General features: G+C 49.8%; 1 protein-coding gene and 1 pseudogene across 3 annotated transcripts; both read right to left on the bottom strand.

Moving 5' to 3' along the window:
• Positions 1-32,950: 32,950 nt before the first annotated feature.
• On the bottom strand, positions 32,951-33,086 carry LOC140428980 (U2 spliceosomal RNA; annotated as a pseudogene).
• A 17,466-nt stretch (positions 33,087-50,552) lies between these two features.
• Positions 50,553-442,478, bottom strand: enox1 (ecto-NOX disulfide-thiol exchanger 1). Of its 3 annotated transcripts, none has more exons than XM_072514330.1 (13): positions 442,424-442,478; positions 372,657-372,794; positions 358,838-359,011; positions 348,546-348,752; positions 344,612-344,845; positions 284,527-284,739; positions 280,879-280,985; positions 267,105-267,222; positions 119,551-119,735; positions 118,797-118,904; positions 90,019-90,124; positions 56,375-56,460; positions 50,553-51,430 (listed from the first exon to the last, which is right to left on the bottom strand). In XM_072514330.1, exons 2-13 carry the CDS (start codon positions 372,766-372,768, stop codon positions 51,293-51,295), a joined length of 1,788 nt encoding a protein of 595 aa, XP_072370431.1. In that variant the 5' UTR covers positions 372,769-372,794; positions 442,424-442,478; the 3' UTR covers positions 50,553-51,292. The 3 variants fall into 3 exon arrangements, with proteins under 3 accessions (XP_072370431.1, XP_072370433.1, XP_072370430.1); XM_072514332.1 differs by lacking the exon at positions 442,424-442,478 and adding an exon at positions 441,967-442,394 and having other exon boundaries at positions 90,023-90,124; XM_072514329.1 differs by lacking the exon at positions 442,424-442,478 and adding an exon at positions 441,967-442,392.
• Between the last annotated feature and the right edge of the window lie 95,347 nt (positions 442,479-537,825).

Here is a 537,825-nt window from a genome sequence, read left to right as displayed (position 1 = left end):
TGAACTACTACAGCTAATTCATCCCACACCTCACAACCACACTAACCTCCCTCCAAGCCCTGGTACGGGTGTTTGGAGCGGGGGTTTAGTGCCAGGGGCACAATGCTGCCTACTCACTCTGGCCACCCTGTGGTCTTGCAATTTTTTGCGGCACTGCTGTCAGGTCCTGGCAGTGGGGCCCATGGCGTTCACAACGTCTGCCACCTGCACCCAGGCCCGGTGTACGGCGTTGAATGGAAAACTCCTTCGCACCCCGGGTACAAGGTGGTCTCCCTCGCCTCCACAGCATCCAGCAGGGCATCAAGCTTAGCGTCCGTAAACTGGGGTGTCACCCCTCCTGCTGCCATCTGGTTGGCTGGGATGAGTGTGTGGGGAGAGGAGTGCTAATATGCGGCTAAAGCTTGTGAGCCTCTCGAGTGTCAACCCTGACTCCGGTGTATCCGGTACCATTTTCATTGGAATCGATCGTGTTCCAAGGGCCGCTGGTGCTAGCCCATTATTCAGGAGTAGCAGTAGGGAGGGCAGCACTCCAGTTCACGGACACTGAGCTCGACACCTGGTCTTTGCAGTGGCGCTCCAGAGCGTGGCCCAGTCACAGCGGACCATGGCTGAGGGCGTCAGCTGCATTTCCCTGGCACTGGCTGGCCTGAGTCAGGCACAGATGGAGGTGACACAGTCATTGGGTGATGGTTTAGCACAGTGGGCTAAAGAGCTGGCTTGTAATGCAGAACAATGCCAGCAGCACGGTTCAATTCCCGTACCAGCCTCCCCGAACAGGCGCCGGAATGTGGCGACGAGGGGCTTTTCACAGTAACTTCATTGAAGCCTACTTGTGACAATAAATGATTATTATTATTATGTGGCACAGACCCAGAGGGTGGTGACACAGACACTGGGTGATGTAGCACAGTCCCAGAGGGAGGTGGTCCACTCACTGTGCTCCATGGTCTCGAGCTTTGAGACCTTGGTCAGGACGGGAGTGGACCTCCAGGATTGGCAGTGCCAGGTGGCGGGGGGCCTCAGGTTAGCTCCACTTGCACCCACGTCCCAAAGAGTAGCCCGGGAGCCATTGGGCACCCCAAGGAAGGAGGAGGTGCAGGGGCCCATGCCAGTGACTCCCACAGAGAAGGTACCGGAACACCGCCGCACATCAAAATCCCTCCCTCCTATCCCTGGCGCACCTACCCGCTGCGGGTAGAACAGGGCGGCACCACGCCAGCTGGGTCACCCGGGCAGCAGGCTGAGTTCATCCAGGCTTGGTCGCCCCAGAAGACAGCCACCAAAGGGGACCCAGACACAGGATGGGAATCGCAGCAGGCACATTGGCACACTGCCTGGAGATCCACTTAGATGTGGCATTAAGGCCCTTAAGGCCAGAAAGGTAGACACCAGTTAAGGTGGCATGGGTGCAACACAAATAATAGCATTAGGGGCTAGGGCATATATATGTTCACCGTTTCACAATAAGCACCTGTTCACAACGTCTCATCATGCCTCGGTGCTCTGTCAGTCGGGTATGAGGGATGAGCCTGCCTGGGCTGGCTGCATAGGGGACCCTGGGAATGGGAGACGGGGGATGGGGGAGATGGGCAGACGGTGGGGGTGAGCTTGGGCCAGGGACCCCAGTTCAGTTTACGCTCAGTGCTCCAATGCCCCCATCCCACCTCCACCACCCGTAGGGTTCTGTGGGACCGTGTGATGGAATGGCCGGCTCGTGTGCAGTGATCACCCAGGTGGACGGTGGAAAGTGATACTGTGGGCAGGAAGCAGACGTTGTGAAACAGTGTGGAACACCAGTGCTCATCGCAGAGCGGGTTGTCATCATCCTCCAGCCCATGTACCAGATTCGCTGTTACTGCCAACCCAGGGCCTGCACCCCGTAGTGAGGCAGATAGGAAACACGGAGGGAGTTGCAAGGGGGGGTGTTCATGGGAGGAGGTGGTCGGGGGGTTGTGGGTGTGATAGGATGTCCGTGCCGCTGGCCAGGCCCCCTCATCAGTGAACCTGGAGGCGATTAGTGCATCCAGCCGTGTCGGTTCTGGCGCACCTGTTGTGCAGCCTCCTCGACCTGCCTGGGCCCCATGCCGTGCCCATCCTCGCCCTCCTCTGCATCCTCCTCGTTCACCCTGACATTCATCCTCCTCCAGCACGTCGCCTCTCTGCTTTGCGATGTTATGGAGGACACAGCAGGCCAACACGATGTGGGAGACTCTCCTAGCTTTATACAGAGGGCTCCTCCAGAGCGGTACAGGCACTTGAACTACATCTTTAGGATGTTGAAGCACTGCTTGATAAGGCTCCTGATCATGGCATGGACGTCATTGTAGTGGGTCTCTGCGACAATCTGTAGCCTCTGGATAGGCATCATCAGCCAGGGGTGCACCGCTAAGATGTTAGGAGCCATTGAGTGTGCCAGTGACCCATATGGCCAGTGTCACTCTGCACAACCACGGACCATGGAGGGTGGTCAGTGGGGTGCGCAGCAAGATGGCTGCAGTCATTTGATCCCACGATCTATCCCCTGGTCACCCCCCTCCCCCCCAGTCACCTCCTGTTGCGGCCCCTGGGCCTGGCAGACATGACCCCCCCCCCACCAACACCCCCAGCCAACCCTGCTAGTGGCAGGACCGGCAGCCCATGATCGTTCTTCTGCATGTCCTACCTTCTCTCTCCCTCATCAGCCACAGGAGATAGAGTTGCTTTATTGGTTAAAGATGACATCAAGGCTATATTGAGAAGTGATATTGGTGTTGGTGAGAAAATTCTGTCTCTCACATTATATGATTGTGGGACATGTTGGTGGGAAATCCTGTTTTTTACAATATATATATAACTAATTCTTAACTGTGTTGCAAATTGTATCTAACTTTGCAGTTCGATGTACTTTCTGTGTCTGCTACTGGAATAACAGCCCTGTGTGTAAAACAAATGACTCATCGACAGGTGAGTACTCAGAGACAATGGACTATTAACAAACTTTGCCCACGGTCTGAATGCCTTAAGATATCTCTGCCCGGCTAGCCACAAGCTGAAGAATTAGCAACAACAGGAAAAGGCTGTAAATTACAAACTAATAACCATTTATGGCATGAACTGAGATAATGGAGGACTAATTAGTTGCATGTACTGAATTGTGATGCAAATAAAGGTGATTGGCTGTATGTAAATGAGATTACAAACTGATTTCGCTTTTGAATCTGTATATTAACCCGTGTGAACCTTAGCTCAAGTGAGAACGAGTACTGTCTAAAGGCTGCGGAGCCTCAGGCCTTTCTCCCAGAATACTGATATAATAAACTGCTTCTTTACTCATCCAAAAGGCCTTCGTGTGAATATTTTCACCTCTAACAATTGGCATGAAGGGCCTGTTGAATCAATCTGGGTGGAGTAATTTGCAGGCCCCCGAGCAATACTTCCAGAATGCGGCAGAGTATAAACCAAGAAATAATGAGGGCTTGTTAGAAAGGCACAATGGTAATCATGAGTGATTTTAACATGCATATTGACTGGACTAATCAAGTTGGCAAGAGTAGCCTCGAGGGAAATTTCATAGAGTGCTTGAGGGATTGTTTCTTCGAGCAATATGTTATGGAGCCAACCAGCTAGCATGCTATTTTAGATTTAATATTATGTAACGAAGAAAGGCCAATAGTCTTATTGTTAAGGATCCTCTTGGAAGGAGTTTGTCACAGAATGCTAGAATTTCAAATTCAGATTGAGCGAGAAAAGATAGAGTGCCATCAGGAAAGAGAATGTTCTGGGGAAACTGAAAGGTCTGAAGGTGGATAAATTCCCTGGACCAGATGGATTACACCCCAGGGTTCTAAAGCAGATAGCTGAGAAGATTGTGGAGGCATTGTCGGTGATCTTTCAGGAATCACTGGAGGCAGGAAGGGTCCCAGAGGACTGGAAAATGGCTAATGTAACACCAATATTTAAGAAGTGAGGGAAGCAGAAGACAGGAAATTATGCCAGTTAGCCTGACTTAGTTCACTGGTAAGATTTTAGAGTCCATTATTAAAGATGAGATTGCGGAGTACTTGGAAGTGCATGATAAAATAGAACTGAGTCAGCACAGCTTCATCAAGGGGAGGTCATGGTTGACAAATCTGTTAAAGTTCTTTGAGGAGGTAACAAGGAAGTTAGACAAAAGAGAACCAGTGGACGTGATTTATTTAGATTTTCAGAAGGTATAGAAGGCTGTTAAATAAGTTAAGAGCCCATGGTGTTACGGGTACGATACTGGCATGGATAGAGGATTGGCTGACTTGCAGAAGGCAGAGAGTGGGGATAAAGGATGGCAGCCAGTGACTAGTGGTGTGCATCAGGGTTCAGTGTTGGAACCACAACTTTTCACAATATACATTAATGATCCGGAAGAAGGAACTGAAGGCACTGTTGCTAAGTTTGCAGATGATACAAAGATCTGTAGAGGGACAGATAGTATTGAGGAAGCAGGGAGGCTGCAGAAGAACTTGGACAGGCTAGGAGTGTGGGCAAAGAAGTGTCAGATGGAATACAATGTGGAAAGAATTTTACACTTTGGTCGGAAGAATGGAGGCACAGATTTTTTTAATGGGAAAAGGCTTAGAAAATCAGAAGCACAAAGGGACTGAGGAGCTCTGGTTCAGGATTCTCTTCAGGTTAAAATGCAGGCTCAGTCAGCAGTTAGAAAGGCAAATGCAATTTTAGCATTCATGTTGAGAGGGCTAGAATACAAGAGCAGGGATGCAATTCTGAGGCTGTATAAGGCTCTGGTCAGACCCCATTTGGACATTTGTGAGCAGTTTTGGGCCCCGTGTCTAAGGAAGGATGTGCTGGCCTTGGAAATGGTCCAGAGGAGGTTCACAAGAATGATCCCTGGAATGAAAAGCTTGTCATATGAGGAGCGGTTGAGGACTCTGGGTCTGTACTTGTTGGAGTTTAGAACGATGAAGAGAGATCTTATTGAAACGTACAGGATACTGAGAGGCCTGGATAGAGTGGACAAGAAGAGGATGTTTCCACTAGTAGGAGAAACTAGAACCCGAGGGCACAGCCTCATACTGAAAGGACGATCCTTTAAAACAGAGATGAGGAGGAATTTCTCCAGCTAGAGGGTGGTGAATCTGTGGAAGGCTGTGTAGGCCAAATCACTCTGTGTCTTTAAGATAGAGATAGGTAGGTTCTTGTTTAATAAGGGGATCAGGGATTATGGGGAGAAGGTTGGAGACATATCAGCCATGATTGAATGATGGAGCAGACCCGGCGGGCCGAATGTCTTATGGCCTTATGGTCAATCTAGAGTTTTAGCGTTGGGCTCAAATAATTATAAAGACCTGAGGAAAGAGTTGGCCCAAGTAGACTGGGCACAAATAATTGAGGGTAGGACAGTTGAGGAACAATGGCAGATGTTCAGGGAGATATTAAATACCTGTCTAAGTATAATCCTGAGAGGAAGAAGAATTGTAAGAGGGTGAAATATATTTTGTGGCTAAACAAGGAAGTCAAAGAAGATATAAAGGCAAAAACTAGGCATACCATACTGCAAAAGCTAGTGGCAAACTGGAGAATTGGGAGAACTTCAAGGTTCAGCAAAAGGCTACTAAAAATAAAATAAAGAGAGCAAAGATGAACTACCTTATAATGAGAGTCGATAGTCCGGTTGATTGGAGGTGTCAAAAATAAAACTTTATTGCTAATTATTCACTTGGATACACTTGAATAAGAACTGAATCAAAACTTAGAAACAAAATATCAAACAATACATAAAAGGGTAAAACAAGGGTCATGGCTAAAAAAGCATTAAAGTATAATGAATTCACTTTGAACACAAACAAACGGATAGGTGATTCAAGAATTCAGCGAGGCAGGAGTGCAGGAACAAAGACCTTGATCGCGATGTGGCCATCTAAAATGGCCACCCTCAAAGAGTGATGGGAAATTTGGCTAAGCTTGAACACAGACAGGCCACAACCTGCAAATATACAAACTGTAGCTCAGATTATGCAGTAACGAACACAGGAAAAAGGCCGTTAAAGGTCTTCTCGGGAATAATAGAACTATCCTGTCAATCACATTGTCTACCAGACACAGCGGCACCAACCCCCTGCTCTGAACACCTCCATGCAAGGCCATTGAGTGCCCACCCCAAAATAGATGTGGCAGCCCTTGATTGTACTTGACCGATCAGGGGGATGAAGCCCTGATCAATTGATTGACAACGACCCAGAGAGGGCCTACTAAAGGGGCAGAGAAAATCCAAGCCAGTTAAAAATGCACTTTGTCTTTCCACATGTTCAGTCATCTCCTCCTTAATTGATTCCAGCAACTTCCCCACCACAGAGGTCAAGCTAACCAGCCATCACTTGTTCGCTCTCTCGACTCCAGCACAACAGCTCCCAACACGAGCCAAGACAAGAGCCCACGCCATCAACAAAGGACGTGAACAGAGGACACGGACCACCTACAGAACTTCAGTGCTGCCAGACTACCAGAAACCAGATAAGGCCATATCTGCTCTGTATTTGCCGGTCACCTGGAAGTTAATTAAAAAAAAAAAATTTAGAGTACCCAATTCATTTTTTCCAATTAAGGGGCAATTTAGTGTGGCCAATCCACCTACCCTGCACATCTTTGGGTTGTGGGAGTGAACCCCACGCAGACATGGGGAGAATGTGCAAACTCCACACGGACAGTGACCCAGAGCTGGGATTGACCCTGGGACCTCGGCAACGTGAGGCAGCAGTGCTAACCGCAGCACCACCGTGCTGCCTCCTGGAAGTTAAGTTATGGTCGTTTAAATGTATTAGTTTATAGTCCAATGTGCATGAACATGTGATTAGTTAAGTAAATAACCTTGTGTATGTTAAATAAACTGTTATTGTACTAAACAATTTGTGTGAGCATTTGTCCATCATATAAGGGTTAAACACACTGTGGTTTAAAAAAGAAAAGAGCAACAATGAGATCCTACTTTTAAGGAAATCCTTATCTCTGGTCTAATCCATCATTTATTCTCATTGGTTTCTAATTCTCAGCTGAGACATCCTGGTTTGTTACTGTCTGTTACTTAGATTTATTAATCAAACATTGGCCATTACTTGCGATTGACTGGTGTCCATCAAAGTTAGCTCAGCGGCCAGTGCACAGTCTCATGAAATAGGTTTCTCAGCCACCGTTGACCATAGACCTTGCTGTAACTAATTAGTTACATTCTTATTGCTGAATACACTGAAATACAATAGTCAATTCATTATATGAAACATTCACTGAAACAATATCTAAATTTCCACAGGCAAGACACAAGATTTCAATAGTTAATTCATTATCTGAAAAATAACTGTATTCTCATAGTCAATGCACTTTTAGTAATTTCACTTTTTAGTTATGCATCCAATTAATACCTCGAACCATGAAGAAATCAATAAATCAATAATCTATCAGAAAGGAAACTAGCAGGGTGCAGCACGGTGGCGCAGTGGTTAGCATTGCTGTCTCATGGTGCTGAGGTCCCAGGTTCGATCCCGGCTCTGGGTCACTGCCTATGTGGAGTTTGCACATTCTCCCCGTGTTTGCATGGGTTTCGCCCCCACAACCCAAAAAGATGTGCAGGGTAGGTGAATTGGCCACGCTAAATTGCCCCTTAATTGGAAAAAATGAATTGGGTACACTAAATTTATTTTTAAAAAGAAAGGAAACTAGCAGAAAATATAAGCACTGATACCAAATGCTTCAATAAGTATAGAAAGAGGAAAAGAATAGCTAAAGTAAATGTTGGCCCTTTAGTGGACAATACTGGTGAGGTAATAATGGGGAACACAGAGATGGCAGAGGCAATGGACCAATATTTTGCCTCTGTCTTCACAGTAGAGGATAATAAAAAAAATCCTAAAACTGCATTTAATGCAGAGGAACTTTGTTAATAACCATCACTAGGAAAAGTTAGTAAATCAACTAATCTGATTAAAGGCAGGTAAGTCACGGGGACTTGATGGCCTGCACCCTAGAGTATTAAGGGAATTGGCAGCAGAGATAGTGGATGTATTGCTTAGGTTATTTCAGAATTCCCTGGATTCTGGAAGAGTCCCGGTGGATTGGAAGCATGCTATTGTGATGCCCCTATTCAAAAAGAGAGAGAGGCAAAAGAGAGAGGGTCAGAGGTATATAGACTGGTTAGCTTGACCTCTGTGGTGGGGAAGTTGCTGGAATCAAGTAAGGAGGAGATGACTGAACATGTGGAAAGACAAAGCATGGTTTTATGAAGTGTAAGACATGCTTGACAAACTTGCTTGAGTTCTTTGAGGATTTAACCAGCAAGGTGGATAATGGAGAACTTGTGAATGTGTTATATCTAGACTTCCAGAAGGCATTTGACAAGGTCTTGCATAAAAGACTAATCCAGAAGGTGAGACGCAGGGATTGGGGGTAGAGTACTAGATTGGATTGAGGATTGGCTGACTGACAGAAAGAAGAGGGCAGGATAAATGGGTCCTTCTCTGGCTGGCGAACTGTAACTAGTGGGGTGCCGCAGGAGTCAGTCCTCAGACCTCAACTGTTTACAGTCTATATAAATGATCTTCAAGCAGGTACAGAGCATAGCATAGCAAAACTTGTGATGATACTAAAATAGGTGGGAAAGCAGGCAGTGATTAGGAGATAAAGATTTCACAGATGGATATAGATAGGCTTGGAGACTGGGCCAAAATTTGGCAGATGGAATTTAAGGTGGATAAGCGTGAGGTTTTCCATTTTGGCCGATTCAAAATGCATCTGGGCAGAGGGATCTGGGTGTCTTTGTTCATGAATCGCAGAATGTCGGTATGCAGGTACAGCATGTAATTCAAAGGGCAAATGGGAAGTTAACGTTTATTGCAAAAGAACGAGTATAAAAGTAGAGAGGTGTTAGTGCAATTGTATAGGGTGTTGGTGAAAGCACATTTGGAGTATTGTGTCCAGTTTTGGTCTCCTTATTTGAGGAAGGATGTGGTGGCATTGGAGGCAGTTCAGGGCAGGTTCACTAGATTGATTCTGGGGATGAAAGGGTTGATGTATAAGGAGATTAAACAGTTTGGGCTTATACTCGCTAGAGTTTAGAAGGATGAGAGGGGATCTGATCTAGGTATATAAAATACTAAAAGGGATAAAGTAAACGTATACCAAATGTTCTACCTTGTGAGGCAATCTAGAACAAGAGGTTGAGAGGCGGTAGATTTAGAACTGAGATGAGGAGGAACTACTCGCAGAAGGTGGTGTATTTATGAAACTCGCTTCCCCATAGTGCGGAGGAATCTGAGTCATTAAATGGTTACAAGAAGGAGATAGATATATTTCTGATTTTAAAAAACAGGTTAAGGGATATGGGGAACAGGTATGGAAGTGAATTTGAGACCAGGGAAACATCAGCCATGATCTGATTATATGACGGAGCAGGCTCGAGCGGCTGAATTGCTTACTTCTGCTCCTAATTCCTATGTTCCAGCAATACTCAAGAAGCTCAACATCATCCAGACAAAGCAGTCTGCTTGATTTTTACCCCATCCACAAACATTAACTCCCTCCACCACTGATGAACAGTAGCAACCTCTGCCACTGATGAACAGTAGCAACTGTGTGTACAATCTGCAAGGTGCACTGCAGGAACTCGCCAAGGTTCCTTAGGTAGCACGTTCTAAACCCACAACAACCACCACCTGTAACAATATGTATATTGTATGGGAGATAATGGGTTGACAATTTAATGTAAATACTTCTTACCTGCAGATGGTGATCAAGAGCAGTCACATATATATCCCGTGTGAACTCTTGATTCCAGGAGAAGGTGTTTGGGAGTGAAATAGAATAGTTGTGCATTTGTGAATTCTGAAGTTAGAGTTAGCATAGTTTATTTTGGCAACCTAGAACGTATTTAGGAATACATTCAAATCTTATTTAAGTAGTGTTAATAAATCAGCTTTGTTAATTTACTTAGCTTGATGTTCGTTGTTCAACATTGCGCATTCAAGTCATCCAGACCTCAGGACTGCAGCGGTTCAAGAAGGCAAATCACCACCACCTTCTGAAGGGCAACTAAGGATGGGCAATAAATACTGGTCTAACCAGCGACGCCCACATCCTATACATTTTTTTTAAAAATCCTTCTGGTTTTGCATGTACTGCATACATTTTCTTGTGGAATGGACTGTCTCAAGACAGAAAACATGAGGAGATGGCCCTCCAGGTAATGGGTACCAGGTAACCTAGTACCAGGCTGACTTGATCAGGTTCTGCGAGACATGTCCCACTTTCAGATGGGAATGGCCGAGGCACTGCAGAGCTTGTACCAGGCGCCGGTGGGCATGGCTGAGTCACTGAGGAGCATCACCGAGGGCGCCGACACGATGGTGCAGACCATGGGGATCCGCCAGGGCTGCAGAGCCAGATGATGCAGGGGCAACCCGGGCTCAAACCAGCACCACCAGAAGAGTGGGGAATTGTTACACACAATAAACACCCTCATGCACAACTAGTATGACGCCTCTGTCACTTTCTTCCGCAATGCGGGCTGAACTCCGAACCATTGGCTCATCCCTCCGTAGCACTCACCCACCTCTACCGTGGACGTGACCCTGGAACTGTGTCCCATCCCCTGGGTGTTCAGATGTTGGCTGCTGCATGTCTGGTGTTGCCTCCCGCAGTGTTCATGCACAGCATCCATGCATCAAGGTGTAATTGGGATGCTAGCCAATGACTCCCACATGCTATATGGCCCGCCTACCCACAGGAATCCACTTGGGCTGTGTGGTGCTCACTTAACCACGATTGCCAATTCCCTATTAGCAACAGCCTTCGGCCGCACATCCAGAGTCTGTGGGGTTTTGGGTGGTTGGTAGGGCAGATGGGCAGAGACAAGGGTTGCCCCTGGAACAGGTACACGTGATCCAGGGGGTGGCATATTGGTGTCGGGCACGGTTGCCCACCTCGCGCCCCCCCACTCTCGCTGGTGGCCCATCCCTGCGGAGGCCCCCCCGCCTCCCCCACCTGCTGAGCATTGGGATTGCAAGCCCAACACCCCCCGAGCATTTTGCCTGTGAGCAAAGATGGCTACTCACCACCTCGGCTCCCCATAGAACCCTTTCCACCAGGTTCCCGTTTTTCAAAAAGAGTACTAATCGGGCCCAGCGTGACCACTTGCTGGGGAGACCACTGAATGCCGGGAGGCCGTTGGATAAGGGTAGCTCTCGTTAATAATCATTATTGTCACAAGTAGGCTTACATTAACACTGCAATGAAGTTACTGTGAAAATCCCCTAGTTGCCACATTCCGTCACCTGTTCGGGTACACTGAGGGAGAATTCAGAAGTCTAATTCACCTAACAGCACCTCTTTCGGGACTTGTGGGAGGAAACCGGAGCACCTGGAGGAAACCCACAGAGACACAGGGAGAACGTGCAGACTCCGCACAGACGGTGACCTAAGCCGGAAATCGAACCTGGGACCCTGGAGCTGTGAAGCAACAGTGTTAACCACTGTGCCACCGTGCCACCCACCTTAATTGAACGGAAATAGGGCTTAAGTGGTGATAATTGGTTTCTTGCCACGCTACGGCGAGATCCCGATTTCACCTACGGGAGCGGGCCGTTTGCATTACAAACTGTTTGGCGCCTCGTATGGTTCTCGGTTTTAGCCTCTCCCGCTATTCGCCTCGTTTCGCTCAAGCAAGAGTGCAACAAGGCCGCAGAATCATGCCCATTCTCTCCACATTCACCCTGCCAAGACACCTCATGATCTTGTATGTTTCAATTAAGTTACCTTTTCCACAAACTTAACCTCTTCAAGTTTTGTTCATGAGGCAACCCACCCATTCCATGTATTAGCCTACTAAACCTTCTCTGAACTGTTTCTAATGCATTTATATCTTTTCTGAAATAAAGAGACCAATATTGTGCACAGTATTCTATATATAGCCTGTCCAATGCCCTGGACAACTGGAGCTTAACCTCCCTACTTTTGTATGCAATTTCCTTCGCAATAAATTATAACAGTTTTGATAACCATCAATTCAGTCAATTCCGTTATTATCGAAGAACGTTGGTTTTAATCAAATAGAAATGTGCCAACCAGTAGCTCCTCCCGCACTGAGAGCCTGTCCCAGATCGGCCGGTTATATACCTCCTCAGAGGGGCGGAGCCACAGGCGGAGCCACAGGCAGAGCCAACAGCAGCATCAATACAACAACAGCAATAACTAGCAATGGAACAACAGCAACAGTGAATATACACAGTAATAGTGACAACAATAATAACAGCAATAGATCAACAGTGAATATATACAATAGCCATGATGCACGATCAATTAAACTCAAAGACGAGGTTGTATCATAACTGAAGGCTTTAATAGACTAGATCTGTTCCCCAGCAACTTTGGTACAGAATAAGGGCTGCTGGGACGGCAACTGTTCTTATACCCTGCCTGTGAGGGCGGAGCCACATACCAAACAGCCAATGGTAAGCTGCTAGGCTTACCCAATGGTCTACAGCCTCTCGGGTACTGCAATACCTGATACTACCGCATTCACCCCCTGTTAAAAAAGAGTCCGGCGGGGGTGGTGGCCAGTGGTTACAATTGCATTGAACATGGTATGATCAGATATGGAGGTACCGTGAGTATTTAAAAGCGTGGAAGATATATACAGTCAGTGTTCATTTACAGTGACAGTTACAGTGTAGCAATCAGTCGGTCGGGTGGCCTGGCTGTCCTCCTGGATCGTCTGAGCCTCTGTGGTGATTCTGGTGGGAGTCCGGGCGTCTGCGACTCCGGGAGCGTGGCTTTGTCGTCCATGGCAGCTTTGTCACCCCTAGACGGCGCTGGTGGGGCAAACGGTTGACACGAGAGGGGGGCGCCTGTAGGGAGCGGCGGTGGGTGGGATGGCCTAGGTAGGAGCGGCGGGAGGACCAACCCCCCAGTGAGGTGCTGTGTGGGGGGGGGGGGGGGGGGGGGTGGGGGTAATGGTTTGGGTGCGCGTGGGGTTCCGGCGGGCGCCAGGTCCGGGAGGGAGATTATATCTTGCCGGCCGTCAGGGAACGCCACGTAGACGTACTGGGGTTTAGCGTGCAGCAGGTGGACCCTCTCGACCAACGGGTCCGACTTGTGCTTCCGAAGCAGGATGGGTTCGGGTGTCGCTAGCCAGGTTGGGAGGGAGGTCCCGGAGGAGGACTTCCTGGGGAAGACAATTATCATAGAATTTACAGTGCAGAAGGAGGCAATTCGGCCCATCGAGTCTGCACCGGCTCTTGGAAAGAGCACCCTACCCAAGGTCAACACCTCCACCCTATCCCCATAACCCAGTAACCCCACCCAACACTAAGGACAATTTTGGACACTAAGGGCAATTTATCATGGCCAATCCACCTAACCTGCACATCTTTGGACGTCAAGGAGACGTTCATGAAGTGTCTGATTGGTAGTTGTACAGAGCAGCGACCGAATGGCGTGGAGGGCCTCCGGGAGGACTTCCTGCCAGCGGGAGATGGGGAGAGACCTGGACCGCAGGGCCAGTAGGACGGTCTTCCAGACCGTTCTGTTCTCCCTCTCCACCTGCCCATTTCCCTGGGGGTTGTAACTGGTCGTCCTGCTTGAGGCGATGCCCTTGCTGAGCAGGAATTGACGCAGTTCGTCGCTCATAAAGGAGGACCCCCTATCAATGTATATGTACGTGGGGAACCCGAACAGTGTAAAGATACCCTGGAGGGCCTTGATGACAGTGGTTGTTGTCATGCCGGGACAGGGGATGGCGAACGAGAACCGGGAGTACTCGTCAATCACGTTCAGGAAATACGTGTTGCGGTCGGTGGAGGGGAGGGGGCCTTTGAAGTCCATGCTGAGGCGCTCAAAGGGACGGGAAGCCTTTATCAGGTGCGCCCTCTCTGGCCGGTAGAAGTGCGGTTTGCACTCCGTGCAGATTTGGCAGTCCCTGGTGACTGTCCTGACCTCATCGATGGAGTAGGGCAGGTTGCGGGCCTTAATGAAGTGTAAAAAGCGAGTGACCCCCGGGTGGCAGAGGTCCTTGTGGAGGGCTCGGAGGCGGTCCACTTGTGCGGTGGCACACGTGCTCAGGACAGAGCATCGGAAGGCTCGTTTAGCTTCCCAGGACGGTACAAGATCTCGTAGTTGTAGGTGGAGAGGTCTATCCTCCACCGCAAGATCTTGTCGTTCTTTATCTTGCCCCACTGTGCATTATCGAACATGAACGCCACCGGCCGTTGGTCAGCGAGGAGAGTGAATCTCCTGACGGCCAGGTAATGCCTCCAGTGTCGCACAGCTTCTACTATGGCTTGTGCCTCTTTTCCGACCGAGGAATGGCGAATTTCTGAAGCATGGAGGGTACGGGAGAAGAAGTCCACGGGCCTGCTGCTTGGTTGAGGGTGGCGGCCAGAGCTACGTCGGACGCATCGCTCTCGACCTGGAAGGGGAGGGACTCATCGACGGCGCGCATCGTGGCCTTTGCAATGTCTGCTTTGATGCAGCAGAAGGCCTGGTGGGCCTCCGTCGACAGGGGGAAGGTTGTGGACTGGATTAGGGGTCGGGCTTTGTCTGCGTAGTTGGGGACCCACTGTGCGTAATAACTGAAAAACCCGAGGCAGCGCTTCAGGGCCTTGGGGCAGTGAGGGAGGGGGAACTCCATAAGGGGGCGCATGCGTTCAGGGTCGGGGCCGATAACTCCATTTCGCACTACGTAGCCGAGAATGGCTAGGCGGTCGGTCGGTGCTAAAGACGCTTTTATCCTTATTGTACTTTAAGTTAAGGATTTTCGCGATCTGGAGAAATTTTCGGAGGTTGGTGTCGTGGTCCTGCTGGTCATGGCCGCAGATGATGACGTTATCAAGATATGGGAACGTTGCGCGTAAGCCGTACCGGTCAACCATTCGGTCCATCTCGCGTTGGAAGACCGAGACCCATTAGTGACACCAAAGGGAACTCTTAAAAATTGGTAGAGCTGCCCATCTGCTTCGAAGGCAGTGTACTTGTGGTCACTAGTGCGGAGGGGTAGCTGATGGTAGGCAGACTTGAGATCCACCGTGGAGAAGACCTTGTATTGCGCGATCCTGTTCACCAGGTCGGATATGCGGGGGAGAGGGTACGCATTGAGCTGCGTAAACCTGTTGATGGTCTGACTGCAGTCAATGACCATCCTATGTTTCTCCCCGGTCTTTACCACCACTACTTGAGCTCTCCAGGGACTGTTGCTAGCTTCAATGACCCCTTCCCTCAGTAGCCTTTGGACGTCTGACCTGATGAAGGTCCGGTCCTGGGCACTGTACCGTCTGCTCCTGGTGGCGACGGGTTTGCAATCCGGGGTGTGGTTCTCAAACAGGGAAGGCGGGTCGACCTTAAGGGTCGCGAGGCCGCAGACAGTAAGGGGAGCTTCAGGGCCGCCGAATTTTAAGGTGAGGCTTTGCAAGTTACATTGGAAGTCCAACCCCAGGAATGTAGCCGCGCAGAGATGCGGTAGGACATAAAGGCGGAAATTGTTGAATTTCCTGCCTTGGACAGTGAGGTCTGCGAGGCAGAACCCCTTTATCTCCACTGAGTGTGACCCGGTGGCCAGTGAGATTCTTTGGTTTACAGGGTGGGTAACAAGTGAACAGCGCCTTACCGTGTCAGGGTGTATAAAGCTCTCCGTGCTCCCAGAGTCGATCAGGCAAGACGTCTCATGGCCGTTGATGAAGATCGTCGTCGTTGCTGTTGCGAGTGTCCGAGGTCGATTTTGGTCCAGCGTCACCGAGTCTAGATGGAGCAGTTGTGGGTTGTGATCGGGCAGCGTGTAGTCGGCCATGCTGGGGGCCTGGGGCCCCATCTGTTGCTCTTATTAGCCTTAGTTTATTACCTCTAATTCTGTCACCTTTGCTCACGAGTCGCCAGGTATCATTCTGATACCGCCACGTGGTTCAAGCTCAAGTTATGATTAATAATGCAACACACCGCTTAGTAAGAATTGAATCAATGGTCATTTATTATATACAGCAATTAATACTTATACAATAATGCTACTTCTAGACTAATACCTATAACTAACAGGCCAATACTTAACTTTTGGGGATGGCCCACCAGGTCAGGGAAACGAATGGTTCATCGAATTGGGTCTGGCCTGCGGGATTCAAAAGGCTGATACAGGTCGATGGCTAAGAGTCTCTATCGGGTAGCGATCGCTGGAGTCAAACTTACAGTTTCTGGTCGATGTTCTTGCAAAGGTTGCGAGCAGGAAGAGAAGGGTCGATCTGAACTTGGCCCCTTACTCTTATAGTTAGCTCGGGTCTTCCCACCTCTCGGGGCGGACCTTGACCCTAGTTCCAAGTGATTGGACTTGGTCCCAATCACTCGGTTCGATATGCTCCAATAATGGGGCATTCCTTGATCGGGGGGTGGTTGCCCACCTTTCTTTGTGTTAGCCTCTCTTGGTGCCGAGAGGTCTGGAGTAGCTTTACAATGCTAATGTATAGCAATTGTTCCCAGGGATGGCTGTTCACTATGCAGATGGCTGGGTTGTTGTGATGTTAATGGCTGCATGATTTGATCAGTCTGGCTTCCCCCAGTGGCAAATACACTGTTTTACCTGCAGCCTTCCATTTGAGTCCTGTTGGCTGATTTTCCCATCAGCCTCTGCCGTTCGCCATTTTGGATCGGGGTTTTGGCCAAATTAATCGGGAATCAGCCATTTTAGGTGGCTACGTTCCCTCCTTATGATCCTAACGCGAAGTGTGAAGGATCACATAAATTTGTTCTTTCCGTTCCCTGACCGGGGGGGACACCTCCTACATGGCCACTACTCTGACCCTAGCTACGCACAAAAATTTTACCTAAAAATTCTAAGGGCACTATGTCAGGCAGGGACATGCATTAACAATTAAACTAGGAACCTCTAATTTTTTTTACCTTAATACGCTATACTCCATAAACATTGCATTATACTATCTTCCTAAAACATACAACAACAATCAAAATATTCCATATATTCTTTCCTGGCTTGGCAGTCAAGCTCAGGATCATACATTTCTTTTTATTGACAGGAAAAAAACGCAAGTGCATGTTTTATTATTCTGGTTTCATAGGTCGCGGGGGTCTGTGGTCTGGTCATAACCGAATATAGGGGATCGGATCCGATATACCGGGGTTCGAGCGCGGTACGCTCTCCTTTTCCACTTGCGGAGGCGCATGGTCTGTACTGCACAGCAGAGTATGGCCAATGCTAACAGTGCCTCAATAACGTCCGACAGGGAGTACCAAGTTATGAACTTGGCACACCAGGATAATGCAGCGTGGCTGGTGACTGGGCCCTCGGTACTGTGGGGCAGTGAAACATTAACGGCAGGGAGGTTTGGAGTAATGGGGTCCGCGTTCCCGCGCAACCAAATGTTCAAAAAGATGTTGAGCACGATGACAGAAGTCCTCATGGTTGTCCTCTTTCTTTTCTTTCTCTGTGTTCTCTGTTTTTCTCCGGTCCTGGAGCTTCTGGAGTTCTGTATAACAAGCATAGTATCTGTAACTACCTTGGTTTAATATCCGGCATGTTAGTGTGTCTGTCCTTTGGGACCAATTAAACCCTTATAATTGGTCACTGTATGTGACTTCTCCCCCATTTTTTTTTTCAAAACAAATGTTAGGACACGGCACACTTCCCAATGGTGGACCAGTGCTAAGTTTATCATCCAAATGTTCTCGGATGTAAATAGCATTTGGCAGCAATCCAAAGGTTGCCTAAATAAATAAAACTGTTTTTGAAAGGAAAAGGTCGAATGAGGTGCGTATGGGCCGCGACGGGTAAGATTTGGATGGAGTCCCCGGGTAGGACGGCTACCAATACCGTATCTCCCCTACCCGAGCGTTTTTGACCAACGGGGGGGTCCCCAGGCAGGGCGGGTCTCACGCCGTTTCTCCATTGCCTGAGCAACCAACAAGAACGGGCACAAATGTATTAATCGTGGTGGGGTCGGTGCTGTGCTTCTACCCTCGAATCAGAACGGGCATCTGGTACCCGAACAGGTATCAGCTAAAGTGTCTGCAGACAAGCTAGTTCCACTGAACAAGCGCCTGGTCTGCTGACCAGGTATCTGTGGACAGGTTGGTACCACTGAACAAGCGTCTGGCTAAAAGCTAAAAAGTTTCAGGTGAATGGGTGGGTGACAGTGAGACACATTCTCCTGTCGGACGAACACTTAAACAAAACATACGAACAACATAAAACGTCCTGCAGGTTCCATCAGAATACAGGACCTTGTAAATCACATTTGGGCTGGGGTGTAATTAGCATATGGAGGGAGTGCAGCGTGACCGAAGAAGAAAGGAAGGAGGAGTGAAACAAAAATGAAGTGGCCTTGCTGAGGTAACGCTGCCATGAGAAGTGGTGGGTAAGCGCTCACAGTTTGCATGGGGCAGCTGGGACCTTGTAGCTGCTGTGGGTGGTGTTCTCTTCCATATCTGGGGGCTAGTCTAGCTGGTGGGGGTCTCCTGCAATCTCGGGCGAAGTGTCCTGGCTGCCCACAGTTGTAACATGACCCCTGGGGCACATAAGGTGGAGCAGACTCTCTGGTGCATTGTTCCCTTGGGTATGGTTCCCTGGGTGGGGGGTCGGGGCTGTTGGTGTCTTTGCTGGTTTGGGGGGCATTTGTGGGCTGGTTCCGTTGCAGTTTCAGGGTGGCTTGACATTCTCGTGTGTAATGTCCTAATTGTCCGCAATTGGAACATTCCGGTGGTTTCTGTGGGGGGCTGTTCCTTTGTTTACCCATGCGGGGTTCTGGTGCGTTTTAACTGGATGCATGTCTGCCTGCTCTTCCTCGGGTTCCCTAACTGCGGGTTTGTCTGCTTCTGCCTGCTGTTCTTCAGGATTTTTAACTGTGGGTTTGCTTTGTACAGACTGCTCCCAGGCGCGGGACAATCTTTTTAAACCCCATTTCTCATTGTGGGCTTCCTCTGAGGGGTCGTAATTTGTACAGGCTCTTTGTCCTGCCTCTGTGGCATGGGAGATAAGGGTGCGGGTCCATTTGGCCATACCGTCTTGGGACAAATGGGCGCGTTCTAAATTACTGAAAACTGCTGTGAAATGAATCCACAGGCATCCAGCAAACGCTGTGGGGTGTTCTGTCTTTTCCTGTCTGCACTTATTGAGGCCATCTACGGGGTCACCCCGGTTATACCCGATCGCATCCAGGATCGCGGTATGCATTTCTGCAAGGGTGCCTCCTCCTACATTCTGTGGATCGGGAAGGGCTGCTGTTACCGATGGATCTAAACTTAGAACCATGAGCTTTACATGCTCTCTCTCGTCCAGGACGTACATGTTCGCCTGATGTCTAACTGTGGCAAAGAACTGGTGGGGGTCTGAGCTGGGGAGGAACGGTGTGATCTTCTCGCACGCGTCCCGTAATTGGGTCACTGTTAAGGGGGTGGAATATAGATATGCCGCATCGTCTGGTATGGCTGTGCTGGTTACAGGGTTCATTGGAGCTTGAACTACCTGCTGTGTGGGGGGTTGGGGTGCTTTTCCCCTTTGGGGCTTTTCCTGCGCACATGTTCCCTGAACATATCTCTGCGCTGTTTCTTGTAACTCTTCCCAATCAGGGCCGTCTTCCTGGTCTAACATTTCTCCAAAGGTTTCTTGAAATCCCTTTTGGACAGAAAGCAGTGATTGCAGCTCTGCAATCTGCTTCCGGCACTTTGCATGGTCTATGGTGCTCTGTCTTTGTCTTTGTTCTGTGGTGGCAGCGCGGAGCGCTCTCAAGGCTGCCTTGAGATCACTACATTGCTTCTGTAGCGTCTCCACCTGCTTCTCTGTTTCTTTCTTTACCAGGGCTGCACGCTGCGTGTCCTGATAAGCCTTTTCATACTGGGACTGGAAACTACTCAAATGCGCCAGACAAGACTGGTGACCTCGTTTGGCGTCAGCCACCTATTCGTCCTTTGCTGCTAATTTCCTTCTTAATTCCAGGTTCGCTTTCTCAGCCTCGCATACATCGACTTTACTCATACGATGTATGCCCTCTACTTCTTTGCGGAGCGTCCTGACGACCTCCTCTGTGCCTCGCAATTGTACCAGACAGGACACAATTGCCATTGGCTTGCGCGCTTTTGCTAAGCTCTTTTTATGGATCTCACTCAGGTTCTCCCACCAAGTATGCCCTATGCTTCCGGGACCTGAATCGTCATTATTGCAGAAATCATTCCACATGGGCCATCCTTTGCCCTGGAGAAATTTCCGAATTTCCACTTCCCAAATGGGACACTGTCCCACTCTACTGCTGCTGGTCGCTGTGACCGCAAATTCCTCGGGGTTCATGAGGCGCTGCATTGCCTGCATGGCCATCTCTCCTATCCGCTTGCTTCGTTTAAATTTGGAACAGGGGGCTAAGGCGGTGTTGTAATTGCGGGTACGGCTTGCGCTAATTTCCGAAAATACAGACTTCCGACAGTTTTGACGCAACAAAAATCTATCAGTTTTACCTTATAGCCCTGTTAGTTACGCATGCATACACACACTTCCGAATTATGACTATTAATCAGAACTGCTTGAGCACTTGTGGGTTTTTTTTGTTTCCAATTGGATTCTAATTCAAAATTTCTTGGGTTCTCCCGGAGTGGTTTTCCACTTCTAGATCGGGTCCCGTCAGGATGTCGCCAAAATGTTGCTCTTATTAGCCTTAGTTTATTACCTCTACTTCTGTCACCTTTGTTCACGAGTCGCCAGGTATCTTTCTGATATCGCCACATGGTTCAAGCTCAAGTTATGATTAATAATGCAACACACCGCTTAGTAAGGATTAAATCAACGGTCATTTATTATATACAGCAATTAATACTTATACAATAATGCTACTTCTAGACTAATACCTATAACTAACAGGCCAATACTTAACTTTTGGGGATGGCCCACCAGGTCAGGGAAACGAATGGTTCATCGAATTGGGTCTGGCCTGCGGGATTCAAAAGGCTGATACAGGTCGATGGCTAGGAGTCTCTATCGGGTAGCGATCGCTGGAGTCAAACTTACAGTTTCTGGTCGATGTTCTTGCGAAGGTTGCGAGCAGGAAGAGAAGGGTCGATCTGAACTTGGCCCCTTACTCTTATAGTTAGCTCGGGTCTTCCCGCCTCTCGGGGCGGACCTTGACCCTGGTTCCAAGTGATTGGACTTGGTCCCAATCACTCGGTTCGATATGCTTCAATAATGGGGCATTCCTTGATCGGGGGGTGGTTGCCCACCTTTCTTTGTGTTGGCCTCTCTTGGTGCCGAGAGGTCTGGAGTAGCTTTACAATGCTAATGTATAGCAATTGTTCCCGGGGATGGCTGTCCACTATGCAGATGGCTGGATTGTTGTGATGTTAATGGCTGCATGATTTGATCAGTCTGGCTTCCCCCAGAGGCGAATACACTGTTTTACCTGCAGCCTTCCATTTGAGTCCTGTTGGCTGATTTTCCCATCAGCCTCTGCCGTTCGCCATTTTGGATCGGGGTTTTGGCCAAATTAATCAGGAATCAGCCATTTTAGGTGGCTACACATCCAAGATGGCGTCTCCCATGGATCGCACATGGTGGTCGGGGATGGACAAAATGGCGGCGGGGATGAACAAAATGGCGGTGCCCATCCATCCAGCGTGGCGTCCGAGGGGCAAGATGGGCCGTGGCCGTGGGTCGGGCGTGGCCCTAGAATAGGGGGGTGGCGGTGAGTGCTGGCCGCCTGGGGCCCGAAGGGAAGGTTGCCGCGGCGGTCCGGAGTCATTGGAGACCGCGACCACGGCTTGTGCTTGGCAGACCCCCACAAAATGGCCCTTCTTGCTGCACCCTTTGCAGGTGGAGGTGTGGGCTGGGCAACGCTGGCGGGGGTGCTTCGCCTGCCCGCAGAAGAAACAACGGGGCCCAACGGAGTTAGCGGGCCGTCTTTCAGCGCAAGCCTGCGGGGCCACGGGGAAGGTCAGTGGGGCTGCCACTGCGGGATGCCACGCAGCCCAGGGGGCCGCTGCGCAGTCGGGCGCATAGGACTGCACGTTTCTGGAGACAACATCCATGGACCCTGCCAGGGCCCATGCTTCTCTCAGCCCCAGGGTGTCCTTTTCTAAAAGTCTTTGGCGGATCTCTGAAGAGCTCAGAACTGCTACGAAGGCATCCCGAATTAGAAGTTCCGTGTGCTCGCTGCCCGAAACTTGCGGGCAGCCACAGTTTCTGCCCAGCACCAGTAGCGCACAGTAGAAGTCCTCCAGCGATTCCCCGGGGCTTTGCCGTCTAGTTGCAAGCAGGTGACGAGCATAGACCTGGTTTACAGGGCGTATATAATGTCCCTTTGACAGTTTGATCGCATCATCATAGTCCTCCGCCTCCTCGATGAGGGAGAAGATTGCAGGGCTTACTCTCGAGTGCAGGAGATGCAGTTTCGGTTCTCCTGAGGGGGTGCCACCGGCCGTCTCGAGGTAGCCTTTAAAACACGCCAGCCAGTGCTTAAATATCGCAGCCGAGTTCTCCGCGTGGGGGCTGAATTGTAGGCACTCCGGCTTGATTCGGAGATCCGTTCTTTCAGCTTAAGAGTAGTCTATTAAATTGATGCACGATCAATTAAACTCAAAGACGAGGTTGCATCATAACTGAAGGCTTTAATAGACTAGATCTGTTCCCCAGCAGCTTCGGTACAGAATGAGGGCTGCTGGGACGGCACTTGTTCTTATACCCCGCCTGTCAGGGCGGAGCCACATACCAAACAGCCAATGGTAAGCTGCTAGGCTTACCCAATGGTCTACAGCCTCTCGGGTACTGCAATACCTGATACTACCACAAGCCATACGTGGCTCACCACATTCACCCCCTGTTAAAAAAAAGTCCTGCGGGGGGGGGGGGGGGGGGGAAGCGGACTCATAGATTCAGTCTCACAGGAGGGTGTATCATCCGCTGTGAACGCCTCAGCCCCGGCTGCAGTGTAGGCGCTGGCGCCAAGACCTTCGACTCCTGGGAGCACGTCCTCACAACAGGGTCCCAGTCAGGGTGACGGCGCAGGGGCGGTGCTAATGGACCCAGGACAGGACGATGGGGTAGATGGGGAGGTAGCAGGAAGGGATGAGGTGATGGCGGGTGCGGGGATACCCAAGGATGATGGGGTAGATGGGGAGGTAGAAGGAAGGGATGAGGTGATGTTGGGCGCGGGTATACCCGCGGGGGCCAGGTCCCTGAGGGACACTGTGTCCTGCCGTCCGTCGCGGTGTGCCACGTAGGCATACTGAGGGTTTGCGTGGAGAAGCTGAACCCTCTCGACCAAGGGGTCGGCCTTATGGCTCCTCGCATGTTTCCGGAGGAGTACTGGCCCAGGTGTCATAAGCCAGGACGGAATTGAAACCCTGGAGATCGATGACCTGGGAAAGACAAATAGACGGTCGTGAAGGGTCTCGTTCGTGGCAGTACACAAGAGTGACCGGATAGAGTGGAACGCGTCAGGGAGGACCTCCTGCCAGCGGGTGACTGGGAGACTTCTAGACCGTAGGGCCAGAAGGACGGCCTTCCAGACCGTAGCATTCTCCCTCTCCACCCGCCCGTTTCCCCGGGGGTTGTAGCTGGTAGTCCTGCTCATGGCGATACCCTTACTGAGCAGGCACTGATGCAGCTCGTCACTCATAAAAGAGGAGCCCCGATCGCTATGTGTGGTGAGCCATGTATGGCTACGTAAGGCTGTTGTATATATGTTCCACTGTTCTATTAGTATTGTTATCTCCACTGTTGTATATACTTATTGTTATTGCTGTTCTGTTATTGGTTGTTGCTGTTGTACTGTTGGAATGTTATTATTGGTGCTGCTGTTGGCTCCGCCTGTGGCTCCGCCCAGCTGAGGAGCTATAAAGCCTGTTGACCTGGGTCAGCCCTGCAGTGTGGGAGGAGCTACAGGTCGGCACATATTTAGCTTATTAAAGCATCGGTTCACTGCTTCTCAGCGTCTCGGCTGAATTGATGTCTATCAATATGTATATAAGGGGGAAACCGAACTGGGTGAAGATGCTGCGCAGGGCCTTGATGACAGTGGCAGAAGACATGTCGGGGCGTGGGATTGCAAAGGGAAAATGTGAGTACTCATCAACAACGTTGATAAAGTACACGTAATGATCAGTGGAGGGTAGGGGCCCTTTGAAATCCATGCTGAGGCGCTCAAAAGGGCGGGAAGCCTTCACCAGGTGGGCCTTGTCTGGCCGATAGAAATGCGGCTTGCACTCCGCACAGACTTGGCAGTCCCTGGGCATGGCCCTGACCTCTGTGGAGTAGGGCAGGTTGCGGGCCTTGACAAAGTGGAGAAGCGGGGTGACCCGGGGGGGCAGAGGTCATTGTGGATAGCCCGTAACCGGTCTACTTGCGCGTTGCCACAGGTGCCACTGGGCAGGGCATCTGGGGGCTCATTGGGCTTCCCAGGACGATACAGATGTCGTAGTTATAGGTGGAGAGCTCGGTCCTCCACCGCAAAATCTTGTCGTTCTTAATTTTGCCCCGCTGCGTGTTATTAAACATGAAGGCAACCGACCGTTGGTCAGTGAGGAGAGTGAATCTCCTGCCGGCCAGGTAATGCCTCCAATGTCGCACAGCTTCCACAATGGCTTGCGCCTCCTTTTCAACAGAGGAGTGTTGCATCTCGGAGGCATGGAGGGTACGAGAAAAAAATGCAACAGGCCTCCCTGCCTGATTAAGAGTGGCTGCCAGGGCAAAATCAGACGCATCGCTTTCTACCTGGAACGGGATGGATTTGTCCACAGCGTGCATCGTGGCCTTGGCAATCTCGGTTCTGATGCGATTGAAGGCCAGGCAGGCCTTAGCCGTCAGGGGTAAAGTGGTGGACTTAATGAGTGGACGGGCTTTGTCCGCATTGTTGGGGACCCACTGGGCATAGTAAGAGGAGAACCCCAAGCATCTTTTCAGGGCCTTGGGGCAGTGGGGAAGGGGGAGTTGCAGGAGAGGGCGCATGCGGTCGGGGTCAGGCCCTAGGACTCCGTTTTCCACGACATAGCCGAGGATGGCTAGTCGGGTTGTGCAGAAAACGCATTTCTCCTTATTTATGTCAAATTAAGGAGTCGGGCAATGCGGAGGAATTTTTGAAGATTGGCGTTGTGGTCCTGCAGGTAGGTCATGGCCGCAGATGGTAACAGTATCCAAGTACAGGAACGTGGCCCGCAGCTCGTATTGGTCGACCATTCGGTCCATCGTTCGTTGGAAGACCAAAACATCGTTGGTGACGCCGAAGGGAACCCTGAGGAAATGGAAGAGACTGCCACCTGCCTCAAAGGCAGTGTACTGGCGGTCCTCCCGCCGGATAGGGAGCCGGTGGTATGCAGACTTCAAGTCTACCTTAGAGAAGACTCGATACTGTGCAATCTGATTGACCATGTCAGATATGTGCGGGAGGGGGTACGCATCGAGCAGCATCGAGTACCGGTTGATCGTCTGACTGTAGTCGACTACCATCCGGTACTTCTCCCCGGTCCTGCCGACCACCACTTGTGCTCTCCAGGGACTATTACTAGCCTCAATGATCCCTTCCCTCAGGAGCCACTGGACCTCTGACCTGATGAAGGCCTTGTCTTGAGCACTGTACCGTCTGCTCCGGGTGGCAACGGGCTTACAGTCTGGGGTGAGGTTCGCAAGAGCGAGGGAGGGGTGACTTTCAGGATCACGAGGCTGCAGACGGTGAGAGGGGGCAGGGGTCCCCCGAACTTTAGGGTTACGCTACGAAGGTGACATTGAAATTCTAACCCTAGTAGGAGAGGGGCGCAGAGATGGGGGAGGACGTAGAGGTTGAAATTGGCATACTCGCCGCCCAGTATCACGAGGTTGACAGTGCAATACCCCCGGACCTACACAGAGTGTGATCCGGAAGCAAAGGATATGGTTTGTGAGACGGGGAGGGAACAGCACTTTACCATGTCCGGGTGGATGAAGCTATCCCTGCTCCCGGAGTTGAAGAGGCAGGACGTCTCCTGCCCGTTGAGTCTGACGGCCATCATGGAGTTTTGAAGGCAGAACAGCCGGGACTGGTCGAGTTGGATCGAGCTGAGTTGATGACGATGAGCCTCGGTATTGTCATGCTGGTTACGAAATGGCGGTGTCGATGAAGTCGGCCAAGGTGGCGGCCCCCATGGATCGCACGCGGCGGTCGACGTTGATGAAGTCTGACAAGATGGCAGCCCCAACGGGTCGCATGTGGGGGGCGGCGTCGACGACGCCGGCCAAGATGCCTGCCCCCACGGGTCGCACGAGAAGAGTGACGCGTCAGCAGGGGGCGGTCACGGCAGGCATGATGCCACGCTGCGGGGTCTGTGAGTCTCAGACCGGGCTTGGTAGGCTTTTGATTTTTGGACTTGGACTTTAGGCCTGGCTAGGCATACCTTAGCGTAATGTCCCTTCTTGCCACACTCGTTGCACGTAGCGTTGCGAGCCAGGCAACGCTGCCGGGGGTGCTGGCCCTGCCCGCAGGAGTAACAGCACGGCCCTCCAGAGCTGGCAGTCTGCCGCGCGGCGCAGGTATGAGGCATGCCCAGGTCGGTTGATGGCTGCGCCTCCGACGTCCCCGAGGATGCCGCGTGGTCGGATGGGAAGGCATCCAGGCTCTGGAAAGCCACTTCCAGCGAGGTAGCCAGTTTCACCGTCTCCTCGAGGTCGAGGGCCCCTTTCTCGAGCAGCCGTTGCCAGATGTAGCTGGACTGGACACCTGCCACATAGGTGTCTCGGATCATCAGCTCTGCGTGCTGCACTGCTGTGACCATCCTGCAGTTACAACTGCGGACGAGTATCCTCAGCTCACGCAGATATTCTGCCAGCGGCTCACCCTGGCGCTGACGCCGCGTGGTCAGGAGGTGTCGAGCGAGTACCTCGTTTACTGGCCTGTCAAACTGTCTTTTGAGCAGCTCCACTGCCTCCGTGTATGAGGCCTCGTCCCTGATCAGCTGAAAAATCCTATGGCTCACCCGGGCGTTGAGGAGACGCTGTTTGATTTCCGGGGTGACCTCGGCAGCGAAGGAGCTGAGGTAGGACTCAAAGCAACTGAGCCAATGCCGTAGATGGCCGTAGCTTCAGGCGCCTGCGTATCAAGTTCGAGTAGTTCTGGTTTTAGACCGGCATTCATTGTAAAAAAAACTATTTGATTAAATTGATAACCATCAATTCAGTCGAGTCGGTTGTTATTGAAGAACATTGGTTTTAATCAAATAGAAATGTGCCAACCAGTAACTCCTCCCGCACTGAGAGCCTGTCCCAGATCGGCCGGTTATATACCTCCTCTGAGGGGCGGAGCCACAGGCGGAGCCAACAGCAGCATCAATACAACAACAGCAATAACTAGCAATGGAGCAACAGCAATAGTGAGTATATACAATAATAGTGACAACGATAATAACAGCAATAGATCAACAGTGAATATATACAATAGCCATACGTGGCTCACCACAAGTTGAGTAGCTTTTTTAGTTACTTGCTGTACCTACACACTAACCTTTTGTGATTCATGCACTCGGATACCCAGATCACTTTGACTTTCACAGCTCTGCCAGCTCTTACCATTTAGATTATTTGCTTTTTTATTCTGCCTGCTGAAAGGAAATTTCACATTTGCCCACATTGTTATCCATTCGCCAGATTTTTTTCCCACTCACTTAACCTGTCTCTATGATCATTTGTAGCCTCCTTATGTCCTTTCCACAACTTACTTTCCTACCCATCATATGTCTTCAGCAAATTTAGCAACCAAACGTTTGGTCCTGTCATCCAAGTCATTTATATAAATTGTAAACAGTTGAGGCCCCAGCCACTGATTCCTGTGCCACACCACTCCTCACATCCTGCCAACCCTCTGTTTCATTTTAACTATCTAATTTCTATCCATGCCAGTATCGTGTACCACTCATATTTTTAAGCACTTTCTTAACTGAAGGCTGTACTAGAACAGCGACCACAACACCACACAACCCTGACATGGCAATCTCTGCAAGACGTGCCAGATCATCGACATGGGTACCACGATTACACCTGAGAACACCACCCACCAGGTACACGGTACATACTCGTGCGACTTGGCCAACATTGTCTACCTCATACGCTGCAGGAAAGGATGTCCCGAAGCGTGGTACATTGGCGAGACCATGCCGACGCTGTGACAACGAATGAACGGACATCGCGCGACAATCAATGAGGGCAGCACGGTAGCATTGTGGATAGCACAATTGCTTCACAGCTCCAGGGTCCCAGGTTCGATTCCCAGCTTGGGTCACTGTCTGTGCGGAGTCTGCACATCGTCCCCGTGTCTGCGTGGGTTTCCTCCGGGTGCTCCGGTTTCCTCCCACAGTCCAAAGATGTACAGGTTAGGTGGATTGGCCATGCTAAAATTGCCCTTAGTGTCCAAAATTGCCCTTAAGTGTTGGGTGGAGTTACTGGGTTATGGGGATAGGGTGGAGGTGTGGACCTAGGGTAGGCTGCTCTTTCCAAGAGCCGGTGCAGACTCGATGGGCCGAATGGCCTCCTTCTGCACTGTAAATTCTATGATCTATGAATCACCAAGCAGGAATGTTCCCTTCCAGTCGGGGAACACTTCAGCAGTCAAGGGCATTCAGCCTCTGATCTCCGGGTAAGCGTTCTCCAAGGCGGCCTTTAGGACGCGCGACAACGCAGAATCGTCGAGCAGAAACTTATAGCCAAATTCCGCACACATGAGTGCGGCCTCAACCGGGACCTGGGATTCATGTCGCATTACATTCATCCCCCACCACCTGGCCTGCAAAATCCTACCAACTGTCCTGGCTTGGTACAATTCACACCTCTTTAACCTGGGGTTACCCCTATCTCTGGATCTGTAAAGATTTAATCACCTGCTAATGCTCGCATTCCAAGCATTGTTTGGCATCTTTAAATTTGTCTATATATATGTTTCTGGAACCTACCTCTTCATTCACCTGAGGAAGGAGCAGTGCTTCGAAAACTAGTGTTTGAAACAAACCTGTTGGACTTTAACCTGGTGTTGTAAGACTGTGCTCACTCCAGTCCAACGCCGGCATCTCCACATCATGGTTACATGGAGACATACATAGAAAATGGAAGCAGGAGGAGGCCATCCAGCCCTTTGAGCCTGCTCCGCTATTCATCATGTATGATGGCTGATCATCAAATTCAAGACCCTGATCCCACCTTCCCCCCCGCACACCACCATATCCCTTGATCCATTTAACCCCAAGAGCTATATCGAACTTCTTGAAATCACAGAAAGCTTTGGCCTCAGCTACTTTTTGCGGGAGCGAATTCCACAGACTTAGCACTCTCTGGGTGAAGAAAATTCTCCTCACCTCAGTCCGAAAAGGTTTACGTATAATGTGTGGGGTTCAACAAAGCCCAGGCGGTGCTGTATCGACAGCGGATCAAGTTTGGGGTGCTCTACCCGGTGAAGGCTGGGAATACCATTTTGAGACCCCAGAAGTGGCCAATAACTTTATCAAGGAGCATAAACTGGGGGAGAACTGAACTGAACACTTCTGGGAGACTGTGGTGCTGGCACTTCGAAGTAATTGAGAATATGGGTAGAGTGGGGGTTGGAAAGAGTGGGGAGTTTTCTTTTCCTCCGAGGTGGAGGTTTTGTTTCTTCTTTTTACAGTTGGATCGACAAAGGGTAGCAGGGGTGAAAAGTTTGTAAGGGGACGGCTGACCCCCCCCCCCCCCCCCCCCACCCCCCCTCCTGCTGCCTGAGACCGTGTTTTTGTTTCTCTGTTTGTTCTGGTGAGGGTGACCTATGGTTCGAGATGTCTGTTTGGGGGAGGCGGAGGACAGCCTTCTTCACAGAATGGAGAGATGAGGGCGGGGAGGAGGGGGGGGTCAGTTGGAGGAGCCTTTGGGCAGGAGTTGCCACGCTGACAGGTAATGCTGGTGAAGTGAGGTGGGGGAGAAGGCTAAGAGAGGTGGCTGTAGGGAGGGAGTGGGGAGGGGGAGGGGGTGAGAGGAGGGAAGTGAGGGTGATGCGTCGAGGCGAGGTTAGAGAAGAAACATGGTTGGGCGGGGAAAGAGGCCACCTTGGATGGGCCAGGTATAGGATGAAATTAATGGGGGTAGAGCCAAAAGGCATATAGCTCACCCTCCCATTGAACCTTGTATCATCTTATGGGTTCCGCACCTTTATCGGCATCTGCCGAGAAAATCTCGCAATTCAATGGCACTTTGCAGTTTTTTCAGGGGCGTTTCTTTCCACCAAGGCCGCACGCAGAGGGGATTTCCTGCTGGCAGATTGGGGCACCATTTTGTCTGGCTGTCCTGATCTCTCCCTGCACTTCCCTCCTTTCAGTCTCCTAATCCGTTTTAGTTCTCCCTCAACCTTGTGGAGGCCCCTGGGAGACCCCTCTACCTAGTAAGGCCTCGCCCTCCGGGCCCAATCCCGGGCATTGTCAACTTGGCACCCTGGCACTGTCATCCTATCAGTGCCCCAGCGAATCTTGTAGTGCCATCTCGGCACCCTGGAAGTGCCAGGTTGGCACTACCAGGCTGCCCAGGTGGCACTGCCAGGTTGGCAGTGCCCATGTGCCAGGAGTGTGCCAGGGTACCACCCTGCCCTGTCCCCGACCACCTGGGGGTCTCCCATGGCCTGGGAGACTCCCCAGGTACCATTCTGCCTGGTCCACGTTTGCGTGGATGTTTGCACGGCTGTTGGGCACTGGGAGAGTCCGGTGAGCCAAGTGGTTAATTTAAATATGCTGATCTGGATCACACCGCAAGATTCCATTGGATCGCATGAGACATTTTGAGTGCTGCAAATCTCATGAGAGGCCTCTCACGTGATTCGGCGACCTTGTTCCAACACTAAAGCGGGCGCGACGAGGCCACGAGAATCTACAAATCTCTCTATTCCCTTCTTAAATACATTCTGTGACTTGCCGACTTATTTGCTGGGTCGGCTGGAGGTCAACACTTCACTAAAATTGACCTCAGTTAAGCATATCTTCAAATGAACGTGAATCCAGATTCACAACAGTTCTTGATGATTGTGACACACTAAGGGTTATTTTGATATAAAAGAATACCATCACTTCAACAAAATTCATTTCCGGGATGTGGGCGTCGCTGGCTCGGCCAGCATTTATTGCCCATCTCTAGTTGCCCTTCAGAAAGTGGTGGTGAGTTACCTTCTTGAACCGCTGAAGTCCCTGAGGTGCAGGTACACTCACAGTGCTGTTAGGGAGGGAGTTCTAGGAAGTTACCCCAACGAAAGCAGGGTGGTGAGTCACTTGCAATAGAACCTCCAGGTGGTGGGGTTCCCAAGAATCTGCTGCTCTTGTCCTCATAGATGATAGTGCTCCTGGGTTTGGAAGGTGCTGTCTAAGGAATCTTGGTGAGTTACTGCAGTGCATCTTGTAGATGGTACACACGGCTGCCATTGTTCATTGGTGGTGGTGGAGGGTTTGAATGTTTGTGGAAGGAGGAGCAATTAAGCGGGCTGCATTGTCCTGGATGGTGTTGAGCTTCTTGAGTGTTGTTGGAGCTTTACTCATCCAGGCAAGTGGAGAATATTCCATTACACTCTTTACTTGTACCTTGTAGACAGGCTTTGAGGGGTCAGGAGGTGAGTTACTCGCCGTAGGATTCCTGGCCTTTGAACTGCCCTGGTAGCCACAGTATTAATATGGCTAGTCCAGCTTAGTTTCTGATCAACGGAATCCCCCAGGATGTTGATTGTAGGGGATTCAGCGATGGTAATGCCAAGGGGCTGTGGTTAGATGCTCTCTTGTAGGAGATGATCATTGCCTGGTACTTGTGTGGCACGAATGTAACTTGCCACTTGTCAGCCAAGCCTGGATATTGTCCAGGTCTTGCTACATTTGGACATGGACTGCTTCATTATCTGAGGAGTTGCGAATGGTGCTGAACATTGTGCAGTCATCCGCAAACATCCCCACTTCTGGCCTTATGATGGAAGGCAGGTCATTGATGAAGCAGTGGAAGATGGTTAGGCCTAGGAAATTACTCTGAGGAACTCTTGCAGAGATGTCCTGGAACTGAAATGATTGACCTCCAACCGTCACAACCATCTTCCTATGTACCAGGTATGGCTCCAACCAGTGGAGAGTTTTACCCCTCATTCCCATTGACTCCAGTTTAGCTTGGGCTCCTTGATTCCATACTTGGTCAAATGCATTCAGTGTTTTCTTTTTTTTTAATTACTTTACCTGAGTTACAAAGCCAGGGCTCAGAGTGTGGACATGGGCGAACCCCTAATCCAGCTCCTTGCCTGCTCCAAAAACAAATTCAAATTCAAATTGAATCAAATTCATGGGGCGGGACTCTCCGCAATCTGCGCGATGTCCGCCAACCGGCGCCAAAAACGGCGTGAATCAGTCCGGCATCGCGCCGCCCCAAAGGTGCGGAATTCTCCGCATCTTGAGGGGCCGAGCCCTCACCTTGAGGGGCTAGGCCCGTGCCGGAGTGATTTCCGCCCCGCCGGCTGGCGGGAAAGGCCTGTGGCGCCCCGCCAGCTGGCGCGGAAATGACTTTGCCGTGCGACGCATGTGCGGGAGCGTCAGCAGCCGCTCACAGCATCCCCACACATGCGCAGTGGAGGGGGTCTCTTCCGCCTCCACCATAGTGAAGACCATGGTGAAGGCGGAAGGAAAAGAGTGCCCCCACGGCACAGGCCCGCCCGCGGATCGGTGGGCCCCGATCGCGGGCCAGGCCACCGTGGTGTCACCCCCCCGGGGCCAGATCGCCCCGCGCCCCCCCCAGGACCCCGGAGCCAGCCCGCGCCGCCTTGTCCCGCCGTTCGAAAGGTGGTTCAATCCACGCCGGCTGGCGTGGGTTGACAGCAGCGGGACTTCGGCCCATCGCGGACCGGAGAATCGCCGGGGGTGGGCCCGCCGACTGGCGCGATTTCCGCCGACCAGCGCGGCGCGATTCCCGCCCCTGCCGAATCTCTGGTGGCGGTGAATTCGGGACACAGCGGGGGGGGGGGGGGGGGGGAGTTTCACCCCAGCCCCTGGCGATTCTCCGACCCGATGGAGGGTCGGAGAATCGCACCCCTGGTCCCCACAAGAGAGACATAACAGATCTGAGCCAAAAGGCAGAGCAGATACTACACTTGATCTGAGCCAAAAGGCCGAGAAGCGATGCATTCAGCTTTTTCGTCCATGCTTTTGAACCAAGGCTGTAATGAGGTCAGGAGCTGAGTGACCCTGACAGAACCCAAACTGAGCGTCCGTGAGCAGGTTATTGCTGAGTAAGTGCCACTTGAGAGCTCTGTGGATGATTCCTTCCATCACTTTGTTGATGATGGAGAGTAGACTGATAGGGCGGTAATTGGCTGGGTTGGATCTGTCCTGTTTCTTGTTTACAGGTCACACCTGGGCAATTTTCCACATTGCCGGGCAGATGCCAGTGTTGCAGCTGTACTGGAACAGCTTGGCTGGGGGTGCGGTAAGTTCAGGAGTTCAAGCCTTGAGTACTATTGCAGGAACAATGTCAGGGCCCAAAGCCTTTGCAGTACTGCACCAGTGTTGTTCCAACCAGCTATGGACCAAATTCTCAGCGGATTGGATGGAGTTCAATGTTACTTAGATGACATCTTAAGTTACTGGAAAGAATGAGGAAGAACATCTCCGCAACCTTGATACCACACTCCAGAAATTAAAAGGTTATGGATTAAGAGTCTGAAAAGACAAATGTGAATTTTCAAATCTTCTATCGAAAATCATCGACGCCAAGGGAACTGCATAAGTCCCCTTTGAAAGTCAAAATCATTACCGAGGCACCTGCACCTCAGAATGTGACCAAACTTTGATCTTTCTTAGGCTTACTAAATTACTATGGAAGGTTTGTTCCTAATCTGGCGACTATTCTAAAATGCTGACACAATTACTGTGTCAAAATAAGAAGTGGATATGGATGGATCAATGTGAGAGAGCATTCATGCAAGCCAAAGAGGCGCAACTCAAGTCAGAGGTTCTGACACATTTTGATCCAAATTTACACCGGCAACTGGGTTCTGATGGATCACCTTATGGGGTTGGGGCGGTTGTCTCTCACATAATGCCCACAGGTGACGAGAAGTCGATAGCCTTCGTTTCCAGGATGTTGAATAAAGCCAAAGGCAATTACGCGCAGATAGAGAAAGAAGCCCTTGGATTCATTTTTGTCATAAAACGGTTCTCCCAATTCAAGATGCAGAGGTGGGCATTGCTCTTGCCAGCACACACATACCATGATCAAGTATCGTCAGTCAAACTTTCATAGGAACACAGATGGAATCTCCTGATTAAATAGTTACCTTTGTTATGGGCCAGGATTTAGAGAACCCCAAAGTGTATCATGGAGTTCACCTGACCCACAACTTTTAATGGATTGTGGTATGAAGAGCTCATGGCCCACTCTACAGGTGTGGTACAGCAGAAATGGAAAAGTATTTTTTTAAAGCAAAACAATGTTTATTCTATGAACTCAAGTTAATCTTTTTAAAACATACAGTGAACATCTTAGCAACCATCAATTCAAATACAACCCCCAAAGAATACAACACTATGTAATCCTTAATAACTTCCCAAACAACATCCAGAAGATAAAAGAAACACCTTTTAACATTCACTACTGAGAACATTTATAATTCCGAATTCACCAAATGATCAAGAGATAGTCTTTTCATGGCAGAGATCAACAGTACACCTGCTCTGTCTGGCTTCAGCTCCAACACTGAAAACAAAACTAAAACACACCCTGCAGCAAACAGCCTAAAATGAAAGTAAAAAGCTGGCAGACAGCCCAGCTCCGCCCACTCGCTGACATCACTGCAGTAATAAACACCCATTTCTTAAAAGTATTCTCACTACAGATATTTATATACACACCCATTTATAAACACCCATTTCTTAAAGGTACTCTCACATGACACCTCCCCCAAGAAAAATAAATAAACCATCAACTTCAAGAAGGTCTCATTTTTCACCTTTTCACCATCCTTTAAGAAATGCACACAGTAAATATACTTTTTCGTTTAAAAAAACAACACATGCAAACAGGTATAATAATATAGTCCATTTTTTTTCCGTTTTTCTTCCTCCAACTGAAATTGCTTTCGTTCATCACATTCGTGACAAAGCATTGACTATCACGTTTTCTCGTCCTGCCACATGTACTATTTTTAAATGAAATGGCTGTAACAATAAACTCCAGCAAAACAGCCTTGCATTGTTATTCCGGAATCGCTCCAAAAACATCAACGGATTATGATCAGTATATATAACAGTGTCAGACAGATTGCTGGTCACATAAATGTGAAAATGTTGCAAGGCCAGCACCAAACCCAAAGTCTCCTTCTCATTCGTGGAATACTTTTTCTGGTGAGAATTCAATTTCTTTGAAAAATAATCAATAGGCCGCTCTAGCCCTTCATCGTCGTCTTGTAGAAGCACCGCACCTACGCCCACATCACTCCCATCAACAGCCACTTTGAATGGTTTTGTATCATTTGGGATGGCTAACACAGGAGCAGTGGTTAACACAGCCTTCAGGCCATCAAATGCCTGTTGACACTCCGCTGTCCACTGGAATTTGTTACGCTTCTTGAGCAAGTCCGTCAGTGGAGCGATCACATTGCTGAAATTCGGTGCAAATTTCCGGTAAAATCCATTCATATCAAGAAATCGCATTATTTCCCTTCGTGTCGAAGGTATCGGAAACTCCCCAATAACTTTTGTTTTCACATCCCGTGGGACCATTCGACCCTGTCCGATGGTATGGCCAAGGAAAGTGAATTGGGCCTTTCCAAATTCACTTTTGGCTAGGTTTATCACCAAACCCGCCTCCTGAAGTTGATTGAATAACTCCATCAGATGTTTTAAATGTCCTGTCCATGTCTGGCTTAAAATTACCAGATCGTCGATGTATACCGCACGATTGGGTAATCCTGAAACAAATTTGTTAGTTAAGCGTTGAAATGTGGCTGGGGCGTGTTTCATGCCAAATGGCATAACTTTGAATTGGTATATACCATCTGGAGCCACAAAAGCTGAAATCTCCTTCGCCCTTTCGGATAAAGGTACCTGCCAGTAACCTTTAAGTAAATCCAGTTTGGAAATAAAAGCTGATTGTCCCACTTTCTCAATGCAATCCTCCAGACGTGGGATAGGATAAGTGTCCATTCTTGTAACTGCATTAACCTTTCTATAGTCCACACACAACCGTTGGGTACCGTCTGGTTTAGGTACCATCATTATGGGTGAGCTCCATTCGCTGCAACCCACTTCAATTATGCCATTTTTAAACATACTCTCAATCTCTTTGTGAACCTGTGCCAATTTTAAAGGGTTAAGTCTGTATGGATGTTGTTTGATTGGAACAGCATTTCCCACATCTACATAATGTATAGCCATTTTAGTACTTCCCATTTATCTCTACGAACTTGCCCATGTGATATCAAACACTCTTTCAGATCAGTCCGTTTTTCCTCTGGAAGGTAACTCAACATTTGTCTTTAATGTCTGATGCCACCTTTCTAACGCTCCCTGCGATTCTGGATGGTACGCAGTTGATTTAAATTGTTTTATTCCTAAGCTATCTATAACTTCTTTGAATAACCTTGAGGTAAAATTTGATCCTTGATCCGATTGTATTTCTGTGGGTAGTCCGTATCTAGTAAAGAATTTAAGTAACTCCTCCACAATCTTTTAAGCTGTAATATTACGTACTGGAATGGCCTCTGGAAACCTAGTAGACACATCCATTATAGTCAAAAGATATTGATTCCCACTTTTTGTTTTAGGAAGCGGCCCTATGCAATCAATTAGGCGCTGGTTTTATCCCTGTTTAAAGTTTCCCTATTACTTGACATGTGTGACATGATTGACAAAATTTAACTACATCTTTATGTAGTCCAGGCCAATAAAAATTATTTGGATTTTAGCTTGAGTTTTCCTTATTCCCAAATGACCACCCACTGGTACCTCATGTGCAACTCGCAACACCTCTTTTCTATACCCGACCGGCAATACTACTTGATGAACTTCTGCCCACTTTTCATCCGCCTGAGTATGTAAAGGTCTCCATTTTCTCATCAAGGCATCACTTTTACTGTAATAACACTCTGGTATACACTCAGATTCCTCTTCCGTATATGCTTTCTGATACATCCGTTTTATTTCTATATCTTTCTGTTGTAACTCCGCCAATTTTCCTGAACTAAAAATATCTGCCTCATCCTCCACCTGTTCTTGTTCTTTTTCAACCACCTGATCAAAAATCGTTTCTGATAATTGCACTTCAACTTCATCTTCACTCTTTGATTTCTCCTCTTGTCTTAACCTGTGACTTTGCGACCGTTTTACTACACAATCCGGAAAAATCCCAGGATATTCGTCCTTCAACACTTCAGTTGTCTGATTTTCCACTGGCTTATCAACCATAGTCGGCATCACTCCCACCTGCGATCCAGCTATATCATTACCCATGATAAACTGTATTCCTGGACAAGATAGTTTCTCAATTAATCCTACTACCACTTCACCACTCTTCACTGCACTTTCCAACCTTACCTTATATAATGGAACACTACTCCTCTCACCCTGAATTCCACATATTACCACCTTTTCTGGCACCATTCTTCCCAAACTACATAACTCCTCATCTCTTACCATTAAAGATTGACTAGCTCCCGTATCTTTTAAAATTGTGACTTCTTTACCTGCTCCTTTACCCACATAAGTAAATTTGTTGAAGAGATCTGGCACCTTCTTATCAATCACCTCTTGATCAGGCTGTACAATCTTTTGCTCCTCCTTCGCTTCACTTGGGCTTTCCTTTACCACTTTAACAAACCCCACTGTCTTATCCTGTTTTACCACATCAGCCTTCCCAGTGCTTTTCTTCAACCACCAACACTGTGACTTTACATGGCCTAGTTTATTGCAGTGGAAACATTTGAAACTTTTCATGCCTCTTCTACCCTCCTGGATTTATTTTTTAATCTGAGGTACACTCTCCTGATTATCTCCCATCAGATTACCTTTACCTTTACCACTTGAGTATTTCTCATGTCGCCAGTTTCTATCCCTCACAGGCTGAAACTGATGTCGGAAACCAAGCTTTGATTTATGAACTAATTCATAATCATCTGCCATTTCTGCTGCTAATCTCGCTGTTTTAGCACTCTGCTCTTCCACATGGGTTCTCACTACATCAGGAATTGAATTTTTAAACTCCTCCAAAAGTATAATTTCTCTGAGAGCTTCATACGTTTGGTCTATTTTCAAAGCCCTTATTTACCTATCAAAATTACTCTGAGCCTTTCAAACTCCATGTATGTTTGACCAAATTTTTTCCTCAAATTTCTAAACCTTTGTCTGTAAGCTTCAGGCACTAGTTCATACGTCCCAGATACCTTCTCCGGTAGTGATGTAAACACTTCACAAGCCCTACCTATCAGCTTTGTTTGAATCAGTAATACCCACATATCCTGTGGCCATTTCATTTGTTTAGCTACCTTCTCAAATGAAATGAAAAAGGCTTCCATTTTCTTCTCGTCAAACCTTGGCAATGCTTGGACATATTTAAATAGATTCCCACCAAGCCTTCGACTTTTGACGCTCTTTCTCACTATCCTCATCACTATCATCCAACTGTACGTTTCCCTTTACCAATTTTAACTTTTTCCGTGATCTGTATCTCCCTTTCTCTTTGTTTTTGTTCTGCTAGGGCTATTCCTTTTTTTCTCCTTTCTTCTCTCTCCTTTTCTTTTTCCTCGCTATCTCTTTCTCTTTCCGCTCTCTCTCTTTTTTTCCCCTCTCTTTCGTATTCAAACTGCTTTAATTCTTTCCCATGTTCCATTTGTTTAATTTGTAACTGAAGTTTTGCCATTTTCAATGAGTCAAACTGTATCTCAGGCAACTTTAAATGCTTAGCCACCACCATCATTACTTCATCTTTTCGCAATTTGTCAGGTAATGTTAACTGCAATGTTTTTGCAAAATCTAACAGTCTGCTTTTAGTCTCTGTCTGTAAAGTCACTGCGTGTGACCGTCTCCACCCCCAAAAACTTCAGAGCCTCTGAAAAAGGCCATTGTCCACAACACACTCCCCACTTAAACTGAAATACCACACCTGAAAAGCAACCACAATATGCTCACCCCTCACTGTCTTTAAGTTCACTAAGCCAATCCAATAGATAGACTTTTATCCCGGACGAGCACCGAATTTGTTTTGGCCCAGGGTTTAGAGAACCCCAAAGTATATCATGGAGTTCACCTGACCCACAACTTTTAATAGATTGTGGTATGGGGAGCACTCAGCCCACTCTACAGGTGTGGTACAGCAGAAATGGAAAAGTATTTTTTAAAGCAAAACAATGCTTATTCTATGAACTCAAGTTAACCTTTTTAAAACATACAGGGAACATCTTTGCAACCATTAATTCAAATACAGCCCCCAAAGAATACAACACTAAGTAATCCTTTAAGCTTTCCTTTTAACATCCATTAGACTTAAAACACCTTTTACCAGAAGCACATCAGGTTAAAGTCACTACTATTATTAGTTTTATCGATTTACAGTCTTTAGATTACAGAGAGAGACTCTAATACACCTTCTGGCTGTGACTGCGGCTATCCAGCCCTGAAAACGAAACTAAAACACACCCTGCAGCAAACAGCCTAAAACAAAAGTAAAAAGCTGACAGACAGCCCAGCTCCACCCACTCTCTGACATCACTGCAGTAATAAACACCCATTTCTTCAAGGTACTCTCACATGACACTAGGCTAAAGCCAAATTCCACTCAGGCAGGCTCTCTTCTCTGGGGAATGAGAGTCCTCATTCCATATTAAGAAAACGTGCATTAAATCAATTACACAAAGGCCACTGTGGTATTGTCAGGATGAAGGAGATAGTCAGATGCTATTTTTGGTGGCTGGGACTAAATGCCAAAATTGAGAAGAAGGTGGGAATGTTTAGCTTGCGCAAAAATGTGGAACCTGTCGCCATTAGCCCCAGTTCTCCCGCGAACATGGCCAGAAGAGGCCGGACAGTAGAGCAGGTACATGTTGATTATGCCGGACCGTTTGAAGGTGGATGTTTCTTGTTCTAGTCGATTCTCATTCGAAATGGCCTGAGGTTGCCATCCTGAAGACAACTTCAGCGGAGAAAACAGGATTGGGTGAAATCTTCCACAGATTTGTTTACCCTGAACAACTCATAAGCGACAATAAGCCACGGTTCATTTTGCAAGCGTTTGTACATTTCTTGAAGGAGAACGGAATCTTTGGCAAAGTGATCCAGACTCGAAACATTAGCTCCATTTTCTCTCTGATGCAGTCAGACCTGCTGAGATTGTCCAGTATTTTCTGTTTTTGTTTCAGATTCCAGCATCTGCAGTAATTTGCTTTCAGCACATCCAATCCGCTCCTGCCACAAATGGACTGGCAGAAGTTTTGTACAGACAAGAAACATTAATTGAAGGTAACTAAAGAATAAGGTTCATTGTTTAAACGTTTGAGTCAATTCCTACTCACATATAGGAATACTGCACACTCAACAACCCAAGTTTCTCCAGCTAATAGTTGATAATGGTTAGATGTCGGCTATGCACAGCATTCAATTTGCTAAAACCACTCACGACAAATAAATTGTCGAAAAAAAGCAGCAGGATCAAGTCATACGTCGGGAGAACAAGGCAAAACGCCCTGTTTTTCTCCAGGGCCAAAAGGTTCTGTCAAGGAACTATACCGCAAGTGAAAAGTGAATACCTACTGCCATTTTACCAACCCGAGCTGATATAAAATGGAGGAAACATGTGGATCATCTTTTGGCCAATCTACCAGAGACAGGACTGACAGAGTCCAAATCCAGCTGTGCTCAGAAACGACCTGGACCTTCCCGAGAACCTGATACTAATCAAACCAATTGGGAAAAGCAGTACCTCAGTTTAGAACCAAACACCGAGTCAGCCTCAGAACACTACTTCGGCACCGGTTAAGATGACCATGGGTAATGTCCAAACCAAGTCAAAGACACCAGAGGTTGCAGCAAGCCTGAGGTTCGCCGACAACCACACAGAGAACGACGACCTCCAGAATGTCTGACGTATTGATCGTTGCTGTTGATTGTTCACGTTGTTATTGTTTTTGGTAATTTTTTAATTCGTTCATGGGACATGGGCATCGCTGTGCCAGCATTTGTTGCCCATCCCGAATTGCCCTTGAGGGGGCAGATAAGAGTCAACCACATTGCTGTGGGTCCGGAGTCATGTAGGCCAGACCAGGTAAGGATGGCAAATTTCCTTCCCTCAAGGACATTAGTGAACCAGATGAGTTTTTATGACAATCGACAATGGTTTCATGGTCATGACTTTTAATTCAAGATTTTTATTGAATTCAAATTTCACCATCTGCCATGGTGGCGGGATTTGAACCTGGGTCTTTACTCTGGGCCTCTGGTTTACTATTCCAGTGACAATACCACTACGTCACCATATGTAATACTGTTTACTGTGTCAGCGACCTTTGATTTAAGGGGGCGAGGAAAATGTTGTGTATTCACAGTGTTTTTAGTGTTTCCTCACTAGCAGCCTTGCAGTGGAACTTTAAGAGACCAATCGCCGATGCAGCAAGGTGGTGCAGTGGTTGGCACTGCTACCTCACGGTGCCAAGGAGCTGGGTTTGATCCCGGAGTATGGAGTCTGCACATTCTCCCCATGTCTGCGTGGGTCTCACCCCCACAACCCAAAGATGTGCAGGGTAGGTGGATTGGCCACTTTAAATTGCTCTTAGTTGGAAGAAATAATTTTAAAAATTAAAAAATTTAAAAAGTTAATAAAATGAGACCGATCACATGACACCCCATCATCAGCGGCACATCTTATAAATAAAGGTCTTTGTTTGTTTGAACCTCTTGAGGCCTGCAGATTTATATTTAAAACGTCACAGTCAGTACCTCTGACAATGCAGCACTCCCTCAGTGCTGCACTGGAAAGTCAACATCGGGGACTGGAGTCTCCAATGAACACGACTCAGAAAATCACAAATTTTGACTGATCTAAAATTTAACCCTAATCAGGGTTTTCTGTTGGAGGTTTTACAATTGCTGTTTGTTTTGTTTCTAGATACAGCATCAGTTGGCCATTCTCAGCAGCAAATGTTGTTCTCCTCTGACCTGCAGTGGGATCTTTGACTCTGATTGATGGGAGGGAGGGGTCCCGCTTTGTGACCCGCAAGCCTGTTTGGGAAATTCCTTTGTCCTGTGTCCAAGCTCTGCCGGGACAATAGGGATGAAGATCGGAATACAGAAAGTCCATATTCCAAATGAGGGCGACATTGTCTCTCTCACCAGTCTGCTGCGCTTAACCCATCGTGAAACTAATTATTTTCCTGTTGCCTTATCAGTTTTTACTAATGGCTTTCAACTATTCAATTTTCTGGAAATTTCAATGAAGTTTCACCCCGGGCTTGTCTGATGTACTTTTAATAATGCACTTGCAATTTCTTCAAAGAGTTGATTGAATACTGGTGGTTGCGAAAGGAAGCTTTGATTAACATGAAGCCTGTACTTTGTGCTGTGCACAATTAAACATTAAGTACAGATCCCCACACAGTCAATTACAGTATTTTTTAAATGTAGAATATTGACCTGCTCATTGGTGCAGTGCTCATGGTGCTAATGATAAAAGGCGAATCCATTTACAGTCAGTCAGCTGGATGAGGGCTACAACAAAATCAAATTAGGTGTATTGACAGGGACAGAAATGTGGAATGATGAAGCAATATTATCTGGCATGAAGCTCCTATACAATTGATTTACAAGGTGGATCAGTCTGTACCCTGGGCGTCAGGGAGGAGGTAAGAGAAATGAGTTACACAACTGTCAGTGTTAGGAAATAAGAGCAGACCGTTCAGCCCATTGAGCCTGCTCCACCATTCAACAAGATCATGGCTGATGAACCACTTCAATGTCTTTTCATATACTATCCCCATATCCCCTTATGTCATTGGTATTTAGAAATCTATCAATCTCAGCTCCAAACAGCCACAATGACAGCCTCTCCAGTCTCTGGGGTAGAGAATTTCAAAGATTCACAACACTCTGAGTAAAAAGATTTCTCCTAATCTCGGTCCTATTATTTTGAAGTTGCGCCCCCTGGTTCTAGACTCCCCAATCAGGGGAGACATCTTACCCACATCCACCTTGTCTATCCCTTTAAGTATTTTGTAGGTGGCAATCAGACCGTCTCTCATTCTTTGACAGGCCCAATTTCCCCAATCTCTCTTCATAGGACAGTCCCACCATCCCAGGACCTTTGTAAAATACATAAGGGTTAATGTAATGTTACTACTCTAGTCACTAGATGGTGCTATAGACCAACCATATAAATATCACATGCCTCCTTGACTTCTGGGAGAGAGTGGAAGAGAGCCAGACAGAGTTCGGTGTAAGATAGATTAGCTGATAGAATAACTTAGTATTGTAGAAGTATAGTGTAATATTTACTTATCTAATTCCTTAGTAATATATTCGAATCTAATTCAGTGTAGTGTACTAAATTAGCTTTGTTTGTTCAACACTGCTTGCTGTTCTTTGTTAGCACCATCCTGAAGAACAAAAACAAAGAACACAAGTCAGGTGAACCTTTGCTGCATTTAGGAGCAGGACACAGTTTCACCAAGCTCATTGTTTTACAATAATAAAACAAAATGCTGGAAAAACAGATCTAACCACATCTGTGGAGAGCGGAACAGAGTTAACCTTTCGAGTCCGTATGACTCTTAGCTCTGAAGAAGCTATACAGACTCGAAACATTAACTGTGTTTCTCTCTCCACTGATTATGCCAGTGTTCTTATTTCATATTTCCAGCATCTGCAGTATTTTGCTTTGATATCGCTATTTTACAAGATCCTGTGGCATGTCTTTGACCCTATCACAGGCTTTGAGGTCCCTCAACAGCTTGCTGCACCTTACATGATGTGAGAGATTGGCAGAAGATTGGTGGATTGACTGGAGGCATAAGCCAGAGGACTGCTCCCACTTTGGTGACACCTCCCGGAGATCGAAGTGGACTATGTCATACCTAGAAAGGAACACTCACTCCTGAACCTTGAAGAGTATATCCGACAACACTGTTGGGCAGGTCTAAACACATTTTTAAATGTAAAAAAGAAATGCAATTTTAGCTTCAAGTGTGGAGGAAGAGAGAGTGCGCATGTCATGAATCCCCAGAGACTATCAGGCAGAGATAAAGGATGAATTATAGATCGGGTCCGGACCTGGGTCGAATGTGAAAAGAGGTCCAAACAGAACCCCCAGACTTGTGTCTGTGGACCCAGGGTCTCTCTCTGGGTGGCATTTAATGTTGGTATTTGGAGTCTCACCCACTAGTTGGAGAGCTAGCAAAAGCCGTGTGTGGCCTCCTTTCCTGAAGGTTCACCAATTAAGCACCTGTCAGATGCTTAAATAGATAAGGGAGGGTTGAGAATCTGCCTCCCACACTCACCCAACCCCTGAGAGCTGCCAGACAACCAGAGGTTGGCAACTGTGCATTGCTCATCAGCACCATTGGGAGTGGGTGGCTGCTGCTGGCAGTGCATCCACCTGGGACCAGGATAGCGAGGGACACAGGCTACAGGTTATGGTGGGGTGGGGATTGCAGGCTGGGATTTGCGATGAAAGGTCAACAACCAGGGAGAGGGGGACTTCCGGTGGCGGCTATGAGGGAATAGGTCGCACATTTGGTGGCTCCCGTTTCGGTCAGACTTTTGGACCTTTCCCCCTGGTTTTTTTGCGCTTTTGAGCGCGGAACTGGAAAGCAATAGCACTCAGGCACTGGACCCATACAGAATTGTATGGACCTAAGATGCCATAGGGACCGTAAACAGCAGAAGACGTGGTCGAGTAAGGGCACAGTGGAGGCTGTGAGAGAGACCAGCATGGCTGGTGTTCAGAGCAAGGAGCCGACAGCCCAGCACACAATGGAGCAGCTACTGCAGACTATGCAGGAGGGCTTTTTGGCTCTGAAGCGTGGCAACTTGGAGCCGCTACAGAAGTCGATTGACCGGATGGGAAAAAGGCTGGATGTCCAGGCTGAGAAGCTCCAGCAGTGGGAGAAGTCAGTGGAGGGGCAGGCTGACTTCCAAACGGTGGTGGATGTAGAGATTCGGAGGCTGAGGGACCAGCAAAAAGTGCTTCTGGAAAGGCTGGAGGACCTGGACAACAGATCTCGCCGGCAGAACGTGAGAATCGTGGGCCTCCCAGAGGGGGCAGAGGGGCTAGACGCTGCCGCATATGTGGAGGGTCTGTTTCAGAAGTTGCTGGGGAACGAGGTGTTCCTGCGCCCACCGGTGGTGGACAGGGCACACAGAGTGCAGGTGAGGCAGCCGCGACAAGGGGGTCCCCCACGAGCGATGGTGGTACGCTTTCACAGGTACCTGGACAAGGAACAGGTGCTGCAATGGGCAAAGAGCACACAAAGCTGTACTTAGGACAATACCACCCTGCGTGTGTACCAAGATTTGAGCGCGGAGGTGGCCAGGAAGAGGGGAGGCTACAGGCAGGTGAAGGAGATACTGTATAAAAACAAGGTGAAAATCGGGCTGCTTTCTCCAGAGCGACTGTGGGTTACATATAAGGGTCAGCACCACTATTTCGAGGAACCCGAAGAGGCGATGGACTTTGTTAAGAAGCAAGGGCTGGCCCTGAGCTGAGGACGTTTGGACTCATGTTAGAACTTTTAAGTATATGTGGTGTCTCTCCCGTTTTGGGATGTATCTTTTTTTTTTTTGTTTTTTGCGTGCTTTTTGCGTGGTGTACCTGAATGTTTCCTGTTTGGGCTCTTTGTTTAGTTGGAGTTTGCCTGGGGGGGCAGAATTAATAAAGAAAACAGTTAAAAGGGTTGGGTTAAAATGGATGCTTCAGGGGAACTTTGTGCAATTTTTTTTTCTGTGTCTGTATGGGAAGGACTGAAGAGTGCCTGTTATTTCTTATCTCTTTTTCTTTCTTGTTTAACTTGAATTGTGCTATTGTGGGGGTTGTTTATGACTTGTATAGAGTGTTTGCTTAAGTAGGGCTGATCTGGGGAAGTGGTGTGGAGGGGTCGGGGGGAGAGGTGACTGGGAACAATTGGTGGGAGACGGGCTGGAGCCGAGGCTGGGAGCCCCAGGCTAGCTGAGTGCAGCTAGTCAACGGTAGCCGAGGTGGGGGGTGTCCATATCGTTAGATTAGGGCAGGGGTTAGGTGATAGGAGGGTGTTGCTAGGGGGGGGGAGGGGGGGGGAGTTGTTCTGCTGCCGGGGATGGGAACTAGGCATGGTAACAGTGAGGAGGCCATGGGTGGAGCCGGCCAGGAGGCAGGCCAGAGGAAGCACGACACATGGCTGGGGGGCTGGCCAAGGAAAGGGGATGGCTGACCGGCAAAGGGAGGGGGGGCGAAGTGCCCCCCAACCAGGCTGATCACCTGGAACGTTAGAGGGTTAAACGGGCCAGTGAAGAGGGTGCGTGTGTTTGTTCATCTGCGGGTTCTGAAGGCGGACATAGTCTTGTTGCAGGAGACGCACCTGAAAGTGGCAGACCAGGTGAGGTTAAGGAAGGGCTGGGTCAGTCAGGTCTTTCATTCGGGGATTGATTCTAAGACGAGGGGGGTTGCGATCTTGATTAATAAAAGGGTAAAATTTGAGGCAGAGGGCACAGTTGTGGATGGGGGTGGCAGGTTCGTTATGGTGAGGGGTAAGCTCGAAGGGGTGAGAGTAGTCCTGGTCAGTGTGTATGCCCCTAATTGGGACGACGTGGATTTGATTAGGAGGATGCTAGGGAAGATCCCAAACTTGGATTTGCGTAAGTTGATCATGGGTGGGGACCTGGACCCGAGCCTGGACCGGTCATGCTCAAGAATGGGCAGGTTGCCAGTGAGAGGCTTCATGGAGCAAATGGGGGGAGCAGATCCGTCGATATTTAGCCGGCCGAAGGCGAGGGAGTTCTCGTACTACTCCCACATCCACAAGGTGTATTCACGAAGTGACTACTTTGTTGTGAGTAGGGACCTGCTGGCCGGAATGGTGGGGGCAGAATATTCGGCAATTGCCATATTGGACCATGCTCTGCACTGGGTAGACCTGCAGTTTTGTAAGGACAGCTTTCAGCGCCCACCATGGAGGCTGGAAGTTGGACTACTCGCGGACGAGGCAGTGTGCGAGAGGCTGAGGACATGCATGCAGAATTACCTGCAGGTGAACGATACTGGGGTGCTGACTACAGGCAAGACTGTAGAGCAGCTTAGAAAGGTAAAAGGCGTGATTTATGAGCATGGGGAGAAGGCCAGTAGTATGCTTGCGCAGCAACTGAGGAAGAGGGAAGCGGCTAGAGAAATAGGGAGTGTAGTGGATGGGGAAGGTAATCTAGTGGGTGATCCAGCAGGGCTGAACAAGGTCTTTAGGGACTTTTATAGGAAGCTGTATACTTCGGAACCACCCGGGGGACCAGGGGGGATGAAGCGATTCTTGGACAGGGACAGACTGACCTTCCCAAGAGTGGGGAGGGGGTTGGTGGACGGACTGGGGGCCCTGATCAGGATCGAAGAGGTGTTGGGGGGCCTGAAGGTCATGCAGTCGGGTAAAGCCCCAGGGCCGGATGGGTATCCGGTGGAGTTTTACAAAACATTTGCCGGGATAGTGGGGTCTTTAACGAGGCAAGAGACAGAGGGAGTTTACCCTCGACGATGTCGCAGGCCACCATCTCGCTCATTCTGAAACGGGATCAGGACCCGGAGGCCTGTGGGTCATACAGGCCGATCTCTTTGATTAACGTAGACGCCAAGTTACTGGCCAAGATTTTGGGGACCAGAATTGAGGACTGTGTACCGGATGTAATTGTGGAGGACCAAACCGGGTTTGTAAAGCGGAGGCAGCTGGTGGCCAACATAAGAAGGCTGCTCAACGTGATTATGATGCCCCCGGAGAGTAGGGAGGTAGAGATAGTGGTAGCCATGGATGCTGAAAAGGCTTTTGACCGGGTCGAGTGGGATTATCTGTGGGCGGTACTAGGATGGTTCGGGTTCGGGGGGGGGGGGGGGGTTCATTGACTGGGTTAGGCTATTGTATCAGGCCCCGGAGGCGAGTGTAAGGACGAACGGGATGACATTGGACTACTTTAGACTGCACCGTGGCACAAGACAGGGCTGCCCTCTCTCCCCACTGTTGTTTGAGCTGGCCATAGAGCCGCTGGCAATTGCACTGAGAGCTTCTAGGGGCTGGAAAGGGCTGGTCCGGGGGGGGGAGTGGAACATAGAGTCTCATTATACGCAGATGATCTGCTGTTATATGTATCGGACCCAATGGTGGGGATGGACGGTATTATGGCAACCCTGAGGGAATTTGGCCGGTTCTCCAGATACAAACTGAACATGGCTAAGAGCGAGATGTTTGTAATTCAGGCGAGGGGGCAGGAGAGTAGACTGAAGGGGTTGCCGTTCAGGCTGGTGGGGGAGAGTTTCCGATATTTGGGGATTCAGGTGGCACGGGACTGGGGCAGGTTGCATAAGCTCAACCTGTCCCGACTGGTGGAACGGGTGAGGGAGGAGGTCCGGAGGTGGGATGCGCTCCCGCTGTCATTGGCGGGGAGGGTGCAGACTGTTAAAATGATTCTCCCGCGGTTCTTGTTTGTTTTTCAGTGTCTCCCCATCTTTATCCCGCGGTCCTTCTTTAAGAGGCTGAATAAAATTATTCTGGGATTTGTGAAGAGGGTGATGCTTGAAAGAAACAGAGGAGAAGGGGGGCTGGTGTTGCCGAACTTCAGCAACTATTACTGGGCGGCCAACATAGCGATGATAAGGAAATGGATGGTGGGTGCGGGGTCGGTTTGGGAGCGGATGGAGGCTGCTTCATGCAGGGGCACTAGCTTAGCAGCCCTGGTCATGGCACCTCTGCCGGTTTCGCCAGCACGGTACTCCACCAGCCCGATAGTGGTGGCGGCTCTTCGGATCTGGGGCCAGTGGAGGAGGCATGTAGGGGAGGTAAGAGCATCGGTGTGGACCCCAATATGCGACAACCACCGATTTGCCCCGGGGAACATGGACGGGGTGTATTGACTGTGGAGGAGGGTGGGGATTGTGAGGATGGGGGATCTGTTCCTGGAAGGGAGCTTTCCGAGCATGAGGGCGCTGGAGAAGTTTGGGCTGACGAGAGGGAACGACTTTAGATACTTGCTGGTGAGGGATTTTTACGCAGACTGGTGCCGTCCTTCCCACGTCTCCCACCGAAGGGGAGGCAGAACAGGGTAGTTTCTAGGGGAGAGGTGGGAGAGGGTAGAGTCTCAGACGTCTACAAGGAGCTAATGAGAGCTGAGGATACGCAGACCGAGGACCTGAAGCTTAAGTGGGAGGAGGAGCTCGGGGGGGAGCTGGAGGACGGTATTTGGGGAGAAGCCCTGAGCAGAGTAAACACGACCGCAACATGCGCCGGGCTCAGCCTGATCCAGTTTAAGGTTGTGCACCGGGCCCACATGACGGTGGCCCGGATGAGCAGATTCTTTGGGCTGGAGGACAAGTGTGCTAGATGTGCCGGAGGGCCAGCTAACCATGTACACATGTTCTGGTCGTGCCCTAAACTCAGGGGGTATTGGCAGGGGTTCGCAGATGTCATGTCCCGGGTATTGAAAACTGGGGTGGTAATGAGCCCTGAGGTGGCAATCCTTGGGGTTTCGGAGGATCCGGGAGTCCAAGAAGAAAGGGAGGCCGATGTTCTGGCCTTTGTTTCCCTGGTAGCCCGGCGATGAATACTGTTAGCATGGAGGGACTCAAAGCCCCCGAGGGCTGAGGTATGGCTATTGGACATGGCGAGCTTTCTTGGCCTAGAGAAAGTCAAGTTCGCCTTGAGAGGTTCGCTACTAGGGTTCGCCCGAAGGTGGCAGCCATTTATTGACTTCTTTGCAGAGGAGGAGTAAGCGTCAGCGGGCGGGGGAGGGGGAGAGGGGGCTAGGTTAGGGTAGAGTAGAGTAGAGTAAGGGGATATTGAGGCAGGTCCGTGCGTGAACAGAGCCACAGAGCCGTGGTTTGCATTATGTTTCATGTGTAATTTGTGTCTTGACTTCTTTTTTTGTTTGTACTGTACAATGTTATTTTTCTATATGCCTAAAATACCTCAATAAAATAGTTTGTTAAAAAAAAACAACCAGGGAGAGGGGAGGGGTGGGGCAATGCTCAGTGTGTCTCCCCCCCCTCTCTCTCCCCCCGCCCCCCCCCGCCTTCCCAATGCCAGGTTCCTAGATCAGATGCTGAATGCCTTTGAATGAGGGACCAAAAACCCTTCCCATGCCACTAACCAGGGTTTGCTTTGCGGCCTCCCCACTTGCCGAATCTCCCCTCTGACGCTGGGTTGATACGCAGCAGTGGGATGAAGCCCTGAAATAGACACTACTTGTATGTCTTAGGGCTTCACTTGGTGGCTGGGTGGGAAGGCCAGAAACCTTTGTCCTTGAGCTACCTTGAACCCACCCAAACATATGTTATTCTACATGTCGTCTGAGAATTGCCCTTAACACAGAGAGGAATGCCCTGAGATCTCGGACTGACAAGAGAAAATTGACGTGCAACGGAAGGCGGCGTCATCACACTGAGGTAAAAGTTTATAATTTAAATTTTCATAAAAATAATTTATTTCTAAATTACACAAGAGTAAGATTTTCCCATCTGTGTTGTGCAGCAGACATCCATGAAGGTCACACATGACAAGGAGACACAGAAGAATCACAATCCCTTCTCTCATTATCAAAGCTGCACTATAAACACATTTCAGTTGAAGTTGATAATGGGCAGAGAGATCTCGGTCCGTGTTGTGTCTGGGGAAAATCCGACAATCCTCTGGGCCCCACTTGCCTCTTGAAGTTTACCCCTTGTCATGTGCTGCGTGCACTGTGGGCACAAACTGGGCCTTTCAGGGGTAGTAGCCCTTAGTTTGAACCTTCCATCCATTTTCTGGATCACCAATTCCTCCAGTACAATAACTCTCAAATATTTCAATTAGTTCCAACTGTATTCCTTATGGTGGGTTGGCAAGATTTCCAAATGATGCCCCTGTCTTTGCACTCATTCTTGAAGAGTTGTAGCTGTGGTAAGAAGTCAGATAATGAGAGTTTTGTATAAAACACTGAGTAGAATCATCATATTCTGACACAGGTCAGTAACCAGGGTACAGATAGATTTTTAGTCATCAGAGATAGAACAGATGTAGTAATTAGACCTCAAGCTTGGTTGGCTCTGCAGCCTTTCCTCCGCTTCATAATTACCAGATTTCACACTCACTGACGCATAAACCTGAAATGCAAAATAATCTATTTTTCTCTTTTGCAAAACATCATTTCAGGCTCATTGGCTGATGGTTTTAATTCCTTCGAAAGCGCAGAATTTCCACCTTTTCTCCAGTGTGGCTCCAACACCTGTGAACTCTTGTTTAAACATGTGCGGCAGCTGGACGAGCAGCATTTCGATTTCCCCTGAAGATATCTGCAAGGGAAAATCCGTACCAGAGGGTTAACAAGCAGAGCTCCCCAGGCACCATCGTTGTCATTGTGTCAACTGGCCACACCTCTAAATGCTAACCCAAAGCACAGAGCTCCTCAGTGGTACATCAAGATCTCTCCCCCCCCCCACCCCCCCCCCCCCCCCCACCACCCCCTCCCCCACCACCACCACCATTGCCTCCAGCTTGTGTAGCAAGTGTGAGACAAGAGAGGCCGGTGTCTTCATACACCACACTCTTTGCTTCCACGCACTCACTGGTACATCTATTTGCCATCAGGGAACAAGTTCTAAACTGCTGGACTTGTGAATGAGGCAGGTCTGAACTCAGTGGATCTCATTAGGTGCCTTGAACTCCAGTGATGTGGAGATGCCGGCGTTTATTGAACTCCAGTGTAATGAAATAATTAATTTCATGAACTGTTACCTATATAAGTTATGCGTGACATATAGAATACAATACCTGAAGTGGGCTCTGCCTGGATCACAGTATTCAATGCCAGCATTTGCAATATCTATACATCTGTTGAAACAAGCTGCAGTGAGTAGTACATGTCGGAATCTCTAAATTAGTCCATTAACTCGAGGACCGACAGCCTTAACTCTGGATCTGCAGCAGGTGACTTCGCCAGCCAAAACTGGAACTTCCAATTTGGAAGCCCCCGAGGAGAGAGATGAATGCTATCCTAGTCGGTGATGAGGAGCATTGCCACCATCCTCTATGCTGACATGAACCGTCACAAAATTATGTTTTGAATTAAAGTATAAAGTTGGTCCTCTTAAGGTAACTCCTGCTCCATCGATTCAGTGGTGCACCTAGGCACTGCTTGGTTATTTGGTAGGATAAAGATTAAACTAGTGATATAAATGGAAATCTCAGTGGATTAAAATCCACTCATAGGGCGGAGTTTTCCCATAATCTGTCCTGATGTACAGCCGAATTTTCAGAACAAATCTTGAGCCACTTGGACAAAAGAAAATTGTGGTTTACGCCATCATACTGGCGGGGCAGGCCTGATAGAGTCGGCAAGGCTGGCTCCATAGAGATTCAGGCACCATCTTTAAAGGGCACCCCGATCAGCACTGAAGTTAAACTCAACCCACCACCCCCACGTACATGGAGGACCCCCCACGATCATCAGGACAACTCTCACCCACACCCGTGCATGTATCAGGGGCTCTGCCCACGCGCCCCCCCCCCCCCCCCCCCCCCACCCCCCAACTAAAGCGGGCACTCTCCCGTTCACTGGTAAATACCCCTCACCTCACTGGCAAGTCCCCATCCCCGCTTCAAAGGCATCGGCTCACCCCCCTCCACCACACATAATGGGAACCCCCACCCCCATGGGGCTCTCTAGAGGACTCACTCTTGGCACTGGTCCCTGGAACAGGCTGATACTGCAAGTTTGCCACAGCCAACCATGCTGGGGAAATGCCAACCTGTGCCAGGTGGTCAATCCCTCTTACCTGAGGGCTATACTTACCTTGGCACCCCTGGTGGGATCCCCTCAACTGAAACCCATTCTTCTGAAGCTGTTGTAAACCTCGCCCACATGACATCACATTGGCAAGGTTTGGGTATTTCATGAGGAATATCATGTGGCAGAGAGGGCATGTTAATAATATGTAAATTTATTAACATTCATTTAAATGAGGTTCATGCCAAGTGCAGGCACCTCATTATGTCACTGACACGGGGCAGGGAAAATTGGGAAACGAGATCTCAAGCACTTCTTGTAATAATCTTTTTATAACAATCTTTTATTGTCACAAGGCATCTTACATTAACACTGCAATGACATTACTGTGAAAAGCCCCTATTCGCCACATTCCGCCACCTGTTCGGGTACACAGAGGGAGAATTCAGAATGTCCAATTTACCTAACAGCACGTATTTTGGGGCTTTCGGGCTGGTTTAGCACAGTGGGCTAAACAGCTGGTTTGTAATGCAGAACAAGGCTAGCAGCGCGGGTTCAATTCCCATACCGGCCTTCCCGAATAGGTGCCGGAATGTGGCGACTCGGGGCTTTTCACAGTAACTTCATTGAAGCCTACTTGTGACAATAAGCGATTATTATTATTATTTGTAGGAGAAAATCGGAGCACCCGGAGGAAACGCACGCAGACACGGGGAGAACGTGCAGACACTGCACAGACAGTGACCTAAGCCGGGAATCGAACCTGGGACCCTGGCGCTGTGAAGCAACAGTGTTAACCAGTGCTACTGTGCTGTAAAAGGAAGATATAGGATGCAATTCAGAGGACAAATGTTATAATCCGCTTGGCGCATTTAGCAGGCTTTTCTCGATGGCAGCAGTACTGAGAATCACTCCGCTATTCAATGGCTCTTTGCTGTTTCTTTTGGCCTCGGGAAGTTTCTCACCGCCGAGGCCACATTTAGAGAGAATTCCAGTTGGCGAGGAATGGATCCACTCAGATCAGGGCGCGATTTTGAACGGTAACTCCGATTCCTCCATCCCCCCCCCCCCCCCCCACCCCCGCTTTCAGGCCTCCCCTGCCCAGTTTAATGACCCCCCCCCCCTTAACTTCCCATCCTTGCTCAAGGCCCCTCCAAAGGGCCCAACTCCTGGCAGTGCCAACTTGGCACTTGGGCACCCTGGCAGTGTAGACTAGTACTAAACGGTATCCTGGCGAGGTCTTGCAGACGCAGCCGTTGACTCCCAGGCACCGGGTGAATCCAGCGTCCGATTATTTAAATTACCCTCATGACTCATTTAAATATGATGTGGGGATGCCGGCGTTGGACTGGGGTGAGCACAGTAAGAAGTTTTACAACACCAGGTTAAAGTCCAACAGGTTTGTTTCGATGTCACTAGCTTTCGGAGCGCTGCTCCTTAAGCAGCAGCGCTCCGAAAGCTAGTGACATCGAAACAAACCTGTTGGACTTTAACCTGGTGTTGTAAAACTTCTTACTGTGCTCATTTAAATATGCAGGTCCAGATCACGCCGGGTGCAGCGAGTCGGGTGACTCACGATCAGACCGGCGCAGAGTTTGATTTGGGGCTCATGTGATTCATCTGTTGCCATCGGATCCGTGCCAGGCGCAAGGTGGTCATTGAATCACACCCATAGTTTTATTAAGGAATCTGTGGAATAGGATTACAAAAATAGTTCTAAATTTAAACAGCATTCTGACTTGGAGATATATCACCGTTCCTTCACTGTCATTGAGCCAAAATTCCAGAACTATGGATGCCAAGCATTACCATGAACTACAGTGCCTCAAGGAGGCAGCACACCACCACCTTCTCAAGGACAATTAGGATGGGCAATGAATGCTGGCCTAACCAGTGACGCCCCATCCCTTGAAAAGATTTTTCAAAAATCATCTTTCAAAGTGAGATAAATATAAGTAATTCTGAAGGTAGATGTAATATTGAAAATTTAATTAAATAATTCTTCAAACAGAATCTTAAATTGGAGAGGTTGGGAACCCAATATAATCCCAGTTGGTAGTTGTGGAGGGAGAAATACAAGGGCCGAAATCATCCTGCCGTTCACTGGCGTTGGGGTTCTCTTTTCCCACCAGCAGTGCACCCTGCCCGCGGGTTTCCCGGTGGCGTGGGGTGGCTTCAGTAATAAGTCCCATAAACGGTGCGCTGCATCCTGCTGCCGAGAAACACGTGGCTGGGGGACCGGAGAATCTCACCCAAAGTTAATGTTTCAGCAAAATTTCCTTCATCAGAAGACAAACAGGCCGTCGGCCTGGAACAATAACCTTGTGGCCTGACATTTCTCAGCACTGTGGAGATGGGGGCTGCTGGGAAAATAGGGGGCAGACATGTGTGGACAGCTGCTCGATGACCCATTCCCACCTGCAGGGGACACTTTGCGGGGGTGGACAGGAATAGCAGTCTGCAGCCCGCTCTAAGGAGACAGAAAGACTACTATATTACTTAAGTGTCCAACTGGGGACCATGTTCTGAAGGAGATGGAATCTTCCCATTGCCAAAGTGCATCGACATTTCCCCCCCACTAACCTGTATGGAGCCCACCATTGTCTGGGAGGCCAACAGAACTAAAGATTCTGCCGCCCAATAAAGATGTTGCCAAGATAAAGTCAGTCCTATGGTCTTCCACACCAACAACCCTATGTAATCATATGCATAAGGCACCAGAGGGAGCATCCATGTTGATTGACTCTTGGACTTGTCTACTTTTGTAAGGGCCACGAAGAATCCAGCACGAGTTTTAAGGATACAAAGTAAGAACATTTATTTACTATAACATATATACATAACAGTAGCAGTAACTTCCCTTGCTACATACTCCTTCCTCCTGGTTCCTGAACTGGCCAGCTTATTTATACTAGGAGTTTACTAGTGGTTTCTCCGCCCCCCTCATTGGGGAAGCTCATACTCCCACAGGATTGTGGGATAGTCATTAGTCCCCAGCCAATGGTAAGTAGGCAGGTTATAACATCTACTTTCTTAGTATTGCCTACCTATCCCAGCGAAGCTGCCAGCCAGCCATCGATGTGGGCCCACAGATTGGCCCTCCCACTTTACTGTTATGCCCGCCATCTTTAAATGAACTGGGCACTCGGAAGAGCTTTCTTAAACAGATGCTTCCAACATCCTGCAATGGCCACATCTAGGTTCCTGACCTGGAATTCAGACCAATGTCGGGGTCACATTGCAGCTGGGAGAATCGTACAGTTTGTTTCTTCCTCCTATGATACTGCCATTTCCAGCATTTTCTGCATTCCCTTCAGACTTCCAGCAGCTTTCGTATCTCTTGTGTCATCCCAGCTGGGTTCTGCCCTTTCGGATAACATTGATGGCCCCACCAGGATTTCAGTCCTGGATGTCTGTCGGCTCACAGGAAATGAAGGGACAATCCCACAGGGCCCACTGATCTTCATATCCAACTCCCCACAACCACAAATTTCTAAACTTTGTACTTTACCTTGGCATCTAGTCGTTGCAGATAAGACCATAGATATTCAATGTTAGCTCCAAATGGATGGACATGAAGAAAGGTTGAAATAATACCTGTTTCAGAAAAGAGGACATTTTTTAAGAGCTTCAGTTGACAATTTAGCCTCCTTTACAATAAGCATTACCATTTGTAAATTAAGAATTACTCTGTGTGTAATTTTGCACAGTAATAATAATAATCTTTATTATTGTCAAAAGTAGGCTTACATTAACACTGCAATGAAGTTACTGTGAAAATCCCCTAGTCGCCACATTCCGGCGCCTGTTCGGGTACACAGGGAGAATTCAGAATGTCCAATTCACCTAACAAGCACGTCTTTCAGGACTTGTGGGATGAAACCGGATCACCCAGAGGAAACCCACGCAGACATGGGGAGAACATGCAGAGTCCGTACAGTGACCCAAGCCGGGAATCAAACCCGGGCCCCTGGCACTGTGAAGCAACAGTGCTAACTGCTGTGCCACCCAAGCAGCCGCAAATTGATAGATCTAAGTGGAACTGATGTACACTACCAATGGAAACACTCAGCAATGAAAGATTTTCCAGCGCTTCAGAAAGCACTGGAGGTAAGGACGTCAGGGATGTGTTTGATGTGATTTAGGATCATTTGGAATGAGAGTGGTCTTAAAGATTTGGGGCTGTGCTTATTTAGAATCTTACAGTGCAACAAGGCCATCTCATTCACTGTGCTCATTTGTGTAAGAGCTGACCATATAGTTAGTCTCACTGCACATCCCCCCCCACCCCCCACCCTTCGTTTTCCACATAAAGATTTAAATCTTTCCTTTTCACACATATAATCAATTCCCTTTTGAAAATTACAATCCAATCTAATTTCCAATACCCTTTCAGGAGGTGAACTAGGGGATGCAGAGGCGTATGGTATTGTCCCTGGATTAGTAATCCAGAGACCTTCTCTGGGGACCCGGGTTTGAATCTTGCCATGGAAGATGGCAAAATTTGAATTAAATTTTTTTAAAAATCTGGAATCAGGGGCGAAATTCTCCCCCAATGGTGCGATGTCTGCCGACTGGCGCCAAAAACGGCGTCAATCAGACGGGCATCGCGCCGGCCCAAAGGTGCAGAATGCTCCGCATCTTTGGGGGCCGAGCCCCAACATTGAGGGGCTAGGCCGGCGCCGGAGGGATTTCCGCCCCGCCAGCTGGCGGAAATGGCGTTTGTTGCCCCGCCAGCTGGCAGAAATGGCGTTTGGTGCCCCGCCAGCTGGCGCGGAAATGCGGCGCGTGCGCGGGAGCGTCAGTGGCCGCCGACAGTTTCACGCGCATGCGCAGTGGGGAGAGTCTCTTCCGCCTCTGCCATGGTGGAGGCCGTGGCGGAGGTGGAAGGGAAAGAGTGCCCCCACGGCACAGGCCCGCCCGCGGATCGGTGGGCCCCGATCGCGGGCCAGGCCACTGTGGGGGCACCCCCCGGGGTCAGATCGCCCCGCGCCCCCCCCAGGACCCCGGAGCCCGCCCACGCCGCCTGGTCCCGCTGGTAAATACCAGCTTTGATTTATGCCGGCGGGACAGGCAATTTCTGGGCGGGACTTCGGCCCATCCAGGCCGGAGAATTGAGCGGGGGGTCCCGCCAACCGGCGCGGCCCGATTCCCGCCCCCGCCCAATCTCCGGTACCGGAGACTTCGGCGGGGGCGGGGGCGGGATTCACGGCGGCCTACGGCCATTCTCCGACCAGGCGGGGGGTCGGAGAATGACGCCCCAGAAGTCATTGTCGATTGTCATAAAAACCCATCTGGTTCACTAATGTCCTTTAGGGAAGGAAATCTGTCACCCTTACCTGGTCTGGCCTACATGTGACTCCAGATCCACAGCAATATGGTTGACTCTTAAATGCCTTCAGGGATGGGTAATAAATGCTGGCCCAGCCAGCAATGCCCACCTCCCATGAACATATTTAAAAAAAACTCTTCACTGTGTAAATAAATGTCTCAAGTCCCCGCTAGTTGTTCTGCCAAATGACAGTAAATATTTCTCACCTGGTTACTGTTCCTCCTACTGGTGAAAACATTTCTTCCCCTTTTACTCTATCCCTCATCATTTCAACACTTCCATGAAATCTTCCCTCTAACTTCTCCACTCTAAAGAGAACGATTGCAGTTTCTGCAACTTCCCCTCGTAGCTGAAGTCCCTTATTTCTAGCATTGTTTTGGCAAATCTCTTCTGCGTCCTCTCCAAGGCCATGACATCAATTTTTTAAGCGTGAGCGATATTCATATGTTACATTTTTTTATCAAAACAGTGACCCCGCAAATGAATGTGGCACAAGAAATCAGAAAAGAAAATGCTGAGGCAAAGTTACTGTTTCATGAACTCATAATTAAGCTGTCGGAGGTGCCTCCTTCACATTACAAAAGCATACAAGGCATACAAAATGATCAGGGGGTTGGATAGGGTGGACAGTGAGAGCCTTCTCCCGCGGATGGATATGGCTGGCACGAGGGGACATAACTTTAAACTGAGGGGTAATAGATATAGGACAGAGGTCAGAGGTAGGTTCTTTACGCAAAGAGTAGTGAGGCCGTGGAATGCCCTACCTGCTACAGTAGTGAACTCGCCAACATTGAGGGCATTTAAAAGTTTATTGGATAAACATATGGATGATAATGGCATAGTGTAGGTTAGATGGCTTTTGTTTCGGTGCAACATCGTGGGCCGAAGGGCCTGTACTGCGCTGTATTGTTCTATGTTCTATGTTCTATTACACATTGACCCAATATCCTGTCTGTTCATGTGGATGTTAACAATCCCATAGTATTGTTTGATGAAGCTACTTTGGAGGCATTGGGCTTGAGACCTTTGACCTCACTCTGCTTGTAAACAGTTGGGAAATAAAGCAGACTGTCAGACATCGGAGAAAACAACCTGATTATCACGACAAGAGCTAGCTGGAGGGGAGCAGAAAAGGTTGGTGGAAAAAGCCAGGATGGGTGATAAAGTTTAAGTGCAGCATAAAGCGGAATCACATAGTCAATTAGAATAGAAGATCATAGAATCCCTATAATGCAGAAGGAGGCCATTCAGCCCATTGAGTCTGCACCACTATTCAAAAGAGCACCCTACCCATGTCTGCTCCCCCATCCACCATGTCCCATTCCCGTAACCCCATAATCCAACCTGTACATCCCTGAACACTAAGGGGCAATTCATCATGGCGAATCCACCTAACCCCCACATCTTTGGGCTGTGGGATGAAACCGGAGCACCCGGAGGAGACATTGGGAGACATATAAACTCCACACAGATAATGACCTAAGACCAGAATTGAACCCGGGTCCCTGGAGTTGTGAGGCAGCAGTGCTAACTAACCACTGTGCCACCGTGCCACTCTCATTCATCAATGTCACTTGGAAATATATTCTGCTCATTGAGCCAAGTAAACTAGCCCTATATATTCACCTTATTGTGAAATAAAGCAGCTAATGATTTGTACCAAACATCCTGTTATGTTGTGGTACCATGGAGACACTGAAAATGAAGCGTGCATAAGAGACATAGATATATTCCAGCTGAGGTGACAGAGGATTTCAATGCTGTGCAATACAAATAGATCCAGGACAGAGTGAGTCAACCACTGCAAGGTAAAGAGATGTAGATGAGTTACTCTATTCATTGAGCCAGTGAACATCTCGGAGACAGACCTGAGTTCCAAACATGTCCACAGTGCTTAGAATGAGGGTCTGAGCCACGAGTTTATACACACGTTTATTTAGCTTTATCCACTGACACTGAAATATTAGGCAAGAACAAAAGGTTCCTGAAAGCCTTCTGGAGGACAAGCTGCGAGGTTGCAGTAGTTTATTATCACCTGAACCCCCGACATTGCAGCTTTCCAGCTGTGTCATGTGCTAATTTATCAAAACTGATAAACATTACATTTGTTTCTGTACTAGACTGAATGGTGGTTAACCTGTGTTTAACTGCCGCTTTTGTGTGGAAACCACTATTGACATGGGACATTAATTGTAATCTCAGTGCAACATGTCAAATAAAGAGACTGTAAAAATGTTCAAAATGTCCAGAAGGCTGATTGAGTTTTAGATATATGACTGACTCACAGTTGTAGGTGGGGACCAATGTGACTCCTCAACCAATGAGACTGAAGGATATAGAAATAAATGAGAAGAGTTGAGCAGAATGGTGAATTAGAATTAAAGTAAAATAAAAATGGTGAATTTGAGTTAAATTAGATGCAGAAAGAGAAGTAAAAATAAAGATTGGATTTAAAAAGACAGAGAACATGACAAAGGAAAAGAAACAAAAATTTTAAATGTGACGTTTTTATAATATAAGAATGTTCTGTGGAGTGGAATAAGACTCCACACTTGCTCACTTACTGGGTGAGAGAGGTTGGTTGTTCGACATTATAAATGTCCTGATATTGGACAGGCACTTAACGCCAGTAATTACCGGGCTTAGCTTTTGACAGCGAATTTAATTGTCAATTAACATGTGACTACTTAAACTTCATATACCTCACAGGGAGGCTGAGGGTGAGCTACTGTTGGTGGGGCAATGCCAACCATCCTGTAACCTGTGCCCATTTGGCATTCTTCAAGTTTCTGTTTCTTGTCACAGGTTGTTGGCTGATCTGCACATTAATAAAAGAGCGAATCATTCAGATGCCATTTTTGTTTTACAATAAAGTCTGGCCAATTAGCTTTCCGAGCTGAAATTGCTGAATTTATGGAAAAACTTTGAGCACTCAAAACTAATCTCACTTGCTCTCTCCGTGTACACTTTCTGAAAATAATTGCAATCTGCCCATAACACATTGAGCAACAATTTAGTCAAAAATGAAGCTGTTAGGTTGCAATTGCAAACTAGTTTTGGGTTTGTTGAAAGTGATTGACTTTGATTTCTGCTGGTAAAACAAACTACTGGGTTCTCTATTTTCTACAAAGATGTCCATGTAAAGTGCACATTCCTGGATCAGAATCAGTGATGGGATGTGATGGTAGATCCCCAGCATGACATTGCATTTATCTTGTCCCCATTCTTCCCATTGTCAATGGAATAATCGTGTAATATGTGACAGAAAGCCACTTGCAGCATTCACTTTGGGCAATCACTAGGGTTCACACAGAACCTTTTGATCCTTTGAAGTGTAACACCAATTGCTCTCAATGCTTTGAGCAAACTGCGTGCTTTGTGTCCCCAATAGTTTATTTCACAATTACAAAGTGTGGGTGAATTAGACTATTAACCTGCAGTGGCCTGGTTTGCAATTATTATCCACTTTCAATTGCCGAGTTCCACAAACCCTTAAGGTTTGTGAAGACATCTTCACCTGTGCTGTGAACTCTCCCGATGAGAATTAAGGGAGTGAAGCTAGCAGACACCACATTGTGTATAATCATGTAGACGACTATAAACTTGAATGAAGTGGAATAGTTTATTATTCGCAGTCATACGACCTGGGTATTCAGTTTTGGTCTCTTTATCTAAGGAAAAATATACCGGCATTGCAGGCAGTCCAGAAAAGGTTCACTAGGTTGACCCTGGATATGGAGGGATTTTCTTATGAGGAAAGGGTGAGTAGGTTGGCTCTGTATTAAGACATATAGGAATTCTCATGGGGCTAAATGGGGAACGCACAGCCGAGGCCACACATAGCCCTGTTTTTTACAATGGGGAGCTCCAATCACCGGAACGCCCCATTGTAGCGAGAGTTCGGGATGCCATTTTTAAATGGTGTCCCGATCTCTCAGACCCCAAAAAGAATCCCCAGCATTCCCCCAAGCCCAAATGCAACATGGGACCCTGCCAGGTGGCAGTGCCACCTGGGCACCTTGGTACTGCTATGCTGGCACCCAGGTGACACTGCCAGGGTAGCCTTGGAGGGGGGGGTTTCAACAGGTTTTGTGGCCTATTTTCATGCTAAAAGTGTCGATTTTCTGTATACCTGGAGGAGAGCCACCTTTCCTGCACCCACACAGCACATCCCTGTCACCAGATGTCAACCAATTCCACCTTTTTGTTTGTTTCCCCCTTACCTCCCTTGTTGATCAGAAATCTGTCTAACTCAGCCCTGAATAAGTTCATCGACCCAGTCTCAACCGCTCTCTGTGGAAGAGAAGCTCAAAATCTAATGACCGTCTTAAGAGAAAATAAATTCTTCTCATCTCCATCTTAAACAGGAGGCCCCTTATTTTTAAACTGCGTCCCCCTAGTTCTAGGGCGTGATTCTCCGCTTGCTGACTCCAAAATTTAATTCGGTGATCGGGCGGAAAATTCCTTTTGACTCCGAAATTGGGGCCGGCACCTGTTTTCAGATGCTCCGCCCACTCCTCTGTGAGTACGCCGCACACCTTTGGGACGTCCTCAGGACATCACCTGAAGGACCTCCCCTGATGCTCCGCCCCTAATGGGCTAACTTCCTGACGGCATGGGACACGTGTGCTCTTGAGTTTTCGTAAACCTTGCATGGTGGCTGCGGACTGTGTCCAGCGCTGCCACTGTCGGGCGGGGGGGGAGCCGTTCTGCTGGCTGGTGGGGCTTCAGCAGGTGCTCGGGGGACTGGTTGGGAGTGGTTGGGGATGGCGAGGGGGATTATAGGGGGACACTATCTGGCAGGCTGGGACCCCGTGCGGCCACGCCATTGTTGTACGGTGCGACCGCTGCAGGTCGTCGCCATGTGCATGCGCAGCCACGGACCCGGCAATTCCAGCCGTTTCATGTCGGGAACACCGGGGGTTTTATGTGGCACGGCTGCTAGCCCCCCACTGGGCGAAGCATCAGTGCGGGGGCGGTGCCGACTTTTTCATCGTAAAACTGGACACTTCCTCCTGACATAGCCTCAAAACCGGAGAAACCAGCCCTCGACTCTCCCACAAGGAGAAACATCCTTTCCTGTGAAGTCCCCTCGGAATCTTTTATGTTTCAATACGATCACCTCTCATTCTTCTAAACTCCAACAGAATCAGGCCGAGCCTGGCCAACCTTTCCTCATAGGATAACCTCCCCGCATCCCAAGAATCAGTCGAGTGAACCCTCTCTGAACTGCTGCAAATACAATCATATATTTTCTTAAGTATAGATTAAAACTGTACACAGTACGCCAGACAGTCTATCCCTAAGGATAATGACAAGATAATCTGTTTTGGTGCTGGTGGAGCTGGTAGAATATCCATCAGGAATACTCACTGGTAAAACTCCCCTGCTCTTCTTCAAAAAGTGACTTGAGGGGCTGGATTCTCTGTTCCCCCAGCCACGTGGCACTCAGCGATGCGCTGTTTGGCAGTGGTGGGATTCTCTCTTCCTGCCATTTGTCAATGGGATTTTCCATTGAAGCCACCCCACACCACTGGGAAACCCGCACTGCCAGTGGGAACAGAGAATCCCGATGATTGGAGAATTCCACCCAGGAGCTTTTACAGGAGCCGGTGAAAGATGCAAACTCCCTTTTCTTTGTTGTTGGAGAATGAGAAGCTCAGTAATGAGTATGATTGCTCAGCTCCCCAAGCTCTTTCCACAGGCTGGATCGCTGCTTGCTTGGAGTGTGTCCTTTTCATCCTTGTGCTAAATAAATGAGCAGTTCTGATTTGATCTAATCTTTCATTATTTTAAAAGTCCCAATCACATCTCTCACCTTGTCATTTTACTGCCCTGGCCTCACAGCAGTGATCAGATTATCTCTGCAGAGTCCTTTCTAATGGATCAATAGTCATTTGAATCAAGATTGAATGCACTATGCCAAATGTCTTCCTGCTGATATATTTGTACAATAAATCTCAGAGAGCTTCAGTGCTTCTGGCAATGCCTCGAGCTTGAATACTGAATAACAAAGATATGTTGCAGAAGATTTTGTCTTTTTGTGCATGAGTGTCTACAATATGCCCCCTTTTCAGCTGTATTCAATGTCCTTGACCTTCAATTTGTTGTGCTCAGTCACCCCCTGACGTTGCACAGATGGAGGGCGAGATTCTCTTTTGGCTGACGCTGAAATCGGGGCGTGCGATCAGGTGGAGAATAGCTTCCGGCGGCGAAATCGCGGCAGGCACCGGTTTGACGTCGAATCACGATGCTCCGCCTTCCCGACAACTGCGTCAATGTGATGCATGCCGTGTGTATTTGAAACACCGTTCACATATCATTAGTGGGCCCACCCGCAATGCTCCGCCTCCGATGGCCCGAGTTCCCAACGCGTGGCCCATGTGTGCTCTCGCAAATCATGACCCTGGCATGGTGGCTGCTGAGGCAGTGTCCATCACCACCATACTTCGCCAACTGCCATGCCGCTGGCCAGGGGGCTTCTGCCAGGCCCGGGGGGCGTAGTGGGGCCGGCCAGGAGGTGGGCTGTGGGGTCGAGGTGGACGGGTACGCAACACCATTACCGCAGCCGGCAAGGCAGTCATGCAGCTCCGCATGCTGCTGACAGCCCGCTGTAAACCTTGTGCGCTGGGTCGTATAGGTGACCCCCCCCCCCCCCCCCCCCCAGGGCACCCCTCTGGGTGCCTTCTGGCCCCAGCCGACCCATCAGCTGTATGGGCATGCTCCAGCACAACCTGTCCCATCTTTTCGGCCCTGATCAGTGTGTTATGGGGGCTGGATTGTTTAAGGGCGACTGCAGCTTGTCAGCCCTGCGAGTGTCCATCACAGGCCCGGCGATTCCCGCACCGTTTACCGTGGGTTTCGAGGGTGTTCCACGCAGCGCCGGTACTAGCCCCTCACTGTAGCAGGATTGCTGCAGGTGTGCCGCCGATTTTTCTGGCCTGAAAGCCCATGGATTCTCCGTTAGCGTCAGCACTTAGACTCAGAAACAGAGAATCCGGCCCATTATTTAAAACATTTTTTTTTTTTTAATTCTCCAATTAAGGTGCAATTTAGTGTGGCCAATTCACCTACCCCGCACATCTTTGGGTTGTGGGGGCGTAACCCACGCAAACACGGGGAGAATGTGCAAACTCCACACGGACAGTGATCCAGAGCCGGGTTCGAACCTGGGACCTCGGCGCTGTGAGGCAGCAGCGCTAACCACTGCGCCACCGTGCTGCCTAGAGAATCCTGCCCATTATTAAACATCAGTATTCCTCCAAGTTGAAAATCTCTTTCAAACGACATCCTTTTTGTCTTAAAATCGATATAGGCGTCGATCAAACTCAGACACAACTTTGTATTGTTCAACATTAAACAATATATCCCAGCAATTACTCCATGCGCAGAGTCACTATTATTTTAAATAATTTGTAGCTGCAGAACACATTCTAATGTCGACACATGCAACAATCAGGCTGAAAATAGATAAGTCCCCGGGACCTGATGGGATTTATCCTAGGATTCTATGGGAGGCCAGGGAAGAGATTGCTGGACCTTTGGCTTTGATTTTTATGTCATCATTGGCTACAGGAATAGTGCCAGAGGACTGGAGGACAGCAAATGTGGTCCCTTTGTTCAAAAAGGGGAGCAGAGACAACCCCGGCAACTATAGACCGGTGAGCCTCACGTCTGTAGTGGGTAAAGTCTTGGAGGGGATTATAAGAGACAAGATTTATAATCATCTAGATAGGAATAATATGATCAGGGATAGTCAGCATGGCTTTGTGAAGGGTAGGTCATGCCTCACAAACCTTATTGAGTTCTTTGAGAAGGTGACTGAACAGCTAGACGAGGGTAGAGCAGTTGATGTGGTGTATATGGATTTCAGCAAAGCGTTTGATAAGGTTCCCCACGGTAGGCTATTGCAAAAAATACGGAGGCTGGGGATTGAGGGTGATTTCGAGATGTGGATCAGAAATTGGCTAGCTGAAAGAAGACAGAGGGTGGTGGTTGATGGGAAATGTTCAGAATGGAGTACAGTCACAAGTGGAGTACCACAAGGATCTGTTCTGGGGCCGTTGCTGTTTGTCATTTTTATCAATGACCTAGAGGAAGGCGCAGAAGGGTGGGTGAGTAAATTTGCAGACGATACTAAAGTCGGTGGTGTTGTCGATAGTGTGGAAGGATGTAGCAGGTTACAGAGGGATATAGATAAGCTGCAGAGCTGGGCTGAGAGGTGGCAAATGGAGTTTAATGTAGAGAAGTGTGAGGTGATTCACTTTGGAAGGAATAACAGGAATGCGGAATATTTGGCTAATGGTAAAGTTCTTGAAAGTGTGGATGAGCAGAGGGATCTAGGTGTCCATGTACATAGATCCCTGAAAGTTGCCACCCAGGTTGATAGGGTTGTGAAGAAGGCCTATGGAGTGTTGGCCTTTATTGGTAGAGGGATTGAGTTCCGGAGTCGGGAGGTCATGTTGCAGCTGTACAGAACTCTGGTACGGCCGAATTTGGAGTATTGCGTACAGTTCTGGTCACCGCATTATAGGAAGGACGTGGAGGCTTTGGAGCGGGTGCGGAGGAGATTTACCAGGATGTTGCCTGGTATGGAGGGAAAATCTTATGAGGAAAGGCTGATGGACTTGAGGTTGTTTTCGTTGGAGAGAAGAAGGTTAAGAGGAGACTTAATAGAGGCATACAAAATGATCAGGGGGTTGGATAGGGTGGACAGTGAGAGCCTTCTCCCGCGGATGGATATGGCTGGCACGAGGGGACATAACTTTAAACTGAGGGGTAATAGATATAGGACAGAGGTCAGAGGTAGGTTCTTTACGCAAAGAGTAGTGAGGCCGTGGAATGCCCTACCTGCTACAGTAGTGAACTCGCCAACATTGAGGGCATTTAAAAGTTTATTGGATAAACATATGGATGATAATGGCATAGTGTAGGTTAGATGGCTTTTGTTTCGGTGCAACATCGTGGGCCGAAGGGCCTGTACTGCGCTGTATTGTTCTATGTTCTATGTTCTATGTTCTAATTGTCGACAATTGTTGGCTATGGGCTTTGAGTGGCCACAAGGTTAAGGGTAGATTGGGCAACTGCACCCACCTCTTCTCCTTACAACAGAGTTTCCAGCCCTCCTGGATTGTCTCCAAACTCTTCAGGGATTCAGGAATCTGGGAGGGGGACGAAAATGCTGTTGGACTGAGAGTCAGGAATGATTCCATCATGGAATGAAGCCTTCTGGTCTCTAATTGGAGCAGGAAAGGAGGGGCATCGCAAGGAAGGTCCTGTCGTGTAATCAGTCAGGAGAGCTTGGCGGCAGAAACAGACGTTTGTGCAATACATCCAGCTATGTTGCCTGCTATGTTGATAGAATTAATATGGGAGCTCACCAGATAGCAACAATGAGCCAGCATAATTCAGATTCCAAGATTGTCATCGGGACTCGAGTAATTAGTTTGCACATGCAAAGGAAAAACAGATCCCGTCAGCAGTGACACTGACTTGTCTCGTAGTTGGTTTTTATTTGTAACCCAACACCGTCTGAGGTACGAGGCCCAAATCATTCTCATCGGCAAGTCTCGCTTTAAGGTTGCCCAGTGTGAGGAGTGGCTGGCAGAGTAAGGGGGAGGGGGAGGCAATCTGGAGGGGAGCCATTCAGCGGGCTGACACTCTTTGTGGAGCTGGGAGGATGTTTTGGACTGTAGGCGTGTCTGGGGATAAGGACAGCTGAGTATAGGCCGTGCTAGAACCAGTGTCACCGGGCAGAGCACAGATGGCACACTTTCTGCACATTGGTCCCTGCAAATTGTGCCTGGACCGTACATTGGATATTTTCATGAATTGGGAATGCTGGCTGTCTGAAAGCGTTTCGTAGTGCACGGTTATATTTGTAAAAATAAGGTACAAAGCTAAGCTGCTACTCACCCACCTCAGGCGGATTCAGCACAACCACTGTGCACAGATAGGCTGGGAAATTAGATTAAAAGCTATGACTGTGGAAATGCAATAAGGAACATTTCATAATTCCCAATCTTCTACCTTCTAGATGTTGGCAGATGGAAGCTAACGCTGGGGAACGTGAGGTTATTCACTTTGGGAGGAAGAGTAGAAAATCAGATTTTTAAAATTTAAATGGTGAGAAACTATTAACTGTTGGCTTTCAGAGTGATTTGAGTTTCCTTATTGCACAGGAAGCAGTAAGAAAGTATGTACAGCAAGCAATTAGGAAGAAATTTGGTAAGTTAAGCACTATGACAAGAGATATATGGAAGGACATACTTGCATAGAGACAGGGTGACAAAGGTTCATTCGATTGAATCTTGGCATGAGTAGGTTGTTCTAAGAGAAGAGATTAAGGATAATGGGCCTATACTCACTGAAGATTAAGGGAATGAGAGGTGATCTCATTGAAATATTAAAAATTATTTGTGGGTTTGACGGAGTAGATGCTGAGAACATGGACAGATTTTTCCCATCCCTCCCGCAAAGAATTTGGTGGCAGGCAGGAGGATGGGAAAATCTAGCGGGAGCCAAAATGTCAGAAACCGCTGGCATAAAATCCGGTTGTGATTCTTCCCAATGGTCTACCCACTGGCAGGTGGCGTGAACGACATTTGCATCCATTTGCATCTCATGAAATGCTCATTCACTGGAATCCTCTCAGGCCTTTCAATCCTGCGTCACACCAGTGGGAAATCATGCCCGTCTGAAACCCAATTGATAAAGAGTGATGTACACACTATGGTTCTCAGTTTACTGGAGACTTCAGGGAGAGTGCAACACTTTCTGCCACAGTGTTGAGCTGCTCCTGATGCCCTGGTCACCGCTGTGCTAGAGCAGACTGGCTCCTAATAATAATAATATTTATTATTAATAACAATAATTATTATTATTACATCTCCTCTAGCCCTCCAAGCCACATTGTGACTTCTGAGGAAATAGCCAAACCATCATTGAGAAGATAAGTCCTGTATTCACACTCGGGCCATAAGTGCTCACGACTCAGTGGGTCAGGTTTTAGCTGTGGTCACGGTGTCGTACTAATGCACTCACTCTGTCAACTTAAAGTCCAGACAGCAAGAGCAGGATGTGAGTCAAGGCTGGATGCTTCCCCTGCCATGTAAGGATACAACACTGTCATGAAGGAAGTGCGGTTCAGCATAGGATTCTCATCCTATAGTGCATGGCATGGTTTGGGAAGCCATTAGTTAGGAAACTGAGATAGGCAGAGATCACATATCTGATGAACTCTTTTCAGCTATTGCTATCCCTTGAGGACTCAGGGTTGAGAACTCACCCACCATAGACTCTGAGTAAAGAATTACTGACATCACCCTGACAACAAACAAGGATACAGTAACAAGTGGCATGGACGTTGCCATCACATCAATGGTAATCTTAAAAGGGGACACTGAGTGTGAGGAAGGTTGAACAGGGGAATAAGGGTGTCATGATATGCAAACATGCAGCTAATGAACACTTAGAATAGGACACGACTAATGAACAGTCAGGACACTCAGGGGTGGTATCTCACTATAAAAGGGATGAGGCACTCACACCCCACCTCCTTCCACAGACCAACATCTACAGAGTGAGACAGGATGTATCCTCAGCATCACACACCAGCACGTGGTTTAGAGCAGGCTGGTTCAGTTATACTGAGTTACTACAATTAGATTAGCAGAGAGTCGAACTCATTTGAGAACTGTGCAATAAACACATTGAACTCATTTCAAAGTCTGGAGCATCTTTTACTTAAAACTGCACCAAGTGGCAGCCTGTGTTATTCCAAACTACATAACACAACATGATACCAGAAGTCTGTTCAATCTAGTTAGTTCAACTCAGCAAGATCCGTGACGACCAGCGAATGTATACCGGCACAATGGAAAAGATTCAGGCTCCTTGCCAGCTCAGGACCACCGGCAATCTCAGTGCCAACTGGCAGACATTCAAACTGAAATTTCAGCTTTACGCGAAGCACAGATCTCAATGGTGAGTCTGATTCTTCTCACCACAGTGGGTGATCATGCGATAGAAATATTAAACTCCTTTCACTTCGCCGAAGACCAGGACAAGACAAAGGACCAGACCATCCTGGACAAATTTACAGCCACTGTGAGGTGGACACCAACAAAATCTTCGAGCGCTACATATTCAAGCAGCAATTGCAAGGTAAAGACGAATCCTTCACCTCATATTTAATTAACCTTAGACGGCTAGCGCAATCCTGCAACTTCGGTGATATCACTGACTCCATGATCAGAGACCAAATTGTTTTTGGAGTTCACTCTGATCCTCTGAGAGAGCAGTTACTGAAGATCAAGCAGATGACCCTGCCAGTCGCGATTGAAACATGCACTGTGCATGAGCACGCTAAAAATCGCTATTCCCAGTACAAAACGGCAGAAAGTGAAAAACTAGCCTCCCATGAGGCGGAGAGTGTGCAGGCCATCTCCCGAATGCAGCGCCTCAACATTGCCGAAAGCGGCCATTTCGCCCGCTTCCCGGGGCCCGATGCATGCGCGATGCGATCGGGATAACAAAACGGTCGAAATCCACACTGCGCAGGTGGAGACGTCCAACAACCGCACTGCGCATGTGCAACGACGCACGAGGTGTCAGGACGCCGAAGTCATGACGGGTTCGAACTGTGGCACCGCCTATTTAAAGAAACACTGCCCTGCAAGAGGCAGACGCTGCTTTAACTGCGGGAAGCCAGACCACTATGCAGCCATGTGCAGATCTGCACCACCAGTGAGGAGCCAGCGCTCCCAATTCAGACGACGGCGCATCCGGAGTGTGCAACAACGTCTACAGGATTCTGATCCCGGCAGTGCAACGGATCCAGATGATGAATGCCTGGACAACACTTGCCGTGTAGGCATTATTACAAAGTGTGAATATGCCACACCAGACACATCACAAGTCCAATCAATCCTGGCCGTGGATTCCGAGGCCGAATGGCGAGCAGTGATGAAGGTCAACCACTGCCCCATCCAGTTCAAGCTGGACACAGGTGCCTCTGTCAACCTCCTCTCACAGGCGGACTTTAAAAGAAGCAAGAAGCCCCCCACGGTCCTTCCAGCTGCCTGCAAGCTCCTGGATTACAACGGGAATGCCATCACGGCACTGGGATCCTGCCATCTGAAAGTATCCAACCGACACATACAAGCACGGTTACACTTTGAAATTGTGAAGCCGGACAGGGCATCCCTACTAGGTGCGCACTCCTGCAAGCAGCTGAACCTCATTCAAAGGATTTACACCATGACGTCCTCCCATTTGGATCTTCAGGCCAGCACCGACAACATCCTCACCCAGTATCCAGATGTGTTCAACGGGATGGGCACGCTGCCGTATCGATACAAGATTCTGCTATGACCTGATGCCAAGCCAGTGGTCCATGCACCACGACAAGTTCCTGCTCCACTGAGAGAGCGCCTGAAGGCACAGCTCAAGGATCTTCAGCAAAAAGGCATCATATCCAAGGTCACCGAACCGACTGACTGGGTCAGCTCGATGGTGTGCGTAAAGAAGCCTTCGGGGGACCTGCGCATCTGCATTGATCCCAAGGATCTCAATAAGAACATTATGCGGGAACATTACCCCATCCCGAAGCGGGAGGAACTCACGAGTGAGATAGGAACTCACGAGTGAGACGGCACACTAGCGCTTCTTCACAAAATTGGACGCATCCCAGGGATTTTGGCAAATTTAACTGGAAGAGTCCAGCAGAAGGCTCTGCACCTTCAACATGCCTTTTGGCAGATACTGCTACAATCACATGCCATTTGGCATTATCTCGGCATCGGAGATATTCCGTCGCATCATGAAACAGATGATGGAGGGCATTGAAGGGGTTCGTGTGTGCGTGGACAATATCATCATCTGGTCCACGACCCCTGAAGAACATGTGTCCCATCTCCAGAAGGTATTCCGCTGTGTACATGACTATGACCTAAAGCTAAACAGGTCGAAGTGCTGTTTCGTAACATCCACGCTCAAGTTCCTAGGCGACCAGATCTCGCAACATAGTGTGTGCCCAGAGACAGACAAAATCAAAGCCATCGAGGCAATGAAAGTCCCTGAGGACAAGAAGGTGGTACTGCGCTTCCTGGGAATGGTCAATTTCCTTGGCAAGTTCATCCCAAACTTGGTCACACACACCACGGCCCTACGCACCCTGGAAAAAAAATCAACTGCCCTTGAGTGGAAGACAGATCACCGAACAGAGTGGCTGGAGCTGAAAGCCAAGCTCACCACTGCACCAGTCCTGGCATTTTTCGACCCAGACCGGGAGACAAAGATGTCCACAGATGCGAGTCAGAATGACATTGGGGCGGTGTTACTTCAACGAGATGACACATCATCCTGGGCACCAGTAGCTTACGCAATGACACCCACCGAAACAAGATATGCACAGATTGAGAAGGAGTGCTTGGGTCTTCTCACCGGCATCCTCAAATTTCATGATTATGTCTACGGCCTGCTGACATTCATTGTCGAGACGGATCATAAGCCCCTGGTCCACATCATCCATATGGACCTAAACGACATGACGCCTCGGTTGCAGACAATCCTGCTTAAACGTAGAGGTATGACTTCAACTTGGTGTACATATCTGGCAAGGAGCTCATCTTCGCTGATGTATTGTCCCACTCCGTCACCTCGCCCAGTGAGCCGCTGGAGATCATCCAGCACATCGAATCGCAGGCGCAACTGTGTGCAAGCACTCTCCCAGCGTCAGATGAGAAGATTGTTCTCATCCGAGATGAGACAGCCAAAGACCCCCTGTTGCAGCGAGTCATCCACAATCTCACCAATGGCTGGCAGAAAGGGCAATGCCCACAATTTTACAATGTTAAGGACACCTGACGGTGATCGATGGCATCCTCCTCAAGCTGGACAGGATTGTCATTCCGCTCAGTCTCCAGAACTTGATGCTGCGCCAGATTCATGATGGAAACCTGGGTGTTGAGAAGTGCAGACGCAGAGCCCGGCAAGCTGTCTACTGGCCTGGCATCAGCCAGGATATCATGAACATGATCCTGAACTATGCTACCTGTTAGCGGTTCCAGCCAGCGCAGAGCAAGGAGACGCTCCAACCGCATGACCTAGAGACCTTTCTGTGGTCCAAGGTTGGCATCGACCTCTTCCATGCGAATGGTCGCGACTACACATTGCCCACAACCACTTTCCCTTCCATTTCCACATGTTGAATTGCCACCCCCAGATACCGCGAACCACGCGGCCATCAGTCAGGCTTCCATCCCGCCTGTTAAGGCGCCGTCATCCTTTCACCATCTCTCCAGTGGTCGACCAGGATCAGACGCAAGCCTCAGAGACCGGACTTATGAACATTTGTTTTGTTTGCTCTGTTCTGTATTCCTCCGTCAGTCACGTTAGACAGACTCATTCACATGTACATACATTCACATACACCAACAAAAAATAAAGATTATGGTAGATGCCATGATAAGCAAACATGCAGCTAATGAACACTTAGAATAGGACACGGACAATGAGCAGTCAGGACACTCAGGGGTGGTATCTCACTATAAAAGGGATGAGGCACTCACACCCCGCCTCTTTCCACAGACCAACATCTACAGAGTGAGACATGGGGCGCGATTCTCTGCTCCCGCGCCGTTTCAGAGAATCGCCTGAGTCGCCAAATTTTCCCGTGACGCCGGTCCAACGCTCACCCGCGATTCACGGAAGCGGCCAGATCGGCACAATTGCGTTTTGTGCGGAGCGGTCCAGTGAATCGCCGGAGACAGCCAAAATGGTGATTCACCGGTACCCCCGCAATTCTCAGTGCCGGATGGGCCGGGCGGCCTGCCCAAAACGGCAGGTTCCCCCCGGCGCCGTCCACACCTGGTCGCTGCCGGCAGGAACAGCGCGGGAACGCTGGGGGAGGGGGGGGGGGCCTGCGGGGGGATCCTGCAGTGGGGCGGGGCCTCAAATGGGGTCTGGCCCGCGATCGGTGCACACTGATCGTCGGACAGCCTCTCTGAAGGAGGACCTCCTTTCTTCGGCAGCCCCGCAAGATCCGTCGGACATCTTCTTGCGGGGCGGACTCGGGGAGGACGGCAACCACGCATGCGCGGGTTATGGCAGTTATGCGGCGCCGGCCGCATCATGTATTCGGCGTCGCTTTTACGCGGCACCAAGGCCTGGCGCGCGTAAATGACGCGACGCTGCTCCTCGCCCATTTACGGGCCCTGAATCGGTCGGGATAGGGGCCGATTTGCGCTGTCGTGAACCTCGACGGCGTTCACGACGGCGCGAACACTCTGTCTCCATTTCAAAGAATCGCGCCCCCTGTGTATATTCAGCATCACACCCCAGCACGTGGCTTAGAGCAAGGCTGGTTCAGTTAGACTGGGTTACTACAATTAGATTAGCAGAGAGTCGAACTCATTGAGAACTGTGCTAATAGTTCAATAAAACACACTGAACTCATTTCAAAGTCTGGAGCATCTTTTACTAAAAACTGCACCAAGTGGCAGCCTGTGTTATTCCAAACTACATAACACAACAAAGAGGATGGCAAAGATCCAAAACAGAGTGCTTTCACCTGACCATTTCATCCACCCTACCCATGGAGTACTTTTCCAAAAGTGCAATTTGTTCACAGTGATAGAGCACTTGTGACCCTGAGGTGGCATCAAAACATTTTAACTTTCCTAACACTACCACTAGGCATTGGTGCAGCCCTGACATCTGCAGCAGGGGCAGAGACAACCTACTAACTGCTATGTCCTGATGCCTGTCATGATCTTGGTAGACATCCTTTGGTGGCCTGAGCCCTGAAGGGGCCCAGTCTTATCAAGGTCTCCTGCTCAGGGGCAGAAGTACCCTTGGCAGGTTGGGTTTTTGGAGTTGGTGTGGGCACAGGCAGTGGGGAATCTGAGTCAGTGGAAGCTCCTGGCGTGTTCGGCTGACACACATCATTCCTGTGGGTATCAGAGGGTCCTGGCCTGACCCCTGCAGGAGATGGGCATCTGGAGGGAGGTCAAGGTGCCTCATCCCCATGTGGCCTACATTCTGATGGCCATGGAGTGTACGGCTGAAGGCAAATCCGGCAGGATCAATCCCTCCATGGTGGTTGCCAACCTTCCCATGGGGACCTCAAGGCATTGCCACTCAAACTAAATTGTTCCGGGAGGCAAAGCTCTGCGTTGCCACAGGATCGATCTCTTTCTTCATCAGTGCGCTCTGCAGCAGCCTCCTCAAACTCAGTGAAGCTGAAGAGCGATGCCTCCCCTCCCTCAGTCTGGGCTCGCTTGTTGTGCATATGGAAACAACAGAAAGAGTTGTGGTCAGAGGAGCTGGAGTAGAGGTTGAGTGTATGAGAAGTGTTGTATGAGTCCATGGCAGGACAAAGCAGTGTTGCTGTGAGCTCCAGAACCTCTGATGAACAATCCATACAGAAATGTAACATTGAATGACAAAGCAAGTGAGCGCGTGAGGACCAAGCAGGCTCACCTGTCACATTAAAGGTAAGCAAAACTAGTGGGTCGTGAAGGTCAGCTGGTGTGGGTACCGAAGGTCAGCTGGTTGGTAAAATGGGTCCCGGGAAAATAGTTTGAAAAACGCTGCTCCACCTCACGAGGGCTGTAAATGCTCAATACTGATATTTTATTGAAAGGCAGAGCAAGTTGCATAGGCAGTCTGGCCTACTCCGGCTCCTATTCTCATAGTCTTAGAAAATCATTCTGGCTGCTTAGGAGAATTTTTGACATCCTTAAACTGATGGGTGGGGGAAGAGTTGTGGGGACGGAGGGGAGCTGGAGGAGTTCATATAATAGGGCCATCCGTACATCAAATCTTTTATGTAAGGAGCAGGTTAACTGTGTTGTTACACATGAAGTATGGACCAAACCTAGTCTCTTGTCCAATCTACCGATAGGCTGCATGATCTCTTCTGGCTAGAATGTTGTTTTTGCTCGTTCCCAGGCTCTGCTATTTTTTTTGGCTTTCCTTTAATTGTTTATGTAAAATTGCAATATATGGAGAGCAAATTAAGCTGCCTGTTAGAAGGGTGGTAGGTTGGGCCATTTGTTTTGGACGTGTTTGCCATTTTTGTGCCCAGCTGTCCTTGGCACCCACATTACCATATTATATGGACCACCCATTGGGATTCCCAGACAGTCGTGAATACATTGGAGCAGGAGGAGGCCATTCAGCCCTTCGAGCCTGCTCCTGCATTCAGTCAGATGTTGGCTGATCTGTATACCAACCCCGCATTTGCCCGCAGCAGTCAATAACCTGTGGATCTCACTCTCAACAGCTCCAATTGGCTCAGTATCCACAGCTTTTAAGATTGAGAAGATATCCTTGACAAACACAATCATTTTGTCGCAAATTAATTGCTGCACTGAGTAAATGCATGGTTTGAGAAGTCAGTGCTTATTCAATTAATGAGCCGATGAGTAAATGAGTGTTTATGTTAGTGCTGCACTTTACTACTTATTTCAGTTGGAGCAGCAGAGAGATGCACCCTTGCTAATTCCATGTGCTGGAATTCAGATGCTATTCAGTGTTTGCAATGGAAACCTAATTGTACCGAAGGCACACAGAATAAAATCCTGCTCTTGATCCTAGTAACGGCCGCCATGAATGGTAACCATGGAAACTCTTCAGCTCTCCATTAGCAGTTACTTGACTTCCACAAACCCCTGCATCCTAAAAGAAATGTAGACATTAGGAGATCATGGGTCCAGCTTGGCAAAAGGTTCGGCAACGTTTTGCATTCGGGCAAGGTGAGTAGCTTGGCTCAGAGATGGGAAGGGGCATATCTACATGCTACAGATAAAATGTGAGATCTGGCACATACAATCCTCAGTGATGAAGCAGATTATCTAATTATCTCATTTAGCTGTGCACAAAACAGATGCAAACAGGCAGGCTGAAGCGCAGACGTAATGAAGGACCTTTCTCTTTCTCTTTTGCAGAGATCAAAGCCTCAAAGCACTTAGATGCTCTTTATATTTTACACTTTCCATCTGAGTGCGCCTTTCAGGGAGACTTAGGGCACGGTCTAATGGCCACACTGCGCCAGAAAAACAGCTTGCCGCTCGATCTCGCGGGACGTTGCGATATAAATCCCGCCCACTATGGCAAATGTGCAGATCAGAGTGAGACAGCTAGAGCGGGATTCTCCGACCGATGCCGAAATCGCGTTTGGTGATTGGCTGGAGAAATGTTTTCATGCCGAAATCGGGGGCGGTGGCGTTTTTCGGATGCCCCGCCCCCTCAAAAATGGCATAATCGCTGGGTATGCCGCACGCCGTTGCGATGGCCTCAGGACATCACCTGAGGCCCTCCCATGATGCTCTGCCCCCGATGGGCCGACTTCCCGGCGGGCGTGGGTAACATTTGCTCTCAGTATTCGGGGACCTTGCATGGCGGCTGCGGACTGTGTCCAGCGCAGTCACAGTCCCGGGGCGGGTGAGCCGTTCCATGGCAGGGGGTCTTCGGTAGGGGCTGGGAGGACTGGTAGGGAGGGTGGTTTGGGAGTGGTGAGGAGGGTGACAGGTGGCCACTATCTGGCAGTGCTTGTATGTCGTGGCCGCCGCAGGTCGCCACCGTGCACATGCGCGGGCACAGATCTGGCCATTCTACGTCCGTATCTGCAGGTAAAGCCGGGTAATAGTGCAGCTGCTAGCCCCCCATCGGGCAGAGCATCGGTGCGGGGACGGTGCTGACTTTTTGGTCATAAGACCAGACGCTACGTCCGGACATAGCCGCAAAATCAGAGAATCCAGACCCTAGCCTCACTCCAATGTGCAGTTTCCCGAGGTACCTGATGCTTTGGGATTCATTCCCTTCACCTTGGAGACCTTGGGCGAGCGTCATTCAGCACTGGTTCCCAAAAACGGAGCCCAGACGGAATGGCACTCGTGGGGGATTCCCAGGGGTTTGGAGGTCCTCAGCTGCATGCCTTTGGGCAAGATGGTGTCCTGAGCTTGGCAGTGGCACCCTGTCCGTGTTACCTGGGTGCCAGCCTGGCACTGCCAAGCTGGCTTTTGATGTGTGTGCACCTGATTGGTCCAGGGGTGCCCTGTATGGGGGGTGGGGTGGGGCGGGGACCTTCCGATGCTGCGTTCAGGATGAGGTGGCGCTCCGATCTCTCACTACACTGGAGAGTTCTGCTGAGCGTTGTTTCCCAGTGTACAAAACGGGGCTATGTGCGGCTTTGGCTCCGTGCACCGGGAAACACTCGGCTGAAAGCACTCGCTATAGGACTTTGTTCCCAATTCGTTGAATCGAGCCCTTAATGATCCGACTCCATGAGCAGATTCTGGTCAGCAAATGCATGACAAAAGGTGCCAGATATTTACCACATTGCAGTACCACAGCACTTTGACTTCAGCGTGGGCCGTGCAGCTCGGTAAGCTACATCCCGTCCAGTTAATATACATCATCTGCTGTCGCTACTGCAGTGGCTGCATTGTCTTTCTGCTGTCACATGATGTGGTTTGTGCAGTTTGTAGAGGTAGATTAAAATCAGGTCTGAAGTATAAGGCTCTGCGTTTGTAACCAGTGGCTGGAATGGATGTAGCAGAAGTTGTTTCAATGAGTGGTCATGGCACAGTTGCCTAACCGCGAGATGCAATATACGTGTAGAGGGTTTTACATCCTCATTTGTGTAATTTTTTGCATTGTGGGCCATGGCTTGATGATGGTCGAGTTGGCACCATTGATGCCTCATTCACAGTTACCGGATTTCTGTCATGTTGAGGTACGTTGTCCTCGGTCTGTACACCCCCCCCACAGAATAGCACCTGGTTATTCTCCCTTGCCTACCATCCCGCCCCACTCCCTGCTGCTCGTGCCACAGTCTCATCCTCCTGAACTTCAATCCTCCCTCTTGGTTCCGACTTCCCACTCGGAATGACTTCTACTGTCGATGTGAGAGGGTGCCATGCCTGTCTGAATGAAGCACTTTGCATACTCTGAGACACTCATTTCTTCCTTTCACCTGGGTGCAACAGTCAGTGGGGGCAACAAAAAACCTGCTCTGGCAGAGCAGCAGCCGCACCCTCCCATGCCCTTGAGTAACAGGAGGACAATGAGAGTTAAATTCCTGACCATAAGACCATCAGACCTAGGAGCAGAAGTAGACCATTCGGCCCACAAAGTCAGCTCCACCATTCAATGAGATCATGGCTGATCTGATGTGATAATCCTCAACTCCACTTTCCTGCCTTATCCCCATAACTCTCGATTCCCTTCCTGATTAAAAATCTGTCTATCTCAGCTGTGAACATACTTAACGACCCAATCTCTACAGTCCTCTGCGGTAAAGAGTTCCTCAGATTCACTACCCTCTGAGAGAAGAAATTCCTCCTCATCTCTGTCTTAAATGGGTGACTCCTTACTCTGAGATTATGCCCTCTGGTCCTAGACTCTCCCACAAGGGGAAACAACCCCCCAGCATCTACCCTGTCAAGTCCCTGAGAATCCTAAATGTCTCAATGAGGTTCCATCTAATTCTTGATATGTTTTCAGGGGTTTTACTTTTATTCACAGTATAAACAAAGGATAACTAGGTTACCATACTGTTGGTTACTTAACCATTTGTCAGAGTTTATTTACAGAGAGGAAAGAGAGGGGAATCTCCCAAATTGATGTCACCACGTAATCATGTGGCAGACTCTACAGAGACATTGGTTACAATACATCGCGCTTGTAAACTCCAATGAGTACAGATCCAACCTACTTAACCTCTCCTCATAAGAAAATCCCTCCATACCCATGAACAACTGAATAAACCTTGTCTGGACTGCCTCCAATGCCTGTATATCTTTCCTTAGATAAGGGGACCAAAACTGTTCACATTATTCCAGGTGTGCTCTAGCGAGTGCCTCACATAGTTTTAGCAAGATTCTTTGTGGCCACTAAATGCCTACGGGTAGGAATCGTAGGAATGCCAGGGGTACATGACCTCTCCAAGGGGGCACCACTGGCTATCTAAAATAAATGCACATTAAAACAGACCTCCTCTGGCCTGTTCTGCGCACAGCTGGGATGGAGGCAGCTGACGAGTTAAATGGCCAGCTGCCTCTGTGAACCACACACATGCACGGCCCTGGCCCGACTCCAGTCCTATCCACAAAAATGGAACACGCCACGTTGGAGTAGGGGGGGGGCACCTGTTTCTGGGATTTCCGCCACAATGGAGAGCCTCTCCCCATAGTGAAACTTCAAAATAGAAAATAGTTCACCATTGGCTGGAAAGCGCTTAAAAACTCCAAAGGAGTGCGTTAAAACTGAACCACAGTTGACAAGATGAGAAGAATCCTGCTGAAATAAAGCAGATCTAAATTATTTTGATTTTTGAGCTCATTGTTTCTGATATCCTGTCAAATTTGTGAAACCAGCAATAATGTATTCCATGAATTGAACCATGAATATATTAAGTGAAAAGTGAGCATTTCTTGGAACGTGCTTTGCCTGATTTTCTATTATAATTACTCCATCAGACTGTAATTGATGCTGATGTTTATATTTATTCCCCAAAGGATAAGATGGACAATATTGTAATGGGCAATTTTAATCAAAATTTCTTAAACAATCATTTTAACGAAGCACTCCAGCTCCATTTCATACCCGGTGCGAGATGTCATATTTGAAAATTATTTGTGTCTGGTCTGTAAGCCAATGCCAAGAAGAAAGTGAGGCGCCATCATTTTTCTTGTACGCAGTCTATCTTTGCAAATCTGCTGTATGCGATTCAGAGGGAGCCATTTTGGCTGCAATCTTTCAGTTGTCACGAGATCATGAACCAATCTATCAGAGGAAGCAGAGATATTGCAGTATCTAAATTGTGGGCTAGGATTTTTCCCCGTGGGCTTCAGAATCCCGTTCGCATGGTCAACTGGGGGGGGTCACTGTATGGGAACAATCACCCAGCTGTGATTTTCCCTGAATTGATCATTTAATGGGGTGACACAGTGTCTAGCACTGCTGCCTCACAGCTCCAGGGACCCGGGTTCAATTCCGGCCTCGGGTGATTGTCGGGTGTGGAGTCTGTACGTTCGCCCCATGTCTGTGTGGGTTTCCTCCGGGTGCTCCGGTTTCCTCCTGCAGTCCAAAGATGTGCAGGTTAGGTGGATTGACCACACTAAATTGCCCCTTAGTCTCCAAACATCTGTAGGTTGGCTGGGATTAGGGGATAGGGCGGGGGATTGGGCCTAGGTAGGGTGCTCTTTCAGAGTGTTACTGCAGACTTGATGGGCTGAATGGCCTCCTTCTGCATCGTAGGACTTCTATGGTTCTATTCTACTGGCTATGAGGAGAGCCAAAAAGATGCCCTCCAGCTTGGAAGAAGCAGTAAGTTGCCTTTCCAGAGGTATGTCAGAGAGAGAGAGGGCCTCCATTAAAGTATTTTTTCAAAGTAAATTTTAAAAATTGGCCTCTCTAGCTGGGCCAACATTGTGCAGGGGCACTGGCAGGGTAGGAAGGGCCTTCACCCTGCCAAGAGTGCTCGGCCCCATGGCAGCCCCCACCCCGTTCTGCTGCCTGGAGGCAGCTACACTGTCCCCTGATGGCATCTGGCAAATTCCAGTCACCCTCTGACAAGCTTAGTTGGCTGCCCACCACTTGTGGGTGAGTAGCGCTGCCACCTTCCCATCCTACCTCTGAAAAAATGGCCTCGGGGCAGGATGGAGTTGAGGAACTGACGGGCGCTGCTTAACCCAGCTTCCACCTTCGTGCTCACTCCCAGCGAGGCCTACAACTTCAACAATCCTGACCACTGGATTGTGACACCTTAAAGGCAAAATCAGACCTGTGACCATGATGCTGACAAGACCTGACTGTACAAATGGCAAGGGCTGGATTCTCTGCTCCCTGACACCGAAATCGCGTTCGGCGACGGGGCAGAGAATCCGTTTTGGTGCCGAAATCGGAAGCGTCGCCGGGTTTCAAATTCTCCCTCCCCCAGAAAAGTATGCCGTGCCGAGTATCCACCGCCTCAGGTCATTGCCTGAGGCCCACCCCACGATGCTCTGTTGCCAATCGGCCGAATCCCCGACGGCGTGGTTCTAACATGGGCCCACCGTCTGCGATCCTCGCATGGCGGCTGTGGACTCAGTCTGGGGCCGCCACAGTCGGGGGAGGGACGATTGGCGGGTGAGGGGGGGGCTTCATTCGGGGCTAGGAGTAATGTATGCAGGTGGTCCGGGACACGCGGCCGGCCGGTGCGGGGCACTATTTTGCCAGTCCAGGACCGTGGGCTGAGTCCGCCATGGAGCACGGCACAGCCGCTGCAGGCTGCCGCCATGCATATGCTTGGCCTCTGACCCGGAAGTGCGGGGACCATATCGGCAGCTGGAGTTGTGAGCTCTACGACGGCTGTCTGCTAGCCCCCAGGAAAATGGAGAATCTGTGGCCTTTTGACGCCAGTTTTCCTGGCGTAAAAGACCACAGTTTTCCCAAAGGCATGGGGACACAGTCCCAAAAACGGAGAATCCAGCCCCAGATCTTTCAGGTGACATTTCCAAATAGCAGCCAAACAAGAGAAAAGTTGCTCTGGCCTCCTGCTGGTGACAATGTGGGACAAGAACCATTTTGAGATTCTGGGTCTCCTGAACGAGCAGTGAGCACCAAGCATTGCCCTCTGCTAGCTTGCCATGTTCTGCAAGGATAGCAAATCGGCCGATTCACCCACGCTGGGTGGACCAGCTGGCCAGGCCTTGACGAATCGGCATTCCCGCCGGAAGCTCAAACAGGCCAAAGGTGGGCCCAAGACTTACTGGAGGTGCAGGAGGATGTTTTGCCAGTACAGTAATGGGAGTGGGTGGCACATTGAGCCAGACACACGGTGGGAGCTCACATCAGTGAATTGTGGATTCTGAGTGCATCATTTTGCATTGACTAAAATGAATGTATGAAAAATCTCTACATGGCACTGCACAGACCTCATATCTGTAATTCCTCATGAGCAGTAGGCAGTGCACTATTCCCTCACACTAGTGGAGGCGTTGAATATGCAGCCTACAATATTGAGACAATGGGGAAATATGTTTGTATTAGGCAACAAAGAGAGGATTTTAAAAATAAATTTAGACAACCAAATTATTTTTTTTCCAATTAAGGGGCAATTTAGCGTGGCTAATCCACCTACCATGCACACCTTGTTGGGTTGTGGAGGCGAGACCCACACAGACATGGGGAGAATGTGTAAACCCCACACGTTTAGTGACCCGGGGCCAGGATCGATCCCGGCTCCTCGACGGCGTGAGACAGCAGTGCTAACCGCTGTGCCACCGTGCTGCCCAGGCCACAAGGAGAGGTTGACAGGTGTTCTGCGGAGTTTCCACAATCGCATACAAGCCAGACGAGATTATTTCAGGCAAATATAGTCACCGAGCCAGTACAGGCAAGGCTTTTTTTCTCATCCTTGACTTTTTCTGATATTCAGTTTGGAGGGACAAGTGGTCAAACAAACATGATTTAGAGCGGCACAGGAGGATGGGCTGGCGATTGGATAGTGGGGGGGAACGGGAGGGTGGGCTGGAGGACTGGAGATTGGGGGAAGGGAGAGTGGGCTGGGGGATAAATCAGTTCAGAAGGAGGCCATTCGCCCATTTTGTCTTCACTGACCCTCTGAAAGAGCACTAGAACTAAGCCCACTTCCCCACCCTATCTTTGTAATCTCATGCAGTGATCATGGCCAATCCACCTAACCTGCACATCTGTGGACTGTGGCACCTTGAGGAAACCCACACAGACATGGGGAGAAAGAGCAAACTCCACACTGTCACCCAAGGCTGGAATTGAACCTGGCTCCCTGGGATGGGAGGCAGCAGTGCTAACCGCTGTGCCACCGAGCTGGGTGGGCCGAGGGATTGGAGAGTGTTGGGGACAGGGGGGTGGGTAGCGGGTTTGGAGAGTGTGTGGAATGGGAGGGTGGGCGGGGGCATTGGAGTGTGTGTGGGGTACAGGAGGGTGGGCTGAGGGATTGGAGATTGTGGGGCGTGCAGAAGGGTGGGCTGGGGGATTGGAGTGTGTGGGCGGAGAGGGGAGGGTGGGCTGAGGAACTGGAGATTGTGGGGGTTGCAGGAGGGTGGGCTGGGGGATTTTAGTGTGTGGGGGGGACGGGAGGTGGACTGGAGATTGGAGTGTGGGGTGTGATGGAAGGGTGGGCTGGGGGATAGGGAGTGTATGCGGGGGATTGGAGAGTGTGGGGGAGATGGGAGGGTGGGCTGGGGGATTGGAGAGTGTGGGGAGGGGTGGTAGAGTAGTCTGAGGGATAAAACATAGGATCCCATCAGTACAGAAGTATGCCATTCGGCCCATCGGGTCTCCACTGACCCTCTGAAAGAGCGCTCGAACTAAGCACACTATCCCACACTATCCTTCTAATCTCACGCAGTGATCATAGCCAATCCACCGAACCTGCACATCTGTGGACTGTGGGAGGAAACCCACACAGACACGGCGTGAAAGTCCAAACTGTGCACAGTCACCCAAGGCCAGAATTGAACCCGGGTCCCTGGGATGTCAGGCAGCAGTGCTAACCACTGTGTCGCCGAGCTGGGTGGGCCGAGGGGTTGGAGAGTGTGGGGGACAGGGGTGTGGGCTGCGGGTTTGGAGAGTGTGTGGGATGTGAGGGTGGGTGGGGGGTTTGGAGATTGTGGGGTGTGCAAAGGGTGGGCTGGGAGATTGGAGAGTGTGTGGGGTACAGGAGGGTGGGCTGGGGGATAGGAGATTTTGAGGGTACAGGAGGGTGAGTTGGGGGATTGGAGAGTGTGGGGGACAAGATATCATGGCAGGATAGGAAGTGACAGCAAACACTGCAAAACAATTAACAGCAATAAGTTGGCAAATGGACAATTTTGTTTTCCGTGTTTTCTGTATTTTATATACATATCCAAAAAAACTATAAGATTCAAAAGCTGTCACTGCAAAGATAGAATCTATTAATCAAATCAACAAGACTGCATTAATGATAACCATACCAAACACTGCGTTAATTTTACTGTCTGTTACCTTCCTCTGGTGTTAAAAAGATGCAACAGATCCACACACACTTTGGGACATAGGAAATAGGAGCAGCAGTAGGCCATTCAGCCCCTAGAGCACGCTGTGCTATTCACCAGATCATTGCTGACCTTCTCCCTCAATGCCATTTTCCTGAAGTGCACCTTTCACGTTCTGATATCTATAAACCTATTGATCTCGTGAACAGACTCAATGACTCCTCAGCTTTCTGGGATAGATAATTCCAAATAGTTACCACCCACCGAGTGATGAGATTCCTCCTCATCTCAGTCCTAAATGGCCTGCTCCTTATTTTTTTGACTGGTCCCCCCCCCGCCCCCCCTCAAGCCACAGCCGGGGGAAACATCCTTCCTGCATTTACCAAAAGAATATTGAACGTTTCTATGAGATTACCTCTCATTCTGCTAAACACTAGAGAGTACAAGCACAGTCTCCTCCATCTCTCCCCATAGGACACCCCGCCATCCCAGGGACACAAAATAGGAACATAATGCAGAGGGTTAACAATGAGGGGAAGGCCACTGACTTCCAGCAATGTTCATGGGCTTTGTGAGGCAAATAACTCTCAGAATCAGTAGAGGAAACATCTTTTTTAGTACAACCTCCGTAACTCCACTCATTTCACGTGTCAGCAAGATGTGCACTTTGAAGGGTGACCTGATTGAGATTTTTACAATTGTTAATGGGTTTGGGTAGACATGGCAAAGGTGCTTCCCCAAGTGGGGATGGGTGTGGGGTCCAAAACAGGGTGTCATAAATATAAGGCATTAATTTACCCAATGTGGGGAACTCAGGCAAAACCGCTAACTCAAGAAGGTGAGAACCTGCTACCACGAGGAGAGGTTGGCACGATGTGCGAAGGTGCTTTGAGGGGAATAAATCCGTGATGGCAAAAAGAAACAGGGCGGGTGAGGGTTCATGTGGAACATAAACGATGCTAGTCCCATATGGCCTCTGCTGTGAATTCTATGTGTTAGGACAATCTATAATGAAATTCAGATGATGGACAGTTTGCAATTGTTACAGCACTGTAGACAGCTATATTTCCTGTATCCTAATTGAATGTGCCGAGAAACCCGAGTATGAAGTGATTTCTGAGAAACACAAATATGTCTCTCTGTTAACTGGAGTATGAGAAACCTGACAATCAATCTTGTCCTGTTTAAAATGTTCACGGTGGGTCTGTAATTTAGATATAGACAATTGTTAAAGCTTCTCTATTTGCTGGTGATCCAATCTGTGAGCCTCTCTCCATCAGGGGATGAGCATGACTTTGTTATTACTTGCGAGAGGAGCCAGTGTGAAATTTCCCAAAGCTCAAGTCTGAAATAGCCAAAAGCTGGAAGGCAGCACAGGTTTTTTTCTGTTAATTCTGGGTGGACTCTTTCACTTGGGATTGACATTACCGTAATTCCAATCATTGCAGATCAGCACAAATGAAGGAGACATGAAGATGGGCAGAAGGAGGCAGCTTTAGATCTTGATAACATTCCAAGAGTGTTCTGAACAGAGGTGATTCATCCATTATGGGCATGTTGCAATTCAACACATTGCTGGAACAGTGAGTAAAGTTAAGGAGGAGTTAGACAGATTTTTAATTAGTAATGGGTTGAAGGTTACAGAGAACGGGCAGGACGGTGGAGTTGAGGCCATAATGAGATCAGCCATGATGGTATTGAATGGTGGAGCAGGTTCAAGAGGCTAAATTGCCTGCTTCCGCTCCTAGTTCCTATATTCTGAGAAAGAACTATTCTGTCTGATTCCACCTTCCAGCTCGTGGCCTGTAGGTAACAGCACCTCAAACACAAATATGGTGTTCTTGATTAATGAGGGGATTTCTTGATTAATAAGATGCCATATAAGGGGATCAAGTCAAGGGTCAATGGGAGAAGACAGGACAATGTGGATGAGAAACTTCTCAGCCATGATCGAATGACGGAGCGGACCCGATAGGCTGAATGGCCTAATTCTGTTCCTATGTCTTATGGCCAGTATGTGTGTATCCAATAGTCTTAGGGGCTGCTTTAGCACAGTGGGCTAAACAGCTGGCTTGTAATGCAGAACAAGACCAGCAGCGCGGGTTCAATTCCCGTACCAGCCTCCCCGAACAGGCGCCGGAATGTGGTGACGAGGGGCTTTTCACAGTAACTTCATTGAAGCCTACTTGTGACAATAAGCGATTTAGTTTTTTTTTCACTGATTTCCTTTCTGCACCATGTTTGGTTGGAGTGGAGAGTGCGGCTCTCAATGCCATGTGTAGGGTGGAATCTCCCCCTTCTGCCAGCAGTGGGAATCGGGGAGGAGGGAGCGGGATTTAGTGGGAGGAGGAAAATCAGTTTCCCGACGGTGGGAAATTTGTTTGGAATTCTGTCACCCGGCTTTTAGGGTGGGTTAAAGATGGGTCGAGTTCCACGGATCTACGTCGGGAATCCTATTTTACATCTCATGAATGCTCATTAAAAAGTCAACCCACTGGAATCTTATTCCCTCTGCAAATTTACCCCACTTGCGGGAATTTTGAACATTCACTTTCACGACTGTACATACTTGGCGTGAACCTGGTGACGCTGACTTCTTCCTGGAGTTTAGGGCCAGTAGACGCTGCTTTCGCCTCTCTTTAACACTGTCCCTGAGAGATACCAGCTGCCTGGAGCACACGCTGCACCAAGGCACAGGGGGAGGGGCGAGACCAAGGCAACACTGTGCGGTGGTGGCAAGGAGTGAATGGAAAGCCCGGGTGCCGTTAAAATCTGGCGCCTGACTTTGGAGCCTCCGAGGTAATGGCGGAGCGGAGCACTCCCTGCCAGCCCCGCCATGAGATTCAACGTGATACTCGCAGGTGCATAATTAATGAGCTTAACAAGTCAATGGCTCACATATTCAGCACCCCACTTTCTAGCGGAAGTCATTCCAACCTCCGCTCCTGCTAATGGATTTAGCCTCCGGAACATTCTGCCTGTAGTGTTGAGACAAATTGCGTTGGTGTATTTATAGATGTTTATAGATGGGAAGGGGTGAGACTGAGGCAGGACTGGGGGTGGGGTGGGGTGGGGTGGATTAAGGAGCAGTATGATGAGGTTAGATGGGGTGAGGCTGGTGTGCAGCAGAAGCACCAGCATAGACCTGTTGGACTGAGTGGCCTAGTACTATATTCTAAATTCAATGTATTGTAAATAAATGGGAGTCATTATTTCGCCTATAAAGATTCTATGTGAGGTAGAGGCAGGGCTGTGGCGGGATTTGAATTGCAGCAGGTTTCCAATGGGAGATCTTAGTTCATTTTCCATAGGCCTCCCAGAAACAGGAAAGGCCATACCCATGGCCCGAACTGCTGGAAGGATTTCCTTTCAATCCAGGAGACATAATTATGTTTTATCTTCATTCATGCCGCGAGGGCATATCCGTGTTAAGGAACACTCACAGTATGCAACCCCACCCCTATATTTGCAGGCAGTGAGGAATACAAAGTAGGATGGGTCGTTGTCCTTCCGCCCATCCCTGAGCTTTCCCTCCATAATACAAGGCATCAGTCAGCTGCCCACCCTTTGGCCTAGTGAGACCCTTAACTGGTCAATCAAGGGGCCTGTTTCCACCCCTCCATAATAATACTGGTGGCTAGGGAAAGCTGAACGAAGGAGGCCTGCTCTTCACTCAGGGAAAAGGAAGGAGGGTATCTCCTTTGGTGGGGCGGGGAAGGGGGGGACCTGTCTCTTACCGTGTCCCCATTGGGGGAAACTGCCCCCAGAGTGTTACTGCCCGCCTGCTCCGTTACTCCCACATGGCCATCAGAGCCTGACCTCCTCACCCTACACCCCTCCCCCCCCCACCCACCCTTCCTGCCCCACCCCGAGTACCCAGTCTCTTCCTCTCCAAGACAACAAACTGCAGACTATAAGTCTGGTCTTCCTGTTGTCTTCTCCTCAGGATTTCACAGAGACAAATCCTCCCCTCAGCAGTGAATCTGAAATCTCCCAGGCACAGCTACACTTCTTCCCACGTGTGCTCTTCAGGATTTTCATGTCGGAGGCAGGAATCGGGTCCAATCTCATCATCATGATCCTGCCTCCGCTGCCAGGCTGCCAGGAAATAGGCAGCGGAATTCTCCGTCGTCGGGATCCTCTGGTCCACCGGCAGCGCACCCACGCCCACAGGTTTCCCGATGGCGTGAGGTAGGCTCAATGGGAAACCCCAATGGCCGGCTTGTCGATGGGGACGTGCTGCGCCGGAAAACGCAGTTGGCGGACTGGAGAATCCTGCCCAGGATTTTCCCAGCAGCAGGCCTCAGCCTGTGTCGGAAGTAGGTCAAGTGGCAACTCTAAGGTGGGGATGCCCCAGAGGAGGCCTGCAGAAAGGCCCATCTCAGCTGCCATTTTCTTCAAGAATCCTGATGGTTCCTACGTGTGCCAGCAACTGGTCTGACCTTCAGTTGCCAGCACCCAAACATGCAGAAATGAGATTCTTGTGCCCTCGGGGACAGGCCCCATCAAAATTGATGCCTGCCCAAAATGTGACCTTCTATGTACTCCTACCCCTTCCCTTACTGACCTGCCTCAACATCGATGTACCTCCAATGTTACGTTGAAAGCCCTAAAAATCCTCTAACTTGCCTTTCAAGACATTTCCCGTCCTGCCTCCACAGCCATCCCCCCTCTTTTCTCTTGGCGGGGTTTACAAAGTTTGCCTGTTTTGAGGAAAATCCTGGAAGGTCTGTCCTTGAGTGTCTCATAGGGGCAGGCGGGCTTCCTGTGAATCCAATGGTAAACTGTGACAGTATTCTGCGCTGAAAATAAGACAGAGCCAGGATACTCTACCTACTAATAAAGCTTCTTTCTCTGATTTGAGTGGTCGAGCGGCAGGGCCTCCCTCGCTGGTCTGGCTGCCTTGGGTGGACACGGACAAGGTGAACCCATTCATCTCCTGCACAGAAAAAAAAAGGACAACTTGCATTTATCTGACACCTTTAACAAAACAAAACGTCCCTAAGCCCTGAACAAGAGAGAATTCAATGAAAATTTTTTGTTGACGTCAAGCCATTTCAGGAGGTACCAGGACAGACGACCAATGAAGGAGTATCTCAAAGGACGAGGTAGCAGTAAAGAGACAGAGAGGAAGTTCCCGAGCTTAGGTCCAATGCAACCGATGTGAGTGGAACGATTATCATCAGTGATGTACAAAATCCTGGAACTCCCTCCCTAACAGCACTGTGGATGTACCTATAGCACATGCAGCAGTTCAAGAAGGCAGCTCACCACCACCTTCTCAAGGGCCAATTAGGGATGGGCAACAAATGCTGACCTAGCCAGCGACACCCACATCCCATGAAATAATTTTTTTAAAGGCTGGGATTGGAGGAAAGCAGCTTGTGGCCATTTTGTGGGATACGGGAAGGAGCGTGATGCACGAAGCCCACCCGTCCCTATCGTAAGGTGCGAGGAAAGACCTTCCAGGAGTTTTGGGGGAGTGGGTGAGCCTTGTAAACCCTCCATCACCCCACTGAGTGAAAATAAGCTGGAAAGGCCATGGAGGCAGGATGGGAAACGTCTTGAAAGGTAAGTTAGTAGATTTTTCGGGTCTTAATGAGAGATTTGGAGGCAAGTTAATGTTGAGGGAGATCAGCTAATGAGAGCATAGGCATTTAGAAACATAGAAAAATGGAAGAGTAGGCATTCCAATCGTGGCTGATCATCCAACTCAACAGCCTGTTCCCATTTTCCCCCTGTATCCTTTGATCTCTTTATCCCCAAGAGCTATATCTAACTCCTTGAAAACATACAATATTTTTGCCTCAACGGCTTTATGTGATAGTGAATGTGGTGATATGCATGCGCACATCAATGTGTATAGTTAGCTATCAATGTATATAGTTATCGGTATGACCTCCGCCCTGCAGGTGACGATAGAGATCTACCATGTGATTCAAGAGACTCGGCAGTTGGTAATAAGTCGTACTAGAGGACAGTCGCACTAGAAGTAGCTCCAGGAGAATTCACTGAATTCAATTATCAGTCAACGCTTGTCTTATACTTTGTTAGTTTACTTTCCATATGTTCATCTTGTTAATAAACTATCTTGTCAAAGAAATGGATGTTCTGTGTAGATCTTTGCCATGGCCATAACACAAAACATAACAGTGAATTCCACAGGCTCATCACTCTCTGGTGAAGACATTTCCCCTCATCTCAGTCCTTTCCCCTGTATCCTCAGATTGTGACCCCTGGTTCTGGACTCCCCCACCATTGGGAATATCCTTCCTGGATCTACCCTGTCTAGTCCTGTGAGAATTTTGTAGATTTCTGTGAGATCTCCCCTCATTCTTCTGAACTCCAGCGAATATAATCCTACCCGACTCAATCTCTCCACATATGACAGTCCTGCCAGCACAGGAAGCAGCCTGGTAAACCTTCTCTGCACTCCCTCCATAGCAAGGACATCCGTCCTCAGATAAGGAGACCAAAACTGCACACAATATTCCAGGTGTGGTCTCACCAAGGTCCTGTATAATTGCAGCAAGACCTCCCTGCTCCTGAGCTTGAATCCTCTTGCGTCGAAGGCCAGCATTTACTGCCTGAAGCACCTACATGCTTACCTTCAGTGATTAGTGTACGAGGACACCCAGGTCTTATTGCACATTCACCCTCCTAATTTATAGCCATTCAGGTAATAATCTGCCTTCTTGTTTTTGCTACCAAAGTGAATAACCTTTCATTTCGCCACATTATGCTGCATCTGCCATTCATTTGCCCATTCACTCAGCTTGTCCAAATCACACTGAAGCATCCCTGCATCCTTCCCACAGCTCACCCTTCCACTCAGCTTTGTGTCATTTGAAAATTTGGAGATATTACATTTTGTTCCCTCATCCAAATCATTTGTCTACATATATAGTGTCATGGAAGAGTAAACATTGTTTTGCTCTAAAAATATTTGTCCATTTATGCTGTATCACACCTGTAGAGTGGGCAGTGTGCCCCCTAGACCACAATCTATTAAAAGTTGTGGGTCAGGTGAATTCCATGATACACTTTGGGATTCTCCAAACCCTGGCCCATAGCAAATTGGAGGCTCGAGGGGGATAAAAATCTATCCATTGGATTGGCTTAGTGAACTTAAAGACAGTGAGGGGTGAGCATATTGTGGTTGCTTTTCAGGTGTGGTATTTCAGTTTATGTAGGGAGTGTGTTGTGGACAATGGCTCTTTCAGAGGCTCAAAAGTTTTTGGGGATGGAGATGGTCACACGCAGTACCTTATGGACAGAGACTACAAGCAGACTGTTAGATTTGGCAAAAACATTACAGTTAACATTACCTGACAAAATGCAAAATGATGAGGTAATTATGGCGGTGGCGAAGCATTTAAAGTTGCCTGAGATACAGTCTGACTCATTAGAAATGGCAAAGATCCAGTTGCAGATTAAACAATTTGAACATGAGAAAGAATTAAAACAGCTTGAATACGAAAGAGAGAGAGAGGAAAAAGAAAGAGAGAGAGCAGAAAGAGAAAGAGATAGAGAGGATAAAGAAAAGGAGAGAGAAGAAAGGAGAAAAGAAAGAATAGCCCTAGCAGAACAAAAAGAAACGGAGAGGGAGATACAGATCAGGGAAAAAGATAAAGAGAGAGAGTTTGAACTTCAGAAAATGGCCATGAAACATGACAGTCAGTAAAAATTGGCAGACGTAAAGGGAAACGTACAGTTGGATGATAGTGGTGAGGATAGTAAGAAAGAGCGTCATCGTCGAAGGCTTGGTGGGGATCTATTTACATATGTCCAAGCAATGCCAAGTTTTGACGAGAAGGAGGTAGAAGCCTTTTTCATTTCATTTGAGAAGGTAGCTAAACAAATGAAATGGCCACAGGACATGTGGGTATTACTGATTCAAACAAAGCTGGTAGGTAGGGCTAGTGAAGTGTTTGCATCACTACCGGAGGAGATATCTGGGACGTATGAGGAGGTGAAAAAAATCCATCTTAGGTGCATATGAGCTAGTGCCTGAAGCCTACAGACAAAGGTTTAGAAATTTAAAGAAAGAATTTGGTCAAACATACATGGAGTTTGAAAGGCTCAAACAGAGTAATTTTGATAGGTAGATAAGGGCTTTGGAAATAGACCAAACATCTGAAGCTCTCAGAGGAATTATACTTTTGGAGGAGTTTAAAAATTCAATTCCTGATGTAATGAGAACTCATGTGGAAGGGCAGAGGGTTAAAACTGCGAGATTAGCAGCAGAAATGGCAGATGATTATGAATTAGTTCATTATTCAAAGCTTGGTTTCTGACATCAGTTTCAGCCGGTGAGGGATAGAAACTGGGGACATGAGAAATACTCAAGTGGTAAAAGTAAAGGTGATCTGATGGGAGATAATAAAGAGAGTGGCCGCTATTCTCCCCCCCACGCCGGGTGGGAGAATCGCCGAGGCGCCGTGAGCCCCAACCCCCGCATGCGATTCTCCCACCCCCCCCCGGAAACCAGCGGCGCGCGATTTGCACCGGGCCACTCGGAGAACCGGCGAGCGTCGATTCTCCGGCCCGGATGGGGCGAGAAGCCGCTACGACACGACAGGTTCCTGCCGGTGCCGTCCACCCCTGGTCGCTGCCGGCGGGAACTCTGCGGGAACGCTGGGGGAGGCGGCCTGTGGGGGAGGGAGGGGGGCTCCTTCACCGGGGTGGCCTCCAATGGGGTCTGGCCCGCGATCGGGGCCCACCGATCGGCGGGCTGGTTTCTCCCCCCCCGGGCCTACCTCCTTCCGCGCGCGGACCCAGAACACCGGCCCCATGTTGGTGAAGGGCCGGCTGACTGGTCGATAATCCGTTTTCTCTTTACCTCCCTTTTTAAATAGTGAGGGTTTGTTAGCTACCCTCCAATCTGTAGGAACTGTTCCAGAGTCTATCGGAATTTGGAAGGCGACGACCATCCATTATTTCTTGGGCCACTTCCTTACGTATTCTGACTCCACAGAAGGGCCACAGTTTTGGGAGGCATCCATCTTGATGGGCAGAGTGGCAGGAGGCTCATTTCTGCATGCTTAGGTGCTGGCAATGAGGCTCAGACCTGTTGCTGGCATTTGTAAGGAATCATCAGAATTCCTGAAGAAAATGGCAGAGAGTTGTAGATTGGGGAAGACTGAGGGAGGGGGAGGTCATGGAGAGGTTGGAAACCAAGCATGAGGATTTTACAACTGGTGTGTTGTCGGACCTGGAGCTAGCGTTGGTCAACAAGCACAGGGGCGATGAAGGAGTGGCTGCTAAGTCAGGGGCAGCAGAATTTTAGACGAGCAAAGGCAATTAATGTGCAGGCAACTGCCTGAAGACTGACGTGATCATTAGTCTGATTACAAGTGATTGCTCTCTTTCCAATTAATATTTGCTACCTTCAGGCAAAGTTACATGAACCCAAAACCGCCAATAGAACAAAATGGATCTTAAAAAAAAATCTTCCTTTTTGAATTCACATTACTGCTGTATTCCATGGCTGGAATGATTGCTGCCCAGGCAATTTCAATCATGACACACTGAGCTTGGGAGTGCTGCTACAAAAGTGGCCAATAGGGGTCACTGTCTCTGCAGGATGAAGACTTGGTGAACTGCTGCAAAGAAAGGACTGACTTTCTGCATTTATTTTCGCGGCAAAGGAGCACCACAGCCACTTCATTCCCTCTGGTTTGAAGTGCAGTCGCTGGCAATACAGGCAATGATGGCCACCGACTGACAGACAGCAAGGCCCCCGAATCATCAGTGAGATGACTGATCAAATAGTGGTCCTCTTCAAATAGGGTGGACGTGGCCTCGGTTTAACGTCGCCACCCAGAGACGCCACCTCCGACTGTGCTGCGCTCCCTGGGTACAGTGTCGGAGCGTCATCCTGGATCGCGTATGCGCTCAATTCCTGGAATAAAACTTAACCCCTGACCTTCGGACTCAGGGAGTGATGCACACTGCCCTAATCTACAACTCTCTGTTACTGCCGAGATATTTGGTTATCCCCGCAGCCACTACAAACAGACGTTAAGCATTATTAATTGTTAATGAGCAGTGGGGGTGGAAGCTTCACTCTGTTTGCTTTGTATGATGAGATTTTGAACCCATTCCTCATGCACAAGCTTATGATTATACTGCACACTACACACAGGGGAATGCTTTGCTCAATGTAACTTGTAAATTAAAATTTAAATGCAGAAAATCCTGATATGAAGGGGGGCGAATTGGTCTCTTTGATAGGTGCAGCAGCAGAGAAAATAGATTTGATTGCTTAAGATGCCATTACATTTGATGTGGAACACCTCTTTCCCCAACAAATGAAGCTAGACATTGTCATTGCTGCTCTATTTGATGTTTAACTGTCAGTCATTGAAGGGTGACAGGAGAATTATTCCCTTTTCATTAACCCTCAGTATTGGCATTGGACTGAATATCCTACTCCAGCTCCAAAGTCCGATGTCCTTTGTCCCCGTGTCCCATTGCTCGCTGAAAGTATTTGTGGTTCACTGGACAGCAATCTCTCCTCTATAACAAAAGATCATGGCTTCAGGTTCCACTGCACGAGACCAGAGCTCAATTTAAGTTGACGCACCAGTGTGATACTGAGGGAGTGCTGCACTGTTCGACATGCTGTTTATCGGATGAGAGGTTAAGCCAAGGAAGCCCTGTCAGGTGGACATAATTCTATTTCAAGGAAAGGCCAATATCTATCCTTCAAACAGGGACAGTAAAGAAAATCTGGTCACGATCCCGTTACAGTTCGCTGCTGCGATTCTTACTATTGTAGTCAGTGAGGACCCCTGAAAAGGTAAGTCCAAAGTAGTTTATTTCCTACTCACAGCTGGGAAATACAGCAACTAAGCAACAGTCCAAGTCCCACCTGGGACCATCCTGAGATGCTGGCTCCCCCTTGGGCTGGCTTTAATCTCGGGGGAATGAATGTGTCCTGCTGCTGAGTCTCCGCCCCTCAGCAGGGGAGTTCATATTCCACAAGCCCCACGGGGACATTAATCAAGTCGTCCTGGTAGGTTTTGTGGGGGTTATAACATCTGCCAACTACCCCCTGCAAAGTCCTTAATATTCCTTTGCCATGGGGAGTGGAGGAGGCGGTCTTCTCTGCTTTGCCCATGGTTATGCCTTAGGCTGTAGCGAGGATGGATCGGGTGAGGGGGGGGGGGGAGAGCATGTCAGGGAACGTTGCTTTCGCGTTGATCGTCTGGGGGGGGGGGGGGGCACCATCAGCAACTGCTCCCTGGCGAGGCTGTCCTCTGAAGACGTAGATGAACAAAGAACAAAAAAAAGTAATACAGCACAGGAACAGGCCCTTCGGCCCTCCAAGCCCGTGCCGACCATGCTGCCCGTCGAAACTAAAATCTTCTACAGTTCCGGAGTCAGTATCCCTCTATTCCCATCCTATTCATGTATTTGTCAAGACGCCCCTTAAACGTCACTATCGTCCCTGCTGCCACCACCTCCTCCGGCAGCGAGTCTCCATGTCGGATCCTGAATCCTCCACCTCACACATCTCAGTGTCAGGGTCCCTAGGTGGGTGATGTCCCCAAGCCTCCTTGTGCGGGCAGGTGGGGCTGAAAAACAATTCCTCCGGTGGGATTGGTTCTGAAGCTGGCTCTCTGCTCCGGAGGTGACCTTGATGCTTCCACATCATCCTTTCTTGTGTTTTATTATGTAAGCTGCTGGTCCAGTCTGTTTCACTACGGTCCCTGGAATCCACCAGACGCCATCTTTTGAACGCATACAATGCCCTCCGGTCGGAAAACCTCTTTCCTGCGCCCGTCGGCTTCGGTACTGCCTCTGGAGATTGTCTCTGTTCCACTTTCCCGCTAATATTGGGAAATGTTAGGCTAAGGCGGGTTCTGAACCTCCGGTCCATCAGCAGTTCCACCAGTGCCAATCCGGTCATAATGTTATGGCATTGTACGGGAGCTGAACAAAACTACACACCAGCTTCGTCTCCATGGATCCCGTCGTTTGTTTCCTCCTGCCCTTTTTAAAAGTCTGCACTGTTCGTTCAGGCAGACCATTTGAGGAAGCTTGTTATGGGGCTCTCCAGATGTGCTTCACCCTATTTGTCTTCACGAAGCTTGTAAACTCCTTGCTAATGAACGGGGTACTGTTGTCCGTGACTAATACCTCTGAGATGCCATCGGTACTGAATAAAAGTTGTAGATTCTCGATGGTGGCCTTTGAAGTGATGGATGGCATTCGATGGATGTCGAGTCATTTGGAATGGGTATTCAATATCAGTAAGAACATTAAGCCCTGAAAATGTTTGGCAAAATTTGCACGCAGGCACACCCAAGGCCAGCCAGCCATTTCTATGAGTCAAGGGGTGCCACTGGCAGGAGTTTGCTGGATCAATCGCTCTATCTGCCCATCAGACCTGGCCACTATATGTAACTCCTGGTTAGCATTTTCATCTTTGATACCCCGGGTGTCCATTGTGTAGATCTTGAAGTATGGTCTGTCTGCCCTGACTTGGAATCACAATGAGAGGCCTTCAGGAGGATGCCATCTTGCTGCTTGGTCTGAAAAACCCGCAACTCCTTCCCTTGCTGACCCCCGTGTAAGACTACATGGTGTAACTTCACCAAGGCCGGGTTCTTCTGTGTCCAATTGTGAACTTGTACAGTGGTGATCATCCATAAAAGTTAAGGTTGATACGATCTCGCCAGTCCTTGGTGGAGATGGGGGTTGTGTCGGCAATGGGAGCCGGCTTAAGAGCATCCACGTTTGCGGTCTGTGTGCCTCAGCAATGTTCAAACATGTACGTGTACGCTGCTAGCAATAGAGCCCATCGCTGTATCCAGGCAGATGTTATTGGCGGAATTGCCTTGTCCTCTTTAAACAATCCGAGCAATGGCTCGTGAAACAACGCCCACACACACTGGTAGAACTTCGTCACTGCAAAAATGACGGTCAGCCATTCTTTCTCAATCTGAGCATAGTCGTAGTGGGTCAACAATCCTGATGATGACAGTCATTGTTTCACCTTGGCGAACACATCTTCTTGCGGTGCTCTCCATGCCCACCTCCTGGTGTTTTTTCAATAGGTTATTCACTTCCATCTTTGACATACCCTGGAGTTCCTGGACTTCCATCTCAGCACTCTCCTGTGAGAGCAAGATCTCATTGGCCCTTGCTATGTCCAATGATGGTTCAGCTAGCAATTTCCACTGGGTAGCTATGTTGTTAACTCCACATACAAGGCAATCCCATAGCATCTCTGGTAAGGATGGCTGGTAGCTGCAATGCTCTGTCAGTTTGCGTAAGCTTGCCAGAAACTCAATAACGCACTCCGCGGGGTTCTCTCGGCTATATGGAATCGGCATCTTTGGACAATGACTGATGGCTTGGGGTCATAATAGTTTGTTACGAGTGCCACCAATTCCTCAAACATCTTGGAGTCTGGGGCCGTAAGGTAAGTTAGGCTCTTTGTGACGGTGAAAGTGGGGCATCACAGGAGGTCAAAAGAATCACCTGTCGGCGGTCCTTCACAGTATTCGCGTTCACCCTGAAAATATAGCATATACGTTCAGTGTACTTAGCCCAGTCTTCCACATTCACACCAAAAGCATTGAGACTACTGAAGAGTGGTATTTTTGAAACCTTGCTCCTCTTGTGTTAAGAAGCAGCGCCGCCTGTAGGTCAGTTTTATCCTTGTCGCCAATGTTGTGGTCAATGAGGACCCCTGAAAAGGTGATTCAAAGGCAGTTTATTTCCTACCTATTTAGGAAATACAGCAAGTAAGCCACAGTCCATGTCCCAGTTGGGACCATTCTGGGCCGGCATTTATCTTGGGGAATGCACAAACCCCTCTGTTGGGCCTCTGCTCATCAGTGGGGAGCTCGTATTCCACGGGTTCCCTGGGGAGATCGATCGGGTAATCCTGTGGATCTGGTGGGGATTATACCACTGAATTTACCTCAAATACTTCAAAAGCACTTAATTGGATGGAATGTGCTTTGAAATGTCTGGAGGATCACATTATGTAAAGGCAAGTCTTTCCTATCTTCAGTCTTCCTCTTCGTTTGTGCCACACAACCTCTTTAAAAGCTTCTGGACCTTATTATCATACGAAATAGGAGCAGGAGTAGGCCACTCAGCCCCTCAAACCTGCTCCACCATTCAATGCCATCATGGCTGTTCTGTTTGTGATCTCAACTCCACTTTCCTGTCTCTCCCCTATAACCTTCAACTCCCTTGTCAATTAAAAATCTGTCTCACTCGGCGTTGAATATGTTCAATGACCCGGCCTCTACTGCTCCCCGAGGGAGATAATTCCACAGATTAACGAGCTTCTGGGAGGGTCCAACCATTGATCTTGAAGAGCAGCTCTGCCAAATTGAAGACTTACACAGGAGAAACAATAAAAATAAAAGGTACCCCAACGATAATAGTGACGGGTGAAGGGCTAAGCCTTCTCGGCCATGATTGACTTAAAGAAATCAAATTGAATTGGGCCGAGATTTTTCAAGTGCGGGAAGTAGGAGTGCCCGAACCAAAAAGAAAATTCGAGATTGTCTTTGGTGATAAATTAGGAAAAATCAAAGGGCTACAAGTTACGATTTATGTGGATCCAGAGGCAACTCCCTGATTCTTTAGGGCAAAACCGATACCCTGTGCCTTATGAGAGAAAGTATTTACTGAATTAAACAGGTTGGAAGAACTGGACATTATCCAGTCAGTTCAGTTCTCAGAATGGGAAACACCTACAGTCCCCGTACAGGAACCGCATTTGCGGTAATTATAAACTAACAGTTAATCAGGCAGCCAAGCTGGATAAATATCTAATCCTGAGAATAAGACCTGTATGCAAATCTAGCAAGAGGTCAATCTTACACAAAGCTGGATATGAGTCACGTACACCAGTAACTAGAATCAGGTGATGCTTCCCAGGAGTATGTCACAATAAACACACACAAAGGCCTATTCCAGTACATATGCTTGCCTTTTGGTGTGTCTTCAGCATGTGCAATATTCTATAGGGCAATGGAGATTTTGCTACAGGGACTACCACGGGTTGCAGTATACCTTGATGATGCCCTTATAACTGGATAGAGGCTAAGTATCCAGCAAATTTAAAAGAGGTATTAAAGAGATTTCAGGATGCTGGAGTTTGCCTCAGGAAAGAGAAGTGCACCTTTCAAACCACTGAGGTGATGTACTTGGGGCACTGTGTAGATGCACAATGTTCCGACACCCTGGGCTAGTGCACAGTCAATTCCAATCCCACACACTCGGAGTCCCAACATAAGTGAATTAACCAATAATTTGTGTATTTTCCTGAGATCCTTGACCCTTGACTGCACCAATTAGTTACAGATTCTCCGTTTGGGAGACTAAGGCCCCATGCCGGTGTGAAAATGGTGGTGTTTTATGCCAGGAAAACTGGGGCAAAACGACCACCGATTCCCTGCTCTGGGCGGGCTAGCTGGGAGGCAGCGTAGAGCTCCCAGCTCTAGCTGCAGATGTGGCCCAGAGCATTGCCGGGTCCATGGCCACACAGTGTGCTTCATGGCGGCCTCAGCCCTTGGACCCGGACCGCAAAAATAATACCACCCTTCGGCGCAGCCCAGACCGACCTCCCACAGTGCCCGCAGCCCCGAATGAAGCCCCTCATGCCCACGGACCGGCCCTCCCCCGACAATGGTGGCGTCGGACTGAGTCTGCAGCCGCCACGCTGAGTTCCCGACAGGTGAGACCATGAGAGCCCCACGCCGTCGGAAACTCGGCTGGTCGGGGACGGAGCATCGCCGGGTGGGCCTCAGGCAATGGCGTGAGACCTTGGATAGAGCGTGTGGCGTACTCCTGGAGTACGCCGCTTTTCAAGGGCGGAGCATCCAAAAGTGACACCGATTTTGGCGACAGGGATCGGACAATCCAGCCCCAGATTTGGAAGTGAAACATTCAAAAACTGTCTATTTATAGCAAAGAAATAGATGAATATATAATGGAAGAATGAAACAATAATAAGAATGATCTAATTATTCTCCAAACTCCATCCTACCTTCCACCCAGATACACACAAGACCGACAAATGATGGGGGTAGGTAAAGTATTGAAAATAACAGAGATTAAAAGGCGCAAGATGGTTCTTTGTTGCCGAGATAGCAGTCTTTGTAGTCAGTGATCTTCTAATGGTGGACTTCAACTAGAACCTGCAGGCTGCATAATTCTCTCTGGAAAATCACTTTCATTTTTAACAATCAGGGTCTTCACACTGAGAATCTTCCCCTGCGGTCAGTTCAGTCCTGACAGGCCTCCACCAGATTAACTCCGAGACTCACTGAGACGATCTGAGAATTCTCTACCTGGGAATTTTAAACTAAGATTGTCCGTCTGCTCCAGACATTGACCACTTGCCTGTCATTTTTACAGATCTAGATTACTTCCAATATAATTTCCCACAGGTTAAACTGACTGCTGGGAGAGGAAAAATACTTTATCTTGAACTCACAGGAAGAGTCCAGCGGGTGAGAGAAAATTTGGAGCACTGGCCTCACATTTCTTAATCAGAATAGAAATGTACTTCTCGCGTAGGTTACTTTCACACGCTAGCTGGAAACATTTAAATCGCTCGGCCTTTCAAACAGTTTTTTTACACTTTCACCAACCTGGCGGGAGACATTTAAGACAGAAGTTACTTCCCAGGCTGACTGGAAGCAATAACATAGCCAGGCCAAAAGCTGATAGAGAGAGAGTCATGCTGTGTGTTACTTTCCATGTCTGTACAGGACTGAGAGACAAAATTGAGCTGGACTGGGTTTTTCCAGAATTTTCTGAAAGGTTCCACCAATCCCAATCAAGAACAGAAGATGTCCCAGAATCTCAGGGGCACCACTTGGCTGCTTGCCAAGTCTATTAAAATATCATCACAGACTATTCCACAGAGCATCAAGGGAGGTCCTGGGCCAGTACATTAGACCAGGGGTGTATTCAGTTTGACCAAAGTCTGCAGTTTAAAATAAAATCTGCAAGGTTTCAGGTCAGGAATGAAAAAAAGAAATGCGAAACAGGCAAGGATTTTGAAAGTTCCTGTCAACAAGGATTATACTCCATGGAAGACAAGGTCAAGGTGATAAAGGAGGCACCTTCCGACACAAACGCATTTGAACGGAAACCATTTTTGGGGATGGCAAATTACTTCAGACGTTCTTGCCAAAGTTATCAATGGTATTGGCCCCTTGCATATTCTGCTATAGAAACACCAACATTAGTCTTGGAAGGTTTCATAGGAGGAAGCCTTCAACAGAGTAAAGCAATTGCTGCATTCCTCAAATCCGTTACTACACTTCAACTCATCTAGAACATAGAATTTACAGTGCAAAAGGAGGCCATTTGGCCCCTCGAGTCTGACGGCCCTTGTAAAGAGCACCCCACTTAGGCCCCACACCTCCACCCTATCCCCATAACCCAGTAACCCCACCTAACCTTTTTGGACACTAAGGGGCAATTTAGCATGGCCAATCCACCTAACCTGCACATCTTTGGACTGTGGGAGGAAACCGGAGCACCCGGAGGAAATCCACGCAGATATGGAGAGAACATGCTAACTCCGCACAGACAGTGACCCAAGCCGGGAACCGAACCTGGGACCCTGGCGCTGTGCAACAACTGTGCTAACCACTGTGCTACCGTGCTAACTAATACTGACCCGCAATGCCTCTCCATATGGAGTTGGTGTGCTCTTGCCCCATGAGATGGACGACGGCTCGGAAAGGCCGATAGGGTTTGTGTCAGAACCCTCTCAGAGGCTGAAAAAGGCTACTCTCAAATCGAGAAGGACTATCAATAGTCTTTACCATCAAGAAATCCCACCAGTACTTACATGGTAGACACTTTATCATTGTATATGACCACAAAGCCCACCTTGGGTCTCTTCAAAGAGGACAATCCCACCGATTGCCTCGGCAAGAATTCAACGATGAGAGTTAAATCTGTCTGCCTATAAATATACCTGGAACACACATAGTGAATGTGGTTTCTCTTAGCTGCCTACCCTTGCAAGAAAGTATTATAAGTACTCCAGTACCACAAGGAATTATCATGGCATTAACATTTTTAGACACATTGTCAGTCCTGGCAAAGCAGATCAGGAATTGGACCAATCACGAACCACGTCTGTCCAAAGTGGGAGACAAAATACTAAGAGGATGGGTAAATGAGCCAGTTTCTGAGGAAATGAAACCATTCTTTACTCATAAGAATGAATTGAGCAGTCAGAAAGCCATCATATTCTCGGGAGCAAGGGTAGTCGTTCCTGTACCAGGCAGAGAGCTGCTCCTAATTAAATTACACAGCGCTCATTCTGGTATCTCGAAGGTGTCCTGATATTGATTCTGATATCGAGAAGCTAATAAAGCACTGTCAACAGTGCCAACTGCAACAAAGTGCTGCAGCCCCACTGCACCCTTGGGAATAGCCTGGCTGTCCTTGTATAGAGATCCATATGTTAGTCATTCCTGGGCACAATGTTTTTGCTCATGATTGATGCACACTCTAAATGGATGTAAATTTTTGAGGTGAAGTCACCCTACATTGCATACTACCATTGAAAGATTACGCCAACTGCAACTCACGGATTACATGAAGCGATGATATCAGACAATGGAACCGCATTCACAAGAGCAAATTTCAAAACTTTACCAGTCTCAACAGTATTAAACACATTAGAACTGCACCTTACAGCCCAGCATCAACCAGACTAGTTGAGAGAGCCGCCCAAACTTTCAGTTCCGGCCTTAAGAAACTATAAGGAGGAACCTTGGCGACCTAAATCTCACTCTTCCTCCTTAGCTATTGTACCACTCCAGATGGAACAACAGGAGTTCCACCAGCAGAGCTGCTAATGAGACGTCACCTTGGAAGGAAACTGAGCCTCGTGTTGCCAAATTTGCCAGGGAGGGTAGAAGCCAGCCAAAGTTATCAGAAAACAAGCCGTGGTTCACATAGTACAGAACAAACATTTGTGGTAAATGTCATATACGTGAGAAATTTCTGTAGTGGATCAAGTTGGATCTCCAGAATTATTGCCTCGAAGACCAGACCGCTTTCATGTCAAGTGGACATGGCGGGACGGACCTTTCGCAAACATGTGGACCACTTGAGGAGTAGAGAGAGACGCTCCAGCAGTCAGTATTGCCATCAAGAAATGTAAGCAAACCCATAAGCATCTAAGTACCTGATCGACCTGTTATAGATAAATGATGTTTCCATGGAAACAAAGTGACGAATTGCCTGTGCCAGAAGAGGTACCTATTCTGTTAGTTCCTGTTAAAATTGATCCTGTGGATGCATCGCAATCAATAGAATTGCGCCACTCTTCAAGGAACAGAAGAACCCCTCAAAGACTTGATTTATAATTGTCCAACTCATGTACATAATGTTTTGTTAATATTTAGGACTGAGTGAATTAGTTATTGAAGATTATATAACGGAGTTAAAGGGGAGGGATCTGGTGATTGCCCCTTTAAGGGCAACACAGCAGAGTAAGGGTCACATGGCCTGCATGATCAATCTGGACTGGAATTACCCCATGGTGGGAGAGGCTCCTCGGCAGAGATATTTTGGGATCTCGCTACAGCCATGAGGCTCCTGTACAAATTCTTATCAATAAATATATTTTGAGTTCACTAATGAAGTCTGTGCAAGGTGCATCTTTACAAGATTGCAGCAAAAATATCAGTTATAGCTCACCAAACATTTGTTCGCCCAAATCCTGGAGTCTGCAAGTTATGTGTGGGGCCCTCGTATGGTGAGAGATATAAATAAGATTGAAGTGACCCAAATACATGCTGCATGATCCTTGGTTCCTTTCCAGACATCAAACTCATGGCCTCTCCATGTGACATTGGTGTGGTGTTGTCCCATGAGATGGGCAATGCCTCTAAACAGAGGTCAAATGGGCAATATGCCCTTTGCTCACAGGATGACAGGATGATGTTTCTCTCCTTAGATGATGACAAGGTCATCTATAAAAACTGGAGAAAACATTTTGAACAATTTCTCAATCAGGAATCCACGGTATCAGCTGATACTCTCTTGGCTATCTCCAATTGCCTGTGGTAGAGTCTGTGGGTGGATCACCAACGATTAGAAAGCGGCATCAAGCAATGTGGCACAGTGCATTGCTGCCTCACAGCGTCAGAGACTCAGGTTCGATTCCTGCCTTGTGTAACTATCTGTGTGGAGTTTGCACTTTCGTCCCGTGTCTGCGTGGGTTTCCTCCGGGTGCTCTGGTTTCCTCCCACAGGCTAAAGATGTTCAGGTTAGGTGGACTGGTCATGATCAACACGCAGGGATAGGTCAGGGTAGTGGGCCTGGGTGTGGTGCTTTTTCGGAGGGTCGATACAGCCTCAATGGGTCGAATGGCCTCCTTCTGTACTGTAGGAATTCTATGAATTTTATGAAAATGGATGAAAAGTGACAAAGCCTGTGGCCTTCATGGCATTCCAGCTGAGCTCTTCAAAGCTACTAAGTTTTTGCTTACACCAAGACTCCATGCACTCTCCTATGGATTAGGGAGGAAATTGAACTCCTCCACCCCCAGCTTCAGTAACTATTTTAAAGAAGGAAGATAAATCATGTTGTGGCAATTTAGAGGCACTTCCATCCTGCCCATAGCAGGGAATATCCTGACACGCATTCTCCCAAAACTTGAAATCCAACATTGGCCAGGTCGGTGCAGAGCAAAGCATGCCAATGAGTGTTCAACAATGAACACCTTCGCAACTCAACAAAGGTCCTGGTTTACAGAAGAGTTGTTGCCACCATGCTCCTGTGCTGCAGTGCCAATGTAAATTCTATGATTCTATGAATTGGACTATGTGTCAGCGACACATAAGAGCACTGAAGAAATTCCATTGGCAATGTCTCCACTGTATCCAAAAGACTCAATGGGAAAACTGGTGAACAAATACCAGTGTCCTTCTTGAAGCCTGTTTTGCAAGCATGCAGGCAAGTCTCGTTCAAAATCAACTACAATGGAGTGGACCCTGTGTCCAGATGGTCAAATAGCATCTCTCCTTCCCAGGCCTGTTTGCTTAACTCTCAGATGTAAATGTGTTGGAAGCAGTTCCGAGAAGAATTCCGGAAACGGATGAGTTGTTTTAAGAGGAAAGGCTGGACAGGCGAGGCTTATATCCACTGGAGTTTAGTAAGTTTCGAAGAGTAAGAGGCGACTTGATTGATATATACATGATCCAGAAGCGTATTGACAGGATGAATGTGGAGAGCATGTTTCCTCTTGTGAGAAAATCTAAAACTAGGGGTCATTGTCTAAAAATAAGGGGTCACCCATTTAAGACAGAAACAAGGAGAATTTCTCTCTGGGGGTCATGAGTCTCCGGAACTCTCTTCCTCAAGAGGCAGTGGAAGCAGAATCTTTGAATATTTTTAATGCAGAGGTGGATGGATTCTTGATTAACAAGGGGTGAAAGGTTATCAGGGTTGGCAAGAATACGGAGTTGAGGTTACAATCAGATCAGCCATGCTTATTAAATGGTGGCGTGGCTTTCTCCTGCTCCTAATTCATATGTTTGTACGTAAATGGCCAAGTGTTCTGGGGAGGACAAAGAAAACGTTTCAAAGATCCCCTGAGTCTGTCCTTAAAGTGCTGCAGCATTGACATTAATGACTGGGAAGAGTCTTGCTACCTATCATTCGGAATGGTGACAAATTCCAGCTGCATCACCCTGAGAGTCTCATTGTTTGAATGGTGAGGCAGAAGAGAAGGAAAGAAAGGGAAGCAAATCCTGAATCCCACTACCTCATGGGACATCCTGCCCCATGTGACATAAGACCTGTGGGTCAAAAATTGGTTTGTTCAGTCACACGAAGACCCATGATAGAAACCCAGGACCCTGAGTAGATGTCCTTCTGAATCAGGAGACAGCCAACGGCAAGTACATATGGAGTTGCCACCTCATACTTAGCAAAGATTTTAAATTAATTTGTCTTAGCATATTTTCAATTTCACTATCAATATTGCAATATTGATTGACTGAGCGCAAGACCGTTGGATACCACGGGCGCGATTCAGCGGATAAAAGTTGAAGCTCACTTTAGGGCACGTTTGGCGGAGTGTTTCTCGGCGACCGAATTGGCGAGATCGCAGCCTGTATTCAATGGCACTTAGTGCCAAAAATGAGCTCACAGGGGAATCTCGCCATTCCTGGCTCCCTTGCGCACATTAGCTGCATGCCAATAACAAGATGCCAACCTGACCAGGCCTCTGGACACTGTCTCTAGGCACCCTGTTCCCCTTGGGTCAGAGAACCAGCAGCAGGGTCAGCAATGCCAACTGGGAGGCAGTGACATCTGCAATGTGTGCGGGCAGCATGACTAGGAGGTCCGCCATCCAATGTTGGAACAAGACAAACTACCTCCAACGAGCTGCAAGGGTAAGTTACCACCTATCCCCTGGATCAGTTCTGTCTGTCATCCCTCAATTTTCCAACCGCCCCCCTCTTTTCGCCAATTTATTGGCTGACACCTCCTACCCTCCCCACATCTGATCTTAGTAGTGCTTCTTCCTCACAACCCCGGTAGCTTGGCTGAGCTCGGCCAAGCTACCGAGTGCGGTCCAAGGCCCTGGATTTAGGCTCCAGTCTCTGCAGGGACGTAGGTGTGAGTCCCACCTTTGCCAGAAGTGATTTCAGATTTTGAGACAGCAGTTGCTGTGAATCAGCTCAGATTGGGCAGCACGGCAGCATAGTGGTTAGCACAATTGCTTCACAGCTCCAGGGTCCCAGTTTCGATTCCCGGCTTGGGTCACTATCTATGTGGAGTCTGCATGTTCTCCCCATGTGTGCATGGGTTTACTCCGGGTGCTCCGGTTTCCTCCCACAGTCCAAAGATGCGCAGGTTAGGTAGATTGGCTATGATAAATTAACGTTAGTGTCCAAAAAGGCTAGATGGGGGCCAGGGTGCTCTTTCCAAGGGCCGGTGCAGACTCGATGGGCTGAATGGCCTCCTTCTGCACTGTAAATTCTATAAATACAGAGTGTTTGCGTGGTGTATGTGCGGCACGGTGGCCCAGTGCTGCCTCACAGCGAAAGGGACCCGGGTTCGATCCCCACCACGTGTGACTGTGCGAAGTTTTCGCGTTCTGCCAGTGTCTGCATGGGTTTCCTCCGGGTGCTCCAGTTTCCTCCAACAGTCCAAAGATGTGCAGGTTAGGTAGATTGGACATGCTAAATTGCTCCTTCGGGTGAGATTACAGGGCGGGTTTTGGGCCTAGGTCGGGTGGTCTTTCAAAGGGCTGGTGCAGACTCGATGGGCCGAATGACCTCTTTCTGCAGCGAGTCCCAAAGATCCGAGTCCTTACCCACTTTGAGGAACGGGCTCTGGAAATCGCAGGGTTGCCCTCGAGAAGAGTCCAGTGACCGACAGCGAGGTAGGTCTGCGCCAGAGAGAACCATAGAATTTCTACAGTGCAGAAGGAGGTCATTTGGCCCATCGAGTCTGCACCGACCCGCTGAAAGAGCACCCTACCTAGGCCCACTCCTCTTGACCTTTCCCCATAACCCCACCTAACCTGTACATCTCTGGACTGTGGGAGGAAATGGCAGCACTGGGAGGAAACCCACACAGACACGGGGAGAAAGCGCAAACTCCACACAGTCACCCAAGGCCAGAATTGAACCCGGGTTCTTAGCGCTGACTGCTAACCACTGTGCCACCGTGCCGCCCCACTGTGACGATCCACTGCCCTTTCACCCAGATGACCCTCTCAAGTTAGTTCTTGATGTCCCAGAAAATTATCCTTCCCTGTCACCAAACCCATGTCCATTCTTTCGCAGGGTCAACATCTGATCAACCGTGCCCACCCGGAGTGTTCCCCCATCCCCCCCACATCCCTCCCAGCGCCACCCAAGAGAACACCTCGGAGAACTGATGAGAGCACTGGTGATTCCATACAAGTTGCAGGCAATAACCATCTCCAACAAGAGAGGATCTAACCATCGCCACTTGACATTCAATAGAATTACCATCACTGAATCCCCACTATCAACATCTTGGGGGTTACCAGTGACCAGAAACTGAACTGGACTAGCCATATAAATACTGTGCCTACAAGAGCAGGAAAGAGGTTAGGAATCCGGCGGCATGTAACTCACCTCCTGACTCCCCAAACGCCTGACCACCATCTACAGGGCACAAATCAGAAATGTGATGGAATACTCTCCATTTGCCTGGATGAGTGCAGCTCCAACAACAGTCAAGAAGCTCAATAGTATCCAGGCTAAAGCAGCCCGCTTCATCGATACCCCTTCCACAAACATTCAATTTCCCGACCACCAACAAATAGTAGCAGTCGTGTGTACCATCAACAAGATACACTCAGACAGCACCTTCCAAACCCATGACCAATACCATCTAGAAGGACAAAAGCAGCAGATACATGTGAACACCACCACCTGGAGGTTCCCCTCCAAATCACTCACCATCCCGACTTGAAATTATATTGCCGTTCCCTCATTGTTGCTGGGTCAAAATCCTGGAACCCCCCCCTAACAACAGTATGGGTGTAACTGTGTACCTACACCTCAGGAACTGCAATGGATCAAGAAGGCAGCTCACCACCACCTTCTGAAGGGCAACTAGGGATGTACAACAAATGCTGGCCATACCAACAAAGCCCACATCCCGTAAATAAATAAATTCCCAAAGGTAAGCCATAGAGTAGTGGTTGAAATTTGGTTCCTCTCTCTTTGCTCCTCCATCTCCATCGCTGTCAGTCCAGGTTGCTTAATTTCCTTACAATTGCTCAGAAATAGCACGAGTCCCATTAGTTTATCAAATCCTTCCTTTGAATTTGTTCCTCTTCGTAAACACCCTGCTCGTTCCCACTTGCAATTTACTTCTCTGCAAGGATAACAGTGACTCTTGTCACACTTTGAGGCACTCTAGAAATGGTTGGGAACATTATATTGATTGCTTTCTTGACTGCGATAATGGGAGGTTGGAATTGCACATCTAACACATGTAGATTCATTTGTTCAATAATCCGAATGGTTAAACTGCAGGCATCAATGTCCGAGTAATTGCTTTGGATTTAACTGTTTGGTGCGACACTCTGTCACAGCTGAATTAACCCTTTCTCATATCTGTATTAACCCTTACACATTGCTGTGTTAACCCATGCTCAATAATCTCACTGCTGTTACTACCACAGTTGATGTTATAACTGGATGGGAAAATTCCAGAGTGGAACCCTGGCTTAAAACATATATCAAGAAAATGTGAAAGAACAGAGTGACAGGATCGCCAATTAGTTTAACAACAATAAAAAACATTTATCAAACGTGAAAAAATGTAATTATAATGCCATACTCCCTGGGCGCGATTCTCCACTCCCGCGCCGGTTGGGAGAATCGCCTGGGCCGCCAAGATTTCCCGCGACTCCGGTCCGACACCCTCCCACGATTCTCCCAAGCGGTGGGAACAGCCCCGTCGAGTTCCGCGGGCCACAGGCCGGAGAATCGCCGGAGACACCCAAAATGGCGATTCTCCGGCACCCCTGCTAGTCTCAGGCCCCGATGGGCCGAGCGGCCAGGCCAAAACGGCGAGTTCCCCCCGCGCCGTCCACACCTGGTCGCTGCCGTCGGGAACAGCGCGGGAACGCTGGGGGGGGGGGGGGGCGGGGCGGCCTGCGGGGGGGGGATCCTGCACCGGGGGGTACCTCAAATGGGAAATGGGGTCTGCCCCACGATCGGTGCCCACCGATCGTCGGGCCGTCCTCTCTGAAGGAGAACCTCCTTTCTTCCGCAGCCCCGCAAGATCCGTCTGCCATCTTCTTGCGGGGCGGACTCGGAGAGGATGCGCGGGTGATGCCAGTTATGCGGCGCCGGCCGCGTCATGTATGCGGCACCGCCTTTACGCGGCGACAAGGCTTGGGGCGTGTAAATGACGCAGCCCCGCTCCTAGCCCATTATCGGGCCCTGAATCGGTCGGAATAGGGGCCGTTTCGCGCTGTCGTGAACCTCGACGGCGTTCACGACGGCGTGGGCACTTCAGCGCGGGAGTGGAGAAGCCCGCCCCCTTACTCCCCCTTTAGCTTAACAATTACACACAGGTTTTAGGATTGCAAAGTACACATAAAGTCCCTTTTAAGCACACAAGATGACTGTGATAGGATACACTCCTCTCAGAACCAAGTGAATGTCTGTGGATTTCTCCTCAAAATCCCTTCCAGATGGCTCTTGTAGCATGAGCCACCATGTCTCACTGAACTCCGGCTTCCACATGGGTGATTTCAAATTCAAACTTCGCTCTTTCAAGTGAGTAAGTCAGCCTGGCACCGGGTCCCAGATTGACCCATTCTGGGGCAGTGTAACTTCACTGTACCTAGCTTATGCTGCAGGGAATGCACTTCCATCGGGTGTGAGGTCTGTCAATGAGTTATCCCAACCAGGAGGAGTGGGGAAGGGGAGTGGGGAAATGGTCAGCTTCTGTTCCAGGAGCATGCGGTCATGCATCCCCCCACTTCAGCTTCATAGCTCAGACAGAGATCAGACGAACGATGTAAAGGTGGGCAGGCATTAATTTCTTGGATCTTCGAGAAGGTTTTCTGGAAAATTACATTCGCCAATGGTAACCCTGGTGTTTGAATAACAAACAAACATTTTACTTCTGCAATTAATCTGTACTCAGCAAGCTGGAGCAGCTCACAAATTCAGAATCCTTCCAGTGCACAAGATTACATTTTTGATTGATTCAGTGCCATTGGAAATAATTCAATATCACGGATTTGTTTGCACACACAAACACAGCAACTTTTTTTCATAAGCCGGAGATGTAATTTTGCTTTCTAACTTGAGCTTCACTTCCATTGGTAAGCCAAGCATTAATTTGGTTTAATATAGAAGAGGGATGTGGATATGTTTTTATCTGCAGTGAAGGCCAGTTTAACTAAGATTGATAGGAAAATTATGAGCAAGTTCTGGGCTATTAGACAACAGATACTGATTGATAAGCCTTCACATTCAAATCAAGTAACTTTATTGTGCAGTATACACCAATCGACTTTGTAAAGATCGTTGATATGTTGGGTCTTCTCAGTCTTTGGCTTATGGTCGGGGGGGGACGGAAAATCACAGAATCGTTACAGCCCAGGGGAGGCCATTCATTCCACCACATCTGTACTGGCTCTCCAAAGGAGCTAATCACATGGTGCCACTTCCCCACAACCCCACACATTCTTCCTTTTCTGATAACAGTCAAAATCCCTCTTGAAAGTTTTAATTGAAACTGCCTCCACCACACTCTCAGGCAGCGCATTCCAGATCCTACTGCTTGCTGAGTTAAAAGATTTTCCCTCATGTCACCATTGCCTTTTTTGTCAATCATCTTGCCAGGGTCCCGGGGTCGATTCCCGCTTGGGTGACTGTCTGCGTGGAGTCTGCATGTTCTCCTCGTGTCTGCGTGGGTTTCCTCCGGCTGCTTTGGTTTCCTCCCACAAGTCCCCAAAGACAGGCTGTTAGGTGAATTGGACATTCTGAATTCGCCCTCTGTGTACCCGAACAGGCGCCGGAGTGTGGCGACTCGGGGCTTTTCAAAGTAATTTCATTACAGTGTTAATGCAAGCCTACTTTTGACAATAATAAAGATTATTGTTAAATCTGTGCCCCCTGGATCTCAATCCTTCCACCAAACAGACCTGTTTCTCCCTGCCCACATCTCTCAAGACTCCTCATGATTTTGAACACCTCTATCAAATCTCCTCTCAACCTTCTCTACGCCAAGGAAAATGGTCCCAATTTTCCAATCTATCTTCATTACTGAAGTTCCTCATCCCTGGAACCATATCACACGAATCGTTTCTGCATTCTCTCGAATGCCTTTACATCCCTCATGAAATGTGGCATCCATAAATGGATGCAATACTCCAGTTGCGACCAAACTAGTGCTCTCGGAGTGTATTATATGTTTAGAGAGATTGCCTTTGCGTCTCAACCCTGGTGATGGTGCAAGTGATCATTTATTTTGTTTTCAAGAAGTGGGTAGGGAGGGGATTTGTCATTGGAAGTTCTCAATTATTTGGCACCAATAAGAGAGCGGCGCCCTAGAGACTGGCATTGATTGGCAGTCTCGATGGTGAAGAGCATCACCAGACCGGCGGCCTTGATTACTAATGCTTCGAGAGGAACTAAAAACGTTTGGAACAAAGTACAAGAATACACCAAAATGGAAGCCAAAATGTCCTTTTTCCTTCCAAAAGTGAGATCTGAGCGAGGATCTCCCTCCCATTGAAGTTGCCTGTGAGGTTTTTTGAGTGTACATTATGCTAATACTTCTGATTTACTTGCAGCTTCTCAATGTTAAAACAAGGACTGAAAGTCAATATCGGAAAAGGATAATTAGACTGCTATGTTAGTTAGGCTGACAGGAGAAGCCAGGCATGAAAATGGTTAAGTGATACTGTCGTGGGCCTCATGTAGGGTTGGGATTACTAAACCCTTCAATTCAGATCAATTAAATATTGAGCTTGATCCCATGAATGAAATGCCGATGAACAGGAAGGGAGTGGAATTAAAAGCGTCCCTGTACATATTACAACAATTTCTGGCCTACATTTTGATGCAAATGTGGAAGCAAATATGTGCATAGATCATTGAAGGTGGCAGGAGAGGTGGAGAGAGCAGTTGATAAAGCATACAGTATTCTGGGATTTATTAATAGAGGCTTGGAGTACAAGAGCAAGGAAGTTACGCTAAATTTACACAATCGCCAGTTAGACCTCAGTTCAAATATTGTGTACAGTTCTGGGTGACAAACTATAGAAAGGGTTTGAATGCATTGGAGAAAGCGCAGAAGAGGTTTCCAAGAATGGTTTCAGGGATGAGAAGCTACAGTTATGAGGATAGATGGGAGAGATTGGGACTGTTCTTCTTGAGCAGAAGAAGGCTAACGGGAGATTTGATAGAGATGTTCAAAATCTTGAGGGGGCTGGACAGAGTAGATGGGGAAAAACTGTTCCCGCTTGTAAAAGGATTGTGAACGAGAGGGCACAGATTGAAAGTGATTTTCAAAAGGTGCCTTGGTTTATGCCTTGGAGAAATTTGGGATTGGCCCGAAGTTTGTGTGGCATAGGTGCGGCTGTTATACAAGGAGCCGAGGCCGAATGTGCGCACAAATAGTATGAATTCAGGGTATTCTGCATTGCACCGGGGTAAGAGACAGGGTTAGAACAACGAACAAAGAAAATTACAGCACAGGAACAGGCCCTTCAGCCCTCCCAGCCTGCGCCGATCCAGAAACTTTATTTAAAACTAACAATCACTCCGCGGCCTGTAACTTTCAATATCAACAAGACATATGCTGTATTCTGACCTTGCATCGATCAGGCGATTTGTAGCTTCGGTCAATGTGTCCAATTCTAGTAAATGACTGTACAGCAGCACTCAGCCTAGAACCTTGAAAAACACCTCGACAGATTGACTATTATATGTTAAAGAATACAATTGATGCGTTTTTCTACCCACTTAGAAGGTAAAGGCAGCAGAGATGTGAGAGAAATTTAAAAAACCTCCTGACTGTGGTATTTTGCTGATAATGTTACAGACAGGAAGTTTGCTTTAGCCTTTAGAAAAGTACCAATCCTGAACTGTCAGACTGGAATATCATTCAATCCTGAATTTTAAACAGGACAATTAAACTGTGAATGGAATGATAACTCAAAGGAACATAACAAGTAGGAGTCGAGAAGGTCATTCAGGCCTTCGAGCCTGTTCAGTCATTCAACAACATCTTGGCAAGCCTTGCACCTCAACTCCACCTTCCCACACTATCCCCAAATCGTTTCCCAGTGTGCAAAAATCTATTAGTCTGACTTGAATGTACTCAATGACAGCATCCACAAACTTCTTGAGTCGAAAATTCTCCTCACGTCAGTTAAAAGTGGCCAATTGCTTAACCTGAACCTCTGACACCATGCTTTAGTTTCCCCAGTCAGGGGGAACATAGTCTCAGCTTCTAACTCACCAAGCCCTTGGAGGATTTTATATGTTCGAGTTCGATCTTCTCTCATTCTTTTAAACTGGAGACAATCTTGGCCTGGTCTACTCAATCTCTCCTCATCCTAGGAATCAGTTCAGTGAACCATAAGACCATAAGAAACAGGAGCAGAATTAGGCCACTCGGCCCATTGAGTCAGCTCCGCCATTCAATCATAGCTGATATTTTTCTCATCCCCATTCTCCTGCCTTCTCCCCATGACCCCTGATCCCCCTATTGATCAAAAACCTATCTATTTCGGTCTTAAAGACACTCAGTGATTTGGCCTCCACAGCCTTCTGCGGCAAAGCGATCCACAGATTCACCGTCCTCTGGCTGAAGAAATTCGGAACCATTCTTGCATTACCTCTAGGATAATTATGGCCTTCCTTAGGCAAGGAGACCAAAACTCTACACTCTGCTCCAGGTGTGGCCTCTGTGATGAGTGTAAGAAATAGTTATATTTTATATTTGTTGCAGTAATGTTATTAAAACGAGGGTTTAAGGTGCATACAGCCAGTATGTCTGCTAAAGCTGTGATTAAGGGGTCATAAAAGTAAGATATTCCTTGATTTTTGCAAAGGGAGTGTTCTGGTGATAGATTTGAGAAGCATGGAGACAAATGGAATATTGTTTTGGTTTGGGGGTTCCTATGGTGCAGATAATTTATTAGAGTTATTTTTTTTTGTCCTGGCTAACCAGGTCATGGACATCATATGGGAGGAGCCAGGTCTGTCTACTGTTTCAGTTTGCCATAGGATTTTAGTCTGCCAAGAAGTGTCTTTCAGTTTGCTCCTGAAAGGTTCTCTCCAAGGGCTCTACATAGGGAAAAGCAAGTATATTGGATTGTTAACTTCATTTATAAGTGGTATTTGAACTATTCTGGATTGCTTAATTGGAACATATAGTGGCAGGTGTAGGGAGTAAGTTAAAGTTTTTCCTTTTACTTAAGAATTGTTGTAACTGTTATCTGCAAAGCTATTTCTTTGTTGCAAATGTGGTTAATTCTGAGTTTAAATTAAAGTTTGTTTTCATAAAAAGAAACCTATGGGTCAGTGTTATCACTCTTGAGGTGCAGTAACATTTCCTCACAGTTTTACAAATTCATCCGGGATCCTAACACCTCACCACCGTCCTGTCTAATGGTGATAAGATCTATTTTACTCTCACAGGTCGTCATCTAACGGCTACGGTACGGCCCAATGGGTGCACAACATGGCCACTAGATCCCGGATAATCCTTCCACTGGCTTCTTGACAGCCTTGATGCCTTGCGGGATCTACTCAAGTCCTGTGAGGCATCGGGATCATGAACCTGCCCGCAATGGGAGTAATCCTTAAACCTACTTAAGGCCTACTTACCCAGCATCGCCGGCTTCCCGGGATCGCCCGGCCTCCCAAGGGAGGCCACAGCAGGGCACCGTTCAGTACTGGTATGCAAAACGTCATCTGGGGGGAACCCAGGCCATCGGAGGCCCCTGGGTGGCCAGGGCTAGTGCACGGTGACCCCGTAGCCCTCACCCTGGAACGTGGGCACCTTGGCACTGCCCAGTTGGAACCTCGGCACTGCCACCCTGGCACCCTTCCTGCCAGCTTGGCACCCTGGCACCTTGGCAATTCCAGGGTGGCACAGCCAAGGGTCAGGGCCTGAGGGAGACCTTGCCCATGAAATGAGGGTGGAGGGGGGTATGAAGAGTGGTGGGGGATGCAGGGCAGGTAAGAAGGGGCCTCTGGGAGGTTAGAGGCGGTGATGGGGGGACGGGGTCCTGCACATGGGGGGGGCCTGGAAGAGGGTGTCATAGCCCCTGAAGAGAAGAGGCCCCCAGGGATTGCATAGCAGAGTGTCCTCACTTGGGGGAATGTGGGGTAATGCCCATGCGTATAGGGGGTGATATTGCCGAAGAGTGGGAGGTGTGGGGGGGCCCACTAGCTCACTTAGAGATCGGGGCACCCTTTCAAAATGACGGCCCGATCTCTTGAGTTCAGTTCCCAAGTGATGAAAAAAATTTGAAGTGTGGGCTAAACTGGTGATAAACTCCCCAGGGCCCAAGATGGTGACTGAGGGCTGGATTCCTCTGCCCCACCCACCGGACGAATGCCATGGGCGAGACGCCGACAATGAAAAATCCCAATCGGGTGGGGAGCTCTGGTCGCCGGGCGAACGCGGACGGAGAATCCCGCCCTATGTGTCATTAGATAGCGGTGGGGATTGGGAAACTCCCAGCAAAGACTCCCGGCACTTTGAAACTTTTCCGTTAAATCGCACCCACAGTCTTTGTAATAAAAATTACATACTCTTTGCTTTCCCAACGGCTTGCTAGCAAAATGGAAGATGATTGTGGTTGTTGGAAGGCCAATCATCTTAGCCCAAGGACAGCATTGCAGGTGTTCCACAGGGTAGCATTCTAGGCTCAATCACCTTCAGCCGCTTCTTCAATGACCTTCCTTCCAACATAAATTCCGAAGTGGGGATGTTTGATGATATTGCTAAGTGTGGACCCATTCATTATTGCTCAGATAAACAAGAGAGAATCTAACCATCTTTCCTCGACATTCAGTGGCATTACTTTTGCTGAAGCCCCCACTATCGACATCTGCAGGATTACTATTCACTGGAAACTGAACTGGATTAACCATATAATTACTCTGCTACAGGAGTAGCTGAGAGGCTGGGAAATCTGTGGAGAGTAACACATCTACTGACTCCCCAAAGGCTGTCCACCATCTACAAGGCTCAAGTCAGGAGTGTGATGGAATGTGCTCCATTTGCCTGGATGAGTGCAGGACAAAGTAACCCACTTGATTGTCACCCCATCTACCATCTTTAACATTCACTTCCTCCAACACCAATTCACAATAGCAGTCGTGTGTACTATCTACAAGATGCAATGCAGCAACTCAACCTTGACAGCACCGTCCAAACCCATGACCACTACCATCTAGAAGGACAGGGCAGCAGATACTTGGGAATCCCACCACCTGGAGGAGGTTCCCCTCCATGTCACAAACCATCCTGAAGTGGAAATGTATTGCCGTTCCTTCACTTTCTCTGGGTCAAAATCCTGGAACTCCCTTCCTAACAGCACTGTGGGTGTACCTATGCCACATGGACTGCAGCATTTCAAGAAGGCAGCTCACCCCCACCTTCTCTAAGGGCAGTTAGGGATGGGCAATAAATGCTGGCCTAACCAGCGAACTGCGAACGAGTACAAATAATTAAAAAATACACAAAATCAAACTGGATTCTCTCTCGGCGGGATCCTCCGTTTTATGGACAGCGCACTCACGCCTGTGGATTTCCGACGGCGTGGGGGTGCCGATAATGGGAAACCCCATTGGCCGGCTGGTGGGACGGAGGATCCCGCTGCCAGCAGGGGAGGGCTGCACCAGAAAACGGGTGCAGCGGGGCGGAGAATCCCGTCCAATTACTCTATCATCTTTAGAGATTGACGAGCCATTGTTTTACATTAGACAGAAGTGCAAGAGATAAAAGGTTGTATCCCTTAATTGTAGTGAGTTACTCCAGTGAGTCTTTAAAGGATGCTTTTTGGCCAGGTAATCCACTAAAAGTGTAATGATGTGGAAAGAGGAATTTACCTTTTCTTTAAGAGTTGAAAGTAATACTTGTACATGTGAATTTTCCTCCTTGATTTTCTCCAGTTCCGATTCCTTCTTTCTGTATTCACCCTGCAGTGTGAGTAGTTGCTGATGAGAACCAAAATCATTATTAGGCTCAAGCCAAATGAGTGCTGCGTAATTATTCCCCAGAGGTGAAATTAGCGGGTCGGAGAATGACGCCCCGTATGTGTGTAGGCTGCACTACCAGACTCCAATGGAGAATAGGGACGTTGATCAGCTCACACTGAATGAACACCTTGGGCGGGCTGCGACTGGAGAGGACGTAAACTCGTCCTCCGACAGCAGGAGTCTTGCACCTCCTCTGCCACCACCCCGAATCCCATTCCCTCACGGTTCTGCAATCCTGACTGTCTGAACCTTTGAGGTAACTGAGTTCGTGCTCGTGCCAAGCAATTTTTATTCCCCACAAAATACAGATTATTAGTTAGTATAAATATGCGTGGCCATCATTTTTGTAACTGACACGAGTGCATAGACATGCGGGCACACAATCATGTGCACACACACATATATACTCGCATGCATTCATACACATACGCACATACACGCATGCACAGGACAAAACGAAAATGCTGCATGCACCGTAAATTGGAAATAAAAACAGAAACTGCTGGAAATAATCCTCAGATCAGGCGACAAATGTGGAGAGAGAAACGGAGTTGATGCCTGTGCGTTGCCTGTTCTGCACTGCCTTGTGTGTGTGTTCACTTACCTGTTGCATGCCCTGCATTGCTTGTTGTTGAAACTGGAGTTGCTGGTCCTTGGTGTGGTTTTCGTCCATGCGTTGGAACATTCCCTGCTCCTGTTTAAGCAGCTCCACTTCGTTCCGATAGGCATCCAGCTGCCACCTCAGACTGTCATTCTCCTCCTTCAGTGCACATGCCTGGCTAGCCAGAACTAAAGATGGGGAGAATGAAAGATATTAACTCTTTCCACCATTCCTCACCGGGGATGCAGACAGTACATTCAAACTCCCCACGTTCCAGTCCCTCAGGATTCAAATACTGAGACTCTAAAGGGTTAATTCTTCATGTGAATTTATAGCTTTTGCCTAAGTTTCAATGCTCAGTAGCAATTTAAGTCTACTAGACAGAGACTAAACACAGGAACAAGAGGGCATTTACCCCCTTGTGCCTGTTTCAGCATTCAATGAGATCATGGTTGTTCTGTGATCTTTAACTCCATATACTTATCTTTGACCCATAACTCTTCATAATCGTAACAAAAATCTACCAATCTTATATTTACAATTAACATCCAGCCCAAAATGAGGGGCCGGGATTCTCTCAGCCCACGACGGGACGGAGAATCGCCTGGCCGGGCGCGAAGCCGCCCCGACGCCGGTCTGCCGCTTCTCCGGAGAGTGGAGAATCGGCGCCATTGGCGCCGGCGCGGTAGGGGGCTGCTCTACGCGGCCCCCCGACGATTCTCTGCCCGGGATGGGCCGAGCGGCCGTACAAAAAATCTGAGTCCTGCCGGCGTCGTCCATGTGTGGTCTTACCTGGAGGGACCTTGGCACGCATGCATCCGAGGGTGGACTGGTAGAGGGGAAGGGGGGTCCGATCCCGGGGGGGCCTCCTACCGATCGGCAAGCTGGCCTCTCGGGCTGGGGGCCTCTTTTGCTCCGCGCCGGCCCCTGTAGCACTACGGCATGTTGCGTCGGGGCCGACACGGAGATGGGAGCCACTGCTCATACGCGCATTAGCGCCGGCCGCACTGCGCATGCGCAAACCCGTGGCGCCCATTTGATGCCGGCATCGGCAGCTGGAGCGGCGTGCGTCGCTCCAGTGCCGTGGTGGCCCCCTGTAGGGGTCAGAATCGCTGCTCCTGAGGGCATGTTGACGCCGTCATGAAACGCGACGGCGTTTACGCCGGTGTCAATACTTAGCCTCAGGATCAGAGAATCCCGCCCAGGGTTTTCTTTGTAGAAATTGTAGTGTTCAGTTGCTCGGTGTTTGATTATGGGAGTCTGCTAACTGATCTATACTGACTGTGCATGCCTGGGTGTTGACTCAGAATAAAGTAAACACACACACACACGGGACTTTGAGCTGGGAAGCATTTAAAAGCATTGTATAAACACTGTAAATAAAGTTCATGCAAAGAAATTGGTGTCATCTCTGCATGGTTCTGGAAATTTAAAAAAATAAAAATAATATAGAACAGATTTTATTCCTTAACTTCCCTATCAAAAGTCGGACTCTAATTTCTCGGCTATGCACCCCCCCCCCCCCCCCACGTGCCTTAGACTCACTACCAACAGAAATCATTGTTCTACATCTAAACTATTAGTTCCCCATTATACCTAGAAATCTTTGATCACATCACCCTTAATCTTCTAAATTCCAACATAGAATTCCAGACTATAGCCTAGTTTGTATAATCGTATGAATTGTATAATTGTATAAATTGTAATTTAACCATTGGATTCCAGATGTTATTCTGCTCAGTCAACACTACAGTACCTCCAAGGCCAATATACCCTCATTAAAGTCTGGTCGACAGAACTAAGTTTGTAATTGAACCTTTGTCCGAGCCCCTATATGTCACTGAGCGGTCATCGCAGGGGTTGATTCCTCCAAGGTCACATCTATGCAAGGCTAATAATAACACATCTGTCGGACAGTCTTGGGATCCTGCAATCACATCCACTTGAATGATTTGAGTCAAGTCAAGATAATGCTGTGAGAAAGTGAATGGGAATCACTTCAATAAACTTGTGTTTGGCAAGTAGCTGAGGCAGTGGTTGGAAACATCCTTGTGTAGACAAGAGTGGAAAATAAAGGGGTGTTAGAACAGATACCCACAGGCTTCTTCAGCTGCTCCCCTTGAACTCAGAAATTTACAGGGGGATTGAAACATGGGGGTAACATTACTGAAGTCCCACTCCAGACAGGGACTCTCACGCAGGGCGGGTTGCACAGTCTGCCGCAGTTCGATACGTGCAGCCCTCACCCGTTTCCAATTAGTCATTTTCAAAGTTTGGAAACTTGAGCCGAAGAAACCAGAATACTTCAGCCAAGCTAAGGCCTAATCACCATGGAAACAAACTTTGAGAAAGGTAGCTCTGGAAGGTTGGGTGAAGTTTGAATGGTAATTTGCAAGAATAGCTCAACCATTGTATCCTTTGGGGAAGAGCCTAGGGCTAAATCCCCCAGAGTCGTTACCCAAACAAACTGCTCAGTCAGTGCTTCAAATGCCAATACTCACAGAAAATATTGAACACTTTTGAGAAAAACATCATTGGACAGGCAAATCACAAGCAGATGTATAAAATCTGACTGACGGAAAAGCTGTTGAATTCCTAAAACAGCTGTTGCTAGGGCAGTTGAGGTGAGCAATACAATAGCTCCGTATGGTTAATGCAATAATAAGCCATAAGGAAGAAGCACAAAAAAAAGGCCAGGATTCTTCACTCAATTTCCACTTGCTTGGGATGGCACAAAATGTTCTTAAGGTTTGCCATCGCAAACCCACTATCCACAGCTGGGATTCTTCTCTGAATAATCCTCCGAGTCAGATCAGTTAGCAGGCTGATCCACCAAAGCAAAGAGAGGTCAAAAGCCATGTTGAAACCGTCCAGTGATGCCCTCAACCTGCCGTAAATAATTATCATCATGACAGCAGTGGTGGACGGAGCTACTGTATGGGGTCTATCACACTGAGGAGGCCATTTTGAACACTGCTGCTGAAGGCTCATATTTCCTTCCTTACTGAGACATCCTTTTAGTGTTTAAGGGGGCCTTTTTGCAGCCAATTTTCTTCAGCTCCATTCAGAGAACCACTTTGCACATGGATTTTCTGTAAGGTGAACAAGGGGTTGGTTTGAGGATTTTAGAGTCAGACCTCACCGAAAGGGTCTCTTCCTTACATGGAAATAAAAATCAAGCTTTGTATATTGCCGATTTCCTATTGCCTGCTTTACAGTGTCACACCCAATCCAAGTGATCATCATCATCAGGGCCTACAGACCAAATCAATCTTAGTTAGACATCCTCCCAGGATGGGTCACAGGAGGGTGAACAAGAAGGAAAGGATTCTGCCAGGGCAAGGGAACAAATTGAACATTTCAGTAAACAATGACTGACTTAACAAATAAAACCACTACTTGGAATTGAGTAATGTCAGTGCTGGTGTGTTGTCAGGTATGTAGGCCATACATCCCACTGATTGGCTGATTGAGCAGGCCATAGAACTCCTGCAGTGCAGAAGGAGGCCATTCTGCCCATTGAGTCTACACCAACCCTCTAAAAGAGCACATTACCGAGGCCCACTCCCCCCTATCCCTGTAACCCCACCTAATCTAACCCAGTGATCTTTGTAGAGGTCAGGGTCACCTGTCTTGAATGCCTCAGACCTGCCCTTCAGTAGGGAGTGAATCTCCTGATTAAACCATGATTTCCAGTTGGGGAACACATACACTACATTCTTTGGCACGCAATCTTCTACACATTTACTGATGAAGTCTGTGATAGTAGGGACATACTCGCTTAGGTTGGCCACTGAGTTCTTGAATATGGACCAGTCCACTGACTCCAAGCAGTCGCAAGGACCTGTTCCGTTGCCTCGGACCAACATTGCACGACCTTCTTAACCAGATTCTCCTAAGTTTCTGCTTATATGCTGGGAGAAGGAGCACCATCTTGTGGTCCGATTTTCCAAGTGCGGTCGGGGGATGGATCGGTAGATGGCCTTGATGTTTGTGTAACAGTGGTCAAGGATGTTAGGTGGGACAGGAGATGTGTTGGTGGAATTTTGGCAGTACACTCTTGAGGTTGGCCTGATTGAATTCCCCGGCCACGATGAGCAAGGCCTCCGGGAACACTGTTTCACTGTTATTTATAGCAGTGTACAATTCATCAAGCACCTTATTCTCTTCTGCCTGGGGTGGGATGTAGACCGCTGTGGTGTTGGCAGAAGTGAATTTTTGTGGAAGGTAGTATGGGCGGCACGTCACAGTCAGGTATTCCAAGTCTGGGGCACTGTAGTTCGCCAGGGTCGCCACGTCTGAGCACCAGGAGGAGTTGATGAGAAGGCAAACGCCTCCACCTTCGCTTTGCCCGATGACGTTGTGAAGTATATTGAGAAGCTGTCAGCTGTATGGCACAGTCCGGTAAGGCAGAAGTGAGCTGTGTCTCTGTGAAAGGTGGCACCCCTGACAGTGCAACACCCCCTCAGCACTGCACTTGAGTGTAGGCCTCAACTTTTGTGCTCAAGGGTTCTTGAATCTGCTGACTGAATAGGTGGGTGTGCCACCAACTGAGCCTCAGCTGGCACTGCCCTTATTAGCTGTCCATGGCTGTTTTATACCACAGCTGGCACTGCCCTGGTTAGATGTTGTCATGTGAGAGTACCCTTTAAGAAATGAGTGTTTAAGACATGTACCTTTAAGAAATGGAGCTGTTCATGTTGCTGGAGTGATGTTAGAGTGTGGGTTGGGCTGAGCTCCACGTCTGCTTTTTAGTTTCAGTTTGAGAAAAGCTTGGGGGTGTCTGTGAGCTGCACTGCTGTTGATCTCTGCCATCCAAAAACTATCTATGGATCATTTGGAGAATTCAGAAGAAGTATAAATGTTTTCAGTCTTGAATGTAAACCCTGATGTGCTCCTGTTTGGAGGTTTGTTAAGTCTTTTGGATGTTAAAAGAACAGCATACAGATTACTTAGTGTTGTATTCTTTGGGGGGGTGTATTTGATTTACTGGTTGCTAAGATTTTCAATGTTTTTCACTGTTGTTTGAGAAAGGTTAACTTGAGTTCATAGAATAAACATTGTTTTGCTTTAAAAAATACACGTCCATTTCTGCTGTACCACACACCTGTAGAGTGGGCCGTGTGCTCCCCATACCACAATCTATTAAAAGTTGTGGGTCAGGTGAACTCCATGATACACTTTGGGGTTCTCTAAACCCTGTTTTAACCCACAGCTGGCACGGCCCTGGTTAGCTGCCCATGGCTGTTTTATACCACAGCTGGCACTGCCCTGGTTACTGTCCATGGCTGTTTTATAACACAGCTGGCACTGCCCTGGTTAGCTGTCCATGGCGGTTTTATACCACAGCTGGCACTGCCCTGGTTAGCTGCCCATGGCTGTTTTATACCACAGCTGGCACTGCCCTGGTTAGCTGTCCATGGCTGTTTTATACCACAGCTGGCACTGCCCTGGTTACTGCCCATTGCTGTTTTATACCACAGCTGGCACGAACCTGGTTAGCTGTCCATGGCTGTTTTATACCACAGCTGGCACTGCCCTGGTTAGCTGTCCATGGCTGTTTTATACCACAGCTGGCACTGCCCTGGTTACTGTCCATGGCTGTTTTATAACACAGCTGGCACTGCCCTGGTTAGCTGTCCATGGCGGTTTTATACCACAGCTGGCACTGCCCTGGTTAGCTGCCCATGGCTGTTTTATACCACAGCTGGCACTGCCCTGGTTAGCTGTCCATGGCTGTTTTATACCACAGCTGGCACTGCCCTGGTTACTGCCCATTGCTGTTTTATACCACAGCTGGCACGAACCTGGTTAGCTGCCCATGGCTGTTTTATACCACAGCTGGCACTGCCCTGGTTAGCTGTCCATGGCTGTTTTATACCACAGCTGGCACTGTCCTGGTTACTGTCCATGGCGGTTTTATACCACAGCTGGCACTGCCATGGTTAGCTGCCCATGGCTGTTTTATACCACAGCTGGCACTGCCCTGGTTAGCTATCCATGGTTGCTTTATACCACAGCTGGCACTGCCCTGGTTACTGTATTGGCTGTTTTATACCACAGCTGGCACTGCCCTGGTTAGCTGTCCATGGCGGTTTTATACCACAGCTGGCACTGCCCTGGTTACTGTATTGGCTGTTTTATACCACAGCTGGCAGTGCCCTGGTTAGCTGTCCATGGCGGTTTTATACCACAGCTGGCACTGCCCTGGTTACTGTATTGGCTGTTTTATACCACAGCTGGCACTGCCCTGGTTAGCTGTCCATGGCTGTTTTATACCACAGCTGGCACTGCCCTGGTTACTGTCCATGGCTGTATTATACCACAGCTGGCACTGCCCTGGTTAGCTGTCCATGGCTGTTTTATACCACAGCTGGCACTGCCCTGGTTAGCTGTCGATGGCTGTTTTATACCACAGCTGGCACTGCCCTGGTTAGCTGTCCATGGCGGTTTTATACCACAGCTGGCACTGCCCTGGTTAGCTGTCCATGGCTGTTTTATACCACAGCTGGCACTGCCCTGGTTAGCTATCCATTGTTGTTTTATACCACAGCTGGCACTGCCCTGGTGAGCTGTCCATTGTTGTTTTATACCACAGCTGGCACTGCCCTGGTTAGCTGTCCATGGTGGTTTTATACCACAGCTGGCACTGCCCTGGTGAGCTGTCCATTGTTGTTTTATACCACAGCTGGCACTGCCCTGGTTAGCTGTCCATGGTGGTTTTATACCACAGCTGGCACTGCCCTGGTTACTGTATTGGCTGTTTTATACCACAGCTGGCACTGCCCTGGTTAGCTGTCCATGGCGGTTTTATACCACAGCTGGCACTGCCCTGGTTAGCTGTCCATGGCTGTTTTATACCACAGCTGGCACAGCCCTGTTTAGCTGTCCATGGCTGTTTTATACCACAGCTGGCAGCCATGGTTAGCTGTCCATGGCTGTTTTATACCACAGCTGGCACTGCCCTGGTTACTGTCCATGGCTGTTTTATACCACAGCTGGCACTGCCCTGGTTAGCTGTCCATGGCAGTTTTATACCACAGCTGGCACTGCCCTGGTTAGCTGTCGATGGATGTTTTATACCACAGCTGGCACTGCCCTGGTTAGCTATCCATTGTTGTTTTATACCACAGCTGGCACTGCCCTGGTGAGCTGTCCATTGTTGTTTTATACCACAGCTGGCACTGCCCTGGTTAGCTGTCCATGGCGGTTTTATACCACAGCTGGCACTGCCATGGTTAGCTGTCCATGGTTGTTTTATACCACAGCTGGCACTGCCCTGGTTAGCTGTCCATGACGGTTTTATACCACAGCTGGCACTGCCCTGGTTAGCTGTCCATGGCTGTTTTATACCACAGCTGGCACTGCCCTGGTTAGCTATCCATTGTTGTTTTATACCACAGCTGGCACTGCCCTGGTGAGCTGTCCATTGTTGTTTTATACCACAGCTGGCACTGCCCTGGTTAGCTGTCCATGGTGGTTTTATACCACAGCTGGCACTGCCCTGGTTACTGTATTGGCTGTTTTATACCACAGCTGGCACTGCCCTGGTTAGCTGTCCATGGCGGTTTTATACCACAGCTGGCACTGCCCTGGTTAGCTGTCCATGGCTGTTTTATACCACAGCTGGCACTGCCCTGTTTAGCTGTCCATGGCTGTTTTATACCACAGCTGGCAGCCATGGTTAGCTGTCCATGGCTGTTTTATACCACAGCTGGCACTGCCCTGGTTACTGTCCATGGCTGTTTTATACCACAGCTGACACTGCCCTGGTTAGCTGTCCATGGCTGTTTTATACCACAGCTGGCACTGCCCTGGTTAGCTGTCGATGGATGTTTTATACCACAGCTGGCACTGCCCTGGTTAGCTATCCATTGTTGTTTTATACCACAGCTGGCACTGCCCTGGTGAGCTGTCCATTGTTGTTTTATACCACAGCTGGCACTGCCCTGGTTAGCTGTCCATGGCGGTTTTATACCACAGCTGGCACTGCCATGGTTAGCTGTCCATGGTTGTTTTATTCCACAGCTGGCACTGCCCTGGTTACTGTCCATGGCGGTTATATACCATAAGACCATAAGACCATAAGACATAGGAGCGGAAGTAAGGCCATTCGGTCCATCGAGTCCACTCCGCCATTCAATCATGGCTGATTTCAACTCCATTTACCCGCTCTCTCTCCATAGCCCTTAATTCCTCGAGAAATCAAGAATTTATCAACTTCTGTCTTAAAGACACTCAACGTCCCGGCCTCCACCGCCCTCTGTGGCAATTAATTCCACAGACCCACCACTCTCTGGCTGAAGAAATTTCTCCTCATCTCTGTTCTAAAGTGACTCCCTTCTATTCTAAGGCTGTGCCCCCGGGTCCTAGTCTCCCCTGCTAATGGAAACAACTTCCCTACATCCACCCTATCTAAGCCATTCATTATCTTGTAAGTTTCTATTAGATCTCCCCTCAACCTCCTAAACTCCAATGAATATAATCCCAGGATCCTCAGACGTTCATCGTATGTTAGGCCTACCATTCCTGGGATCATCCGTGTGATTTTCCGCTGGACCCGCTCCAGTGCCAGTATGTCCTTCCTGAGGTGTGGGGCCCACAATTGCTCACAGTATTCTAAATGGGGCCTAACTAAGGCTTTATAAAGCTTCAGAAGTACATCCCTGCTTTTATATTCCAAGCCTCTTGAGATGAATGACAACATTGCATTTGCTTTCTTAATTACGGACTCAACCTGCAAGTTTACCTTTAGAGAATCCTAGACTAGGACTCCCAAGTCCCTTTGCACTTCAGCATTATGAATTTTGTCAACGTTTAGAAAATAGTCCATGCCTCTATTCTTTTTTCCAACGTGCAAGACCTCGCACTTGCCCACGTTGAATTTCATCAGCCATTTCTTGGACCACTCTCCTAAACTGTCTAAATCTTTCTGCAGCCTCCCCACCTCCTCCATACTACCTGCCCCTCCACCTATCTTTGTATCATCGGCAAACTTAGCCAGAATGCCCCCAGTCCCGTCATCTAGATCGTTAATATATAAAGAGAACAGCTGTGGCCCCAACACTGAACCCTGCGGGACACCACTCGTCACCGGTTGCCATTCCGAAAAAGAACCTTTTATCCCAACTCTCTGCCTTCTGCCTGACAGCCAATCGTCAATCCATGTTAGTACCTTGCCTCGAATACCATGGGCCCTTATTTTACTCAGCAGTCTCCCATGAGGCACCTTATCAAAGGCCTTTTGGAAGTCAAGTTAGATAACATCCATTGGCTCTCCTTGGTCTAACCTATTTGTTATCTCTTCAAAGAACTCTAACAGGTTTGTCAGGCACGACCTCCCCTTACTAAATCCATGCTGACTTGTCCTAATCTGACCCTGCACTTCCAAGAATTTAGAAATCTCATCCTTAACAATGGATTCTAGAATCTTGCCAACAACCGAGGTTAGGCTAATTGGCCTATAATTTTCCATCTTTTTCCTTGTTCCCTTCTTGAACAGGGGGGTTACAACAGCGATTTTCCAATCCTCTGGGACTTTCCCGGACTCCAGTGACTTTTGAAAGATCATAACTAACGCCTCCACAAAACTGATGCCAGTGTCCCATGAAAAGGAATCCCTCTTTCCCACACCACTCTTTCAGCCACGTGTTAACTTCCCTTATTCTTGCCTCCCTATGCCAATTTGCACATGGCTCGGGCAGTAATCCGGAGATTATGACCCTTGAGGAGCTGTTTTTTAATTTGAATCCTAGCTCTTTATAATCTCTAAACAGGTCCTCTTTCCTAGACTTGCCTATGTTGTTGGTACCGACATGGACCACAACAACTGGATCCTCCCCCTCCCTCTCCAGTATCCTTTCAATCCGGTCAGAGATGTCCCGCACCCTAGCACCGGGCAGGCAACATACCATGCGGGACTCTTTATCCTGCTCACAAAGGATACGATCTATACCCCTGATAATAGAATCCCCTACAACTATAACTTGCCTATTTACTCCCTCCCCTTGAAGGCCTGCTGAACCATGGTGCCTTGGTCAGCTGACTCATCCTTCCTGCAGCCCTGTTCGCCATCCACATAGGGAGCAAGTGCCTCATACCTGTTGGACAGAGTCAAGGGCTGAGGCTCCTGAGTTCCTGACTGCTGGTTCCCTTTACCTGCCTGACTTGCAGTCACACCCTGCTGTGCCTGGCCACTGGCAGGATTTAAACTACTTACTCTGACAGGTGTGACTGCCTCCTGAAACACAGTGTCCAGGTAAGTCTCCCCCTCCCGGATGTGCCTCAGTGTTTGAAGCTCAGACTCCAGCTCATCAACTCTGAGCCGGAGATCTTCGAGCAGCCAACACTTACTGCAGATGTGGTCGCTGCAGCTCGCAATGGGATCTGCCAGCTCCCACATCAAGCAGCTCAAGCACATCACCTGACCAGCCATCACTAATTAATTAATTAGTTTAATTTAAGTTTATGAGTTTAGCTGTGTTTTTTAAAAAATTTGGGGCAGATTTGCTATCAACCACTCAGATCACAGCTTCCCTCTGACGTCACTTTTGGGGAAAAAACTGGAAAACATGAAGTTTCCGTTAGGTTTTTATACTCACAGAGACTGCTCCTCCTCCTCCGAACGGCACCCAAAATTAGGCCCGAAGAAAGAGAGAGAACAAAACAGTAGGGAAAAAGCACCTTCTCCCACTCTTCACCGAATTACCCCACTGCACCAAATTACCAAATTCTCACTCGGTCTGTATCTCTCTCACTCAGGCTGTGTGTCCTTGACCTGCACAGCTGGCACTGCCCTGGTTAACTGACCATGGCGGTTTTATACCACAGCTGGCACTGCCCTGGTTAACTGTCCATGGCGGTTTTATACCACAGCTGGCACTGCCATGGTTAGCTCCCCATGGCTGTTTTATAGAACAGCTGGCACTGCCCTGGTTAGCTGCCCATGGCGGGGAGATACCACAGCTGGCACTGCCCTGGTTAGCTGTCCATGGCTGTTTTATACCACAGCTGGCACTGCCCTGGTTAGCTGTCCATGGCGGTTTTATACCACAGCTGGCACTGCCATGGTTACTGTTCATGGCGGTTTTATACCACAGCTGGCACTGCCCTGGTTAGCTGTCCATGGGTGTTTTATACGACAGCTGGTACTGCTCTGGTTAGCTGCCCATGGCTCTTTTATACCACAGCTGGCACTGCCCTGGTTAGCTGCCCATGGCTGTTTTATACCACAGCTGACACTGCTCTGGTTGGTGTCCATGGCTGTTTTATACCACAGCTGGCACTGCCATGGTTAGCTGTCCATGGGTGTTTGATACCACAGCTGGTACTACTCTGGTTACTGTCCATGGCTGTTTTATACCACAGCTGGCACTGCCCTGGTTAGCTGCCCATGGCTCTTTTATACCACAGCTGGCACTGCCCTGATTACTGTCCATGGCGGTTTTATACCACAGCTGGCACTGCCATGGTTAGCTGTCAATGGTGGTTATTACCACAGCTGGCTCTGCCCTGGTTAGCTGTCCATGGCTGTTTTATACCACAGCTGGCACTGCCCTAGTTAGCTGTCCATGGCTGTTTTATACCACAGCTGGCACTGCCATGGTTAGCTGTCAATGGTGGTTATTACCACAGCTGGCTCTGCCCTGGTTAGCTGTCCATGGCTGTTTTATACCACAGCTGGCACTGCCCTGGTTAGCTGCCCATGGCTGTTTTATACCACAGCTGGCACTACCCTGGTTAGCTGTCCATGGCTGTTTTATACCACAGCTGGCACTGCCCGGGTTAGCTGTCCACGGCTCTTTTATACCACAGCTGGCACTGCCCTGGTTAGCTGTCGATGGTGGTTTTATACCACAGCTGGCACTGCCCTGGTTAGCTGTCGATGGTGGTTTTATACCACAGCTGGCACTGCCATGGTTAGCTGTCGATGGTGGTTTTATACCACAGTTGGCACTGCCCTGGTTAACTGTCCATGGCGGTTTTATACCACAGCTGGCACTGCCATGGTTAGCTCCCCATGGCTGTTTTATAGCACAGCTGGCACTGCCCTGGTTAGCTGCCCATGGCGGGGAGATACCACAGCTGGCACTGCCCTGGTTAGCTGTCCATTGCTGTTTTATACCACAGCTGGCACTGCCCTGGTTAGCTGTCCATGGCGGTTTTATACCACAGCTGGCACTGCCATGGTTACTGTCCATGGCGGTTTTATACCACAGCTGGCACTGCCCTGGTTAGCTGTCCATGGCTGTTTTATACCACGGCTGGCACTGCCCTGGTTAGCTGTCCATGGTGGTTTTATACCACAGCTGGCACTGCCATGGATACTGTCCATGGCTGTTTTATACCACAGCTGGCACTGCCCTGATTACTGTCCATGGTGGTTTTATAGCACAGCTGGCACTGCCCTGGTTAGCTGTCCATGGGTGTTTGATACCACAGCTGGTACTACTCTGGTTACTGTCCATGGCTGTTTTATACCACAGCTGGCACTGCCCTGGTTAGCTGTCCATGGCTGTTTTATACGACAGCTGGTACTGCTCTGGTTAGCTGCCCATGGCTCTTTTATACCACAGCTGGCACTGCCCTGGTTAGCTGTCCATGGCTGTTTTATACCACAGCTGGTACTACTCTGGTTACTGTCCATGGCTGTTTTATACCACAGCTGGCACTGCCCTGGTTAGCTGCCCATGGCTCTTTTATACCACAGCTGGCACTGCCCTGATTACTGTCCATGGCGGTTTTATACCACAGCTGGCACTGCCCTGGTTAGCTGTCCATAGCTGTTTTATACCACAGCTGGCACTGCCCTGGCTAGCTGTCCGTAGCTGTTTTATACCACAGCTAGCACTGCCCTGGTTAGCTGTCCATAGCTGTTTTCTACCACAGCTGGCATTGCCCTGGTTAGCTGTCCATGGCTGTTTTATACCACAGCTGGCACTGCCCTGGTTAGCTGTCCATGGCTGTTTTATACCACAGCTGGCACTGCCCTGGTTAGCTGTCCATGGCTGTTTTATACCACAGCTGGCACTGCCCTGGTTAGCTGTCCATTGCTGTTTTATACCACAGTTGGCTCTGCCCTGGTTAGCTGTCCATGGCTGTTTTATACCACAGCTGGCACTGCCCTGGTTACTGTCCATGGCTGTTTTATACCACAGCTGGCACTGCCATGGTTAGCTGTCCATGGCTGCTTTGTACCACAGCTGGCACTGCCCTAGTTAACTGTCCATGGCTGTTTTATACCACAGCTGGCACTGCCCTGGTTAGCTGTCGATGGCTGTTTTATACCACAGCTGGCACTGCCCTGGTTACTGCCCATGGTTGTTTTATACCACAGCTGGCACTGCCCTGGTTAGCTGTCCATGGCTGTTTTATACCACAGCTGGCACTGCCCAGGTTTGCTGTCCATGGCTGTTTTATACCACAGCTGGCATTGCCCTGGTTAGCTGTCCATGGCTGTTTTATACCACAGCTGGCACTGCCCTGGTTAGCTGTCCATGGCTGTTTTATACCACAGCTGGCACTGCCCTGGTTAGCTGCCCATGGCTGTTTTATACCACAGCTGGCACTACCCTGGTTAGCTGTCCATGGCTGTTTTATACCACAGCTGGCACTGCCCGGGTTAGCTGTCCACGGCTCTTTTATACCACAGCTGGCACTGCCCTGGTTAGCTGTCGATGGTGGTTTTATACCACAGCTGGCACTGCCCTGGTTAGCTGTCGATGGTGGTTTTATACCACAGCTGGCACTGCCCTGGTTAACTGTCCATGGCGGTTTTATACCACAGCTGGCACTGCCATGGTTAGCTCCCCATGGCTGTTTTATAGCACAGCTGGCACTGCCCTGGTTAGCTGCCCATGGCGGGGAGATACCACAGCTGGCACTGCCCTGGTTAGCTGTCCATGGCTGTTTTATACCACAGCTGGCACTGCCCTGGTTAGCTGTCCATGGCGGTTTTATACCACAGCTGGCACTGCCATGGTTACTGTCCATGGCGGTTTAATACCACAGCTGGCACTGCCCTGGTTAGCTGTCCATGGCTGTTTTATACCACGGCTGGCACTGCCCTGGTTAGCTGTCCATGGTGGTTTTATACCACAGCTGGCACTGCCATGGATACTGTCCATGGCTGTTTTATACCACAGCTGGCACTGCCCTGATTACTGTCCATGGCTGTTTTATACCACAGCTGGCACTGCCCTGGTTAGCTGTCCATGGCTGTTTTATACCACAGCTGGCAGTGCCCTGGTTAGCTGTCCATGGCTGTTTTATACCACAGCTGGCACTGCCATGGTTAGCTGTCCATGGGTGTTTGATACCACAGCTGGTACTACTCTGGTTACTGTCCATGGCTGTTTTATACCACAGCTGGCACTGCCCTGGTTAGCTGTCCATGGCTCTTTTATACCACAGCTGGCACTGCCCTGATTACTGTCCATGGCGGTTTTATACCACAGCTGGCACTGCCCTGGTTAGCTGTCCATAGCAGTTTTATACCACAGCTGGCACTGCCCTGGTTAGCTGTCCATAGCTGTTTTATACCACAGCTGGCACTGCCCTGGTTAGCTGTCCATAGCTGTTTTATTCCACAGCTGGCACTGCACTGGTTACTGCCCATGGTTGTTTTATACCACAGCTGGCACTGCCCTGGTTAGCTGTCCATGGCTGTTTTATACCACAGCTGGCACTGCCCTGGTTAGATGTCCATGGCTGTTTTATACCACAGCTGGCACTGCCCTGGTTAGCTGCCCATGGCTGTTTTATACCACAGCTGGCACTACCCTGGTTAGCTGTCCATGGCTGTTTTATACCACAGCTGGCACTGCCCGGGTTAGCTGTCCACGGCTCTTTTATACCACAGCTGGCACTGCCCTGGTTAGCTGTCGATGGTGGTTTTATACCACAGCTGGCACTGCCCTGGTTAGCTGTCGATGGTGGTTTTATACCACAGCTGGCACTGCCCTGGTTAACTGTCCATGGCGGTTTTATACCACAGCTGGCACTACCATGGTTAGCTCCCCATGGCTGTTTTATAGCACAGCTGGCACTGCCCTGGTTAGCTGCCCATGGCGGGGAGATACCACAGCTGGCACTGCCCTGGTTAGCTGTCCATGGCTGTTTTATACCACAGCTGGCACTGCCCTGGTTAGCTGTCCATGGCGGTTTTATACCACAGCTGGCACTGCCATGGTTACTGTCCATGGCGGTTTTATACCACAGCTGGCACTGCCCTGGTTAGCTGTCCATGGCTGTTTTATACCACGGCTGGCACTGCCCTGGTTAGCTGTCCATGGTGGTTTTATACCACAGCTGGCACTGCCATGGATACTGTCCATGGCTGTTTTATACCACAGCTGGCACTGCCCTGATTACTGTCGATGGTGGTTTTATAGCACAGCTGGCATTGCCCTGGTTAGCTGTCCATGGGTGTTTGATACCACAGCTGGTACTACTCTGGTTACTGTCCATGGCTGTTTTATACCACAGCTGGCACTGCCCTGGTTAGCTGTCCATGGCTGTTTTATACGACAGCTGGTACTGCTCTGGTTAGCTGCCCATGGCTCTTTTATACCACAGCTGGCACTGCCCTGATTACTGTCGATGGCTGTTTTATACCACAGCTGGCACTGTCCTGGTTAGCTGTCCATGGCTGTTTTATACCACAGCTGACACTGCCCTGGTTACTGCCCATGGCTGTTTTATATGACAGCTGGCACTGCCATGGTTAGCTGTCCATGGTTGTTTGATACCACAGCTGGTACTACTCTGGTTTCTGTCCATGGCTGTTTTATACCACAGCTGGCACTGCCCTGGTTAGCTGCCCATGGCTCTTTTATACCACAGCTGGCACTGCCCTGATTACGGTCCATGGCGGTTTTATACCACAGCTGGCACTGCCCTGGTTAGCTGTCCATAGCTGTTTTATACCACAGCTGGCACTGCCCTGGCTAGCTGTCCGTAGCTGTTTTATACCACAGCTGGCACTGCCCTGGTTAGCTGTCCATAGCTGTTTTATACCACAGCTGGCACTGCCCTGGTTAGCTGTCCATGGCTGTTTTATACCACAGCTGGCACTGCCCTGGTTAGCTGTCCATGGCTGTTTTATACCACAGCTGGCACTGCCCTGGTTAGCTGTCCATGGCTGTTTTATACCACAGCTGGCACTGCCCTGGTTAGCTGTCCATGGCTGTTTTATACCACAGCTGGCACTGCCCTGGATAGCTGTCCATGGCTGTTTTATACCACAGCTGGCACTGCCCTGGTTAGCTGTCCATGGCTGTTTTATACCACAGCTGACACTGCCCTGGTTAGCTGTCCATTGCTGTTTTATACCACAGCTGGCACTGCCCTGGTTAGCTGTCCATAGCTGTTTTATACCACAGCTGGCACTGCCATGGTTAGCCGTCAATGGTGGTTATTCCCACAGCTGGCTCTGCCCTGGTTAGCTGTCCATTGCTGTTTTATACCACAGCTGGCACTGCCCTGGTTACTGTCCATGGCTGCTTTATACCACAGCTGGCACTGCCCTGGTTAGCTGTCCATTGCTGTTTTATACCACAGCTGGCACTGCCCTGGTTAGCTGTCCATGGCTGTTTTATACCACAGCTGGCACTGCCCTGGTTAGCTGTCCATTGCTGTTTTATACCACAGCTGGCACTGCCATGGTTAGCTGTCCATGGCTGCTTTATACCACAGCTGGCACTGCCCTAGTTAACTGTCCATGGCTGTTTTATACCACAGCTGGCACTGCCCTGGTTAGCTGTCGATGGCTGTTTTATACCACAGCTGGCACTGCCCTGGTTACTGCCCATGGTTGATTTATACCACAGCTGGCACTGCCCTGGTTAGCTGTCCATGGCTGTTTTATACCACAGCTGGCACTGCCCAGGTTTGCTGTCCATGGCTGTTTTATACCACAGCTGGCACTGCCCTGGTTAGCTGTCCATGGCTGTTTTATACCACAGCGGACACTGCTCTGGTTGGTGTCCATGGCTGTTTTATACCACAGCTGGCACTGCCATGGTTAGCTGTCCATGGGTGTTTGATACCACAGCTGGTACAACTCTGGTTACTGTCCATGGCTGTTTTATACCACAGCTGGCACTGCCCTGGTTAGCTGTCCATGGCTCTTTTATACCACAGCTGGCACTGCCCTGATTACTGTCCATGGCGGTTTTATACCACAGCTGGCACTGCCCTGGTTAGCTGTCCATAGCAGTTTTATACCACAGCTGGCACTGCCCTGGTTAGCTGTCCATAGCTGTTTTATACCACAGCTGGCACTGCCCTGGTTAGCTGTCCATAGCTGTTTTATTCCACAGCTGGCACTGCACTGGTTACTGCCCATGGTTGTTTTATACCACAGCTGGCACTGCCCTGGTTAGCTGTCCATGGCTGTTTTATACCACAGCTGGCACTGCCCTGGTTAGATGTCCATGGCTGTTTTATACCACAGCTGGCACTGCCCTGGTTAGCTGCCCATGGCTGTTTTATACCACAGCTGGCACTACCCTGGTTAGCTGTCCATGGCTGTTTTATACCACAGCTGGCACTGCCCGGGTTAGCTGTCCACGGCTCTTTTATACCACAGCTGGCACTGCCCTGGTTAGCTGTCGATGGTGGTTTTATACCACAGCTGGCACTGCCCTGGTTAGCTGTCGATGGTGGTTTTATACCACAGCTGGCACTGCCCTGGTTAACTGTCCATGGCGGTTTTATACCACAGCTGGCACTACCATGGTTAGCTCCCCATGGCTGTTTTATAGCACAGCTGGCACTGCCCTGGTTAGCTGCCCATGGCGGGGAGATACCACAGCTGGCACTGCCCTGGTTAGCTGTCCATGGCTGTTTTATACCACAGCTGGCACTGCCCTGGTTAGCTGTCCATGGCGGTTTTATACCACAGCTGGCACTGCCATGGTTACTGTCCATGGCGGTTTTATACCACAGCTGGCACTGCCCTGGTTAGCTGTCCATGGCTGTTTTATACCACGGCTGGCACTGCCCTGGTTAGCTGTCCATGGTGGTTTTATACCACAGCTGGCACTGCCATGGATACTGTCCATGGCTGTTTTATACCACAGCTGGCACTGCCCTGATTACTGTCCATGGTGGTTTTATAGCACAGCTGGCATTGCCCTGGTTAGCTGTCCATGGGTGTTTGATACCACAGCTGGTACTACTCTGGTTACTGTCCATGGCTGTTTTAAACCACAGCTGGCACTGCCCTGGTTAGCTGTCCATGGCTGTTTTATACGACAGCTGGTACTGCTCTGGTTAGCTGCCCATGGCTCTTTTATACCACAGCTGGCACTGCCCTGATTACTGTCGATGGCTGTTTTATACCACAGCTGGCACTGTCCTGGTTAGCTGTCCATGGCTGTTTTATACCACAGCTGACACTGCCCTGGTTACTGCCCATGGCTGTTTTATATGACAGCTGGCACTGCCATGGTTAGCTGTCCATGGTTGTTTGATACCACAGCTGGTACTACTCTGGTTACTGTCCATGGCTGTTTTATACCACAGCTGGCACTGCCCTGGTTAGCTGCCCATGGCTCTTTTATACCACAGCTGGCACTGCCCTGATTACGGTCCATGGCGGTTTTATACCACAGCTGGCACTGCCCTGGTTAGCTGTCCATAGCTGTTTTATACCACAGCTGGCACTGCCCTGGCTAGCTGTCCGTAGCTGTTTTATACCACAGCTGGCACTGCCCTGGTTAGCTGTCCATAGCTGTTTTATACCACAGCTGGCACTGCCCTGGCTAGCTGTCCGTAGCTGTTTTATACCACAGCTGGCACTGCCCTGGTTAGCTGTCCATAGCTGTTTTATACCACAGCTGGCACTGCCCTGGTTACTGTCCATGGCTGTTTTATACCACAGCTGGCACTACCCTGGTTAGTTGCCCATGGCTGTTTTATACCACAGCTGGCACTGCCCTGGTTAGCTGTCCATGGCTGTTTTATACCACAGCTGGCACTGCCCTGGTTAGCTGTCCATGGCTGTTTTATACCACAGCTGGCACTGCCCTGGTTAGCTGTCCATGGCTGTTTTATACCACAGCTGGCACTGCCCTGGATAGCTGTCCATGGCTGTTTTATACCACAGCTGGCACTGCCCTGGTTAGCTGTCCATGGCTGTTTTATACCACAGCTGGCTCTGCCCTGGTTAGCTGTCCATTGCTGTTTTATACCACAGCTGGCACTGCCCTGGTTAGCTGTCCATAGCTGTTTTATACCACAGCTGGCACTGCCATGGTTAGCCGTCAATGGTGGTTATTCCCACAGCTGGCTCTGCCCTGGTTAGCTGTCCATTGCTGTTTTATACCACAGCTGGCACTGCCCTGGTTACTGTCCATGGCTGCTTTATACCACAGCTGGCACTGCCCTGGTTAGCTGTCCATTGCTGTTTTATACCACAGCTGGCACTGCCCTGGTTAGCTGTCCATGGCTGTTTTATACCACAGCTGGCACTGCCCTGGTTAGCTGTCCATTGCTGTTTTATACCACAGCTGGCACTGCCATGGTTAGCTGTCCATGGCTGCTTTATACCACAGCTGGCACTGCCCTAGTTAACTGTCCATGGCTGTTTTATACCACAGCTGGCACTGCCCTGGTTAGCTGTCGATGGCTGTTTTATACCACAGCTGGCACTGCCCTGGTTACTGCCCATGGTTGATTTATACCACAGCTGGCACTGCCCTGGTTAGCTGTCCATGGCTGTTTTATACCACAGCTGGCACTGCCCAGGTTTGCTGTCCATGGCTGTTTTATACCACAGCTGGCACTGCCCTGGTTAGCTGTCCATGGCTGTTTTATACCACAGCTGGCACTGCCCTGGTTAGCTGTCCATGGCTGTTTTATACCACAGCTGGTACTGCCCTGGTTAGCTGCCCATGGCTGTTTTATACCACAGCTGGCACTACCCTGGTTAGCTGTCCATGGCTGTTTTATACCACAGCTGGCACTGCCCGGGTTAGCTGTCCACGGCTCTTTTATACCACAGCTGGCACTGCCCTGGTTAGCTGTCGATGGTGGTTTTATACCACAGCTGGCACTGCCCTGGTTAGCTGTCGATGGTGGTTTTATACCACAGCTGGCACTGCCCTGGTTAACTGTCCATGGCGGTTTTATACCACAGCTGGCACTGCCATGGTTAGCTCCCCATGGCTGTTTTATAGCACAGCTGGCACTGCCCTGGTTAGCTGCCCATGGTGGGGAGATACCACAGCTGGCACTGCCCTGGTTAGCTGTCCATGGCTGTTTTATACCACAGCTGGCACTGCCCTGGTTAGCTGTCCATGGCGGTTTTATACCACAGCTGGCACTGCCATGGTTACTGTCCATGGCGGTTTAATACCACAGCTGGCACTGCCCTGGTTAGCTGTCCATGGCTGTTTTATACCACGGCTGGCACTGCCCTGGTTAGCTGTCCATGGTGGTTTTATACCACAGCTGGTACTACTCTGGTTACTGTCCATGGCTGTTTTATACCACAGCTGGCACTGCCCTGGTTAGCTGTCCATGGCTGTTTTATACGACAGCTGGTACTGCTCTGGTTAGCTGCCCATGGCTCTTTTATACCACAGCTGGCACTGCCCTGATTACTGTCCATGGCGGTTTTATCCCACAGCTGGCACTGCCCTGGTTAGCTGGCCATGGCTGTTTTATACCACAGCTGACACTGCTCTGGTTGGTGTCCATGGCTGTTTTATACCACAGCTGGCACTGCCATGGTTAGCTGTCCATGGGTGTTTGATACCACTGCTGGTACTACTCTGGTTACTGTCCATGGCTGTTTTATACCACAGCTGGCACTGCCCTGGTTAGCTGTCCATGGCTCTTTTATACCACAGCTGGCACTGCCCTGATTACTGTCCATGGCGGTTTTATACCACAGCTGGCACTGCCCTGGTTAGCTGTCCATAGCAGTTTTATACCACAGCTGGCACTGCCCTGGTTAGCTGTCCATAGCTGTTTTATACCACAGCTGGCACTGCCCTGGTTAGCTGTCCATAGCTGTTTTATTCCACAGCTGGCACTGCACTGGTTAGCTGTCCATGGCTGTTTTGTACCACAGCTGGCACTGCCCTGATTACTGTCCATGGCTGTTTTGTACCACAGCTGGCACTGCCCTGGTTAGCTGTCCATAGCTGTTTTATTCCACAGCTGGCACTGCACTGGTTAGCTGTCCATGGCTGTTTTATACCACAGCTGGCACTGCCCTGGTTAGCTGTCCATGGCTGTTTTGTACCACAGCTGGCACTGCCCTGGTTAGCTGTCCATGGCTGTTTTATACCACAGCTGGCACTGCCCTGGTTAGCTGTCCATGGCTGTTTTATACCACAGCTGGCACTGCCCTGGTTAGCTGTCCATGGCTGTTTTGTACCACAGCTGGCACTGCCCTGATTACTGTCCATGGCTGTTTTATACCACAGCTGGCACTGCCCTGGTTAGCTGTCCATGGCTGTTTTATACCACAGCTGGCACTGCCCTGGTTAGCTGTCCATGGCTGTTTTATACCACAGCTGGCACTGCCCTGGTTACTGTATTGGCTGTTTTATACCACAGCTGGCACTGCCCTGGTTAGCTGTCCATGGCTGTTTTATACCACAGCTGGCACTGCCCTGGTTAGCTGTCCATGGCTGTTTTATACCACAGCTGGCACTGCCCTGGCTAGCTGTCCATGGCTGTCTTATACCACAGCTGGCACTACCCTGGTTAGCTGTCCATGGCTGTTTTATACCACAGCTGGCACTGCCCTGGTTAGCTGTCCATGACTGTTTTATACCACAGCTGAAACTGCCCTGGTTAGCTGTCCATTGCTGTTTTATACCACAGCTGGCACTGCCCTGGTTAGCCGTCCATAGCTGTTTTATACCACAGCTGGCACTGCCATGGTTAGCTGTCAATGGTGGTTATTCCTACAGCTGGCTCTGCCCTGGTTAGCTGTCCATGGCTGTTTTATACCACAGCTGGCACTGCCCTAGTTAACTGTCCATGGCTGTTTTATACCACAGCTGGCACTGCCCTGGTTAGCTGTCGATGGCTGTTTTATACCACAGCTGGCACTGCCCTAGATAACTGTCCATGGCTGTTTTATACCACAGCTGGCACTGCCCTGGTTAGCTGTCCATGACTGTTTTATACCACAGCTGAAACTGCCATGGTTAGCTGTCCATTGCTGTTTTATACCACAGCTGGCACTGCCATGGTTAGCTGTCAATGGTGGTTATTCCTACAGCTGGCTCTGCCCTGTTTAGCTGTCCATGGCTGTTTTATACCACAGCTGGCACTGCCCTAGTTAACTGTCCATGGCTGTTTTATACCACAGCTGGCACTGCCCTGGTTAGCTGTCGATGGCTGTTTTATACCACAGCTGGCACTGCCCTGGTTACTGCCCATGGTTGTTTTATACCACAGCTGGCACTGCCCTGGTTAGCTGTCCATGGCTGTTTTATACCACAGCTGGCACTGCCCTGGTTACTGCCCATGGTTGTTTTATACCACAGCTGGCACTGCCCTGGTTAGCTGTCCATGGCTGTTTTATACCACAGCTGGCACTGCCCTGGTTAGCTGCCCATGGCTGTTTTATACCACAGCTGGCACTACCCTGGTTAGCTGTCCACGGCTGTTTTATACCACAGCTGGCACTGCCCGGGTTAGCTGTCCACGGCTCTTTTATACCACAGCTGGCACTGCCCTGGTTAGCTGTCGATGGTGGTTTTATACCACAGCTGGCACTGCCCTGGTTAGCTGTCGATGGTGGTTTTATACCACAGCTGGCACTGCCCTGGTTAGCTGCCCATTGCTGTTTTAAACCACAGCAGGCACTGCCCTGGTTAGCTGTCGATGGCTGTTTTATACCACAGCTGGCACTGCCCTGGTTAGCTGTCCATGGCTGTTTTATACCACAGCTGACACAGCTCTGGTTGGTGTCCATGGCTGTTTTATACCACAGCTGGCACTGCCATGGTTAGCTGTCAATGGCGGTTATTCCCACAGCTGGCACTGCCCTGGTTAGCTGTCCATGGCTGTTTTATACCACAGCTGGCACTGCCCTGGTTAGCTGTCCATGGCTGTTTTATACCACAGCTGGCACTGCCCTGGTTAGCTGTCCATGGCTGTTTTATACCACAGCTGGCACTGCCCTGGTTACTGTCCATGACTGTTTTATACCACAGCTGGCACTGCCCTGGTTAGCTGTCCATGGGTGTTTGATACCACAGCTGGTACTACTCTGGTTACTGTCCATGGCTGTTTTATACCACAGCTGGCACTGCCCTGGTTACTGTCCATGGCGGTTTTATACCACAGCTGGCATTGCCCTGGTTAGCTGTCCATGGCTGTTTTATACCACAGCTGGCACTGCCCTGGTTAGCTGTCCATAGCTGTTTTATACCACAGCTGGCACTGCCATGGTTAGCTGTCAATGGCGGTTATTCCCACAGCTGGCACTGCCCTGGTTAGCTGTCCATGGCTGTTTTATACCACAGCTGGCACTGCCCTAGTTAGCTGTCCATGGCTGTTTTATACCACAGCTGGCACTGCCCTGGTTAGCTGTCCATAGCTGTTTTATACCACAGCTGGCACTGCCCTGGTTAGCTGTCCATGGCTGTTTTATACCACAGCTGGCACTGCCCTGGTTACTGTCCATGACTGTTTTATACCACAGCTGGCACTGCCATGGTTAGCTGTCCATGGCTGTTTTATACCACAGCTGGCACTGCCCTGGTTACTGTCGATGGCGGTTTTATACCACAGCTGGCACTGCCCTGGTTAGCTGTCCATGGCTGTTTTATACCACAGCTGGCACTGCCATGGTTAGCTGTCCATGGCTGTATTATACCACAGCTGGCACTGCCTTGGTTACTGTCGATGGCGGTTTTATACCACAGCTGGCACTACGCTGGTTAGCTGTCCATGGCTGTTTTATACCACAGCTGGCACTGCCCTGGTTAGCTGTCCATGGCTGTTTTATACCACAGCTGGCAATGCCCTGGTTAGCTGTCCATGGCTGTTTTATACCACAGCTGGCACTGCCCTGGTTAGCTGTCCATAGCTGTTTTATACCACAGCTGGCACTGCCATGGTTAGCTATCAATGGCGGCTATTCCCACAGCTGGCTCTGCCCTGGTTAGCTGTCCATGGCTGTTTTATACCACAGCTGGCACTGCCCTAGTTAACTGTCCATGGCTGTTTTATACCACAGCTGGCACTGCCCTGGTTAGCTGCCCATGGCTGTTTTATACCACAGCTGGCACTGCCCTAGTTAACTGTCCATGGCTGTTTTATACCACAGCTGGCACTGCCCTGGTTAGCTGTCGATGGCTGTTTTATACCACAGCTGGCACTGCCCTGGTTAGCTGTCCATGGCTGTTTTATACCACAGCTGGCACTGCCCTGGTTAGCTGCCCATGGCTGTTTTATACCACAGCTGGCACTACCCTGGTTAGCTGTCCATGGCTGTTTTATACCACAGTTGGCACTGCCCGGGTTAGCAGTCCACGGCTCTTTTATACCACAGCTGGCACTGCCCTGGTTAGCTGTCCATGGCTGTTTTTTCTACCACAGCTGGCACTGCCCTGGTTAGCTGTCGATGGCGGTTTTATACCACAGCTGGCACTGCCCTGGTTAGCTGTCGATGGCGGCTTTATACCGCAGCTGGCACTGCCCTGGTTAGCTGCCCATGGCTGTTTTATACTACAGCTGGCACTGCCCTGGTTAGCTGTCCATGGCTGTTTTATACCACAGCTGGCACTGCCCTGGTTAGCTGCCCATGGCTGTTTTATACCACATCTGGCACTGCCCTGGTTAGCTGTCAATGGTGGTTTTATACCACAGCTGGCACTGCCCTGGTTAGCTGTCCATGGCGGTTTTATACCACAGCTGGCACTGCCCTGGTTAGCTGTCGATGGTGGTTTTATACCACAGCTGGCACTGCCCTGGTTAGCTGCCCATTGCTGTTTTATACCACAGCTGGCACTGCCCTGGTTAGCTGTCGATGGCTGTTTTATACCACAGCTGGCACTGCCCTGGTTTGCTGCCCATGGCTGTTTTATACCACAGCTGGCACTGCCCTGGTTAGCTGCCCATGGCTGTTTTATACCACAGCTGGCACTGCCCTGGTTAGCTGTCCATTGCTGTTTTATACCACAGCTGGCACAGCCCTGGTTAGCTGCCCATGGTAGTTTTATACCACAGCTGGCACTGCCCTGGTTAGCTGTCGATTGCTGTTTTATACCACAGCTGGCACTACCCTGGCTAACTGTCCATGGCGGTTTTATACCACAGCTGGCACTGCCCTGGTTAGCTGTCCATGGCTGTTTTATACCACAGCTGGCACTGCCCTGGTTAGATGCCCATGGTGGTTTTATACCACAGCTCGCACTGCCCTGGTTAGCTGTCCATGGCTGTTTTATACCACAGCTGGCACTGCCATGGTTACTGTCCATGGCGGTTTTATACCACAGCTGGCACTGCCCTGGTTAGCTGTCCATGGCTGTTTTATACCACAGCTGGCACTGCCCTGGTTAGCTGTCGATGGCGGTTTTATACCACAGCTGGCACTGCCCTGGTTACTGTCCATGGCGGTTTTATACCACAGCTGGTACTGCCCTGGTTAGCTGTCCATGGCGGTTTTATACCACAGCTGGCACTGCCCTGGTTAGCTGTCCATGGCGGATTTATACCATAGCTGGCACTGCCATGGTTAGCTGTCCATGGCGGATTTATACCACAGCTGGCACTGCCCTGGTTAGCTGTCCATGGCGGTTTTATACCACAGCTGGCAATGTCCTGGTTAGCTGTCCATGGCTGTTTTATACCACAGCTGGCACCGCCATAGTTAGCTTTCCATGGCTGTTTTACACCACAGCTGGCACTGCCCTGGTTAGCTCTCCATGGCAGTTTTACACCACAGCTGGCACTGCCCTGGTTAGCTGCCCATGGCGGTTTTATACCACAGCTGGCACTGCCATGGTTACTGTCCATGGCTGTTTTATACCACAGCTGGCACTGCCCTGGTTACTGTCCATGGCGGTTTTATACCACAGCTGGTACTGCCCTGGTTACTGTCCATGGCGGTTTTATACCACAGCTGGCACTGCCCTGGTTAGCTGTCCATGGCTGTTTTATACCACTGCTGGCTCTGCCCTGGTTAGTTGCCCATGGCTGTTTTATACCACAGCTGGCACTGCCCTGGTTAGCTGTCCATGGCTGTTTTATACCACAGCTGGCACTGCCCTGGTTAGTTGCCCATGGCTGTTTTATACCACAGCTGGCTCTGCCCTGGTTAGCTCTCCGTGGCGGTTTTATACCACAGCTGGCACTGCCCTGGTTAGCTGTCCATGGCGGTTTTATACCACAGCTGGCACTGCCCTGGTTAGCTGTCGATGGTGGTTTTATACCACAGCTGGCACTGCCCTGGTTAGCTGCCCATTGCTGTTTTATACCACAGCTGGCACTGCCCTGGTTAGCTGTCGATGGCTGTTTTATACCACAGCTGGCACTGCCCTGGTTTGCTGCCCATGGCTGTTTTATACCACAGCTGGCACTGCCCTGGTTAGCTGCCCATGGCTGTTTTATACCACAGCTGGCACTGCCCTGGTTAGCTGTCCATTGCTGTTTTATACCACAGCTGGCACAGCCCTGGTTAGCTGCCCATGGTAGTTTTATACCACAGCTGGCACTGCCCTGGTTAGCTGTCGATGGCTGTTTTATACCACAGCTGGCACTACCCTGGCTAACTGTCCATGGCTGTCTTATACCACAGCTGGCACTGCCCTGGTTAGCTGTCCATGGCTGTTTTATACCACAGCTGGCACTGCCCTGGTTAGCTGCCCATGGCTGTTTTATACCACAGCTGGCACTGCCCTGGTTACTGTCGATGGCGGTTTTATACCACAGCTGGCACTGCCCTGGTTACTGTCCATGGCGGTTTTATACCACAGCTGGCACTGCCATGGTTAGCTGTCCATGGCTGTCTTATACCACAGCTGGCACTGCCCTGGTTAGCTGTCCATGGCTGTTTTATACCACAGCTGGCACTGCCCTGGTTAGCTGCCCATGGCTGTTTTATACCACAGCTGGCACTGCCCTGGTTACTGTCGATGGCGGTTTTATACCACAGCTGGCACTGCCCTGGTTACTGTCCATGGCGGTTTTATACCACAGCTGGCACTGCCATGGTTAGCTGTCGATGGCTGTTTTATACCACAGCTGGCACTACCCTGGCTAGCTGTCCATGGCTGTCTTATACCACAGCTGGCACTGCCCTGGTTAGCCTCCATTGGCTGTTTTATACCACAGCTGGCACTGCCCTGGTTAGCTGTCCATGGCGGTTTTATACCACAGCTGGCACTGCCCTGGTTAGCTGTCCATGGCTGTTTTATACCACAGCTGGCACTGCCCTGGTTAGATGCCCATGGTGGTTTTATACCACAGCTGGCACTGCCCTGGTTAGCTGCCCATGGCTGTTTTATACCACAGCTGGCACTGCCATGGTTACTGTCCATGGCGGTTTTATACCACAGCTGGCACTGCCCTGGTTAGCTGTCCATGGCTGTTTTATACCACAGCTGGCACTGCCCTGGTTAGCTGTCGATGGCGGTTTTATACCACAGCTGGCACTGCCCTGGTTACTGTCCATGGCGGTTTTATACCACAGCTGGTACTGCCCTGGTTAGCTGTCCATGGCGGTTTTATACCACAGCTGGCACTGCCCTGGTTAGCTGTCCATGGCGGATTTATACCATAGCTGGCACTGCCATGGTTAGCTGTCCATGGCGGTTTTATACCACAGCTGGCACTGCCCTGGTTAGCTGTCCATGGCGGTTTTATACCACAGCTGGCAATGTCCTGGTTAGCTGTCCATGGCTGTTTTATACCACAGCTGGCACCGCCATAGTTAGCTTTCCATGGCTGTTTTATACCACAGCTGGCACTGCCCTGGTTAGCTCTCCATGGCAGTTTTATACCACAGCTGGCACTGCCCTGGTTAGCTGCCCATGGCGGTTTTATACCACAGCTGGCACTGCCCTGGTTAGCTGTCCATGGCTGTTTTATACCACAGCTGGCACTGCTCTGGTTACTGTCCATGGCTGTTTTATACCACAGCTGGCACTGCTCTGGTTACTGTCCATGGCTTTTTTATACCACAGCTGGCACTGCCCTGGTTAGCTGTCCATGGCTGTTTTATACCACAGCTGGCACTGCCCTGGTTAGCTGTCCATGGCTCTTTCATACCACAGCTGGCACTGCCCTGGTTAGCTGTCCATGGCGGTTTTATACCACAGCTGGCACTGCCCTGGTTAGCTGTCCATGGCTGTTTTATACCACAGCTGGCACTGCCCTGGTTAGCTGTCCATGGCTCTTTCATACCACAGCTGGCACTGCCCTGGTTAGCTGTCCATGGCGGTTTTATACCACAGCTGGCACTGCCCTGGTTAGCTGTCCATGGCTGTTTTATACCACAGCTGGCACTGCCCTGGTTAGCTGTCCATGGCAGTTTTATACCACAGCTGGCACTGCCCTGGTTACTGTCCATGGCGGTTTTATACCACAGCTGGCACTGCCCTGGTTAGCTGCCCATGGCTGTTTTATACCACAGCTGGCACTGCCCTGGTTAGCTGTCCATGGCTGTTTTATACCACAGCTGGCACTGCCCTGGTTAGCTGCCCATGGCTGTTTTATACCACAGCTGGCACTGCCATGGTTAGCTGCCCATGGCTGTTTTATACCACAGCTGGCACTGCCCTGGTTAGCTGTCCATCGCTCTTTTATACCACAGCTGGCACTGCCCTGATTACTGTCCATGGCGGCTTTATACCACAGCTGGCACTGCCCTGGTTAGCTGCCCATGGCTGTTTTATACCACAGCTGGCACTGCCCTGGTTAGCTGTCCATGGCTGTTTTATACCACAGCTGGCTCTGCCCTGGTTAGTTGCCCATGGCTGTTTTATACCACAGCTGGCACTGCCCTGGTTAGCTGTCCATGGCTGTTTTATACCACAGCTGGCACTGCCCTGGTTAGTTGCCCATGGCTGTTTCATACCACAGCTGGCACTGCCCTGGTTAGCTCTCCATGGCTGTTTTATACCACAGCTGGCACTGCCCTGGTTAGCTGTCCATGACTGTTTTATACCACAGCTGGCACTGCCCTGGTTAGCTGTCCATGGCTGTTTTATACCACAGCTGGCACTGCCATGGTTAGCTGCCCATGGCTGTTTTATACCACAGATGGCTCTGCCATAGTTAGCTGCCCATGGCTGTTTTATACCACAGCTGGCACTGCCCTGGTTAGCTGTCCATGGCTGTTTTACACCACAGCTGGCACTGCCCTGGTTAGCTGCCCATGGCGGTTTTATACCACAGCTGGCACTGCCATGGTTACTGTCCATGGCTGTTTTATACCACAGCTGGCACTGCCCTGGTTACTGTCCATGGCGGTTTTATACCACAGCTGGTACTGCCCTGGTTACTGTCCATGGCGGTTTTATACCACAGCTGGCACTGCCCTGGTTAGCTGTCCATGGCTGTTTTATACCACTGCTGGCTCTGCCCTGGTTAGTTGCCCATGGCTGTTTTATACCACAGCTGGCACTGCCCTGGTTAGCTGTCCATGGCTGTTTTATACCACAGCTGGCACTGCCCTGGTTAGTTGCCCATGGCTGTTTTATACCACAGCTGGCTCTGCCCTGGTTAGCTCTCCGTGGCGGTTTTATACCACAGCTGGCACTGCCCTGGTTAGCTGTCCATGGCGGTTTTATACCACAGCTGGCACTGCCCTGGTTAGCTGTCGATGGTGGTTTTATACCACAGCTGGCACTGCCCTGGTTAGCTGCCCATTGCTGTTTTATACCACAGCTGGCACTGCCCTGGTTAGCTGTCGATGGCTGTTTTATACCACAGCTGGCACTGCCCTGGTTTGCTGCCCATGGCTGTTTTATACCACAGCTGGCACTGCCCTGGTTAGCTGCCCATGGCTGTTTTATACCACAGCTGGCACTGCCCTGGTTAGCTGTCCATTGCTGTTTTATACCACAGCTGGCACAGCCCTGGTTAGCTGCCCATGGTAGTTTTATACCACAGCTGGCACTGCCCTGGTTAGCTGTCGATGGCTGTTTTATACCACAGCTGGCACTACCCTGGCTAACTGTCCATGGCTGTCTTATACCACAGCTGGCACTGCCCTGGTTAGCTGTCCATGGCTGTTTTATACCACAGCTGGCACTGCCCTGGTTAGCTGCCCATGGCTGTTTTATACCACAGCTGGCACTGCCCTGGTTACTGTCGATGGCGGTTTTATACCACAGCTGGCACTGCCCTGGTTACTGTCCATGGCGGTTTTATACCACAGCTGGCACTGCCATGGTTAGCTGTCCATGGCTGTCTTATACCACAGCTGGCACTGCCCTGGTTAGCTGTCCATGGCTGTTTTATACCACAGCTGGCACTGCCCTGGTTAGCTGCCCATGGCTGTTTTATACCACAGCTGGCACTGCCCTGGTTACTGTCGATGGCGGTTTTATACCACAGCTGGCACTGCCCTGGTTACTGTCCATGGCGGTTTTATACCACAGCTGGCACTGCCATGGTTAGCTGTCGATGGCTGTTTTATACCACAGCTGGCACTACCCTGGCTAGCTGTCCATGGCTGTCTTATACCACAGCTGGCACTGCCCTGGTTAGCTGTCCATGGCTGTTTTATACCACAGCTGGCACTGCCCTGGTTAGCTGTCCATGGCGGTTTTATACCACAGCTGGCACTGCCCTGGTTAGCTGTCCATGGCTGTTTTATACCACAGCTGGCACTGCCCTGGTTAGATGCCCATGGTGGTTTTATACCACAGCTGGCACTGCCCTGGTTAGCTGCCCATGGCTGTTTTATACCACAGCTGGCACTGCCATGGTTACTGTCCATGGCGGTTTTATACCACAGCTGGCACTGCCCTGGTTAGCTGTCCATGGCTGTTTTATACCACAGCTGGCACTGCCCTGGTTAGCTGTCGATGGCGGTTTTATACCACAGCTGGCACTGCCCTGGTTACTGTCCATGGCGGTTTTATACCACAGCTGGTACTGCCCTGGTTAGCTGTCCATAGCTGTTTTATACCACAGCTGGCACTGCCATGGTTACTGTCCATGGCGGTTTTATACCACAGCTGGCACTGCCCTGGTTAGCTGTCCATGGCGGATTTATACCATAGCTGGCACTGCCATGGTTAGCTGTCCATGGCGGTTTTATACCACAGCTGGCACTGCCCTGGTTAGCTGTCCATGGCGGTTTTATACCACAGCTGGCAATGTCCTGGTTAGCTGTCCATGGCTGTTTTATACCACAGCTGGCACTGCCCTGGTTAGCTCTCCATGGCAGTTTTATACCACAGCTGGCACTGCCCTGGTTAGCTGCCCATGGCGGTTTTATACCACAGCTGGCACTGCCATGGTTACTGTCCATGGCTGTTTTATACCACAGCTGGCACTGCCCTCGTTACTGTCCATGGCGGTTTTATACCACAGCTGGTACTGCCCTGGTTACTGTCCATGGCGGTTTTATACCACAGCTGGCACTGCCCTGGTTAGCTGTCCATGGCTGTTTTATACCACAGCTGGCACTGCTCTGGTTACTGTCCATGGCTGTTTTATACCACAGCTGGCACTGCTCTGGTTACTGTCCATGGCTTTTTTATACCACAGCTGGCACTGCCCTGGTTAGCTGTCCATGGCTGTTTTATACCACAGCTGGCACTGCCCTGGTTAGCTGTCCATAGCTGTTTTATACCACAGCTGGCACTGCCCTGGTTAGCTGTCCATGGCTCTTTCATACCACAGCTGGCACTGCCCTGGTTAGCTGTCCATGGCGGTTTTATACCACAGCTGGCACTGCCCTGGTTAGCTGTCCATGGCTGTTTTATACCACAGCTGGCACTGCCCTGGTTAGCTGTCCATAGCTGTTTTATACCACAGCTGGCACTGCCCTGGTTAGCTGTCCATAGCTGTTTTATACCACAGCTGGCACTGCCCTGGTTAGCTGTCCATGGCTCTTTCATACCACAGCTGGCACTGCCCTGGTTAGCTGTCCATGGCGGTTTTATACCACAGCTGGCACTGCCCTGGTTAGCTGTCCATGGCTGTTTTATACCACAGCTGGCACTGCCCTGGTTAGCTGTCCATGGCAGTTTTATACCACAGCTGGCACTGCCCTGGTTACTGTCCATGGCGGTTTTATACCACAGCTGGCACTGCCCTGGTTAGCTGCCCATGGCTGTTTTATACCACAGCTGGCACTGCCCTGGTTAGCTGTCCATGGCTGTTTTATACCACAGCTGGCACTGCCCTGGTTAGCTGCCCATGGCTGTTTTATACCACAGCTGGCACTGCCATGGTTAGCTGCCCATGGCTGTTTTATACCACAGCTGGCACTGCCCTGGTTAGCTGTCCATCGCTCTTTTATACCACAGCTGGCACTGCCCTGATTACTGTCCATGGCGGCTTTATACCACAGCTGGCACTGCCCTGGTTAGCTGCCCATGGCTGTTTTATACCACAGCTGGCACTGCCCTGGTTAGCTGTCCATGGCTGTTTTATACCACAGCTGGCTCTGCCCTGGTTAGTTGCCCATGGCTGTTTTATACCACAGCTGGCACTGCCCTGGTTAGCTGTCCATGGCTGTTTTATACCACAGCTGGCACTGCCCTGGTTAGTTGCCCATGGCTGTTTCATACCACAGCTGGCTCTGCCCTGGTTAGCTCTCCATGGCTGTTTTATACCACAGCTGGCACTGCCCTGGTTAGCTGTCCATGACTGTTTTATACCACAGCTGGCACTGCCCTGGTTAGCTGTCCATGGCTGTTTTATACCACAGCTGGCACTGCCATGGTTAGCTGCCCATGGCTGTTTTATACCACAGATGGCTCTGCCCTGGTTAGCTGCCCATGGCTGTTTTATACCACAGCTGGCACTGCCCTGGTTAGCTGTCCATGGCTGTTTTATACCACAGCTGGCACTTCTCCGGTTACTGTCCATGGCTGTTTTATACCACAGCTGGCACTGCCCTGGTTAGCTGTCCATGGCTGTTTTATACCACAGCTGGCACTGCCCTGGTTAGCTGTCCATAGCTGTTTTATACCACAGCTGGCACTGCCCTGGTTAGCTGTCCATGGCTCTTTCATACCACAGCTGGCACTGCGCTGGTTAGCTGTCCATGGCGGTTTTATACCACAGCTGGCACTGCCCTGGTTAGCTGTCCATGGCTGTTTTATACCACAGCTGGCACTGCCCTGGTTAGCTGTCCATGGCGGTTTTATACCACAGCTGGCAATGCCCTGATTACTGTCCATGGCGGTTTTATACCACAGCTGGCACTGCCCTGGTTTGCTGTCCATGGCTGTTTTATACCACAGCTGGCACTGCCCTGGTTAGCTGTCCATGGCGGTTTTATACCACAGCTGGCACTGCCCTGGTTACTGTCCATGGCGGTTTTATACCACAGCTGGTACTGCCCTGGTTAGCTGCCCATGGCTGTTTTATACCACAGCTGGCACTGCCCTGGTTAGCTGTCCATGGCTGTTTTATACCACAGCTGGCACTGCCATGGTTAGCTGCCCATGGCTGTTTTATACCACAGCTGGCACTGCCATGGTTAGCTGCCCATGGCTGTTTTATACCACAGCTGGCACTGCCCTGGTTAGTTGCCCATGGCTGTTTTATACCACAGCTGGCTCTGCCCTGGTTAGCTCTCCATGGCTGTTTTATACCACAGCTGGCACTGCCCTGGTTAGCTGTCCATGACTGTTTTATACCACAGCTGGCACTGCCCTGGTTAGCTGTCCATGGCTGTTTTATACCACAGCTGGCACTTCTCTGGTTACTGTCCATGGCTGTTTTATACCACAGCTGGCACTGCACTGGTTAGCTGTCCATGGCTGTTTTATACCACAGCTGGCACTGCCCTGGTTAGCTGTCCATAGCTGTTTTATACCACAGCTGGCACTGCCCTGGTTAGCTGTCCATGGCTCTTTCATACCACAGCTGGCACTGCCCTGGTTAGCTGTCCATGGCGGTTTTATACCACAGCTGGCACTGCCCTGGTTAGCTGTCCATGGCTGTTTTGTACCACAGCTGGCACTGCCCTGGTTAGCTGTCCATGGCTGTTTTATACCACAGCTGGCACTGCCCTGGTTAGCTGTCCATGGCGGTTTTATACCACAGCTGGCAATGCCCTGATTACTGTCCATGGCGGTTTTATACCACAGCTGGCACTGCCCTGGTTTGCTGTCCATGGCTGTTTTATACCACAGCTGGCACTGCCCTGGTTAGCTGTCCATGGCGGTTTTATACCACAGCTGGCACTGCCCTGGTTACTGTCCATGGCGGTTTTATACCACTGCTGGCACTGTCCTGATTAGCTGCCCATGGCTGTTTTATACCACAGCTGGCACTGCCCTGGTTAGCTGTCCATGCCTGTTTTATACCACAGCTGGCACTGCCATGGTTAGCTGCCCATGGCTGTTTTATACCACAGCTGGCACTGCCATGGTTAGCTGCCCATGGCTGTTTTATACCACAGCTGGCACTGCCCTGGTTAGCTGCCCATCGCTCTTTTATACCACAGCTGGCACTGCCCTGATTACTGTCCATGGCGGCTTTATAGCACAGCTGGCACTGCCCTGGTTAGCTGCCCATGGCTGTGTTATACCACAGCTGGCACTGCCATAGTTAGCTGCCCATGGCTGTTTTATACCACAGCTGGCACTGCCCTGGTTAGCTGTCGATGGCTGTTTTATACCACAGCTGGCACTGCCCTGGTTAGCTGCCCATGTCTGTTTTATACCACAGCTGACACTGCCGTGGTTAGCTGCCCATGGCTGTTTTATACCACAACTGGCACTGCCCTGGTTAGCTGTCCATGGCTGTTTTATACCACAGCTGGCTCTGCCCTGGTTAGTTGCCCATGGCTGTTTTATACCACAGCTGGCACTGCCCTGGTTAGCTGTCCATTGCTGTTTTATACCACAGCTGGCACTGCCCTGGTTAGCTGCCCATGGCTGTTTTATACCACAGCTGGCACTGCCCTGGTTAGCTGTCGATGGCTGTTTTATACCACAGCTGGCACTGCCCTGGTTAGCTGCCCATGGCTGTTTTATACCACAGCTGGCACTGCCCTGGTTACTGTCCATGGCTGTTTTATACCACAGCTGGCACTGCCCTGGTTAGCTGTCCATGGCGGTTTTATACCACAGCTGGCACTGCCCTGGTTAGCTGTCGATGGCTGTTTTATACCACAGCTGGCACTGCCCTGGTTAGCTGTCCATGGCGGTTTTATACCACAGCTGGCACTGCCCTGATTAGCTGTCCATGGTTGTTTTATACCACAGCTGGCACTGCCCTGATTACTGTCCATGGTGGTTTTATACCACAGCTGGCACTGCCCTGGTTAGCTGTCCATGGTGGTTTTATACCACAGCTGGCACTGCCCTGGTTAGCTGCCCATGGCCGTTTTATACCACAGCTGGCACTGCCATGGTTAGCTGCCCATGGCTGTTTTATACCACAGCTGGCACTGCCCTGGTTAGCTGCCCATGGCTGTTTTATACCACAGCTGGCACTGCCCTGGTTAGCTGTCCATCGCTCTTTTATACCACAGCTGGCACTGCCCTGATTACTGTCCATGGCGGCTTTATACCACAGCTGGCACTGCCCTGGTTAGCTGCCCATGGCTGTTTTATACCACAGCTGGCACTGCCCTGGTTAGCTGTCCATAGCTGTTTTATACCACAGCTGGCACTGCACTGGATAGCTGCCCATCGCTCTTTTACACCACAGCTGGCACTGCCCTGATTACTGTCCATGGCGGCTTTATACCACAGCTGGCACTGCCCTGGTTAGCTGTCCATTGCTGTTTTATACCACAGCTGGCACTGCCCTGGTTAGCTGCCCATGGCTGTTTTATACCACAGCTGGCACTGCCCTGGTTAGCTGTCCATGGCTGTTTTATACCACAGCTGGCTCTGCCCTGGTTAGTTGCCCATGGCTGTTTTATACCACAGCTGGCACTGCCCTGGTTAGCTGTCCATGGCTGTTTTATACCACAGCTGGCACTGCCCTGGTTAGTTGCCCATGGCTGTTTCATACCACAGCTGGCTCTGCCCTGGTTAGCTCTCCATGGCTGTTTTATACCACAGCTGGCACTGCCCTGGTTAGCTGTCCATGACTGTTTTATACCACAGCTGGCACTGCCCTGGTTAGCTGTACATGGCTGTTTTATACCACAGATGGCTCTGCCCTGGTTAGCTGCCCATGGCTGTTTTATACCACAGCTGGCACTGCCCTGGTTAGCTGTCCATGGCTGTTTTATACCACAGCTGGCACTTCTCTGGTTACTGTCCATGGCTGTTTTATACCACAGCTGGCACTGCCCTGGTTAGCTGTCCATGGCTGTTTTATACCACAGCTGGCACTGCCCTGGTTAGCTGTCCATAGCTGTTTTATACCACAGCTGGCACTGCCCTGGTTAGCTGTCCATGGCTCTTTCATACCACAGCTGGCACTGCGCTGGTTAGCTGTCCATGGCGGTTTTATACCACAGCTGGCACTGCCCTGGTTAGCTGTCCATGGCTGTTTTATACCACAGCTGGCACTGCCCTGGTTAGCTGTCCATGGCGGTTTTATACCACAGCTGGCAATGCCCTGATTACTGTCCATGGCGGTTTTATACCACAGCTGGCACTGCCCTGGTTTGCTGTCCATGGCTGTTTTATACCACAGCTGGCACTGCCCTGGTTAGCTGTCCATGGCGGTTTTATACCACAGCTGGCACTGCCCTGGTTACTGTCCATGGCGGTTTTATACCACAGCTGGCACTGCCCTGGTTAGCTGCCCATGGCTGTTTTATACCACAGCTGGCACTGCCCTGGTTAGCTGTCCATGGCTGTTTTATACCACAGCTGGCACTGCCATGGTTAGCTGCCCATGGCTGTTTTATACCACAGCTGGCACTGCCATGGTTAGCTGCCCATGGCTGTTTTATACCACAGCTGGCACTGCCCTGGTTAGCTGCCCATCGCTCTTTTATACCACAGCTGGCACTGCCCTGATTACTGTCCATGGCGGCTTTATACCACAGCTGGCACTGCCCTGGTTAGCTGCCCATCGCTCTTTTATACCACAGCTGGCACTGCCAAAGTTAGCTGCCCATGGCTGTTTTATACCACAGCTGGCACTGCCCTGGTTAGCTGTCGATGGCTGTTTTATACCACAGCTGGCACTGCCCTGGTTAGCTGCCCATGGCTGTTTTATACCACAACTGGCACTGCCCTGGTTAGCTGTCCATGGCTGTTTTATACCACAGCTGGCTCTGCCCTGGTTAGTTGCCCATGGCTGTTTTATACCACAGCTGGCACTGCCCTGGTTAGCTCTCCATGGCTGTTTTATACCACAGCTGGCACTGCCCTGGTTAGCTGTCCATGACTGTTTTATACCACAGCTGGCACTGCCCTGGTTAGCTGTCCATGGCTGTTTTATACCACAGTTGGCACTGCCCTGGTTAGCTGTCCATAGCTGTTTTATACCACAGCTGGCACTGCCCTGGTTAGCTGTCCATGGCTCTTTCATACCACAGCTGGCACTGCCCTGGTTAGCTGTCCATGGCGGTTTTATACCACAGCTGGCACTGCCCTGGTTAGCTGTCCATGGCTGTTTTGTACCACAGCTGGCACTGCCCTGGTTAGCTGTCCATGGCTGTTTTATACCACAGCTGGCACTGCCCTGGTTAGCTGTCCATGGCGGTTTTATACCACAGCTGGCAATGCCCTGATTACTGTCCATGGCGGTTTTATACCACAGCTGGCACTGCCCTGGTTTGCTGTCCATGGCTGTTTTATACCACAGCTGGCACTGCCCTGGTTAGCTGTCCATGGCGGTTTTATACCACAGCTGGCACTGCCCTGGTTACTGTCCATGGCGGTTTTATACCACAGCTGGCACTGCCCTGATTAGCTGCCCATGACTGTTTTATACCACAGCTGGCACTGCCCTGGTTAGCTGTCCATGCCTGTTTTATACCACAGCTGGCACTGCCATGGTTAGCTGCCCATGGCTGTTTTATACCACAGCTGGCACTGCCCTGGTTAGCTGCCCATCGCTCTTTTATACCACAGCTGGCACTGCCCTGATTACTGTCCATGGCGGCTTTATAGCACAGCTGGCACTGCCCTGGTTAGCTGCCCATGGCTGTGTTATACCACAGCTGGCACTGCCATAGTTAGCTGCCCATGGCTGTTTTATACCACAGCGGGCACTGCCCTGGTTAGCTGTCGATGGCTGTTTTATACCACAGCTGGCACTGCCCTGGTTAGCTGCCCATGTCTGTTTTATACCACAGCTGGCACTGCCCTGGTTAGCTGTCCATGGCTGTTTTATACCACAGCTGGCTCTGCCCTGGTTAGTTGCCCATGGCTGTTTTATACCACAGCTGGCACTGCCCTGGTTAGCTGTCCATTGCTGTTTTATACCACAGCTGGCACTGCCCTGGTTAGCTGCCCATGGCTGTTTTATACCACAGCTGGCACTGCCCTGGTTACTGTCCATGGCTGTTTTATACCACAGCTGGCATGCCCTGGTTACTGTCCATGGCTGTTTTATACCACAGCTGGCACTGCCCTGGTTACTGTCCATGGCTGTTTTATACCACAGCTGGCATGCCCTGGTTAGCTGTCCATGGCGGTTTTATACCACAGCTGGCACTGCCCTGGTTAGCTGTCGATGGCTGTTTTATACCACAGCTGGCACTGCCCTGGTTAGCTGTCCATGGCGGTTTTATACCACAGCTGGCACTGCCCTGATTAGCTGTCCATGGTTGTTTTATACCACAGCTGGCACTGCCCTGATTACTGTCCATGGTGGTTTTATACCACAGCTGGCACTGCCCTGGTTAGCTGTCCATGGTGGTTTTATACCACAGCTGGCACTGCCCTGGTTAGCTGCCCATGGCCGTTTTATACCACAGCTGGCACTGCCATGGTTAGCTGCCCATGGCTGTTTTATACCACAGCTGGCACTGCCCTGGTTAGCTGCCCATGGCTGTTTTATACCACAGCTGGCACTGCCCTGGTTAGCTGCCCATGGCTGTTTTATACCACTGCTGGCACTGCCTGATTACTGTCCATGACTGTTTTATACCACAGCTGGCACTGCGCTGGTTAGCTGTCCATGGCTGTTTTTTCTACCACAGCTGGCACTGCCCTGGTTAGCTGTCCATGGCTGTTATGTACCACAGCTGGCACTGCCCTGGTTTGCTGTCCATGGCTGTTTTTTTTACCACAGCTGGCACTGCCCTGGTTAGCTGTCCATGGCGGTTTTATACCACAGCTGGCACTGCCCTGGTTAGCTGTCCATGGCGGTTTTATACCACAGCTGGCACTGCCCTGGTTAGCTGTCCATGGCGGTTTTATACTTCAGCTGGCACTGCCCTGGTTAGCTGTCCATGGCGGTTTTATACTTCAGCTGGCACTGCCCTGGTTAGCTGTCGATGGCTGTTTTTTCTAGCACAGCTGGCACTGCCCTGGTTAGCTGCCCATGGCTGTTTTTTTACAACAGCTGGCACTGCCCTAGTTAACTGTCCCACTGACCGGTTTCTGCCACACCAGCAGGATTAAAATCAAATTTCTCCACAGGCGACAATTTGACATTTGAGAACATTGAATGGAATCATTTGTACAGAAGAGTGGCTGCACCAGCATTGCTTTGAAAATGATTAAAAACAGATTAAAATATGTTCATCATAGTTTCTGCACAACAAAGCTCAGGGAATGAAAGGAAGAGACTATACTTTTAAATGGGAAAAGACCTTCATTACACATTAAAGGACATACTCAATTATTGTGCACACACAGGCAATTGAAGAGATATTTGTGGATGACCTGCACTCGGAGAATTATACTGCTTGTACTACTTGGGATCAATGCTGCCTTGAAGATGTTTTTTTGCAACTGGATCCTTCCAGGCGGCATCTTTTCCACATATGTCAAGCAGCAGCTCAGCTTTACTTTTGTGAGGGCCACGAAGATTCCAGCATGAGTTTCAAGGATACAAAGAAATAACATTTATTTACAATAAAATATATATATATATATATCTTTCACAGCACAACCAGAAAGCATAAGTGGTTCATCCAACCACACAACCTGGCAGCGTTACTGTGGGTGCGAGCAGAAAAGCATTATGAGTTACCCGAAGCCCCAAATGATAACTTCCGCAATCTGACGTTAAGCAATGGTTGCCACTCTGTTAATATGAAGCTGGTCTGCCTTTGGGGTAGTAGCATCACTTCCTGTGGCCGGTAATGGAATTTGTCAGAGTGTGTGGGAGTTCAGGTAAGGCTCGAGGATTCTTTTCGTGCAAGGCACTATCCTTGGCACTCGAGATTCTCATGAAAAGAATATAAAGGAGGTTGCATCAGCGGGATGCAATTGACTTATTGTGGTTACCGTTGTGAGACTGTTGAAACTTGGGATAATGGAGTTATCACCGAGAGCTCCTCGTTCCTCATTCAATATCATCTGAACTGCCCTCTCAATGGGCTTTCTGATCCCAACACAGGACGTTCAATCTCATTTAACCCTTAGGGTAAAACTCTCAAGGACGTACCTGAGAATGGGCAGCACAGTGGCACAGTGGTTAGCCTCATTGCGCCAGGGACACGGGTTCATTTCCAGCCTTGGATGACAGTGTGGAGTTTGCACTTCCTCCATGTGTGTGCGTGGGTTTCCTATGGATGCTCCGGTTTCCTCCCGCAGTCCAAAGATGTGCAGGTTAGGTGGGGTGAGGGGGAGTGGGCCTAGGTAAGTGCTCTTTCAGATGGCCAGTGCAGACTCGATGGGCTGAACGGTTTCTTTCTGCACTGGAGACATTTTACAGTTCTAATGTTGGAGTCCTTCTTGATATTGTTCCTTCACCCAGCTTGAAATTGTGGTAAAGGATCCACTAGCAAATTATATTCCTTCCTTCCAGCACTGTTCCTGACTCACTATGTACGTGGCTGTGGGAGGGAAGAGCAGTGAAATAGGGCAGGGCAGGTGACCGGCTCAAGAGCAAGAAAGTTGCCAGGTCTCAGGATAGTGTCCAATCAATGCGAAGTAAAAGAGAATTGATTGTCCCAGCCTCCATCTTGATCATATATCATAGAATTTATAGTGCAGAAGAAGGTCATTCGTCCCATCAAGCCTGTACCAGCCCTTGGAAAGAGCACCCCACCCAAGCCCACGCCTCCACCCTATCCCCGTAACCCAGTAACCCCACCAGACCTTTTTTTTGGACGCTAAGGGCAATTTATCATGGCCAATCCACCGAACCACATCTTGGGACTGTGGGAGGAAACCGGAGCACCCGGGGGAAACCCACACAAACATGGGGAGAACATGCAGACTCTGTACAGACAGTGACCCAAGCCGGGAATAGAACCTGGGACCCTGGAGCTGTAAAGCAATTGTGCTAACCACTGCGCTGCCGTTGTTGCATATTAAGGCATCCTAAGTTGCTGCTGTTGTTATAGCCCGCCTATCTCTCGTCATAAAGGGGGCCTTAGTCCCTGGCACTGCCAATATGCCCAGGAGGCATTACCAGCTGGCATTGGCACAGCCAGAGTGCCAGGTTGGCATTGCGAAGGTGTCAAGCCGGCATTTTCTGCTCACGCACGATTGGGCCGGGGGTGCCCCGGGTGGGAAGGGGGACCCTACCATAGTCTGTTCGGGCTGGGGCCAGAAGGGGAAAGTTGGGGATTGCTCCTGGAGTCTCGGAGATCAGGGCTATACTGGGGACGATTGGTTATCCCATGTGGTATTTTCGTGGTCCAATCAAATCAATGTAATAATGGATACAAACCCAAAATAATAAAGAGCAATGGAAACTTATCAACATCAAATCAAAATGTGAAAAGAGGAGTTGATAAAGCAATCTAACACCTGCGGTGCCCACCGTGCACGGAGGTCCTCAAGGGAACCCGTGGACACCGCAAGCTCCCTCTCCATGGTCACCTGGCTGCGAATTAAGCCACGGAAGAGGGGCAGGCAGCCAGGCTAGATGGCCCCTTTCGTCGCCCGCTGCCTGGACCTGTTAATGGTGAATTTCACCAGGCCCTGATGTGTTGGGTAGGCTGGGTCGAGGTGAACTGCACTTGATGCAGTGTAGTGAGAGACAGACCTCCAACACTTGATAAAATGCAACACGATTTTATTCAACATCCAAACTATTATACATGTTCAACTGTGGGTTGACACTATGCTGACTTGACTGGAGACCTGACACTAGCCTGACCAGACTAACCTAGCTACCACATGGTGTAGGCACTGGCCAGCTCACGAGCTCTGACTGTCTCAGAGGCTGGGTTCCGAGAGAGCAGGAAAACTGGTGCCCTCTGGATTTATAGTGGTCGTGTCCTGTCTGGTGATTGGCTGCTCTGTTCTGTGCGCTTACTGGTCATCCTGTGTGTCAATCACTGCCTGCCTGCACTCCATTGTATACATAGATTTATATTATGACAGGCCCTGGAACAGGTTCACAAGGAGGTCCCCCGCCTTCCCCGCACCTGATGCCCGTAGATCAGGAATGTGGGGCTGAAATGCAAACAGAATTTCATTGAAAGTTACCCCACGTGATCTTTTGGGTGCAATCAAATCAATATAATAAAGGAAACAAACTCAAGGTTAAATTAAAGGAGCCGCTCCTGGTAGGGGCACTGCCCCAAAATAACAAAGAGCAACTGAAACTTTGCAAAGATCAAATCAAAATGTGAAAAGAGGTGTCAATAAAGCAATCCAACCCCTGTGGTACCCACCAGGCACGAAAGGCCCTGAGAGTCCCTGTGGATACTGCATGCTCCCTCTCCGGGGTCACCTGACTGCAAATCAACCTGCGGAAGAGGGGCAGGCAGTCTGGCCGGACGACCCCCGCGGTCGTCCGCTGCCTGGGCCTATTAATGTTGGATATCGCCATGCCCTGGAGCAAGTTCATAAGGAGGTCCTCCACCTTCCCCGCCCCTTTCTGCACCGGTGCCCGTAGATCAGGAGCGTGGGCTGAAGTCCAAACAGATTTTCAATAAAAATGAGTGACTTGGAGGGGAGCTTGGGAGCTGGTGATGTTCCCTGGTATCTGTTGCTCTTGTCCTTCTCGATGGTAGATGTAGACTGAGTGGTCACGTGAGAATGCGGCTACAAAAGAGGTCACTTGGCAGGAGTGTGGAAGTTGCCCCCCTGGAGTGGGGGCAGAGCACAATTGTTGGTGTAGCTGCTAAGCGAGTGAATAAACTGCTCTTTGTTGAACGTCCTTGCTGTCAATGATTCAGGACCCAACACATTTACAGTAGAGGTCACAGGTTTGGAAGGTGCTGTCAAAGAAGCTTTGGCCTGCTACTACCGTGCATCTGATAGACGGTATCACGCTCCCTCCACTGTTCAGCAGCCTGAAACTGGAACTCAAAATGCTGTCACGTGGTAGTTACCTGGGGAACTAGCTAAATTTAAAACTCTCTCACTTGCTTGTTGCTGCAATTACAGCTTTATCTAATGGCTTGAATGTCCAAGTGATTAGTAATACAAGGTGTAATTATAGCGAGGGCAGATGTTAACCAGTTTAATGAGAGACTGCAATTTGTAAAGCAGACTGTTGCCGCAGATATCCGTTCACTTGACATGGTTTTGGAAACAAGACTCCAGTATATTTTCACATGCAGTGACCTATGTGGAAGGAGGAATTTATTGAAACTAAAGGAGTGATACTGAGGAATGTCCGTTTTGTCACCCGTGTGCTTGGATTCAGGGAGTCTTTGACCCGCTCACTACAGAATTAGACGTATTATTGTAGTCACTCTGCCTTCTTGTGAGCTCTCACCTCAGGAGACTCCAATGGATAGTGCCTCACATTGTAAAATAACCCCTTACCTATTGGTAGCTGGCCACGTGCAATGGAAATGCATGTTTTTCTAAAATAAGACAAGTCCATGTGTCAAGAGTGAAAGAAAGAACAACTGGCATCCATTTAGCCTGTACGGCCGTTCACAAGCTTAGGGTGTCCTGAAGTAATGTTTTATTTATTTAGAAATGCAAATCCCCAAAGCCAAGTGATAGCTCCGCATTTGCTGACTTTAAGATGCACATTCATCACTGATTTACAAAAAAATTACATACAAAAAAAAACCGAGCAAGGCAGCAGCAAAGATCAAAGTACGAAACAACCTCCTCAGCGAACTTGCTGGCTTCTCGTGCGGGGGGAGGTGGGGGGGGAATTCAGCGGAAGGTTCAGAGAGTTTCACTTAGCCACTGCGGGAATTATTGCCTGGCTTGGTGATTAGTGCATACACTAAAACCAAAACCTAATCTGTAGAGGGGACGCTCCTCGGTAACATACAGCATTGTTTTGTCTCTCTCCACAAGTGCTGAAGGAGGTTGAACTGAAGCCCCCAGCGAAAGAGGTTGTCTGCACAACAATGTCCTTGCTGTCAATGATTCAGGAACCCAACACATTTACAGTAGAGGTCACAGGTTTGGAAGGTGCTGTCAAAGCTTTGGCCTGCTACTACCGTGCATCTGATAGACGGCATCACGCTCCCTCCACTGTTCAGCAGCCTGAAACTGGAACTCAAAATGCTGTCACGTGGTAGTTACCTGGGGAATTAGCTAAATTTAAAACTCTCACTCTTGCTTGTTGCTGCAATTACAGCTTTATCTAATGGCTTGAATGTCCAAGTGATTTGTAATACAAGGTGTAATTATAGCGAGGGCAGATGTTAACCATTTAATGAGAGACTGCACAACTCGCCTTTGGCGAGGACCAATCTTGCCGCGATACTTGAAAACCTGCTATTTGACACACTGTATTTGTCACAAGAAACTGGTTAGTGACTTCTAGCATTTCCCATTCCTTGATCCAGAGGATATCTGCTGGGAGATCCTGCTCTGGAAGGGTGCTCTGTACAGGGCACCGAGATGCAAGACGGGCAGTAGGTGGGTTCAACAAGACATCATATAGTGGGTGCAGCACAGAGGGTTTCAAACATCTTGTGGGTTATGGTCAGTTGGTGGATATGTGGGGGAGTGATATTTGCAAGGACAGGAAGCCAGGGGATGGATGTTGAGTGTAGAGTTCAAGTTAAGATGCATATTGTTCCATTCAACTGAGTGTCAACAAGACGTGCCTGTGCCTGATGACCTTTGCCAGACAGATGCACAGAATTCTGCTGTGGAGGCCTGAGTGTGGTGTATTAAAGTTGATGAAATACTATGTGAAGTAAGGTCACTATTTGTCATTTATATTTTAACTTGACCCTCGATATAATCGGACGGGTGGGATAGGCTGACATAATATCCCATTTATAGAGTGTAATTTGCAGCAGCCTAACTCCAAAGTCGGTTTAGGTGCCCAAACATCTAAGGCAGGTCACAATTTCCTTCTGTCAGACTGCACCATTAAAACAGTTTCAGTCAGGGTGGGAGGAAGAAGGAAGCTCTCTGGATTCATTGGGCACATTGGAAGAGATCAGAGCCAAGAGAGATGTTCTCTTTGCAGCCAGTTTGAGGACAATCCTTTCAAATACGATCCACATGTCTGGGCAGAGATTGTGGAGCCTGCTGGGATTAGCACCAACAGGAATCGAGTGCAGTGTGGGAACTGCTTCAACGGCCTCACTAGAGTGTCAAGAGTGAATGCAGGTTTCCCCCCCATGCTTGCTCAGCACTCTGAACAATCACCTTCGATCAATCACACTCCTGCACAAGGCCATATTCCATTCGCATAAACATACACTCAGCTCTCCCTTGCTCCTTACACAAGCAGCATCAACACTATCCTCTTCACACTCAGTAGCTCTTCTAGAATTGGAAACTTTTCACGGGGCCTATTTTTCCTTCACACTCTGGACACCGACTTTCAGCATTATCACTCCTTCTTGCTTCTTCTCATACACAGAAGCTCCTCCCACACATGTACTCAATACAAGATGATGACAACCCACCCCCCCCCCCCCAACCCAGCATCCCTCACCTCTTGGAGGGTAAGGTCATCACCCAGCTATATAGTGGTGTGGGATGCAACGATGAGGAGAAAATTGCTGCCCTCACACAAGCAGCCCTTGCAAGTGCCGGGGGCAAGCCAATGAGCACCAAGACCTAGAGAATGGAGGAGCCCATTTCCTGCCTGTGTGCCTACATCTTGCATACCATCATCGTTCTGCAATTTATCTTGGCCACCTCCAGGGATGTTTCAATCCCGAACATGCATCAAAACCGCCCAGGGGGACTCTGTACTTTGTCTTGGAGAGACAGACAACCTGCAGGGAGGAATCAGTGGAACAACTGGGCAGGGGCTTTTGAAACCTCGTGCAGTCTTTCCTCCCACACATCATTTTTTTAAATAAATTTAGAGTAGCCAATTATTTTTCTCTTCCAATTAAGGGGCAATTTAGCATGGCCAATCCACCTAACCAACATATCTTTGGGTTGTGGGGACGAAACCCACGCAAACATGGGGAGAATGGACAGTCACCCTGGGCCGGGATTCAACTCGGGTCCTCAGCGCCGCAGTCCCAGTGCTAATCACTGCGCCACATGCCACCCCTTCCCACACATCATTGGAAGCGATGATCCACTGAGCCCCATGGGAGTGACAGTAATGCAGGGACAGTGGTACGTGTTTTCCTATTCTCTGGATGCCGGTGATTCTGCTCCCTCACCAGCAGGCCTCCCCAGTCGTCCCTCACGCCCCCCCCCCCCCCCCCCCCCCCCGACCCATCTAAATAACATTTCTAATGCCAGCTGGACGATACAGAAGTCAAGATGCTGCTGTCTGCAGTCAGGACTTCTCAGGCTCCAGGTCCCAGATATCGCCAGTCATGAGCAACTGGGAAACTCCAAGGGAAGAAACAGACCCTTCGCAAGACTCTACTGAATCCACTAAGGGTGTGTGGTGTTGGCAGCTAGGCAACATTCTGCTGAGAGAATGGCCCAGTGAATGGACTGCTCATACAGGCAGTGGTTCAGAGGTCATTTTATTGGATCTGGTTTGCACGCATCAGTGAGGCTCCAACTGAGACAGGAGTGATTGGACAGCTAAATAATATAGGCCCAGCCAAGACAGGATGGAGCAGGAGTTGAAACATCCTTTGGTGGCAGGACAAGTTGAGACGTTTGTACAGCAGATGTGAGATTGTGCAGGCGTTATAGATAATGAAGTAATAAAAGCGAGGAAGTAAACCTTCATGAAACACTGGTCAGGCCTCAGTGGAGTTTTGTGGCCCCATTCTGGGCGCCACACTTTCAGAAGGATATCAAGGCCTTGGAGAGTGTGCAGAGGAGATTTACAGAATTATTCCAGGGATGAGGGAGTTCAGTTAATGTGGAGAGGCTGGAGAAGGTGGGGTTGTCCGCCTCCAAGCAGAGAAGATTTAAATAGAAGTGTTCAAAATCAGGAAGGGTTTGGATATAGTAAATAAGGAGAAACTGTTTCCAGTGGCTGGAGGTTCAGTGCAAGGACACAGATTAAGGATAATTGACATCACAACGAGAAAGAAAGGACGAGATCATTTTATTGCAGTATGTTGTTATCTGGAATGCTAGCAGAAAGAATGGTGCAGATAGTAACTTAAAAGTGACTTGGATGAAGTCTTGGAAAGGGAATAAATTTCTGGGCTATGGGGAAAGAGGAGCAGGCGAATGGGCCGACAGCTCCCTCAAAGAGCTAGACAAGGCACAATGGGCTGTACGTCCTCTTTCTGCCCTGTGTTTCTTCATGAAAACATTTTATTGGAGGAATTTCAAATAGAGACATAACAAAGAAGAAAATACACAAAAACCAACCAAGGCATCAGCGAACAGCCAAAACATCCTTAAACACCCCCCAACATCTCCCCCCCCGCCCCCGCTCTACCTGCTGCCATCATGGCACCAGCCCTCCCATTTTTAAATTTGTAACCCAACCTGAACCGAAAAAATCTCCCCCCCCCCCCCACCATTGACGACTCAACAGTCTTTAAAGAAGTCGATGAACCCCTCCTCTGCCCCCGTAATGGCGAACTTGATTTTCTCTTTGTGCAGGCACTCTGCCCAATTGCTCACCCATACCCCTGCTCCCAGTGGCTCCGAGTCCCGCCAGAACAACAAAATCCGTCTCCGAGCTATCAGGGAGGCAAAGGCCAACATGTTGTCCTCTCTCCCCACCTGCACTCCCGGATCCTCCAACGCTCCAAATATTGCCACCTCCGGACTCAGAGCTACCGTTACCCAAAAATCTTTGACATCATCTGCAAATCATGTCCAAAACCCTCTCACCCTCAGATGTTCCCAAAACATATGAACATGGTTCACCTGCAACCACCCCCCCCGCCCCCCCCCGCAACCCTCCCCTCCCGCCAAGCCCATGCACCGTCCACACCCTATTCTCCACCTCCGAAAAGAGCCAACTCATCCTGGACACCATCATGTGGGCCCTGTGCACCACTTTAAACTGGATGAGACTTAGTCTTATGGTTTTATCAGAACTGTCAGAACTGCAAGGGTTAATGAAGTGTCAAGAGTAGCCACTACTGGGAGCTGCAGTTACAACTATATAAGTCAGTGATGCTAAGCCTTGAGGGAGAGTATGTGCCGGAGTTAGCTAGTGAGAGCCAGAAGTACAGATTGTATAAGTGAGTATAGATCATAGTTTAAACAAGTAGTGAGATTAGTTGTAGATAAGTGTAGTTTAGATGTTATTAGTCAACTGTGTATTCTTTACAGTAATAAGTCTAACAACACCAGGTTAAAGTCCAACAGGTTTGGTTCGAATCACTAGCTTTCGGAGCACTGCTCTTTCCTCAGGCTCTTTCCTCCTGATGAAGGAGTTGTGCTCCGAAAGCTGGTGATTTGAAACAAATCTGTTGACGTTAATCTGGTGTTGTAAGGCGTCTTACTGTGCCCACCCCAGTCCAACGTGGCATATCCACATCGTGTATTCTTTAGGAATACGTGTCGAATCCAAACTAGCAGTGTTAATAAATTTATAACTTTGTTTAAGTTCAAGCTATTTTGTGAACACTATGCCTACCATCCTGAAATAAGCAACACAAAGAACACGTCTTGCACATGGCGAGGACACATCAACCCTCCACAAAGCCTCATTCCTTACTCCAGCAGCCCCCCCCCCCCCCCCCCCCCCCCCACCACCACCACCACCCCCAAGCTCCTCCTCTCACCTATGCCTAATTTCCTCCACTGGGGCATTTCTCTCTCTTCAACAGCTCCCCAAATATATCTGAGCCCATACCCTCTTCTATTTCCTTCCCGGACAGGGGTTTGTCACCGTGGGTGGCAGCTCCGGAAATGAAGGCACCTCCTTCCCCATGAAGTCCCTAACCTGCAGATACTTGAACCCATTCCCCTTCGGCAACTGATATCTCACCTCCGGCTTCTCCAGGTCTGCAAACATCTCTCCAATAAACAAATCCCGAAAATACTCTATCCCCACTTGTCGCCAACCTCGGAACCTTGCATCTAACTCCGCTGGATCAAACCTATGATTGTCGCAGATAAGCAACCACAGGGACATACCTTCCATTCTAAAATGCTGCCGGCAATGGTTCTTCACTCTCAATGTTGATTTCACCACCAGGCTCGAGGAGTATCAGGCCGGCAAGAACGGAAAGGGTGCCAGCAACAGTGCCCTCAAACTGGTCCCTTTACACGAGGCCACCCCCATCCGCCCCCACACCGACCGCTCCTCCACCGCCCATTTCTTAACCATTGAAATGTTTGCTGCCCAGTAATAGTTTTGCAAGTTCGGTAACGCTAAACCACCCCCTCCTCAAGAACATCTCTTAGCCCGTGGATTTGGGAACAAAGATCAGGAAGTTCTGTAACACAAACAAAAACTTTGGCTGGTGCCAGGTCCCTGAGGGAGGCTGAGTCTTGGCGGCCGTCGGGGTACGCTACGTAGGCGTACTGCGGGTTTACGTGAAGTAGCTGTACCCTCTCAACCAACGGGTCCGCCTTGTGTAGCCGCATGTGCTTGCGGAGGAGAATGGGTCCTGGAGCTGCCAGCCACGTTGGGAGCGAAACCCCGGAGGTGGACTTCCTGGGGAAGGCAAAGAGACATTCATGGGGAGTTTCGTTAGTCGCAGTGCAAAGGGGCGACCGAATGGAGTGAAGGACGTCGGGGAGGACCTCCTGCCAGCGGGAGGCCGGGAGATTTCTGGACCGTCGGGCCAGCTGGACGGCCTTCCAGACCGTCCCATTCTCCCGCTCCACCTGCCCGTTTCCCCGGGGGTTGTAGCTGGTTGTCCTGCTCGAGGCAATGCCCCTGTTGAGCAGGTACTGGCACAGCTCATCGCTCATAAATGAGGATCCCCGGTCGCTGTGGACATAGGCAGGGAAACCGAACAGAGCGAAGATGGTGTTGGGAGCTTTGATGACAGTGGCAGACGTCATATCGGGGCATGGGACGGCGAAGGGGAATCTGGAATATTCGTCGACCACATTAAGAAAGTACGTGTTTCGGTCGGTGGAGGGGAGGGGCCCTTTGAAGTCCACGCTGAGGCGTTCAAAGGGGCGGGAGGCCTTCACCAGGTGCGCTCGGTCTGGCCAGTAGAAGTGCGGTTTACACTAAGCGCAGACCTGGCAGTCTCTGGTGATAGCCCTAACTTTCTTGATGGAGTAGGGCAGATTGCGGGCCTTAATGAAGTGGTAAAAGCGGGTGACCCCTGGGTGACAGAGATCGTCGTGCAGGGTCCGGAGTCGGTCCACTTGTGCGCTGGCACAAGTACCTCGGGATAGGGCATCGGGGGGCTCGTTGAGCTTACCGGGGCGATACATGATCTCGTAATTGTAGGTGGGGAGCTCGATCCTCCACCTCAAGATCTTATCATTTTTGATCTTGCCCCGCTGTGTGTTCTTGAACATGAAGGCAACCGACCGTTGGTCTGTGAGGAGAGTGAATCACCTGCCTACAATGCTGCACAGCTTCAACGATAGCTTGGGCCTCCTTTTCGACGGAGGAGTGCCGGATTTCGGAGGCATGGAGGGTGCGGGAAAAGAATGCCACGGGCCTGCCTGCCTGGTTGAGGGTGGTGGCTAGAACGACATCTGATGTATCGCTCTCGACTTGGAAGGGGAGCGCCTCGTCGACCGCGTGCATTGTGGCCTTGGCGATGTCGGCCTTGATACGGTTGAAGGCCTGGTGAGCCTCGGCCATCAGGGGGAAAACAGTGGAGTGAATGAATGGGCTGGCCTTGTCCGCATAGTTAGGGACCCACTAGGCGTAGTACGAGAAGAAGCCCAGGCACTGTTTGAGGGCCTTGGGGCAGTGGGGAACGGGGAGTTCCATGAGGGGGCGCATGCGATCGGGGTCAGGCCCTCGCACTCCGTTCTGGTCCACATAGCCAAGGATGGCTAATCGGTTCGGGCTGAACACACACTTCTCCTTGTTGTAGGCTAGGTTGAGGAGAGTGGCGGTGTGGAGGAATTTGGAAAGGTTTGCGTCGTGGTCCTGCTGGTTGTGGCCGCAGATGATGACGTTATCAAGGTACGGGAAGGTGGCCCGCAGTCCGTACCGGTCAACCATTCGGTCCATCTCCCTTTGGAAGACCGAGACCCCGTTAGTGACCCCAAAGGGAACCCTAAGGAAATGGTAAAGGCGGCCGGCTGCTTCAAACGCGGTGTACGGGCGGTCCGCCTTGCGAATGGGGAGCTGATGATAGGCAGATTTCAGGTCCACTGTTGAGAAAACCCGGTACTGTGCAATCTGATTGACCATATCAGATATGCGTGGGAGGGGGTACGCGTCGAGCTGCGTGTACCGATTGATGGTCTGACTGTAGTCAACGCCCATCCTGTTTTTCTCCCCGGTTTTCACAACTGCCACTTGAGCTCTCCAGGGGCTGTTGCTGGCCTCGATAATACCTTCCCGTAGCAGCAGCTGGACCTCAGACCTGATGAAGGTCCTGTCCTGGGCGCTGTACCGTCTGCTCCTGGTAGCGATGGGTTTACAATCCGGAGTGAGGTTTGCAAACAGAGAAGGCGGGTTGACCTTAAGGGTCGTGAGACCGCAGACAGTAAGGGGTGGTAGGGGCCTGCCAAATTTCAGGGTTAGGTTCTGGAGGTTGCACTGGAAATCCAGGCCGAGTAGCAAGGCAGCACAGAGGTTGGGGAGGACGTAGAGCCGGATGCCGCTGAACTCTATGCCCTGGATGGTGAGGGCGGCAGTGCAGTACCCCTGGATCGCCACGGAGTGGGATCCGGAGCCAGGGAGATTTTCTGGTTCATGGGGTATACCGTGAGGGAGCAGCGGCTTACCGTATCGGGGTGGATAAAGCTCTCAGTGCTCCCGGAGTCCAGAAGGCAGGATATATTGTGCCCGTCGACCTTCACTGTCATCGATGCGGTCGCGAGGATCTACCCCCCCGTACCTGTAGTACAGTGGCCTTGCCGTAATACCCCTCGTATGCAGTATATACAATACAACAGTGGTGACCACCACACTCCTTCAACACTGTCTCCTCAGGACCGCTGAATACCTCTGGTCAATGCTCAAAATGGCCTCTATCAACCTCAACCTCTCATCCCGTTCCACCCTCTCCTTGTGCGTTCGTATCAAGATAAACTCCCTCCTTGCCACTGCCTTAAGTACCTCCCACAATGTAGAAGCAGAAACCTCCCCTTCTTATTTTGCTCCACATAGTTCCAGATAGCCACCACTATCTTGTTGCAAACCTCCTTATCCGCCAATAATCCCACGTCCAACCTCCACTACGGCCGTTGGGGACTCCCCTTTGTCACCTGCAAATCCACCCAATGCAGCGCGTGGTCAGACACCACAATCGTCAAATACTTCGATCCAACCACCCACGCCAACAGCGCCTTGTCCATGACAAAGAAATCAATCCCAGAGTACACCTGGTGGACGTGCGAGAAGTACGAAAATTCCTGTCCCCTCGGCCTCTCAAACCACCATGGTTCTGCCCTTCCCATGTGTTCCATAAACCCCAACAGTCCCCCCCCATAATCAGCTAGTGCCTGTCCAGGGCCAGATTCTTTGCCAACACCCGCCTCAAAAACTCCACATCATCCCAATTTGGGGCATGCACATTCATCAGCACCACGGGTACCAGCACCATGGGCACTAGTGCCAGGGGCATCCCCTCCAACCTACCACTCAACATCACAAATCTACATCCTGGCTCGATCATTATACTTCCCACCTCAAAAGCCACCCTCTTATTGATCAACACTGCCACTGCCCTTGTCTTCATGTCCAACCCCAAATGGATTACCTGACCCACCCAGCCCTTCCTCAACCATGTTTGGTGCCCCACCTTGAAATGTATCTCCTGAAGAAACACCACATCTGTCTTCAAACTCCTTAAACGAGCAAAAAGGCGAGACCCCTTAATCGGCCCATTCAACCCCAGAACGTTCCACGTAATCAACCAGGTCGGTTGATCAACCCCTCCCCGATCAGCCATATCCCCTCTTCATCCAGCTCCCCAGGTCCATGCCTCGCTCACCCTCTGGGCCTCCTCAAGATGTCCGCAGCCATCTCCCCTTAACCAACTGTGCCACACTAACTCCGCCCATGTCAGCATCTCCCCCATCCCCAATCGCCTCCCCCTCCATAAACAAAGAAACAAAAAAACAACACACTCCAATCCACTCCCCCACACGAATCATCCCCCCCCCCCCCCTGCTCTCCCGCTAACTAGCCTGCCTGCTAACATGGCGGCCACCACCCGAGGCAACCATCTATCCCCTTCCCCTCTACCACTCCTCACCCGCAATTTTCCAAAAACTGTTGAACCCACTTACCTAATCCACACCCAGAAATAGTAAATACAACAATCCATCTGACATACACACCCGCATTCCCCGTACTGGCATCTCCAAAGTTCAGTGTCCTCACAAGCGTCCCAGTCCATGGTCTCTCATAGAATTACTCGCCTCCTCCGGCATATCAAAACAAAATTCCTGATTCTGATGCGTGACCCACAAACAAGCAGGGTACAGCACCCTGAACATCACTCCTTTCGTGTAGAGGGCCGCCTTGATCCTGTTGAACCAGACACTTGGCCAACTCTGCACACAAGTCCTGGTAGATATGCACCATGCTTCCTTCCCAGGTACATTCTCTCGTCTACTTCGCCCACCGCAGAACCTTCTCCTTATCCAGGAAACGATGCAATTGTCCTTGGCTGCAACACCCCCTCCCCCTCCCCCCCCCCACCCCCGCCTTCAGCCTCCTCCTCAATACCCTGTGCACTCGATCCACATTGCGAGGATGGTAAAATACCCTATCCTCCACCAGCTTCTCAAACAATTTTGTCACATACTTTGTGGTCTGCGTTGCTTCGATCCCCTCAGGCAGTCCCACAATCCAGAGATTTTGCCTCCTGGAATGATTCTTCAGGTACTCCACCTACTCCCTCAATCACTTCTAGCCATCTGCCACGAGCACCATCTCTGCCTCCAGTGCCGAACCCGAGCCTCCAGCCTTTGCTCCACTTTCTCAATAGCCGTCTTGATCGACTCCGCCACCTTAGCCAGACCCTCAAAGGCCTCTTGCCTGTGCTGTTGGGCCTTGGCATTCAAAAAGTCCACCAATTGCTCGGTAGACCACTGGAATGAAGCAGTGAAGCCCCAGGGCTCTACGCCATCTTTTCCTCTGTTGCACTCCAAAAGTCCTCAAGCCAGACTGCTGCCCCTTGCTCGTTACACTCCTCATTTGGTCAGCTATAAACCGTCCCCACCATAAGAGAATTCCTATCTCTCACTGTTCACGTGCTTTGCACCAGCAAACACCCCCTATATCGGGTGAAAAGGATCAAACAATTCCACCTTGGGCGGGAACTACCAAATGTGCAGCCACTCACTTCATGGCCAGCACCGGAAGTCTCTTTCTGCCCTGTTTGAGATGATCCTTTGCTTCGTTCCTGCCAGGTGGGGCAGTTAAAATGGCTGCCTGGGTGCATTGGGTTCACTCGAGTGACTTGCCAGAGGCATCACAGGATAGCAGGGCAAACGTCTGAAGTGGCGCTGGAGTAAGGGGCTGATCGACAGAGCTGTGTGATGTGCGAGATGGTGATTTAGGTGGCAGTTCACACTCGACTGCAGAATAGGCAGGAACAGTTCTGTATTTCATCAAAAGCTCTGGCCTATGTTTTTGTTCCTTTGCAGTTTGCAGAGATGCTAAACTATTCAAAATTCTGTTTGCAAATTCAGTTTCTATGCTTCTCAATTAGAATTGGAGCAAATTCCAGAACGTTAACCACGATATACATCGGACACATAAAAGCCATGGTAGTGAAATGCTGGCACGCTACGATTCACTGTCACTTTACCTACTTGTATCATTTAAACGTTAATCGGGAGATAACTCTGATCAGCGGTGTAAGCTTGACTTGTGTGATAGAGTCAGGCTGGGACAAGAAACCACAGATGCACCTAGGTGGACCCACATCTCTCGCTGTCAATGCACAGCATCGATGAAACATGTCAGCTACAAATGCTGTGCATTGTTCAAGTTAAAAATGCAAAGAAAGAGCACCTACCTTCTGTAAAGTTAAATGGAATGAGAAGCAATATGACGTCATGGGACATTGCACCGCAACCCTCATTCAAAGAAAAGCTGAACCAGGACCCTCATTCAAAGAAAAGCTGAACCAGGGTAATGCAATAAAACATTATATGGAGCTGGATCTATTCAGGAAATGTGCGCGAAAGCCGCACTTCGCCCCGTTTTGTATAGTGCGGAGCTCCGCTCGCCGGAATTTCCCAATGTAGCACGAGATCGGGTAGCCATTTTAAAATGGCTTCCTGATCTCCGGGGTTCCCAAAACAATCCCCCCCCAGCCTGAACGCAATATAGGAGGGACTCTGCCCCCCCCCCCATCCCACCTAACACTCAGGCAGGCAACCCTAGCCTGATTGCGCGTTGGCAAAAAATGTCACCTGGGCACCTTGGCAGTGCCAGGCTGGCACCCAGGTGGCACTGCCAGGCTGACACTGCTGCCAGTGTACCCTGGTGGCACCAACAGTACCAGGGCACCACCCTACCCAAAGAGCATGCAGCTGGACTCCTCCAAACCCCGGGAGACCCTCGTGGGTGCTGTTCCGTCTGGTCCCCGTTTGTGGGGACCAGCAGTTAATGGCACTCGCCCGCGATCCCCAAGGCAAAGGGATTGAATCCCAAAGCCCCAGGTACCTCGGGAATCTGCACATTCGAGTGAGGCTTCCTCGGTCTAATATGCAGATTTGCTAAAAAGTGATCCTGCCCATTGTGGGCGGGATTCATATCGCAACATCTCGCGAGATTGCGTTGATTCTCGTGAGGCGTTGAGAGCCGGGTAGATCCTGGGAGCGGGGTCTCCAGGCTTTCAACAGCCACGCTGTGCAGCAGCGAGCTACTTTTCCGGTGCGGCATGGCCATTGAATCACGCCCCAAAGAATTCCAACCATGAAGATTGCTCGTCCCAAAGATGTTCAGGCTAGGTCGATTGGCCCTCTAAATTGCCCCTTAATTGGAAAAAATGAATTAGGTAATCTAAATTTATTTTTAAAAAGTAGATTGCTCGGAGGGCAGCACGTGCCACAGTGGTTAGCACTGCTGCCTCACGGCGCCAAGGACCCAGGTTTGATCTCGGTTCCGGGTCAGATCCCGGCCCCGGGTCACTGTCAGTGTGGAGTTTGCAAATTCTCCCCGTGTCTGTGTGGGTCTCACCCCCACAACCCAAAGATGTGCAGGGTAAGTGAATTGGTCACACTAAATTGCCCCCTCATTTGCTAATCGGCTCCGCACCCCCCCGATTGTGACGGCACTGGACTCAGTCCGCAGCCGCCACACTGGGTTCCCGAACAAAAACAGCATGCGTGACCCACACCATCGGGAATTCGACCCATCAGGGACAAAGCATCGGGGGAGGGCCTCAGGTGATGTCTTCAGGCTGTCCATACGGCATGTGCGTACTCGCATTTGGAGGGGGCGGAGCATCGCAAACGTGGCACCGCCCCTGATTTCGGCACAACGGGGATTCTCCAGGCGATCGTCGAACACGATTTCGGCTTCAGCGACCGGAGAATCCCACTCTCTATGCACTGCAGTGGGACTGGAGAATCCCCTCGGCGTGAACGGACTGAGAATTCCGGCCATGAGCACAAAACCTGAGCTGATGTTCTGCTGCACACCTGAGGGAGTGCTGCACTTTCAGAGGTGCAGCCGTTCCAAAGAAGTGTCAAACCGATGTGCGGTATATGCCCTCTCGTGGATGTGAGAGATCCCACGGTCCTATTCCAAAGAAGATCATTAAAAATGAGGTCATTTGTCTGATTCCTGTTTGCTGTGTGTAGATTGGCTGCCTTGCTTCCTACATTGCAAGTGACTGAATTATTTAATTGGTTGTAAAATGCTTTGGGAGCAGTCCCAGGTAGACAATGCATAAATGCGGTTCCGGATTGCTTTTAAACATCTCCCCGGCCACCACCTTCTGGCCTCCTGTCAATGATGAAAAGCGGTCATTGTTGGGCCTGGTGCCCACCTTGTGGAAGGGATCCATCCCCCTTTTCGAAGGGGCTCTGGCAGCTCTGCCCATTTTTACTTGCATATGTTTTTAAATTGCTGAGCTACTGTAGCCACCTTGAGGTGGTTTCCCTCTCCCTCACCTCCATTGTCAGGCTGCAGTTCCTTCAGTGCTGGAGGGCCACAATCGCCCTCCAGAAGCTCCTCCCATCACTCTTAATTGGACAGTGAGCGCACCCTCTAACCTTTAATTGGCCGAGTCTACAAGAATTGTGTTGGCTGACTGGCTGACTATTTTTGCCATATTGTGGGGTCGGGAGCTGCGTTTGATTCCAACGTTCACGGAAAATCCAACCCTTTGGATTGGGACACCAACTGACGCAATTACCCTTTTGATGATTTACTTCACTTTTGAAGTTGGTGATTCTGCAGGAAGCTTGCCGCTACCATTCTGCATTGCAGTTTTGGACAAAACACAATTTTTTAAAAGTTGGGGATTAAATCTTTTGAACGACACTTATTTTTAATCCACAGATAATGAAACAAGCCAAAAGCCCAAGTGATGAAGGCTTACTTCAGGTTTGCTTTCATTATTTTGGTACTGGAAGATTTATAATCTCCTCCTAGCAAATGTCATGTCTGGGCAAATCAGAGCAGATACTTTGAAATCTAAAGCACAGCTCATCAACACACTATTGTGTGTGAAAGAAAGCCAACATGAAGAGGAGCCATTTCCTCTGCCCCCATCTCTCAATTGTCCATCACATGAGCAGACTGCACTCTGATTTGCCTCACATCGCATCTTCCTGTCATATATTTAATGAATGCCGACAGTATGTACACAAGTAATCACTTTATCTCCTTTTACTCTCTGTTAATAGAGGTTTGAAGCCTAAGTGTCAACACACTGTCAAAAATGGATGTTGGGACTGTCAATTAAAGCATCTAGAATAAAATGTAAATTCAGACTGCTGTTACAAATCGTTGCTTGGGTGGCTTAAAATGTTAGGTTACCACAGCAATTTCCATGGCAACATAATATTTTACAGAAGGATGATTTCCTCCTGTGGTCTCTATAATGACTGGCAAAAAAAAATACAGATGCAAATGAAGTGCTCCCACCTTAAAGAAAGAATGTACTTAAATTAAAGATACAAAGGTTATTTATGAAAGCTTTTTTTAAAAACAGGCTAATTCTGAGCTTCTGGGGAAATATGAAGAATGTGTGGTCTCATCTGTCGCAACCACCTACTCGGAATCAATAATTTTCCTCTTATAACCACTCGACCTGACTGAGGCACCATGCTGAGGGCAAGACTGAGAGACTAAATGAGTATTTTGCATCTGTCATTATCGAGACAGAAGGTGCCGCCGAAGTCACATTTAAAGAGGAGATAGTGGAGTCACAGGATGGGCTAAATACTGATAAGAATATCAAGAAGAACTGTGTGCTTTACATATTGGGGTAATGATTTGGCTAAATAGGGACAGAGTCCCGTGGTGCACGAGATTAGCTGGGTGTTTCTCGGTGCTCACAAGTGCTGAGAAGCTCTCTGCTATCTAACACCCAGCTGGATAGATAGGGGCTTCAGCTCCCTGAGGAGGCCGTACTTATCCACGCTTTCTGCACTGAGGAGCTCCACTCGTCGGAACGCTTCGGTGCGATAAGAGATTGGGACGACACTTAAAAATGATGTCCTGATCTCTTGAGTCCCCGACGTGACCCCCGGCCCCTCCCAAGCCGCAACTCATTATAAGGGGGTCCCCTGCCTCCCTGACACACCCGCGCAGGGCACGCCCTGGCCCAATCACCACCGGACAAAGAAATGCCAGCCTCGCACCCTGTCAGTGCCCCTGCTAACTGACAGTGTCAGATGCCCAGGTGGCACCAGCAGTGCCAGGGTACTATCCTGCTCAGGGGGCATGCATCTGGGGGCCTCCAATCCCCTCGGAGACCTCCACAAGTGCCGTTCTGTCTGGTCCTCGTTTGTGGGGACCAGTACTGAATGGTGCTCGCCCGAGGTCTCCAAGGCGAGGGAGTTAGATCCCATGCCTTGGTTAGATCTTGGGAATGCATATTAGACGGAGACTATCTATCTGACTCGAATATAGAGATTTGCCAGAAAATGGGCAGAATTCACATTGCGATCGTGTTAGATTTCTCGGGGCATGACGAGCTGGGTAGATCCCGGAAGTGGGATCGTCCGCCACCTACTGGTCGCATTGTGCTGCGCCATGCTGCTTTTCAGGCACAATGAGACCAGGAGACACCCTGACACCCCAAGAATCCATATAGAGATGACACTTGTTAAGAGTTTAACGCAGTGCTTTAAAATGTCCGCTCCAAGCATCAGCTCAGGCTTCCAGCTCTTTCGATAATAATAATCTTTACTAGTGTCACAAGTAGGCTTACGTTAACACTGAAATGAAGTTACTGTGAAAATTCCCTGGTCGCCACTCCGCCGCCTGTTCAGATACAAGGAGAGAGAATTCAGAATGTCCAAATTACCTAACAACACGCCTTTCGGGACTTGTGGGAGGAAATCGGAGCACCCGGAGGAAACCCACGCAGACACAGGGAGAACGTGCAGACTCCGCACAGACAGTGACCCGAGCCTTCCCTGAGTCCATACCCAGGCTTGCCTAATCAAAACAAGTAAGCAGCCAAAATAAACTGACTCACATAATCACAGAAAAATCGAACACTAAAAGATGGAATGTGAAAATCTGAAAGATGTATGTAAAGTTGGTAAGTCACCCGTTCCGGTGAGATACTTCCCTCCGCATCCTCAGGCGCAAGGGTAGAAATTGCAGAGGTAATGGCCACAATTCTCCAAACCTCCTTAGATACAAGTGTGGTCCTTGAGGACTGGAGAATATCAAATGTTACACCCTTGTTCAAAAACAAGGGTACGAGGATAAGCCCAATAACTCCTCGCCAGTCAGTCTAACCTCCCTGGTGGGAAAGCTTTAAGAAACAGGGGCGAAATTCTCCAGTATCGGCGTGATGTCCGCCGACCGGCGCCAAAAACGGCGCTAATCAGTCCGCCAACGCGCCGCCCCAAAGGTGCGGAATCCTCCGCATCTTGGGGCGCCGAGCCCTAACCTTGAGGGGCTAGGCCCGAGCCAGACTGATTTCCGCCCCACCAGCTGGCGGGAAAGGCCTTTGGTGCCCCGCCAGCTGGTGCGGAAATGACATTGCCGGGCGGCGCATGCGCGGGACCGTTAGCGGCCGCTCACGGCATCCCCGCACATGCGCGGTGGAGGGAGTCTCTTCCGCCTCCGCCATAGTGGAGACCATGGGGGCACCCCCCCGGGGCCAGATCACCCCGCCCCCCCCCAGGACCCCGGAGCCCGCCTGCGCCGCCTTGTCCCGCCGGTAAGAGAGGTGGTTTAATCCACGCCGGTGGGACATGCATTCTAGCAGCGGGACTTCGGCCCATCCGGGCCGGAGAATCGCAGGGGGGGGCCGCCAACTGGCACGGCGCGATTCCCACCCCTGCCGAATCTCCGGTGCCGGAGAATTCGGCAACCGGCGGGGGCGGGATTCACACCAGCCCCCGTCGATTCTCCGACCCGGCGGGGGGGTCGGAGAATCTCGCCCCAGATATCTGGGACAAAATTAACAGTTGTTTGGTAAAATGTGGACTAATTAAGAAAAACCAGCAGGTATCTACTGAGGTATCATGTTAAACTAATTTGATGGGAGTTTTTTTGATGAGGTACAGAGGGGGCTGATGAAGTTAAGATGTTTGATGTGTTGTTTATGGACTCCCAATCGGTATTTAATAAAGTGCCACATAGTGGGCGGGATTCTCCCATTTGGAAAACGGGCGAGAATCACTCCGGATTTTTTCCAAGAAAGTACGGGGTGATTCTTTGTCTTCAAGGGGGCCAGCAGGGCCCCCGCGTGCATCCCGCAGCTCCGGTTGCCGGCGGGGCCCTGTAGTTACGCCCGCACATGTGCACGGTGGCTGGTCGCGGATTCACACATGTGCCCGCCGGCCGTCTTCGCGCCGGCCCCCGTGCAACATGGCGGCGCCCTACAGGGGCCCAGCGCAGAAGAACATAGCCCCCCCCCCGAATGAACACGCCCGCCGATCGGTAGCCACCGATCGCGGGCCTGGCCACCGTGAAGGCCCCTCCTCCGGAGTCAGACCCCCCGCTACCCCACCAGGATGGCCCCCGCAGCCAGAACACCAGGTCCTGCCAGGATCCGCCAGGTGGGACCACATGAGAATCACGCCGGCGGGACTTGGCGGAACTTGACGTGCCGAGTGCTGTGGGGGCCTCTTTCAACGGCCCCCGACTGGCGCCGCATCGATCGTGTGCGTGCGACAAGCGGCGATTCTCCACTCGCCGGAGAATCGCGAGCCGGCGTTGGAGCCTATTTTGGGTAATTCTCCATCCCTGCGCCGAACGTTGGAGAATCCCACCAGGCTTGCGAGCAAAGTTAGAACTCATGGAATAAAAGGAATATTAGCAGCATGGATATTAAAGGGGCTGAATGGCAGGAAACAGGGGAGTGGTGAATGTTCGTAGTTCAGACCGGTGGATGGTTTATGGTGGCGTTCCCTAGGGCTCGTTATCAGGACCATTGCTTTTCTTGGTTTATATTAACAGCCTAGACTTGGATATAAAGGGCACAATTTTAAAATTTGCAGGTTACACAAAATACGGACAAATTGTCACCCAGGGGATAGCGCTAACCTTCAAAGGGACATGGACAGGCTGAGGCGATGGAGGGACACGTGACAGATGATATTTAACACAGAGAAATGCGAAGTGATTCATTTTTATTGAAGAATATAAAATAAAGAGTACAATTCTAAAGGAAATGCAGGAACAGAGGGGATATATACACACAATCCATTTAAGACAGAGATGAGGAAGTTGTTCTCTCAGAGGCTACTGAATCTATGGAATTCATTACCACAGAGGTTTGTAGATACTCAGTAGTTAAGTATGTTCAAGGCTGAGTCAGACAGATTTTTAATCAGTAAGGGAATCAAGGATTATGGGGACAAGGTGGGAAAGTGGAGTTGAGGATTGTCACATCAGATCAGTCATGATGGGCCGAGTGGCCTACTTCTACTCCTACATCTTATGGTCTTATGAAGGTGGCAGGACCAATTGAGAAAGTGGTTAAAAACACAGAAGGGATCCGAGATTTTATAGATAGAGCCACAAGGTGAAACTTTACCTCCCTCCCAGCAGCAGAATCTTCCATTCCCGCTGACGTCAATGGATTCTCTAACAACTTAAGCATTTTCTGGCCCCACCTGACATGATCGTAAAATTCCAACCACAGGGTACAAAAGCAAGGTGGTTATGACAAATCTGTATTAAAGACCATGAGACATAGGGGCAGAATTAGGCCACTCGGCCCATTGAGTCTGCTCCGCCATTCAAGAACCTATCTATCTCTGTCTTAAAGACACTCAGTGATTTGGCCTCCACAGCCTTCTGCAGCAAAGAGTTCCACAGATTCACCACCCTCTGGCTGAAATCATTCTTCCTCATCTTAAACACTGGTTCAGCCTCAACTGGAGTATTGTGTCCAGTTGTGGGCACCGCTTTTGAGGAAGGATGTGACGGTATGACGGAGGGTACAGAAACGTTTTATGAGAATGGTTCCAGGGATGAGGGTCTCCAGTTCAGAGGATAGATTGGCAAAGCTGAGGCTGCTCTCCTAAGAGAAGGCCAAGAAGAGATTGGACACACACTTGAGGGAAGTAAAACTGAAGCTGGCTGCATGCTGAGTCTCGGCAAAAACATGACTTTTGGGACTAGAACAATAGGATTGACCTATATCCTGGGTTCAATTATACGCAGCCATTTCTGGCACTCCATGTTTTGCATTGGTCAACCCACTCATTATTTGCACTGCAGCATGTCACCATGAGACCTTGGGCTTAATTCTCCTCCCTTCCATCCACGTGTTTCTTGGTGGCGGATGGCGCCGCGCCTTTGCTGGCAGCGGGATTCTCAGTTCCCACTGCTGTCAATGAGAATTTTCATTGAAGCCACCTCATTCTTCTGGGAAACCCGCAGGCAAGGGGTGCATTGCCGACGGGACCAGAGAATGCCGCCGCCAGCGAATGGCCGGAGAATTCTGGCCATTGCTATGGGACCTCTGTGTTAAGTGGTATCCTGCTGGCAGCCTCCCAACATTTCTGCTCTGAACTCCAAGAAACAACTTTGCATTGCAGTGGCATCCAAAAGTGAAAAACCTCATAGCACTGTGGTTACTTGCTCCTTGTAGCAATTAAGCACCATGGACTTCAGCCCTACCCAAGCTTGAGGAACAGCATTCCATCTTCCAATTAGGCACTTTACAGTCTTCTGGACTCAACATTCAGTTCAACAACTATAGACTGTGAACTCTGACTGTAATGATATGTATATATATATATATAGACAAGTAAAGGATGAATTATAACATCTCAGTGTAACACAACCACGAGAGAGCAACACTGGATCCCACTATAAATATGAGAACTCAAAGGATCTTGGGTCTCTTCCAACCAGGAGTGACCAGACAGTAGAGTATTAGAGAGATAGATCACAGCATAGTTTAGCACAGTGTTTTTCCAACTTTTTTTCCGGGGGCCTTAGCTTCGTTCAGAAGAACCGAGCACTTCCGAACCGGGCAAAACAAGCGGCAGCCGGCTTTTAACTATGCCGCCTGCGAGCGGCCTTTTAACATATAAAAAAAATGCGGCCACACTGCGCATGCGTGCCCACTCATTGGTGCGCATGCACAAAACTCTGCGCATGCGCACCGATGAGCGGGCACGCACGCGCAGTGCGGCCGCATTTGTTTTATATGGTAAAGGCCGCTCGCAGCCGGCATAGTTAAAAGCCGGCTGCTGCTGCTGTTGCACGTGAATTTGCGCAATCGGGAGCGCCGCGACGGACGGCTCCGCGGCCCTCCTGGCACATGCCCACGCCCCACCCACGGGTCGCGCCCCCGACTTTGAAGTTCACTGATTTAGCACGTGTAGTTTAAATTAGTTAATACTTTCATATGGATTACTTGATTACTAGTTCTGTAAAGTGTGCAAACTCAATATTAATCAATTGTTATTCAATAACTCAGTTTTGCTTTAAGTTAAAGATGAGTGGTTTCTTCAGAATCACACCATCAGACCATTTTGGATTAAGAAGCAAAGAGTAACGATATAACATGGTACCAGGTCATTGGCCACAGAAACTAGCTAGCATAACCTAGTAAGATATCAAAAAAATCTAAGAAGCTATTCGACTAGAGAAGCGTCATCTTCAAACTGCTGAACTTCGAAGAATCCAGGATCGATGGCTAAAGCTCAAGCTCCTCGACACCTAAGGATCACCGGTAACTTAAATGTAAACTGGCATTTGTTCAAACAGCAATTCAAAATGTATTTAGAAGCTTCAGACTTAACTAATGCAACCGATGTTCGTAAAATTGCCCTGCTATAAACTATGGCTAGTCAACATGCAATTGAGATCCACAATTCTTTTCAGTACACAGTGGGTCAAGACAAAACAAAGTTTGATGTAATTCTTGCAAAATTCGATGACCATTGTAAAATCCAAACTAATGAAACGTTTGAGCGCTTCATATTTAGGAAGGTATTGCAAAACAAGGGTGAATCGTTTAACTGATTTGTTACTGATCTGAGACTGCTAGCACAATCGTGTAACTTCTCCACACTGAATGATTCTATGATTCGGGACCAAATAATGTTTGGTATTAATGATGAACAGCTCAGAGAATGATTACTTAGGCAAAAGGACCTAACTCTAGAAATCGCGATTGAAATGTGTCTTGTTCATGAACAATCAAAAAATCAGTACCAAGAGTATGATCTCCGTGAAAAGGGTGTGAAAATTCACCACGAGGTTGAGTGTGTTGAGACAGTGTTGCAGATAAAGGAGATGCACGTTTCCGATGGCAGCCATCTTGCGGGTGCGCACTCTAACTCTGCACATGCGCACTTCGTGAAAAAATGTGAGACAGATCAAAGCCGATCTGCGCATGCGCGAATAAGTGTCGTGCATAATGATGTCAACGTCATGACGTGTTTAAGGTGTGGAACCTCCCACTTTCAAAAAAAATGCCCTACCAGAGGAAAACAATGCTCACACTGTGGCAAATTAAACCATTTTGCTGCTCAGTGCAGATCTTCACTCGCATTTAAATCTGCTAAATAGATTTCAAGACAGATTAATGCACGAAGTGTTGAATCCAAGGAAGAAGATTTAGAAGAGAATCTTTCAACAGAAACAGATGGTTACTCTCTGGAAAACACTTTCTTTGTAGGAATCATAGAAAAATTTAACTCGACTGAAGTAACATCACCTCCTCAATTAATAAACTCCATACATTTGGACACTGAATGGAATATTGTTTTAAAAGTAAACAACTGTCCAATTAAATTCAACTTGGATGCAGGCGCTTCAGCTAATTTGCTTACAAAGCTTGATCTCACAAAGCTTAAGCAAACACCTAAAATATTTCCAGCAGCCTATAGATTAAAAGGCTACAATGGCAATTCAATCTCATCATATGGATCATGCTATTTGATGGTTTCCAACCAGAATATTGTCTCTTCACTCAGATTCGAGACTGTCAAGTCAGATAAATCATCACTCTTAGGTGCACAAGCCTGCAAGGAGTTATACCTAATACAGCAAATTTATACTGCAACTTCGTCTCAACCCATACTGCATAATGATATCCAAATTATATTAAACCAATATCCAGATGTTTTTAAAGGCATGAGTACGCTTCCATTCAGGTATAAGGGGCGAGATTCTCCGACCCCCCGCCGGTCGGAGAATCGCCGGGGGCTGACGTGAATCCCGCCCCCGCCGGTTGCCGAATTCTCCGGCACCGGAGATTCGGCGGGGGCGGGAATCGCGCCGCGCTGGTTGGTGGGCCCCCCCCCCGCGATTCTCCGGGCCGGATGGGCCGAAGTCCCGCTGCTAGGATGCCTGTCCCGCCGGCGTGGATTAAACCACCTCTCTTACCGGCAGGACAAGGCGGCGCGGGCGGGCTCCGAGGTCCTGGGGGGGGCACGGGGCAATCTGGCCCCGGGGGTGCCCCCACAGTGGCCTGGCCCGCGATCGGGGCCCATCGATCCACGGGCGGGCCTGTGCCGTGGGGGCACCCTTTTCCTTCCGCCTTCGCCACGGTCTCCACCATGGCGGAGGCGGAAGAGACTCCCTCCACAGCACATGCGCAGGGATGCCGTGAGCGGCCGCTGACACTCCCGCGCCTGCGCCGCCCGGCAATGTCATTTCCGCGCCAGCTGGCGGGGCACCAAAGGACTTTTACGCCAGCTGGCGGGGCGGAAATTAGTCCGGCGCGGGCCTAGCCCCTCAAGGTTAGGGCTCGGCCCGCCAAGATGCGGAGGATTCCGCACCTTTGGGGCGGCGCGATGCCCGACTGATTCGCGCCGTTTTTGGTGCCGGTCGGCGGACATCGCGCCGATACCGGAGAATTTCGCCCAAGATCTTGTTAAGGACGGATGCCAAACTTATGGTACGTCCTGCTAGGAGAATTCCTGCACCACTAAGAGAAAGATTAAAACTAGAATTAGAAAGGCTACAACAACAAGGTATAATTTCAAGAGTCACTGAACTGACTGACTGTGTCAGTTCGATGGTTTGCGTGAAGAAACCGTCAGGTGATCTACGGATATGTGTTGATCCCAAGAATCTCAACAAGAACATCATGAGAGAACACTATCCCATTCCAAAATGAGAGGAGATCACCAGCGAGATGGCAAATGCACGCTCTTCACCAAATATGATGTATCGCAAGGTTTCTGGCAAATGCGATTGGATGACTCAAGCAGAAAGCTCTGCACCTTCAATACAACTTTTGGCAGATTTTGCTTTAACAGGATACTTTTCAGAATAATCTCTGCGTCTGAAATATTCCACCACATTATGGAACAGGTGACTGAGGGAATAGAGGGTGTTCGTGTCAACATCGATGACATTATCATAGGATCATCAGCACAGGAAGAAGATATTGAGACACTGAAAAAAGTTTTTCAGCTCATACACAAGTATGTTCTTAAATTGAGTCAATCCAAGTGTACTTTTGTCACTTCAACGCTCAAGTTCCTTGGAGACCAGATTTTCAAACCAGGAGCGAAATTCTCCATCCCGCCCCGCCACATTTCTGCCCCGACCCGCCGGCGGGAGTCTCCGTTACACCGGCCGGTCAATGGGGTTTCCCATTGTGAGGCAGCCTCACGCCGTCGGGAAACCCCCGGGCGCCGGCAAAACGGAGACTCCCGCCGGCGGAGAATGACGCCCATGGTGTGCGACCCGACACGGAGAATTTTGCAGCCATTCAGGGAATGAGTTTCAGAGGACAAAAAAGCAGTTCTACGATTTCTCGACGTTGTCAACTTCTTAGGCAAATTCATACCTAATCTATAAACCATAACAACAGCTCTTAGAAACTTGATCAAAAAATCAACTTCTTTCGAGTAAGTGATCATCAAAAAGAGTGACTTGATTTAAAATCACAATTACGACTGCACCGATATTGGCCTTTTTTGATCCAAACAGGGAGACGAAAATTTCAACTGATGCGAGTCAGGACAAAATAGGAGCAGTACTGTTGCAAAAAGATGTCAGCTCGTCTTGGGTTCCTGCTGCATATGCATCCAGAGCGATGACACCAACAAAATGTAGTTGTGCTCAAATCGAGAAAGAATGTCTTGGACTATTAACAGGCATATTGAAGTTCCATGACTATGTCTATGGACTCCCCACTTTCACTGTCGAGACGGATAACAGACCGTTGGTGCATATAATACAGAAGGATCTCAATGACATTACTCCATGACTCCAAAGAATTTTGATGAAGCTCAGAAGGTATGACTTCAACCTCATCTATACACCAGGAAAAGATCTGACCACAGCAGATGCATTATCACGCTCCACAACGCCTGCAAGTGAACCTTTTGAGTTCTTCCAAGATGTTGAAGCTCAAGTACAGCTATGTGCAGAAAATCTTACCGACTCGGATGAAAAGATCAACCTAATCCGAGAAGAGACAAAGAAGGATGCAACGCGTCATATACCATATCAATAATGGGTGGCCGAAAAGGCAGTGTCCTCAATTTCGCAATGTACAGGCAGATTTGAAAATCATGGATGGACCACTTCTTCGACTCGACCAGATAGTCATACCATGGTGTCTCAAACCAATGATACTCAATCAAATTCATGAGGGTCACCTCGGAACTGAGAAGTGCAAGCGAAGGGTGAGACAAGCAGTATACTGGCCAGGAATAAATAGGGACATCACTGACATGGTATTTGCATGTGAGACGTGTCAGAAGTTTCAGCCTGCGCAGTGCAAGGAGAGCCTACAGCAACATGAGTTGGAAATCTCTCCTTGGGCCAAAGTTGGTATAGACCTACTTCACTCCAATGGTCATGATTATGTTCTGATAATCGACTCTTACTCCAATTATTCAGAGGTCATGAAGCTACTAGATCTAACATCCAAATCTGTCATCAAAGCCAGCAAAGAATCATTCGCAAGGCTGTCATGTCAGACAGTGGGCTGTGTTTTGACAGCAACGACTGGGCTGAGTTTTCACGACAATACAATTTTAAACATATTACATCAAGTCCACACTACCCACAGTCGAACAGGAAAGTAGAAAAAGTAGGACAGATAAATAAAACAACTCATAAATAAAGCTTTGGATTTCGCGTCAGACATCGTTCTTGCGCTTCTATCCCACAGAGTACTATCAACTATCCTATCAACTGGGCTATCACCGGCATAGATGTTAATGAACAGAGATTTGAGAACAACATTACCATCAATACAACTTCCAAATCCAGATCATCTGCCAGTGATACAGAAAATGAAACAGCAACGTGCTCATCAACAAATGTACTATGACATGCATACAACCAAGCTGGAAACATTGCTTCCAGATGACACCGTCAGGACTAAGGTTGGTCTGCTGGAGGTTGGTCTGCTCCTCAGAATCACACTATCAGACCATTCTGGATGAAGAAGAAAAGAGTAACGATATATTACCAAAGAGTAATATAATATTGACCTCTGCCTCTATTGCCACTCTTTATTTTTCTGTCTCTCTTTCAGACAGCACTGAACTTTATTCTGCTCGTAACACATTCTGCTCTTTTTCTTTTAGACAGCGCTGACCTTTATTCTGCCGCTAACATATTCTGCTCTTTTTCTTTTAGACAGCACTGACCTTTATTCTGATATGAACACATTCTGCTATTTTGCTTTCAGACAGCCCTGACCTTTATTCTGCTATTAACACATATTGCCCTTTTGTTTTCAGACAGCGCTGACCTTTATTCTGCCATTAACACATTCTGCTCTTTTGCTTTCAGGCAGCACTGATCTTTATTCTGCCATTAACACATTCTGCTCTTTTGCTTCCAGACAGCGCTGTCCTTTATTCTGCTATTAACACATTCTGCCCTTTTGCTTTCACACAGCACAGACCTTTATTTTGCTATTTTCACATTCTGCTCTTTTGCTTTCAGACAGCACTGACCTTTATTTTGCTGTTAACACATTCAGCTCTTTTGCTTTCAGACAGCACTGACCTTTATTCTGCTATTAACACATTCTGCTCTTTTTTTTTATATAGACAACACTGACCTTTATTCTGCTATTAACACATTCTGTTATTTTGCTTTCAGACAGCACTAACCTTTATTCTGATATTAACACATTCTGTTATCTTTCTTTCAGACAGCACTGACCTTTATTCTGCTTTTAACACATTCAGCTCTTTTGCTTTCAGACAGTACTGACCTTTATTCTGCCATTAACACATTCTGCTCTTTTGCTTTTAGACAGCACTGACCTTTAATCTGCCATTAACACATTCTTCTCTTTTGCTTTCAGTCAGCACTGATCTTTATTTTGCTGTTAACACATTCTGCTCTTTTTCCTACAGACAGCGTTGACCTTTATTCTGTTATTAACACATTCTGCTCCTTTGCTTTCAGACACCACTGACCTTTATTCTGCTATTAACACATTCTGCTCTTCTGCTTTCAGACAGCACTCACCTTTATTCTGCTATTAACACATTCTTCCCTTTTGCTTTCAGACAGCACTGACCTTTATTTTGTTGTTAAGACATTCAGCTCTTTTTCTTACAGACAGCGCTGACCTGTATTTTGCTGTCAACACATTCTGCTCTTTTGGTTTTAGACAGCACTGACCTTTAATCTGCCATTAACACATTCTTCTCTTTTGCTTTCAGACAGCACTGATCTTTATTTTGCTGCTAACACATTCTGCTCTTTTTCCTACAGACAGCGCTGACCTTTATTATGCTATTACACATTCTGCTCTTCTGCTTTCAGACAGCACTGACCTTTATTCTGCTATTAACACATTCTTCCCTTTTGCTTTCAGACAGCACTGACCTTTATTTTGTTGTTAAGGCATTCAGCTCTTTTTCTTACCGACAGCGCTGACCTGTATTTTGCTGTTAACACTTACTTTGGCGAATGCTTTGGATCTCTATTACTATTACCACTCCATTTAGACCAAAAGACCATAAGACATAGGACCAGAATTAGGCCACTTGGCCCATCGAGTCTGCTCTGCCATTCAATCATGGCTGATATTTTCTCATCCCCATTCTCCTGCCTTCTCCTCATAACCGCTGATCCCCTTATTAATCAAGAACCAATCTATCTCTGTCTTAAAGACACTCAATGAATTGGCCTCCACAGCCTTCTGCGGCAAAGAGTTCCACAGATTCACCACCCTCTGGCTGAAGAAATTCCTCCTCATCTCTGTTTTAAAGGATCGTCCCTTTAGTCTGAGATGGTGTCCTCTGGTTCTAGTTTTTCCTACAAGTGGAAACATCCTCTCCAAGTCCACTCTATCCAGGCCTCACAGTATCTTGTAAGTTTCAATAAGATCCCCTCTCATCCTTCTAAACTCCAAGTACAAGACCTAGAGTCCTCAACCGTTCCTCATACGACAAGCTCTTCATTCCTGGGATCATTCTTGTGAACCTCCTCTGGACCCTTTCCAAGGCCAGCACATCCTTCCTTAGATTTACCTTTCCTTCAGTGACATTGTTCATTTAATCCCCCCATTATCTAACCAATCTACGACCTGCCCTTTGGCTCCACCTGCACAGAGTAAAAGCCATTACATTACTTCCCCTCTTCAGTTCCGAAGAACAGTCATATTGGACTTGAAACATGAGCTCAGTTTCTCCATTTGCAGATGCTGCCAGACCTGCTGGGTTTGCCGAGCACTCTGTTTTTATTGTGGACTTCAGTCAGCTTGCGGAAGTCACCACTGGTGAGGACGAGTCCACTGGTGAGGATGAGTGTCCAGGAGCAGAACCCTTACGGCCAGAGAACCATCCCGTGTCTTTGCTTAACCGCCCAGCCAGGGAACCTGAGGCCTCAGTGTAAACGCTGGCTAACTGAACATGAGCAGTTCTTGTTGTCACTCCGGAGTGTGCCAATAAAACATCAGTGATTTGCGGTGACATGTGAAGGTGTTCACTAGGATTGCAGATGCTTCAACAGATTTGTACCCTGAGGGAACTCTGGGGCAATCTGCAGTGAACCTCCCTGTGTGCCAAAGGTTGTAAATCCAATTGTACCATCTCACAGAAGAGCATGAGCCTCTACAGAAGATGCTTTAGCTGTCAATCCACATAAAACTATCCCCAAGATCATAGGAAATCAGAGAGGGTTAATGTCAGATTGCGGAATTTTACAGAACAGAGGGTGACATTTGACCTGCTTTCCCCACCCTTTCTCTAGGGTGTTACGATCCCTTGGAGGTCACGGGGTGTGCACCATCCGGTTCACCCTGACTTCCACAGAATACGAACTTCCCGGTAAATAGGCTGGGGCTTTCCCCTCAATAAAGGGGTGCCTCTTCGTATAAAAACCCCGACCTGGGTGCAGTTTGGAAAAGGAGACCCTCAGGGGAACGGAGAGTAGTGCCATATATTTTTAAAAACCTATATTTGTTCGTATCCAATTGTCATTCCCATGTGGGAATGTTGGATCCTACACTGGCGACAAGACTGAAGTAGAGCTCCTGTCGGCACAAGGTATTGCATACCTGGACCACTTAATCTAGGCCTCATGAGGCCTCTCTTCAGCCACGCGAGGTGCCCCATCTTGGGAAGTTGGAAGCACTCGATGTGAGTACGGATGACTGGGCCCAGTATGTCGAAAGAACGCAGTATTTTTGGGACGAATGCTATTGTCAAGGACGAACGGCAAACCGTGGTCCTGCTTACGGCTGTGGGTGAGACGGCCTATGCACTCATTAAAAGCTTAACCCACCCAGATGTACCGGATTTCCATTCCTTCGATACATTAGTGGTCCAGGTTGGGGCATACCTGAATCCAAAACGGCTGATTATCATCCACCACTTTAGTTTTCATACAGCCACCCAAGCTCAGGGAGAGTCCAACAGTGACATTTTGGCACAATTAAGAAGACTCGTCAAAACTTGTGAATTCGGAACTACCTTGAAGAATCTCTGCGAGACCGGTTCGTCCACGGCATACGCGATACGGCCATGTAACGTCGACTGTTGGCAGAAACGCACTTAACTTTGGAGTAGGCAGTCGAAAAGGCCACTTCCAGCGAGAGTGCTGAAATAGGCATACTAGAACTTCAGGAACTGCAGTCTTGAATTTGGGATGCCCGAGCGAGCGCCGACCAGTTCATGCCTCGGCTTGAGGAATGGGCCCACTGACAGTGGGGTGCATGACACAGAGACGAGGGTCGCCATAAAGCACATAAAGGGCGCTGAGATAGCTTTCCCGAACTGGGGTACCAGGATAGTGGTTACCGGCAACAAGTTGGACGTAGTGGTCAAGGCCTCACACGGCCCCATGAGGACCTGGTCCCCTGCCACCCCTCCCGGTGTCAACCGGGCTTACTACTTAGATGAAGAGGATGACTCCTACCAGCATCTGCACTGCGTGGCTGCACCTTGGGTAGCCCCGATCCATGTAACACTACTGCTCCATGGACACTCCATTGAAATGGAGCTTGATACCTGCATGACGGTCCCTGTCGTTAGCTGCCATACGTTCAACCGAATCAGGTCCAGCTCCAGATGTTGGCCCTCCGCGACACTGGCGCCTGGTTTCCCACATACACGGGAGAACCTTGACCATTGTTCCCCAGTTTAAAGTGGGGATTGGGAGTGGGGGGAGGGGGGGGGGGGGGCAGAGACCAAGGGTGATGATGGCAAACTCTAGGAGGGGAGGGGAGGCGGAAACCTCTGGTGAGAATCGTGACATGGAATGTCTGTGGGCTAAATGGGCCAATTAAGTGGACCCGGGTTTTTGTGCACTTGAAAGGTTTGAGAGCAGAGGTGTTTTTCCTGCAGGAGACACATCTCCGGGTGAAAGATCAGATGAGGTTAAGGGGTGGGTGGGACAAGTGTTCTACTCGGGGACCTGGAGGGGTCATTTGTGACAATGAATGGGGTGTTAGTGGGGACTCCAATATTGGTGAATGTGTATGCGCCTAATTGACGCTGGATTCATGAAGAGGCTGTTAGGAGTGTTCTCGGCCTTGGAGGTGGTGGGGACGATTTTAAGTGTACTGGATCCAAGGGTGGATAGGTCAAGCACTAAGTCGATGGGGACGTAGGGAAAGGTGGGAAAGCTGGGAAGGTTTATGGAGAGGATGGGTGGAGGTTAGGACACCCGGGAGAGGGGACACTCTTCTCGCATGTGTTTCGGGTATATTCACGTATTGACTTTTTTGTGGTGAGCTGGGCAGTGCTGATGGGGGTGGAAGGAGTGGAATATGGGAGAATAGTGGTTTCGGACCATGCTTTGCACGATCCAGATGTGAGACTTTGTTTGGGTCAAGCGCAGAGGTCAGGATAAAGTTTAGATTCATGGATTTTGGCAGACAAGGAAGGTGACGGTGGGGATTAATAATTATGTTGAGCTCAATCAGAATGGGGAGGTGTTGGAAGCCACGTTTTGGGAGGCCTTGAAAGCGAAGGTCTGGCGGGAAATTATTTTGTTCAAGGCCCATAAGGCAAGGACGGAGAAATGGCAATTGTTGGACGAGATAGTGGAGGTGGGTGGAAGGTACTCTGGCCCCCACTGGCGGAAAGAAAGAATCAACTGCGGTGGGCGTGGGGAGTGCAGTATGAATGTGGGGAGAAGGCATGTTGGCCCACCAGTTGTGGCACGAGGCAGCGTTCAGGGTAATCCTTCAGGTGAAGGTGGAGTGGGGGGGGGGTTGCGGGTGGTCGGATCGAGAGAGAATAAATGAGGTGTAGAAGACCTTCTGTGAGGGGCTGTAGAGGATCGAGCCAGTGGTGTGGGGCAGGAGTCTGATATGGGTCAGTTCATGGATGGGCTGGACTTCGCGGAGTTGGAGGAGGGGAAGAGATATGTGCTGGAGGAACCTTTGGACTAAAGGAGATGATGAAGTGTATTGGCATGATGCAGTTGTACAAGGCGCCGGTGGTGGATGGCTTTCCAATGGAATTTTATCAGCAATTCGCGACGGAGTTGGCCCCCCACCACCTTTTGGGCATGTTCAATGAAGTGGCGGAGAAGGGGGTCTGTCGGCGACATGGGCGCAGGCATTGATTTTGCTGATCTTGAGAAAGGGTAAGGATCCATTGTAGAGTGGTTCCGATAGGCACATCTCACTGCTGAATACAGATGTGAAAGTCCTGACAAAGCTATTGGCGAGAAGCTTGGAGGGGTGTGTCCCGGAGGTGATCTCGGAGGACCAAACAGAGTTTGTGAAGGGGAAGCAGCTTTCTAGTAACATTGGGAGGTTGCTAAATGTAATTATGCCTCCGTTGATGGGGCAAGTGCTGGAGGTGATTGTGTCAATGGACGCGGAGCAGGCCTGTGACCGGGTAGAGTAGAGGTATGTGTTAAAATTCCTGGGAAGTTTGGGTTTGGACTGAGGTTTGTGGCCTAGGTCCGGTTGCTGTATGTATCCCCCATGGCAAGTGCGTGAACGAATGAGACAAACTCGGGTTATTTTGGGCACAAGGGAACGTGGCAGGAGTGTCCACTGTCCCCGCTGCTGTTCGCACTGGCGATTGAGCCCTTGCCGATGCCACTTTGTGCCTTGGCTGAGTGGTGGGGGATTGAGAAGGGGGCAGGGGCCACGGGGTGTCATTGTATGACGATGACCTGTTGTGTTTGTGACGGGCCAGTTAGAAAGCATGAGCTGAACCATGGGCTTGCTGGAGAGGTTTGGGGCCTTCCCGGGCTCTAAATTGAATGTTGGGAAAAGCAAGGTGTTCCTGGTGAACTCTTCAGGGCTGGGTGGTGAACCTGGGGGGGCTCTGCCATTTACGGTGAAGAGGGAGAGGTGCCAGTATCTGGGGATCCAGGTAACGCATGAGTGGGCTACGACGCACAGGTTGAACTTGACAGGGTTGGTGGAGGAGGTTAAGGGGGACCTTAAATGGTGGGATACTCTGCACCTGACATTGGTGGGGATTGTACAGGTGGTAAAGATGCACATACTGCCAAGATTCCTGTGTTTTTCAGTCCCTCGCCACCTTCTTCGCCAAAGCCTTTTTTCAGAAGGTAGATGCGTTAATCTCGGCGTTTGTGTGGACAGGGAGGGTGGTGAGGATTAACAGGACTCTGTTGGAAAGGCAGAGGCGGGAAGGGGGGCTGGCGCTTCCAAATTTGTTGCATTATTATTGGGTAGCGAATGTGGAAAAGGTGAGACGATAGAGGAGGAGTCTTGCGAGGGGCCGAGCCGGAGAGCCCTTGTGAGAGCTCCACTGCTGTTCGACGAGTAGTCCAGTGGTGGAGTCGTCCATAAAAATTTGGAACCAGCTGAGGAGACACTTTAAATGGAGCACATGTCGGTGATGATTCCACTGTGTGGGAATCATAGGTTTGCACCCGGGGTACTGGAGTGTACGCTTTTGGAGAAATGTTGCTCCCGGATGGAAGAGGGGTGTGGGTAGTAAGATTGGGGACAGATATGGCTGGTTGGGAGAGCCAGGCACGACCTTAGTATTGTGTGCCATTCTGGTTGCCACATTATAGGAAGGATGCGATTGCAATGGAGGGGGTGCAGAGGCAATTCACCAGGATGTTGCCTGGGATGGAATATTTAAGTTAAGAAGTTATGGAGCAGAGAAGATTGAGGTGTGACCTGATAGAGGTGTACAAGTTTATGAGGGGGAATGGGCAGGGTGGATAGGGAACAGCTGTTACCTGTAGTTGAAGGATCAGTTACGAGGGGACACAAGTTCAAGTTGAGGGGCAGGAAGTTTAGAGGGAATTTGAGGAAAACCTTTTTATCCAGAGGGTGGTGACGGTCTGGAATGCACTGCCTGGGAGGGTGGTAGAGGCAGGTTGCCTCACATCCTTCAGAAAGTATTTGGATGAGCACTTTCACATCAGCAGACTCCAGGCTCAGTCATGCCAGGCAAAACATGTTAGCAGATGTATAACCGGGATGTGGGAGGAGGCGACACACTATTTAAAACAATATGCACCCCAGAGGCTCAGAAATCAAACTCTGCACATCTACAGAAGTAAAATTATATCTTAAGTTCACTCAAAATTTAAAATCTAAATGCACTCAATTGTCCCAAGTGAATATAAATCTGTCACTGTGTCGGCATGGCAACCTCTCACAGTCGGTTTGTGTCCATCTTCAGGTTTGGCCTTTTAGACACGGGTTCTTGGATTTAGCACTGTGCCCGATCATGCTATCAACATAATTTCACAGCAAATATTCCCTTGGGGAGCTGATTGCACCACAGTTGCTTTCTTACTGTTTTCCTCAATGCTCGTCAGATGTGCGTCAGTTGTATTGGCACAAATTATTTCAATGCCTTCTGCTCAAATTAAATCACACCTACACCAAGATACATTTACAGAAAGGAGCTTGTTGCAACAAGTGATTTGTTATCATTCAGCTCTGGTTAGGCGCTGCCAGCTTTCAGATTCTAGAATCTTGTTATGGAAAATTGTACTTGAGTAGCAAACGATACGACACATATTGAAACTGAAAGTTGCCACAGTCTCCGAGGACCATAGGCTTCTCTCCCCATCGAGAGAGAGCTGACTGGTGGCGGTTTAACCCGAGGGTCACCACACCTCAGGCAAGGGGCAAGGATACACAAATTATTATGTAGGTGTTGGGATTATGGGAAAATCATTGCCCCAAGCCACATTTTCACTCCATTTGGCATTCATTTTCAGAAAGAACAAATTGGGAATATCCAAAATCTTTTGAGTTTAAGAAATGGAATAAGACCTCTTAGTCTTTAATTCAAGCAGGAGAGATCAGTGATGACTCAGTTTGACTGACTTGGCTGGCAGCCAATGAACTGGCTCGAAATGCTGGTGATTGGTTCCGATTTCCGTGAAATGTTTCTCAGTGAAATAAGGCTGGGTTGTCTTAGTTTCACTTTTGGTTCTGAAGCTGGAAGAGGCAGCTCTGATTTTCTCTCTCTGCTATGATGAGATCTCTCTAAAAATGCAGTGTAAGAACTCTCACCCTAGTAAGGGTAGAAGTCATTTTATTGAAACTGCAAAGGATTGAAATCAAAACTTTGGCTGGAATCTAGGTTTAGTGTGAGACAAAGAGTCTTAGGGGAGAAGTGGACTCAAAGGTGGACCTTTGTTGAAGGCTAAAGTGTTTCTTCAGAAGAAACCCTACTGCCTGTGAGTACTGAATGAATGTTCCTGCAAGAAGACCATCGGGCAACAGTACACCGGTAGCTTTGATCAATCAGCATGCTGGGAGGGAAGCCTGCTGCAAACAACGGATCATCAAAAGCAAGGGCTCTTATTTTTTTGAACATAATCTTTATTATTTTTACCCATTTCCACCCCTCTGCGTTTGTCTGTCTTGTGTGTCTGGGTAGAGGGTGAGACAGTTAAGGGCGGGGGAGGGGTTGTAGGTTAGCTTTCTTGTTATTCAGCTGAAATTATGGATATTTAAGCTATATTTCTGTTATAAATAAACAGTATTTATGTTTCAATTTACAAACCTGTCAGATGGGCCAAAGATTTCAGGAATTTTTATACAATTATTGGCTAATCCACTTGTGTTGGGACTACGGGACTGGATTTGACCACACACACTAGCCTAGGAGTCATAACATTATGAACAATTGACTGGGATAGAACTTAGGGTGTTGTTATACGCTGATTATTTCTGATGTACGTCAATGACCTCCCCCAGCAATGACCTCCTATCCCCAAGCTGAAAAACAAATTCTCTCTACAGATTGCCAAACACATTAATTCCTCAGGGACGTCCCCGAGTCAAACTACAACCCATTCGCCCAGACTGAAAAACACATTCCTTTGTCATTTGACCCTCTGGCTGCCAAAAGCACCCAGGCCCAGCAGAACAGAATTTTTTTTTTTAAAAACATGACCACTGCAGTCAAACACACTCTAACCCAGACCTTTAACCCATAAATTGCCAGTACTAAGATCCCAATATTTCTAAAGTCTTCCAGTCTTCACATAAAACACTGTGAATTTGGTACTCTAACTGCCAACCTGTTAGAGACCATTTGGTGTGTAATATACAGGAACTGTGTGTACAGCTCTGCTGCTCAGTGAAAAAAATACTAACCTTGGAATCTATTAATAGTTGCATTTTGAATTAACAGTCCAAGAGGGGCACAAAAGAACTAGGAAACAAAGCTGAAGTCTTTCCAGTACAAAGCACACCCTGTTCAAACTGCAGTGGCCAGTGCCCACAAACAAGAAACAAATACTTTGCATTTAACAAGCGGCGTAGCAACTGGAGTAAATGGAAATCACTTTCTAAAGTGTTGCAGGTTAAAGCAGACCGGCCGTTACAAACTATACCAATGAACTACTGTCACAAGACTTGCTGCAGCCAGCTACTACCCCAAAGCTCAGACTGTAAACAAAGTGAATGTGCTGGAGAAATCAAAATCTTGAGCCGCTGGAGATATCCTACTGTAAGTGTTGACCTCATCACTGAAAAAGGGTGAAATATTCACAACGTTTGACATTGCTCACAACAGTGGCAAACGGGGGACAAATGCAATGTTTTGTTTCAGAAAAATCGAGCCCTGTGCTACTCTCGATTCTACCAACAAAGTGAACTAAGTTGCTTACGGTCTGTTCACCATATGCACAGAAGGCATAGTCACCGTGGACTGCACGCAGGGCAAGTTTTAATTCTATGTCGTACACCAGGATGTTAAACCACTGCTGGGTCTCCATCACAACATTGCATTAAGACAACAAGCACCAGAGGTGCTGGAATACAGACTTGTTTGACTCCAATCTTATTAGGAAGCTGCCTTTTATATATCACGTGAGGTGGATGATTCAGTGCCATTCACTGCTTGCACTCCAAGAAAGGTTCCCCTTGCCACGAAACAGAAGGTAATAAACAAAATGACAGAATGACAAGACTGGGTGTCATGGCCCCATAGAGGAGACCACGGAATGGGTCTCCCCAGTGCCAGCTGCAGTGAAGAAAGATGGCACAGTCAAAATTTATATCGACCCAGTTCACCTTAACAAAGCACTTCTAAGAGCTCGCCATCCAATGAAGACAATTGAACAGGTCATAATCGACATGCCCAATGCCAAGGTCTTCAACACCTTGGATGTAAAATGCAGATTTTGGCAGATCCCTTGATGAAGAATCCTCGAAGATTATGGCGTTCATGTCTCCAGTAGGCAGATACAGATTCCTGATAATGCCCTGTGGCATTTCTACTGGGAGTGAGCTCTCTTCACACAGCAACCTTGTGAAATCAGCATTGATGACATCCTAATTTGAGGGTGCGCAGTGGAGGAGCATGGCGAAATCTGCTTTTGATCCTCAACAGAAACAGAGCCACATAGTTGAAGCTCAACCCTGCTAAATATCAATTCAGAGTCAGTCAGGTCCCAGACGTGGGCCATCTGCTGATGGTGTGAAGCCAGACCCAGACAAAACAAAAGGCTATCGGCAGATACCAATTCCTGATGACAAACATGCGCTGTAGCGCTTCCTCGGCATGACAGATTACCCGTCCAAGTTAATTTCTTGTTATAGTGAAGTGACTGCACTCCTGCACCAACGTCTCCACCAGGATGTTGAATGGTGCTGGCCGGAGTACCACAACAATGCATTCAGCAAACTCTCGGAGCTGCTTTCAGCCCCTCCAGTATTATAACACTGCGATGTCCGAACACCGCTATCGGCAGGTGTGAGCACAGGCTTGGAACAGTGTGTTTCCAGAATGGCAGACCAGTGGCTTTGCATTAAGTTTCAGTGTCTCACTGACACTCAAACCCGTTATGCCCAGCTCGAGATGGACCCCTTGCCCTCACCTTCACATGTCAGCAACTTCATGATTTAATCTATGGCCGCCCTGCCAACATTGAAACTAATCACCAGCCGCTCAACCCATCCTCAAAAAGTCCCTCTATACTGCATTGCCACACCCGCACAGAATGATCCCGAGTCTCCAGCGCTACAACCTCAGTGTGATCTACAAGTGAGGTAAGGAACTGGACTTAGCAGACGCCCTTTCCAGGGTTCACCTACCCACCATTGAGCATGCTGAGCATGAGGAGAACATCGATATTATGACAATCCAAGTGCGTTGTCACAGAGAACTGATGAACTCAAAACTGCCCTGCGAATGGACTACACATTCAAGCGACTCCATGACACCATCATGTAGGGTCAGTTGCAATGGCAAAAGAGTTCCCCCATGAACTCCGCACTTTCAATGCCATGAGAGAGGAGTTAACAGTGCAAGATGGACTGATACAGTGTGGCCAGAGATTCATAATCCTTCCTGCTTTACAGGAGTACGACACCCAGTAGCTCAAGGGTACCCGGGGTTTGAAGCATCAAAGCATAAGGCAAAAGAAACTACCGACCGCCAATGTATGGTGACAGAGAGAGGACGGTGTCCAGGCGCGCACCATGCAATGCGCTCAAGCCTCACCAATCTAACGAACCACTGTACCTTCACGAGATCCCAGACCTTCCATGTTCACTCACTGCAGCAGATATTTAAGTGGATTGGGAGACAACATCTGGTCCTTGCTGATTCATTCTCAGGGTGGTTTGAAGTTGATAACATGCCCAACCTGAAGAGCACAACAGTATTGCGGAAGCTGACCAGACACTTTGCCGTGCATGCCGTGCATGGCATTGTTTAACGGCTAATGATGCACAATGCCAAGCAGTTAGTGTGCAGGGTGTTCAAGGACTTTGCACACACATAGGACTTTGAATATAAGCACCCCTATAGGCATTTGAATGGATTGGCGGTGTGCAGTGCACTCAGCAAAGCACCTCCTTGTAAAATGCCTCTGCGGCAAATCAGACTTTTATGCTACATTGCTTGATTTGTGCAATCTGCCAAGGGAATGTCTGCCCTGTGCAGCACAAAGAATGTTCTCCAGGCACATCAGGCACCATTGCCAAAACCCTGCTACAGTCTGAAGTGGGAACAAATGTGAAGGAAGCTCTTAGGAAAAGACGGCACAGAGGGAAGAGCAATGGCAAAAAGGGAAGACCTAGGATAATCACTATGCCCCAACCCCCGGCTTCTGGAGTCAGACCAGAGGATTCCAATGCAAACTGTGCACCCCAACCCGACAGCTACACGGTCGTATTGGATGGCGCCATGTATGTCAGGAACTGGTGTCACCCGCTTCATCTGATAGCTGAACCAGTCCCGCTAATGCCACAGAGGCTAACACACCGAGTCTTCAGTCTGTGCCTCCCACACCGGCTGAGATGGAGGCCCGGCCAGCTTCCAATACAATAAGCCCTGTAACCAGCATGCCCACCCTAAGCTCACCTGGTGCCCACCCGCCGTGTGAACAAAAACCTGCTGCCTCCCACGACAAGCCAACCTGTCTGACTACACGCGAGAGCAGGCGGAGCAGACCAAACCCTATGTTTAAGGACTATGTACCTACTGAAACATAAATATATAACTCTGTTTTTGAAAAGTGGAGAGGGAAGGGAAGGGGTTTGGGATTTGCGACAGTTTTAGCTCAAGTTCATACTTAATGCAGTCAAACTCTCCAGTTTTTTTTACTGCCATTGCTGTTACAGATTGTTTGAGCTGTCATGGGGAAGCGAGAAGGTGCGTTAATTTGCATATTGCTGGACAGCCTGTGTACCAGTAGTGAATTGGGATGTTGGGGAGTGCGCCATAAGGCAGTCACAACAAGTAAAAGCTGGAGCGTGCTTCCGTTTCTCAATTGTTTAAGATATCACTTGTATCCTCATTTACTCAAAACAAAACATTACACTTGCTAAAGCCACAAGGAACCCTGCTTGTCCGCGAGAGCAGTTGGGAGTTTTTCTTCGGTCTGCTCCGCCGTTAGGAGTTCCTGTGGCGCAGTGACCTCGTCTCCGAGCCAGAAGATCTGGGTTCAAGTCTCATTCTCGGTGACCAAGGAAGGTGCGTTCATAATGCGGGCAAACAGGTCGAGTACGAACCTGCAAAGCCTTCCCGTGCACACCAAAGGTAAGATCAGTAGTGATGTGATGGGAAGAAATTGGAGTCTCTAAAACACTTTCCATAGCTCCAGGTTATACAACATGTATGTAAAGGTGCATGTTGCCACAGCAACTCGGGCTCCCTACATGAACTACAACACACAGCCACGACATGCTCCTTTAGTCCAATATTAAGGTCCTCCCTTGAATTTCATTTTTAAAAAACAGTGACGTTCTGGGAGGTGGAGTTTGATTTGTGCAGTTGATGGGAGCGTGGTCAGTGGTTTGGACACCGCTGTCACTCTTTCTGGGCCCTGGGGAACAAGGAGATTTGAGAGGAAGTACGACAAGATAGTTGAAGGAGGAACAGCTCATTAAATACCCAGACATTACCTCACACTATGGCAGTGAGCTGGGAGCGAGACATGAACTAAAACAGGGGAAAATGAAAGAGCCAAGTTTAAAAATCTGCTGACATCTTAAAATCAACAGTTTGAGTCAGCCGATGTCAGGAGTCAAGAGGGGACCTTTCTGTAGATATGTCACGAGGAGTGGAAACACTCGAGGCATTTGCTGCTGTGGATTACTGCACCAGAGCTGTCATGGTGAATTAAAGAAGCAATTTGAAAGTCAGAATATACTGAGCCATGTTCAGTCCCAACTGGTCTAGATTAGTAACACTCCGCTGCATTCCATTACAGAGCAAAGTGATACGGGGTCCCTGGTGTCGCTGAGGCAAGGTCTTGGACTCATGCAGAACAGACAACTCCCAGGTTCAGTTACTGGGCCGAATTGTTAGTTGATCTCAGTTGGTGTTACACTCGGGTTGGGGGGGAGGGGAAAAAATAAATTTAAAAATGGCCCGAGGTTCCAACTCCGAAGCATTTCACATCACCGGCCTTGGCTCCCTGCTAAACAACGCCTGCATTTTAGAATTCTCAACCTTGTTTTGAAACCCCTCCAGGGTCTCGCCCCTCCCAATCACTTTCATTTCCTTCAGTCTTTTCACGATATGTGCATTTTTTTCAATTCTGGTCTCTTGAGCCCCCACATCCTATTTGTCCCACTACTGGCAAATGTACGCTCAGCTGCAAAATCACAAAGCTCTGGAATTTCCTCTTGATGTCACCCCTCCCTTAAGAAACTACTTAGAGCCCACCATTTTGACCGAGCTAAAAGGTGTCGTTGTTGGAAGCATCTGCACTCGTAGCTAGAGGGTGAGGACAGCTTTGGGTGTGGCTGCGGTGGGCCTCAGATTTCAATAGCCGGTCACATCTCATTTTTAAGGCTTTAACATTAATGGGCACAAGGATGGAGCATCTGGAATCGCAACCCAGTGATGCAAGAAAGGAGGAGCCCTGCCTGACATACCATTTTCAAGATGGCCGTTCGACCAGCCTGCTTTGGGAAGCTGGGAGTAGTGCTGATGGGTAAAAGCTTGTTTTAAAATTAAAAGCTGTTGAACTGCTGCAAGGCAGCAACAACCAGATGGCGCTACGGCAAGAAGTTAAACAAGATGTCAGGGTAAAGGAGGACGAGGAATTAAGACTTGAATTCAGAACTCAATGGGCCTCTCCAATAAATCATCAGCATCAGAAAGTTTACCAGCAAGATGAGTGTCCAATCAATTGTGGTCTAAATATGATATGGGATTTTGGAGCATTTGAAGTGGGGGGTGGGGGAAGCAGGGTGGCACTGGCTGCACAAGCATTTATTACCCATCCCTAATTGCCCTTGAACTGAGTGGCTTGCGCATTTTAAGAATCAACCACATTGCTGTGTGCCCAGGCCAGGAAGGCAGATTTCTTTCTCTAAAGGGCATCCATGAACCAGATGGGTTTTTACAACAATCGACGATGGTTTCATGGTCATCATCAGGCTTTTAATTCCAGATTTGTATTGAATTTAAATTTCACCATCTGCTGTGGTGGGATTTGAACCCGGGTCCCCGGAGCATCACCCTGGATCTCTGGTTTATTAGTCCAGTGACAATACTATGATGCCATCATACCACTATGTGGAGATGCCGGCGTTGGACTGGGGTGAGCACAGTACGAAGTCTTACAACACCAGGTTAAAGTCCAACAGGTTTGTTTCGATGTCACTAGCTTTCGGAGCGCTGCTCCCACCTGAGGAAGGAGCAGCGCTCCGAAAGCTAGTGACATCGAAACAAACCTGTTGGACTTTAACCTGGTGTTGTAAGACTTCGTACTGTGACCATACCACTATAACAGTGGGTGGGCAATCAGCCAACCTCCCCCTCCCCTTAGATCTTTTGAAGCATTTAACTGAATAGTTAATGGCCACTTAATGGTCATTTTCCACCTCCATTGCCCTATACAGTGGGAGGCAGAAGGCAGTGACCAGTCTAGTTTTCCACCAAGGTTAAAAGGTGGGAAAGAAGGCGGTATACCTTCTTTGTACTCTCCTGTAAGATGTTACATGCATCCTTGTGCCTCATCCCTGGTCGCCAAAATGCTCCCCTCCCTCAAACCCTGAGCCCTGCCTGCCCCAAAAGCTCAGACATACCTGAGTCCAGAGCCATCTTCTCGGGGACTAAGTGAAGCTCCAGCAGCGCCAACGACTGAGTTCTCTTTGCAACTACCAACCAATCAGATTGCTGGCAGCTCCTGAGGGGTGGAAATTCCACCCCGTTCGCCTTGTTAATCCAGCGTATTATGGTTGTGGGACGGCCTTTTTTAAAGACAATAAATTCACCAGTATGGAGCAATATGCCTCCTGGATGCTATTCAACTCAATGGAATTCACGGAAAGGAAGTCTGAGATGGACACTTTTAAGTTTGAAACAAAAATGTGATATATTCTTGGTAATCATGATTGAAGGGTATCATCGATAGGGCAGGGAGATTTTTAGTGAAGTAATGTCCTGTCTACCATTGGAAGGAAATAATATCAAAGATATTGTTGAGGAAACTTTGTTACCTCAGCGGTGGGACCAGAAATTCCCGCCCAAACCTTGCTGCTCTCCAAATTCTCCGATCCCACCCACAACGAATCTGGCCTCTGGTGGGACTGGAAAATCACGGGCCAGGGGCGTGATCTTTCAGCCACGCTGCGCTGGAAAAGCATGTCGCCACGGCGCAAGTGCCCGTTGAAAGCCAGAAGACACCGCTCCCAGGATCTACCTGGCTCGCAATGCCTCGCGAGATTCAACGCAATCTGCAAGGGGAAAAGGGGAATCCCATTCACAACGGGTGCGATCACTTTTTAGCAAACCTGCAGTAAGCCTAACTCAAACGTGTAGATTCCCAAGGAACCCGAGGCTTTGGGATTCAATCTCTTCGCTTCAGGGACCTTGGGTAAGTGCCATTTGGTCCTGGTCCACACAAACACCGGTCATGCAAAACGATACTCATGGGGCGCTCCACGGGGATCGGAGGCCCACAGCTGCAGGATGGTGCCCTGGCAGGTGCCAGCTGGGTGCCCTGGCAATTCCAGCCTGCCACCTTGGAAGTGCCAACTTGCCAATGCCACCTGGGTGCCAGCCTGGCACTGCCAAGGGGCCCTGATGGCACTGGCAGGAGCACAGCCAGGGCACAAGGTTGGCACTGCATTTTTTGCATGCACGCGATCGGGCTGGGGTTGCCCGACAGTTGGGGGGGGTGGGGTGCCGGGGGACCCTCTCATGTTGCACTCGGGCTGGGGGGGGTGGGTCAGGGATTCTTTTCGGGGCATTGGAAATCTCTCGCTACAACGGGAGTTCTGGCGAGTGGAGCTCCCCATTGTGAAAGATGGGGCTATGTGTGGTCTCGGCCGCATGTTCCCCATTTAGGCCCCTTACTCAAAGTGAGTCGGGTTGAATAGCCATGTGTTTCTCGGCACTGCGAGTGCTGGGATACATGGGGCTAAACGTGCTCGCTCGGGGACTTGGTTCCCTTTGGGGAAGATCGCGTCCAAGGAGTCAGAGGAGAGGTGCAGTCAACTGGAGCAGACTATTTTGGATGATTGAGATCCATTCACTGAGAACATAGCTGGGCATTGTATTTCTGGAGATTCTTTGTTGTTCAGGGTACATCGAATAGAACATTTGTGGCCGTTAAATATATAAGTTGTTTTATTTTCCTACTCTCCCTTTATTTCCTTTAATCAGTGACCTTATCAAACTTTAATCACTTGGTTGAGTCGTTAATTGTTCTCCTTGTAACTCTGGGGTCAAAACAAATTACAAGCTTGAGAATAGTACAGGGAGATGCACAATGGAGGCAGAGCAAGAAATGTAATTTAACAAAGGAGCCAAATCCAGCGCCTTCACCTGTATTACATTAGTGACCACCTGAAATCACATTTTAACTTCCTGCTAATGTTAATATCTCTCACAACCAAGCAGACCACAAAAAAACTGAAATTCTTTGTATTGCCTTCAGTCTCACTGTAATCCATGTGAAGCTTTGGTCAACTGTGACAACATTGTTGAGCTGGAAAATGTTGGGTAACCTGCTTGAGGAGAATAGCCCTTCATTCACATTATCTCCTATTGCTTCAGGAGGCAAATATAATGAGGGACGTTCTCATTTTTAAAAAGGTCGAAAGCTTAACATTACTGCAAATGCCAATCGAACAGGCGCTGGAATGTGGCGACTAGGGGCTTTTCACAGTAACTTCACACTTCTGACAATAAAAGATTATTATTATTTTTCGTTTCATTCCTATTTGGTAGTTTGATCAAAAATATAAATGTGCTGAGAAGTATGTCACACAAGTGCAAGGCAATGACCATCTTCAATAAGAGAGAATTTACGCTTGGAGGAACTACAGCAACTGTTCATTCCTCTCTGGCACAAAAGCAAAGGGGGTAAGAGGGCCAATCCATGGCTTACAAAGGAAATTAGAAATAGTATCCGATACAAGGAAGAAGCATACAGATTGGCCAAGAAAAATAATAGGTCTGAGGATTGGCAGCAGTTTAGAATTCAGCAAAGGGATTGATTAAGAAGGGGAATGTACAGTACAAAAGGAAGCTTGCAGGGAACATAAAGACTGACATTAAGAGTTTCTACAGATATGTGAAGAGAAAGATTGGTAAGATTGTTTTCAGAATCCTTAAGGGGGAGGGGGAACAGTCACAAGTCGTGGTACACATCGGTACCAACGACATAGGTAAGAGTAGGGACGGGGATTAAAACAGGAATTTAGGGAGCTAGGGTGGAAGCTGAGAGCCAGGACAAACCATGTTATCATCTCTGGTTTGTTGCCAGTGCCACGTGCTCGTGAGGTGAGGAACAGGGAGAGAGTGCAGATAAACACGTGGCTGCAGGGATGGTGTAGGAGGGAGGGTTTCAGTTACGTGGATAATTGGAGCATATTCTGGAGAAGGTGGAACATGTACAGAAAGGACGGTTTGCACCTGAACCAAAGGGGCACCAATATCCTGGGAGGAAAATTTGCTACGGCTCTTCGGGGGGGTTTAAACTAATTTGTTAGGGGGATGGGAAAACAAGCTGTAGTCCAGAAGCCAGTGTTGAGAGTAGTGAGGTACTGAGGAGGGTATCAAGGTCGCAGGAGTGTACCGGCAGGCAGGAAGGTGGGTTGAAGTGTGTCTACTTCAATGCAAGGAGCATCTGGAATAAGGTAGGTGAACTTGGAGCGTGGATTGGTACTTGGGACTACGATGCTGTGGCCATTACGGAGACATGGTTAGAACAGGGACAGGAATGGTTGTTGGAAGTTCCAGGGTATAGATGTTTCAACACGAGTGGGAAGGTGGTAAAAGAGGTGGAGGAGTAGCATTTTTAATCAAGGATTGTTTAACGGCTGCAGAAAGGCAGGTCGAGGGGGATCTGCCTACTGAGGTAATATGGGCTGTAGTTAGAAATAGAAAAGGAGCGGTCACATTGTTAGGAGTTTTCTATAGGCCCCCAAATAGTAATAGAGATGTGGAGGAAGAAATTGCAAAGCAGATTATGGGTAGATGTGGAGGTCTCAGGGTAGTTGTCATGGGTGACTTTAACTTTCCAAATATTGATTGGAACCTCTATAGGTCGAACAGTTCGGATGGGGCTGTTTTTGTACAGTGTGTGCAGGAGAGTTTCCTGACACAATATGCGGATAGGCCGACAAGAGTGGGGCCTGATTGGATTTGGTACTGGGTAATGAACCGGGCCAAGTGTTAGATTTGTTTGTGGGGGAGCACTTTGGAGATAGTGACCACAATTTGGTGTGTTTCAACAAAGAACAAAGAACAAAGAAATGTACAGCACAGGAACAGGCCCTTCGGCCCTCCAAGCCCGTGCCGACCATACTGCCCGACTAAACTACAATCTTCTACACTTCCTGGGTCCGTATCCTTCTATTCCCATCCTATTCATATATTTGTCAAGATGCCCCTTAAATGTCCCTATCGTCCCTGCCTCCACTACCTCCTCCGGTAGTGAGTTCCAGGCACCCACTACCCTCTGCGTAAAAAACTTGCCTCGTATATCTACTCTAAACTTTGCCCCTCTCACCTTAAACCTATGCCCCCTAGTAATTGACCCCTCTACCCTGGGGAAAAGCCTCTGACTATCCACTCTGTCTATGCCCCTCATAATTTTGTATACCTCTATCAGGTCGCCCCTCAACCTCCTTCGTTCCAGTGAGAACAAACCGAGTTTATTCAATCGCTCCTCATAGCTTATGCCCTCCATACCAGGCAACATTCTGGTAAATCTCTTCTGCACCCTCTCTAAAGCCTCCACATCCTTCTGGTAGTGTGGCGACCAGAATTGAACACTATACTCCAAGTGTGGCCTAACTAAGGTTCTATACAGCTGCAACATGACTTGCCAATTCTTATACTCAATGCCCCGGCCAATGAAGGCAAGCATGCCGTATGCCTTCTTGACTACCTTCTCCACCTGTGTAGCCCCTTTCAGTGATCTGTGGACCTGTACTCCTAGATCTCTTTGACTTTCAATACTCTTGAGGGTTCTACCATTCACTGTATATTCCCTACCTGCATTAGCCCTTCCAAAATGCATTACCTCACATTTGTCCAGGTTAAACTCCATCTGCCATCTCTCCGCCCAAGTCTCCAGACAATCTAAATCCTGCTGTATCCTCAGACAGTCCTCATCGCTATCCGCAATTCCACCAACCTTTGTGTCGTCTGCAAACTTACTAATCAGACCAGTTACATTTTCCTCCAAATCATTTATATATACTACAAAGAGCAAAGGTCCCAGCACTGATCCCTGTGGAACACCACTGGTCACAGCCCTCCAATTAGAAAAGCATCCCTCCATTGCTACCCTCTGCCTTCTATGGCCTAGCCAGTTCTGTATCCACCTTGCCAGTTCACCCCTGATCCCGTGTGACTTCACCTTTTGTACTAGTCTACCATGAGGGACCTTGTCAAAGGCCTTACTGAAGTCCATATAGACAACATCTACTGCCCTACCTGCATCAATCATCTTAGTGACCTCCTCGAAAAACTCTATCAAGTTAGTGAGACACGACCTCCCCTTCACAAAACCGTGCTGCCTCTCACTAATACGTCCATTTGCTTCCAAATGGGAGTAGATCCTGTCTCGAAGAATTCTCTCCAGTAATTTCCCTACCACTGAAGTAAGGCTCACCGGCCTGTAGTTCCCGGGATTATCCCTGCCACCCTTCTTAAACAGAGGAACAACATTGGCTATTCTCCAGTCCTCCGGGACATCCCCTGAAGACAGCGAGGATCCAAAGATTTCTGTCACTATTGCAATGGAGAGGGATAGGGCCATACGGCAGGGCAAGGTTTATAATTGGGGGAGGGGTAATTATGATGCGATTAGGCAAGAATTAGGGAGCATAAGATGGGAACAGAAACTGTCAGGGAAAGGCACAAATGAAAAGTAGAGCTTGTTCAAGGAACAAATACAGCGTGTCCTTGATAGGCATGTCCCTGTCAGGCAGGCAGGAAATGGCCGTGTGAGGGAACCATGGTTCACAAAAGAGGTTGAATGTCTTGTCAAGAGGAAAAAGGAGGAGTATGTAAGGATTGAAAACAAGGTTCAGTTGTGTCGCTTGAGGGTTACAAGGTAGCAAGGAATGAGCTAAAAAAAAGGGCTTAGGGGAGCTAGGAGGGGGCATGAGAAGTTATTGGCTGGTCGGATCAAGGAAAACCCCAAGGCTTTTTATTCTTATATGAGAAGTAAAAGAATGACCAGGGTTAGGGTAGGGCCGGTCAAGGACAGTAGTGGGAACTTGCGCATGGAGTCAGAAGAAATAGGAGAGGCATTGAATGAATACTTTTCTTCAGTGTTCACCAAGGGGAGGGGCTATGTTTTTGAGGATGAGAGTGTGATACAGGCAGGTAGGCTGGAGGAGGTATGTGTTGTGAGGGAAGATGTATTAGCAATTTTGTAAAACCTGAGGGTCGACAAATACCCTGGGCCAGATGGGATATATCCTAGGATTCTTTGGGAGGCAAGGGATGAGATTGCAGAGCCTTTGGCTTTGATCTTTGGGTCCTCACTGTCCACGGAGATAGTGCAAGAGGACTGGAGAGTGGCGAATGTTGTTCCTCTGTTCAAGAAAGGGAATAGGAATGACCCTGGTAATTATAGGCCGGTTAGTCTGACTTCGGTGGTCGCTAAGTTAATGGAAAGAGTCCTGAGGGATAGGATTAATGACCATTTGGAAAGATGCAGCTTAATCCGGGATAGTCAACACGGATTCGTGAAGGGTAAGTCTTGACTCACAAATTTGATTGAATTCTTTGAGGAGGTAACTAAGTGTGTAGATGAAGATAGAGCAGTTGATGTCGTATACATGGATTTCAGTAAGGCGTTTGATAAGGTTCCCCATGGTCGGCTCATGAAGAAAGTAAGGAGGTGTGGGATAGAGGGAAATTTGGCCAATTGGATAAGTAACTGGCTATCACATAGAAGACAGAGGGTGGTGGTGGATTTTCAGACTGGAGACCAGTTACCAGCGGTGTACCACAGGGATCAGTGCTGGGTCCTCTGCTATTTGTGATTTTTATCAATGACTTGGAGGAGGGGGCTGAAGGATGGGTCAGTAAATGTGCTGATGACACCAAGATTGGTGGAGTGTGAATGAGGTGGAGGGCTGTTGTAGGCTGCAAAGAGACATTGATAGGATGCAGAGCTGGGCCGAAAAATGGCAGATGGAGTTTAACCCTGATAAGTGCGAGGTGATTCATTTTGGTAGGACAAATTTGAATGTGGATTACAGGGTCAACGGCAGGGTTCTGAGGAACGTGGAGGAACAGAGAGAGCTTGGGGTTCATGTCCACAGATCTCTGAAGATTGCCACTCAAGGGGATAGAGCCGTGAAAAGGCCTATAGTGTGTCAGCATTTATTATCAGGGATCTTGAGTTTAAGAGCCGTGGGGTTATGTTGCAACTGTACAGGACCCTGGTGAGACCACATTTGCACATGTGTGCAGTTCTGATCACCTCATTATAGGAAGGATGTGGAAGCATTGGAAAGGGTGCAAAGGAGATTTACCAGGATGCTGCCTGGTTTGCAGGATAGGTCTTATGAGGAAATGTTGAGGGAGCTAGGGCTTTTCTCATTGGAGTGAAGGAGGATGAGAGGTGGCTTAATAGAGGTTTATAAGATGATGAGGGGAATAGATAGAGTGGACGTTCAGAGACTATTTCCTCGGGTGGATGTAGCTATTACAAAGGGGCGTAGCTATAAGGTTCGGGGTGAGAGATATAGGAGGATTGTCCGAGGTAGGTTCTTTACTCAGAGAGTGGTTAGAGTGTGGAATGGACTGCCTGCTATGATAGTGGAGTCGGACACTTTAGGAACTTTCAAGCGGTTATTGGATAGGCACATGGAGCACACCAGAATGACAGAATGATAGCTTGATCTTGGTTTCGGACAAAGCTCGGCACAACATCGAGGGCCGAAGGGCCTGTTCTGTGCTGTACTGTTCTATGTTCTATGTAAAGAGAAATGTAGGCCCACTACAGACAGAAAAAGGGGAATGCATAATAAGGGACAAAGAAATGGCTGAGCAATTGAATACATACTTTGGTTCTGTCTTCACAAATGAGGACACAAATCAGATCCTAGAAGTGTTGGAGAATGAAAGGTTTAGTGAGAGGGAAGAACTGAGGGAGATCAACATTAGTAGAGAAATTGTGCTGGGAAAACTGACGGGATTGAAGGCGGATAAATTCCCAGGGCCTGAGAATCTGCATCCCAGAGTGCTTAAGGAGGTGGCTCTGGAAATAGTGGATGCATTGGTGGTCATCTTCCCAGATTCTATAGACTCTGGAACTGTCCCTGTAGCTCATGTCACTCTGATATTCAAAAAGAGAGGTAGAGAGAAAGCAGGGAATTATAGACCAGTAAGCCTAACATCGGTAGCGGGGAAAATGCTTGAATCCATTTTCAAGGACTTTATAGCAGAACATTTAGAAAACAGTGGCAGGATCAGTCAGAGGCAGCATGGATTTATGAAGGGAAAATCATGCTTGACAAATCTGTTGGAATTCTTTGAAGAGGTAACCAGTACAGTTGACAAGGGAGAGCCAGTCAATGTGGTATATTTGGACTCTCAGGAGTTTGACATTGTCCTGTATAAGAGATTATTGTGCAAAATTAAAGCGCATGGGATTGGGGGAAATGTACTGAGGTGGATAGAAAACTGGTTGGCAGAGAGGAAACAAAGCGTAGGGATTAATGGGTCCTTTTCAAATTGGCAGGCAGTAACCAGTGCGTTACCACAGGGATTGGTGCTGGGACCCCAGCTATTCACAATATATATTAATGCTTTGGATGAGGGAACAAAATGGAACATCACAAAGTTAGCAGATGCTATCAAATTAGGTGGGAGGTTGAATTGTGACAAGGATGCAGGGATCCTACAGCATGATCTGGACAGGTTGGGCGAGTGGGCAAATCAATGGCAGATGCAGTGTAATTTGGATAAGTGTGAGGTTATTTATTTTGGAAGCAAAAACAGGAAGGCAGATTACTACCTGAATGGTTGTAAATTGGGAGAGGGGAGTATGCAGCGGGACCTGGGTGTCCTTGTGCACCATTCGCTGAAGGTAAGCATGCAGGTGCAGCAGGCGGTAAAGAAGGTTAATAGCATGTTGGCCTTCATTGCGAGAGGTTTTGAGTACAGAGCAGGGATGTGTTGCTGCAGTTGTACAGTGCCTTCGCGAGGCCACACTTGGGAGTATTGTGTGCAGTTTTGGTCTCCTTCTCTGAGGAAGAATGTTCTTGCTCTCGAGGGAGTGCAGCGAAGGTTTACCAGGCTGATTCCAGGGATGGCGGGACTGTCATATGAGGAGAGATTGACTAGGTTGGGATTGTTCTCGCTGGAGTTCAGAAGAATGAGGGCGGATCTCATAGAGACTTATAAAATTCTAACAGGACTAGACAGGGTAGATGCAGGGAAGATGTTACTAATGATGGGTGCGTCCAGGGGTATCAGCCTGAGGATTCAGGGTAAACCATTTCGGACAGAGATAAGGAGACATTTCTTCACACAAAGAGTGGTGAGCCTGGGAATTCATCACCACAGGAAGTAGTTGATGCTAAAACTTTGAATATATTCAAGAGGCGGATGGATATAGCACTTGGGGAGAATGGGATCAAAGGCTATGGGGAGAAAGCGGGATGATGCTATTGAGTTGGATGATCAGCCATGATCGTAATGAATGGCGGAGCAGGCTAGAAGGGCCAAAAGGCCTCCTGCCCCTATCTTCTATGTATCTATGTATGTAACCATCACCCTTTGACACTCAATGGCATTGCCATCGCTGAATCCCCCACAATCAACATCTTGGGCGTTACCGTTAACCAGAAACAGAACTGGACTAGCCATATAAATACTGTGGGCATTAGAGCGGGTCAAAGGCTGGGAATCTTGCAGTGAGTGACTCACCTCCTGACTCCTCAAAGTCTGTCCACCATCTACAAGGGACAAGTCAGGAGTGATGTGATGGAATACTCTCCACTTGCCTGGATGAGTGCAGCTCTAACAACACTCAAGAAGCTTGACACCATCCAGGACAGAGCAGCCCGCTAGATTACATATGAACATACAAAATAGGAGCATCAGCAGGCCATTCAGCCCCTCGAACCGGCTCCGCCATTCAATAAGATCATGGCTGACCTGTTTGTGTTTCAAATTCTACATTCTCCACCACTCCTGATATCTCTGCCTCAAAGATATTCAGTGACCCCGCCTCCACCGCCTTCTGAAGCAGAGAGTTCCAAAGTCGCACAGCCCTCAGAAGGCTGTTAATTGAAAAGACAAATGGAATGTTTGTGTTTATTGTAAAAGGACTGGAGTATAAAAGTAGAGAATTGTTGTTGCAATTGTATATAGTGTTAGTCTCTTCTCGAAGGGAGACCCCTAATTTTAAAACAGTGCCCCTAGTTCTGAACTCGCCCACAAGAGGAAACATCCTTCCAACATCCACCTTGTCAATACCGTTCAGGATCTTATATACTTCAATCAAATCACCCCTCACTCTTCTAAACTCCAGTGGAATCAAGCCACATCCATCACTTTCAACATTCAATCCCTCCACCACCAATGCACCATCGCAGCACTGTGTACCATCTTCAGAACAAAAAGCAGCAACTCACCAAGGTTCCTTAGGCAGCACCTTCCAAACTCGTGACTTCTACCATTCAGAAGGACAAGGACAGTGGATGCCTGGGGACCCCATCAACTGGAATTTTCCCTCCAAGTAACTCACAATCCTGACTTGGAAATATATCGCCGTTCCTTCACTGGGTCAAAATCCTGGAACTCCCTCTCGAACAGCGCTGTGGGTGTACATGGACTACAGCGGTTCAAGAAGGCATCACACCACCACCTTCTCAAGGGTATTAGGGATGGGCAAAAAATGCTGCCCGAGCCAGCGACGCCCACATCCCGTGAAAGAATTTTTAATAAAAAGTAAAAACTGGGGTAGGAGTATATGAATCTGCCCCATAATTACATCCTGATATTTCCCAATCCTAAATTCGCAACTCCCTTTGGGAACCAATCTACCATTCTAATTATAAAAAACACTGTATGCAGGATCCAGGGCAATCTGGGAGCTGAGATCTATCCCATTCCTAGACAGAGGGCACGGTTTACTGGCCTTGCATCTCTCGAATTGGGATGGGACGCAGCCGGTAGATTCCAGGAGGGGCTTCTTCGGGGATCCCCAATGGTGGTTACACCTCATGAGATCTCATTAGATCTTGCAAGATGTCACGATCCGGATCCCACCCACAATAGGTAGGACCCAGAGTTGCAGAGTTAAGTGGGTTTAAAAGCCCCCTTAAATCTGCCAGATGGAGTCTAACAGCTTTGCAAAGGAAACCCCAGCCGGGCGCCGATTAGCACTGATCCCCCACAGATGCGAACGAGGCAGAACGGCACTTGGAAAGGTCTCCCAGACGATCAGAGGCCTCCAGGCTCGATACTTACCACTGTCACCCATGCACCTTGGTGCTGCCAGCCTGGAACCCTGGCAGTGCCATTGGGCACCTTGACAGTGTCACCCAGGTGCCACACTGGCACTGCCAAGGTGCCCAGGTGGCACAGCCAGGCTGACAGGGGCACTGCCAGGTGCCCTGCCCTATGAGGTGGGGTACTGGGGGGCTCAAGGACCCACTTATTGGTGTAATGGGGCGCTGAGAGGATCTGGAGCTCACATCGGGGTGGGGTGGGGGCTTCGTGATCGCAACGCCATCTCTCTCTGTACCAAGGAGCTCCGTTCGCCAAGCTCCTGAGGGCAGGAACGGGCGCTTAGTGAGGCCTTGAGGGGCATTCCCGCCGGGACCCGAAAACACAACAGAGTGATGTTAGGTAGCGCGGTCGTTCCTGGTGGTACAAACCCATGGAACTGTCATGTTATTCACCCTGGGGTAACACGGCCTGCAACAGGATGCAGAACGGTAAAAGTATACACCAAACGTAGGCGTTGGTTCAATACGATTTATTGAACTTCTGTAACAATGCACACAGCTGGCTGTGGGTTGACACTCTACTACTCTAAGTGTACCAACTCTAACTTACTAGACCAGACTAGCTCTGATCCACGTGTAGAAGGTGCTGACTGATATATACACCCTGACTGTCACTACAGTTGTCACCAGTGGAAAGAGGCGGAGTGCTGATGCCTCGTGTGTTTTATAGTTGGAAGCCCCCCTCTGGTGTTCTGTCTGGTGATTGGTTGTGTTCTGTCCTGTATGTTGATTGGCTAACCTGGGTGTCTGTCACTGCCTTTTTTACCTCATGATGTGCATGGGTGCATATTATGACATCCCTACTCTTTTTTAAAAAAATTATCGGTTGCTTAGAGCATATACGACATGTTTACTGATATAACTATTTACAGCAAATGGCAAGTGAAAGCATCTGTACATGTAAGGTGAGTAGCGTGCAGATACAGAACAATACGTACAAATTAAATATTTATAAGTCCAATCTCTGGGGCTGGCGTCGGATCCTTGTCGACCGCCTGAGAGGTGGAGGTGGGGACGACGGCGCCTCGACGGGCGGGATTGCAGCCAGATTGGTGGCCTCGTGGAGCGAGGTGTCCGGAAAAGGCATAACGACAGCTGGGAATGTGAGATCCGGTGGTGGGCAGGCAAGTTTGCGTAGTGCCCTTCTGTCGTGCCTGACAATGGATCCATCAGCCATGCGAACCACGAACGACCTGGGAGCAGCATGTCGAACAATAACAGCTGAAGCTGACTGGCCTCCACCAGGCAACTTGATGCGAACAGCATCTTCCGGAGAGAGCACAGGCAAATCAGTAGCATGAGCATCGTATGTCAGCTTTTGCCGGTTCCTGGGTTGCTGCACCTTTTGCAGCACTGGGAGGTGATCTAGGTCTGGTAAAGGAATGGCTGGAACAGTCGTCCACAGGTCACGATTCATAAGGAGTTGTGCCGGAGACATACCGGTGGACAGAGGCGTTGCCCTGTATGCCAGGAGCGCAAGGTTAATGTCAGAAGCTGAGTCCGCAGCCTTGCAGAGCAGTTGCTTCACGATATGGACCCCTTTTTTCGACCTTCCCGTTAAGATTGCGGGTAATGTGGGCTCGAGGTAGTGTGCTTGAACTGGTATAGCTTCGCGAAGTTGGACCACTCTTGGCTGTAGAAGCAGGGACCGTTGTCGCTCATGACCGTGAGCGGAATACCATGCCTGGCAAATGTCTCCTTGCAGGCCTTGATGAGGTCGGATAGTTTCACCACTTTGGGGTAACTCAAGAAGTAGTCAATTATAAGCACATAGTCACGCCCATTGGCGTGAATAAGGACGATTCCCACCTTAGACCACGGAGAGATCACAATCTCGTGTTGCTGGAGTGTTTCTTTGGGGTGAGCAGGCTGGAAACGCTGGCAAGTCGCACAATTGAGGACCATGTTGGATATGTCCTTGTTGATGCCAGGCCAATAGTCAGCCTGCCGGGCCCTGCGCCTGCATTTCTCGATACCGAGGTGTCCTTCGTGGATCTGTTTGAGCACTAAGCTCTGGAGGCTGCGAGGAATAACGATACGATCCAGCTTGAGGAGGATTCCCTCGACAACTGGTAGGTCATCCTTGACATTAAAGAACTGGGGGCATTGCCCTTTCTGCCAACCATTTGCAAGGTGATGTATGACCCGCTGCAGAAGAGGGTCTTTGGCAGTCTCTTCTCGAATGTTGACAACTCGTTCGTCTGAGGCCGGGAGGTTGCTGGCACACAGTTGCACCTGTGCCTCAATTTGGCGGATGAAGTCGACCTATTCACAGGGCGAGGTGATGGCACGAAACAGGGCACCCGCAATTATTAACTCCTTGCCCGGTGTGTAAACCAATTCGAAATCATACCTGCGGCATACCTGCCTGGGCATCATGTCATTCAAGTCCTTGTGAATGATATGGACGAGGATTCTGTGTTTAGTCTCTACTGTGAAGGCTGGTAGACCGTAGACGTAATCATGGAACTTTACAATACCGGTGAGGAGGCCCAGGCACTCTTTCTCTATCTGAACATACCTCTGCTCAGTGGGAGTCATGGCCCTGGACGCATAGGCCACTGGAGCCCAGGACAAGGAGTCATCCTTCTGGAGAAGCACCCACCAATGCTGTCCTGGCTGGCATCCGTGGAGATTTTTGTCTCCCGCTCTGGGTCAAAAAACGCTTGTACCGGAGCAGTGGTGAGCTTTGCCTTTAACTCGAGCCACTCTGCTTGATGTGTGGGTAGCCACTGGAAGGCAGTGGACTTCTTCACCAGATGCCTGAGAGCCGTGGTATGTGATGCGAGGTTGGGAATGAACTTTCCCAAGAAGTTAACCATACCCAGGAAGCGGGTACGGCCTTTTTGTCTTCTGGGGTCTTCATGGTGTTGATGGCCTTGACTTTGTCAGAGTCCGGTTGCACACCCTGCTGGGATATTTGATCACCCAAAAACTTGATTGACGACATGCCAAAGGAGCATTTGGCCTTGTTCAACTTGAGGCCGTTGGCATGTATGCGTCTAAAGACTTGTTGGAGACGAGATATATGTTCCTCTGGGGTCGTGGACCATGTAATGACGTCATCAACATAAACCCGCACACCCTCAATGCCCTCCAGCATCTGTTCCATGATCCTGTGAAAGATTTCAGAGGCTGAACCAATACTAAACGGCATGCGGTTGTAACAGTACCTTCCGAAAGGTGTATTAAACATGCAGAGCTTCCTGCTGGACTCGTTCAGTTGTATCTGCCAGAAGCCACGCGATGCATCTAGCTTTGAGAAGAATTTGGCATGTGCCATCTCACTGGTTAGCTCCTCCCGCATCGGGATCGGGTAGTGTTCCCGCATTAGGTTTTGGTTAAGATCCTTGGGATCTATACATATGCACAGTTCATCGAGCTGACCCAGTCAGTCGGTTCTGTCACTTTAAAGGTTATACCCTGGTCTTGGAGTTCCTGCAGCTGCGCCTTTAAACCGTCCTTCAGAGGGGCTGGCACCCGGCGTGGTGCATGGATCACAGGCGTGGCATCAGGCCTGAGTAAGATTTTGTAGCGGTACGGCAGCGTGCCCATCCCACTGAACACATCCGGGTATTGTGACAGGATTTCGTCAATGTCAGCCTGAAGATTTATATTGGCAGAGGACATGGCATGTACGCGCTGGACGAGATTGAGTAGCTTGCATCATGGACACCAAGCAGGGAAGCCTTGTCAGGCTTGACAATTTCGAATCGCAGTGTGGCTTTGATGGCCTTGTTGGAGACATGCAGGTGACAAGGCCCTAACACAGTAATGGCATTGCCATTATAATCAAGCAGCTGGCAGGCCGGCGGAAGAATTTTGGCTGCCTTTGGATGCGAGCAAGGTCTGCTTGAGATATGAGATTGGCTGAAGCACCAGTGTCCAGCTTGAACCGAATGCTACATTGGTTGACTTGTACGACAGCACGCCATTCGTCCGCAGAATCCACGTTGAGGATGGGTAGGTGTGTTGCTGAATTTGAGGAGGCCTTGTCATACGTGGTAATGGTGCCCACACGATATGGGGACTCCAGGCAGTCGTCCTCTGGATCCGTGGTGTTACTGGGTTCCGAATCCAGCAGCTCTTGCTGTGACAAATGTTGAATTCTTTACCCGTCAGTCTGGCCTCAAGAAAACTCGAGATGGATTTGTAGGCATAGTATTATTTATTTTTAACCAACTTGCAAGTCTGACTCGCTTCTCAGGGACACAGAACACAGAACCAGTCTCCTGGAGCCCCTGGAAACGAATGAGGTCCGAGACAAAGGGATCTCTGCAAATACATTCAAATGGCATCAAGTTTCACATACACGATTCCCATAGGTCATCCTATACCCCTCCTGACCTGGCCATACATCCTAATTGGCTCACCTCTCATTCCTTAACCCTGGCCTCTTGTTACCCAGCATCCTTTTCTCCTCCTCTACCAGACACCCCTCCCCCTTCCTTGCCATGCTTTCTGAAATCCTTTGTCTGTGAACTCACTAGAATTAGACCGGCCTACATCTACATTACTGTAACTAATATATTTAAACTAACTATTTTATATCACATTCGTCATTCCCTCCTTTTATCATTTCATGATAACCTATCTATTCAATCCGTAGCTACGGCCCCTCATCTAAAAAGATTTGTCGCTGCATTTTCAATTCCTGTTGTACCCCCCCTTCATCCGCTGCACCCTCGTGGATCCTAACGTCCAAGATTCTAGGGGCGTTTATCTGTTCCAGTGCACCCCGCATTCTACCCATCACGCATTTAAGGATTGCCAGGCCCACAAAGATGCAGCCGAGTGCCACTGCTAAATACATGACCATATTTATCAACCAGTCCTTCCAACGTCCAAATCCCCAGTTACTCCAAGAGCCAGGGTCCTGCATTCCGTCCAGGTGATCCCGTATGCGATCCATAAATTTAGTGATGTTAGTGGTTAGGTCTTGAATTCCCATGATACACTTGCCCTGCACTATGGCGCATACCCCACCCTCACGGGCCAGAAGATAGTCAAGAGCATACCGGTTCTGCATTGCAAACAACCGCAGTTGAGACAATTCCTTGGTTATTGCCCCGAGGGCTCCCAAGGTTTCGTTTCCCAGGATAGTAAGGCCACAAATAAAATAATTCCTATCGCTGACCGCCAAGGAACCCCCCCACACCTCCCAGTGTCAAGACGCTCAGAATTCCCCACCCGGCTGAGTGGCCCCGGTTGGGTGCGCGAACCTGAGGTTTTTTCTAGTTCTCGCAGAATTCAGCTGAGACTGCCCGGCGTGCTAACTGATTATGCAGCATCCTCGCCGAGGGGCAGGAGACTGTGGTAGGGACTAGAGTCCCAATAGCAATTTGGCAGGGAAATGGGGGTGACAAAACATTGGTCGCTGTTCCATTTAAAAAAAAGTAGTATCCTTGCTCCGTGTACAGGCTAGCGTCACAATCAGTATATCGGTTGCGTAAGGACCCCCCAGTAGCCCAGTTTATCCAGCTTTGGAACGCCCATTCGGGCCTCCCAGCAATGCGGAAAGCCTTAGTCCCAACAGTGATATGAGAGACATTCGCCCAGCCACAAAGGAGCTGGAGGCCGGCGTTCAATAGAACGCCAGTGGTGTTGTAACAAACGCATTGGCCAGACGCCTGGGTGATATGGCACCTCCTGTCCGTACAGGTGGGGAACAGACATGTTATATTCGTTTCCACCTCTACCAGCAAACAGCCGTACCCGTCACTGCTGAAACAATTCTCGTACGACCGGGAGTCCCTATTGGGAGTGAAGTGGCTAGGTATGTACGCCCTCCACTGTTGCAGCCTATCATACTGTGAATGGGAATTATCCCGAGGAAGGGGAAGGCAAATAGCTGGTGGTGCTGAACCCGGATCGTAAGGAAGAGTGACTTGCTCGGGCAGTGGCTCGGAACGCTGACAATGAACCACCGTTTGGGGAGTGCCCCAAAGCAGTGAAACAGAAAATAACCTAGACACCGCTGTGGGGTTCGGGGAGCAGACTGCAGAATTCAGTCCCTGGCCATACAAGGGGTGGTAAATCTGGTAGAAGAGATTCATACTACCTGGGTTTTCCTCAGTCTGGGCCCTAAATGAATTAAGTGTATCTCCTGATAACCTATGTTCTAGTTGTACTCCCCTCCTTACACGCCCCATCCTCTCTCTAGTCCCCCTCTCTCTCTCACAACCTCTTCCTACCCTCTCCTGACGGTCTGATTTTACCTTTATGGCACCAATCTTAACACATCCAAAATCAAATTTACATGTACTCCAAAAACAAGGCAATATCCATGTAATGTTCCCTTCCCATCACCGGGACCGGTGCAATTGCTTCATGAGTCTCACTAGGGGGCGCTCTAGCGGATTCCTCTGGCTCTTCAAAGACTTCGACGTCCTTCTCTGCCACTAGGGGGAGCTCCAGCTCCTCAGAACCATTCCCATCCTCTTTCTTTGTTCTCATACTTTTCTGCACACATCGAACGCGTTTGCGTTGGAACTGGGATCGCTGGCCCACGATCGGAGGTGCAGACCTGCACAAGGCTGCATAATGGCCAGGCTTCCCACAATTTAAACATCGCCTGCCTCTTGCAGGGCACTGCCGCTTTAAGTGGGCGGTGACGCAGTTCGGGCACGTCATGACGTTGACATCGTAACGATCCATGGGCCGTCGCACATGCGCAGTGCGGTCAGCCGCCGCTCGCACCTGCGCAGAGTGGCCTTCGGCCGCTTCGTTCTCCCGTCCGTGGTGCGCATGCGTGGGACCCCGGGGAAAGCGCGCAAAATGGCCGTCTTCATCGATGCTAAGGCGCCGCATTCAGGCGATAGTCTGTACACTCTCTGCCTCGCGGGAGGCAAGTTGGTCCTGTTCTGTCGATTTAAGGTGGGAGTAGCAACTTTTCGCCTGTTCATGCACTTTACATGTCTCGATGGCTACTGGCAGAGCCATGTTTTTTATGCTCCCACAGGGCATCGGAATGGACCCCAAACACGATCTGATCCCTGATGATGGAATCAGCGGTGTCACCGTAGTTGCAGGACTGCGCTAATATGTGGAGATGAATTAGAAAGGATTGGAAAGGCTCATCCTTACCCTGAAGGCGTTGCTGGAAGATACAGCGCTCAAAGCTCTCGTTCGTTTCGACTTCACAGTGACTGTCGAATTTGGCGAACACGGTCTGGAACTTGGTCTTGTCCTCGCCATCGGCAAAAGTGACCGAATTGAAGATTTGGATGGCCTGGTCCCCCGCAGTCGATAGGAGCAGCGTGATTTTTCTGGCACTAGGCACATCCTCGAGGCCCGAGGCCTCAATGTAGAGACTGAATTTCTGCTTGAAGACCCGCCAGTTGGCGCCGAGATTTCCGGAGATCCGGAGCTGTGGAGGGGCCTGGATCTTCTCCATGTCGCTGGAAGGCACTTGCTGGTCATCACTGAATTATTCAAGGTAAATTACTTAGATGAAGTAGACTCCTGGTATCATGTCGTGTTATTCACCCTGGGGTAACACGGACTGCAGCAGGATACAGATGAACGGTAAAGCATACACCAAACGTAGGCATTGGTTCAATACGATTTATTGAACTTCTGTAACAATGCACACAGCTGGCTGTGGGTTGACACTCTACTACTCTAAGTGTACTAACTCTAACTTACTAGACCAGGCTAGCTCTGATCCACGAGTAGAAGATGCTGACTGATATATACACCCTGACTGTCACTACAGTTGTCACCAGTTGAAAGAGGCGGAATGCTGATGACACATGTGTTTTATAGTTGGAAGCCCCCCTCTGGTGTTCTGTCTGGTGATTGGTTGTCTGCCCTGTATGTTGATTGGCTAACCTGGGTGTCTGTCAGTGCCTGTTTTTATCTCATGATGTACATTGGTGCATATTATGACAGGAACTATGTCTCTCATCCCGCCCTGAATGGATTTATGTTTTGTTAGATTGCGCCCAGAGAGAGATCCATCGCAGGAGTATCATAGAATTTACAGTGCAGAAGGAGGCCGTTCGGCCCATCGAGTCTGCACCAGCTCTTGGAAAGAGCACCCTACCCAAGGTCAACACCTCCACCCTATTCCCATAACCCAGTAACCCACCCAACACTAAGGGCAATTTTGGACACTAAGGGCAATTTATCATGGCCAATCCACCTAACCTGCACATCTTTGGACTGTGGGAGAAAACCGGAGCACCCGGAGGAAACCCACGCACACACGGGGAGGATGTGCAGACTCCGCACAGACAGTGACCCAAGCCGGAATCGAACCTGGGACCCTGGAGCTGTGAAGCATTTGTGCTATCCACAATGCTACTGTGCTGCCCAAAGTATACCAGTATACCAGCAGTATACCTGGGATCATCTGTTTCCTTGCACATGCTTCTAAAAAACATAAGCCTGCTAATTCCGTATGACTGGGGGCTTTGTCTCTGGACTACTTTTGTCTTTAAGAGGATCTGAGATGCAGTGCGTCTTCTCACCTTTCTGTTTTCGGTCACTGTGTTAAAACGTGGGCTATAATTCAGACAGAGTGGGTTAACAATTGTTAAAGAAACAGTAGTAGTCTCACAATCTGCTGTGAAATGCAATTAGGGAGTATTCAAACAGTGTGAGCAACAATGGGAAGTTCAGCGCGGAGGCCAATTGATAAAACTGCTGAAGTACGGAGTAAGGCCAGAGATAGACTCAAGGAGAAAGGGCACAAAGTCAATGGAACTGGCACCGCTCTCCCCCAGGAACTCACTGCAACATGAGTGAGGGGAGATGACAGAAAACAGTTAGAAGCAGCATGTCCTCACAGTGTCAATGTCAGGAACAGGACCCTCACAAGGTAAATTTCAAGAGGTACCCAGCAGGACAGGAAAACCTCAGCATAGCCAGAACAGTACACCTACTCCTCACAGACGGGAATGCATCTAATAGGAAACAAACCAGTTACTGGAAATATTCACTCCCCATACTCCAGAATCCTGTCCTATACGGGCACTCACCAGGCTTGTTCTGCTGCCCCTGGCCCTCCTGGCTGCAGTCCTGTTCATTCGGGTTTCTCTCTCTCCACAGAGGCTTTTCAGACAAATGGATGTTGCTGATCAACCTGACTAGGTCTCATTTTCTCTTCTCGGCTTTTCAGCCACCCTAAGGGGTTTCAAGCTGCCCGAGGCTCCTGCCACTCACATGTCCTGGCTTTTCTCCCTCATCTCATGGCATCTGACCCAGCCCATCCACTCATCAAACACACCACGCATGGAGGGGTCATCCAGTTCACCCTGCTCAGTGTTCTCCCCCAACAATACCATCTGCTGCTAGAGGCCCCGCATACACAAAGTATAAGCAGTAAGGGGCAGTGACATGTCAACACAAATTGCCACTATTCAGGCACGAGACAGGAAGTATATGACCTGAAAATCCTGCTGAGCATTTATTCATCATCAATCATGTGTGAGCGTTACCAGCTCAACCAAATGCCTCTTGCCCCAAGCCTTGGATATCCTGACCTATGGCCATGACCCTGCACCCAAATCTTCCACCGCCGACGCCACCCATGCGGTGGGACGCATTGTCGGCACCGCCTCCTGCACCTGTAAGCATTTGGACAGCTACAACTACACCTGCAGATGCTGGATGGTTGCTGACACCCCTTCCTGTAGTCCCCGGCTCTGCGACTGCATCTCCAAAATTGATGGGGCCGCCCTTTCCAGAAGTCCGAAACTTGTCTGGATGGCAGGTAGTCCCTGGGGGCCGGCCGCCCTCCGACCATCCAATAGGGGCAGCACGGTAGCCTTGTGGATAGCACAATTGCTTCACAGCTCCAGGGTCCCAGGTTCGATTCCGGCTTGGGTCACTGTCTGTTCGGAGTCTGCACATCCTCCCCGTGTGTGCGTGGGTTTCCTCCGGGTGCTCCGGTTTTCTCCCACAGTCCAAAGATGTGCAGGTTAGGTGGATTGACCATGATAAATTGCCCTTAGTGTCCAAAATTGCCCTTATGTTGGGTGGGGTTACTGGGTTATGGGGATAGGGTGGAGGTGTTGACCTTGGGTAGGGTGCTCTTTCCAAGAGCCGGCGCAGACTCGATGGGCCGAATGGCCTCCTTCTGCACTGTAAATTCTATGAAATCTATCAGAAGCCAAATGCCAAGTCGTTCTTCAAATGGTTGAGCACACAATCTAGGCTAGTGGGCAACCAGGGGCCTGGGGGCCACAACTGGCCCATCAGGGTTCTGAATGTGGTCCACAAAACATTTTGTTGACTTTTTCCCAGCATAGAGTTCTACATTCCGCGAGTTTCCATTGGCGTAGCTTTTTTTCCTATTGATATGACTGAAGTGATACACGGGTGAAGCAAGGGCACATGAAGTGAGGTGCGTGCTGATTGCTCACAGCATTGTCTCTGCTTCCAATCAATCTTAAGTTTTTTTTTGTTTTTACAAAGTTGATGGCAGTTCTATTAATTTATGAATGATTAAGAACTCATTCTTGGGACGTGGACATCGCTGGCTAGGCCAGCATTCATTGCCCATCCCTAATTGTCCTTGAGAAGGCATTGAGATGTCATGGTCCCGTTGCTGTTTGTGGGATCTTGCTGTGTGAGGTTTGCTGCCACGTCCCTACATCGCAACAATGGCTGCAGTTCAAAAGTACTTCAATGGCTGCAGGGACTTTGGGATATCCTGAGGTTGTATAAGGCCCCGGGTAAATGTAAATCTGTCTCCCTTTCTTTAAAGTGGAGCATCTCAGAAGCTTGTATTTGTAAGGAGCTGCTTAATTGAAGTTCTTGGCTTTTTCATTTGTGTCAGTGTAGTTCATCGTGCCAAATCGATGGAAGGTTTTAGTTGAAGTGGAAGAGAAATTACTTTCTCTTACAGAAAGGGGAATTTAATGTTTTTAAATAGTAATTGCTGGGACGGACACGAGGCTGAACACATGTGAGTATAACTGAAAACCCTTCCTTCAGAAACAGTGCGAACGCACTGTAATATTCTCACATCTGCCAGGAGTCTTTTGTTTCGGGGAATGAAAGGCTGAGTTTTGCAGGTATAATCTAATTCAATAGTATTGATGTCTCGAGCAACATTATAGAGTGGAGATCTCATCAAAGAGAAGTCAAGATTAAAATACTGATATCAAACCAGCTCGGAAGCACTTTTCAGATGCAATTAACATTATTAACTCTTGTTTGTTTTAAGCAAGATATCCCGCCTCTTCACCTCCTCCCTTCTCACTATCCGAGGCCCGAAACACCCCTGCTATGAGAGATTTACCGGCAATCCTTTAGCCTACTGTACTCGCTGCCCACAATGTGTCTGGTCTACGTTGGGGAGACCAAATGCAGACGGGGTGACTACTTTATGGAGCACCTCCATCCGGCCCACAAACGTGACCGTGATCTTCCACCTGTAATTTTAGTTCTGAATCTTGCTTTCAGACTGATCTCTGTGCCATTGGCCATACTGTAACGTTCCAATCAAGCTCACAATGCAACGTGGGGTAGGATTTACTGGCCCTTCCCACTGGTGGGATTGTGCCCTCCCGCTGAAGTCGCCTCCACCTCTCCACCCCCACCCATCCCCGACGGGTTTTCTGGCAGTGGGACGGGCAAGCCATGCAAGTGTGTAGATTTGGGGGACAGAGATAGGATTAACTGTCACATAGAAAGGCATGGACTAGTCAGGGACAGTCAGCATGGATTTGTTAAAGGAAGGGCTTGCCTCACAAATTTGATTGTATTCTTTGAGGAAGTGGCAATGGAGGGCGATGAAGGTAATGTAGTGGATGTTGTGTGCATAGATTTTAGCAAGGCGTTTGACCAGGTCCCAAATTGCAGATTGGTCAAAAAGATAAAAGCCGATGGAATACAGGGCAAAGTGGTGAACCGGATAAAAGTTAGCTTAGTGACAGGAAACAAAAGGCAATGGTCGATGGATGCCATTGCGAATAGAAAGTTGTTTCAATTCCACGGGGCTCTGTGTTGAGACCCTTACTGTTTGTGTTATATATTAACGATTTGGACTTGACGTGGGGGACACGATTGGGAAATTTGCAGACAACACAAAGATTGGTCGAGTGGTGGACAGCGTAGAGGATGGCTCCAATCTCCAAACGATATAGATGGGTTGGTGAAGTGGGTGATAAAGTGTCTGATGTAATTGAACACAGAGAAGTGTGAGGTTATGCATTTAGGGGAGTCGAACAGTTGTAGGGAGTGCACAATAAACGGGAGTATACTAAGAGGGTAGATGAAGTGAGATATCTTGGCGTACATGTGTACAGGTCCCTAAAGGCAGCAGTTCACGTAGACAAGGTTGTTAAGAAAGCATATGGAATGCTCTCCTTCATTGGCAGAGGTACAGAATATAAAAGTAAGGATATAATTTTAGAATTGTATGAAACACTGGTGAGGCTACAACTGGAATATTGTGTGCAGTCCTGGTCACCACATTACAGGAAGGATGTTGTTGCTCTGGGGAGGGTGCTGATGAAGTTTACAAGAATGTTGCCAGGGCTTGAAAAGTGTGGATATGAGGAGAGATTGGATAGGTTGGGATTATTTTCCTTGTAACAATGAAGGTTGAGGAGTGACTTGATTGAGGCGTACATAATTATGAGGGGAAGAGATAGAGTGGACAGGATAAAATTGGTTCCCTTGGCAGAGAATTCCAGAACAAGGGGACATAGATTCAAACTACGTGGCAGAAGGATTAGAGGGGACGTAAGGAAGTACCTTTTTATGCAGAGGGTACTGGGAGTCTGGAATTCACTGGCCGAATTGGTGGTGGAGGCAGAGACCCTAAACTCTTCTAAAAGGTACCTTGATCTGCACCTTAAGTGCTCTAAGATACAGGCTATGGACTGGGTGCGGGAAGTGTGATTATAAAGGGCACCGGGGTGTCCTCGGCTAGCATGGACAAGATGGGCTGAATGGCCTTGTTCGGTGCTGTGACCTTTCTATGGTTCTATGGGCAGGAAGATCCTGCCGGCGGCCAATGGCTTGCCGGATCTGACCTAGGGAAGGGGTAGGGCGGGAAAATCACAGTCACAGTTTTCTTATGCACAGAAGACTGTCAGCCATCTCATTGTGCAGTAGGGGAAGTCAGCCAGAGAGGGCAGATAAACAAGAAAAACAGATTGTTGTCCTTGCAGCAAGGCCCCCTGTCCATTAACTGTGTCAATCACACTGGAATTGTTCTCTTGCAGTTGTGGTGTCATCACCTTGCGGCACTGCTTAATACATATGCTCAGACTGTCTGCTCAGCCTCAAGGCCTGCCTCATTACTTTCCCATTCTCTGTGGTAATAATGCTAACATGGGCAAAATGCAGTAAGATGTCAGAAACGGTAATGCGCAGGACAGATCTTCAGCTAAGGCGCACGGCGAAAGCTTGGAACTATTAAAGTGAAATCTCCCCTGCCGGTTTGTGGATGAAACTTTATGATGGATCATTGCAGCAGTAACGCTTGTGAAGAAGCTGTGCTGACACACGTGAATCTTACTCACCTTACATCAAAGGCAGGAACCAATTTGGTTGCTTCATGTGACAAATTCATCAGAAAGAGTATCAGCTAGATCACTTTATTCGCAAGATGGTGCCAAGCCAGAACTGAGAGGTTATAAATATCTGGAAAGATTGTACAAGCTGAGGCTCTTTTCTCTGAAGAATTAGAAGGTGAGTGGCGGCTTAATGGAGGTCTTTTAAGCTCATGAAATTGTTTGATAGGGTAGATGTGGGAAAGGTGTTTCCACCTGTGAGTGAGACCAGAACTACGAGGGCCATGAATTTAAAACAGTCACTAGTAAATCCAACATGGAATTCAGGAGGAATATCTTTACCCAGGAGAATAGTTAGATTGTGGTTGTTGCTAACACATGGAGTTAATGAGGTGAATAGCATTGGAAGGGAAGCAAAATAAAGACATGGGGAGTAAGAATGGGAGATTTCTCACTTTGGTCGCCCCTCAAGGGAGGAAGATGCCTGGCACAGAGTACATACAGCCGATGACATGAGATTTTTTTATTGTGCGGAGGCTATTGCACAGCAGTTACCTCACAGTTCTGGCTGACCAGGAAACACTCTCACTCTTACTACCCACCGTAGGTGTGTTTGGAAGGATTTTACAGCTTGACACTGAAACTGTTTGGCTGCTTTAGTGTCCACAGAGGAGTCTGAACGAGAAGTACAAAGAAAACTGCCTAATTGTAAAGTAAACTATATACACAGTGCACTTCACGACCACTGCCATTTAGAAGGACAAGAGCAGCAGATACCTGGGAACCCCACCACCTGGAGGTTCCCCTCCAAGTCTCTCAACATCCTGACTTGGAAGTATATCGCCGTTCCTTCACTGTCACTGGGTCAAAATCCTGGAACTCCCTCCCTAACTGCACTTTGTGTGTACCTACACCTCAAGGACTACAACGGTTCAAGAAGACAGCTCACCACCACCTTTTGAAGGGCAACTAGGGATGGGCAATAAATGCTGGCTTAACCAGCGACGCCCACCTCCCGTAAATGATTAATAAAAAAAGGTCCCAGCTGGGACTATCCATGCTTGGTTCCCTTCAAGGCCGGTTTTTATGTTAGTGTCTATTTACTCCGTTAACGGACTGCTGCTCCTCAGCGGTGATGCACGATCAATTACATAAAGACGAGAGCAGGATGTAATCGAGACTTTATTGCACTGAGATGTGTGGCCTCCTACAGCAGCTGACAAAATGGCTGCTGTACTGGAAGCACACATATTTATATTCCGCCTACTGGGCGGAACCAGCAGGCAGGGATCTACCCCCGTACCTGTAGTACAGGGGCCTTACCGTAAAGCACCAATATGAACATCCTATATATACAATATATACATCAGTGGTGACTACCACAAGCGGGGAAGCTTGTATTCCACGAGGCCCACGGAGGGCCTAATTGGTCCATCCCCTTAGGTCTTGTGTGGGCTATAACAGCTGCTTCATGAACACACCTTCCTTGGCCATCAGGTCCTGGGGTGGAACTCAAACCCGGAGCTACTGGCTCAGAGGCAGGGATGCCACAAATGCTGATTTAATGGAGAGGGCCAGAAGGAGGCGTGTGTGGAGCAATACTGGCTGGGCTGAATGGCCTTGCACTTTCGGTGTAACTATCTACAAACCTAATGGACTGCTTTGTTGTCTTGGGTAACTGACCACTTCAACACAGTCAGTGTAGAGGTTCATGCCACCAGGGTATAAAGCTGGCATTGGGGTGCACTTGCCCATCGTACAATCCATCCTGATTTTATCTACCCTGTTTTCAGCGGAATTGAAAACCAACCTCGCTCCATGAGTTGAAAATCTATCCAAAGCTGTTGACGAGGAACCCCTTTGGACAGGGAGGTAGCTAAAATCTCCTGCACACACGGGAGCATTCCGAATGAACGCCCAGCGTCAGGCAGGGTAAGATTGGAAGATACTGAAACCACTGAGAATCTACAATTATACAACTGACAGCACAGGAGCACCTGCTGCTCACCTAACTGGCTCTTTAACTGGAGATATTCCCGGCAATCCCACTTCCCTTCTCTTCCATCTTATATTTTCCCTTTTCAAACACTCCTCTCGTTTCCATTTGACTGAGGTTAGAGCTACTGCTGCAATTTCACTTGTGATATTCATTACACGTCTCTGTGACCTGCTGTGAAAAATATTCTCCAACTCCCTCCTTTCAAGTGGTGATTCTGAATCGATCTTGGATTTGTTAACAGTTTCGTGCTAACCCAGTGAGGTTTCGAGAAAGATGGTTATTTGTAAGGTATTGAGCCACTCGTGGCTCAGTGACTTGTTAAAATTGAATTTGGTTTCTCTTTAGGGAATGGGCAATAAATGCTGGCCGAGCCAGCGATGCCATTATCCCGTAAATGAATTTTAAAAGCATAGAAACATGCCAGAACCTGCAGGGAAAATAATGGTGTATTTAATTGGCCACAACGCTGCCAACTTTCAGCAACCTGTGACGAGGAAGAGATAGCTATAAGATCATAAGACTAAGTGCAGAAGGAGCCCATTGAGTCTGCAACGAACGTCTGAAAGAGCACCCTACCTAGGCCCACTCCCCCGTCGTATCCCTGCAATCTCACCTAACCTGCACATCTTTAACACTAAGAGGCAATTTAGCACGGCCAATCCACCTAACCTGCACATCTTTGGTCCTTGGGAGGAAACCTGCGCAGACACAGGGGGAACGTGCAAACTCCACACAGAAATACCCGAGGACAAGATTGAACCTTGTTCACTGGCGCAGTGAAACAGTAGTGCTAACCACTGTGCCACCATGCTGCTGCCCCATTAGGAGCAGAAGTAGGCCATTCGGCCCATCACATCTGCTCTGTAATTCAATTAGATCATGACTGTTGTCATAACCCACAACTCCACTTTCCCGCCTTATTCCCATACCCTTGATTCCCTTACTGATTAAAAATCTGTCTGTCTCAGTCTTGACCAGATTTAACAACCCAGCATCTACAGCTCTCTGTGATAAAGAATTCCACAGATTCAGTAGCCTCTGAGAGGAGAAATTCCTCCTCATCTCTGTCTTAAATGGGTGACACCTCGGGGGTAATTTAACCAAAAGGTTTCTAAGTCTGGTAGCGAGCAGTAACTGCCACAATGCTAGGCTTGGCGAGACTATAAAATGTGATTTGATCAACTTAACGAGGCTCCATGGGCTTTTCGCCATAAATCATGGTCCCGCTGGCTGATTCGCCAGGACCACACTCGTCAGCCCTCTTCTAACAAGGGAGAGCAGCACTTAAACCAATCCTGTACAGCCGAGTCCACACAGCTCACAGCCATGCCGCCGAGACAACCAGCCCAACGATTCGACGATGCCGACCGGGGCAGATTACTGGACGCGGCAGAGGCCAGACAGGATGCCCTGTTTCCCCGAGGGTCAGCCACAGGGCAGCCAGTGCCACCTGGGAGGAAGTAGCAATGGCAGTCAGCTCAGGGAGCATGACCAGGAGGACCGGTACCCAGTGCCATAAGGAGGTCAATGACGAGGGCAGTACGGTGGCGCAGAGGCTAGCACTGCTGCCTCACGCGTCGAGGTCCCAGGTTCGATCCCGGCTCTGGGTCACTGTCCATTTGGAGGTTGCACATTCTCCCGTGTTGCGTGGGTTTCACCCCAACAACCCAAAGATGTGCCAGCTAGGTGGATTGGCCACGCTAAATTGCCCCTTAATTGGGAAAGAAAAATGAATTAGGTACTCTACATTTTTTTAAAAAGGAGGTTAACAACCTCCACTGGGCCCTTGGGTGGGTTTGCACCAGACTCTGGGCAGCCCCCTGCTGCCGCCCCCCCCCCCCCCCCCCCGTCCCCACATATACCCCCCAATACTCTTCCTCCCAGACACCCCATCCCCCCCATACTCCCCACCCTCCCATACTCCCCATCCCACCACATAGTTCCCATTCCCTCCAAACTCCCCATCCCCCCATACTCTCCATCCCACCACATAGTCCCCATCCCACCACATAGTCCCCATGCAGCCGATCGCCCCAAGCCCGTTCCCCCAACCCCCAAGCATCCTCCCAGCCCCATGGGTAAACATGCATGTGGCTAACGATGCCCCCACTGTGTCCCCGTAGAAGAAGTTGGCCCACAATAGACGGGATATCTGAGTCCTCACCACCTATGAGGAACGGGCCTAGAGGTCACAGGGGTGGCCGAGGACCGAGCAATGACCACCAGAGAGATCGGCGCATGATGCAAAGGTGAGGGTCCACCGGCGTCTGTATTGGCGTCATTAGCCAGGTCCTAAGCAGGTACCCCTTATTCCCCAAGAGCCAACTGGCTATCCTGGACTGGTCCTCGAAGATGCCGGGGTTGTCCGACTGCCCCAGAATGTAGCTGTCGTGCACACTACATCTTCATGAGGTGGGCGCACATGGGTTGGATGTTCAGGGAGTGGAGCTCCTTCCTGTTGATGTAGGGCACTCCTAGACGGCCCGGTGTGTGCAAGGCGACATGCGTGCCGTCTATTATCCCCTAGACCTGGGCATCCCGTCGATGGCGGAGACTCCTGCTGCCCGGGCATCTTGTTGGGCCTGGTTCATGTCAAAGTTTATATAGTTTTCTACCCAGGCAAACAGGGCATCCATGACCTCACGGATACACTTGTGGGCTGCAGCTTGTGAGATGCCACACAAGTCCCGCTCGAGCCCTGGAATGATCCTGAGGCATAGATGTTCAGGGCTGCAGTGACCTTCACAGCCACCAGGAGCGGGTATCCTCCTCCTCCATGTGGTGCCAAGTCCGCAAGTGCATGGCACAGGTGCCGCACCATCCCCTTGTTGAGGTGGAGCCTCCTGCGGCATATGCTGTTCGTTATCTGTTCAAAAGGCCAGCGATGCCTGTACAACTTGGGCCGTCGAGGCTTCCCCCTCTGGGTTCCTCCCTGGCCGGATGGGCGGCTGGGTCCTCAGGGTGTGGGGCGGGGCTCTGAACATGGGCCACCACCTCGAGCCTCTGTCCACACTGCTGCTGCTTCCTCCCCTGGCGTCTGGCTGCCTGGCCTGCCAGCAGCACCACTAGGGCAAGTTCCATGGAGTCCAAGATATTATCCACCCCGTGCAATATCTGTAAGGAATTTGGAGAGGGTGCAAGACTGACAACCAGCAGTGTCTTCCACCCTGGGACCCTCCCAGCCCCCCCACTGCTTCCCCCCCCCCCCCAGCTTAAGTGCAACGTGGCCATTAATTCACAGCAGCTCTTACTCTGAGATTATGCCCTCTGGTATTAGACTCTCCCAGAAGAGGAAACATTCTCTCAGCAACTACTCTGCCGAGCTGCCTGAGAATCCTTTATGTCTCAATAAGGTCACCTCTCAGTCTTCTAAATTCCAATGAGTAGAGGCCCAACCTACTCAACGTCTCCTCATAAGAAAATCCTTCCATATCTAGGGCAACTTAGGGACTGCCTCTAATGCCTGTACATCTTTGCTTAATAAGGGGACCCCAGCTCACTCCCCATCTCCCTGTGTTTCACGAAGTTTCTGGATTATTTTCAATCCATTCATGGGATGTAGGCATTGTTGAGAAGGCTGACATTTATCTGCCAACCCTAATTGACATCGATCAATGTCCTAGACCCAACCATCTTCAGCTGGTTCAAGGCTGCACAGTGGTTAGCACTGCTGCCTCACGGCACCGAGGACCCAGGTTTGATCGCGGCTCCGGGTCACTGTCTGTGTGGAGTTTGCACATTCTCCCTGTGTCTGCGTGGGTCCTAACCCCACAAACCAAAAAGATGTGAAGGGTAGGTGAATTAGCCATGCTAAATTGCCCTTTAATTGGAAAAAAAGAACTGGGTACTCTAAATTTAAAAGAAAATCTTCAGCTGCTTCATCAAGGACATTCTTTCCATTATAAGGTCAAAAGTGGGGATGTTCGCTGATGACTGCACAATGTTTGGCACCATTCACTACTTCTCAGATACTGATACAGTCTCTGTGCAAATGCAGCAAGACCTGGGCAATATCCAGACTTGGGCAGATAAGTGACAAGTAACATTTGTGCCACACAAGTGCCACGCAATAACTATCTCCAACAAGGGAGGATCTAACTATCTCCTCTTGACATTCAATGGCATTACCATCACTAGCCATATGAATACTGTGGCTACCAGAGTAAGTCTGAGACCGGGGATTTGTGCATTCATCATGCACCTTAGGGAGTTACAGCTGATACTTAACAGTACAAATACCCACCAAGTGAGAAGATTTAGGGTTTTGCAATCTTTCCATCTAAAAGAGAACATTTCAAACTTTTGTCTTATTATCACAGGTGATAAGTTCCAATTTAAAAAACACTTCTTCCCATATCTTTTTTCCTCCCTAATCCTGGTCTTCTTTCCCTTCTCTCTCTTTCTGTATCTGATTGGTCTTTAATTAATCCTATCATCATCTCTATTGTTCCTATTTTTCAATCCGAAATTCTTACTGGTACAGAAGATAAACTGTGGGTATGTTGATCACCAGGATTCTTGCTGCTCCATGGACCCTGCCGTGCCATAATCTGCTCTCCTCCAAAAAGATTTTGAGTTGAAGGGTGAGGTGAATAATCTATCCATTGGGAAATGTCACAAGATATCTCACTTTAACAAAACCTGGAGCCATCAGGAGGAAAGCTCATGTCTAGTTAAATTGGATAGCTAGTTAAAATCAAACCATGTTAGCAATGGTGAGATCACCTCTGGTCAAATCAAAACCAAATTAAGATTGAAATTTCTCAGATTTTAAGGGACCAGAAAGCGATGGGACACAATGCTGGCAGTCATGGAAGAATCATACCTTCCAGTACCCTCTGGTGGTAATACCATCAGGATATCTTCTAAAATTGGCATTGGGGGATTGGCTCATCTGCACTGCTGTCAGATCGCCTCAGGTACCACTAGCACCACACAGTGAAAGGATCCATATCCTAGCCCTACTACATCTGCTTTTAACCTTCTGAATGTTGGTCCACCTCGTTTCACTGGGTGCACAAACCCATGTTACATGGAACTTATAGGCCAGTGGAGCAGGAACATCTGGTGTTGAAAGTAGTCGACCCCTTGCTCAACCCATTCTAACTTAACTATCTTTGAGGCGACACGGTGCCGGAGTGGTTAGCACTGTTGCATACGGCACCGAGGACCCAGACTCGATCCCGGCCCTGGGTCACTGTCCATGTGGCGTTTGCACATTCTCCCCGTGTCTGCGTGGGTCTCATGCCCACAATCCAAAGATGTGCAGGGTAGGTGAATTGGCCACGCTAAATTGCCCCTTAATTGGAAAGAAATAATTGGATACTCTAAAAAAAAATGTTTCTTAAACTATCCTTGTGGTGAGGTAGGGGGGGGGGGGGTGGAGAGAAATTCCTAAGGTCCATCAAGGAGGCTATTGCTGCTGCTGGCACAACACCTGTCTCTCAACAGGCACCCCCGCCATTTCCAATGCTCTGTGCACAGGCACCCCCGCCATTTCCAATGCTCTGTGCCTCGATCAAGCACTGAGTGTAAATCCCCCCAACTTCAGCCTGGGAGGCTGCAAGTAACTCCGCACAGGTTTGTTTGTCATGCTTCCTGCATGCGAGCCAACCCACATATCCCTGTCTACCGCTAGGTTAATACCAGCGGTGACAAGATGAAGTCTTTAGGTGGCCATTAATTACCCACTTAAGGGCCTCAATCAGCAGCAGAGCACGGGGGCTTTCCAACGGCCATCCCTTCACGGGCGTAATCAGAGTGGAGGCCGAAAGGAGACAGGGTGCTCACCCACTGCCTTCCCCTCAAATTAAATGCCTGAGGAAATGCCTCCTGAAATTTGAGTAGGCTCCATAATTGAAAGGAAGTTGAACTAAACCTTAACAAATCATGGACTACATTTTAGGATGGATTTCATGGCCTTGGAGAGAGTGAAGAGGAGGTCTGATAGAACTGTACTAAGGAAGAGAGACTTAATGTGAAGAGAACAGAAGAGCTGAGATTGTTCTCTGTAGAGTACAGAAAGATATCATAGTTGTTCAGAATTTTGAAGGATTTTGATGCAATAAATAGGGAGAAAGTGTTTTGTTACGATGATGATGCCTACCTATTATATTTTGGACTGCGTCTTTACATTTAGATTAAAAAGGAGGCAATGTAACTATTCTGAATTCTGCCTGAACACGAGTATGGTTTGGCCAAGGGATTGGCTAAGCAACGTACAAGGTTCTCACTCTGAAGAAGAAACAAACCGACTCCAAACATTAACTCTGCTTCTCTCTCCACAGATGCTGCCAAAGTCCTGAGCTTTTTTATCCCAGCATTTCCAGTTTTTATGAAGTTCTCACACCTGGGAACAAAGGGCAAGAGCAACTGTGTTAACAGTATATAGACTTGCTGGCTCGAAGCTTTGGTGCAGTGGAGAAAAGATAGGTAAAAACAACAGTTGGTGCGGTCAACAGAAAAAAAGTTGCACGCTCATTTAAGCTGCCGATGCCGGGTATGGTGGGGTTGGTCTCCAGCTGAAGAGACACATTCTGCAGCCATCGAAGAAATCCAGGAAATTCATCTTGACATGGCCCCAGGGTCATGGGGGGAGAATAAGAATCATTAGAGTAGGCTATACGTCTGGTAAAGAATTTGGGAAACTCTCCGAAAACTCAATGAAGCTGCCAGAGATGATTGCTCAAAGTTCCGACTTGGAGAAGTGGGAAAGAAATGAACCCATTAGAAGTTGGATGCGACTGGAGATTTTCCACTGTAGCGGAGAGTGCAATGTATGATTGCAAAGTGGACTGTTCCATTCTGTGGTTTAAAGTATAAATTGCCTACAGAAATAGTGTTTTGTTAATCGTGTTTTTAGTCATTTGTTACAGTAAAAAAATCTTTAAAAGGGCAAACTTGTTGTGTCATCCTTTTTAGCAATTCATTGGAAGTTTGAATTTCTTTTTAAAATTTTATCAGTCTCTTGCAGAATTTTGAATTGACAGCTGAGATGAGTATACTGGGCTGGCTCGTATTTACACGTACAAGATTTCACGGTAATGTTCGCTGTATTTAGAACATAGAACATAGAACAGTACTGAGAAGTTAGAAATGGCTAGGTCATTTGGAGATGGAGTTGGTTAGGATTAAGTGACAAGTGCAGCAACTTAACCTCGAAAAGGAAAGAGGAATGAAAAAAATTGATCTTTAGAGGAGGGAAAATGAGAAAGACGGAAATGTGAAAACTTGACTTAGAATTTTAAAGAGTAAAAGAAAAGGAGAGCCTTGACTTTCAGAGAGAGAGGGAAGTCAGAAATGTTGTACTGGACAGAGAGAGGCTTTGATTAGGTGAATGGGGTGTATCAGGCAGATTTGATGGTGGATCCAGTGGGTTAAGGTTTAACTGCAGGTTCTGTTATGTAAAGGAAAATTGGCTTCGCACCTAAATTCAGCGAGGAAGGAATTGAACTGTACTGTCTTATTTGAGAAAATTGCTACAAATGATTTTATTAGAATGTTTTGGTTTGGAAAATGTTGGAAGTTTATTCAACCCATTTTGATCAAAAATCTGCAGATTATGATCTATTCAAGGCTGCTGTGCTTGATGTTTATGAGTTAGCCAGAAGCTTATAGGCAACAAAAAAAATAGCAATCTGAAGAATTCTGCGCCGGTGGGATTCTCCGTTCTGCTAGCAGCGCACACATGCCCGTGGGTTTCTTGGCAGCCAGGGGTGGCCACAATGGGAAATCCCATTGGCCAGCGGCGGGAATGGAGAATCCTGCTGCCGGCAACGGCACGCCGCCAAGGATCACGTGGCTGGGGAGGCAGAGAATTCACCCCAGGTGATGTTACAAAGAGAATTTAAAAAGAGTATTCTGCAGGAAGCAGGTCCCACTGGGAAGACTGTAAAGTTTCTAAATTAAGGGAAGCTGTATTTTTAGCTGATAGTTGTAAAATATCTGACACATAGGTGGCAGCAAAGGTTTGTCGGCAAACCCACACAGAAGTTGGGGAGATAAACAAGTTGATAATGAGCAGAACACTAATTACAATGAGGGGGGATAATCAAAATGAAAATGTAGATGCTTTCCAGGGTAATGAATGAGACAGTGTGGAAGACAAATATGCTTTAAGAAGACCAACTTGCGACTTTTGTCATGAGAACAGGGTATATGAAATCTGACCTCTGGAAGTTGAAAGCCAAGATGGTAGCTTTTGTGGACATGAAAATCATTTAATGTCACAAGTAGGCTCCAGATGAAGTTACTGTGAAAAGCCCCTAGTCACCACATTCCGGTGCCTGTTTGGGGAGGCTGGTACGGGAATTGAACCATGCTGCTGGCCTTTATCTGCTTTACAAGCTAGCTATTTAGCCCACTGTGCTAAACCAGCCCCTTATGTCTAGTGTTACTCCAGAAAATGCTGTACCAGTGAGTGAAGCTTGTAACAAACCAATGCTATCTAATGGATTTACAGTGGGTGTAAATCAGAGCATAAAAGATTATGGAAGTTTTATATTTGATGGTGTAGTAACTCCACTCTTGTCTGGTAAAGGTTGGCTCAGAGTTTGATGTCAGCAAAATATGTGAATTGATATAGGGCATTGATGAAAATTGTTTACCTGTTCCATTGTGCAAAGTGAATATAAACTCAGCTTTAGTCAATGGGTCTGGTATTGTTGGTGTATTGAGCTGAAATTGTCTATTAATAATGCCAACTTCATACTAGGAAATTACCTCACGGGAGATAGAGTGCGGCCGTCTCCAGGGATGGTAGGCAAGTCCATTGAAATTGACTGTGGACCGGAGCAATCCAAGACTATCCTGCTGTAGTAAGTACTGTTTCAATAAAAGGTGTGCCTAAAAAATCAAAAGCTCAGACTTCTCAATGTCAAGAAAAAAAAGGAAAATTGGACAATTACATGAAAAGGAAGAAGAAGCAGGGCTGGGTGGATGGAGAAGAGGAGCAGGACTGAAGGTTCCAGCAAAGATGCAGCAGAACCACAATGGGTTAAGTGACTTTCTCCTTTTGTAACTTGCAATTTTGCCTGCGTTTTGAATCAAACAATGTGGAAAATGTTTCTATCACAGGACAAACAATGAATCCTTCTTTCCAACATTCCAGAAAAATGGACTATGGAAGCTACTTTGAAGAGTTTAGTGGAAAAGGGGACAGGACATGTAAAGTGGCTCCGACATTATTAATTTTCGCGTCAGCTCATAGTATAGCCTGACATGTAACTGAAGCTGATACAAGTTGAAGGGCTGGTTGAGCTGCTATCGTCTTCAGAAGCAGATGGAAACCGTTGGGCCAAATTGATTCTACATCAGGCCAAGTTGATTGGCCAACCACAGGGTACCCTTCTTGTGTTCGACAACCCAATAATGTGTGCTCTCATTGCTTCCCAGTATTTGGAGGGAGTTTGGTGATCAGGAGCCTCTGGAGATGAGAGCAAAGAATTTGGGGCAAACATACTTCGGCTATCTACTTGGTACAGGATATGGCAATGGTGGGCAGCCTTACCTGGGCTGATCCGTTCACCTTTACATTCGCAACCAGGCTTTCTGTATGATGGGCACAGAACTGGCATGGAATGGGCTACCGCCTCCCAAATGCCCTGGAGCTCTCTCTTTTGGAGAGGATGCCCTGAAGTGGCAAATGGAGCATCTGTGCAGGCAACAAAGGTTTGAGTTTAAAAGGCACTGCGCTCTCCAATGTGGAGGAAGAGCAGCTAGAATGGTGGTGTGCTGACACCGTGCACAAGGGAGGTGTCGGTTCTTCTGTAATGTAATGAGAGCTCTCCATTCAACGGCATCACTGCCTAGCAGTGTGACTATGTCAAACACTTCTGCGAAGACAGCTTAACGTTACTGTTTCTTCAATCAGCCCGGACTCAACAAACAGAAGCTAATTTATGATGCAGTTCACTAAGTGATTAAGAACTACTCAATAAAAGCCAGCTTCTGGCCCTCCTGATAACCACAGCTCCAGGTACAGTCCCGGAGATGCCGTGATTGATGGTGACAGCTGGTTCCAAGCTACACGTTTGTTCCTTGACAGCAAACAACTTTTCACCATCGCACCGCAAGGTGTGACAGAAGGGAAGCCGATATTAACCTCTGCACTGCTGGGTTCCACGGTCTGTTTAGTTGTGGAAATTTGACCATCAGTGTCTGTCTATGTTTCCATCCCAGCATCTAACTAGATATTTGACATACTTAACTGTAAATCTAACCAAATGTCTCTATCTGTCCAACTACTCAGATAATTTACCACATCTATGATTCATCCATCTTGAAACCTAACCCTAGCTTCCAATGTATCTCTCTGCTTATGCATATATATAGCCTGCATAAGCATACTTCCAGATGTAATGCATTTGTGTTCAGAATGATACTCAAGAAAATGGTTATTGTAAAAGATTAGGCGAATGCAGTGTATTTTGCACTGAAGATATGAAGCATTTATTTCTGTTTGTCATAAAACGAAAAATATAAATGGTGCATTATGCTTTACGGACCTTAATATGTTTTGGAGTGGTGCATTTATTTTAATGTCAACTTGTTTTGTTGAAGAAACAAGCAATTGCTCCCTCACCTCGATAAACATAAATCTCAATTTCAAAAAAAGGCTCGTAGAACAGTTGGACTTTTAAAAAGTAATTAAAATCGAGCACCGCACTCGTAAAGCAGCCTGTAAAACAATTCAAAACTGTAAATGTAAGTGTTATTCTATAGGTGCTATTTTAATAGAACGCAAGATCTTCCTCTCTCTACACAATGGGAATCGCCTTTAATCGTGTCTCACTAACTTGATACAGTTTTTCGAGGAAGTCACTCAGATGATTGATGCAGGTAGGGCAGTGGATGTTGTCTATATGGACTTCAGTAAGGCCTTTGACAAGGTCCCTCATGGCAGACTGGTACAAAAGGTGGAGTCACATGGTATCGGGGTCAGCTGGCAAAATGGACACAGAACTGGCCAGGTCATAGAAGGCAGAGAATAGCAATGAAAGGGTGCTTTCCTGATTGGAGGGCTGTGACTAGTGGGGCGTCATTCTCCGACCCCTCGCCGTGTCGGAGAATGGCCGTTGGCCGCCGTGAATCCCGCCCCCGCCGAAGTCTCCGCTCCCGGAGATTGGGCGGGGGCGGGAATCGGGCCGCGCCGGTTGGCGGGACCCCCCGCTGGATTCTCCGGCCCGGATGGGCCGAAGTCCCACCCAGAAATTGCCTGTCCCGCCGGCGTAAATCAAACCTGGTATTTACCGGCGGGACCAGGCGGCGTGGGCGGGCTCCGGGGTCCTGGGGGGGGGGGCGCGGGGCGATCTGACCCGGGGGGTGCCCCCACGGTGGCCTGGCCCGCGATCGGGGCCCACCGATCCGCGGGCGGGCCTGTGCCGTGGGACACTCTTTCCCTTCCGCCTCCGCTACGGCCTCCACCATGGCGGAGGGGGAAGAGACTTTCCCCACTGCGCATGCGCGGGAAACTGACAGCGGCCGCTGATGCTCCCGCGCATGCGCCGGGAAACTGTCAGCGGCCGCTAATGCTCCCGCGCATGCGCCGCATTTCCGCGCCAGCTGGCGGGGCAACGAACGCCATTTCCGCCAGCTGGCGGGGCGGAAATCCCTCCGGCGTCGGCCTAGCCCCTCAATGTTGGGGCTAGGCTGCCAAAGATGCGGAGCATTCCGCACCTTTGGGCCGGCGCGATGCCCGTCTGATTGGCGCCATGTTTGGCGCCAGTCGGCGGACATCGCGCCGTTGGGGGAGAATTTCGCCCGTGGTGTTCCACAGGGATCAGTGCTGGGACCTTTGCTGTTTGTAGTATATATAAATGATTTGGAGGAAAACGTAACTTGTCTGATTAGTAAGTTTGCAGACGACACAAAGGTTGGTGGAATTGCGGATGGCGATGAGGACTGTCAGAGGATACAGCAGGATTTATATCGTTTGGAGACTTGGGCGGAGAGATGGCAGATGGAATTTAATCTGGACAAATGTGAGGTAATGCATTTTGGAAGGTCTAATGCAGGTAGGGAATATACAGTGAATGATAGAACCCTCAAGAGTATTGACAGTCAGAGAGATCTAGGTGTACAGGTCCACAGGTCACTGAAAGGGGCAACACAGGTGGAGAAGGTAGTCAAGAAGGCATACGGCATGCTTGCCTTCATTGGCCGGGGCATTGTGTATAAGAATTGGCAAGTCATGTTGCAGCTGTATAGAACCTTAGTTCGGCCACACTTGGAGTACAGTGTTCAATTCTGGTCGCCACACTACCAGAAGGATGTGGAGGCTTTAGAGAGGGTGCAGAAAAGATCTACCAGGATGTTGGCTGGTATGGAGGGCATTAGCTTTGAGGAGAGGTTGAATAAACTTGTTTTTTTCTCACTGAACGACGGAGGTTGAGGGGTGACCTGATAGAGGTCTACAAATTAATGAGGGGCATAGACAGAGTGGATAGTCAGAGGCTTTTTCCCAGGGTCGAGGGGTCAATTACTAGGGGGCATAGGTTTAAGGTGCGGGGGCAAGGTTTAGAGTAAATGTACGAGGCAAGTTTTTTTACACAGAGGGTAGTGGGTGCCTGGAACCCGCTGCCGGAGGAGGTGGTGGAAGCAGGGACGATAGTGACATTTAAGGGGCATCTTGACAAATACATGAGTAGGATGGGAATAGAGGGATACGGACCCCGAAAGTGCTGAAGATTTTAGTTTAGACGGGCAGCATGGTCGGCACAGGCTTGGTGGGCCGAAGGGCCTGTTCCTGTGCTGTACTTTTCTTTGTTCTTTGTTCTTTGTAATCCCCTTCTCAGAATTTTTGTGGGGCCAATGGGAAAAAGCATGTTTGATAGGGCAGTTCATAAGACACCAATGTGTTTTAGGTATCTCCTCCGTATCTGATCTAGGTCTCCATCGTCAAGAAATACATTTGCAACAATTTACACTAAATTAGGAGATGTGTCAAAGCAATGGAGGCAGGGTCCTTGAATATTTTTTAAGGCTGAGTTAATGTGATTCTTGAGTGACACAAGAGTGAAAGGGTATATTGGGTAGAGAGGGAAGTAGAGTTGAAACCATATTCAGATCAGCCATGATCTTACAAAATGGCAGGGCAGCCTCCCTGCCACTCACAATGACTTCACCTGGCTCTTTGAACAGTGTAGATAGGGAGAGGCTGTTCCAACTTGTGAAAGCATCGAGAATGAAAGGGCAGATTTAAAGTAATTGGCACAAGGGGCACGAGAAAAAGCTTTTCCTCGTAGTGAGTGGTTAGGGTCTGGAATGTTCTGTCAGGGTGTGGTGGAGACAGGTTCAGTCGAAGCTTTCTTTACTCTAGAGAGGCAAACCCAGGGTGGCTTCATAAGGATAAAGGCCATTTGCCTCAGGCACGTGTCATGTTGCCTCTGCAGGACCCCAGGACCCAAGCCAAGTGCCACCACATGGGACCCATCCTCATGCTAAACAAAGTTTTGAGGGTGAATACATTTATGGATGTCAAAGCTAGAGCTATCTCTTGGATATGGATGGGAAGCCACCAAAGAGCATTAACATAATCACAGAATTGCCACAGCAGCAAAGTAGGCCATTCAGCCCATCATGTCTGCACCGGCTCTCCAGATGCACCATTCACTTAGTGCCGCTCTCCCCACCTTCTCCCCATAACTCTGCACATTCCTCCTTTCCAGATAACAGTCTAATTCCCTTTTAAGGGATAAACTGAATAAACAGAATAAACTGGCAAAATGACGCTCCTTAAAATTGAGTTTTTGTGAAAACTCTCGGTGAAGAATGGAGGTCAGAAATCAAACCCAAAGCAAACCGAATTGTCAAATTGTAACCATCTATTTTGCACAATTGCACAAGGTTAAAATGACCTCTAGCAAATCTCTAAATTCGATGTATCGTGATTACGCTGTTGCAAATCCTATTTTAAATCAGTTTAGTCAATTTCAGCCCAATTCTTGTCAGCAAAGCCAAGCTAGCGCCAACTCAATATTGACTATGATTGCTTCCCCAAATGATATCAAACACCTTTTCACAAGAGAATGACATTGTGCAGTTTGGTTTTATCAGCTAAAAGCCAGCTGATTACCGTTGTGATGGTACAAGCAACCAGTGGGACACTGCCCAAAGAACCTCACTTAGCCACCTGAAGATGCTGAGTCGTGAGACAGCAGAGCCTAATTCCCTGACAAGGCTGTATAATGGGGGAAACAGAAAGTGCTATTGGTCTGAAAAAGAGGCCCAAAGGTATTTCTCAGGGAAAGAAAGACTTGCATTTCTGGAGTGCCTTTCACAACGTCAGCATGTCCCAAAGCACTTTACAGTACATTAAGTATTTTTGAAGTGTAATCACTCCTGTAATGTCTGCAGCCAATTTGGCCACAGCAAGCTCCCATGAACAGCAATATATAATAATCAGGTCTATTTTAGTGATATGGTTGAGGGGTAAATATTGACCGGGGCACCGTGTGGAACTCTTGTATTGCTGGACAAAGCTTTTTGTCTTGCACTCATTAGGACACAAGCAAGAATACCAAATTTCAACGGGAGCGACACAGTGCAGTAAAGTACGAGAAAAGGGGTGTTCATGCAGTATAAATTGTTGTTCCTTTGAAATTTGGCATTCTTGCATCTGTCCTACTAATATGAGATGTAAAGTTTGTGAATGTCTGTTTTTCTTTCAGTATTCCTCAGCTAGAATTCCCCTGCTCTGCGTTGAACAGTACTGTACAGTACAGAATATTTTATGTTCACCTGAGAGACCAGATACAGGGTCCATGGTTTAACATCTCTTCCAGAAGTCGGCACCTCTGACAGTGCAGTGCTTCCTCACTACTGCACTGAAGTGTCAGCCTAGATTATGCACTAATGATTCTAGAGCAGGACTTGGATACATACATTTCTGAGTCTGAAATGAGAGTGCTGCCAACAGAGCCACAGGATGTGCAGTTATGGGTCCTTTTTCATAATCTTTGGTCCCCAGCAATAACAGTTAATCTGATTCAAAAACCAGTGCAGGCAACGAAGGGAGGCGTCCTGACCACAACCAGATTTTGGAGGCAGAGAATGTGTTTCTGGGCTGTGCAATCTGACTGGCATACTTGGGCTGTTAAGTTTCCTTTTTACTATCGCCACGTGTGGTCAAGGGATTCTTTTTACCTCTCTCCCCTCCCTGTCTCTGTAACCTCCTCCATGCCACTGACTCCCTGTGTTATCTGTGTCCCTCCAATTCTGGCTTCTTGAGCATCCCCAGCACTCCACCATTGGTGACGCAGCCTTCAGCTGCCTGGAACTCCCTCTCTGCACCTCTCCACCTCCCGACATTACTTTCCTCCTTTAAGACACTTTTGAAAACCTATCTCTTTGACCAAACCTTTGGCCCAATATCTCCCTTTGTGGTGGGGTATAACATTTTGTCTCCTAATGCTCCTGCAAAGTGCCTTTGTTCTTGTGTTGAAGGTGCTGTATGAATCCACGTTGCTGTTGTTGGTGCTTCTGAATTGTTTCCTTCCCTCCTTCTCGGTGAGTTTGAAAGCCTCAGCAGTGATATGTGGCTAGTACTGGACTCAGATGTTAAACGTCTGACAAAGAGGCCATCAGAAAGTCAATCTTTGCCAATGTACAGCTCCTAACTCTACAACCCAATCGCAGTGACTCTTTATGCTCTTTTAGAAAACCAATGAATCAATAAAAACAAAGTAATAAATGGGGTGACAGCTCTTGGTGGGGTATGGCAACAAAAATAAAACTTTCAAAGGAAACTTAACGAACTAAATTACAACGCTGTTCCCAGGGCTGATAATGCACTCCATTTTCGGTTGCGCCCATCGGCCATGGAAGCGTTGAGCATGCCAGTGTACACTGTGTGCTTCCTCTCCAGGGACAACCAGTCACAAACATAACCATGGAAGACAGTGGGCGTCATTCTCCGACCCCCCGCCGGGTCGGAGAATGGCCGTTGGCCGCCGTGAATCCCGCCCCCGCCGAAGTCTCCGGTACCGGAGATTGGGCGGGGGCGGGAATCGGGCCGCGCCGGTTGGCGGGACCCCCCGCTGGATTCTCCGGCCCGGATGGGCCGAAGTCCCGCCCAGGAATTGCCTGTCCCGCCGACGTAAATCAAACCTGGTATTTACCGGCGGGACCAGGCGGCGTGGGCAGGCTCCGGGGTCCTGGGGGGGGGCGCGGGGCGATCTGACCCCGGGGGGTGCCCCCATGGTGGCCTGGCCCGCGATCGGGGCCCACCGATCCGCGGGCGGGCCTGTGCCGTGGCGGCACTCTTTCCCTTCCGCCTCCGCTACGGCCTCCACCATGGCGGAGGCGGAAGAGACTCTCCCCACTGCGCATGCGTGGGAAACTGACAGCGGCCGCTGACGCTCCCGCGCATGCGCCGCATTTCCGCGCCAGCTGGCGGGGCAACAAACGCCATTTCCGCCAGCTGGCGGGGCGGAAATCCCTCCGGCGTCAGCCTAGCCCCTCAATGTTGGGGCTAGGCCGCCAAAGATGCGGAGCATTCCGCACCTTTGGGCCGGCGCGATGCCCGTCTGATTGGCGGCGTCTTTGGCGCCAGTCGGCGGACATCCCGCCGTTGGGGGAGAATTCCGCCCAGTGTCTCTTTATATCTGCTTGAGTAATTATCCAATGAGTGCTCCCCACCTTATACACTTCATCTTAACTGATACAACGAGTAGTCGAGATAAGTACCAGCCAGAGGAAGGACATAAAGAGCTAAAAGGAAGTGGCACTGAAGGCGAGGATGCAGTCAGGTGAGGTAAATGAACCCAGGTAGAAGGTTACCACTTTTTTAAATATAAATTTAGAGTACCCAATTCTATTTGTTCCAATTAAGGGGCAATTTAACGTGGCCAATCCACCTACCCTGCACATCTTTTAGTTTGTGGGGGTGAGACACGGGGAGAATGTGCAAACTCCACACGGACAGTGACCAGGGTCCGTGATCGAATCCGGGTCCTCACCGCAATGAGGCAGCAGTGCTAACCACTGTGCCACCGTACTGCCTTAGGTAGAAGGTTATCGTTTAACAATGCAGAAGGTTTTACCATTGATAACATTGGCAATGTCACTCAGGAAGAAGGGGAACTGAGTTCTGGCGGAGTGGGGGGTGGGTGGGGTGGCGGGGGACCAGGGTGGTGAGGAATATGGACAGTCATGCAGGAAGGTGGGATTTACAGACAGCTAAGATTGTTTTTAACATTAGAATAATGGAGCTGTGATTTGTCTAGAAGAACCGCAGTGTGGATATTTAGCAGAGGATAAATTATTTCAAAGATTAAGAGAAGATAGTCCACTTGGGTATCAATAGCAAACAGGAGAAGCAGACACAGTGATACAAAGGTAAGTTGAGCACACTGCTGGGAAAGAAACAGAAAGGAGTTGTGGAGACAAGCAGTCTGTGTTATTAACAATCTGTTATAAAAAAAAACATAGAATGATGGAAATAATTACAGCACAAACACATGGCTCTGGTAAAACTGTGATATCTTTCAGACATGTAACAGGAGAAATGGACTAATCCAGAGAGTTCAGTGGTGTGAAACTTGGGATTGGTAATATTGGGCGTTATAGGTGCATTTTATTTCCCAAAATGGCATCCATGGTGTGCACACACTTGAGGAGTGAGTCACGCTGGATGGTTGTGTTTTTGAGGGTGTTTGTGTAAGCTTGGGGAGTGTCCAGCAGAATAATGTAGTGTAGACAGGTTATGCTGTCAATCGGTGACTCCGTTGCACGCGGCATGGATCCAGGCGCAACAGGTGAATCATGCGTGAGCCCCAAATCGGGCCCCACGCTGGGCCAATCGTGAGTCACCTGACTTGTTCCACCGGGCAGCAATCTAGGTCTCTCCCTTGCTGGGTGCCCGGGACTCACCAACTGCACCTGGGAGATCATCCGGGGTGCTGTTTGTTACTGCTCCACACAATCGTGGACAAGTCGTACAGTACCGGGGGGGGGGCGTTTTTTTTCCCCCCCAGGACAGGGTGGCATCCTGGCACTCTCCCTGGCACCTTGGAACCTTGGCACTGCCAGCAAGGCACACAGAGACTGGACCCGGGGGACTTTGCTAGGTAGAGAAATCAGGAAATCCTTCTAAGTGCGGACTCAGTGGGGAAATACTCCCCAAGACCAAGAAATGGCAAAGTGCTGAGGATGGTGCGCCAAAAAACACCCCGTTAAACGCGCCATTCAATGAACTTTCACTTGGGTCCGCTGAAATGCACACAACCAAGTCCTAGGATGGAAATTTGACATTTTTTTGCAAAGTGTCACCTTGGGCAGAAAAAGCAGGTGGCAGCTCGCTTGGCAGCATTGGCGAGTCTTGCCACTGCATTTTTAAACTATGGGCAAAAGAATGTAAGGGGCGGGTCCCATGACATAATGCTGGTGGGGGTGGGAGAAACATACCTCCATCCCACACAAACACCCACCACCCCATGGAACACCCCTATGGCAGTGCCTGGCCTCTGCCCCCTGGCACTAATAGTGGTGTTATAGAAACCCTGGGCAAGATAGGGATTGTAAAGATATATGTGGCTGTAATAACTGATTCATTTAAATCCATGTATCCTTGCTTGACTTTGCTCAGGGTGTAGGAACGGCCATATATATTTGCTCTTCCTGGTTGTCCTGAGCACATTAAGAGTCAACCACACTTGGCTGGATTTTCCCGGCGGGAGAGGACGCAGAGGCCAGGAGCATTTCTGGGTTCCACACTTGTCGCTGGTACGAAACAGAAATCAGCCATGGGTTTCATGGGGATAAAACCATAGATTCCCTACAGTGTAGAAGGAGGCCATTGGCCCATCGAGTCTGCACTGACCCTCCGAAAGTGCACCCTACCTAGGCCCACTCCCCGGCCTATCCCCATTACCCTACCTAACCTGCACATCTTTGGATGAACACTTAGGTGCAATTTTTGCACGGCCAATCCACCTAACCTGCACAACTTTGGACTGTGGGGGGAAAACGGAGCACCCAGAGGAAACCCACGCAGACACGGGGAGAATGTGCAAACTCCACACAGATAGTCACCTGAGGTGGTACCCCAGTTCGGCTCGACAACATTGCCCCTTTCTCTGATGTCCCCTTAATGCCAGAGTGACTGTCCCATGCATACCCATGTGCTTATAGTCTGGAGGAGCGGTTTCAAGACCTGTGTATTGAGTCAGCTTCCACATGGGGTTATTCCCTGTGGCTTAACTCAGTACATGGCTATTTAATCAAGCTTGTTACGTGTACACGGAGAACAGACTGGATATCTGCCGAGACCTGTTCTGCCGAACAAAGATCAGGGGCGAGATTCTCCGACCCCCCGCCGGGTCGGAGAATCGCCGGGGGCTGGCGTGAATCCTGCCCCCGCCAGTTACCGAAATCTCCGGCACCGGAGATTCGGCGGGGGTGGGAATCGCGCCGCGCCGGTTGGCGGCCCCCCCCCCCCCGCGATTTTCCGGCCCGCATGAGCCGAAGTCCCGCTGCTAGAATGCCTGTCCCGCCGGCGTGGATTAAACCAGCTCTCTTACCGGCGGGACAAGGAGGCGCGGACGGGTTCCAGGGTCCTGGGGGGGGGCGTGGGGTGATCTGGCCCTGGGTGGGTGCCCCCACAGTGCCCTGGCCCGCGATCGGGGCCCACCGATCCGCGGGCGGGCCTGTGCCGTGGGGGCACTCTTTTCCTTCCGCCTTTGCCACGGTCTCCACCATGGCAGAGGCGGAAGAGACTCCCTCCACAGCGCATGCGCGGGGATGCCGTGAGCGGCCGCTAACGCTCCCGCGCATGCGCCGCCCGGCAATGTCATTTCCGCGCCAGCTGGCAGGGCACCAAAGGCCTTTTCCGCCAGCTGGCGGGGCGGAAATATGTCCGGCGTGGGCCTAGCCCTCAAGGTTAGGGCTCGGCCCCCCAAGATGCGGAGGATTCCGCACCTTTGGGGCGGCGCGATGCCGGACTGGTTTGCGCCGTTTTTGGCGCCGGTCGGCGGACATCGCACCGATACCGGAGAATTTCGCCCCAGAACACAGTACTTATACAACGTTCAAAAATCAATAGCCCACCCCAGTTGGACGCGATCCAATCCTGAAGCTGCTACAATTAAACTTATCCAATAGAATTGCAAGCAGTGTTTAAACTTCACCCAATAGAATTACAAGCAGCGCATGTTTGATCCTCATCCTGACAGCTATGCTTGTTAGTAATTTGCTGTGCCTTCATTGTCTGTGAAAAGCAGGACAGCAAAACCAGTTTCCTACATTTGTTTCACAAAGACAATATCAGAAGTGATGTCCTTCCGGACAAGTTAGCTATCCTAAACTCCATTCAATTACTTATTACTGCTACGTCCTAAAAATACATGTTTAATGGTTAATAATGATTACTCAGTCCTATAATTCATCTCAATCCTTAATAAAGTAACTTATGCAAAACTACTCTAGTGGCATGCTAACTATTCAGTTTTAAGAGGTATGATCGTTGAACCCCCCCCCCCCCCCCACTCACAGTTCACCCTCCATGGCACCGACACCAAGGGCACCCCAGTGGAAATGGCCGAGCCCCCCTCTGCACCGGCATCCTCTTATCAAGATCATTCCCGGTGGCAGCTTTGACTGGCTTCCAACTGTGCACCTATTGGTCACCTGCTCTTGCCCAGATAGAACATGGAACTCCAAGAAAATCCCCACCTTCTTCTTAACAAGCTCGAAATGAGCTGCTTGACCTGCTTAATTGGCTTTTACCAGGGATCGGGTAGTATTGCGATGCCACCCTTTACCCACCTTGGTGAGCATAGCTGTAATCGGAAATGGTATCAGGATACGTGGGTGGAAACACTTTTCCGACCAGACTTGCTCACTATTACACCACACACTTGTCCATCTGTTATGTGTTGCTTGCTGCTATTGTTGATTCCATTCTCTCTAAATTCCCATCAGGCCGATATTGCCCAAATACTGCATCGAAGTCCCAAATGCCAAATCATTGTTTCAACAAATAAATCAAAAAATGAAGTTGATGATTCTTGAAGGCTTTCCAACAATAGCAGGCTAATGCGCTAACATGAAAATCCCAGATTAAACCATAAACTACTGCTGTTCAAGTCCACATAGAGGACATCTTTATCAATGCTACAAACCTTTCACCCCAATTTCCAATTTCTGTCGATGAAAAGTCTCCCTTTCTGGAAGTTCCAGCCTCCTTGTACCTCCCAATTTAATTCCTTCAGCACCCTCAGTGTTATCCAGCACCATCAATATTTGTAACATAAAACATATTGCAGGAGTCAGAGGATGTCAGACCAGAGGTAAGAGATGCCGAAAGGTGCGATTGTTGTGACTTTCGAAGGTGGGGACAGTCGGGAAAAGGCAAAGGGATTTAGGGTCAGCGTTCTGACATGATGGTGACCCTGTAGCTAAAGGCTCTTTCCATTGATGATGGGGTGGAGGGAAGGGACATGTGGGAGGTCAAAGCTGCAAAAGTCGGAGTGGGATGTGAGGTGGATAGCCAAGGTAGGTTGGAGTGAGAATGGGGAGAAAATCAATGTTGCAACTTCAAGAAACTTCAAGATAGTTTGAGGGCAAACTATCATTTTGGCAAAATGAATGGAAGAACAGCACAAACCTTCAGAGCAACATGTGGATATTCTTGGAGTGTCACTTCCTTGCCACACATTTCTGGACAATTTACACATTAATAAAGACCATGGGCGGAATTTACTGATTTGTTTTGTCAAAAGTGTCAACTCGGGTGGGAAAAGCAGAAGGTAGCCCATTGATTGTGTTCCGGCTTTTCCCACTATTTTAAAAATAAAGGAAGAGACAGGTTCCATGATATCACACAACTTTAGTTTTTAAAAGCCTTTCTTAAAGGGCGTCCCGGTTTTCAAAATATTAAAATGGAGACACCCCACCATGGCCTCCAAGTGCCAGGGGGAAGTGCCTGGGCAATTCTGGGGGCAGTGCCAGTGCAGTACTGGGGGCAGTGCCAGGGGACAGTGCCTGGGCAATTCTGGGGGAAGTGCCAGGGCAGTTCCAGTGGCAGTGCCATGGTGCAGTGCCTGGTCAGTTCTGGGGTAAGTGCCAGGGCAGTTCCAGTGGCAGTGCCATGGTGCAGTGCCTGGGCAGTTCTGGGGGCAGTGCCAGTGCTGTACTGGGGGCAGTGCCAAGGTGCAATGCCTGGGCAGTTCTAGGGGCAATGCTGGGGCATGCCAGTGCAGTACTGGGGCAGTGCCTGGGCAGATCTGGGACAGTGCTGGGGCAGTGCCACTTCAGTGCCAAGGGCAGTGCCTGGGCAGTTCTTGGGGCAGTGCCTGGGCAGTTCTGGGCAGGGATGGGGCAGTGCTGGGCAATACTGGGGGCAATGCCTGGGCAGTTCCGGGGGCAATGCTGGGGCAATGCCAGTGCAGTACTGGGGCAGTGCCTGGGCAGTTCTTGGGCAATGTCAGGGAGCAGTGCCTGGGCAGTTCTGGGAGCAGTGCCTGGATACTTTCAGGGGCAGTGCTGGGGCAGTACCAATGCAATACTGCAGACAGTGCCAGGGGACAGTGCCTGGGCAGTATTGGGGACAGTGCGAGATGGCAGTGCCGGGGCAGTTCCAGGGGCAGTGCCAGGAGGCAGTACTGGGGCAGTGCCAGTGCAGTACTGGGAGCCGAGTCTGGGCTGTTCTGGGGGCAATTCCAGCAGTAATGCTGGGGCAGTGCTAGCGCAATATTGGGGCAGTGCCGGGGCAGTGTCAGGGCAGTGCCAGGCAGCAGTGCTTGGGCAGTGCCAGTGCAGTGCTGGGGCAGTGCCAGAGGGCAGTGTCCGTGCAGTACTAGGGGGCAGTGTCAGAGGGCAGTACCTGGGCAGTGCCAGTGCAGTACTAGGGGGCAGTGTCAGAGGGCAGGACCTGGGCAGTGCCAGTGCAGTACTAGGGGGCAGTGTCAGAGGGCAGTACCTGGGCAGTGCCAGTGCAGTACTAGGGGGCAGTATCAGAGGGCAGTACCTGGGCAGTGCCAGTGCAGTACTAGGGGGCAGTGTCAGAGGGCAGTGCCTGGACAGTGCCAGTGCAATACTAGGGGGCCGTGACAGGGGGGGGCAGTGCCTGGGGGCAGTGTCGAGTCAGTGTTGGGGTTAATGCACAGGTCAGTGCTCGGGTCAGTGCATGGGGGCAGTGTTAGGAGGCAGTGCTGGGGGCAGTTTTAGGAGGCAGTGCTGGGGGCAGTGTTAGTGGCTCATGCACGGGGGCCCGTGCTGGGGGCAGTGTTGGGGGAGTAGTGCCCACACAGTGTCAGGATACTGCCCAGACATGATCCTCTCCCCCCTGGGGGCTGTACTCATCAGTGTGCCTCCGACAGTTTCTTCCCACTCGGTCCATGTCATGGGGGCCCTGTCGTGACTCAAGTCAGCGTGCCCTCACACTGACATGAATGGAATATTTATCATGGGAGGACTATCCCATTCGAAAAGGCCTGACAACCATACTTAAATAGTTGCAAATCGAGATCCCGACTTTAGAAGTCAGGATTCCGTCACTCATTGGCGGGAAGCGGGACAATCGCTTAGGGAAATCCCGCGTGCATAAAAGCTGTTCGAGACTCCCGTGCTATTCTCCACCCCAACAGCTGTTCCCATGGGAGTGGGAGTCACCATTAAGCTCACCGTCATTTTTAAATCAAATCCAAGGCCACCATGCAAAGAATATTGCATTTGGAGAGGGAATGCTGCCTGTTTCTACTTAACCATGGTAGTTTGTTGTGCGGGAAGATTAATAGTGGTGTTTCCTCCATTTATTTTTGATACGTCATTGATAAATAGCAAACACAGCATTTAGTATAAATCTCTCCACCTGCACTGTGCCACTTGAAAGCCTAGCTGTACAAAGACTGCCTGTCACACTGTCAGCAATGGAGGTTCAGCAGTGTGATACAGATAACTTGAGGAGCATTCGGCCTCCAGACAGAGGCTAAACCCATCAGTAGGTGTTGCCAGGGAAGAACAGGCCGGCTGCAGAGTGCTGACTTTGAATCATTAATGCATGATCTAACAAAGTAGTTCTACGGGATCAACTGCTTTGGAAGAGGAAATAATGACAGGTTGGAAAGCAAAGCTGGAGACAGGTTTTCACATTTCTGTAATTTGTGGCATGAGCGCTGCCTCCGGTGCCAATTGTACAGTCCTTGTTCTGCATGTGTTAGCCTTACAGACTGTAGCGCACAAAGACTCCGTGAGACGAATAGAGTGAAGTCGATGAGGCTTTATTAAGCGTGTCTGTTCTCCCGCAGCTCAATAGTAGAATGGCCTGCGGGGGAGGACTCCGGCTTCTTATACTCCGCCTTCAGGGCGGAGCTAGAGGTCAACGGCCAACCAGGACCCGGGATCTGTCAGCCAATGACATTAGGGCTTCCAGTCCCACATGACCCCCAATACATACTACCACATTCACCCCTTGTCAAAAATGAACCCGGCGGGGTGATGCTTCGTATGGTGGTAAGGGTTTACAGGGCTGGTCCTGGGAGGAAAAACATTCACATGGCAATACAGTATTGTACAATTTTGTCCTGTTTCAACTATTTACAAAAGGTATCGGGAGAAAAGCAAAATGTTCTTGTGAAAAGTCCATATTTTGATTTAGATCGACGCCACGAGTCGGTCGGGCGGTCTGGTCGCCCGTGTCGATCGCCTCGGCCCCGGTGGTGGTGGTGGTGCTTGTACCGGTGTTGTCGTCTCCGGGAGCCTTACGGTTTCAGCTTGGGCTTTATTCTTGGTCGGGCCTGAGGGGAGGGGAACCGATCCTCCTGGGAAGGGGGTGGTCGCGGGGTGCGGCGGTGGCAGGAAGGGGGGGGTTGGGTGAATGGTGTCGGGGGGGTGTGTGTGTTGCCGGCGGGCGCCAGATCCCGCAGGGAGACCGTGTCCTGTTGGCCGTCGGGGTACTCCACGTAAGTGTACTCCGGGTTCGCGTGGAGGAGGTGAACCCTTTCGACCAACGGGTCCGCCTTATGTGCCCGCACATGCTTTCGGAGCAAGATGGGTCTTGGGGCCGCCAGCCAGGTCGGCAGCGACGTTCCAGAGGAAGACCTCCTAGGGAAGACAAGGAGGCGCTCATGAGGCGTTTGATTAGTGCTCGTACATAATAGCGACCGGATGGAGTGGAGAGCGTCCGGGAGGACCTCCTGCCACCGTGAAACTGGGAGGTCCCTGGACCGTAGGGTCAGTAGGACGGTCTTCCAGACCGTGCCATTCTCCCTCTCTACTTGCCCGTTCCCCCAGGGGTTGTAGCTGGTCGTCCTGCTTGAGGCTATGCCCTTGCTGAGCAGGAACTGGCGCAGCTCGTCACTCATGAAAGAGGACCCCCTGTCGCTGTGGACGTATGCGGGGCAACCGAACAGTGTGAAGATGGTGTTCAGGGCTTTAATGACTATGGCCGCGGTCATGTCAGAGCAGGGAATGGCGAATGGGAAGCGGGAGTATTCGTCCACCACATTAAGAAAATATGTGTTGCGGTCGGTGGAGGGGAGGGGCCCTTTGAAATCGAGACTAAGGCGTTCAAAGGGGCGGGAAGCCTTAATCAGGTGCGCACCATCCGGCCTGAAAAAATGCGGTTTGCATTCCGCGCAGATGTGGCAGTCCCTTGTGACTGTACGGACCTCCTCTAAAGAGTATGGGAGATTGCGGGACTTGATGAAGTGGAAAAACCGAGTGACCCCCGGGTGGCAGAGGTCCTCGTGGAGGGTTTGGAGGCGGTTAATTTGTGCGTTTGCACATGTGCCGTGGGATAGGGCATCGGACGGCTCGTTCAGCTTTCCGGGACGATACAAAATCTCGTAGTTGAAGGTGGAGAGCTCGATCCTCCACCTTAAGATCTTGTCGTTTTTGATTTTGACCCGCAGTGCATTATCGAACATGAAGGCTACCGACCGTTGGTCAGTGAGGAGAGTGAATCTCCTGCCGGCCAGGTAATGCCTCCAATGTCGCACAGCTTCCACTATGGCTTGGGCTTCCTTTTCCACTGAGGAGTGGCGGATTTCTGAGGCGTGGAGGGTCCGGGAGAAAAAGGCCACGGGTCTGCCCGCTTGGTTAAGGGTGGCCGCTAGAGCTACGTCGGAGGCGTCGCTCTCGACCTGGAAGGGGAGGGACTCGTCGATGGCGCACATCGTGGCCTTTGCGATATCCGCTTTGATGCGGCTGAAGGCCTGGCAAGCCTCTGTCGACAGAGGGAAGGTCATGGTCTGTATTAGGGGGCGGGCCTTGTCTGCGTACTGGGGGACCCACTGGGCGTAGTATGAAAAAAACCCCAGGCAGCGTTTCAGGGCTTTTGGGCAGTGCGGGAGGGGGAATTCCATGAGGGCGCGCATACGTTCGGGGTCGGTTGGCGTCGTGGTCCTGCTGGTCGTGGCCGCAGATGGTTACATTGTCGAGATGCGGGAATGTGGCCCGCAACCCATGTTGATCAACCATTCGATCCATCTCCCGTTGGAAGACCGAGACCCCGTTTGTGACGCCAAATGGGACCCTTAGGAAATGGTATAATCGCCCGTCTGCCTCGAAGGCTGTGTACTTGCGGTCACTTGGGCGGATTGGGAGCTGATGGTAGGCGGACTTGAGGTCCACGGTGGAGAAGACTTTATATTGGGCAATCCGATTGACCATGTCGGATATGCGGGGGAGAGGGTACGCGTCTAGTTGTGTGTACCTGTTGATGGTCTGGCTATAGTCTATGACCATCCTTTGTTTCTCCCTTGTCTTCACTACTACCACCTGCGCTCTCCAGGGACTATTGCTGGCCTGGATTATGCCCTCCTTTAGTAGCCGCTGGACTTCGGACCGAATGAAGGTCCGGTCCTGGGCGCTGTACCGTCTGCTCCTAGTGGCGACGGGTTTGCAATCCGGGGTGAGGTTCGCAAACAAGGACGGGGGTTGCACCTTGAGGGTTGCGAGGCCGCAGATAGTGAGTGGGGGTATTGGGCCGCCGAATTTGAACGTAAGGCTCTGTAGATTGCATTGGAAATCTAATCCTAGTAAGGTGGGAGCGCAGAGTGGGGAAGGACGTTTAGTTTGTAGTTTTTGAACTCCCTCCCCTGCACCATTAGGGTAACTATGCAGAATCCTTGGATCTGTACGGAGTGGGATCCTGCAGCTAGGGAAATCTTTTGTGCGCTGGGATAGGTGGTCAAGGAACAGCGTCTTACCGTGTCGGGGTGGATAAAGCTCTCCGTGCTCCCGGAGTCAACTAGGCATGGTGTCTCGTGGCCGTTTATTAGCACCGTTGTCGTCGTCGTCTGGAGTGTCCGGGGCCGAGCTTGATCGAGCGTAATTGAAGCGAGACGTGGTTGTAGTAGTGGAGTGGGGTCCGTTGTTGCCGTCCAAGATGGCGTCGGTGATGAACAAAATGCCAGCCCCCATACATCGCACATGGCTGGGGGGTCACAAGATGGCGGCGGGGGTGGACAAAATGGCCCCCCCACGCGTCGTAGAGGTTTGGGGTGGTCCAAGATGGCGGCGCCCTTCCTCCCCTCGTGGTGGCCGGGACCCAAAATGGCGGCGTCTGCAGGTCGCACATGGGGCGCTGGGGGGGTTGGGGAGCGTTAGGACCGCGCGGGGCTCCCTCATCTCTGGGGACAGCGGTGGTCGGGACCCAAGTTGGTAGCACCGGCGGGTCAGACGTGGGGCGCGGGGGGGGGCGGGTTAGGGGGGCGTTAGAGACGGCCAGAACTCCCTCTTCTCCGTGGGGAGTGGTGGTCGGGACCCAAAGTGGTAGCGCCGGCGGGTCATACATGAGGTGGGGGGGGGGGGGTTGGGGAGCGTAAACGGCTTGCAGGGCTCCCTGTTCTCCCGGGGCAGCGGCGACCTCGCGGGACCGGCACACAACCGCGAAATGGCCCTTTTTTCCGCAGCTCTTGCAGATCGCTGCGCGGGCCGGGCAGCGCTGCCGGGGGTGTTTCACCTGGCCGCAGAAATAGCAGCGGGCGCCCCCGGTGCGACTTGGCGTTTGGATCGCGCAAGCCTGTGGGGTGTCCGGGGGGGGGGGGGGTGGGTTTGTCGCAACGGGTACGTACGGAGCCCAATGGGCTGCCTTGCGGTCGGGGCCGTAGGCGCGGGTATTACGCGCGGCCACGTCTAGGGAGGCTGCTAGGGCCCGGGCCTCTGAGAGTCCTAGCGACTCTCTTTCTAGAAGTCTTTGGCGGATTTGGGAGGAATTCATACCTGCCACAAAAGCATCGCGCATTAACATGTCCGTGTGTTCATTTGCGTTCACCGAAGGGCAGCTGCAGGCTAGTCCCAAAATCAGCAGCGCAGCGTAGAATTTGTCCATCGATTCTCCGGGACCTTGCCGTCTCGTCGCGAGCTGGTAGCGAGCGTAGATTTGGTTAACTGGGCGGACATAGAGACTTTTCAGTGCTGCGAACGCCGTCTGGAAATCCTCCGAGTCTTCGATGAGGGAGAAGATCTCCGTGCTCACCCTCGAGTGCAGGACCTGTAGTTTTTGGTCTTCTGTGACCCGGCCGGTGGCCGTTCTGAGGTAGGCCTCGAAACAAGTCTGCCAGTGCTTGAAGGCTGCTGCCGCGTTCACTGCGTGGGGGCTGATCCTCAGGCATTCCGGAATGATCCTGAGCTCCATAGTCCTTTTTTGTTTAGGCACGCTTAATAAATTGTAGCGCACAAAGACTCCGTGACACAAACAGAGTGAAGTCAATGAGGCTTTATTAAGCGTGTCTGTTCCCCCGCAGCTCGATAGTAGAATGGCCTGTGGGATAGTAGAATCGCCAGTTCATGCTCCTGCTAGAGGCAGCTGGGGTCCTGATTTAAATCTGCCAGCAAAGCAGGCAGTATTGGTACCACATGTTTCACAACTCACTGCAAAAGAACAGGCCACAGGCTTTAGATTGCGTTACACTGCTGCTGTCTGCACGCTCTTGTCATGACCCACTGTTGCAGAGTGAGGATGTGGTCTCACCCTCCAGGGAGCTGTGTCAGGTTAGAGTGAGGGCAGGAGGTGTGGGAGAGGGGTTGTCGGTATGTGTGAGGGCAATGGGTGTGAGGGAGGGGGGGCATCAGTAAGTTTGAGGGCAGTGAGTGTGGGGGAGGGTATCAATAAGTGTGATGGCAGTGGGTGTGAGGAATGGGCTGTCAGATGAAGGCAGTGGGTGTGGGAGAGGGTGTCAGTGAAGATAGTGGGTGCGGGAGAGGGTGTCAGTGAAGGCAGTGGATGTGGGGAGAGGTTGTAAGATGAGGGCAGTGGGTGTAATGGAGGGAGCAGTAAGTGTGAGAGTAGTAGGTGCAGAGTGAAAAAGTGGAAGCAGAGGAAGGTGCTTTGCTGTTGTAATTGGAGGGGAGAGAAGGAATGAGGGTATGAAATGATCAATGTTGGAACTTTACGAGAGCTGTGTGGGGCTGTGGTGGAAATCAGAGAGTCTTGAATATGAGTCATACCTCAAGGCCTCTGGTCACATCATTCAACTTCCTCTGGCACTGTTGTCAGGTCACAGAAGAAATACTTTCAGCATTGCCTTGCTCTGCAACAGCTGTCTATGGGACAGGGGAGAAGCCATACTAGAGGCATACCAGTGCTTCTCCAGCATTCTCTGAGAAGTGGGGGTTGGGTGTTTTGGGAGGCAGGGATCTAGCAGCAGACATTTTCCATAACTGCAGCAGTACCAGACAACGGCACCACCCCTTTAAGGTTGTGTTTAAATCAGAAGATGACCTGCCAGATGTCTTGGCTCTCCGCAATGGGTGAGTTTCCAATCAGACATGTGAGTAGCACTGACAGCTCACCATTCCTCAAGCCATCCAATGCAGGCAAATATAGCAGAGACTCTGTCAACTTTGCCTATCCTCTGGGCAGAAACTGAGATTTACAATCATTTGTATTCATCTGAGAAGCCAGACGGTACTTCAGTTTAGACTTTCAACCACAAGGTGGCATCTTCGGCAATACAGCACTCCCTTGGTACACCATTAAAGGTTGGAATTTTACCCATTTTTTGCGGAGTGATACAGATGACTTCAGGAGCATTCATATGGCATACTATCAAATTATATTCCCATCAATCCTCTTTTTTTATTCCTGGAAGTTATGTATATCCATAAGCAGGGGCCTGTTGTCTGCAAGCAAAAGGAATATGTCCAGGCATTGCACCTTTTTTCATATACATAGGAAACAATAGCTCCCTGGTTCATTCACCATGGCAATGTCTCGTCCAATCAGAGCTGACTTGCTAACCAATTAGCATCCTTTTGTCATGCAGCATAAGTTGTTGGTCCCTGTGAAATTTTGTATTCTTGATGAGTACAAAAAAAAACTTCAATGGCATGTCTCTTTTTTCAGCAACACTCCAGCTCTGTACCACCAAACTGCACACACTGACTCTTGATGTGTGACTGATACGGACTGTTGAGTAACCATAAGGTCTGTTTGTGCATTGATGACAAACACTGAATGGAGAGTTGCTACAAAAACTGATTGTAGATTTATTACAGACATTCATTATAGGTTTGCTACAGGGGCAATTGTAGATATACAAAACACACTGACTGTGATTCACAAAGACTGACTGCAGATTTACGACAGATAATGGTGACATAATTAACTGTAGTCCACAAAGGACCCTCGGCGTCTCTCTCCATTAGAAAGAAACAATTGGTTTTATAGCTTGAGGGACTCCACTCCACATTGAGCGTTGGACAAGGTAAGGAAATAGGACTCTCTGAACTCCCACAGCTGATATAAGAGCTCCCTGCAGTTGGTGTCATTCTGCACAGTACACTAGCCATCAGGCCAACTGAACTAACCGGCCCGACCGGCATTGATTGTAGATTTCATACAAGTACTGATTTCTCCTTTGAGGGGGAGAGCTGACTGGTGGTGATTTAACCTGAGGATCACCACACCTCAGGCAAGGGGCAAGGTCGATAAGGTGGGGTCTTCATGAATAACCTCAGCCGGTGGTGTTGGCATCACTCCACATCGCCAACCAGCTGTCCAGCCAACTGAGGTAACAGGCATCTCTCGGAATAATGAGATGCAATTTGCCCAGTAACAAGATTAGCAGGCATCTAGAGACATTATGGTGCAAGTGGTTATGTCAGAAACCTTGGGCGAGATTCCCCGAACCCCCCCGCCGGGTCGGAGAATCGCCGGGGGCTGGCGTGAATCCCGCCCCCGCCGGTTGCCGAATTCTCCGGCACCGGATATTCGGCGGGGGCGGGAATCGCGCCACGCCGGTTGGCGGGCCCCCCCCGCAATTCTCCGGCCCGGATGGGCCGAAGTCCCGCTGCTAGGATGCCTGTCCCACCGGCGTGGATTAAACCACCTCTCTTACCGGTGGGACGAGGCGGCGCAGGCGGGCTCCGGGGTCCTGGGGTGGGCACGGGGCGATCTGGCCCCGGGGGGGTGCCCCCACGGTGGCCTGGCCCGCGATCGGGGCCCACCGATCCGTGGGCGTGCCTGTGCCGTGGAGGCACTCTTTTCCACGGTCTCCACCATGGCGGAGGCGGAAGAGACTCCCTCCACTGCGCATGCGCGGGGTGCTGTGAGCAGCCGCTAACGCTTCCGCGCATGCGCCGCCCGGCAATGTCATTTCCGCGCCAGCTGGGGGGGCACTTCTGCCAGCTGGCGGGGCGGAAATCAGTCCGACGCGGGCCTCGCCCCTCAACGTTAGGGCTCGTCCCCCCAAGATGTGGAGGATTCCGCACCTTTGGGGCGGCGCGATGCCAGACTGATTTGTGCCGTTTTTGGCGCCGGTCGGCGGCCATCGCGCCGATACCGGAGAATTCCGCCCCTTGTTTACCAGAGATCAGTGGGGCTATACAAATGATAACCTCTAAAGGCATCTGAGAGAGATAAATAGCTGAATCCACAATGTGGGATATCATCGAGACTGAAAAGTATAACTGTGAGCACCCTCATTGGGGATGGAGGCTAGTTCTCCCAATCTAACAGTCAGACAGGCCAATTCCATCTGTGATCCAGCCACAGAGGCCTGTCCCATCTAACAGTTAGAAGCTATGGCAGGTTGCAGAGTATTTCCTCTAAAAAACAGTTTGGGGCATTCGTTGAACCAGGAAGAGACGTTTCCCAGACATAGAACATAGAACATAGAGCAGTACAGCACAGAACAGGCCCTTCGGCTCTTGACATTGTGCCGAGCATTGTCTGAAACCAAGATCAAGCTATCCCACTCCCTGTTATTCTGGTGTGCTCCATGTGACTATCCAATAACCGCTTGAAATTTCCTAAAGTGTCCGACTCCACCAACACAGCAGGCAGTCCATTCCACACCCTAACCACTCTCTGAGTAAAGAACCTACCTCGGGCATCCCTCCTATATCTCCCACCCTGAATCTTATAGTTATGCCCCCTTGTAACAGCTACATCCACCCGAGGAAATAGTCTCTGAACGTCCACTCTATCAATCCCCCTCATTATCTTATAAACCTCTATTAAGTCGCCTCTCATCCTCCTCTGCTCCAAAGAGAAAAGCCCTAGCTCCCTCAACCTTTCCTCATAAGACCTAGCCTGCAAACCAGGCAGCATCCAGGTAAAATTCCTTTGCACCCTGTCCAATGCTTCCACATTCTTCCTATAATGAGGTGACCAGAACTGCACACAACCTGGTCACCTAAACGATATTGTGTGGTAACTATTAGCTGGATTTGACCGACAGAGTTACTAACATTGGATGTTGTTTGGAAAACGGGGTGTATCAAGTGAGTTTGGGGAAAGTGGGTATATTTTGGGAACAGGAGGTAACTTCAGATAAAATTGTGTGTTTAGTTATCAATATACTTAATTGTCATAGTATATATTAGTCTTTTGTCGTTTTTTTTTCTTTTCTTTTACTTTAATAAATATTTTTTATTAATTGTTTACACAATGACTGTACTGGTTCCTCACTGGGTTGTACATTGTTCCTCAAATTATTCCAAACAAAAATACACCACCAAGAACCAGTATTTCAAGTTATTATTCGGAGTTTGGAGACACTTGCCGGTAACATTAACGGGGTTTCTAACAGTGGGATTCTGTTGTGTAGTGACTGAGGGAATTCAAGAAGGCATTGATTGGGGTTATAAGGGGGCATGTTAACTGAGACCGCACAGCAAGTGGAGGACATTCCACTTCCACTTCCCTTCTATCAGTGGCAGGAATCACGAATAAAAGTCCTGCTCAGGTCATGATCGACTAGCGTGTGGAACATGTGACTCCCTCAGACCATAGGACAAGGGGCAGGTGGGCTCCCGCATTGTTCAAATGATGTTAAATGAGAAGGTATGCATGTTATAAAATAATTCAATATACAATTTGCACTGAACATGCAAAACACAATTACATTGAACATAAACTGATCTACAGCATAGATATTATTTACACAGCAAGGCACAGAATGAAATTGCAGTCCAGTGTAATCAATAACGTCAAATTAATATTTCCAATTAGGCTACATATCTCACAACTTATAAAGTAGTAGATTCTAACCCTCTTCAACATTTTGTCAAACATATGAGCTACATTACTTTCTTGGTGCTGTAAGAATTTAAAACAAGGACTTTACCAGAAGGAGGCATGCACATTTAGCAATCAGCTATATTTTAAGGACATCACATTTTGGCATCAAGTAGAGCAAAGAGAATCAATAGTTATCACGAGATATCAAACTCCCCTAATTATGTTTCATTCGTTATTGATCTCAAAGCATATTATGCTCTGTCTTTCTAGGGCATTGCAGATAATGAGGGACATTTCTATTCTATTCTATAAGGGGAGATAGTGACTGTGTTTGAGTTGATGTAACAATGTCTTGAACCACCTTCCCCGGCTTACTCTTGCACCAGACAGGGATGTACAATTGTTGAAGTTCATCCATGTTCTTTAAATATCTGGCATTGCCTATGCACCGTCAACCTTTTCAGAGTGGCAGGCAGTGACTAGTGGGGTACCAGGGGGTTCAGTGCTGGGACCACAGCTGTTCACAATATACATTAATGATTAGGACAAAGGAATTGCATGTAATGTCTCCAAATTTGCAGACGACACTAAGCTGGATGGCAGTGTGTGCTGTGAGGAGGATGCAAAGAGGCTGCAGGGTGACTTGGACAGGCTGGCTGAGTGGGCAAATACTTGGCAAATGCAATATAATGTGGGTAAATGCGAGGTTATCCACTTTGGTGGCAAAAACAGGAAGGCAGATTATTATCTGAATGATCGCAGTTTAGGAAAAGGGAAAGTGCAACGAGACCTGGGTGTCATGGTGGAACAATCGCTGAGGTTGGCATGCAGGTACAGCAGGCGGTGAGGAAAGCTCATGGCATGCCGGCCTTCATCGGGAAAGGATTTGAGTAGAGGAGTAGGGATGTCTTGCTGCAGTTATATAGGACCTTGGTGAGGCCACACCTTGATGATCATGTGCAGTTTTGGTCTCCTAGTTTGAGGAAGGACATTCTTGCTATTGAGAGTGTCCAGCGAAGGTTCACCAGAGTATTTCCCAGGATGGCAGGACTGACATATGAAGAAAAACTGGATCGACTAGGCTTTTACTCACTGGAGTTTGGAAGAATGAGAGGGGATCTCATAGAAACATATAAAAGCCTGATGGGACTGGACAGGCTAGATGCAGGAAGAATGTTCCCGATGTGGGGGATGTCCAGAACTAGGGGTCACAGCCTAAGAATAAGGGGTAATCCATTCAGGACTGAGATGAGGAAGAACGTCTTCGCTCAGAGAGTTGTGAACTTGGGGAATTCTCCCCCACAGAAAGCTGGCGGGGCCAGTTTGTTGGAAATATTCAAGAGGGAACTGGACCTTGCGGCTAAAGGGATCAAAAGGTATGAAGAGAGAGTAGGAGTGGGATATTGAACTTGCATGACCAACCATGATCATATTGAATATTGGTGAGGGCTTGAAGGGCTGAATGGTCTACACCTGCACTTATTTTCTATGTTTCTATGAAAACAGTGGTATCAAGACTCATCTAGTCACTCCTTCAATCTAGAATAACCCGCTAATGTCACCATAGCCCCAGATATTCTCAGAATTAAGACACAGGAGGTGGCCTTATAGCCTCTCGCAATTCCATTACATCATGGCTGTTCTGCAGGACGGTGGGTGATGGGATGGGGTAGGGTGTGGGTGACAGGATGGGTGCCCACTGTAGCTTGTGAAGTCCATAGGTTGGCCAGGTGGCACAGAGGTTAGCACTGCTGCTTCACAGTGCCAGGGACCCGGGTTCAATTCTAGCCTTGAGTGACTGTGGAATTTGCACGTTCACCCCGTGAGTGCTTGGGCTTCCTCTGGGTGCTCCGGTTTCTTCTAAAGTCCAAAGATGTGTAGGCTAGGTGAATTGGGGATTCTTAATTTCCTCTTTGTGTCCAAAGGTGTGTAGGTTAGGTTTGGATATTGGAATAGGGAGGGGCTTGGACTTAGGTAGTGCGCTTTTTCTGGGGTCAGTATAGACTTGATGGGCAGAATGGCCTCCTTCTGCACTGTAGGAATTCTATGGTTCTGGAGACCAGGTTATACTACTGGCTGGGTCTCTGCTGGTCCAGCCTTTGCTCAGTGTAAACGATAGAGCTTCAATTATACCCGGTTTTAAGCCCTTTCATTGAGATGCTAACACTACTGACCAATGAATGGAACCAGCTGAAATTGCCTTACCAGACTCGTCCACTGGGGGTAACTTAGAAGGACTTTCTTCATAATCATCATCCGACATTTCCATCTCTTCTTCTCGACGAATCCCCATGAGTTCTTCACTATGCACTTTCCTGATTTCCTGTTGTTGAAGAGAGAGACACTACATTGCCAGAAATTCAAACAGGAATGATCAGAAGTCAAAAAAAATAAAATTAACTCAGAATGAACACTTCTCAAAGTGACATGGATCCAATTCTGAAAACTTGTAAGATCAAGCCTTGCAATTACTGGTGCTGGAGGGGGGGTGTATTGTTGGGTGTGATTTTTTTTAAAAAATCATCCAAGTGATATGGGTGTCACTGACTAGCCCAGCATTTATTGCTCATCCCTAACTGCCCTTGAGAAGGTGATGGTGAGCTGCCTTCTTGAAACGCTGCAGTCCATGTGGCGCAGGGACACCCATAGTGCTGTTAGGGAAGGAGCTCGTGGATTTTGACCCAGCGACAGTGAAGGAACGGCCAATATATTTCCACATCAGGTGGTGAGTGACTTGGAGGGGAACTTGCAGGTGGTGGTGTTTAGATGGTAGTGGTCGTGGATTTGTAAGGTGCTGCCTCAGGAACCTTGGTGAGTTCCTGCAGTGCATCTTGCAGTGCATCTTGTAGGTGGTACACACGTCTGCCACTATGCAACGGAGGTGGAAGGAGCGAATATTTGTGGATGGCTGCCAATAAAATGGGCTGCTGTGTCCTGGGTGATGTCGAGCTTCTTGAGTGTGGTTGGAGCTGCACTCATCAAGGCCAGTGGGGTGTATTCCATCACACTCCTGATTTGTGCCTCGTAGAGGTGGACTTTGGGGAGGTTCAGAAGTTGAGTCACTCATTGCAGGGTTCCTAGTCTCTGACCTGCTCTTTAAGCCACAGTATTTACATGGCTAGTTCAGTTCAGTTTCTGGTCAGTGGTAACCCCAGGATGTTGATTGTGAGAAATTCAGCGATGGTAATGTCATTGAATGTCAAGGGATGATTGTTAGTTTCTCTCTTATTGATATGACAGGTGATCTTGTCGGGTGTTTGATATTACAGATGATTGAGAGCTGGGATGGACTACATTTTGCTTTACTGTAACTATAATTAGGTTGAAAGATAACCTTTTACTTTCATTTCATTACAAATTCACAGGGGCTTTTCACAGTATCTTCATTGAAGCCTACTTGTGACAATAAGCGATTTTCATTTCATTTTCATTTTATTTCATTCAATTCATGGAATTTGTGGAATTTAGAAAATAGAACAGGATTCAATTACCAGCCTTGACTGAGCTAGCATTTATTGAGAGGGTACTTAAGAATCTACCATATTGCTGTGGGTCTGGAGTCTCATGTCGAAGACCATGTAAGGATGGCAGATTTCCGTCCCTAAGTGAACCTGATGGATTTTTACAACAATCGTCAATGGTTTCTTGGTTATCATCATTAGACTTTTAACTCCAGCTTTTAAAAAAATTTGATTCAAATTTCACCATCTGTCAGGGTGGGATTTGAACCAAGGTCCCCAGACCATTATCCTGGGTCTTCTGGATTACTAACCCAGTGACGATACGACTAGGCCAACCTCTCCCCATAACACTTGTTAAACAAGTGTTCCCAAAGCAGGTTAAAATTGGTTTATTGTAAATTTTTGAAATAAGTTGTTTCTTTCTCTATAAAGGCCTTATCAGCCGTTCATTCCAGTGTTTATGAAAACAAACCGTCCTCCAGGTGATGGTGTGAACTTACCATAACATCGCTCCATAACCTGGTCCTAAGGGAAAGGTCATTATGTCAAGACAAGCTATTGGAAATCAGGAATTGCCAGTTTCTGTCACTGTATTATGTCACTTACCGTGATTACTGGTTTAATGAGGTACACATTCCATAAAAAATCATTTCAAATCTACAATAACACAAATGACAGCTGCATCTTATACACCTTCTTCATCAACCTAATTAAGCATCTCCCTAATGGTTTTTTAAACCGGTGTGTTAATGAACAACTGCACTCTTCCAATCTCCTTAATTAGGAAAGCAGATTTCATACCATTTCATCAAGCGCACCATCTCCAAGCAGGTCATGCATGCATTTCTCAAACAGACAAAACAATTCAAACAACTCACCTCAAGAAGTAACTTCTAACTTCAGCTGGTTACAATGTACCTGCTGTCATACATCCCGAGTCAATTACATCTACACAGAAACAAACTTTTGAGGTGTAGCATATATTACATTTGCAATGAAGGTACTGATGACTCATCTGGCATCTTGCAAATGCAGTGGCATAGACAAAGCATTTCAATTGGAACCCATGGAGAGCTAATGGATTCATTCTCAGTGTAAACCATCTCATTTATCAAAATGGCCCAAAGGAATTGGATACTGCACACTGCAGAGGCAGGTACTGGCTATGTGTTGTTGTGTGTGTGATATTACAGGTGATTAATGCGGGGAAGAGCTGTGTGTTGTTGGGAGTGTGATATTACTGGTGATCTAGTGGTGGAGGGACTGTGGGTTGTTGGATGTTTCATATTGGAGGTGATGTAGAATCATAGAATCCCTACAGTGCTGAAGGAGGCCATTTCACCCATCGTGTCTGCACCAACCCACCAAAAAACACCACCCTACTGAGGCAGAATTCCCTGCCCTATTCCTGCAACTCCACCCTGAGGGGCAATTTATCATGCCATCTCCATCTAACCTGCACATCTTTAGACTGTGGGAGGAAACCGGAGCACCCGGAGAAAACCCACGCAGACACGGGGAGAACGGACAAACTCCACACAGTCACCCAAGGCTGGAACTGAACCCAGGTCCAATGGTGGGAGGGGCTGCGTGTTGTTGGGTGTGAGATATTACAGGCGAGTGGTGGAGGAGCTGTGTGTTGTAGGGTGTGTGATATTACAGGTGATCCCGTGGTGGAGGGGCTGTGTGTTAGAGGGTGTGTGATATTACAGGCGAGTGGTGGAGGGGGCTGTGTGTTGTAGGGTGTGTGATATTACAGGCAAGTGCTGGAGGGGCTGTGTGTTGTTGGGTGTGTGATATTACAGGTGATCCCGTGGTGGAGGGGCTGTGTGTTATAGGGTGTGTGATATTACAGGCGAGTGGTGGAGGGGCTGTGTGTTGTAGGGTGTGTGATATTACAGGCGAGTGGTGGAGGAGCTGTGTGTTGTTGGGTGTGTGATATTACAGGCGAGTGGTGGAGGGGCTGTGTGTTGTAGGGTGTGTGATATTACAGGCGAGTGGTGGAGGAGCTGTGTGTTGTTGGGTGTGTGATATTACAGGCGAGTGGTGGAGGAGCTGTGTGTTGTAGGGTGTGTGATATTACAGGCGAGTGCTGGAGGGGGCTGTGTGTTGTAGGGTGTGTGATATTACAGGCAAGTGCTGGAGGGGCTGTGTGTTGTTGGGTGTGTGATATTACAGGTGATCCCATGGTGGAGGGGCTGTGTGTTATAGGGTGTGTGATATTACAGGCAAGTGGTGGAGGGGCTGTGTGTTGTAGGGTGTGTGATATTACAGGCGAGTGGTGGAGGAGCTGTGTGTTGTTGGGTGTGTGGTATTACAGGCGAGTGGTGGAGGGGCTGTGTGTTGTAGGGTGTGTGATATTACAGGCGAGTGCTGGAGGGGGCTGTGTGTTGTAGGGTGTGTGATATTACAGGCAAGTGCTGGAGGGGCTGTGTGTTGTTGGGTGTGTGATATTACAGGTGATCCCGTGGTGGAGGGGCTGTGTGTTATAGGGTGTGTGATATTACAGGCGAGTGGTGGAGGAGCTGTGTGTTGTTGGGTGTGTGGTATTACAGGCGAGTGGTGGAGGAGCTGTGTGTTGTTGGGTGTGTGGTATTACAGGCGAGTGGTGGAGGGGCTGTGTGTTGTTGGGTGTGTGATATTACAGGTGATCCCGTGGTGGAGGGGCTGTGTGTTATAGGGTGTGTGATATTACAGGCAAGTGGTGGAGGGGCTGTGTGTTGTTGGGTGTGTGATATTACAGGCGAGTGGTGGAGGGGCTGTGTGTTATAGGGTGTGTGATATTACAGGCAAGTGGTGGAGGGGCTGTGTGTTGTTGGGTGTGTGATATTACAGGTGATCTAGTGGTGAATGGGCTGTGTGTTGATGGGTGTGTGATATTACAGGCGAGTGTTGGAGGGGCTGTGTGTTGTTGAGTGTGTGATATTACAGGTGATCTAGTGGTGAAGGGGCTGTGTGTTGATGGGTGTGTGATATTACAGGCGAGTGGTGGAGGGGCTGTGTGTTGTAGGGTGTGTGATATTACAGGCGAGTGGTGGAGGGGCTGTGTTGTTGGGTGCGTGATATTACAGGCGAGTGGTGGAGGGTCTGTGTGTTATTGGGTGTGTGATATTACAGGTGATCTTGTGGTGGAGGGGCTGTGTTGTTGGGTGCGTGATATTACAGGCGAGTGGTGGAGGGGCTGTGTGTTATTGGGTGTGTGATATTACAGGTGATCTCGTGGTGGAGGGGCTGTGTTGTTGGGTGCGTGATATTACAGGCGAGTGGTGGAGGGGCTGTGTGTTATTGGGTGTGTGATATTACAGGTGATCTCGTGGTGGAGGGGCTGTGTTATTGGGTGTGTGATATTACAGGTGATCTAGTGGTGAAGGGGCTGTGTGTTGTTGGGTATGTGATATTACAGGCGAGTGGTGGAGGATCTGGGTGTTGTTGGGTGTGTGATATTACAGGTGATCCCGTGGTGAAGGGGCTGTGTGTTGTTGGGTATGTGATATTACAGGCGAGTGGTGGAGGGGCTGGGTGTTGTTGGGTGTGTGATATTACAGGTGATCCCGTGGTGGAGGAGCTGTGTGTTGTTGGGTGTGTGATATTACAGGCGAGTGGTGGAGGGGCTGTGTGTTGTTGGGTGTGTGATATTACAGGTGATCTGGTGGTGAAGGGGGTGTGTGCTGATGGGTGCGTGATATTACCGGCGAGTGGTGGTGAGCTGTGTATTGTTGGGTGTGTGAGATTACTGGTGATCTAGTACTGAGAGTAACTGTTTTGTTGGGTGTATGATTGTACAGGGGCTCTAGTAGTGGAGGGGCTGAGTGTTTTAGGGTGTGTGATATTACAGGCGAGTGGTGGAGGCTGTGTGTGTTGTAGGGTATGTGATATTACAGGCGAGTGGTGGAGGGGCTGTGTGTTGTAGGGTGCATGATATTACAGGTGATCTCGTGGTGGAGGAGCTGTGTGTTGTTGGGTTGTGATATTACTGGTGATCTTGTACTGAGAGTACCTGTTCTGTTGGGTGTATGATTGTACAGATGATCTTGTGTTGGGAGGGGAGTGGAGTGTGTTGTCGGATGTGTGGTAGTGTAAATGGTCTCCAACTGGGTGGATGGGGGACTGTGCGATGTCTGGAATTTTATATTACAGGTGATATGATGTTGAGATAAAGCAGGTGATCTGATGAATGTTTGTAAGATGATAAAGCGGATAGACTGGTCCAAGTTGCTCGCTGCTTCCAATTAAATAGATGCGAGGCCAATGTATCACAATGTTAACTTGTGGAAGGACAGATCAATATTAAATGTAAGGAGGTGTTTGTTTTCTCAGACAACAACGAACCTCTAGAATAAGCTGCCGACTTATGCAATCCTTGATGTGTTGGGTGTGCTGGATCCGTGGAACACATACAGGTCACCAACACTTGAAATAGTGCAACACTATTTTATTGAATCATTAACTGTTTAACATACTCAGACTGGGGGGACTGTGGGTTAACACGATACTAGCTTTAACTAAAGACCTTTGCCTTGTCTTAACCAGTCGATGCATTCAGCACATGGTGAATGTCTGTGTTGCAGGCTGTGAGCTCTGTCCTCCTAGCTAGCTGCAACTCGAATGAGCAGGAACTCTGATGCCCCCTGTCTTTATAGTTCATGTGCTCTAACTGGTGATTGGCTGCGGTGTTGTGTGTGTTGTTTGGTCCCACTGTGTGTCCATCAGTGTGTGTCTGCACCATGATATACTGGTGTATATTATGACATCCCCCCTTTTATAAAAAATGTACCTGCGTGGCAATAAATAGTGTATGGTGAATGTTCCTGATTACGTGTGTGCAAAATATTTACAGGACTATGTACATGAGAACTAAGCTATTTACATGGGAAGGTGCCTGGTGCAGAAAAACAGTATGTCACAAGAATAACGAGATTAACACTATATACAAACCACATAAATGATTAAACAGGCGAACCGAACAAATCAGAAAGTCCATAAGTCCACAAAGTTCACAAATTAAGTCTCTGACGTGGGCGACGAATTCTGGTTGACCGTCAGGGTGGCACACCACTCATCGTCTGGATCGATGCTGTATACCGACAGCGGCTGGTGTCTTTACTTCGGAGACAGCCTTTTTGTTGTCACGACACCGACTCGAAAAGGTGCCTTCGGGTCCTCGGTGTCACTGCTGTGTGGGAGGTCCGCATCGGACTCAGTGGCCGTGGGTTGAATTACCTGGACATTCCTGCAAGGCAGGTGAAGCAATATGAATTGGCAGGCTGAGCTGCTCGGCAGAAGGCAGCATAGTGGCCAAGTCTGCCACATTGTAGGCATTGTCGAGATTTGGCAGGACATTGCCGTTTTAAATGGGCAGAACCACAGTTGCCGCACGTCGTAGCGTCAGCACGTTCGCTGTGCCACCGTGCATGCTTGGTGCGATCGTGCATGGTGCGCGCCTGCGCATTGCGTTCTTCAACGTCGCCGTCCACTTGTTTGGTGCGCACAAGCGCGGGAGTCTGCAAAAAGCGCGCAAAATGGCCGCCCTCATCCAGGCTGAGGCCCTGGAGGTGCTCAATCACTTGGACCCGTTCCGCCTCGTGGGGACCTTGCCATGCCATTTCAGCCGCTTGGATGTGGGAATACCGACTCGTGGCATTTTCATGTAAGACACAGGTCTTAATGGTGGCCGCTAGGGTGAGCTGCTTTACTTTGAGGAGCTGCTGTCATAGGGGGTCCGACTGAACACCGAAAACAATCGGGTCGCATATCATGGAGTCGGAGGAGGGCCCGTAGCTGCAAGACTGCCCAAGGATGCGGAGGTGCGTGAGGAAGGATTGGAAAGGTTCATCCTTACCCTGCAACCGCTGTTGGAACGCGTAGCGCTCAAAACTTTCATTCACCTCTACGCTGCAGTGAGTGTCAAACTTGAGAAGGACCGTCTTGAACTTTGTTTTATCTTCATCATCCGCAAAGGTGAGAGAATTGAAAATGTGGATGGCATGGTCCCCGACCATGGATAGGAGGAGAGCAATCTTCCTGGTATCCGAGGCGTCCTCCCTATCTGTGGCCTCAAGGAAGAGCTGGAAGTGCTGTTTGAATATCTTCCAGTTGGCCCCTAGGTTGCCGGCGATGCGGAGCGGCGGTGGCGGGCTGATGTTGTCCATGTTGCAGGATGACGGAATGCTGGCGGAAGGCAGATCACTTGCAGGTAGGTCTAAGAAGTGCTAATATCCCTCAACTCCTGGTATCATGATGTGTTGCGTGTTCTGGATCCTTGGAACACAGACAGGTCACCAACACTTGAAATAGTGCAACACTATTTTATTGAATCATTAACTGTTTAACATACTCAGACTGTGGGGGACTGTTGGTTAACACGATATTAGCTTTAACTAAAGATCTTTGCCTTGTCCTAACTAGTCGATGCACTCAGCACATGGTAAATGTCTGTGTTACAGGCTGTGAGCTCTGTCCTCCTAGCTAGCTGCAACTCGAATGAGCGGGAACTCTGATGCCCCCTGTCTTTATAGTGCATGTGCTCTAACTGGTGATTGGCTTCGGTGTGTGTGTTGATTGGTCCCACTGTGTGTCCATCAGTGTGTGACTGCACCATGATATACTGGTGTATATTATGACAATCCTTTATTTGGGTGGAAGAAGTATTTCAGATTTTGTATCCCCAAATCGGACCCGGCTTATTTCTTTCAGTGATGTTATTTTTGGTGGTATCTTTTGCTTGTGATTGGGTAGTAAGAGAAATCCATTGAAAGAAATGATCCTGTTGAAAATGAGGGTGGCATTTGGTTTGGGTGATGGTTGCAAATAGGTAGCAGTGACTGAGCAGCCCTGTTTACACCCGCCCCATTTCCTTCTCCACAGCAGAAAGAAAGTTTGGGTTTGGCAAGTCGTTTGATAATGATGAGTGTGCAGCAACAGACAAATGCTATGGACTGCAAGAGCCTAGCTCAGGAAAGTTCCTGAACAATTGATCATTGAATGTCTGGTTTACCGGCAAAACGGGTGAACAATTTGATCTTCTCCCTTGCCCCACGCCCAAGGAGGCGAACAGATAGAGAACAGGTAAGCTACACTGGAGACACATCGTCTATCCAGGGACTGCCTGCAGCAGGAGAAGACACTTCGGAGTGGAAAAACCTAATTCGATTCCCCCCCAAATCTCGAGTAGAAACACCTTCCCCTTACCCATGTGCGTACTATCAATTATAAAAAATATCAAACAAAGAATGGGATAGTGAAGCAGCCAAGAACAGCTTAATGTGAAAAAAACCTTTTGATTACAGACAAATACTGCAAATTAAAGTGGGAATGGTAGGTTATCCAGAGGTAGAGCAAATAGAGAGCTTTATTCAGGCAGAAACTTATAATAAACAGAATGGAGGACAATCTCTTGCCTGTTAGTTATAGTAAAATTGTAAGTGTACCTGATACTGATGTACAATTTTAACACTATCTTCCCCTAATATCAAGTATGCAATAATGAGTACTTGTTTGAAATGTTAGTTTTATATTGATACTAATTTTATATCTCTTTTATTCTGAAGATGGCAGACGGCTGTGTAGAAGGAATTACCCTCGCCCTCAGGTTTTCAGCTGAGTCTGTGAAAAGGCATGGGAGCTAAAGTGGCAGCTGGACGTCAGGTCACTGCTTGTTTAAAGTTGCTTCTATCAATCTCCGTGCCTCTGCAAGCATCCGTTTTATTTGAGGACCAATCGCTTCCAACCTCAGGGCATGCCAAAACCCAGGTGCACACTTGGTCCAGAGTTGTCTCTGAAGGCCCCTGGAGATGAAGACTCAAACACAATGGAAAGCAGATTCAGCTGTGGTTCAATCAATACGTCGATCTCCTCATGATTAAGTCAGACCTATTTGTTAATTGTGCTTCTATAAAGGTATAACGGACAGTTGCTGGGGTAAGTATTGACTGAGGGGGTAACTTACTAAAATAATACACGTAACAAGCAAAGAAGAAAGGGTACTATTGATGTACTTTGCTATCATTTGAAGTTACCTAACAAGAGGTAACAGCTATTCTGATGCATAATGTTCTAATTCATCAAATTATTGCTTGCTCTGCATCAAAGCAACTTGCAGTGATATTTCCAAGCGTATTTTATCGGCTGAGTTGGTCTGCTCTGAAAGTTCCTTGGGCTGAATCTTCAGCTCACTACTTGAGAGAGCCAGACGAGAATCAGCGACCCCGATGCACCTGGCATGGAGCCGGGCGCAACGGGGGAATGGTGCAAGAGCCCAAAAAATCTGGCTCTGCACCAGACACTGGACTAATCGCAAGTCACCCGCCTCGCTCTGCCCGGCGTGACCTGGGTCTTGTCTCTGCTGCAGCCTCTGAGAAATACCCCGCTAAATGCATAACGGACTTAGTTTGAAGTCTGCTGAATCGCGCCCTTCACCATGGATCAAATAAACCAATTCTAACTTCCAAGCAGATACATTGGCTTCAGGTTCTAGTTTACGAAGAGGTATTGCAGCACAATTCTAAAATTATGCGTTTGATGAGAAAGACGGGTTAATGAAAAAAATGGAGAGGCCGATCTGTACACAGTCTCGAAGGAAACTGCCATTAGCTTGCTGATTGTAAAAGGTCATTGCTTGCAATGTAGCAGCCTGCAAGCAACTATGTGAAAACAATCAGATAATTTGTTTTTTAATGATAGTTGAGAACTAAGTGATGGTCGGAGCGTATGGGGGAGAGCTCCCTTACTCCTCAAAATAGTGCCGCGGGACCTCTTACTGGCAGGGAAGCAAGGATCTCTGCTTAACATTTCATTCAACACATGACACTTCTGGCTGAAGATGGTTGCACATGTTTCAGCCTTTTCTTTTGCATTTATGTGCTGGGCTCAAAGATGGAGGAGCCCAGCACATAAATGCAAAAGAAAAGGCTGAAACATGTGCAACCATCTTCAGCCAGAAGTGTTGGGTGGATGATTCACCTCGTCCTCTTCCAGAGGTCCCCAGCATCACAGATGCCAGTCTTCAGCCAACTTGGTTCACTCCATGCTTGAGAAATGGCTGAAGGCACTGGATACTGCAAAGGCTACGAGCCCTGACGACATCCCAGCTACAGAACCAACTTGTGCTCCAGAACAGCCACACCCCTAGCCAAGCAGTTCCAGTACAGCTACAACACTACCGGGCAATGTGCAAAATTACCCAGGTATGTCCCATCCATAAAACAGCAGGACAAATCCAGCCTGGCCAATTACCTCCTCATCGGTCTACTCTCAATTATCAGCAAAGCGAAGGAAAGTATCGTTGACAGCGCCATCAAAAACTCACTCAGCAATAACCTGCTCACAAATATCCAGTTTGGGTTTAGGTAGGACCATATTACAGCCTTCGTCCAAATTTGGATTTAAGAACTGAATTCAGAGGTGAGGTGACTGCCCTTGATATTGAGGCAGCATTTGACTGAATAGACATCAAGAAGCACAAGCAAAACTGGAGTCAATGAGAATCAAGGCAAAAAAACCTCCACTAAAGCCACATGTAGCACCAAGGAAGATGGTTGTGATTGTTGGAAGTCAATGATCTCAGCCCAGGACCTTGCTGCAGTAGGTCCTCAGGGTAGTGTCCTTGGCCCAACCATCTTCGTTGTTTCATCAATGACCTTCTCCCCATCATAAGGAGAAGTGGGGATGTTCACTGATGATCGCACAGTGTTCAGCCCCGTTTGCTTCTCAGATACTGAGCAGTCCTTGCCTGGGTGTAGCAAGACCTGGACAACATTCAATCTTCGGCAGAAAAGTGGCAAGTAACATTCATATCATGCAAGTGCCAGTCAAAGGTCCTCTTGAATAAGAGGGAAACTAACCACCTCCCTTTGACATCCAATGCATTACCATTGCTAAATCCCCCACAGTCCCACAGTCAAAGTCCTGGGAAATATTGCAATCCTGTCACAATGAAGTGCAGGTTCTATTTGTAAGTGAGAGCAGCTGCTACTAATTGGGGAACAGTTAGGGCATTATTCTTAAGCATATATAAGAACCGGTTTCTGCTGGTGAGTTGGGAGGTGGGAGGAAGCGGAAAAGGAGTTTTGCCTGTGCTTTCTTGGTTTTGTGAATAAACCTATATTCAAGGATGACTGGCTCCAATTACCTCCTTTATTCAGTGAGTGAGCATCAAATTATAACACCATTAACCAGAACGAGAATTGTGCTAGTCACATAAATACTGTGGCTACAAGAGCAAGTCAGAGGCTGGGAATCCTGCGATGAATAACTCCCCTCCAGACCCCTCCAAAGCCTGTCCACCATCTACAAGTCAGGAGTGTGATGGAATACTCTCCACTTGCCTGGATGAGTGCAGTTCCAACAACACTCAAGAAGCTGGACACCATCCAAGATGTTTGATCAGTAGGACATCTACCATCATAAACATCAATCCCTCTGTCACTGGAGCAGTGTGTACCATATGCAAGATGCACTGCAGCAACTCACCAAGGCTCCATTGACAGTACCTTAAAAACCTCCAATCTCCACTACCTAGAAAAACATCGGGAGCAGATGCATGGGAACAGCACCACTTGCAAGATCTCCTTCAAGGCACGGACATTCCTGACTTGGAACTATATTGCTATCCTTTCAGTGTCACTGGGTCAAATCCTGAAACTTTCTTCATAACAGTGCTGTGGGTGTACCTACACCATATTGACTGCAGCAGTTCAGGAAAGCAGCTCACCACCACCTTCTCAAGGGCAATTAAGGATGGGCAATAAATGCAGGCCTAGCCATTTATGCCCACATTCTAAGAGTGAGTAAAAATATGAACAATTGCAGTTGAAGATTTGCTTGCTGTATCAGGGCCAGCACTTGTATTGCTCCTGGCCCACACGCAGTGCTATAAAAAGAACTCCGCTGCTTGAGGTGGCAACCCCTACTTCCCATTTTATTGGCCAAGATTCTTTTAAATCCATTCCAAAATAACAGGCTCCAAGACTCATTTAAACTTGATAGTTACAGACACACCTCTTCAGAGGTGGTTCTGACTCTGCCCAGATCTAATGTGGGGTGAAAATGTAGCCGGGGCCATTCATGTGAGTGAGAATTGGATTTGAACATTTTCAATTTAATCCACCCTCCTTGTGCTGTTATCTTGAATTTGGGAATTTGCTCCAGAGAACTGCGCATTGTGAGAACGGAGCATCCACATTCCCAATAAGATGTCACAACAGGGGGAATCTTCACTGAGAGTGCGATTTTGTAGATTATCCCCAAAAAGGAAACTCAAAACTTCGAAGTCAATCTCTTTTCTTGTTGGTGTCACTCGAAGGGTTATCATGATGCCAGGGTTATTTAAGATCACGGAGCAGTATTATTTCATGCTTAACTTTGTGAAGTATTGAACGTTAGCTTTAATTAGGTTCAGGATATGGCCAGATAAACTTTTTCTAAGTCCAAAATTGAAAGTGATTAGGGATGCTAGCCCTTGGAGAAGATGATAGAGCCAAGGATACTCTTGAAACCACTGAAAACAGGTCAAACATTTGACTTATAAGAAAAAAATGAAGTTTCAATTCCTGTTGTTAGAAACAAAATTAAATTGAAAAAAATGAGAGAACAGGAAGAAGGACTCGATCGGGGGCACTTGGAAAGTGTAATTTAAATGACCCTTGTTCTATTTCATTATTATTACGCAAATAAAATTGCCCTGGAAATTAGAGCTCCTTATGCAACACATACATTCTGGAGTTGTTGATAGTCACAGTGGCAAATGGATGCTTGATATATGTTATTTATTATCATCTAATTTAAACAAAAATTTAAATATTTTATAGTGGCGCTCTGGCTGTACTTTCAAATATTTTTCTTCCAAATCTCTAATCGGGTCAAATGGGACAAAGAGAAAAGTAAAAATCTTCCTGTCTTTTCTCAGGGATCCTACAATAAACATGTATTTACTGGGCACAATACAAATGATCTATAATTATTTTTAAAAATAAATTTAGAGTACCCAATTATTTTTTTCCAATTAAGAAACAATTTAGCATGGCCAATTTACTTACCCCGCACATCTTTGGATTTTGAGGGTGAGACCCACGCAGACACGGGGAGAATGTGCAAACTCCATACGGACAGTCACCCAGGGCCGGGATCAGACCATGAGGCAGCAGTGCTAACCACTGCGCCACTGTGCCGCTCTGACAACCTATAATTTAGCATTTGTTTGAAATAAACACCATGGTCAAAATAACTTATTGGCTAGAATGCTGCTTAAGAATGGTAGATAAACCTACGCTGTTTCATGTTTATTGCTGTGGATAGATTCTTTAAAAACACTGGTTTGTTTAGTCACGGGAGACCCAGTAGCAATGCATGACATTACAGCAACAATATAGACTCCAAATGCTCATGGCTTTAAGCAGTGATTGACAAAAAAAAAGTTAATGAATTGAAGACTGAGAGCAAGATATATAATACTCAAAACGAGTTGAACATACTCTTGAAGCAAGTGATAACTGATAGAATTGGAAGAAGATGATGTTACCAACCTCAGCTTGCTTTCGCCATATATCAATGTTCTTGCGTTGAGCTTTTGAGAAATGGTCCCAAACCTTTTGCTTCGAGGCAGCCTTGAAAACTGCAACAATCTGCTCAACTTTGGTGAACAAGGAAGTCAAACAAAACAACCAGTTTATGTTTTGATCAGGAATGAAGGAAGCAAAGCAGAGACACACAGGAGCTAGCATTGTGCCGCTTTTAAACATTATTAAAGGCACTATGTCATCCTTAGGGCAAGAAAATGCCATTTCTAGCAATAGGATTGCATCTCGGGTTGCAAGAGTTGCCAACCCTCCAGAGTCTCTCGGCCTGGAGTCTCTCAGAATTGAAGATCAATCTCCAGGAGGCTACTTTGTACGACCCTGGAGAAACATATAATTGCGACATTAGAAAAGATTGTTTTATTTTTGTAATTTTATTTGAACATTTCTCTTTGCCAGAAATAAAAGTATTGAAAATGTAGGGTGAAGGGGAGGTTTCACCAACAGTCAAGCATCATCCAATTAGGTAATGAGTCTTTTTGCTTTGCTAAAGGTATAGTAGGACAATACATCACCAGGATGGATGTCTTGTCCGATTAATATTTGGAGAGTGGGGGCAAGTTATTCAATGAAACCTCCAGGAATATACTTAAGGTCTGGATTCTCCCTTTCCCCAGCCGTGTGTTTCTCGGCAGAGTACTGTTCGTTGGCAGCGGGATTCTCTTTTCCCGCCGCTTGTCAATGAGATTTCCCATTGAAGTCATCCCACGCTGCCAGGAAACCCACGGGCAGGGGCGCACTGCCAGCGGGAAAAGAGAATCCCAACGGCCGGAGAATTCCGGCCTTAATCACAGTTGCTGACCCTGTCGGTACCAGCAATGATCAATGACATGGTGCCTTTAATCCTGTCAACTCATGTCTCTGTTGTACTTACAGTATGCCAACTGCAGATGGACTCTCCTCATGCCTCAATGTCTCCACCACATTTCCAGTGTCACATAATATACCCCTTTGTGTATTTAGATAGACTTGTGGGGAAAACAAAAGTCTATGGATGGAGCCTGATATTTTATCATCAAAATCAAGTTACTATCCTTTCCATCTGTATATGACCCCAATGGTTTAGCTAACTAAATGTCTTCTTTGAAAAAGGGAAGATTGGAGAGGTATGAAGACCATCCTCCACAGGCAGAACAAAAATGGGAGATGCGGGGCAATGATTTATCACTGAACATCCTGCAACCCTCCTAAACTTCACAAATTCCACCATCTTCTCCCACCCCTGGACCCCCAATTGATAAGTTCAGAAGAAGAATCTGGCCTGAGAGTGACTCTTTTATAAACACCTATTTCTTGGTGGCAGTCTGGGAGGCCAGAAAGAGTGTGATTGGTCTCACAATCCCTGTTAACCTAACCCAGGTCTCCTTTGTTTGCTTGATATACAGAGACCAGTACATTCCTCCCAATGATATAATGCATTCCTCCCAATGATACAGGCCAGTATAATTCTTACTGTTAGTCCTAAAAAGGGGCACTTCCCTCACTCTGTCAACCTACAGTCCCCTCAATCCTGACAACCATTGCTGGGTTGAAAGGCTTAACAAAGCACATGCTAAATAGTATGTGGGACATATGATCCCGGAGAAAAGTACTCGGCAATGTGGAATCCTATGAGATGCACTTGCCTGCCCCAAACTGCTATTAACCATGTCCCAGGAAACACAGGGTACGTAGTAAATGGCCCTCAAACCTGCCAGATTATTGAATTAATTCATCATCCCCAGTCATTCTGGGAAGCTCACCCATTTCCCCCCCCGCCCCACACCCCCTCCCCATCCCGGGCAGCCCACCAACATGCAGTGTCCCTTAAGCACATGCTAGTCACAACCCATACATAACCCCATGCTCGAAAAATACCACTGACAGTTTACCCAATGTAAACTGTTTCACAAGCACAATGTAAATATTAGGAAAAAAACCTCACACAATTTGAAGAGGCATGTGACCTTCTGAAATTATTAGAATTATTTTTACTGCTTATTATTTTTTAACTGTCCATAGTTGCACAGGATTTTACGGCGCAGGTACAGTGGCCCAGAGCATCCTTCATGGCGCTATGTTACAGGTGAGCCTCCTGCCATACCCCCCTTTATCTCGCCCTAAAAACATATCCTTCTGTTGCCCTTCTTCCTCACGCGTCTATCTAGCGACCCCTCAAAAGCATCTACGCTATTCATCCCAACCACTCCACGTATTATAGCAAGGTCCACATTTTTGTCACTCTTGGGCTAAGGAACCTTCTCCCCAATTCCTGACTGGATTTATTCGTGACTCTCTGTTATATTTACAGTCTCCGGTTTTCATCCCAGTTACTATCTTGCAAATTATCTGCGACTGGAAAGACATACTCATCAAGATCATTTTCTTCACCACTTGAGTGTTGAGCCACTAATGAGATGTAGTTTCTTTTCTTTACACCACTTGCATTCAGATGAAGCTCCTAATGAATGGAATTTGATTCGTTATAATAAAAACTAGAGAGAATTCCACCCAGAGAAGTAATCAGAACTCCCTTCAGATATATCAAAGAATATTTTTTGCTATAAAGCTCCAAGATGATTTAATGAATCAAATTGGGAATGGCAAAGCAACACTGGTCATTAATATCCAATTCCTTTCAAGAGCTTTTCAATCATATTCAACCAAAGTCATTTACCTGTTATGTATCATTTTAATTGGTTGTATTTTGAATCGCAGTTATTGTCCATTAGTTATTGTCCCTGATGGGCAAAGTCGCAATTTGGACTGCACCAAAAATATACAGAGCTAACCCTTTAGGCCATCTGCTCTTTGAGTCTATTTATCCAATTGCTGTGATCTTCACCAGCATTTTGACAATGCCCATTTAAGAAAAAAAAAAGTTATTTTATTTTGAAATCATTTGTTAACGGGTGGAATTTTCTGCCCCCCCCCCCCCCCCCCCCCCCCCCCCCCCCAACCACCACCACGTGGCATGTTTTCTGCTGGCGGAGGTGGCCCACCATTGGTCGACGACGGGATCTTCCAGTCCTGCCGATGTCTACAGGGCTTTGCAGGGCTCACACTCTCTGCTGCTGGGGATCCCACTGTGGGGGCTGGGGTGGGAGGTTCAGGGTCATCCTGCCAGTGGGAAGGGCTGGAAAACTCTGCTCTTGGTGTCTGGGGCGAGGGGTGCAAGTTTGGACTTCAGGGGAGCAATGTGGTTTGGGAATGATGTACATCCTGCCTGATTTCCCATTGGTGCCCACGTTGGCAAAGCAGCCGTCTCGTGTCTGTTCCAGTCATGCAGGTTCATTATCCTGTCAGGAAAGTTAGCATCCAGCTATTACATACCATCCAATTAAACATGTTATTTTATATGTTGTTGCTGCGCCCATTCCTTCTGATGTGAAAATCTGCACTTGGGGATCAGTGAAATGATAGCTGCAGCTATGTGAATTATAGAGTCAGGGTTCATAATTCCTACAAAATCCCTTCTGACTCAGGAGATGAAGTGAAAGATTTCCTACCTGAAAATCTAGTCCTGTCAGATGGGCCCATATTCTAGAACTTGCAGCACCAGTACTTACCCTGAGACTTAAACAGAATCGAGAAGGCCAATATGCAAATCTCACTTACATCCAGTCAGGATCTGTGCTAAAGCGTTTTTGAATCGGTCCTTGGCATGCTCCATTTCCTCCTCGTGTGCTGCCTTTTCACTCATCAGTCTCCGGCTGTGGCTATTGGCCGACTGGATCATGGAATAGAAATTGTTCGCCGAGCGCCGGGTCACCTCTCCACGCTCAAACCAAGCCAGCAGCACCGAGATGGCTTCTGAGAACTTGTTCTCGTCTGCAAGGGAACAGATACACTTGACTGCGCTGCAAACAAGAACTTGCCCAATCTTACTTCAGCTCGGCAAAGTGGTTACTGATCATAGAGCTTCACAGCACAGAAAGAGGCCCTTCGGCCCATCATGTCTGCGCCGGCCATCAAGTACCTATTTATTCTAATCCCATTTTCCAGCACTTGCTCCGGGGTAGAGACTTTAGGGAATTCGCTGTGAGGGACTCTCCTCTCTCTCTCTCTCTCTCTCTCTCTCTCTCTCTCTCGAGGGCAGTGGAAATAGAAAATTGTTGACGTCGGCAGGAAATGGGATGGGCACTTTAGGGAACTTACCTTCTAGGGTTATGGACTTACGACGGGGGGATGGGGCTGCCTGGATTGCTCTACAGAGCAGATATGGAGTTGATGGGCTGAATGGTCTCCTTCTGTGCCATAATTACTCAAGAGAAAACATACTGATTTATTTCAAAATACAAGGTCCCATTGTTTAAATAGTGTGACCTGTGTGAGATAATCTTAACTTTGAACACCAGTGAATTCTCTGGCAATCCACCATTGGGCCTTGCTGTGGTTCCCACACATCACTTGGACCAATAGTCAGTGAAATTCACTCCACAAAAACTTGTGAATGGAACGTCACTGCACACATTAGCAAATACAAACATATCGGAGGAGCATGCAACTAGTAAATGCCATCCAACCAGCAAATTCACTCTATTGTCGACTCTGGCCTACACACTTTATCCTCTTTATAATTAAAAAGAAAAGGTTTTCATGGTCTCCCTAAGTCCCTGAAAGGAACAGGCCTCCAAATTAATTGTCCAAAATGATAAACAGAGTGATTCATCCTCGGCAGTTATTTCCCTTGGCAATGCTTTCCCAAGGTCCCCTTGGTTCAGTAGCCCAGCATGTTCCAGGGAACATTCAATTATCTCTCGCTGTGTTCATCCTCGTAGCTGTTAATTTGGTATATGAACAGATTTTCACCCAGATGTTCATTGAAACAGAAACAATTACTTTTACTTTTCGCAGGGAGTTTATTCCACATTCCCGCATCTTGTGGGGAACGCAGGAGCTAATCTCAAGTGTTAGGTTCTTAGAATCGTATAGTTTATGGCACAGATGGAGGCCACTTGACCCACCTTGTCTGAGCCGGCCAAAAAAATACTAGCCACCCAGCCTAATACTAATTCTCAGTATCTGGTCTGTAGTCCTGCAGGTCAGATCTTCAGGTGTACATCCAGATATCTTTTAAATGAGTTCAGGGTTTCTATCTTAACAACCCTCTCAGGCAGTGAGTTCCAGACTCCCACAACACTCTGGGTGAATTTATTTTTCCTCATCTCCCCTCTAATATTTCCACCAATCACTTTAAATCAATGCCCCTAAGTCACTGAACTCCCAATGTTGCACATCACAATCAACCTCCCCTCAGCCTCCTCCATTCCAAGGAGAACAACCCTAGCCAATCCAATCTTTCCTCATGTCTGCAATTTTTCAGTCCTGGCAAACATCCTCGCAAATCTCCTCTGCTCCCTTTCTAATGCAGTTACATCCCTACTGTAATGAGGTGGTCAGAACTGCACACAGTACACAAGTTTGAAAGAATTCCAGCAGCATAACATCCCTGGTCTTAGCCGGCATGGGAATGGTGGTGCCAGGAAAAATGGCGTAAAACAGCCACCGATTCCCCGTTTTGCTGGGCGCTAGCAGGACGGCAGCGTAGAGCACCCCACTCTAGCTGCCAATACGCCCCGGAGAATTACCATGTCCATGGCCACGCATGTGCACGGTGGCGGCCTGCAGCGGCCGTGCCGTGCTACATGGCTGCGGCCCCACCCACGAAATAGTCCCCCTTCTGCCAACTCGCGCACCCCAGACTCCCCCCGCACAGTGCCCCCAGCCCCGGATAATGTCCCCCCCCCCCCCCGCCCGCAGATTGGCTCTTCCCCAACTGTGGTGGCACTAGACTGAATTCGCAGCCGCCACGCCGAGTTCCTGACGGGTGAGACCATGAGAGACCCATGCCGTCAGGAACTCGGCCAGTCGGGGGGGAGCATCGGGGGTCGGGCCTCAGGCAATGTCCTGAGGCCGTCGATACGTGGTACGGCGTACTCGTAGAGTACGGCGCTTTGGAGGGGTGGAGCATCGCGAAAGCGGTGCAGCCACGATGTGGTCGGGAACTCAGATTCTCCGGCCATTCACCGAACACGATTTCGGCGTTGGCGACCGGAGAATCCAGCCCCATGTTTTTAGCATTATTTCAACAATGTTTGGCACTGGCTGAATATCTGCCCCTTTCTGGCACCACTGATAAAAGTATGATGGAAGAAGGATACTTTCTCTTCTCATGGCAACTTCCATCATGATGTGGCTGTTGAAGGCGGGATGCTCATCTCCCCAGAATTCTCACCGGTCTCACCTTATTGTAATGCCAGTAGCTGTCACACCTGCATTAAACAGCCATTAGCTGACATTCTTAGGTGACATACTTGACATTCAAGGGCCATTTGGTGCTGCAACCAAATATCAAAGTGATCAGATCACAGTGGGGGGGGGGGGGGGGGGCGCGCAAATTGGAAGGGGTATGTAAGGCTATACATTCACACAACTTCTCATTTGAAGGGCACTAAGGGTGGGCTGGCCCAGCCAGCAATGCCCACATCCCATGACAAAATAAAGAAAAAGTATTGATTTCATTGCTATTCAAGTGACCTTGGGTTTCGGATGGGGCCAAGACAAGGGCAAACCGATCAACAAAATTTCAACCTCCTCCCTTCCCACCACTAATCCCTCTGAGAACAGCATCACCTAGGGCTTCCTCAAGCGGAAACATCTAGAACGCGTCATCCACAATATCGTGCAGCTGATGATGTGTTAGGGCGAGATGCCGTGTCGAATGCAACGCAAGGCCCCCGTAACATACTGACAAACTCTAAACATCTCAGTTTGGCATTTGGTTGTGGCACCGAATGACCCAAATGCAATCCCTCAGTGAGGTTCCAGGGAAAAAAACACTTTCTGAAGCCAATTTGAATTCAATTACAAACTGTGTACAAACTGTGTACAAAGAGCTTTATTGAATGCACTCTATATTTACCTTCTCAAACTGTTCTTGCTCTTTGTCCCTTTGCTGAACATTTAAATAAACTCCATCTTGTACATTGGCCCAACTATTTCCTCATGATGAACATTAGACTGTGTGATTTCCATGCTAGTCTCTTGGAAAAGAAAAACTAAGACAATATTTGCTATCCTTCAGCCCTCGGGTTAAGAGTCGGTATTTATGCAGCTCCTGAAATTAAAGCTATCCGTTATCATTTCCTGAGGGTTGATGGTTAATATCGAATATACAGGCCATGGCAAATTTAGTAAGGATTCAGATATTAAAACTAATCTTCTTCTGATCATATATGGGCTCCATCACCAAGGCTGTTTACTTTGGATCTGCTGACTATTTCCAGCATTTTCTGCTACTCTAAAGCAGTAACATAACCCGACTCCCACCATGCCTCATCTTAGTTTGCTGCTGAAACCCCACTGTAACCCCGTGACTTGTCTTTACCAGCCAGCCATCTTCCACCCTACATCGAGGTGAATTTGTTCACATCTCTGTTGCCCACGTCGGAACTCACACCAAGTCCCGTCCATCCCTCACCCCCCCTTGCTGCTTGACACAAGCTCCTGATCCAACAACATCTCCATTTTAAAATGCTTATGCTTCCTTGGTCTCACCCCTCCCTATCTCTGTTACCTCCGTCAGCCCCACAACCCTCCAAGATAACTGCGCTTTCCAATTCTGATTTATTGCGTATCTCTAATCTTGAGTGCTCCATCATTGATTGCTGTGCCTTCAGTTACCTGGGTTCCAGGAGCTTTCATGAGGGCATTCTAGAAGCTCTGGAACTCCCTCACTAAACTTCTCTGTAAAATCTACTCATTGAGAGAGTTTTTGATGACCTGTCCTAATATCTCCTTCTGTGCCTCTATGCAAAAATGTTTCTATTGCTAGCATATTTGTTAACTACTTGTGGTCAACCCCCCTTCTCCTGTATGCATCAGAAACATGGACAATGTACAGCAGACACCTCAAATCCCTGGAGAAATATCACGAACGTTGCCTCCGCAAAATCCTGCATATCCACTGGCAGGATAGGTGTAGAAGGGAATTTAGTGTGCGAATTAGTCATTAATATCTAGTTGCTATTAAAGAAAAGGCACCTGTAAAAGCATGATGGGATTGCTTGGCTATATTTTCTAACTGCTTCTGCACAAAACTTGGAAGGTCGAATAATGTAAACAAATACTGATGCTGTGCAGCCTTTTTCTTGCTGACAAGTTGCTTTAGAATTGTTTTGGCAAGAGACACAAAATTGTACTCGATATTGAACAAACAACATTTTCAATGTTTCTTTAATGTAAACATGGCAAGCAGAAGCTGTTTTTGTCCTCAATGCTGTTTATTTCATGGTATAAATGTATGCTCTTCAACTTGTAAGGTCGGGTGTTTGGAGTGGTCTCTGACTGTTACAACCCCTCCATGATATTGTGTCAAAATAAATTACCTGAAACAAAGCTCGAAGTCTCTGACTTATTACTTCCACGACAATAGGCGTACAAGCCAATATCCCCAGCATTGAGGCACTGGTAACTCTCGACCAGCTGCGATGGGTGGACCATATTGCCCGCATGCCCGACACAAGATTCCTAAAACAAATGGTCTACCCTGAGCTCCACAATGGTAAGCTATCACTCGGAGGGCAAAGGAAACGTTATAAGTGTCATGATATTCAGGTGAACATCACAGCACATACATACACATAATGATGGACAGATCAACGGACCAATCAACACACACAACACGACAGCCAATCACGGACAAGAGCATACACAGTACAAAGCAGGGAACACGACACTTCCTGGGCACTCGAGCAGGAGAGAGCTCAGGGCACAGACCTCATTGCCAGCCACTCAGAGGTTCACCATGTGCTGAACACCAGAGTTTACTATGTTTATAGTTCAATGAAATAAAACTGCGTTGTACCATACGCAACCGTGTTGGTTCGTCTGTGTGTCAGAGTACCCAACACCTCCCTAAATAAAAGTAACATCCCCATTGACACATGGGAACTGCATGCTTTCGAATTCACAAACTGGAGAAGAAGCACCTGTGAGGGCACCAATGACCTCAAGTGTCACATGGTGGAACACGCGAAGACCAAGCGTGAACACGGAAGGAGAGCGCAGGATCGGACTATTCAGCTACCGCAGAACCCACCTCACCGGAGTGGAAGCAAGTCATCCTCAACCCTGAGGGACTGCCCAAGAAGAAAAGAAGACTTGTTATAAATACTGGGGCGAAATTCTCCGGAGACGGCGCGATGTCCGGCGACTGGCGCCCAAAACGGCGCAAATCAGACGGGCATCGCGCCGCCCCAAAGGTGCGGAATGCAGCTGGCGGGGCACCAAAGGCCGAGCCCCAACATTGAGGGGCTAGGTCGGCGCTGGACGAATTTCCGCCCCGCCAGCTGGCGGAAACGGCCTTTGGTGCCCCGCCAGCTGGCGCGGAAATGACATCTCCCGGCGGCGCATGCGCGGGAGCGTCAGCGGCCGCTGACAGCTTCCCACGCACGCGCAGTGGAGGGAGTCTCTTCTGCCTCCACCATGGTGGAGACCATGGCGGAGGTGGAAGGGAAAGAGTGCCCCCACGGCACAGGCCCGCCCGCGGATAGGTGGGCCCCGATCGCGGGCCAGGCCACCGTGGGGGCACCCCCCGGGGCCAGATCGCCCCGCGCCCCCCCCAGGACCCCGGAGCCCGCCCGCGCCGCCTTGTCCTGCCGGTAAGGTAGGTGGTTTAATCTACGCCGGTGGGACAGGCATTTTAGCGGCGGGACTTTGGCCCATCCGGGCTGGAGAATCGAGCGGGGGGGCCCGCCAAGCGGCACGGTGCGATTCCCGCCCCCGCCGAATCTCTGGTGCCGGAGACATCGGCAACCGGCGGGGGCGGGATTCACGCCAGCCCCCTGCGATTCTCCGACCCGGCGGGGGTTCGGAGAATCTCGCCCCAGGTTCTTGTTGCGAGAGTATTCATGGTGTGTGTGATTACTGGATGGGGGAAATTGTTGGAGATTAGTTTATGAGGTCCAGGGTAAAGCACTCCTGTCACTCATGGCCCACAAGCAGTGCTGAACGACGCTTGTCTGTGGATTTCAGCCACTCCTAACTTCAGCTGCTGGATTTCCAGAGCCTTGCAGAATCTGGCCAACCAGTGTTAGATTTAAATAGCTGCTAAAGCATGAGGAATGGAGCCTCACTCGTACATAATTACTCACCCATTTTTTGAGGGAAAGTTCATCGCAAAACCTAAACATTCTGGGGTAGCCCTGAAGTAGGAGCATTCATAACAGGCCTCAGGCCGATAGTACTTTTTAGTTATAGTAATTTAATCCTTACTGCAAATTTCATGCCCATTGTGTGGGATGCAGCAGGGAGGGGGTAAAGTCCCCTTGTACATTAGCCAAGGCATAAAATATAAGAGCAGGGAGATTATGTTGGAACTGTATAAAACGCTTGTTGGGCCACAGCTACAGTAATGTGTACAGTTTTGATCATCACACTATAGGAAGGATGTGATTGCACGAGAGATGGTGCAGAGGAGACTCACCAGGTTGTTGCCCAAAACTCCCCCAAAATGACACCAAGGGCACGATCCAATGGCCATGCTGCACCCGAAAAGCAGCTCGCCACAGCGCAGCATGGCCAATAAAAGCTGGGAGACCCTGATACCGCAATCTATCTGGCTTGCAACGCCTCGCAAGATCAAACATGATCTCACAAGACGCTGCGATGTAAATCTCGCCCATTGTGGGCGGGATCTTTTTTTGTCAAACCTGCATATTAGAGCGAGACAGCTCGTCTCACGCTAATGTGCAGATTCCCAAGGTTCCTGAGACTTTGTCATTCATCCCCTTCACCTCAGAGACCTCGGACGAGAGCTATTCAGAACTGGGGCGAGATTCTCCGACCCCCCGCCGGGTCGGAGAATCGCCGGGGGCTGGCGTGAATCCCGCCCCCGCCGGATGCCGAAGTCTCCGGCACCGGATATTCGGCGGGGGCGGGAATCGTGCCACGCCGGTTGGCGGGCCACCCCCGCGCGATTCTCCGGACGCTAAAATGCCTGTCCCGCCGGCGTAGATTAAACCACCTACCTTACCGGCGGGAGAAGGCGGCGCAGGCGGGCTCCGGGGTCCAAGGGGGGGCACGGGGCGATCTGGCCCCAGGGGGTGCCCCCACAGTGGCCTGGCCCGCGATAGGGGCCCACCGATCCGCGGGCGGGCCTGTGCTGTGGGGGCACTCTTTCCCTTCTGCCTCCGCCACGGTCTCCACCATGGCGGAGGCGGAAGAGACTCCCTCCAATGCGCATGCGCGGGAATGCCGTCAGCGGCTGCTAGCATTCCCGCGCATGCGCCGCCCGGAGAGGTCATTTCTGCGCCAGCTGGCGGGGCACCAAAGGCCTTTTCCGCTAGCTGGCGGGGCGGAAATTCATCCGGCGCCGACCTAGCCCCTTAAGGTTGGGGCTCGGCCCCCAAAGATGCGGAGCATTCTGCACCTTTGCAGCGGTCCAACTGATTTGCCCGACTGATTTGCGCCGTTTTGGGCGCCAGTCGGCGGACATCGCGCTGTTTCCGGAGAATTTCGCCCCTGGTCTCCACAAACGGGGCCAGATGGAACGGCACTCGTGGCAGTCTCCGAGTGGATGGTAGGCCCCCAGCTGCATGTTCTTTGGGCAGGGTGGTGCTCTGGCACTGCTGGTGGATTGGGATTTGTTTTATTGCCACGTGTACTGAGGTATGGTGAAAAGTATTGTTCTGCGTACAGCCTAGACAGGTCATTCTATACATGAAAGAAAAAATATAGGGCATACATAAATACACAATGTAAATACATAGACGCAGTTATCGGGTGAAGCATACAGGAGCGCAGTACTACTCAGTAGAGAAGATGTGTGAAGAGATCAGATCAGACCATTCGAGGGTCATTCAGGAGTCTGGTAACAGCGGGGAAGAAGCTGTTTTTGTAAGTGCGTGTTCTCAGACTTTTGTATCTCTTGCCTGATGGAAGAAGTGAATAACCCGGGTGGGAGGAGTCTGTGATTAAGCTGCCCACTTTCCCAAGGCAGCAGGAGGTGTCGACAGAGTCAATGGATGGGAGGTGGGTTTGTGTGATGGACTGCGCTGTGTTTACGACTCTGCAGTTTCTTACGGTCTTGGGTCGAGCAGTTGCCATATCAGGCTGTGATATGGGCAGCACGGTGGCTCAGTGGTTAGCACTGCAGTCTCATGACGCCGAGGTCCCAGGTTCGATCCCGGCTCTGGGTCACTGTCTGTGTGGAGTTTGCACATTCTCCCTGTGTTTCAATGGGTTTCACCCCCACAACCCAAAGATGTGCAAGGTAGGTGGATTGAACACGCTAAATTGCCCCTTAATTGGAAAAAATTAATTGGGTACTCTAAATTTAAAAAAAAAATCAGGCTGTGATGCAGCCAGATAGGATGCTTTCTATGGTACATTTGTAAAAATTGATAACAGTCAATGTGAAATTGATAAACCTTGGAACCTTGCAGTGCTAGCCTGGCACCCTGCCAGTGCTACTTGGGTGCCAGCATGGCACTGCCAAGGTGCCCTGTTGGCACTGTCAGCTGGTAGAGGCACTGCCAGGGCACCAGATTGCGCAATGCGCATGCGATTAGACGAGGGTAGTGCGTTTGGACTGGGGAGGGATGGGGTCGCTTTGGGGGCCTTGGAGATCGGGACAACATTCTTAAATGGTGTCCCGATATCTTGCTACACTGGGGAATTCCGCCGAGTAGAACTCCCAGTGTACAAATCGGGGCTATGTGCGGCCTTGGCCGCGCTTTCCCCACTGAGGCCCTTTACACAACACGAGTCGTGTTGCATAGCCATGTGTTTCTCGGCACTGCGAGCGCCAGGAAACACGCGGCTAAATGCGCCGGCTATGGGACTTTGTTCCCAAATAGTTGAATAATGCCGCCTGTCATTTTCTGGGAGAATCGCGTCCCTCATCTCTGCTTTAAATCTGCTACCCCTTACCTGGGGCGGGATTCTCCGATAACAGCGCGATGTCCGCCGACCGGCGCCCAAAACATCGCAAAGTCTCCGGCACGGAATGGGCGAGCAGCGACGTGACGCTATCCGCGCTGGCTCACGTGGTTCACGCCGTGCGGCTCATAAGACTCGCTGCTCCCCCCACCCGATCAGAAGACCCAACCGGATGGCTGCCCGCCGCTCAGCCCCGAGGTTCCAGTCCCGCGACTTTGAGGCGCTCCTGGACACAGTGGAGCAGAGGAGGGAGGCCCTGTATCCCGGGCACGGCCGCAGAGTCGCCCCACGCCACAGCCGGCGTCTGTGGAGGGAGCTGGCAGAGGCCGTCAGCGCTGTGGTCCTGACACCACGGACAGGCACCCAGTGCCACAAGAAGGTGAACGACCTCGTCAGGGCAGCCAGGGTGAGCCCCCCCCCCCCGCCCGATATCCATATCCCCCATATCCCCATCCCCATATCCCCCCTCCCCCATATCCCCCCTCCCCATATCCCCTCCCCATATCCCCCCTCCCCCGTATCCCCCTCCCCCATATCCCCCCTCCCCATATCCCCCCTCCCCCATATCCCCCCTCCCCCATATCCGCCTCCCCCATAGCCCCCCTCCCCCATACCCCCCATATCCCCCCTCCCCCACATCCCCCCTCCCCATATCCCCAAGTGAATCCAGCCCTAACCTTAACCTCTGCAATACACGCGCAACCGATGGCGTGCATTCATATACCTGTCTAACACTGTTGCCTTTTACCCCTGCACCCCCCCCCACAGGAGAAGCGCGCACCCAACACCAGGGAGCATGTGAGGACTGGAGGAGGCCCAGCTGATGAGAGGCCACTGACCGAACATGAGGAAAGGGCCCTGGAGCTGGCTGGCGGACCTGAGGACGCTGATGCAGAGGTCGGGTGCCCACCAGCAAGTGAGCCACCGACAGCCCGTCCCCATATCCCCCCTGCCCCATATCCCCCTCCCCCATATCCCCCCTCCCCATATCACCTGATCACTGCCTGCGTGTCTAACCATGCATGCTTCATTGTGTACCGCAGGAGCAAACGTCGGGGCACCCATCCCCGCAGATGCAGACCGCCCGCACGATGCCCCTCGGAGACCACGGGAGACGGAGAGACCCGGACCCTCTGGCATGTGACGCCCGCACGATGCCCCTCGGAGACCATGGGAGACGGAGAGACCCGGACCCTCTGGCATGCGATGCTCGCACGATGTCCCTCGGAGACCACGGGAGACGGAGAGACCTGGAGCAACAGGGAGACGGCGCCCCCGTCTCATGCGGGTGCGGCGACGCAGGCGTGTGCCACCTAGCGACGAGAGGAGCAGCCACAGGCCCCCGTCACAGCCGAGCCACGAAACCACAACCCAGGACACCCCTACCCAGGACACCCCTACCCAGGAAACTGAAATACAGGACAGTGACACAGAGTGGATGGGTGGAGACGAACTGCCACCCCAAAGTGCCATGGACTCAGAGTCGGACGATGCGCACGACACAACGCCACTGCTGTCACCAACACCCTCCACCATCGCAGAGACGCTCACCTCGGTTGGGCACTTTATTAATGAGGCGTCTGGTACACTCACTGGTGTGCACAACACAGCCGTCCCGGTACAGCAGGTGGAGGTAGGAGCAGCAGAGGGACCGGGCGGTCGGAGGGCAGCCCGGCGCATGCGAACATCTGCCGCCCAGATGGATCCCGGGTTCCTGGAGTTACCACACCCACCCATAGGTCCAATGCAACCACCGAACCTGGGACGAGCGAAGAGGGTGACGGCCGGCTTGCGGCGGCTGCAGTCGCAGGAGGAGTCCACCCGCGTCCAGGAGCTGGCAGTGGTGCCGGTCATGCGTGCCACCCAGGCCGACACTGCACGGGTGGCGTCCGCGGTGGAGGCAATGGGTGCGATGGTGTCAGTCATGGGGAGTGGTTTGCGAGGCCTGGGGCTTTCCGTGCAGGCGCCATCTGTGGCCCAGGACATGGCTGCCCTCTCACAGGAGGCAATGAGCCAGCGCCAGTGGCAGATGACAGAGGGGTTCAACTCCGTGGCACAGTCTCAGCAGTCCATAGCCCAGTCTCAGCAGTCCATAGCCCAGTCTCTGCAGGCCATGGCCCAGTCTCTGCAGGCCATGGCCCAGTCTCAGCAGGTCATCGCTGAGGGCATCGGCGCCATTGCCCATGTGCGAGCCGGCGTCGCACAGTCACAGACAGTGTTTGCCAACCCCCTGAGCTCCATGGCTGCAAACCTGCAAACCCCTGTCGATACCAGCATGGGCCTCCAGGACTGGCAGCGCCAGATGTCGGGGGGGGGGCGTCGGATGGCCAGTCCGTTCGCATCCCCCACCCATGTAGAGGCCTGGGGGCCATCGGGCACCCCGAGGGAGGAGGAGGTGCTGGGGCCCGTTTCGGGTCCCATTGTAGGGGAGGTCCCAGAACACCTCAACACCTCGGGCTCCCCCCCTTCCGTCCCAGGTGCATCGGGTGGGCAACGGGCAGGATAGGCTGGCAGCTCGCCATCCCAGTCGCCCGGGCCGCAGCCTGGCCCACCTAGGCCAGGACGCCCCAGGAAACGGCTGCCAAAGGGATCCCGTGTCAGAGGGCAGGAATTGCAGGAGTCCACCTCCAGTTCTGCTGTACCGTCTGGGGAACCACCTAGGCTTAGTCAAAGGGCCCGTAAGGCCAAAGAATTAGACACTAAGTAGGTTGGCACGGGTGCAGGGCACAGATGTGTTTTAGGGGCTAGGGCACGTGCATGAACTGCTTTCGTTATTAAAGTCAATGTTACACCTACAGAAGCTGCCTTTGTGCTCTGTCCAAAGCGTGCGGGGGTGTCATGTACGTTGAGCGTAAGTGTGTGTGTGAGGGGTGGTCTTACCTCAGCCCCAGGTGAGTCTGCCCCCTTCCCCCTGGGCCGCCATCAACATCCCCCCGGGCAGAGGACGGGACCGTGCGCTGCAGTGTCACAGCCGCATGCAGGGATGGTCCGGGTAGATGGTGGTACTGTGGCCATGGGTCAGACATAGTCCAACGATGTAGAGCCAGGAGCTCACCGCAGGGCGGGTTGTCATCATCCTCCATGGCCTGCAATAGACACGCGTCCACCCGCAACTGTGTGAGCCCGGCCGTTGTGCCGCAGGTGGATCGGCAATGGGGGGCTGGTGTGCATGCGGGTGGGGTGGGTGGGGTTGGGGAGGGGGTGTGAGGGTGCTGGGTGGGTGGATGGGTGGGGGGTGTGAGTGGTCGGGTGTTGCCATGGTGTGCGGTCTGTGGCCATACTACCCGATTCTTACCAGGTGGCATGGACCGCATGTGTCCGACTGTTGGAGGCTGGCACCTGGCCAGGTGGACCAACTCACTTTCCCTCGTATCCCCCCCTCCCCGGCACGCACCTCCGCGTTCCCCTCCCTGGCACGGACCCCCCCCTCCCTCCCCGGCACGCACCTCCCCGTCCCCCTCCCCGGCACGGACCCCCCCCCCCATCCCCCTCCCCGGTACGGACCCATCCCCCCCCCCCCCCGTCCCCCTCCCTGGCACGCACCTCCCCGTCCCCCTCCCCGGCATGGACCCCGTCCCCGTCCCCCTCCCCGGCACGGACCCCGTCCCTCGTGACCCTGCCCGGCACGCACCTCCCCGTCCCCCTCCCCGGCACGGCCCCCCCCACCTCCTCGGCACGCACCTCCCCAGTCCCCCTCCCCGGCACGGGCCCCATCCCCCGTCCCCCTCCCTGGCACGGACCCACGTCCCCCTCCCCGGCACGCACCTCCCCGCCCCCCCCCCCCCCGGCCACCTCCCCGGCACGGACCCCCCCGTCCCCCGTCCCCCTCCCCGGCACGCACCTCCCCATCCCCCTCCCCGGCACAGACCCCCGCCCACGGCCACCTCCCCGGCACGGACCCCCCGTACCCTCCCCGGCACTCATCCCCCTCCCGGCACTCCCTCGGAGCCCACCCCACTCTAACCCCCCACTCCCGCCGCACACACACACACAACCTTACACACACCTCTCCCCCACACATACAGACTGCGGCCACGCCATCACCTCTCCAGCGGCCAACCCCCCAGGCCGTCACCCACCTCCACGCTGGTTGGCGTCAACCTTGAGCACTGGTTGACGCCGATTGAAGGGTGTTTTGATTTACTTCGGCCCATACGGACGGGAGAATATCGGCAGCCCCGAAATCCATTGCCTCGCGCCCACCTGTGCCATTCTCCGAGGCTTGCGGCGCGATTGACGCCCCACCGACTTTTCTCCCTTCGGAGAATTTGGCGGGCGGCGGGGGCAGTCTTCACGACGGCCCACGCCGATTCTCTGACCCGGTGGTGGGTCGGAGAATCTCGCCCCTGAAAACTATGGGGATGGATTATCCAAAAATGGGGCTTGTCCCCACGCCGGCGTAACAACGCTGGCGTTTTACTCCAGACATTCCTGAATAAAATACGCTTACCTGCAGGGGGCTAGCAGGGACCCGGGGAGGTTCACGCAGCTTTGGCTACGGATACGGGCCCCCACACTTCCGGTTCCAAGTCCGCGCATGCGCACTACGCCGGATTCCAGAGGACACGGCAAGCACCATGGCGGACACGGACCAACAGCAAGAAAGAAGGTCCCCTCGTTCGGCCCCGCATCGCTTTATCTGACCCGCCCGATTGCTGCCCCGGTGATGGATCCCCCTGCCACCCACCAGGGCGGCCGCGGACTGAGTCCTGACCGGCCAGACATGGTTAGAAAAACGCCACTGGTAACCCGGCCGGTCGGGATCGGAGTATCACTGGAAGGGCCTCAGCCAATGACCCCCCAGCTGCGCGGCGTGATTGATGGACGACCAATTGTCCGGGGACCGGAGAATCGCGGGAGCAGCGCCGGGCTGATTCGGGTGAAAAAGCCGATTCTCCCCCCCCCCTCCGCACCAAATGCGATTTGGACACGGGACTGCGGAGAATCCAGCCCATGATCTTTCACCCTACAAGAGGAAACATCCTGGGTGAAATTCTCCGGAAACGGCGCGATGTCCGCCGACTGGCACCCAAATCGGTGCAAATCAGTCGGGCATCGCGCCGCCCCAAAGGTGCGGAATGCTCCGCATCTTTGGGGGCCGAGCCCCAACCTTAAGGGGCTAGGTCGGTGCCGGACGAATTTCCGCCCCGCCAGCTGGCGGAAAAGGCCTTTGGTGCCCCGCCAGCTGGCGCGGAAATGACATCTCCCGGCGGCGCATGCGCGGGAGCGTTAGCAGCCGCTGACGGCATCCCCGCGCATGCGCAGTGGAGGGAGTCTCTTCTGCCTCCATGGTGGAGACCGTGGCAGAGGCGGAAGGGAAAGAGTGCTCCCACGGCACAGGGCCGCCCGCGGATCGGTTGGCCCATGATCACGGGCCAGGCCGCCGTGGGGGCACCCCCCGGGGCCAGATCGCCCCGCGCCCCCCCCAGGACCCCGGAGCCCGCCCACGCCACCTTGTCCCGCCGGTAAGGTAGGTGATTTAATCTACGCCGGTGGGACAGGCATTTTAGCGGCGGGACTTCGGCCCATCCGGGCCGGAGAATCGCGGGGACGGGGGGGGCCCGCCAACCAGCGGAGCGCGATTCCCGCCCCTGCCGAATATCCGGTGCCGGAGAATTCAGCAACCGGCGGGGGCGGGATTCACGCCAGCCCCCGGCGACTCTCCGACCCGGCGGGGGGTCGGAGAATCCCGCCCCCTATGTCTACTTTGTCAATACCTTTCAGCATCTTATGTACCTCAATTAGATCTCCCCTCATTCTTCTAAATTCAAGAGTATCGGCCTAAACTGCTCAATCGCTTTTCATAAGACTAACCCATCATCTGTGGAATCAATGTAGTGAAACTCTTCCGAACTGCCTCTAATGCAGCTGGAGTGATCTCTATATGTAGTAATACATGATCACACTATATTAAGCTCGGACAGGCAACTGAACACTAGATGGCCACACTGTCAGGACCTATAAAAAGGTTTTCCCGCTCTTTCCTAGTGGAGAGTGTGTCTGGAGTGCAGAGTGCAGAAAAGAGATAGCTAGAGAGAAGTTAATAGTTCATAGAATTTACAGTGCAGAAGGAGGCCATTCGGCCCATCGAGTCTGCACCGGCTCTTGGAAAGAGCACCCTACCCAAGGTCCACACCTCCACCCTATCCCCATAACCCAGTAACCCCACCCAACACTAAGGGCAATTTTGGACACTAAGGGCAATTTATCATGGCCAATCCACCTAACCTGCACATCTTTGGACTGTGGGAGGAAACCGGAGCACCCGGAGGAAACCCACGCACACACGGGAAGGATGTGCAGACTCCGCAAACAGTGACTCAAGCTGTCGATCTCTATGAATATGACAATTGCAGGTTCCGCACACTTTTTAAAGAAAATTCTCTGCTTCTGGGATAAATGTCGTACGCTGTGTTTGGAACCAACAATTGCTAATTGTAAATTTTAAATCTGAGATTGATAGATCTTTGTTATGCAGAGGTTTATGCGGATATGGGACAAAGATGTGTTTCTGGAGTTAGATCACAGATCAGCCATTTCCTGGTGAAAGAGGTTCGAGCAGTTCATTTATTCCTGGTTTTATGTCACAGCAGGGGCCACAACATCTACCCTGGGGCGATTTCCTGCTTAATTTGTGCAATCCGCAACATTGAACCCTGATGAAATTACTCATTCACAAACTCAGCAGGTAAATTTTTTAATTTGTCACATTGGGAAATATTAAAATCAGCAATGTGTCTGAGCGAAAGAAAATATTGCACAGGTTACTTCGAGAAGGTTATTGATGTTTCTACACAACATGATTGTCTGCTAAACTTGATGTAAATATATTATAAATGAGACGACGTGTAGCTTTGTTAACTATCACCTCAGGGATTATTCACTTATCCTGCAGCCTTCCCTTCAAGATCTGAATTTGCAGATGCAGATGCTGAATATGCTCATCATTCACTGCCAAGACAGTGCCTCTTGTTCCGGTTCACTGATTCTTAATTGGAACAAATCTGAAAGAACATTCATGAAAAAACTTATCTGAAAGAAACAAACTCCTCACCACAAAAGAAATAGACAGCTCAACTCCTTGGGCAGAATTTTACGCCGCTGGGATTTTACAGTCCCGATGAAGTCAATGGGTTTTTGAGTTGCTCGTCGCTTTATACAGCCCCTCTCCTGCCGTGTCAGGTCTGTAATATTCTGCCTCTTGTCTTAGGCCAGCAGTGTTGTAGGCTTTCTCATTACACAATGCAAGCAGGATTGCCTTGAGTTCAGCAGGACTGCCGGGTCATGATCATAAACCTGTTTGGGATTCTCTGGCTGTTGTCATTCACTTTTCCCACTGGCAGCGCACCCCACTGGCGTGGGGTGGCTTCAATGGGAAATCCCATTGACAAGCGGCGGGAAGTCAGAATCCTGCTGCTAGCGAACAGTGCGTTGCCAAGAAACAAGCAGCTGGAGACCGGGGAATCCAGTCCTCTTTTTGTAATCCCCTGTCCCCACTCTTTGCAAAATGGGTTTGAACTTAAAACTGGACTTGAAGCACAGTGGAGAAACAAAGTAATGGGCATTAATAACACGCCTTTTGCGAGTTCCCTCGACCATCTGAGCAAGATTACCTTATTGCAACCAGACCACAAACGTTTCTTGGGGATTCTCAGGCTCGGGAAATTCGGTGCTGTCCAGGCTGTCCTCCTGCATCCCTAGCTGCTGGATGTCCACTCCAGTTCCCTTCGCCTGTAGGCACCAACATAGGCTTCACGTCAATCGCTACATGCTCCTATGCACTTGCCCATGCTTCAGCCACTGGGCATGTCTGCCAAGTGCACTGTTCCCTCCACCGAAGGGGCAGAACAATCCTGCCACAGTTCTGTAGACTGGCCAATATAGATGATGCACTACAGAACATCTAGTTTAAACAATTTATTATGAAACAACTGCGTGGTAAAGATAACGGGAATAAATAAATAAAAAACTACTAACACTATTATAGAGCTACTGCAAAATACATCTATCCACCAACACGACTTACTCCCAACTCTCTAGACACAGTCATGAGATAGGTTACACTGCCACCTGGTGGTCGGAGATTATATATACTATTATGTACAGAATTGCTTTCTGCAGATCATCACACCCAGCCATCGCCACCTGCTGGCTGGGATCTGGCTGAGTGGGGGTCCGGTGCAAATCAGGAAGACAGCATGACCTTGCTGTTACTCTCCCTTTTCATTCTTGGTCCTTAATCCATTTTGGAACTGTAAGGGATCAGGATAAATGTAAAGCACAAACAATCTGCTGTCATTTTCCACCAATATTGTTCCACTTTTTATTTACTCAGGTCTACTTCCCTTTGCTAAAATTAGTATGAAGGAAGAAAATACAGCCCAGGGACTCTGTAAGGTGCACAGACCTGGACATACTGTCACGGGAATGTGACGTGTGCATGAGTGATATTAATATTGTTCATTGCATTAGCTGATCAAATATATAGATTTTACAAAGCAAGAAAGGGCACTGACTTAGGATGGCTGCCAGAAATTATCTGACATCTGCTATTACAAGATGACCAGTTTTTCTGGAAGTTTTCAATGTAGAATACAATTAAGACATGCCCAGATATCCTTCTGTGGAATTTAACAGCTGCTGATGTCAAACTGGGGTCCATGTGGGTCCAAACCGGGGCGGCAGCCATGTGACAAAAATGAGGTATTTGGGAAAAAACGAAAAGAAAGCATGGAAACCAAGTGTGAGCATACTTCAGCGGAAGCAGCAAAGATTAGGGAAAGAGCAGCGGCCACAAATGAAAGAAAAACAAATTGGCCAATAAGAAAGTGTTCTCTCTGGGCATTATCTTCTGCTAAGCAGATGAGTGAACCTATCTAGCCAGTGCTCGGAAAGGCAGGGCTCCAATTGGTCAATTTGATTTCTTGTTTCTTTTTCTGTTGCTGGGCAGAAAAGCGGTTGAGTGGCGGAGCAGTGGCCTAGGCGGTGAAGGAGCGGTGGTGATGGAGTTAAGTACTGTTACTCAGTAAGAGAAATTGTTACCGTGGCAGTGTCAACCACATCCTGAGAACACATTTTTGGAAAACTAAATGCTATGTGAGGGGGGCTATTGGAGGAGATTCATTTGGGGGGGCTTTGGCAGGGGATTCATGTGAGGAGGGGGAGGGGGGCTTTGGGAGAGGCTGGTTGAGGGGGGCAAGAAAGGGGGCCAAAATGTGCCATCGACATGGGTTCCCCATACTCTTAGCAGGTCACAAGGGGTTCTACGGTTGGAAAGATTTGGGAAACCCTGACCTAGACCAAGGGACAATAGAGACAGTCTGCCCATATGGGTGTTAATCAATTACCTTCTGAAATTACTGTGGGGAGAGAGGTCATGTGACTGGAGTAACCACTTTTGAATGTTTTTTATTACAATATGCCAACTTCTAAGCAAAAGTCGAGGAGAAGGCTGCCAATAGAGCAATAATGATCTCCCCTCACTTGTAGACTTGCTTGTAGTCCTGAATATTTTCCTGCCATTTTTGCAACGTTATCGGAGCTCTGCCACAACAATTCTTGATATACAAAACTAAACTTGCAATGATTTCCAGAACGGTTGTCTACTGGCACTCAGAAGTGTGGAAGTGTAGCTGGAGGAAACAGAGAAATTGCTCTATAACTTCACCATCGCAGGTCACATATCTTAAAATTAATGTTAACTGGTCTACATGACTCACATGTAGTGTTGAATCACCCATTTGGCATCTTTTACTTCATTAGTGAATTGATTTCTCAGCCGTTCTGTCATTATAGTGATGAAATCATCGTCGGTTCCGTATCTGTGAATAAATTGGTCTTCCCTGAGCCACAATATTGATAACTTTTCAAATGCTCTTTGAGAAGCTCATCAAATGCACTGAGATATTCAAGGCAAGCTAAAACATTACCTCTTCGAATTGACTGTGATGGTGCATTATGTCCTCTTAGAGGAAATCCCAAAGAAGCCAGCAGCATTTTCCTTCAATAAGAGCATTCCTTTTCAAACTGAGCCAATAACACAGAAACAATTCTTCCTGATAATAACGTACACATAGTCTTAATATCTCATGGAGTCGTAGTGGTTTACAACACAAAAAAGGCCCTTCGACCCATCGCGTCTATGCCGGTCAAAAACAATTACCTAACTATTCTTACCCCATTTTCCAGCATTTAGCCCATAGCCTTGTATGCCATGGAATTGCAAGTGCGCATCTAAATACTTCTAAATGTTATGAGGATCTCTGCATCCAACACCCATTCAGGCAGCGAGTTCCAAACTCCCACCACCCGCTGTTAAAAAGGTTTTCCTCACATCCCCTCTAAACCTCCTACCCCTTACCTTAAATCTTGCCTCGCCTGGTCATTGATCTCTCCACCGAGGGGGAAAAGCTTCTTCCTGTCTACTCTATCTATGCCCCTCATAATGTTATACATCTCAATAATGTCCCACCTCAGTCTCCTCTGCTCCAAGGAAAACAATCAAAGTCTATCCAATCTCTCTTCAGAACCAGAACTCTCCAGCCGAGGGTCGGAGATTCATTTGCAAACGTAACAATAGATTGCCTTAGATGTTTCCGGGGAAAAAAAACAATTTCTCCTTTCCGTCATGCCATTTGTCTTCACCCTCAGAAAATGGGATTCATGAAGACGTCGAATCTGCTTTCAAACTCCAACCTCAAACTCCTTTCTCAAATTTTCCATACTGCCTATGTTATCTGGTCCAGGTCGAAGTCATCAAACAAGTCACAGAAACGTTTGGTGGATGTTGTTGTTGAGGGTGAATGTGCAGTTTGGGCACTGCTCAATATTTCAAACTTTTCAAAGTGCTAAACTGTCTTTTTGCCTAGCTTCGTCCTCTTGCCTCGTCTTCAACTTTCTTATTAACTGCCAGACTCATCGTGTCTCTTCATATTGACTGGTCTATCTTGAGTTTTAACCAACATGAATTTTCAAAAAGAGCAGCCTGTTTTGCCCTCCTCAGCCCTGGCCTAGGGGTCGAGTCGCCCCTGCAGCTGCCACGCTCGATGACCTAAGCTTGCAAGTGTGCTAACGGTGGCTAGCTTGGCTGCCTGGCTGCTGCTGTTGCTGGCTACCCGGCCTGGTTTCTGCTATGCTCTCATCCTCGCTGGTCCGGTCGCTGCCCAGCCCTCTCACTCTCAGCCCTGGCCTCTGGCTTTGGTCAAGTCACCCCGATGCTCTCCGAAAACTATGATGCAGATGTTTGCCTGGCCCTCGCGCCTCCCGACTGCTCACCCCTCGCTCAGGTGGCCAGATCACGAACCTCAATGACCAGCTAGTGCTGCTGGCTGCCTGACTATCTGGCCTGGGCTCTGCTCTCGCCCTCACCAGTCCAGGTAGCACCCAGCCCACTCACTCTCAGTTGCAGCCTCTGGTTGAGTCACCCTGCTAGCCACTGCTCCCCAAAAAGCCCGACGCCTGCGCTTGCATGGTCCTCGCATCTCCGACTGCTCACCTCTCGCTCAAGCCTCAAAGACTGTGTGTACTCCTGCCTAGCTGGCTGCCTGGCTGATGCTGGGCGCTGGCTTTACCTAGCCTGCTCTGGCCTGGATCCTGTTCTTTCTGTGGTTGGTTACCTGCCCGCGCTCCTCAGCACTGGCCTGGCAATCGGGAGGTGCGCAGCTGCTCCCCTCGATGGCGAATAGCCATAGCCTCCTCCTCGTCTCACTGAAGGCTTCCTGGGCTTGCCCCCCGATGTAAGGTTGGCCACCTCAATTTTGGCTCAGGCTGCCGGGCCCGAATGTTGGAAACCTGGCTGCTGCTTCGCTCAATAAAAGTTTAGAAACTTAACACTAGACCATCAGGAGATCAATTTGAACTACTCCAAGTCTCCACCATCTCTTAACATCTGGCACACTGTGGGCACGATTCTCCGCTCCCGCGACTAAGTGCCCATGCCGTCGTGAACGGCGTTGAGGTTCACGACGGCGCGAAACGGCCCCGATCTCGACCGATTCAGGGCCCGAAAATGGGCTAGGATCGGGGCCGCGAGAAACTCGGGGGACGTGTCGCTAAAGCAGCGTTGTCAGTGCATGCCGGGCATTGGCGCCGCATAAAAGTGGCGCCGCATCACCCGCCGCCTAACTGGCGTCACCCGCGCATGCGTGGTTGCCGTCGTCCCCGAGGCCGCCCCACAAGAAGATGTCAGATGGATCTTGCGGGGCGCGGTGAAAAGGAGGTCCTCCTTCAGAGAGGCCGGCCCGCCGATCGGTGGGCACCAATCGTGGGCCAGACCCCTTCTGAGTCCTACCTGGTGAAAGAACCCCCCCGCCCCCCCAGCGTTCCCGCACTGTTCCCGCCGTCAGCGACCAGGTGTGGATGGCGCCGGCGGGAAGCCGTTGTTTTGGACAGGCCGCTCGGCCCATCCAGGCCTGAGAATAGCGGGGGTGGAGGAGAATCGCCATTTTGGGTGTCTCGGGCGATTCAGCGGACTATGCCGCGCAGAACTAGATAGTGCGGATCTCGCCGCTTGGGTGCATCGCGGGAGGGCGTCGGACCGGTGTCACTTGAAAAAATGGCGCCCCAGGCGATTCTCCCAAACGGCGTGGCATCGGAGAATTGCACCCTGTTTTCCTGCTCTGAAGGGATTCCACCAGTCAGAGTCTAGGGCGAAATTCTCCGGAAACGGCGCGATGTCCACCGACTGGCGCCCAAAACGGCGCAAATCAGTCGGGCATCGTGCCGCCCCAAAGGTGCGGAATGCTCCGCATCTTTGGGGGCCGAGCCCCAACCTTAAGGGGATAGGTCGGCGCCGGACGAATTTCCGCTCCGCCAGCTGGCGGAAAAGGCCTTTGGTGCCCCGCCAGCTGGCGTGGAAATTACATCTCTGGGCGGCGCATGCGCGGGAGCGTTAGCGGGCGCTGACGCCATTCCCGCGCATGCGCAGTGGAGGGAGTCTCTTCCGCCTCCGCCATGGTGGAGACCGTGGCGGAATCGAAAGGGAAAGAGTGCCCCCACGGCACAGGGCCGCCCGCGGATTGGTGGGCCCCCATCGCGGGCCAGGCCACCGTGGGGGCACCCCCCAGGGCCAGGTCGCCCCGCGCCCCCCCCCAGGACTCCGGAGCCCGCCCGTGCCGCCTTGTCCCGCCGGTAAGGTAGGTGGTTTAATCTACGCCGGCGGGACAGGCATTTTAGCGGCGGGACTTCGGCCCATCCGTGCCGGAGAATCGCGGGGGGGGGCCCGCCAACTGGCGCGGTGGGATTCCCGCCCCCGCCGAATATCCGGTGGTGGAGAATTGGGCAACCGGCGGGGGCGAGATTCACGCCAGCCCCCGGCGATTCTCTGACCCCCCGCCGCCCCTGATGTTGTTCTGTATTGTCTGCTGGTAGGCTCAATGAGCCTATCAGCAAATTCAGAGCTACCAGGCTCTGATTGGTGCTCCCACACCACAGCCATCACTCAGTATGGAGCCCCCCATTGGCCGGGGGCTTGCTCTGCAACGCTGTGCGTTTCATTGTAAGTCCGATTCTGATGACATATGAAATCCAGCACAGAGAAAATTTTAATCAAAAGTAACATCAGGTGCAAAAACCATTGACTATTGGAAAAGACCTATGCTTCAAGTTACTGAAATTTCAAGACCACTACAGAAAAATTCAGTTTCAGCCATGGGTATCAGCGAAGGACTCATAAACTGTGAACTCTCTATTTTGTACCTTTCAGCATTAGGTTTTTGATTTGGCCCCAAAATAACTTCCTACTGTATAACTTGAAATTGTACATGTTTGTGTGTATTGCAAAGTTCAATGCATGGGTTTACCTTTCAAAATATCTTTAAACCTTTATCTGGGTTGGTTTTTAACTCAAGAAGAATTAACCCCTTTGTGTTTTAACCACAAGAATCACTGCCAGGCCGGTTTCATAGATTATCATAGAATTTACAGTGCAGAAGGAGGCCATTCGGCCCATCGAGTCTGCACCGGCTCTTGGAAAGAGCACCCTACCCAAGATCAACACCTCCGCCCTATCCCCATAACCCAGTAACCCCACCCAACACTAAGGGCAATTTTGGACACTAAGGGCAATTTATCATGGCCAATCCACCTAACCTGCACATCTTTGGACTGTGGGAGGAAACCGGAGCACCCGGAGGAAACCCACGCACACACGGGGAGGATGTGCAGACTCCGCACAGACAGTGACCCAAGCCGGAATCGAACCTGGGACCCTGGAGCTGTGAAGCAATTGTGCTATCCACAAGGCTACCGTGCTGCCGTTTCTTTGCAATCAGCACGTAAATGTTTAAGCAAAGACATTGAGTAAATACCTTCATCCATCTAAATTCACAAAACAAAACTGTCAGGTGGCCTGGAGTGGCTGGTCAGAAGACTCCTCCTCACGTGGACGTAACAAACTTCCCCGGACATCCTGTACCTATGAAAAACATGCTCACACAAAATTGCTCTGCATGTCTGCATGTTGAACCTCCATCCTCAGTGTGAACAACCTTAGCAACCTGATCAGCCACCATTGATTCCAATAAAGATTCTTTGTGCCAAAGTGTGACCGCATTTCCTCGATTGTGCCGATTAAGTCGGAGTGAGAAAATCCCCCAAGAAAATTCACCACCATGTCTAAACGCACAAATGGATAGCTGAGTAAAGTTACCGTGGTCAGGATCTCTTGGCACAAATCTGAACAAAATTGGAACAATCCGCCCAAGACCAAACCTTATTAAGTTGAAGAGTTTGTTAAAATAATAATGAAAATAATCTTTATTATTGTCACAAGTAGGCTTACTGAAATGAAGTTACTGTGAAAATCCCCGAGTCGCCACATTCCGGCGCCTGTTCGGGTACACGGAGGGAGGATTCAGAATGTCCAAATTACCAAACAAGCATGTCTTTCGAGACTTGTGGGAGAAAACCGGAGCACCCGGAGGAAGCCCACACAGACACGGGGAGAATGTGCAGACTCTGCACAGATAGTGACCCAAGCCGGGAATCAAATCTAGGACCCTGGTGCTGTGAAGGAACAGTGCTAACCACAGGGAGATGATTATTTCTCAATAATATTCGGACTTGCTGGGATTTTACAGTCTGCGAGCTGATGTAAAGTCTGGCCATGTTTGTGAGCTGATGATTCAAACAAGTGTGTCCAGTCCACACTTTCATCAATAAGGTCTTAGCTTACAAAGGTTCCTTCTACAGCACCTTCCAGACCCGCAGCCTCTACTACCTAGGAGGACAAGGGCAACAGACGCATGGAAACATGTCCCTGCCAAGTCACACAATATCGTGGTCGCCGAGTACCCTGTGTCCATCACCCCTGCCAGCAAGGCCCTACCCAAAACAAAGAAATCGATCCGAGAGTATACCTTATGCACGTGGGAGTAGAAGGAGAACTCCTTCACCCTCGGCTGTCTAAATCTCCATGGATCCACCCGCCACCCCCCATCTGCTCCATGAACCCTTTCAGTTCCTTTGTGATTGCTGGCACCCTGCCCGTTTTTGAACATGACCGATCCAGGCCAGGATCAGTAACTGTATTAATGTCCCCTCCATGTTCAGCTTGTGCGAGTCCAGGTCCGGTAACATTCTCTTTATAAATTCCCAAATTGGCGCATATATATTAACGAGCACTACCTGCATCCCCTCCAGCTTACTACTAACCATAATATATCGAGCCCCCACATCCGAAACTATTCTACCACCTCAAATATCACCCACTTATTAATCAAGATCGCAGCCCCTCTAGTCTTTATACCCAGCCCCGAGTGGAAAACCTGACTGACCCAGCCTTTCCTCAATCTAACCTGGTCCACTACTCTAAGGTGCATCTCCTGCAGCATTACCACATCCGCCTTCAGTCCCCTCAGGTGCGCGAACACACGTGCCCTCTTAACCGGCCCAGTTAACCCTCGAACATTCCAGGTGATCAGCCTAGTTGGGGGGCAAACTGTCTCCCCCCCCCCCCCTCCGTCGATCAGCCAATCCCTTTCTTGGGCCCGCCTCCAGCCCATGCGCCGTGCCTCCTCCGGCCCGCCTCCCCGGCGGCCCCCGCCACCGACCTCCTCTCTGTCCCTTCACCGAAGTCCCTCCCTTGTAGCAGAACAACTACCCCCCTCGCCCCCTGAGCAACACTACTCTGAAACCTAACCCATATAATAAACTAAACATATGCACACCCCCCACTGCGCTTCCGTGAGCTAACTCACCCAGCTAGCTTGGTGGCCCTCGCCCCCGGCACCAAAAAGTCTCCCACCTATTGTTTCCTCACTCCACTCCTCCCCCCCGCTCATACAAACAAATTCCCTCATCTAACAATCCCCAAACAGGAAAAAAAAACACCCACCGAAACCCAAACAAACACGTCTCCATCCCACAAAAGTGCACATCAACGAAAAAGACATTGCCAACATCCACCAAAAAGACATTGCCAACATCCACCAAAAAGACATTGCCAACATCCACCAAAAAGAAAACCCGAAAACGAAAAAACTTCTCTCCCCCCCCCCCTTCTTAAACAGAACTCAAAAAACAGAAGAGAAAAAATAAGAGAAGAGAAAAAAAAAAAGACCCAATATAAGCCAACAAGTTGCATCAAAGTTCGAGAATTCTCAGCCCCCCACCAGTCCTTTACTTTTCGTGAAGTCCAGCGCATCTTTGGGTGACTCAAAATAATGATGCTGGTCCTCATATCTGACCCAAAGACGAGCCGGATACAGCAGTCCAAACTTCACCTGTTTCTTGAAGAAGATTGACTTAACTTGGTTGAACCCTGCCCTTTTCCTCGCCGCCTCCACACTCAGGTCCTGATACACCCGCAGGTTACTGTTGTCCTATTTACAGATCCGTGTTCACTTGGCCCACTGAAGAATACATTCCTTGTCCAGGGACCTGTGGAATCAGTCCCCCGTTGCGGCTTCCTTGCAAGTGCTCTATACGCCCTGTTCACCTCCAAAGGTCAGGAGAATGTCCCCTCCTCCAGCAGCTTTTAGAACATACCCGCTACGTATGCCCCAGCATCCGCTCCCTCAGACCCCTCCGGGAGCTCGACAATTCTTAATTTCTGCCGGCGGGACCTATTCTCTAGGTCCTCCACCTTCTCTAGAAGCCTTTTCTGCTGGTCCCGCAGCATCCCTACCTCCAGCTCCGCCACTATTTGATGCTCCTCCTGCTCAGCAAGGCCCTTCTCAACCTTCTGGATTGTCCGATCCTGGGCGTCCATTCTGTGCTCCAGCCGATCAATCGACTCTTTAATCGGGTCCAGGCAGTCCCATTTCTGCTTGGCAAAGCCGTCCTGGATGACCTGCATCAACTGCTCGGTTGATCGCTGGGCCGACACCCCAGGGGTCCAGTCCTCGGCCATGCTGACTCCTGCAGCAGCTTCAGCACAGCTCTTGCCTTCTTCCTATTTCTGCCTTTTCGTGCACTTCTGGGGCGTCATTCTCCGACCCCGCGCCGGGTCGGAGAATGGCCGTTGGCCGCCGTGAATCCCGCCCCCGCCCCCGCCGAAGTCTCCGGTACCGGAGATTGGGCGGGGGGCGGGAATCGGGCCGCGCCGGTTGGCGGGACCCCCGCTCAATTCTCCGGCCCGGATGGGCCGAAGTCCCGCCCAGAAATTGCCTGTCCCGCCGGCGTAAATCAAAGCTGGTATTTACCGGCGGGACCAGGCGGCGTGGGCGGGCTCCGGGGTCCTGGGGGGGGGCGCGGGGCGATCTGACCCCGGGGGGTGCCCCCACGGTGGCCTGGCCCGCGATCGGGGCCCACCGATCCGCGGGCAGGCCTGTGCCGTGGGGGCACCCTTTCCCTTCCGCCTCCGCCACGGCCTCCACCATGGCGGAGGCGGAAGAGACTCTCCCCACTGCGCATGCGCGGGAAACGGTCAGCGGCCGCTGACACTTCCGCGCATGCGCCGCCTGGGGATGTCATTTCCGCGCCAGCTGGCGGGGCACCAAACGTCATTTCCGCCAACTGGCGGGGCAACAAACGCCATTTCCGCCAGCTGGCAGGGCGGAAATCCCTCCGGCGCCGGCCTAGCCCCTCAATGTTGGGGCTCGGCCCCCAAAGATGCGGAGCATTCCGCACCTTTGGGCCGGCGCGATGCCCGTTTTTTGCGCCAGTCGGCGGACATCGCGCCGTTGGGGGAGAATTTCGCCCCTGGTTCTTTTCTCCATTACACCGATACGTGGAAACGGTGCCCAATTGCCTCAGCCTTCAAATTCACCGTTTAAAACTGGAAAAATTTCCAGGGGAAAGGTCCAAAAGTCCAACCCGAGCGGGAGCCACCAAATGTGCGACTTACTCCTTCATAGCTGCCACAGGAAGTCCAAGTAAAACAACTTTTAAGTTGTAAAGATAAAGTAAAGGTCGCAACGCAGCTTTCAGCTCACAGATCCCAATCGGGACTATTGGAAATGTCGGTCTCAGTCGGGGCCGGCTTTCAAAGGGTGAATTTATGAACCCCAGCTGGCCAGGCCTCCACCCACGAGCGGGGGAGCTTGTATTCTATAAGTTCCTTGAGAAAATCGATCGATGTGTCCCCATGGACCTCATGAGGGTTATTATATAAACAAAGTCGTTGACTAATGTAGCTTTTCTTCTTTATTTTTAATTTTTTAAAAATAAATTTCAAGTACCCAATTCTTTTTTTTTCCAATTAAGGAGCAATTTAGCGTGGCCAATCTACTTACCCTAAACATCTTTGGATTGTGGGGTGAGACCCATGCAGACACAGGGAGAATGTACAAACTCCACACGGACATGACCTGGGATCGAACCCAGATCCTCAATGCCGTGAGGCAGCAGTGCTAACCACTGCACCACCGTGCTGCCCACTTTTGTTCTTTATCATGAAAACCAAGAAGCCATTAAAACCACATTGCCAGTCTACAGTATTAGTGCGGCACACGTCATGCCACACTGAAGCTTTAGCTTGGCAATATGTGCTCAGATTCTTGAAATTTCTTTCATGGGACATGGACATCACTGCCCATTCTTAATATCTCTTAAATTGAGGCTTGGTAGGCAATTTAAGAGGGAACTTAGAAGTCAACCACAATGCTGTGGGTCCAGAGTAACATATAGGCCCAATCAAGTAAGGACGATAGATGTCCTTCCCGAAAGCGCATTAGTGAACCAGATGGATTTGTTCCAACCATCGATGATAGTTTCATGGCCCCATTACTGTGATGAACTTGCAATTCCAGATCTTCATAAATTAATCAAACTTATTAAGTTAATTGAATTTAATTCCCACCAACTGGGTGGGTGGTCCAATGTGAACCTGAATCTCCAGATTATCATTAGTTCAGCGACATTACCATTACACCACTGTCCTCTCTAAATCATAATAAGGGTAAGAGTTCTACCAATGAACTAAACTAAGACTTACTTTAATTACAAAATAATGGAAAATGAATTCTAAAATCCAATGGAAAGGCTCACCTCAAGATGCCGCCTTTTTTCACCCTTTTGGTAGATCTGGAAGCGTGGGAAGTGTGCTTAATTTGAATTAAAAGTCTAATGATGACCATGAAACCATTGGCGATTGCTGTAAAAACCCATCTTGTTCACTAATGTCCTTTAGGGAAGAAAATCTCCCATCCTTCCCTGGTCTGGCCGACATGTGACTCTAGACCCACAGCAATGTGGTAGACTTTTAATTGCCCTCAAGGGCAATTAGGGATGAGCACTAAATGATGGCCCAGCCTGCGATGTCCACATCCCATGAACGAATAAATAATTTTTTTTTGAATGTGCTTTGTGTCATGTCCATTTGTGGGCGGCTGTATAGCAACGGCACTGCAACGAAAGAAATGTGCCCTCCGCTGTCCTCTCTGCCATTTGAAATCCTTCATTTGTTTATGTTTATTGTTTCATGGGACACGATCAGCATTTGTTGCCCGTCCCTAATTGCCCTTGGACCGACTGCCTCACCTCGGCCATTTCAGTGGGGCAGTTAAGAGTCAACCACATTGCTGCGGGTCTGGACTCGCATGTAGGTCAGACCGGCGAAGGATGGCAGATTTCCTTCCCTAAAGGACATTAGTGACCCAGTGACAATCGCTGATAGTTTCATAGTCACCATTACTGAGACGAGCTTTATATTTCCGATACTTTTTTAATTAATTGAATTTGAAAACCACCAGCTACCTGGGGGGATTTGAACCCGTGTCCTTCAAAGGGGTAGTCTGGGCATCTGGACGACTAGTCTAAGAATGTAAGAAATGGGAGTTGGAATTAATGTATTTGGCCCTTCAAAACTATTAAGTTGCCAATTAAGATTGTGGCCAATCTAATATCTCAACTCCACCTCCTCGCACTATTCGGCTATCCCTATACTCCCTTAGCACCCAAAGGTGTAATGGCCTCTGCCTCGAACATACTCAGCGATTGAACATCCACCACCCTGATTGGGGGGGGGGGGGGGGGGGGGGGCTCCAAAGCTTCACCACCCTCTGAGTGAAGAAATTTCTCCTCATCTCATCCCTAAATGACCTGTCCTTTATCCTGAGACTGTGTCCTCATGTCTGGATTCTACGGCCGGGTGAAACATTTTCTCGGCCTCTACCTTATCAAGCCTCTCAAGTATTTTATTAGTTTCCATTCAATCACCTCGTATTCTACTAAACTCCAGAGAATATAAGCCTGGTCTGCCTAATCTCTCCTCATTTGGCAATCCCCTCGGCCCAGAGAACCAGCCTTGTCAACCTTTGTTGCACTCCGTCTGGGCAAGTATGCCCCTACTTAGGTAAGGGGACCAAACCTGCACTCAGTACTGTAGATGTGGCCTCATCAATGCATGGTATATCACTAGTAAGATTTATTTACTCTGTTACTCCAATCTATCTGTAACAAAAGCTAACATACCATTTTCCAAAGAGAAAAAAGAACAAAGAAAAGTACAGCACTCGGAACAGGCCTTTTGGCCTTCCAAACCTGTGCTGATTATGCATGTTAACTTTCTATCAAAATGTCTGCATGTGTGGAGAGCCAGAAGGAAGTTATTTGGCCCATTAAGCCCATTCTGGATTTGGGGGCAAAAGAACAAAGAACAAAGGAAAGTACAGCACAGGAACAGGCCCTTCGGCCCTCCAAACTTTTGCCGACCATGCTGCCCGTCTAAACTAAAATCTTCTACACTTCCGGAGTCCGTATCCTTCTAGTCCCATCCTATTCATGTATTTGTCAAGATGCCTCTTAAACGTCACGATCGTCCCTGCTTATACCACCTCCTCCGGCAATGAGTTCCAGGCACCCACTACCATCTGTGTAAAAAACTTGCCTCGTACCTCTCCTCTAAACCTTGCCCCTCGCACCTTAAACCTATGCCCCCTAGTAGAAAACTGGCCTATATTAGTGCTCCATAGAACCATAGAATCCATAGAGTCCCGACAGTGTAGAAGGAGACCATTTGTCCCATTGAGTCTGCACCAACCCTATCAAGACCACCCCATGCAGGTCGACTCCTCTGTCCAATTCCAATCACCCCACTTAACCTGCACATCTTTGGACACTAAGGGGCAATTTAGCACGGCCAATCCACCACATGTATACATGTTTGGACTGTGGGAGGAAACTGAAGCACCCAGAGAAAACCAATACAGACACGGATAGAACGTGCAAGCTCCACAGACAGTTACCCAAGGCCAGAATTGAACTCGGGTCCCTGGCGCTGTGAGACACTGCCACCGTGCCGCCCACCGTGCTCTCGAGTGCATGACGGTAGCAGGCTCCGCTGACTGATCACCTGTTCCGGATCCCTGATACTGCGAGCCTTTTCCGCACTATGACATGGCTGTCTGGCAGAGACCACGGAGCCTGTCTCCCAGGTATGAATGACACTGGGCTGGAAATATGGCCGGGGCCAAGGGAAATCTGGGAATGTTAGAAATTGCTGCCCGTTGGAGACACACTGAAGATGCAGAAAGCCAAGGCCACTAAGTCTAAGGCTCCACCTTCCCTAAATTGTGTGAATTTAGATCAGAATCCACAGATATACTGGCCTTGTCCAGTGTGTATGAAAACGTACCGTCCGTAAATAATCGATTGATGATTGAGACAAACATCAAATGATTCTGGGAAAGGAATTAGTTTGTTATCAAATTCACTTGAACTTTCACATTTCAATAAATCAATGCCAAGGACGCAAAGTTTGCTCAGTTATCTAAGCAAAATAATTTCTCAATGCTTAATTTAGATGTGGCTGGAGAGAAGTGCAACGCGAAGGCATTTAAGTGTGAAGCAGTTCGAATGGTTATTATATATTGTCCACCTACCCTGCCATAACTGGCATGACTGTGATATTGTTTAATAACATATTTATCTGCTATACCTGTTCAGGTGAAGCAGTTGCTGACAAACGCTCAAGAGTTTTTTTAATCTGCCATTTCTGAGGGAATTATTTTTACAAGAGCCTGGTTGTACATTGCTGTCTGAGTGGACAATAGGTAATAATATGAGTCAAAGACAGGTACTAGACTAGATGCCTCCCTTTATATATTAGACAATAAAAGCCATGTTTACGACTGTAAGCCAGTAATGCAGTCAGTATCTAGAATGGCTGAACATTCCAGGAGATATCCTGCATCATACTCCATTCCCCGAGCGTGTTTGCCGACCTCCTCATCTAACAACGCTTTAATTTTTAAATTCTAATCTTTGCTTTTAAATTCCTCCTTGGTCCTGGTCATCCCAATCTCTGCAACCTCGCCCAATCATCTCACTTTCCACATTCTCTGCACTCCTTCGTTTCTGGCATCCTGGGCATCTCCGATTTTCACTGCAGGTTATGCCTTGACCCGAAGCTCTGGAATTGTCCCCCTAGACTTCTCTGACTGTCTATCTCTCTCTCTCCTTCTTTAAGACATTCCTTAAAACCTACCTCTCTGACCAGTCTCTAGGTCAGCTGTCCGAATATTCTCTTTTGCGGCTCGCTATCAAATTCTGCTTGTTAATCGCTTCAGTGCGCCTGGGGCCGTTTTGCTATGTGAAAGGTGCTATATAAATACAAGCTATTGTTCAGAAGAATCCTTTCCTCTCAGGATTACCTTCTATGGCACAAGAGGTCTGCTTTTCATTATTTATTCATGGGATGTTGACATCGCTTGGTATGGGCACAGCATTTATTGCCCATCCTTAATTGCCCCTTGAGAAAGTGGTGGTGAGCTGCCTTCTTGAACCGCTCCAGTCCACATGGTGCAGTTACACCCACTGTGCTGCTTTTATCGACAAAGAGGAAAATTAATTCCTTTTCACTTCTGAAAAATGAGGATAGATCCTTGCAGGAGCCCTGGAATTGTCGGTCAATTTTGAAAGAATTGTGTATCCGATGTCCCTGCAGAAAAGTGGCACTTGAATCCCTTCAGGTGTATAATTGCCTTGGTTTCAGAAAGCAGATGAAAGTATTGGAATAAGTTCAGTTCCTGTCTGTCAGCTGGTTTATTTTCTCTTCGATGTGAGATCAATTTGTATTCTTGAATAAACAGGACATTGAAGCTTTTTGTCTTGTACTCATCAGGGCACTTTGCAAGAAGCGGAAAACAACAATTTATACGTATGATAAGAAAGTGATGATTGGTTGACAAGTGGACCCTGATTGGCAGAGGCGTTGACATGGAGAATGTACCAGGTAACTGACAGCTAACTGCCAGGCATTGTTTGAAATTTAAACTGGGCAATTTGACCCTGATTGGTCAAGGCATCACCCTGAGGAATGAACCAACGAATGGCTGAGACTTATTTTGTTTACCTGAAACAGGCGCAATATATGTACATGCTCTTTCTGTCTGCAAAGAATAGGGCCCTGTGTGATAATATATGTAGCTTCCAGTACACGCAAATGCTCCACACTGTGAGCCCAACCGATACTCTTGTCAAGATCTTGACAGATCATAACCTTGAGACGCAATGTCCCATTCATTTTATGCATAAAATGATCCTTTGATTCCTAAGAAATTTGATGTGATCATGAAATAAAGATGGAAATAAAGGTGAGACCAAAGAGAAAATGCTGGAAAATCACAGCATGTCTGGGAGCATCTGTAGGGAATGAAAAGAGCTAACGTTTCAAGTCCAGGTGACCCTTTGTCAAAGCTAAAAGACAGAGAAAGTGGGAAATCTTTATACTGTGGAGTGAGAATGAAAGATAAGTCATAGCCACAGAAATCCAGGGAAACGGGGTGCTCATAGCCACAGAAATCATGGGGAAAGAGTGCTAATGGCAGTCCTCAGAGAGATGAAAAGGTGTGAAAAAGAGTCCAGCATCCGCAGTTATTTGCTTTTATGGAAATAAAGGTGGATGAAAACCCGAATCGTAATAATGGATATCAACAGTAAAGCTAAGGCTTAACGCAGTGAGCTTCAATCAACGCAAAGGCTGGGCAGGAAGAGAGAATTCCACCACAGCCAACGGAAGGTCGCCAGGAGCACACGGCTGGAGATCTGGAGAATCCAGCCCATCGTACTTCATAGATACATATATAGAAGATAGGAGCAGGAGGAGGCCTTTTGGCCCTTCGAGCCTGCTCTGCCATTCATCACGATCATGGCTGATCATCCAACTCAATAGCCTAATCCTGCTTTCTCCCCATGGCCTTTGATCCCATTCTCCCCAAGTGCTATATCCAACCACCTCTTGAATATGTTAAGTTTTAGCACAAACTACTTCCTGTGGTAATGAATTCCACAGGCTCACCACTCTTTGTGTGAAGAAATGTCTCCTTATCTCTGTCCAAAATAGTTTACCCTGAATCCTCAGACTGTGTTTCAAATCCAACCAATTGACAACAGTTGAGTCACAAGTTGAGGCCACTTCTTTCAAAGTCCTTGTGTTGCTTTATACACCTATACATGTAAAAAAAAACGGTTGATTTAAAACAAAGTACTCGTACTGAAACGTTAGCATCATTGCGAAATTGGTTGTTGCCCAAATTACCTGGAGTGGTCAGTCTCTCACCATTTGAATCTGGCACCGCAGAGAATGTATGTTGACCTCAAAGTGAGTCTACAAAGTGCTTCAATGGCGGGAAGGGGGAGGGCGTTAAATATCCAAGTATTGGAATAAGTTCAGTTTCTGTTTGTCAGCTAGTTTACTTTATCTTCGATGTGAGATCGATTTGTATTCTGGAATAAACAGGGAGGGGAGCAGAAAAAAACCATGAGTTGGTTTAAATGTTGAGGGAGCAAAGACTCTAAACATGAAAGGTTTAATGTCCTGGAGAAGCTAAGTCCGTACATGTGTGTAACCTTGTATGCACATGGCTTTCTCCCTGATGAGTAAGCTATGCAGTATGAACTAGGTAATGCCCAGCTAGAATCTGGCTAGTAGTCCAGCTATTGGTCTTAGACCAGTGATTGCATTACAAATGTAGGTCTATTTCAAATATCTTTCACAAACCTGAAAATCTTTTAAGTTCACTACTGCAAGTAGATCATGTAAAATGTATTAAGCTGCTGTTTTTTTCAAGGAGAAATAGAGTCCGTTCACATTACAAAACATATTTTTTTCCAGAATATACTTCATATTTTCCTAGAAGCCCTTGTTTCATGAAAAACCTGTATTATCTTGTTATATTTAATTTAGTTCTAATTTATCACATCTTGGAAATAGCTGATCCAGATCAAAATGTAACAAAAATGACTACACGTGCATCAAAGGATGTAGGCTGTAATCTTTTATCGAAATTCTCTCTAATATTCTCTAACTGCTGATCTACCAATGTTTATAGTTTTGTAATTAATATAGGATCCATTTAAAATCATCTCTTTGAAAGATGTCTATGATAAGAACATGCTTTTCCATGACTCCTAAAATCATGATCCGTATTGTACAGATAGATTTTGATTTAAGAGGTACTTAATCTATATTGCACAGCACTAACAACAGGGATTTTTTCATTCATGGCAATGTCCCTCTGGTGAAAATATATAGAAGATAGTTATATTAACAGCAGAAATGCAATTCCTTTTATTACGTGCAGATTTACTGCTATTGTTCCATCCTGACATGAAACCACACATGGATTTCAATTCAGCAATTGTTCATGCAGCCATGTTTTTACAAGTTAAAAGGCAGTTAGTAAGTGGTCATAGATCATGGATTTTACAGTGCAGAGGGAGGCCATTCGGCCCATCGAGTCTGCACCGGCCCTTGGAAAGAGCACCCTACTCAAGCCCATGCCTCCACCCTATCCCTGTAACCCAGTAACTTCACTTAATCTTTTTGGATACTGAGGGCAATTTAGCATGGCCAATCCACCTAACCCACACACCTTTGGGCTGTGAGAGGAAACCGGAGCACCCGGAGTAAACCCACGCACACACAGGGAGAAAGTGCAAACTCCACACAGTGACCCAAACTGGGAATTGAACCTGGGACCCTGGAGCGGTGAAGCAACTCTGCTAACCACTGTGCTACCATGCTGCCCAATTTGTGCATTTTTGTGGCTGAGCTTGTGGGACGATAGTTGGCATGGTTGGGAGGGATGTGACGTCATTGAGGAGAGGGGTATGATGTCATGGGGGGGGGAGGGCGTGATGCCATTAAAATCATGGGGCAGAAATGAAGGTGAGGATGGGACCTCACAGAAAGTAAGTCTACCACTGCTTTTAAAAATATGAAGGACAGGTAAAGGTTTGATTAGATTGATAGTTGGGAACCATCCAATCAGCTTCTAATTGGTGAGGGGAGGTGGGATGCCACGAGGATAGATGAGCAGTGATGGGAGTGTGCGGGTGGGGTCAGGATGAGGCAGGAGATTGTAGCATGGGACCTCCAGGAATGGATACACCCAGAGTTGACAACCCTCGGTGTGAGGCATTGTCTTATCAGCGGGGACTCATGTGAAACACTTGGTAGAACATCTTACAGAGGTAGAGCTCTAAGAGCGTAGTTTAGAATCAGATAGCACTTGCAAAAGAAGCCAGGTTCAAGAAAAATAATAAAATTTCATTTTGACCTTTTACATTGAGATTTTGGGAGGGTTTTTTAACTTAACCAACAGGAATAGTGGGGGGAGAGGTTGCATTAGAAGAAGGATCCATGCTGATAGCTTGTGGGAGATTGAGAGGATTGGCTTCCTGCTTGGAAGTCCAGAGCAGGCTGCAGGGTGAGACAGATCTGTGCCTTGCACTAGGGTAGGTTTGGGATTCTCAATCCTGGGATTGGATGGGAGGGGAGAAGAGGCGGGTTTGGCAGTCCGATACCAAGGACTTCAGTGGGGTCCAATCTTGGGGTCACAGTGGGGTCCAATTGCAGAGGGGTCTGATTTCATGATTAAGGGTGTGAGGGGCGGGGGGGGTTCGGAGATGTAGGTTGGGATGATGTTGGAGGCTATGGTGCTTTGGTGGTGGGGACATGGCAGAACGTGGAATCAGCGGGGGGGGGGGCGGGGGGGGGGGGCTGGGCTGGGCATGTATTGAAGGCTTGGAGTGGGGAATTGGAGGAGGTGGTCAGAGACCTCGGGGATGATGTGGGGTGGGGATTAGAGAGGTCAGGGGCGGTGTTTCCAATCAACAGGCATTCTGGGTCCAACAGCTAGATGAAAAAGCACTCACCCGCCTGGACAAGGAGTCTCAAGTATCCTGGGAATCCTGGCCGGACAGAGTAAAACTTCACATTACAAATGGTGAAGCCCACACGGCCTCGTTATAATCCTTGAATTACACCTGATTACTGCCCTTTGTGTTAAAATTCCTCCTGTAATTCTCAGTGTGAAGGTTGGTTATGTATTGAAATGAAATGAAAATGAAAATGAAAATCGCTTATTGTCATAAGTAGGCTTCAAATGAAGTTACTGTGAAAAGCCCCTAGTCACCACATTCCGGCGCCTGTTCGGGGAGGCTGGTACGGGAATCAAACCGTGCTGCTGGCCTGCCTTGGTCTGCTTTAAAAGCCAGCGATTTAGCCCAGTGTGCTGAACCAGCCCAGAGGATTGGGCTGGTTATATTGTGTATAACAGTAACTATATTCACCTGGAGGAAGTTGTTATTCATCCAGGATGTGAGATTGTGTTTTATGACCCTCTGCCCATCTGTTTGAAGGTGGGGTCTCCTCCTGCCAACCTCCAAAGGATTTCCCACTTTCCAGTGAACTGTGGGGATATTTGCAGCCCTCTATCCCTTGGGTCTATGGAGACCTTAAGCAGCTCATCCCAGTCCTGCTTCTATTTTACCCAGGGCAGATGGAGGCCGAGGCTATGCAGATCGCATGGAGGCATTCACTGGGCGAGCTGGTGACAAGAAAGCAGGAGGGACCAATCTCTTTGGTGGGTCCGCTGTGCCCCTTTAGGAGGGCCATATTCCCCACCTTTAACCCTCTCCTCCCCAGCTTCTCAAACCCGGACTCCTCATTCCCCACCTCTGTCAATGCGCACCCACCCCTGTACCCTGAGCCTGTCGGCGGCCATCCCCGCCAATACCCCAAACTCATCCACCGATGAGCACTGCCTATAGCACCTGCACTAAGGGGGGGGGGGGGTGTAGTGCAAGTTCCATCCCATGCAATTACTGAGTGCAAAATGGCATCAAGCTGATAGGTGGGCTCCTGAGCAATTTTGTAGTTGAGGTGGTGGGCGGGGAACATGGTGCCCCATCAAATCCAGCCCATGGAGGCAGCTAAGAGGTCGAGAGGCAGAAGACCATAAGACATAGGAGCAGAATTAGGCCACTTGGCCCATCGAGTCCGCTCTGCCATTCAATCATGCTGATATTTATCTCATCCCCATTCTCCTGCCTTCTCCCCATAACCCCTGATCCCCTTATTAATCAAGAACCTATCTATCTCTGTCTTAAAGACACTCAGTGAATTGGCCTCCACAGCCTTCTGCGGCAAAGAGTTCCACAGATTCACCACCCTCTGGCTGAAGAAATTCCTCCTAATCTCTGTTTCAAAGGATCATCCCTTTAATCTGAGATGGTGTCCTCTGGTTCTAGTTTTTCCTACAAGTGGAAACATCCTCTCCACATCCACTCTATCCAGGCCTTGCAGTATCTTTTACGTTTCAATAAGATCCCCTCTCATCCTTCTAAACTCCAACTAGTACAGACCCAGAGTCCTCAAACGTTCCTCATACGACAAGTTCTTCATTCCAGGGATCATTCTTGTGAACCTCCTCTGGACCCTTTCCAAGGCCAGCACATCCTTCCTTGGATATGGGGCCCAAAACTGCTCACAATACTCCAAATGGGGTCTGACCAGAGCCTTATACAGCCTCAGAAGTACATCCCTGGTCTTGTATTCTAGCCCTCTTGACATGAATGCTTACATTGCATTTGCCTTCTTAACTGCTGACTGAACCTGCACATTAACCTTAAGAGAAACGTGAACAAGGGCTCCCAAGTCCCTTTGTGCTTCTGCTTTCCGAAGCATTTCCCCATTTAGAAAATAGTCTATGCCTAGATTCCTCCTCCCAAAGTGCATAACCTCACACTTTTCCACATTGTATTTCATGCTGCAGGGGTAGAGCCCTGTCACCAATTACTCTGTATTTTACCTCAGGGTATGTTGACACAGCAATTATACTTAATGGCCTTAAAGGGCCAGCAGTTGAACACAGTTGCACCCCTGAAACAAACTAATACATTGTTAATGATCTGTTATGCTGCGTATTTAAGTCAGCAATTTCAATACAGAGCCATAATTTTGATGAGCTTGCTCATAGACATTGATTTTAACACAGTTGACCAGAGCATGAACATGCTTCCTGTATCAATCTGTGACCCACAGGGCCCAATTAGCTCACTCAACGATTACATTCACGAGATGCTCAGCAGGGGAAGATGAATTAACATCTCCTTCCTGGGAGAGAGCAAAAACAACCTTGCTTCTTCAACGCCAAACAAATCACTACTTCAAGTACCCAACTCATGCTTGCAAATACCAAGGACGTTGAGGAAGATTACCCTGCATTGTTCGCAAAGTACTGCTAGCATAAAGCTTTCTGCTCAAATTCTGTCGTCAATCAGTTAAAGGGCTTTCGAAATTTCTGTCCATCACTGGTGCAATGCGTTAACATTTCCCAGATTAAAAAGAGCTGTTCTGAGAGCTCGAATCTGCATCTGTAGCTGAAGCAATTTAGTTTTCCTTCCTTTTCCTAATTTTAGCCTCCATGGAGATTGCATTCCATGCTTCACAAAGAGGGAAGGCCAGCAAGAATAGGAAAGGACTGTCCCGAATGTCAGGTGCCAACTGTGATACTTGCACAATACAATATGAGAGCACAGCCATAAATAAACAGCGGCTCCAACACGCCTACCTGATATGGAGGGCATTAGCAAACTTGGAAGAAGTGTTAAAAAGATTTCAGGATGCTGGAGTTTGCCTCAAGAAAGAGAAATGCACCTTTCAAATCATTCAGACGACCTACCTGGGGCACTGTAGATGTACAAGGATTACACACCGCGAAACACAAGGATAAGGCAATAAAGGAGGCGCCTTCCCCCATGACCACAACCAAACTCAAATCGTTTTTGGGGATGGTAAACTACTAGAGACGTTTTTTAACCAAACCTATCGATGGTACTGGCCCCCTTGCATATTCTGCTAAAGAAACACTATTGTTGGTCTTGGAAGTCTCCCCAGTAGGAAGCTTACAACAGAGTTAAGCAGTTGCTGCATTCCTCAAATCTCTTAGTGTACTTCAACCCATCTAAAGCACTGACATCAACCTGCAAAGCCTCTCAATATGGTGTTGGTGCGGTGTTGTCCCATGAAATGGATGGCGGCTCTGAAAGGCTGATCGGGTATGTGTCAGGAACCCTCTCAGAATCAAGAAGGAAGGACTATCACTCATTTTTGGTCTCAAAAAATTCCACCAGTACTTACATGGTCGAACCATGTGGTCATCGTGTCTGGCCACAAACCTTTTCAAAGAGGACAAGGTTATCTCAGTGATCGCCTCGGCAAGAACTCAGCGATGGGTGTTAACTCTGTCTGCCTCCGAATATATTTTCAAACACTGAGCTGGGATACACAGAGCGAATGCAGGTGCCCTTCGTCATGTAGCTTTGCGAGCAAATGTCACGTGTAGTCCTGTACCATACGAAATCGCATTCACATTAATTTGTTTACACAGATTACCAGACTGTGAGAAGCAGATCGGGAACTGGACCAATCGAGATCCACTTCTGTTCAAAGTGAGACATTCTAGGATGGATAAATGAACCAGGTTCTGAGGAAACAAAACCATTCTTTATTCACAAGAATGAATTGAGCAGTCAGGATGGTATCATACTCTGGGGAGCAAGAGTAGTCGTTCCTGTACCAGGCAGAGAGCTGCTGCATATTAACATATTTAAAGTCTCATTTAAATATGTCTGTTCCAGAGACCCCCTAAGAAATAAGTTGGCGCAGTGGGAGGGGGGGGGTTCCAGAAGCTGCAGTGGGGTGTCCGAGGGGTTCGAGAGATGGGGGCAGTATTTGAAAATGGCTCTGAGATCTCTTCCTACATTGACAAGCTGAGCTCATCAGTGCAGGAAATGAGATACGTGCAGTCTCGGCAGGGTGTTCTTCACTGAGCCTAGAAAAAACCCAACAGAGTCCCATTTGATAACAGGGTCATTCTCGGCACTGTAGGTGCTGAGAAAGCTCCTGCTATGCACGCCCAAAATGGGACTTTGTTTTTTGCGTGCTAAATTGAGCCCTAGAGAATTACGCAGCTCTACAAGAAACGGATAACCACCTCAAAGATTTGATATATAATTATTGAACAAATGTATATAGTGTGTAATTAGAATTCACGGCTAAGTACAAATGTAATTATTTCTCAAATTTTGATAGTGTTTTCTATTCAGCTGTATAAAGTAATTTGGTTAATAAGCATTGTTAAAGGGATGGGAATAAATAACAAAGAAAAGTACAGCACAGGAACCGGCCCTTCGGCCCACCAAGCCTGCGCCGACCATGTTGCCCGTCTGAACTAAAATCTTCTACACTTCCGGGGTCGTATCCCTCTATTTCCATCCTATTCATGTATTTATCGAGATGCCCCTTAAACGTCACTATCGTCCCAGCTTCCACCACCTCCTCCGGCAGCGAGTTCCAGGCACCCACTCACTACCCTCTGTGTAAAACACTTACCTCGTACATCTCCTCTAAACGTTGCCCCTCGCACCTTAAACCTATGCCCCCTAGTAATTGGCCCCTCTACCCTGGGAAAACGTCTCTAACTATCCACTCTGTCTATGCCCCTCATAATTCTGTAGACCTCTATCAGGTCGCTCCTCATCCTTCGTCGTTCCAGTGAGAACAAACCAAATTTATTCAATCGCTCCTCATAGCTAATGCCCTCCATACCAGGCAACATTCTGGTAAATCTCTTCTGCACCCTCTCTAAAGCCTCCACATCCTTCTGATAGATGGCGACCAGAATTGAACACTATACTCCAAGTGTGGCCTAACTAAGGTTCTATACAGCTGCAACATGACTTGCCAATTCTTATACTCAATGCCCCGGCCAATGAAGGCAAGCATGCCGTATGCCTTCTTGACTACCTTCTCCACCTGTGTTGCCCCTTTCAGTGACCCGTGGACCTGTACACCAAGATCTCTCTGACTGTCAATACTCTTGCGGGTTCTACCATTTACTGTATATTCCCTATCTGTATTAGACCTTCCAAAATGCATTACCTCACATTTGTCCGGTTCAAACAGGCAGCACGGTAGCACAAGTGGATAGCACTGTGGCTTCACAGCGCCAGGGTCCCAGGTTCGATTCCCTGCTGGGTCACTATCTGTGAGGAGTCTGCACGTTCTCCCCGTATGTGTGTGGGTTTCCTCCGGGTGCTCCGGTTTCCTCCCACAGTCCAAAGACGTGCAGGTTAGGTGGATTGGCCATGCTAAATTGCCCTTAGTGTCCAAAAAGGTTGGATGGGGTTATTGGGTTATGGGGATGGGGTGGAAGTGAGGGCTTAATGTGGGTCAGTGCAGACTCGATGGGTCGAATGGCCCCCTTCTGCACTGTATATTCTATGTTCTAAACTCCATCTGCCATCTCGCCGCCCAAGTCTTCAAACGATCTAAATTCTGCTGTATCCTCTGACAGTCCTCATTGCTATCCGCAATTCCACCAACCTTTGTGTCGTCCGCAAACTTACTAATCAGACCAGTTACATTTTCCTCCAAATCATTTATATACAGCAAAGGTCCTAGCACTGATCCTTGTGGACACAACCTCCCCTTCACAAAACTGTGCTGCCTCTCGCTAATAAGACCACTTGCTTCCAAATGGGAGTAGATCCTGTCTCGAAGAATTCGCTCCAGTAATTTCCCTACCACTGACATAAGGCTCACCGGCCTGTAGTTCCCTGGATTATCCTTGCTACCCTTCTTAAACAAAGGAACAACATTGGCTATTCTCCAGTTCTCCGGGACATCACCTGAAGATAGTGAGGATCCAATGTGGTTGGCACTTTAAGATCAGCCTCACTGGCTAAGGGTCACATAGTCTTAACAACCAATCAACACCGAGCGCAAGGAATCTCTCCAAGGGAAGGGTCTGTAATGATATGTATAATCTAAGGAGAGTAAAGGGTTAATAAGATGATGTTCATGTATCTCAACACTAGATGGCATCACTGAGTAGTCTTAAAAAAGGCTGCATCTCTAAGCATTCTGGGTGAAGCTTATGGAGAAGGATAGTGCGAGGTTGAAATAGAGAGTTGGCTGTGTTAGAGAGACATAATAGATTATTGTAATATAGATTCAATACTGTTATTTTGTTAGCTATTACTCAGTAGAGTGTGTGAACCATTCAAAGTAGTGTAAAATAAACTATCTTTGTTTTAAATATATAGCTTGATGTTCTTTGTAAACACTACGACTTTTGGCTATCTTGGAGAACTATACAAGGAACATCGCATGGTACCAGATAATTACTGAAGTAACTTAGCTAAAATTAGATAGAATCTAAGAAGAAAGAAAAACAACATGTGCTCAGACTTCGATGGCAAGACTGGTTCCAGACCTGTTACATCAACTCACACTGACAACTCAAGACCGCATGGGGAAACTGCAGACTCTGAAACAGTTCTGGACTTCTGGCAAAATTGATTGTTAATTGGAAAATTTTCAAGCAGCAATTTCAACTGCCTCAGATTTAGATACAGCTAGTGATAACAGAAAACTCGTGTTATTTTTAACAATGGCTGGACCACAGGAGCTATATAACTCATTCCAATTCTCCACGGAAGATGATAAAAAGAAATTTAGTGTAGTGATTCAAAAATTTGACCTTCATTGCAAAGCTCAAATTAATGAAACTTATGAGCGATTTGTCTTTAAAACGTGAGTGCAGAAAGATGGAGAATCCGTAGATTGCTTCATTACTGATTTAAGATTAAAGTCACAAACCTACAACTTCTCAATCCTTTCAGACTCAATTATTAGGGATCAAATCGTTTTTGGCATCAAAGATGAAAAGCTAAGAGAAGGTTTATTCAGGCAAAAAGATTTAAAATTGGAAGATGTAATTGAAATGTGTAGGGCGAATGAAATATCCAGGAATCAGTATTCAGATATACTGATAAAAGAAGAGTGCAAAAACGCACCTCAGGGCCGACTGCATTTGATCTGCGGCGCAGTTGAGAAACAGGTACGTTTCGGACGGCAACCGTATTGTGCATGCGTATAGTCATCCTACACGTGCGCACTTCAACAAACTACGCGATTTGGATGAAGACCGTTCTGAGCATGTGCGCAACCAATTTGTGCATGATGAAAGCAACATCATGACATGTTGACGTTGTGGACACGCCCACCCACACAAAAAATGCCCAGCACATGGAAAGATTGGCTCCAAATGTGGCAAACTGAATCACTTTGCTGTCCAGTGCAGATCTGCATTAAAAGGGACACACTTTAAAACATCAAATTCAATGAAATGAAATGAAATGAAAATCGCTTATTGTCACAAGTAGGCTTCAAAGAAGTTACTGTGAAAAGCCCCGAGGCCACATTCCGGCGCCTGTTCAGGGAGGCTGGTACGGGAATTGAACCGTGCTGCTGGCCTGCCTTGGTCTGCTTTAAAAGCCAGCGATTTAGCCCAGTGTGCTAAACCAGCCAGAAATGAATGAAATGAAATGAAAATGAAAATGAAATGAAAATGGAGAAAGAAATTAATGCTCAGAGTGTTCATACAAGTGCAGAAACCTCAAAGATGGATAACGCTAATGTTAATAGAGATGCTTATTGTCTTGAAGATTCTTTCTTTGTGGGTATTGTTGAGAGATACCAGACAACTATAAAGAACACTTCGTATCCACAGATACTGCATCCCATACAATCGATTAGCACGGAATCTGAATGGAACACTCCATTACATGTTAATGGTTCCGAGATTGTGTTCAAACTAGACCCTGGAGCATCTGCAAATTTAATCAATACTTTTGATTTATCACAACTATGTCATAGTCCCAAGATTTAGAAAACTGACTGCCAGTTAGGTGACTACAATGGTAACACGATTACTTCATTAGGGTCATGCTAATCTCTTAGTGACAAACAATGACACCGTGATATCTTTGCAGTTCGAAATTGTTGAAGCTAAACGATCTTCACTATTAGGTGCACAAGCCTGTCAAGACTTACACCTTGTGAAACGCATCTACCCCACCAAATTTCTGGATGACCAAATATTGGAACATAGTGTGCAACCAGATAATGATAAGATTGCAACTATCCAGAAGATGTCCATCCCAGAAGATAAAGAAACAGTTCTGAGATTCCTTGATAGAGTGAATTTCTTAGGAAAATGCATCCCCAACCTTGCTTCACAAACAACTGCCTTGCTTAACCTCATAAGGAAGAACGCATTCTTCTCATGGACTGCAGAGCACACAAAAGAATGGTCTGATCTCTGCGCCTGTCCTCTCCTTCTTTGACCCTGGGTGAGAAACAAAGATTTCCACAGATGCGAGTCAAAATACAGAAATTCCAATGCAACGTGTATGGACTTCCGATGTTCACAATTGAAACAGATCACTGACCACTAGTTCATATAATCCAGAAAGATTTGCAACAAATTATCATGAAACTATGAAGGTACGACTTTCAACTGGTCTACACTCCAGAGAAAGATCGTATCATTGCCGACGCATTACCTTGTGCTACAGAAACAGGGGAACAGCAACCTGAAATAGTTCAACTTGTAGAAGCTCAAGCGGAACATTGAGCTGAAACTCTTCCTGTCTCTGATGAAAAACTCAAGCTCATCAGAGCAGAAACTGAAAAAGATGCAATATTACGAATAATTAGCCATATGAAAAATAGTTGGCCGAAAGGAAACTAAATTTCAGAAATATATGATCTGATCTCACTGTCGTAGATGGATTTCTACTTTGGAGAGTGAATGCTTATGGATGGAGTGCCAATCAAGCGGGCTGCTTTGTCCTCCATGATCATAAAATCCCTACAGTGCAGAAGGAGGCCATTCAGCACATCATGTCTGCACCAACCCTCCGGAAGCACACTCTAACCTAGGTACACACTCCCACCCTATCCCCGTAATTTAACATGGCTGTTCCACCTAACCTGCACATCTTTGGACTATGAAACCTGAGCACCCGGAGGAAACCCACACAGACACGGGGAGAATGTGCAAACTCCACACAGACAGTCACCCAAGGTCGGAATCAAACCTGGGTCCCTGATGCTGTGAGGCAGCAGTGCTACCCACTGTGCCACCGTGCTTCAAGCTTCTTGAGTGTTGTTGGAGCTGCACTCATCCAGGCAAGTGGAGAGTATTCCATCACACTCCTGACTTGTGCTGTGCAGATGGTGGACAGGCTTTGGGGAGTCAGATGGTGAGTTACTCACTACAGGGTTTCTAGCCTCTGATCTGCTCTCATCTGCTGAGTATTTATATGGCTAGTTCAGTTCAGTATCTGCTCAATGGTAACCCACAGCGTGCTGTTCTGATTATGTCAGGAGAACTGTACAAAATAAACCCAATAATCAGGGTAACCACTGCGTAAACAATTTTAATTGCCTGAGGGGATTCCCATTGGATATCTCTCTGGATTTTGGAATAACAGAAATTCCAATTAAGGGGCAATATAGTGTGGCCAATTCACCTACCCTGCACATCTTTGTGGTGTGGGGGTGAGACCCACGCAGACACAGGAAGAATGTTCAAACTCCACACGGACAGTGACTGGAAGCTTGGATCGCACGCAGGTTCTCAGTGCCATGAGGCAGCAGTGTTAACCATTGCGTCATCATATCGCCCTGGAGTTTGGAAATTAATTCCACCTCAACCTCCCCACCCTATCTTGATTTCATGCTCTCCACACCAAAAAAAAGTTTAGTATTTTGAGTCTTTCATTTTAGTCTCTGCAATAGAGCATAAGCGATTCTTAGCCGGATTACTGCAGTTGTATTTCATTCACTGGGACCGGTTTAGCTCAGTTGGCTGGACAGCTGGTTTGTGATGCAGAGCGAGGCCAACAGCACAGGTTCAATTCCTGTACCGGCTGAGGTTATTCATGAAGGTGCCGCCTTCTCAAGCTTGCCTCTCGCCTGAGGTGTGGTAACCTTTAGGTTAAATCACCAGCAGTCAGCTCTCTCCCTCAAAGGAAAAGGTAGTCTATGGTCATCTGGGACTATGGTGACTTTACCATTTCATTCACCTCTCATTTAATAATAACAATCTTTATTTCCACAAGTAGGCTTACAGTAACACTGCAATGAAGTTACTGTGAAAAGCCCCTAGTCGCCACATTCTGGCCTCTGTTCGGGTACACAGAGGGAGAATTCAGAATGTCCAAATGACCTAACAGCACGTCTTTAGGGACTTGGGGGAGGAAACCCACGCAGACACGGGAAGAACATGCAGACTCCACACAGGCAGTGACCCAAGCCAGGAATCGATCCTGGTACTCTGGTGCTGTGAAGCAACAGTGCTACTCACTGTGCTACCGTGCCGCCCCTTTACTCCATCCTCGGTCACCGTTTCCCTTTGTAAGAACTTCAAGATCTCGGTTCAGATTTGAAGCCGAGAACCATTATCATTGTAATGTGGGAACCTCCATTGGAGAGTGGAAATGATGTGGTGGTAATGTCCCTGGTCTAGCAACCCAGAGGCCCAGGCTCTAGGGGCGCATTCAAAATTTAAAAAAATACAGAATTCTTTCAGGGCCCTATAGGATAGGTATAGGAAGAATGTTTCCCCTGATTATGAGGGAAATTTAGAACCAGGGCACACAGTCTCAAAATAAGAGGTTGGCCATTTAGGACTGAGGTGAGGAGGAATTTCTTCATTCAGAGGGTGGAGAATCTTTGGAATTCTTATCCCAGAGGGTTGTGGAAGCTCAGTCATTGAATATGCTTAAGACAGAGACCGTGATATGGGTTAGTGCAGAAAGGTGGTGTTGAGGGAGGAGATCAGGATGATCGAATTGAATGGGACAGCAGGTTCGAGAGGCCAAATGGCCCACTGCTGTCCTGAATGAAAACAAAATCTGGACTGGAAAGCGAGTCTCAGTTTTAGTGATTATGAGTGATGTGTTAGGCAGGTTGGTTCGATGTGGACTGCACGCGATGCAGGGAAGTTAGAAACAGACGTCTAACACAGAAGACCCAACACTGTTTTATTCAACTAGATGAACTGCTGTACATATTCAGCTGTGGGTCGACACTATACTGATCTGACTAGTGACCTTGTAGTAACCTGACCAGACTTACTAGCTACCGCATGGTGTTTGTGCTTGCTAGCTTGTGGATTCTGACTGTCTCAGTAGCTGGGTCCCGAGAGAGCGGGAAACCTAGTGCCCTCTGGATTTATAGTGGTAGTGTCCTGTCTGGTGATTGGCTGTGCTGTGTTGTATGCTTACTGGTCATCCTATGTGTCAATCACTGCCTGTCTGCATCTCATTATGTACATGAGGGGATATTATGACATCTCTCCTTTTTTTTTGAGTTCAATAAATACTGAGGTGTGTATATATACATATATATATATGCCTGACTAAATACAAATGGTGATTGAACAAGCGTATATACATGGGAAGGTGTCGATAGTGCAGATACATGGCAAACTAAGCAATATTTACAAGAGTTAAGTCGATGAATTCAGTCACAAAAATTTACAAAAGTTAAGTCTACAGATTCAGTCTTTGCGGCGGGCGATGAATTCTTGTCAATCGCAGCAGAGGTGGATCAGGAGCCACCTGCACGTGGAGAGGTGGGATCACTGCCATTGCGGTGGTCGTGTGGGCCGGCAGGATCGCTGGCAGATCGGTGGCCTTGTGGCAGGGTACGTCCGGAGGAAGCATGATAGCCGGCAGAGTACTGTGGCCAAGTGGTGGGCGTGGAACTCTTCGCAATGCCCGTCTGTTGCACCGTAGCAGGGAGCCAACAGCCATGGGAACAATGAAAGACCTCGGGGCAACTTGTTTGACAACAACAGCTGTGGCTGACCAACTGCCCTCAGGCAACTGGATGCGAACATGATCGGCTGGAGCCAGCTCAGGTAAATCCGTGGCATGAGCATCATATGTGGCCTTCTGTTGGGCCCGGGACTGCTGCACTTTTTGTAGTACCGTGAGGTGGTCAAGGTCTGGAACATGGATGGCTGGAACTGTGGTCCTCAGAGTGCGATTCATGAGCATCTGTGCTGGACAACCCAGTGGGCAGTGGGGTTGCCCTGTATGCCAGCATTGCCAGGTTGAAGTCGGAGCCTGAGTCTGCAGCTTTGCACAGCAACCGCTTGACAATATGGACTTCTTTCTCAGCCTTCCTGTTTGATTGCGGGTAGTGGGGACTGGAGGTAACGTGACGGAAGTTGTAGGACTGTGCAAAATCAGACCATTTTTGGCTGTAACAGCATGGACTGTTGTCGCTCATTACCATGAGCGGTATCCCGTGCCTGGCGAACGTTTCTTTGCAGGCTTTGATGACCGCCTCCGACATGAGGTCGGACAGTTTCACCACTTCTGGGTAACTGGAGAAGTAGTCGACCAGAAGTACATAGTTACGCCCCTTGGCGTGACAAAGGTCTACACCTACTTTGGACCACGGAGAGGTCACGATCTCGTGCTGTTGCAGTGTTTCCTTGGGTTGAGCCGGTTGAAACTTCTGACAGGTGGGGCAGTTGAGGACCGTGTTGGCAATATCCTGGTTAATGCCCGGCCAGTAAACCGCCTCCCGAGCCCTGCGTCGGCATTTCTCGACCCCAAGGTGACCCTCATGGAGTTGACCCAGCACCATAGCCTGCATGCTCTGAGGAATAACGATCCTGTCGAGTTTCAGAAGGATTCCCTCCACAACTGTCAGCTCGTCTTTAACATTAAAGAATTGAGGACATTGTCCCTTCTGCCAGCCATGGGTAAGGTGCTGCATCACACGCTGCAGTAAAGGATCCTTGGCCGTTTCCTCACGAATTTGGACCACCCGTTCGTCAGAGACTGGGAGGTTGGTGGCACACAATTGCACTTGCGCTTCTATGTGGCAGATGAAGTCACCTTGTTCACACGGTGTGGCGATGGACCGGGATAGGGCATCTGCAATGATCAGCTCTTTGCCTGGCGTATAGACAAGTTCGAAGTCATAGCGGCGGAGTCAAAGAAGAATTTGCTGTAACCGAGGTGTCATGTCATTTAAATCCTTCTGGATTATGTGGACTAGAGGCCTGTGGTCCGTTTCCACCGTGAATTTTGGCAGGCCGTAAAGGTAGTCATGAAACTTGACTATTCCTGTCAGGAGACCCAGACACTCCTTTTCGATCTGGGCATACCGTTGCTCAGTGGGCGTCATGGCACTGGAGGCATATGCCACTGGAGCCCAGGACGAGGAGGCATCTTGCTGGAGGAGCACCGCCCCAATGCCGTTCTGGCTTGCATCAGTTGATATCTTGGTTTCCTTGGTTGGGTCGAAGAACGCTAGAACTGGGACTGTGGTGAGCTTTGCCTTCAGCTCACGCCATTCCGCTTCATGGGTGGGCAACCACTGGAATTCCGGTGACTTCTTGATGAGATGGCAGAGGGCCGTGGTGTGGGATGCCATATTGGGAATAAATTTCCCAAGAAAGTTGACCATCCTGAGGAGGACCGCCTTCTTGTCCTCCGGGGTCTTCATGGTGTTGATCGCCAAGGCCTTGTCGGCGTCTGGCCGCGCACCCTGCCACGAGATGTGGTCGCTTAGAAACTTTATATCAGATTGACCAAATGAGCACTTGGCCCTGTTGAGCTGGAGACCATGTTCATGAATTCACTGGAAGACGTGCTTGAGGCGAGCAATGTGTTCCTGGGGCATTGTGGACCAGATGATCACGTCGTCCACGTATACTCGTACCCCCTCGATGCCCTCCATCATCTGCTCCATGATGCGATGCAACACTTCGGAGGCAGATATGATGCCGAAAGGCATGCGGTTGTAACAGTAGCAGCTGAACGGGGTGTTGAACGTGCACAGCTTGCGACTGGACGCGTCCAGCTGTATTTGCCAAAAACCCCGGGAGGCGTCCAGCTTAGTGAAGAATTTGGTATGAGCCATCTCACTGGTTAACTCTTCACGCTTCGGGATCGGGTAGTGCTCGCATGATGTTGCGGTTTAGATACTTGGGATCAATGCAAATGCGGAGCTCCCCTGATGGCTTCTTTACGCAAACCATGGAGCTGACCCAGTCTGTTGGCTCCGTCACCTTCGAGATGATGCCCTGGTCTTGGAGGTCCTGTAGTTGCTTTTTCAGACGATCTTGAGGGGCGCCGGCACTCGGCGTGGTGCATGGATTACAGGGGTGGCGTTCAGCTTAAGCAGTTATTTGTATCGGTACGGGAGTGTGCCCATTCCATCGAATACACTGTGGTACTGCGTGATAATGTCGTCTATGTCGGCTTGCAAATTTCCATCGGGCGAGGCCGTCGCCGGTGACGATGACATGGTGTGGACTCGCTGAGGTTCAGGAGCTTGCAGGCGCGAAGACCGAGCAGGGACGCCCTGTCAGGCCTGACAATTTCAAATCGTAACATTGCCTTGATCGCCTTGTTGGATACCCCTAGTTGACACGAGCCACTGGCAGCTATGGCATTGCCATTGTAGTCAAGGAGCTGGCAGGCCGGTGGAAGAATGCTTGGTCGGGCCCGGATGGTGTCGAGGTCGGATTGTGAGATGAGGTTCGCAGACGCGCTGGTGTCCAGTTTAAATCGGATGCGAGCCTTGTTAACTGTGAGGACAGCACACCACTCGTCGTCGGGATCCACACTGAGGATCGAGAGGCATTGCGCAGGTGTGGTGGAGGCCAGCTCATGTGTGGTTATGATGCCCACCCGATATGGAGACTTGAGGCAGTTAGCATCAGGGTCCGTTGGGCTGTCGGAATCAGAATCTGGCATGCCTTGTTGTATTGAGCGGATACTTCTGTGCCGCGGCTGGGATCGCTGCTGAGTGGTGGAGCGGATCTGCAGAGGGCTGCGTAGAGGCCAAGCTTACCACACTGGAGACATCGGTGTCCTCTTGCCGGACATTGCTGCTTTAAATGGGCGGAGCCACAATTCGGACACGTCATCACGCTGACGTCAGCGCGATCCGTGCGCCATCGCGCATGCGCAGTGCGGTCGGCCGACGTCCGCACCTGCGCAGTCGGGTTTTTGGTCTCGTCGTCCACTCAGTCCCATGCGCAGGGATCTGAGAAAAGCGCGCAAAACGGCCACTCTCCTCGATGCTCAGGCCCTGCATCTGTGCAATGGCCTGCACCCTTTCTGCCTCGTGGGAGGCCAGCTTTGCAGTTTCTGCCGCCCTGATGTGGGAGTAACAATTCTTGGCATGCTCATGGACAACGCACGTCTCGATAGCGACAGAGAGGGTCAACTGTTTGATTTTAAGGAGCTGCTGCCGCAGGGAGTCGGAGTGGACCCCGAAAACGATCTGATCCCGGATAATGGAATCAGCCGTCGAGTCATAGTTACATGGCTGCGCTAGGATGCGGAAATGAATCAAGAAGGAATGAAAAGGTTCATCCTTACCCTGAAGCCTCTGCTGGAAGATGTACCGTTCAAAGCTCTCATTCACCTCAATGTCGCAGTGGCTGTCGAACTTCAGCAGGACTGTTTTGAATTTCGTTTTGTCTCCACCGTCAGCGAACGTAAGCAAATTGTAGATATGGATGGCGTGGTCCCCTGCAGTGGAGAGAAATAGCACGACCTTCTGGCATCTGATGCTGCCTCGAGGTCGGAGGTCTCGATGTATAAGAGGAACTTTTGCTTGAAGATTTTCCAGTTGGCGCCGGAGATGCGGAGTTACGGAGGAGGCTGGATGTTTTCCATTTCGCTGGATGGCTGCTTGCTGGTCGATGCTGATTCACTCGAGGTAGGTCCGGCAAGATCAATATCACTCTGGTACCATGATGTGTTAGGCAGGTTGGTTCGATGTGGACTGCACTCGATGCAGGGAAGTTAGAAACAGATGACTAACACAGGAGAAGATCCAACACTTTTTATTCAACTAGATGAACTGCTGTACATATTCAGCTGTGGGTCGACACTATACTGATCTGACTAGTGACCTTGCAGTAGCCTGACCAGACTTACTAGCTACCGCATGGTGTTTGCACTGTGCTAGCTCGTGGACTCTGACTGTCTCAGTAGCTGGGTCCCGAGAGAGTGGGAAACCTAGTGCCCTCTGGGTTTATAGTGGTAGTGTCCTGTCTGGTGATTGGCTGTGCTGTGCTGTATGCTTACTGGTCATCCTATGTGTCAATCACTGCCTGTCTGCATCTCATTATACACATGAGTGGATATTATGACAATGAGACTATCACTGATTGTGGTATAAACTCATTGAGGTCACCAATAACCTTCAGTGAAGGAAATCTGTCTTCCATACCTGGCCTGCTCTCCATGTGAGTCCAGACCCACAGCAACGTGGTTGATTCTTAACTCTTAACTGTTCTGAAGGGCAACAGGGGATGAGTAATAAATGTCGGCCTTGCCAGCTACAGCCAGATCTCTTGAAAGAATGCATTTTGAAAAGAATTCCTGTTTTACTCAAGACCATACCAAAAAGGTTGTTGATATTACCATGAGTAATTTAATTGTATGATACATTTCCTCGTCTTTCTGAAAATGATTCAATTATCTACAGCAATCCCTATTTCACATCGCCTTTAAGTCTTGTCTCAATACCCAATGTCCTCACTGTAATTCTGTCTTCTCTTTTTATTGTGATGTCCGTATCATTTCATTAAGTGGGTTCACCTTGCCGAATAATTATATAGTTACAGGAGGAATCTGCAGAAGCAAGAAGCTGCTAATGGAAAAACTTCCAGGATTAGTGGATGGGCAGTGGATGGGCCGAGAGGAAATCAAACACGATGGGGAGAAAACAGATGGACCACCGGGGAAATCAGACGCCGCAATCACACAGAGTCCACTCAATGGCTGGGGAAACTGAACCAGCGCATAGTCCCATTCCATTAGCAGGGAACTCAGACACTGCCGTTGTGTAGATCATCAAACAGCTTGCACTCTTCATTCCCAGATCCACCGGGAAATAAAAAGCACACCAATATACTTATATTAAGCCCACTGTAGGAATCGTTATAGCAAACACTCTGCAAAGGGGCGAAAGGAGGCTGCGAAATGAAAGTTAGACTCTTTTAATGGCTAGCAACAGTGGTCGCAACAGTGTGCGCGGTTTTTTAAGACAATAATGTCAATAGTGTATGAACAAAGCAGCAACACATTCTCCCATCGATGCACATGACATTTTGACTGGGGAGCAATTGGAGGTCAGTAGGTACAGGGTAATCTTCACTTCCTGCAATGTCTCTTTCAATTCCATCTCAATGCCAGCAATTGCAACAAGTGCAGATTATTCCTGCCCATTTAACCTGGTCCTGTCTGTGCTGCAACAAGACCCGTGAAAGCCAGAGATTTCAGTGCTTGCTGCAAAGTGAAGCCACAAAGCACGAGCACTCATCGTTCTTTTTGCATTCCTTGATGCCCGGGCAAATGCTGAAAGGTGGGGTAAAAGGAGAAACTGCTCGAAATGGACTGAGGCACTGGCAGTATCTGTGGAGAGGGAGACAGAGTTAATGTTTTAACTCAATGATCTGTTGGGAGAACTGGCGAAAGTTAAAAGATTTAGCGGGTTTTAAGCAAGTCCGGAGGCAGAGAAAAGGGACAGAGGAGGGGAAAACAAAAGGCAAAGTCTGTGCATGGCAAGAGAGGGAACGCTGGCTACCCTCCCAAAAAATTAATATTTACTTCCTTCCAGAAGCTACACTGGGTTCTGTAGAATACAGGGTTAATGCTAACTGTGGGTTATGCTAATAAGACACCGTATACCTCATCACAGGGAGTGTCACAATGTCTCATGATCGTACATTCTCTTTTGGACCTCATGACAAGCTGAAGCTTATGTCAGATAGTTGTCAAATCAAGTTAATGTTTTTCTTACCTCAGCAGATTCTGTAAATATTCTGGGCGGGATTCTCCATCCCACCGTGTTTTCTGGTGCGCCCGCGCCCCCGCCGGCGGCAGGATTCTCTGCCTCGCCAGCCAGTCAATGGGGTTTCCCCATTGCGGGCAGTACCATGCCGTCGGGAAATCCTCGGGCATGGGTGCGCCGCCGGCGTAACGGGGAATCCCGACAGTGGGGAATCCAGCCAGCTGTGTTTCCACAACTGACCAAGAATATTCCATAGTGACAGGGAGCAGAAGTGCAAGCATAGAAAAGTCTCTGTCATTACCGGAAGGCTTCCAGCAGGCTGCAGGTCTCAACAAGACAGAACTGTGGTTGAATTTGCACCGAGGATTTGTCAGATGCCACAGCGCACCAGACCTCGCGACAAAGCCGAGCAGGTTTATGCACAGTGGGTGGCTCTGCGATCATTATCCTCGTCAGGCAAAGGTTGACAAAGAAAAAGCTATGTACAATGTAAGTCGTGAAAGCACTTGATGACTCCTTCAATCTGCGAAAGAATACGATTATCGAGCAACGAACTTTAACAAGCATACCCAAAGTCAATGAGAGCCTTGGATGAAGCACTGTTAGATCACTGGATGATTTAACCTTAACAAAGGCCTTTCAACTGATCAGGATAGCTGAGGTCAGAAAGCGAAACTGGTCAGTGATTCCGGGTGACAGGAAGAATCATATCCCCAAAACGACTGACTCAGTGGAGTATGGTCAATTTGAAAGCTGGGAGGTGGCTGTAAAACAGCAGGAGAGGCAGGAAGAATGTCCGTCGATCACCCCAGCTAAGTGAAAGCGATATGGTGTGAGAAATTGTCCTTCCAAATCGGGCGGATGTCATTTCTGCAGTTGGAAGGGTCACTTTCAGGCTGTGCCGCAGCAAGTAGTTTGTACAGAATGAAAAAGAAGAGATACCTTTAAAAGGTGGCAAGATCCATGAAGGGGAAGATGCCAATGAGAGAGGCTGATATTCCAGTAGAGGGAAAAGTAACACCTTTCAGTTAGACGAAGGCCCATTTAATTTTGGTACTTTCTGATGTTGAACTGTGAGACGGGAAAAGTACAACCGTCATGGAAAAGTTACGTGGGCCAGGAGGGATAGAACTCAAGGTCATTGGACAACTGAATACAACTCTTCAATAGAGGGAAAGGAAAATCACTGAAATCTTCCAGCGGATTTCCCGCCCGGTGCAAATCCATTATGTTGGGAAAATAGCTGGAGAGCCCTGAAACGGAATTTGCGTCGGGCGCTAAACAGCACACAATGTTCTCGGGCCATCCCAACAGACGTGGCTGGGCAGGAGCCAGATTAGCATCTCACAATTCACATTTATTATTCAAAATTGGCTTTATGCTAAATTCATAGAATCATAGAATCTCTACAGTGCAGAAGAAGACCATTCGGCCCATTGATTCAGCACCGACCATTTGAATGACCACACTACCTAGGCCCAATCCCCTGTCCTCGTCCTGCAACCCCACCCTAAGTGGCCAATCCATCTAATCTGCACATCTTTGGACTGTGGGAGGAAACCAGAGCTCGCGAAGGAAACCCACGCAGACATGGGGAGAATGTGCAAACTCAACACAGGTAGTTACCAGATGTCAAAATTGAACCCAGGGCCCTGGCGCTGTGAGGCAACAGTGCTAAGCACTGTGCCACCGTGCCGCCCAGGATTCTCCCGGCTCATGCAATTCTCCCATCCGCTGGCGCAATGTGAGGACAACGCCAATCAGTACTAGACGTAATGGCCACATGGGGGGGAGGGGGGTGGGGAGGAACTCAGAGGTTGTTGTAGCCCCTGGGTAGTCAGGGACATGACAGGGCAGTGCCAAGCGGTACGGTCAAGAGGCAGGGCCTGGAGGTAGCAGGGCCTCAAGGGGGCAGGGCACGAGGGGAGCAAGGTGTAATAACTTGTCATGATCGATAATATCTAGTCCTTTTAGAATTGAAACAAAACAAACTTCTCCCACTTTTCATTATCACTGTGAGCATACCCATTTGATACAATCCCTCCACCTGATCCATTCCGTCCATTCTCTCAAAATTTCTGATTGTTCTCATCTGTATCTTTTCAATTGTTGCAAAGCCCTCCTTGTACCATGGTGATTGGAAAGGTTCTCAGTGTGATTTATTTAAAAAAAACTAATTTATGGGATGTGGGCGTCGCTGGTTAGACCAGCATTTATTGCCCATCCCTAGTTACCCTTCAGAAGGTGGTGGTGAGTTGCCTTCTTGAACCGCTGCAGTCCCTGAGGTGTAGGTACACCCACAGTGCTGTTAGGTGGGGAGTTCCTGAATGTTGCCCCAGCGACAGTGAAGGAATAGCCATATATTATCAATCCAGGGTGGTGAGTGACTTGGAGGGGAACTTCCAGGTGGTTGGCGTTCCCAGATATCTGCTGCTCTTGTCCTTCTAGATGGTAGTGGTCATGGGTTTGGAAAGTGCTGTCTAAGGAACCTTGGTGAGTTCCTCACAGCTCCAGGGACCCGGGTTCAATTTCGGACTCGGGTGACTGTCGATGTGAAGATGGCACATTCTCCCCGTGTCTGTGTGAGTTTCCTCCGGGTGCTTTGGTTTCCTCCCACGTTCCAAAGATGTGCAGGTTAGGTGGATTGGCCACGATAAATTGCCCTTAATGTCCAAAAAGGTTAGATAGGGTTATGGGGATAGGGGGCGGGACTCTCCCCTACCCAGCGGGGCGGGCCGTACCGTCGCCTAGGTGTGGTGTGAACCACTCCGGCGTCGGGCCGCCCGGAAGGTGTGGAATCCTTCAGGGGCTAGGTTGGCGGCGGCGGCGGGGTTGGCGACATGCCAACCGGCACCGAAGGGCCTCCGCCGGCCGGCGCAAGTTGGCGCATGACCAGGAGCGCCAGCGTGTGCAGGGGGGGTTTTCTCCGCACCAGCCATGGCGGACCATTACACCGGCCGGCCCGGAGGGAAAGAGTGCCCCCATGGCACAGGCCCGCCCACGGATCGGTGGGCCCCCATCACGGGCCAGGCCACCGTGGGGACCCCCCCAGTGCCAGATCCCTCCGTGCACCCTCGAGGTCTACAGGGCGACCGCAGAGCCAGGTCCCGCCAGACCTGGTGTATTTTACGCTGGCGGGACCCGCTGAAAATGGGTGGCCACTCGGCCCATCGCGGGGCGGATAATCGCCGGGAAGGGGGCGCTGCCAACGGCCCCCGACCGACGCGATTCCCGTCCCCGCCGAAAAACCGGCGCCGGAGAATCCGGCAGCCGGCGTCGGGGCGGGATTCACGCCGTCCCCCGGCGATTCTCCGGCCCGGCGGGGGGGTCAGAGATTCCCGCCCAGGATGGGGGCCTGGGTGGGGTGTTCCTTCGGAGTGTCAGTGCAGACTCGATTGGCCGAATGGCCTCCTTCTGCACTGTAGGGACTCTATGATTGGTGAGCTGAGATGGATTTGCGAGAGATGGTTTGAAATAAAGGAGCCGAAAAAAGTAAGGAGGGTAGAAAATAACCCCAAAAATTAACAATTGCCTGAAACTATTCTTAACCCTGATTGATTGACTCGACAGTCTTATCATTATAAAGAACTGATGTTGATTTCTGAGCTGACAATTAAGAATTCAGAATAAAGATTTTCAACTGCAGAGTTTTCACCCACTTACTGCTTTTGCAAGAACTGCAGTGTAGACAATGATTTATCTCAGTAACCTTTGATGTATTTTTCAGTGAACAAGTAGGTATTATCATCAGACAAACAGGATAACTGACCCAACACAAATCACCAGCCAGGAACTTAGATCTCTCCCATGCTAGGGCCACTTGCATTGCGTAACAGCTGAGTTGGGTTCCAATAGTTTAAAAGCAGTACACGTTGTTAACCTAATAACTTGCTAAACTGACATGTCGCTGATGCAGTAGGAGTGCTGTCTTGAATTTGGGATTGAAGCATGTTATTGGACCAACATTTTTCAGTTATTTGCTGCACAGTTTTGACTCTGGGTTGTTCACTGTTGACACTAAACCCAAAACTGAAGCAAATATATCACTCCCGAGACTGGAATCATTCACAAACTTTATCTCAACCCCATCTATCTATTTTATACACACAGGTGCATATGCGGACTGAATGTGTGTTTGTGTAAATGTGGACTTTTTTTATCAGTGGATGTACATGTGACTGCATGTATGTGATTGTTAAACTATATGTGTACATGTGGGACTGTGTGCACGTATATGTGTATGTCTGTGTGTTGGTGGAAATGAAAACCGCCTATTGTCACAAGCAGGCTTCCAATGAAGTTACTGTGAAAAGCCCCTAGTCACCACATTCCGGCGCCTGTTCTGGTAGGCTGGTACTGGAATTGAACCGTGCTGCTGGCCTGCCTTGGCCTGCTTTAAAAGCCAGCGATTTAGCCCTGTGCTAAACCAGCCCCTATCTTATGTATGTGTGTTGGTGTGAATGTATGTGTGAATATGTGTGGGAATCTCTGTCAGTCTATGTGTTTGTATGTATACCTGTATTTTTGTGGGATTGTTAAACCATGTGTGTACATGTGGGACCGCATGTCCCTATGTGGATTGTGTGTATACTTGTGTGACTGCGTGTGCACATGTGGACCCTTATGTGCATTTATGTGTATGTGCATATGTGATTGTGTGTGAGTGTAATGACTGTGTGTGCATGTGCAAATGTGTGACTATGAGTGACTGTGTATATGGCTGTATGCGTACATGTATGTGTGAGCGTGTGTCACAGTGTGTGGGTGTATGCTGGTTTAGCACACTGGGCTAAATCGCTGGCTTTTAAAGCAGACCAAGTCAGGCCAGCAGCACGGTTCAATTCCCATACCAGCCTCCCTGAACAGGCACCGGAATGTGGCGACTAGGGGCTTTTCACAGTAACTTCATTTGAAGCCTACTTGTGACAATAAGCAATTTCCATTTCCATGTGTGGCTGAGTGTGTATGTGTGGTTGTGTGCATGTATGTGAACGTGTAGCTCTGTGTGTGCATGTGGAACAGTGTAAATGTGTGTATGAGTGCATACATATGTGTGTGTGCTCAGTGGAAAAAAGGAACTGTCCACGTATATCTTTTGAAGTTCAGGAACATCAACATCTGCTAAACATTATGCATGGTCAAAAGCAATTCCATAGAAGTCACATGCTTGAGCAGAAGTCCTGAAATCAAGTGTGTCTGATTGATGTCTGCAGTACATTAGACATTCACGTTGCTTAGGAGAAATGTTTTTAAGGCTGTTCTCTCAGCTGTGCAATAATGACTTCACTTGACATCTGGTAAAGATACTGATAATAGATGAAGTCAGGATGGAATACATGCAGTCCCTGCACAGCCCAGTTTAACACGGTTTCAATATGGTAGATTTGGGAGTACCTTTGAGTTTCTCTGCCATTAGGCTGGCTTCGTGCTCGGAGTAGTGTACAATTGGTGCAGGGGAGGGTGGCCGCAGATGTTCATCTTCCAACATGCGCCAGTGGCGTTCCTCCCGCGCAAACATCCGTTGCTTACACTCCCACTCATAGAAATCATCTCTGGCTTGAGCAAAGTCCACATGTAGGCGGCCGGTGTCCTTCTTGTCAGTGCTCGATCCTAACCGCATGCGATAGCCTGGAAGTGAACACACATCCTTAAAAATCAAAGTAAACCAGTGGTGTTCATGATTAAGGTTTAACTCTAGTGTTGGAAATTACACCTGCAGCTTACAATCGCCACCTCCAGGTGCTTGATCTGCCAGGACTCAGACGTCCTAGTATAACAGTTGGGAGCCATTTAAGATGCCGTAAAACCACCAAATAACAAATAGACTCTTCAAAGCAGCTGTGTGAATAAAGTTCAGCCCCTGAGGACCATGACAATTCAACTTCTAATGTCAGAATAGACGCAGAGTAACAGTCCAACAGTGTATGACCACACTTCAGAGACAATGCCTTTGCTGCAATGTGTTTTGGGACATTCTGAAATTATGAACCAAATGATAGACATTTAAGTACTTTTCTTAAGTAATTGTGGGTTTATTTTGAATGTTTTTTTGTCTAATTTTGTCTAACCTGTGCCTTCTTGGACAGGTTATTTTGGTTAGATTCCCTAGCCCAATTAGAGCGTAGGCTTTGGTAGCAGTCTTGCCTTTGAATCACAAGGTTTGTGGGTTCAAGTCCCACCCCAGGGCTTGAGTATGGAAATCTGGGTTGACGGTCCAGTTCAGTGCTGAGGGAGTTCTGCATTGCCAGAGGTGCTGTCTTTCATTTTATAGAGGCTCCATTTGCCCTCACTGGTGGGTGTAAAAGATCCGGGCTGGAATTCTCCAGCCTTTGAGATTCACTTTTCCCGCTGGCAGCGGATTCCGGCAGCGTGGGGTGGTTACAATGAGAAATGCCACTGGCAAACGGTGGCAAAATAGAATCTCTTCACCAGTAAATGGCGCGCTTCCAAGAAACACGCTGCTGGGAGAGAATCCAGCCCCTCATGGCCTTTTGCCCAGTGTCCTGGCCAATGTTTATCCCTCTATCAACAACACAGGAAAATCCCAGATTATCTGGTCAAGATCATGTTACTGCTTCTGGTAGTTTACTGTGTGTCAATTGTTAACCGTGCTTCCTATAGTACAACAGTCGCTACACTTAAAAGTATTTCATTGGCTGCAAAGCACTTTGCGATTTGATGATTGTGAAAAATGCTACGTCTTAGTTTTAGTGTTACTTCTGTCCAGGTTATCTGGAATGACGATAGTTAGTTGTCTGGAGTTGTTGTCATGCCAAAGTATGGGATGAGTGAGGCTATATATAGCTGGATCCAGCTCCGGTCACCTCTTTCTTGCATGTCCGCTCACCTTAATCTCACTTGGGTGCTCTCTTTCTTCATTTACACCAATGTATAATATGGAAACAACTCCACAGCTATTCTGACACAATCAGCTGTACGTTGATAGTCCCTGGAGGCAGTCCCAGAAGTAAATGGCCACCGAGCGGCAAGCCCAGATGTTCTCCCTCCAATTCTGCCCTCAGGCATTTTCATAAGAGTAGAGGAGGGCATCCAACTCGGAGTCCACCCACTCCTATTAACCAGGCAATTGACAGTTTTATGAAATCATTAAGAGCCAGGCTCTGGTTGGACTTTAGCAGCTGACATGTTTTGCACCAATTGCATGGAGTGTGAACCATGGGTTGGAGGCAGGAAGAGTGCAAAAGGTAATTAAGAAGGTTTTGCCACCTTTATGGTTCATCGTGAAATGCTGTCGATATGAGTATCTGTGTTCATTCGGGTGCGACAGCACATGATTGGAAGCTGTAAGTACCCAGTAAACGATATGCTTGCCAGATTGTTATTTCTGGCAACTAGCAAACTGTGAAGTAAAAGGTCAACATTGTAAATGTGGAATATTCTTTCAATGAGTTAACAAAGGTTCAACTAATGGATAAAAGATACAGCTCATTTTGCATTATTGAAAGAATAGCCATGTATGATAACCAAATATAAATGTTTAATTTTCCCCATTGTTTTTATGTACTCAGTCTGGACATCTGGTGAGATAGCAGTTAAGAAGCATGTTTGTTTACCTGGGGAGATTCATAGGCTCCTGGTTACAAATACTTGATTTTAGTTATACAGCTGCTTTGAAGGGTCTATTTGATTCCTTGGAGGGTTTATGGGCTATTCAATGGCTTCCAATAATGTTTGCGAGCATTGTTCAAAAAGTGGAGAATGGAGGTTTAAGGGAGGGGGACGTAAGGGGGAAGGAGATGAGGATGACGGTGGTGAGGAGGCAGGTGGTGAGTGAGGAGGAGGTTGGTGAGAGGTGATGGTGGTGAGGGAGTGAGCATGAGGAGGTGAAGGTGAGGGTTGAAAGTGAGGATGAAGAAGGTTAAGAGGCTGACGGGTTGATGTGAGGAGATGAAGGTGAGGGTGAGGTGGTGTTTAAAAGGGTCAGAAGGTTTCACTGTTTAGAGATGAGCTGCAGGTTGCAGTGCGAGCACTAGGCCAAGGTTCTTTGGAAACAAAGACAAGCCATTTAACGTGCCCATCTGGACCCTGCCCAACTCCATTTCCAACTCGCACCTGCCACTGGACATGTCCAACCTGTGTCCTGCCCACATAGGCCTGGGCCCTGGGAAAGTCCCGTCTCCCAGCAGTATCATGATACAGGGAGAAACGGGACATGGAAGTAGTTTATCTTCAAATTTCCAACTCTGGCATGAGATTCAAGCCCCAGGGATGCATTGAAACCACTGGACAACTTCACTATCAGGAAGGTGAGTGGAGCTAGTTTCCAAAGATTCTGGCAGGAATTTCTCGGACTCCCCGGGAAGGAGTGCTGGACGGGGGAGGGATTTTAAACTGAGGTGGGATGGCGGAGCGTGCCATATCGGTTGTCTACCCATCTCAATTGGTATTTTAACACTGACTGGGTAGATGTTGGCCTTCCCTTAGGCCAACCTTAGCTGGCCAGTTAATGGACACTTGAGGTTCTCTTGCTCTCGTTTCTCAAATTTTACTGCAGGTGGTTGGCGAGGCAGCCAGCATCCTGGCGGGAGGGATGAGTACCTTCCTCTTGATCATGCCCCTATGCCCTGTGAGGGATGCCCTCATCCACCCTCTCTTGAAAACACCCCTCTGGCCTCTCAATTGTTATCCCACTCATCAGGGCCTGCCTGACTGGCGTTGGCCAACCAGCCCCACTTAACCTCTTTGTAAGTCAGGCAGAGACAAGGATAATTTGTTCAACTGCTCAAGGGCAGCATGGTGGCACAGTGGTAGCACGGCTGTCTCACAGCTCCAGGGACCTGGGTTCAATTCCAGTCTTGGGTCACTGTCTGTGCGGAGTCTGCACATTCTCCCCGTGTCTGCGTGGGTTCCCTGCGGGTGTACCGGTTTCTTCCCACAGTCCAAATATGTGCAGCTTAGGTGGATTGGCCATGCTAAATTGCCCTTAGTGTCCAAAAAGGTTAGGTGGGGTTACTGGATTACGGGGATAGTGGGTAGGTGAGGGCTTTCCAAGGGTCGGTGCAGACTCGATGGGCCAAATGGCCTACTTCTGCATTGTAAATTCTATGATTCTATGCTCTATCTGCTGTTTGTGTCAGGATAATATTGAAGGTGGAGCAAGCTCAAAGGAGAGAATGCCCTATTCCTGCTCCACGTTTCTATGTTCGGAATTCCAGTCACAAATCTCTCGCTAATCATAATAACATTTCTCAGAGATGCCAATGTCAATCCTTAGCATCTTTCAGTAAGCACCCCAGTATTGTTTCAGCGAGCAGGAGCAATGGTCACAGAGTGAAAGAAGAGGAGGAGAAAGATAGAAGCAGTGTACCTGACAGGTAGATAGCCTTGTCCACCATGAACTCCTCAGCGAAGCGAATGTGGCAGAAGTTCTTCTTGCTTTTGCGAATGGCCGTAATATCCCCGCACTGCTCAAAAACCTCGCGAATAACTTCCTCCGCCGCGTTTTCCGGCAAGCCCCCCACAAACACGGTCTTGCAGCCAGGTGGTCGATCGCGGATGGCCGGCGGCGGGAGACCTGTGGACCCAACAAAGCACAAGACTCGACTGAATCAGGTCAGGGGAATTTCCCACGCTGCTTTTTCATTTCAATTGTTTGTTCTCATTTGAAAGCAAGCACAGCGCTCTGAGCCGCAACTTACACATTCCTAATGTGGATATAGTGACACAAACCAAACTAAATGAATGAGACTTCATACTTTGCATTCTCTGATGATATAGTCTGTACCAGTTGGCTCTCATTATGGGAGGATGAACAAGGCAAGGGAATATACAATCAACAGAAGGACGGCAGGAGGTACAGAGGACCAGGAGACCTTGGCGTACGTGTCTATAGATCTTTGAAGACAGCAGGACTGGTAGATAAGGTGGTTAAGAAGGCATATGGGATACTTGCCGTTATTAGCTGAGGCATCAAATATAAGAGCAGTGAGGTTATGATGGAGCTCTGTAAAATGCTCATTAGGCCACAGCTAGAGTGCTGTGTGCAGTTCTGGTTGCCACACTACAGGAAGGACGTGATTGCATGTGAGAGGGTGCATATCTCAAGCTTAAGGGTCCCCCAGTGATCACAGTATGATAGAATTTAACATTCAGCTTGAGGGTGAGAAAGTTGGGCCTGAAATATCCATGTTAAGATATGTAAGGTATGAGGATGGAATTGGCCAAAGTGGACTGGGCATACAGATTAGTAGGTAAGACAATGAGCAGCGGCTGACATTTAGTGAGATAATTCATGACTCCCAGATATACATCCCAATGAGGAGGAAAGACTCTGAAGGGAGGAAACCTACCATCCAAAACCAAGGAGGTTACTGAGGGTATTAAGCCAAAAGTAGAAACATATAAGATGGCAAAGGGTATTGGTAGGCCAGAGAGTGGATAGGTTCAGAATGCAGCAAAGATGGACTAAAAAAATAATCAGGGCAGAGAAAATAAACTGTGAGGGCAAGCTAGTGAGAAATATAAAAACCCAGATAAGAACTTTTTCAAGTACATTAAAGGAAGAGAAAAGTAAAAGTTAGCATTGGCCCCTTCGGGAATGGAACTGGTGAGGTAATTATGGGGAATGAGGAGGTGGCAGAGGAGTTAACTAGATATTTTGCATCAGTCTTTACCATAGAGGATACTACAAGCAAAACAGAAATATTTTTAAATATTGGGGAGGTATTAAATACAGTCACCATCACCAGAGAATTAGTTTTACGCAAACTAATGGGATTAAAGGTTGACAAGTCTCCTGGACCTGGTGGTTTGCACCCAGGATCTTAAATTAGGTAGTTACAGAGATCATGGATGAATTGGCAGTCAATGGCTGGGCGGCACGGTAGCACAGGGGTTAGCACCCCTAGAACCCGGTTCAATTCCCGGCTTGGGACACTGTCTGTGCGGAGTCTGCACGTTCTCCCCGTGTCTGCGTGGGTTTCCTCCGGGTGCTCCGGTTTCCTCCCACAAGTCCAGAAAGACATGCTGTTAGGTAATTTGGACATTCTGAATTCTCCCTCAGTGTACCCAAACAGGAGCTGGAATGTGGTGACCAGGGGCTTTTCTCAGTAACTTCATTGCAGTGTTAATGTATGCCTACTTGTGGCACTAATAAAGATTATTATTACATTAGTTATTTTCCAAAAATCCTTGGATTCTGGAACTGCGCAAAGGATTGGAATACTGCTACTCTGGTACAGTTGTTCAATCAGGGAAAATATTAGAATTGATTATTGCGGAGAGAATAGCAGTGCATTTGGAAAGTCGTAATCCGATCAAGCAAAGTCAACATGGTTTCATGAAGGGGAAATCATGTCTGACAAATTTACTCAGGTTCTTGGAGAATGTATCAGCCAGAGTAAATAGAGGCGAACCAGTCGATGTTGTATATTTGGATTTTCAACAGGCACATGATAAGGTGCCGCACGAAATGCTACTATGCAATATAGGAGCTCAAGGTGTTGGAGGTAATATTCTGGCATGGAGAAAATATTCATTAACTAACAGGGAGCAGTGAGTACCGATAAGGGGGTCTGTCCCAGGTTGGAGGGCAGTAACCAGTGGTGTCCCATAGGGATCAGTACTGAGAACGCAGCTCTTCACTCTTCACAAAGCAAATCAAATATATATTAATGATTTGGAGGAAGGAACAGTGTGGACTGTGGTCAAATTTGCAGATGATACAAAGGTGGGAAGGAAGGCAGGTTGTAAGGTGGATATAAATACTTCACAGAGAGATATTGACAGGTGAATCACTGGGCAGAAAATTGGCAAATGGAATGCAATGTGGGAAAATATAAAATTGGTCATTTTGGAAGAAAGAATGAGAGGGGAGATTATTATTTAAATGGCGAGAGACTACATAAAGCTATAGTACAAAGGGACTTGGGTGTCCTTGTTCATGAAACCCAGAAAGCTAGCAGAAAGATACAGACAGTAACAGGGAAATGGCATGCTGGCCTTTATTTCAAGGGGACTGGAGTGTAAAAATCAAGAGGTCTTACTGCAACTGTACAAGGCTGAATTCTCTCTCTGTGTACCTGAACAGGTGCCGGAGTGTGGCGACTAGGGACTTTTCACAGTAACTTAATTCAGAGTTAATGTAAGCCTACTTGTGACAATAAAAATTATTAGAGGAAATCCACCCAGATGTTGCGTGGGATAGAGATTTTCAGCTATGAAGAGAGACTGGTTAGGCTGGGGCTGCTCTCCTTAGAGCAGAGGAGGCTGAGGGCGACCTCACTGAGGTGTACAACATTATGAAGGACATAGATAGGGTGAATAGGAAGAAAGTTTCCCCTTAGTTGAGGGGTCAATAACCAGGGGGCGTAGATTTAAGGTAAGGGGCAGGGCATTTCAAGGGGATTTGAGGCAAACCTTTTTCACCCAGAGGGTGGTGGGAATCTGGAACTCACTGCCTGAAAGGGTGTTAGAGGCGGGAAACCTCACAACATTTAAGAAGTATTTAGATGAGCACTTGACATGCAATAGCATACAAGGCTACCGACCAATTGCTGGAAAATAGGATTGGAATAGATAGGTGCTTGATGGCCGGTGCAGACACGATAGGCTGAAGGGCCTCTTTCAGTGCCGTCGACCTCCAAGACTTTATGTTCTGATGCTGTGAAATTCTCATCAGAATGCATCCTATTCGACTTCTGAAAAGCAACGGTAAATCCTGTTGACCTAATGCCTGGTATATTTGAAGATTGCCCAATAATAGGATATGAATTACCCATTGGGACACTGCTATGTTGAAAAACAACTGATGCACTAATTAGTCATGAAGCAAACACCATTACAGTTCTCTATTACAGAGAATGAAGCTTCGCTTGAGATAACCGAGCTGTCCCATAAGGGGACTCCATTCCCACTGCACTCTGGATTTTCACTTGAATTGCTCGTCTGCTTAAACAGTAGTGAAACTGATTTAAATAGCAATGTTACTCAAGGATCATATTAAGTGATCCCTCATTGTCTATGTCAGATTCTATATTCTCACATTATCCTGTGCGAAGACAAAGCGCTAAATCTTCTCATGATTATAACTTACACATCATAGGGATTTAGTTTATGTCAATTACAGAATACTATTTTTACTATGAGATTTGCCGAGATCCTATTGCTCGTACCATCAAAATAATCCAATGGAGACTTTATTTATTGCTGATTATGGGCTAAACTTATTAACATGACCAATGTCAGTCAAAACTAAGACAGAGGGCGCCATTTAACAGGAGAAAACCATAGTCCTGTTTCGGGCGCAAATACCAGGGTGTTTCTTGGAGCTTGCAGCACTAAGAATGACCCTGCTATCAAACGGGACTTTATTTTTGGAGGGGAGCTTCTGCGGGGATCGCCCTGCTGAGGTCTCACTTAGCTTCATTCCTCGTCAGTGCAGGAAGAGATCGGGGCGCCATTTATAAATGCAGCTCCAATTTCTCGACCCCCGCCCAGCCCTCCATCGCGGTCTACGGAACTCCCCAATTCCCCAACTGACCAATTAGGAGAGACCCCTTACACCCTACCTCATAAGGGCTAGGCATTCCCGGACCTGATCCCTGGCTCAGGCAATCTGCTACCCGGGCACTACCAGGGTGTCAGTTCCAGGGTGTCAGTTCCAGGGTGTCAGGCTGGCAGTGTCAAGTTGCCAATGTGGCATCGGAGGTGCCAGGTTACCAGCCAGCCTAGAGCCCAACCATCCAGGGGTCTCTGATCGCCAAGCAAATCTCTCCAAGTGCCATTAGGCCTGGTCCATGTTTGTGGAAACCAGAGATAAACGGCGCCACAGCGAGGTCTCCCAGGCGCAGGCGTTCAATTCCACATCTTGGGATACTCCGGCACAAACATATTTAAGTGAGCTTAACTGCACACTTAAATATGCAAATCTGGATCCTTCTCAGTGAAGGTGAGATCCAGATGGTGACATTGCGTGAGATCTCGTTAGATCTTGCGAGGCATCCCATGCATTGTAAATCTGACGAGAGGTCTCTCGAGAGATTTAACAGCCTCGCGCATCACTTGGTTGGGCACGACAAGGCTGCTCGATCATGCCCAGAGACTTTACTTGCTTAGAAACTATTGATTTTTTTTGATTTCATTTGATTTATTATTGTCACATGTATTAGCAGAGTGAAAAGTATTGTTTCCTGCATGCTACACAGACAACGCATACCGTACATAAGGAAGGAAGAGAGACTGCAGAATGTAATCTTACAGTCATAACTAGGGTGTAGAGAAAAGATCAACTTAATGTGTGATAGGTCCATTCAAAAGTTTGATGGCAGTAGGGAAGAAGCTGTTCTTGAGTCAGTTGGTACGTCAAACTTTTGTATCTTTTTCCTGGCGGAAGAAGGTGGAAGAGAGTATGTCCGGGGTGCGTGGAGTCCTTAATTATGCTGGCTGCCTTTCCGAGGCAACGGGAATTGTAGACAGAGTCACTGGATGGGAGGCTGGTTTGCGTGATGGACTGGGCTACATTCACGAACGACCTTTTGTAGTTTCCTGTGGCCTTGGGCAGAGCAGGCTCCATACCAAGCTGTGATACAACCAGAAAGAATGCTTTCTATGGCGCATCTGTAAAAGTAGGTGAGAGTCGTAGCTGGCATGCCAAATTTCCTTCGTCTTCTGAAAAAGTAGTCGTTGGTGGGCTTTCTTAACTAGTGTCGGCATGGAGGGACCAGGACAGGTTGTTGGTGATTTGGACACCTAAAAACCTGAAGCTCTTGTCCCTTTCTACTTCGTTCCCATTGATGTAGACAGGGGCATATTCTCCACTATGCTTCCTGAAGTCGATGACAATCTCCTTTGTTTTGTTGACATTGAGGGAGAGATTATTGTCCTCGCACCAGTTCACCAGATTCTCTAACTCATTCCTGTACTCTGTCTCGTCATTGTTTGAGATCCGACCCACTGTGGTGGTGTCATCAGCAAATTTGAAAAACGAGTTGGAGGGGAATTTGGCCACACAGTCATAGGTGCACAAGGAGTATAGTAGGGGGTTGAGGACACAGCCTTGTAGGGCACCGATGTTGAGGATGATCGTGGAGGAGGTGTTGTTGCCTATCCTTACTGATTGTGGCCTGTGGGTTCGGAAGTTCAGGATTCAGTCGCAGAGGGAGGAGCCGAGGCCCAGGCCACGGAGTTTGGAGATGAGTTTTGTAGGAATAATGGTGTTGAAGGCTGAGTTGTAGTCACCAATAGGAGTCTGACTTAGGTGTCTTTGTTATCTAGGTGTTCCAGGGTTGAGTGCAGGGCCATGGAGATGGCGTCTGCTGTGGACCTGTTGCGGCGGTAGGCGAACTATAATGGATCAAGGCAATCCGAGAGGCTGGAGTTGATCTGTGCCATGACTAACCTTTCAAAGCACTTCATAATGATAGATGTCAGAGCCACTGGACAATAGACATTAAGGCACGCTGCTTGGCTTTTCTTTGGTATAGGGATGATGGTCATCCTCTTGAAACAGATAGGGACCTCAGATTGTTGGAAAGGGAGTTTGAAAATGTCTGCGAATACCCCCGCCAACTGATCCATGCAAGATCTGAGTGCTCATCTGGGCACCCCATCCGGGCCAGTGGCTTTCCGTGGGCTGACCTTTGACAAGGCTGCTCTGACATCTGCAATGGTTCAATGTTGAATGAATTGTTCAATGTCAGCACTCCTCACAAACACCCAGGACTGGATTCTATGTTTCAGCGGCCACGTGCCGGCTCAGGTGGAGAATATGCAGGCGTTTTACGACCCGAAAATCGGTGTAGAACCCTCACCGATTCTGGGACCGGTGAGGGGCTCACAGCGGCGCTGGGTGAAACTGCCGGCTCCCGCACCAAAAACGGCTGGAGAATGGCCAGGTCCGTGGCCATGCATGCATACGGTGATGACCTGCAGCGGTCGCATCGTACAACATGCGCTGACCATGCGTGGACCCGACCCGTCATCTAGGCCACCCCCCAGCCGTCCCCCCCAGCCCTTGCGGAAGCCATGCGCCGGCCAGCAACATGGATCCCGGCTGGGTGTGGCGGTGCTGAACACAGTCCACAGCGGCTACATCGGGTTCCCAACTGCTGAGACCACACGTGTCCCAAACCGTTTAGAAATACGACCCATCGAGGGCGGAGCATAGCAGGAAGACGTGCTGATGACGCACCAATGCCGTTGCTATGGCGTGCGGTGCGCAACGCGATTACGCCACTTCCGAGGGGCGGAGCATGGCTGACCGGAGTCAAACCGGCGCCGGCCTCGATTTGGGCATCGGAGTGGATTCTCCCCCCGATCGCCAATTACGACATCGGCGTCGAACAACGGGGAATCCCGCCCCCAGTATCCCAGCTAACCCTTATGAAAATTCACTTTACAAATCAGCAGCTCCCGAACCCATCGGCATTCACCTCAGTAAATGAGACCTTTCTGTTTTCAATCTGATTGTACAATACTGGTCTCAACCAAGGCTGGCTGTTCTGGAGAGATAAACAGGCAGATCCCCACAGCCATCACTCAGTTCTGTATGTCATGGATTGGCTTGCTGTTGGACGATGGAACAGAATTTAACTCTGGAATGTGTTCAATGGCTTCCATTGTCTCAAAGCTGATGTGCCACATGAGAATGCGCACCATTCAGAATGGCCAATTTGTCTTGCATCTCAATTAACTTGCTCTCAGGAACAAGATAGCTTGTGCAACATTTATATTAAATGGCATTGCCTCAACAGCACTGTAACAAGGCATTTATCCCGGATGGCTGAAGGAGTTGATACGTAAAACTCCTTTGACTTGCAGAATCACAGAATGGTTACTGCACCAAGGAGGCCATTCGGCCCATTGTCTCTGTATTGGATCCCTACTACTGCTGCCCGGCCTTCTTCCCAGAGCCCTGCACATTCATCCCTTTTAGATAACAATGTTCCCGGAATGTTTCATCAGTTTTTGAACTCTGATCTTTGTTCCGATTCACGACATTTATTATCTTTTGATTATAGCATTTCCATCCAGACACTCCCTTGCTTTTAATGAATTTAATTATTTTCTATCCTATTTATCCATTTAAACAGTATGAAGTTTGATCACACACCTAATTACTGCCAGCAGCAGTGAGACGATGACATTAATGAGAATCCAATGCTGATTTGAGGCCAGGGCTGCTACCTCCAAGATCCAACATCCAGCTCCAAATGCTTCTTTCCATCTTGTCCACATATACCTCTAGCCCTTTCGTCCTTGCATATATATCAAGATTCCCCTTATATATGTTAATGCTTCAACCATTCCAATGGACAGTGAGTTCCACATTCTCATTTCTCCCTGGGAGTTAACTCTTTGTGAACTACCCTAAGCAATTTTTTGAAAATGGTCTGCAGCCAAAATGCCGACAGATGCTCAATGTTCTGCCCTAGGTTGCTACCTACGTTCCAGCCTCATGTAGTGCGGCACGGTGGCATAGTGGTTAGCACTGCTGCCCCACAATGCCAGAGACCCAGGTTCAATTCCGACCTCGGGTGCCTGTCTGTGCGGCCTTTTCATATTCTCGCCGTGTCGACATGGGTCTCCTCCGGGTGCTCCGATTTCGTTCCGCAGTCCAGAGGTGTACAGGTTAGGTGGGTTGGCCATGCTAATTTGCCGTTCAGGGTGGGGTTGTAAGAATAAGGTGGGGCCTTGGGCCTAGGTAGGATGGTCTTTTGAAGGGTCTGTGCAAACTCGATGGGCCGAATGGCCTCCTTCTGCACTGTAGGGATTCTATGAGGCAAAGTAAATTGAGGCAAAATCCTTACTGGGATAGGTGCCAGTCTCAAAATTTTAGCCTTCTCTGATTGTTCCTTTTTTTCCGAATGATGTATTCATAGATTCACACAGATCAGGAGTCTACTCAGCCTCTCATATTATGCCTACCATTTGAAAGATCCAATTCACTTTTGAAAGTTACCCATCAATCTTTCAGACAGTGCTTTCCAGATCTTAACGGCTCACTATGTAAACACATGTGCTTCATCTCCCCTGGATTAACCATCATATTTGGAAAAGCCAACAAAACTCTGCAGTTCCATTGGGTTCCAATTCCCAGGAATACCCTGACCGCATTGCAAATCTCAGGGCCAGGGGTATTCATATACTACAAGCGAGTGCCTGGGTCAAAACAAGTCAGGAAGGCACTCATGCCGTAACTGGGCAGAGAGATTGGCCAGCAGAGTCGAGCTACGCAAGTGCCTTTCCTGCATTCTCAAGATGTGGGGCATCAAAGGGGAGGGTGAATTTCCTTGTGTGTGTATTCATTCTGACTGAAAAGAACAGGGGCCTGAAAACCAATTTAAGATTGTCAGTTGGATTCAAAGGATGTGCACTTACGCATGCCACATATTTTCACAGGCAGAGCCCTGTCCTTTACAGACAGAAGGAGCAGGTCAACGGATTGCGCCTTTTTCAACTAAACAAAACCTCGGGGACAGCTATTCCCTGGTTCATTCCCCATTGCAATGCCTTGACCAATCAGAGCCAACCTGCCCGGTTTGAATTTGAACTAAGTTGGGCAGTTCATTGTTTCATGCTGCATCCTCCAGGGCAATGCTTCCACCAATCAGAGGGCACTTGCCAACCAATCAGCACTCTCTTCTCATACAGCATCAATTGTTTTTCAGCTTTACTATTGGAAATTACTTATAAAATGTCCTGATGAGTGCAAGATGAAAAGCTTTGACAACATGTCTCTTTTTCAACAATAAAAGGTTAGGAAGTACAGGAAGTTATGCAAATGATAGAAGGACGATTCAAAAGAACATGGACAGATTTACGTGAGTGATCAAGTCTGAGATCATCCACTTTGAACCCAAGAAAGAATTTTGAAATGATGAGAACCTCAGGAATTGTAGAGATTTGTGATGACCAAAGCCCCACATCATTACGAGTTAAGAGTCAGGTCTAAAAGCAATCAAAAAGTCTATTGCAATGTTGGTCATTATCTCAATGAAATTATGCTTAAGTTTCACAGAGCCTTGCTCAAATTGTGCAACTTGATGAGCACTTGAAACACCAGAGCACACAAGGCTCCGGACCAAGTGCTAGAAAATGGGTTGAGAATAGCTAGGTGCTTGATGGCTGGCACAGACACGATGGAACACCTTTGACTCTATGGCTCTGTCACACCTCAGGAAGAAGATAGATCATTAGGGGTGCTGCACAGAATGATGCCTGGGCTCGAAGGGTTACATGAAGACAGGTTGCTTAAACTAGCTTATATTCCCTTGAATTTAGAAGATCGAGGTATGAACTGACTAAGATGCAGAGAAGATGTTTTGTCCAGTGAAGCAATCAAAAACAAGAGGACAGAGTCTTACAACTAGAACTAGGTCCAATCAGGAACGAAATGAAGAAACCTTAAGCTGAAAGCATAACTAGAATGAGCCACATCATGCAATAGAGTATAAGGCAACTTCAGGAAATAGCTAACGGATAGTCCCCATACTAATACGGACCATTCTGAAATAAGGACACGTCAAATAAGCATACAGTGGCAATCTGTCTGTGACTTTGAAAATTATTTCAGTTTACAATTTCTCAATCTTTGTTCCCTTCTGTCCCAACCTAGCAAGACATATGCAAGTTATACAGTGAAGTGTTTCTCAGACTTACTTGGGTTGGCTGGAAAGAGAGTACAGCTTGCACAGTGGATAATTTCTTTCATTACTGATAATCCTGGCGGGACAGCCGGCCGCAGTAAGCTAATCCCGGTCATCATGGGATTGACTGGTGCCATTCCTGTCATTAACCCGAGGCCATGTTCAAAGGCCGGAACACAGATGGGATCTGTAGACGCAAGAAAGTTCTTGTTACTGTTGTGCTGGTATACTGATGTAAACACCAATCGCTCATAAGGGATTGTATAAATACAGTGTTGGTTCATTTATTGAGACTAAGCACATGAGAACATTTAAGCAAAGGTAGAAGGCTTGAAAACATCAGCAGCTGAGCTCTGTGTGTATGCTCTCTGCAAAAACAAACATGTAATTGAGACTAGAGTACATGACAAACCTCCCTTCTAGTGACGTCATGCTGCTAATCCCTGAAATTTCTGTAGATACGTTGTGTGTTAGCGCTCTTTCCATAAAACACTTTGCTTTGATTGCAAGCACATTATAAGTGGTGCTGCCAGGATGGAACATCCCTGGATCGGACACAGGTTAAAGAATCAAACCACAAGCTCAATGTGCTGGATCCGGACACTAATAGTAACAATATTTAATAGTAACAATATATACCATCATCTCCACTTCTGTTAACTGATACTCCACAGTGGCAGTGTAGCCTTGCAAGAATTACCCTCCTGTGCTTATCAATTCCAGCCCCACTTAACCCAGAGTTGCAATACAAGTGAAATTGGATGTTATTTTAAAATATCCTAGGATCTTGGCTAAACCCAATAAACTGCAGTCACCAGCTTTGTAAAATTTCAACAAAAGTAACCTTTTATTATTTTGCAGTAATATAATTAAACTGACAAAAATGCAACTGACTACCTAATACCGCTTTTCCAACCTTCCCCCCTCCCCTTTCTAGCTGTCCCCACTCTACTCACACACCGCACACACAAAAAACAACGTAGAGAGGAAAGGGTGGTTGAGAAATAAAGAAAATATCAATAAAAAAATAAAAGGAGAAAGGATCTTTGATGCATTAGGATGGCTTCCAGTTAATGTCTTTCTGAAGTTCAACTTTCAATTTGGTACTTCTTCCTTCTAGGTTTGAGATGTTGACTCTGGCAGAGTTGTCTGCTTTCTTTGTAGATTCAAGATCATTTCAAGTTTACACTAAAGATGTGCCAGGCACTCATCGGAACAACAGCCAGGATTCTCTAATCCGAGTTCACCCAGCACCACTGCCAGCGAGAATGGAGAATTTGGTGCTCAGCATAAACCTTATTCACTGTAGCGAGACTGGAGAATCCCGCTGGCATGAACAGACGGAGAATTTGAACGGACAGAGAATTCCGGCCAATAAAGCAGCTCTTTACTTCAGCAGTGAGAGAGCCAGAGAGAGTGACTGTTCCTTTCACTCTCAAGGTCGAAACCCTTCTGCCCAGCTCGCTCAGAGGCATCACGCAGGAACCAATCACTGACTGTTGTCATGCAGAATACTGTTCCTGGCCAACCCACAGGTATCCAGCCAGCCAACCGAGCTGACTTCCTCCAAAGTTGGTTCTTAAGATTCTCTCGGTGCCTATGAGTCTGTATTCTTCCCTCCAAGAACAAATCCTGGAACACACTGTGCTGACCAGCAGGCTGCCTCAGCTTAAGTCCACTGCTTGAAGGTGCATTCCGATTATGAGTCCACAGACCAAAACTAATCAAATAATACAAAAGAAATGGGAACAAATGGAATAACAGGAAGAACTATTACATTATACTGAATATACATATCGCAGGAAGACACACACCTGCCAATGGACAGAAAAGAAAGAAGTAGCATTTATATAATGCCTTTCATCTGACTATCTCAAAATGCTTCATAACCAGGAAAGTGGGGTGAAACCTGTAAATTGCAGACATCTTGTAGACTGGCATCATCTGTTTTTTTTTTACAATCGTGTTCTTATAGTGTTACTATAGTGTTTTTTGCATCAGTATTCACTTTGCATCAGTATTCACCAAAGAGAAGGAATTGGTGGATGTTGAGTATGGAGAAGGCTATGTAGATAGCCTGGGTCACATTGAGATCCAAAAAGACAAGGTGTTGGGCGTCTTAAAAAATATTAAGGTAGATAAGTCCCCAGGGCCTGATGGGATCAACCCCAGAACACTGAAGGAGGCTAGAGAGGAAATTACTGAGGCCTTGACAGAAATCTTTGGATCCTCACTGTCTTCAGGTGATGTCCCGGAGGACTGGAGAATAGCCAATGTTGTTCCTTTGTTTAAGAAGGGTAGCAAGGATAATCCAGGGAACTACAGGCCGGTGAGCATACGTCAGTGGTAGGGAAATTACTGGAGAGAATTGTTCGAGACAGGATCTACTCCCATTTGGAAGCAAATGGACGTATTAGTGAGAGGCAGCATGGTTTTGTGAAGGGGAGGTCGTGTCTCACTAACTTAAGAGTTTTTCGAGGAGGTCACAAAAATGATTGATGCAGGTAGGACAGTGGATGTTGTCTATATGGACTTCAGTAAGGCCTTTGACAAGGTCCCTCATGGCAGATGGTACAAAAGGTGAAGTCACACGGGATCAGAGGTGAGCTGGCAAGGTGGATACAGAACTGGCTAGGTCATAGAAGGCAGAGAGTAGCAATGGAAGGGTGCTTTTCTGATTGGAGGGCTGTGACTAGTGGTGTTCCGCAGGGATCAGTGCTGGGACCTTTGCTGTTCGTAGTATCTATAAATGATTTGGAGGAAAATGTAACTGGTCTGATTATTAAGTTTGCGGACAACACAAAGGTTGATGGAATTGCGGATAGCGATGAGGACTGTCAGAGGATACAGCAGGATTTAGATCATCTGGCGACTTGGGCGGAGAGATGGCAAGTGGAGTTTAATCTGGACAAATGTGATGTAATGCATTTTGGAATAGTACCGACAGTCAAAGAGATCTCGGTGTACAGGTCCACAGGTCACTGAAAGGGGCAACACAGGTGGAGAAGGTAGCCAAGAAGGCATACGGCATGCTTGCCTTCATTGGCCAGGTCATTGAGTATAAAAATTGGCAAGTCATGTTGCAGCTGTATAGAACCTTAGTTAGGCCACACTTGGGGTATAGTGTTCAATTCTGGTCGCCACACTACCAGAAGGATGTCGAGGCTTTAGAGAGGGTGCAGAAGAGATTTACCAGGATGTTGCCTGGTATTAGCTATGAGGAGAGGTTGAATAAACTTGGTTTGTTTTCACTGGAACGATGGAGGTTAAGGGGCGTCCTGATAGAGGTCTACAAAATTATGAGGGGCAGAGACAGGGTGGATAGTCAGAGACCTTTTCCCAGGGTAGAGGGGTCAATTACTTGGGGGCATAGGTTTAAGATGCGAGGGGCAAGGTTTACAGTAGATGTACGAGGCAAGTTTTTTTTACACAGAGGGTAGTGGGTGCCTGGAACTCGCTGCCGGAGGAGGTGGTGGAAGCAGGGACGATAGTGACGTTTAAGGGGCATCTTGACAAATACATGAATAGGATGGGAATAGAGGGATACGGACCCCGGAAGTGTAAAAGATTTTAGTTTAGATGGGCAGTATGGTCGGCACAGGCTTGGAGGGCCGAAGGGCCTGTTCCTGCGCTGTACTTTTCTTTGTTCTTCGTTGTTCTTATTTTTACGATAGTCATTGCATGTAGATGTAAACATTTTCAATAGGATCCCGCATGCAGAGTGGCAGAAAAGGTGTCCCATTACTGAGATCGAGGTTTGCAAACATTCAATCCTGGTTTGTAATTTGCCAATCAGTGCTTTCAGATTGGCTCCTGCATGTTTTTTCAGGCATGTTATTATGCCTGGCAATAGGTGTCCACCGTTTCTTGTTCTGGGGACTGCCCGTTAATGTAGATTTTACAAAACTCTCGAAACACCAACGACGTTGTAATGCAGGAAATGCAACAGCCAATTTATGCACAGAAAGCTCAAACAAACAGCAATGGGATAATTGGGATAATTTTTTTTTTGTTGCTTTTGTGATGTTTGTTCAGGGATAAATATTGGCCCGGAAATAGTGCCGTGGACTCGATATTGTTCATCTTAGGGAAGAGGTAGGACCTTGGTTTAAAATATCATCTAAAAGACAATGCCTGGAATTCTCTGGCTATTCGCTGGCGGCAGAATTCTCTGGTCCCGCTAGCAGCGCACCCTGGCCTGCGGGTTTCCTGGCGATGCGCGGTGGATTCAAGGCCGAGAAACACGAGGCTGGGGCCTGGAGAATCCTGTCCAGCAGCTCTGGCAGTGCAGGACTCCCTTGATACAGTTGTTGAATAATGTTCTGATTGAACAGATGATGCTAACAGCACCTTTATCAGGAGAAAATGAATTGTGGGTCTTTCAACTATATAGATTCACCCGTCAAATCCACAGCTTTTCAACATCTGCAAAATGGTCGGTGGGGTCAGGGGGAAGGTGATGCCGGCCAGCAAAGGTGGTAAGCCTGGCTCCGGTATCGCATTCAATTGTTCAGATGATGTGTAATTATACAGGCAGATTGCTGGCATATGCCAAGCCTTGGCTTGCGTTCCTCTGTTCATTTTAAAACCAACTGCTTGTCTCCAAATGGAAATTCTGTGTCAAAATGTAGATGGCTGGATTCTCCATTCCTCCCACATTTGGAAAACCGAGGAGGCGGACCATCCGAACCTCCCTCCTCCCCCCCCCCCCCCCCTCACCCCTCATCAAAACGAGTTCTGGCATTGATTCGAAATATAAATATAGGGCGGCAAGGTAGCACAGTGGTTAGCACTGTTGCTTCACAGCACCAGGGTCCTAGGTTCAATTCCCGCCTTGGGTCACTGTCTGCACATTCTTCCAGTGTCTGCGCCGGTTTCCTTCGGGTGCTCCGTTTTCCTCCCCACAAGTCCCAAAAGACGTGCTGTTAGGTGAATTGGACATTCTCAATTCTCCCTCGCTGTAACCGAACAGGCGCCAGAATGTGGCAATTGGGGAATTTTCACAGTAACTTCATTGCAGTGTTAATGTAAGCCTACTTAGAACATAGAACATAGAACAGTACAGCACAGAACAGGCCCTTCAGCCCTCGATGTTGTGCTGAGCTTTGTCCGAAACCAAGATCAAGCTATCCCACTCCCTGTCATTCTGGTGTGCTCCATGTGCCTATCCAATAACTGCTTGAAAGTTCCTCAAGTGTCCGACTTCACTATCACAGCAGGCAGTCCATTCCACACCCTAACCACTCTCTGAGTAAAGAACCTACCTCGGACATCCCTCCTATATCTCCCACCCCGAACCTTATAGTTATGCCCCCTTGTAACAGCTACATCCACCCGAGGAAATAGTCTCTGAATGTCCACTATCTATCCCCCTCATCATCTTATAAACCTCTATTAAGTCGCCTCTCATCCTCCTTCGCTCCAATGAGAAAAGCCCTAGCTCCCTCAAACTTTCCTCAAAATACCTACCCTCCAATCCAGGCAGCATCCTGGTAAATCTCCTTTGCACCCTTTGCAATGCTTCCACATCCTTCCTATAATGAGGTGACCAGAACTGCACACAATACTCCAAATGTGGTCTCACCAGGGTCCTATATAGTTGCAGCATAACCCCACGGCTCTTAAACTCAAGCCCCCTGTTAATAAACGCTAACACACTATAGGCCTTCTTCACGGCTCTATCCACTTGAGTGGCAACCTTCAGAGATCTGTGGACAAGAACCCCAAGATCTCTCTGTTCCTCCACGTTCCTCAGACCCTGTAATCCGCATTCAAATTTGTCCTACCAAAATGAATCACCTCACACTTATCAGGGTTAAACGTCATCTGCCATTTTTCGGCCCAGCTCTGCATCCTATCAATGTCTCTTTGCAGCCTACAACAGCCCTCCACCTCATCCACTACTCCACCAATCTTGGTGTCATCAGCAAATTTATTGACCCACCCTTCAGCCCCCTCCTCCAAGTCATTTATAAAAATCACAAATTGCAGAGGACCCAGCACTGATCCCTGTGGTACACCGCTGGTAACTGGTCTCCAGTCTGAACATTTTCCATCCACCACCACCCTCTGTCTTCTATGTGATAGCCAGTTACTTATCCAATTGGCCAAATTTCCCTCTATCCCACACCTCCTTACTTTCTTCATGAGCCGACCATGGGGAACCTTATCAAACGCCTTACTGAAATCCATGTATACAACATCAACTGCTCTACCTTCATCTACACACTTAGTTGCCTCCTCAAAGAATTCAATCAAATTTGTGAGGCAAGACTTACTCTTCACGAATCCGTGTTGACTATCCCGGATTAAGCTGCATCTTTCCAAATGGTCATTAATCCTATCCCTCAGGACCTTTTCCATTAACTTACCGACCACCGAAGTAAGACTAACTGGCCTATAATTACCAGGGTCATTCCTATTCCCTTTCTTGAACAGAGGAACAACATTCGCCACTCTCCAGTCCTCTGGCACTATCCCCATGGATAGTGAGGACCCAAAGATCAAAGCCAAATGCTCTGCAATGTCATCTCTTGCCTCCCAAAGAATCCTAGGATATATCCCATCTGGCCCAGGGGACTTGTCGACCCTCAGGTTTTTCAAAATTGCTAATACATCTTCCCTCAGAACATCTACCTCCTCAAGCCTACCCGCCTGTATCACACTCTCAGCCTCAAAAACATAGCCCCTGTCTTTGGTGAACACTGAAGAAAAGTATTCATTCAACGCCTCTCCTATCTCTTCTGACACCGTGCACAGGTTCCCACTACTGTCCTTGACCGGCCCTAACCCCACCCTGGTCATTCTTTTATTTCTCACAAAAGGGTAAAAAGCCTTGTCTCCAGTTCTTCAGAATTTGCGTTACGGAACTGGAGCTCTAGCTGGGTGAACTTCGGATCATTCGGGAGGCAGAGGTGGCCATAGATAGTAGCTTCAGGGATGTAGTTACTCTGAAGAATGAAGATAGATGGGTGACGGTGAGAGGGGCTGGGAGGAAGCAGTCAGCACAGGGATCCCCTGTGATTTTTCCCCTTAGTAACAAGTATACCGCTTTGGATACTGGTGGGGGGGGACTTACCAGGGGTAAGCCACGGTGACCGGATTTCCAGCACTGAGTCCGTCCCTATGGCTCGGGAGGGAAGGGGGAAGAGCAGGCGAGCAATAGTTATTGGGGACTCGATAGTTAGAGGGACCCATAGACGGTTCTGTGGCAACGAAAGAGACTCATGGATGGTATGTTGCCTCCCGGGTGCCAGGGTCTGTGACATCTCGGACTGTGTTTTCAGAATCCTTAAGGGGGAGGGGGAACAGTCACAAGTTGTGGTACACATCGGTACCAACGACATAGATAAGAGGAGGGACGGGGATTTAAAGCAGGAATTTAGGGAGCTAGGGTGGAAACTGAGAGCCAGGACAAACCATATTGTCATCTCTGGTTTGTTGCTGGTGCCACGTGCTAGCGAGTTGAGGAACAGGGAGAGAGTGCAGATAAACACGTGGCTGCAGGGATGGTGTAGGAGGGAGGGTTTCAGTTACGTGGATAATTGGAGCGCATTCTGGGGAAGGTGGGACCTGTGCAAACAGGACGGTTTGCACCTGAACCAGAGGGGCACCAATATCCTGGGAGGAAAATTTGCTACAGCTCTTCGGGGGGTTTAAACAAATTTGTCGCAAGGGTGGGAAAACAAGCTGTAGTCCAGAAGCCAGTGTTGAGAGTAGTGAGGTACTGAGGAGAGTATCAAGGTCGCAGGAGTGTACCGGCAGGCAGGAAGGTGGGTTGAAGTGTGTCTACTTCAATGCAAGGAGCATCCGGAATAAGGTAGGTGAACATGAAGCGTGGATTGGTACTTGGGACTATGATGTTGTGGCCATTACGGAAACATGGTTAGAACAGGGACAGGAATAATTGTTGTAAGGTCCAGGGTATAGATGTTTCAGTAATAGTAGGGAAGGTGGTAAAAGAGGTGGAGGAGTAGCATTGTTAACCAAGGATAGTTTAACGGCTGCAGAAAGGCAGGTCGAGGGGGATCTGCCTACTGAGGTAATATGGGCTGTAGTTAGAAATAGGAAAGGAGCGGTCACGTTGTTCGGAGTTTCTCTAGGCCCCGAAATAGTAATAGAGATGTGGAGGAAGAAATTGCAAAGCAGGTTATGGATAGGTGTGGAGGTATCAGGTAGTTGTCATGGGTGACTTTAACTTCCCAAATATTGATTGGAACCTCTATAGGCCGAACAGTTTGGATGGGGCAGTTTTTGTACAGTGTGTGCAGGAGGGTTTCCTGACACAATATGTCGATAGGCTGACAAGAGGTGGGGCCACATTGGATTTGGTACTGGGTAATGAACCGGGCCAAGTGTTAGATTTGTTTGTGGGAGCGCACTTTGGAGATAGTGACCACAATTCGGTGTCTTTCACTATTGTAATGGAGAGGGATAGGGCCATACGGCAGGGCAAGGTTTATAATTGGGGCAGGGGTAATTATGATGCGATTCGGCAAGAATTAGGGAGCATAAGATGGGAACAGAAACTGTCAGGGAAAGGCACAAATGAAAAGTGGAGCTTGTTCAAGGAACACATACTGTGTGACCTTGATAGGTATGTCCCTGTCAGGCAGGCAGGAAATGGCCATATGAGGGAACCATGGTTCACAAAAGAGGTTGAATGTCTTGTCAAGAGGTAAAAGGAAGAGTATGTAAGGATGAGAAAACAAGGTTCAGTTGGGTCGCTTGAGGGTTACAAGGTAGCAAGGAATGAGCTAAAAAATGGGCTTAGGAGAGCTAAGAGGGGGCATGAGAAGTCCTTGGTGGATCGGATCAAGGAAAACCCTGAGGAACTTGTGACAATAATAAAGATTATTATTATTGTTAAATGTAAATAAGAGAATCCGAACACTGGAACCTGGGTCACAGGGAAAGTGACAACCTGTTTTATAGATGTTGATGAAGTTGCTGTTGCTTGGTTTCTTTTTCTGTGTTCTTGCCAATGGCTGTGTCTCTTGTGTATAAATCTTGTTACTAAATGTAAAAATCCCAATAAGAATAGTTTTCAAAACAAAATATTTTGGTACCTGTGTGACCTCAAGTGTATAAATTCTGAGAGCAATTCTGAGACTGGATCAGCCACAAACTATCTGACATCTGCAGATTTCAATTGTTTAATTTTTCTATGTTTGATTATGAGAGTCTGTTTACTCATGACGCTCATTGTGCTTGGCTAGCTAAACCTCGGTAAGGACTCAGAGAAAAGAAAACAAAGCTGGAAGCTAGTTGCTAGAAGCCTGCAGGTCCAGGGCAAGAGCACTAAGTGCCCTAGTCAGGTCTTCAGTCATATGCGTTTACCCTGCCCCTTATTAATATTCAAAAATAAATACTGTGTATTAGTTTAAATAACAATTCTACATTTATAATTACAGATTTATTTGGCATAAGAAAGGAGAATATTGTGACACTGATTTTATATTCTCATTGTTCTACGCTTTTCCCAGGATAGCTACCAGAAGAGATGCAATGTGTTCCTGCTAGAGTTACTTGATGATTTTATCTGCAGTTTATATAATCGATAATTATTACGATAGCGTGGGTTAGATTGCAATTATAGTCTTTGATATTATTTACTGTTCAAGTATTGGAATTGTCATCTAGATGTACACATTTGTTCAACTGCCACATAAACAGCATGAGGATTGTGATATGAAATCTTGGGAAAGATTAATGTAAGTTTATGGAAATATCTATGTATGCTAGAATACATGGATGTATATGAGTAAAGCTGGGCCTTTCAGCCTCACAGCTGAAACGTGGTTGATTACTGATGTAGTTTCATGAATATTTCTTTCTTTTTTATGTCCCTTCCACTCTTTCCAAATGTTGCCACTCTAGATGACCCCCTATCTTGTCTGGTGGCTGCATCAGCTCTGGAAGCATGGCAGAGCATACATTTGAAAGCATTGTAAATCAAGTTCCCATGCATAAATAAAAGCTGGTGTGCCATCTCTGCATTGCTCAGAGCTGTAAAATCAACCACAATATTGATTTAAACTAAATCAATTTAATCTAAAATGGCACAAATAGAATGTGCATCCCAAAAATCCCCACATGTGCTAGTTTTGTTATGATTACAATAATGGTGTGTTATATGTTCTCTGACATTTTACCTGTTTACTGCCTCAGCTGATTGAGATTCTCATTGCATATTAAAGCACACTATTCATTTTGAAGGTTAATTGTGATGGGGGGTAGGTGGTGTGCAAGGCTGGTTGATCAGATGAGTGTCTAATACTTGTCTTGCATGCTGTCTAGCAGCTAGCTTCCAGTTTTGACTACATTTCTCTGAGAATTTCAAATCCAACCTTACACTGAAATTATGCTTTGGTACACTAAAGTCATGGGCGGGATTCTCTAATAATGGGGCTATGTCCCCACGCCGGCATCAACGGCCCCCAAAAGTGAGGAATTATCCCCTTTCTCAGGAGCTAGGTTGGCACCGGAGTGGTTCCCGCAGCTCCAGCCGGCGGCGAACGGCCCGCGCATGCGCGAAACGGCGAAACGAGTGCGCAATCGCAGAATGTCCCGCGTATTTCCACGCATGCGGGGGGGGTTCCTTTCTCCGCGCCGGCCCCCGGGCAATATGGCGGAGCCCTAAGTGGCACGGCGTGGAGTAAAGTAGGCCCCCAAGGAATCAGCCCGCCCGCCGATCGGTAGGCCCCAATCACGGGCCAGGCCACAGGGTCGGATCGCCCCCGCACATGTACCTTTCAGGTCCCGCATGTGAGGTGAGTAATCCACGCCGGAGGGACTGGGCAAAACTAGTTGGCCACTCGGCCCATTGGGGCCCAGAGAATCGCCGGGGGGGGGGGGGGCTGTCAATGGCCCCCGACCGGCACGGCGTGAATCCCACCGGCGCCCGAAAAACGGCACCGGAGAATAGGGAAGCTGCCGCCAGGGCAGCGGGACGGGATTCGTGCCTCCCCCCGGGAATTCTCCAACCCGGCGCAGGATCGGAGAATCCCGGCCACGATGACACAGAAGACGACATTCAGTGGTCAGAGTCCATGCTCATGGTGAATGCTAAAGCATTCTTCTCTATTTCCCTTCTCTGATATTTTAATCATGGGCTGGCATCTCTGTGAGAAACAAAGAGATCCTTGTTAAGATCTGTACCCTCGGGGGCGGCAAGGTGGTTAGCACTGCTGCCTCATGGCGCCAAGGACTCGGATTCAATCCCGGCCCCGGGTCACTGTCCGTGTGGAATCGTAGAATCGCTGCAGTGCAGAAGGAGGCCATTCTGATAAATCCCAAATTTCTTTACCCGTCAGTCTGGCCTCAATAAAAGTCGAGATGGATTTGCAGGTACAGCATTAGTTATTTTATTTGGCTTGCAAGCTTGATTCATTTCACAGAAGCATAGGACACATCTAGTCTCCTACATCCCGGAAAGCGAATGAACAAAGAGACAAAGGGATCTCTGCAAATCAATTCAAATGGTATCAAGTTTCACATACACGATTCCCATAGGTCAGCCTATGCCCCTCCTGACCTAGTCAGACATTCTGATTGGCTCACTTCCAATCCCTTCCTCTGGCCCCTATTACCCAGCATCCTTTTCTCCTCCTATGGTGGACGCACCTCTTCCTGCTTTGCCATGCGGTCTGAAATCCTTTGTCTGTGAACTCACCAGAATGAGACTGGCCTATCTCTACACTACAGTAACTAATATCTCTAAAGTAACTATTTTATATCACATTCGTCAATTCGGTCCATCGAGTCTGCACTGGCCCTCTGGAAGAGCACCCTACCTAGGCCGAATCCCCCAGCCTATCTCGATAACCCCACCTAGTGGCAATTTAGCACAGCCAATCCACCAAACCTACATATCTTTAGACTGTGTAAGGACACCGCGGTGAGCACCTAGAGGAAACCCACGCAGACACGGGGAGAATGTGCAAACTCCAGACAGTCACCCGAAGTCAGAATCGAACTCGGGTCCCTAGTGCTGTGAGGCAGCAATGCTAACCACTGTGCCATCATGCTGCCCCATGTCATATTCTCCCCGTGTCTGCTTGGGTCTCACCCCCACAACCCAAAGATGTGACGGGTGGGTGGATAGGCCACGCTAAATTGACCCTTAATTTAGAAACTTAGAAAAGAAGTTTTCATGATGGCTGCAAGTGACTCAGAGCTGCAGAGTGGCCACAGTGTCTGGTCTGCCCTCAAGGCCTCCATAATTAACTGCCGAGAGATGTTTGGCCACTCGACCAGGAAACACCCGTGGTAAACCACTGTATTGCATTATGTTGTATTGTATTGTTACATGCCTGGGCTTGTCCCTGCTGGCTCCGCCTGTGGGTCCTCCCCTCAGACTCATGTATAAAGGTGGTTGGTCTCCGCCTCCGACCCAGTTCGGGACCAGAGGCCAGGAGGTTTGCTGTTTAGTGTATTAAAGCCTCAGTTACATTCACCACTCGTCGTGTGTTTATTGATGGCATATCAACACCAAAATTGGTTCGATGAGAATGACAAGGAGATCATGGAGCTGATGAGCCGCAAGCCAGAAGGTTGATGTGAAAATTATGTTTCCTCTTGTGAGTGAGTCCAGAACTAGGGGGCATGATTTTAAAATCAAGGGTCACAATTTTAGGATAGAGTTAAGGAGAATGTTTTTCTCTCAGTGGGCGGTGTAACTTTGGAACTCTCTCCCTCAGAAGATGATGGAGGCGGGGGTCATTGAATATTTTTAAGGTGCAAGTAGATAGATTCTTGTTAAGCAAGGGAATCAAAGGTCATCAGGAGTGCATGAGAATGTGGAATTAGAAGCACAAACAGATAAGGCATGATCTTATCAAATTGTGGAGCAGACTGGTGGGGCCAAGTGGCCTACCTCTGCTCCTATTTTGTCTGTTTACATATGAGAACCTGAGGGGACTTATAAGAGTGGATTATGACGGGTATTCCCTCTTCTGAGTGAAACAAGAATGAAGGGCGGAGTTTAGAGGTGCCCCGTTTAAAGCGGAGATGGGGAGAATTTAGTTATCACAGAATTGCATTGCAAAAGGAGGTCATTCGGCCCATCGAGTCTGCCCCAGTCCTTGGAACGAGCACCCTACCTAGGCCTGCATCTTCACCATATCCCCACACTTCCACCCTATCCCTGTAACCCCACCTTACCTTACTTGGAAACTAAGGGCAATTTAGAATAGCCAATCCACCTACCCCTACACATCTTTGGACTGTGGGCGGAAACCGGAGCACCCGGAGGAAACTCACGCAGACACAGGGAGAATGTGCAGATTCCGCACAGACAGCGACCTAAGCCGGGGATCGAACCTGGAACCCTGACGCTGTGAAGCCATTGTGCTAACCACTATGCTACAGTGCTGCCTGATCTCGGAGGGCTATTAGTCTTGCCCAGAGAGCAGTGCAGGCTGGGTCATTGAATATATTCCAGGCTGAGTTACACAGGTTTTTGATAAAATAAAAAATAATCCTTATTGTCACAAGTAGGCTCACATTAACACTGCAGTGAAGCTACTGTGAAAAGCCCCTAGTCGCCAAATTCCAGCGCCTGTTCGGGTACACAGAGGGAGAATTCAGATAGAAGAGGGAGTCAAAGGTTATGGGGGGTCGGGGGCGTAGACAGAAAAGTGGAGACCCCAACCAGATCAGCCAGAATCTTTTTGAATGGCGGAATAGGTTCGAAGGGCCGACTCCTGCATCCTGTGTCCCGAATCTTTCAGGAGCCTCCTGTAATAGCGCAGCTTTGTGTGAACATTGGAGGCATGCAGTTAATTGCGTTTAGAAAGGTTAGGATTCAGTGCTGCATCAAACATATTTACCTGATACCAGCGGTGGCCCAGTTAGTCCCACTGGGGCTATCCCCAAGTTATTCATTGCAGTAGCCCATGCTGTGGTGTCAGTAACGTTCATACTGATCTGACTGGGGCCCATGACTATACCTTGCAAACCTTCTGTTCCTGTGGGAAATAAAAGAAAATAAGAGTCATAATGGTGCAGAAGGAGGCCAGTCAGCCAACCAAATTCATAGAGGCTCTGTTGAGTCGTCCAGTAACTCCCCATACTCTTGCTCTATCCCCATAATTCTGAAAGTTTGGCACCATTTGGAGAAGAGCAGGGAGGTGATCTCCCCGGTGTCCTGGTCAGCATTCACCCTTCGACCGCCATCACTAAGACAGATCATCGGGGCATTATCATGATGCTGTTCGTGGGGGTTTGAGGTGAATAGATTTCCTACGTGTCAATAGAGACTCCTCCTCCTTCAGGAGCCATATACTCAGAGGGCTTGACGACCATGGAATTCCCTTGGATTGGCCCATGGTTATTCTTCATAAATTGCTGCAGTGGTTTTCCATTGCCTTCTCCAGCGTGGTTGACCAGGAGACTCTTACCACCCGCCATGTTTGATCACAATACCAACATGCCTTCCATGGTCCAGAGAGGAAATTGGACCTGGACTCTACCCACTGCACCCCAAGACCACCACATTAGTGACGGCCATTTGAAAAAATACTTCATTGACTGAGAAGAATTTTAGAACATCCTAGAGGTGTCAAAAGCCCTGTCCACCAAGTGAAAAAGAGGGAGATATAATCAGAAGAATAAACTCCTTGGGTGGGAATCCATCCCCCCCCTCCACCATGCCAATTACATTTCATGTGGCAGAGTAGGTGGCCAGCCCTTGGCCAGTGGCGGGATCGTCCGGTCCCGCTGTTGCCAACAGGCCTTCCTGTGGTTCACACCCACCACTGCCAGATAACCTGCGTCAGGTGCACGCTGTCAGCGAGACTGGAAAATCCCGTGGTGGGAAAGTCCCGCCACTTGTATCAAACTCCTGTGCTCTCTGATGTCCTCTTTAAGTGTCCCAGCTGGCAAAAGGGGAACTTAAAGAATGGAACAAAGTGCCATTAAAATCAAACAGGGGCGGGATGTTGAAATGGAAGATTGGTTGGCTATATGAACATGCTGAATTACACACAGCTGAACACACATGGACAGTCACACACACACACACACACACACGCACGTAAGCACATGGGGCCCGATTTTCATAGTTAGGGTGGGAATCGGGATTCGGGCAAGCTCCCAATGTAGTCCTGCCTCCTGACTGCCTGTCCACTGTATTTTCATGGTGCTGACTTGGGGATGGGCTGGAATCGGGGCTACCACCTGATGGAGCAGCGTGGAAGTGTGGTGAACCACTGTACACCTGTATTAGGGGATGTAAGGTAGGACCTGTACTACAGGTTTGCCGGTAGCCCCTGCCGGCTGGCTCCGCCCAGTAGGAGGAGTATAAATATGTGTGTCCTCCATTCAGCTGCCATTTCGCCAGCTGCAGCAGGAGGCCACGCATCTGACTGCAATAAAGCCACAGTTGTACCCAACCTTAGTCTTTGTGCAATTGATCGTGCATCAATTTATTGCAGTCAGATTTTCTACAGGATGGACATCCGAATCAAACCAGATCGCCTGCAGCTGGATCCGCAATCGACCGACGCCAGAAAAGAATTTAATCCCTGGCTGGATTGCTTCGAGGCCTACATTAACTCAGCGACCACCCCACTGACGGAGGCTCAGAAGATACAGGTCCTGTATTCCAGGTTGAGCTCAAGCGTGTTCCCGCTGATCCAGGACGCCCCGACTTACACGGAAGCCATGGCGCTCCTCAAAGAGAACTACGCGCAGAAAGTGAACACACTCTTCGCCAGGCACGTACTCGCCACTCGCTCTCAACTCCTTGGTGAGTCCATTGAAAACGTCTGGCGGGCCCTAATCTCACTCGTCCGGGACTGTGACGGTCAGGCCGTTACGGCCGCCGAACATTCTAATCTCCTCATGCGTGATGCTTTCATAACGGGGATTGGGTCGGACCTCATCCTGACAATACTGAATTCTTTACCCGTCAGTCTGGCCTCAATAAAACTCGAGATGGATTTGTAGGAAGAGTATTATTTATTTTTAACCAACTTGCAAGGCTGACTCGCTTCACAGAGATCCAGCACACATAAGCTGTCTCCTGGAGCTCCGGAACCGAGTGAGGTTGGAGACAAAGATATCTCTGCACATTCAAATGGCATCAAGTTTCACATACAAGATTCCCATAGGTCATCCTATACACCTCCTGACCTGGCCATATATCCTGATTGGCTCACTTCGCATTCCTTAACCCTGGGCCTCTTGTTACCCAGCATCCTTTTGGCACCCCTCCCCCTTACTTGCTATGCTTTCTGAATTCCTTTGTCCTTTGTGAACTCACTACTATCTACATTACTGTAACTAATTTTTGAACTAACTATTTTATATCACATTCGTTTGTTCAATTCCTCAATCCGACAACGATTGCTGGAAGGGGCCACACTCGACCTAGCGGAGATTTAAAAAATTAGCGCTCTCCATGACGGTCACCTCCCGTAATGTTCAGCACTACCCCTGCCAAACGCACAATGGGCGCCGCTCTCTTCACCCCCACGGACCATGCGCGGCCAGTGGGCGCCGCCATCTTCACCTCCCGGGGCCTCGCACGGCCAGTGGGCGCCGCTATCTTCTCCCCCTCAGTCCATGTGCAGCCGATGGGCGCCTCCATCTTGTCCTGCTCCACCAACGTGCGGCCCATGGGCGCTGCCATTTTGTCCCGCTCCCGCAACGTGCGCCCCATGGGCACCGCCATTTTGTTCCCTGCAGGATCTCCAGCCGCCGCCATCTTGCCTTCCCCACGGGACATGGACGCCAACGACCTTCCACGACCTGGGCCCCCAACGCTCTTCGTCTGAAACCAGTGACGGTCACCCGCAGCTCGCCTTGATGACGCTGGACCAGTCTCGTCCACACAACCTGGCCACCGCTTCGATTACGGTGAAAATCAACGGCCACGTGACCTCTTGCCTGCTGGACAGTCACTCTCACAGTCCAGGGTGTAGAGTTCAGCGGCTTTCGCCTCTACGTCCTTCCTAACCTCTGCGCTACACTATTGCTAGGCCTGGACTTTCAGTGCAATCTCCAGAGCCTCACCCTCAAATTTGGCGGGTCCCTTCCACCACTCACTGTGTGCGGCCTCACGACCCTAAAGGTCGACCCCCCCTCCCTCTTTGCCAATCTTACTTTAGATTGCAAGCCCGTCGCCACCAGGAGAAGACGGTACAGCACCAGGACAAGACCTTCATCAGGTCCGAGGTCCAGCGGCTGCTTCAGGAGGGTGTCATCGAGGCCAGCAACAGTCCCTGAAGAGCCCAAGTGGTAGTCGTTAAAACTGGCGAGAAACACTGAATGGTCGTGGACTACAGCCTGACCATCAATCGGTACACGCAGCTCGACGCGTACCCACTTCCACGCATATCTGATATGGTCAATCAGATTGCGCAGTACCGGGTCTTCTCAACGATTGACCTAAAATCCGTCTACCACCAGCTCCCCACCCATAAATCCGACCGCCAATACACTGCCTTCGAGGTGGACGGTCGTCTCTACCATTTTCTTAGGGTTCCCTTTGGCGTCACTAATGGGGTCTCGGTCTTCCAAAGGGAGATGGACCGAATGGTCGACCGGTACGGTTTGCGGGCCACATTCCCATACCTAGACAATGTCACCATCTGCGGCCATAATCAGCAGGACCACGATGCCAACCTCGCTAAATTTCTCCGCACCGCCACTCTCCTCAATCTTACTTATAACAAAGAGAAGTGTGTGTTCAGCACAACCCGCTTAGCCATCCTCGGCTATGTGGTCCAGAATGGAGTTCTGGGGCCCGATCCCGACCGCATGCGCCCCCTCATGCAGCTCCCCCTCCCCCACTGCCCCAAGGCCCTGAAATGCTGCCTGGGGTTCTTTTTGTACTATGCTCGGTGGGTCCCAGACTATGCGGACAAGGCCCGCCCACTCAGTTCCCCCTCACGGCCGAGGCACAACAGCCCTTCGCCCGCATCAGAGCTGATATAGCCAAGGCAGAGATGCACGCAGTAGATGAGACATTGCCCTTTCAAGTAGAAAGCAACGATCAGATGTCGCCCTTGCCGCCACCCTCAATCAGGCAGGCAGACCCGTGGCGTTCTTTTCCCGCACCCTTCATGCCTCTGAAATTCGGCACTCATCCGGCGAAAAAGAGGCCCAGGTTATCGTTGAAACTGTGTGGCATTGGAGTTATTACCTGGCCGGCAGGAAATTCACTCTCCTCACTGACCAACAGTCAGTAGCCTTCATGTTCAACAACACGCAGCGGGGCAAGATCAAAAATGATAAAATCTTGCGGTGGAGAATCGAGCTCTCCACCTATAATTACGAGATTTTGTATCGCCCCGGCAAGCTCAACGAGCCCCCAGACGCCCTCTCCCGAGGTACATGTGCCAGCACACAAGTAGACGAACTCCGGGCCCTACACGACAGCCTTTGTCACCCGGGGGTCACACGACTGCACCATCTCATCAAGGCTCGCAACCTGCCCTACTCCGTCGAGGAGGTAAGGACAGTCACCAGGGACTGCCAGGTCTGTGCAGAGTGAGGAACTTAAAGTATTACTCTCTATCCCAATCATTTGAGCGATTGATAAATATGGCAAATAACTGAGGCCTCGACATTGATCATTGTGGGACACCACTCGCCATATCTGCCAATTAAAGTAGCTGCCCACGATCTCGACTCTCTGTTTCTTGTCACTCAGCCAATTTCCTAACTAGGTCAATAATTTACCTTCAATTCAGTGAGCTTCAACCTCAGCTAGCAGTCTCTGATGAGGGATTTTGTCAAATGTCTTCTGGAATTTCACATAATCTCCATGGGATCGATGCTTCCCTTTCATTACTTTATTCGCCCCTTCAAAAGTTTTCAATCGAATCCATCAGGCAAGGCCTACCCATTACAAATCTTCTGCCCTGCTGTTGGGACAAAGTTTACCCCTTCTGAAATTCTTTTTTTGCCTTCAGGTTATCAACTAACAAATGAAAGAATGAAAAGATCAGTCAGAAAATAAATGGCAATCATGGCCTGAAAGTCTCTGGACAGCACGGTAGCACAGTGGATAGCACTGTTGTTTCACAACTCCAGGGTCCCTGGTTCGATTCCCGGCTTGGATCACTGTCTGTGTGGAGTTTGCATGTTCTCCCCATGTCTGCGTGGGTTTCCTCCCACAAAAGATGTGCTGTAAGGGGAATTGAATATTCTGAATTCTCCCTCTGTGTACCCGAACAGGCGCCGGAATGTGGCGACTTGGGGCTTTTCACAGTAACTTCATTGCAGTGTTAATGTAAGCCTACTTGTGACAATAAAGATATTTTTTTAAAAATCCAGATCTGGTAAAACTAGTTAGAAGTTTAAAATTCTAGTACTTTTGAAATGAAGCTGAGCTGAATCATTAGGATGCTGAGTGCACCACTCTCCCTTTACCCACTCTCCCTTTACCCGCTCTCCCTTTACCCGCTCTCCCTTTACCCGCTCTCCCTTTACCCGCTCTCCCTTTACCCGCTCTCCCTTTACCCGCTCTCCCTTTACCCGCTCTCCCTTTACCCGCCCTCCCTTTACCCGCCCTCCCTTTACCCGCCCTCCCTTTACCCGCTCTCCCTTTACCCGCTCTCCCTTTACCCGCTGTCCCTTTACCCAATGGGGTTGTTAGTTCCTTTTTCAGTTGGGATGTCTTTTATTGATTTTACAAAGTCGAGTTGATTAAGCAGCTACGCGACTAATTGTGAAGAACATTTGTAGAATTTTGTGCTCATACAGAGGTACGGTGGCACAATGGTTAGCACTGCTGCTTCACAACACCAGGGACGCGGGTTCAATTCTAGCCTTGGTGACTATGTGTGTGGAGTTTATATGACTCCCCCTGTCTGCGTGGGTTTCTTCCAGATGCACCAGTTTCCTCCCACAGTCCAAAAGATGTGCAGGTTAGATGGATTGGCCATGCTAAATTGCCCCTCAGTGGCCAAGGATTTGCAGGCTAGGTCGGGTTACGGGGATAGGATAGGGGAGTGGGGCTAGATAGGGTGCTCTTTTAGAGAGTTGGCGCAGACTCGATGGGTTGAATGGCCTCCTTCTGCACTGTTGGAATTCCAATCTAAACATTTCCCCTTGCTACATGTGACCAACAAGAATGCTTTGTTCATTATTGCGTACAGTACTTGACACCCTTCAACTCCCACAATGGTAGGGCAGGGTCAGGTCAGCATTGCAAGTGTCTGACTGGGTGAGTCGTGACAACAACAGCACACTCGACATCCCCTCTGAATCTGCTTCTCATTGCTGCATCTGTTAAGTGGTTTTCTGTCACAATGAAGTGCAATGTTATTTATTATATAAGGTATAAGGATTTTGCTTAATTACCCTTAATAGACATTGACTACGATTGACAACCCTTGGGTACAAATTAATACTGTCCCCACACTGGCTCAATTTAATGCCCATCTCCATGAGAAATATCGTTTTTTTTAAACATGATAATAGATGGCAGATTTACGTTTGTAAAACTTTTAGTCTCACTCCATATTGGATGAGAATTTTGTGCTAACTCTGATTTTATTGTCACAAAAGATTTACAAAGGTGATTCCAGAATTTCAAGGGTACGACTATGAGGAACGATTGAACAGGATGGGGGTTCTTTTCTCAAGGAAAGAGACGGTTTAGAGTTACTGAAGATGGTCAGTGAGGTAGACATGGAGAAGACTTTTCCACATGTGGGGGTCATTAATCTTTTTTTTGAAAATATTTTTATTCTCCTCCTTTTTCACATTTTCTCCCAAATTTACACCCACCAACAAAAAACTATAATCAGTAACAAATACGTCAATCCCCATATCAATAACAACGATCCCATCCTCCCACCAAACCCCAAACATTAGCCCGCATGTTCACACAAACAAATGACAAAAAGGAATCTGGAATCGCCCATAGTCACCATTAACACACACAGCCCCCCTCCCCCCAACCCTCCCAACCACCCCCCGCCAACTAATGTTCGATGTTATCCAGTTCTTGAAAGTGCATAATGAATAATGCCCATGAATTGTAGAACCCCTCCATCCTTCTCCTCAGTTCAAACTTAAATCTTTTTAAGAGTCAAGAATTCCAACAAGTCCCCCCACCGTGCCAGGGCACAGGGTGGAGAGGTTGCTCTCCAACCCATCAGGCTCCACCTTCGGGCGATCAACAAGGCGAAGGCTACAACATCTGCCTCCGCACCCGTTTCCAACCCTGGCTGGTCCGACACCCCGAATATGGCCTCCCGAGGGCCCAGGTCCAGTTTCACGTGCACCACTTTAGAGATTACAGAAAAACCTCCTTCCAGTAATCCTCCATCTTTGGACAGGACCAAAACATATGAACATGATTAGCGGGGCCCCCCATAAATCTAACATAAATAGTCACTTGGGAGTACAGGACTTGAGCGTTGCTGGAAAAAGAGACATACTGTCAAAGCTTTTTGTCTTGCACTCTTCGGGGCAGATGCAAGAACACCAAATTTCAAAGGGAACAACAATTAATACTGCAAGTAAAAAAGGGGTGCTGATTGGTTTGGAAGTCAATCCTGATTGGTCTTAATTCACCATGGTGAAAGCACCAGGGAGCAATTGACCCCCCCCCCCCCACCCCCCCCCCCCCCCCCCCCCCCGCTTTGGTTTGTTCTTCTGTGAAGAGGACAGATCCCTGCATATGATTTTATGTAACTTCCAGCTAGTGTAAATGAGTTACATTATGACCCATTTTTTCAGCAAATCTCAAGGAGAGATAAATATAAGATAATCCTTAATAAGTTAAATAAGGTAGTCAGAATTTTTTTTAAAACTCAGATAGTGAGAAAGTGGAACTTGATACCACATGGCGAGTAATATTTACAAGGAAGCAGCACGGTGGCACAGTGGTTAGCACTGCTGCCTCACAGTTCCAGGGACCCAGGTTCAATTTCGGCCTCAGGTGACTCTCTGCGTGGGTTTCCTCCGGGAGCTCCGGTTTGCTCCCACAGTCCAAAGATGTGTAGGCTAGGTGGACTGGCCATGCTAAATTGTCCCTTCGTGTCCAGGGATGTGTAGGCTAGGTAGGGTTGTGGGGAAGTGGGCCTAGATAGGGTGCGCTTTCAGAGGGTTGGTTCAGACCAGACTCGATGGGCTGAATGGCCTCTTTCTTCGCTGTAGGAATTCTATGATTCTAAGCGCACTGGAAGGATAGGTTGACAGGGTAAGATGAAGTAGGGTGGGTGGAGGTTGGCGTGGTGTGCTCACAGGATGGTCATATTTTCATTTGAGATGTGAACCTATAGCACAAAGAAAAATAAATTCCAGGAAAATATTGTTCAGTTCTTTCTGTATTTGGACATAAATAATGTAATAATTATTTTGTGAGCCTTAGCTCTCAGTCAAGCATGCATAATGAGGCCATCCAGTGTCAACGAAAGAGTTCTTCCACCTGACCTCATTATGTATGCTTGACTGAGAGCCCGGATTCATAAAAGGTTTATTTCTGTGGAGGGTGCTGTTTTGACAACTGGAAAGAGCTATTGACGGTGCTTAATTGACAACTTTAGTAGTTTTAATAAGTTGTTCTTTCTGTGATCTTTTATGTCAATGTTTCAAAGTTTGTTTGCATAAGGTTAATTTAATGTTCAGAGTTTGAAGACTCTGCTAGTAATATTTTAATGGTTTACCTGATTAACACTTTTATAGGGTTGAAGGAACAGCTTGTTTTTCCTGACAAGTTACATATGCCATTGTTACCATATGGTTCATTGGTTCCATAAATAGCAGGTGAATGGTCATGGAACGGCCATAAATTGGCATGAGTTGAGATGGGGGGGACAAGGGACCATGAAGGTGGATGGGGGTCATGAGTTGGCATGGGGCTCAAAGGAGCCATGGGATGGGTGGGGGGATAAGCTTGCATGAGTTGGAAAGGAGGGGCATTGGGGACATGGAAGGGGTATGGGTACACATATGTGTTTCAAGAGGTTCTTGAATCCAGGCTATGGTTTATGCATCCTCTGAGGAGCCATGGACTATGGGTCCTGGGGAAGCCGGTCAGAATCCATGGAAACTCTGGGTAGCTAGGAGTAGCTCACCCCTGCAATGGAGCTGACCAAATTGGGATTGCAGAGTGCAGGCTGACTATTTACAAACCTGTTCCAGTGAAAAGTAGAGGAGATGGGAATCAGAGGAGGAAACCCAAAATAGTATCACACCCACCATTTCTGAATTTGGATTCTGTGAAAATCAAGGCCACGCGTGCACTGCTGTCTGTTTACACACACCACAGATCATTTTGCACCAACGTAACAGACAGCAACACAGCCCTGTGGCAGAGGAACACTCTTGTTTTAAGACCAAATCAAACCTTACAGTCAACACCCAGAGAAGACTTCCTTCTCATTAATCTGGGTTGGACTGAAATTTTGAGAGGTGAAAGACCTAACTCGTCATGCATCCAGTTGATGATTCAGTGATTTGCATTTGGGATTTTTTATGGGTGAATCGATCTCTGGCAAAACAGGTCGGAATGATAGCCCATTTTACACCCTACTGAAGAATCTTTTGCCCTGACTTCAATACAAGAGATCACTGAGGGTGGTATAACATGAGCTGCTGATTCCCAACTGCCTGATTTGTGTGACCATGAAAGACCGACTTCACCTTTCTTGTTCTGTTGTGAAGTTTGCGGGGAAGAAGGTGGTGAATTCACACCAAGACAACTGTTCCTGTACCATCAGATTATCTCGTGTGAACTTGTTTTGGAGTGGGGTATGGATAGTTACTGGGTAATTCACAGAATTTTGCCTATCGAATAGACCTGTCCGTTATCTGTTTAATCGGGACACTGCTAATTGGTTGCAGTTGCAAGGCCCCATTGTTTTCCATTTGGTGACATAGTGGTAATGTTACGAGTCTAGCAATCTAGAGGCCCAGGACAATGCTCTGGGGACATTGGTTCAAATTTAATTAACAGATCTGGAATATAAAGCTCGTCTCTCAGTGCTGGTGAACATCGATTGTTGTAAAAACCTATCTGGTTGACTAATGTCCTTTAGGGAAGGAAATCTGACATCCTCACCCAGTTTGAACTACGTGTGACTCCAAATCCATAGCAATATGGTTGACCCTTGAATGGCTTGGCAAACCACTTAGTTAAAGGGCAATTAGGGATGGGCAACAAATATTGACCTTGCCAGCGACGCTCACATGCCGTGAAAGAATAAGACGGGAAAGAAAATCTCCAACGGATATGCTGGCACATCAGACATTTCATGTTGTGAATACCCTTGCTATGAACCTAATAATTCACACTTGATTATCAGAAAATCAATTTCTTTATGCCCCTTAGGCAACAGTAGAAATTGTTCAAATAATTAAGTGAGAAATCTGTTGCAGTGAGAGTGGAGAATGCCACTGTTTGACCTTCAGATGATTTGGTGAACAGCAAGGTTTCAGAATAAAAGTATCTTCACACTTAATTTACAACGTTATCAGTTGGGCCTTTTACAGGTACTAAAATAGTGCTAGTGAAAGCACAACGAGGAGTGCAATTAATCATGAACTATTCTCAAGTGAAATAGGAAGTGTCAATAATGGTGAAGGAAAGCCAGGCCAAGCTGTAAACAACAGTGCGGAGATATTTCCCTTCTCCGAGTTTATTGTTCCCTAAAGGAACAGGACAATATTTGCAAAAGTAGATGAAAAACACTTTAATTTAAAAAAATCCTCCAGCTTCAGCAACTGTGAACCATGGACACTTTGGAATGGGCTGCACTGGTCGCATTTATTCAGAATTGGAGGTGGCCGTTGGAAGGAAGGAACCACAAAGCATTGAAGATGCCAGTTTCTATTTTTTCTCTATTGCAAATGAAATAAAGTCTGTACTTGGCATCTAAATGCCAATTATCCTGACTCACAAATGTGCTTGTGGAACATGAGCCCAGTGACATCCAGAAACAGAAGATCAGTCTTCACCCTACCTCTACACTTCAAACAATAGAGGTCCAAATAATGAACCCTGGACGACACTACACCCACCCATTCTCCAATGGCATGGAGAACAATTGTCCGCCTTCCACTGTCCCAGTTTCCTTACTCTTTCATGGGACGCAGACGCCGCTGGCAAGGACATCATTTGTTGCCCATCTCTATATGTGCCCATGAACTGAGCGGCTTGCTAGGCCATTTCAGTTCGCAGTTAAGAGTCAACAACATTGCTGTAGGTCTAGAGTAACATCTCGGCAAGATCAGGTAAGGATGGCAGATTTCTTTCCCTAAAGGAAGGAATTGTCTGAAATGGTCTTGTGAACCTTAAAATGGAACTACTGGGGGTAGAATATCCATTCCCCGCCACCAGGAGCCGGTTTCCCGATTCGGTGGATTTCCCACATCGGCCGGAAAATAGTCCAGGCAGGAGGTTTAAAAATCACTGCATTTTCACTTACCTTTCCCTAACATTTGCTGCCTCAGACAAAAGTGTTTCAAGCAGCAGCTGTTAAAAGTGTCAGAGGCTTCCTCCAAAGGCAAATCCCTTGACTGCCTTTGAATGCAAATCATGCATTCAGTTTCACACAGCAAAAAATTGCATTAGCCAGTGATTGACAATTGTATTACTCCAGAGACAGCTGCTTAGTGAATTATTGATCCATCTTTCCCTTCATGCTTGAATGCATCTCCATTACTCTGCTTTGATGCTAACATTGTTTATGAAGACTCTTAATATGTTTGATAGCCCCTCACCACATCAGAAGCGGCTAAGTGCTTTGACTTCCAAGAACCTAGTTGCTTTTGGTTAGCTCCAGAGGATAGTGGAGATGGGAAGCCTGGGATTAGGAGGGATTGATCCCCTATATGGAGTGGGGGTGGAGGGGTGCTGTTGAAGCAGTGGGGAGATTGGAGCCTGTGTGGATGCATGGAATTTGCTACTATTTGGCGGGATTGGGGGATGGGTGAGCTCAGAGACCTCATAGGAAGGGGGTGGAAATGGCTTTGGGGCAGAGGGTCCCTGATTGCCGAGGGTCCTCGGGTAGGTGTGAAGGCACTCACCACCTACATCAATCTGGTCCTTGCTGAACTTGCCAGGTAGCCGACAAGAAGCAGCAATGGCAGTCAACGTTCGAAAGCTGCCGGACAATGAGGCTCTCGCACTGGAGATGGATCTGGGGTCAGGACAACAATTTCGGATGCATTTTGAACACTGATAATGCCGCTATGAAAATTTCTAGAGGGATGAGGGGGGAGAGGAGGAGAAATTCTTTAAGCAGTGAGTTGTTGTGATCTGAAATGCATTCCAAAAGGATGATGGATAAATATTTTAAACTGAAACATCTTCAGCGTTAAGTAGAAAAGGCAGGAGAATGGGACTAAAATTTAAAATAGATAGAACAGGCACCTTGACCTATCTGATTCGATGAAACTCAGGATGAATAAATAACCATGGAGGGCACTACAAAAACATTAATGTCATGAGTGGATTGTTCATTAAATTCCATCTTGTAAGCTTTTCCATTTAGTACTTAGATGACACTGAATTGTTGGCTTGCTGAAATACACACCGGACAGTCAGTCCTCTGGTTAAGTTAATTTTGAGAACACAATCGGATTGAGTGAATTAAAAAAAAACCTAGATGTTGTCATTGGGGCATTTCTGTGTGCACATACACAGTAGCTCAACAAAGCACTGCATAGTGTTTGATCCCAGGACAAAAGAACTAGCGTCCTATCTCTGGAACTCGCTGTTGCACAGGTCAGGGAAAATGAGACATTTGCAGGACTGAGTCGTGTCCTGTTTCCACAGTGTTTGGGCGTCTTGGTACAGCTGCTTCTTCTGAGCTAATTGCACAGTAATTGAATTCAGTGACAGAACATAGGGAAAATGGAGATCTCCAAAGTCTGTTCAATTTGAAATTTCATTCAGGGCAGTAATGAACACACAATACAGTTAGACTCCACACAGCAAAAGAATTCCCAGCAATTGGGTTCCCTGAAATATTTAACGTTGATTAAAGCTTAGAGAATTAACAGCATTATATCACCAAAGAATTCGAGCAACCCTCCTATCTTCTGCACATTATATTTTCCAACTGTACGATCAGGCAGAATGTGAATTTTATTCCCTGTTATTTTCCACTCAACTAATAAACGCTAATGCTGGCAATACTGCTCCAATTTCCAACCCCGAGGTGGGTGGGGGGAGTTGGAAAAATTCCTGGCTCGGCCCAGCCACTTCAGGAAAAAGTGCCTGCGAAGGCAGGCTCTTCTTTATTTCTGGGGTCTGGGTGCAGATGAGAGCTGGAGTCGGGCCAGCTGACCTGGGAAGAAGTTCGAAGGCAGCTACAGAGGCTGTTGGGTGTGGAGGCGGGCTGTTCAAAAGGCCCACCTCAGTACTTGATATCACGTGGAGTGTGACATCTGTGATGTTGGGGCCTCCAGAGGATACCGAGATAGATCATCCACTCGGCACTTCTGACTGAACATTGTTGCGAATGCCTCGGCCTTGTCTTTTGCACAGATGTGCTGAGCTCCTTCATCATTGAGGATGGGGATATTTATGGAGCCTCCACCTCCAGTGAGTTGTTCAATTGTCCACCACCATTCACGGCTGGATGTGGCAGGGCTACAGAGTTTAGATCTGATGTGTTCTTTGTGAAATCGCTTAGCTCTGTCTATTAATTGCTGCGTATGCTGTTTGACACACAAGTAGTCCTGTGCTGCAGTTTCACCAGGTTGACACCTCATTTTTCGGTATGCCTGGTGTTGCTCCTGGCATGTCCTCTTACACTCTTCATTGAACCAAGGTTGATCCCCTGGCTTGGTGGTAATGGTAGAGTGGGAGATACCCCTGGTCATGAGGTTGAATACAATTCTGCTGCTGCTGATGGCCCACAGCACCTCATGGATGCCCAGTCTTGAGTTGCTACAACTGTTCGAAGTCTATCCCATTTAGCCGAGTGGTAGTGCTGCACCACACGATGGAGAGTATCTTCAATCTTTGTCTCCACAAGGACTATACGGTGGTCACTTCTACCGATACTGGCATGGAAAGATGCATCTGCAGAAGGCAGGTAAGTGAGGATGAGCTCAAGTATGTTTTTCCCTCTTGTTTGTTCCCTCACCACCTGCTGCAGTCCCAGTCTGGCTGCTATATCTTTTAGGACCCTGGCAGTTTGGTCGGTGATGGTACTACCAAGCTGCTCTTGGTGGTGGGCAATAAAGTCTCCCACCTAGAGCATATACTGCGGCCTTGCCACCCACAGTGCTTCCTCCAAGTGAAGTTCAACATGGAGGAGTACTGATCCATCAGATGATGGTGGCCAGTACGTGGTAATCAGCAGGAGGTTTCCTTGCCCATGTTTAACCTGAAGCCATGAGACCTCATGGTGTCCAGAGCTGATGTTGAGGACCCCAAGAGCAACTCACTTCTGACTATATACCACTGCTCCACCACCTCTGTTGGTGATAATGGAATGGTAATAGTGGTCTCTGGGACACTGTCTGTAAGGTATGATTCTGTGAATATAACTATGTCAGGCTGTTGCTTAACTAGCCTGTGAGACAGCTCTCTCAACTTTGGCACACCCCAGGGCCCCAGAAAACACACTACTAGAGGACCTGATAGGCACAATCAGCGAGAAGGGGGGGCTATGTGGGAAAATATACAGACAGCTGTATATTGGACAGAATCCCAACTCCATTGGACGAGACCAGACAGAAATGGGAGGACGAACTGGGGACGGAGGTAGGATGGGGACTCTGGAGCGAAGCACTGAGCAGGGCAAACTCCACCTCCTCCTGCGCAAGGCTAAGCCTAATACAGCTCAAAGTGATGCACAGAGCACACCTGACCAGAACCCGAATGAGCAGGTTCTTCCCGGAGGTGGAGGACAAATGTGAGCGGTGCCAGAGGGGCCCGGTCAACCACACCCACATGTTTTGGGCTTGCCCCAAGCTTGCTGGGTTCTGGACAGCCTTCTCCGAGGCAATGTCCAGGGTTGTGGGGGTGAGAATGAAGCTATGCCCAATAGTGGCAATCTTCGGGGTATCGGAGCAGCCAGAGTTACACATGGGGAAGGGGGCCAACGCCCTTGCTTTCGCTTCCCTAATCGCACGCCGGAGAATCCTGCTCGGCTGGCGATCGGCAGCACCACTCAAAGCTGCAGACTGGCTTGCTGACCTCTCGGAATTTCTCCACCTGGAGAAGATTAGGTACACCATCCGAGGGTCAGAGGAAGGCTTCCTGGATACTTGGGGGCAGTTCGTCGGCCTGTTCCAAAATCTGCTTGAGGCCAGCAAAGAGGAATAAGCTAGGAAAAAAAAAAGATGAGGAACCATAGGACTGTGCAACTGTGGGGGGGGGTGGGGGTAAGGGTGCTGAAGCCAATGGGGAACGGGGGGGGGGGTTTCATGGATCGATCCAGAGGGCAACAAAATGTACGTAGAGTTAGTTAAATGAAGGACAAAACAAACCTCTCTGTAAAATAAAGTAAATTAGCGCGGGCAAGAAAAATGTAATGTATATACACAACAACTATTTGGCACAAGCCAAAAGATAGTAGTAAGGAGCACTTTGCAGGGTCGGTAGGGCTGGGTTTGCCGTTGTCATTTCCAGTGCCTGGTTCGATGCCCAATGGTCCATCCAGTTTCATTCCTTTTTTTATGTTTTTGTAGTGGCTAAATACAACTGAGTGGCTTGCTCGGCCATTTCAGAGGGCATTTAAAAGTCAACCACATTGCTGTGGGTCTGGAGTCACATGTAGGCCGGGCAAGGATGGCAGATTTCCTTCCCGAACATGATGGGTTTTTAACGACAAACAACAATGGTTTCATGGTCACCATTAGACTTAATTCCATCACCTGCCATGGTGGGATTTGAACCCAGCTCCCCAGAATACTAGCCCAGTGACAATATCACTATGCCACTGCCTTCCCTCATGCAGGGACAAGTCTGTGGTCTGTCTGTTTATCTGCACATTTACATCAATGGCACTACTTCCCAGTATAGGTTTTAAATGTTGTCTTTGGGGATTTTAAGGTAATATTTCATACTCTCTCTTGATAAACAGTTTTTGGTATCAATGAATTGACTGTGCCAGTGTCCACCTCCATTTTCACCGGTTGTCTATCGAGTAGAAGTGCAACCCAGTTACCCCATGGCACATTGGAAGAATGCAGGTGTGGACGTGATGAGAAATGGAAGTCTTTTATATCTGAATAATGGCCGCAATGGCCAGCAGGTTCAATGACAGTCCATCATCGGACTGTGACACTGGTCCTTTTACGCACCCTTTTCACATCACGTGGATACTCTTCCCTCTATTCGATTTTTCACTTGATGCATTTGGTTCTTGGTTTTTATCATTCTTGTTTTGAAACGTATTGTTTATTTTTCCAACAAGCACGTTCGTTTGTCCCCTTTTACCATAATTCTTGCGGTTGCTTCTTTACTTCAGCAATGAGTTGCTATGTGCCCAGTTTTTGCACATCGATGGCAATTTCAAACCTAAGATGGGGTTACAGGGATTGGGTGGGGTTCAAAGGTGGGGTTACAGGGATTGGGTGGTGGAGTGGGCCTAGGTAGGCAGACTCGATACTTCTGTACTGTAGGAATTCAACGGTCTGTGTTCAGGTCTCAGCTGATATTATATGGATTTTAATGCTTGAGCTTAATTGGCATCTTTGTATAGATGCTAATTCTATAGAGATTGTGACTTCTAAAGCTTTCCTTTAGGTCTAAGTTGCTTTCTGTTAAGAACCTTTTCTGGATAGCTTTGCTTCTTAACCCACACACAAGTCTGTCTCTAATGGTGTCATTCAAGCCATCTCCAAATTCAGTATTCAGCTAATTTCTTCAAAGTAGCCACGAACTTCAAAGTAGCCACGAAGGGCAGCACGGTAGCACACGTGGCTAGCACTGTTGCTTCACAGCGCCAGGGACCCAGGTTCGATTCCCTGCTGGGTCACTGTCTGTGCGGAGTCTGCATGTTCTCCCTGTGTCTGCGTGGGTTTCCTCCGGGTGCTCCGGTTTCCGCCACAGTCCAAAGATGTGCAGATTAGGTGGATTGGCCATGCTAAATTGCCTCTGTGTGTCTAAAAAGGTTAGGATGGGTTATTGGGTTATGGGGATAGGGTGGAAGTAAGGGCTTAAGTGGGTCGGTGCAAACTTGATGGGCCGAATGGTCTCCTTCTGCATTGTATGTTCTATGAACTGTGTGACTGATTCAGGTGAGAAATGTCCCAGCAATATCTCATCTCACCATAAGTTTCTGAGCCTGTTTTTTCTGATGGTACCGGACTTCACAGGAGGTTCAAAGGTTCCCCCACCCCCCATCGTGCTCAAGAAAGTCGGGGTTGCGCGGTGGCACAGTGGTTAGCACTGCTGCCTCACAGCACCAGGGACCAAGGTTCAATTCCAGCTTTGGGTGACTGTGGAGTTTACAAGTTCTCCCAGTGCCTCCGTGGGTTTCCTCCGGGTGCTCTGGTTTCCTCCCACAGTCCAAAGATGTGCAGGTTAGGTGGATTGACCATGCTAAATTATCCTTTAAATGTCCAAAGATATGCAGCTTAGGTGGGGTTACAGGGATTGGGTGGTGGAGTGGGCCTAGGTAGGCCGACTCGATATTTCTGTACTGTCGGAATTCAACGGTTCTACATCCGCCAAAATTTGTTCACCTGAACAAAGTATTTGAATCTTTCAGTGTATGAGCTCCAGCGCTCGGTGTATCCATCATACGGTCCCATGTTCTCAAAAACCCTCCCATGTTACTGTGGGAAGACTTGCGTAGGCACAAGTGTGCCACAATGTTTTTAGCACTATCTCACTTTTTCACTTTTTAAACAAGGTAACCTGAGCTCAGCTTGTTCCTTTCTGAGTTTGGAACAGCCCCAGCCCGAAGCACTGTCCCAGAACTTTCTGGGCAGAGCATGTGGCAAGCTTCTTTTGATACAGTTTTCACCAAAATCTTTGGTTAAATTTCAGTTCCTTGCTGCTATTATTCGGTACTTCTCATCACCAGCTTTGGGTGTAGCAGTCTTTTAGCTTCTTTGTCCTTTTTCGATGTCTGCGCGCAGATCGACGATTTATTTATATTTTTGTTTCTTCTCTGGGAGTCTGCCAACGTGGGTCTGACCCCTCACCACCATTTTCTTAGTGGTATTTTTAAAGGATAAGCTTGCAGACCACAAAGGTACAAATAAACAAGAGCTTTATTGGAAAGATGTTTTCTCACAGGCTACTAGAATAGACTGATTGTTATCTGCACACACTGATGATGACATCATCGGTACCGTGATCGAACTCTTAAAGTCACCTTGTTCCAACTAGAAACGAACATGAATATACAACACTTATAAAGCAGTAAGAGTAGAGAATAGACTGAAATCCTGTTCCATTAGATGACGCTGTGATATTGAATGTGGAATCACATTTGCCAGACTTTATCTGCTTTTCACAAACCCAGCAATAAATTATATTGATTTGCTTTGTAAGTTGTTGTAACGTGCCTACTTTATTTTAAATATAGTTCAATATTTGTCATTCAATGGTTTTCAAAAACTGTCATGTACACATGCAAATAGTAAAACATTCCCGGAAACTAACATTACACTCCCAGTGACCTAATCAAAATAGTAACACACTCCCAGTGACCTAATCTGGGCTGGTTTAGCACAGTGGGCTAAGACAGCTGGCTTGTAATGCAGAACAAGCCCAGCAGCGCGGGTTCAATTCCCGTTCCAGCCTCCCCGAACAGGCGCCGGAATGTGGCGACTAGGTGCTTTTCACAGTAACTTAATTGAAGCCTACTTGTGACAATAAGCGATTATTATTACTCTCAGTGACCTAATCGAAATAGTAACACACACCCAGTGACCTCTTCAAAATAGTAACACACTCCAGTGACCTAATGGAAATAGTAACACACATCCAGTGACCTCATCAAAATAGTAACACTCTCAGTGACCTCATCAAAATAGTAACACACTCCCAGTGACCTATTTGAAATAGTAACACACACCCAGTGACCTCATCGAAACAGCAACAAACACCCTGTGACCTCATCAAAATAGTAAACACACTCCAAGTGACCTCATTGAAACAGTAGTGAACACCCTGTGACCTCATTGAAATTGTAACACTTCCCGTGACCTCATCAAAATGGTAACACAGCCCCAATGACCTAATCAAAATAGTAACACACTTCCTGTGAGTGGGGATGGATAGAGAAAGGGAATGTGAGTGGGGGGGGGTGGCAAGGGGGAATGTGAGCGGGGGGATGGTAAAGGTGAATGTGATTGGGGTGATGGAGAAGGGGAATGTGAGTGGGCAGGATGGAGAATGGGAAGATGAGTGATGGGTAAGGGTGCAGAATGGAGGGTTGGTGTTATTGATTGTGGAATCCTGAGGGGGACAATCCTGGGTATTGATGGTGGGCGTGAACATTCACGGTTTCAGGGGGACAGAGTACACCTGGCTGGAGGGGAACAATTCCACCCATGGTCAGCATTACTGAGACTAGCTTTCAATTCTAGATTTTAATAATTCTACCAGCTGCTGTGGTGAGATTTGAACCCATGGCCAGCGAGCATTAGCCTGGCCCCTGTCTATGACATTACCGCTACACCAGTTTCCTTTAATAGACAATATTCAATAACAAGGACCTTTACCAAACCTAAGTAAATACAGGGCTATTTTGTAAGTGCTATGATAACCTTTTAAATCACTATTATTGAAAAATAAGTGAATCTGAACTAAACTGTAAAGTTCCCACAAAAGTGTGAGACTTGCTGGAAAAGTGACAATATTAGACAGGTTGTAAAATGGTGATTGTGCTCCCACATTGGCAAGGGAATATAATGTTAATGAATCAACAATGAATCCTTCTGACATTGCAGCATCTTAGTTTTGTAATTTGCAATTCCTCAGCTGATGCAATGTTGATCCGTCACTTCCCAAATTATCCAGCTTTGGACATTCAAGCAGAAGTATAAAAGAACCTTTGATTTTCAAATGGAGGCTGAATTATCTCCACTGAAAGTTAATGTACTTATCCTCTGCAACTCTCCCCCCGCACCCCCCCCACCCCCCTTACTCCAGGAGGCCCCTCGAGCCTGCTCTGCCATTCATCAAGATCATGGCTGATCTCATTGTAAAATCAATTCCACGATCCCACGTACTCCTGATATCCTTTCACTCCCTTTCTTATCAAGAATCTATCTCGCTCTGCCTTAAAAAAATTTAAAGACTGTGCTTTCACTGCCTTTTGAGGAAGAGACTTCTAAAACTCACTTCCCTCTGGGAGAAATAATATTCTCCTTCGATAATCCAATGAAAGAGACGCAGGAACGCATGGTAGGATAGAAATACGTTTAAGTCTACACAATAATCACAGCAAACTAACTCCTCGCCCTGAAGGGTCACCCTTCCTGACCTACACCCAGTTCGGGGTTTTTATACTGTGATGTTCCCCCTTGTCAAGTGGAAACCCCACCCCCTTTTACTGGGGGGTTCATACTCAGTGGTAATTTCGGGGAACTGGATTGAGCATAGTCCATGGCCCCTGAGGGGGGTGGTAACACTCCTCATCTCCATTATAAATGGGCAACTCCTCACCTTTAAACAGTAGCCTCTAGTTCTCAACTCTCCTACAAAAGGAAACATCTTCTCCACATCCACCCTGTCAATACGTCCCCGGAATCTTATATGTTTCAATCAAGTGATGAAGAGCGATTACCAGAAGATGGGTTACTATGTGGCAAATTCACAAAGGCAATTTTAATTTTAACATGTGCATGAGGATTTTGAATGGGAAAATGTTGACATATAAATGAAGTTTTACATATGGAGGTGTAAAATTCTTGTTGTATGTTGTTCAGCTCTTGTTTTCACAGCGATCTTTATGAGCAAAGAAGACATTATTTATCTATTATAAATAAAACCAGAACCAGAGGGCGGGATTTTCTGGCCCTTCCTGCCAGCTGGATCCTCCGGTCCTGCCAAAGGTGCCTCCCCATGGTGGCATGACCGGCGAGCAACACAAATGGCCATTGAATTCGGCGGTACCGGAAGATCCACTGGCTAGCAGCCCCTGCCTCTGGAAAACCCTCCACGAGAGGGGGGTGGGGTGGGGGAACGTTTCGGGTCCGTATGACTCTCCTTCAGCGCACTATTTATTTCCCTTTTTGGCATTAATTTTGTAAGGAGAGTACACAATGAATTTGTCGGGAAAATCAGCCGCTCACATTCACACAGTGACCCCTTTAGCTTTGTTTATGATTAGCTGGAATTAAAGCCTGCTTCTAAGGTTTTCATTGTCGCGTTTTAAGTGTAGACTTGTAACACTAAAATTGTGACATTGCTACCTTCCTCACTAATGAGCAGAATTATACAAAATAATTGATTTCTTTTTTACAGCCACATAAACCTTTAATCCAAAGGGTTTTTCACTCATGGCCATTGCTGTTTATTTCATGATTCCACCCTCTTTGATGCTGGCTGCCTCTATCGTAATACAGTGACCAAAAATATGCAGTATGCCCCGGGTGAGTTAATAAGATGAGAGAGCTCTGTATAACCGCCCAAGGGAGTTTTGTCATCTCTTATTCTGGCCCCAAATCCTATTGAACTTCCTCACAACCACATGCCGCCCTGAGATCTTGTAAGATCTCCCCGCCTCACCCTTGTTCCATTTCCTGTGGCAGAATAGTATTCATCTCATATTGTGACTGGTTGTTACTAATTCTCAATCTCAGAACTCGGTATTAGTCTCAATTTTGCAAAATCTTCAGGTTCTTTTTTCACTTGACCAGCTTCTTTCCAGTTTCTGGAATATCCCCGGTTTACTCTCACTTGCGCAGTTGGGAAGTTCTGTTTCTTTCCACACAGCAAGACCATTTATGTCGATAGTAAACAGCGGCCTGTCCCCGAGATATTTCACCAGTTAATTCTTTGGGTGCTGATTGGCTCCAAGTACAACCACTCACTCTGATTTCAAACCATTGATACTGGGTAAGGGGAATAGATCAGAGAATTGTTACGGCGCAGGAGGAGGCCATTTGGCCCATTGTCTCTGCACTGGCGTGACATCATTCTCATCAGGTTTGGCCATGCGGGAGGTAGTCAAGGGTATTGCTCCGGGGGCGCAGAGGTAAGTATATCTCCCGGGAAGGGGAGGGTGGGGAAGAGGGGCACTGCCAGGTTTGCACCACCAGATTTGGCACTGTCAACCTGTGCCGGCGGCAGTGCCAGGGCCAGACCCCAGTGGGAGACCCATGGGGGAGGGTTGCGTACATGTGTGGTGGGCGGGAGTTGGGGGAAGCACAGACATTGTGGGGAGGGGGTGTGGAATGCCTGCAATTAATGTCAGGGGAAGTGGGCAGAGCCCCCCAGACCTCAGTGCTTGGGCTGGGAGGGTGGGGGGTGTTAGACTACAGCGCAGGTCAGGGCACCCTTTAAAGATGGTATCCAGTTTGGGGCCGGTTCTTGGCTCTGAGAGAGCCCACCCACCAAAGTGATGGCATTAACCTCGCCCACTCAGATTGTTTTGTCAAAGAGGTTCAAAGTTCTGTGAGAAATCCCGTCCACAATTCGCACCATTTTTCTCACTGGAACTGACACTCATTTTGGTAAGTTTCTGCCTAGGGTTTTTAGTAGTGAAATGAGAAAACATTTCCGCACTCAAAAAAGTTTGGAATTCTCTGCTGCAAATGGCAATTGGTGACAGACCAACTGTTTAGTTTGGAACTGATATTGCTAATTTTTTGTTTGCCAAACATATGAAGGGTTCTAGGCCCAAGATCATCATACGGCGTTCGGCTACAGCTCATCCACAGTCTCTTTGGACAATGGAACAAGCTTTTATTAAAGGCACGGGGAGTCCAAGGTGAATTTTAGAGCCATTTATTAACACAGCATTTAATACATGAGGCCCGACTTTAGCTTACAGGATCCTCTCTCCTTTCTAGTCAGCCTCGCACTGGTGACCTTTTATCCCAATGCTAGTAAGCTACCCCAACCCAAAGGGAGTTGGGGAGCGTGTACTCCCAATGAGCACAGGGAAATAATCGGATGTGTCATGTGCAGGTTATCACCCCCCACCAAAAGTCCAAAAACCCAGAAAGGGAGACGATGAAGAGGAGTACGACAAAATCAAAAAGTTAAAGGAAAAAACAGAGGACGAAGTCGGCATAGCATCTGCAGCGGTCAGAGGACACGGCAGAAAACAAACAAAAGCAGCCCAGTTCCAGCAGGGCGCCATATAACGGACGGGCAGGAGCAGACTGTGTATACCCACCCAGAAATTACAACCGGCCCAACATCCTCCACAGGTCACACACAGGAGGCAAAGCCGCCATGCCAAACCCGGGGACGGCGCATGACACGGTATCTAACCCATCGACCCAAGGCACGAATCGCCACGGCGTACCTTACAAACCCACGTGGGGGCCGACAACGTCCCACTCAACGTCCTGAGTGCTCCCAACTGTGTTAGCGTGGAAAAGCAGATCACACATCAAAGCGCCAAGGAGCTGTCGCCCCAAAACTCTTCGTGTACACTTTTCAGAACCAAATAAAACTGAATTGCAGAAATTTAAAAAACAGCAAAGCTGTCGCACTCCGTCACAAGGTTACCTGCCTGTGCAGAAGGCGCCAGATAACCCGACGGCAATGGGGTCCACAACAGGCTGAGCTGTCAGACAAGAATTTGCGTCAATACCCTCTAACATGGTGGGCACACCAATTGCCTGCTTCCACAGCGCAGGGCCCTTTAGCAGCTCCATCTGCACATACCCGCAGTCACATCATAACCAGCAGCTTTCGGATGGAATATTACGGCCCTGTATCCCGCAGACCCATCAATCACGGAACATTGCAGTCAACAGAGCACCACACTCACTACTCCGCCAATGATCTAAAAATCCAGCAGAAAACTTGACAATGGACTCCCCGGAAGACATCTCCACCGCATCGAACCAGCATCCTAAAATGACGATAGATGGGGTTCGGACCAAAACGTTGTGCCACCGACTCATTAAATCGGACATATAATACCACATCCAATATCGCCGGATACGCAAGGTTCTGGACCTCTCCAAATGTACACGCAACACAGGCCGGCAACAAAACCTCGGCCAGCGCTCGTTTTCCAAGTTATTACTGGCTCCGATAAAGCACGGCAGACACACTGCGCACCCATTCCCAACGTCCACTCCAGGGTCAAAACCATCCAAACTCCCGAACACCAGCAATGTAACTCAATGAACTCCATACTTCAGTTAAAAAAAAAAAATTTGCGGAAGTAGCTCAGCCGGACAGGTTGCATGGCGACAGCTCGCGTTTTACCCTCGTCGCCAATTTTATAAAGGCACGGGGAGTCCAAGGCAAGTGTAGAGACATTTATTAACACAGCATTATATACATGAGGCCCGGCTACAGCTTACAGGGTCCTCTCTCCTTTCAAGTCAGCCTCACACTGGCTGTCCTTTTATCCCAGTGCTAGTAAGCTACTTTGCAGTGTTTGGATTGGCCATGATCAATTGCCCTTTAGTGTCCAAAAGGTTAGGTTATGTGGGGTTACTGGGTTAAGGGGATAGAGTGGTTGCCTGACCGTAGGTAGGGCACCCTTTCAGAGGGTTGGAGCAGACTCAATGGGCAAATGGTCCCCTTCTGTACTGTAGTGATTCTTTGATTCTATCAGAGACCCCCACCAATATGCCCTCCATATAAGAGAGACTCCTGTCTGGAGGTCCCCATAACAGAGACCCCGGACTGGATGCCCCCCATTAAAGAGACCCCTGCCTGAAAGCCCCTCATTACAAAGATCCCTGCCTGTAGTGGGGTTTGCCAGCAGAGCCTGATAGTGTGAGTGGAGATCAGCAGCACACACTGATAGTGTGAGTGGCGATTAGCAGCAGACACTGATAGTGCAAGTGGCATTTACCAACAGACACTGAAAGTATTACCAGAATATACCAGCAGACATTGATGGGGTTAGCTGAGTTGACCGCAAAGACACTGGGGATCTCCGAGTGCCCCAAGATGTAGCTGTCATGCACACTCCCTGGATAGCGGTGGCACAATTACATGATTCGGAGGTGGTAGTTGCACATGATCTGAACATCAGCGAGTGGAACTCCTTCCTGTTAATATATGGCACTCCCTGATGCTCTGCTGCCCGCAGTGCGACATACGTGCCATCGGTCAGCCCCTGTACCTGGGGCATCCCGGCAATGGCAGAAAATCCTGCAGCTGGGCATCTTGGTGGGCCTGGTCCAGCTTGAAGTTGATATAGTTGGATGCTGGGGCATACAGAGCATCCGTATCCTCTCAGATACACCTGTAAGCTCTAGATTGTGATATGCCGCACAGGTTCCTGCTCAAGCCCTGAAATGACCATATGGCATAAAAGCTCAGGGCTGCACTGACCTTCACAACCACCGGGGGCAGGTGTTCCCCTCCTCCATGGATGCCAAGTCCGCAAGGACATGGCACAGGTGCTGCACTGTCTCCCTGCTGAGACACAGTCTTCTGCAGCACATGGTGTTGGTCATCTAATTGAATGACCAGCAATGCCTATACACCTTGGGCCATCACTGGCCTCCCTTCTGGACCCCTTCTTAGCCTGATGGGTGGCCAGGTCTTCAGTGTATGCGACAGCCCACTGCACATGGAGTACTGCCACCTGTCTGTGTTGGCCTTGTTGCCACCTCCGGTGTCTGCCCGCCTCGGCTGCCACAAGCAACTCAAGGGCTGCCACCGCCAGATTGATTCCAGCAGACATTGTTATATCTGTAAGCAATTAGAGGAGACCGATAATCAGTTAGGGCTTCCACCCCAGAACCCTCAATACCCCAAGCCTCCCCCACCCTTACGTATCCCACCTTCTCTCAGAGTGCCATCCAGAGAGCCACTTGTACTGGCAAACCTTACTCTGCACACTCACTCCCGGCCACATCAGGAGCTCTGAGGCCCCGGACTCCAGGCCTCGAACGGAACATTAGGGAGATCATGTTCAGGTGCCCTCCCCTCAGGTGCACTTACCCTTTGGTAACGGGAGGATCCCCAGTGCTGAAGCCCTGTTAGTGATCGATTGTTGGCAGCTGCCTCTATGGTGCTGATACTTCAGCAGGTACACTGTTCAGACTTCAAAGTTTGCTTGACATGCTATGCACCAATCATCCTCTGAGACATGGCACATGTGCCCTCGAGGGGGCACTTGAGAGTTGAGGAGTGCAAAGTGCTAACACAACTAACGAGGCTAATTCCTCATTTGAAATAGCCTTCAGCTGTGAAGCTGGGGGCTGCTCACAGTCAAAGGGATGGAAATTGAATTTCAGGATAGAAGCTGCAGCTGAATCATGTACTTATGCGACCGCTACCCAGGGCTCTGTCCTGGAGGAGTTAGATAGGACAAACCCCCCGACTGGAGCTGTTTGCCCCTGTTATGGAATAATATGTAAAGATGGTTTGAAGGCCTCACAGATGCAAAGCCCCTCACTCCACCGTCCCAGGGGCGACCCCAGACCTAGACAATTTCAGTCTCCTGTCTACGTCCAACACCCACTCCCCCCCCCCGCCGCTGAGCACTGGGGCAAAAACTCCGGTGCCCTTGAGCTGCAAGCCAGTAAATGGAAATGACCACTCCCCTCCTCACCTCCCCTCAGCAACCATTGCATCAGTTTCACATTTTTGATAAGGAGTACTAAACGAAGCCCGCATGACTTGCCATTGGGTAATTCCCAGGAGGCTGTTGCATTTGACTTCGATCTTGTTAATGAGGTTGAACTGAATGTGGGTTAATGATACTCTCACTATTTTTGGGCGAGATCCAAAACTCGCCATCGGGAGTGGGTCAGGTGAATGGCAAAATCATTTGTGGCGCGTGCAAATTTCGATTTTGGCCTTTCCCGCTATTCACCCAACGTGCAGGATCTGCGCTGAATGCAAATCAATGGTAAACGCACACCCATTGTGTTTGAACCTAAGTAATTATGTCATGGAGTTTGAGTGTGTTAAAGATTACGTAGTAGTGGGAGGGTCCAGGTATGAAGCCGTCAGATTTTTAGATTGTATAGATTTGGCTGTGAGCTGAAGAGCAGCTTCTGTAAAAGCTTGTCAGGTTAAGCAGTGGTCCAACACATAAGAACCAGCAGGCTATTTCCTGACAGGATTTCTTTCTCTTCAAGTAGTCTTTTAAAATAAATCTCTATTCAATTATACAGCAGGTAATCATTGGTTTGCAACCTCTATTTGAAATTACATTTTGACCTATGATGGATTTTGCTTGATTGGAGATAAAGAAGGTAGCAGTTAGGAGTTAAAGTGTTTAATTGTATCGTTAAGCATGGATAAAATGTTAAATGGTAATTGTTAGCAGTATTTTTGTGCTGTTAAAAGTAGTTTAGTATTAGTAATTAAGTAAAGTAATAACACGAGGCTGAGGACCCGGGTTCAATCCCGGCCCCAGGTCACTGTGCGTGTGGAATTTCCATATTCTCCCCATGGCTGCAGAGGTCTCAGTCCCACAACCCAAAGATGTGCAGAATAGATGGATTGGCCATGTTAAATTGCCCCTTGATTGGAAAAATATATTTTTTTAAAAATAAAGTTTGTTTCAATGTGCCATACCCCTATTTGTGTCTGGAATCATTCCTGCAGCGAAGTATCCTTTCCACAACCATTTTACAAATTTTAAAAAAGTATTAGGGTTTCTAACTGGTATCCTTGCAAACGCTGGGATTTGGTCCGGGATCGAAATAACACTGATACCGTGCTGTTCAGTAAACAATACCAGGTGGACATGATAAGACAATGGGTTAGGGACAAGGTTAGTAGTTCATTGGATAAGGCTTCCAAAGAGCTAGAATAGGCATAATGAGTCAAAAGGCCTCCTTTATTGCGATCTGACAGTATAAATGTGCAGCTGTGAGTATTAGTTGAAAAACTAACTGTTCAACGATTTTGGAAGCAATCCTATTTATTTGTTTGGCTCCAAAGTATTCTCTCGCGCTGGTCTGTCTCTGAAGGGCAGCTTGCTATTCCTGTTATGGTGTCTGATACATATTGACCTTCACACACGTTCAGAGACATTGCAGAGCCAATTACACTTTCGGTTTGTCCAGTTAAGTTGCAGTTTGGCCATAAATGCATTGCAAAGCCCTTCGGAGCTCCATTCATTGGGTCCCCTGAGAGTCAGAGACCAGTCTGATTAAAATGATCTGTCAACTTGGCCAGCTTGAGGCCAGTAGAGCAAAGAGACATAAATCCCAGACAATGTATCCAGAGCTGGTGAGCAGCACGGAGTATTGAAGGAGCCTGTTAGTCGCTGCTCGCAGACATTTGGTATTTATTTACACCCCTGATCTGCAGAGATGTGTCACTGGTAGTACTGAGTTATTGCAGAGGTTTCATGGATGTGTGCATGTTCAATAATGAAGTAAGTGACAATCTCTTGCTTGAGTGGAGGAACACCTGAAATCAAATGTCACCAGTGAGAACTTTCTGTCAGAATCGTGGTATACTCATGTCACAGAACCATTGCAATCTTAAAGCAATCTTTAAAATTAATTCTGCAGCCTGTACAGAATCATAGGATTGTTGCGGGGCAGAAGGAGGCCTTGTACAAGTCTTCAGAAATACTTTGCTGCACAAGATTGCGCTGCGATACCAAAGTAGTGGCTACATCAGGATTCTCCCGTAACACTCTCGTCCCTGAAGGTCATTGCTTCAAGTCACACTCTCGAGACTTCAGCACAAACTCCGTCGATATCAAATGTTAGTATATAATGGAGGAGTAGTACAGCAGCTTGTCTTTTACCTTCAGCAAGTTTATTCTGCATCCAGGTCAGCAGACACATGAACTCCTTATGCTTCCCCCACCCAGACGGTTCCAGCTATATCCATTTATACTCTTTTGGTTAAACCAATAACCATCACCTGTTTTTAATAAGATAATTAGCTCAACAATGTAATTGCCAAAGCAGACATTTGTTGACACATTGACAAATTCCACGCTGACACTCCAGTGCGGGACTGTGGCATGCTGTACTGTTGGAGGTACCATCTTTTGGTTCAACTAAGGCCCCAGCTGTCTTCCCAGGAGGATGTTATTGTGAAAGATCTCACTACACTATTTTGAAAAAAAGTAGAGGGATTTACCAGCTACCTGTCCATTTTTAACACCCAACTAAAAAACAATTATCGGCTCATTATCATATTGCTCTTTGTGGGAACTTGCTGTGCACAAATTGTCTCCCATGTTTCCTATATCACAACAGTGACTGAACTTCAAAAACTCTTAACTGGCTGTAAAATGTTCTGGGGAGTCCTAAGTTCAAGAAAGGCATTCTCGAAATGTAAGTCTTCCTTTTTCAGTGCTGGATGATCATTACAGGCAAAATAGTTGTTAGAAGTTAACAAAAATGCAACTGGAACTACAGCACAACTTCACGACATTAGATGAAAGTTTAGGCTGAAGTTACCCACAGAGGCAGAGGTGGTTTTTGAGGTGGGTGGGGATATTCAGATAGTTGAGCATAGGGTCAGCTCCCCAGGGCTCCCTATCCCCTTCAGGTGGGTTTCCCAGTTAAGGGCAGCCATGGGAATCTGCAATTTGCTCCATGGAGGCAGAAAGTCAAGCCCCCACACAGCAGCCAATTTAAGTTCAACCTGTATGTATCCAGCCATCGGACCACCTCCCTGCTTAGTCCGGAAACCAGCAGCAACTTTGCAGTAGTGTCCCAGTGGCAGATCGGAGGGCCAACGATACCCCCTTTCACTGGCCGAGTGATTGAGCCACAAGAATAAAATGGCTATAGCCATGACCGAATCCTGTCCAATGGAAGGGTTTCCTCGCCATATTATGATGGAATCTATCATTGCTTTGTTTGACTCTTGTATCGTAAAAATTCTTTTGCTTTAAACTATGGAACTTTGTGGCTTTATTCATTTGGTAAGTAACTAAGATTTCAGATCATATCAATTTTCAGAAAATGTTACTGGTCTCTGTGGTGTTGGGTGCTCTGGTGCACAGATGAGCCAACACAGTTGTATGTGGTACAACTCTATTTTATTATAACTCTTATAATACAGTTCGTCTGGATACTCTGCACGTGCTGTCTCCCGAAGTGTGTTTGGCAACAGATGTGTCCTGGTTCTCCTCTGCAGCTAATACTGACCACCGGGGGTCGTGTCTGTGCTTTTATATCTTTCTGTCATTGGTTGTGGTGTTGTGTGTTCTGATTTGTCTGTTGGTGTGTCTATCATGATGTGTGTGTTTGAATATCATGACATCCCCCCTTTTTACAAAGATATGTGCCTACGTGGTTATAAATATAATTGTGTCGTGAGTGCATCGAAGAGTGTGTGTGTGTGTTATGTACAGCGTGTGTATATGACGTAACTATTTACATGGGGCGATGTCGGGTGCGTCACACTAACAAGGTTGTACCATAACAAAACTTGGATGCGAGAGAAAAAAAAACTTGAACATTGGTCTGGTCAGACGATATCTGGAACAATAAACAACAACAGGTTATAATACAGAAGTGTTTGACTTTTTGAACGTATGAACAGCGTTATAAGTCCAGTCTAATGGGTGACCGCCTCAAGAATGGGCTGGTCCTCCAGCCGGTTCAGCTGTGGAGATTTGGGGTCACACTGGTTCACCTTGGACTGTTGGAAGTGATGCTGTTGCCGAAGTCTCTACTTTACCATTTGTTGTACTTCGTGCAGTGCTTGGTTTTTTCATTCGTGCAAATATAACATTCAACATCTTTGTTAGTGGTGCCTTGGCTGTGGTTTGGTTCTGGTGGCGATGGAAGGGGCATGATCCGTGGCATCTCCACGAAGTCATCCTTGGGAACCAGTGGAGGATCCGGCGTGTGCGTACGGTTCAGTTGCGAGCGTGGAAGGCGGCGCAAAGCTCGCTGATTGCGCCTACGCACCAATCCATCCGCCCTGCATGCCAGGAACAAGGTGGAGTCTTTTTCTTTTTATGTTTGTGGTGGACGGCATCTTGTAGCCGATGGGTCGTTGCCATCGAAGTAGCACCATCACTAATATCATGCAAGGCGATGACTGTGCCAGATGTGGAAGTTGGCCGAGACCGTGTACGCTGGTTCCGGCCACCTGCTGTGCCGGAAGGGCGACTCCGCAGAGAAACGTCGAAGCATGTCGCCTTGGAGAGAGAATTGTTGCTCGCATCAACGTCTGGCGATGGCGCGAATTGGTGTGTCCATCTTGGACCGCCGGTGCTGGTTGCCACTGCCGACCCAGTGGGACTGCCACGCGATCCATTCCCTGTCGCCGTGGCATCCGCCGTCACCCTGAGCGTGCCATCACCGAGGCCGCGACACCGCCCGTCCGGAGCAAGGTCTGGCATGCGCGAATCAGAGTCGGCGCTTGGCTGCTCCCCATCTGGAGTCCGGTCTGCCTTCCGTCGATGCCCCCCGTCCGGAGTCCCAACAGGTTCACTGGAGGCAGCCGAGATTCCCTGAAGCTGCACTTCTGGAGTCGGAACATGCAGGAATGCACCAACCAGTGGAGAGGGTCGAGCCATCGAGGGTGGAAGCGGTGCGCTGCCACCGCAGTCGTCAGTGGTCCCACCGTGATCGTCGAGCGCCTCGGTACGCACTAGGCGAGGTCTGTCACCTTGCACCTTTTGCATGGGAAGTGGGATGCTGTCGTCACTCGTCTCACATCCCGTGGATAGATCCTCATTAGCAGCTTGCTGTTCACTAGGGTTGGGTAAATTGTCAGAGTTTTCATCTGGTGGTGCACACCATGTCGGTGGACTGTCATTGTCTTGCCGTTGTCCTTCATTTGGGCTTTTCTTCTTTGGAATTTTAAATCTTCCCCCAGACATTGCAGAACCTTGTTTATTACCCCCAAATTCTCCCATAGGTATGGTCTCGAATATAGGATCCAATGTTTCTATCGACATTGTACTATTTTCCAAAGAACATTCCGTTTCACTTTTCTTCTCAGGTGCCTCATATGTATCTTTGTCTAATGTACATGCCTTCATGGTCTCTGGGTCTGATTTTGCTGGGACTGGCATGGTCACAGTCTCTCTTTTACTGTTCTCAATTGCCCACATTATACTCCCCATACATAACTGCTTAATCACTGGGGTTAGTGTGGTACAATGGATAATCGGGTCGACCTTATCTGCATCTTCACCATTAGTGGAAAGCACACTTGGTTCACTTGAAACTGCTGTGGGTTTTAAATTCGTTATCTGGCTACTCGATGTCGGTGTCCTCAGGATTCTTGCTCCAATGTTCTGCTCGATAATCAGTGGAGCGTGTATAGGTTCAATGCAATTAATGTTCCCCTCAAGGTTTGAAGAGTCATTACTGACTAACTGCTGGTCTCCGAAGTTGGGATTTTGCGGTGTTGTGTTGAAGGGAGACATTTGTCCCTGCTGTAGATATGATTCAGGTTGTATTATTTCCATTACCTGAGGATCAATGTCTTGTCCATTTTTTCGATCCGTACTAAAACACTGACAATTCTCAGTCTGCTCCTTGCAAGTTAAACATTCAATTAATTTCGTTAGCAAATCCTCAGCATCCTTCTGTGGCCGTGCAGCATTATTAATCTCTGTTCGGCTATAATGATCCTGAATGTCAGCGCATAAACCTTTTTTTTTCGGGCTTGGACGAGGCGATTCCTTTGGCTTGTCTTCAGTTGGGCTTGAACAGTCTTCAGCGCTGTGCCCTTCATTGTAGCATGAGAGACCGTCATGTTCATGCTGCTGTGTAGTGGAGCATGGTAGGCTGTTATAGCCTTCTTGCTGTTCACGTGAGCATGGCAGACTTGCATCGTCTGCCGCTGGTTGGTCAGGAGAGGTTGCTAGACCCTCATGGTCTTGTTCCTGCAAGGACTGCGCTCTGGAGTCTTGCGTTCCTTCCATCGTGGAGTCCGTCCACGAGCTCTCTGTGGAGGCTTGTGACACTGGAGTCACTTCTTGTTCGTGCAAGGACTGCGCTCTGGAGTCTTGCGTTGCTTCTATCGTGGAGGCTGTCCACGAGCTCTCTGTGGAGGCTTGTGACACTGGAGTCACTTCTTGTTCGTGCAAGGACTGCGCTCTGGAGTCTTGCGTTGCTTCTATCGTGGAGACTGTCCACGAGCTCTCTGTGGAGGCTTGTGACACTGGAGTCACTTCTTGTTCGTGCAAGGACTGCGCTCTGGAGTCTTGCATTTCTGCAATTGTGGAGTCTGTCCACGAGCTTGCTGTGGAAGCTTGTGACACTGGAGTCACTTCTGGTTCATGCGAGGACTGCACTCTGGAGTCTTGCATGTCTTCTTTCATAGAGTCGGGAACGTTGAGCGGGACGTGGACCACGCTCTGTGTGGCAGCAGGGCACTCTCCGTGTGCTTGCACCGCTCCCTGTCTGTTAATGTCAGGCTGCAGCATCATCCGGTACTGATAAGTTGGAACGTCATATCTGCTGGATTGAAGATCCTCAAATCCGAAAAATGAACCCGCATCTGCGTCGGATTCAATGTGGGGGCCGCCAATGTGCAACACGAAAGGTTCGTCCGAGTCATAGTCATATAGGACCACGGAGCTATCATTGGGCTCGCGAGGTCCGGAAACACTGTAAAGATCGTCATCGAAGTATTCAAGGTCGGAATCATCGGCTTGTGCGTAGGTAACTGCTTGTCGGAGGGTTCTTCGGAGGTCAAATTCATCTCCTGGGTCAATTTGCGGCACTGTGCTGTCATTCCAGGTGAGGGAAGGTTGTTTTACAGCTTTAACAGATTTTTGTTTTTTTGATTTGGGACGTTTCCCTTTTAAATTGGATTTGGGACGTTTCCCTTTTAAATTGGTGCAGTCTGGGGCCTCTGACATCCTGACGCTCGGTATGTAGCACGTAGGAAGCGACTGCGCATGCTCAGATCGCTGTTCCTTTACCGATGGCCGTTTTCTGGACTGCGCATGCGCAGCATCTCGCGCATGCGCAAACGAAACTTCCGGTTCTGTGCACTGCTCGCGCAACTGTGCTAGCGTGATACCTTTAGCAAGATGGCCGCCGACCTCGACCCAGCCTTCTCTCAGGCCCGGGATTTCGGCCTCTGGGAATTCGGGCTCCGGGATCCCAGCCACGAGGTGAGTACTGCAGCTTTTCTTACCTTTATGTGCCGATTGGATTGCGTTTTCTTCACAGTACTTGGAGAATTTGCCCAGGACTGCCTGGTAATCGTACCTTTGTTGCCTCCTGAAGAACCTGAACCTTCTGAATATTTCTCTTGCCCTTGCACCGGCGATGGTGAGGAGAAATTCAATTTTTTCCCTATCATCCAGGTCTTGGAGTTCAGCTGCCACCAGGAACAATTCGAACATTTGCCGGAATCGCCGCCAGTTTTCGCGGAGGTCGCCGTGGCACTGGAGCGGCTGCGGAACCGGGAGCTCGTACATCATGCCTGGGCACTGCTGGTTGTCTGTGTACACTGAGGTATGCCGGCAGGTATCGATCCACTCCTGTACCATGTGGTGTTGGGTGCTCTGGTGCACAGATGAGCCAACACAGTTGTATGTGGTACAACTCTATTTTATTATAACTCTTATAATACAGTTCGTTCTGGATACTCTGCACGTGCTGTCTCCCGAAGTGTGTTTGGCAACAGATGTGTCCTGGTTCTCCTCTGCAGCTAATACTGACCACCGGGGGTCGTGTCTGTGCTTTTATATCTTTCTGTCATTGGTTGTGGTGTTGTGTGTTCTGATTTGTCTGTTGGTGTGTCTATCATGATGTGCGTGTTTGAATATCATGACAGTCTCTACTGGGATTGTAACAAGATTCTCCATCCATTCACGGCAATGGATTCTCCTGTCCCATTGCAGTGAATGGGAGATTTGGCTCAGCGCTAAATTCGCCGTCCTTGCTCGCAGCAGTAGCGGGATGGGCTCACAATGGAGAATGCCAGCCAACATTGCTATTCGTAACAATTGTGGACGCTCTTGAATTTTACATTTTCAGTGGGCTGAGAGTGTCTCCATGTTTAGGTGTCCTCGTGCTTGCATTTCTGCCTCAGTAGTGCTCACCTCTTACTGCGGAGCTGCTGCCCGGCCAGTGCTGTGGGGCCTTTCACTTCCACCTCAAGAACATGCCTGCTGCCCTTCATTGGTTGGTGAATGCAGCAGCAGCCAATTAGAAGCCTGCCTCATGTAAAGTTTCAGTGGTTGAGGTCTTGAGGACAGGCGCGGGCTCGGGATCTGCAGGTGTGCCCAATTGAAAATTCAAACCTTTCTGTTTGGTATATTAAACAGGATGGGTGGCACATGTTACTGCAGCAATGGCAATGACCATCGCCAACAAGAGAGAGAATCTACCCATCTTCTTTTGACATTCAATGGCATTACCATCACTGAACCTCCCACTAAGCATCAAAATGAATATAGAACTAATTTTGAAGCATTGCATTTTTAAAAACCTTACTTTTACCATAAAGTCATCTTGAAAACTTAACTTCAGCTGCATAGAATTTCTAGAACCTCCTGACTCCCCAAAGCCTGTCCACCATCTACAAGGCACAAGTCAGGAGTGTAATGGGATACTCTCCACTTGCCTGGATGAGTGCAGCTCCATCATCACTCAACACCATCCAGGACAAAACAGCCCAAGTCTCCTTTGATAATACTTTCCAAACCCACAACCTCAACAGGGAGGAAACAGGGAGCAAATATCTGGGAACCCCACTACCTGGACGTTCCCCTCCAAGTCACTCACCACCCTGACTTGGAAATATATCAGCCATTGCTTCACTGTCGCTGGCTCAAAATCCTGGAACTCCCTCCCTAACAGCACAGTGGGTGTACCTACACCACATGGACTGCAGCAATTCAAGAAGACAGCTCACCACCACCTTCGCAAGTGCAATAAATGCCGGCCTAGCCAGGAATGCTCACATCTCATGAATGCATTTATAAATGAAGATGATTTTTCCAGCTGTCGATTTGTGATTAAAAATATCGGGCCTGATTCTCCGATTTTGAGGCTATGTCCGGAGGAAGTGTCTATTTCTACGATGAAAAATCGGCGAGGCCCTAGCACTGACCCTCCGACTGGTGAGGGGCTAGCAGCCGCTCCAAGTAAAACAGACGGCCTTTACAAAATAAACGGCCGGAGAATTGCCGGGTCCGCGGCCGCGCATGTCCGCAGTGACGACCTGCAGCGGTCGCACTGTACAACATGGCACCGGCCGCTCGCGGACCCGACCTGCCAGTAGTGCCCCCTTGGACAACCCTTCGCCACCCCCGGACCACTCCCTACCAGTCCCCCCAGCCCTCGCCGAAGCCCCCCGCCAGCCACATGGCACCCCCCGCCCCTCCCTCTGACTGTGGCGGCGCTGGACACAGTCTGCAACCACCACACCGGGTTCATGAAAACTGAGAGCACACGTGCCCGCGCCGTCGTGAACTTGTCCTGAGGTCATCCCAACGGAGTGCGCCGTACTCTCCGATGACATTGTTTTGGAGGGGGCGAAGGATCCAAAAAGAGGCACCACTCCCGATTTGGCCGTAAAAAAGGATTCTCCGCCTGATCGCCGATTACGAAATCGGTGTTGGGAAATGGAGAATCCCGCCCATAGCGTCTAATAGTACATTCAGAACAATTTACCATCTGAGCTATATTGGAAACAATGGGCAATATTTTCCAGTCCTACCTGCCAGCAGGATCTTACGGTCCTGCTGAAGGCGACCCTCCCCCATGGAGGGTTCTCCGGCAGTGGGACGAGCGAGCTACACAAAACAACGTGGACATCAGCCGGAATGGAATATCCTGCCAGCGGCCAATGATGAGCTGCCTCTGCCCCTGGAAAACACACCGTGGGGGGAAGCCATAAGGTCCCGCCCATGAACAGTAGCAACCATAAAACCTATCATAGAATCCTTACAGTGCAGGAGGAGACCATTTGTCCCATCGAGTTGGCATCGGCCCTTGGAAAGAGCACCCTTCTTAAGCCGACGGCTCCACCCTAATCCTGTAAACCTGCCGAACCTTTTGGACTAAGTGGCAATTTGGCATGGCCAATCCACCTAATCTGCACATCTTCCGACTGTGGGAGGAAACCAGGGCAATCGGAGGAAACCCATGCAAATTCGGGGAGAAAGTGCAAACTCCACACAATCACCCGAGGCCGGAATTGAACCCGGGTCCCTGGAGCTGTGAGGCAGCAGTGCTAACCACTGTGCCGCCTTAAAGGCATCAACAATAAGTTTAGCGATATCACTCAGACCGGTTTATTTGGGAACATTGGTGTTTTTCATTTAAATAATCACTTGAAAATGTAACGTGCATTGCGATTAGCTCTCTCTTTTACCCCCGCAATAACAACATGGGCCACGGCTTTTAGTTTTCTTGCTTATTTTTTAGGTGTTTTTTTCGTACTAGTGAGATGCAACTGGGAAATATTAGGAACCCCAAAGGAAATGTTCAACAGTAGGTTACAGACCCCTGCACGTAAACAATTCTTGGCTCATAAGTTGAGGGTGAAAAAAGATATAAAGTCTGTTTTGGGCACGTTTGGCAGGGTGTTTCTCGACAGCTGCAGCACCAAACTTCAACCTGTTATTCACCAACACTTGGCTGTTTTTTGGGGCCTTGAGAAGCTTCTCCCTGCCGAGGCCACACTTTAGTTAATTTCCTGAAACAACTTCTCTCAGATCGGGGCACCATTTTGAATGGCAGCCCCGATTTCTACACGTCCCCGCTTTCAGGCTCTTTCTGGAATCCCTCCTTCATCTCCCAACCTTGTTGAGGCCCCTCGAACCCCTGCCTCAAAACCCCCCTCCAAATAGGTAAGCCCCCCTGGGCCTGATCCCTGGTAATGCCAACCTGACACCCGGAAACCCGAGCATTTCCAGCCTGGCACCTTGGCATTGGCACCCGGACACATGGGCAGTACCTGTCAGGGTGCCAGGCTGGCAATGGTGCCCAGGTGCCAGGTTGGCACTGCCAGGATCCCAAGGGGAGTGCAAATGTACTAACCTGCCCTGTTCCCGACCACCCGAGGGTCTCGAACGGCCTGCGAGACCTCTCCGCCCCCCAAGCTAAGGTGCTGTCCCGCCTGGTCCACGTCTGTGGAAACCAGTGCTAAATGGCACCCAGGAGAGGAGTCATAGTCACAGCTGCTGACTCCCGGATGCCGGGTGAAAGCGGTGTCCGGGTATTTAAATGAGCCAAATGCCGTGAGTAAGGGCATGATCCAGATCAGACCGGGCGGAGCGAGTCAGGTGACACGTGCGATTTACCCATTGTCCCTGGATCCGGGCCGGACACAACAGGCTCTCTGAATCGCACCCTGAATGTTTCATTTTTCTTAATGAAAACATTTTCACCTTCCCAGTTTACAACAAAAGCCCATTTCTAAACACAAGAAAGGAATCCTGGACACTGAATTGACTTCAGAATGGAAGCGAATCTACCTGGTTAAGCGTGTGGACTAATTTGTCAAGAATCCGAAACAGTGAGGGAAAAAGGCTGGGAGATAAATATTGGTAACCATTCCCCTCTGGGCCAAAATGTTGCTGCTTGTTATTTTATTTGTGAAGACAGCTTTTGAAAAGATGTGAACTCTAAGTTCCACAGCACTGTCACAGACAGTCCTGCTATTCCAGGGGGTGAACAGTTGCGAAGAGTCACAGCTTGTTTCAGTAAATGGTGAGGTGAAGGAGGGGTGAAGAACAGCCATTGGAAAGCAGCTTCCAAACAGAAGAAAGGATTTGATTGCCAAAGTCACAGATTGGGTAAATTACATCCTGATGAGAGCTAACACGCAAAGCCAATTGAATGGATTGTAGTCAGATATTGAAATTCTCAATGCCAATATTGAAAGACAGAAAGGGTTCTGGACAGGAAACGAAAGGGCGAATTAGGAAAGTTTCGGCAGCTTCAGAAGATGATCTCAGAAACTTATGGCACTCCAAGTTGAAAAGTTGGAACTGTAGATTGAAGTTGCTCACCGAGAAAGACTGAAGGTCGGGCAGGATATAACGTGGCAATCTGATATACAAGCCAGAAAGGAAAATGATGCTAGCAGGTGTCTTATCTCAGTGAGGAGGACAAACAAGCAGAGGGTGGCAGAGAGATGTCAAAACATCCAGCAGAGGGTGGCAGAGAGATGTCACTGAGGTGCATTCTGGGAGCAGTTGGCACAGTCACTATGACTGAACAGTGGATCGTGGAAGAACTCGGTGTCAAGGAACGGTAAGCTCCAGACATTGCATTACTGTTGTGATTCCAACATTCCCTCCTCTTATAGCCAAAAAAATGGAGAGAAAGATTGAAAGAGGCTGCTAGAAAATTTGTTGTACCCTAGAAGGTACTGGGAACCTGACTACAGCTGCAAGGAAGAAATCTAACTGCGACATCACAGCGAGCGGTATGTTATTGGCTGGTGACTGGTAAGTAGTTTTTATTTTATTTTTTTATTTTCATATTCTATTTTCTTTTCTCTTATTCTCTCTTGGCTGCTGTGAAGTTAACTTAAGGGTTAAATCATGGCAGGAGATTCCAGACCTGTATCATGCTCCCCCTGTGCGATGTGGGAATTCGGGGACTCTTCCCTGACTCCTCGTGCAGGAAATGTGCCCAACTGCAGCTCCTGTGAGGCTGCTTGACCATTCTGGAGCTGCAGGTGGATTCACTTCGGAGCATTCACGACGCTGATGAAATTATGGATAGCACGTTCAGTAAGTTGGTCACACCGTAGATAAAAATTATTGAGGAAGACAGCAAATGGGTGACCACCAGACAGAGAAAGAGTAGGAAGGCACTGCAGGGTTCCCCTGCGGTCATCTCCGTCCAAAACTCATATATACCATTTTGGATACTGTTGGGAGATATGGCTCACCAGGGGAAGGCAGCAGCAGCCAGCTTCATGGCACCTTGGCTGTTGCTGCTGCACAGGAGGGCAGGAAAAAGAGTGACAGAGCTATACTGGTAGGGGATTCAATTTTAAGGAGACGAGAGAGACCTTTCTGAGGCTGCAGACGGGACTCCAGGGTGGTTTTTTGCCTCCCTGGAGGTCAGTACACAACTCCCACCATCCAGTGACAGCCAAGGGTCAAGGATGTCTCGGAGCAGCTGCAGGGCATTCTGGGAGGGGGGGATGCGAACAGCCAGCTGTCATGGTACATATAGGCACCAATGATGTAGGTAGATAATGGGATGAGGTCCTATAAGCTGAATTTAGGGAGCTAGGAGTTAAACTAAAATGCAGGACCTCGAAGGTAGTAATGTCAGGATTTCTACCAGTGTCAAGTCATAGTCAGAGTAGGAATGGCAGGATAGCTAAGATGAATATGTAGCTTGAGGGATGGTGCAAAACGGAGGGATTCAAAATCCTGGAACACTGGAACCGGTTCTGGGGAAGGTGGGACCAGTATAAGCCGGACGGTCTGCACCTAGGTAGAACTGAAACCAATGCCCTAGGGGGAGTGTTTGCTAGAGCTGTTGGAGAGGGTTTAAACTAATATGGCAGGGGGATAGGAACTTATGCAGGAAGTCGCAGTGAAGTAAGGTGCGGATAGAAACATAAGGTAGTAAAGGGAAAAGTGGAAGGCAGAGAAACGAAGGACAAAAATCAAAAAGGGTGACATTCCAGAAGGGCAATAAATGTTAAAAAAAGAGCCTGAAGGCTCTGTGTCTCAATGCGAGGAACATTTAGAATCAGATTAATGAATTAACTGGGCTGACAATCATTAACAGATATGATGTAACTGGGATCATAGAGACCTGGCTCCAGGGTGACCAAGGATGGCAACTCTACATCTAGGGGTATTCAATATTCAGGAAAGATAGAAGGAAAGGAAAGGGAGGTGGGGTTGCGTTGCTGGTTAAAGAAGAGATTAATGCATTAGTAAGGAAGGACATTAGCCTGGACAATGTGGAATCTGTATGGGTGGAGCTGTGGAACACCAAAGGGCAAAAAAACATCAGTGGGAGTTGTACACAGACCACCAAACAGTAGTTGTGAGGTTGGGGATGGCATCAAACAGGAAATTAGAGATGTGTGCAGTAAGGGTACAGCAGTTATTATGGGTGACTTCAATCTGCATATTGATTGGGCTAATCACACGGGTAGCAATGCAATGGAGGAGGTTTTCCTGGAATGTATAAGGGATAGTTTTCTCGACCAATATGTTGATGAATCAACTAGAGAGCAGGGTCCTAGACTGGGTATTATGCAATAAGAGAGGATTAATCAGCAACTTTGTGGGCGTGAGATCCTTTAGGGTAGAGTGACCATAATATGATAGAGTTCTTCATTGAGATGGAGAGTGACACAATTAAGTCTGAGACTAGAGTCCTGAACTTAATGAAAGTTAATTTTGATGGTATGAGATGTGCATTGGCTAGGAATAAGCTGGCAAAGGACACTTAAGGGGTTGATGGTGGATAGGAAATGGCAGACATTTAAAGAACACATGGAAGAACATCAACAATTGTACACCCCTGTCTGGTGCAAGAGTAAGATGGGGAAGGTGACTCAACAATGGCTAACAAGGGAAATCAGGAATACTGTTAAAGCCAAAGAGGAGGCATATAAATATATCAGAAAAAGCAGCAAGCCTGAGGGCTGGGAGAAATTTAAAATTTAGCAGAGGAGGACAAAGGGGAAAATAGAATACAAGAGTAAGCTTGCAGAAAACATAAAAACTGACCAGAAAAGCTTCTCTAGCTCTGTGAAGAGAAAAAGGCTGGTAAAAACAAATGTAAGTCACTTACAGTCAATTCATAATTAGCAACAAAGAGATGGCAGACCAGTTGAACAAATACTTTGGATCTGTCTTCATGAAGAAAGAACTGAAGGAAATCCTTATTTGTCAGGAGATAGTATTGGGGAAATTGAAGGGATTAGAACCCGATAAGTCCCCAGGGCCTGATGCTCTGCATCCCAGAATAATTAAGGAAGTGGTCCTAGAAATAGTGGACGCATTGATGATCATTTGGAATTTTTTGAGGATGTGACCAGTAGAGTGGACGAGGGTGAGCCAGCGGATTTTGTGTATGCGGACTTACCAAAGGCAAGGTCCCACACAAGAGATTAGTGAACAAAATTAAAGCTCATGCTATTGGGGGTAATGTATTGATGTGTACAGAGAACTGGTTGGCAGACAGGAAGTAGAGAGTGAGACTAAACAGGTCCTTTTTCAGAGTGGCAGGCAGTGACTAGTGGGGTTCCGCAGGGTTCAGTGCTGGGACCCCAGCTGTTCACAATATACATTAATGATTTGGATGAAGGAATTGCATCCAATATCTCCAAATTTCCAGACGGTAGCACAGTGGTTAGCACAGTTGCTCCACAGCTCCAGGGTCCCAGATTCGATTCCTGGCTTGGGTCACTGTCTGTGCGGAGACTGCACGTTCTCCCCATGTCTGCGTAGCTTTCCACTGGGTGCTCCCATTACCTCCCACAGTCCAAAGATGTGCAGGTTAGGTGGATTAGCTATGATAAATTGCCCTTAGTGTCCAAAAAGGTTAGGTGGGGTTACGGGGATAGGGTGGAGGCATGGGCTTAAGTAGGGTGCTCTTTCCAAGGCCCATGCGACTCGATAGGTCGAATGGCCTTCTTCTGCGCTGTAAATTCTATGATTCTATGACAGTAAGGTGGGTGGCAGTGTGTGCTGTGAGGAGGATGCAACGAGGCCGCAGGGTGACTTGGACAGGCTGGCTGAGTAGACAAATACTTGGCAAATGCAATATAATGTAGGTAAATGTGAGGTTGTCCACTTTGGTGGCAAAAACAGGAAGGCAGATTATTATATGAATGGTGGCAGTTCAGGAAAAGGGGAAGTGCAACGAGACCTGGGTGTTATGGTGGAACAGTCGCCGAAGGTTGGCATGCAGGTACAGCAAGCGGTGAGGAAAGCTAATGGCATGCCGGCCTTCATAGCGAGAGGATTTGAGGATAGGAGGAAGGATGTCTTGCTGCAGTTATACAGGGTCTTGGTGAGGCCACACCTTGAGTATTTTGTGCAGTTTTGATCTCCTAGTTTGAGGAAGGACGTTTTTGCTAGTGATGGTGTTCAGCAAAGGTTCACCAGACTGCCGTTCCCGGGATGGCAGGACTGCCATATGAAGAAAGACTGTGAACTTGTACCCTCTGGAGTTTAGAAGAATGAGAGGGGATTTGATAGACACACATAAAATCCTGATGGAACTGGACACAGGTCAAAGAGACACAGCCTGAGTGAGTGAGACACATCCAGAGTGGGAATTTGAAACTTGGTAATTTGGTGCAGTGAGGTAATTCGGTGCAGAGTGGGAGAAGGTGCTTTTTCCCTACTGTTTTGTTCTCTCTCTTTCTTCTGGCCTGTAACTTTTAATCAGCAGGGAGAGAACCTGAGAGCTTCTGAGACCCTCAGAAGGTAAGTAAGTGATTTTAACTCATTTTTACTTTTATTACCTATTCAAATTGTGTGTGTGTGTGTGTGTGGGGGGGGGGGGGGGGGGAGAACTGAAGTGACATCACAGAAAAGCTGTGACCTGATTGGCTGGTTGGGAATCTACACTAAATTTTAAAAATTAAGCATTGGTAAACTAATTAAACATAATTACTTAATTATAATTTAGAGGGGTATCTAAGCCAGAGATCGGAGAGTACTGTATTTAGCTTTCACATTTGTAGTAGAAATCTAGTGCTGGGAAACATATAGTTAACAGTAACTTTTTATTTAACTTTTAAATTTAATTTTAATTAATTGACGCAATGTCAGTTGGAGGGGTGCAGTGCTCTGACTGTGAGATGTGGCAGGCTTCCAGCGTCCCGGATGGCTTCATCTGCAGAAAGTGCACCCAACTGGAGCTCCTCACAGACCGCATGGTTCGGTTGGAGCAGCAGTTGGATGCACTTAGGAGCATGCAGGTGGCGGTAAGCGTCATAGATAGCAGTTATATAAATGTGGTCACACCCAAGGTGCAGGCAGAGAAATGGGTGACCACCAGAAATAGGGCAGGCAGTCAGTGCAGGAATCCCCTGTGGTTGTCCCCCTCAAAAACAGGTATACCCCTTTGGATACTGTCGGGGGGGATAGCCTATCAGGGGAAAACAGCAGCAGCCAGAGCAGTGGCGCCACGGTTGGCTCTGATGTTCAGAAGGGAGGGTCAAAGCGCAGAAGAGCAATAGTCATAGGGGACTCTATAGTCAGGGGCACAGATAGGCGCTTCTGTGGACATGAGACTCCAGGATGGTATGTTGCCTCCCTGGTGCCAGGGTCCAGGATGTCACAGAATGGGTAGAGGGCATCCTGAAGGGGAGGGCAAACAGGCAGAGGTCGTTGTACATATTGGTACTAACGACATAGGCAGGAAGGGGCATGAGGTCCTGCAGCAGGAGATCAGGGAGCTAGGCAGAAAGTTAAAAGACAGGACCTCTAGGGTTGTAATCTCGGGATTACTCCCTGTGCCACGTGCCAGTGAGGCTAGAAATAGGAAGATAGAGCAGATAAACACGTGGCTAAACAGCTGGTGTAGGAGGGAGTGTTTCCGCTATCTGGACCACTGGGTGCTCTTCCGGGGCAGGTGTGACCTATATAAGGACGGGTTGCATCTAAACTGGAAAGGCATAAATATCCTGGCCGTGAGGCTTGCTAGTGTCACACGGGAGGGTTTAAACTAGTATGGCAGGGGGGTGGGCATGGGAGCAATGGGTCAGAACGTGAGAGCATTGAGGGAGAACAAGGGAATAGGTACAGTATGGCTCTGAGGCAGAGCAGACAGGGTGAAGTTGCAGAACACAGCGGGTCTGGTGGCCTGAAGTGCATATGTTTTAATGCAAGAAGTATTACGGGTAAGGCAGATGAACTTAGAGCTTGGATTAGTACTTGCAACTATGATGTTGTTGCCATTACAGGGACCTGGTTGAGGGAAGGGCAGGATTGGCAGCTAAACGTTCCAGGATTTAGATGTTTCAGGCGGGATAGAGGGGGATGTAAAAGGGGTGGCAGAGTTGCGCTACTGGTTAGTGAGAATATCACAGCTGTGCTACGGGGGGACACCTCAGAGGGCAGTGAGGCTATATGGGTAGAGATCAGGAATAAGAAGGGTGCAGTCACAATGTTGGGGGTTTACTACAGGCCTCCCAACAGCCAGCTGGAGATAGAGGAGCAGATAGGTAGACAGATTTTGGAAAAGAGTAAAAACAACAGGTTTGTGGTGATGGGAGACTTCAACTTCCCCAATATTGACTGGGACTCACTTAGTGCCAGGGGCTTAGACGGGGCGGAGTTTGTAAGGAGCATCCAGGAGGGCTTCTTAAAACAATATGTAGACAGTCCAACTAGGGAAGGGGCTGTACTGGACCTGGTATTGGGGAATGAGCCCGGCCAGGTGGTAGAAGTTTCAGTAGGGGAGCATTTCGGGAACAGTGACCACAATTCAGTAAGTTTTAAAGTGCTGGTGGACAAGGATAAGAGTGGTCCGAGGGTGAATGTGCTAAATTGGGGGAAGGCTAATTATAACAATATTAGGCGGGAACTGAAGAACCTAGATTGGGGGCGGATGTTTGAGGGTAAATCAACATCTGACATGTGGGAGGCTTTCAAGTGTCAGTTGAAAGGAATTCAGGACCGGCATGTTCCTGTGAGGAAGAAGGATAAATACAGCAATTTTCGGGAACCTTGGATAACGAGAGATATTGTAGGCCTCGTCAAAAAGAAAAAGGAGGCATTTGTCAGGGCTAAAAGGCTGGGAACAGACAAAGCCTGTGTGGAATATAAGGAAAGTAGGAAGGAACTTAAGCAAGGAGTCAGGAGGGCTAGAAGGGGTCACGAAAAGTCATTGGCAAATAGGGTTAAGGAAAATCCCAAGGCTTTTTACACGTACATAAAAAGCAAGAGGGTAGCCAGGGAAAGGGTTGGCCCACTGAAGGATAGGCAAGGGAATCTATGTGTGGAGCCAGAGGAAATGGGCGAGGTACTAAATGAATACTTTGCATCAGTATTCACCAAAGAGAAGGAATTGGTAGATGCTGAGTCTGGAGAAGGGTGTGTAGATAGCCTGGGTCACATTGAGATCCAAAAAGACGAGGTGTTGGGCATCTTGAAAAATATTAAGGTAGATAAGTCCCCAGGGCCTGATGGGATCTACCCCAGAATACTGAAGGAGGCTAGAGAGGAAATTGCTGAGGCCTTGACAGAACTCTTTGGATCATCACTGTCTTCAGATGATGTCCCGGAGGACTGGAGAATACCCAATGTTGTTCCTCTGTTTAAGAAGGGTAGCAAGGATAATCCAGGGAACTACAGGCCGGTGAGCCTTACGTCAATGGTAGGGAAATTACTGGAGAGAATTCTTCGAGACAGGGTCTACTCCCATTTGGAAGCAAATGGACGTATTAGTGAGAGGCAGCATGGTTTTGTGAAGGGGAGGTTGCGTCTCACTAACTTGGTAAGAGTTTTTCGAGGAGGTCAGAAAGATGATTGATGCAGGTAGGGCAGTGGATGTTGTCTATGTGGACTTCAGTAAGGCCTTTGACAAGGTCCCTCATGGTAGACTAGTACAAAAGGTGAAGTCACACGGGATTAGGGGTGAGCTGGCAAGGTGGATGCAGAACTGGCTAGGCCATAGAAGGCAGAGGGTAGCAATGGAAGGATGCTTTTCTAATTGGAGGGCTGTGACTAGTGGTGTTCCGCAGGGATCAGTGCTGGGACCTTTGCTGGTTGTAGTATATATAAATGATTTGGAGGAAAATGTAACTGGTCTGATTAGTAAGTTTGCAGACGACACAAAGGTTGGTGGAATTGCGGCTAGCGATGAGGACTGTCAGAGGATACAGCAGGATTTAGATTGTTTGGAGACCTGGGCGGAGAGATGGCAGATGGAGTTTAATCCGGACAAATGTGAGGTAATGCATTTTGGAAGGTCTAATGCAGCTAGGGAATATACAGTGAATGGTAGAACCCTCAAGAGTATTGAAAGTCAGAGAGATCTAGGTGTACAGGTCCACAGCGCACTGAAAGGGGCAACACAGGTGGAGAATGTGGTCAAGAAGGCATACGGCATGCTTGCCTTCATTGGCCGGGGCATTGAGTATAAGAATTGGCAAGTCATGTTGCAGCTGTATAGAACCTTTGTTAGGCCACATTTGGAGAATAGTGTTCAATTCTGGTCGCCACACTACCAGAAGGATGTGAGGCTTTAGAGAGGGTGCAGAAGAGATTTACCAGAACGTTGCCTTGTATGAAGGGCATTAGCTATGAGGAGCGGTTGAATAAACTCGGTTTGTTCTCACTGGAACAACGGAGGTTGAGGGGTGACCTGATAGAGGTCTACAAAATTATGAGGGGCATAGACAGAGTGGATAGTCAGCGGCTTTTCCCCAGGGTAGAGGGGTCAATTACTAGGGGGCATAGGTTTAAGGTGAGAGCGGCAAGGTTTAGATTAGATGTACGAGGCAAGTTTTTTTAAACAGAGGGTAATGGGTGCCTGGAACTCGCTAGCGGAGGAGGTGGTGGAAGCAGGGACGATAGTGACATTTAAGGGGCATCTTGACAAATACATGAATAGGATGGGAATAGAGGGATACGGACCCAGGAAGTGTCGAAGATTTTAGTTTAGTCGGGCAGCATGGTCGGCACGGGCTTGGAGGGCCGAAGGGCCTGTTCCAGTGCTGTACTTTTCTTTGTTCTTTGTTCTTTGACAGGCTAGATGCAGCAAGAATGTTCCTGATGTTAGAGATGTCCAGAACTAGGAGTCACAGCCTAAGAATAAGGGGTGAGCCATTCAGTACTGAGATGAGGAAGAACTTCTTCTCTCAAAGTTGTGAACTTATGGAGTTCTCTGCCACAGAAAGCTGCTGGGGCCAGTTTGTTGGATATATTCAAGAGGGAACTGGACATTGCCCTTGCGGCTAATGGGACCACGGGGTTTGGAGAGAAAGCAGGAGTGGGATACTGAATTTGCATGATTAGCCATGATCATACTGATGGTGGTGCAGGCTCAAAGGGCCGAACGGCCTACTCCTGCACCTATTTTCTATGTTTCTATTGTAGCCTTCTGAGATGGCCACCAGCGAAGAATGATGGGAATTATGGCCATGTTTGGGACACAGACAAGATGCAGCTTGTATCTTTGCAAACGGCAGCCCAGAAGTATGCAGGAATTCACACCTGCAAATGGGCCATTCAAGGCGATTAGAATAACAATGGGACCATCAGGTCCATCGCATCATCTTCCAGATTAGGCGGCACCGAGGTCCTGCTCGGAGCCCTCCCAGGATTGGCCACTGATGCCCACCCCAAAAGTGATGTGGCAGCCCCTGATTGGGTGTGACCAATCAGAGGGTGGAGCCCTGAGGAATTGATTGACAGTAACCCAGAAACTGCCCACAAAAGGGACGGGGAAAATGATTTCTGTCTCTTTTGGACCCGGCCTGTGCCAGCCTCTCTTGGATCCGGCCTATGCCAACCCAAGTGCAGCATAACGACCAGACAGACAAGTTCAAGACCAACGAATGCTACCAGACGGATGAACCCAGCAGAAACAGAGCCACTTCTTCCACCCAGCCACGCAAGATCCGGACAAAGGCCTTGTCCATCTGTATAGAGCCGGTTGCACTGAAGTTAAGTATAGATTATTGTAGTTGTTAGGTGTAGTTTAACTTGTAGTGTTTTGTCTTGCATGTCGAAGTAATCCTTGTGTGTAAATAAACCATCTTTGAACTTTAACTTGAACTGACTAACTGGTTGTGTGGTCCTTTGATCGATATCTGGGAAAGCCTTGTGGTGGTATAATTTGATACCTGGCGACTCTAAAGAGCATCATTATTAATTGGCAACATGACTGGCATCATTACTCCGATGCCGATTGGCAGCACTATTGGCGCGATTCTCCAAAATGGAGACTAAGTGTTCGCACCGTCGTGAACGCCGTTGCGTTTCACGACAGTGTGAAACGGTCGCAGGTACTACCGATTCTGGCCCCCACAGGGGCCAGCACGGCGCTGGAGCAGTTCACACCGCTCCAGCCTCCCTTCCCGCCACCAAATGGGCACGCGCCAACACGCGCATGCGCGGGCAACTTCTTCAGCGCACCGGCCCCGACGCAACATGGCATGGGGGTTCAGGGGTCTGCAAGTAGGCCCGGTAGGGGGGGGGAGGTTAGCCCGCCGATCGCTGGACCCCAATCGTGGGCCAGACCCCATCGGAGGCCCCCCCCAGTGAAGGAGCACTTTTCCCCGCCCCACACGCCACCCCCCGACCCTACGCGCAGAGTGCCCGCCTGCTGTAAGCACGGGTGAACGGCGCCGGCGGGACTCTGGCGTTTCCGCACGGCCGCTCGGCCCATCCGGGCCAGAGAATCGGCGGCCCAGCCTCGGACAGCGGCCCACGACCAGCGTCGCGCCGAAGGCGCTGGTGCAAATGGCGCCGATTCACCGCTCCTCGGAGAATCGCGCGCCGGCGTCGGGGTGGCGTGGCACGGTTGCGCCGATTTTCCGGCCCGGCGCGAGGCTGGGAGAATCGCACCCACATTTGTATTTTTCTAACTCACTAGAAAATGGTGCTTTGCGAGCCGGATCAAGATTTATTAAACTCAAAACAATGCAGGAAGAACTAATCCAGAAGATACATGAAGGCCACATGGAAATTGGGGAAGTGTAAGCTCAGAGCCAGATCAGCAGTGTACTGGATCATCATCTAAAGTCACATTGAAAGAATGGGGTCTGCATGCAGAATGTGTGCCAGAAGTGAAATGAAATGAAATGAAATGAAAATCGGTTATTGTCACATGTAGGCTTCAAATTAAGTTACTGTGAAAAGCCCCTAGTCGCCACATTCCGGCACCTGTTCGGGGAGACTGGTATGGGAATTGAACCGTGCTGCTGGCCTGCCTTGGCCTGCTTTCAAAGCCACAGCAGAACGGTAGCACTGTGGACAGCACAATTGCTTCACAGCTCCAGGGTCCCAGGTTCGATTCCGGCTTGGGTCACTGTCTGTGCGGAGTCTGCACATCCTCCCTGTGTGTGCGTGGGTTTCCTCCGGGTGCTCCGGTTTCCTCCCACAGTCCAAAGATGTGCAGGTTAGGTGGATAATGGCCATGATAAATTGCCCTTCGTGTCCAAAATTGCCCTTAGTGTTGGGTGGGGTTACTGGGTTATGGGGAGAGGGTGGAGGTGTTGACCTTGGACAGGGTGCTCTTTGCAAGAGCCGGTGCAGACTTGATGGGCCGAATGGCCTCCTTCTGCACTGTAAATTCTATGATAATCTATGAAAGAGATGATGGTGAGTGAGGTACCACCCAGCCCATGGGATAATATGGGAGCTGATTTCTTCACACACAATCAAGGATGGTATCTCATGGTCTCAGGCTACTACTCAGTTCCCTTTTATCAGAAAGGTGAAAGATTTGACAGCTACAACAACTACCTCAGCAGCACGAATTCTGTTCGCCGAGCAAGGGATTCCTGAAGGATGAATATGTAACATATTAACAGCACGGTAGCATTGTGGATAGCACAATTGCTTCACAGCTCCAGGGTCCCAGGTTTGATTCCAGCTTGGGTCACTGGCTGTGCGGAGTCTGCACATCCTCCCCGTGTGTGCGTGGGTTTCCTCCGGGTGCTCCGGTTTCCTCCCACAGTCCAAAGATGTGCAGGTTAGGTGGATTGGCCATGATAAATTGCCCCTTGTGTCCAAAATTGCCCTTAGTGTTGGGTGGGGTTACTAGGTTATGGGGGTAGGGGGGAGGTGTTGACCTTGGGTAGGGTGCTCTTTCCAAGAGCCAGTGCAGACTCGATGGGCCGAATGGCCTCCTTCTGCACTGTAAATTCTATGAAATTCTATGAACATTGGAACTCCAATGCGCCTCCAGAGAGTTTAATAAATTTGTTGAGCAATACGGGTTCAACATCATCTCATCACCACTTTTACCCAAGGGAGGTGCCCAGACAGCCAAGAGAACCTTCACAGAATGTTGAGAGGCCAAGGGAGAGCCAAACACGTGCCTCATTTGTCACTCCGATTGCCGTCTCTCAGGGTTGACATGAGATCGTCTGCAGAACAGTAGAATGGAAAAAGGTATAAGACATCCCTGCCATGCAAGATACTCCATCCCAGTGACCAGGAGGAAGTAAGACAACAACTCACACAGGTAAAAGGTCAGAATGTCAATAAGCATGCTAAATATCTGCCTGAATTGTTGAAAGGGAAAACTATATGTACTGGATCCAATCAGAAAAACATGGTCCCCAGCAAAAGTTGTTGGTGACGCTGAGGCTCCGAGGTCAGATGTATCATCGAAACCGAAACCACTGAGTCAATAACAAGGTGCAGGGCCCACGGATGGCCCACATTTTGAGCTGGGAAAGCAGAAAAGGTCATCAACAACACCGGCAGTGTCACTAACCAGGGAGACAGCATCAACAGCAACACCAACAAGTGGTGAAACATTAATAACGTCACTGGGAAGTGACGCAGCAGGAGACATCTCTAAGCGTGGCTCTGAGAACACCAGGAGAAACATGTACAACATCGCCTGTGCAATGTGCCAACTCATCATTGGGAGCAATGAATGTCAACCTACAAGATGAAGACACAACATCCGACCACTCAGTGATACCGTGAATAACATTTTGAGAAAAAAGTCAAACTATAACAAACTCTTAAGGTGTTCAATTTAATTGTAAAAGCCAATTGTCAGTCTTCTTTAGCTCGGACATGATATAAAAAAAATTGGAACTGCTAAGTTGATACAGAGGCTTTTTTTTAAAGAGTGATGTTATATTATTATACTATTTGTATAGAAATAGGAACTAATTGTAATGAGAATGAACATCCGGGGTGCCACGGCACTGCAGTCAGGTGCTGAGCAGTAATGTGTCAGTCCACCAGTCACATGGAGAACTGTAAGAAATAAGAATGAAGCCCTAGCATTTTGAGTCGGAAAATGTGATTATTTTCAACCTCTGGGGACAAGAAGACAAGACCAACTGTCTGTGAAAATACCTCGGCATTCCGAGTGCCGTTGTTACGCAAATGTCGGCGGTGTCCCCGACGCCATCAGTCAGAAATTCCAGGAAGTGAATGCCATTTGTGTTGGAATTTTTGAAAATCGCTATCATAACCCCCAGGAGGAACATGGGGAAGCCTTTATGGGACTTGTGGATTACGAGCTCCCCAGGTAAGGATTGGAGGCCTACCACCTGGGGCTCATTATGAGCAGATGTTAGTAGTAGGTTCAGATCAGGGCCTGGTGAGATAAGTCCTCCCAGCTAGGATTACACTGGGGTGAGATGCTACGTTATGCAGACCCTTGGAAACCCTTGTACATAAATCTATTTTACACTTGCCGCCAGTCTCCTCTGCATCATTATACTCGCCAATCTCTTTTTTTTTTAAATGGTGGCCAGGAAATTCTATCTGAGGTGGCCTGACAGGACAGAAGCTAGCTGAAGCAACTGGCCGCATGCTATACTGAGCACGATTAGCATCATAAATTCCAGTGCAGGTAAGTAACTTGTGACGTTCCGATGACAGGAGGACTGAAGCATTGCAAGGACAAGTCAGTGCGCAGATGTTGAGAGCTTCCAGCTGACACTAATTTGACAGCGTCCTCGCTCGCTGCATACCTAACTTTGACACATTTGTCATATTTAGCCGACCAATTATCGCAACCAAACAACTTCTTGAATACACATAGTGCGAGTCACATCAAAGAACCTCCACAGGTGGACATCAAACGGGAACATTATATGTCGCTAAACATCGCCTGGTAACCAGCCCAAGCGGTGAAACACCAGAGGCGGGATTCTTCCGAATTCTCCGCAATTCCGGGGGCTAGGCTGGCGCCGGAGGGATTGGCGCCGCACCAGGCGGCGCCGAAGGGACTGCGCGGGTTAGCGCATGCGCAGAACTGTCGGCGTGGTTCAGCACATGCACAGAGCGGCAGGCGTATTCTGGCGCATGCGCAGGGGGGGTGACTTCTCCGCGCCGGCCATGGCGGAGCCCGACAGGGGCCGGCGCGGAAGGAAGAAGTGCCCCCACGGCACAGGCCCGCCCGCCAATCGGTGGGCCCCGATCACGGGCCAGACCACCGTGGGGGCACCCCCCCGGGGTCAGATCCCCCCCGTGTCCCCCCGAGGACCGCACCAGCCAACCTACCTGCCAGGTCCCGCCGTGTGGGACCATGTCCAATCCACGCCAGCGGGGATGGCCAGAAACCGACGGCCGCTCGGCCCATCGGGCCCGTAGAATTGGCGGGGGGTTGGAGAATCCCTGCCCATGGTTTCACATTCCGCAAAACATTTGAACAAACCCTCTGCCGTTTGAGGACGGGCAAAAGAGAAGATGTGGCCACAAGTGGAACATGGGAAACGGCCAAAATAGTGACTCTGGTTATCCAGGTCAGACCATTGCCCACACACTGAACTTGATCACCGAGAGATCCATTTTGGTGACGCAGTCCCATTCACACTACGTCAACTGAAGTTGTCGAATGGACTGTTTTTAAACAAAATATTTTTAATTCTCCGCCTTTTTCACATTTTCATCAAATTTACACCTACCAACAAATAATTAGCAAGAACAAATACAATGGCAATCCCCTGGCCAACAATCCCTTTATCCCACCCACCCCCAAACAGCCCCCAACATTTCAAATACAAAACACAAAGGAAAAAGATTCAAGAATCCACCATCAACCCATACATAATCACCAATAAGCCAACCATACCAACCCCCCCCGCCCCCTAAATGTTCGATGTCATCCAATTCTTGAAAATGCATGATAGCCAAAGCCTATAAGTTGTAGAACCCTTCAATCCTTCCCCTCAACTCAAACTTCACTTTCTTGAGCGTCAAGAAGTCCAGCAGATCCCTCGCCATGCCAGGGCACAGAGCGGAGAAGCTGACTTCCACCCCAGCAGGATCCGCCTTCGGGCGATCAGCAAGGTAAAGGCTAAAACATCTGCCCCCGCACCCACTTCCCACACCGGCTGGTCCAACACCCTGAATATGGCTTCTAGGGGACCTGGATCGAGTCTCACTTGACTATCTTCAAGATTACCCTGAAGAACTCCCTCCAATACCCCTCAAGTTTTGGACAGGACCAAAACATATGAATGTGATTTGCCCCCCCCAGCATTCACAAACATCCCCCACCCCCTGAAAGAGTCGACTCATCCTCGTCCTTGTGAGGTGTGCACTATACACCACCTTCAACTGTGTCAGCCCCAACCTCGCGTACAAAGTTGAGGCATTCACCCTCCAGAGCACTTCACACCATGACCCCCCTCCTCAATATCCTCCCCCAACTCTTCCTCCCACTTCACCTTAAAACCCTCCAGCGATACCTTGTCCTCCCCCAGAATCACCGCATAAATCGCCGACACAACCCCTTCTCCATTCACCCTGTTGTCAGTACCTCTTCCAACAGTGTGGAGGACCTCCTTCCGAGCAAAATCTCGGACCTGCATATATTAAACATCTCCCCCTGCCCCAGCACATATTTCTCCCCCAGCTTCTCCAGCCTCACAAACCGGCCTCCCAGAAACAAATCTTTTAATACCCTAACTCCCCTCCCTCCCATCTCCGAAAACTCCCATACCACATTCTTGGCTCAAATCTACGATTCCCCCGAATTTGCATTTCCCTTGAAACCCCCACAACCTAAAGTGCTGGCGCAATTGCCTCCAGATCTTCAGCGTCACCACCACCACCGGACCCAACCCCCCTGACTGCTGTCCTTTCTGCAACAGCACCGTCCAAATCCCAGCTACCTTCCCCCCCAAAATAAACAACGTAATCATCTTTTCCACTTCCTTAAAAAACGCCTTTGGCAAAAAGATTGGCAAGCACTGAAAAATGAACAAAAGCGGCGGCAGCACATTCATCTTAATTGTCTGTACCCGACCTGCCAGTGACAGAGGAAGGCCATTCCACCTTGTCAAATCCGCTTTCACCCTCTCCACCAATCTAGTAATATTATACCTACGGAGCCCACCCCAATCCCGTGCCACCTGCACCCCTAGGTATCTAAAGTAGGTCGCCGCCCTACAGAATGGCAGCCCCCCCAGCCCTGCCCCCATCCCCGGTCGGAAAACCACAAAATATTTGCCTTTGGCCAAATTTAGCTTATACCCCAAAAAGACCCAAACACTCGGAAGCAGCTCCAATATACCCCCCATTGACGCACTCTGTTCCGACACTAGCAAGTTGTCTGCGTACAATGATACCCTATGTTCCACCTCCCTCGCCCCCCCATACCATGCCCCTCCACACCCCCGAACACCTCAACGCGATGGCCAAAGGCTCATCATTCGCAAGCCCAAACAACAGGGCGGACATAGGGCATCCCTACCTGGTCCCTCGGTGTCGAGCAAAATATCCCAAATTCATGTTATTTGTGCGGACACCCGCCCTCGGCTCCCTATATAGTAATCTTACGCATTCCACAAATCGCGGCCCAATTCCAAGCCGCCCGAACACCACCATCAAATACCTTCACTCTACCCGGTCAAACGCCTTCTCGGCGTCCAATGCCACAACCACCTCTGTCTCCCTCCCCTCTGCCGGTGCCATAACCACATTCAATACCTTCCTAATGTTCGTAAAGAGCTGCCTTCCTTTCACAAACTCCGTGTGATCTTCCCCGATCACCTTCGGGAAACACTCCTCCAACCTACCCACCAATACCTTCGGCAACACCTTTGCATCCACATTCAAGAGCGATATGGGCCAATACGACACAAACTCTATCGGATCTTGAGCAACCAGGAGATCGATGCCAGCCTCAAAGTCTGTGGCAACACCCCCTCCCCATCACCTCCTCAAACATCCCCACCATCAGCAGCGCCAATTTATCCCTAAATTTCTTATAGTACTCCACTGGAAACCCATCCGGCCCGGCTATCTTCCCGGACTGCATCCTCCCAATCGCGTTCTTTATCCAATATGGCCCTATCCTCCTCCCCCAACCTCGAGTATTCCAAGCCATCCAGGAATTCCTGCATCCCTGATCCTCCCCCAGTGGCACCGACCTATACAACCTCTCGTAGAACGCCTCAAACACCCTATTAATCTGATCTGGAGCCACCACCAACTCCCATGCCCTATCCCGCACCTGAACAATTTCCCTTGCCACCGCCTCCCTCCGAAGTTGGCCTGCCAACATGCACCCTGCCTTCTCCCTGTACTCGTAGACTGCTGCCCTCGCCTCCCATTAGTTGGCACACCGCCTTCCTTGTGGATAGCAGGTCAAAGCTCGGCAGCAACTCGTTCCTCTTTTCCAACAGTGCTGGATCCACATCCTCTGCATACCTTCTGTCTACCTCGACATCTCGTCTATTAACCTTTGCGGCCCCACCCTCTCCTCCTTGTCCACTTTTTGCCTTAAACGATATCATCTCCCCCCTCACCACTGCCTTTAAAGCTTCCCATAGCACCGCCTGCAAAACCTCACCTGTACAATTGAACCCCACTTATTCCTCAATTACTTTCTCAATCTTATCACAGAACCCTCGGACCCCCAACAGCCCCACATCTAATCTCCACCTCCCTCTCTTTCCCCTCTGCACTGCCCCCTTCTCCAACACCATGTCCACCCAATGCAGCGCATGATCCAATATTGTAATTGCCGAGTATTCCGACCCCTTGACCCCGGCCAACAGCGCCTTCCCCACCACAAAAAAAATCTATCCGTGAATTGACTTTATGATCCAAAGTGAAAAACGAATACTCCGGCTCCCCCAGGTGCAAGAACCTCCAAGGGTCCACTCTTCCCATTTCCACCATTAGCCCAGCCAACGCCTTCGCTCCCTCTGACTGGACAAGCGATTGCGGTCATGACCTGTCCAATTTTGACTCCTGCACCAAGTTTCTGTCTCCACCCACTATCAATTCACGTGTGTCTAAGTCAGGGATGGCCCCACACACCTTCTTTACAAACCCTACATCATCCCAGTTTGGGCCATACACATATACCAATGTCACCAACCTCCCTTCCAATGCCCCTGTCACTATCACATACCTACCTCCCTGATACGCCACCACTTTCAGCATTTGTAACTGCACTGTTTTACTAACCAGGACCGCAACCCCCCGCGCCTTGCCATCAAAACCCGAGTGAAACACCTGACTCACCCAGCGTTTCCTAGGCCTCACCTGATCCTTCACCCTCAAATGAGTCTCCTGCAGCATCTCCACATCAGTCTTCAGACATTTCAGGTGCGCAAGCACTCTCGACCTCTTCACTGGGTCTCCCAAACCCCTCACATTCCACGCAACTATCCTAACTGGGAGTCTCTCCCACCAGCCCCCCCACCCCCCACCCCTTTCCTATCCGCCATCATCATAACTCCAGGCCCTGTCCACTGGGCCTAATCCGCCCCTTCCATTGTTAACATCGAACCTCAATCCCTCCTCCAGAATCCTCCCCTACACTTCCTCTCGAAAAAGCCTCACCCAGTGTGGTAGTCACCACTGTTGAATTATATTGTATATACTGCACTGCATACGAGGATATTACGGTAAGGCCCCCGTACTACAGGTACAGGGGTAGGTCCCTGCCTGCTGGCTCCGCCCAGTAGGTGGAGTATAAATGTTTGTGCTCTCCGAACTGCAGCCATTTCGGCAGCAGCTGTAGGAGGCCACACATCTCTGTGTAATAAAGCCTCGATTACTCTCTACTCTCGTCTCGTCGTAATTGATAGTGCATCAATTTATTACACAGAAATTTTACAAAAGTGGATCTCTGCATCAAGCCGGATCGCCTGCAGCTGCATCCTCAAGCAGACAACGCCAAAAAGGACTTTGCACATTGGCTAGCTTGCTTTGAAGCATACATCGGATCTGCGACAGACCCAATCCCAGAAGCACAGAAGCTCCAGATTCTGCACATGCGGCTGAGCTCCGATGTCTTCCCCCTTATCCAGGACGCGCCTACCTAAGCAGAGGCCATGGCGCTACTGAAGGAGAACTACGCTCAGCAGACCAACAAGATCTACGCCAGGTACCTCCTGTCCACACGGCACCAACTCCCAGTAAGTCTGTGGAAGATTTCTGGCGTGCCCTGCTCGCCGTGGTGAGAGACTGTGATTGCCAGGCCGTTTCGGCCGCTGAACATTCTAACCTGCTAATGAGAGACGTGTTCATTACGGGCATATGGTCGGCCTACATCCGCCAACCCCTCTTAGAAGGGGCTACGCTTGACCTCGTGGCGACCAAGAAACTAGCGCTCGCGCTTACAGTCGCCTCACGCAACCTACAGGCATATGCCCCTGACCGCACGGCCCACCCCTCCTGGGCATCGTGGACCCTGCCAGCGGCCACCCCATCGTGGACCCCATCAGCGACCGCCCCCAGCCAACCCCACGCCTGCACCGCGCGGCAGCCAACCTACCCCGGGGCACCCAACTGCTACTTCTGCGGACAGACAAAACACCCCTAGCAATGCTGCCCGGTGCGGAGCGGGCTCAGAAAGGCCTGCGGCAAGAAACAACATTTTGCTGCAGTGTGCCAGGCCCGCTCAATCGCCGCTATTGTCCCTGCGCCTCCCGCATGCGGCCAGTGGGTGCCGCCATCTTTCTCGCCTCATACCACGTGCGGCCCGTGGGCGCCACCATCTTGCTCCCCTCACAACTCATGCGGCCCGTGGGCGCCGCCATCTTGCTTGCCTCACAACCAATGGGCGGAGCCATCTTGCCTGCCCCAGGCCACGTGCGGCCCGAGGGCGCCGCCATCTTGCCTGCCTCAGGACACGTGCAGCCCGTGGGCACCGCCACCTTCCCCGCCTCAGGTCCCCGCCTCAGGACCCCTACCCATCGGGCACCTCATCGCCTGCAACCGCCGTCGACCAGCCGCGTCTCGCCTCTGTCACAACCTCACGAACGCGTCGACAAAGATGAAGGTCGACTGGCATGAGATATGCTGCCTACTGGACTTCGGGAGCATTGTGAGCTTCATCCACCCCGATACGGTAAGGCGCCACTCCCTCGCAGTGCACCCCATTAACCAAAGAATCTCCCTGGCCTCCGGATCCCACTCCGTGGCGATCCGGGGGTACTGCATCGCCACCCTCACCATCCAGGGCGTCGAGTTCAGCGGCTTCCGGCTCTACGTCCTCCCCAACTTCTGCGTTGCCTTGCTACTCGGCCTGGACTTCCAGTGCAACCTCCAGAGCCTAACCCTGAAATTTGGCGGGCCCCTACCACCGCATACTGTATGCGGCCTCACGACCCTTAAGGTCAACCCGCCTTCTCTGTTTGCAAACCTTACCCCGGATTGCAAACCCGTCGCCACCAGGAGCAGACAGTACAGCGCCCAGGACAGGACCTGCATCAGGTCTGAGGTCCAGCTGCTGCTGCGGGAAGGCATTATCGAGGCCAGCAACAGCCCCTGGAGAGCCCAAGTGGTAGTGGTGAAAATGGGGGAGAAAAACAGATGGTTGTTGACTACAGTCAGACCATCAATCGGTACACGCAGCTCGATGTGTACCCCCTCCCACGCATATCTGATATAGTCAATCAAATTGCACAGCACCGGATCTTCTCGACAGTGGACCTGAAATCTGCCTACCACCAGCTCCCCATTCGCAAGGCGGACCGCTCGTACACCGCGTTTTAAGCGGACGGCTGCTTTTACCATTTCCTTAGGGTTCCCTTTGGCGTCACTAACGGGGTCTCGGTCTTCCAACGGGAGATGGACCGAATGGTTGACCGGTACGGACTGCGGGTCACTTTCCCGTAGCTGGATAACGTCATCATCTGCGGCCACGACCAGCAGGGCCACGGCGCTAACCTTTCCAAATTTCTCCACACCGCCAAACTCCTCAACCTAACCTACAACAAAGTTGTGTGTTCAGCACGAACCGATTAGCCATCCTCGGCTGTGTGGTTCCGAACAGAGTTCTAGGGCCCGACCCCGATCGCATGCGCCCCCTCAGGATCTCCCCCTTCCCCACTGCCCCAAGGCCCTCAAACGATGCCTGGGGTTCTTTTCGTATTACGCCCAGTGGGTCCCTAACTATGCGGACAAGGCCTATCCACTCATCCACTCCACCGGTTTCCCACTGACGGCCGAGGCTCACCAGGCCTTCAAGGACGACATCGTCAATGCCGCGATGCACACGGTCGACAACACGCTCCCCTTCCAAGTCGAGAGCGATGCATCAGACGTCGCTCTGGCCGCCACCCTCATCCAGGCAGGCAGGCCTGTGGCATTCTTTTCCCGCACCATTCATGCCTCCGAAATTCGGCAACCCTCCGTCGAAAAGGAGGCCCAAGCTATCGTTGAATCTGTGCAGCACTGGAGGCATTACCTGGCCGGCAGGAGATTCACTCTCCTCACAGACCAACGGTCGGTTGCCTTCATGTTTAACAACACACAGCGGAGTAAGATCAAAAATGATAAGATCTTGTGGTGGAGGATCGAACTCTCCACCTTTAATTACGAGATTTTGTATTGCCCCGGTAAGCTCAACGAGCCCCCGATGCCCTATCCCAAGGTACTTGCGCCAGCGCACAAGTGGACCGACTCCAGAACCTGCACGATGATCTCTGTCGCCCAGGGGTCACCCGCTTTTATCACTTCATTAAGGCCTGCAATCTGCCCTACTCCATCGAGGAAGTCAGGGCTGTCACCAGAGACTGCCAGGTATGCGTGGAGTGTAAACCGCACTTCTACCGGGGTGCCAGACCGTGCGCGCCTGGTGAAGGCCTCCCGCCCCTTTGAACACCTCGGCGTGGACTTCAAAGGGCCCCTCCCCTCCACTGACCGCAACACATATTTTCTCAATGTGGTCGACGAATATTCCAGATCCCCCTTCGCCATCCCATGCGCGTCTGCCACCGTCATCAAAGCCCTCAACACCATCTTCTCTCTGTTTGGTTTCCCCGCCTACATCCACAGCGACCGGGGATCCTCATTTATGAGCGATGAGCTGCGCCAGTACCTGCTCAACAGGGGTATTGCCTCGAGCAGGACGACCAGCTACAACCTCCGGGGAAACGGGCAGTTGGAGCGGGAGAATGGGACGGTCTGGAGGGACGTCCAGCTGGCCCTACGGTCCAGTATTCTCCCGGCCTCCCGCTGGAAGGAGGTCCTCCCCGACGCACTTCACTCCATTCGGTCGCTCCTGTGCATGGTGACTAACGAAACCCCCCATGAACGTCTCTTTGCCTTCCCCAGGAAGTCCACCTCCGGGGTTTCGCTCCCAACGTGACTGGCAGCTCCAGGACCCGTTCTCCTCCGCAAGCACCTGTGGCTCCACAAGGCGGACCCATTGGTTGAGGGTACAGCTACTCCACGCAAACCCGCAGCACACCTACGTAGCGTACCCTGACGGCCACCAAGACACAGTCTCCCTCAGGGACCTGGCACCAGCTGGGTCCCCACATACCCCCCTCTCTGTCCCGGCGCCACATTCCCTTCCCCCAGCGCACCCCCCCATAGCCCCCGCTCCAGGACAATCCGTCCTCCCCTTGGTCCCACCCAGGGATGAAGAGGATGTCGACATGCTCCCGGAGTCACCGACGACCGAGCCGACGCCTGACTCACCACCAGCACTGCGGCGCTCTCAATGACGGATCAAGACGCCCGACCGTCTAAATTTGCAACCTTCTCTGAAATTTTAATGACAACCTGTATGTAAATAGTTTTCCACCACCCCCTCATTTTTAACAAGGGGTGAATGTGGTAGTCACCACTGTTGTATTATATTGTATATACTGCATTGCATACGAGGGTATTACGGTAAGGCCCCTGTACTACAGGTACGGGGTTAGATCCCTGCCTGCTGGCTCCGCCCAGTAGGCGGAGTATAAATGTGTGTGCTCTCCGAACTGCAGCCATTTCGGCAGCAGCTGTAGGAGGCCACACATCTCTGCATAATAAAGCCTCGATTACTCTCTACTCTCGTCTCGTCGTAATTGATAGTGCATCATTCAGTATTGATTCTTCACCCCCTCCCCAACGTTTCACACCTCCTAGGCCCATTGAAACCTGCTCGCCAGGCTCCAATGTCCGCAGCCCCTCCCCCATCTCACCTCCGTTCACTAGCCGACTTAAGTTTGCTAGTGCAGGGGCCACTTCCCAGGCCTTCCCTTCCTTCCCCCCCGCCCAGTCCCACGATAAACAATCAAACATACACATCTCAGAATAAAAATCGCCAGAAAGAACAACAATAAAATACTTTTTATGTGAATTTAAAGTACCCAATTCACTTATTCCATTTAAGGTGCAATTTAGCGTGGCCAATCCACCTACCTTGCACATCTTTGGGTTGTGAGGGCGAAACCCACGCAAACACGGGGAGAATGTGCAAACTCTACACGGACAGTGACCCAGAGCCAGGACCGGCCCTGGGACCTCGGCACCGTGAGGCAGCAATGCTAACCACTGCGCCACCATGCAGCCCAACAATAAAAAACTTAATCTCTATAACGGCATGAAGTAAAAATATAAGTTAAAAATGCATATGTAAACTCCCCCAACTCCCCTTCCACAGTCCACAACACCTCTTCGGTCCCATTCTTCACTTCTGCCCCAAGCCTTCTGCCTTCACAAACGCCTCCGCCACCTCCACCATCTCAAATAGTTGGACTCTGGAGTTGAAGGTCACCCTCAGCTTCGCTGGATACACCACTCCAAATCGCACCCCACTGTGTACAATACCGTCTTCACACGGCCGAAAGCCGCTCGCCTCTTTGCCAGCTCCACTGTCAAGTCCTGGTAAATGCGAACACCAGCATGAGCCCACTGCACCTCCCGCTTCTGCTTTGCCCAAACCTTCTCCTTCATGTGTTACCTGTGCAAACAGATGAACACTGCCATTGGCGGCTCATTCAATTTAGGCTTAGGGCTCAGCGACCAATGAGCTCGGTCCAGTTCGTATCGAGAGGGTTGCTCTCCCTCCCCCATCAGCTCCGCCAACATCTTGGCAAAGTACTCCATCGGTCTCGGGCCCTCTGCCGCCTTGGGCAAGCCCACAATCCTCAAATGTTGCCGCCTCGAGTGGTTCTCCAAGTCCACCAACTTTTCTCGCAACCCCTTGTTGGCTGCAACATGACCTCCTCCACTCCCTTTACCTTCTCGCTCTGCTCCCTCACCTCGGCCGATGTCTTCACCACAGCTACTCTCACCGGGGCGACTGCCTCCACCACCAACGACTTCAATGCCACCGCCATCTCTTTCCTCAGCACCTCCATATGTTTCGCAAACTGCTTCTCTAACTTTTAGGATAAAACCTCAGTCATCCTCTCTGCAGTAAGCAGTGCGGCCCCACCCAGCAGCCCAGCCTCCGCCATATTGCTAGCTTCCTGGCTGGTCCTCTCACTCAACTGTGGACACACACTCCCTCCCTTTTTCACAGCTGTTTTCCTTTGACTCTTTGACATTCGTTGCCTTCTTTATTCCTTCCTACACCCAACCATTCACAAATTGCCCCCAGGACCCCGGACATTAAAACTCCTAAAATCCACCTCGGCAGGAACCACCCAACTTGCGGCTTCCCCTCTACATGTCGCCACCGGAAGCCCTCCATCAAATGGACTGTTACTCTCGACATTGAACTACAACTGCTTCACCAGCCAGACAAAATATATATATATGATACACGAAAGCATTTAGAAGCGAAATCAGGAATGGCTATTTCATGCAACGGGTAATAAGAATCTGGAACTTGCTGACCATAAGACTGTGGCCGTCAAATTGGAGTATGCAGCATCTGGTTTTAGGTGCTACACAGCCAATTCAGACACACGAATGGGGTCAAGGTTCATCCACATGCATCCAATGGGATATACGCAGGATGCCATTTTAGTCATGGGGCTTGCATGTGGTGTCTCACAATCGCGGGCCACAGAGCAGTGAGCTGAAGGCAGCGATCAGACTATGATGTTCATTTGGCTTGGTACTGCCATTTTAGAAATCCATAGTACAGGCAATATGCTGGGCGGAATTCTCCAATAATGGGGCTATGTCCCCACTGTCGTGTTGGATGTTCTGCTGCACAAATGATCCAACACGGCTGTAGATGGTACAACTCTGTTTTATTGTCTAATCAACGGTAACAACTAACTACTGGCTTGGGTCCGTGCTTCACCAGCTAACCTGTGGACCCAGCCCTATCACTATCTTAGTGAGGCACTCAGCACATGGTGTATGTCTGAATGGTGTATGTCTGAATGGCACGCTGAGCTCTGTGCTCTGAGCTATCTCCTGGTAGAATGAGCGGGAACTGTGATGTTCCCTGTTTTATAGTGCGTGTGCTCTCACTGGTGATTGGCTGTGATGTTATATGTGTGCTGGTTGGTCCAACTGCCTGTCCATCAATGTGTGTGTGATTGCACCATGATATGCTGATCTGGATATCATGACACCCAATCCAGCGGAAAAACGCTGGTGAATCACTCTGGACTTTCCTTAAGAAAGTTCTGAGCAATTCTCCTACCTGCAGTGGGCTGGCAGGGCCCCGGAATTCTCCTCGCAGCCCTGGCTGCGGATACGGGGCCCCGCACTTCCGGTCAGGAGTCCGTGCATGTGCACAGCGGTGGCTTGCAGCGGCCGCCCCGTGGGAATGGCGGAGTCGTACCGCAGAGCGGCATCAGAAATGTAGGCCCTCCCGAGATCGCACGCACCCGCGGTCTGCGACGCCCGATCACTCCCCTGGCCGTCCATGAGGCCCCCCCCCCCCCCCCTTCCGGTGATCGATCCCCGGTCGATTCCCGGCTTGGATCACTGTCTGTGCGGAGTCTGCACGTTCTTCCCGCGTCTGCGTGGGTTTCCTCCGGGTGCTCCGGTTTCCTCTCACAGCCTAAAAAGGTGGATTTGTCATGCTAAATAGCCGTTAAGTGCCAAAAAGGTTAAGTGGGGTTGCGGGGATAGGGTGTGTAGTGACATGCATCACTGTATATACACAAGGGGTTAATGTAAATACACTGCAACTAAGTAACCACTAGAGGGAGCACCAGAGATGGCATGACATGCAGACACGCAACCAATGGGTCATTAGAACAGGACACAACCAATGGGTAATCAGGACACCCAGAGGTGGCATTACCACAAGGGGGCACTACACGCTCATACAAAAAGGACAAGACACACAGGCTCTGCCTCTTCCACCGGCTGTAACCAAGAGAGCCAGATAGGGTTGATTATCAGCAACATCACACCCTAGCACATGGTCGAGGGCAAGCTTATACAGTTAGCAGAATAGACTGAGTTACTAGAGGCAGATTAGTAGAGTGTTGAACTCATTTAAGAGCATTGTTAATCGTTCAATAAATACGTTAAACTTATCTCTGAGTCTGGAGCATCTTTCAGCAGAGCCTGCATCAAGTGGCAGGTTATGACATAACACAACATGGTACAGGAATGACTGCTCAATCTCCCTAGTGCAACTCAGCAAGGTTAAGACAACCAGCAACCGAATCCAGGCACGATGAACAAGATTCAGGCTCCTCATCAACTCAGGACCACCGGTAATCTTAGTGCTAGCTGGCATTCGTTCAAACAAAAATTCCAACTGTACATGGAAGCATCCGACCTGAATGGCGCGACCGATGCTCGAAAGATAGCTCTTCTACTCACCATTGCGGGTGAACATGCGATAGAGATCTTCAACTCGTTTCAATACTCAGAAGGGCAGAACAAAATACCAGACCACCCTGGACAAATTTGACAGCCAGTGCGAGGTGGACACGAACGAATTCGGTAAAAATGGCGCGAATACTCACCACGAGGCAAGGGAGGGTTGAGACAGAAGAAGGCGGCAGTTTTGAATGGCAGCCATCTTGCACATGTGCAGTCTGACCAGTCCGCACATGCGCACTTCCCTAAAAGACGCAAACCGGTGTTTTGCACATGCGCGAGAAGCCATGCATGCGCAGTTGCGAAAAGAGCGCACAGTAAAGGAACCTCGGCGTATGCATGAGCAATTGAGTCCTACGCATGACGTCAGAAACCCCAGACCACGCCCACTTAACAGGGAAATGTCCCCAAATTAAAAAGAAGAGTTTTAAAGCCACAAAACACAATTCTTTCACCTCGAAAGACAGAACAATGCCTGAACTTCTACCAGATGTTGGAAATAACCTCTGCAGCACCCTGGAACAAGCAGTTTGCACCACCCAAAGCACAGGGACAAATCCGAAACCAAAGAAGATGATTTGTTCATTGAACAAGAAGAAAACGATACCACACAGCAAGTTCTGAACGACCCCATTGGCATCAGGAGTGTGCGACACCAAACGCATGACTCTGATCAAGGCAGTGCTACAAATCCAGACGAAGACTACCTGGATAACGCATACCGAGTAGGCATCATCACGAAGGGAGAATACGTCACACCGGGCACATTGCAAGTCCCGTCAATCCTTGCCGTGGATTTCGAGGACGAATGGAATGCAGTGATGGATGTCAACCAATGCCCCATCCAGTTCAAACTGCACACAGGTGCCTCCGCCAATCTGATCTCGCAGTCGGACTTCACGAGAATCAAGAAGGCTCCCAAGCTCCTTCCAGCTGCCTGCAAACTCCAGGACTACACTGGCAACGCAATTAAGGCACTGGGGTCCTGTCACCTGACAGTGTCCAACTGACACATACAGACAAGCCTAGGCTTCGAGATTGTTCAGCTAAACAGGGTGTCCCTGCTAGGTGCGTGCAAGCAACTGAACCTCATCCAACCATGACCCGTCTCATCCGGATCCTCAGGCCAGGATCGACGACATCCTGACCCAGTACCCAGATGTCTTCAGCGGGATGGGCACACTTCCGTACGAGTACAGGATTCTACTGCGGCCTGATGCCAAACCAGTGGTCCACGCACCACGAAGAGTCCCCGACTCCACACAGAGAGCGATGAAAGACTCCACAGAGAGAGCGATACAAGCCTCCACAGAGAGCTTGTTGACAGACTCCACAATGGAAGCAACTCAAGCTTCCATAGCGAAGTCCATGCATGAACAAGACCATGAAGGTCTATCAACCTTATCTGAGCAACCAGCAGCAGACTATGAAAGTCTATCCAGCTCATTTAACCAACAAGTGACGAAGAAATCACAATTCCCATACAAGATGTGCAAGATCACAGCGAGACTGACAGATCTCAGCTCGTATGTACAGAGGCACTCAACAATCAAAGTGAAACTACTCTTGAGTCCAGTGAGACCACGTCATTTAAAACCTCATCCACTCGAGCCTATCCACAAGAAAATGAAATCTTGAAGATTTTGACTCCAGACGAGGAGCCAATGTGAACCAGAAATGACTCCAGAAGAGGAGCACCAAGGAATCAAAGAGGAATCACTTCAACCACAAAGGAGTGATGTCAGCAAGATCAATGCAACATCCGGACATTCTCACAATCCTCACGAAGAAACGCTCAATGAAGCATCAGATAACACAAAGGACACTGCACACAAGTATCTTTGAGAATGACTCGAATTTGCACACGGAACAGTCATTGAGTGCGACAAGCACGACAAAAACAGCAAAAACAACAACAGTAAAACAACTTGTACGACATGGTACAACTGTGCACATGAAGGACAATGTAACAGCACAGCTCAAAACAATGGCAAGAGTACAAACATACCATGGCATGACAACGAATCTCACCAATTCACGTTTGTTCCACTACAAACAAGCAAACCAGCTTTCAAGAAAGATGACATACAGAATCGCTACAAGCATAGTAAAAAAAAAGTATAAATCAGACAACGAAGTGATTCGACCATTCGAACACCTCATGATGACTTCTTGGTTACTTAAACACAAGAACCCTGACGATGTTCACAAAGAAATGACAACATCAACATCACCACTTCAACAACAGAAGAAGAAAGCAACTCAACAGTACAAATTCATAAGATTGGACTCATAGATATTAATTGGTATTGTATAATCATCAATATCATCACATCTTGTACATGTCATCATTCATCTACCTGTTTTGTATAATTTTCTTTAACAAAGTACAGAAAATATGTAACACGTAAAAAGGGGGGATGTAGTGATATGCATCACTATATATACACAAGGGGTTAATGTAAATACACTACCACTAAGTAACCACTAGAGGGAGCACCAGAGATGTCATGACATGCAGACACGCAACCAATGGATCATTAGAACAGGACACAACCAATGGGTAATCAGGACACCCAGAGGTGGCATTACCACAAGGGGGCACTACACGCTCATACAAAAAGGATATGATACACAGGCTCTGCCTCTTCCACTAGCAGAAACCAAGAGAGCAGGACAGGGTTGATTATCAAAACTTCACACCCTAGCACATGGTCGAGAGCAAGCTTGTATAGTTAGCAGAATAGACTGAGTTACAAGAGGCAGATTAGTATAGTGTCGAACTCATTTAAGAGCATTGTTAATCATTCAATAAATACGTTAAACTTATCTCCGAGTCTGGAGTATCTTTCAGCAGAGCTTACATCAAGTGGCAGCTTATGTTACTAGCAATAACAAAACACAACAGGGTGGAGGTGTGCGCTTGAGTCGGGTTCTCTTTCCAAGGGCCAGTGGGGACTCGATGGGCCGAATGGCATCCTTCAGCACTGCAAATTCTCTGAAATTTTATAAGAGGAAGCAGCAGCGTCTACCTTATCCACACCTTTTATACTTCAATTTGATCTCCCCTCTCTTCTAAAACTCCAGACAGTTTGGGCCTAAACTGCTCAATCTGTCTTCATAAGACAAACCCCTCGTCTCCCAGTTGGCAGAGTTGGCTGGTCCCATACCACCGATCAAAAGAGTAAAAGCACTGCCCCGACATCCATCACCCCCCCTCCTCCCCCGGCACGTGCTGTACAAAAACAAAATCTGCCAGCGCTAGATGGCAGCAATGTACACAGCTGAGCAATTCCACACACAACTCTTGTACATGACTAATTAGGCAGAAACTGTAACAGCTCCACGCTTGCAACGCATTAACTATTTATCAAAAAAATATATACATTTTGATGCATTGCCTGTGAAAAATGCTGTCCCGTTGTCTTCTGCATTCCTGCACTTTTACAGAAGGGGCCATTTTAAAGCAGAGAGCTCCATAAGGACCCAGCAGTGAGAGAGTGAGAGAGACTGTTCATTACAGAGACTGTGGATTTTCTGCCTTCTCTTCAGAAACAAAAAAAACCTCTCCTCTCAGTCAAGGCAACACTTATGACAGACTGTGTCCACGAAACACATGCAAACATGCAGATGTGTGCCAGTGGAGGTGGACCTCCATTCCTACCTGCTGCCATGACAGAATGCTATTTGGTCCCGTCAATTTGCTGGGTGCTCCCCTCATCAGAACTCACAGTCACTTCTGCACACTGGGCTGGATTGAAAGCACTGAGAGAACACACACACAAACAAAAAAAAGAGGCTTGATTGCAACTGGCAGCATCGAGCAACACCTGGTTCAGCTTGGATGAGACAAAAGAGCAAGGTTTTCAACATCTGCTGTGTGACTGGGAGTAGGAATCCCTCCACCAGCACAGGCACCGACCACAATGTGCTCAGATAACTTCCTGCACCGATCGTAAAAATGCAAAACAGACAAGAGTGCCAGGCAGGCAGGGAGGGGAGGGGGGGGGGGGAATAAATCTGAATTTGTTACAACGAGGGAACAATCCCAGGGGAGGTGAATGCTCCCTGTTATTTTTCCGCACTCACTGTTCCAACAACTGGGCTACAGCATATCTAACCTTCTGCAGCTCTGAAAGACGGATGCCATTGAAGTAGCCGTCAGCCAGTTTACCTTAGGGACCCTGTGTCTTATCAGTGCTGTAGCAGCACAGCCCCTTTTGCACTCTGTCAGCATCTGTGATTTAAAATTTAAAGGTACACGCACCGCCGATTCTTCCCCCCTCCCCTCCTTCAACACGCCAACTTCTCCCGAGTGGACACTCCAGCGATGATTTTAAAAAGAGACAAGACGGCTGAAACTACCCCCCCCCCCCCCCCCCCCACACACACTGTTATTTCTCCCTTGCCTTATTTTGAAGTAGTACTGAATAATTTACAAGGGACTTCTACGCTCTGGAGCATCTCTCCTCCGCTGGCGTTGTGTTTGATCAGCTCATCAAAGAGGTCCCAGTGCCCAGGAATGGAAACAGGAAGCAATGAATCCGCCCAGAGTGGATAAAAGGCTGGGTCGGATTCTTTCCCTGGACAGCGAGTGAAAGGGGATGGGGTTCACCCTCCAGCTCACTTTGCAGCTGCCCAGGAATCTTAGCACCAGACTTTTGTTTTCTGTTTTTCGTTTTAGATTTCTGCTATTTACTAGACCCCTCATCCCCACCCCCACAACAGAAGATCTGGGGTGCTGCCAGAGCAAGGGAAAAGGAGCAGGAGTGTGTCGTCAGCCAATCAGATGGAAGGATCCTCGCTGAAGTACACAGAATCTAAATGTGGAAGAATCAATTGGAATGTTTATTTCAATGTTCAGTCAGGTCCAGGAAGCGAAATAAGAGAGAGAGAGAAAGGATCAAAAACAGAAATTATTGGACAATCTCAGCAGGTCTGAAAGGATCTGTGGAGAGAGAACGGAGCTAACGTTTCTAGCCTGGATGATTCTTTGACAAAAAGAAAGGAGGTTGGGATTAAATTTGAGAGGTGAAAGGGATGGAAGGAAATGGAAAAAAATATTATTCACAAAAACTCCAACAATATTAAAAATGTGAAGGAATGAGACTGCACACTTATAAAATTAAATTTTCACGGCTACAGAGATTGTTTGGCAGTGATTAGGATTTATTGAAGTGTTAATAATTCACCCAGACCGGACTATTCCAGAAATAACTTTTTCTAGCATGTGGGTAACTCCATGAATAAGTGCAGAAATTTCATGCCCTCCTCGCAATTTAATGCCAAGTCTATCAGAAGGTTCCGCTGTATTGAGGGTTATAATGAATAGGACAATAAATTCAAAATCACACCTTCTGAAACTAATACAAACATACACCAGTACCAGAATTGTACATTGCTCGCGAGCATGTGTGCCCGACCCGGAAGCACGTGAAATCGTGGGAGAAGACATTGGGTGCAAATGCCGACGCCATCACAGGCAGCACGAGAGCACAAGTGGCAAGCACTGTGGCTTCACAGCACCAGGGTCCGAGGTTCGATTCCCCGCTGGGACACTGCGTGGAGTCTGCACGTTCTCCCCGTGTCTGCATGGGTTTCCTCCGGATGCTCCGGTTTCCTACCACAGTCCAAAGACGTGCAGGTTAGGTGGATTGGCCATGCTAAATTGCCCTTAGTGTCCAAAAAGGTTAGATGGGGTTATTGGGTTACATTGATAGGGAGGAAGTGAGGGCTTAAGTGGGTCAGTGCAGACTCGAGGGGCTGAATGGCCTCCTTCTGCACTGTGTGTTCTATTCTATCAGGCACTTGGGCTATATTTTGGTTGGTGGGCACACTCGAGTGCTGGAGGTGCACCCACCGACAATCAAGCAGAGAATTTCACCCATTAAGTGGCCAATTGAATGCCATTTAACGTGTCTCATTTGCTTTTCCAGTTGACGGGTGGGCCGATTTAGGCCTTTACATTTTCGCTCCAATTTAGATCCAGAACTGTCAGGGCTGAAATAAAATTAACAAGTATGCCTGTGTATGGTTGTGCTGCTTAGACACTCCTGACATATTTTTACCATCAATATTTATTTTTACATGTCAGCAGCTCCTTCAGACAGCTCCACAGCAGCTACCTCCCGTCACCACCCAGGAGGTGAGTTACTCGCCAAAGGATTCCTAGCCATTGATCTGCTCTTGTAGCCACAGTATTTATATGGCTGGTCCAGTTCGGTTTCTGATCAATGGTAACCCCCAGGATGTTGAAAGTGGGGAGGATTCTGTGATGCTCGTGCCATTGAATGTCAAGGGGCGATGGTTAGATTATCTCCTGTTGGAGATGGTCAATGTTGGCACATCATAGTCTTTGAAAGATGTCTAATCAGTCTGAATCTCCTGCCCTCTCCCATTGCTCAGCATTCCCTTCATATTAATCCAATATCTCCTCAACATTTACTCTTGAATTTGCTTCTATCATCCTTTTAGGCTGAAAGTTCCAGATCATAACTCCGCACTGTAAAGGTTTCCTTCCTCATGCCCCCTCTGATTGTTTCACCAATTATCTTAAAGGGATTTTGTTACTGACCTTCCTGCCTCTGCAAACACTTTCACCTTATTTACTCGATCAACACCCACATGATTCTCAACATGCCTATTAAATTTCCCTCTTGAAGGAGCACAGGCACAAAAATTAGTCTCTCTCCACATAACTGAAGTTTGTCACCCCAGGTAATAACCCAATAAATCTCCCCTACACTCTCCGTAACTAAGGCCTTGGCAGCTCTTCGGAAGGATGGCCCCGGAATTGGTCAGAGTACTCCAGCTGATGTTTAACCAGGGGTTTATGAGGTATTAGCAAAATCTCCATGGTTTTCTACTCTATGCCTCAAAGAATAAGGCTAAAGATCCCTTGTTGCTTTTTTAACAGCCTTCTCAACTTGTCATGTCACCTTCAAAGACTTCCGATACCACAGATCGCTCTGTTCCTGTGCCCCCTTTAAAATGATACCATTTATTTTATACTGCCTCTCATTCTTCCTACCAAGTGAATCACTTCACACTTCTCCACATTTCATTCCATCTGTCATATGTCTTCCCAATCCACCAGTCTGTCTATGTCTCCCTGAAATCTGTCTGTACCCTCCTCATTGTTTATTCCATGTTTCGGGGCATTGCAAACTGTTAAAGCATGTCCTGTGAATCAAAATCAGGATTTTCAATAAAACGCAAAAATAACTGTGTTTGGATGCTGACCCCCAAGGGATACTGCTGATCACATTCCTTCTGCCCGGAGGACAACCATTCATTACTATCCTCTGCTTTGCATCTCTCCGATCATTTTGCAACATTCAGTCACTGGGTCTTTAAGTCCATGGGCTTTAATTTTGATAAAGATCATTGGAGAGCATCAACCAACTTTGGAAAGTCCACATACACATTGTAAAAAGAAAAAAACAGCACCTTTCCCAACCTCAGAAAATCCCAAAGTTCCTTATAGCTAATGATGTACTTCTCTGAAGTGCAGAGATTGTTGTAATGTGGGAAATACAGCAGCCAACTTGTGCACAGCAAGCTCCCACAAACAGCAGTGTGGAAATGACTAGATAACCTGTTTGAACAATGTTAATTGAGGGACACATAATGGACCAGGGCACTGAGGCTAATTTCTCCACTTGTCTTCGGAATAATAGCATGGGGCCTTTACAGCCACTTTGAGAGGACAGATGTCTCGCCTCAGTTTAACATCCCATCTGCGGGTCAGCTGCAGCACTCCCACGCTATTCCACTGGAGTGTTGGCCTAGAATTTTATGCTCAAGCCCTGCAGTGCCAATTGAACCCACAACCATTTGGCCCACAGGTGAGAGTGCCATAGTTGAATTGGCAGTGACAGCAGTTTCACTCCCACTCACCATGACTTAAAATATCACAGTCAAGTCAGTCAAATAGAATTTGCCTTCAATAAATCATTACTGACTTTTATTTATTAACCTTATTTAGCCCAAGTGTCAATTAATTTCGTCCCTGTTATTGGACACGATTTAACAGGACAAAAACAGAGTCCCAATACAGAAGCGAGTGCTTCTCGGCTCGCCAGTGCAGGAAGATAACTCGCGTATCGGGGCCATATTAAAATGCCACCCCGATCTTTTGACCCTCCCCCCAGCCACCCCACCACGGCCTCCGGATGCTCCCCACTGCACATAACTTACCTCTTTTGGGTCCTCGAGTACCTCCTCACCCCATCTCTTAAGGGCAAGACACCCCTGGACCTGACCCCTGGCACAGGCAACCTGGCACCCAGGCACCTTGGGATTGTCATCCTGGATGTGCCGCGGCCAGCCTGGCAGTGCCACGCACTCAGAGGCTAGGAACGCGGTGACCGGTAACTCACCTCCTGACTCCCCAAAGCCTTTCCACCACCTGCAAGGCACAAGTCAGGAGTGTGATGGAATACTTTCCACGTGCCTGGAGGATTGCAGCTCCAACAACACTTGACACCATCCAGGACAAAGTAGGCCACTTGATTGGCACCATCCATCACCTTAAATACACTCTCTCCATCACCAACACACAGCTGCAGCTGTGTGTACCATCTACAAGATGCACTGCAGCAACTCACCAAGGCTCCTTAAGGCCAGTGTTTTTCAAACTTATTTTCCTAGGACCCACTTTTATCAACTGGTCACCCTCTGAGACTCACAGCAGCTGACCTTCGCAACCCACACTGCCGACCTCTGCGACCCACGCCAGCCGACCTTTGCAACTCACGCTAACCGACCTTCATGACCCACACCGGCCGACCTTTGTGACCCATTTTGCGACACACCATTTTTGCTTTATGTTTAATGAGACAGGTGAACCTGCTTGGTTCTCACAATCTTATTGCTTTGTCATTCAATTGTACATTGCTGCTAAAGAATTCTCACTGTATCCTTTAAAAGAAATCAAGAGGTTTGTTCTCAAACTCGCCGTGTTTAGTTTTCAAATGCCTTTAAAGCTTTGAGGATTTTAAACTTCAATTTGCCAGTACTTCTCTGCATATAGCACACATGGGCTTTGCATTCTGATTTGAATTGGCACAATTAATAAAGCCATACCTCTAGAAATCATCTTCATACTGCTTTGTTCCTGATTTCAGCTTCTTCTCAATGGGTTGTTCATCAGAGGCACTGAAGCTCACACCGTCACTGCTTTGTCCTGCTGTGGACTCTCCTGTGCAGTTTTCTCCAGCAGATTCAGCAGTGTGACCCTGGCCTGTTTGTGTCTTTGTCCCTCCCTTCCTTATTACAAAATGATCCACCCTCTGTTTTCACAGTCCTGTTGCCTAGCTTGCTCGCAGCTACAAGATGGAGGAATATCTCCTCCCTGATTTCATGCCGGAAGTGTGGGTATGTGACGTCAGTGTGGGTGCCAGAGACGTGACCTGCGCTTTGCCATTGCTTTTTCCGGGAAGACTTAATTGCTTTTTAAAAGAAATTTGGTGCTGGGCAACGCACTGACATCAGAAGGAGGCGGTACTGGGACAGCGTGCTGACATCATAAGGAGGCGGTACTGAGACAACAGTGTGCTGACATCATAAGGAGGCGGTACTGGGTCGGCGTGCTGACATCATAAGGAAGAGGTACTGGGACAGCATGCTGACATCATAAGGAGGCGGTACTGGGACAGTGTGCTGACATCATAAGGAGGCGGTACTGGGACACTGTGCTGACATCAGAAGGAGGTGGTACTGGGACAGCGCGCTGACATCAGAAGGAGGCGGTACTGGGACAATGTGCTGACATCAGAAGGAGGCAGTACTGGGACGGCGCGCTGACATCAGAAGGAGGCTGTACTGGGACAACAGTGTGCTGACATCAGAAGGAGGCGGGACTGGGACAACAGTGTACTGATATCAGAAGGAGGCGGTACTGGGACAACAGTGTGCTGACATCAGAAGGAGGCAATACTGGGACAGTGTGCTGACATCAGAAGGAGGCGGTACTGGGACAATGTGCTGACATGAGAAGGAGGCGGTACTGGGACAATGTGCTGACATGAGAAGGAGGCGGTACTGGGACAACAGTGTGCTGACATCAGAAGGAGGCGGTACTGGGACAGCATGATGACATCATAAGGAGGCGGTACTGGGACAAAAGTGTGCTTACATCAGAAGGAGGTGTTACTGGGACAGCGTGCTGACATCTGGAGGCAGCAGTCTATCCTGCTGGGCTCTTTGCCTGTGCACTGCCGGATCAGTCTGAGGGGACACATATGCACGGGGCGGTCGGCATTTTTAAAAGCCGGTCGCATTGATTGGACGCTTCTCCTGTGATCGAGAATGCCGCGACCAATCACTCCTACCTGTGGGTCATAACCCTGAGTTTGAAAAAGGACAAGAACAGCAGATATCCGAGAACTCCACCATCTGGAGGTTCCCCTCCATGTCACTCACCATCCTGACTAGGAAATGTATCGCCGTTCCTTCACTGTCGCTGGGTCAAAATCCTGGAACTCCCTCCCTAACAGCACTGTGGGTGTACTTACACCATGTGGACTGCCGCGGTTAAAGAAGGCAGCTCATCACAAGGGCAATTAGAGATGGGCAACAAATGCTGGGCCCCGGCAGCGATGCCCATATCCCATGAATTATTTTTTTTAAATCAGGGAGCAAGCCTGCATTCTAATTAATCTTTTATGTAATTGTGTTTCTCCTGAATTACGTATTGACTTTATTACTGACTGTCTTATGTTTATGGCCTAGTTGTGGTTTCTCTTCAAGTGAAATCATCTTCGCTACATCTACCTTACCAAGTCCCTTCACAATTTGACTGGCCTCCATCAGGCCACTTCTCAACCTCAGCTTTCTCGAGAAAGAGCCCCAGCCTATTTGGTGTTCCATGCTAGTTGTACTCTCTCAGTTCAACCTCAAAGGACTGAGGGCAGACTCATTCAGACACTTTAATAAGTGGCCTATGACCAAGAAGATTTGTATAAGAGAAGAAAGTGCTGCAGGTCCTGTTCCAGTTTATTGCCATTCCACTTTACAGGAAAGATAGGCCGTTTAAAATGCAGCTGCCTCAAGTCAGCACACAGCGTTCTGATCACAGGAGTGTGTGTAGCAGCAGAGAAGCCTTCTCTGTAATTGAAAGAATTGAAACATAAAGGTGAGGAGTTCAAACAAAACTAAGCGTTGGAATTGATTGGTACAATGCATTAGTACATCAGGCCCCAATCCAGAAAAGGCTGTTACGATCCTGCAGAATGGCCGAAGAGGCAGGGGCAGTCTGAGTACAGGTGCAGGCTGCACTAAACTGCCCCCTTAATGTGAGTCAACATCTCAGGAGGAAGGTTAGGTGCAATAACTGAAATTGCCTGAGTTCAGAATTGAAGGGCTGGATTCGCGGGTCCTCTCGATGCAAGTTTCTCGGCAGCGGGAGGCGGCATGCTGTTCGCTGATGGCGGGATTCTCCATTCCCTCCTCTGTCCATCGTCGGACCCTTGAGCCTGTTACACCACTCAATAAGATAATGGTGGATCTGATTGTGACCTTAACTCCAATTTCCTACCTGACTCCATATTACCTTGGTCCCCGTGTCAATCAAATATCTGTCTAACTCAGCCTTGAATATATCCAATGATCCAGCCTTCCTCGCTCTCTAGGTAGAGAATTCCAAAGACCAATGACCCTCTGAGAGAAGAAATTCTTTGTCATCTCCCTCTTAAATGGGAGACCCCCTATTTTAAAACTGTGGCTCCTTGTTCTTCAGTCCTCCACGAGGGGCAACATCACCTCAGCATTGACCCTGCCAAGCTTGACATGGTTCAATAAGAGTACCTCTCATTCTTCTAAACTCCAATGAGTATTATCCAAACCCGCTCAATCTTCGCTCATAAGATAAATCTTTTCATCCCCGGAACCAGCGAGTGAACCTGCTTTAACTGTTAGTGTAACCCTTCTTAAGCGAATAGACAGAAACTGTACACAGTACCTGAGATGCAGTCTCGCCAGTGCCCTGAATGGTTGTAGCAAGACGTCCCGACTTTTATATCCCGTCACCCTTGCAATAAAGGCTTCCCTAATTTGCCTTTCTAATTACTTGCTGTAACTGCATTCTGACTACATTCATGTGCAAGGACACCCAGATCTCTCCGTCCTGCAGAATTCTGCACTCTCTGTCCTTTTAAATCATACCGTGTTTTTTTAATCTTCCTCTGAAACTGGACAACCTCCGATTTTCCCACATTGTCATCTGTCAATTTTTTGCCCACTCACTTAACTTATCTATATTCTTTCATAGGCTCTTTGTATCCTCCTCATATCTTACTTTCCTATTTAGCTTTGTATTGTCGAGTACATGCCCATTGGTGGTTTAATGTCCTAAATAAAAACAGTAAGAACTGGAAATACTCAGAAAGCCTGGCAGCATCTGTGGAGAGAGAAACAGCGCCAACACTCTGAGTCCAATATGACTCTTCTTCAGAACTGCCAGGACTTCAGAACTAAAGCTTACTGTTGCAGTAGAGTTCACGGTGGCTGAGTGTCCTGTCTTGGAGAGATGTGACATATTAACATATTTAAATCAGACTCTGGCACTGCATTTACGAACCCGATTTAAATTCAATAATATTCCTATGGATTTCATAAAGTTTGTGAAACTGGTATGTGAAATGGAGATGGAGCTGCTGGCTCACAAGGATGAGCAGCTTTTCCAACACTGCTTGTGGGCCAGGAGAAGAGGAGTGGTTAGCATTGCTGCCTCTCAGTGCCAGGACCCAGGTTCAATTCCGGCTTTGGGTCTCTGTCTGTGTGGAGTTTGCACTTTCTCCTCTATCTGCATGGGTTCCTCTGGGTGTCCTGGTTTCCTCCCACAATCCAAGGATGTGCAGGCAAGGTGGATTGGCCATGGTAAATTGCCTCTTCGTGTCCAAAGATATGAAGGTCAACTGTGGTTAAGGGCAGGGAATGGTCCTAGGTAGGGACCTCTATCGGAGGATCGGTGCAGACTCAATGGGCCGAGTGGCCTCCTTCTGTACTGTAGGGGTTCTATGGTTCTCTTCCCAGCTTTCAAGGAAGACTTTGGCCTCCTTTCTCTCATGACTATGAACTTTCTTTATTCCCTCCTGATTGCTAACCACCTACCTTCTAAACCCAACATCCCGATCTCCATCCCTGTGATTTCTGACTGTCCCTCCACTGACCATTGTGATGGGTCCCCACACAATTCCTTTCTCAAGCCTCAGTAGCTCTCTCTCTGTGTCACAGTCATGGCTGACCTCTCCCGCTCTCTGATTCCCACGTCCTAAACTCTGATCTACCATCATTCCTGATTGCCAGGGGGAATTGTCTCCAGGATTCCTGGCTGTGATTTCCAGGTGCAGAATTTCCCGCCTAGCAACCGACCAGCCCGTCAACTCAGCTAGCAGCTGGGCGGGAAACCGAGAAAGGATAATGATAATAAGGTGCTACTGTTACATTGGGCAGGAAGTCCAGGTCTCCAATCTTGCTGGGTTTCTCAGTCAATTCCAACCTTTCCTGTACCTTCTGCACTTCCCTGTATATATCAGGGCAATTATTGCTGCAGTGAGGAGAGAGGTTTACTCAACAGGGGAAGATTTCAAGGGAAGATTTAAACTTACTCTGCCCAGCGCAAAATGGAGTCAATGGTCTTAATCCTCTGTTGACCCCGATAACGGGGTGACTGCTAACAGGGTCCAGTACAGCGGCCTGTCTGTTTTAGGTCCCTTTCCATATGCAAATACGACCCTGAGTCAACCGTGTAGTCAAAAAAAACAACCTGTTTTCTAAATTTGCAGTCGCTGAATTAAGAAGCGGGAGGAATGCAGGGGATACTGATTTCATTTGTTTTTATTGTCACATGTACCGAAGTACAATGAAAAGTATTTTTCTGCAGCCAAGGGAACGTACACAGTACGTACACAGTAGACAAAAAGAATAATCAACAGAGAACACTGACAAATGGTACATCGACAAACAGTGATTGGTTACAATGCGGTACAAGAGGCCAGACAAAGCAAATACATGAGCAATACTCCATATTGAGGAGAACTACAACAAATAGCAAGAAATCATGAATAGATTTGCAGAGTGGACAAGTAATTGGCGAATGAAGTTCAACACACATAAATGCGAGGTAGTACATTTTGAAAAACAATGTCATATTATTTAGGGAATAAGAATCTAAATAGGGCAAAGAAGCAAAGAGAAATATTATAACATACAGATATACCCTAAAAATAACGACACAAGTAAATAATGCTAGTAGGAAAGCAAATCAATCAAAGTGAACATAGTTCTTTAATCAAAAGTGAAGTGAATAAAGAACATCAATTCAGTGTGGCAGCCTGGAATAGACAGCGATGCGTTGTTCTTGCAGCATGTTCAAATCTCAGAGGTTGACAACACATCTGCTGAAAGTGTCTCCAGCTGAAATTCCGTGAGATCAGGATTTCAGAACTGAAGACAGAACGCAAGACAATCCAGACAGCAAGCTTTTCGGAAGATTATCAGGTGCTGGTCAGCCCCAGAGCCATACACGGAGGTTAGGGTAGAGGAAAGAGAGGTGACTAACCACGGACATGGGAAATGAGGAGGGATAGGGTGGGGCTGGATTACCAGGACAGGTGGCTCTCTCCAATAAGCATTGTTTACTGTCAGTGAATGAGGACACTGGGCCAGGTCATTTACAGGTTATAAATAGCAAGAAAAGCCATGAGGTGGTTCAATGAGGGGGGAAGGTGGTGGTGAGGGAGATTAGCAATTCAGTTAGGAATGCAGCAGAAATTGGAAATTCAACAGGGGACATGGGGCGCGATTCTCCACCCCCACGCCGGTTGGGAGAATCGCCTGGGCCGCTAAGTCACCACAGAGCAAGAGGCAGTTTGACTGAAGTGCACGGGGTACAAATGTTAGCTTTGTCTCAAAAGAGCAAGAATAAAAAAGGATGGAAGTCATACTTCAGTTGCATAGAGCTGTACTCAGGTCTGAGCACCTTACATTAGGAAGGTCTTGGAGGGAGTGCGGAGTGGATACCAGGGCTAAATGGGGGTTAAATTATGAGGACAGATTACATAGACCTGGCCTGTGTCCTGGTATGAGGAACATCAAATGTGTAGATAGATTGGAGGAGTTCGAGCTGTTTTACTTAGAGAAGAGAATGTTGAAAGGAGATTTGATTGAGGTATTCAAAATTATGAGGGTCCTGGAAAGGATAGAGAGAAAACATTCCCATTGGAAGGATGGAGAAGCAGGGGACACAGATTTAAGGTCAAGATTTAAGTCAAGAAAACCGTGCAGTGCTGGTCCGAGGAATCTGAGGACATCCTCCGCGACTGCTTGGAGACTGTGGACTGGTCCATATTCAAGACCGCGGCAGCTAACCTGGACGAGTACACAACCACCGTCACAGACTTCATCAGTATGTGTGTCGAGGATTGTGTACCAAAGAAGACAATACGGGTATTCCCCAATCGGAAACCCTGGCTCAACCAAAAGGTCCACTCCCTGCTGAAGTTCCGGACGGAGGCGTTCAAGTCTGACGATCCTGACCTATATAAGAAATCCAGGTACGATGTGCAGAAAACCATCAGGGATGCAAAAAGACAATACCGCATCAAACTAGAGTCCCAGGCCAACGACACGAACCCTCGACGACTATGGCAGGGCTTACACAAGATCACAGGCTATAAAGCAAGGCCAGGCGGAATATCTGGGGCTGGAGCATCACTACCCGATGATCTGAACAAGTTCTATGCCCGCTTTGAACAGTCAGCCAATGTATCAGTGCCACCCGCCACAACAACATTCCCCCCCCCCCCCACCCCTTCCTACCACTATTACAGACTCAGAGGTAAGAGCTGCCTTCTTGAAAGTGAATCTGCGGAAAACGACGGGCCCCGACAGAGTCCCGGGGCGAGCACTCAGAGCCTGTGCAGATCAGCTGGCGAGTGTATTCGCAGATATCTTCACCACCTTACTCCTCCGCTCTGAGGTCCCCACCTCCTTCAAGAAGACCACCATAATACCAGTACCAAAGAAGAACAAGGTAGCCTGCCTCAACGACTACCGACTGGTGGCCCTGACGTCTGTTGTCATGAAATGCTTCGAGCGGCTAGTCATGAGACGGATCACTGCCAGCCTCCCAGACGGTCTCGATCCAGTGCAATTTGCCTATCACTGCAACCGGACCACAGCAGACACTATCTCACTGGCTCTGCAATCAACACTCGAACACCTCGACAACAAGGACACCTATGTAAGACTGTTGATAGACTACAGCTCCGCCTTCAACACCATTATCCCGACAAGACTAATAACCAAACTCCGCAATCTTGGACTTGACCCCTCCCGGTGCAGCTGGATCCTTGACTTCCTCACCAACAGACCGCAATCTGTCAGGATAGGCAACAGCACCTCCTCCACAATAGTCCTCAACACCGGAGCCCACAAGGATGTGTGCTCAGTCCTCTACTGTACTCCCTATACACACATGACTGTGTGGCAAGATTTAACTCCAACTCAATCTATAAGTTTGCGGATGATACGACTGTGGTGGGCCGCATCTCAAACAATGACAAATCAGACTACAGGAGGGAGATAAATCACTTGGTTGCATGGTGTACCGAAAACAAACTCTCTCTAAATGTTGGAAAGACCAAGGAACTGATCATCGACTTCAGGAAGTGCAGCACGACACACACTCCCGTCTGCATCAATGGCTCTGAAGTGGAGATGGTCGATAGCTTTAGGTTCCTGGGGGTCACCATCACCAACAGTCTGTCCTGGTCCACTCACGTTGATGCAACAGTCAAGAAAGCCCAACAACGGGCGCGATTCTCCCTGCACGGCACTTTTTCCTGCGGTGCCGGTCCGACGCCGTTCCGCCATTCTCCCAACCGGCGAGAACGGCGTCATCGAGGCCGGCGCCGCGCATGCCGGAGAATCGCCCGAGCAGGTAATACATGCGATTCTCCCTGCCCCCCCGCTATTCAGCGGCCCGGATGGGCCGAAGTCCCGACGGCGTGATCCCAGGTCACGCCGTTGCCGTTCACCCCTACTAAATAAATTTGTCAGCCAGTCGTGCTGGCTGACGATGTGGATAAGGGAGGTGAGTGAGCGGGCTCACCCCAGGAAGCAGAAAGCTGTGTCCACGGTCGGTGATGGTGGGTGGGGGGGGGAGGAGTTTCTGATGTATATGCCGCGATTCCCATGGGGGAGGGGGTGTTTTTGGGGGGGGGGGTTGGGAGGGGTGAGGACAGCGCTAAAGAGGATGGGGTGTGGGAAGGAGTAGGGGGAAGGAGTAGGGGTTGGGGGAATGAGTAGAGGGAAGGGGTGGGGCTGGGGGAAGGCGTAGGGGGAAGGAGGAGGGGAGGGGGAGGGGAAGGAGGAGGGAGTGGGGGAATGAGAAGGGAGAAAGGGGAGGGGGTGGGGGAAGGAGTCGAGGGAAGGAGGAGGGGGTGGGGGCATGAGAAGGGGGGACGGGGTGGGGGAAGGAGGAGAGGGTAGGAGGAGGGGGTGGGGGAAGGAGTAGAGGGAAGGGGGAGGGGTTGGGGAAGGAGTAGAGGGAAGCGGGAGGGGGTGGGGGAATGGGAAGGGGAGGGGGTGGGGGAATGGGAAGGGGAGGGGGTGGGGGAATGGGAAGGGGAGGGGGTGGGGGAAGGAGTAGGGGGAAGGGGGAGTGGGTGGGCCAAATGATGCCACCATTCTGTCGGGGGGGGGCTACATGGGTACCCGCGGGACCGACACCCCAACTGGCAGGAAGGTGGCGAAGACACGCTTCCAAGTTGAGGTCATGGTGATGGGCTGAGGCCGCTGGCGCTGCAATGAGGGGGGACGGGGTGAACTGGGTGGGAGACGGATACTGTGGGCAGGTGTAAGGGTGCTTGCGTGAATGAATGTGACCAGGCAGCCGGGGCACCCATGTATCCAAACGGCCCTGGCTGCCTACGTGCCAAAGCGCCCTCCTTGCAAATGTCGTTGTCTCTCCCTCCCAAACACGCCCCCCCTTCTAGTTCGTTATGTTTGCACAACAGCCATTAATGATTGCCGCCGTGGCGGTAGCGGCTGCCCCGCAGATAGCCATTTGGCGCGGCCGACCCAGGCAGTTCAGTGAAGCTGCTGCAGAGGCGGATGTGGCAGAGGGACTGGCTGCAGAGGGCCCCGTGCCAGGCGCTCCTGCTGCAGGCCCTCACGCCTAACAGGTCCAAGAGGAGGCGGAAGGTGACAATGACTTCCAGGTCGTCGGGCAGGTAAAGGTCGATGAATCAGATCCTGATGGGGCACCAGGGGAAGAGCACGAGCAGGTGGTCGCCCCAAGGCGGCGGAGGCACCCCATGCGGCCTCGTGTGTACCGGGACCGCATTTCGTTCCAGGACCTTACGGACGCGGCATGCAGGAGGAGACTCAGATTGAGCCGTGAGACGGTGGCACATATATGCCACCTAATGGCGCACCTGGCACCACGTGGAACGGGGGGAGGACATGCCATGCCGGTGAGAGTCAAGGTGACGGTTGCCCTCAATTTTTTTGCAACGGGGTCCTTCCAGAAGCCAAGCGGGGACCTCTCTGGAATTTCTCAGACATCGGTGCACCGGTTCATCCGGGCCATTACCGGCGGGCTCTGTGCCATCACGGAAAGATACATTGATTTCTTGGAGGACCACGCACACCAGGCTGCCAGGGTAACGGGATTCGCCTCAATGTCCGGGATCCCGATGGTCCAAGGCGTCATTGATGGGGTGCACGTCAACCTGCGTCCACCCTCGGAGAACAGGGATGTTTACCTGAACAGGAACGTCCAGGTGGTCTGCGACCATCGGATGAGAATAATGCACATGTGCGCCCAGTACCCGGGCAGCGTGCATGACGCCTTTATACTGACACGGTCATTCATGCCCGTTATTTTCGAGGGCCGCCCACCCCAGAAGAGGGGGTGGTTGCTAGGTGACAGGGGTTACCCGTTGCGGCCGTGGCTGATGACGCCTATACGGAGGCCACAGACCAACGCGGAGACCCGCTAGAATGAGGCCTATGCTGCAATCAGGGGTGTTGTGGAGAGGTGTTTCGGCCTCCTCAAAATGAGATTCCGGTGCCTGGACCGCTCTGGAGGCGCTCTGCAGTTCCACCCCGACAGGGTAGGAAGAATTTTTGTGGCCTGCTGCGTTTTGCACAACATTGCCCAACAGAGGGGCGATGTCATGGAGGAGGATGCACCAGGTGAGCCTGATGAGGGCGACGCCTCTGAACATGAGGATGAGGAGGAGGGAGAGGATGGGAGGGCGGCGGGGCACAGACACCACCGGAGTGCGGGATATGGCCGGGAGGCCGCACGACACCACCGGCTGAGACAACGAGCACGCGAGGCGTTGATCGCCGCACATTTCACACACTAGGGGCAGGGCATTGTTGTGCAGGACACTTGCACCGTCGATTGCACACAATGGCACCACCCAGCACCCCCCACCTCCCGCGCCATCGCATAACCCTACAACCCGAGCACCACTCTCACAGTAACCTACATTTGCTGCACTTCGTGAATTTTGTTACACCTTAGCTTCTGTCAGCGGGTGTGATCAGTGCCATGTTGGATGATGACAACCCGCTCTGCGATAAGCTGTGAGCTCCGGATCGCGACAGAATGTCTGACTCCTGGCCATATCTGAACCCTCCACCTCGGTGTTCACTTTACACGTCACGGACACTCCATCACATGTCCATGTGGGGCAGCTGGCGTCGGTGTGCTGAGGACGACGGCATGCTTGGGGTTGGGGGGAGGGGGCACACCCGGCCTCACCGTTGTAATGAACTTCGAACACCATCGTCACCTGGTCCCCCTCACCACCCCCTCAGGCACCGGACATAGGACAGACGCATCTAGTTTTGGTGTAACAACTTTAATAGGGACATTCAAAGACAAATGCCCTAGCCCCTATAACTAATCTGTCCCCTGCACCTGTGCCAACGTACTACGTGTCTAACCTTTTGGCCTTATGGGCCCTACCACTACGTCTAGATGTTTCCCCAGACGGTACAGCAGGAGTGGAGGCGGACTGGTGAGAATCCTGCCCTTCGACGTGGCTCCTTGTCGACACGCGTTTCATGGGGCGGCTGGGCCAGGCTGCTCGGCGGGCGTGCTGGATGGTGTGGTGCCAGCCTGCTCTGCCCGCTGCCCACCAGATGCACCAGGGACAGAACGGGGGGAGTCCGAGTGTCCTGGTCCCTCCCTTGCTGGTGTAACCGGGACGGGCACCGGAACCTCCTCCTTCCTCGGGGAGCCCGGTGGCCCCCGGGCCTCTCTATGGGACGGTGGTGCACGCGGAGACAAGCGCCGTTGCCCCACCGACACCTGGCGCTGCCAGTCCTGGAGACCGGCTGAGGCATCGACCAGGGTCTGAACATTCCCAGCGATGGAGCTGAGGGAGTGCGACATCCCTGTCAGGGACAGCGCTACCTCCCGCTGGAATTGTGCGAGGCCATCCATCACATGGGCAAGGCCGCCGATGCTCTCAGCGATGGCGTGCTGAGACTTGGCCAGACCCCCGAGCGTGGAGGCAATGTCCAGCTGGCTCTGGGACATGGCTGCCTGTGAGAGGGCAGCACTGTCGTGGGCCATGGATGACGCGTGCACACTAAGCCCCACGCCCTGAAGAACCTGACCCATGGCCGAAACCGTTGCCCCCATTGCCTCCACCGCAGATGCCACCCGTGCGGTGTCGGCCTGGGTGGCAGCCATCACCGACACCACTTGCTGCTCGTGGACGCGGATGGACTACTCAAGCTGCATCTGCAGTAGCCGGAAGACAGCTGTCATCCCGCTGTATTGTCCATGGGATTGCAAATGCATCAGGTCTGTGGGTGGGTCTGGTAAGTCCAGGAACCCGGGAACCGTCTGGGCGGCAGCTTGGAGCTGGGCCTGGGCTGCCCTCCGACCGTCCAGCCCCTCGGCTGCACCGACCTCCACCTGCTGTACAGGTTCGGCTGTGTGGTGCACACCAGTCAGTGACCCCAAAGCCTCGTCACTTACTTGCCCAACCGAGTCGAGGTATCTGCAATGGTTGAAGTGGTGGTGACAGCAGTGCCGCGGCCGCTAGGTCCTCGTCTGTACCCAGGTCTGGGGTCCCCTGGCTGGAACCTTGGCCCGGTGCATTTAGTCCACGGCCCATGCCAGGTGCCGTTCCCCTGTGCCTCGACTGTCGCAACGTCCTCTGTGCGTCACTGTCCTGAGGGGCTGGCCTGTCGCCGTTACTGTCCAGGCTCGCTGTACCCTCCTCGTCCGGCTCACTGTCATCAGTGTCATGACTATCCGTCCTGACGTCTCTGTCTGTCCCCTGTGAGTCGCCCTTCGGTGGCCCGGCCTCAGGAGAGTGCCCTCCTGCTCGTGATCCTTCCCCTCTGTCCTGTGCGTCCCTGTGGCCAGAAGAGGTTGGAGCTGGACAGCGGCGGGATGAACGAGCAGTTCCAGGACGGTGATCTTCTGGCCCTGGAGAACACAATAAGGCACGTATCATTCGACATGCGGGGTCGTTTGTGAGGGGGTGGAGGGGGCAGTGTGAGGGCGTGGACTGTGAGGGGGGTGGAGTGTGAAGCGGTGGGGTGTGAGGGGGTGGAGTGTGAGGGGGGTGGGGTGTGAGGGTGCGGACTGTGAGGGGGTGGAGTGAGAGGGGGTGGAGTGTGAGGGGTGGAGTGTGAGGGTGTGGAGTGTGAGGGTGTGGAGTGTGAGGGTGTGGACTGCGAGGGGATGGAGTGTGAGGGGGTGGAGTGTGAGAGTGCGGAATGTGAGGGTGTGGACTGTGAGGGGGTGGGGTGTGAGAGTGCGGACTGTGAGGGGGTGGAATGTGAGGGGGTGGAGTGTGAGGGGGTGGGGTGTGAGGGGGTGGAGTGTGAGGGGGGTGGAGTGTGAGGGTGTGGACTGTGAGGGGATGGAGTGTGAGGGGGTGGAGTGTGAGAGTGCGGAATGTGAGGGTGTGGACTGTGAGGGGGTGGAGTGTGAGGGGTGGAGTGTGAGGGTGTGGAGTGTGAGGGTGTGGAGTGTGAGGGTGTGGACTGTGAGGGGATGGAGTGTGAGGGGGTGGAGTGTGAGAGTGCGGAATGTGAGGGTGTGGACTGTGAGGGGGTGGGGTGTGAGAGTGCGGACTGTGAGGGGGTGGAATGTGAGGGGGTGGAGTGTGAGGGGGTGGGGTGTGAGGGGGTGGAGTGTGAGGGGGGTGGAGTGTGAGGGTGTGGACTGTGAGGGGATGGAGTGTGAGGGGGTGGAGTGTGAGAGTGCGGAATGTGAGGGTGTGGACTGTGAGGGGGTGGAGTGTGAGGGGGTGGGGTGTGAGGGGGTGGAGTGTGAGGGGGTGGAGTGTGAGAGTGCGGAATGTGAGGGTGTGGACTGTGGGGGTGTGGGGTGTGAGAGTGTGGACTGTGAGGGGGTGGAATGTGAGGGGGTGGAGTGTGAGGGGATGGAGTGTGAGGGGGTGGAGTGTGAGGGGGTGGGGTGTGAGAGTGCGGACTGTGAGGGGGTGGAATGTGAGGCGGTGGGGTGTGAGGGTGTGGACTGTGAGGGGGTGTAGTGTGAGGCGGTGGAGTGTGAGGGTGTGGACTGTGAGGGGGGTGGGGTGTGAGGGTGTGGACTGTGAGGGGGGTGGGGTGTGAGGGTGTGGACTGTGAGGGGGTGGAGTGTGAGGCGGTGGAATGTGAGGGGGTGGGGTGTGAGGGGGTGGACTGTGAGGGGGTGGAGTGTGAGGCGGTGGAATGTGAGGGGGTGGGGTGTGAGGGGGTGGACTGTGAGGGGGGTGGAGTGTGAGGCGGTGGAATGTGAGGGGGTGGGGTGTGAGGGGGGTGGAGTGTGAGGGGGTGCAGTGTGACACGGTGGGGTGTGAGAGTGCGGACTGTGAGGGGGGTGGAGTGTGAGGCGGTGGAATGTGAGGGGGGTGGAGTGTGAGGGGGTGGAGTGTGAGGGGGTGGGGTGTGAGTGGGTGGAGTGTGAGGGGGTGCAGTGTGACACGGTGGGGTGTGAGAGTGCGTACTGTGAGGTGGTGGAGTGTGAGGCGGTGGAATGTGAGGGGGTGGAATGTGAGGGGGTGGGGTGTGAGGGTGTGGAGTGTGAGGGTGTGGACTGTGAGGGGGTGGAATGTGAGGGGGTGGGGTGTGAGGGTGTGGGATGTGAGGGGGGTGGAGTGTGAGGGTGTGGGGTGTGAGGGAGCGGACTGTGAGGGGGTGGAGTGTGAGGGGGTGGAGTGTGAGGGGGTGGGGTGTGATGGTGCGGAATGTGAGGGGTGTGGAGTGTGAGGGGGTGGAGTGTGAGGGGGTGGAGTGTGAGGGGGTGGAGTGTGAGGGTGTGGACTGTGAGGGGGTGGAGTGTGAGGGGGTGGGGTGTGAGGGGGTGGAGTGTGAGGGGGTGGAGTGTGAGGGTGCGGACTGTGAGGGGGTGGAGTGTGAGGGGGTGGAGTGTGAGGGTGCGGACTGTGAGGGGGTGGAGTGTGAGGGGGTGGAGTGTGAGGGTGCGGACTGTGAGGGGGTGGAGTGTGAGGGGGTGGAGTGTGAGGGTGCGGACTGTGAGGGGGTGGAGTGTGAGGGGGGTGGAGTGTGAGGGGGTGGAGTGTGAGGGGGTGGGGTGTGAGGGTGCGGAATGTGAGGGTGGTGGAGTGTGAGGGTGCGGACTGTGAGGGGGTGGGGTGTGAGGGGGTGGAGTGTGAGGGTGCGGACTGTGAGGGGGTGGAGTGTGAGGGGGGTGGAGTGTGAGGGGGTGGAGTGTGAGGGGGTGGGGTGTGAGGGTGCGGAATGTGAGGGTGGTGGAGTGTGAGGGTGCGGACTGTGAGGGGGTGGAGTGTGAGGGTGGTGGAGTGTGAGGGGGTGGAGTGTGAGGGTGTGCGGTGTGAGGGTGCGGACTGTGAGGGCGTGGAGTGTGAGGGTGGTGGAGTGTGAGGGTGTGCGGTGTGAGGGTGCGGACTGTGAGGGCGTGGAGTGTGAGGGTGTGGAGTGTGAGGCGGTGGGGTGTGAGGGGGTGGGGTGTGAGGGTGTGGGGCGTGAGGCGGTGGGGTGTGAGGGTTTGGACTGTGAGGGGGTGGAGTGTGAGGGGGTGGAGTGTGAGGCGGTGGGGTGTGAGGGTGTGGACAGTGAGGGTTTGGACTGTGAGGGGGTGGAGTGTGAGGGGGTGGAGTGTGAGGGGGTGGAGTGTGAGGGGGTGGGGTGTGAGGGTGTGGGGTGTGAGGGGGGTGGACTGTGAGGGTGTGGACTGTGAGGGAGTGGAGTGTGAGGGGGTGGGGTGTGAGGGGGTGGACTGTAAGGTGGGTGGACTGTGAGGGGGTGGAGTGTGAGGGTGTGGGGTGTGAGGGTGTGGACTGTAAGGTGGGTGGACTGTGAGGGGGTGGAGTGTGAGGGAGTGGGATGTGAGGGTTGTGGAGTGTGAGGGGGTTGAGTGTGAGGGGGATTGAGTGTGAGGGGGTGGAGTGTGAGGGTGTGTGGTGTGAGGGGGTGGAGTGTGAGGGGGTGGAGTGTGAGGGGGTGGAGTGTGAGGGGGTGGAGTATGAGGGGGGTGGAGTGTGAGGGGGTGGAGTGTGAGGGGGTGGAGTGTGAGGCGGTGGAGTGTTAGGGGGGTGGAGTGTGAGGGTGTGGACTGTGAGGGGGTGGAGTGTGAGGGGGTGGAATATGAGGGGGTGGAGTGTGAGGGGGTGGAATATGAGGGGGGTGGAGTGTGAGGGTGTGGAGTTTGAGGGGGTGGAATATGAGGGGGGTGGAGTGTGAGGGTGTGGAGTGTGAGGGTGTGGACTGTGAGGGGGTGGAATATGAGGGGGGTGGAGTGTGAGGGTGTGGAGTGTGAGGGTGTGGACTGTGAGGGGGTGGAGTGTTAGGGTGTGGGGCGTGAGGGTGCGGACTGTGAGGGGGTGGGGTGTTAGGGTGTGGGGCGTGAGGGTGCGGACTGTGAGGGGGTGGGGTGTGAGGGTGCGGAATGTGAGGGTGGTGGAGTGTGAGGGTGCGGACTGTGAGGGGGTGGAGTGTGAGGGTGGTGGATTGTGAGGGGGTGGAGTGTGAGGGTGTGCGGTGTGAGGGTGCGGACTGTGAGGGCGTGGAGTGTGAGGGTGGTGGAGTGTGAGGGTGTGCGGTGAGAGGGTGTGGACTGTCAGGGTGTGGAGTGTGAGGCGGTGGGGTGTGAGGGGGTGGGGTGTGAGGGGGTGGAGTGTGAGGGTGTGGGGTGTGAGGGTGTGGACTGTAAGGGGGTGGAGTGTGAGGGTGGTGGAGTGTGAGGCGGTGGGGTGTGAGGGTGTGGGGCGTGAGGGTGTGGAGTGTGAGGGTTTGGACTGTGAGGGGGTGGAGTGTGAGGGGGTGGAGTGTGAGGCGGTGGGGTGTGAGGGTGTGGGGCGTGAGGGTGTGGACTGTGAGGGGGTGGAGTGTGAGGGGGGTGGACTGTGAGGGGGTGCGGTGAGAGGGTGTGGAGTGTGAGGGGGTGGGGTGTGAGGGGGTGGACTGTGAGGGGGTGGAGTATGAGGCGGTGGGGTGAGAGGGGGGTGGAGTGTGAGGGGGGTGGAGTGTGAGGGTGTGGGGTGTGAGGGTGTGGGGTGTGAGGGGGGTGGAGTGTTAGGGTGTGGGGTGTGAGGGGGTGGAGTGTGAGGGGGGTGGAGTGTGAGGGTGTGGGGTGTGAGGGGTTGGAGTGTGAGGCGGTGGAGTGTGAGGGGGTGGAGTGTGAGGGTGTGGACTGTGTGGGGGGTGGAGTGTTAGGGGGTGGGGTGTGAGGGTGTGGACTGTGTGGGGGTGGAGTGTGAGGCGGTGGGGTGAGAGGGGGGTGGAGTGTGAGGGGGGTGGAGTGTGAGGGTGTGGGGTGTGAGGGGGTGGAGTGTGAGGGGGGTGGAGTGTGAGGGTGTGGGGTGTGAGGGTGTGGGGTGTGAGGGGGGTGGAGTGTTAGGGTGTGGGGTGTGAGGGGGTGGAGTGTGAGGGGGGTGGAGTGTGAGGGTGTGGGGTGTGAGGGTGTGGGGTGTGAGAGGGGTGGAGTGTTAGGGTGTGGGGTGTGAGGGGTTGGAGTGTGAGGCGGTGGAGTGTGAGGGGGTGGAGTGTGAGGGTGTGGACTGTGAGGGGGGTGGAGTGTGAGGGAGTGGAGTGTGAGGGGGTGGAGTGTGAGGGGGTGGAGTGTGAGGGGGTGGAGTGTGAGGGTGGTGGACTGTAAGGTGGGTGGACTGTGAGGGGGTGGGGTGTGAGGGGGTGGAGTGTGAGGGAGTGGGATGTGAGGGTGGTGGACTGTAAGGTGGGTGGACTGTGAGGGGGTGGAGTGTGAGGGTGTGGGGTGTGAGGGGGGTGGACTGTGAGGGTGTGGACTGTGAGGGAGTGGAGTGTGAGGCGGTGGAGTGTGAGGGGGTGGGGTGTGAGGGGGGTGGACTGTAAGGTGGGTGGACTGTGAGGGGGTGGAGTGTGAGGGAGTGGGATGTGAGGGTTGTGGAGTGTGAGGGGGTTGAGTGTGAGGGGGATTGAGTGTGAGGGGGTGGAGTGTGAGGGTGTGTGGTGTGAGGGGGTGGAGTGTGAGGGGGTGGAGTGTGAGGGGGTGGAGTGTGAGGGGGTGGAATATGAGGGTTTGGAGTGTGAGGGGGTGGAGTGTGAGGGGGTGGAGTGTGAGGCGGTGGAGTGTTAGGGGGGTGGAGTGTGAGGGTGTGGGGTGTGAGGGTGTGGACTGTGAGGGGGTGGAGTGTTAGGGGGGTGGAGTGTGAGGGTGTGGAGTGTGAGGGTGTGGACTGTGTGGGGGGGGTGGAGTGTTAGGGGGGTGGAGTGTTAGGGTGTGGGGCGTGAGGGTGTGGAGTGTGAGGGGGTGGAGTGTAAGGGGGTGGAATATGAGGGTAGTGGAGTGTGAGGGTGTGGGGTGTGAGGGGGTGGAATATGAGGGGGTGGAGTGTGAGGGGGTGGAATATGAGGGGGGTGGAGTGTGAAGGTGCGGAGTTTGAGGGGGTGGAATATGAGGGGGGTGGAGTGTGAGGGTGTGGAGTGTGAGGGTGTGGACTGTGAGGGGGTGGAATATGAGGGGGGTGGAGTGTGAGGGTGTGGAGTGTGAGGGTGTGGACTGTGAGGGTGTGGAGTGTTAGGGGGGTGGAGTGTTAGGGTGTGGGGCGTGAGGGTGTGGAGTGTGAGGGGGTGGAGTGTGAGGGGGTGGAGTGTGAGGGGGGTGGAGTATGAGTGTGTGGGGTGTGAGGGTGTGGACTGTGAGGGTGTGGACTGTGAGGGTGTGGAGTGTGAGGGGGTGGGGTGTGAGGGGGTCGACTGTGAGGGGGTGGAGTGTGAGGGGGTGGAGTGTGAGGGTGTGGACTGTGAGGGTTACGACTGTGAGGGGGTGGAGTGTGAGGGGGATGGAGTGTGAGGCGGTGGAGTGTGAGGGGGATGGAGTGTGAGGCGGTGGAGTGTGAGGGGGTGGAGTGTGAGGATGTGGACTGTGAGGGGGTGGACTGTGAGGATGTGGACTGTGAGGGGGTGGGGTGTGAGGGGGTGGGGTGTGAGGGGGTCGACTGTGAGGGTGTGGACTGTGAGGGTGTGGACTGTGAGGGGGTGGGGTGTGAGGGGGTGGACTGTGAGGGGGTGGACTGTGAGGGTGTGGGGTGTGAGGGGGTCGACTGTGTGGGTGTGGACTGTGTGGGTGGTGGAGTGTGAGGGTGTGGGGTGTGAGGGTGTGGACTGTGAGGGGGTGGAGTGTGAGGGGGTGGAGTGTGAGGGTGTGGACTGTGAGGGTTACGACTGTGAGGGGGTGGAGTGTGAGGGGGATGGAGTGTGAGGCAGTGGAGTGTGAAGGGGATGGAGTGTGAGGCGGTGGAGTGTGAGGGGGTGGAGTGTGAGGCGGTGGGGTGAGAGGGTGCGGACTGTGAGGGTTACGACTGTGTGGGGGTGGAGTGTGAGGGGGTGGAGTGTGAGGGTGTGGGGTGTGAGGGTGTGGACTGTGAGGGTGTGGACTGTGAGCGAGTGGAGTGTGAGGGTGTGGGGTGTGAGGGTGTGGGGTGTGAGGGTGTGGACTGTGAGGGTGTGGACTGTGAGGATGTGGACTGTGAGGGAGTGGAGTGTGAGGGGGTGGGGTGTGAGGGGGTGGACTGTGAGGGTGTGGACTGTGAGGGGGGTGGAGTGTGAGGGTGTGGGGTGTGAGGGTGTGGACTGTGAGGATCTGGACTGTGAGGGAGTGGAGTGTGAGGGTGTGGGGTGTGAGGGGGGTGGAGTGTGAGGGTGTGAGGGTGTGGACTGTGAGGGGGGTGGATTGTGAGGGTGTGGTCTGTGAGGGGGGTGGAGTGTGAGGGAGTGGGGTGTGAGGATGTGGGCTGTGGGGGTGGTGGATTGTGAGGAGCTGGGGTGTGAGGGTGTGGACTGTAAGGTGGGTGGACTGTGAGGGGGTGGAGTGTGAGGGAGTGGGATGTGAGGGTGGTGGAGTGTGAGGGGGTGGAGTGTGAGGGGGATTGAGTGTGAGGGGGTGGAGTGTGAGGGTGTGTGGTGTGAGGGGGTGGAGTGTGAGGGGGTGGAATATGAGGGGGTTTGAGTGTGAGGGGGTGGAGTGTGAGGGTGTGGAGTGTGAGGGGGTGGAGTGTGAGGGGGTGGGGTGTGAGGGTGGTGGAGTGTGAGGGGGGTGGAGTGTGAGGGGGTGGAGTATGAAGGGGTGTGATTGTGAGGGGGTGTGGTGTGAGGGGGTGGAGTGTGACAGTGGTGGCGTGTGAGGGAGGTGGCGTGTGGAGGTGGAACGTGACAGCGTTCACGACGGCACGGACACTTAGTCCTGCGATCGGAGAATCACGCCCAACGTCTCTACTTCCTACAGAAGCTAAAGAAATTGGGCAAGTCTGCATTGACTCTCACAAACCTCTACAGATGTGCGATAGAGAGCATCCTATCTGGCTGCATCACAGCTTGGTATGGCAACTGCTCGGTCCAAGATCGCAAGAAACTGCAGTGTGGTGAACTCAGCCCAACGCATCACACAAGCTTGCCACCCCCACATTGATTCTGTATACACCTCCTGCTGCCTCAGGAAGGTAGACAGCATTATCAGTTGATTATTCTTGTGTCTATTATGTACGTACTGTGTACGTTCCTCGGCCACAGAAAAATACTTTTCACTGCACTTCGGTTCATGTGACAATAAATGAAATCAAAATTTCAAGTGATTTGATTTGATTTGATTTATTGTCACATGTACCGAAGTACAGTGAAAAGTATTTTTCTGCGGCCGAGGAACGTACACAGTACGTACACAGTAGACACAAGAATAATCAACAGGGAACATTGACAAATGGTACATCGACAAACAGTGATTGGTTACAGTGCGGAACAAGGGGCCAAACAAAGCAAAACAAAACAAAGCATAAGGCATTGTGAATAGTATTCTTTCAGGGAACAGATCAGTCCGAGGGGGAGTCGTTGAGGAGTCTAGTAGCTGTGGGGAAGAAGCTGTTCCTGCATCTGGATGTGCGAGTTTTCAGACTTCTGTACCTTCTGCCCAATGGAAGGGTCTGGAAGAAGGCAATGCGTGGGTGGGAGGGGTCTTTGATAATGCTGTCTATCTTCCTGAGGCAGCTGGAGGTGTAAACAGAATCAATGTGAGATGGCAAGCTTGAGGTGACTCGTGAAAGAAACAATGGTGACATGAGGAAAAAGTTTCTTTGCACAGGGAGTGATTAGAATCTGGAATTCACTGCCTGACTGTAGCAGAGGCAGGGCCAATCGAAGCTTTTCCAAAGGGAATTGGGTCATTACCTGAAAAAGCAAAAACGCGCTGGGCTGTGGGGAAATGGCAGGGGAGGGGCATTAGATAAATCGTTCCTGCACGCTGTCCTAGTACCCTCTCCTCCTGACATCAGCACGCTTGCGGTGGAGGATCGAGCTCTCCACTTATAATTACGAGATTTTGTATCGCCCGGCAAACTCAACGAGCCCTCAGATGCCCTCTCCCGAGGTACATGTGTCAGCGCACAAGTAGACCGACTCCGGGCCCTGCACGACAGCCTTTGTCACCCGGGAGTCACACGGTTGTACCATTTCATAAAGGCCCGCAACCTGCCCTACTCTGTCGAGGAAGTACGGACAATCACCAGGGACTACCAGGTCTGTGCGGAGTGCAAGCCGCACTTCTACCGGCCGGACCGTGCGCGCCTGGTGAAGGCCTCCCGCCCCTTTGAACACCTCAGTGTGCATTTCAAAGAGCCCCTCCCCTCCACCGACCGAAACACGTATACTCTCAGTGTGGTCGATGAATGCTCCAGGTTCCCCTTCGTCATCCCATGCCCCGATATGCCGTCTGCCACCGTCATCAAAGCCCTAAACACTATCTTCGCTCTGTTCGGTTTCCCCACCTATATCCACATATACAGGGGATCCTCGTTCATGAGCGATGAGCTGCGTCAGTTCTTGCTCAGCAGGGGTATCGCCTCCAGCAGGTCGACCAGCTATAACCCCCGGGGAAACGGGCAGGTAGAGAGGGAGAAAGGGACGGTATGGATGGCAGTCCAACTGGCCCTACGGTCCAGGAACCTCCCAGTCTCTCGCTGGCAGGAGGTCCTCCCTGATGCACTCCACTCCATTTGGTCACTGCTGTGCACCGCCACTAACAACACGCCCCATGAACGCCTTTTTGCCTTCCCCAGGAAGTCCACATCCGGGATGTCGCTTCCGACTTGGCTCGCAGCTCCAGGACCAGTCCTGCTCCGTAGGCACGTCCGCCTCCACAAGGCAGACCCGTTGGCGGAAAGGTGCAATTGCTCCATGCCAACCCACATTATGCCTACATGGCGTACCCCGACTGCCGCCAGGATACTGTCTCCCTCAGGGACCTGGCACCAGCAGGTTCTCCACACACACACCTCTCCGGCCCGGCGCCATCCTCCCCTCCCCGGCGCTTCCAGCATTAACCCCACCAGGACCATCCGTCCTTCCCCTGCCCACGCCAGAGGATGAAGAGGATTTCGGCATGCTCCCGGAGTCACCGAACATCAGGCCAGCATCGACATCGCCGCCACCGCTACGTCGCTCCCAGCGGAACATCAAGACACCAGACCGGTTAAACCTCTAACTGGCACCGGACTTCAAAAGACATTTTATTTCAGATCAAATACTGTAAATATAAATTCATTGCTGTATATAGTTCTCCACCACCCCGCCGGTAAACCACTGTTGCACTTGTGTTAGGTGATGTAAGGTAGGACCTGTACTACAGGTTTGCCGGTAGTCCCTGCCTGCTGGCTCCACCCAGTAGGCGGAGTATAAATATGTGTGTCCTCCATTCAGCAGCCATTTCGCCAGCTGCTGTGGGAGGCCACACATCTTAGAGCAATAAAGCCTCAGTTGTATCCAACTCTAGCCTTTGTTCAATTGATCATGCCTCAACCATCTCCTCCTGACGTCAGCGCACTATCCCAGTACTGTCACGTCCTGACGTCAACGTGTATCACAGTGCAATCTCGTCCTGACGTCAGCACGCTGTCCCAGTACTGTCTCGCCCTGACGTCAGCGCACTGTCCCACTACCGTCTCGTCCTGACGTCAGCACGCTGTCTCAGTACCATCTCGTCCTGACGTCAGCGCACTGTCCCAGTACCGTCTCGTCCTGACGTCAGCGCACTGTCCCAGTACCGTCTCGTCCTGATGTCAACGTGCAGTCCCAGTACCGTCTCGCCCTGACTTCAGCGCGCTGTCCCAGTACCGTCTCGTCCTGACGTCAGCGCGCTGTCCCAGTACCGTCTCGTCCTGATGTCAGCGCGCTGTCCCAGTACCGTCTCGTCCTGATGTCAGCGCGCTGTCCCAGTACCGTCTCGTCCTGATGTCAGCACGCTGTCCCGCTATCGTCTCGTCCTGACGTCAGCGCGCTGTCCCAGTACCTCTCGTCCTGACGTCAGCGCGCTGTCCCAGTACCGTCTCGTCCTGACGTCAGCGTGCTGTCCCAGTACCGTCTCGTCCTGATGTCAGCACGCTGTCCCAGTACCGTCTCGTCCTGATGTCAGCACGCTGTCCCAGTACCGTCTCGTCCTGATGTCAGCGCGCTGTCCCAGTACCGTCTCGTCCTGATGTCAGCGCGCTGTCCCAGTACCGTCTCGTCCTGATGTCAGCGCGCTGTCCCAGTACCGTCTCGTCCTGATGTCAGCGCGCTGTCCCAGTACCGTCTCGTCCTGATGTCAGCGCGCTGTCCCAGTACCGTCTCGTCCTGATGTCAGCACGCTGTCCCGCTATCGTCTCGTCCTGATGTCAGCGCGCTGTCCCAGTACCTCTCGTCCTGACGTCAGCGCGCTGTCCCAGTACCGTCTCGTCCTGACGTCAGCGTGCTGTCCCAGTACCGTCTCGTCCTGATGTCAGCACGCTGTCCCAGTACCATCTCGTCCTGATGTCAGCACGCTGTCCCAGTACCGTCTCGTCCTGATGTCAGCACGCTGTCCCAGTACCGTCTCGTCCTGATGTCAGCACGCTGTCCCAGTACCGTTTCGTCCTGATGTCAGCACGCTGTCCCAGTACCGTCTCGTCCTGATGTCAGCGTGCTGTCCCAGTACCGTCTCGTCCTGATGTCAGCACGCTGTCCCAGTACCGTCTCGTCCTGACGTCAGCGCGCTGTCCCAGTACCGTCTCGTCCTGATGTCAGCACGCTGTCCCAGTACCGTCTCATCCTGACGTCAGCGCGCTGTCCCAGTACCGTCTCGTCCTGATGTCAGCACGCTGTCTCAGTACCGTCTTGTCCTGACGTCAGCACGCTGTCCCAGTACCGTCTCGTCCTGATGTCAGCACGCTGTCCCAGTACCGTCTCGTCCTGATGTCAGCACGCTGTCCCAGTACCATCTCGTCCTGATGTCAGCGTGCTGTCCCAGTACCGTCTCGTCCTGACGTCAGCGTGCTGTCCCAGTACCGTCTCGTCCTGATGTCAGCACGCTGTCCCAGTACCGTCTCGTCCTGACGTCAGCGCGCTGTCCCAGTACCGTCTCGTCCTGATGTCAGCACGCTGTCTCAGTACCGTCTCGTCCTGACGTCAGCACGCTGTCCCAGTACCGTCTCGTCCTGATGTCAGCACGCTGTCCCAGTACCGTCTCGTCCTGATGTCAGCGCGCTGTCCCAGTACCGTCTCGTCCTGATGTCAGCACGCTGTCCCGCTATCGTCTCGTCCTGACGTCAGCGCGCTGTCCCAGTACCTCTCGTCCTGACGTCAGCGCGCTGTCCCAGTACCGTCTCGTCCTGACGTCAGCGTGCTGTCCCAGTACCTCTCGTCCTGACGTCAGCGCGCTGTCCCAGTACCGTCTCGTCCTGACGTCAGCGTGCTGTCCCAGTACCGTCTCGTCCTGATGTCAGCACGCTGTCCCAGTACCATCTCGTCCTGATGTCAGCACGCTGTCCCAGTACCGTCTCGTCCTGATGTCAGCACACTGTCCCAGTACCGTCTCGTCCTGAGGTCAGCATGCTGTCCCAGTACCGTCTCGTCCTGACGTCAGCGCGCTGTCCCAGTACCGTCTCGTCCTGATGTCAGCACGCTGTCCCAGTACCGTCTCGTCCTGATGTCAGCGCGCTGTCCCAGTACCGCCTCGTCCTGACGTCAGCGCGATGTCCCAGTACCATCTCGTCCTGATGTCAGCGTGCTGTCCCAGTACCGCCTCGTCCTGACGTCAGCGCGCTGTCCCAGTACCATCTCGTCCTGATGTCAGCACGCTGTCCCAGTACCGTCTCGTCCTGATGTCAGCGCGCTGTCCCAGTACCGTCTCGTCCTGATGTCAGCACGCTGTCCCAGTACCGTCTCGTCCTGATGTCAGCGCGCTGTCCCAGTACCGTCTCGTCCTGACGTCAGCGCGATGTCCCAGTACCGTCTCGTCCTGATGTCAGCGTGCTGTCCCAGTACCGCCTCGTCCTGACGTCAGCGCGCTGTCCCAGTACCATCTCGTCCTGATGTCAGCACGCTGTCCCAGTACCGTCTCGTCCTGATGTCAGCGTGCTGTCCCAGTACCGTCTCGTCCTGATGTCAGCACGCTGTCCCAGTACCGTCTCGTCCTGACGTCAGCGCGCTGTCCCAGTACCGTCTCGTCCTGATGTCAGCACGCTGTCCCAGTACCGTCTCGTCCTGATGTCAGCGCGCTGTCCCAGTACCAGCTCGTCCTGATGTCAGCACGCTGTCCCAGTACCGTCTCGTCCTGATGTCAGCGTGCTGTCCCAGTACCGTCTCGTCCTGATGTCAGCACGCTGTCCCAGTACCGTCTCGTCCTGACGTCAGCGCGCTGTCCCAGTACCGTCTCGTCCTGATGTCAGCACGCTGTCCCAGTACCGTCTCGTCCTGGCGTAAGCACGCTGTCCCAGTACCGTCTCGTCCTGGCGTCAGCACGCTGTCCCAGTACCGTCTCGTCCTGGCGTCAGCACGCTGTCCCAGTACCGTCTCGTCCTGATGTCAGCGCGCTGTCCCAGTACCGTCTCGTCCTGATGTCAGCGCGCTGTCCCAGTACCGTCTCGTCCTGACATCAACACGCTGTCCCAGTACCTCTCGTCCTGACGTCAGCGTGCTGTCCCAGTACCGTCTCGTCCTGACGTCAGCACACTGTCCCAGTACCGTCTCGTCCTGACATCAACACGCTGTCCCAGTACCGTCTCGTCCTGACGTCAGCGCGCTGTCCCAGTACCGTCTCGTCCTGATGTCAGCACGCTGTCCCAGTACCATCTCGTCCTGACATCAACACGCTGTCCCAGTACCGTCTCGTCCTGACGTCAGCGCGCTGTCCCAGTACCGTCTCGTCCTGACGTCAGCGTGCTGTCCCAGTACCGTCTCGTCCTGATGTCAGCGCGCTGTCCCAGTACCGTCTCGTCCTGATGTCAGCGCGCTGTCCCAGTACCGTCTCGTCCTGACGTCAGCGTGCTGTCCCAGTACCGTCTCGTCCTGATGTCAGCGCGCTGTCCCAGTACCGTCTCGTCCTGATGTCAGCGCGCTGTCCCAGTACCGTCTCGTCCTGATGTCAGCGCGCTGTCCCAGTACCGTCTCGTCCTGATGTCAGCACGCTGTCCCGCTATCGTCTCGTCCTGACGTCAGCGCGCTGTCCCAGTACCTCTCGTCCTGACGTCAGCGCGCTGTCCCAGTACCGTCTCGTCCTGACGTCAGCGTGCTGTCCCAGTACCGTCTCGTCCTGATGTCAGCACGCTGTCCCAGTACCATCTCGTCCTGATGTCAGCACGCTGTCCCAGTACCGTCTCGTCCTGATGTCAGCACGCTGTCCCAGTACCGTCTCGTCCTGATGTCAGCGCGCTGTCCCAGTACCGTCTCGTCCTGATGTCAGCGCGCTGTCCCAGTACCGTCTCGTCCTGATGTCAGCGCGCTGTCCCAGTACCGTCTCGTCCTGATGTCAGCACGCTGTCCCGCTATCGTCTCGTCCTGACGTCAGCGCGCTGTCCCAGTACCTCTCGTCCTGACGTCAGCGCGCTGTCCCAGTACCGTCTCGTCCTGACGTCAGCGTGCTGTCCCAGTACCGTCTCGTCCTGATGTCAGCACGCTGTCCCAGTACCATCTCGTCCTGATGTCAGCACGCTGTCCCAGTACCGTCTCGTCCTGATGTCAGCACGCTGTCCCAGTACCGTCTCGTCCTGATGTCAGCACGCTGTCCCAGTACCGTTTCGTCCTGATGTCAGCACGCTGTCCCAGTACCGTCTCGTCCTGATGTCAGCGTGCTGTCCCAGTACCGTCTCGTCCTGATGTCAGCACGCTGTCCCAGTACCGTCTCGTCCTGACGTCAGCGCGCTGTCCCAGTACCGTCTCGTCCTGATGTCAGCACGCTGTCCCAGTACCGTCTCGTCCTGACGTCAGCGCGCTGTCCTAGTACCGTCTCGTCCTGATGTCAGCACGCTGTCTCAGTACCGTCTCGTCCTGACGTCAGCACGCTGTCCCAGTACCGTCTCGTCCTGATGTCAGCACGCTGTCCCAGTACCGTCTCGTCCTGATGTCAGCGCGCTGTCCCAGTACCGTCTCGTCCTGATGTCAGCACGCTGTCCCGCTATCGTCTCGTCCTGACGTCAGCGCGCTGTCCCAGTACCTCTCGTCCTGACGTCAGCGCGCTGTCCCAGTACCGTCTCGTCCTGACGTCAGCGTGCTGTCCCAGTACCGTCTCGTCCTGATGTCAGCACGCTGTCCCAGTACCATCTCGTCCTGATGTCAGCGCGCTGTCCCAGTACCGTCTCGTCCTGATGTCAGCACGCTGTCCCAGTACCGTCTCGTCCTGATGTCAGCACGCTGTCCCAGTACCATCTCGTCCTGATGTCAGCGCGCTGTCCCAGTACCGTCTCGTCCTGATGTCAGCACGCTGTCCCAGTACCATCTCGTCCTGATGTCAGCGTGCTGTCCCAGTACCATCTCGTCCTGAAGTCAGCGTGCTGTCCCAGTACCTCTCGTCCTGACGTCAGCGCGCTGTCCCAGTACCGTCTCGTCCTGATGTCAGCACGCTGTCCCAGTACCGTCTCGTCCTGATGTCAGCACGCTGTCCCAGTACCGTCTCGTCCTGATGTCAGCGTGCTGTCCCAGTACCGCCTCGTCCTGACGTCAGCGCGCTGTCCCAGTACCATCTCGTCCTGATGTCAGCACGCTGTCCCAGTACCGTCTCGTCCTGATGTCAGCGTGATGTCCCAGTACCATCTCGTCCTGATGTCAGCACGCTGTCCCAGTACCATCTCGTCCTGATGTCAGCGCGCTGTCCCAGTACCGTCTCGTCCTGACGTCAGCGTGCGGTCCCAGTACCGTCTCGTCCTGATGTCAGCACGCTGTCCCAGTACCGTCTCGTCCTGATGTCAGCGCGCTGTCCCAGTACCGTCTCGTCCTGACATCAACACGCTGTCCCAGTACCTCTCGTCCTGACGTCAGCGTGCTGTCCCAGTACCGTCTCGTCCTGACGTCAGCACGCTGTCCCAGTACCGCCTCGTCCTGATGTCAGCGTGCTGTCCCAGTACCATCTCGTCCTGATGTCAGCGTGCTGTCCCAGTACCGCCTCGTCCTGACGTCAGCGCGCTGTCCCAGTACCATCTCGTCCTGATGTCAGCACGCTGTCCCAGTACCGTCTCGTCCTGATGTCAGCGTGATGTCCCAGTACCATCTCGTCCTGATGTCAGCGCGCTGTCCCAGTACCGTCTCGTCCTGATGTCAGCGCGCTGTCCCAGTACCGTCTCGTCCTGACGTCAGCGTGCGGTCCCAGTACCGTCTCGTCCTGATGTCAGCGTGATGTCCCAGTACCATCTCGTCCTGATGTCAGCACGCTGTCCCAGTACCATCTCGTCCTGATGTCAGCGCGCTGTCCCAGTACCGTCTCGTCCTGACGTCAGCGTGCGGTCCCAGTACCGTCTCGTCCTGATGTCAGCACGCTGTCCCAGTACCGTCTCGTCCTGATGTCAGCGCGCTGTCCCAGTACCGTCTCGTCCTGACATCAACACGCTGTCCCAGTACCTCTCGTCCTGACGTCAGCGTGCTGTCCCAGTACCGTCTCGTCCTGACGTCAGCACACTGTCCCAGTACCGTCTCGTCCTGATGTCAGCACGCTGTCCCAGTACCATCTCGTCGTGACATCAACACGCTGTCCCAGTACCGTCTCGTCCTGACGTCAGCGCGCTGTCCCAGTACCGTCTCGTCCTGACGTCAGCGTGCTGTCCCAGTACCGTCTCGTCCTGATGTCAGCGCGCTGTCCCAGTACCGTCTCGTCCTGATGTCAGCGCGCTGTCCCAGTACCGTCTCGTCCTGATGTCAGCGTGCTGTCCCAGTACCGTCTCGTCCTGATGTCAGCGCGCTGTCCCAGTACCGTCTCGTCCTGATGTCAGCGCGCTGTCCCAGTACCGTCTCGTCCTGATGTCAGCGCGCTGTCCCAGTACCGTCTCGTCCTGATGTCAGCACGCTGTCCCGCTATCGTCTCGTCCTGACGTCAGCGCGCTGTCCCAGTACCTCTCGTCCTGACGTCAGCGCGCTGTCCCAGTACCGTCTCGTCCTGACGTCAGCGTGCTGTCCCAGTACCGTCTCGTCCTGATGTCAGCACGCTGTCCCAGTACCATCTCGTCCTGATGTCAGCACGCTGTCCCAGTACCGTCTCGTCCTGATGTCAGCACGCTGTCCCAGTACCGTCTCGTCCTGATGTCAGCGCGCTGTCCCAGTACCGTCTCGTCCTGATGTCAGCGCGCTGTCCCAGTACCGTCTCGTCCTGATGTCAGCGCGCTGTCCCAGTACCGTCTCGTCCTGATGTCAGCGCGCTGTCCCAGTACCGTCTCGTCCTGATGTCAGCACGCTGTCCCGCTATCGTCTCGTCCTGACGTCAGCGCGCTGTCCCAGTACCTCTCGTCCTGACGTCAGCGCGCTGTCCCAGTACCGTCTCGTCCTGACGTCAGCGTGCTGTCCCAGTACCGTCTCGTCCTGATGTCAGCACGCTGTCCCAGTACCATCTCGTCCTGATGTCAGCACGCTGTCCCAGTACCGTCTCGTCCTGATGTCAGCACGCTGTCCCAGTACCGTCTCGTCCTGATGTCAGCACGCTGTCCCAGTACCGTTTCGTCCTGATGTCAGCACGCTGTCCCAGTACCGTCTCGTCCTGATGTCAGCGTGCTGTCCCAGTACCGTCTCGTCCTGATGTCAGCACGCTGTCCCAGTACCGTCTCGTCCTGACGTCAGCGCGCTGTCCCAGTACCGTCTCGTCCTGATGTCAGCACGCTGTCCCAGTACCGTCTCGTCCTGACGTCAGCGCGCTGTCCCAGTACCGTCTCGTCCTGATGTCAGCACGCTGTCTCAGTACCGTCTCGTCCTGACGTCAGCACGCTGTCCCAGTACCGTCTCGTCCTGATGTCAGCACGCTGTCCCAGTACCGTCTCGTCCTGATGTCAGCACGCTGTCCCAGTACCATCTCGTCCTGATGTCAGCGTGCTGTCCCAGTACCGTCTCGTCCTGACGTCAGCGCGCTGTCCCAGTACCATCTCGTCCTGATGTCAGCACGCTGTCCCAGTACCGTCTCGTCCTGATGTCAGCGTGCTGTCCCAGTACCGTCTCGTCCTGATGTCAGCACGCTGTCCCAGTACCGTCTCGTCCTGACGTCAGCGCGCTGTCCCAGTACCGTCTCGTCCTGATGTCAGCACGCTGTCTCAGTACCGTCTCGTCCTGACGTCAGCACGCTGTCCCAGTACCGTCTCGTCCTGATGTCAGCACGCTGTCCCAGTACCGTCTCGTCCTGATGTCAGCGCGCTGTCCCAGTACCGTCTCGTCCTGATGTCAGCACGCTGTCCCGCTATCGTCTCGTCCTGACGTCAGCGCGCTGTCCCAGTACCTCTCGTCCTGACGTCAGCGCGCTGTCCCAGTACCGTCTCGTCCTGACGTCAGCGTGCTGTCCCAGTACCGTCTCGTCCTGATGTCAGCACGCTGTCCCAGTACCATCTCGTCCTGATGTCAGCACGCTGTCCCAGTACCGTCTCGTCCTGATGTCAGCACACTGTCCCAGTACCGTCTCGTCCTGAGGTCAGCATGCTGTCCCAGTACCGTCTCGTCCTGACGTCAGCGCGCTGTCCCAGTACCGTCTCGTCCTGATGTCAGCACGCTGTCCCAGTACCGTCTCGTCCTGATGTCAGCGCGCTGTCCCAGTACCGTCTCGTCCTGATGTCAGCGCGATGTCCCAGTACCGTCTCGTCCTGATGTCAGCGTGCTGTCCCAGTACCGTCTCGTCCTGATGTCAGCACGCTGTCGCAGTACCATCTCGTCCTGACATCAACACGCTGTCCCAGTACCGTCTCGTCCTGACGTCAGCGCGCTGTCCCAGTACCGTCTCGTCCTGACGTCAGCGTGCTGTCCCAGTACCGTCTCGTCCTGATGTCAGCGCGCTGTCCCAGTACCGTCTCGTCCTGACGTCAGCGCGCTGTCCCAGTACCGTCTCGTCCTGACGTCAGCGTGCTGTCCCAGTACCGTCTCGTCCTGATGTCAGCGCGCTGTCCCAGTACCGTCTCGTCCTGATGTCAGCGCGCTGTCCCAGTACCGTCTCGTCCTGATGTCAGCGCGCTGTCCCAGTACCGTCTCGTCCTGATGTCAGCACACTGTCCCGCTATCGTCTCGTCCTGACGTCAGCGCGCTGTCCCAGTACCTCTCGTCCTGACGTCAGCGCGCTGTCCCAGTACCGTCTCGTCCTGACGTCAGCGTGCTGTCCCAGTACCGTCTCGTCCTGATGTCAGCACGCTGTCCCAGTACCATCTCGTCCTGATGTCAGCACGCTGTCCCAGTACCGTCTCGTCCTGATGTCAGCACGCTGTCCCAGTACCGTCTCGTCCTGATGTCAGCGCGCTGTCCCAGTACCGTCTCGTCCTGATGTCAGCGCGCTGTCCCAGTACCGTCTCGTCCTGATGTCAGCGCGCTGTCCCAGTACCGTCTCGTCCTGATGTCAGCGCGCTGTCCCAGTACCGTCTCGTCCTGATGTCAGCACGCTGTCCCGCTATCGTCTCGTCCTGACGTCAGCGCGCTGTCCCAGTACCTCTCGTCCTGACGTCAGCGCGCTGTCCCAGTACCGTCTCGTCCTGACGTCAGCGTGCTGTCCCAGTACCGTCTCGTCCTGATGTCAGCACACTGTCCCAGTACCATCTCGTCCTGATGTCAGCACGCTGTCCCAGTACCGTCTCGTCCTGATGTCAGCACGCTGTCCCAGTACCGTCTCGTCCTGATGTCAGCACGCTGTCCCAGTACCGTTTCGTCCTGATGTCAGCACGCTGTCCCAGTACCGTCTCGTCCTGATGTCAGCGTGCTGTCCCAGTACCGTCTCGTCCTGATGTCAGCACGCTGTCCCAGTACCGTCTCGTCCTGACGTCAGCGCGCTGTCCCAGTACCGTCTCGTCCTGATGTCAGCACGCTGTCCCAGTACCGTCTCGTCCTGACGTCAGCGCGCTGTCCCAGTACCGTCTCGTCCTGATGTCAGCACGCTGTCTCAGTACCGTCTCGTCCTGACGTCAGCACGCTGTCCCAGTACCGTCTCGTCCTGATGTCAGCACGCTGTCCCAGTACCGTCTCGTCCTGATGTCAGCGCGCTGTCCCAGTACCGTCTCGTCCTGATGTCAGCACGCTGTCCTGCTATCGTCTCGTCCTGACGTCAGCGCGCTGTCCCAGTACCTCTCGTCCTGACGTCAGCGCGCTGTCCCAGTACCGTCTCGTCCTGACGTCAGCGTGCTGTCCCAGTACCGTCTCGTCCTGATGTCAGCACGCTGTCCCAGTACCATCTCGTCCTGATGTCAGCGCGCTGTCCCAGTACCGTCTCGTCCTGATGTCAGCACGCTGTCCCAGTACCGTCTCGTCCTGATGTCAGCACGCTGTCCCAGTACCATCTCGTCCTGATGTCAGCGCGCTGTCCCAGTACCGTCTCGTCCTGATGTCAGCACGCTGTCCCAGTACCATCTCGTCCTGATGTCAGCGTGCTGTCCCAGTACCATCTCGTCCTGATGTCAGCGTGCTGTCCCAGTACCTCTCGTCCTGACGTCAGCGCGCTGTCCCAGTACCGTCTCGTCCTGATGTCAGCACGCTGTCCCAGTACCGTCTCGTCCTGATGTCAGCACGCTGTCCCAGTACCGTCTCGTCCTGATGTCAGCACGCTGTCCCAGTACCATCTCGTCCTGATGTCAGCGTGCTGTCCCAGTACCGCCTCGTCCTGACGTCAGCGCGCTGTCCCAGTACCATCTCGTCCTGATGTCAGCACGCTGTCCCAGTACCGTCTCGTCCTGATGTCAGCGTGATGTCCCAGTACCATCTCGTCCTGATGTCAGCACGCTGTCCCAGTACCATCTCGTCCTGATGTCAGCGCGCTGTCCCAGTACCGTCTCGTCCTGACATCAGCGCGCTGTCCCAGTACCGTCTCGTCCTGACGTCAGCGCGCTGTCCCAGTAGCGTCTCGTCCTGACATCAACACGCTGTCCCAGTACCGTCTCGTCCTGATGTCAACGTGCTGTCCCAGTACCATCTCGTCCTGATGTCAGCACGCTGTCCCAGTACCTCTCGTCCTGACGTCAGCGCGCTGTCCCAGTACCGTCTCGTCCTGACGTCAGCACGCTGTCCCAGTACCGTCTCGTCCTGATGTCAGCACGCTGTCCCAGTACCGTCTCGTCCTGATGTCAGCGCGCTGTCCCAGTACCATCTCGTCCTGACGTCAGCGCGCTGTCCCAGTAGCGTCTCGTCCTGACATCAACACGCTGTCCCAGTACCGTCTCGTCCTGATGTCAGCACGCTGGCCCAGTACCGTCTCGTCCTGACGTCAGCGCGCTGTCCCAGTACCGTCTCGTCCTGACGTCAGCACGCTGTCCCAGTAGCGTCTCGTCCTGACATCAACACGCTGTCCCAGTACCATCTCGTCCTGATGTCAGCGCGATGTCCCAGTACCGTCTCGTCCTGATGCCAGCACACTGTCCCAGTACCATCTCGTCCTGACATCAACACGCTGTCCCAGTACCGTCTCGTCCTGGCGTCAGCACGCTGTCCCAGTACCGTCTCGTCCTGGCGTCAGCACGCTGTCCCAGTACCGTCTCGTCCTGACGTCAGCACGCTGTCCCAGTACCGTCTCGTCCTGGCGTCAGCGCGCTGTCCCAGTACCGTCTCGTCCTGACGTCAGCACACTGTCCCAGTACCATCTCGTCCTGACACCGGCGTGCTGTCCCTGTACCGTCTCCTCCTGTCGTTAGCACGCTGTCCCAGTGCCGTCTGTAGCCACCTAAAATGGCTGATTCCCGATTAGAATGGTCAAACCCCGATCTAAAATGGCGAACGAAAGAGGCTGATGGGATAATCAGCCAACAGGACTCAAACGGACAGCTGCAGGTAAAACAGTGTATTCGGCTCTGGGGAAGTCAGCCCAGACCGATACCTGCAGCCATCAACATCACAACAACCCAGCCATCTGCATTCTAATCAGCCATCCCCGGGAACAATTGCTACACATTAGCAACATAAAGCCGATCCAGACCTTTCGGCGCCAGCAGGGGCTGTGACAAAGGAAGGTAGACGACCACCCACCGATCAAGGAATCGCCCCATTATTGGAGCATATCGAACCAAGTGATTGTGACCAAGTCCAATCACTTGGAACCAGGTACGAGGTCCGCCTCGAGAGGCGGGAAGACAATGGGGACTATAAGAATAGGGGCCAAGTTCAACTCGACCCTTCTTCTCCTGCTCGCGACCTTCGAAACCCTTCGACAAAGAAAACAGTAAGTCTTACTCCAGCGATCGCTACCAGATAGGCGCTCCTGACAATCGACTTGTACCAGCCTTTGAATCCCGCAGGCCAGAACCAATTCGATAGACCATTTGTTTCCCTGACCTGGTGGGCCATTTCCAAAGTTAAGTATTGGCCTTTAGTGGTAGATAGTAGTCTAGAAGTAGGATTATTGTATAAGTATTTATTGCTGTATATAATAAATGATCGTTGATTTAACTTTTACTAAGCGGTGTGCTGCATTATTAATCATTACTTGAGCTTGAACCACGTGGCGGTATCAGAAAGATACCTGGCGACTCGTGAGCAAAGGTGACAGAATTAGATCTGATAAAACTAAGACTAATAATAGCAACACGTCTCATTGGATTGGATTGGATTTGTTTATTGTCACCTGTACCGAGGTACAGTGAAAAGTATTTTTCTGCGAGCAGCTCAACAGATCATTAAGTACATGAGAAGAAAAGGGAATAAAAGAAAATACGTAATAGGGCAACACAACATATACAATGTAACTACATAAGCACTGGCATCGGATGAAGCATACGGGGTGTAGTGTTAATGAAGTCAGTCCATAAGAGGGTCATTTAGGAGTCTGGTGACGGTGGGGAAGAAGCTGTTTTTGAGTCTGTTCGTGCATGTTCTCAGACTTCTGTATCTCCTGCCCGATGGAAGAAGTTGGAAGAGTGAGTAAGCCGGGTGGGAGGGATCTTTGATTATACTGCCCGCTTTCCCCAGGCAGCGGGAGGTGTAGATGGAGTCAATGGATGGGAGGCAGGTTTGTGTGATGGACTGGGCGGTGTTCACGACTGTCTGAAGTTTCTTGCAGTCCTGGGCCGAGCGGTTGCCATACCAGGCTGTGATGCAGCCTGATAGGATGCTTTCTATGGTGCATCTGTAAATGTTGGTAAGAGTCAATGTGGACATGCCGAATTTCCTTAGTTTCCTGAGGAAGTATAGGCGCTGTTGTGCTTTCTTGGTGGTAGCGTCGACGTGGGTGGACCAGGACAGATTTTTGGAGATGTGCACCCCTAGGAATTTGAAACTGCTAACCATCTCCACCTCGGCCCCGTTGATGCTGACAGGGGTGTGTACAGTACTTTGCTTCCTGAAGTCAATTACCAGCTCTTTAGTTTTGCTGGCATTGAGGGAGAGATTGGTCGCTGTTGAAAGGGTGGTAGAGGAAGGGACCCAGTACCATCTTGTCCTGAAGTCAGCACACGGTCCCAGTACCGTCTCGTCCTGACGTCAGCACACTGTCCCAGTACCGTCTCGTCCTGACATCAACGCGCTGTCCCTGTACCGTCTCGTCCTGACGTCAGCGCGCTGTCCCTGTACCGTTTCCTCCTGTCGTCAGCACGCTGTCCCAGTACCGTCTCGTCCTGACGTCAACGCGCTGTCCCTGTACCGTCTCGTCCTGACGTCAGCACGCTGTCCCAGTACCGTCTCGTCCTGATGTCAGCGCACTTTCCCAGTACCGTCTCGTCCTGATGTCAGCGCGCTGTCCCAGTACCGTCTCGTCCTGATGTCAACGTGCTGTCCCAGTACCGTCTCATCCTGACATCAGCACACTGTCCCAGTTCCGTCTGATCCTGATGTCAGCACACTGTCCCAGTACCGTCTCGTCCTGACATCAGCGCGCTGTCCCAGTACCGTCTCGTCCTGACATCAACACGCTGTCCCAGTTCCGTCTCGTCCTGACGTCAGCGCGCTGTCCCTGTACCGTTTCCTCCTGTCGTCAGCACGCTGTCCCAGTACCGTCTCGTCCTGATGTCAGCACGCTGTCCCAGTACCGTCTCGTCCTGACGTCAACGCTCTGTCCCAGTACCGTCTCGTCCTGATGTCAGCGCGCTGTCCCAGTACCGTCTTGTCCTGACGTCAACGCGCTGTCCCTGTACCATCTTGTCCTGACGTCAGCGCGCTGTCCCAGTACCGTCTCGTCCTGATGTCAGCGCACTTTCCCAGTACCGTCTCGTCCTGATGTCAGCGCGCTGTCCCAGTGCCGTCTCATCCTGACATCAGCACACTGTCCCAGTACCGTCTGATCCTGATGTCAGCACGCTGTCCCAGCACTATCTCGTCCTGACGTCAGCACGCTGTCCTCATACCGTCTCGTCCTGACGTCAGAACGCTATCCCAGTACCGTCACGTCCTGACATCAGCACTCTGTCCCAGTACCGTCTCGTCCTGACGTCAGCGCGCTGTCCCAGTACTGTCTCGTCCTGACATCAGCACGCCGTCCCAGTACCGTCTCGTCCTGACGTCAGCGTGCGGTCCCAGTACCGTCTCGTCCTGACGTCAGCGCGCTGTCCCAGTACCGTCCCGTCCTGACATCAGCGCTGTGTCCCAGTACCATCTCGTCCTGACATCAGCACGCTTTCCCAGTACCGTCTCGTCCTGACGTCAGCGCGCTGTCCCAGTACCGTCTCGTCCTGACGTCAGCACGCTGTCCCAGTACCGTCTCGTCCTGACGTCAGCGCGCTGTCCCAGTACCGAATTGTTCTGACGTCAACGCGTATCCCAGTACCGTCTCACCCTGATATCAGCGCGTATCCCAGTACCGTCTCGTCCTGACGTCAGTGCCCTGTCCTAGTACCAAATTAATTTTTTAAAATGGTGAGTCTTCCCACGAGAAGTGGTGAGGGAGAGCAGGTCACCCGTCCGGCACGTACACTGACATCACACGATCTGTGCTTTGCCGCAAAATCATGGAGTAGGGATTCCTTCATTCTGTAGTTGGCAGCAAGCAAGCAACAGGAATGTGTGAAGAACTGAAGATGGATCAGTTTGTAAGAAGGAAGAGAAGGACAGAAACATGCCAGAATCTCACAACTGAATCTGCTGGCGAGAGCTTCTCAGGAGACTCCACGGCAGGACAAAGCCATGCTTGTGTGCTCTAAAGTGCCTCTGGTGAACAACCCATTAAGAAGAAGCTGAAATCGGAAACAAAGCAGTATGAAGATGATTTCTTGAGATATGGCTTTATTATTGTGCCAATGCAAATCAGGATGCAAAGCCCATCTCCGTTATGTGCACAGAAGTACTGGCAAATGAAAGATTAAAACCTCAAAACTTTTGGAGCATTTGAAGACACAGCATGGCGAGTTCGAGGGCAAACCTCTTGATTTTTTTCAAAGGATTCAGTGAGAACTTAAATTATCAGCTGACGCCCTTAGCAGAAATGTAACATTGAATGACAAAGTAAATAAGATCATGAGGAGAAAGCATTAAAGGTAAGCAAAAAGGTCAGTCGCAAAGTTCGGGCAGTGTGGGTCGCAAAGGTTGGCTGGCCGGCATTAGTCCCGAAGGATGGGCGGTTGGTTAAAATGGGTCACGGGCAAAAAAGTTTGAAACACTCTACTCTTATGATTCAGATCTAGATATATAAGGAGTGATGTCTACATTTGCAGGTTACATTAAAATATAGGACATGCTGAAAAGAAATCTGAGGATCTGAGAATATTGCAAGAGAATGTTGATAAAATGTAGAACATGTGAAAATGGAACCCATTCATTATGAATTCCACATTAATAGGTGCGATTTTAAAATTCAAAATAATAGGAATTAGAATTTTAATATGGAAATGGTTGCAAGACATTAGACGGAAAGTCAAGTGGGTCAGGGCCGAATGAAAGCTGATCAAATACCAGGTTTACGGCAAGAGGTGTCGAATGCGGAGCCTGCACATTCTCCCCTTGTCTGCGTAGGTTTCCTCCGGGTGCTCCGGTTTCCTCCCACAAGTCCCGAAAGTCGTGCTTGTTAGGTGAATTGGGCATTCTGAATTCTCCCTCCATGTACCCGAACAGGCGCCGGAGTGTGGCGACTAGGGAATTTTCACAGTAACTTCGTTGCAGTGTTGATGTAAGCCTACTTGTGAGAATAATAAAGATTATTATTATTATATAAAGGTCAAGGTGCAATGGCCAACCTTGGTAAGAATTGCAGATGGAGTACAAGGGTTCCAAGGCTCTTGAGGCAGCTTACAGCAGGTTTACTGGAGCGCTGCCTGGTATGAGAGAATACAATGAGATAGAAAGACTTGAAATAACTTGTAGCTTTTATTCAGTAGAACAGAGGACATTGCGCGGTCATTTGATAGAGGTGTTGACAGGTATGTGACAGAGTAAATGTAAACAGATTGCTTGCTGTGATAGAGGGACCCGGAATGGGAGGTACTTCAATAAAGTTAAATGGGTGAGAGTTAGCACAGAGCGCAGGGAGAAACATTTTTGTGGTGAAGTTGTGAGGCTTGGAATGCACTGATTGAATCAGAACACTTCAAAATTGGTAAATAAAAATGCCCATGCGAGCTAACAGTCAACCGAATGCCCCTCACGGACCTGCCAACCCCTCAGGCGACTGCTCCGAAGCTAAGCCAGATCTGGCTCTTCAAGATTTGTACTCAAAACGTGTGGCTCCTCACTCCCAATTTGTATGTGTTTTATTTACAAATTAAGCTGATGGAGGAAATTCTGGCAGAAGCACGTCTCCAGACGCAACCCATTTGCCACTGTGTCACTCTGGAAGTTCAGACAGACAGATGGAGTGCTGGCATTCATGACACAGCTTTCCATACCCAGCAAGTTGTGGGGTTTTTTTCGAACCTGGTGGAGGATGCCAGGATGGACATTGATGGATAGCAGGTTCTTAAGGAGCTACATCATGCAATTCCAACCATGCATTTAGGATCATACAGACAAGCTGCATGCCACATAAATATTCTACCGATGTACCAAGCCATAACACAGTTCTATTCAGTGCAGTGGAAACCTCAGGAGTCATGGAGTCACAATGGCAGAGAATTTGTCGCCCGCCACAAAGACTGAATCTATAGACATAAATCTTGTAAATTTTGTTCAGTTTGCTCTGTATCTGCACGATAGACACCTTCCCATGTACATATGTTCATTCACTCACCACTTGCATATAATCATGCATGTATATATATCGCCACGTTCCAAAATTTACTTCAAAAAGGGGAGATGTCATAATCTCCACTCCCGTAACAGCCTCCCCGAACAGGCGCCGGAATGTGGCGACTAGGGGCTTTTCACAGTAACTTCATTTGAAGCCTACTTGTGACAATAAGCGATTTTCATTTCATTTCATTTCCTGTATATAATGAGATGCAGACAGGCAGTGATTGACACACAGGATAACCAATGAACACACACGACACATAACAACCAATCACCAGACAGGACACCACCACTATAAAGCACACAGGGCATTAAGACTCTCCCTCTCTCTACAGGACACAGCTGCTGAGATAGTAAGAGTGCACAAGCCAGTGAGCACTATCACCATGAGGTAGAGAGTTAGTCTGGTCAAGCCAGTAGGAGGTTATCAGTTAGATTGATAGAGTGTCAACTCACAGCAGACTATGTACAGCAATCAGGAAGTTCAATAAAACAGTGTTGGACCATCTCCTGTGTCAGAAGCCTGTTTCTAGTTTGACTGTATCCAGTTGCAGTCAACGTTGAACAAACTTACTTAACACATCAGCTACTTTCTGTCTTTAAGCCAATTTATTTTTGTCGAAGCTGACACTGACACTTCTCTTCCATTAGCCTCAGTTTTGTTACCCAGCTATTTACGTGGCACCTTGTCAAATGCTTCCTTAACAGCCTCCCCGAACAGGCGCCGGAATGTGGTGACTAGGGGCTTTTCACAGTAACTTCATTTGAAGCCTACTTGTGACAATAAGCGATTTTCATTTCATTTTTCATTTTTTCAAATTCAAATCGACAATGGGTTGGATTTTAGAAGGATGGTGGCTCGTATTACTTGCCCTCCTCAGTATAAATGTCAGTCGCTATAAAGAAAGGCTGTTCTGCAGAGTTAACAGGTGGGGAGGGGAACAGGGGGTGTGGCGGCATTCTCGAGGTGAATGTGGGGCATCAGCCTCTCAGGGAAAAACTAATCGGCTGGCAACTGAGTAGACCCTACAGCGCCAGAAGCAAGTAGTGGCTGCTGCTAGAATTACAAGGGAGCACTTGGGTTTTGGAGGCCGTGGGTAAGGTACAAAGATGGGGTACCAGTTGGTCCAGAGGGTCTGAGGCGCTATGTTCATGGTGCAGTCTGGGGGTGTGAGTTTGAATCCCACTACCGACATTGACTTTTGGATCTAGTCTAGCTCAGTTAGTTTGACAGCTGGTTTGCGATGTCGAGAGGCATCAACTGCATGGGTTCAAACCCTGTACCGGCTAGGGTTATTCATGATGGCGCTGCCTTCTCAACCTTGCCTTTCACCTGAGGTGTGGTGATCCTCAGGTTAAATCACTATCAGTCCACTCTCCCCATCAACGGGGAAAGCAGCCTTTGGTCATCTGGGACAATGGTGACTTTATTTACCATATTGAGAGAGCCCTGCCCACGCCCCTCCCTGCCATCCCACCAACGGGGATACCCCACTTCATTTCCACCTTTCCATCAGAGTTGGGGGACATGCTGACTGGCTTCTTCCCTTGGCCTTCCACTGCACCACTTTACGTTGGTGTCGAGGGCAGAATTGGGTTTTAGAGCAGGCAAGCCGCTGATGCCTAACCTGGGAGGCAGCGTGGGTGGTTGGGAAGGCGGTGGGCTAGCCACCCATCATATTTTATGTGTGTCCCGCTCTTCACACCGCCTCTATCATGCCCGTTGAGAGTGGTGAAATACTCCCCAACATTCATTGCATTCCCTTCATCTACCTTCTTTGTCACTTTATCAAACAATTGCTTCTCAATCTTCACCGAATCCATTACCTCTCCCATCTCCGCTTTTACCGATATTTGGCCAGCTTCCTCGTCATAGAATCGTAGAATCATAGAATCCCTACAGTGCAGAAGGAGGCCATTCGGCCTATCGAGTCTGCACCAATTTTCTGTAGGAGCACTCTACCAAGGCCCACTCCCCCACCCTATCCCCGTAACTCTGCAACCCCAATTAAACTTTGGACACTAAGGGGCAATTTGGCATGGACAATCCACCTAAACTGCACATCTTTCGACTGTGGGAGGAAACCGGAGCATTGAATCATAGAGGTTTACAGCATGGAAACAGGCCCTTCGGCCCAACTTGTCCATGCCGCCCAGTTTTTAACCACTAAGCTAGTCAGAATTGCCCGTATTTGGCCCATATCCCTCTATACCCATCTTACCCATATAACTGTCTAAATGCTTTTAAAAGACAAAATTGTACCCGCCTCTAATACTGCCTCTGGCAACTCGTTCCAGACACTCACCACCCTCTGTGTGAAAAAATTGCCCCTCTGGACCCTTTTGTATTTCTCCCCTCTCACCTTAAACCTATGCCCTCTAGTTTTGGACTCCCCTACCTTTGGGAAAAGCTGTTGACTAGCTACCTTATCTATGCCCCTCATTATTTTTTGGGCCTGTATAAGATCACCCCTAAGGCTCTTACGCTCCAGGGAAAAAAGGCCCAGTCTATCCAGCCTCTCCTTATACCTCAAACCATCAAGTCCCGGTAGTATCCTAGTAAATCTTTTCTGCCCTCTTTCTAGTTTAATAATATCCTTTCTATAATAGGGTGACCAGAACTGTACACAGTATTCCAAGTGTGGCCTTACTAATATCTTGTACAACTTCAACAGGACATCCCAACTCCTGTATTCAATGTTCTGACCAATGAAACCAAGCATGCCGAATGCCTTCTTCACCACCCTGTCCACCTGCGACTCCACCTTCAAGGAGCTATGAACCTGTGCTCCTAGATCTCTTTGTTCTGTAACTGTCCCCAACTCCCTGCAATTAACTGAGTAGGTCCTGCCCCGATTCGATTTACCAAAATGCATCACCTCACATTTATCCAAATTACATCCATCTGCCATTCATCGGCCCATTGGCCCAATTGATCAAGATCCCGTTGCAATCCTAGATAACCTTCTTCTCTGCCCCCAGTCTTGGTGTCATCTGCAAACTTACTAACCATGCCTTCTAAATTCTCATCCAAATCATTAATATAAATAACAAATAACAGTGGACTCAGCACTGATCCCTGAGGCACACCACTGGTCACAGGCCTCCAGTTTGAAAAACAACCCTCTACAGCCACCCTTTGTCTTCTGTAGCTGGAGGAAACCCACACAGACATGGGGCGAACATGCAAACTCTACACATCGAACCCGGGTCCCTGGCACGTGAGGCAGCAGTGCTAACCACTGAGCCACCATGCTGCCCCCAATTTCCTTCGTAAATTTGTGATACAAGTATTTATTGAGAGTTCTAGCCTTGCCTTCTCTAGGCATACATCACCCTCTTTGTCCCTAATAGGACCCATTCTGACTCTTACTATCTGTTGACTATTTACCTTCCAGTTGAAGATTTTTGGGTTCCTTTTGATGTTAACCACCATTCTATTCTCATATTCTCTCTCTGCTAGTCTTATTTTCCTCCTCACTTTCCCCCCCTCACCTTGAATGACTTGCTTCTCGCTTGAAAAATACACCTGGCACCACTCTCAATTTTTTTGTTTCTCTCTCTCGTCACCCAAGGAGTCCTGGCCCTCCTTTTCGCCCTTGTTGGAATGTACCTCGCCTGTACCTGAAACACCTCTTCCTGAAAGATCACTCATTGTCCCATTGCAGTGTTTCCTGTCAGTCTCTGGTTCCATTTTATCCTGGCTAGATCCCTTCTCATCACATGGAAATTGGTCTCTTCCAGCTTAGAAGTTGAATACTAGATTGTTCCTTGCTCTTTTCCATTACTAGTCTAAACCTAATGATACAATGATCACTCTTACCCAAATGTTCCCTCACAGACACGTGGTCCACTTGGCCTACCTCATTTCCCAATCCCAGATTTAGCAATGCCTCCTTTTTGGTTGGGCTGAGATCATACCGATCAACGAAATTCCCTTGAACACAGTTCAGAAATTCATCCCCACCTTACCCTTCATGCTAACTTTATCCCAATCACTATTTGGATAACTGAGGTCCCCCAGTATCGCCACTCCACAGTTCTTCAATATCTCTGTGATTTCTCTGAAGATTTGTTCCTCTATTTCTCTCTCTCTGTCACTATTTGGAGGTCTATAGAATACCACCCCCTGAGTAATGTGACCATGCCATTTCTGCGTCTCAACCTGAACAAAATGGATTCCATCTTTGTCCTCTCTTTCCAATCCCACAATGTCTCCCTGCTCAGTACTGTGAGCCCACATTTCTTTTTTTGCTTCCCCATCTTTTCCAAACACTTGATTTTCTTGTATATTGGGTTTTCCAGTCCTCACTGTTTTTAAGCCGTGTTCCTGTTCTATCCACACTGCTATTTGTGCAGACCTTTGACAAAGGGACATCAGGACTCGAACCGTTCGCTCTTTTCTCTCCTTCCAGATGCTGCCAGACCAGCTGAGATTCTCCAGCATTTTCTCTTTTGGTGTCTGCTATTTGTGCTTCTGGCTCACCAGTGTTATTCATCGCACTTTGTATGTTTACATGCCTGCATTGTAATCCCATCTCTATATTCCGTATTGCCCTTCATAGTCGAACACAGTACCATGTCCATCTCTAGCACTGAAAGATGCTCTCACTACTTTATGCACTTTATTCCCCTTTTCAATTCCTTTATACTGTTCCCCCCCCCCCCCCCCCCCCCGCCTCCCCCACTAATTTAATTTAACCTTCCCCAACCCACATTAGTGAGCCTACCCACAAGTACATTGGTCCTAATCCTATTGAGGTGCAACCTATCCCTTATGAACTGGTACCTCCTGCCCCATGTCCCAAGAATCTGAAGCCCTCCCTCCTGTATCATGCTTCACACCAAGCGTTGATACTCCCTATCCTTTTATCTCTTCTCTTGCTTGCGGTTGGCACTGGGAGTAATCCAGAGATAAGTGTCCCTGAAGTCCTACTTTTTAAGCTCCTCTCTAGCTCCTTGAACTCTAATCATACATTCCTTGCAGTACAAAAGGGGGTCAGGTCATTCGGCCCATTGAGTCTGCACTGACTCGCTGAAAGAGCATTCTGCCCAGGTTACACCCCCATCCTATCACCATAGAGACCTAACCTGCACATCCCTAGACACATGGTCAATCCACCTAATGTGCACCTCATTGGACTGTGGGAGGAAACCAGAGCACCCCGAAGAAACTCACGCGGACACTGGGAGAACGTGCAGACTCTACACAGACTCCATAAGGCCGGAATTGAACCCAGGTCCTTGGCGCTGTGAGGCAGCAGTGCTAATTGCTGTGCCATCGTGCCGCCCATAAAAAGTGGTTCGCTGCCTGCCCTCCTCAGCCCTGGCCTGGAAGTCACGAGTCACTCCGCTGCTTCTCTCGACAGCCATTGGCCAGGGCCTCCTCCTCCCTTGCTCCATAGCTTCTCTCGACGACCATTGGTCAGGGCCTCCGCCTCCCCTTGCTCCATGAGACCTTTAATTTGCTCTGCCATTGTACAAATAATGAATTGTCAGAGAACGGGAGAAACAAAATAGGATACATTTGCATTTGTATCTTAGCTAAATATCAAGCACACAAATTGCAAATAAATGTCAAAAGAAGTAATTTTAAAAACATTACTGCACATACTGGCCTGAATTTTCAGGGTGGCAAGCGTTCAGCGCCCAAGAGTCGGTGGGGTCTATGACAACCCTTTTCAATTTTACGCTCAGATTGAGTGTTGATTTGTAGCAGTGGAACCTCCATCTGCCCTTGGACAGAGGTCCCGCTTTGGAGATTGGCTGACAACTCTCCAGACCCTCCAGGCACAGTGCTGCGATGGCCAAAAAGGATACTGCAGTGCATTGCCTGAGACTAAGTGCCAGGACTGGACTTCAGGTAAGTACCAGGGGTCCTAGGGGCGGGAGGGTAGGGAATGTCCTGGGCGGTCAGGGGAGTAGTTGGTAGGGGCGATCTCAGCGTAGGGGGCTAAGCTGGGGAGCGGGAAGCTCCCAGGTCCCTGAGGGGAGGACACACCAAATTTAAAGGGACCTTCTGATCGAGGTGCCACTCTTCTGTTTCAGCCAAAGATCGAGATTGTAAACTTTCCCTAATTGATACCCTGCACAATCGGTGCCTGCTAGCCTATATATTGAGGCTGGGTGAGAAAAGACCTATAATAGTTAAACAAGGGCCTTAATAGGAATATGGGTGAGCTTCCTATCTGAGGCCCTGTCTGCACTCCCGTGAACTTGCACCTAGGTCGGGGTGGGCGATGTCACGGAGGGAATCCTGTTTGTGCAATCTTATGCCCACCCCCTCTCCTCCCACCCTCCGTCCACCTCAGAACCTACTGGGGTTGGTGTTGGGGGGGTGAGGGCAGCCCAAAATCTGGCCACTGTGATCTTGATGATGGTACTGTTTTCTTTCAGATTTTTTTGTTGTGCAACCGAAATAAGTCAAATAATGCACCTGCTAATGTCCCATTCACATACGTGACTTCATTGTTTTAGCATTGCTGATCTTCATTCATTCCAAAACAGATTACTTTCATGTGACAGTTGTTGTAGTTGGTGGACATTTCACACCCTTCACCCGCTTTCCTTCTTTCATTCAACATAGGATGGTATTTATTGCCAGTCTACTCTGATGTCAAAACTGAAGTGCTTGTGAACCGTCTGATTTATCCCCAACTGCATTGTCTCACATCTTGTGAGCCCTCCAACAGCCCTCTCAACAATCAGCTTACCTCTCCAGCATCGAACAGTTATTTCAGCCGTCATGAAACAGGGAGGAAAATATGTTCTGACTCCATGCCTCAGGCTGCGTTTGCACATCTGAGGCGAGAGATCACTGTTGGAGGAGTGACGCTTGTTTTAAGTGGGTTAAAGAGGAAGTGCACAAAGAGGAATTCATATGAACACATGGGTGTTCATCTGCTTTCTCGCCAACCATCATCATCATCAGCTCTAATTTTACCCACCTCAGGCAGTGTATCTCTGAACTGCTTCCCAAATGACAAACATTGGAAGATATGCAGAATCCTCAGTTCAAGGGCAACGGTTTTTCAGTGGTCACAGAACAGTCTAAAACGAGAGGCGTAAACAAACTTATTTTATTGCAAAGTAAACTATATACACAGCACACTTAAGGTCCCAGCTGTGACTATCCGTGCTCGCTCTCATCTGGACCGTTTTATGCAGGTGTCGATTTACTCCGTTGAGGGCCCCGATCCACAACAGGGAAGCTCGTATTCTAGGCTAATTGTCCATCCCTGTGGGTCTCATGTGTGTTACAACAGGTTGACAGGGTCAAAGGAAACTTTCAAGACTGAGATCAACAGATGTTTCATGGTTAAGGTTGCCAAGGGATATGGAATTCAGGTGGGTGTATGTAGCTGAGCTTCAGGTTAGCAGCTGTGATCTAAATAAATGGTGGAGAATGATCAAGGGCACAAACTCTGCTGTACATAAGGGATCTGGGTGTCCCAATATGTGAATCACAAAACAATTAAAGTACTTCGCACATAAAGAAATTGATTAGGAAGGCAAATGGAATATTGGCTATTGAAAGGGGAATGGAATATAAAAGTAGGGGATGTTTTGCTACCATTGTGCAGGGTGTTGGGTGGGTCCACATCTGGAGTACTGTACATTGCACGGTGACACAGTGATTAGCACTGCTGCTTCCCAGCACCAGGGACCCAGGTTTTATTCCAACCTCGGGTGACGTGTGGAGTTTGCACGTTCTCCCCGAGTCTGCGTGGGTTTCCTCAGGGCGCTCTGGTTTCCTCCCATAGCCCAAAGATGTACAGGTTAGGTAGATTGGCCATGATAAAATTGTCTCTTAGTGTCCAAAGGTTAGGTGGGTTTACAGGGATAGGGAGGACCATTAGGCATATTTAGAGTGGCCTTTCAAAGGGTCAATGCAAACTCAATGGGCCAATGGCCTTCATATATGAATAAGGAGGAAGCATTAAAAAATAGTGATAAATTTCCTTCTGGAGGAAAATCAAATTGACCTAAAAGGCCTGTTACAGTCACATGTAGCTGAATGTGGGAATAAATTGGGAAATACAAAAGGAATTATGCATGATGTAGGTGTAGCAAATGCTATTCCCATTAAACAACATCTATACAAGATCAATCCACTAAAGTTACCACAGGTACAAAAGGAGATTGACAACATGCTTAAGGATGATATCATCAAAGTGAGTTGTAACATTTGGAGCTCACCCATTGTGATGGTACCAAAACCGAATGGAACAGAATGATTGTGTGTGGACTATAGAAAGGTCAACGCAGTTACAAAGTCACATTTGTACCCTATTCGTTGTTTGGAAGACTGTGTTGAAAAAGTGGGACAAGCACATTTTATGGCCACTTTGACTTATTTAAAGGATATTGGCAAGTACCTTAATCAGACAAGATTCTTACTTCCAAATGACATGACCGTAAATTGACACAAACCACTTGGCATCACAAAAGGAGGTTTTGGCCAAGTGGTCTGTGTCAATTTACGGTCATGCCATTTGGAAGTAAGAATGCACCAGCAGCATTCCAAAGATTAACCAACAAGGTCATCTCGGGTCTAAACGATTGTGCAGAGTACATTGACGATCATAATCATAATCTTTATTAGTGTCACAAGTCGGCTTACATTAACACGGCACTGAAGTTACTGTGAAATCCCTTAGTTGCCATGCTCCAGCACCTGGTCGGGTCCACTAAGGGAGAATTCAGAATGTCAAATTCACCTAACAGCTCATCTTTCGGGACTTGTGGGAGGAAACTTGAGCACCCGGAGGAAACCCACGCAGACACAAGGAGAACATGCAGACTCTGCACAGACAGTGATCCTAGTCGGAAATTGAACCCTGGTCCCTGGCGCTGTGAAGCAACAGTGCTACCGTACCGCCCATTATGTGGTGTTCAGTGAAACATGGAAGGAGCATTTGGAACATTTTAAAAAAATTATCTGATTGATTAAAGGAAGCTGGATTGGGGTAAATGTGGCTAAGAGTGAATTTGCAAAAGCTCAAGTCACCTTCTTCGGCCATACTATTGGAAATGGTCAGATGGTTTCACAGAATTTGAAGACGAAAGCTAATGGTGAGTTCCCAATACCATCAACTAGGAGTGAAGTACTGAGATTTGTGGGCATGAGTGGTTTCTACCAGAAATTTGTGCTAAATTTCTGCAGTGTGGTTGCTCCCCTGACTGAACTTCAGTGGACATCGGAATGTCAGGTGGCATTTGATAATCTGAAGATTGATGTTAACCGCTGCAACAATGTTGATGACACCTAATCATGCTGAATCATTTACGTTGGCAATTGATGTAAGTAATGTGAGCGTTGGTGCTGTACTGCTGCAGGGTATTTTTCTAGGAAACTCACATGCACCAAACCAAACATTCGACCATTGAGAAGGAGACATTGGACAGGATTCTCCGTAGCCCGACGCCAAATTCGCGATCGCCAATTGGCGGGAGAATGGACTCCGACGCTGAAATTGGGGCTGCTGCCAATTTGACACCGGTCCACCATGCTCCGCACCCTCCAAAATGGCATCATCGTGACACGCGTCGTGCGCCATTTCACCGATGTTGGTGCGTCATCGGACGGCCAAATTCCCGACGGTGCGCGGCACATGTGGTTTGAGCCGGAGTGCCAGCTGCAGACTGTGTCCAACGCGCCACACTCAGTCGGGATCTGTGCCACTGGTCGGAAGACTCTCTGCTAGGGCTGGGGGGACTGATGGGTGGTGGCCAGGGGGTGGCCAGGGGGTGGGCTGTGGGGTTGAGGTTTGCGGGATTGGTTACGCGCACAGCTGCGCCATGTTGTACGGCGTGACTGGTGGAGGTCGTCAACCGTGCACATGCACGGCCTGGGACCGGGTCATTCTCCGGCCGTTTTTGGCGTCATCCGCGTGTGGTAAACACCACTAGTAACATTGCATGCATTACGGTACTGCCCCTGTATTATAGATACAACACTTAAATCCCCGTCTGCTGGCTCCTCCCAGCAGGCGGCGTATAAAAGTGTCTGCTCTCCTGCGCTGCTTCCATTCTGGTTCCAGCTGCAGGAGGCACATCACCTTGTGCAATAAAGCCTCGATTGTTTCACCATTCTCGTCTCGTTGACGGTACATCAATTTATTGCACAAGATTTTACAAAGATGGACTTCCTAATCAAGCCTGATCGCCTGGAGCTGAGCCCTCACGCAGCCAACGCCACGTCCACCTTTGACCACTGGCTCTCCTGCTCCGAAGGCTACCTCAGAGCAGCCACTGAGGAACTCTCGGACCCACAGAAGCTCCAAGTCCTCTACTCACGGGTGGGCCCTGAAATTTTTCCCCTCATCTGGGGTGCGCCCACCTACACAGAAGCGATGACGCTACTAAAGGGACATTACGTTAAGTCGGTGAATCAAGTGTACGCCAGGCACCTCCTGGCCACGAGACGGCAACTCCCGGGGGAGGCTCGGGACGATTTCTTGCGGGCCCTACAGATTCTCGGTAAGAACTGTGACTGCCAGGCAGTTTCGTCAGTCCAGTACACCGAACTATTAATCAGAGACACTTATGTCACGGGCATGAAGTCTACGTACGTTTACCAACGACTATTGGAAGAGGGTACGCTCGATCTTGCAGAGACTAGGCAGCTCGCTAACTCACTAGAAGTGGCCTCCCATAATCTGGACGCCTGCACCCCTGACCGCGCGGCACCCTCGTGTGCATCGTGGGCCCCACCAGCTGCCGACTCGAGCTCACCGCAAGCCTGCGCCGCGCCTCAGCCAGCCAACTCCGGGGGACCCAAGTGTTATTTTTGTGGCCAGAGCAAACATCCCAGGCAGCGCTGCCCAGCACGGAGCGCGACCTGCAACGGGTGTGGGAAGAAGGGCCACGTTGTTTCCGTTTGCCACGCCCGGTCGGTCGCCGCTGTTTCCAGGCCCGGCATTACTACACCCCCCACGTGCGATCCAGGGGCGCCGCCATCTTCTCCACCACAAGCCACGTGCGGCCCGTGGGTGCCGCCATCTTTGATGTCGCCCGCCATGTGCGTCCCGTGGGTGCCGCCATCTTCGGCGCCATTTTGGACAGCGCCTCAGGACCTCTGCTCGTCTGGCCGTTCGCTGCCTGCTGCTACCTCCGCCACCGCTGATCAGCCCTGGACCTCCCAACATCTTCCGCAGCTCACCTCCATCACCCTGGATCAGTCTTGGCCCCGCAACCTCGCGACCGCGAAGATCAACAGGCACGAGACGACCTGCCTCTTTGACTCCGTGGGCACAGAGAGTTTCATCCACCCGGCTACGGTAAGGCGCTGCTCCCTCCCGGTACTCCCCGTCACCCAGAAAATCTCCCTGGCCTCCGGAACCCATTCTGTTAAAATCCGGGGGTACTGTGTCGCGACCCTCACCGTTCAGGGCGTAGAATTCAGCAACTTCAGGCTCTACGTCCTCCTCCACCTCTGCGCTGCCCTGTTACTAGGCCTTGATTTTCAATGCCACCTCCAAAGCCTTACTTTGAAATTCGGCGGATCCCTGCCTCCCCTCACTTTCTGCGGTCTCACGACCCTTAAGGTCGAGCCACCTTCACTGTTTGCGAACCTCACCCCGGACTGTAAGCCCATCACGGTATAGTGCCCAGGACAGGACCTTCATCAGGTCGGAGGTCCAATGGCTTCTGTGGGAAGGGATTATTGAGACCAGCAACAGACCCTGGAGAGCTCAAGTGGTGATAGTGAAGACTGGGGAGAAGCACAGGATGGTCATTGACTACAGTCAGACCATCAACCGATACACGCAGCTCGATGCGTACCCCCTCCCACGCATATCTGACATGGTCAATCAGATTGCGCAGTATCGAGTCTTTTCCACAGTTGACTTGATGTCCGCCTACCACCAGCTCCCCATCCGCCCGGAGGACCGCCAATACACTGCGTTCGAAGCAGATGGCTGCCTCTATCACTTACTTAGGGTTCCCTTCAGCGTCACCAATGGGGTCTCGGTCTTCCTGCGAAAGATGGACCGAATGGTTGACCAGTACGGCCTGTGGGCCACCTTCCCGTACCTAGATAATGTCACCATCTGCGGCCACGATCAGCAGGACCACATCGCAAACCTCAAAAAATTCCTCCATACTGCCAAACTTCTTAACCTCACCTACAATAAGGAGAAATGCGTGTTCCGCACCAACCGCTCAGCCATCCTTGGCTACGTAGTGGAAAATGGAATTCTAGGGCCTGACCCCGACCGTATGCGGAACTTCTGGAACTCCCTCTCCCCCACTGCCCCAAGGCCCTGAAATGATGCCTGGGGTTTTTCTCGTATTACGCACAGTGGGTCCCGAATTATGCGGACAAGGCCTGCCCACTCATTCAGTCCACAGTTTTCGCCCGATGCTGAGGCCCGCCAGGCCTTCAACCACATCAAGGCGGACATCGCCAAGGACACGATGCAAGCGGTCGACGAGACCTTCCCCTTTCAGGTAGAGAGCGATGCATCAGACGAGGCTCTGGCCGCCACCCTCAACCAGGCGGACAGACCCGTGGCATTCTTTTCCCGCACCCTCTATGCCTCCGAAATTCGGCACTCCTCTGTCGTAAAGGAGGCCCAAGCCATTGTGGAAGCTGTGCGACATTGGAGGCATTGCCTGGCTGGCAGGAGATTCACTCTCCTCACTGACCAACGGTCGGTTGCTTTCATGTTTAACAATACGCCGCGGGGCAAGATCAAAAATGACAAGATCTTGAGGTGGAGGATCAAGCTCTCCACCTATAACTGTGAAATCTTCTAATCCCCGGGGAAGCTCAATCAGCCCCCTGATGCCCTATCCCACGGTACATGTGCCAGCGCACAAGTGGACCGACTCCGGGCTCTCCATTATGACCTCTGCCACCTGGGGGTCACCCGGTTCTTCCATTTTGTCAAGGCCCGCAATCTGCCCTACTCCATTGAGGAGGTCAGGACCGTCACCAGAGACTGCCAAGTCTGCGCAGAGTGCAAGCCGCACTTCTATCGGCCAGATAGAGCGCACCTGGTGAAAGCCTCCTGCCCCTTTGAGCGCCTCAGCATGGACTTCAAAGGGCCCCTCCTCTCCACCGACCGCAACGTGTACTTCCTCAATGTAATTGATGAGTACTCCCGGTTCCCCTTCGCCATCCCATGCCCCGACATGACTTCTGCCACGGTCATCAAAGCCCTGCACAGCATCTTTATGCTGTTCGGTTTCCCCACCTACATCCACAGAGATCGGGGATCCTCCTTCATGAGTGATGAGCTGCGTTGGTTCCTGCTCAGCAAGGGCATCAACTCGAGCAGGACGACCAGCTACAACCCCCGGGGAAACGGGCAGATGGAGAGGGAGAATTGGACGGTCTGGAAGGCCGTCTTGCTGGCCCTTCTGTCTAGAGGGGGTCCTCCCCGACGCGCTCCACCCCATCCGGTCACTCCTGTGCAGCGCCACTAATGACACCCCTCACAAACGTGTGTTTGCCTTCCCAGGAAGTCCACCTCCGGGGTCTCGCTCCCAACATTGGTGACAGTTCCTGGACCCGCCCTCCTCCGGAAGCATGTGCAGAGCCATAAATCGGATCCCTTGGTTGAGAAAGTTCACCTCCTCCATGCAAACCCACAGTACGCCTACGTGGCACACCCCGACGGGCGACAGGACACAGTCTCCCTCCGGGACCTGGCACCCGCTGGGTCCCCACCCAGAACCCCCAACCTGATACCGCTCCTTTCCCCCCCCCGGTTGCCTCATTCACCCCTGCGCCACCCACCCTCCCACCAGCGAACCTCACCGCAGCCCCCACCCCAGCAGGATCTGTCCTCCCACTGGTTCCACTAAGGGGTGACGAAGCCGAGGACAACACGCTCCCGGAGTCGCAGGTAACCATGTCGGCGCCCACATCACCACCAGGTCAGACTCAATCTGTAATGTTTTTCTTCAGCCCCGCCGGACTCCTTTTTAAACAGGTAAACACCACTAGTAACATATTGCATGTATTACGGTACTGCCTCTGTATTACAGGTACCACAGTAAATCCCAGCCTGCTGGCTCCTCCCAGCAGACGGCGTATAAATGTGTCTGCTCTCCTGCGCTGCTCCCATTCTGGTTCCAGCTGCAGGAGGCACAACATCTTGTGCAATAAAACCTCGATTGTTTCAACATTGCTGTCTCGTGGTAATTGACGGTACATCACCGCGGGCATTTCACAAGCCGCCGCTGCTAGCCCCTCACCGGTACCGGAATTAATGAAGGGTTCGCGCTGATTTGCCGGTCGTGAAACACCATGGGCAAAATTCTCCGTTATCGGCGGAAAGTCCGCCGATCGGCGCAAAAAACGGCGCAAATCTGACTTGCGTCACGTCGGAAAAATGGGTCGATAGTCTCCGGCCCGAAATGGGCTAGCAGCGACGGAACGGGATCCGCGCTTGCGCAGTGGTTCACGCCGTGCAGCGTCATACGCACTGCACGGCGTGATGGCTCATAAGGCTGCGCTGCTCCCCCCACACGACCGGAACACCCGACCGCAACACCCGACTTGATGGCTGGCCGTCGCTCAGCTCCGAGGTTCGAGTCACGCGATGTGGAGGCGCTCCTGGACGTCACCGCTGTGGCCCTGACACCACGGACAGGCACCCAGTGCCACAAGAAGGTGAACGACCTCGTCAGAGCAGGCAGGGTGAGCCTCCTCATATCCCCCCTCCCCATATCCCCCCTCCCCCATATCGCCCCCTCCCCCATATCCCCCCCCTCCCCCATATCCCCCATACCCCCCTCCCCCATATCCCCCATATCCCCCCTCCCCCATATCCCGCCTCCCCCATATCCCCCCACCCCCATATCCCCCATATCCCCCTCCCCATATCCCCCCTCCCCCATATCCCCATATCCCCCCTCCCCATATCCCCCCTCCCCATATCCCCCTCCCCCATATCCCCCCTCCCCATATCCCCCATATCCCCCTCCCCCATATCCCCCATATCCACCCCTCCCTATATCCCCCCTCCCCCATATCCCCCCTCCCCCATATCCCCCATATCCCCCCTCCCCATATCCCCCCTCCCCATATCACCCCTCCCCATATCCCCCTCCCCCATATCCCCCATATCCCCCCCTCCCCCATATCCCCCATATCCCCCCTCCCCATATCCCCCTCCCCATATCCCCCCTCCCCATATCCCCCATATCCCCCCCATATCCCCCATATTCCCCCTCCCCCATATCCCCCACTCCCCCATATCCCCCCTCCCCATATCCCCCATATCCCCCCTCCCCCATATCACCCATATCCCCCCTCCCCCATATCCCCCCTCCCCATATCCCCCTCCCCCATATCCCCCTCCCCCATATCCCCCATATCCCCCATGTCCCCCCTCCCCCATATCCCCCATATCCCCCCCTCCCCCATATCCCCCCTCCCCCATATCACCCCCTCCCCCATATCACCCCCTCCCCCATATCCCCCCTCCCCCATATCCCCCATATCCCCAAATGAATCCAGCTCTAACCTTAACCTCTGCAATGCACGCGCAACCGATGGCGTGCATTCATATACCTGCCGAACACTGTTGCCTTTTACCCCTGCCCCCCCCCCACAGGAGAAGCGCGCACACAACAATAGGGAGCATGTGAGGACTGGAGGAGGGCCCGCTGATGAGAGGCCACTGACCGTACACGAGGAAAGGGCCCTGGAACTGGCTGGCGGACCTGAGGACCGGGAGGTTGCTGATGCAGAGGTCGGGGGCGTACTAGCGAGTGAGCCACCGACAGCCCGTCCCCATATCCCCCCTCCCCTATATCCCCCTCCCCGTATCACCTGATCACTGCCTGATGTCTAACCATGCATGCTTCATTGTGTATCGCAGGACCAAACGTCCAGGCACCCATCCCCGCAGATGCAGACCGCCCGCAGGATGCCCCTCGGAGACCACAGGAGACGGAGAGACCCGCAGCCTCCAGCATGCGACGCCCGCAGGATGCCCGTCGGAGACGACGGGAGACGTAGAGATCCGCACCCTCCAGCATGCGACGCCCGCAGGATGCCCCTCGGAGACCACGGGAGACGGAGAGACCCAGACCCTCCAGTATGCGACGCCCGCAGGATGCCCCTCGCACACCACGGGAGACGGAGAGACCTGGAGCAACAGGGAGACGACACCCCCGTCACGTGCGGAAGCGACCACCCAGCGACGAGGGGGGCAGACACAGGCCCCCGTCACATCCGAGCCAGGACACCACTACCCAGGACACCACTACCCAGGACACCACTACCCAGGGCACCACTACCCAGGACACCACTACCCGGGACAGCACTACCCAGGACACCCCTACCCGGGACAGCACTACCCAGGAAGACGAAATACCGGACAGTGACTCAGAGTGGATGGGTGGAGACAAACCCCCACCCCAAAGTGCCATGGACTCAGAGTGGGACGAAGATCACGACACAACGCCACTGCTGTCACCAACACCCTCCACCATCGCAGAAACACTCACCACGGTTGGGCACTTTAGTGATGAGGCGTCTGGTACACTCACTGGTGCGCACAACACAGCCGTCCCGGTATAGCAGGTGGAGGGAGGAGAAGCAGAGGGACCGGGCGGTCGGAGGGCAGCCCAGCCCCAGCGAACATCTGCCGCCCAGATGGATCCCGGGTTCCTGCAGTTACCACACCCACACATAGATCCGATGCAACCACCGACCCGGAGACGAGCGAAGAGGGTGACGGGCGGCTTGCGGCGGCTGCGGTCGCAGGTGGAGGAGTCCACCCGCGTCCAGGAGCTGGGAGTGGTGCCGGTCATGCGTGCCACCCAGGCTGACACCGCACGGGTGGCGTCCGCGGTGGAGGCAATGGGTGCGACGGTGTCAGACATGGGGAACGGTTTGTGAGGCCTGGGGCCTTACGTGCAGGCGGCATCTGTGGCCCAGGAAATGGCTGCCCTCTCACAGGAGGCCATGAGCCAGTGCCAGCGCCAGATGGCAGAGGCGCTCAACGCCATAGCCCAGTCTCTGCAGGCCATGGCCCAGTCTCAGCAGGCCATGGCCCAGTTTCTGCAGGCCATCGCTGAGGGCATCGGCGCCAGTGGCCATGTGCGAGCCGGCGTCGCACTGTCACAGACAGGGTTTGCCAACCCCCTGGGCTCCATGGCTGCAAACCTGCAGACCCCTGTCGATACCAGCACGGGCCTCCAGGACTGGCAGCGCCAGATGTCGGGGGGGCGTCGGATGGCCAGTCCGTTCGCATCCCCCACCCATGTAGAGGCCTGGGGGCCATCTGGCACCCCGAGGGAGGAGGAGGTGGTGTGGTCCGTCCCGGCTCCCTCTGTAGGGGAGGTCCCGGTACATCGCGACACCTCGGACTCCCCCCCTTCCGTCCCAGGTGCATCGGGTGGGCAACGGGCAGGACAGGCTGGCAGCTCGCCATCCCAGTCGCCCGGGCCGCAGCCTGGCCCATCTAGGCCAGGACGCCCCAGGAAACGGCCGCCAAAGGGATCCAGTGTCAGAGGGCAGGAATCACAGGAGTCCACCTCCAGTTCTGCTGTACCGTCTGGGGAACCACGTAGACGTAGTCAAAGGGCCCGTAAGGCCAAACAATTAGACACTGAGTAAGTTGGCACGGGTGCTAGGCACAGATGAGTCTTAGGGGCTAGGGCACGTGCATGAACTCCTTTGGTTATTAAAGTCAATGTTACACCTACCGAAGCTGCCTTTGTGCTCTGTCCAAAGTGTGCGGGGGTGTCATGTACGTTGAGCGCAAGTGTGTGTGTGAGGGGTGGTCTTACCTCAGCCCCAGGTGAGTCTGCCCCCTTCCCCCTGGGCCGCCATCAACATCCCCCGGGCAGAGGACGGGACCGTGCGCTGCAGTGTCACAGCCGCATGCAGGGATGGTCCGGGTGGATGGTGGTACTGTGGCCATGGGTCAGACATAGTCCAACGATGTAGAGCCAGGAGCTCATCGCAGGGCGGGTTGTCATCATCCTCCATGGCCTGCGATAGACACGCGTCCACCCGCAACTGTGTGAGCCCGGCCCGTTGTGCCGCAGGTGGATCGGCAATGGGGGGGGGGTGTGGTGTGCATGCGGGTGGGGTGGGTGGGGTTGGGGAGGGGGGTGAGGGTGCTGGGTGGGTGGATGGGTGGGGGGTGTGGGTGGTCGGCTGTTGCCATGGTGTGCGGTCTGTGGCCATACTACCCGATTCCCACGCCCATCTAGTCAGTGAAGCGGGCGTCTATCAGTCTGCCCTGTGCCCGCTGGGCCAGCCGGTAACGGTGGACAGCCACCCGCCTGTGTCTACCCCGTCCTCCCTGACCATTGCCCCCATCCCCCTCATCTGGGGAGGACTGGGCCTCTTCCTGCTGCTCCTCCTCTCCGCCCTCCTCTCCCTGCGGCACATCGCCCCTCTGCTGGGCTATATTGTGCAGGACGCAGCACACCACAATGATGCGGCCCACCCTATCTGACCAATACTGGAGGGCGCCCCCAGAGAGGTCCAGGCACCTGAAACGCATCTTCAGCACACCAAAGCACCTCTCGATCACTCCCCTTGTCGCTACATGGGCATCATTGTAGCGGTTCTCCGCCTCATTGCGTGGCCTCCGTATAGGCGTCATCAGCCACGATCGCAATGGGTAGCCCCTGTCGCCCAGCAACCAGCCCCTCAGCCGGGGATGGCGTCCCTCGTACATGCCGGGGATGGATGACCGCGACAACACGAATGAGTCGTGTACACTGCCTGGGTGACGGGCGCAGACGTGCAGGATCATCATGCGGTGGTCGCAGACCACCTGTACGTTCATCGAATAGGTCCCCTTCCTATTAATGAACACGGCCCTGTTATCTGCAGGTGGCCGCACGGCGACGTGCATCCCATCGATCGCGCCCTGGACCATGGGGAACCCGGCAACGGCAGAGAAGCCCACGGCCCGGGCATCTTGGCTGGCCCGGTCCACGGGGAAGCGGATGTAGCGGTGCGCCATGGCATATAGGGCATCTGTCACTGCCCGGATGCACCGGTGCACCGATGTCTGCGATATGCCGGACAGGTCCCCACTCGGTGCCTGGAATGACCCCGTTGCATAAAAGTTCAGGGCCACCGTAACCTTGACGGACACGGGGAGAGGGTGTCCCCCGCCACTGCCACGCGGTGACAGGTGTGCCAGCAGGTGGCAGATGTGTGCCACGCTTTCCCGGCTCATCCGGAGTCTCCTCCTGCATTCCCGGTCCGTGAGGTCCTGGTATGACTGCCGGGGCCAGTACACACGGGGCGCCCTCGGGTGCCTCCGATGCCGTGGGGCCGCGACGTCCTCCTCCCCCTCCTCGTCCTGTCGGTCAGGTGTCCCTCCAGCCTGGGCGGCTGCCGCCTGCCCCTCTGCGGCAGCCTGCGCCGCCTCTCTGGCACGCTCCTCCTCCTCCTCCTCCTCATCCAGGGCAACATAGACATGAGCGGCTGCCACCATGGCGGCCAACATCGCTGGATGATCTGAAAACATGACGGCCTGGTGGGGGGGAGGGGAACGACGACATGTTATCATTGCCCATATCCCCTCCTCCCCCCAGCCAGGTGGCATGGACCGCATGGGTCCAACTGTTGGAGGCTGGCACCTGGCCAGGTGGACCAACTCACTTGCCCTCCCACCCCCCTCCTCGGCACTGACCCCCCCCCCCCCACAACCTCCACCCCGGCACGGCACGGACCCCCCCCCAACCTCCACCCCGGCACGGACCCCCCCCAACCTCTTCCCCAGCACGGACCCCCCCCCAACCCCCAACCTCCACCCCAGCACGGACCCCCCTCCCAACCCCCAACCTCCACCCCGGCACGGCACGGACCCCCCCCAACCTCCACCCCAGCACGGACCCCCCCCCCAACCCCCAACCTCCACCCCGGCACGGCACGGACCCCCCCCAACCTCCACCCCAGCACGGACCCCCCCCCAACCCCCAACCTCCACCCCGGCACGGCACGGACCCCCCCCCCAACCTCCACCCCGGCACGGACCCCCCCCAACCTCCACCCCAGCACGGACCCCCCCCAAACCCCCAACCTCCACCCCGGCACGGCACGGACCACCCCCAAACTCCACCCCGGCACGGACCCCCCCCAACCTCCACCCCAGCACGGACCCCCCCCCAACCTCCACCCCGGCACGGCACGGACCCCCCCCCAACCTCCACCCCAGCACGGACCCCCCACCAACCTCCACCCCGGCACGGCACGGACCCCCCCCCAACCTCCACCCCAGCACGGACCCCCCCAACCCCCAACCTCCACCCTGGCACGGACCCCCCCCCCCCAACCTCCACCCCGGCACGGACCCCCTCCCGGCACTCCCCCGGAGCCCAGCCTACTCTAACCACCCCCCCCCCGCCGCACACACACACACACACGTCCCGAGACACACCTCTCCTCACGCAATCAGACTGCGGCCACGCCATTGCCTGCCCAGAGCCAACCCCCCAGGCCGTCACTCACCTCCACGCTGGTCGGCGTGAGCCTGGAGCACCGGGTCACGCCGATGAAAAGGAGGTTTGATTGACGTCGACGTGAACGGTCATCACGTCGACGGGACTTCGGCCCGAAAATCGGCTGCCTTGCGCAGACCTGTGACATTCTCCGCCGCAGCGGCGCCATTAACGCCCCGCCGACTTTTCTCCCTTCGGAGACTTCGGCGGGGGCGGGGGCGGGATTCACGGCGACCAACGGCCATTCTCCGACCCTCTGGGGGGTCGGAGAATGACGCCCCACGAGCCCCACGCCAGCATCGGCACTTAGCCACAGAAACTGAGAATTCCGCACATTGAGTTTGAATTTGGCGTTACAACATTTTAACATTGATATGAGTAACTATTTATCTGAGACAATTGTTTTAATAATCCATAAACGTTCTTGGACACATTTAAAGCGCAAAACCTAGGAATATTTAGATGGAGTTTATTATTACAACCGTCTAATTTACAAATTCAACATGTGGCAGGAAGAGAAATTGAGATTGCTGACACTTTATTGTGACTGCAACATAAGCAAAGACTCAAATGGACGACATGTTGATGTTTGCATGTGCAAAACATGTAAAATGATACATTGTATACAGTATAAGTTGTAAGTAACCTTAAGAAATGTTTAGCATTAAAAGGGTTTTAGAATAATAAAGCCATCTGTTTACATTGCTGGTTCATTTTTTTTAAGAGGGGAGCTGTGATGACTGGGAGACTTTGTGAATATTGGATTCTAAGTATTGGGCAATTTGAGGATGAAAAGCCTGGGGTTAGAGTGTGATTGACTGTCGTGGGCATGTTTTTAAAAAAAAGTTCTGCTTTGCAGAGTCTGGGTTAATGGACTGTGGTTTGACTGGGAAAGTCCCTGGGGAGATAATGGATGGGATTCTGTGTCAAGCGACGCTGAAATCGTTGTTGGGCGGAGAATCGTGCATGATCCAAAAATCATTGTCCACGCCGGGCGCTCGACGAAATGCCATGCCCCGGTGCCTCGACAGCAACGTCAATTCTAAACGCCATTGGCATATAATTGATGTGCCCGATACGATATTCTCCAGGGCTTCCATGATGCTCCTCCTCTGCCAGGAGGAATTACCGATGACAGGTTTCACTTGCGGTTTTAAAAATCGAGAACCAGGCACAGTGTCTGCTGAGGGAGAGTGGAGGTAGGACATGTTCTCAGAGGGGGGAACTTGGGCTACCGGTGCTGCCGCTTGCATAGCTGGTTGTGGGGGGGGGGGGCGTCTGCCAGGATCGGGGGTTGTAGTGGGGGCTGACGGGAGATGACATGGGTGCGCCGTGGCATTGGGTGACCACCGGGCCAGACCCCATTGGGTGGTGAATCGGTGGAACTCTTTGACGCAGAAGGCCGTGGAGGCCAAATCACTGAGTGTCTTCAAGATAGAGATAGATAGGTTCTTGATTAATAAGGGGATCAGAGGTTATAGGGAGAAGACAGTAGAATTGGGGTGAGAAACATATCAGCAATGATTGAATGGCGGAGCAGGTTCGATGGGCCGAATGGTCTAATTGCGCTCCTATGTCTTCTGGTCTCTAATGGTCTTATGGGGTGGTGTCCAGGCATGGACTTCCATTACTGCAGCCTGCAAGGCAGCCACCTTGCTGCACACCCCACTGACTGCCCACCGTGGCCTGGGGTTGTGCAGAGTGACACCTGCCTTATGGACAGCCGGCCACCCAACAGGGTGAGGAGGAGATGGGAAGGAGGTGCAGCATCAGGCCTCGAGTGTACCGGCAGCACCTGTCATTCGAGGAGCTGCAGAACCCGGCATGCCGGTGAAGACTGGGGCTGAGCAGGAGGACTATCGGATCATGGCGTATCTGGAATGGCAGGGGTAAGGGGGGGGACTCACTACCAGTGGCCATCAAGATGACAGTCGCCCTGAACCTTTTCGCCATGGGGTCCTTTCCGGCCCCTCTTGTGCCAGTGCTTGTAGTGCAACAAGCATCCCATCAATCATCCCCTGGACATGGGCATCCCGGCGATGGCGGCAAAGCCTGCTGTCTGGGCATCCTGGTGGGGTTGGTCCATATTGAAGTAGATATATTGTGACGGCGTAGATGCATCTGTGCACCTAGGTCTATGAGATCCCAGGTCCAGGGGATGATTGATGGGATGCTTGTCGCACTACAAGCACTGGCACAAGAGGGGCCGGTCTTCCCAAACTGAAAGGGGTTCCACTCGATGAAGTTGGTGTGCGACCACGAGATGCACATCATGCACATCTGTGGCTGATACCTGGGCAGTGTTGGCCTTCATCCTGGCATACTCAACAGTTCCTGACATATTCAAGGTGCATCCCCAGGTGAGGGGTTGGTTCCTGGGCGAACCACCCCCACAACCCTCCCTACCCCCAGCCGACAACTCCCTCTCATGTTCACCCCCCCCTGCACCAATCCTACCCCGTGCCTGCAGCCTCCTCTGTGATTCCTACCTTCCTCACTACAGGGTGCGGGCCTGGATTGGCACTAACAATGGGTCAGGTCCATGGAATGGACAATGATGACAACCCACTCCTCGATGAGCTTTGGCATTAGTCATTGAAGTCATAGAATTTGCAGTGCAGAAGGAGGCCCATCGAGTCTACATTGACTCCTGAAAGAGCACCCTACCTAAGCCCACACCTCCACCCCATCCCCGCAACCAGACCTAACTTTTGGATACTAAGGGGCAATTTTAGCATGTGCAATGGACCTAACCTGCACATCTTTGGACTGTCGGAGGAAACCGGAGCACCAGGAGGAAACCCACGCAGACATGGGGAGAACGTGCAGACTCCGCACTGTAGCCATCTAAGATGGCCACCTGCAAAGGACCATGGGAATTATGGTCAACCCAGGACTCAGACAGATGCAGAGCCTATGTGTATTTGAAACACAGGTAACGAAACCTGACCGAAATCATTTGCATTTCAATGGCCCATTTTCCCAGGACAATAGAACTCCAATCAACCAACCGGTACAGCCACAGACTGATCGGCGCCACTCCCCTTACTCAGAAAGCACAACTGCCAAGGTCAATGACCGCTAAGGACCCGTCTAGCTACCAAGGCACCCGCTGTGCTGTTCTGGCACCTTCCTTGCCGGAGTCACCTGCACTGGCCCCATCCTCCTCCCTTGGGTGCCCGATGGCTGGGCTACTCCTTGGGACAGGGGGACGACTGAAGCAAACTCTGGGGGCTCCCTGCCATCTGGCACTGCCAGTCCTGGAGGCCTGCTCTCATCTCAACCAGAGTCTCAATGCTCACGGCCACGGAGCACAGGGACTGAACCATCTCCCTCTGTGACTGTGCCAGGTCCCTCTGCGACTTGTTCAGGTCAGCCAGCACCCAGGCAATGCCATTGATGCCTGCAGCCATGCCCCAGTGTGACTGGAGTAAGAAGTCTTACAACACCAGGTTAAAGTCCAACAGGTTTGTTTCGAATCACGAGCATTCGGAGCACTGCTCCTTCACCTGAGGTAGAAGCAGTGCTCCGAAAGCTAGTGATCCGAAACAAACCTGTTGGACTTTAACCTGGTGTTGTAAGACTTCCCATTGTGACTGGGCCAAGCTCTGGAGGGCTGCTGCGATGTCCACCTGGCCCTGGTGCACAGCTGTCTGTGTCAGGCTAACCTGTTCTGTGCCTCAGCCACTGCCCACACAGACTGTCCCAGGCCTTGGACATCCTGACTCATGACCGATACCTTCGCCACCCCAAGGTCTCCACCGTGGATGCCACCCGTGCAGTGTTGGCCTGGGTAACACCGCCTCTGTTATGTTCTGTATTATGGCCATACACAGAACATCTAGTTCTTCAACTCGTAAAATGATTTATAACAAACAAGTCGAAAGGTAACTAACGAACTATAATACAGACGATGGCTAGTCTTTGAATTCAGTGAATTCTCCTGGAGCTACTTCTTGTGTGACTATCCTCGAGTATGACTTACTACCAACTGGCGGGTGTCTCGAGTCATATGGTAGATCTCGATCACCACCAGCTGGTTGGTGGTCACATCGTTAACCATTTACCTTGATACGCAACTGTATACAAAACTGTGCACAGGCATTTCACCACATCCCCTTCTTCTGGAACTGTTAACATTTACATACAAATGTAACTGTGTCTAACAAAACATGATCTGCATCATATTTTAAACAGGTCATATGTACCATAGCAACTGTGCTTTGCATAACATGATATGCCTGATAATTTTGAACGTGTCCCTTGTGTACAGCTTATTACACATTCTAAACGCATCGTCCCGTTGGTCTCCAGATACTCGATGTCACTTCAACTTTCGGAAGGCCGGTTTTCTGGTTGGTCTTTTTTGCGTCACCAATGTTTCCTATTCCGCTCCGTGTGTTTTCTTGCATATCGGCTGTATTGCTGATGCCTTCCTCTTTAGTGTCGTGGGTGCTACCCGGTCGATCAACTGTGTCCTCAACTCTTCTTCTCCTCCCTTTCCTTCTCATTTGAAACATCCGCTGATTACGTTTCCTTTTCTTTTTGACTTTACTGGCACCCTTCTTGCTGCTGGATTCTGCCATGGGAGTAGTTGCTTCTGGTGCTTTTGTAACTGCTGTTGGATCGTCTGCTGTGCAAGTTGACTCTGGCTCCCTGTGCATCCCATGATTTCTGGTTCACGAAAGAAGAGAAAATCTAACTCGCCGGCTGCGACTCCATCTGGTATGTTTTTGCGAGTATCTCATTTGTGAAATAGTCATTTTGTTCAAACTGAAACTCCAGAGTAAAGCTCATTGGCTGTCCAGGCTCTGAACATTTTACATTTACATCTTGTAGATGCTTTAAGATAGGCTCATCATGCCCCTGTATCACGTCACTGAGCAAATCCACAATTTTTAAAAAGTTAAGTCATCTTTATTGTCACAAGTAGGCTTACATTAACACTGCAATGAAGTTACTGTGAAAAGCCCCTAGTCGCCACATTCCGGCCCTGTTCGGGCACACAGAGGGAAATTATCTAACAGCACGTCTTTCGGGACTTGTGGGAGGGAACTGGAGCACCCGGAGGAAACCCACGCAGACACAGGGATAATGTTCAGACTCCACACAGACAGTGACCCAAGCCGGGAATCAAATCTTGGACCCTGGAGCTGTGAAGCAACAGTGCTAACCACTGTGCTACCGTGTTGCCCATTTTTGAAGACTGTTAACCAGAATTCTGGAATTCTCTTTGGATCCTCCATCTCTTCAACTGGTTTGTCATCCTCCACTCGAACTTTCGCTTGTATCTCATTGGATAACAGCGCCATGATATCTCATTGCCAGTCGCAATGATCCTCTGTCGCAGCGCTGTCTGGAATTTACTGCTGTTCAACTAGGTTCAGGGCCTCACACAAGCCCGTTCCTATGATGGACTCACGTTCCGTGTCCACAATGGGAAATGGTATGATATGACTTCTGTTGTGTACCCATGCTTCGAGTTCACATGCTCCCCCTGTCTCAATCTCATTCCCATTGTAGTCTATCAGTAGTCTCGTTTGATTGACGACTTTCAGTTGAATTCTCAACCCGTTCAAATCAGCAAAGCTGAGAAGGTTGGTCCTCGCTCCTGTGTCGAGCTTGCATTTGATCAATGTGTCATTCAGCATGACTGGAATTGTCCATCTGTCTTCGATGGTGTCAGCATCACCACCAATATTGCCGCAATTGGTCTGTAATACTTCTTCACTCTGCGTATTCGGACTCATCGCGTCCTTAGTCAAAATCAGATCGATGAAAAACAGCTCTTCAATGGACATCTCATGAATTGCGTTGACTGATCCTGTCTGGTCCACTTCTGGACACGAAAAACATTGCTTCGCAAAATGATTTTGTTTGGCCAAACTTGGAACACACCTTCCCAAATGTTGGCTATTGCTGTGGCCCATGTCGATTGCCACATCGCTGACATAAAATGGCAAATCCGGTCGGCCACTTAAAATGGCCACCTGCCCTGAGACCACGTTTCTTATTCAACTGCGTCACAGTGCTAATGGTGCTGGCTTCTTCTTCCAGATTGGCGCCAAAATGTTTCAGGTTGAGCGTACTAATCTGCTGTCCAGCTAGCTCACTCGCTTGACAGATCTTGATAGCATTTTCTAATTGAAGCTCTTCTTCCCTCAATTGCCTCTCACGTTCCTTATCATTTGATATCCCAAACACTACCTGATGGAGGATCATCAACGACTTTAAAGTACTAAAGTTGAACGATTGCGCCTTCAAGTGGAAATCAGTTAAAAAACTATCAAAAGATTTGCCTGCTTTTTGGGTACTCGTGCAAAATATATAACGTTCAAACGTTTCAATTTTCTTCGGAGAGCAATGCCGATCGAAGTACTTGATGACTTCATCAATACTCTTGCTGTCATCTTCGCTGTCGAACGTGAATGTATCGTAAATTTATATTCCTTGAGGACCTGCTACCTTAAGCAGCAATGCAATATGCTTCTTGTTAAGCTGTGCCTGCAGGCCAAGGACTGCAACATAGAGCCTGAATTGCTGCTTGAAAACACGCCAATTTTTGTCTACATTACCGGTGACCTGAAGCTGATGGGGTGCCTTCAGACTTTCCATCCCTATCTTCATAGTCTTCCTTTGCATTGAGTTTCAGTTCCCGGTAGTTTACCAGGTAGGCGGAAGAACTTTCTTTTTTTCTTTCTTCAGCCTTTTCCGTCCCGTCTGCTCCGTTGTTCTCTTTAATTGTTCAACACTCTTGGTACCATGTTATGTTCTGTGTTATGGCCGTAGTAATGATGTCCACAGAACATCTAGTTGTTTAGCTCGTAAAATGATTTATTAACAAACATGTGGAAAGATAACTAATGAACTATAATTCAGACGATGACTAGTGATTGAATTCAGTAAATTCTCCTGGAGCTACTTCTTGTGCGACTGTCCTTTCATACAATTTACTACCAACTGGCGGGTGTCTTGAGTCACATGGTAGATCTCTATCGCCATTCGCTGGTTGGAGGTCACATCTCTAACTATATACCTTGATCAGCAACAATATAGAAAACTGTGCACCAGCATATCACAACAGCCTCCTGCCCCTGCACACGGTTGGACTCCTCCAACTGCACCTGCAGGCACTGGATTGTTGCTGACAACCCCTGATGTAGTCCCCGGCTCTATGTCTGCATCTCCAGCATCGATGGGACTGCCGTTTCCAGATGCATGAGACTTGTCTGGATGGCAGCTAATGTCTGGGTTTGGGCTGCACTCTGACCATCTTCCCCTAAGGGTTTCCTACCTTCACCTGATGTACTGCTGCACATGTGTGCTGTGCTCACAGATAGTATCCCAGGAGCCTCTTCACTAAAGTGCCCAACCGAGGTGAGTGTCTCTGAGATGGTGGAGGGTGTTGGAGACAGCTGTGTGGAAAGTTGGTGTCTTCCCCGGACTGGTGCTCCAGGGTGTTGCAGGCTGGATTACGGGGCCCTCCTTGCAGTCCATTGCCACCTCATCACTGGTAGAGTTGTGGGGGGAGGGGGGGCGACACCAGAAGGGCCTCGTCGCCAGGGTGATCCTGCAAAACACAAGATATGATGCACGGTTGGATCGCAGGTTGGGGTGGTGTGGGGGTGGGGTGGAAGTGGTGGTTCATGTGTGGGTGGTGTAGGGGTTGTCCCACGCGTGCCATGGAAACACTGCAACTCAGAGGGGCCTCATTTGCTTGCCCAATGCTGACCTCAGCCTCAGTGACTGACTCTCTCCAGGCCCACCGAATTGTCCAGTGACCTCCACTCCACGAAGGTGAGAGACCACAGGTCCTGCAGTCCACCTCCAGGCTTCTCTCTCCCTGTGGTAGTGCTCCGCCTTCTCCTGGGCTGGGGGACAGAAAGTGCAATGTGTTAGGAAGTTGCACCCGTGCGGCACAGGGCACCTGGCAATGATGGGCGGTATGGGTGCCGGCATGTGGTGCAGGGTGGGGGGCGAGCAGACTGCCGGTGGCAATGGGAGGGGGGGTCCTTAGGGGTATGTGGGACGGGGCTCGATGCCAGGGGCATGGTGCTGCCTGGCTGCCCTGTGGCAGTCGAGCAGCTTCTTCTGGCACTGCTGGCTGGTCGTGGTGGTGGGTCCCACAGCACCATAGACCTCTGCCACCTGTGTCCAGATCCAGTGTATGGCAGCAGGTGGCAGCGTCCTTCCCACCCCTGGGAACAGGGTGCCATGCCTCTCCTCTATGGCATCCAACAGCGTCTCCAACTCCACATCTGCAAACAGGGGCGCCGGTCTTCGTGCTACCCGCACACACTCATCCCAGCCAACAAGATGGCACTGGTTGCGCAGGGGCTGATGGGTCAGCTGGGGCCAGAGGGCAGCCAGGGGTTAAAGGTGACTGTTAGCAGTGTGTGCAGCTATATGTCTGCCTTGCCGGCAGTGGCAGTGGTGTTCCGTGCCCGTCCATCCCGACCCCCACAGTCCACCTCCTGGCAACCCCTGCTACTCCTGCTGGTGCTGGCAGAAGTCCCCCGGCCAGTGGTACAACTGTCAGCAAACTATGGCGATGTTGGACACCTTCTGTACCCCTTCTCTCCCTCAGCAGCCGTCACGCCAGTTTCATGATTTTTAAAAGCACAAGTGAACCTCGCCGTCAGGACCTTGCTGGCCCATCGGAAGCAGAGACTCGCGAAGGCCCCGGAGAATACCCGGTCGGGCCCGCTCATGAAATGCAAACGATGTTGACCGTACGTGCGTTTCGGAACACTTTGACGCCGCTGTCGAGGTGCATTGAGATTAGGCGTCAAATCGGCGCCTGCCACGATTCCGGCATCAGAACCAATGCTCCGCCCAGCCGCCTTTCCCGTATTCGCTGTTGGCTAATGGAGAAACCCGCCACTTAGTCTCTGAGACGGGGAATTTGGCCAAATGTGTTTTGTAACCTGCAAATTTGTTTTTTAGCTTGGTCATGAGGTCATTGCAGGATGGAGCCAAGGAATGCAGAGAGACATTTTGAAAAACCTTAGGGAGAGATTTTGAAAAGTTTTAAAGAGGCAGTTGGTGGAGAAACGTTGAAGAGAGGAGTTGAATTCTGATCTGCCTGACACTGAGCCCACAGTTCTCCCACAGTAAGATAGATTGAGATGTGTATCTTTTCTTGTTGCTTAATGGGAAGTTGAGTAGTTGTGGTTAAGGGTTAATTGTAAGCTTTCATTTTTTGGTGTGAAGTTAAAAAGTTTAATATTGTAGTCATAATAAAGTTTTGTTTTTAAAAATACCTATTTCTTCATGCAATAACTCCTGGAGCGAATCATTCCTTCCGCACAATCTTACAAATAAACTATAATATTGGGGTTTTGCCCAATATCCTAGCCACTGTTACAGGAGTAATACAACTCCTGCATCTAATTTGCATGTTCATATGAACTATTCCAGTTCCAAAGGTACTATGTCATTGATCCAATTCTCTCTCCTATTACACTGAGTCAGTGTTTGGTACATTAAAGCCAATTCTGAACATGCATATTCAGCTTATAATCATACACTATCTTCCCGTATTGAGTTTTATCCAAAATGCCTGTCCATAGGCACTTTATTTGAGATTTGGCAATAATCCTTGAAAACCCAAACCTTCCTTAGTTTTGGTAGGGATGGTGGGTGGTGGTATGCAGGGGTGATGACCACTGCTTTGGCCATTCAAAGCCTGGTACCAATGGGTTCAGTTTGTGCTGCTCGCATCCAGTGTTACCCGAAAACCTTTCCCGGGTCCTGTGTATAGGGCCCCGAGAGGGCCGAAGAATTAGACTTCTGCCTGAAGCTTGCAGGCTAGGCATTGGCCACACATGTGGAGGCCCCAGGGAAATGGGCATGGGGCAGTGGTTATAACCTGGCGATACCCTGGGCGCAATCGCCAAGTTCTCACTAGGTAGAAGTAGGTAAAATTAACCCCTTAGTTTCTCACTTCTTAAGCAGCCATCAATAGCTTCCTGCTCGATATTGCTAATATATGTCCTCTGCGTCAAGGTGAAATTATGGGTCTCTTTTACACAGTATAGTAAGTTGAGGTATTTTTAGTGTTGTGGTACAACCTGCTACTTAATGGGCCATGAAAACATTCAGTCACAGTTCCCCTATTCCTATACTTCTGACTCTAAGTACTCTTGAACCAACAGCATCTGCTCCTGTAGTTTTGTGTTAAAGTCTGTTTTGATGGTTTCACCTTGGATCCCCATTTTCTCCCTGAATTCCAAATCATCTCCTACTGCTTCAGCTCCTGAAGAGGGCATTCAGTTATATCCCACGGTGAAAACTGCTATTCCCACCGCCTTTTATCCTCTGTCGATTGAAATATGCCACGTCCTTTCATATTGAAGGTCTTTCCTATTTGATCCATTTGTTGCTTTGTTGGCCAAGTCCTGCACAAGGTGGTTTTCAGAGGAAAATAAATCATAAAGGAGCCTGGCTCTTTGTGTTCGGGGATGGCTACTGCTGTTAAGATGGGACAGATTAAGTGACATGTTAGCTGATGCCAAGCTGTGGTCTATCTGAGTGAGTGGGCGAAAATGTTTTTCACTGTGTTCACTTTTCCAATGCTCCACTTATCCGATCAAACAGAAACTCTCCATGGAGCTCCTTGCCTGAGGAAGGAATATTCTTCACAAAGGCATCAATCCCGGACAGAAGCTCAGGCCGGCAGTCTCACCTGCTCCAGAACATGGGAAAACAGCAGGTTTGTGTGAGAAATCCGTGAACTTTAATCTTGTTGAGCCGATTGGACCAAAGAGAAACCAACAAATTGTGTGTTTATTAAGAAGGAGGAGTTTGAAACTGTGGCAGATTTCTGGCGCAAATCCGACTTGCGTCACGTCGGAAAAATGGGTCGAAAGTCTCCGGCCCGAAATGGGCTAGCAGCGACGTAACGGGATCCGCGCTTGCGCAGTGGTTGATGCCGTGCAGCGTCATACGCGCCGCACGGCGTGACGGCTCATAAGGCCGTGCTGCTCCCCCCCACCCGACCGGAACACCCGACCGGAACACCCGACTGGATGGCTGGCCGCCGCTCAGCCCCGAGGTTCGAGTCACGGGATGTGGAGGCGCTCCTGGACGCAGTGGAGCAGAGGAGGGACGCCCTGTATCCCGGGCACGGCCGCAGAGTTGCCCCACGCCACAGCCGGCGTCTATGGAGGGAAGTGGCAGAGGCCGTCACCGCTGTGGCCCTGACACCACGGACAGGCACCCAGTGCCACAAGAAGGTGAACGACCTCGCCAGAACAGGCAGGGTGAGCCTCCCCACATCCCCCCTCCCCCATATCCCCCCTCCCCCATATCCCCCCTCCCCCATATCCCCTCCTCCCCATATCCCCCCTCCCCCATATCCCCCCTCCCCCATATCCCCCCTCCCCCATATCTCCCCTCCCCCATATCCCCCCTTCCCCTTATCCCTCCTCCCCCATATCCCCCATGTTCCCCTCCCCATATCCCCCCTCCCCCATATCCCCCCTCCCCATATCCCCCTTATCCACCCTCCCCCATATCCCCCTCCCCCATATATGCCCTCCCCCATAACCCCCCTCCCCATATCCCCCCTCCCCATATCCCCCCTCCCCCATATCCCCCCTCCCCCATATCCCCCTCCCCATAACCCCCCTGCCCCATGTCCCCTCCCCCATATTCCCCTCCACCATATCCCCCCTCCACCATATCCCCCCTCCCCCATATCCCCCCTCCCCCATAACCCCCCTCCCCATATCCCCCCTCCCCCATATCCCCCATATCCCCCCTCCCCCATATCCCCCCTCCTCCATATCCCCCCTCCCCATATCCCCCATATCCCCCTCCCCATATCCCCCCTCCCCATATCCCCCCTCCCCCATATCCCCCATATCCCCCCTCCCCCATATCCCTCCTCCCCCATATCCCCCCTCCGCCATATCCCCCCTCCCCATATCCCCCCTCCCCATATCCCCCTCCCCATATCCCACCTCCCCCATATCCCCCATATCCTACTCCCCCATATCCCCCTCCCCATATACCCCCTCCCCCATATCCCCCCTCCCCCATATCCCCCCTCCCCCATATCCCCCATATCCCCCATAACCCCCCTCCCCATATCCACCCTCCCCATATCCCCCCTCCCCCATATTCCCCATATCCCCCCTCCCCATATCCCCCCTCCCCATATCCCCCCTCCCCCATATCCCCCCTCCCCCAGATCCCCCATATCCCCAAGTGAATCCAGCCCTAACCTTGACCTCTGCAATGCACGCGCAACCGATGGCGTGCATTCATATACCTGCCTAACAGTGTTGCCTTTTACCCCTGCCACCACCCCCACCCACCGCCCCCCCCACAGGAGAAGCGTGCACACAACAAAGGGAGCATGTGAGGACTGGAGGAGGCCCCGCTGATGAGAGGCCACTGACCGAACACGAGGAAAGGGCCCTGGAACTGGCTGGCGGACCTGACGACCGGGAGGTTGCTGATGCAGAGGTCGGGGGCGTACTAGCGAGTGAGCCATCGACAGCCCGTCCCCATATCCCCCCTCCCCCATATCACCTGATCACTGCCTGCGTGTCTAACCATGCACGCTTCATTGTGTGTCGCAGGACCAAACGTCCAGGCACCCATCCCCGCAGATGCAGACCGCCAGCAGGATGCCCCTCGGAGGCCACGGGAGACAGAGAGACCCGGACCCTCCAGCATGCGACGCCCGCAGGATGCCCCTCGGAGGCCACGGGAGACAGAGAGACCTGCACCCTCCAGCATGCGATGCCCGCAGGATGCCCCTCGCACACCATGGGAGACGGAGAGACCTGGAGCAACAGGGAGACGACACCCCCGTCACGTGCGGGAGCGACCACCCAGCGACGAGGGGGGCAGCCACAGGCCCCCGTCACATCCGAGCCAGGACACCACTACCCAGGACACCAATACCCAGGACACCACTACCCGGGACAGCACTGCCCAGGACACCCCTACCCGGGACAGCACTACCCAGGAAGACGAAATACCGGACAGTGACTCAGAGTGGATGGGTGGAGACGAACCCCCACCCCAAAGTGCCATGGACTCAGAGTGGGACGAAGAGCACGACACAACGCCACTGCTGTCACCAACACCCTCCACCATCGCAGAAACACTCAACTCGGTTGGGCACCTTAGTGATGAGGCGTCTGGTACACTCACTGGTGCGTACAACACAGCCGTCCCGGTACAGCAGGTGGAGGTAGGAGCAGCAGAGGGGCCGGGCGGTCGGAGGGCAGCCCAGCCCAAGCGAACATCTGCCGCCCAGATGGATCCCGGGTTCCTGGAGTTTCCACACCCACACATAGATCCGATGCAACCACCGACCCGGAGACGAGCGAAGAGGGTGACGGCCGGCTTGCGGCGGCTGCAGTCGCAGGTGGAGGAGTCCACCCGCGTCCAGGAGCTGGAAGTGGTGCCGGTCATGCGTGCCACCCAGGCTGACACCGCACGGGTGGCGTCCGCGGTGGAGGCAATGGGTGCGACGGTGTCAGACATGGGGAACGGTTTGCGAGGCCTGGGGCTTTCCGTGCAGGCGGCGTCTGTGGCCCAGGACATGGCTGCCCTCTCGCAGGAGGCCATGAGCCAGTGCCAGCGCCAGATGGCAGAGGCGCTCAACGCCACAGCCCATTCTCAGCAGGCCATGGCCCAGTCTCAGCAGGCCATGGCCCAGTCTCTGCAGGCCATCGCTGAGGGCATCGGCGCCAGTGGCCATGTGCGAGCCGGCGTCGCACTGTCACAGACAGGATTTGCCAACCCCCTGGGCTCCATGGCTGCAAACCTGCAGACCCCTGTCGATACCAGCACGGGCCTCCAGGACTGGCAGCGCCAGATGTCTGGGGGCGTCGGATGGCCATTCCGTTCGCATCCCCCACCCATGTAGAGGCCTGGGGGCCATCGGGCACCCCGAGGGAGGAGGAGGTGGTGTGGTCCGTCCCGGCTCCCACTGCAGGGGAGGTCCCGGAACACCGCGACACCTCGGACTCCCCCCCTTCCGTCCCAGGTGCATCGGGTGGGCAACGAGCAGGACAGGCTGGCAGCTCGCCATCCCAGTCGCCCGGGCCGCAGCCTGGCCCATCTATGCCAGGACGCCCCAGGAAACGGCCGCCAAAGGAATCCAGTGTCAGAGGGCAGGAATCACAGGAGTCCACCTCCAGTTCTGCTGTACCAGCTGGGGAACCATGTAGACGTAGTCAAAGGGCCCGTAAGGCCAAACAATTAGACACAGAGTAAGTTGGCACGGGTGCAGGGCACAGATGAGTTTTAGGGGCTAGGACACGTGCATGAACTCCTTTGGTTATTAAAGTCAATGTTACACCTACAGAAGCTGCCTTTGTGCTCTGTCCAAAGCGTGCGGGGGTGTCATGTACGTTGAACGCAAGTGTGTGTGTGAGGGGTCTTACCTCAGCCCCAGGTGAGTCTGCCCCCTTCCCCCTGGGCAGAGGACGGGACCGCATGCAGGGATGGTCCGGGTGGATGGTGGTACTGTGGCCATGGGTCAGACATAGTCCAACGATGTGGAGCCAGGAGCTCACCGCAGGGCGGGTTGTCATCATCCTCCATGGCCTACAATAGACACGCGTCTACCCGCAACTTTGTGAGCCCGGCCGTTGTGCCGCAGGTGGATCGGCAATGTGGGGGGGGTAGTGTGCATGCGGGTGGGGTGGGTGGGGTTGGGGAGGGGGGTGAGGATGCTGGGTGGGTGGATGGGTGTGGGGTGTGAGTGGTCGGCTGTTGCCATGGTGTGTGGTCTGTGGCCATACTACCCGATTCCCACGCCCATCTAGTCAGTGAAGCGGGCGGATATCAGTCTGTCCCGTGCCCGCTGGGCCAGCCGGTAACGGTGGACAGCCACCCGCCTGTGTCTACCCCGTCTGCCCTGACCATTACCCCCATCCCCCTCATCTGGGGAGGACTGCGCCTCTTCCTGCTGCTCCTCCACTCCGCCCTCCTCTGCCTGCGGCACATCGCCCCTCTGTTGGGCTATGTTGTGCAGGACGCAGCACACTACAATGATGCAGCCGACCCTATCTGACCGATACTGGAGGGCGCCCCCAGAGAGGTCCAGGCACCTGAAACGCATCTTCAGCACGCCAAAGCACCTCTCTATCACTCCCCTTGTCGCTACATGGGCATCATTGTAGCGGTTCTCCGCCTCATTGCGTGGCCTCCGTATAGGCGTCATCAGCCACGATCGCAATGGGTAGCCCCTGTCACCCAGCAACCAGCCCCTCAGCCGGGGATGGTGTCCCTCGTACATGCTGGGGATGGATGACCGCGACAACACGTATGAGTCGTGTACACTGCCTGGGTAACGGGCGCAGACTTGCAGGATCATCATGCGGTGGTCGCAGACCACCTGTACGTTCATCGAATAGATCCCCTTCCTATTGGTGAACACGGCCCTGTTATCTGCAGGTGGCCGCACGGCGACGTGCATCCCATGGATGACGCCCGTTATGCGGCGCCAGCCGCGTCATCTATGCGGCACCGCTTTTACGCGGGCGACAAGGCCTGGCACGTGTAGATGACATGGCTCCGATCCTGGCCCACTGTCAGGGCCTGAATCGGTCGGGACCGGGGCCGTTTCGCGCCATTGTGAACCTCGACGGAGTTCACGACAGCGCGGCCACTTTGGCGTGGGAGTGGAGAATCGCGCCCACTGTTTTTAAATGAATGGCTCAATGATTATATGTTATATTGGAGTGGAGCAAAAGACAAATTTCCACTTTGCGTGGACAATCAAGGTCTAATAATAATAATAATCTTTATTAGTGTCACAAGTAGGATTACATTAACACTGCAATGAAGTTACTGTGAAAATCCCCTAGTGGTCACACTACGGCGCCTGGTTGGGTACACTGAGGGAGAATTCAGAATGTGCAATTCCCCTAACAGCACGCCTTTTGGACATATGGGAGGAAACCGGAGCACCCGGATGAAACCCACGCAGACTCGGGGAGAACGTGCAAACTCCACACAGACAGTGACCCAAGCCGGGAACCGAACCCGGGTCCCTGGCACTGTGAAGCAACTGTGCTATTGTGCCCCCTATTATTAATCTTATTACCATTATTATGTTATCTGCTTGTGCCAGCGGCAAGGTAGCACAGTGGTTAGCATTGTTGCTCCAGGGTCCCAGGTTCAACTCCTGGCTCTGTGTGGAGTCTGCACATTCTCCCTGTGTCTGTGTGGGTTTCCTCCAGGTACTCCAGTTTCCTCCCAAAATCCCAAACAACACGCTGTTAGGTAATTTGGACATTCTGAATTCTCCCTCTGTGTACCTGAACTGGCCCTAGGGGATTTTCTCAGTAACTTCATTGTGGTGTTAGTTTAAGCCTGTTTGTGACAATAAAGATTCTAATTATTGTGGAGTCTTGCTGTGTGCAAATTGTCTGCTGTGTTTCCCTATTGTGACTGCACTTCAAATGTACTTTATTGACTGTAAAGAGCTTTGAGACATTCCCAGCTACCATATAAAGGTCAGTTCTTTCTTTCTTACAGGAGAATGGCTTTTTGTCTGGTCCAGCTGCACCAGAGCTCTGGGTCAAACTCCCCTGTGGCCATTAAGGTGGAGACGCCTGTTATGCAGCCATGCAGGAAATTATTTCCACATTGTCAGGCGAGGAGTTGCTAATAGGGAATACCCTACCCTGATTCAATAAAAGGAATTGTCCATCTGTACACAGCATGGGTGAGTCCCAGACTTTACAGCGTCGAAGGCCAAGACATTGCGTGTTGGGGACAGTGGTGTAGTAGTGTTATCATTGGATTTGTAATCCAAAGGCCCATCATAATACTCTGAAGTCCTGGATTTACATCCCACTGCGGCAGATGGTTAAATGTAAATTAAATCAATAAAATTCTGGAATCACAAGACCAATTTATTTATCTTTATTGCCACATGGTGCAAAGCACAGACGTGCATTATTAAGAACATGAACATCACCGGCAACATCATACATAAAAATCACATGATTATGACCCTGCAGCTAACATTGGGGGCTTGTGCCAAAGTTGGGAGAGCTGTCTCATAAACTCATCAAGCAACAGTCTGACGGAGTCACACTCACGAAATAATACCTTACATGTTATGTCCCATCTCACCAGCAGGACAGACCCAGCAGAGATGGCGGCAGCACAATAGTATACAGTCGGGAGGGAGTTGCCCTGGGGGTCCTCCATATTGGCTTTGAACCCCATGAAGTCTCATGGCTTCAGGTTAAACATGGACAAGGAAACTTCCTGCTGATTACCACGTGGTGTTCCTCCTCAGCTGATGAATCAGTACTCCTCCAGGTTGAACCCCAATTGGAGGAAGTACTGAAGGTGGCAAGGGCACAGAATTTACTCTCGGTGGGGGACTTCAATGCCCATCACTGCGAATGGTTCAGAAACACGGTTACTGACCGAATTGGCCGGATATTAACTGCTTCATGGGGTGTGCATCAGGTGGTGAGGGAACCAACAAGAGGGAAAAACATACTCGATCTCATCCTCACCAATCTGCCTGCCACAGATGTATCTGTCTATGACAGTATCCGTAGGAGTGACCACAGCTCAGTCCTTGTGGAGACAAAGCCCTGTCACATTGAGGATACCCTCCATCGTGTGGTGTGGCACTACTACTGTGCTAAATGGGATAGATTTTGAACAGATCTAACAACTATAGACGGGGCATCCATTAGGCGCTGTGGGCCATCAGCAGCAGCAGAATTGTACTTAACTGTAATCTTAAACCATATGGCCTGGCACTTCCCCCACTGCACCATTACCACCAAGCCAGGTGATCAACTCTGGTTCAATGAAAGGTGCAACCAGGTGTCTACCTGGTAAAGTTACAACACAGGACTACTTGTGGGTCAAATAGCATAAGCAGCAAGTAATAGACAGAGCTAAGTAATTCCACAACCAGATCTAAGCTCTGCAGTTCTGCCACATCCAGCCATGAATGGTGATGGACAATTAAGCAACTCAGTGAATGAGAAGGCTCCACAAATATCCCCTTCAGCAATGGTGGAGGAGCCCAGCACATTTGTGCTGAGGCATTTGCAACAATCTTCAGCCAGACGTGTCAAGTGGATGATCCACTTGTGCCCCCCAAACCCCCGGAGATCCCCAACATCATAGATGTCAGTCTTCGGTCAATTTGATTCACTCAACGTGATATCAAGAACCGGATGAAGGCACTGAACACCGCAAAGGCTATGGGCCCTGACGATATTCTGGCAATAGTACTGAAGACTTGTGCTCCAGAACTTGCCACGCCCCTGGCCAAGCTGTACCAGTACAGCTATAACACTGGCATCTACTTGGCAATGTGGAACATTGCCCAGGTATGTTCTGTACACAAAAAGCAGGACAAATCCAACCGGTCAATTACTCCCTACTCAGTCTACTCTCAATCATGAGTAAAGTGATGGAAGGGGTCATGAACAGTGCTATCAAGTTGCACCCATTTCGCAATAACCCAATCACGGACGCTCAGCTTGGGTTCTGCAATTATCACTCCACTCCTGACCTCATTACAGACTTAGTTCAAACAAGGACAAAAGAACTGAACTCTGGAAGCAAGGTATGCGTGACTGTTTTTGACATCAAGGCAGCATTTGATTGAGTATGGCATAAAGGAGCCCCAACTGGAGTCAATGGGAATCAGGGGAAAACTCTTCATTGGTTGGAGTCATACCTGGCACAAAGGAAGGTGGTTGTGGTGATTGGAGGTCAATCATCTCAGCTTCAGGACATCACTGCAGGAGTTCCTCAGGGATGTGTGCTAGGCCCAACCATCTTCAGCTGCTTCATCAATGACTTCCCTTCCACTCTGAAATGGGGATGTTCACAGATGATTGCACAGTGTTCAGCACCATTTGTGACTCTTCAGATACTGAAGCAATCCATGTCCAAATATAGCAAGTTCTGAACAATATCAAAGCTTGGGCTGACAAGTGGCATGTAAAATTCACACCACATAAGTGCCAGGCACTGACTATCTCCCACAAGAGAGGATCTAACCATCGCCCCTAGACAACTCAATGGCATTACCATCGCTGAATCTCCACTATCAACATCCTGGGGGTTACCATTGACCAGAAACTGAACTGGACTAGCCATAAAAATATCGTGGCTACAAGAGCAGATCAGAGACTGAGAATCCTGCGACGAGTATCTCACCTCCTGACTCCCCAAAGCTTGTCCACTATCTACGAGACACAAGTCAGGAGTGTAATGGAATACTCCCCACTTGCCTGGATGAGTGCAGCTCCAATAACACTCAAGAAGCTCGACACCATCCAGGGCAAAGCAGCTTCCTTGATCAGCACCCCTTCCACAAATATCCACTCCCTCCAACACCGGCGCACAGTGGCAGCCTTGTGCACCATCTACAAGATGCATTGCAAGAACTCATCAAGGATCCTTAGGCAACACCTCCCAAACCCAAGACTGTTCCAATCTAACAGGGAAGGGCAGTAGATGCATGGTAACATCACTACCTGGAAGTTCCTCTCCAAACCATTCACAGGTAGGAATCTTAGGAATATTAGGAACAGGTAGGACTTAGGAATATATTGCCGTTCATTCACCGTCGCTGGGTCAAATTCCTGGGGCACCCTCCCAACAGCACTGTGGATGTGCCTCGACCTCATGGACTGCAGCGGTTCAAAAGATCAGCTCACCACCACCATCTCAAGGGCAATAAGGGATGGGAAATAGATTCTGGTTTAGCTAACAAAGCCCACGTCCCATGAGTGAATTAGAATTAGAATGGAAGGCTTTAAGATCTTGTGCAAAAAAGGAATTCCATTAAATTAGACCATTGAATTGTATGAAGCAAGAGGAATAGTTGAATGGTGATGTGCAAATATTTAAGTGGCTGATGTAGTATCATTATCATTTGAATTTTTGATCACTATTTCTAGTGTTTTATATGCTTGTAGTCTGGTGGGTATCACCACTTCAAACCACCTAAACATTCCATACCTGTTCCACCTTCTTCGGAGATTTGTAATAATTAAAACAAATTGACAGGATTGGGACTAAAGGATTACACTTCAATTAACCACATAACATGCTATTTGTATTGTAATAAATACATTGAACTGCAATCCTATTCAATTACCTACTCTAAACATTTCCAAAGTAGCTTGCTATTATACGCACATATAAAATTCATAACCCTGCTGCATTGAGAATATTTCATGGAGATTTGTCATACAATTTTAATTTTCAAAAATGAAGTACTAAATAACTCATGACTGGACTGAACCTTGGTTCCGCTCTGAGTAAAAGTGAAATCCTATCTCACTGGTTTCTGTAAATGATCTACATGTACTTTATGTGCTACATTAAAGTAATGTAGGGAAGTATTTTTAGAATAAAAGCAAGTTACTGCAGATGCTGGAAATCTGAAATGAACGCAGAAAGCTCTGGAAAAGTGCAGCAGGTCTGGCAGCATCTGTGGAGACAGAAACAGAGGGAAGATTCATAAGGACTAGAAATGTGAACCCTGTTCCTCTCTCCACAGATGCTGCCAGACCTGCTGCGTTATTCCAGCATTTTCTGTCTTTATCAGTATTTCTAGAAATTTTGCTTTGTGATTTTGCAGGCCAATATTTGGGGGACTGAAGTGTGTGGTGATGCCACTGACGTGGGCCACAGCGATTCAGCCTTCCCGCCACGTTCTCCATTTACTATTCATTCACATCTCCCCTTTGGTTTAAGATTCATCGCAATTCCAAAAACTGTGGGCTTTAGAAAATGGCAGTGTATTCTCAAGGTCATTCTGATAAACCTTTATCAAGATTCATAAGGAATAATGGGGTTACGTATGTGACCTGGCGTCAAGAATGGTAGTGGACTACCAGGCAATTGAACAGTGGAAACAGGTAGGGGGGATTGCATAAACATCACGATCTTCAATGATAGAGGAGCCCAGCAGGTGAGCGCAATAAGCAACAAGCCTGAAGAATTGGACGAATGCTTCTACACAGCCTCTTCCTGAGGTCCCTGTAGACTGAGTGGTCACGTGAGAATGTGATGTCGTGGCTACGAAAGAGATCACATGGCGGGACTTATCCCCGGGGGTGCGGGCAGATGCAAGTGTTGAAGTAGCTGCTCATCTAGTGAATAAATTACTCTTTGTTGAATACCGGCATCTCCACAACTTTGTTGAATGACCTTGCTGTCGGTGATTCAGGAGGCCACAACATTTACAGTCCCGATCACCAGATATACCAGTGTCCACATTTTGGACCCGAAGTACATAACACCAATGCACCATTGCTGGCCACTATGATAGCCATGGGCTTAACAAGGCAGAAAATCGCCCAAATATGTAATTTTCACCAAATATATTGAATCTAACCCTGACAATTCCCGCCTTCTTAACCTTTTCCCATTCAATAGTAATAGAAGGAGTCATCAATAGTGCCATCAAGTGACATCTACTTAGCAATAACCTTTTCACTGACATACAGTTTAGATTCTGCCAGAACCATTCAGCTCCAGATCTTTTCACTGTCTTAATTCAGACATGAACACAAGAGTTGAATATCAATGAACAGATGAGGTTAGCTGCCCTTGACATTAAGGCAATATTTGACTATATAATAGGCTAACGAGCAATCACTATAAAAGAGGAAACTCTCCAATGGCCAGAGTCATATTTGACATATGGTTGTGGTTGTCAGAACTACATCATTCTGACTTAAAAGTAGGTGCCATGAATAAAAAGTCTGCAGATAATGCAAAATGTAGTTGTGTTGTTGATAGTGTTATTATAATGGAGACAAATCCTGGAATTATACAAGGAAATATTGGGTTTTTAAAAAGACCCATGTTGTATATTTTTAAAAAATGGACATAGAGACTGAAGATGGCTGAGAATGTACAATTACCCACTCACGGGAATGGCTGCAGGGGGATTCTACTAATGCGTAGGGCGCAGGTCTTGCACTAAGAGCATCTTGGGGTGGCTTCCGGGTACTCATGGATTTTTACTTGCAATCCCTCTTTCAATTTAACAATTTCCAGCCAATTCAACTTGATGTCCTGGGGCAGGTCATGCCCATTAAATTACGCCCTTGTCCTGACATCATTATCATTGGTAGCTGTGCAGACTGCTGTGTATAACTCACTGTAGTCATGGCCACCCTGACTATTTTTAAAGTCTCTCCAATAAATGTGGCGTATTTTTCTGCAGTATCCTTTAACATCAGTGATTGAACCCCTTCTTGGAGATACCGATAGGTCTCTTTGCTCATGACAGTAGCTGAGGCCCCCATATCTACTTCCATGATCAATGGCTGGCCGTTTGCTAATAACTTTCACCGCTTTCACATTATTCAGGGACCAAATGTTCCGTTCACTCGCTGGGCAATCCTCCATACGATGCACTGGGCTGGATCATTTACTCTGCTGGTACTGGGCAGGCCCTGCTTGTTTTCACTCTTGTGCCTCAAATGTCCTTTCCTTCCACACATAAAGCACTCTGCTTCTCTAAATCTACATGTTTCTGGGGAGTGACTTCCCCCGCACTGATAACACTCTATTATTCCTACACTGTTGTTTAAATCTTCTATTCCTGTGGCTCTTTCGGCTTCTGCATTGTTCTCTCTACTTAAACTAGCGCCCGTCCTAACTGGTAGACCTTGTCACTCTGTGCACTACGCAGCTCCTGGGCACCCTTCTCAGCGCTCTCTGTCAACGACGCTAACTCCAGCGCCTTTTTAAAAATTAACTCCGATTCAGCTGACAACTTTTTCTGTATAGCTGCATTGTTTACACCACATACCAATCGGTCCCTTAACATGTCATTCAAAGGTGACACAAAATTGCAAGGGTCCACGATTTGGCATAGCCCTGCTACAAAGACCACAATGGCCTCCCCTGGGCTTCTCCCCGTGTAGTTAAATTTGTACCTTTGTAATATTACTGAGGGTTTTGGTTGGTAATGTTAATTTTCTAGCTCAAAGAGCTCTGCAAATGCCTTTCTGTTGGGAGCATCCGGAGGCGTTAAACTTCAGATCAAGTTATGCGTCTGGGTTCCACATGCAGTCAGCGACATAACCTATTCTTATCCTCCCCCTCTATTTCATTAACACTCAACATACCGTACCCAGATTTCTATAGCAGTGTCGAAAGCTTTTAATTTTCCGAAAAGACGTATGACTTTGTTTTGCCCTTTTGAAGGCTGGACTTGATGGGACTTGTTCTGCGACTCGTGCAACCGAGCTTTCCTTCAAAGTTCTTTGTTGCAATCTGAGTCGCTGTTGTTTTCCTTGTCGCCAATGTAATAAATGCAAGAATTGGCAACCACCTGTTAGCTAACAAACAACCACAGGTTTATTATAAAATCCAACTATATACAGAGCACTCGAATCAATGTCTTCATTCTCAGCACTAGGATCACAACTGGCTGCGGCTGTGGCTCCTTGGACCAGAGAATCGGCACCAGTCGCGCGCGCCTGGTCGACGTGGTGCCGGTCGGGGGCCATTGAAAGAGGCCCCCATGGCGATTCTCAGCCGGCAACTGGCTGAGGTCCCGCCGATGTGGTTCCCTCATGGTTCCACCCAGCGGGCACTCGGAGTGGCGCCTGTGGACACAGCCCGCGGCCGCCCTGGTGGGGGGTGGGGAGATCCGTCACCGGGGAGGGGGCCTCCAGGACGGCCAGGGTTCCAATCAGGGGCCACTGTTCTGTGTGGGGGGCCTATATTGTTGGGGCCGGTTTGCTGTAAGGGTCCGCCTTGTTGCGCGGGACTGCCGCCACACGCAGCGCGCATGCGCGGACCTGTGGCCGGAAGTGCAGGGCCCTGTATCGGCAGCCAGAGCTGCGAGGAGCACTCCGGAGCCCTGCCAGCCCCCTTCAAAATGGAGAATCACTCTGGACTTTCTCCAGAAAAGTCCAGAGTGATTTGCGTCCGTTTTCTCACAGGTGTGGGGACATCGCCCCATTTTCAGAGAATTCCGCCCATGTTTTACACCGAGATTTCCGCACTTGTTCCCCAGTGGCCGATCGGGTCACTTGACTTTTCCAATGTGCGTCCTCTTAAAGGGGCTATCTACGACACCACCGTCTCCCCTAATTCGAAGACACAAGTATCTGAGAGAGTTACAGCCAACACAAATGAGTTTGATCAGCAATCTTGGAGCTGATGCCGTACTGCAAATGATAGAGAAGCTGGTAATGTTCCAAATAGCGGGTGTGTTCATTTAAACCTGGGCTTAGAGAATGTAAGGGTAAGATTAACAAGCCTCATGTGAGGTTCCATAATCAAAGGATTGCCACCCACTGTGTTCATTATGATCTGAGTACAGGAGCTGTCTGAAGATTTGGATTGCAATGAGAAACATCATCTAAAGAGATAGAATCAACTTCTGTGTGGGAGATGAAGGTTCTTGCAGTGTTGGGTCTTTGAAAATTAAATTACAAAGAATACAGATGGGCTGTAACAGTGATTAAATAGGTCATCTGTAATTTTGCTTACTTGACATTTCTCAGAGGCCATAGAACCTGGCACGAATTCATAGAATCCCGATAGTGCAGAAGGAGGCCATTTGGCCCATCGAGCCTGCACTGACCTCCAAAGGAGCCTTTTACCCAGGTTCACTCTGCTATCCCCGTAACCTAACCTGCATATCATTGGACACTAAGGGGCAATTTAGCATGGCGAATCCACCTAACCTGCCATCTTTGGATTCCCATGGGGTGGTGTTTATGTTTAAACAGCTATGGAACAGAATTTTACTGGAAGGGACAAAGGCCCCCGATGTCAGGGTTCAAATCAAATTGCATGATGGGATGTGAAAGTTAGTTTTGTTGCTCACTTTCAGTTAATGGCTGACAAGCATGGAAGCCAGCCGATAATGGGTGGCGATGGACAGGGGGTGTTGCTGGAAGCTGAAATTCTGGCACCATATTTAAAGGAGTGATAGTACAGAGCTTAAAGGCATCAGAGAGACAACAAGAAGGGCGAGGAAACGGGTTGGAGGGCGAAGAATTTCAAAGAATGATTGCAGTTACAGGATGCGTGGCTCTTAGGTTTAGTGAGGCCTCGCGAGGGGTGCTCAATTAAACGATGAGGGCACAGAGAAAGGCACTTTCCCCGATCGGCTGGCAAGCTTTGATCACCAGGAAGGAGTGGTGAAAGGTTACAGGTGAAGACAGGAGCTTCAGAATGGCTGCACGAATGATGGCTGAGGTGCCACATAGAACATAGAACATTACAGCGCAGTACAGGCCCTTCGGCCCTCGATGTTGCGCCGACCTGTGAAACCACTCTAAAGCCCATCTACGCTATTCCCTTATCGTCCATATGTCTATCCAATGACCATTTGAATGCCCTTAGTGTTGGCGAGTCCACTACTGTTGCAGGCAGGGCATTCCACGCCCTTACTACTCTCTGAGTAAAGAACCTACCTCTGACATCTGTCCTATATCTACCTCCCCTCAATTTAAAGCTATGTCCCCTCGTGCTAGACATCACCATCCGAGGAAAAAGGCCCTCACTGTCTACCCTATCCAATCCTCTGATCATCTTGTATGCCTCAATTAAGTCACCCCTTAACCTTCTTCTCTCTAACGAAAACAGCCTCAAGTCCCTCAGCCTTTCCTCATAAGATCTTCCCTCCATACCAGGCAACATTCTGGTAAATCTCCTCTGCACCCTTTCCAATGCTTCCACATCCTTCCTATAATGCGGCGACCAGAATTGCACGCAATACTCCAAATGCGGCCGCACCAGAGTTTTGTACAGCTGCAACATGACCTCATGGCTCCGAAACTCAATCCCTCTACCAATAAAAGCTAACACACCGTACGCCTTCTTAACAACCCTCTCAACCTGAGTGGCAACTTTCAGGGATCTATGTACATGGACACCGAGATCTCTCTGCTCATCCACACTGCCAAGAATCCTACCATTTGGTGATTCTTACCAGAGGTGATTCATTGAGCTGCTGAAGTCTGGCATGGTGAATGGACCTGGTCATTTTTAATTTTTTCACAGGATGTGCGCTTTGTTGGCTAGGCCCAGCATTTATTGCTCAGCACTCATTGCCCTTGAGGTGAGCTTCCCTCTTGAACCAATGCAGTCCCTGAGGTATAGGTGCACCAACTGCGCTGTTAGGGAGAGAGACCCAGGGTTTTAGCCCAGCGACAGTGAAGGAACGACAAATATATTTCCAAGTCAGGGTGTTGAGTGACTTGGAGGCGAACTTCCAGGTTGTGGGGTTCCCAGGTATCTGCTGGGTTGGAATATCTGCTATGTTCTTCTGGATAATAGAGATCGTGGGTTTGGAAGGTGCTATCGAAGAAGCTTTGGTGAGTTGCTGCAGTGCATCTTGTAGATGGCACACACAGCTGCTATTGTGCACCAGTGGTGGAGGGAGTGAATGTTTAAGGATGGGGTGCCAATCAAGCAGGGCTGCTTCACTCTGGATGGTGTTGAGCTTCTTGAGTGTTGTTGGAGCTGCACTTATCCAGGCAAATGGGGAGTATTCCATTACACTCCTGACTTTACCTTGTAGATGGTGGATAGGCTTTGGGGAGTCAGGAGGTGAGTTACACGCCATGGGACTGCTGGATTCCCAGTCTCTGACCTACTCTGGAAGCCACAGTATTTATATGCTAGTCCAGTTCAGTTTTACGTCAATAGTAGCCCCAAGAATGTTGATTATGGGGGATTCAACGATGGTAATGCCATTGAATGTCAAGGGTAGGTGGGTAGATTTGCTGTTGTTGGAGATAGTCATTGCCTGCCACGTGCGTGCAATGAGTGTTATAGCAAGCTCGCACCCCTGGATGTCACAAAAGCTGCCAATGAAATGTGAGAAGAGGTTGATGACCCAGGCATTGGATGTAACCAAACCGCAGAATACAGCACAGTGAGTGAGGCCTCATAGCAGGGGCCCCTGATCACTCAGCATTGATCATTGCATTGCCAATACTAAATGGCCCCAAGCAGTAGACCATCCAGTAACACATAAACATAGAAAGTGGCACAGGATGGCAAGTACCACTGGGCTATGAGAGGCTAGTGGCTTGGTGTTTGCAGGAAAAGCAAGCTCATAATGTGAGGGAGCGGACATGAATTAGTTGGGGATTGTTACGGATATCGATGCTGATACTGATGGAGGGATTTCGGTATGGCCTGTCTCTGAAACTGGAATTCAGAATGTGTGAGTTGCTTCATGGACACGTCCATTGAAACAAATGATGATCACAAACGAAGGTGCAGCAGTGGCCAGTGATGAACACAGTGAGCTCCAGATATGTGATATGTAGAAGGAGTCAAGTAGCAGGTATGGCAGCATTGCAGGCACAGAAGCTGCTTGAGAACTCCGAGGGGGGGGCAAACATCTGAGGCGACATTGTCACTTCATTCTAGCCACCCGTCCTCTGTGCGGATACTTACATGTCAGTGAGGCGTGGTAGTAAATGGTGCCCCCCTGCCCTGGTGAACACGGCACTGATGTGCACAGGAGCTAGTGGAGGCAGTGCCAGTTGCAGCCACTCCTCATGGAGGTAAAAGGTAGATTTCAGCAACGCTTAGCTTCCCAAAGCTGGCAGGCTTTTGGAGTCATCATTGAAGTGGCAGATATTGGAGCAGCAGTGAGAAATGTGTGTGTGGGCATCTCCCAAAGTGCCCAGAAACTGTTTGTTCCCACGCACTTACAATGGGTGAAATTTTGCATTGTCTGGATAAAGTGCTGGCTGAGGGGGGGAAACCAGTGTGGAGCTCTCCAGCTGCACTCTCCAGATATTATGCGATTGTATGCACAGAAAATATGATGGCATGGTTTTTGTCGTCACAGATATGGGGGATCTTCCCCCCCACCCCCACCCCCCACCCTCCCGCAAGCACTGGGGCAACCCATCCCCCACTGAGATGGGGAACCCCCATCATCGCCCCTTCCATAAACATCTGGCAGGCAATTCCAGGTGTCATAATATACACACAGGTATATGATGGTGCACAGACAGGCAGTGATTGATGTGGTGTTGGGTGTTCTGACACACAGATGAGCCAACACAGTTGCATATGGTACAACGCTTCTTTATTTAAACTCACTATTTACAACTTGGTCTTTGCACTCTGCACGTGGGGGGCTCCCTGCTTGTGGTGTTTCAACAGCTCTGTCTTGTTCCCTTCTCCCCAGACCTACTGACCTCCAGGTGTCGTGCTCGTGCTTTTTATGTGGTTGGTGTTCTTGTCTGTGATTAGTTGTGGTGTTGTGTACTCTGATTTGCCTGTTAGTGTGTCCATCATGATGTGTGTGTTTGAATATCATGACATCCCCCCTTTTTACAAAGATATGTGCCTACGTGGTAATAAATATGATCGTGACGTGAGTGCATCTAAGAGTGTGTGTGTCGTGTGCAGCATGTGTCTATGACGGAACTATGTACATGGGGCGATGTCGAGTGCGTCACATGAATCCAGTTGTACCATAACATAACAGAAATGCGAACGAGAGAAGAAGAAAAAAAAATTTGAACAGTTGTCCAGTCAGACGACATCTGGAACGATAAACAACAACAGGTTATCATGTAAAATTGTCCAACTTATTAAACATATGAACTGTATTATAAGTCCATTCTAATGGGTTTGCGACGAATTCGGGTTGACCGCCTCAAGGGTGGATCAAGAACCACCGGCTGCTGTGCAGGCATGGCCATGGGTGGCGATGGAAAGGGCGTGATGTGCGGCACCTCCACAAAGTCATCCTCGGAAGCCTGTTGAGGATCTGGCGTGTTGTGTGGCTGTGAGCGTGGAAGTCGGCGAAGGGCGCGCCGATTGCGGCGACGCACGGAACCATCCGGCATGCGAACCAGGAACGAGCGGGGAGCCACTTGTCGGAGGACTTCGGCCGGTGCTGACCAGCCACCATACGGTTGATGGACGCGTACTTTGTCTCCGGAGGACAGGGGGGGCAGGTCCGTCGCTCGTGTGTCGTACCGACCTTTCTGGCGATCACGCTGCAGTTGCATGTTCCGAAGAACCGCCTCATTGTCTGTTGTCGGTGCCAGGACGGAAGGTACCGTCGTCCTGAGGGAGCGACCCATTAGTAGCTGCGCTGGCGAGAGGCCCGTGGATAACGGGGCCGATCGATAGGCCAGCAAGGCAAGGTTAAAGTCCGATCCGGCATCAGCCGCCTTGCACAGGAGCCGCTTTGCGATGTGGACACCCTTTTCAGCCTTCCCGTTCGATTGTGGATGCAGAGGGCTGGATGTCACATGAGTGAAACCATATGCTGCGGCAAAGGACGACCATTCACGGCTGGCAAAACAAGGTCCATTGTCTGACATGACAGTCCTTGGAATGCCATGGCGAGCAAACGTTTCCTTGCAGGCCCCAATGACTGCGGACGACGTCAGATCATGGAGAGGCATGACTTCCGGGTAGTTTGAGAAGTAGTCTATAATAACAATGTGATCTCTGCCGAGCGCATGAAATAGGTCCACACCCACCTTCGCCCAGGGGGACGTCACCATCTCGTGTGGTAGAAGTGTTTCCGGAGGTTGCGCCGGCTGAAACCTCTGACAGGTTGTGCAGTTGAGCACCATGTTGGCTATGTCTTCATTAATACCCGGCCAATATACCGCCTCCCGGGCCCTTCGTCTGCATTTTTCGACGCCCAAGTGGCCTTCGTGTAGTTGACGAAGAATCATCTGGCGCACACTGTGTGGAATAACGATCCTATGCGATTTCATAAGGACCCCGTCTATATTGGTGAGATCATCTCGCACATTATAAAACTGGGGGCACTGCCCTTTTAGCCACCCTTCCGTCATGTGGCGCATCACTCGCTGCAGCAGAGGGTCAGTCGCCGTCTCTGCGCGTATGTGGGCCAGACTAGGATCATCAGCTGGCATATTTGCTGATGTCAGAGTCACGTGTGCCTCAATTTGACGCACGAACCCCTCTGCATCTGGTGGTGTGCTCACTGCTCGGGAAAGAGTGTCCGCCACGATGAGTTCCTTCCCCGGAGTGTAGATCAGTTCAAAATCGTACCTCCTGAGTTTGAGTAAGATGCGCTGGAGGCGAGGAGTCATGTCGTTCAGGTCTTTGTTAATGATGTTGACCAGGGGGCGGTGGTCAGTTTCGACCGTGAATCGTGGCAGGCCATACACATAGTCGTGGAACTTGTCCAGTCCAGTTAACAAGCCCAGGCATTCTTTTTCGATTTGCGCATAGCGCTGTTCGGTAGGGGTCATGGCTCGTGAGGCATACGCAACCGGGGCCCATGATGACGTGCTGTCTTTTTGCAGGAGTACCGCTCCAATACCAGATTGGCTGGCATCTGTTGAGATCTTTGTAGGGCGAGTCGTGTCAAAGAAGGCCAGCACTGGTGCCGTGACCAGTTTGTGCTTGAGCTCCTCCCATTCCCGCTGATGCGATTGGTGCCAGTTGAATTCCGTCGATTTTTTTACGAGATGGCGCATGTTTGTTGTATGAGAAGCCAGGTTGGGAATGAACTTTCCAAGGAAGTTGACCATGCCCAGGAATCTTAAGACAGCCTTCTTGTCAGCCGGTCGTGGCATGGCTGTGATGGCGCTAACCTTGTCTGCATCGGGACGGACCCCGTACCTTGAGATGTGGTCCCCGAGGAATTTCAGCTCCGTCTGGCCGAAAGCACACTTCGCACGGTTGAGACGCAGGCCATTTTGCCGTATGCGGGTAAAGACACGTCGAAGACGATGCATGTGTTCCTGCGGAGTGGTGGACCAAATGATGATATCGTCCACATATAGACGTACCCCTTCGATGCCTTCCATCATCTGCTCCATAATGCGGTGGAATACTTCAGATGCCGAAATGATGCCGAATGGCATCCGGTTGTAGCAGAATCTGCCAAAAGGGGTGTTGAATGTGCATAGTCTTCGGCTGGCCGGGTCCAGTTGGATCTGCCAGAATCCTTTGGACGCATCCAATTTAGTGAATATGTTGGCTCGCGCCATCTCGCTGGTGAGGTCTTCTCGTTTCGGGATGGGATAGTGTTCCCGCATGATGTTGTTGTTCAGATCTTTTGGATCTATACATATACGGAGCT

This window comes from Scyliorhinus torazame, chromosome 8 (genome assembly GCF_047496885.1).
Source record: "Scyliorhinus torazame isolate Kashiwa2021f chromosome 8, sScyTor2.1, whole genome shotgun sequence".
NCBI lineage: Eukaryota > Metazoa > Chordata > Chondrichthyes > Carcharhiniformes > Scyliorhinidae > Scyliorhinus > Scyliorhinus torazame.
The sequence above is the reverse complement of the archived record's forward strand: the minus strand, read 5'-3'. Positions and strand labels throughout refer to the sequence as shown.

Coding starts and splice junctions, on each gene's coding strand:
- enox1 (XM_072514329.1), bottom strand. Junction 284,740..344,611: donor AATGGCAGAGAAACTCAAAG/GTACTCCCAAAT, acceptor GTTCCCTTGCAG/ACGAGAACAAGTTCTCAGAA. Junction 118,905..119,550: donor CAATGCAGGGCATGCAACAG/GTAAGTGAACAC, acceptor GGTTCTCATCAG/CAACTACTCACACTGCAGGG.